The sequence below is a fragment of the Prionailurus bengalensis genome, chromosome B2, assembly GCF_016509475.1.
Source record: "Prionailurus bengalensis isolate Pbe53 chromosome B2, Fcat_Pben_1.1_paternal_pri, whole genome shotgun sequence".
Classification (NCBI taxonomy): domain Eukaryota; kingdom Metazoa; phylum Chordata; class Mammalia; order Carnivora; family Felidae; genus Prionailurus; species Prionailurus bengalensis.
In genome coordinates this window covers 43461266-43889341 of record NC_057349.1, presented here as the reverse complement: position 1 = coordinate 43889341, position 428076 = coordinate 43461266, and the positions used below count along the sequence as shown (strand labels likewise).

Here is a 428076-nt window from a genome sequence, read left to right as displayed (position 1 = left end):
GGTACAACTGGTTTTAACTGCCTGTTTTCTTAACAAAATGCCTGTTACTTTCTAGAAACCAACAATCTGACCTTTGTCACCTGAGCAGTTACTATATGGCACTCACTTGGCCAAGCACGTCTCACCCATCCATTTACTTTGGTCTCATAAACACATTCAGTCCCATGTGTTCACTTTGTTTCTATCATTATCCCTATTTTACAAGTGAGAGAAATGGAGCTTGGAGAGACTGGGTGAGATCACACAACTGCTAAGTGGCAGAGGCGGGATTTGAACCCAGGGCGTCTGGCTGCAGAACATGTCCTCCTAACATCAGCCAGCACTGTATCCTTCCAAAAAAGACAATGGTACCCACAGGTGACAGCACCTTTGACCTTGGTGTCATCAGAATCCACACTCTGGGTTCTCTCTTACCTCTTAGGTAAAATGTGGCTAATTTGCGGTGTAGCCTACTTTACAAATAGAGGAGAAGGACTCCTCGTGGTGCCAATTTCCTTCCTTCTCGGCTTCCTTCTCCACCCCGCCCCGACCCTCATGAGAACCTTGCAAGTGACTGGCCTAGAGTTAGACCCCACAGATGGGGCAGGGGGCCGTTCACTGTTTTAAGAAAAACGTCTGAAAATATGCATCTTTTAGTAATGGAATATATATGTAAATGTCGAAAAAAATGTCATAAATTCTCCTAATATATCATGTATCATCAATTAACAGCAATCGACTCTTTTTTTGAGCATAGTCCTACCTCCTTCCCTGATAAAAATAGTCCTGGTCATTAGGGACGCAAGACGCCAGAGGGTAAGGAATATATATGGATTTTCTCTTCTGGTACAGACAGAAACTAACTAAATACCAAAGAGTCTTAGTTTAAGCTTTGCCTTCAGGTGACTTGGAACTTTGGGAAGAATTCTGTAAAAGTGACTTGAAGGAAGGGGTGTGGTCTTTGCTTCACAATGCATATAAACCCTCTGATTTTCATTGTGGTTGTTGCGGAAAATAAACGTGTAGAGAACATGATTTGAGATTTCAGCCGAACATCTGGTTTTAGCGCTTAAGAAGCTAAAATCCAAGCTGGAGAATGTTATGTGCCCTTGTAGGATGTTGGGTGCCTGGTGAGCACAACCCCCCAGGCGAGAGGGTTTAAGGGAGTGATTCTCTGAAGACAGAAAAATGGAACAAATAAGGAAATTTCCAACTCCTTTGGGCAGCAAAACTTTTCATGCCTCAACACGTTGATTTGTAGATCTCCCAACAAAAAAGCAGATAAAAGCTGACAAACCCAACTCGGCATTAATCGGCCCTACCTCATTGTTTGTACGACCGCTGCAGAGCCCCCGGGATCAGAACAGCACGTTTTGAAAAATGCTGGACTAGACAAGCTCTGTGTGGCAGAGACATTTCAAGCCTGCTGAATGTCGGGCGCTTCCGCACATTTCCCAGGGCCCCCGGACAGTTAAGCAGGGTCATGTGACCAATTGGGGCCAATTATCTGTAAGTAGAAACGGTGAGTGTCAATTCCAAGTCGAAACACGGGCGGCCCTAGAGATATGAATGGCCTTTCTTTCCGCCTTCACTGATGTTGTGATGGGGGAAGCTAGCAGCAAAAAGGGAGAGAGCCTCTATCAGCCTGGGTCCCTGACTCTCGATGAGAAGGAAAAATCCTTTCCCCGAATTTGCACTAGGCATACAGTGCGAGCCGTTAACGCTGATGCTTGCCGCCACAGCATAAACGGGTCTTCCCGAACACTCTTGAGAAATCTGGCTGTGGTTCTTTTTCATGCCTGTAGTCCTCTTTTCTCCAATCTAAAAAAGAAACGAGGGGGGCCTGGGTGGCTCAGTCGGTTAAGCCTCTGACTCTGGAATTCGGCTCAGGCCATGAAAGCGAGCCCCGCGTCAGGCTGCACGCTGAATGTGGAGCCTGCTTAAGATTCTCCCTCCCTCTGCCTCTCTCTCTCTCACTCAAAACAAAAAACAGAAAACAAAACAAAACAAGAGTTAAAAAATAAATAAATAAAAAGAAATGAAATACGGGTAAATGCTGCAACATGGATGAGTCTTGAAAACATGCTGAGTGAAGACGCCAGATAGAAAAGACCACATGTTGTATGATTCCATTTATATGAAATATCCAGAAAGGCAAATCTTCAAAGAGAGAAAGCAGATTAGTGATCGCCTAGGGCTTGGGGTGGGGGTGGGGGCGGGGGGGGGGGGAGATGATTGAACAAGTGACAGCTTAAGGGACATAGGGCTACTTTTATAAAATGTTTTCAGTTGATTGTGGTGATGGTTTGTGCATCTCAGTGAATATCTGAAAAGTCATTGAATCTTACATTGAAATGGGTGAGTTACATGGTAAAGCAATTATATCTCAATAAAACTGTGAAAAAAAGTCTACTGGAAAGAATATGCAATGTGGTAAGTGTGACTCTTAGAACACAAGGCAGCTGTGCAAAAACCACAACTTATTAAATACTCCATAAAGCTTCACTGTTCCAGATTCTGAGGTCCTGTTCTTTTGGGCCAGCTGCAAACTATAGATGAATAATTCATTCTGAGGGCCCTCCATCCTTCCCAGCTTCATAGTAAAATTAAGGATGTTCCTGGTGAATAGAAAAAGGGACAAGTGCCCCCTGGTCACCAATGTTTCCAGTCTGCCTCTGCCCTCCCATCACTGCTGTCCATTAAAGTCCCATGACTTCCTATAAGTTCTGGGCCTCACTCAGCACGGCAAGAACCCCGGAGCCTACGTTCTGTTTGGCCTAGATTCCCTTGGTCTCACATCTCCATCAAAGTCTTCAAGACTCGGGTCTCCCAGGCTGAGTCACCCTTGTCAGTCCAGTAGAAGCTCTTTCTAATGAGGGAGAACCTCTCTTGGCTTCTCCAAACGTCACTGTAGTGTCCCTGACCCTCAGTTCTCCCTGTTCTTTAAGAGTTGGCCTTGATAGCTCATAAAACCCACAACCTAGCTACATCTCAAGGACAGAAATGGCTTAAACTTAGAAGTGTTCCGGGAAGTGAGGAGAAATAGTTACATTCCGTTCTCCTGGTGCAGCAAAGGAGGGAACAAACAGAATAACTAAATTGCTCTATAAGAGCATTCTGAAGGTTTCTGTATTTTGGCCTAGTAAGGCCACAAGTTAAAGATAATAATGATAATAAACTAATGCTAATAATAAGAGTCAACATCGATTGATTGTGTTTGGCCTGTGGAAGGCCTTTCCAGGCTTTGCCTTTTCTCTTTCCGCAACAAACAAGAACCACACTCCATAAGAAGATACTGATTTTGGTCATCAGTTGCAAGAAGTGTGGTGAGTAGATTCATAAAATAGGCATCCTGATAGTGCTTATGGAGGAGGCTTGTCTTACAGTTGCCTATTGCGGTGGAAATCGGCAATAGGGTTTTAGTTTTCAGTTCATCCCCCCATATGAAGACAGGGAAGCCGAATTTTCCCTTAAAAAGAGCTCCAAGGCGAGGTTTTTCATTGCAACACTAGGCCGAGATCACCTGCTCTCCTGTTGCGAGAGTCTAGGATAAAGAAAGGACGCCTTTCTGGGCTTAGCAGTGGGGTTTACAGGAAGATACTCTGACGTGAGTCCTGGTGGCATGGCTGAGCCACACCTCATGGGTCTTGTTTTCCCTCCGCAACACGAGAAGCCTGTTTGGGGGAGGCTAAGACCCTTCGCCAACCCCACGTCTGATTGCAACACGCACAGTGGCGTGGTGGTGTCTTGGGAGGTGCCCGCTGCGGGCCACATCCTGGAGGGCAAATAAGTCACAGCTACAGGCCTTTCTGCATCTTCTGTCATGAAGGGAGGAAGGATGAGGCAGCTCGGAGCAGTGGAAAGAACTGAGGTTAGATTCAAACCCCCCCATGTCCCAGTCCTGACTCTTGTCTTCACCACCCTTCGGCCCCTTCGGCCACAGTTTCCCAGCCTGTAAAGCAGGGCTAATCACAATAGCCACCTCGCCCTGGGGTTGAAACTGACTCGCTTTGTGAACTCTGCTGCCCGGCAAGTGCCATCCAGCGACAAGGCACAGCAAGGATTAAAACGTTCCCGGACCAACTCCTTGGCCCCGTAGGCTCCCCTGCAAATTGCAGTTGATATTCACTATAGCCCTCGGCCTTGTTCGACCTGGGAAATTTCTAGCTGTCATATTTCCAGGAACCCAACTGTGTTTTTCTCCAGTAGCCGTAAGCGCTGCCACCCTGCTCTTCCCGTCCCGGATGCCCTCTCATTATGGTTTTAGAAAAACGGGCCACTCGTCTGAGACCCACATCCTTCGCGTTCTCCTCGGCCAGCTTGCTGGGAACAACTTCGGTTCTGTCCCAACCGAATGTTTAGAGGCGTCTCTCCCCTCTGCTCTCTCTTGTGGAAGACGCCCCGCTGAGTCCTGCACCTGCCTCTTCTGTCCCAGTGCTTTTCTCGGGTGAGCTAAAGACCAAACACGAAGGACAAAACAACCTGTCTAGCCCCCGGTTACATTCCCAGCACTCTTTTCCCATGCTCTGTTAATCGTTCATCTGGCCAAAAGGGTAACAAGCACAAAATAAAATAAAAATAAGGCGGGGCACCTGGGTGGCTCAGCCAGTTAATCCTCTGACTTCGGCTCAGGTCACGATCTCGTGGTTCATGAGTTCAAGCCCCGCATCGGGCTCTGTGCTGACCGCTGGGAGCCTGGAGCCTGCTTCGGATTCCGTGTCTCCCTCTCTCTCTCTCTCTCTGTCCCTCCCCTGCTCATGCTCTGACTCTCTCTATCTCAAAAATAAAATAAACAAAAAAGGCATTATCCCCTGTCTGAAACATAAATGGACTAACCTTCATGAAAATGTTTCTAGATGAGCCCCAAACTACAATCCAATTTGTAAGACTCTACACATTGAGATTTTGCTAAGGTTTCTCTTTTTTATTTTATTTTTTAAATTTTTAATGTTTTTACTTATGTATTTTGAGAGAAAGAGAGTGTCTCTAGCAGAGGAGGGGCAGAGAGAGAGAGGGAGTGAGAGGATCCCAAGAAGGCTCCGCACTGTTAGCACAGAGTCTGATGCAGGGCTCGAACTCACGAACCCTGAGATCATGACCAGAGCCGAAATCGAGAGGTGGATGCTGAACTGACTGAACCACCCAGGCGCCCCACCGAGCTTTTTCTGTATTATAATGTCATTTAAGAAACTACCTTTGAGGATATTCATTCATGCATTCATTCATTCATTCATCATCTTAAATGAGCCAAGAGAGTGTCAGGCAAAGAGAGAATGAGAGAGGCACACCATGCCCTCCAAGATGTCTCTGTTAATAGGGGAGTCAGACTATCTCCCTCCTAAGAGCGCCTCTAGCATTACAGCCCTATGATGCTTGATGCTGTTGTTGGGAGAAAAAGTCCATTCAGCCTTCTACCAATTCCCCCAGGTAGTTAGTTTCTATGAAACATTGCATTTAAAAAAAATTTTAATGCTTATTTTTGAGAGAGAGAGAGAGAGAGAGAGACAGAGAATGAGTGGGGGAGGGGCAGAGAGAGAGGGAGGCACAGAACCCGAAGCAGGCTCCAGGCTCCGAGCTGTCAGCACAGAGCCCCACACGGGGCTCAAACCCATGAGCCGCAAGAACATGACCTGAGCCAAAAGCAGACGCTTAACCGACTGAGCCACCCAGGCGCCCTGTAATATTGCATTTACTGCCGTGTTTCCCTCACCGTCTGCTTCCCTTCTCAACAGCCATCTATTACTAACCCCACCAGCACATGTGTGTGTGTGTGTGTGTGTGTGTGCGCGCACACACACACACACACACACACTACATATTCTTAGGACTTTCTGAAATATGGGGCATTCTTCTTTATCATAAGATTAGATGAATATATTTCAACATAGAAAAAAGAAAATAGAACGTCACTAGACACAATGGATGCAGAATGAACAGCTGTCGTCAAAATCCAAGAGTGGCCAAAGGACTTGTGTCACCTCCAGTGAGGGCATCATGTCCACACCGTCCAGCACCCAGAGGAGGCTCTGAGGTTGTGGTCCACGTCCGTCATGTGCAAAGACGAAGGTAGAAACTGCAGACCCCTTGCTTTGTGCCCTTTCCCATCATACAGTGCCACTTCCTCTTATTTCTGATTTTCCTTGGCTGAGCCAGGAGGAGCCTTTTCCAATCTTCACTGAGATCGCCAGAAACTTTTCCACCAAACTGTTTCCTCTGTCCTTCTGGAAACACAACGCTACATCTCCCCAGCCTTCCTTGCACTTGGGTGTGGCCACGTGACTGAGTCCTGACCAGTGGAATTTGGACTCGAGTGGTAGATTTCTAGGCCTAGCCTATTAAAACCCTTCCATGGACCACTCTGTTCTCTTCTTCCATCTTGGTTTCAGTGAATGGCTCTGAGGCCCCACTGGATGGTGAGGTCACAGATGGCGGAAGTTGGGGTCCCTGAATATGTGGAGAAGGGTCACCCCCCCAGCCCAACCCACATTGAAATGTTCAGAAAGCACATGATACACTTCCACAGTGTTGAGCCACTCAAATGTGGGGATTGCTGCCTCGAGAAGATATCCAACCCCATGTGTTTGCATAAGAATTTTGTACCATAATTTAAATGCTGTGCTGTCCTTTGAATCAGATTTAAATAAACTTCAACATCACTTGACGATTGTTTCTGTTGCCATGCCATGAAGAAAACTAAACCAAGTTTTCTTAGTTTGGAGTGCAAGTACCATAAAATGAAATGAAACAAAGTTAATTGGAACCAGATTAAAATTTTTATCTGATTTGATGTACTGCATTTCATCCATCAATAAATGGAATGTGGTAAATGTCTTTATATATCCTTCAAATGTTTATGTTCTATTTATATGGGTCTTCCAGAGCTGTGTCCCAAATGAGCTTGTTTTTGTAATCCTGAACTCCTTCAAAAAGTAGTTTTATATTTAATGCAGCATGTTTGATTGTTGTTGCTAAGCATCCATTTGGTGCAAATTAATAAAAACACAAGCACTAGCTCCAAAAGCCAAAAACAGAATGGGGTTGGAGAGGAGGCACTAGAATTATTTCCCTCTGATTTGGAAAAAACAAGGTTTCACATGTGAAACCTCACCAGTTTTCTTTTTCTTTTTCTTTGCTTTGCTTTTTTCTTCCCGCCTTTACCAGAGGCCCTTGGTCCAGTAAAGACGAGAGTTCAAGTGTCAAGTTGGGGCCGTTAACTGCTTACAGGCCCACGGACTCCTCTCTAATTCTTAAGCTTGGAAAAAACACCTCATGTGCAGCAGGAAAGTGGGTGGCTGGTGAAGAAGGAAGGCAGAGCCAGGATATGAAAGGAAAAGACGTGACTCAGTGTGGTCACCCCAAGCAGTAGAAGCTGCAAATGAAACCAAGGATTAGCTCCTGCAGGAGAGACACTTGTAGGCATGTGAACCTGAAGACAGCTGCTAAACCAGAAGCTGAGAGACACAAGTTCAAGCTGCACAGAGATATAGCGTGACATGACTGCAAGTTAGGGAGAACCTCAGGCTGGATGAGTTTAGCCCACCCGGGTCCCAAGTCTAAACGCTCGCCCTTTTCCATTTAGCTCCACTCCACAAGCTTGACAGGCTCCGTGGGTTTATGAGTGCTGTGGGCAGTAGACCTGCTGCCAGTGGGGGCAGAGACGGAGAGAGAGAGAGAGGGGTAGGGTGGGGGTTCTCTGCGCAAAGTAAGCCAACTTGGCTGAAGCAAAGAGGCGGGGCTCAAACAAGGGTCGCCCTACTCATTGGTAAATAGGCACGGTGAGGATTGCTGCTAAGGAAAAATCTTCATCCTATGCCGGCAGGAGGGAAAGCTAGTGCAGCCTTTGAGGACAAGAGATGCATGGGGCTTGCAAGGTGAGAATGGAGGACTCCAGGCTGGCCCCTCTTTGGCCCTGGCTGTAGCTAATGCCAGGCGTTGGTGGACAAGAGGCTGGGCCCTCTTCAGACCCTGACCCTGCTCCTCTGCCCCTTGTCTTCAGATCATGCCCCTACCCTTTCTCTTTTCCCTGTGACCTCTCCTGCTTGTATCCCCCTCATCTTTTCTTTCCTTCCACCAGAGGATCTCTTTATAATCTGGGAATTGTGATGAACAGAAACCTTCCTCTTTCTTGAGTTTTATTTTTCTCCCATTTAACTGGACAAAGCAAATCATATCACATGCCCGAGCCCTGGGGGTGAGCAGTGGCCAGTCCTCTTCTAGGGAATGGCCACCATCCTGGCGTAGTTCCTCCTAACTAGTTGGCTGTGGACAGATTGGACTTGTAGGCGAGTGAGAGGACCAATTTATTCCAGATTGGGGCATCGCGGAGGCAGAGGGAAGGGCATTTGACTGAAACATTGAAGTCAGATACAAACCCCAGGCAGACGTTGGCCTCGGCGAGGAAAGAGTGAACCTTGGCAGAATACCAGGATTAGTGAGTAGCAACTGATAAGATTTAGTTAATGGATGAACTATGTGTTTGATCAAGTTAACTTAAAAGAGAAAAAATGGTAACTGGCCTATTATACGCAAGAGGAAATTTGAACCTTGGTTTTATGGGTTTTAGTGGGACTGACAGCAGAAAGTAATAATGAAATCTTTGTGAAAAATTGTATTCGATGAGGAAGGGAACCTCCAAAGATACTCAGAGTTTGACAAATATTACTTAAATGTCAAAGGAACAGTTTTGGTCTAGATTTGAAAGGGAACTTTCTCTTGTTTTGTTGTTTGTTGTTGCCGCTGTTTTTATTCCTGTTGCCTTCTCTCCTTGCCTCTCCTTCTCTTCCCTCCTTTTCCTCCTTCTCTTGCTCCTTCCCCTCTCTTCTTTCCTCCTCCTCTTCCTTCTTCTTCTTCTTCTTCTTCTTCTTCTTCTTCTTCTTCCCTTCGTCATCACTATTTATATCACCACTTTTTCACTTCTTTGAGTGTCAGTCAAGTCTCAAGGAGTTCTTTCAACATGTACTTTTTTAACACTAAACACACACACCAATTGTCTCAATTAACATTGTATTTGGCTGCATATCATGGAAAATCCCAAAGTGACACTGATGTAAACATACAAGGGCTCATGATCTCACATTAAGGACATCCGAGGTCAGCAGTCCAGGACTGGCTTGACACTCCATGGTGTCACCAACCTGACCCCCAGAAGGACAAAGAGACCTGATAATGGTCGCCCATCAAATTAGTGGCCGAACTTGGACTGCTGGAAAACAAGACAAATTTTGTAACTTGAACAGTGAAATGCCAAATGTTTTCTAAATTTGGCTCATTTTGAACTTACTTTTCTCTCCTTACCTCCTTCTTCTCTATGATTTCCTTCAGCTCCTTTGTTGGCTTTATCTTCCCTTTGCAGTATCCATGTAATGAAACACACTGCCTGGTCTTATTCACCAGGAAAACAGTAGGTGTCAGAAATACAGAAGTCACTACCTCTAAGGTGGTAGAGGCTACCTACTTACAGTCCTGACAGGATTTGGGGAGGTAAGAAGATACACTGCCCAAAGCTCAGAAAGGGAACATCCGTGCAAAAAAAAAAAATCAGCTAGAGAGAATTCACGTGGTTACAAAATGGGACACAAAGGTCCTGTTGACTTTGTCATTTTTGGTGCTTTTGACTTTTTCCCTTTCATAATTCTTGGCCTATACTAATATCATAAGAAGGCAGTAGGTGTGGTAGAAAAGGATGTGGGTTTTAATTTCAGATCCCCTAGGCTTGTATTCAGATACTACCTATGTCCTAATGAACTGTCTTGGGTAAATTATATCCATTAGCTCAATTTCCTCATGTGTTAAATGGAATGGTCTCCACTATTAGGTAATGGTTCCCACCTGCACATACTGGTTGTCAGGATTAAATGAGGCAATACAAACAAATGTTTTGGTCCTTCTACTTTAAACAAGTGACAACAACAAATAATAAAAGCAAAAATAAATAAATGACAGCATACTACAAATGGGAAGGGAGAAGGAAGAGAAGAGAGGGGAACGAACCACAAGAGACTCGTAATGACAGAGAACAAACTAAAGGTTGGTGAAGGGAGGTAGATGGGAGATGGGCTAGATGGGTGTTGGGTACTAAGGAGGGCACTTGTGATGAGCACTGGGTGTTGTATGTAAGTGATGAATCACAGAATTCTACTTCTGAAACCAATATTGCACTATATGTTAACTAAAATTTAAATTTAAAAAAAGTACAATGAAAACAAGTCCTATGAAAATTCATGTTTATAGAATTAGGTAAGTTACTTACGGATAATTTGAATTGAAAATATTCTATTCCAAAAGGAAACGCAGTCATATTCTATTTTTTCCAAAAATCCAACATACAAACAATTCATGGAACAGACTGTCTGTTTTACTTACTACTATGTCCAGACAGGAATGGTTTGGGATACATGTTAAGTATTTAGTAAATATTTGTTGAGTGAATAAATACATGAATGAATGAAACAACTTTCATTTATTCTCTGTAAACTTGGCACCATAATAGTTGCTGAAAATATAAACGAGTCAACTTTCGGGAATCTCAGATTCTAAGTATGGACAGACCAGATGATTTCAGATAACAATTAAGTGCTATGTGGAAAGCTAAACAGGATTATAGGATAGAAATGGACGCAAGAAATGTGAAGGGGGCAAGAGGAGCTTTAGATCTGATGGTCAGAGACAGGCTGATAGAGTTATTGGTGAAGATTTCTTCAACAAGCTCTGTATTATATTTGTTTGGTTTAATAAATAGAATTCTATTTAGTTCATTTTGGAAACATTTTCTTCAGTTATTCATCACAAGGTTTATAGTCATAGATACAGCTCTCCCCTTAAATCTTGCAAAACTTGGAGATCCTGAGGCTTTAGGATCTCCAGAGAACAAGTTCGAAATTGTTATATTAGGAAGTGTTTACTGGGAAGCATGTCCCAGTCAACATAAGATGGTCATAGATGCAAACCTCCAGAAAAAAAAAAAAAAAGCCCTGTGGTCAATATGCTTGTGAACCAGTCCATGAATATTGGTATATTAAAGGCTGAGAGAAGTCTGACAACAGAGTAACATATAGTACATGCATCCTGATATTTTCTCATGTTGTTTTAAATTTTATTTTAACTTTATTTTTCTCCCCTCTCAGTACACATATTAACATCAAATACAGTTTGAGAAGTATTACTATTGTATAAAAGATAAACCTCTGGCACAAACAGAAAGCGAAGAAGTTGATCCTTTGCCCGTACGTCTTGCAATTCTAAAATGGTACATTTACACACAGTTATCAGAAACTTAAAATAAGGTCTAAATATCATATTTATATACATTACCCGCTTTGACTAAACCCTTTGAACTGATGAAAGAGTTACTCATGTTTAGTTATTTTGGTTATTGGAGGGTTTCTTCAAGTAGCCCTGATGTGAAAAGGGCATATACTTGGATTCCCTCTATTTTTGCTTCATGAGAGTTAACAACGTTCAAGCAGATCTATCTTTGGTTTGGTTGGATTGGGCTGGGTTTAGCATACAACAAACAGTAGAATGTGGCAGAAACTGCATGAGGTTTTACACGTGGACACCACACTCAGCTCCTTCGCTCCATCACTCACTCGAGGTGCTTTTAGACAAATTACTCAAATTATCAAAGCTTTACTTTTCTCATCTGAAAATAGGGACAGTAATCACCATCTCCTGCTTTTAGGAGGAGGAGTCAAGCTGATGAAAAGGACCTAGAGAAGAGCGTCATCCCAGCATCTTTCTGAAATGTTAGCTTGCGGACTTTGTATTCTCCCTCTAAACCTCTTTTCAACCCCCTCCCCGCCCCCCCCCCCCCCCCCCCCCCCCCCCCCCCCCCCCCCCCCCCCCCCCCCACTGGAGATTCAATGGGAAAAACAGAATGTTTGCTGTTTGTTCCCTCAACGATGACTCACAGAGTGCTGATATATTGACTCAATTAGTGAAGAAGTAAAATTAGTGTCCTATTTTATAGGTGTGAAATGAGCGATTCAGCAAGTACCTTGTAGGATATACAACATTCCGAGCCAGAACTTTTCTAGATAGTTTACTTTGTTATTTCACCCCAGCCAAGCTAATGGGAGTCCCTGGCCAATAAAACAATTGCTCCTTAGCTCCTTATGATGTTCTAAAGATGTAGAAAATCTCAACAAGTAATGATTGAATTCCTCACATCAGCTGCCCAGTAATGACTATGGACTCTCCAACTGTTCCCACCACAGCATCATGGAGAAAAGAAAGCTTGCCTAAGTCAGATGACTGCACTATTTCCAGCAGACCACACATAACCAAATGCAACAACAACTTAACTTTGATAAGAGCCGATTGAGTTAATAACACCACTTTAGAAGATTGTTTAACAAGCCATATTATCAGACCTCAGAGATTGTCCATGAAGAATTTTCAGTCCACTCGTCCAGAGCACTACGATAGCACACGGTGTTTTCAGTTCTCAGGAACTGCCTCATGAGTCACTCCTAATATTAACCCAAAGTTGAACGAATGGTATGTTCCTTTGGTTGGATGATTTAGTTTGAACCTAAATGTTGATTTCAGGGCTGTGGAATATAAAAGTGGAATCATACTAACTGGCACAGAGAGAGAGAGGCAGTGTATCGTGGGAATGGGGGGAGACGGAACATCCCACTACATATCCTCCCTTCTTCTAGGATGCGTTGCTTCCTGATGGAAAGTGGCTGCAATTACTGAATGCATCCTGTTTCATCAGAATGTCGTAGGAAAACTAAATCATGATCAGAGTGGGAAGGATCTTTGACTTATGAGACAAGTCATTCCCTGAGTTTTACTTTGCTCTTCTGTAAAATGATGATTTCATAGATTATTTATAAGATGTCCACCAGTTTCCTGATTCTATCATGGTCCAAAATTCATAACGTTTCTTTTTTTTTCTTTTTTTTATTTTTTGAGGCATTCAGATACCTTTCATGATACTTCTTTACCAGTTTGCTTTCCGTTAAGGCTTTTCACAAGAAGCCCAAGTTAGTCCAGTCTCCACAGGACACCTACTGGATTATTGGGAGAGAGAAGCTAAGTAGTGTTGGTGATGCGGGAGACAGATCCCTTTTCCTGAATCACAAAAATCATGTCAGTTCTACGTGTTGGTCTTTTCCTATACCTGCTGCAAATAAAATTGATCATTAATCGGTGATGCTTTCCTCAACCAAAAAATATCTTTTACCATCTTCTGTGACCTGAATGATATGTCAGGAATCACTGGAATAGTAAGAAAAGTTAAGAACTTTGTCTCTGTTACAGAAGTCTTTACATTCCAGCGAGAGTGAAAAGGCTTGTGTAAATAAATACTCGATACCGTCGATCAAAAGATAGCATCAGTTAAATTGTGTGGTATTAGAAATAAGCGCATAGAAACTCCTTTACAAGTTTTTTAGTTTTTGGTTTTGTGTGTGGGGGGGGTGGGGGGCAAAGTAATTTGGGTAATGCTTCATGGAGAAAAATGAATGCTATTGAGGAGTGGGTAGAATTAGGATGGAAATGGAGTAACAATTGAGGAAAGTTTAAGGGAAAAGATATGAAAAGGTGATGAGTAGGGGCACTGGTTTCCCATTATCTTTTCATCTTGCGAGCGAAAACTTGCCAAACAGTGGCTCCAAGGACAAAGCACAATCTGCTGGGCAAACATCCAAGGATGAGGAGCTTTCCTGAAACAAAAGGGAAAGGGAAGGCACGCAGGAATGTACCATACTGTCTGCAATTAGAGAATCCAGTAATTAACTTGATTTTTTTCGCTAGCAATTGCAATAGTTGAATTTATCACAGGGTGTAAGGAACTTCCAGGTTTTAAGAAAGATCCTATTGGTTGGCCTTGCTTCCTTGAGGTTGCCTCTCTTAGATAATGTGCCTTTTTATGGGCATGTAGGTGAGGATCAGAACCTTCCTTAGGCATTAAGATGGAAAGGTGGCAGGAGTTAGTTCATTAAGTCCCAAGATTGTTGAGAAAGGGGCAGTCATAGTAATTGTTGCAAGCTAGAAGAGACATTTAAGATTATCGAGTTTTTCATTTACATATAGGAGAATAATGTCCAGAAATTTAGGTGACTTACCCAAGGTTGTCACAACCATTTGTATATGAGAACACTTTGGTTATAATTTTACTATAATGTCCTTCTTTTAATGAAAAATATTAATATTATGTTTCCCATCTCTCTGCTGTCATGATAAAATCCTTTTTTGACCCTGGTCTAAACATAACCATTTTTTAACATCTGATGTGTACCCAAATTCTTATGTCCTTAGGACATTAATTTGAAGAAAAATTGCACAAGGAATACATAGTTCGTGTGGAAAATTTAAAAGCACAATTAAGTACAAAAAGGAAAATTAGGGGTGCCTGGGTGGCTCAGTCAGTTGAGCGTCCGACTTCAGCTCAGGTCATGATCTCACAGTTCGTGGGCTCGAGCCCCGCGTCGGGCTCTGTGCTGATGGCTCAGAGCCTGGAGCCTGCTTCACATTCTGTGTCTCCCTCTCTCTGCCCCTCCCCCACTTGTGGTATGTCTCTCTGTCTCTCAAAAATAAATAAATGTAAAAAAAAATTAAAATAAAATAAAATAAAATAAAATAAAAAAAGGAAAATTAAAACCATCTACAATTCTGTCCCTAGAGAAAAGCAGGGCTATATATTCCATATATCTTTCCTATGCATTATATACATACTTTTAATCTAAAAATGATAGTTTACTCTTTTAATGGTATGCTATTTTTCAATCAATATTTTGTAAGCAAGTTTTAATGTGAATGCATATATTTGTAATCCTCATTTTTGACCCTACATTAAAAAAAGGGGTTGTGGGGCGCCTGGGTGGCTCAGTCGGTTAAGCGTCCGACTTCGGCTCAGGTCATGATCTCAAGGTTCGTGGGTTCAGACCCCCATCGGGCTCTGTGCAGACAGTTCAGAGCCTGGAGCCTGCTTCGGATTCTGTGTCTCCTTCTCTCTCTCTCTGCCCCTCTCCTGCTTGTGTTCTGTTTCTCTCTGTCTCTCAAAAATGAATGAATGTAAAAAAAAAATTTTTTTTAAAGGGGCTTGTAGTCATCTCTGGTGAATTGCTTAAATGTATTTCATAAGTACAAAGTTTCTTCAAAACTACTAACCTTGCTTGAAAAATATGCATTTGGCCATAGATATACAGAAATGTGAAGCTCTTCCCCTTTTAAAATCAAGTGGTATTATCAACTCCTATTTTAAACTTGTTTATGGAACTAGATTAATACTGAACATAGATATATAAAGGTGATTACAGCGCTGGAAGTTTGACCTTTGAAAAATCCTTCCCTGTATAAACAAAGTCTGGAATGTTTTAAAACCTCTAAGCCAGTCAGTTTCTTTTTTTATTTATCATAAACCTGGATCAACACAGAATGTCCATTTTATTTAAAGTAGGAAATGAAAACACCTTGGTTCCCTAACCATACTTGAAGGAGGTGTCTTTGAACCCCACATGTTCCTTGCCCCAAACCCACGTGGCCCTGCTGGAGTCTCAGGGCCCTGCTAAACCTGGCCTCACACAGCAGCCTTATCTGACCTCCTTGAATTGGTAGACCTGCTTGTTTGGTTCTGCTTGAGTTTTTCTTCACGGTCCCACACCCGTTCTGTTCTTGTCCCCACCTCTATAGCTTTATACTGATAAGGCTTCTCATGGAATGTCCACCCTTTCCTATTCCAATGCATCCTTCCTTTACTTTAGACCATTTAGTGTCCTTGAGTGTGTCAAGATTCTTGGCTGAGGCCTCACAACAAACCAAAAGATGAGTAAAATTAAGGTAATCCATTACAACAGAAGAAAAATGATCATATCACTAGATGCAGAAAAAGTATTTGACAGCACTCAAACATTCCTTCACGATAAAAACTCTCAATAAACTAGGAATAGATGGGAGTTTCTTAAATTGGTTAAAAAAATAAATAAATAAAACAAGCCCCTATAGCTAACATACTTAATGGTGAGTGAATCCAAGCTTTCACACTTAGATTAGGTACTAGGTACAAGGTACAAGGCAAGGATGTTTTCTCTCACCACTCCTTTTCAATATTATACTGGACATTCTAGCTAATGCAATAAGACAAGAAAAGGAAATAGTAGGTATATATATTGGGAAGAAAGTAATAAAACTTGCTCAGTGATGACGCGATCATCTGTGTAGAAAATCTGAAAGACTCAATTTTTTAAAATCCTGGAACTGATAAGCAATCATAGCACAGTTGTAGGATTCAAGATTAATGTACAAAAGCCAATTGCTTTCTTATACGTGAGCAGTGAACAAGTAGAATTTGAAATTAAAAACACAATGCAATTTACATTAAGACCTCCCAAAATGAAATACTTAGATATAAATCTAACAAATATGACAAGATTTATATGAGAAAAACTACAAAGCTCTGATGGCAGAAATCAAAAAAGAACTAAATAAATGGAGAGATATCCCGTGTTTAAAAATAGAAAAATCCAATATTGTCAAGATGTCAGGTCTCAACTTGATCTCTAGATTTAACTCAATCCTAAAAAACCCCTGCTCATTTGGTCAATATAAACAAACTGCTTCTAAAATTTATATGGAGAGACAAAGGCCCATAACAATCAACACGATATTGAAGGAGAAGAACAAATTTGGACGAGTGATGCCACTCAACTTTAAGACATATTTAAAATTACAGTAATCTAGGCAGTGTTGTATTGGCAAAAGAATAGACACATAGATCAATGGAACAGAATATAGAGCCCAGAAATAGACCCATGTAAATATGATCAACTGATCTTGGACAAAGAAGCAATGGCAATACAATTGGCAAAGATAGTCTTTTCAGCAAATCTGCACAGTGATATTTATAGCCTTATAGCAACTTTATTCATAATTGGTGAAGCATCCTTTAAAAATTCAATGCTATACATGCAAAACCCAGGTGTTCTCATAGCCTCATAGTTCTCATAGCCTCACACTGGTGAGTGTCCATTGCTAAGAATTTTGAAGGGGCAACGTGGCAACGTATATTAAAATCTACAACAACAAACATAAGTCTGTTTTAGTAATTCCACTTCTAGGGATTGTTTTAACAAAATCATAGATTGTGAAAAGATTTACAATCAGGATAGTTCATTGTATTATTGTTTATAATGGCAAAAAACCCAGAAACAATTGAATATACAACAGAATGAAATTGAAAAAATAAGTTAGTTTTAAATCCAAATAATGAAATACCAGCATGTCATTAACACTCAGATTAAGTTGTAAAAAAAAGCAAGAACCATGAGTGTGAAAAAAATGTCTATAGATTATTAAACAAAACAAGCAGATTACAAATCCCAATGTATAAAAGATCATCTTGTTTTTATGAGACCGTCATGTTCTTAAAACTTTCTTGTAAGTTTGAAATTACTTCCAAATAAATTTAAAAAGAAAGTATATTTTATAGGTAGATATAGAAATAGGTCAAGGATAGATGGAAAGAAATATTGATATATAGATAGATGGACACATAATCAGATAGGAAACACGAGGGAAGACGATTCTTTCTTAGGGAAATTGTAAGCTAAATATTCAAAAGATATGAATTGACTGCCTGATAAACATTAAGGCTGGTTAGGAGAGAGAGGACTGGAAATAAATACACTAAAACATTAGTAGTGGATGTCTTTGAAAGGTGAGGTTGTGCTGATCATCTTTGTGTTTTCTCCCCCTCCCCTGGTCCCCGAAGAGCCCACATTCGGAACTTTGCCTCTGCTGATCTGTGATACCAGTTTTCTTTTTTATATCTGAGGGTTCTGCTTCTCAGAGATATCATACGCTAAATATTCAGGAAGTATGAATGGACTGCTTGACCAACAGTAAGTCAAGGCTGGTTCTAGGTCAAAAGACTTTGAATGAAAAAATGAAATGGAGAGCATAGTGGTTGCCATAGTGGCTGTATAATAAAAGCACACACAGTTAAGTGGGAGACAATGCTTCAGAGACTGAATGGTTCAGACCATGGGTCTGAAGCCCAGTTGCCTGGCCCTATGGACCTGCCCTCTGCCTCACATTCCTCATATGTAAAGTGGGTATATGAACACCGTCCTCTTTGAAGAGTTGATGTGAAAATTACAACAAATTAATACTTGTAAAGCACCTAGAATAGTGCCTGGCACTCAAATGTTAGTTAATAAATTCTTATTGTAAAGAATAATGTGTTTCTTTTCTTACTGTAAAAGTAATACAGAAAATTTCGAAAGTAGACTTAAGGAAAAATAAAGAATTAAAAATCTTCTATATCATCAATGCTCAGATACAAAGTTCTCAGCTAAAATTACTGTTAATATTCTGATACAGATTTTTTTCAGTTTGTTTCTCTTTGTATGTATCTCATACATATTTTAACTCTTGTTATAAAAGTGGAATCATACCATAGAGAGCTTTATAACTTGTTTTTGTATTTACAATATAGTGAACATCTTTTATGTAATTAAATATTTATATAAACACTTTAAGATGTTTTAGGGTTATTTGAAAAACAAGTAAACTGATAAAGGCAGCTTTGGCAATTTGAAGTATCGAATGTTTTTCACACGAGTCAATAGAGAGAACGAAAACATAAGCAAAATGTAATTTTCGGCTTGTAAATATTCAAACGGTAAAGTTAGGAAATGTCAAGAGATTGTGTATATAGCTCTTAGAGTGCTAAAAATAGTAGTAAGGACATTTATGAATCTAGCCATGTTCTCCTTTTAGGAGGAATTGGGTTACTTAATCTTATAAAATAAAGTATCAAATTATTTTCCCTCATTTTTTCTTTCATGGATATTTATAGAAAAAGAAATAGTTGTACTTCATTCCAAGAACAAGGAGATTTGAGCTAGTTCTTTGAATGCTTTTACAAATTTAGCCATGGTCTGACAAAAGCAAATAAGTTCCTCCAGCTTTTGAAGAGTCTCATTCCAACTCTGGTGTAGGCGTGTTCTTGCCAGGCAGGAGAGGGATGGTCACCCAGCCATAGAGAAAGTGCTCCGGTGTGGTGTTTGCTGGGGAGGAAGAGCATGGTGCAGATGATCTCTGGGGGCTAGAAGGGGTGGGGCGGGAGAGGGGGCAGTTGGAGCACCAAAGGTGTGGATTTGGGTTCCATACACGGCTCAGGAGCCAGATGCATGGGATCTAATCCTGATATTTTAGCAATTCTGTCACCTCAAACAAGTCGTTAACCTCTGGGTGCCTCATTTCCCCCTGGCTGTACGTCCCTCATAGAGCTCTAGTGAGGACTACACGGGAAGTACTCATAACAGGGTCTAGCATACCCAGACTGTGCTCCCAATAAGGGTCAGTGCTATCATCATCATCACCGTCAGTCATTAGTGATTATTGTTTTTATGATCTTCCAAGGCTCGGACCTCCATGCTCTGCTGTGGATACCCCTGGATGAACAGAGAAGTCAGCAGGTAGGGAGGTCCCGGACCATCCCTGCACATGTGTGTGTCAGGGAAGAGAGCCGAGCAAAAGCCGTTTGTACTGGCCTCTTCCATGCACCCCCTGCCCTCTACCTAACCATGTGAGTGAAATCACATAAAATAAAGAACACTCTAAATGTCAAAAAGAAAAAAAAAATAGAGCAGAACTGTCAGTGATTGTCAGTGCGTAAGCTTGCTGGGGATCAGGGGGTTCGACACACCTTGAACATGTGAAAGTCCACGGGTTGACTGTCTAGCTATGGAGGTGAAGCCCAGGTTTATATTCATACCAACTGCTAAAGCCTCTTCTCACCAGTGCCTCCCGGAGCCATGGCCCAGCAGTCTGGAGTTTTGGAAACTATCCCCCCACATTTTCTGTACTCTAGTGCATAGAGGAAGGGAGATTTTCAGCTGAGGTGGGAGGTGGGAGGCAGGCTAAGGGCAAGAGATCCAGCACCCGAATGTGAAGACAATTTCCAAGACATAACCTGTTCCCCCTCCCATGCTTCAGGGACATTACTACTGGGATGCTGCTTTCTGCGCCATTGACCCTGGAAGGTGGCTTTCTTTCCCCCTCGTCTGAACCTTGCCTCAGAGATCCCCTTCTCACTCTTGACTTCCAAATGTCCTCTCTGTGTGTAACTCCAGCATCAACTTTGGAAACTACTCTTTCCTCTGGTCTGAAGTCTCTGGCTGCCTTGGGAACACCTCCACTCGAATATCCGCATGAACCCAGGAGTTCAACCTTTTAGAAACAGAACCCTCCCCTCCAATTCCAATCTGTTCAATTTTGAAAATACTTTCTTTTGTTTAAAAAAAAATGTAATGTTTATTTATTTTTGAGAGAGCGAGTGAGAGAGAGATAGAGTCAAGTGGGTGAGGGGCAGAGAGAGGGAGACCCAGAATCTGCAGCAGGCTCCAGGCTCTGAGCTGTCAGCACGGAGCCCGGTGTGGGACTTGAACTCAAGATCATGAGCTGAGCTGAAGTCGGACGCTTAACTGACTGAGCCACCCAGGCTCCTCTCTGAAAATATTTTCTGAGGGCAAAGCTCCTGTCATGCAATTGAAAGCTTACTCGTTTACCTTAGCCTTACCTACTAGGTAATGAACGTAGTACCCATGATTTTGCTTTTTTTTTTTTTTTCTTTATAGCTCCAGTCATTGGTAGATGGTGGGTAGTCCATAAATACTGTGTGAATGAATTGTTGAATGAAGGAATGAGGAAAGAAAATGACATAAAAACGAGCATGGGCTGCCCCTGGACTCCTCAGGCTCTCTTTTCTGTTTAAGAACATAAAACAGGTTGCAACAATGCTATAATGGAAGCCCTTAGGAAATGAACTAGGAGAAGGGAAAGAATAAGTTTGATTAATGATCTGATGAATTGGAAAAGAGGCGAGACTTGGGCTTTGAAGCCCTGGTGGGACCTTTCTCACATAGCCTACAAGTGTCAGTGACACCCATGAGATGCTACTGTAAATAAATCAATTACTGTAAATAATGCCCTACTGAGCATATTAATCTTGCCTACAGTATACTGGTCTGATGATTATGGAATCTCAAACCAGATGACAGTTCACAGTTCCAGATCTGGGATTACAAATTGAGGCCACCCGGGAGATAATGCTTGTTCTCTCTTCCTTAGGGAGCGTTATTCAACCCTTGCCCTTTAAATCCAGATGATTTTCAAGATCTTTTTTTTTTTTTTAACTCAAAATATCTGTGATACAGGTATTTCTTCTAGTGAATAAAGTCTCTGTGCCTTTGAAAGAATGATAATGAACTCTTGGCTAGAATTGAACACTTTATATATGTAATTTCTAATCCTGACTGCAACTCTACAAAATATGTATGTTTATAGAAGTTAGGACCCTTTGTGGAAAGTGACACAAAATCCAGTTCCAACTATTTTAAGCAAAAAGAGAGAATTCGTTGGCTTAATCGGTAAAAAGCTCAGAGTGGTGGGGTGCAGGCATGGCTCTACCCAGGAGTCCAAACAAGCTGTTTGACATCCTTTCTCTTCATTTCTTCATCCTGCTTTCTTTCTTTGTTGGCTACTCTAAGGCAGGTTCTCTCTACACTGTGACCTTCAGCAGATCCATTCTTACATGTGTACAGCTCCAACTCCAGGGCAAAACAAGGGCCTCCTCTCATAGGCCCAAATCTTAAAGAGTATCTCATTGGCCCCAGCTGAGTCATTTGATCATCCTAGATCTAATCATTGTTGTGCTTTTATTGGCTGATCTTGGCTACATGCTCCGACACGTGCTCAAACCTCAGTGTGGAAGAAGTGTTTCTTCCTCCAACATTTAGGTTAATAGACAAGGGAGAGTGGAGACTCAGGCAACAAATGACCATCACAACTTTGATCTTAATTTCACAAATGAAGTAGGTGAGACTCAAAATAATTAAAGGCACACAACCAAGGAGCAGCTGTACCAGCCAGGCTCTGATAGGAAACAGAAGTGAATTCAGGGGGTTAGAGACTAGCCAGATTATTTATTTGTAGAAGTTCAGACAAGATTAAGGGGACCAGCAAAGGCCGCTGAAGCCCTGGGAACCAGGTATGACAGAACCGCTTTGAGGTCTGAGCAGCAAGATCTGGCTCCCAAGAGACCAAATGACAGCAGTAATAGCAATGGAGGGACACCACTGCCGAAAATGCAAAGTGGAGAGGGAGCATGGGATGGAGGTGAGCTCCCTTGACTTATTTCTCCTACACCTTGATCTCCTTCCAGTTGCTCCCACCGGGGCCTAGGAACCAGCCAATCTGGGATGTAGCCAGAGCACAGAGCCAGGAAGAGAAGGGCAGGAATGGATAGAGAAGGAACGAGGGAGAATAACTAAGCATGGCAGCTATGTCAAGTTCTGAACCCAGCTCCAACTTCTCCAAAAAGGTTTGTCTGCTCCTCTCACCCACCTTTCATACTTAGGAGGCGTGTGTGTGGTCGGGGACCTTTAGGTCAGAACCTTTTGGTAATGAACCTCTAGGTAAGATGCTGCTCCCCTATAAACTTGACTGACTATTCTCCCTTAGCGGCTGGCTTTCAGATACCTTGAATCTGTGGCTTCAGGTGTTTGTCCTTGTGGTGAACTTCCTGATGGCAATGCTCATCTCATCATCCTGGCACTAAGATTTAGAACATTTTTATTTGCTCAGTGCTTCACCAGAAAATTGCTTAGATTACAACTACTGCTAGCAGGGACCTTCCAGATATGACCCACTTCCTTCCATCTAAAGGAGAATGCATTGATTATCCTTCAAGGAACCTCTGAGGTCTGTGCTCAGGTGAGGATAGACTGCTGGGCTGCAGGGCTCGGCATCTCAAAAATATAAGACTCCAGGGTTTAGGTTATAAAAGGGGGAAAAACGAGAATTCTGACCGTTGAAGCAAATGCCCAGTACTGTCTCAACCTGGCACTATTGTACGGACACTATTCCCTCTAATCTAACACAGTGTGAGCTCTCTGAGCCCTTCTCCCATAGGTGTGTATAGAATATTTCCCCCGTTTTGAGACATATATGGCTGGTATACCTTGTGCTTATTCTGCCTTCCAGAAAATATTTTTCATTCCACCTCGCAAAGGATGATTGCTTTGAGGAAACTGAGGCAGATTAGTCATTGGCAGTCCTGCTTCATGTTTTCCTGAAGGTTGACTAGCATCAACCCTTCCTCTCATCATCCTAGTGGTCTGCATTTGGAGAGTTGTGAACAGTCCTGAAATCTTCCTGGTCTGGGAAAGAGTGGACCCTGCCTGTGGAGAGTTTGCTGAGGCCATCTTGACCAAAGTTCCACCTAAAATAGGCTGCCACACGCTCTCTGCCTGAAGATTTCAAGGCAGCTTACTGTTGCATAAATCTGTATTTTTTTTTTTAAATCCTTATTTCACGGTAGAGTGGAATCCCTTTTCTATCATTCTTTCTGGTGCTTTCCCTACCTTCCACATTGGCGTTGAATGAGCAAACATTGTCTTGACCACATTGCATCTTTCCAAACCCTGAAGATAGCGATCACATGTCTCTTTGGTTTTTCTAAAGAAACTCAAGCTAAAAATGTCTATTTTCTCTCATCACGTGATTTGACTTCTAGACTCTTTCTATCTTGGTTTCCCAGCAGCAAACATGTTCTAGTTTATCATTTTCCCAATCAAGTGTGGCTTATACTCCCAGTGAGGCCTGACCCATGCAGAGCACCATGAGGCCATGGCTTCCAATTATCTGTTAGGGTTTCGTTTTGTTCTGTTTTGTTTTGTTTTGTCTTGTTTTGTCTTGTTTTCTAGCTGCTGTGTCATGAAGTTGGCTCACATTGAGACTGACTTCAGTAAAACCCTTGGATCTTTTCACAGGGACTCCTGCCAAGCCACAGCTCCTCCCTCAATATTTGTGGAATTGATAGTTTTAAAAATAACATTTACATTTTCTTTTATGATAAAAGCAGTACGCCATAATTAAAGGAAATTTAGAAAATACAGTTAGGTAATTTGCCGGTTTAAAAAAAAAATCCCACTATCAACAACAATCCCACTGTCCAGAGATATCTGCAGCTAATACTTTGGTAGTTATCAAGGGTGGCAAAGTAAAATGCCAACAGCGTTCAGGAAAATATTGTAAATTTGTGAAACAGTACGGTCTGGGTGAGCCTGCTGCTGGTTACAGATGGCAGCCATCATTCAGCTTGGGTTACCTATCACTCTCTAGAAGTGAGGGCTCCCCAAAACCAGAACCTGATATTATGATTTTTTTCCCCCTCAGGAGACCCTGTACATGCAGAATTTTATGAGAAATCTGCTTATTAAATGTTGGCAACTAATTATTTTTGGCAGCGTTCTTGTCTTTGAGCTCTCTTGGGTCCTTGAGGTGCTAGTTGTAGGGCTTCTCTGGTGTATATACCTCCACCTTGCTTTCTTCTCTCAATCCTTCAGAAAAACTGGGCTCATCCTCTCTACATAACCAACAACAACTTGTGATCACCTCCGTTAAGTCCAGATACCCTGGCCTTGGCTAACCTTCCTCACGGTCTCCCTTCCCAACATCGCTCTTCTCCTCTAGGATGCCTTTCCTTCCTGTTATCCGTGCGTCCTTCTCATCCTCACCACAGAGCCTGTACTGGGTTATATCCTTCCCGAGCTTCACTCCCTGTCATAACTCTCTCTCAAATATCCATATTTCCCACAAGATTTGGTCCAAAAATCACCCTCTTTTTGCTCTACTCACCACTTTCATGCTGTCGAAAATTTCAGTGTTTAGAGTCTGAATGACCCAGGCTCAAACCTAGATCTGCCCTTGACTAGCTGTCTAACCCTGTGGAAAATTGCTTTGATTTCTCTGAAACTTAGTGTCCTGAGCCATGATGTTGGAAATAATGATGCATACCCTGGAAAATAGTTCAGAGGATAAATAAAAACATACATAAAGCATCTCAAGAAATCATAACTGTTGTGATACAATTATACTTTATTTAACACAAGTATAATTAACATATAACGTTCTATTAGTTTCAGGTGTACAACATCATGATTCAACAATTGTATACATTTCTCAGTACTCATCACAATAAGTGTGCTCTTAATCCCACTTGTCTATACTTGGTTTAATACTTGATTTTAACCATCGTCGTAAGTCAAAACCAGGTGCTTATATTCACTATTTACCCCAACTTGACTAGGAAATAGTAGCTTCTTTACAATAGTCATTGAATAATCAATTAATAAAAGAATGAGTAAATGAATAAGATGAAAATCTGTAAGCAGGCTGAAAGATTCAAGTTATTCCAAAATACAAAGATACAGGGAAGTCGTCCAAACTGAGAAAGGAAGAGAAGGGGGCTCACACTGGGTAATTCTGGTTCTTTACTATCTGATACTGTCTTTTCATGTTTCCCAAAATTGTTGGCATCAAACCAAGCATCTCATCAGACCGGTATTAACATTAATGATTTGTAACTAAATAGCTTGTCGATTCTGTGATTTTTCACATATGTGGGCAACCAAATTTGGAATTCATACTTTTGGAAATATTTTCACTTGCTATAGGCTTGCCCCTCAGTTATCCAGTGGCAGACTTTTCCCTGAACATTTTATGAAGGCTTAGAAATGCACATATGGCAGTGGCAGTCTCTGGACGTGTGCTCACCCTGCTCTACCCACCGGAAGCTCTACCCAAGCCCTGAAGCCAGAAAATGCCACAGGGGCTATGCAAGTGTCTTGTAGACCTCATAAATATTTTGGGGGTAAATTAATGGACCAAGAAAAAGTTCAATGGAAATACATAAAAATATATTTCACTCATTCCATTCTCTTTACTAACTGTATAACCCTGAGGAAATTACCTTAATCTCGCTGAAACTTAATTTCTTCATCCATCATATCAGCAATAATGATGCTTGTGTCTCACTCTCCGTGACCTCTGAGTTAGCTTGCTTTGGGCTGCAAGTAAAAGAAAATCTGGCTAAAAGTGGCTTAAACAACTAAGACATTTGTTATCTTATTTACCAAGATGTCCAAAAATAGATGGCTCAGAAGCTCGCTGATGTCTGGGCCCTGGGATAGCCTGTCTGTGGTTCTCCTGGCTCCTTTCATGGCTATATAATGGCTGCCATCTCACCCCCTCATGACAGCACTCAACAAAGGAGAAAAAAAAATTCCTGGAAGCTACCAGCAGATTTCCCCTTAGGTTCCGCTGGCCAGAGTTCAGCCACATACCTAACAGGGGAGGGAAATAGTATGATTGGTTTATTCCAATCATGGTTCATCCCTGGGGCTGGAGTAAAGAGCCCCTCTTCCCGGAGTACCTTGCATCCCCATATCTGAACAAAATGGGGTGTTGAACATCTAGGAAAAAGAGAGGAAATTCTTGTTGAATAATAATAGCTAACAGTAATGGCTATTTGCCAAGCTAGCTATGTACCACGCACTGTGCTAGAGACTTGACATATGTGAATTCCTCTTAACATACCTTTGCGCATAGGCGTTGTTATCCACACTTAACAGATAGGAAACAGGCATTGAGGGGTGGAGTCAGTCTCCCAAAGACACAGAGGTCGCAAGCTGGTAATAGGCTGATTGGCTCTGAAGCCCATGTGATGAACCCCTAATCTGTGCAACTTCTTGCATTGGGGTCTGCCACCCTTTCCATCTGGCAAAACAATCCTGGACTCTCCGAATGAGATCTTAGAAAGGTGAAATGAGTGCCTGACAAATGAGTATTTGAGTATGGTTGCCACCGCACATGCCTCATGGATAATTTCTAATAATAACAACAATAATAAGACCTATCTGTTGTAGGCCAGGGGTCCTCATGACATCGTCTCATTTGATCATTTGATTGACATAACAGCCAACAAGTTCATTCTTTTCCAAGGGAAATGCAGTCGATTAACCCGCCCAAGTAAGTGACACCCGGGTTCGATCTCAAGTTTGCTTGTTACAAGGTTTGTGCTCTTTCTCCACTACCTATAAAAAAATAATAAAGAAATGAAGTTTACATCTGCATTATTTAGGAACCAGAAAGCACATCCAGCATGGAGAGAATTCCTCCACTGAAATACAGACTAAGCAGAGTCACCCCTCAAGGAGGCAGGAATTGAAAAGTTGTGTTGATCAACCAACCAGTGGAGTTGATGAAACTGGTCCTTAATATCAGGCTGACAAGTTTGTTTCCACTCCTATTAAGACATTTACTGACCACTTTATAGTAAATTCATTGTTATTCTGTTCTCAGAATTAGACTGTAAGCTCTTTGAAGACAAAGTCATATTTTCCTGATCTCTTGGTTTTCCATGAGGCCTATCACAACTCTGTAGTTACTGCATTCTCAAGAACTACATTTGGAATTAAAAAAAATAATAACCTTTTTGGGGCGCCTGGGCGGCTCAGTCGGTTAAGCGGCCGACTTCGGCTCAGGTCATGATCTCACGGTCCGTGAGTTCGAGCCCCGCGTCGGGCTCTGTGCTGACAGCTCAGAGCCCGGAGCCTGTTTCAGATTCTGTGTCTCCCTCTCTCTGACCCTCCCCTGTTCATTCTCTGTCTCTCCCTGTCTCAAAAATAAATAAAAACGTTAAAAAAATAAAATAATAATAACCTTTTTATTTTGGAATAATTTTAGACTTACTGAAAAGTTGCAAAGTTAGTACGGTGAGTTCCTGAACCCTCTTCACTCATTTTCCTGGTATTAACATTTTATAAAAACACGAAATTTGCTATTTAGTAAATTAACTAAATTAACTAAACTACAGACTTTATTCACATGTCACTAGTTTTTCCACTAGTGGCCTTTTCTGTTCCAGGATCCAACCTAGGATGTTACATTGCACTTAGTCTGAGTAGCATTTTGTTTAGAAGATTTTTTATTACTTTGTCTAAATATGGTAGCAAAGGAATAATATATGTACATACAGTTTCTGTGTTTCGTAATCATCTTAAAGTTAGCCAGCATCTACTAAGCTTTTGCTATGTGCCAGGTACAATCCTAAGAGTTTATATGCACAATCTCATTCCTTTTCCTTGCAAACACCCTGTGAAGTAGATACTGTTATTATCTCCATTTTATGGATAGAAAAACTAAGGCAGGGGGCATCACGTCACTCAGTACTAAGAGCCGTGACTAAAACCCAGACCGTTAGACTCTCAAGTTATACATAAATGTGATGTTTGAGAATAAGCTGCAAAGAAATAAAAGAATTATTAGGTAGGCTTGTTTTTCTATCGTGTTGTAGTGAGAGGTAAGACTGAAAAAGTTGCTGCTCCTTCCAGACTGGTTTTCCAGGTCTTCGATTTTTCCATACACCTCTTGTGAATGCCATAAGGACAGCATGCCGTGACCCTATTACTTTCGAAAACAGAACTGAAGGTCCTGACACCTAGTCTCAAACTCCCTTCCTGTCTCATGCACCAGAGAGTCATGTCCAAGCCTGGGATATAAATGATAAATGAATGTGGTTGGTCATCATTTTTCCCCATCATAAACCTCTGTCCAAGGGCTATCATGCTGGAAGGGCAGAGGTGTTGAAAGAAAGAATGGAGGTGAACTGGCAGAATACCCTGCAGAGGCTCAAATGGCAGGCTGGCATCTGCCTGACGCAGAATGTTCTAAATGTGTCTTCATTACCGTGACTCAAGCTACATTTAATTTACAATGGGGAGACTAATAACGCATCAGAAATGAAAAAAATATATGCAAAGCCTATCTATCGTTCTTTAAACTCTCTTTAAACTCTCTTTTTTCTTATTGTTCAACACAACACTCTGTAGAATCACTTTTCATTTGAAAATTCCTATTGGGCATTGAGGAGGGCACCTGTTGGAATGAACACTGGCTCTTGTATGGAAATCAATTTGACAACAAATTTCATATTAAAAATAATAAAAAAGAAAAAAAGAAAATTCCTATTGGGAACACAGAAATCCATTCTGTTGCTTTAAAGTTGTTGTTGGTGGTTGATAAACAAGACTTCATATTTTTTGTCTCTAAATTATGGCAGTGGGGCCGAGGAGCAAAGGGGTGGCGTGGCAGCCATCTTCAAAAGCAGATCCCAACAAGATTCATGCATCCATTCACTATTCATTCAACAAACAGGACTGAGTCCCTATAGGTGTCAGACATGGGGCCACATCCTCTTTATCTAGAAGAGGTGATAGACATGAGACGAAATCACCTAGTGTTGCAGTTCCTCTGAAAGAAATAACTATGTACAGGGTTTCACAAATAGTTCTGGCCCACGTAGCATGCGAACACAGGAAATAGAACAGAGTAACATTGAAAATATCTGACTGAATTGCACATAGTAAATACAGGTAATCTTTCATAAGCCTTTCATTTCAGTAATATACAGGTAGTGTGTGTGTGTGTGTATGTGTGTGTGTTCAGGTTTGTCTTTGAAGTTTATTTATTTGTGTTTAAGAGAGAGAGAGAGAGAGAGCGAGCATGAGTGGGGGAGGGGCTGAGAGAGAGAATCCCAAGCAGACTCTGCACTATGCAGGGCTCAAATTCACGAAACGTGAGATCATGACCTGAGCTGAAATCAAGAGTCAGATGCTTAACCAACTGTGTCACCCAGGTGCCCCCAGGTGTGTTTTTAAAGTGTGTCTTATTATGGTTTGCGGTCAAAGAAGTTCCAGCAGCATTGATCTGATCTTTAGTGGGGACGAAAAAGATGGAAGTGGTGAATTCTCTCTTGGAATAGGAGGAGGGCAGGTAGGAAGAGTCTCCATGATACCTGAGTTGAGTCTTGAGGAATGGTTTTCACGAGGTGGATTATCAGACAAAGGACGTTATGAGCTCATGAGAGGAGAATAAGAAAGCAGATAGAGGCCCAGCAGCCTGAAATATTGTGGACACAAGTTCTGCCTTTCTCCTGAGATGTGAGGGCTAAGAAGTCTCTAGGCATCCACCATCAGAGGGCCAGGAAGAATTGCTACTCTGCGTGTGCCTGAGATCAGAGCTCCTCAAATTCAGTGTGCACGCAGGTTATCTGAAGATCTGGTTAAAATATGCTGTCTGGGGTGAGCCCTGACACTCTGCATTTCTAACCAGCTCCCCGGTGATGATGACACTTCTGGTCCGGGGACCACACTTTGAGAATCAAGGCCGATTTTTAGAGTGTAAGAATGAATTGGTTTTGGACTTGGGCCATATATGATCTCTGTAATCTACCCAAGTGTAGGTAGGCTTCTGGTGTGTAGAAACATGGAGTTGCTGGACCAGGTAAAAAGACTGGCTAACTTCTCTCCATTTTTTTTTTCCTTCTTTAAACTGGAATATAAATGCTTACTAAGCAAAATGGAGATAACACATTCCTCGCTAGGTTGTTTTAAGGGTTGAATTAAAGAGTGCATATAAAACACTCAGCAAAGTGTCTGACACACAGTAGAAGGCTGATAAGATATTATTAGATTCAAACACTGGTTCTGAGATCTGAAATTCCAGAGGTTCTAGAACCAGACTTCCTACCCCAAACAATTCCCTTGTATTCTTTTTTTTTTTTTCAACTTTTTTAAATTTATTTTTGGGACAGAGAGAGACAGAGCATGAACGGGGGAAGGGCAGAGAGAGAGGGAGACACAGAATCGGAAACAGGCTCCAGGCTCCGAGCCATCAGCCCAGAGCCTGACGCGGGGCTCGAACTCACGGACCGCGAGATCGTGACCTGGCTGAAGTCGGACGCTTAACCGACTGCGCCACCCAGGCGCCCCAATTCCCTAGTATTCTTATGAGGCTGGCTAGGAAGGTGTTGGGGATTGGGGAATTTTTGTTGTATATTTTGGGATAATTTTTGCTTTTGTTTTGTTTACTTTGTTTTGTTGTTGATGTTGTTGTTGTTATGTATGTGTGTTTAGGGAGTGAAAGCAAAAGTTTCTGTTCTTATCTTGGTCGGAGAATTGAATCTCATTAAAGCTATACGGCAGTGGAAACTAATTGGACTTTGTTGAAGTTCTTAATGCCAACTCTAGGCACATCCTTAGCCTATCATAGGGGCACATTATCCTTACAGCTGGCATGGAATTCTGAGCTCAAATTCTATCAGATGTCACCAATCCCAAGTCTTCACTTGGGAAGACTGGTTGATGATAACCACATGTCTTCACTTCTTTTCTTCTACGTAGTATTACTTTTGGGAGAGGGGAGTACTGTCAAAGAAACCACGTTTTGTCCTGAGTTAAATTCGAGTCCATGATGATGCACATTAAAATTAAGTGAATTGGTTCCTTTAAAAGGTTTTTTTCCTAAAATAACTTCAAATTCCCTTGAGTTTTAAAATTCTTCTCGTCTTTTTACCTTCCATGTCGGTAAATTATTATTACTTTCCCACTTGATCCTTAATCTGCTGTGTGTTGAGAAATGTCCCATTAAGTACAGGGATTAAACCCAAAGAGCTATGGTTGCCTAAGTGAAGTTTGGATGTGGGCAAGTGAGAATTAAATGAAATAACTTTAGTAAGAGTGAAATGAAACTGTCCCTTACCAGTCTTGGTGCTTTTGGGTGCATCGTTGGGCCTGAGAAGAGAGGAGGTTTCAGTATTTCACTGCCAAGCATGGAAAATGTAGAACAGTTGGCAGACTGGCAGATCTTTTCACAAGGAAGCAGAGGAAACTATTTTTATTGATTTCTGGAATATTAGATCTAGAAAGAACTTACAGACTAGATAAACCATTCCTTTTCCCCAACATTTTACCAATGAGGAAACCGAGTCCCAGAGAATGTAGCCTGATTTCACACAGCTAAATAATTACAGGTTGCAGAATATTTCCATGTCAGAGGATGTAAGAGGATGTCAGAGGTTGGGGCAAACACTGCTGATTGTAGCCTATCTGGGGAGCTCTGAGCTAAGGTCTGGGGAAGGTCCTGACTGCACAAGTGAAGGGACAAAGGGTTTCATTGGATTCCCAAGTATTCTTCCTTGAGTGATTACTTTGTTTTTCTATTATGTGCCCAGTGGCCACCAAATTGTGTGTGTGCATGCGTTGAGGGAGGGAGGACAGCCAAGACATGTCTCTGATGCTGTCACAGCCCAGTCTCACCCAGAAGTCACTGTGCTCCCATAATCCCCTGCTCCAAGTTGGGCGGGTCCCGGCCACATTTCCCATGGATGTCCGTGTAGCCCATCTGAACTGCTATTTCGGACAGCGTTCTAAATCAGTTTTTGTGTTTTGGCAGAGGACTGGAACCCTTTTTCTAATATTACTTCTGTGGGAAAGTGTTTTCTGAGTTCCAAACAACTCAACGTACAAATACATTTTTGGAATATGACCCATTTATATATATATATATATATATATATATATATATATATATATATATGCTGAGGACTGCCTGTTCTGGAGGTAAAAAAAACAAACCCTTACCATATACAGCTCAGTGGTACCTAATGCAGGTGTTTCTTATATGATCTTATTCAAGGAATATCAGATGTGCCTAAAATCTGAAGCATGTTTAGGCTTTCTTCCAGGAAGGATTTACTACAGGGTTAGCAACTCCCCACGGGACAGGATTTAAGGTCCAAAGACACCTCCCTTTTCCCCATTCATGCCCTCAACTTGGTCTTGCCAAACTATCTGAAATTGTCAGTGCTAATTAAGACAGAGGGTCCATGGGTGCAGAATCAGTTTATGGGGGACAACTTTTTCTTTAAAAAAATTTTTTTTTTAATGTTTATTTACTTTTGAGAGAGACAGAAACAGAATGTGAGTGGGTTAGGGGCAGAGAGAGAGGGAGACACAGAATCCGAAGCAGGCTCCAGGTTCCGAGCTGTCAGCACAGAGCCCGATGTGGGGCTCAAACCCACAAGCTGTGAGATCATGACCTGAGCCGAAGTCGGTCGCTCTACCGACTGAGCCACCCAGGCACCCCGGGGACAACTTTTTCTTAAACCCAGGTTCCTTGTTTGGGTTTTGACTTTTTAAAATACAGATTTCCAGGCTCCACTCATGGAGAATCTGATTAAGTAGGTGAGGGATAGGATTCTGGAAAGTATTTTTTTTTTTTTAAAGCTCTCTGGAAAATACTGATCAAGTTACGTCTGAGTCAAGACATTTATTGATTCACTGATCAATTCATTCAATTATTCATTCTTTCCAAAGTTTGGATTCCATCATATACCAAAGTTTGCTCATTGTAATATAGCTCATTGTAATTGGGTAGTGGAGATAGAATGACGGGAAAAACATGAGTATCATAAGAGAAGAAAGGGGTGTGAGAACTACGGATGTTGTTGGGTGAGATTTGGGAGATTGAAATCACAAGAAGCTTTGCAGAAGCATTGATGCAAAGCGTAATATAGTTGGGCAATATAGTTGGGCAGAGCAACCACATTCTTGAGCCGGATTGCTGGATTCAAAGCTTAGCTCTACCATTTACCGGCTTACAACTTCTGTCAAGTTGCTTAAACTTTCTGTGCCTCGATTCCCTCGTCTGTAAAATGGGGGTAATCTTAGTACCCACCTCAGAGGGCTGCTGTGAAGATTAGACGAGCTGATGTAAGACAGCATCCTGGTTAGGATACTGGTTTTGAGCTTTCGCGTGTGTCAGAACCCCCTGGAAGCCTTGTTAAACACAGGTTTCTGGATTTCGCCCCAAGTTTCTGAGTCAATAGATCTGGGGTGGGCCCAAGAATTTGCAGTTCTAATAATTTCTCCAGTTATGTCCATGCTGCTGGTCCCGGGACAACTCTTTGAGAATCACTGTCTTAGAATAGGGTATGTAGCATTTGTTGCTATTATTTTCAGTTGCCCATTGGTGGAAGAATTTGAGCTTGTCAGGCAAAGGCACCCAGGCAGAGGGAACTGCCAGTGCATAGCATGGAAGACTGAAAGCAGAGGGCATGCTCCGGGAACAGGGAGGGACAGGCTGGCTGAAAGACAGGATGGATTGTGGCCATCAGATTCTGAAGAACCTGGCCCCATTTAAGTATAGATGTTATCTGAGAATAACCAGAGAGCCTATTATCAGCCATTACCACCTTAGCACAAATTAACTTATCAGAGTAATCTGTCACCTTGTCAAATCCTGGAGGAATCTGACTAATGCCTGACAAATGTGGATGGCCCTATGGGTTGCTCCTTCTTTGGAAAATCAACCCACACCGATGAGTCACAGGCATCCCTGAAGGTGCTCAGTCATCCAGATCCCTGTAGGAGCACTTACCTCACTATGGGACTTGGGGATCTGTTGTCACACCTGAAATCAGCCTACTGACATCTGCACACTCATACTCCTGATACCCAAAGCGTTTGCTTGTTTTGTTTCGTTTTGTTTTGTATTTTACAACCTTCTCCCCAAATACAACAACATTAGAAAACTTACCTATCTATGAATATTTTCCACACTACGGACCATGAAAGACTTATTTATGTATACCTTTTGCACGCCATAGACTGCCAAAGGAGCATTAATTAAAACAAAACACAACCCATCTAATCTTTCTGTTTTTGTTTTTGTGTATTTTTTTGGTTCCTTTTGGGGCAAACGAAATAATTCACGAGTTTTCGTTTAACAGACAATTCCCATATTGCAGCCTCTTGCACATTCTTGTTTCTGTGAAGGAAATACAGATCAGCTTAGGTGCCCCGTGGCTGTTCTTGTGCATGTCATTCTACCAACGCCTTAACTGTAGGACTTTATACACCTGACATGCTCCAAAGCCGAGTAAGATCCAACATGGACAACAGTGGCTTTCATCCTGGCATGGTGAACCTGGGGCCACTGTGAGAGCGGACCGGATTATTTTGGGCATAGCATGCTGCAATAAATGGAAAAAGAGAAATCGGAGACAGGCAGTCTTCCTCTGCCATCTGAACGATAATATGGATGTGTCATGCAACCATGAAGAGGGAGTCAGACAGAGGGAAACTGCTTTTACTGCTGCATCAAAATTGAAGGAGGAGGAGGCTGTGGGCGTAGAAAAATCATTTATAGGAGAAAATGCTCTGGGTAGGCAGAGCATTGCTCTGGTAGGCACGTCTAAGTTTGCAATCGGCTACCTGTACATTGCTCTTCAGTTACAGGTGTTTCTGTGAGTGTAGGGTCTATGCATGTGTCTGTGCACATGCGTGTATGGATGCTTATGTGAGAGAGGGCTATGCAGCCTGTGAAGAAAGGCCCTGTGCTTGGTTTAACGCTCTGATGCCATCGTCTTAAAATTCTTTTCTTTTTTTTTTTTTTAATTTTAAGCGTATTTATTTTGAGAGACAGAGCGGAGGAGGGGCAGAGAGAGAGGGAGAATCCCAGGCAGGCTCCCTGCTGTCAACGCGAAGCCAGATGCGGGGCTCGAACTCAGGAACCACGAGTTCATGACCTGAGCCGAAACCAAGACTCGGAAGCTTAACTTACGAAGCCACCCAGGCACCCCTTTAAAATTCTGAATCCTTTTTGATCAAAGGGTCCTGTTTGGTCATTTGGCAATAGGTCCCCCAAATTATGTACCTGGTCCTAGAGAGAGAGTTAGTTTCATTGATCTAGATGACTGGAACATGGCATAAAATTTTAGTTCCTAATTTTTAAGACTATTTAAAAAAAGCTGTGTGCCTTGGCTTACTTGTTAAACCTTTTCTTATTACTTTCTACAGCACCTTTGTGCTTTGTCCACTTGGGAGTCCTTATAGCTTCCAGCATAGCCATCCACGGTCATTTGATTTTTTTCTTGCCACAGAGTAGAAGTCGGCTAACTTTTTCTGGATAAGATCACAGAGGAAGTATTTTCAGCTTTCGGATCTTGAGGTCTCTATCGCAACTACTCAATTGCCATTGTTGTAAAAACAGCCATAGACCATACACAAATGAATGAGTGTGGCTGTATTCTGATAGAACTTCATTGACAAAAACATGTGGGGGCTAGATTTGGGCCGTAACTTGAAGACCTTTCCCATAGAGCAGTCTTCTCTTTTTGATGATGTTGGTGCAGCCAATAATGAAACAGATGATGATGATGATGATGGTTATCATGAAGCCAGACACTGGGTCAAATCCTTTATAAACATCATGGTATTTAATTTTTACAACAATGTATAGGATGGTTACCATGATCCTGACTCTACAGATGAGAAAACTAGAGTTTAGAGGAGGAATTTAGTTATTCAAGGACATCCAGCTAATAAATAGTAGAGTTGAGATGAAAACTTCAGAGTTTCCCTGGGCCCCAGTGTTTCCAGTCCTTCACTTCTCGTACCTTTGCCTACAATTCAGTTCCATCCAGAGCTCTAGAATTGATCCAAGTTTTAGGTGAGAGGGAAGTTGTAAGGCGCTCCAGCCGCACTGATGCAATCAAGCTATCCTTAGAGCCTCCTGAGCCTCTTACTTTCCAAGAACCAGTCCCCACCTTAGGATCCAGGTAATGGGGTCTCTGTCTTGTTCTGTATCTCATTTCTCCAAGCTTTTTTTTTTTGTCAAGGTGAGCCAGTGTCTCTATGGGAGACTTCTTGATGACAACAATGTGCTTAGATAGTTATTTTTGTCTGCTGGGCTGTTATTTGGGGACCAAATGAGTCATTTGGACTGGGTTTGGCCCAGTGCTATAGCCAATTTCCTCTCCCTCTGCTTCCATCTATTCTCCATCCCCGTGCCTGTCCAGCCCTGAAGGTGGATCTTGTCCTGGCTGCTGCCTCTCCTGTCTGCCCCATGTTATAGTAGTTAACAAGGCCACAGATCTTCCTCGCCAGGGTTAGTGTGGCTCTCCCCACACGAAAGGACAACTGCCTTATTTTCTTCTCCAAATTCGGTTTTGAAGACTAGCCCCAACCCTGCTCTGTCTATAGCATCTTCCTGCACTGCTCCTGTACTCACAGAACTTTCTTTCTTGCCCATCACCAGCACCAACTTGTGTTTTTCTCTAGTCATCTTGGGAGCCTTATGCTCATTAATTTTTCTTTCAAAAGCCCTGTGAAAGTACACATATTACTTTTGTTCCTTTTTCACTTGTAGAAAAGGTGGTGGACATTAGGTACTAGGTATTATTGATTATTATTAGGGATTGTAGATGGGCTGGTAACTATATGAGACTGCCAAGGTGTCCCTGTCACAGTGACAATATCTTACTAGTGAGAAAGAGACAAGTGGCCCAGACAGCTATGATCTGCCAGGCATGATCAGTTTGATTTTGGTGTTTTCCTTTTGAATATGAACAGTTTCACAAAACATCCTAGGACCATGAGGAATCAGGACAAAAGCAAGAGCTTCCGCAACCATATATAAACAAAGACAAAAACGTGTCCAAACTACAAAAATGATCAAATATTCCACAATCCTGGCTAATACGAAAGACTGCTGCTTCTTTATAATTATAGCTACAGCCCTGTTTGATTTCTCCTGCCTTGTAAATTTGTTGCTATATGACAACAAACTGTTACCCTCCTTTCTAACAGCATCCAATCTAGAGCAAATCATTGTTTCCTTAAACCCTCTCCAAAAGTCACTTAAGACAAGTTCAAATCCCATGGTAGGTCTTCTAACGTGCTCTTAACTCCATGCCACATTGTCTCCATGTAGTATATTCTCCTTTATTATAGTGAGCGTAAATTCAGCTTGTTTAACTACAGGTGTGTTTATAGTGGCCTTTGTCGGAGGATATAGACACCAGAGATTCCTTGAGGTTGTAGAATCATAGTCCATCATTTTGACTTTATTTCTTTCAGGGTATGTGTGTATTCTTTTGTTTTCTTCCATGTAAAGTTTCTAGACTATAGACTAACAATGAATGAATGGAATGTGAAATTAAAAACCCAATACCATTTCCATCACGAAATATTAAGGTATAAATTTAACAGAATATATATAAGATCTATTTGAATGAGACTACAGAACCCTGATAAAAGAACTTGAAGAAAAACTGGACAGATGAAGAGATATTCCATGTTCATGGATAAGAAGATTCAAGATGGTCAAGATGTCAGTTCTTCTCAATTTGACATACAGATTCAATGCAATCTCAATCAAGATTCTCACAAATTACTTTGTAGATATTTACAAACTGACTCTAAAGTTTATATGGAGAGGCAAAAGATCCAGAATAACCAATACAATATTGAAGAAAACAAAATCAGGGGACTGATTCAACCAGACTTCAAGACTTACCATGAAGCAACAGTAATTGAGAATGTGATATTGGTGAATGAATAGATTAATAGATCAATGGAACAGAATAGAGAGTCCCTAAATATACTTACATAAATATAGTCAACTGATCTTTGAAAAAGGAGAAAAGGCAATACAATGGAGAAAAGATAGTCTTTTCAAGAAATAGTGCTGGAACAACTGGACATCTACATACAATATATGGAGAGAGAGAGAGAAAAAAAAAGAGAGAGGGAGAGAGAGACCTTACATTCTTCACAAAGATTAACTCAAAATTGATTATATACCTAAATGCAAAATGCTACAAACCTTTAAGACTTCTAGGAGATAAAATGGGAGAAAATCAGATGACTTTGAGTATTACGATGGCTTTTTAGATAAAACACTAAAGGCACACTACATAAAATAAATCACCGATGAGCTGGAATTCATTAAAATTAAAAGCTTCTGTTCTGTAAAAGACACTGTTTTTCAAATTTTCTTTTAATGTTTATTTATTTTTAAGAGAGACAGAGACAGAATGCAAGTGGGTTAGGGGCAGAGAGAGAGGTAGACACAGAATCAGAAGCAGGCTCCAGGCTCTGAGCTGTCAGCACAGAGCCCGACGTGGGGCTTGAACTCACAGGGCGTGAGATCATGACCTGAGCCGAAGTCGAACGCTCAACCGACTGAGCCACCCAGGTGCCCCTGTAAAAGTCACTGTTAACAGAATGAGAAGACCAGCCACAGAGTTGGAGAAATGATTTACAAAATACATATCTGATAAGTAACTGGTATTCAAACTATAAAAGAACTTTTAAAACAATAACAAGAAACAATAAGAATAAGAAAGTGAACAACCCAGTTAAGAAATGGGCAAAGAATCTGAACAGACATCTCGCCAAAGAAGACATATAGATGGCAAATAAGCATGTGAAAAATGTTCAGCATCATATGTCATTAGGGAACTGTAAATTAAAACAACAGTGAGATGTCACTGCACACCTATAAGAACGGTGAAATTCCTAAACATTGACAATGACAAATGCTGGTGAGGATGTGGAACAACAGGATATTTCACCCATTTCTCATGGTGATGCAAACTGTTACGGCCACTTTGGAAGGCAGTTTGGTGTTTTCTTACAAAGCACAGTTTTACAATACGTTCCAGCAATCCCACTCCTTAGTATTTACCCAAATAAGTTGAAAACTTACGTTCGCATAAAAACTTGCACGCAGATGTTTACAGCACTTTTACTCATAATTGCCCAAACTTGGAAACAACCAAGATGCCTTCCATAGGTGAATGGATAAATAAACTGATACATCCAGAATACAGAATATTATTCAGTGCTGAAAAAGAAATGAGCTGTCAAATCATGAAAACACATGACGAAACCATAAATGCATATTGCTGAAAGAAAAGAAGAAAGAAACCAATCTGAAAAGACTATTCACGGTATTAGGTTCTACTCTATGACATTCTGGAAAAGGCAAAACTATGGAGACAGCTAAAATATCAGTGGTTCCCAGAGGTGAGTGGGTAGGCAAGGAGGAGCACAGAGGATTTTTAGAGCAGTGAAACTAGCCTGTAGAGGACTGTCGTCGTGGGTATGTCATAGACTTGTCAAAGTTCAAATAACGTCCAGCACCAAAAGTGAACCCTAATGTAAACTATAGTATCAACTACATGGCTGATACTGATGCGTCAATGTAAGTTCACCAATTATAAGAAAGAAAAAAAAGCACCAATCTGGTGGGGGATATTGATAACGAGGGAGGCTGTCTTTGTGGGTGCAGGGGGTATATGGGAAATATCTACACTTCCTGCTCAATACTGTGGTGAACCTTAAACTTTAAAAAATAAAGTCTTTTAAACTTTTTTGACAAGTAAAGCGAGATTTTGTTCAAAGGATTAAGGATGTTTCACTGGGAAAGGGGGATTTTGGAGTGAGACATGAGGACTATCTCCACGTATTTGAAACACACTCAGTTGGAAAACGAGTTGGACTCTTGTCTCCACGGCTTCCAAAAGTGAACTGTAACCAATGAGTGAAAATTCTAGGAAGGCAAGTTGGGGCTCAGTATAAGAACGCCTTTTCACACAATTCTATCCGAAAACGCAATTCATCCAAATCAGCAGGTATTTATGAATTTATGCATCCAGAAGAAGTCTAGAAGAGTACGAGTCTAAGGCCACTTCCAACTCCAAAATTCTGCCTTTATTTGTATTAATGCAGATTAGTCGGAGTGAAGAGCTAAGGTCTACTACCTTTTTGTTGTTTCCTTGTTTTTCTTTAATCGTTTTTAAGATGGAATTCGGTGTCACCCTTGGGAAAAAACAATGTGGTGTCTGGGTAAGCCAGGAACTGTGAAACGTACAGACTGCTTCGGGGCAATTTTGATATTGGTACCAGGAAACAGAAAGGCATAAAAAGGAAAAGTTAAAAGAGCTATTTTTATAGCAATTAGATGACAGAATGCCAAGCTGATTTAAATATTATTCACTCAAGTTGGTTCTCACCCCCACCCCGTCCTTCCTTCAATTTTCCCCACTTTCCGTGCTCTGGTCTTTTCACACTATTGACTTTCTCCTGCCATCAGGCTCAGCCCCGTCTGCCGCGTTGCCACCCGCAAGCCACAGGCTTCCTCCGGCTCTGAATTGCTTTATTTTGTAAAGCAGAGACGTCTATCTTAACTTTGTCGAGCAACAGATCTCGCCTAGACTCTGATTCACATTCGACTGTTTACCGTAGGACACCAGCCTCCCGCTGGTCACCGGCTCTGGCACAATGGGAGTCCTTGAAGCCCTCTGTCCCCAGGTCTGGTGGCTGCGAATCCTGGCAAAGCCCAGGAGCCCGCGCAGGGCACCTTCAGCGCGTGGGCGGGGCGGGCGCAGGTCTCCAGCCAGAGGGCGCGGCACCCACCCGGAGCAGACGCCCCGAAGACCCCCCCCCCAACACGCCCCGCCCCAGGGGGCTTCCCGACCTTTCCTTTCCCGGAGTCGGGGGCTCAGCCTGCCTGTAAGAAAAGTCTCTTTTCCAGTACTCCCCACCCAGTTTGCCTCTCCGCCAGTTTCTTCTGGGCTGTCGCTGCCCAGTCACCCTTAGCTTCACAATCAGCCCCCCGGCCCCCTCACACCCCCAGGAGGCCCCTACCCGGCGGTGACCCCGGGGACCCCTCCCCGCAGGGGCCGGACTCCCGCGGACCGGCCCGCGCGCTAGGTGTCCTTAGGGTCTTCTTCGCTTCCCGGGCACCCTGAACGGGAAGCGGGGTGTGGGGGAGCCGAGGGCAGGGTGGGAGCCCGGGGAGCCGAGCGGGTGCGGGCCCGCGAAGGGCGCCGGGTCAGGGGGGAGGAGAGGAGAGGCGGCCACACAGGGGCTTTCGGTTTCCTGGGGTCTGATTGGAGGTTGGCCCGATGAGTCGGAGCTGGGGGCGCGCCCATCTCCGCTGGCTCCTGCGAGAGCCGGCGGCTCGGCCCCTCCCCGGAGCCGCTTTGTCCCGGCTGACGGCGGCCGAGGTTGCGGGGAGGAGCGGGCGGGAGGCACGGAGCCGGGGACACACGGACCGCGAGACCGGAGGCGGGGCGCGCCGCGCACGGCCCCACGCCCAGGCCCGCGGGCACCGCGCCCGCCCCCACGCGCTCGCACCGGCGGGCAGGTGAGCAGGCAGCGCCGCGCCCGCAGTCACCGGCCCCGTGGACGCCGGAGCCGCCGCCTCAGCCCCTGCCGGCGCTTCGTGGACGCCCAGCAGGTCGGTTATGTAACCGCGCCGGCCCGCTCGCCCCTGCGCCCGGTCCAGCGGGGACTGCGCGCGGCGCCCCGGCCGTGGCTGAGGGCGCGGCGAGGGGCGGGCGAGCGCGGTGGGGTTCGGGGGCTGGGCAGGGGGGCGGCAGCCGCGGACGGAGGGGGGTCTGCTCCGCCTCTCAGTCCCCGCGGCGGCCGAGGGGACGGAGGTCTCCCTTGACCCCCCTCTAGAGGGCGCGGGTCTCTAAGAGCCCCTGCCCCATTCCTAGTGGCCCAAGGGCTCGCCTTCCTAGTAGCAGCAGCAGGTGCACAAGTAGAACAGCGAAGATGACGCCTGTGGCCCCCCTGTGGACTGAGGTTTGGAGAGGGGGTGAGGGCAGGTGGACTGCACTCTGAGGGGAGGAAAAAGAGGGGAGAGAACTAGAAACTCCTTATCAGTGCTCCTAAAAAGTGCTGGAGAGGAGGAAGGTACTTGGAGGCGCAGCGGGCTGGGAATTGTCCTGCCTGGGATTAGTGGGCATGGGTCATCTAAAAATAACTTCAAGTTTGAAAAGTGAAATAGAAGGGAGTGCAGTGTGCTGAGTTTGCCTGCCTGTGGGATGCTTCGCTCTAGAAGTCACCAGAGGGAACAGGCAAATCCCAGCCGCCTGGTCTCACTGGTTTCCAGGGTGTCTCGGTTTGACTTTTAGTTAATGATTTATTCTCCAAGGCACTGCTGTCTTTTTCTTATCCCAGAATGAGTTATAGCAGGGTGCATGCTTTGAATCGTTCCTATTTTCTACATCATTGGGATAGAGGTGTTCAGTGGACATCTAATGAGTTCGTTACCAGAGCTATTTTTTTAATTTTTTTATTTTTGGTATGATTTTAGTAAAAACAACAGTTTCTGGTCTCCTTTTAACATACAGTCCCACAACTGAAGGTGAACGAAGGCTACGGCCTTCCAGTCCACACTTCTTCCTTCCTTCAGCTAGAATCACATTTAACCTGTCACACAGAGGGTAGGCTTTAGGAAAAGTAGGACATTTAAAAAAAAATGCCACTCAACTTTCTCACATATTACATCAACATCAAAACACAGGACAAATATATCACAGGCACAGGACAACACTTGCTAACTGGCCCTCTCCATTCTGGGGAAGCAGCGAAGTCGGAAAAGCTGAGAAGCTGGAAAGGATCAAGAAGCAGGTCAGCATTGACTGTAGAACAAGGCAGGGGAGTGAGCATTTGGCTGCTTTTCAGGCTGCCCATTGATTTTCTTTAGCCTTGGAGCTATTATCTTAAGTACAATCAGTCATTGCATTGAATTAGTCTAAAATGCGAGTTGCACTTTGCTTTCAAATCCCCTGCAAATCAAATCAGCATTTATTGAGCACCTACTACTCAAGTCCAGTCCACAGAATTTTGTGAGGGAAAAGTGTCCTCAAATAAAGCTACAGGATCCCGGGAGCTTTCAGAATGCCTTGTGTGTGCAGGTCCTGCAGAAGCCAACTAAATCTAGGAGGATGTGGCTCTCCCTCTCCATTGATGAACATTTAACGAGCGTAAGTGGGAACTCGAGAACTTTGCCATTTGCAAGTTCCCATTACACTCTTTTGAAAGCGACTTACGTAATTGTTTGCAGTTAGTTATATATATTATGGAAAGTAGCTTTATTGAGATAGGTTTTGATAGTAACTGAGGTTTCATTTTATTTCTTTGGGTAATTTTATTTCTTTGGGGACCATGCACTCAGTTTAATTTTTTTAAGTATTTATTTGGGGGAGAAAGAGAGGGGGGGGGGGAGGGAATGAGAATGAGCGGGGCAGAGGCAGAGAGAGAGGGAGACGCAGAATCTGAAGCAGGCTCCAGGCTCCAAGCTGTCAGCACAGAGCCCGAAGTGGGGCTAGAACTCACGAACCTCGAGATGATGACCTGACTGAAGTCGGATGCTTAGCCGGCTGAGCCACTGAGGCGCCCCCATCCACTCAGGTTATTTAGCAGTTATTTGCTAAGCATCTACTGTGGGCCATGTAGGCCCTGTGCCAGGGGATAAAAGAATGAAGCCCAGGCATTTCAGAAATCAATCTAGCAGAAAAGAAGAATAAGATAATAAGTGATAGTGATCCACATGGTGAATGGCTAGTGGAGATAGGAACAAGGTCATTGGAAGCCCAAAGAAGGAAGGGTGGAGGGAATCTGGAAGAGATTCCAGAAAAGCAGTGCACTTGGACTGCATTCCAGTAGGCAGCAGCAGCTTTTTTTTCTAGAGAAGGGGCCAGGTAGGTGTTCCACATCAAAGGCAAGTTTGTGTTCAAAGAACATTTAGGTCCTCTGAAGTGAGGGGGTGGCAGGAGAGTTTGGGGGGTGTTTCAGTGAGCCTGAGATGTGAATACACTCCACTGAGGAGGAGAAACTATGTAGCCTTTTTGAAGAGAAAAGATTTGATCTAATTTGAATTTTGCAAAAGTGACTTTGGAGGTCCTAAATAGGTGGTATCGCAAAGGGGAATGAGCTTAGATTTTAGACCACTGGAGTGATGCAAGCAAAAGAAGACGAAGACGAAGACGAAGACGAAGACGAAGACGAAGAAGAAGAAAAATTAATTGTGCTTGAGCCAGGTAAGATAGAGAAAGAGAAGAGAGATCCTTAGAGAGCCATTTCAGAGGGAGAATTAGTAGTAGTAGGTCACCAAGTGGGTGGTGGTGTGGAAGGAGTTGATGCCTAGATGGATGGTCAGGTTTTTAACTAAGTTAGGAATTAGGCGAGAAGGATTAGATTTGAGAAGGATGAGGAATTTCAACTGAAATCTTTTCCTCTGAGATCAGGAAGAAAACAAGGATGCTCATTTGTCACATAGTGCTGGCAGCCAGAGTAATTAGGCATGAAAAAGAAATGAAAGGCATCAAATAAGAAAGGAAGAAGTAAAACTGTCTCTATTTGCAGGTGACATATACATAGAAAGCTCTAGAGACTCCACTAAAAAACTGTTAGCAGTAATAAACGAATTCAGTAAAGTTGCAAATATGAAATCAATAAGCAAAATAAGTTGCATTTCCATATGCTAATAACGAAGTATCAGAGAAATTAAAGAAACAATCCCATTTATAATTCTATCAAAAAGAATAAAATACCTAGGAATAAATGTAACCAAGGAGGTGAAAGATTTGTACGCTGAAAACATTGATGAAAGAAATTGAAGAAGACACAAATAAATAGAGAGATAGTCCATGCTCATGGATTGCAAGAATTAAAAGTGTGAAAATGTCCATACTACCCAAAGCAATCTACAGATTCCATGCAATCCCTATCAAAATACCAATGGCATTTTTCACAGAAATAGAACAAATAGTCCTAAAACTTGTATGGAACTACAAAAACTCCAAATAGCCAATGCAATCTCAAGAAAGAAGAACAAAGCAGGAGGCATCACACTTTCTGATTTTAAACTATGTTACAAAATTATGGTAACCAAAGCAGCATGGCATAAAAACAAACACATAAATCAGTGGAACAGAATAAAGATCTCAAAAATAAACTCACCTGTATGTTTTCAGTTATTTTATGACAAAGGAACCAAAAATATACAATGAAGAAAGGATAGTCTCTGCGATAATGGTGTTGGGAAAATTGGTCCACTGTATTACACCATACACAAAGATTAAGTCAAAGTGGATAAAAGGCTGGAATGTAAGATTTGAAGTCATGGAATTTCTGTAAGAAAATATAGGGGGTAATTTCCTTGACACTGGTCTTGGCAATGATTTCTTGGATTTGTCAACAAAAGCAAAAATAAACAAATGGGACTATATCAAACTAAAAACCTTCTTAATAAGAAAGGAAACCATCAACAAAATGAAAAGGCAACCCATGGAGTGGGAGAAGCTATTTGTAAATCACTTATCTGATAAGAGTTCATATCCAAAGCATATAAAGAACACATACAACTCAATAACAAGAAAACAAAACAAAACCAAAAAAAAAAAAAACCAAACCCCACAAACAATCCAATTAAAAAATGGACAAAGGATCTGAATATACACCTTTTTTCCAAAGAAGACATACAGCTGGCCATTAAGTACATGGAAAAGTGCACAACCTCACTAATTCTCAGAGAAGTGAAAATCAAAACCACAATGAGCTATTACCTTATACTTATTTAGAATGGCTATTATCAAAACAAAACAGAACAAAAAAACCAAGAGATAAGTATTGGCAGGGATGTGGGAAAAAAGGTAATCCCTGTGCCCTGTTGTTGGGAATATAATTGATGGGAATATGAATTGGTGTGGCCACTATGGAAAAACAGTATGGAAGTTCCTCAAAAAATTAAAAGTAGATCTATTATATGATCCAACAATCCTACATCTGGAAATTTATTAGGAAATAAATATAGGAAACAAATTCACTATCTTGAGAAAATATCTGTACCACCATGTTCATTATAGCATTATTTACAATAGCCAAGAGAGAGAAATAACCCAAGCGTCTGCTGATGAATGAATGGATAAAAGAAAGAAAAAAATACATATTTTATATATATATAAGAAAATGTATGTATTTTATATATAAAATAGAATATTATTTAGCCATAGAAGGAAGAAAACCCTGTCATTTGTAACAACATGGATGGACCTTGAGGGTATCATGCTAATTAAATAAGTCAGAGAAAGGTAAGTATCGCGTGATCTGACTTCTATGCGGAATTTAAAACAAACCAAGCTCATAGATCTAGGGAACAGGTATGTGGTCGCCAGAGAGCGGGCGATGGGAGGTGGGAAAAATGGGTGAAGGGGGTCAACAGGTACAGACTTCCAGTTATAAGATAAATAAGCTCTGGGTATGTAATGTATAGTGTGGCGATTATAGTTAATAATCCTGTACCGTATATTTGAAAGTTGCCTAGAGAGTAGATCTTAAAAGTTGTCATCATGAGAAAAAATAGGTGTAACTAACTATGGGAGGTGATGGAAGTTAACTAAACTTATTGTGGCAATCACTCTGCAGTATATACAAATACCAAATCATTATGATGTACACCTAAAATAAATATAATACCTGTATTATATACCAATTGTATCTCCGTAAAACTGAGGCAAAAGGGTAGTAAATGGGAAAGAGTGGGTTTGAGAAAGATGGGGAAGTTTGACTTTATTTTTTTGTTTTAATTTTTTTTTAACGTTTATTTATTTTTGAGACAGAGAGAGACAGAGCGTGAACAGGGGAGGGGCAGAGAGAGAGGGAGACACAGAATCTGAAACAGGCTCCAGGCTCTGAGCTGTCAGCACAGAGCCTGACCCGGGGCTCGAACTCACAGACCGTGAGATCATGACCTGAGCCGAAGTCGGACGCTTAACCAAACGAGCCACCCAGGCGCCCCTGACTTTAAAGATCAAATGAAAAATGCTCAGGAGGCACTTGTATTTTCAATGGTAATTTCTTTGTTCTTGGTGCCAACCTTCTAGTCATTTTACCTTCATTCCTGAGACTGTCTAGGGCTGCCTTTAGAGAAGAGGTAGATGAATTTTTTTCAATTAAATTGTTTTAAAGTTTATTTATTTGAGAGAGAAAGAGCGTGCGCGCGCACAAATGGGGCAGGGGCAGAGAGAGAGGGAGAGAGAGAATCCCCAGCAGGTTCCGCACTGTGAGCGAGGAGACTGATGCAGGGCTTGATGCTGGCTCGGTGCAGGGCTGTATGTAGGGCTCGAACTCATGAACCATGAGATCATGACCTGAGCTGAAGTCCAATGCTCAGCTAACTAAGCCACCCAGGTGCCCTGAGGGAGATGAATTTGACTGCAGGAAGTTCTTTCTACCTACTTCCCCAAAAGTGAAAGTATGAACTGTCAATGATCTGAAAGAGTGGTGGTAATAACAGTAAAAATAATTTTAATGATAATAATATGCCATTTATTGAGAGTTTATCCTGAGCACAGGGAGTTAGAGCTCTATATGAATCATCATATTTGCCCCACATGAAGCAGACACTATTGTTACTCTCATATAATTGATAAGAAACCCAAGGCAAAGGGAGGGTACCTTGTCTAGGCCACACAATAAGAGGTACACACAGGCCTTACCGGCACTCGGAATCACCATGTGAATTAATAACGTTGGAATAAGTCCTATTAGTCTGGCCTGTGTTTTTTACCCTATGTTTGAATATTTATGGCTGATGCCGTAGAAGAGAACAGGACTCAGTCAGGAATTCTGGCTCTCATCTGGGCTCTACACCTGATTTGTGGGGTGACCTCTGCAAAGTCTCAGCCCCACTTAGGCTTTAGCTATTTTAAATCTGTATATTAACGGGAGAAGAGGTTGACCAGATGATCTCTAGATTCTTGACACTTGGAAGTCCTGCCACCCTGTCTCAGATTTTACCACTAGATTTTACTACTAGAGTCACTGATTTGGGTTAAAATGATGCCTGCCTGGTCACTTTTAGAATAGGACTACTGCTACGACTTTTTCTTTTTTTAATGTTTATTTATTTTTGAGAGAGAGAGACAGAGCGTGAGTCGACGAGGGGCAGAGAGAGGAGGAGACACAGAATCCAAGGCTCCAGGCTCCGAGCTGTCAGCAGAGTCCGTCGCGGGGCTCAAACTTACAAACTGTGAGATCATGACCTGAGCCGAGGTCGGACGCTTAACCGACTGAGCCACCCAGGCGCCCCTACTCCTACTACTTTTCCTCCTTCTCTTCCTCCTCCTTAACAGTATAGTGATTCAGCAGTTCTGTACATTACTCAGTGCTCATGGAAAAGTGTGTTCCTAATCCCCTTGGCCTCTTTCACCCATCCCTCACCTACCTCCCCTCCGGCAACCAAGTTTGTTCTCTGTGTTTAAGAGTCTGATTTTTGTCTTTCGTTTGTTCGTTTGCTTTGTTTCTCAGCTTCCGCTTATGTATGAGTGAAATCATACGGTATTGGTCTTTGACTTATTTCAGTTAGCATAATACCCTCTAGATCATCCATATTGTTGCAGATGGCAAGGTCTCATTCTTCTTTTATGGCTGGGGAATATTCCATTGTACGTACACCCCATTCTTCTTCATCACTTCGTCTATGGGTGGACACTTGGGTTGCTTCCGTATCTTGGCTATTGTAAATAATGATGCAATAAATATAGGGGTGCATGTATCTTTTTGAATTAGGGTGTTTTTGTTTTCTTTGGGTAAATACCCAGTAATGGGATTACTGATTCATATGGTATTTCTATTTTTAATGTTTTGGGGAACCTCCATACTGTTTTTCCACAGTGGTTGCACCAAATGCATCCCCACCAACAGTGCACAAGGGTTCCTTTTTCTCCACATCCTAGCCAACCCTTGCTGTTTCTTGTGTTTTTTTTTAAATTTATTTTTAATGTTTATTTAGTTTTGAGAGAGAGAGAGACAGAGTGTGAGTGGGGGAGGGGCAGAGAGAGAAGGAGACACAGAATCCGAAACAGGCTCCAGGCTCTGAGCTGTCAGCACAGAGCCCGACATGGGGCTCGAAGTCACAAACCATGAGATCATGACCTGAGCCAAAGTCGGACGCTTAACCGACCGAGCCACCCAGGTGCCCCTCTTGTGTTTTTTTGTTTCAGCTATTCTGACAGATGTCAGGTGATATCTCACTGTGGTTTTGATTTGCATTTCCCTAATGATGAATGATGTTGAGCATATTTTCATGTGTCTGTCGGTTATCTGTGTTGTCTAGAATAGAATAGGAGTACTTCTAAAAGGCCTAACTCAAATGATTTGATGTGAACTAGTCTATAGTGGAGGTGCTGACAAGGGTGTCTGATGTGAGGGGCAGCCCAGTTCAGTGAGGGGTAACCTGAATGAGCACTGAAGCAGAGGAATCTCCGTAGTCACTGATCAATTTCTTCATTTTAGACATGTTCCTTAAATTCTGAGACTTAGCTTGCTCATCTCTGAATAATTGGGGTGATTAATATACGTGTTACAAGACTGTTGTAGGAGGTGAAACAGATCACATAAAGCAGGCACTGTATACCAGACTCCCTCATTGAAGGGGCTCGGTAAATGGGGGTCCTCACCCCTCACACTCCCCTCCTCCACCCCGGGAACAGACATGCAGTAAAGGGATTATATAGAGTGTTTCTTAGGAAGAGCTCCTACCTCATAGTTTTGCTAAGGGCCACCTCTTCGTGAGCATCACTTCTCTATCTTCGAAAGTAGTATAGGGGCACCTGGGTGGCTCAGTCGGTTGAGCTCTTGATTTCAGCTCACGTCATGATCCCGCGGTTGTGGGATAAAGCCCTGTGTTGGTCTCCAAGCTGAGTGTGGAGCCTGCTTGGGATTCTCTCTCTCCCTCTCTCTCTCTCTCTCTCTCGTTCCAATAAAACTAGGAAAGAAAGAAAGAAAGGGAAAGAAAGAACTCTATATTAGGAATATAAAAACACATAGCACATCAAAAACCTTTCAAGATGTGAATCTCAAAGTGTCCATTAGTAAATAACCCTCTAACATATAAAGAAGTTTCAAGATTCTGCAAAGTTTTAGGCTCTTCTTTTGTTACCTCATAAACAGGCCAGGATTACTGTAAAGAAATAGTATGCCTAACCCCATTATTATGGGATTATTATTGTGGCATCAAACATATGGGCGACAGAATGACTTCCTCCTCTGTATGTGCTTGTGTGCCTGCTACCTACGCCTTTAAAATATTCACTGTCCTCGTGTCTTTTCTCTTGTTATCAACCACCAGGTGTCATATGTTGTAGTTTAGATTAACTAATCAAGTTGAAGATTTTTTTTTTTTAAGAAGCAGCCTTAAACTCAACTGAAGCTGTTTTTAAGTCCCTTAAAAAGTGTATGATCATGAATGGTACTTTCTAGAAGTTAAAGAAAAGTTTCCAAACATAGCTCAAACTTCCTGAAGTTCAGAATGCCCACAGAAAACATTTTCTGTAATTAATATGGAAAGGGACTTACTTTCATATCTGATCTCCCCACGCACAACTCACTTTGAAACAGGGATGAAACATGGGTTTCCTAAGCTTTGGAAAGTGTGCATAAGAAGACATTGTAAAGGGTAACAGTTACTGTTGGACACAAAAGAATTGTGTACTTTGAGCGTTGCATCCTAGTTTTTGTCACTTTTGCCTTAGTTCTTTGTGGGAATAATTGCCTTGTTGTTTCATGTACTTAAGAGATGCCTGCTACAAAATATTCTAGGTTCTTTGAGGGCATGGGCCATGTCCTAATACTCCTTTGCGGTGTTGGGGATGAAGCATAAAAAGCCTGGACTTGGCATGAAAAGGCCTGGATCCTCATCCTGGCGTTGTCACTTCCCAGCTATGTAACCTTGAGCTTCCCATTGACCTAGCCGTCACAGGAGCTGGCATTTGTTGAATGCTGCCCTTGTTCCAGACACTGCGCTCAGCACCCTGCATACGTTATCTCATTTAATCCTTACAACAACTCCACCATGGGGGTATTATCATCACTATTTACAGATGAGCACACCCTGAGGAGCAGGGGGAGCGAGCCACTCAGTATCCATTCTCTGAATTGCTATTTTCTTATCTGTCCGATTAGGAAAAGAACACATGATCTGCCCACCTTCGCGTCGTGAAGGTGAAATGCTATGAGTCTGTGACTGTGCACTGAAAAATGCGATACCCTGTACAGATGTTAAGGATGACTGACACAGTGGGGGCCTCTCAGGAGATCAGTTATAGTTGGGCCCGGTATAGCCCCAGGTCTGTTTGGTGTATAAAATGCTTTTATAGAATGTATTAAAAAACTGTCTTTCCTTGTCTTGTTTATTGGTGGTTTGTTTATGGTTGCTGTTTTTTTTTTAAGGGTAACTTACTTGTTGTCAATACCAAGACTTGACCAGCCTGGGCCAGGAGGAGGCTGAGGAGGCCATAGACGTGGGTCCTGCTAGTGAAGGGGGATGGGTGGAGAACCTGATTTACAGACAAGAGGTAACTGCCAGAGGAGTGTTTTAGTACAAACAGAGAAGGCTGAAAGTCAAAGCCAAGGTCGAGAAAGGCATAGGCATGATGTAGAGTACAAGAAATCGTCACCAGGGTTTAAGCATGAGCGACTGGTAGGACATGGAATCTGCTCAAGAAGGCCACAAATACCACCCCCCCCCCCCCCACCAGTGTCTGTTGTCTGTCTACTTACCAGGAAAACTAGGCACCCTCTGGCCTGATTTTTTCTTTTCTTTTTTTTAATTTTTTTAAACGTTTATTTACTTTTGAGGGAGAGAGAGACAGAGCAGGAATGGGGGAGGGGCAGAGAGAGAGGGAGACACAGAATCCAAATAAGGCTCCAGGCTCTGAGCTGCCAGCACAGAGCCTGATGTGGGGCTCGAACCCACAAACTGCAAGATCATGACCTGAGCTGAAGTCGGCCGCCTAACCAACTGAGCCACCCAGGCGCCCCAGCTGATTTTTTAATGGTTTCTTTTTCTTGGACATAGGTGCTTTTTATAAAACTTAAAAAAAATTAAAACAGAATAGTATAAAAAAGAAACAATTAAAATCACATGTATTGTCATGAACAAGTGATAATTACTATTAACATTTTGTTGTTATTTCCTTTCAGGCTTTTTATATGCCTATCTTGTGTAGAATTGGGAATCATACTATGTACAGAATTTTGCATTCTGTGCATTTCACCAAACATTTTAAATAACTGTTTATGAAAAGTCAACAGACTTTGTGAACATTGTTTTCAGTATCTGCAAAGCATTCCCATGTATGATTTTACCAAATTCACTTACCTTCTCCCCTATTGTTGGACATTTAGCTGATCCTCAGTTAACCAAGGATCATGAATAAAGTTTGATGAACATCTTGGGTCATATTTTTTCTACTTTTGGGGTCATTTTCTAGGAGAGGTTGTTAGAAGTAGAATTACTGGCTCAAATAGATGGACCTTTTGAAGGCTTTCTCTGTGTTTTGACATCGTGTTTCATTATTTTTCCGGGAGGTTGCAGTAATTTAACATTCCCACAAGCAATGCGTTAGAATGTAGGTCTCACTTCTGTCCTGCTTGTAAGCACCTTTCTGGTAGTAGGGGTGATTGGTATTAGTGCTTTCCCAAGATAACTCTTACTCTGGAAATGCACTTGCTTAACAGTGCTTCAAGGAGGTTGGGATTGTGTGTGTGTGTGCGTGTGTGCGTGTGTGTGTGCACGTGCGCGCGCATATGGGAATTGAGAATGTGTGGGTGGGGATCTGGTAGATTTTACATGCATAAGTGTGTAGAGGAGAGCTGGCTATAGTGGATTCACTTTTCTCCCGGTGGTTCCATTATCAGGGGCTTGGCATTCGATGCCTTGGGCCATGTGGGGCCAGAACACTGACAGCTGTCATTGCAGCCTGTTGAGCCACTGAAGCTGACTTCAACTAAGTGGAATAGGCAACTTCTATTTAAGTGAAAACTGCTTCGGTTTGCCTTTAAATCCTGAAAAATATGCACAGTAAATTTGCATGTGTATTTGCTTTAGTTGGTTTTGACTGGTTCCCCTTCCACTTTGGCAGGGCCTTTGGGCAGGCTTCTGACAGGTATGTCTTTTCACCTTCTTTTGTATAAACAACTAGGATTTTCAATTAGGATCTTCTTAAAAATCACTTAACTGGTTATTATTCTAGAATTTTCATTTCATGATTATTCAGATTAGTCTTTCAAAAAAAGGCTTTGCATTCACTATTAGGCCATCATCAACTGTCTTGATTATATTGACCAGTTATTGAGATATTGAGATAAACAGCCAATTTGAATCATTTTCCCCCATGACATTTTCTGAAAGACAGGCTAAATTAATGATTTATTTAAAAAATTTTTAATGTTTATTTATTTTTGAGGGAGAGAGAGAGAGAGAGAGAGAGAGAGAGCATGCGTGCAAGTGGGGGAGGAGTAGAGAGAGAGGGAGACACAGAATCTGAAGCAGGCTCCAGGCTCCCAGCTGTCAGCTGAGCCTGAAGAGGGGCTGGAACCCACGAGCTGTGAGATTATGACCTGAGCCAAAAGTCAGATGCTTAACCGCTTAACCAACTGAGCCACCCAGGTGCCCCAATATAATTTATTTTTTTGATTTGACTTCTGCAGCTATTAAAGATAAAGGTCTAGTAATGGGGCCTCACTAGAAAAATCAAAGTCCAATTTATACTTCCTTTCAAGGTTTAATAATTTGTCCAGAAAGAAATTATTTATTTGATTACAGGTATCGTATGAATTTTGAAATAGAAGATGGTAAATTCAGATAAATTAATGGTAGCTCAAGCAAAAATTTATATGCTCAAGAGCAAAGTCTCACTTGACAAGACAAGTGAAAGCAAAGTATTAATTCATGAATATGTTAATTTTTTCCTGCTGTGTTGCATTAATGATATTCATTTGATCTTTTATGATGTATGAACAACTGTTTATAAAACGGCTAAATTTTGGTCAGGGACGATATCTTCAGCAACTGCTATATTATAAATATGTTTATTTGGTATCCTTTTTTTTCTCATTTTTCTGTCTCTTGGTGATTTCTGTCTATACACAGCTGTTGTTTAGCATTAAACTTCAAAAATTGACAAGGTGACATTTAGGTGAGGCTCTGAATTGAAGTATTTGCTCAGTCAGATTTTCAAGACCTACCTTCTGACCTTGTGTCTAAGTGTCACAGCTCATGGAGCCCCACGGGGATTCTTGGCACCCTGGGATATCATGGGTGGGGAGAGGGGATTCCGCATTCTGGTCTACAACTACCCTGGGAGAGCCAGTGTGGCTCTGGTGGGCCAGGGAGGTTTTCATGGCCCCCACATGTGTGCAAACCCATTTGGAAAAGTTGCCTCCAGGAAGACGTGAAATAAATGGTGAACCTGGACAGCTCGCCTCGGCTCCCCGAGGATGTTACTCTGATTCAAACCTGTAGCCCCTTCCTCAGGCTCTGTGAAAACTGTTCAGACCATGAAACCAGAAACTGAAGACATTGAGAAATTTAGAATGGCTCTAGATAGGCGCAATCGCGTATTAGTGAAATTATTAATAGCTTACAGTGAGACATGGGACAGTCCACAGTGGTCCTGTGGGAAAACCCAGATGCATGGTTTTTGCCTCTGTGGTGCTCGGCTTTTTCATGCTTCCTGTTATTAACCTAACCAGCTCCCGGGAGGCCACAAGGGCAGGTGCTGTAGGGGTGACACTGTATTACTCATGAAATGGCCTTCAGGGTCTCCAAATGTGGAAATCTCCAAATGTAGCATGGCTCCTCATGAGGTTCTAGTTTTATTCTTTAAAATTGCTTTTTAAAATCTTACAATTAAGTATGACTATACTTATTGCAAAGGCTCTTGTCTTGGGAGAGAAGGCCCAATCCTGTACCCCGCTTTCGGTGTTTCGTTGCACCTTTAATTTAACCTCTTTCCCCTGGTGTCATCATGTTCTCACAACCATACGTGGCTATTGTCTTACAACTCAAGCCAAGGTGTGATACTGTGAGGACGTTATTTTATCTGAACAAAATTAGAAATACTTTAATGGATATTCGTGAAAACCAATCCTAGGTATTTTCATGACAGTATACATTTCAAGGGCATTATCCTTTAGGGAAGAACATGCAAAAAATAATAAAGATTAAAGACCTCCACCAACTGGTGTTGGGGGCTGTTTCCAGTGTGTCTGGGAGCCCAAAGCGGTGCATAACTCTAAGGGATCCCAACAGCACCCTTCCTGCCCCACCTCCCACCAACCATGAGCTCTCTTTTGAGTTATTCCGTTTCTAGAAGGGTGCTGCTGGAGCATGACAGACTCCCTCTGACTTTGTTCAGAAAATTTCCCTTTAGAATCTGTCACGCTCATTCTTCTCAGAAACCCTCATCTCAGGGATCCTCGGGCTTTGAAAAGCTAAAATAATACTTCTTCCTTGCAAAAGAATGGATAAACAAATAAGTAAATATAGAGATAAGCTCCTTCCTATGAAAAAAAGAAGTGATGTTCCAGTGGTAGAATATAAACACTTGGCTAAAAGATAATTTTTTTAATATTAAAAAAAAAAGGAACCTGGTAGTCATTTGAAATCATCTAGATATAAGAACATGTCCTAGTAATGGGTCATCATCTAGTTTGGTGAGAGATCCTGTCTGAGACAGTAGTTTTCTCTGCCAGATGTTTTTGATTCCGTTTTATTTATTTATTTATTTATTTGTTTGTTTGTTTGTTTTTAATTAGGCCAGGCCTTTTAGTGCTTTTCCAAAATTATGTCACTTTTTGTTTTTGGGTTCCCACTATTGAGATATTTGCATGCAGCCTTTTCTATATCCTAATCATTGCTTCAGCCATTGATATGCCTCTTTTCTTATCCTAGTGTTGGTGGTGGTTTATTTTTAATATATTAATACCATTATGAGGTTATTCTTCTCATGTTGTAGGGCTTCTGTCAGTCTTATCTGCTGTCAATCACGTCACTGTAAATGTTGCCAAATGTGCACATTCCTTTTCCTAATTGCAAATGGACTTTTTTTTTATGGCTACTTATTAATGAACCCCAGGAGACCAATAGTAATCATTGAGACATAGCTGCTCGAAGCCAGATATTATTTGATCAGCTTCCTATTCTGATAAATAATGAACCACTAAGTTGTTTATAATTAAATCAAAGGTCCTTATAATAAATAACAAACGAAGAAACAGTTGCATACAATTTGTAGATACAGAATGTCCTAGAAATGCTTCCCATAATAATAATCAGGATAAGAGCTGTTTTACTAATGAGAACTAATTTAGAGCACATTGCAAACTGTATAAAATTGTAGGTGGATATTCTCCTGTTTCTGCTTCTTGAAATTCTAGTCTTCCTTCAAGTTCCATCTTTTCCAGATTTCCTCAAGCCCTGAGCCCTCAACAGAGCCACTCGTTTTTTGAACCTGTATTTATGGCACATACACAGGCTAATCTTCACATCTCATTCATTCATATATTCATTCATTCATTCATTCATTCACTCACTCATTCATGCCTTCTATGCACTAGGCTTGTGCTAGCCACTGGAGTATGAAAGCCAATAGAACGTAGTCCTTGTCTGTAGAGAAGTTAGAGTCCAGTAGACTTTAAGCTCACTTGTTTACTTACACCTCCTCCAGACGCCAAGTGCCCTGAGGGTGGAGACTGCCTCTGTGCATTCATGCTGTGACACCCCCCCCCCCACCCCCCGGACCTCCACTCCTCACAATGTCACAAAGGCTTGCATGCCGTGGGCACTCAGTCAGTGGTAAAATAAACTGATCATTATATCTATCCTAAATAATTCAGAAGCACAAGAGTAAGCATTCCAACACCTTCCAGTGTCTTTAAAACCTTTGTTCTCCTCCCGTAATTGCTAACTCTCAAAACAATTAAGTCCAAAGATAAGGTTGTCTCCTTTCACTTCGCATGCCAAAAGCCTCTTCAGAAAATGATGTAGTGTCACATCTGTCTTACATACCACAGCACAAGTATGATTGGTAGCAGGGTCTGAACTTCCTGCAGGCAGACAGAGTAAAGGCTTCTGTCTCAAACTCGAATTATTTTGAAATGCCTCTGCTTCGGTAAGACAGCGTGTTCTGTTTGGTAAGACAGCCCGTGTGTGTGTGTGTGTGTGTGTGTGTGTGTGTGTGTGTGTGTGTGTAGGGCTTGGGTGTGTGACTCAACAAGAATAATGGTGGCCATTGAGTCCCTGTTAAGCACCAGGCTTTGGGCTAAGCACTTTCCATATGTTACCACACAGAGTCTCTTAACAACCCTGTGAGATAGATTCTATTTTTATCCCTGTTTTATCTAGCTGAGAGGACGGAGGCTCAGGGAAGTTGAGGACTTTGCGTAAGGACTTACAGGTAACGAGCGGTAGAGCCAGGAGTCACCAGTGGCCTTTCTACCCCTGTAGCCCTCTGTCCTTGTCCAAATGGGATTTGTGGAGGCGGTCATGGGGGAGGGGCATAGGACTTCTACACGGTAATGTTTTTCAATTTTGTGGGTTTTTGTTTTTGTTTTTATTCCAGTGATAATCTAAAATGATATTATCCTATTCTGGATCATCCACGTAACCATCTAACAGTGAATGGGACTGCCAGTCACCAGAATGTGATTTTGGTGCCTGAGTTTGTGTTTTTACGGACAGTGAAGTTGGTGGCAATACTACTTTAGTTGCTGTGGGCTGATGGGAATGAGCTGATGGACTTATGTCATTTGCTTTCTGTGACGCCACGTGATGGTGTGGAACACTGGCTCGGTGAGGTTTAGTTTTGTGGAGAATGAAGGAATGTGGGAGGAGAGTCCTACTGCAAGGTGGGTGCTGGAAGCATTTGGAACTCGCAGAACAACCATGTTGCAGTTTTCGGTGTGAGTTGCCGTGAAAATGGAAGATTTCTTTTAGCAAAGCATCGTCGTCTGAATATCGCATCCCTGTTGTTAGTTCGAATTTTTTTAAAAACTTCGTTTGTATTTGGTTAGAACATTTAGTGGGAGTTTGGTGGTTTTAGAGGAGTGGGAACTATTTAGAACTTAGTTTTATGTTTGTACATATTTAAGTATCATTACAGTAAGAACCACTGAAGTCAAAATTGGGGGGGAGGCAGTATAGATATTTTTTTCCCAAAAAAAAAAATGGTCTGTACATTTTTCAAATCTGAGCAAACTGAATTCCTCTGCACCACTTAATGAAACTTTCTAAACAATGCTTCTCCAGCCGCCAGGGGTCTGGCCTGCCTAAGTCCTTAGGGATGAGGCATTGACATTTCCTTTCAACCTGGAAATAGTATCTGGGAAGGTTAAGGTCTGACTTCAGAAGAAATTCTCCCTTGCTGTGGCTCTCCACTGACTGCCCCTGTCAATCAAAGTGCCTTTATATGCTTCGCCACTCTTTGCCCTGACTCTGAAAGCTGACAGTATGCACATCACCTGTAGTTTATAATTATTTTCTCAGAACCACCAGGAAGATTTGCAACTGTAAGCTAAGACTTGGTACCACTCGCACCTAAACAGAGAAGATAATGACAGCGTATTGAGATTTAAAAGGCTTCTGGTTTGAAAGGCCTTTCATTCTGTCCAAAATTACTGCATTCGTTACTTTTTTGGATAAAGAAAAGGAAAGCCCCGTTACATACAGACACTCAGAGAGGTGGTAACATGTAGTTAGCTCTTTAGTATTGCTTCTGATGAATCCCTGGTAAGATTTTGGAGCAGTGCAACAGAGGCCAGTGAGTTCTGATGCAAAGAGAGGAGGGATTAATTTCATAGCACGTGGACATGCAGTCTAGCTTTATGGGCTGAGTGAGGTCTAGGAAGCTGGGAAGTAAAGGCTGGCATCAGAACAATGCCAACCTTGGGGGAACTTTGAGGAGCCTTGAAAAGTGAGGGCATGTTTGTGTTCGGTTTACTGTCCTTCTCTTATTTGAAACTTCAATAAAGTTTCCCCATGTTTTTTTTTAAATTTTTAAAAACATGTTTATTTATTTTTGAGACTGAGACAGAGCATGAGCTGGGGAGGGGCAGAGAGAGAGGGAGACACAGAATCCGAAGCAGGCTCCAGGCTCCGAGCTGTCAGCACAGAGCCCGACATGGGGCTCAAACTCACAGACCGTGAGATCATGACCTGAGCTGAAGTCGGAGGCTCAACCGAGTGCGCCACCCAGGCGCCCCAGAGTTTCCCTATGTTAATAAAATGTATAGAAAAGTGTCGAACACACTGAAGTGCCCAATCAGTGTTTCTGATCACTGTTCTCACCATCCGTTATCACTCCCTGATATGGTCCAGAGAGAAAGTTCAAAGGTGCAGAGTTGGGAAATCAGAGCAGCTGGGCTTTTGTCCTGGGTTGGCTGTGTTTTCCTCTTGAGAGATGGGGCCTTACCGTAGCCACTTTGGCCTCAGTTTTCTAGTTTATACTAGGAGTGGGGTGGGCAAAGTTATCAAAGTTTCTTCCAGTTCTTTCATCCTTTGTATATTCTCATCTTTGCAACAGATTATTATAGCATCCTTCGAACTTGCATTTCACTAATGAGAATGACCATTTGTAATCATTTTTTTAAATGCTCATCTTTAACTGCAGGGCTGTTCTTAGGCAGGTGCTATGGCAATTCTTACTTTGGTCGTCTCTAATGATAAAAGTATTCAGCAGCTTTCCAGGATATCATTAGGAAGAGCTTGAACGAAAAGTTCATGAAACATTTCCGTATGTTTAGTGCTAGCCATTAAATGGTAGGAGCCGTGGCCATTCCTTTCCCCAGTGTTATTTTTAACTGTACTGCCTTCTGCAAGGGTGCTTTCATTGCAAGGATGGCAAGATGGATGGATACTAAATCCCGGCCAAGGCTTCAACTGACCTTGGGGAGAAAAGAATAGCCCTCGTTTTGTAGGAATCATTAACTTTACCTTATTTTATACCTTATTTTTATGTTGGCAAATCTCTTTTCAGTAGATAATACTTCTATTACTAGGTAACACTTAATCTAGCTTTTATTATGCGCAAGGTGTTAAGACTTTTACCTATAACACGACATTTGATCATTACTGTATCTCTATCCAAATGAAGAGAGTGGGGGCACAAGGAATTTAAATAACTTCCCAAAAGTCACACTGCTGATAAATGGCTCAGTTGGGACTCAAAGCCAGGCAGTAAGTGCTCCAACATCTGTGGTTTTAACACCATTTGATGCTATCTTTGACATGTGTTACATAAAAATTTTATGGGCTCAATTTTATGATTTTTATGAATTTAGCTTTAAAGAGCTCACCAATAATTTTACCCTGAAAAGGACTGCTGCTCGGACTTTTTTGCCCCTGCTTTCCCATTTGTGACTTTTTACGCTAGTAAATAAGCTGCTGGGACCCCGTAGAGTACTTGCAACATTAAGTTCTAGAGTTGGGGAGGGGAGGAGGGAGGATTCCTCAGATGTAGAGATGCTGCTGAGCGCTTACAGTAGCCAAGGCCTTCTTTGGCTTTCTTCCTGTTTAGGACCTTCATGGCTTCAGTGGCACAGAGCCCTGCACTGATCGCTCAGTCAATACATACATATTGACTGCATGACCAGGGTAAAGCAAGGATCTGAAACCAAAGGACCTTCCCCCTCTAGGAGCCTTACAACCTGAGTCCTGCCGCCATGTTTTGTGCTTCACCGTTGTGTCTACCGTTCCTGAGCGCCTTGCGTTACAAGAAGCGCTCGTGAAATATTATTGAAATTTGGGGATTGATTAGATGACCGCGGCTAGCATTATAATCATGTTATCACTGATATTCACTGGATTGTTTTCTACCTAATCCCCAAAATAATCTTTCATACACTTTATGGATCATGTATTTTACTTGCATGCCACGTATGTGCCAAAGCACAAAATATGGGTACATTTTTCTCATTATTTTGGCCTGGTGGGATAGAAAGAATGGTAGACCTCCATTCCAGTCCTGACTCTGCTCTTCCAGCTGTGAGACATTGGGCAAGTCATCTCACCGCTCTGAGCCTGAGTTTTCTGCTCTGTAAAACGGGAATTGTGATAACTGCCGTGTGACCGCATAAGGTTGCGTTGGAGGGTCGGATGGGTTTGGTGATGGCGGATGAAAAGCGTTAGTATTTTCAGCCTCACCCACTAGTGCTCGCTATCCAGTCCTCACTCCTTAATGGTGTCACTTCGTCCGTCTGCATATTTTTTCTCTGGTTTCCAATTTTAAAAAGAAGTTCATGAGAATACCTGTTAGATTAACACTGAAAAGATAAGAGAGAGAGAAGACCCTTTCTGGTGACTCGTGACATCCCCATTTGACTCTGAAAGCTAGGACACCACAGATCTCGGTTGTTCACTTCGCTCTGTTTTGTTCATCGGGAATCTGGTGGACCCTCAATGTTTGTCTGTTGAATGACTCAGCATAACTCTTGAGCCCCGGTGTTAGCTCACAGAATCAAATAGCCATCCTGCTCTGCACGAGAGCAAATGTAGCAGTCATCATGAGACGCTGGAGAGTACGGTATTTCGACAACTTTGTGTTCCTGTAATTCAGAAACTAACCAGAGTGGAGGGAGAGAAGTGATTAGAGCAAAATACATATCAAGTTGAAATAAGTAAAGACTGGCTTAATTCTACTTGTTTTGCCTGTTTGAAGACAAGTGTAGCCTTGAAAATCATCCTTAACTTCCCTTCTGGTAGATTGACCCTGGAGAAGTAACGTGGGAATAGCCAGTTTCCCAGAGATGTGCTCTCATCTCCTTTAAAAAAAAAAAAAAAAAGACACCACTACCCAACCTCAATGGACTTAACAATAAATACACTGCTTGCCTTAAGTTAAAAATAGGCCACTAATCTTTACTGTCAAGAAATTAGCCGGGGGGAACATGACTTTTAAGTTACCAGAAGCGTGCTCAAATGAGTACTTTTTTGAAAAATGGCCAAGGGATGCTTCTATGACATCCTGTCCATGCTGGCTCTTGACTTGTGTAGAAATAGTAGAAGGTAACATGTGGCTGTTACAGGGTTTCTCTTTAACTAATAGTCAGAGAGTCCTTAAAATGGGTCCTCAGTCATGTGCAGAATGACCTCACCTCCAGCCTGATTTCTAGGTGACCGGTTACTAACAAGTGGTTATGGACCTCCCTCTAAGACTTGTGCTAGCTGCTGGGGGTGAAATGTGGGCCCAAACTGTTCGTTCCATGGTCAGATGGGGTGTCTCCCTGGGGGAATGTGGAGTGAAGGAGAGGTAAAACAACTGTGAGATCTAAACTGGTCGGGGAATGGGGCGCCTGGGTGGCGCAGTCGGTTAAGCGTCCGACTTCAGCCAGGTCACGATCTCGCGGTCCGTGAGTTCGAGCCCCGCGTCAGGCTCTGGGCTGATGGCTCAGAGCCTGGAGCCTGTTTCCGATTCTGTGTCTCCCTCTCTCTCTGCCCCTCCCCCGTTCATGCTCTGTCTCTCTCTGTCCCAAAAATAAATAAAAAATGAAAAAAAAAAATTAAAAAAAAAAAAAAAAAAAAAAAAAAAAACTGGTCGGGGATTAATGATGCCAGGCCAAAGGGGATATGCTAAAGTCAAGAGGAGCACTGTATTCTTAGGCAGGTTTTGATGTTACTTAACCCTGAACAACAAAGATGCTTATAGGGTTTTCTGGGGATTTTTTTTTTAAATTGCTTTAACATCAACTTCAATGAAATAAAGGATTTTCAGATATTTACCTGGACCAAGAAGAAACATTTCCAGAGCTTCTGGGCGATTCTTAATCAGAGAAATAGGACAGTCATTTTAATCTGGTATTTGTCAGCAGTTGAACAACACACCTAAATAAATCCTTGGAAATCCCCAACAGGGCCTAAAAGAACGCCCTGCTTTACAAAACAAAACAAAATAAAACAAAACAAAACAAAACAAAACAAAACACACACAGTATAGTATTCAAAGAGTAAGACGTGCACCTGGGTGGCTCAGGAGGTTAAACGTCTGACTCTTGATTTTGACTCAGGTCATGATCTCATGGTTAGTGGATTTGAGTCCCATGTGGGGCTCCGTGCTGATGGCTCAGAGCCAGTTGGGATTGTCTCTCGCCCTCTCTCTCTGCTCCTCCCCTGCTCATGCTGTTTCTCTCTCTCTCTCTCTCTCTCTCTCTCTCTCTCTCTCTCTCTCTCAAATATATAAATAAATAAAAGGAAAACAGTAAGACAGATCTGCTCACCTAGAGAAAAATAAGCCTTGACTTTCTCCTAAGGATACAGTGGGGCTTCAGCATATTTGCCATATCATTTCTTGAAAGAAAATTCTATACCTTCTACTGCTTGTTTTTCTTTCCCAGCTACTCCTTTATTTACCTTTTGTTCTTCTTTTTTGTAGCTTTCCTTTTAAAGGTCATGGCACCCTTAATCTGGAAATCAAGGTTGTATCTTAGTCTTTAACTTCCCCAGTTTGTATGTAGCATGAATGCCATTGACCATTCTTCCTTTCCTGAAACCCATTCCCTTTGCCTCTGTGAGGTTTCTTTCTTTTTTTTTTTTTTTTAATTGTCCTGATTCCCCACCTTTTCAATCTCCACCCATTTCTTGCTTTTCAAATCTACCATCACTTACTTTATTAGTCAGCTCAGGCTGCCAAAACAAAATACCATAGACTGAGTGGCTCAAATAATAGAAGTTTATTTCTCAGTTTGGAAGGCTGAGAAGTCCAAGATTAAGGTGATGCCTTGTTCTGTTCTTGGTGAGAGCTCTCTTCCTGGCTTGCAGACAGCTGCCTTCTCGCTGTGTCCTTCCATGACCTCTTCTTTGTGCTGTGTGGAGAGCAAGAGAGAGCAAAAGAGAGAAAAATCTTTCTCTTCCTGTTCTTAAAAGATCACCAGTCCTATCAGATTAGGGGCTCATCCTTATGACCTCACTTACCTTTAATTTTCTTCTAGAGGGCCCTTCTATCAATATGGTCCCATATTGGGGACCAGGCATCAATATATGAATGGGGGGCATGATTCAGTCCATAGCATTCCATCCCTTGCCCCAGTAGTGATATTCTTCTCACATGCAAAGTACACTCACTCCACCTCCATAACCCCAAAGCCTAAACTTGTTGCAGCATCAACTCTAAAGTCTAAAATGCAAACTCACGTCTGGATCAGATATGGGTGAACCTGGAAGTCAGATCATCCTGAGGCAGAATTACTCCCCAGCTGTGAACCTGTGAAGCCAGACAAGTTCTGTGTTTCTAAGATACAATGGTAGGACAGGGATAGGTTAAACATTCCCATTGCAAAAGGGAGAAATCAGAAGAAAAAAAGAGATGATGGGTCCCAAACAAGTCTAAAACCTAGCAAGGCAATCATGTTCTTCAGTCTGATGTTCTGCCCTGCAGGTCCATTGGGGTGGTAAAGCCACCCCCATGGCTCTGTGGAGTGGCCCTGTGCCTTTGGCTCCGTGGAGTGCCACCCCAAAGCTCTCTAGGAGGGCTGCCCCCAGCTGGCTCTGTGCGGGGGCCCAGCCCTCTGAAGCCAAAGAGGAAGCAGCCTTGCCCTTGGGCCAAAGGTGGGAGTGGCAACCCTGTGATTTCTGAATCATCTTTGGGGTCTGTCTTCCCTTTTCTAGAAGGATAAAGCCTGTTCATTCCATTCATGATTATTTATATATTCTCTGTAAAGATGGAAGCTTTCTTTCTAGCTCCCTTCTTTTCTTTCTAGCTGTCACCAGAATTACCTTCAACACCCATATTTCCACCAAGAGGCCATTCATGGCAGTCACACTTTTTCTAGCACGCACCTTGAAACTCTTCCAGCCTTTACCATCACCCGGTTCCACAGCCACTGTCATATTTTTATGTATTCGTTATAGCAGCACCCCATTCTCAGTACCAAATTTTATATTAGCCTACTTGGACTGCCATAACAAAATACCATGGTCTGAGTAGCTTAAACAAAAGGAATTTATTTCTGAGCATCTTGGAGGCTGAGAAGTCCAAGACCAAGGTGTCGGCCCATTGGTGCCTGGTGAGGACTCTCTTCCTGACTTGCAGACAGCTGCCTTCTTGTTGTGTTCTTGCATAATCTCTTCTTTGTGTGTGCACTGTGTGGGGGCAGGGGTGGGTGTGAGTGTGTGTGTGTGTGTGTGTGTGTGTGCATGTGTGCGTGCACGCGCATGCTCTTCTTCTTACAAAACCAGGAATCCTATCAGGTTAGGGCCCCGCCTTTATGACTTCATTTAAGCTGTATCTCCTAAAGGTCCCATCTCCTGGGGTTTAGGGCTTACTGTATGAATTGGAGAGGAGGGGGCACAATTTAGTCCCTAGCACTGCTTGCACAACCCTACTGATAGCTTCTTAGGAGGACTTCCAACCATATAACCCTCTCACCCTTAGCTGAGTTGCTTGGGAATTTTGTTAAAATGAATTTCTGATGATAACACTCTGCTGCTTCAACCACACTCCCTACCACTGGCTTTTACCAATCAGCTAGAAGCACATTTTATGTCTGAAATGTACATGACAAGATGGCCTCACCCCTTCTCTCCCATGCTTCAGTCTAGACTCCTGTAGTTTTCTGAATATTCCCAGAGCTCTCCCTCTTCCATCCATTTGCTCAGGATTTTCCCTCAGCCTGGAGTGTTCTCCATCTCTTCCCACTCTCCTTCCCCTGCCCTTTCTCTAAATGTCTGCTGCCTCCTCACCATCTATTCCCCAATATGCCTGCTTCTGTAGGATTTTCTGATTCCCTGACTCCAGTTGGGTCCCTTCCTCCTTGGAATCCCCGGGGCACTGCCTATTCCTCTCTTCTTATACTCACCTCATCCTCATCACTCCCTCCATCCTAGGTCTGGGTGTCCCTGTGGAATCATGGTGCCTTTCCTTTACCACCTGCTCGGGAGTGGAACAGAGAGACCCACTCTGAATCATCTAAGAGGCATCACGGTAGTTTGGACACAATAGAGTCTCAATACATAATCTTAAAGGAAGCATGTGCAAGGTCGTATGTAATAGTCAAATGTTGAAATTGTATCTCTGTTTTATAAATTCCTTCTCATTCTTTTCATGAGGAGGTACGGAAAGAGTGCCCGTAAAGATGGAATTACAAAAGAAAATGGTTTCCTCCCCATGGATATCTTAAATAAATTTTTCAGACCTGAATGGTTGAACTGGCAGTCTTTCATTATCTCCTATGAAAGTATTTCAGTGATTGATCTGACAATTATTAGGTTAAAAAATATTCCAAGTTAGTTTTAGATAGCAACTACTGAGGCCATACACTGGCTGAGCCTCCGTTTTACTAGCCCTGCTATTGATGTGCAGTGTATTCTCTTGTGATTAATACTCATTGTCTGGTGGTGGTGTGGACGAGTCCAGACCATTAGCATTCTGAGATTTTATTGGTGACTTATAAATGATGGTTTATCATTAAAAAAATAGAAGAAAAAAATAGCCCAGGCAGCCAGTTAGTTCAGTTCACTAGACACTGATGGAGTGCCTGTTGTGTGCTGGCTATTGAGATATAAGGCTGTGTGTGTGTGTGTGTGTGTGTGTGTGTGTGTGTAATACAAGCCTTGCTATTGAGAAGTTTTAGAGTCGGGTCATAATTCATCATCATGGAGAATCAAACTGTACCATAACACATTGCATACAGCAGAAGAAAGCATGGATATGCTCTAGGAGTTTCCAAATTAATGAGAGAACCCATAAATGTATATGTACATTGAAATATGGTTTATAGCAACAGAAAAGCATGAATGCATGTCACAAATCAAATTGTCCTCAAACATGACTCCTAATTGTTCAGAGCTGTGGAGCCTAGGGGAAATCACATTGTCATTTAAGCAAAGAAACATGATCATCTGAAAACTACAGATTTGAAGTTGAAGCTTACACTCTTAGGTGGTGTGGCCCTGATGCCAGTCCTGTGAAAACTTTCCTTCTCTCTGGGCTCTCAAAAGCCACCTGAAGTCATTCTACTCTGGGTGTAAATCCTCATATCTTACTACTTGAGAGGAGTCTTGATGTTCCTGTACCTTTCTTCTCAGATTGATTGGCTTAACTCATTTGGAAGAATCCTCTGGATCCCTCCTTTCAAGGAGACTAATGTGCCTTGGACTGGGCACCAAGGTTAAGTTTTGATTTCCCCATTCATTTGAGAAATTCTAGGGTTTCCCAACTAAGTATTAGACCCTATGCTAAACTCAAAGGGATGCTGTGAGATATAGCCCAGCATTTTCAGACTTCATTGGAAAGAAGGCAATGAAACAGTTACAGAGCAGCAAGATAATGGCTATTATGGAAAAGTACAACATGCTGGGGAATTTATCTTGGAGTTAAAAATTTTCAGTGGCCTATTTGTTGCCTGGCTGAGTACTAGGGAGGGAGAGGATGGGTCATAGAGAGATATGACAAGGATTAAAATAAAACAAGAGCTACAAAAGGACTATCCCTGTACTTAGTTGTGGTTGGGTATCTAAAATATAGCTGCATGTTACAGAATGTTGCTGTTAAAAGGAAGTCCCCATATAGCCACCTTTAGAATTTATTTGTGTGCTTTTGTGTTAGGAGACATCTGCCACCTTTTAAATGTAGGTTTCTGTTGGGTTGTTTGGAATTTGAAATGTATTTTCTCAGAGAAACATCAGAAATTACGACCAGATCCTCCAGGCTGGCAAAAGGCTGTTATATGCCTGATGTACTTGATATAAAATACCAGCTTTTTGGTTTGAGGGATCTTAGAAACTGTTTATGTCGCTGCAGGAAAATGTTCAGAACTCCATGTTGAAATACAAGCAAGAGAGCTTTTTCCTCTGTAGCTTTCATGGGGACAGCAAGATTTCCTTTCTCCTGCCCCCTCTCCTTACTATGCAATGTGAGAGGGATTCTACTAGTCTGGGGCCATGGGACTTGGGATTGGTACTCTAGTAGAGGCAGGGACCGGTATGTGATGAGAAGTGTGTATGCATGTTGTTGATTGTTGAAGAAGGTTCTCAGCACTATTTTAAGCGCTTTACCTGTGTCGTCTCATCAGATCCTTACAACACGCCCAGGAGATGCTACCATTGTTATTCCCGTAAGATGCTGGTATATTCCATCCTTGCTTTCTTGGTCTGTTCCCCAAAGAGCAGCCAGATAGATTCTTTTAAAATGTAAGTCAATTCACGAACTCCTTTATTCAAAATCGTGCCGTGGCTTCCCATCTCAGAGTAGAAAGCCAAGTCCTCTCCAAGGGCTGAGGGGTCCTGTTACATATCCTGGCCTCCTTCTTTCCCTCTGGACTCATTTCCTACCATCCTCCCTTCCGCACCATACTGCAGCCACAGAAGCCTGCCACCTGTTCCCCAGACACACCAAGATCCTCCCGCTATGGGCCTTTGCCGGACAGGTCCTTCTTCCAGATATCAACACGGCTCACCCACTTCCTTCTTTCTCAGAGACATATTCCAGATATCACTATAGAAAATATATGAGGGGGAACCTAGGTGGCTCAGTCAGTTAAGCGTCCAACTCTTGATTTTAGTTCAGGTCATGATCTTACGGTTTGTGAGATTGAGCCCCGAGTGGGGCTCAATGCTGACAGCACGGAGCCTGCTTGGGATTCTGTCTCACCCTCTCTCTCTGCCCCTCCCCTGCTCACGTGTAAGCTCTCGCTCTCTCTCTCTCTCTGTCTCTCTAAAATAAAAATAAATCAACATCTTAAAATAATAATAAAATATATGAAATAACAAGCGACCTCTATTAATCACACTACACAGATTTTAATAGATTGGCAGAATGCTCTGAAGGTTTTTCCGTGCCTGATGGCATGGAGGGCGACAACACCCGGGAGGGCAGGGAACAAAGACTGAGCTGTGCATGTTGCAGATGGACTTCCCTCTCCTGCGTCTATGCCAAGGGCAAACCATGTTCATGTTGTCAGTACCCTTCCCACCCCACCCCGCATATTATGAACCTTCCATGTCCTTTTCAAATACCCATATACTGAGTATATTTTTAGAGTTTTGTGTTTAGTATTTGAGGTAATTGTACATTAACAGTGAAATGACTCTCCAAGTTCTGTTGGGAAGAAGGGCAGAACCGGTTTTAAGAAATGTAAAAAATGGAGGAGTTGAGAAAGTAAGGGAACCGTGGAGAGAAGGAAAATGGAGTATTGTCTGGGTTGGCGGAACCAATGGTTTTGAGCATCTGCCGTGTGACAAACGCTATCACCCAAAAGCCAGAACCGTCAGGTAACGATAAAAAGAAACAAACAACAACGGTTTCTCACAAAGCCATGCAGGCCTAAAATAATGTCTCTCATCTTTCCTACTCCTCCTGTGCTGAGTTCGGCTTCAGGAATCCAGTGGTGAACATTGCTCTTTGGCATCTGAATACAAAGCTTCAGTTTTGTTGACTTCTCTCCAGTTGGATGTGTGGGATGATGCTGGGATTGGCTAGGAGAGCAGGAAGTTGAAGGGGCCCTAGTGTTCTCCCTTGATGTAAAGAGGTTCCAGTGCCCTGTTGGAACATTCGGTGGGCTCCTCGGGCTGTTCTGTGTGTACTTGTCAGGAGTCCTCAGGTACAGTGGTGAAGCTGCCTTTTGATCATCATGGCATCTGCCATGATGATTTCTGCTCGTTAAAGGTACAAGTGTTTCCATCTGCTCTTTTGGACAAGTAGAGGGATGGCTTACATCCTCCTCCCACTTCATTTCTTTTTCGTGCTTTCAAGCTTTATTTAAATTCCAGTTAGCTGCAGCTTCATTTCAAGCATGGCCTTTGGCCTAAGGCCGTGTAGAGGCCTGGTAATATAGAGCGAAGGTGGCCACCAGCTCTTAAAAGGTATGTAAGTGATTAAATCCTCTTGGCCGCTCCTACTCGTGTCTTCCACGGGCTCAGTCTGTCTCCCTAAACCTTCTGCAGGTCTTCCCTGGAAACCTTACTGCCAACACAGGTTCTGTCCTCTATCCTCCATGGGCCTGGCCCCTGATCAGTTGCTGGCAGAGTGAGAGATGAGGCAGACTGGCCCCTGAGAATAACTGGTCCCAACTGCAGCAGGCCAGAAGGGACTTTAATAAAGGTTTGGTTTGTTTGGGTTTTTTTCTAAGTTAGAATCTGGGTCAGCTCTGTCTTATTAAACAACACATGGCACCAGAAGTGGGGGACTAATTTGGGATCATCCTGGATTTGACTATCTGACGATGTGGAGGACCCTGCCCAGCCTGTGTTGGCTTCTTAGTTGAAGCCCTTGGTTGAACAGGCTGAGGGCAAGCAGCTCAGTTTAGAAAAGAGAAGATACGCTCTTAGTGTGCAATGCAGAAGTCCAATCAGCCTTGCTCCTTGTAGGAACCTACTAGATACTGCACTTGTAAGCTTGAAAGAGGGAGATGGAGAAAGAACAAACATCTTCAACCAAAAGAAATATAAAAAAGGGAAGGATTCTACATGTGACCTGAAGCTGTCAGGGCTGTGATTTACCTTCAGATCAAGAGTGATTTGGTGAATGTGCCAGCAATGAATGATATGGACGAGAGGGTGGGAACACACAACCTGGATTTAACACAGCAGGAGACTGAAAATCTGAGACTCAGGAAGTCACTCCGTCGAGAAAGTGGTAATCAAAGGGGGAACAAAGCTCTGGGACATCCATTACGAGAGAGAGAGAGAGAGAGAGAGAGAGAGGGAGAGAGAGAGAGACAGAATGAACAAGACAGAATATCAAGAGCTCTGGGTGGAGGCTGGGGTGTTATATTCCATTTGTCTTGCCAGCACGGCAGGTCAGGAGCCATGCTGAGTGCCAGCCATTACAGGAAGAGCAAGAATGCTCAACATATGGGAGGAGATGTAGAAACATCAATAAATGGGTTCCCTTTGCCAAATGTTGTAAATAACAACGCATGTGCAGACAGGCAAGCTGAAAGGAGGTGCTGGACAGGCCTCCCGGGGTGGAGGATGCTTGGCTATTGCTAGGGGGCCTGTCGTGGGGTGAGAACTTCCCTGTGGAGTACCCTGGAGCCTGGTGGAGCATGGAGGGCATTTTTATCTAAGTTGGAGAATGGTGTTGAAAAGGGAAGAGAATGGCAAGTAACACTGTTAAGTCTGAAGCAGGGAACATGTATTAGCAAGCTACATACATAGGTCGAGAGCCTCCAGGAAAATCCTTATCCTTGCTCTTCAAGTTATCTCAAACCCTGGGCCTAACCCTAAATATGCCTTTCTTGGAAAGTAAGCAGTCACCTGAGAGGAGGTAAGTAGTTAAAAAGTGCAGCCAACCATACGATTAACACGTGCAGGTCCCCCCCCCCCCCCCCCCCCCCCCCCCCCCGGGTTGCTCAGTCGTGTTAAGCATCTGACTCCTGATTTCTGCTCAGGTCATGATGTCGTGATTTGTGAAATTGAGCCCCAAATCGGGTTCTGTGCTGACAGCATGGAGCCTGCTTGAGATTCTCTCTTTCCCCCTCTCTCTCTATGCCCCTCCCCTACTCGCTCTTTCTCTAAAAGAAGAAGAAGAAGAGGAAGAAGAAGAAGAAGGAGAAGGAGGAGGAGGAGGAGGAGGAGGAGGAGGAGGAGGAGAAGGAAACACAAGTGCAAACCAGTGGTCGTAACAAATGCTAGCATTTAGCATTTCCTGAGGGCTTATAGCTGCTGCCTTTGGCCTAAATCCTAAACCAGGATGATCTCACTTGAACATCTCAATAGTCCTCCCCCCATCCCCCACAAAAGAGAGACAAACCAAGAAACAGATTCTTAACTCTAGCACACAAACTGATGATTACCCGAGGAGGAGGTGGGTGGGAGGATGAGGGAGATAGGGGATGGAGATTATAGAGTACACTTTTCATAATGAAAAAAAAAAAAAAAAGAAAAGAAAATGAAAAAAAAAAAAAAAAACACCTCTCAATAGTCCTGATTTATAGCTCTGGAAACTGAGGCTTAGCGAAGGAAACTAATTCATCTAAAATCACCAAGTCAAATGGCTGTGGAAGGAGGATTCAGACCAAGACCCCGGGGCCCAGCTACCACCTCCAGTCTGTCTTCTCTCCACGGACAGTCAGCAGTGGGTAGAGAGCCGGGATTTGAATCTGGGTCTGACTTCTGAGTTCTTACATTTCTCAGCATAGAAGCCCAACTCCTCTTAAAGACCTGAAAAATAGAATACCCACCAAAAATGTGGGTATTTTGGTGTGGGGGAAGGTTGAATTTAATCCATACAATATTCCTATGAGGTTGGTCCCCGTGGTCCCCGTACTGCATACGTTGCTCAGAGATGTTCAGTAACATGCCCTAAGTCACACAGTTAGAAAGTAACAGACCAACCCCAAAGGCCACACTTTGCTTTCCTCTACAACCTGTGCTTTTCTGCATAAAAAGACTGATGACTCCAGGGGCGCCTGGGTGGCTCAGTGGGTTAAGCGGCTGACTTGGGCTCAGGTCATGATCTCACAGTTTGTGAGTTTGAGCCCCACATCAGGCTCTGTGCTGTCAGTTCAGAGCCTGCAGCTTGCTTTGGATTCTGTGTCTCCCTCTCTCCCTGCCCCTCCCTCACTCTCCTCTGTCTCTCTCTGTCTCTCAAAAAATGAATAAACGTTAAAAAAATAAAATATATAAAAACAAAAAGACTGATGACTCCAGGAAAGAGAAGAAGTGTCATGTGAAAGATAGTTCTGGAATTGCTCTGTTGAGGACTACGATGGCCAGTACTAAAAATTGTGTGATCGTGAACACGCACAATGTGTCCTAGTCATTGGTCGAAATGCGTTATTTGTGTTAGCTATTAAATCTCCCAAACAGCATTCTAACGTATACCCTCCTGTTCCCTACTGTTAAAGAAGAAAAATTCAACTAAGTAAACTTGAAGATCTCATGGGCTTTATTAAGCGATCCGTGAATTGAGCAGCACCCCATCTGGCTAGTAGAGGGGAGCTCCAAAGAGTTGCACAAAATGGAAGGTTTTTATGGGAAGGAGGGTGGGACAAGAAAGTTATTAGCAACAGGAAAGCTCCCTACCCTCTCCCACCTCCCCCCCACCCCCCCAGCAGCCTTCCTGTCTGGTTTTTCTTTCTTACTAGAAGGTCTGAATAACTCCAACCCTTCTTGGCTGGATTTTCTCAGAGGGGAGGTGCCCCATCTCTCACTCTCTGCTCTAGATCCTTTTCACTCTGTTTCTCCTCCGTGCTCAGAAAGCAGAAGGTGAAAGATGACAGGATAAATCTGACTTTAGCTACCATAGCAACCTTCACCTGCTTTGCTGCTCACTTTTGAAGTGTTATCCTCCTGTGAAAAGTTCTTTTGCATATAATTGCTAGGCTCATCCAGAGGCTTGGGGCTTTCTTTGAGTTTCCTCTGACAGCAAAATGAAAAGAAGGGCTTCTGCCTCCACACCAGGCTCCAAAATACATAGTCCACAGTGGTGCAGACATTGCCTTCTGCCATTCTCGGGGGCTTCTTTGTGATTGCCCCTTCCTTTTGTATCCAGTTTAAGACTTTCCAGATCAGGGGCCTCTGGGTGGCTCAGTCAGTTAAACATCCGACTTGGGCTCAGGTCATGATCTCATGGTTTGTGAGTTCGAGCCCTACATTGGGCTCCATGCTGACAGTACAGAGCCTGCTTAGGATTCTCTCTCTCTCTCCTGTTCTCTCTCTGTCTTTCTCTCTCTCCTTCTCTAGTAAATAAATAAATGTAAAAACTTTTTAAACTTAAAACAAAATTCTTAAACCAAGTTCTTTTGAAGTTAACCTATGAAACATTTAGACTACCACCGAATTATAAAGACTATATTTGATGTCTTCACTTGATCCCACAAACCTCTCTTCCCACCCTTTTCCACTGTGTGCTGTGCCCCCAGTGGCTGAGCCGTATACTCAGTATCACAGCTCCCTTACCCTCCGGTCTGCACCTGGGTTTGGCCAGTGGAAGGTGCCAGTGGCTCACAGGCAGAGAGCAAGATGGAGACATTTATCCTTCTGGTTCACTCTTTGTGGTGCCACTGTGGATTGGCTCTACCTCTCAACCAAAGGTCTACTCTTTGAATTCCTTAGGTGTCCCCATTCTGAAAACCCCTCCCCTCTTCTTACCACTTCAGGTCTAGGGATAGTGTGAACCCAGATTTTGTACTGTGTGCTGTGGTTTCCATATACCCTGCCCACACATCTGTAAACAGCTGCTTTATTAAACTCTTTTCAAATTATCCAATTTGAGCATGCCATCTGTTTCCTACTGGGACCTTCCTTGACTAATACAATGACCAAAGCTCTTGTCTTTTGAGTGATGTGTTCTAATATTGCTCGTTTTGTTTAATAAATGTATGGTTTATTGTAGGTCATTCTTTATAGAAATAGATTTTCCTGTCTTTTTAAAAAATGTTTACATATTTTGAGAGAGAGAGAGCACGAGCAGAAGTGGGGGAGGGGCTGAGAGAGAGGGAGACAAACCATCCCAAGCAAGCTCTGCATTGTCAGCACAGAGCCCGACACAGGGCTCAATCTCATAATTCTGTGAGATCATGACCTGAGCCGAAATCAAGAGTTGGCTGCTTAACCGACGGAGCCACCTAGGTGCCCCAATTTTCCTGTCTTTAAGAACAACCTCCTCAACCATCTAACCTTTTATAAAAGATGGTGTTTTCTCTACCTGACTCTTCTCTTGCAAACAAGCCATTTGAAACGCATTTTCTTGATGATGTCGGTTAGGGTTGTGGGAGTGGAATACAAATGCCCTATCTGACCCTGAGCAAATTTGAGGTTCTTCCTTCCCTCTTTATTTTCTCCACTGGAAGAATATTCAGGATTCACAAATATTCCTGGGAGATCATGGGTGTTAAAAGCCTGCAGAAGCACGCACATTATTCTGGTCAAGTTAGTTAGTCCCATCACTCCTATGGAATCCAGTACAAAAGGAGATGATGGAAACAACTCCACCGCCACCCTCTGCCCCCCGCCAGTTCATCAAAATTCATAAGAAGGTGCTTCCTTAGGGAACCGAATTAATTGAATTACGTTCTTGTGGGAGCTTAAGGTGGAACAGTGGCTCCAGAAGGAATCCTGAAGGGAGCCATGACCAAGGAATGTGGCTAACTTCCTTTGAAAACCATGAGTGGAAAAACTGCATGTTCCTGATTCTTTCAAGACTGACCCCAATTGGTGTCAAGAATAGCATGACGTTCACACAACTCAGCAGGTGTGAAAATTCTGCAGCTGAATTAAATAGGTTCCCTTATATTTCAGAAAGAGCTCTAATGGGTTTCAGTGGAGCACAGCCTAAGAATATCATGTTTCTCCTTTGTATGTCAGGATGGCTGAAATGGTTTGTTGTTACTAATATACTTCAAGCTCTCTTTAAGATGGACAAAAGTGAGCAAAAGGCCTGGTTTATCCCTAAGAGGATCTAGATATTAAAATACCAAAAGGACATCAAAAGGACCTTATCCCTTAGGCCAGACCAAAAGTGATAGCTGAGGGTATTATTTAATTTAAAATAATTCTTGTTATTCACATAAAAGTTTTCTTCTAATAAGCTTATTTTGTCTCAGCTATCATTAAAGAATCAATTGTAGAGCCAAAGGGATTTTAAATGCTGTAAAAATTAAAGTTTTCTAGTCTTTAAAAATTTGAACTGGATTCATTTAACCTTATGTTCAACTTAAAATAATAACTATAGACATTTCTTCTGTATTACTTATTAATTCAACATTGCATTCTTACTTATTCTCATTAGCAGTCAAGTTGGCATTGTCATTTTTAAGTTCCTCCAAACTAACAAACCTCCCATAATCCATTTGATTGTTTATCAATCAAAATTGAACTTTAAGTCAAAGTGAATTATTCCTTAATCATTTCCATTTATCCTGTTTACTTATTTAGCCTCCTCAGCTGGCCATAAGATGGGATCAGGCTTTTTTTTTTTTTTCCTGTTTATTGCTCTTATTGCAAAAAGTTTTAGATTCCTGTTCTTCATTTAAAAAGCAGACAAGTTAAATCTTTAACATTCCTTTGTCTAAGGAGAAATAAACCCAAACTTAAGTTGCTTTATTTAAGTGTTGGCTTATTTTTCTTCCTTAATGAATCATTATTTACTATTTTAAAAAATCTCACTTTCTAGTTTGAGTAACCTGGAAAATGAAAATTTTAGGTGGATATGAGTATCACATTAAAGGTTTCAACACTGGAGAAAGCTTTTGGGAAAGGTTATAAATTTCCCTTTCTTGAGTATCTTTAAACCCAAAGATAAACAGTTACCTCTTTTGCAGATTTTCTTTTTCTTTTTCTTTTTCTTTTTATAAAGTTTTATAAAGTTTATTAATTAATTTTGAGAGAGGAAGAGTGAGTGAGAAAGAGAGTGCATGCGTAGGGAGAGACGGAGAGAGAGGGAGAGAGAATCCCAGGTAGCATATGGAGCTCGACAAGAGGCTCAATCCCATGAACCATGAAATCATCATGACCTGAGCTGAAGTCAAGAGTTGGGTACTTATCCAACTGAGTCACCCAGGCTCCCCTCTTCTTTTTTAAAGTTTACTTATTTATTTTGAGAGAGAAAGAGAGAGAGAGAGAAGAGCGTGGAGGAAGGGCAGAGAGAAAGGGGCAGAGAGAATCCCAAGCATGCTCCTCCCTGTCAGTGCAGACCCTAACACAGGGCTTGATCCCACGAATAATGAGATCATGACCTGAGCTGAAATCAAGAGTTGGATGCTCAGCCAACTGAGCCACGTTGGCACCCCTCAGATTTTCTGCTAATCATGGAAAGATAAAAATCTCAAGGTAAGAAGAGACCTTAATGGAAATGCCAGCCAGCCAGTCCACTGGTCCTTGGATTCCCTCTGTGACATCCTGCCTGATATTTGTCACCTGCTCTATGGAGCTTACTCACTGGCTGTCACCGATACAAGTTTCCTACTAAGACATGAAGCAGGACATTTCTGTTTTAATGTGAATTGTTGACAGATCCATGGTACTTTTTATTAAATTGAATTCTTTTTCCCTGGTTTGACTTCTTAGTATCACACACAAAAATTCTATTTCCTCTTTTGAAAGTTGAAGGCAACTATGACTCCACTCAAGACTCCTTTCCTGTGCTTTCGTAGGCTATGTCTTCCCATGCCCCTGTTTTTTAGATGACGTGATTTTTGGCCCCTTGATGAGACTGAATCGTCTCCTTAGAAAGACGTCTAGTTTTTCTGTAGTGAGTGGTACTCAGAATTGGCCGTGATGTTCTCTCCATGTTGAGGGGACTCAAGATGAGAATATCACCACCCTAACCCTTCCAAAGTGCTATTAGCCTTTCTTACAGGACATACCTCAAACTATTGATGGGATGAATTTACTTGATAGTGAAGCTAGTATGAAAATGAGCATCTCCATGGTGGTTTACAATCTTTTTTTTTTTTTTTTGCCCTCTCTGCTGTTCTCATGGATTATTTAGAATTATCCCCTCCTTCTATATCCAGACTTATATAAGACTTTCTAGACTAGAAATCCTATGAACAAATGCATGGCTCCCCATTTGCATGAGATATATTCCCATTCCCAGAAAGGTAGATTTTTTTTTTTTTTTAGAATTCTGAATTTAGTGATCTGAATCTCCTGCGTATTGATAACACTGTGACAATAATGATATCCAACAGAATCAGATGACTCCTTGAGGTCCCTTCTCCTGAGTTTAATTGTGCCCAATACATGTTTGCTAGGAATGAAAAGTAGGGAGTTTGGGAAAGATTAATTCCTTGTACAGAAGCCTAGCAATGTGTACATTATTCTTGTTTATTGGGGGAGAGAGAATTTGTTCACTTATTTGTGCAACAAACATTTATTCAGTTGCTAATTCTTTGATACTGAAAGGGCATCTTTAAGTTTCAGTGTTCATAGGAGGAACTATACCCTCTTTATTTCAGGTCTTTTAATGTTTAATTAATAAGTGCTGTAGGGTCTTCGGAGGATCTTGGATGAAATCATTTCCACATTATAGCAAAGTAATGAAAGAGTTGAAAATCGTCCTGTCTTTGGGCTTCCTCCTTCATTAAAACAAGTCAAATTCAAGCATTTATGTTCTCATTGCTACCAACTTGGTAAGACTATATGTAACCATTAGTGCATTGTTAGTGGTGTTTGGGAGGGACAGGATTTTTTGGGTTTTTATTTTGTTTTGTTTTTATCTTAACTGGTCTCTTTTGCTTTACAATCCTCTTTCCCTCCTCCTGGAGTCTCCAACCACACTTGTAGCAAATAATGGAGCACCACCTCTCTTCATCTCTCAGTTTAATACTATGGACTTAACAGACATGTGAAAACATGCTCCATGTCACTCCTCATCAGGGAAATACAAATCAAAGCCACACTGAGATACCACCTCACACCGGTCAGAGTGGCTAAAATGAACAACTCAGGAAACTACAGATGCTGGCGAGGATGTGGAGAAACGGGAACCCTCTTGCACTGTTGGTGGAATGCAAACTGGTGCAGCTGCTCTGGAAAACGGTGTGGAGGTTCCTCAAAAAATTAAAATAGAGCTACCCTATGACCCCGCAATAGCACTGCTAGGAATTTATCCAAAGCATACAGGAGTGTTGATGCATAGGGGCACTTGTACCCCAATGTTTAGAGCAGCACTTTCCACAATAGCCAAATTATGGAAAGAGCCTAAATGTCCATCAACTGATGAATGGATAAAGAAATTGTGGTTTATGTATGCAATGGAATACTACTTGGCAATGAGAAAGAATCAAATCCTGCCATTTGCAGCAACATGGATGGAACTGGAAGGTATTATGCTGAATGAAATAAGTCAGTCAGAGAAGGACAGATATCATACATTTTCACTCATATGTGGATCTTGAGAAACTTGACAGAAGACCATGGGGGAAGGGGAGGGGGAAATAAGTTACAAACAGAGAGGGAGGGAGGCAAACCATAAGAGACTCTTAAATACAGAGAAAAAAACTGATGGTGGGGGGGTGGTGGGGGGGTGGAGGAGAAGGGAACATGGATGATGGGCATTGAGGAGGAACTTGTGGGATGAGCACTGTGTGTGGTAGGTAAGCTAATTTGACAATAAATTATATTCATAAATTTTTTTTTTAAATACTATGGGCTTAACACTCCTGGACATTCATGTGTCCACATACTTAGCAGTAGTAGACGGCAACCGCCTCTTTAGTGCCAGATTCCTTTGCTATCGCCTTGCTCTCGATGAGCCTACAAGAGTAATGAATCGCTTTACTTCACATATTATTTTGGAAGCTTCAAAAGACATTCATATGCTGTATCTCATTTGATGTTCATGGGAGACCACAGGGTAGACAAAGTCACGTTGTTTCTCCATTTTGCTGAGGTAAAAAAACCACAGTCCAGAAGGGATGTGATGTACGGAAGGAATGGAACCCAAGTGTCCTCCTGGGGCCCCTCCTAGCGTTTCATAAAGATGTCCTTTCTCTGCATGTAAGGAAGTGTTGAGGTTCTTCCAGGGGACCCTTTATATTTTAATAGTGGATAGTGGTTTTCCTTTACCAGATGCACATGATGATGGAAATTTATGCTTCCGAAATGTCAAACAACAGAAGAATGGTTAAATAAATCATGACAGATCTGTACACTGGGATACTACGTGTCTATTAAAATTAGTGTTTTCAAAGAATATATAATGGTACAGGGAACTGCTCTTGATTATATCAATGTTTCAAGAAAGAAGCGGGATATGAAACAGCAGGATCCCAATTTTGTTTAGAAATTATTATTATTTTTTTTTGGATTGGAAATAGAAATATTTATTTATTTTATTTATTTTTTTTTATGATTTGGGGAATTTATTGAGACTCTGTTGTATAACACATGATAAGTTTTATAAAAAACATTTAGGCCAACCCAAGAGAAAATATATTTTGTTTATGTAAGTTGTTGAGTTATATAGGTTTCTATTAAACCAATATTATTGTTTTATTATCTTCTACTTTCTTGGTTTATTTTTCCTATTTCATCTGTCAAAACTTACAGATTTTATATAGTAACATTTGTACTATCATCATGATTATATATCCTTTGTATTTCTTTTTTTTTTTTTTTTAATTTTTTTTTTTCTGAAATTTATTGACAAATTGGCTTCCATACAACACCCAGTGCTCATCCCAAAAGGTGCCCTCCTCAATACCCATCACCCACCCTCTCCTCCCTCCCACCCCCCATCAACCCTCAGTTTGTTCTCAGTTTTTAACAGTCTCTTATGCTTTGGCTCTCTCCCATTCTAACCTCTTTTTTTTTTTTTTTCCTTCCCCTCCCCCATGGGTTCCTGTTAAGTTTCTCAGGATCCACATAAGAGTGAGACCATATGGTATCTGTCTTTCTCTGTATGGCTTATTTCACTTAGCATCACACTCTCCAGTTCCATCCACGTTGCTACAAAAGGCCATATTTCATTTTTTCTCATTGCCATGTAATATTCCATTGTGTATATAAACCACAATTTCTATTTTTATACATGTGAAAAAAAAAAAAAACACTGCAGCTAACTAGACCAAAATGTTAGTACAGTTTTCTCTGGATAGTAGGATTATGGTTTGCTTTTATTTTCTTTTTAAAATACTTTCTGAATTTTTCAGTTTTTTCTGGAGTGAACTTGTGTAATTAAAAAATGTAAGTGTGATTTTAATTAGACCCTGCAGATTTTCCATTTCAGCTTGAGGAATCATTTGAGTGGTTCTTGCCATCTCTCATTTATACAATTGCATTTTATAAGTCAAAGCTTAACACTGGAGTGAGCAGGTTGTCCTCCTTATTAGTGGATGGATTTGAAGCAAATGTTATATTATTAGTGTATGTATTTTAAGTTGGCCACTTTAACTCATTGCTTGTCTGTTATTTTTTGAACATGACTCCTCCTTACAGAATTCATTAATTCAGTCGAACATCATTTTGAGGGCTTTCTCTATGACCCAGGCTAAAGACTCACTGGTGAAGACGGGCCAGTCTCTCCTGTCAAAAACACCTGCTCTGGGGGCGCCTGGGTGGCGCAGTCGGTTAAGCGTCCGACTTCAGCCAGGTCACGATCTCGCGGTCCGTGAGTTCGAGCCCCGCGGCGGGCTCTGGGCTGATGGCTCGGAGCCTGCTTCCGATTCTGTGTCTCCCTCTCTCTCTGCCCCTCCCCCGTTCATGCTCTGTCTCTCTCTGTCCCAAAAAAAATAAATAAATGTTGAAAAAAAAATTAAAACAAAAAAACAAAAAAACAAACAAAAAAAACACCTGCTCTGGTTTGAGATACAGACTGGTAAAGCAGTAGGCATGGTGCACGATGATCGGGAGAGAAGGCTGTGTGCTGTGTGCTTAGGATGTGCAGAGGAAGGATGCCATATACATGGGGCGTAGGGGCGGGGGGGTGGTTGGCAAACCCTCCCAGAAGAGCTGCCTTCAGCTCAAGAGGCAGCTCATCATTTGGATGACCAACCACAGGTTTAGAAATAAGGATGACACATATAAATCTTCTTATGCTTTGCAGGTAACTGTTGCCTCAAACTTGTTTTACAAGCAGTTCAGAGTCTTGAGATTAATTTAAAAAGAGAAAGGCTCTAGGGCCTTTACATTTCTGTATTGGGGAGTTCTTTGGGTCTTCAGAGCTTCCCTTTCTTCGTGTTTATTTGGGTTTACTAAAGGTTAGTGGTGATGCCGAATAGTCCTGCTCTGAGATTATTATAAAGATGTGTTTCTAGAGTGTTTTATATTACTTATCCTTTTATGTAGTGGTTAGTACTGATTTTGAGCACTTCCTCCACTCCCCTTTCATTTCCTCCTCCCCTTCCTCCTCTGCAGAGGGAGGGAAACAGAGAGATGTGCTTGTTCTCATTTTATACAGATAAACTGAGTCGTCGAATGATCGATTGACTTCTCCAAATTATGAGTTGAGTCAGTAATGGAACTGGCACAAGAAATCAGGGTGCCTTTGTTCAGAGCTCTGACTTCTAAAATATTTCTCCATATAAGTAGAATACGTTGTTTGCCAAAAATGCATTCACCTTTTAAATCTTTACTGAAAGTAATGAGCTTAAAATAAAGTCTCTTGAAGATAATCGTATTGTTACAGCTTAGAACAGAAGTTAAGGCTATTTGAGTAGATTAAAATGAGCCCTGAGTAAGGCTTAATATTTGGTCTATTTAATTAATTTGTTCAGCAATGGATTTTTATTTCTTTCGGAAAAAGAGTAATTGAAACATTCTCGGAAAATATTTAGGGACATTTGGGGATTAATTTTGATTAATTTAAAAATTTTAAATAAGAGGGACAGGATTAAAAATAAGATCAGTATTGACACATAATAGCTATACTTCATGCTACTGGATGCCTATAACTTCATTATTAAAAGGTTTTCCTATAATCCATTGATGAAAATAATACTGTTTTAATGCTCTTACTAATTATTCTTACTATTAAAATAATTAGTACTCTAATAATAATAAATGATGGTTATTATGCATATTATAGTAACATTTGAAGCAATAGTATAAATGAATATGAAGGAAAAATACATATAAGTATTTTGTTGAAATTTTTGTAATTACAAATATTCATATATTTTGGATTAATTATAGAATAAAACAAAGCATAAGAGATATACAATATTTTTTTTAATTTTTTTTAACCTTTATTTATTTTTTTGGCACAGACTGCGGACGGGAGAGAGTCAGACGGCAGGCACAGAATCGGAAACAGGCTCTGAGCGACGGGCATGGAGCCTGATGTGGGGCTCGAACTCACAGACCGCGAGATTCGACCTGAGATACAGTCAGACGCCCAACCAACTGAGCCACCCAGGCGCCCCTACAATATTTTTATTTAAAACAAGTACTTTGTAGGGCACCTGGGTGGTTCAGTCGGTTGAGCACTGACTTTGGCTCATGTCATGATCTCATAGTCCGTGAGTTCGAGCCCCACATAAGGCTCTGTGCTGATAGCTCAGAGCCTGGAGCCTGCTTCGGATTCTGTGTCTCCTTCTTTCTCTGCCCCGCCCCTGCTTGAGTTATGTCTCTGTCTCTCAAAAGTAAATAAACATTAAAAAAGTAAATAAAAATAAAAAATAAAATAAGTACTTTGTCAATTTAAATATAGAAAATGTATTCATTGGAGTTTTAACTTCAAAATACAGGAATTGTTCTATTTTATTTTATATAGACGAGGATTTTTACTTACCACAATTACAATGATCTGCTTTTAGAGTTACTAACTCACAATTTTAAAGTTTTGGCTCTTGTCCCAACCAGGCCCTAGGTTTTATATATAACGCATTATTTATATTACCATCGAATGATGCTTATCAGGATCCCACTTGGCCTTTGTTTCTAGGAAAAATAAAAACAAAAAAACGTAACCTCATCACCTGAGTGATCTAATCAGAGTTTGAGAGAGACATATGCAGAAACCCATCCGTACTTGTTTGGGGACCAGAATTTGTGTCTAACAAACCTCATGAGGGCAGAGTGATGTTCTGTGTTGCCCACCCATCTGTCCTGTACTCTGAGGCCCTTTAGTGATGGGACTGGGAAAATGGTACTTCCAGAAGATGGCCCAGCAGCCACACTGTAGGTGTCAGTCAGTCTTACATGCATCCCCCGGACAAATTATTTCACCTTTGGGGCTTCTAATCATTGAGCATGATAGGCATGAAAATAGATTCAAAAGAAAAATGTAGACACTACCTATCATTGGGGCATATGGGGAGACGGACAAAATCTACTACAATGTGTCAGTATCAGAAAATGATAAAACTCTCCAACCATTTGCAGTGGGATAAAAATCTGAACATTGGAGTGAGGAAGTAATAGAATGATTGAACACAGCTAGGTAAAATGAATACGAGAAAGCTTTGTGATGGGGACTATGAGGAAAGGAAATCTATATCTATATCTATATCTATATCTAACCATTAGATCTATTATTGGATCTATTATAGATCTATCTATTAACCAAGAGAGTACTTATTTTCGAAATCCAAGGTTCACAAATAGAGTAATCATCCCAGGCAGAAGGTAGGTGTGTGGGTGTGTGTGTGTGTGTCCTCATTGTGGATAAACTATTAACTGTTAGAGTTACCATAAACAAGATTCGGGTGGTGATGAAGTAGGTTGTACTTCCTTAAATACAGACTTGCACTAATCTTCATCTGCTTCATTTCTATGATATAGGAAAGTGAGCTCTGGTGCCAGACTCCCTGGGTTTGAATTCTAGTCCTGCCATTTCATCATTGGCATAGTAAAAGCTACCCACTTGCTTTGTTCCTCAGTTTCCCCGTCTGTAAAACAAGGATAACGTTGATGCCAATCTCATAGACTCTTGTGGAGATGGAATAGGTTAGTTGATGCATGTCGATCATTTAGAACAGTTCCTAGAACTCAATAAAGGACAGTCATTAGTAGTAGCACCAGTGGTTTTATATAATTCATTGCCTAACTTATGAAAGCACTCTCCTGAGTCCGTTTGATTCTCATAAGGAAGCAAAGGCTCAGAGAGTTTACGTAATGTTCCCGGGTCCCACATCTAGGAAACACTGGGCAGCTCGGCCTTACGACCAAGTTTTAAGGAATCGATGCCTGTTCTAACACATGTCCGTCTTTGTGTCCTCAGGAATGAGGGGAGAATCTTACTTCATTGGAATGAGGAGCCTCGGGCAGCAGGGGCATACCCCGGAAGATGGAGAACTTTTCTTGCTCTGCTGCATAGACAGGGACTGGGCTGTAACTCGGTGTTTCGCAGAGGAAGCCTTTCAAGCAATCACTGACTTCAACGACCTCCCCAACTCACTGTTTGCGTGCAATGTTCACCAGTCAGTGTTCGAAGGAGAAGAAAGCAAGGTAATAAGGCTTTTCTGCTCCTGAATCCTGGGAAGATGTGGCATTGTCTCTGTCTTGTGGCTCATTTGTGATTGCGGTTTGGAAATTGTGGAAAATGTGTAGTTGGCTCTCTTCTGGGCATGCACAGCAGTAGAAAAGCCTACTCTGTGACCAACTAACTGTGACAAGGTTGTACATGTTGAATCAGATCTCATCCTCGGAGACCCATATGCCTGTCTAACAGAGCAAGTGGTGTTAGGAGTAGCGATTGCAGGAGATACCCCTTTAGGAAGCAGATGTTGTTACAACAAAAAAGTTTTATTTTCCTATTCTATTCCCTATTCCTATTTCCTATTCCTATTTCCCTATGCTGCCAAAACCATGATTTGCCTTTCTCAAAACGGCACAAGCTCTTTTTCACTCCTGCCCCTCCTGCAGTGGGATGAATGTTCCCAAAATAGCTGTGACCTGAGTCCTGCAGCCGTTATTGGGAAGGTAAGCTGGCTGGTCCTCTGTGTCTTGCTTTGCTCAGTGATACCACACAGGGTGGAAATGTTATGTGGGTGGTGAGAATCTGAAGCGAAAGTGGTTGATTTGAAATGATTGGGGAATGAGGTTGTCTGTGTACAAGTATCTTCCAGAAAATGAAGCTTCCCATTTTAAGACACAAGCTTGATTCAATGTAAGTGTTCTTGGAAATCAGAGTTAAATATTCTGCTTGGAGATCTTTTCAAAGTTCATTTTAGATTTCTCTGACCTTTCAAGTAGGGTGTCTGAATAGATTAAGCCTTCCCTGTGGATGTGGATTTCTAATTGTAATTATTATACTATGTTGTAAAACATGGGCAACATTTTTGGGGGGAAGGGACTCTTTTTCCTAAACTAAAGTTTATGCCTCTGTGTGAGACGTAAGAGTAGGATTTATTGATTGCCATTTTACGAATTGGGGCTGTTTTGCCAATTGCTGAACTCCAGTCTCCTTTGCCTGAAAACAATTACTGGAAATCTGTTTTTTTCTGGATTTTATTGGTTTTGTAAGCAATTCTGATAGCCTGGACGACTAGGAATTATTTCAAGCCATTTAAAGATAGTTTTATATTGATATTATTTTGGCGTTGAACATTGAAATGATAGGCTAAAAATAGCTTGAAATCCAAGGCCTTAGATGTGATCCCCTATTTAAAGTAAGAAAATGGCACATAGTCTCTTTGAAAGAAATTGGGAGCTTTGCTCTTGGATTATAATCAGTTTATAACACAGATTGTAATTTACTCAGAGCCAGTAATTTCTCTCCCCCCCCCCCCCGCCCCCGCCCTGACCCGGAAACCTACCTGACATTAACTATGAAACAAGATTCTGTGTTTTCTCATTCTATCATCTATTTGTCTAAATTAATCAACAATTGGATGGCTTTTCCTTAGAGGCCAAATGAGGATTTTGATTCTTTCCTGATTAAATATTTCTTGGTAGATTGGAACAGTCAGACCTAGGGAGGAGCTTATCTTATTTTGGAGTGTGCTTAAGCATGATTGATCTGCTGAACCAGGATTGGTTATGTAGAAAGACAGAAGTGTGGGGAGAGTTCACGGGGATTTTCCCACATCTATGCTGATGTTCTAATCGGAGAATGAATCACAGATTACAAAATATTTTCATTTAATTTGTGTACAAAGTTGGTACATTGCAGTTGGATCATAAGTATTTGGTTTTAAAATGACCTTGATAAAATATTGAATTGAAATCAACCAGATGTAGTTCAGCGGAACCAAATTAATCAAATTATTTAGACCATATTTTAATAGCCGAAGAGGTGAATTTTGTAATTGGCCGAAGTCTACGTAATTAGGCTTATTAAATCAGATGGAAAGTTTTCTACCTTGGTGCGATTTTATAGCCCCCATTTGAAGAAGAGAGTCTATAGGATGTCAAATTATCTGATCTAGATTCAGTTTTAACTACATACACATGGTTAAGGATGACAAAGCAAGATGATCAGATACCGATGAGGTAACAATAGCAAGGAGCCATGATCACGGGACACTAGAAAAAAAATGTGTTTGGGAACCTTGGGGCCCCCCATCTTCATTGCCACCTCTTTCTCTTTAACTTCCAGACCTTTATAGTCTTCCCTTTACCTCCATTGTTTCCCACTATCTTAATAAAACTCATGTATTTTGTATGCCGCTCTCTCAGGAAATTCTTTCCACAACGTGCAAAGTTCATGAATCTAAGTCACAAAGTCTGATGATCATTCTCCCTCCCAAAGGGTGGACAATTTGGGCACTGTGCAAAGTTGGTGAAGAGATATTTTTAGGTAGAGGGAAAAGAAACACGAAGCATTTCCAGCACCCTTATATTTGCCTGTGGACAAGGCTAGCCATGGTGATGTTCTAAAATACTTGGCCTTGGAAGATGCCTTCAGTAGCCTGGAGTTCTATCAGGGAGATAAGACATTGGAAATGGAGCTTAGTATTCATTTCAGAGATGCCGGTGGGTTGTTGGCAATATATGGAACTTGTTTTGGCAGAGCCCTTTCTTTCTTGGCACAGTCTACTTTCCAGTTCATTGTTTCTTGATATTGACGGACTACAGTTTAGATTGTTTCTTGCAGTTATTATAATGCATACATTTTAATTTCCTTAGCTGGCTAGGAATTAAAGCTTCTGCTTTCCTAACTGTCGTGTATGAGTCTTTCAGCAGTCTCTTCTCTGCTTTCCCACCTGTCTGAGACCGTTTTTCTGAGCCCTTTTCCTTTTTGAAGTAATTTGGAAACCACTAAATTGGGCTATTAACGTAGGTACCACCGTAGGATATGATCTTGTTATGCTAGTTTCTGTTTGTCCAAGTAATAAATATTCTGATAAGTTCATTTCTGCTATCCTCTGTATCCTATTCTGACACCTAAAGAACATTTTAAAAACAGCTTTGTGAAAATTGTTCACTCCGATTTTCTGTTAGGCAGAATTCCGCGAGATTGTATTTTGATTTGATGCTTTTGCACGGAGTGAGCACATATTTCAGAGTGGCTTGTTGTGGTCCAGATGGTTGAGATTTGTTTATATAACACAAAGGAAAACCGGAGCTGGAGGAAATTGGCATGTGAAACCAATAAATGCAGATTGCTGTTTGCGTGCTACAGCTTGAAGGATAAATATTTTTGTATGAAACACATTTAGAACTGGGATCTTCACAGCGTGCAACACCTAAAAGTTACTGGGGTTCATTTCCCTTTGGCATGCTCCCCTGGGTTGGCCTTTCTGGATCCAGCCGGGTTGCAAAAAGTCATCCTGAGGTAGGTGAGGCCGCAGGGGTATCCCGGGGGCTGCCCTGTGTCTGTACTGAAGACGGGTGAGGGTCTGCTCACTGGGACATGGGCACGCACTAGTAGCTAAAGGAGAGCAAGGAAACAACACCCACGAAACATTTCACCAAATTCAATTCAATAAGGAGAACCCTGACTTGATAATGGCCTCCAAAAATTATGAATTTATTCAGTTTAATGATGATGATGGTGATGATAACAGCAGCGAATACTTACATAGCATGTAGCAAGGTGCCAGGAGCTCTTCCAAATGCTTTATAAACATGAAAGCCTTTGATTGTCATGACAACCCTATGAGGGTGGTGCCTTTCCATTTCTCTACCTCCTGAGCATGTACCAGAATTGCATTCCCTGGAAACTCAGGCTACTTCTGCTCAATGTGGAAGCAGGAGTGACCTGTCATTTCCAGGATCGAGCATTTCATTACCAACGCTTGACCCTGAAAAATGTTCTTTTCATGCTGCCGGGGCAACTGGCATTGTTGGGAGTGCCTGCCCAGGCAGCGGGTTGTGGGGTGAGGAGAGTGAGGACGCAGAGCAGGGCCCATGAGGAGCCTGCAACATGACAAGAAAACAAAAAAGGCTTTGTTGCTTTAAACCACTGGGATTTGGGGGTTTGTTGTCCCGAGTGTAACTTTGTCTAAATAGACTGAATCTCATGGTTGGTACCATAAGTACAGGGCCTCTTGACTTTTAATTCTGGTTCATTACCCACCATACCTCAGCTTCTCTCAACTCTACCGCGGAAAGCAGATTCTAGAAATAAACTTGGCTATCCACCAGCATGAACATTCAGGTATGTTCATGTAAGGCAGAGAACTCAGGTAATTCAATAGCAAGATTCAAGCTAAACATAAATGCATTGAATCCAAATCACTCTTGTAGTTAAGCTGTGATACTCATATGAATAAAACCTGTTTTGTATGTCCGCTTATACTGACATTTTGTGTAACGTTTTTAGAAGTGGCTGATATATTGAGTAAGCCAAGTGAGTAAAAAAATTTAGAGATGTCTTAAGCACATTTGTTTTCATAACTACCCCTAGAGAAGAAGAGGGAGAGATAAAAGAAAATAAGTGAAAAGAAAAGAAAAAAGAAAATGAAAGCTCATAGGCAAAGCTTCGGAAGATCTTATGGAAGCCTGTAATGGTTCCCTGTAATGAGATGATTTAAGGCTGGTGAAAAAAAGTCATGCTAAGGATATGTAGCAAAGGCTAAACAAGAAGATGATTGTAGTTTAAGTGTCACCGAATATAGGTTGAAGAAAACAAGAAATGAAGTAAACTGTGGTGACCTGAGGGTGAGAAAATGATAACTGAGCATTTGTTTTAAATACTAAAGTGGATAGGGGTGCCTGGGTGGCTCAGTCGGTTAAGCATCCGACTCTTGGTTTCAGCTCATGATCTCGAGGTTTCTGGGTTCGAGCCCCGCTTTGGGCTCTGCCCTGGCAGCACGGAGCCTGCTTGAGATTCTCTGTCTCCCTCTCTCTCTACCCCTCCCCTACTCACATTGTCTCTGTCTCTCTCAAAAATAAATGAACGTAGGGGTGCCTGGGTGGTGCAGTCGGTTAAGCGTCCGACTTCAGCCAGGTCACGATCTCACGGTCCGTGAGTTCGAGCCCCGCGTCAGGCTCTGGGCTGATGGCTCGGAGCCTGGAGCCTGTTTCCGATTCTGTGTCTCCCTCTCTCTCTGCCCCTCCCCCGTTCATGCTCTGTCTCTCTCTGTCCCAAAAATAAATAAAAACATTAAAAAAAATTAAAAAAAAATAAATGAACTTACAAAAAAAATAACTAAAGCAGATAACAAATTAGATACCAAATATTCAAGGAATACTTTTGAGTCTCACCGTTTCTCTTGTGCTTTTCATCCCTGATAGGTGGAAGTGACATTTACGAATAGGTTTGTTGCTTTAAAGAAGGTTTTAAATTGTGAAAAAGACAGTGGATATCATTGTACTCAGTCAGGTATTCCCGTTTTCTCCTTTCTCTGGACGATGGCTGGGAACCATAATTAGTCACCGCTAATCACTCGGGGGCACCTGCCAGATGAGAGGCCCAGCGTGGGGCAGATTTGAAAGCTGCTGTAGGACAGTCCCTGGAACCTTAACCTTTCTTCAAGTGACTGAAATATTCCAGAGGCATATTTAGTGTCTTGCTTCGCCACAGCACTGAGTGACCCCCTGGGGCTCGAGCGCCTGACGAGCCACTCTAAATGCCCCACTTAGCTACCTGAAAATAATTGAGGCAGTGGAAAGAATTAAGCCTGATGCATACAGAGTTGAGAACATTTGGTTTCTGTGCCAAAGAGCAGGTGAGCATGTATTCTTGATGGCACCTGGGGAAAAATGGCTGCCATGTTCCAATTAGTCTGAGATAATATTGAAGAGGGACAGGGAGCTTTTTTCCCTTCTTGGAAAAATGAAGGTTCCTTGGAAGCCACTAATTTTGATTTCCACCAGAGCTGCTGCTGGCCTATCCAGTGACTCTGTGAATTATGAGAAGCTGCCCCCAGGGGCAGAGTCTTAGGGCATACTACCTGGGCCATGATGGGTGAATTTGAAAAAATGGTCCCCTCTTTCCCCAAGCTGAAGGAGTGAGTGAAGCCCTGAGCCGTTGTGGGTGGCTTGACAGGTGGAGGGCAAGCTTGATTCCATCCTCTACTTTCCTCCCAGGCCAGCAGCCTCTCAAAAATGCACAGAAGGCAAAACCATCACAGTGGCCCCGGTCAAGATGGATTATTTTTGGTTATTTCCAATTTAAAGGGTATGTAAATTGAAGGATAACTATTGAGTTATCACCTAAGAACCTCCTTTTTTAAGAGGCAGTTTCAGAGACGGAGCCCCGGGGAAGCCTGGCGAGGGAGCTTTATTGTTATTTTTTTCCTTGCTCTCACCAGCTGAAAATGGCATTGGCTTCACCCTGCTTTTGAGGCTGTTCTTGGTTCGGTGGTCTGAAACGCTGGACCCGTTCAGAGATAACCAGAGAAAGTCAGAGAGTTGGGACATGAACTTTAAAACAATACCAAGGTATCCTTCACAGCGGGTCTGACATTTAGCTCCATGGATGAGATCAGTGTGATACAGATGAGCTGAGTGCCAGTCCAATTAATACCATGTGATACTTGTTCTACGTTACTGCACTGCTTATACTTGGTTATTGTCTACTCATTTATGATTTTGTGCATACAGTGTTCAACCATACTTTCCTGCTTTTTGGGAAGAATGGATATATAGAAAGACAACCTGTGTAGTTCATTTTGTTAAGTTTGATCACTTTCCAGTGGTATTTTGGTAATGTATTTTGCTGGGGATGTTTTATCATACAGCACAACAACACATGTTTTAAATACAAACACTATAATCTCCACCCATGTTTTGAGGTGGAGACTTGATCAGATACAGGACATGGGTAAGACTTTTCATCAAACATGTTGAAATATATCTCGTATCTTGTTCAAAGCCTACACTCCCCCCCGCATACTTGTAGCTATTACTAACTCCAGATTATTTAGTATATTATTATGCATAGAGTGCACTGCCTTATATGATGGTCTGGTCTCCAACTCCAGCTGGAGGATTGCAAGTATCTTGAAGGCAATAGTGCAAAGCTCATCATTCTTCTGTATCCTGTAAAGTCCCCCACGGTCCTAGATATAACACGGGCACTTCCAGAGAGACAGAAGGGCCCTGTGAGAGGATTTGGGCTACCCAGAAGCTCTTGGGTCCAAATCCTGCTGCTACCGCAGACTAGTTATGTGATCTTGGTTAACTTCACTTCTCTGAATCTCAGTTCTCTCTTTTATAAAACGGGGTTGACTGTACCTTCCATGTAGGTTTGTTATGTGATTAAATGAGATGAAATGCTTAGAGGAGGGGGCACAACACTGGGTCTTCTTGGTAAACATTGCTTCCCTTTCTCATTCTCTTTCATTCCTGTCCCCATCACCCAAGGCTGTGACCATCCATCTCTGGTTCAAGGAAGGAAAGAGCCCTCCTAAAATCATGTGTTTAGATGGCACATGTACTGTGGAAGTAGGAAGAAAGGCTTGATTTAGCCAGTCTTGGCTAACAAAGTTGTACCCCCCATATCACAGCCTTGGGCTCTTGAAATTTTAATTTCAGTCTTGGCTGCATGAAAACTGTTTCTGTGTTGGTTTTAAGATACATGTTGTTCACGGTTCCCCAAATAAGAGTCATGTGTTATGTTTTGTCTAGAATATACTACCAAGAAAACTTTGTTTACCTTGGGGAACTGGTATTTTTCTCACTAGGACGATTATGTAACTTACATGTTTGTTTGTTTGTTTTTCTTGGCTTCCAGGAAGCTCAAACTAAGAATTAATACTCAATCAAGGCCCGTCTCTTGATTCTTAATGGTCTTGATATGCTGTTTCTTTTGTAGTAACCTAATTATGTATATGTATAATTCAAGAAAACTTGCTGAATTATCTAATCAAACTTTGCTCATATTTTTATGGGAAGTTTAACAATCATCTTTCAATATATAAGGAGGCTGGCCAGGAGTCACTGATGGTATATTTTGCAGATGTTTAAAGTTCCCCTATGAGTAGGAAAAAAATGACCTAAATTAGTAGATTATATATTTTTATTTTATTTTCAAAAAAAAATTTTAATGTTTATTTATTTTTGAGAGAGAGGCAGACTGCAAGTGGGGGAGGGCAGAGAGAGAGGGAGACACAGAATCCGAAGCAGGCTCCAGTCTCCGAGCTGTCAGCACAGAGCCCGATGCAGGGCTCGAATTCACAAACTGTGAGACCATGACCTGAGCCGATGTCAGATGCCCAACAGACTGAGCCACCCAGGCACCCCTAGAAGTGTATTTTAAATTTATCACTATGTAGATGACGTTCAGAGCTTTGCAAGGGGCATAGAAGTCAAGAGTTTAGCTCTTCAAATAGCTTCTTTCAAAATTTTCAGAGAAATGAGTCTTCAATATTGGAAATTTGGCACTGATAACTAGTTTTCATTAAAGCTAAATATGGGAGTCAGGAGGGTGGGGTCATCACGATTTAGAAAGAGGAAGAGAAGGTGAGCATACATGTGGGTTCCTGGCCCTGCTCTTGGTCTGCTTCCTTGTTAACACCTGGGTTCTCAGCTGCAGTGGAATTGTCTTTCCCCTAAAGAAACTTCTCTGAGTTTACATATCTAAGCAACTGTGGTCTCTTCCAAAAGGACTCCTCTTTGGGCATCACTGATAGCGCGTTCTTCGCAATGTTGCGAGTGGTGCAAAGCCTTTGTGGATTGGAAGTTGTGGAAACAAACAAATCGCTCAGAGCCGTGTATGGTGATTCAGGGCGGGTAACCAGGCCTCGTAAAATAATTTTTATTTAAAAACAACACACACAAAATGCCATCATGAAAAAGAGCTGCGAAACCATGGGAATGATTTTCTTTTGGAGGTTGGGAACTGACTTTGGGGAATTCCAGAAATAAACCATGAAGGCATTGCTACCGCAAGGTCACCTTTTGGAAAACGAAACAGTTGTAGACCTAGTGGATTACATAGGATGCAGATTTTTTTTATTGTATCTGTTTATAAGGCACCCTGACTCGCAAACCTGTCTCTTGCTTGCTTGCTTGCTGAACAGAGCAAGCCTTAAGAACAAATACATTGTGGTGTGAGGAACATCCCGTTCCCAAGTACCTCCTGCTGTGCTCTTAGAGTCTTACGGACTCGAAGATTATTTTCTAATCAAGAATTCCCTTTTCAGTGAACCTACCCCTAGGGTACACTACATCCTAAGATATACTTAAGATATATCCTAAGGTGTATAATCTACATACCCAGGGAAGGGCAGTGACTCATACATATACTGGCAAGGGGAGAGAGTACTGCGTTAATCAGACTACTCAATCCAGCCATCAAGCTTAACAATTATTGAAAATCTTCCATGTCCCGTGCCCTTGGCACCGAGAGTACAAAGACGAGCGAGGTGCCAGCCCTCACGAAGCTTAATGTTTCCCGGCGTGTGATAATTATAGGACACGTCAGGTGACGTGAGAGATGGAAGTGGACGCAACACATACACAAGCCCAGGGAACGGGCATGCCTAAGAGGGGAGGGAGAAGGCTCTGCGATATGTTTTTGTTTTTTTATTTTGAGCCTATACCTTGACCCTATACAACAGTCTCCAAGTGGACCCATCCTTCGCCATGCAGTGCGCTGGCTGGGGTGACCCGAGGACAGATTTTTCAGCCCGCCTCTTGTGTAATCAGCATTGTTGTCCTGTCCCACAGGCCCTGTTTTGAAAGGACATCTGACGTGTGTTGGGTGGCAGAGGGAAAGAACTGCCTCTGACTTTGGCAGGGGCTTCTTCCCCGAGTAAACCGGGCCACGGTGACAGGCGATGCATGGATGGAACATTCCATATGTGACCCACGTGTCCTAATTTTCTCCTTCAGTGTGTGAAATTTTTGCTTTCCTCGGAAGGTGAGCTGTGAGCTTGCTTATTTTAAAAACTGCACCCTGTGAGGAGAGAGGGTGTTCTTGGACAACATTACGTCATTGAAGCCTCTAGGTGTTGAGTCATCATTATTTTTAGGCAACTCCATGCTTTTTTTGGTTGTTCTAAGAATAGCCCCTGTGTCTGGACTCTACAGAAAGTCACCTCAATAAAGATCCTGTCACCACTCCACAGTCGGGATGGAATGCTTTCTTAATTGCCAGATTCAGGGCACACTCTTCAGCACTTTACCTCCCAAACATTCCACGTTTTGAGGTTTTCTATAGTCGACATGATGACTTTGTCAGGAGCTGTCCCTTGAATTTGTTCAGCCCTTTGTCAGACGTACATATTGTCGTGAATAACACCAGGCACGGCAGAGTCAAATGCCTTCCTTCCGTAAGGGCTCCGTGTTGCCTGCACTCGATGCCCATTCGGTTTGTGAATTCCTTCACCCGTGACTTTACCCAGTTTTTAAACATTTCAAGACATATTTCCATGCCTTGTATTTTGTGGGTTGAGTAAAATCTAGATCCCTCACATTGGGAGCGGGGTAGAGGGTGCTTACCATTGGCATCCACACAGGATCAACTGAAAGCAGCCAAAATAAATGTTTTTATAGCCTGTTAAACTAAATAAGCATATAAATTGTAAACCATATTAGAACTTGATGACAGGGCAATAAAAAGGACCGAGCAAGCTTAGAAATGGAACTTTGTGGGTCAATATAGAGACTGGTTTTCCCATTGCCTATTCAGAGCATATACCCAAGTATGATCAATTTATTTTATGTGGCACTTTTAAGCCCATAGGAGTACTAATGGCTTGTGAGCCGAGCCAAATGCTATTCTAACTGAAGCATAAAGGGAAGCAACTGCTTGGAATAAAATGAGGCAGTTGTTTAATATTATGGTACAGGACACCGCTTGTGTCTGGAGGTGACAGGGCAGTCACGTGATCTGCGTCTACGCGTAGCTGACAGGGCCAGTGATGGTGCGGTGGGCTTGCTGGGAAGACAGCTTTGTTTTGAGCCATAGGCACCCTGACAGGGTCGGTTCTTCTTTTGTTTTTGTCAAAACCCCTCCCCACGGGGGCCATCCTGTCTCTAGAGAAATAGCATAGCATAGTGACTAAGAGAGAGGAGCTCAAGCGTTGATTAGCCTGGTCTAAACGCCAGTTCCACTGCTTGTCACTTGTGTGACCATGGGCAGTGTATTGGTCCTTTGCAGGCCTCGGTGTCTTCACCTGTAAAATAGCATAAGTAGTGTTTTTTACCTTATAGGGGTGTTATGAAGACCTAAGTGATAAAGTCCACCATGCCTTGATCATAGCAACTGAAAATGTCAGCTAGTAATAGTAATTTCTGCCCATCAGTCAGATCTTTTGCATTTGGCATCATTGTTTTTTTTTCATGTTTATTTTTGAGAGAGAGACACACACACACACAGAGCATGAGCAGGGGAGGGCCAGAGAGAGAGGGAGACACAGAATCCGAAGCAGGCTCCGGGCTCCGAGCTGTCGGCACAGAGCCCGATGCGGGGCTCGAACTCACAGACCGTGAGATCATGACCTGAGCCGAAGTCGGACGCTCAACCGACTGAGCTACCCAGGCACCCCTATAGTTGGCATCATTTAAAACTCATAGGACTTTTTTGCTTCCTTTGGCTTACGGTTGTTGCCTAACTCATCAAAGAGCAGTAGTCAGCCTGCCTTGACTATTCCCTCTACCTCCGGAAGAGCTTCTGAATCAAGGTCAGGGGTAAACAAGACGACTTTCTTTTGCAATCTGAACAAATAAATACCAGTTTATTCACAAGAACCAGCCCAGAGAAATGATCATTTGCAATCTGTCCTACATACAGTGTCTTGAACAGCCATACATGACTCTATTGCACCAGTAAATTGCCAGTACTTACTAGAAAGCTCCATTTTCCTTAATGTTGAATGTAACGTTAAAAAGACTAGTTATAGTCATTTGGCAATCCCATTTATATACTTCAATATGAAGCCTGATGTGTACTGGGCTTTATGTTACGGTCTGAACAACGTCCTTAGAAGTTTCTTGAAAAGACGAGTTTTGCCTTCATGTTTTTCTTTCCTTTTGGGCTATCTTTTCATCTGTTTCCAGAGAAAACTTGATGGATTGGTCAACCGAGCCTTCTTTGTGAGTAATTAAAGTCATTTCAAATTTTCATTGCAGGAAACAAAAGTCTATTGAATACAAGATATTTTTCTTTGCTGGTGTTTCATCCTCATTTGTACCAAATTTCGAGTATGTGGTAATTGCGATCGGCAATTTAAGCGGGCCCAACTAGGGATTAACATTTACATTAGAAAGAGTAGGTAAATGAGAAAATCTGAATATGATTTTTTTTCATATTCATTAAGTATTTTAAGAGTTTTGCTTAGAAGATTCTGTACTTAATGCAAGCATATTTTTCGGAATAAAATAGTGCAGGAAACATCATAACAAAACAGATGAATGAAAAGTGGCTTCTGTGGGAGAAAAACATCATTACAGAGAGAATTTACATTTGTATGAATGACTTTGTTACACTTAAAGAAACGATTTAAAAAAAAATTCTTTCGGGATGCCTGGGTCGCTCAGTGGGTTAAGCGTCCAGCTCTTGATTTTAGCTGAGGTCATGCTCTCATGGTTTGTGAGATTGAGCCTCATTGTTGGGCTGTGCACTGACAGTGTGGAAGCTGGTCGGGATTCTCTCTCTCCCCTCTCTCTCTGCCCCTCTTTCACTCGCGTTCTCTCTCTTTCTCTCCTAAAATAAAGAAATAAACATTTAAAAAATAGTTCTTTAGAGAACCCAATGCAATTGATGTAGATAGAATGATAGTTAATGCCATTTATGGTAACTCTTAAAATCTCCTTTGGCACATGTTGTTATTCCTGTAACGCTGATTATTGTTTGGCACAGATAAGGTGTGAGGATTTATATTCTGATCTATACAGAAATCTCATCATTAGTAAATAATGCATTGTAACAACATATTTGATCGTCAGAGATTTTGTTGCCAGGAATAGATGTCATCGGGGAGGCCCAGAGCCATGGTCTGATCTAGTTCAGGGTCTCTCCACTTTGTCACTGTTGATATTCTGAACTGGTAATCCTTTGTGTGGGGGCTGCCCTGTGCATTGTAGGATGTTCAGTAGCATCCCTGGCCTCTCTTCCCACTAGATGCCGCTAGCATCCCCCACCACGGCTTGACAGCCAAAAAACGTCCCCAGACTTTGCCCAATGTCCCCTGGGAAGCAGAATCACCCTGGTTTGAGAAGCACTGGTCTAGCTGATAGTTTCTAACCACAGATTCGAAGAACTGCCTGGGCATTTTTTTAATACCAATTCTGGCACCTCATCTCACAGGATGAGAATCTCCGGGGGTGAGTTCCTAGAAACAGCACCGAAAGAAAAAGTTATAATCCAAGTCTTTACCTATCGTTCTGAGTTCTGTTCTTTCCCTCATTCCAAATGAGGCTGAAATTCCTCAAGTTTTCTCTTTACAAACCTCAGTCAGTCACTGGCTTGGTAACATGGAGGCTTCCATAAGGCAGCCGTCTGAGAAGTCCTCCCTTCGTTCCCAAAAACGCTCTTTTGTGAGATCACTCAAGAGTGTTTCTCCTCCGACCACAGGATACCTGTTCTTGGTTGACTGACTGACACCTCTCCCTGGCTGCCGCCATTACGGCCCCCACATTCGGGATGCCAGAAATCATGGCATTCAGGCCAATGAAGATTTTTGAGAGAACTTGTTGAGTTATCATCGGCATCACTGGTGTCACGGGTACCAAGTACCCATGTGGTTGGGCTTAGCACTTTTATAATTTTGGCATGTATTTGGCAGGCCAGGAAGAGCAGCCGGACCGCGTGTGTGGGTCAGGCGTGTGGTGTGAATGGAGCTTGAAGAAAGGTGAGGCTGAGATCATGGATAATCAGCCCCTTGGTCAGCTGAGGGAAATTTTAAGGTCCTGAAGATAGATTAGTGACCATATGAGAGTCACACGAAAGTCTTGGGTTTTAGAGGTAGGCCATGTTATTAGTGCCATTTTATAGTTACATGGGTGGTATGTTGAAGTGAGCTCTCACCGGCTTAGTGGATTGTGAACAGCGCTTAACAGCACGGCTGAAAATTGGCCATGGGAGTGTTTACACCAAGGAAATGAGCAAGCTCTAGAAATCACATGTGTTTGTTTTCCTACAGTCTTAGTTTCCTATAGCTGCTGTAACAAATTATACAAACATAGTTTTCAACTCTGTAAAAACGGCCGTTACGATTTGGTATTGTATACGTGATGATTATTATTGCTTACCTCCATTTTTATGACACACAGAGTTGCAGAAGTTAGTTACTCACCCAAAGCCGTCTTGAGAACGCTCATAATTTAGGACTTTCTTTTTTTTTATTACAATGTTTATATATTTTTGAGAGAGACAGAGAGAGAGGGGGACAGAGGATCTGAAGCGTGCTCTGGGCTGACAGCTGGGAGCCCAGTGCAGGCCTCAAACTCTTGAACCATGAGATTAAGACCCGAGCCGAAATTGAATGCTTAACTGACCTAGGCGCCCCATTTAGGACTTTCTTAATTGGTGAGCAAAGATGGGTTTTTTCCCCCCTCAAAAGTAAAACAACCAGTACTTAAAATCCAGGGATAATGTTCAAAATGTTATGGAGAGCATGCCATTTTCTCAGTTTTATACCACTTTTTGACTATTAATAGAGCAGAATGACATATATATCTCTTAAGCATAAGTGGTGAAAGGACAAAATTAAACCAGCCTCCTCAACGACATTATTTATTATCACAATGAACAATTTTTGTATTGCACTTAGTACCTTGAGTACATTATCAGCTCCGTAATTATGGCGCTAGTTGAGTCAATGAACCCATTGGCCAAATTTGCCGCTAATTGGTGACTTCCAAGTTTCTTGTGCGGCATTGTTTTTAAAGATGTGGATGGCTTTTGATGAAGCACCCCATTGTTTTTAAAGACGTGGATGGCTTTTGATGAAGCACCCAAAATAAGTAGCACCAGAAGATGAAATTAACACTCGTACAAATTAGTTGTTATGGTGAATTAGCTTTCATACGCTGATGCAGAGTGCAGTTATAAATTTTAAGTACAGCTTATAAACCGTCTTGAAAAACAACAGTGTGTAATTCATTAGGGGGAAAGCGGAATAGCAGTAACTGAGAGAATTTATTACAAGCCTTCCGTCTCAGTCCCAACATTTTTGTCTCCATGTTCGGCCGTCCACATATCTAATTTTGAACCCAAGGGCCATGATTTTGACATATAAACACACAGATGTTGCTTGTGATAAAAAGTCAATAAATACCAGGGTGTTTTTCTTTCCTATTTTGATCAGAGATGATGTACTGTTACTCTGATACTGTGAAAGTAGAAATCTGTTCTAGTACTAATTACACTTTGAAACGATGGATGGAGCATTGGGCCGGGTGAATCGGTGGACACTCTAGGGCATTTTTCCCCTTTTTATCTTTAACTTTTGAATCAATGTTGGGTTGAAATTAAAAGAGGCCAGTGAATAAATGGCTCGCTGCTCTTTTATTTATGCGAGGGCTTTAATGTGTGTGCTTTTTGTGGATTTCGAGAGCAATTTTAGTAATATGACATGAGTCGCTTCGATGGTCCCTAGGACAAATATTTTTAAGTTCTTCTAAATACCTGAGAGCACCATGAAGGCACATGAATCACTGCCAGCATTTCAATGTTGTTGAGTGCCATCCAGGACAAGGAGTTGGCTTTTTAGGGTTGTTTTCTCTGAGAGAATTCATTGAGGACTGATATGTATTAACTCATACCTTTGGTATATTGTTATTTTTTTCTCTAGAGGTTTTCATTGACATTTAAAAGCAAGCAGTTTTTCTTTTTAAATAAGGAGCTGCCATGATATCTAAAGTTCAAACAAGACAATAAAAGTGTGTGTATATATGTGTGCGTGTATGTCTGTATCCGTCTATTATCTATCAGTATCTATAGATGGACATATAGATACATAGAAGTGTATAGATAGGTATAGATATAGATATACACACACACATATAATTCTGGGAAGACTGTTAATAAGAAGAAAATCATTTAGCTGTTGCCTGAACTTTCCAGCAAAAGTTCCTCCAAGAGCACCTCTCACTTCCACAGTCTGTTTCTGCCTTCATTCATTAATTATTTACACCAGCCATATTCTTCTCTGCCAGAGATCATTTTCCTGATTGATGGCATCTGGAGCCCTCTACACAAAAGTATTTTAAAGGCTGTGTCAGGGAAGATGACTTTTTCTTTTTCCTCATCCCTCAATATTTAATAACTCTTAGACCCTCCAGCTAACAGGCTCCCTTAGTTCCCTTCTCTGTTGTTTCCTACTAAACACAAATGCGCTGTGAATTTGCTATTGCCCATCTCTTTAAAGAAAGCAACCTTTTTTCTCAGTCAGAATCAATAACGGGGAAACCACACCTAGTGAGTGATAAGGGGTTGCAAATACAAACTCGCCATGAGAAGGCCAGTTTTAAACCACATTAGGGGGGACTAGATGGATTGAGTTCAATTATAAATGTGAATGAATATATTCCTTTCGTCTCTTTATTTTCCTCCTAAGCAATTTTCATCCAAATTGCTACCTACACCCTAATTAATAACTGCCAAAATTCCTCCCTGATCCAAACCACCTTCCTGAGCCAGGTATCTGGTAGCTCTCGGAACTACCCTGAGTTCTTGGAAGTCAGGAGATTCCGAACTCAACTCTTGCCCTTTGCGATAACCATGTTTCCCTCCACTGTTCCCTGCATTCCTGACCCGGAGGTCCCTTCACCCAGTTCTTCAAATGAGCGACTCTCCTCTCCCTCACCCCCACATCAACAGCTAATACTGGTGATTCTACTTCTGTCCAGTTTGACCGTTTTCTATCATCCCTGGTCCAAGTATCTTCCATCTGGACCGTTGCCATTGCGTCTTTCCTCCTCTCTGACTAGCTCCCTCTTGCTGTTCTTCAGTGCGTTTCACTTTGTACAGACTCTTTGATCTGTTGTTGTTAACTGTGTCACATCTCAAGTCTGATGTGTGTGCAACTCGCCAAAGGCTTACCATCTCCTTGAGGACAAGGAAATGATCCTTTAATCCATAGTATGCTTGGCTTGGCCATCGGGCCCCGCCCACGTCAAAGCTTTTCCTTCACATCCTTGTCCCATGGGCTCTCTGCCTTCTTTCAGTTGTCAAGAGTTGTCCTGTCCCCAGGGCCTTTGCACATGCTGCTGCTTCTGCCAGCATCTGTCATGTACACCTCTATCCCTACCCTTCCCGTGCCAGCCCCAGACCTCATTAATCCCTCCGTTATGCATCTTCATAGTGTGTCGTATCTTTCCTTCAGAGTGTTCATCTCACCATGAATGAGCCATCTATTTATTTATAAGATTGTTAACTAAAATCTAGGGCCCATGAGAGAAACATGTCTCCCTTATTTGCCATTTTCCAGCACTTAGCACAGTGCCTGGCACACACGTATGCATTGGAGAAATGAACATGTGATACTTTTTATATTTTCGATAGGAAATACTACAAAGGACTTCACCTGAGTTATTTCATTTGACTCCTACGGCAAAGATGTGAGCTAGAAGATGTGGAGTGCTACAGTCGTTTGCCAGCATTCACAGAGAAGTGGCATAATCAGGGCTTGAACCATGTCTTTTGTCTCTAAAACCAGATCTTCCTGTTGTAGCAAGTTTCCTCTTAAGCGGCGTGTTCAGGTTATACCCCATAGAAATGTTCCTGCCATTCTGTTATTCATTTATGTTTTGTGTACTGTGTTCCCCTATACTGAATGGAATGCTTTCAGGACAGTTCCATAATGGATTCTGGTTTCTATCATCTTGGGTCATCATGGTTTCTGCCTATTATTCATACTGTGGTTTGCTCTTTAAAATAATTATAAATCTAATTTATATTGTATTACAAAATCTAATTTATATTGTATTACAAGCTTTTACTTAATTGATTGCCTGATACCATTTCTGAGGCTGGACTCATGTGCCTTTATCTTCCGAATATTTATGTTATTTCCATTTACAGGTGACACCATGACCATATGAATTCATCTCCTCTCATTTTTGATAGTAAAGGTTTGTTGGTTTCTCCTATCACTGTTGAAAAACCAGAGCCCATTGTTGATCATATATCAATACAGATATAGTGCTTTCAGGGTCATGTGACTCTGAGAGCTGGGTTAAGGAAGCAGGATGTTAACATTTAGAATGTGCATGTTTTTTTTTTTAATTTTTTTAACAGTTATTTATTTTTGAGAGACAGAGAGAAACAGAGCATGAGCAGGGCAGAGGTAGAGAGAGAGGGAGACAAAAAATCCAAAGCAGGCTCCAGGCTCTGAGCTGTCAGCACAGAACCTGACACAGGGCTCAAACCCACGAACTGCAAGATCATGACCTGAACCGCAGATGCTTAACTGACTGAGCCACCCAGGCGCCCCTAGAATGTGCATTGTTATATTCATGTGATGGATGTGTTGTCATTTCTTTATTCAATACAAATACTTGTCCAATCTTGACATGCACTAGGTGCTTGGAAAACAATTTAATGAAAAATAATTGCTAATATTTATCGAGCTCTTATGATACGCCTGGCACTGTTTTAATTATTTTATATATATAAGAACTCGTTTAGCCTTAATAACAATGCAATGCAGAAGGTACCACTGTTTATGTTTACTTACCAATGAAGAACTAAAGCGCAGGTTCGGCAGCCCATCCGAGGTCAAGTAGGGATGTGGGTCTAGAAAATTGGGCTCCAAAGCTTGTGCACTTGACCACTAACCCTGTGCCACTGAGAGGAATCAGTAGCAATTCTTATGGCATATCAAAGGAGCATAGTAATAAAGGACAGTGTGGTTTTTAAAAAAGGAATGAACTATAATTTGGGGGGATTGTTCATGTAATTTCCCTATGATTTTGGCTTAGATGGTTCATTTAGTCTTTCAGTCATGCGTAAGCATTTGTCAAGATTCCCTATTTTTAGGATTTCTAAATTCAAGTTATTCGAGACAGTTTTCATTATTTTAGGGGTTCGGGACACCATCCCGGTGATAGCGCTCCTGCTTCTTGCCCCTCCTGAGGTGACTATCCCTTCCATCCTGCTCCTCAACCATCCTACATGGGAAGGGCGCCCTTAGCACCGTTCTCTTTAGAAACGCAAAGGCGCTTTCCCAACGTCGCAGAGCTGCTAACTGGTAACCAAATGTTTGCGGACCCAAACCCTAAGCTGTGCTTGTTACACAGCTCAAACCCCTTCCCCACCACTTCCTGTGCCCTTGAGCAAGTTATTTAGCATTTCTGTGCTTCAGTTTCCTCATTTGTAAAATGAATGTAAGCCTAAGGATGAAGAACAAGTTAAGCAATGTCTACAAAGTGCATAGAACACGGCCTGTTTTGCAGTAAGGGCTCAATAAAAAAAAAAAAAAAAACCTCCTGTAGGGGCACCTGGGTGGCTCAGTCGGTTGAGTGTCTGACTTCCGCTCAGGTCATGATCTCAAGGTTCGTGGGTTCCAGCCCCGCGTTGGGCTCCATGCTGACAGCTGGGAGCCTGGAGCCTGCTTCGGATTCTGTGTCCCCCTCCCTCTCTGCCCCTCCCCCACTTGTGCTCTGTCTCTCTGTCTCTAAATAAAAATAAGCAGTAAAAAAAATAAATTAAAGAAAAATACCTCCTCTGCTGCCCACAGATTTACTTGTTTTCCTTTTCCCTTCTAGTATGCTAATGGGTTTTGTATTGAGGAGGAATTTTAGTTCTCCATTGGAAGTTTTAGGGCTCCTCTGTTTACCTTTACGTATTTGCATAGCCAGCTGCTCGTTTTATTCAAGAATGTTGTGAACTGCAGAGTGTTCAGCTGCCTGGTGTTTTGCCATATAGATGAATTAAACTGGTTACTACTAAAAGTAATAAAATGGGATGTCTTTTTCAAAACTGCTTGGTGATGAAATAATTACCGTGGCAAAAAGCCCCTGTTGTCTTTAGAAAGAATTATTTTAGAGGAATACTGAAAATAAAACTTAGAGAAGTTGCTTTAGGTATAGCGAAATGTGGGGCATCTGGGTGGCTCAGTCATTTAAGCCTCTGACCCTTGATTTTGGCTCAGGTCATGATCTCACACTTTGTGGGATCGAGCCCTTCATGGGGCTCTGCACTGACAGTGAGGAGTAGGCTTGGGATTCTCTTCCTCTCTCTCTGCCCCTCCCTCCCCCCTCATGCCCCCTCTTAAAAAAATAGATAAGTAAACATTCTTATAATTTTTTTAAAAAAGTTTAGTGAAATGCAATTATGAAACCATTTTAACCATGCCTAGAGACACTCAGAATAATTTTATTCATATTAAAATAGCAATTAAACAACAGAATTTCTTTGGGAAGGGATAGGAGGTGTACTTTATTTTTTTTTATTTTTTAACGTTTTTTATTTATTTTTGAGACAGAGAGAGACAGAGCATGAATGGGGGAGGGGCAGAGAGAGAAGGAGACACAGAACCTGAAGCAGGCTCCAGGCTCTGAGCCATCAGTCCAGAGCCCGACGCGGGGCTCGAACTCACGGACTGTGAGATCGTGACCTGAGCCGAAGTCGGATGCTTAACCGACTGAGCCACCCAGGCGCCCCTAGGAGGTGTACTTTAAAAGAAGTCGTCAGTTTCTGAACCAACTCTGAGAGGTAAAGCTACTAAGTGACCTCCTGAGAAATGTTTCACATGGAAACTTTAGTGGGGAGGACATTTCATTTCATCAGGATGGCTGCGCTTCTGAAGATCCAGAATTTTGATATTTGCTTGTTTTTTGTTTTTTAAGTTGGCTAAGCATTTAAGCATACAACTCGAGAAACGAATCACAGGTCTTCGTACTTTATGGAATTCAAATTATAATTTAAATTTTTCAGCTTCTGATTGTAGAAAAATCAACAAGAAGACATCAACAGGGATGGAAAAGTAAATTTAAGCATCTTTGTTTAAAGCTGGTATCAGTCTTGGGGTGCCTGGGTAGCTCAGTTGGCTAAGAGTCCGACTTCGGCTCAGGTCATGATCTCACAGTTCGTGGGTTCGAGCCCCGCATCGGGCTCTGTGCCGACAGCTCAGAGCTTGCATCCTGCTTACGATTCTGTGTCTTCCCCTCTCTCTCCCTCTGCCCCTCTCCCACTCATACTCTGTCTCTCTCTCTCTCAAAAATAAATAAACATTTAAAAAAATTTTTAACGCTGGTATCAGTCTAAATATATTTTCACTAGAACAACAGCTGTCAAAGTATATTCTGAAGACCCCTGGTGGTGGCAAGACCCTTTCAGAGGTCTGTGAAGTAACTGCAGTGATAAGATGGCTTTGCCTTTTGCACTCTCCTTCCCTCACAGGTGCACGGTGGAGCTTTCTAGAGGCCGCGTGATGTGTGAGGATGCCATGGCTCTGATGCCTAACGCAGCGTGCTCCATGCATTCTTGTGTTTTAACATTTTCTGTTTGAATTTCTAGTATGGAAGATAGCTACTGGTATAACCCAAACACACAAAAGCTCTTTGGGATGCTCAATAATTTTCAAAAGCGTAGCGGGTTCCTGGGACCAAAATGTTTGAGAACCGCAGCTCTAGAGCCGTGACTTCAGACAGACGAGGGCGTCATCTTGTAAGTGCTGCTGACGTCCAGCCAGTTGGAAGCTGGGGACCCCAGGCGTGGCCGTAGAAGTTTGATTTTCATCGTCAAGAGCATCACTTGATGTTGTGTATCATGTAGTCACGGGCTCACTGGTTTTGTGTCGTTCTCCCCGACAAGAACGTCAGCTCCGGGAGGGTGAAGTCCCTGACTGCTTTGCTCACTGCCCCATCTCTAGGGCTGATGACAGTATCTACCAGGCCCCCAATAGGTATTACTGAATGAATGGATTTTAAACTAAGACTTGGAAGTGTATGTATAAACTGTTGACTATGTGCTAATATTCTGATGCGCGAGATCTGTAATATCCTCAGCAGCCCTGTGTGCATGCAGGGTGCTGTTGTTATCTCCATTCTGTCTCCATTCTTCAGAAGTGACGTTCCTTGCCCGGGTCACATAGCTAGTCAGTGGCAGCAGATCTGCTGACCCGTTGCCTGCCCTCCACATGAACAGATCGGCTGTATTTTTGGCTCCTGGCCAAGGCGGCGGAAGTAGGAGGTGGGGCGGGTATCACAAATGAAGGAATTCAATCTAGAGAGGCCAGTTCATTTAGGAGGAACACAGTGAGTTATCGGGGAAGGTGGCAGGCAGGATCTGGTGTCAAGTTTGGGTCAGAAAGGAGGCACTGCAGGGGCACCTGGGTGGCTCAGTCGGTTGGGCGTCCGACTTTAGCTCAGGTCATGATCTCACAGTTAGTGGGTGTGAGCGCCCCACGTCGGGCTCTGTGCTGGCAGCTCGGAGCCTGGAGTCTGCTTCGGATTCTGTGTCTCCCTCTCTGTTTGCCCCTCTCCCACTCATGCTCTGTCTCTCTCTCTCTGTCTCAACAAAAATAAATGTTAAAAAAAAAAAATTAAAAAAAAAAAAAGAAAGCAAGGAGGCACTGCAGGTGGATTGATAGACTGACTCCATGACAAAGGCAGACTACTTCCTGACTTGTTTTACACTTTTTGCTTGTGAGGCAGGACGCCATGGTGGTTAAGAAGGGAGGGCTCCAGAGATACGCTGCCCAGATTCGAGTCCCAGTTCTTCCATTTGCTGGCCGTATAACCTTTGACACGTTGCTTAAGCTTCCCTGTTTTGTGTAAAGGGAGTGTGATGACACTACCTTCACCTACCTCAGAGGATCGTTTGAGATTAAATGAACTAACAAGATATGCGTAACCACTCAGAGAGTGCATTGCGCTTAGTAAATTCTCTATCTACGTAAGTGCGAGCTGCTTTTTTTTTTTATCGGTGATTGTCTGGGACTCATCAGTGTTGGCCGAGAGCCAAGGAGATGAGTCCAGTTTCCAACAGAATCAGAGGCAGGGCTATGAGGAGGGTGGGGCAGGGTGGTTATAGCACGCAGCGTCAGGAACCAGAGTTTTGGAACTTGCTCGCTGTATAATCTTGAATTATTACCCAACATTTTTGCGCCTAAGCTTCCTCCTCTATAAGACAGAGAGAAGTGCTCACGTCAACAAATGATAGGAAACAATGAGCTAATGAATCAAAACTGTTTAGAGGAGTATCTGGACCATAGTAAGTACTTGACATAGTTCATACTGTGTAATTGCATTATGTCTTCAGTGACTGGAGAAGTTCGGTCCAATCTCAAAAGTCAATCAAAGAAGTGGCAAAGATCATAGTGATATAAGACAAGAGGGTTTTATTTTATTTTATTTTTCAATGTTATTTTATTTTAGAGAGAGAGTGTGAATCAGGGGGAGGGGCAGGAAGAAAGAGAGAGAGAGAGAGAGAGAGAGAGAGAGAGAGAGAGAGAGAACCCTAAGCAGGCTCCCTGCTCAGAGCAGAGCCCGACACGGGGCTCAATCCCATGACCTTGGGATCATGACCTGAGCTGAAATCAAGGGTCTGAGACTCAACTGACTGAGCCACCCAGCTGTCCCAGGACAAGGGGATTTTAAATAAGTTAATTCAATCACAATAAAAACAATGAACTAACGGGGCTCTCTCAGTTTATACAAAAGAGGATAGAAATTATATAAAAAAGGCCAAAAACCCTGTGCACAGATTCCTGAGAGAAAGCATCACCCTTCTAGTCCTCTTCACCTGATGGCTCCACAGTGCACGAGGGAGAGAGAAGGCCTGGGCCAGAGCTGTGGCCAAAAGGTCAGGTCTTCAGTAGGTAGGTAGTTCTCCTCTTGTCTCTTTTCCCTACTTTTCTGCTTTTTTTCTTCCCCCCAAACTCCTTAATATTGAAAAATGTAAAACAGAAAGACCGTAGGACTGGCAGTCTGAAAACCAGAGTTTTAGTCTTGGTCTGCCATAACTAACAGTGTGACCCTAGACAAGCCACTTGACCTCCTGGGACTTCAGTCTTCTCATTTGGAAAGAGGAAGGCCAAATTAAATTATTTTTAAAGTCCCTTCCTAGGCTGATTCTGGGAATTCACTTAAGCTGTCCAGAAATACTAGGACTTTCTGGAATGAAATTAGGAATTCGGATGGTCTAGTGCACATGCTTAGGCCCACCCCTTCAGCAAGGCTCAGGATGTCCCAAATGAAACATCTAGAGATCCCCCGGGATCAAATGTCCTTCTGACCCTGTGGTCTGGCTGCTGGGAGAGGTTTGTGAGCTGCATCCTAAAGTAACACGCACTTAACAAGTAGTTAGTTATCCTAACAAAGTCATCACTCCCTGTGAAAAATGCCCTTGAGAGCTTCATCTATCGTTTTTTCACCTCCTCATCAGGACCTCATCAGCACTACTGTGCTAACCTCCCTGCTGTTCATCATGTTTTAAAATTAGCTTCTTAATCCTTTTAATATTTTCAGCTTCTCTGCCTTGAGATACGCACCCAGCCTGCATTCAGTTTTGTGCAGCCTTCGTACAGCATGGTAATGACATAGATTGTCCCCATATCCTTGATGTCTTCACTAAATTAAGTTACATTTACTCATTGTTCTCATTTTTGTTCTCAGTGAAATCAACCTGAATTTTCTCAAATCAGTTTGGCTTTGAAACTCAGTGGCTCATTCTTTATCTTCATTTGCTTAGATGTCAATAGCATTTTAAGCCTTTGCCTGGACTATGTCCTCCTTTGTTAATGACAGCACCCTTTCTCTATGAGGCTTTGACTCTTTTCACAAACTTTCTTTCTTCTTGACTGCCTACATTTGTCCTATCTTAGCTCTCGCTTTTTCTTTCTAAATATTCTTCCCTGTGTTGCAAACCAAAGTGAACTTAAACCAAGTGAACTTAAAGAATTAATGGGCTTCGTTAAGCAATATATGAGGGTAGCATCTCATTTATCAAATGGAGGGAAACTCCAAGGGGCTGTGCAAAATGGAAGGTTTTTTTGCAGGAAGAAGGGTGGGGCAAGAAAGTTTTTAGCAAAGGAAGAAAGGATTGTTTCAGACAAGGTCACTTTCCCTTACGGGGAAGGGGAGGGGGTCTTATTACGCGGATTACCTCAAGTTCCTTTGGGGGGATGGGGAGGGCCCATGTGACAGATAACCTCATGGATGCTGATTAGAATGTTCCTAACTGACAGGTTAAGACTACGTTATGGGGAAGGGGGCGTGAAACTGCAGTTCAGTTAGGTACTAAGTTCATGACTTGGCTTAAGTGACACTATTTTGAGCCTGTGGCTTTCTTTGTAACACTTGAAAATTGTGTCTGTTACAGCTTCATATCCCCTTTAAGCAGATGACCTCCAAATCCTATATTTTGATATTAAGATTTTTTTTTTTCCCTCAGTTTTCGTCCACGAATCATTTGCTAGACATTTACTGCGCACCTTGAATAGTGCGCTGTGTTGGTGCTAACGATATAAAGATGAGTGACTTTTCTCTACTTTATCAGCAGTTCTAATGGAGTCTAATTGAAGTGCCTGACACACAGTCTGATAAAGCCAAGCCAGTAAGACGGTGCTAGGATAGAGTATTTAAAAAACTGCTTTTGGAACGTGGGGAACTAAATAAATCTGGAGGCTATCATAGAAAGGCTTCCCAGACAAGAGGTTATGGGAGGTGGGTCTTGAAGGTTGAATAGGAGTTGGTGAGCTCTGACATCCCGGGACTTCCTTATGTTGTATTTCTCTGACGTTCTGCTGTCACCTCAAACTCAAAGTGTCAGAAGTCACATTTCCATCTTTCTCCCTAAATTTCATCACCCACTTGACTTTGCTATTTAATTCTTCCCCTAGGTCATTTAGGGAATAATACACTGCAGGCACTTTTGTCCCTTTTCTCTCTATTGTCCTGGTGTCAGACACAAAGGCATCTGTGCTCTTCCTTCTTCGTTTCCTTCGATTACTCCCATGGCCACAGCCCGTTCATATTGTGTTACCCGCTGTCTGGGTTATTGCAGTGGATTTCCAGCTTGTCAGTCAGCCTGAGGTCGCCTTCCCCATTTAATCTGTCTTATAAATCAATGCCGCATCAATCTTTGATAAACACATGTGATTTTGTCCCTCATCTATTCAAAAATAATGGCAACCTGATATTTGTCCAGTGCGCATCATCAGGACAGTCTCGTGAAAGAAATACAGTAAAAGCTTGGATTGCGAGTAACCTGTTCTGCGAGTGCTCTGCGAGACGAGCGAACGTCTCTAATAAATTTGAACTTGATGAAGAAGCAGTGTCTTGCAATACTTGTACATGACACCCAGATGTCACATGATCACAACTGAGCCCATGATTCTTCTCTCTCTCTCTCTCTCTCTCTCTCTGTGAGATTGTGGGTGATGGTCTCCCACGCTAGAATGCTCGGTGTCAGGCCACGGGGTTTGGCAGAAATCAGTGATTTTCCAGAACGTTGGAAGGTGCCCACAACTGGCACTAGGGTATGTTTTGTCACTTCAAAGCACCTATGGACAGTCCTTTGCTTTTCCATACACGAGTAAGCTTGAGAATGCTTTGCTTCATTCTAGGTCAGGCTGCCTGCAGATATAGACCCTTTCCTCTGCCACCTTATTGCCAGTTACATTAAATACAGTATATGACAAGAGCTTATTAATACAGTACTGTCATCAACATCCGTGTGAGTAAATACAATGGCCCCCATGCAGAAAAAAGTTGGGGAAAAAAGGCCTTAATGAAGGAGGAGAATGATTATGGTGGAAGTTAAGAAGGAAATCGTCGAGAAGTATGAACGAGGTATGTGAGTGGCTGAAACTGCAAGATTTTATAAGAAGTCTACATCTGCATCTCGTCTGCAGAGGAGGAGGAGAAAAAGGCAGAGGAATCCCTCACTTCAAATGAGATTAGGGAGATGTGTAAAATGTGGGGAACACTGCAAAATTTTGTAGAAAAGCACCATCCGAATAAGACTGTAGGAGTGCAAGCGATGAATCTGTTTAAAGACAATGCAATGTCACATTTCTGCAAAATCCTCAAAGGGAGGCAAAAGCAAGTGTCATTGGATAGGTTCCTTGTTAAAGCTGCACAAAATGGAAAAGATTCCACTGAGCCAATAGACAGCAGTGATTCCATTCGTGGTAGTGAAAGTCGTCCTACATGATAACCCTCCTCTCTCTCATCCCCTCACACCAGCCATCAAGGTTTTCAAAGGTAAGTGCAGGTTAATTTGTTCATTTTTCTTTATCATATTGTATTATATTACAGTAATGTAATCATTTTTATATGAACATTTTTGGGTTGTGGAACGAATCATCTGAGTTTCCATTATTTCTTATGGGGAAATTCGCTTTGATATACAAGTGCGTTGAATTACAAGCGTGTTTCCGGAATGAATTATGCCAGCAAACCAAGGTTTTACTGGATGATATTTTTCTAAAGATCTCTTAAATTTATAATCCAGTAGTCCGTGAGCTCCTGGAGGCGGAGGTGACATTTTGTTCATCTTGGCATCCTTAGTGCCTCGTACCATGCTACTACAGAAATTATGTGCACTAAATATTGTGTTATGTATTTGTTTCTCCCTAATGTCTGCACATCGTATGTGCCCCCAAACTATTTTGATCAGGAGTCATTGAAATTCAGGCACACAAAGGACAGTTTTCTCCCTGTTTCAGTGCTGGTCCTGTTTGTCCATGCACTGCTCAGCACCAAATCACCTCCTTAGGCCATAACTGTCATTGTTACCTAACAACTCTTGAACCTCAAGGCCCCTAATGAGTTCTTAACATTCAGTGCTGTGTAGACACAGAACCACTCCTCGTGAATAGCTTTCCTTCATTATGCAATGAAAGACCCCGTGCACACAGTAGGCTTTTATATCCTTCTTAATATCAGACTCAATTTAATTGCCTTGCAATGGCCTTCAGTGATACTATATAATAATATGGACCTAGAAAGTCTATTAAAATGCTCTAGTCTTTCATGTTGAAAAATGTGGGGGTTCTGTGGCTTATGTTCTGTTCTCTTTATGTCCATATCTTGTTTCCTGAATTTATAAGAAAACTGGTTGTAGAAATGACGACATAAAATAAAAAGCTTTACAAAATATTAATTTAGTCAAACAACTTGGATCTGAATCTGTAAGAATTTGAAATTTTGCAGCCTGGCAACACAGAACAGCCAGAAACTCTACTCCTGTCTGACAGGGACCAATTTGCATTAAAAGAGTAAATAGCTTTTTTGATTGTTATTCACCTTAGGAAACTATAAAACATTAGCTTGCATTTTATTATTTTTTTCATAATCTCTCTTGCCTTTTAGAAGGCAGTTTGCTGACACAAAGAATATGATGAACCAGCAAATGATTTAGAAATGTGCTTGACTTTGCAATAACAATTTAAGTTCTTTCAGAGCCAAAATGCTTTGAACACGTTAGACTTTTTTTCCAAGAGCCCCTGCTGCCATCTGCTGGTTTATTTTCAGCAGCAAACTTCTTAAGGACAGTGTTCAGTAAGAGGTTATTTTTTAGAAAAAAAAAAAAAAATCATCTTGTAGTATAATTACGTTTTAAAAACAGAAGTAAACACTAAAGTGAGATTAGGTTACAAAGGCATTACTTAGAAAAAAATATCTTTTTATAGACTCCTGGACATAAATATAAGATTAAACAGGGATTTGCCCTGGGTCCCAGGAAAAGTCCTATCTTTTCCTCTAGAGGAAAAGTATAAGAAGAATAGAAAACATACTTCCACGGGTAAAGTCGGGTTGCATGAAGCGCGGGGGTAGATTTGAAGCGAAGCGATCTCCAAACTAGGCCTCGTGCGTGTGGATGACAGAGAACTGGGCTGGGTAGCGGTCGAAAGAGAGGACTGGGTGATTAGAGATGGGCAGGAAAGGCCTTCTTAGCCCACGGTGCTCGAATCCTGGCTGCATCAGAATCCCCCAGAGGGCGTGGTCGGATACAGATTGATGGGCCTCATCCAGTGATCTCCTGAGAAATGTTTCACAGCCGGCTCGTTGAAAAAAAGGCTCTTGATTTGTAGCAGCTGCTAATATCCCACCGTGGCTGATTTCATGGCACCAACGTGGAATCAAGAAGAGCCGCACGGTCACTCGCCCGCATACAGTCGCCACCATGCACCTAGCGCTAGCTGCAAATAACCGCAGGGGCGTAGCGAATAGTAAAACGTAGTTGTTTTACTAGGAAGCACTGAGTTTTGAATGTTTATTGTTTCCATTCTAAACATAGTTTATTTACTTGAAAGCTTATGGAATTTGGTGTGTAACAGTGGTTGTGTTTAACGATCAGCTTGCTGAATTCCTGGAAACTTAACTGTCTGGTCACCAGCGCGGGTGGGAGCCGGCCCCAGCACACAACTGACTCTACATCTGGGGTAGATTTCGTGGGTCTGGGGTGGGGTCCGAGAATTTGCATCTGTAACATTCCCAGATGATGCCCACACAGCTATTCCGTGGCCCATACTCAGCACTGTGTTAGAAGAGAACACTAGAAAGTGACTGGGTGTTCATTTCAGTTTGGATGGGTGAGGGATGTTCTGTGAGAGGGGAGCATTCGAACTGAGCCCTGAACCACCAGAAAACTCCAGTCTTGGAAAAGCTGGGCTCAACAGCACCACGTAGGACTCACCTTGGATTAGAGCAGGGTTAGCTCCGCCAGTGCGATGGCTGGGAAGCCACGGTGGGATGCCGATATGGGCATTTATTATGGGGGCGTGAAGTGAGCCCCTCCCTGCGTGATCACTGCTGTCTTCCCCATGTGGAAGAGGGCAGAGTCCTCAGCCTGAGTTGGGGAAGGGCGTTGTGCATTTGAGATGCAAAATAGTCTTTTGGAGTGGGAGAAAAATAAATATTCTAAGGCAGTCCATTTAGAGCTGGGCAGTGTTAAGTGGCCATTTGAGATTTTGGGTTATGAATGTAAAGTGAGATCAATTGGCAAGGTTTGTCATTTTCTCTAGTAACACTGAGTTGCCAGGGTGCTGGGGCAGAGGAGGGGGTGATGGAGGAGCCTAAGGTTGGTCAGAGGAGAATCATGGAGAGAGAGAGATCTATGCAGTAATTAAGGGTGCTGGCAAGGCATCCGAGGTATGCGAGGAATCGAGGACACGGGGTGACCTCGATTCTGGATGGTGGGAAAGTGGGAGCCTCACTGTTTGGAGCGCTGAGTGAAGTGCAAGAACATTGGAAAGATCAGAGAGAGCGGTGTTTGAAGCGTTTTCTTTAAAAACTCAAGTTATTTTTCTCTGATCTCGTCGTAATAATAAACTTTAGCCCACTACAGTATTCGAGATGTTTTGTTGAGATACGGTGGAATTGCTATATTATAATACTTTGCTGTTCTTGAAGTTCAAATAAGGTTAATAAAGATAATGATACTAACTTGCCTCGCAGCTTATTAGTGACATAAAATGACATACAAAATGAGGGTGGGATTTGAGAGAGAGTGCACCAGCAGCTGGACTGGAGTTTCACATCACTGAATGAATAGCTGTGTGGCTGAGGACCCAGCAAAAAAAAATCTCTCTGAGCCTCAGTTTTCTCATCAGAGAAATGGGCCTGATAGTTTCCTCTCTGAAGTGTTGTAAGAGTCAATAGTACATGTACATCTGTGGCACAGTGCCTGTCTCTTAGGAAATGGCAGCTTTATTTCTGTTCCAGTATCATTAGACCTTTAGTACAAATACTTAGGAAAGAATTTTAGCCTGTTTCTTGGAAATACACCACCACAAGTGAAATGGACTATGGATCATGTCAATGAGATGTATATAAAGAATACGAAAAAATTGATGTATCAGTATTTTACCCCAGCTTCTGTGATTGTTTGGGGAAGAACAGGGAATTCAGAAAATGACCAGAAGGGTTGCTAACAACTGAACGGGAGACAGATTCTTTCCCTACGGTACTTGGTTATCATAAATGAAGAGCTAATTTCTCTTTGTCCAAATTGATATGTCCCTCTTTTGGCTTTATAGAACTAAATTTGAATCTGTGTTCATTTTCATAATCTTTCTTCATCAATTTGTGTTTCTCTGTTGCCTTTTTAATCAGGGAGCTTAGAAACAAATCACTGATCTTCAAGGAGAATCTTATTTGAGAGCTCTCTGAGCTAAGATATGTAAATTAAACCAACAGTGAGATATTGTTTTTATCTCTCAAATAGGCAAAGTGAGTGAAAAGAAAATGACGATACTCAGTAGGGGAGAACGTGCAATGAATCCTTGCTTGAAGGATTGTAAATTGGTACCATCTTTCTGAAAATCCGCTTGGTAATGCAGCAGGAGTGATAAAAATGGCCATGTGTTTTGACACGGCAATTCCCCATCCAAGTATATTTTCTAAGGAAACGGTATTGGATAAAGACTTAGGAATAAATATATTCATTACAATGAAAATAGCAAAATAAATAAAGGGGAGATAAACCAGTCTAGCCATAGGAGAATGATTTCTTAAATGATGACAGATCCATGCAATGGTAAATGCTGTAAGACTGAACGGTTTTGCTTTGTTTCCTTTTGTTTTTAAACTAGCTATAGGGGTGCCTGGGGGGCTCCGTCAGTTAAGCGACCAACTCTTGATGTAGTATCATGTCTTGATATCTCAGTTCATGAGTTCGAGTCCCACATCAGGCCCTGTGGTGACACTGCGGAGCCTGCTTGGGATTTTCTCTCCCTCTCTGAGTCTCCTCCAGCTTGTGTGTACGTGTGCACTCTCTCTTTCAAAATAAATAAATTTTAAAAACCCTAGAAGGTCGTCTGGGCTGCTCAGTCGATTAAGTGTCCAACTTCAGCTCAGGTCATGATCTTGCAGTTAGTGGGTTCGAGCCCTGCATCGGGCTCTGTGCTCAGCTCCTGGAGGCTGCTTCGGATTCTGTGTCTCCCTCTTTCTGTGCCCCTCCCCTGCTCAACACTCTGTCTGTCTGTCTCTCTCTCTCAAAAAATAAAATAAACATTAAAAAAAAATTTAAAAACCTCTAGATATAAAACTGAAGTTTTCACATGATTTTAAGTCTTATAAATACTAAGTCCAGAAAAAAATTTATTGAAATAAATCCATTACATTAACCATTGTTATCTCAGTATGGTAGAAAATTGGATTTTTTTTTCTTTTTGTCCTTTTTTTTAAAATTTTTTTTAATGTTTATTTATTTTTGAGATAGAGAGAGACAGAGCATGAATGGGGGAGGGGCAGAGAGAGAGGGAGACACAGAATCCGAAGCAGGCTCCAGGCTCTGAGCCATCAGCCCAGAGCCTGACGCGGGGCTCGAACTCACGAACCGTGAGATTGTGACCTGAGCTGAAGTCGGAGGCTCAAACGACTGAGCCACCCAGGTGCCCCAAGTCCTGTTTTTTTTAAAGCCCCTCCACATTTTCCAGTTACTTCACAGTAACAATGTATTGTTTTTATACTAAATATAAAGCAGGAAGAGGGGTGCCTGGGTGGCTCAGTGGGTCATGTGTCCAACTTTGGCTCAGGTCGTAATCTTGAGTTCTGCGAGTTCCAGCCCACACTGAGCTCTCTGTTGTGAGCACTGAACCCACTTCAGATTCTGTCTCCTGTGTGCTCTCTCTCTCTCTCTCTCTCTCTCTCTCTCTCTCTCTCTCAAAAATAAATAAGTGTTAAAAAAAACCAGTAAGAGATATTGAACTTATTAGTGTAAAGGTAAAAGACTAGATCCTTCCACTTTTCAACCCCCATTTTGCGTCCAGTGGTTCAATTTCTGCCATTCCTTCTCTACTGGATTGCTCTTTTAGAGGTTATTCGTATCGCCCACTGACGACTCCTCTGGCCTCATCTCAGCCCTGAGTCTTCTTAATTTCTCTGTATCATCTCACACAATCAATTATCCCTTTAATCTTTTTTCATGCTAGCTTTGTTTGGATATAATTCGCATACAATAAAATCCACCCTTTTACCATATACGATCACTCCTTTATTAAAATAATCATCTTTTAAAATCTCTGTGTCAGGGCACTATCCCGGTTTATTATTTCTCTTTTTTTCTTTTGTTCTAGTCACTGGGTGTCACCCACGCGCCAGGCACCTGTTCTCCTAATTTTACCCTGCCTGTCTTCTTCGGTCTTCTTTGCTAGATCCTTTTTCTCTACCCAGTCCTCCAATACCGGCGTCTGTGATATTTTTCTTTTCTCTCTCAGCATTGTCCCCAGTGTCTGGTCTACTAGATGCTCTCGGTGTTACCTCAGCCCGGTGTGTCAACTGAGTTCCTTCACCCACACGCACTGGTAATGCCTGAAACCTCGAGGGTCCACGGCTGAACTCGCCGGCCCTACAGTTTCATTCCTGGGCCTCTTCCTGTATTTCTAACCTGATTAGTGGTGTCACCGTCTGGCAAGTTCATCACAATAGTTCTAGAAGCACTTTTGATTACGACCGTTCTCCTTACCATCGTATTTTAAGTATGGTGATTGTATATCTCTCAAGCCATTCCTGTAGCCAGTGCCCTGCTTTTGCCCTCATTAGCTTGGCCCCTCTCATGTGGAGAATGCAGGCATCTTTGGGGGAGCCTGTCTCTGTTTTCTGCACAGTGGCCAGTGCCATATTCCTATCCACAGGTTTCTTCAAAACCATTCCACAGAATAAAGCTCAAGCTCCTTGGCTCAGGAGACAGAGGACACCTGCATGACCGGGTCTCAGACTACTTTTCGAGGCCTGTGTACCACTCTACAGCCCTGCAGCTCATCTACGGTCCGGCCCAATTTGGAATTCATCATCCCTGGACACACAACCTTCGCTCACCCATCGCGATGCACTTCACTTTCTCCCTCCGTCTCTACTAATTAAAATATGGCCCATTTTCCAAGACCAGTTCAGATGAGCCACCTTCCAGGAAGTCCCTTGTCATCTGTGTGTCTATCCATGAGTAGCCTTTCCCACCTTTCACTCCCACAGCTAGTGGTCTGGAAACTTCTAGCCCTCACCATACTCTACAAGGCCTTTGCAGTTTTGTCGTTTGGGTTTATCTCCCACTTATACTAGTGGAGCCTCTATGCCTCGTTTATCTTTGTATAATTCACAACACCAGGGTGCTCTGCAAAATGAGCACTTAATACATTTAGCATCAAAAGGTAACTCAACCTACTGGCATGTTCATCTCTAATTTGGTTTCGAATGCACTGTGTTCTGGGTCCCCACCGATTGGCAGATTACCCCCAACTCCTTCCCACCCTTAGTATCTCTGAATGTTTTTAAATAGAAACAGGCACTTCATGACTCTTTTTCGGGGCCAGATGGCCAGCCTCATGGTCTTGTCACCAGAACCAAAGTGATGGGGAAAAAACTCTGGGACTGGTCACCAAGTCTGTCTGGGTCCCATCCCTCACTCCGGTCCACCAGTGATACCAGAGTGAGGAACGATACAGCGCTCCTGTATCATTCAAGGAAGCCGCACCTCCACTCTGCCAGGGGTTGATCCGGCCAGTTGGTAAGCGGTAGTTCGGAACTGTGTGCTCTGCTCTGTAACCATGAGAGACGTCTTCTCCCAGAATCTTCGCATGTCAGCATCCTCTGCAGGTGGCAGAGAGAAAAGACAGGGAAGGGGCATTTGGTGCTCCCCACTGGAGTCAACTTTGATCTAAAACATCAATCAACATATGCTCCTCAAGGGTTTTTTACAACCCTAAAGTTAAAACAAAAAAACCCCAAACCCTTACATTTGTGAAACTCACTCACACTGCAGTTCCATTGATACGACAAAGATTGATTGTTGCTCCAAGATTCAATGATGTCTTCCAGTTAAGCTAATCCACAAGTTACGAGAGGACTTTTAAGTGCCCTACAGAACTGGAGGGGATTTTCCACTAAAAATCTAAGCAAGATATCTATCTGGATTTCCTAATCTGATGAACCTAATTAATGTATTTAAATACTGACCAATTATTACTGTGTTTCCGAGATGTTATCTGTTCTTTAAAAGACACACACACTTCTGCTTATGTTTTATTTTCATTCAGTTTGTCTCTGAGAACTTTTTGATCCATCGTTGCCTCTTTCCTCCTAGGGGGAATCTTTTTGTTTTTTTAAATTTTTTTTTAACATTTATTTATTTTTGAGAGACAGAGAGAGGCAGAGCATGAGCAGGGGAGGGGGAGAGAGAGAGAGAGAGAGAGAGAGAGAGAGAGAGAGAGAGAGATACAGAATCGGAAGCAGGCTCCAGGCCCTGAGCTGTTTGTTAGCACAGAGCCCAACACAGGGCTCGAACTCACGAACTGCAAGACCATGACCTGAGCTCAAGTCGGACACTCAACCGACTGAGCCACGCAGGCACCCCGAATTTTTTTTTTATAATAAAGTTTTGTTGCTTTTTAAAAAAAATGTTTTAATGTTTATTTATTTTTGAGGGAGAGAGGGAGGGAGGGAGAGAACACTACTGGGGGAGGGATAGAGAGAGCCAGAGACAAAGAATCTGCAGCAGGCTCCAGGCTCTGAGCTGTCCACACAGAGCCCAATGTGGGGCTTGAACTCACTAGTCATGAGATCATGACCTGAGCTGAAGTTGGACGCTTACCCAGCTGAGCCACCTAGGCGCCCCACTCTCTCTCTCTCTCTCTCTCTCTCTCTCTCTCTCTCTCTTTTTTTACTTATATATTCTGCCAGTATCAGTGAAAGTGCTTTTCGTTAGTAGAAGTTAAATCTTTAATACTAGCCAGCTTATTCGTTGCACCTTATTACAACAGCAGTTTTGGTTAAAAGAGTTTTTAAATGTTAAGAAAAGGAATTAAGTGTAAGAACACAAAATTAAGGGATTTCTTTATAAGTGGTTCTTGGTTCATTTGGCTTTAAGTTATTTAGACATTTGGAAATAAATTGCAAATTTACATGGAATGGGTAACTTTATTAATTCCTCTTGATAACTCTGTAGGCTAAATTTAAATCCAGAGAATGAATTGTGGCATCAGCTACCGATGGAGAAGGTCATTAATGGTCTAGACAAAGCCTTTTTTTCCCGTTCTATGAACTCTTAAGTTACCGTTCATGATGTCAGCATAACCAGGGGAACACCCAATAGGGAGCCTAAATGGGAAGCATTATTGGCGCACAGAGTCACAGAACACTGGACTCCCATCTCATTTATTTCCTTCCGCGTTACAGTGTTCTTTATTGGTTTGTTTGTTTTAATATAGATGAAATCAAATATACTCAACAATGTATGGGTACTTCCTTTTTTTGTTTTTGCGACATACCTGTGTGAGATACTCCTTCATTCAGATGGCAGAATAGTGAAAAAAAACCACCAACAACAGTAACTCTTACCGAGGCCAAAACTCCAGTATCTGGCACAACACAGGAGGGCCTGAAGCCATCAAAATAGAATTCTGAATAGGGAAAGAGGCATCACAAAAGAAGCATCAGTGGGAGATGCTTGACTCCCTGATGGGTCTCATCTCCTGCAGCCGGCATTTATAGGGGCTCAGAAGCTGGTTTCCCCTCCTGATAGCCACAGGAGTGATACTTACCAGTCTGCCAAGAGAAGATTTTTTAAAAAGGCTGCAAAAATCAGGAACCTGAGTTACAAGAGAAGAGCAATCTATTCACATATTATTATATATACATTATATTACACATAATGTAGGGACAGCCACAGTCTGTGTGTTATAATGAAAATCATTATAAATAGCAGCCAAGATTGAACACCTGCCATGTAGTAATAGCTTTACATATGTTATCTGTAACCTTCTAAGTAATAGGAAAGGACGATTATCTCTATTTTGTAGATAGGAGCTCAGAGATATTACACGGCTTGCCCAAGGGCATACAGAAAGTACGCAGAGTAGCCAAGTTCAATCTCCTAGGGTTTAGAACTAGGGCTACACTAAGAAGAGGTGATAAAGCAAATCATTCCTTGTTTGTTTGTTTGTTTTTAACTCCAAGCATCCCACTTCTTATCCTTTATGTACTCACACATTTTTTATGTTTATTTATTTATTTTCAGAGAGGGGGAGGGAGAGGGGCAGAGAGGGAGGGAGAGAAGAATCCCAAGGAAGCTCTGCACTGTCAGCACAGAACCCGAGGCAGGGCTCAATCTGGGCTCAATCTTGTGAGTTCATGACCTGAGTCGAAATTAAGAGTTGGATGCTTAACTGCCTCAGCCACCCAGGCGCCCTGACATGTTTCTACTCTAGCGATTCTTGAGTGCCTCAAGTCTTTTAGGACAGATGTCCAGTCTATCCTTTTTCATGACCTTACTACCTCCTCACCAGCCTAAAGGTCATGACCTATTACATAATGGCTTCCTTCAGAATGCCCTCAGTGCGTTTGCTGTCTTATGCTTTCTTGGAAAAGCCTTCCCTAGCTTGCCCCAATTCAGGAGTCTGCGCATGAACAGCTGCTAGAGGAAAAACACACAACTGGCTGAATGATCCTACTTTATATTCATTATTAGACACCACAATTGGACATTTAGTACTACTGGTGTTTCTGCCGTAGATGTTCACTTTTTCACTCTCTAAAATGGTTGCTTCACACTTTCATCTTTCCTCCAAACCCGGTCTCAGATAATGATGTTGCATCATGCTTCCCCGAGAAACGAGCAGAAACTCTCCACCCTTACCTTCACACCTCCAAGTATACCAGCCTGGTTTTATGTTAACTCATGCTCTCTGCCTTGTCTCCTTTTGTAGAGGTGGAAATATCTCTGCTCCCAGCAAGGGCCCAACCTTTTCACAGTCCCAACCCGTCTTGCCTCCCGAACTTTTTGTACCTAAAGTGAGCCTTCACCCCTACATGATGAATTGCTTTCTTTCTACTAGGTTATTCCTATCAGCATATAGAGATATCTCCTGTCCTTGAAACAAAACAGTCTCATCTCTGCCTTATGTCTTTTTTCAACTATTTCTTCTGTCCGCTTCACAGAAAATCTTCTAGAAAGAGTTTTCTATAATCGCTGTCTCCCTACCTCATGTGGATTCCTCAGCCTGCTACCAACCAGACATTTCTCCCTGTTACTCCAGTAAGAAGCTCTCATCAAAGTGATAATGACCTTCATGTTGCCAAACTCAATAGTTATCTTTATCCATATCATTCTTTTTTCAAAGTTTTTTTTTTAACATTTATTCATTTTTTGATAGAGACAGAGCATGAGTGGGGGAGAGGCAGAGAGAGAGGGAGACACAGAATCTGAAGCAGGCTCCAGGCTCTGAGCTGTCAGCACAGGGCCCAACGCGGGGCTCGAAATCATGGACTGTGAGATCATGACCTGAGCTGAAGTCAGACACTTAACTGACCGAGCCACCCAGGCACCCCTATCCATATCATTCTTGACCTCTCAAAAACATTTGACAAAGTTGACTATTACTTCCTCCTCAAAATTCTTTTGTCTTTCATCACACTGTAATCTCCATTTCTCTTTCCTCACCGACTACTTCTTCTCAGTGCTCTATTCTCTTCCTTTCTCTAAGCTGAACTTGTGGTGCCCCGTAGGCAAGTTATCAGCCACCTCCCATTATTTATTTATATATTCTCCATAAGTGATCTCACTCAGCCATGTCATGGCCAGTGACCCCATCACTGTCTACCTCTAGCCTTGACTACGCCCCAGAAACTCCAGACTCAAAGATTTGATTGTCCACTGGACACTTCCATGTGAGTTGAAACTTCTTCTCAAACTTAATGTGGGCGAAGCAGACCTTCTGGTAACCTCTCAGGAAGCTTGTGTGTCCCACTACGTCTCCATAAGCACCATTACCACTTACTGGGTTATTCAAATAAAAAATCTTTCTTCCTTTTCCTCTCCTTAACATATAATCTCTATACAAATCTTAAAAAATCCTAGATCAGGCTTCTTCATTCTGTTTCTACCGCTATCATTTTAGATTAAGACACCATTGTCTCTTGCCTTCGGTAGTCTTCTGGCTGGTACTCCTGATTCTGCTGTTGGGTTGTCTACAAGCCATGCTCCTGGCAGCCAAAGAGACCTCTGCAAATTCCAAGTATGATGATTACGTCAGTTCTTTATTTAAAGCTCTCCAATCACTTCCCATCATACTTAGAATAAGGTTCAAAACTCTTTACTCTGATTATGCCCCGCTGACCTTTCAAATATTATCTCATACTGTTCTCCTCCTTGCCCATTCTGTTTCGGCCACATAGTCCCTCTCTCTCCTTCCCTCTCTCTCTCCTTCCCTCTCTCTCTCCTTCTCTCTCTGTCTTCCTTAAACCAGCTCTTCTTTCTTCTGCAGAGTCTCTTCTTGATCATTATAGGATTGGGTGCTTCTTTTCATTCGTATCTCAACTTTAATGTCTCATCCTTAGAGGTCAGACTTACTCTCATATCCCTTTTTCATTCTCTACTTGAAAATGATCTGATAAAAAAATGGTTTAAAAATGGCTTCTGTCTCCATGAGAGAAGGACCTTGTCTGAACTGCCTTCTGCTCTATTCTCCGTGTCTGTATCCATTTTGTTGATGAATGAATGAATGGACCAGTATGCCAAAATGAAAATGTATTCACAAGTCTTATTTCAGAGATACCAATGGACAGCAAAAAGGTTGGTTTGGTACAAGAAGCAGTTAAACTATGCCACTCTTATAATTTTTTTTTTTAATTTTTTTTTCAACGTTTATTTATTTTTGGGACAGAGAGAGACGGAGCATGAACGGGGGAGGGGCAGAGAGAGAAGGAGACACAGAATCGGAAACAGGCTCCAGGCTCTGAGCCATCAGCCCAGAGCCCGACGCGGGGCTCGAACTCACGGACCGTGAGATCGTGACCTGGCTGAAGTCGGATGCTTAACCGACTGCGCCACCCAGGCGCCCCAAACTATGCCACTCTTATACGTTAGTTTGAGGAACTTGAAATGCATGAAATAACAACAATAATAACAACAATAAGCCATTCAGAATTATTGAGTAAAGGTGGGGAAAGGTTGGTATGCTGAAAACCTCCTTGAAATAGCTGCTGTGTTCTGGCTTTCTAGATATAATTTAGTTTTGTTTCCCTATCATGGTGGAAGGACCAAAGAACAATGAAATGACGTAAGCAGGGGGAAAAAAAAAAGCAACATTAACTCAAGTAATCCACAAATGAATTTACCAGCACTTAAATCATTGAGAATTTACTACATTTTCTAACAACTTTGCCTATAACTTTGCTATCTTTTACAACCCGAGGATCAGCTGAATAGGTCAGGCAGGTGTGAGTACCTGAGTAGTGCTTCTTCTGGAAACAGTGCCTCTCCAAGGGTGTCCAGGGGGGTGCCCCTGTCTTACGGGAGGAATGAGGTCCCCTGTGACAGTCTGTTGCTTCCTGTGCCCTTATTGTCTTTCTAAGGGCAGACCTGCTATTGTGCCCTGGTTCATCAGTTCATTTACATATTTACCAAACACTTGCATGCACCAGGCACTGTGCTAGGCTTCAGGGCTACTGTTGCTGCCTTCCCTTCCCGCCAGACCGCCTCATCTCCTTCAGGTCCGTCACATATGGCCACTGCTCACACCGCTTTGTCCCTGAGGGGGCAAGGGCATTAGTAGGGAATATTTTTCTAACATAAAAATATTCCCAAGGTAGAGACTGATGACTTTTTTCATTCACTGGAGGTGACTGGAGCCACTGGAGGTGGCTGCCCATGATCTGTATTGATCAGTATTTTCTGGCAACACTCTTTTAATTTAGTTGTGTGGAGTCCATTGATTCATGGATTGATTCCAACATCTCCTTAATTTCAGGCACTGAACCAGAAGCGCAGATGCAAAGAGCAAAAGGACTCTGTCTTTGCTCTCTGAAATTAAATCTGGTGAGGAAAACCATGTTTCCACTCGGCTTCTTTTTTTTTTTCTTTTTTTTTTTTAACATTTATTCATTTTTGAGAGACAGAGAGAGACAGAACGTGAGCTGGGGAGGGGCAGAGAGAGGGGGAGACACAGAATCTGAAGCAGGCTCCAGGCTCCGAGCTGTCAGCACAGAGCCCGACGCGGGGCTCGAACCCACAGATCGCGAGATCATGACCTGAGCTGAAGTCAGACGCTCAACTGACTGAGCCACCCAGGCGCCCCAATATATTTTTTTGAAAATACTAAAGAATGAGCTAACTCCACACTAAAAACCTAAGGTAGATCCAGTAGATAATTGCACAGGCTTTGGAGACAGACAGACTGGGCTGAAAACCCAGCTCTGCCACTTAGTAACTGTGGCCTTGCAGAAGTTCCTTAGTATCTCTGACCCTTGGTCCTTCGTGTGTCAAATGTCAGGAGAGTTAGAATGTAGGAAAACACAGAATAAGTGTTCATAAATAGTAGCTGCAATTGCAATCAATAATTTTTATTTGACACTCTGATTTAAAGTTTAAAAAGGTCACTAAGAGTTCTTGAAACAGACAACATGATTCATGGATGAAGAAAATTGTAACAGACCCTTCTTAATATTTTTGTCAAGTTGTTTTTTAGGGGGCAACAATTCTGTCTCTAATTCAGGCCTTCTGAGGTGTTTGCTTATTCTGTCTAGAACCTCAGAACCCTATGGTGAAATGTTTGAGCGTCTTCACGTGAGTAAGGGACTTCACGGAATACCCCATCCAACGCCTATTGATGCTTTGCTGGAGATGGGTTTTGGCTCCCTTCAGTAAATGCTGCCCGTACGCTCTCCCCACTTCCCTCCGCTCTGTTGTGCTCTGCCTGCCAGGCCTTCCGTCACCACCTTTTGCGAGGGCGACACAGATTTAGGACTTTCCTGACATACCAAGCAGGATACCCAAAATCTACTCAGGGACCTGGTCTCTTGATGAAACCTATCTGGTTTGTTAGTGTGGATGATTTAAAATATTTTGGTCATGGGCGCCTGGGTGGCTCAGTCGGTTAAGCGGCTGACTTCGGCTTAGGTCATGATCTCGCGGTCCGTGAGTTCGAGCCCCGCGTCGGGCTCTGTGCTGACAGCTCAGAGCCTGGAGCCTGTTTCAGATTCTGTGTCTCCCTCTCTCTGACCCTCCCCCGTTCATGCTCTGTCTCTCTCTGTCTCGAAAATAAATAAACGTTTAAAAAAAAATTTAAAAAAACATTTAAAAAATATTTTGGTCATAATTCTATGACTAAATGACAATTCTGGACTCAGTTTTATAGCCTGAGCCACCTCCTAGACTCAGCCAGTGACACCGCCTTTGAAAACTCAAGGTTATACGTGGCAGAGGGAGGCACCAGCCGCTATGTAATGGAGTGATGTCAGCCATGTTTCCTTATGGGTCAGAGCACAAGGAGGGTGCTGGATATGACTTATTACACTAAAAATCTATCTCACCTAAAGTAAGACAAGCAATGGAAGCCACATTCTGTTCAAAAATTTACCAGAAAGTTTAAAACTTGTCTTTAGTGGATTTGACCCCTGTGTTCTTAGAGAGCATATCCCACATCAGGGTGCAAGGCCGTTGGACTGTTTCTAAACATTAAAAACTCCTATGGACATACATACCTCGGTTAGTCTGGTGGAAGGGTCTGGTAACTTACTTTCCCACAGAGGAGAGACCTAGGCCCATCATTGAAAGCCCTAGCCTTCATATCATTGTTAAATGATCCATGGCAGTGTTACAGCCAAGTAGGGGAGCTGTTACAGCTTCTAGGCGCTTCTGTTCCCCATGGACTAGGTATCTCTCTAATGTTTTGTATGTGCTGAATAGATATAACGTAAAATTGGCCGCTTTAACCATTTGTAACTGTTAAGTACAGTCACACTGTTGTGCAGCCATCACGAACCAGCCGTCTCTCAGAATGTTTTCACCTTGTAAAACTGAAACTCTATACCATCAAACTGATTCCCCATTCCTTCCTCTCCCCCAGCCCCTGCTAACCTTGATTCTACTTTCTGTCTCTATGACTTTGGTTACTCTCGGTTCTCCAGCTAACTGCAATCATGCCGTATCTGTCCTTTTGTGTCTGGCTTACTTCATTTAGCATCATGTCCTCAAGATGCATTAATGTGGCATGTGCCGGGATTTCTTTCCTTTTTAAGACTGAACAATATTTCTAGTCCCCTCTCATCCGTGGGGCGCACGTTCTAAGACTCCCGGCGGATGCCCAAAACCACGGGTAGTGCTGACCCCTAGAGGTACAATATTTTTATCCTATACATACGTACCTATGGTAACATTTAATTTATAAGTTAGGCCCAGTAGGAGATTAATAGTAACTGGTAATAAAGCAGAATAATTGTACAATGTGCTGTAATGAAAGTTATGCAGATATGGTCTCTCTCTCTCTCTCTCTGTCTCTCTCAAAATATTTTGTGCCGCACTCAGCCTCCTTCTGGTGATGGTGTGGGATGAAAACGTGCCCACGTGATGAGATGGGGTGAGAGCAATGACATAGACCCTGTGATGTGGTGTGAGGCTGCTGTTGACCTCCCGACTATGTCAGCAGAAGGAGATGCGCTTCCAGGCCTCAGTTGACCATGGGTGACTGAAACCGTGGAAAGCAAAACCGTGGGTAAAGGAGGGACTACTGTACTTCATTTGGTGTATCTATTCATCTGTCATCGGGCATTCTCTGTACTTTTAAATAAGCTGTATATTCTGTGTGATCTTCCCCGCCACCACAGGCGCTTCTCACTGTTTGATATTTGAAGGAAGTGTCCTCAGAAGTTTAAGGTATTTGTTTATGGTTACGTGGGAAAAAAATGGAGTTGCTGATAAGCAAACCCGTCCCTGTTGAACTATAAAACCCATGAGTTCTCTCCCCAACTCTGTTTCTTACGTGTGCCAGCCACCTTTCTTTTTTGAAAGAGAGAGTGTGAGCGGGGCAGGGGCAGAGAGTGGGAGGGACAGAGGCTCTGAAGCAGGCTCTGCACTGAGAGCAGCGAGCCACATGTGGGGCTAGAACTCACAAATCTGAGCCGAAGTCTGATGCTGAACTGACTGAGCCACCCCGGCAACCCCCCAGCCACCTTTCCATGGTAATGATGACCAACGTCATGGATATGAAAGGACTTTGAAAACCACAGATTGACAAATAGCTCAACATCATGTTATCCTTGTTAACATTTGAGTATTTTCCAAACAACATTGTTAAGCTATGTGTGCTTGGATTGTTCAAAGATTTACTCTTATATAAGGTAGGGTTTTTCACAAAATAAGAAAATCATGTTTCCTACCAACTATTCTTATGAGTCTGCTTCTTATCTGGAACCACACCCAGACGAGGCTTTCAGAAAATATTTGAACACTGTAGTAACAGCCAAGAGATTCCATTTGTAAAAGCTGGTCCGTTCCCAGAACTGGTTAACGATCTTTCAGGCATATGCCTTTCTGCCTTGTGGCCAGAAGGTGGAGACATACGATGTCAAATACGTGATGTGTTGTTTACTATCACGCTTTTTAGCAAATCCTAATCAACTTCAGAAAGAATGGGGTCTGTTATTGATATATCTCACATCACCTGCTATCTCAAAGCGTTGGGCAAAAATATTTTTTGAACTTTTACATGGAGAAAAATGTGTAAAAGATGAAAGAGAGTAAAACATTGGCATAGTTCCTGGTAGATGACAGGCTCTTTCTGCATAGGGAGGGACCGAGGGAGGGAGTGAGGGAGGAAGAAGGAAAGAGGGAAGGAAGGAAGGGAGGGAGGGAGGGAAAGAGGGAAGGAAGGCTTTTGAGAGCCTGTTACAGAAGTGCTTTTGGAGAAAATGGTCTAGGACTTGCATGGATACAAACTGCAGTTCATCCCTTTTGGCCTCTCCTCTCTTGACATTGTGGAATGCAAGTATGGAGTCTAGTTGTAAATATCTATAGCATATGTTTTAGAAGTGCATTGCCATACAGATCAATTGAATATATGAATTGAACTGCAGCCAGAAGTGATTAAGTGGTATTTAAAGTCCATAAAGGAATTAAGAAACCTTCGAAAGGCGAATAATAATGTAAGAACAGACTCTGTAATAATATTTCTGGTCTTATTATATAACCTTTATGTATCTACTAAATGTAATTTCTAGTTATTGCATTCATATTTGCTCGTAGAGTTGTATACAAAAGCAAGTGAATCAGTAGGATTCTGGGACTGGATGAGAACATTGAAAAATCATTTTAGACTATTCCCTTCCTTTACACAGAATTCCTAATATTTACGAACTGTGTTTCTAAAAACTCCAAGATAACTTTTGTATTCAAATAAATCAACATCTAAGGAATCTATTCTATTTGCATAATGTAAAAGACAGCCGAATGGCAAATGATCTGGGTTCGGATTTTTTGTGGTTTGACCCCACACTATGAAAGTCATGGGCCCTGCAATGTCTCAGGTCCCATGATCCTAGGTGAGGGTTGGCCCTTTCCTCGCTCCTCTTGATTTTCTGACATGCAAAAACAACGTGCAGGAGTAAACATGAGGCCAAGCATCCCTAGGAAGGTGGCATTTTTCTTGGTCAAACTACTTCCTGCTCGAAGAAGCAACAACAACAAACCATGCAGAAATGTCGTTCCTTGCCAAGCCCCTAACCGATCTTTTTCGTATTCCTTTTTATCTGGTTATGCTCGGTCACATAGAGCATCAAATGGAGAGGCCAAGCAAGTGAGTCTCTTCTCTGTGTGGGCTGGCAGCTTTGCTCTCTTTGGCTGGCGGGAACGGTACCCTAACCTTGGTCGCTGCCCTAGGCATCCTAGTGGTAGCACTGAACTTCAATCTGTCACCATTCCCAGAAATAGGAGCAGTGCTGGAAATATTCAAAATTAGACTCGCTTCCCTCCTAGCAGAATCTTCGGTACATGAAGGGCAGCACATCCGGTTCTGCTTTTCCAACAGAAGGGAGGCCAGGGTGAGCTAATGAGTCACCATCTTCCATAGCAGGACAAAGAGAGCCCGTGTAGCGGGGTGAACAGCTCACCAGCTGGTCCCATCTGCAGCAGGTTGCCACGAAGAGCCTGCAGACATCACAGCTGTTTAGCCTCGTATCGGATGGCTCTAAACATGTAAACAGGTACCTGGGCAGAAGAATGTGCAACAGAGCAGTGGGAGCTACCCGTAGGGGAGTAATAGGAACATTGTCAGCGAAAGCTATCTCTTCAAGGTATCGGACACAGGCTGCCTAGGAAACAAGATGTGCCTGATTCCTGAAGGACTCCGACCAGAAAATCCTCAGAAGTTGTTTTATAAACAGCTTCCCTCCTGAGAGAATAATCACGGATTTTGTAAATATCAATCTCGACATATTGACGACTTTGAAAAATCAAAGCTGCTTCTTCCAGATGAGCGGTTTCCACATCGGCTAGTACCATTCCATTTTAATCTCCAATTTCTTGTTTAATTATACTTCTTCGGGACCCACAAAGGGTTTATTTTTATATAGTCCCCCATCAGTATTATTCCTTTTCTTCTTTCTTCCTTTAGAGGCATGCTTCTAAAGATTGGCGCCTCTGTAAAATTATGTAATCTCACCTTTATTTTTTTAATTTTTTGTAGTTTACTTTAAACTACAGTCAATATTACCTTTTTATTTGATTTGATTTTATTTTTTCAATATATGAAGTTTATTGTCAAATTGGTTTCCATAGAACACCCAGTGCTCATCCCAACAGGTGCCCTCCTCAATACCCATCGCCCACCCTCCCCTCCCTCCCACCTCCCATCAACCCTCAGTTTGTTCTCAGTTTTTAAGAGTCTCTTATGCTTTGGCTCTCTTCCACTCTAACCTCTTTAATATTACCTTTTTAAAAAGAGAGAGAGAAAGAGCGTGTGCACGTGCATGAGTCGGGGAGAGGCAGAGAGAGAAGGAGAGACTCCCAAGCAGTCTTCACGCTGTCAGCACAGAGCCCATTGCGGGGCTCAGTCCTACGAACCATGAGATCATGATGTGAGCCGAGATCAAGAGTCGAACGCCTAACCTGGGTCACCCTGGCGCCCCTCACCTTTCTTTTTATCTAGTACTGCTAAATTACCCATGCATCAGAAATTCTCAGGAATCGTCTGAAGAGGCACCTTGGGAACTTTGGCATCTCTGTAGGCCAGTGGGTCTAAACCTCACCTACATCCCATTTCCCTGGCTTCTAGTTAAAATCCGCAGGCCCCACCCTTAAGGATTCTGCTTCAATAGGTCTGTCGAGGGCCCTGAGCATTTGTCTGTCTAACAGGTTCCGAGGACATGCTAATTTTGAGGCTACGGGTCCAGGGACCACACTTGGGAGAACCACAGCTGTAGGTTAAGGTATGGGTTTCCAAACTTGGTTGCACATGAAGTCGCCTAAATAACTTATGACAAATACAAACTTCCTGACCCTGTCACAAAGCTGGATATCAACAAATACAAAATTAAAACGACATAAAATTATCACTCCTGAAGTGGATTCCTTTCCCCCAAACTCCACCGCTGTTTCAAAAAATCCTCATCCTTCAAGGTCTAGTGCCCTGTCCATGAAGCAGTTCCCGGCAACAAGAATGCTTTTGTTCTTCTGAACAATCAGACTACTGTATTTGTCCTGTCCTTACTACTCTTTGAATGTGGACTTTTTAAAGAGGGATGCTTTGCCTGAGTCTTCTTGAAATTCTCCTTGGAGACTTAGATAAAGCGGCTGTTTAAAACGGTCTAAATCATTCCTTTGTTGTTTCTCATGAGAAATCCAAGTTTCATTTCTTACTGAGATCTTTTATTTGAGTGGTTGCTACCTGTTTGAGGAAAGATATACTTAAAAATCAGCAGCATATACTGCCATTGGCTCTTGACTGCATTAGTTTTGATCCTGCTTTCATGTAAATCTGACTATGCTGAGGATGCTAAAAGGGACCTCTTACTGTGTTGTGTTTCTGCACCTTGGCCTTTATCTCCTTGGCTGCCTCCTCTCTGTTCCCCACCCCACTGGCAGTCTATGGCTGCTTGACCAAACAGTCCAGTGATAAGAGTTCATGAGGAAAAGAGCCGTTGAATATTTTTCTGGTACTGGGACACAATGCTGTCTCACTCCCATGCTCCAGGAGCTCAGACTTTGGGGTTTAAAATTTTTTTTTAAGTTTATTTATTTATTTTGCGAGAGAGAGAGAGAGAGAGAGAGCGAGAGCGAGCAGGAGAGGGGCAGAGAGAGACAGAGAGAGAGAGAGGGAGGGAGAGAGAGAATCCCAAGCCGGCTCTGCACTGTCAGCACAAAGCTTGATGTGGGGCTTGAACTCACGAACCATGAGATCATGACCTGAGCTGAAACCAAGAATCAGATGCTTAACCTACTGAGCCACCCAGGCTCCCCATGAGACTTTGGGGTTTTAGGGTCAACTTTAGAGGTCTCTGTCACCTTTAGTGGACAGTGGAGGTCGGAGGACTTAGTTTTTGGATATTTGTTCCTGAATCTCCCCATACCTAATTGTATACCTAGTCTCCAAATGAAATACGGTGATTTTTATTTCAGAGAAACCATCAGCTACTTGTTTAGTTTTTTGAAACATGATGGGAATAAAGCATAAAATAGAAGGGATTAAAATGCTGTTATTTACACTGAAAGTTCACTGATAATTTGTAGCCAAGTCATTCAAGGAGGTGGCCTCTAAAAGTGTGAAGTGTGTCTTTTAAAGTGTTCACAGACAACTTACGTTAAAGCAAAGGGTTTACTAAAAGCAGAGCACAAGACCTGTTTCTCTCTTGAGTCTTATATGAACATGAACAGAAAGAGTGGATGGAAACATTTGTTTCAAATTGCTATAAACCTCAAACAGCCGTCCCTGGTCTCCCATCAAAATCATTAATGCTGTGAAGGCTGAGATCAGTGAGGACTGGACCAAAGGTTTATGGCTTTGATAAGCGTATTTGAAGCCTAAGAAAGAAATGAAACAGACCAAGAAATATCTGCCAGAATTTAATGAGATTTGGAGCAATGACTTTATTTGAGAAAATTACATATCTATCTTTATTTTTTTTTTTACATTGAGTATGCACGGAGACTCTCATATCCAAATTTCCCAAGCCTGTTATAAGATGGTAGTATGAATCTTTGCAGATTAAATTTACTGATATGCCATCTTTTATTGCAAAATAGGTTGCATCCAGCTATTGTGTAATTTTTGCAATTAATTTTTTGTAATTAATTACACTCATGAGATCGTAACTGGTTTTCTTTAGAAGAAAGAACGGCTCAGAATTTGGGGAAGTGGGTGCTTTTACCCCTGGTATGTGGAAAAGGAAATAATATCTGTGGTACAGTCTTGTAGGGGGTTGTGTGTGTGTGCATGTGTGCGTGTGCGCGCATGTTTCTATAGATTTCCATGGGGAAGCGGATATAACAATGTGGGAAGCAGTGTGCCCAGTGTCATATATCTCAGATTTCCTAGACCCTGCCCTCCATTTTACTTCCAGGTTAGCCTTTTTTTCTGCCTTTGCAACATTTAACATCTGATAGTTTGTTTGTATTAGAAAGAAATTGACAGATTCAAAACCGATATATTCGATGTATGTCAAAGAACTACATTTCTAAACTGTACTAAAAGTATACTTATTTCGTGGATTCTATTTAAATTTCTAGAGTAATTTCTATTCCAAGCCACATTTAAGAATTGAATATATAGCTAGTAAGGTACTCTAGACCAGGCCGGAGGGTCATTGTGAACAAAAGCAGGGTTTCGAGAACAGCTTTCACGAGCAGATCCCAAATAACATAAGCAAAAGTATAGTACTCACTTTATAGCAAATTACCTTTGCATAGCACCTTAGATATAAATACTTAGTGGTTATGAAGTTATAAAGATTAATATTTCAAGCAGCCTGGTCTGTGGTCAAAAGAGTAACAATATCCCCTTCCAGATCACCTCCTCTGAGATTATACCACTACCCCCATACCCTGCCCTAAAACACAAATACCAAGTAGCAAATCCTCCCCTCAGAGGCCCAGAACACTTGCTCGCAGTGCGGCAGGATACAATTATCTTGGGAGGTTTTTGTAAACTTTTTCTGTGCATGTAAAAGTTTTGCTACTGTTAATAATTCTCTCTGTGTGAAGATCTATTTTAAAGAGTGTGGGAGCAGGGAAGGGTAGGTAGGAATGAAAAATACATTCTAGATGCCACCCTTTAATGGTACATCCCACTAACCTAAATCTAGCCAGCAGGCCTTTGAAAAGCTAAACATCCAAGGTCAAGAACTGCCCAGCAGCCGGAGCTTGCAGAATTATTTTTTATTGCAACACACACACACACACACACACACACACACACACACGGACACTTATCTAGACACACAACACACATGTAAAATATTTTTTTTTAGCACATAATACGTGCTGGGTAACTAAGTGCTGGTTGGTAGGCTGAATCCAGTTCTTTCAAGTTTCTGGGTTTTGTACTCAAACTTCTGCTACTTCAGCATTTCAGATACATTCATTCCTAATATGTTAGTGGCAACATTACCAAGTTCCCCAAATCACAAGCGCTGTTTTCCAGACCTTGCTTGCTTGGTTATTTATTTATTTATTTATTTATTTATTTATGCGTCTGTCCACAAGCTTCCACCTCGTTATAAGGGCGAAGTCTCAGGCATCCGACTTCTCTGGGCTCTGCTGGGAGTGGAAGAAAGACATCTGACTTGACGATGAGTGTTTTCATTGTCCAGTGAATCAGTATATGTATATTTACCATTAAAGCCGTTTGCCACGTGCCTGAAGATGTGCTAATGATTGTGGAGGACTTGGAAAGCTTCAGGGAGATGTTCAAGCAGAAATTAAAGTGACACCCACTACCTCCGCTTGTACAGTTCACAAGTCACTTTGAAACTGACCTGAGCATACTCAGACTGGGGGCCGCACGCACGGACCAGCCTCCTGCACTACACAAGTCAAAGTCAGGCAGGCACACCTCCTCCTGGGGAAAGGGTTGGGGCATCTTGTGCGGCTCTTTTTTCCTCTCTGCACTTCTTCTTACCTTTGATAATTAGAGCTCGTGGGGAAAGGCACCCAAATCCCGACCCTCTTTCCAAAACTCAAAGGAGACTCTTGGGGGGCACTGGCAATGAATGGCCCAGTTGCAGGGATGGGCAACACCTTCCCCAAAACCAAAGCGGAAAGAGATAAGACCATGGGCTGGTTCCTGCCTGAGTCGTTAAGGACAGAGGAGGAAAGGTGATTCTGGAGCCAGGAGGTTCTGATCCGAAACTGTGGGCAAACTCGTGCTGCAGGAAGTGTTCTGTGTGGGAGCAGAAGTTGCCTGCTGATGCCGGGAAGCATGGCTGAGTTTTGTCCCTCTGATTATCCTGGGTGACGGTTCTTGGAATCTAGTTGTAAGAGGATCACTAGGAAACTTGCTAGAAAACTGAGTTCTCTGTCTTTTCACAGAGTTTCTGTTACAGTGGCCTAGAATTGGGCTCAGAAAGGTGCATTTTTAACAACCATCATGGGTGTTTCTCCTTCCAGTGGTCGGTGGAGGAGGTATTTTAGGAAGTGCCACCGGCCATAGAGAATAGGGTTCAAGGCAGAGAGAAGCCTTTCTTTTCTTACAAATATTGGTCATTTTTTTTTCTTGAAAATGGCCAGTACCACCTTTTCGCCCCACTGCTATGGGATAGTGGCCACGGGAGCCCTGAGCCAGGTCTCCCCTACATGCAGTGGGGCATGGACAATGCCTGGGATTTCTGGGCCACAGGAATAGATGCCGATGTGAGGGCAGGGGGAAGAGAAAGAAAGAAGCAACGAAAAGCATCAACTGTCAGGAACTAATGGGAGAAACTGATTCCCAGGCAGGGCAGTGCTGCCTTCACCTCTGAGAGCAACCAGTCATGTCTCCCCGATGTTAGCATTCTGGTTCAAGATAAATGGTAGTTGAGGATGAGAGGGGTGGGCAATGAGCTTTCTTGGAAGTCTGGATTCAGTGGACTTGAGTAAGTACCCAGGAGAGTGGAAGACCATGCCAGGTAGAGAAACCAGTGAAAACCAGGCAGCCCTCCCAGTGGAGGTGGTCACATGAACAGGCAAGGTAGAGAAGAAATTCCAGTTTTTGGCAGAATACATAAAGATGGGAAACCAAAAATTAGAGGTGGAAACCAGAGGTGGAATCCAGAACCTGGAGGAAACTTCCAGACGCAGGACATTTGTTTTTGGCTAGAAGATAGCGGGTGGGATATAGGGTTGCTGAGTTGCCTCGTGTATTCCAGGAACAGGAGTGTTCACTTTGGAGTTACCCTCGTGCAGTGGTTCGAATTGTGCCCCACCTCCAAAGGTGGGTCCATTCAGAACCTGTGAACGGGGCTTTATTTGATAAAAGTGTCATTGCAAATATAATTAAGTTAAAGATCTCAAGACAAGATCCTCCTGGATGAGGGTGAGCCCCACATCCAATGACAAGTGTCCTGAGAAGAGGAAAGGAGAAGGGGAGAACGCAGAACAGAAGGTGATAGGAATATGGTGGCAGGGATTGGAGTGATGTGTCTGTAGGTCAGGGCACATCCAGGACAGCCAGCAGCCACAGGAGCTAGGAGAGAGGCTTGGAAAGGGACTGTGCCCTGAAGCCTCCAGAAGGAACCAACCTTGCCAGCACCTTGATTTCACACCTCTGGCTTCCAAAACTGTGAGAGAATGCATTTCTGTTGTTGGAAAGCTCTGGGTTTGTGGTAATTTGCAACCCTAGGAAACAAACACATCTTTTCTGCCGTTCTCGATGTTATAGATTTGGGCAACCTGGCGTTCTGCTTTGAAAATGCAAGTATCTCAGGGAGTTAAGTGTTTATTATTCGTCATGCAGAAGAAGTTTTGTTAACTAAACATTTTACTCCTCCTAATGACCTAGGAAGGAGAAATAGTTGTGAGTTATTCCCAGGGGTTGGGGGAGAAAAATCGAAGAATTGGAATCAAACACTTCTACTTTAGGCATATTTTGTTACTAGCTGTTTGACCACGGGAAAGTCACTTAACCTCTCTGAAAATTAGTTTTGATATCTATGAGAATTTTAATGCTTATATATCAACCTGCTGCAATATAAGGAATCAGTAAGACAGGCCCTGTCAAGCTGTTTGTAAAACCTTGGGCTATTGTATGAACGTATAATAGCATTTGTTTTGTGGCAGGGAACGCTTTTAGGAGGAAGAGCTGCTTAGATTTATAGAAAAGGTTGGCCTGGAATGAAGCGGAAGACAAGGACAGGTAGCCCCAAACCTCTGCTATGAAATGTTTCCTGGTCTAATGAAAAAAGAAGGGATTTCAAATGTACCCCAGGACATATCGTTCTTCCTGGTCCAGGAACACTTTACATGAAAAGGGCTCTGGCCAACTGATCTGGAACCCTAACATGGTGTTTAATACAATGTCTGTGAAGAAGAAAAATGTAGTTGAGGTGCCAAATAATATCGAGACCAACTTTGCAACTGATCCACCTCTCGGTTAGTGACATGCTGTTGGGAGTGTCAGTGTTAAGTGACATCTTAGTGCCCTGAGTTTATGTAGCTTCTAAAAGTACTGTGTTCATGCATAAAGAATGTTTGGGTTTTTTAATATTGATTTGTTTTTGAGAAAGAGACAAAGTGCAAACAGAGGAGGGGCAGAGAGAGAAGGAGACACAGAATCTGAAACAGGCTCCAGGCTCTGAGCTGTCAGCACAGAGCCTGACGCGGAGCTCAAACTCGTGAACCGTGAGATCATAGCCTGAGCCAAAGTCGGACGCTTAACCGACTGAGCCACCCAGGTGCCCCGGAATGTTTTTGGTTCTAGAACAGTGTTTCTCAAACCCGAGCAGTGTGCAGACACTTGGAAAAGGAAAACAAAATGTCTAGACTTCAATTTAATAGTTTTCACAATGTGCTACCTGAGTGAATACAACACAAAGCTAAACGGGCACAGGGCGTCCATGAACGCCATGCTGGCTCTCCAGATTGTGCTGAGCAGGGACCACACGGAAGCAACTCTACCTAAGGGCCCTGCAGTTGGCGTTGATCTTGGCACCACCTGCTCTTGTGTGGGTGTCTTCCGGCACAGGAAAGTGGAAATGATCAGGGAAATCAAACCACCCCAAGTTATGTCACCTTTAGTGACACCAAACCATTGATTGATCCAGTCGCAATGAATCCCAGCAACACGGTTTTTGATGCCAAGCACCTGATTGGACGTAGATTCGACGATGCTGTTGTCCAGTCCGATAGGAAGCATTGGCCCTTCATGGTGGTGAATGATGCTGGCAGGCCCCAAGTCCAAGCAGAATACAAGGGAGAGACAAAACTGTTTCTATCCAGAAGAGATGTCCTCTCTGGTTTTGACAAAGATGAAGGAAATTGCAGAGGCCCACCTCGGGAAGACTGTTCCCAAGGTTGTTGTCTCAGTACCTACTTACTTCAGTGGTGCTCAGCGTCAAGCTAGCAATGATGCTGAACTGTTGCTGGCCTCAGTGTACTCAGATTCATCAATGAACCAACTGCTGTGGCTGTTGCTTATGGCTTAGACAAAAAGGTTGGAGCTGAAAGGAATGTGCTCATCTTTGACTTCGGAAGTGGCGCTTTTGATGTGTCAGCTCTCACTATTGAAGATGGGATCCTTGGGGTGAAATCTATATCTGGAGACACCCACTTAGGTGAAAAAGACTTTGACAACCGAATGGTCAACCATTTTATTGCAGAGTTCAAGTGTAAATGTAAGAAGGACATCAGCGAGAACAAGAGGGCAGTCCGTCACCTCCATACTGCTTGCAAATGTGCTAAGCATATACTTTCTTCCAGCACCCAGGCCAGTGTGTTTTTTTTTTAATTTTTTTAACGTTTATTTACTTTTGAGACAGAAAGAGACAGAGCGTGAATGGGGGAGGGGCAGAGAGAGAGGGAGACACAGAATCGGAAGCAGGCTCCAGGCTCTGAGCCATCAGCCCAGAGCCCGACGCGGGGCTCGAACTCACGGACCGCGAGATCGTGACCTGAGCTGAAGTCGGATGCTCAACCGACTGAGCCACCCAGGCGCCCCCCAGCACCCAGGCCAGTATTGAGAGTGATTCTTTGTATGAAGGAATCAACTTCTATACCTCTATCACTCATGCCCAGTTTGAAGAATTAAGTGCTGACCTGTTCCACGGCACCCTGGACCCTGTAGAAAAAGCCCTTTGGGATGCCAAACTAGACAAGTCTTGGATCCATGATATTGTCCTGGTGGGTGGTTCTATCCATATTCCCAAGTTCATAGACTTCTTCAAGACTTCTTCAATGGAAAGGAACTGAATAAGACCATCAACCCTGATGAGGCTGTTGCTTATGATGCAGCTGCCCAGGCAGCCATTCTTTCTGGAGAAATATATGAAAATGTTCAAGATTTGCTGCTGTTGAATGTCACTCCTCTTTCTCTTGGCATTGAAACTGGTAGAGGAGTCATGACTGACTTATCAAGGGCAATACCACCATTCCTACCCCTTTCCTAAGATTGAAGTCACATTTGATATTGATGCTAGTGGCATCCTCAGGGTCTCTGCTGTGGATAAGAGCACAGGAAAAGAGAACAGGATTGCCATCACAAAGGACAAGGGCTGCTTGAGCAAGGGAGACATTGAGCTCATGGTCCAGGAAGCCGAGAAGTACAAAGCTGAAGATGAGATGCAGTGGGACAAAGTGTCTTCCAAGAATTCACTTGAATCTCACACATTCAACATGAAAGCAACCATTGAAAATGAAAAACTTTAGGGCAAAATCAACAATGAGGACAAACAGAAGATTCTTGACAAGTGTAATGAAGTCATCAACTGGCTTGATAAGAACCAGACTGCTGATAAGGAAGAATTTGAACATAGCAGAAAGAGCTAGAGAAAGTCTGCAACCCCATCATGACCAAGCTGTACCAGAGCACAGGAGGCATGCTGGGAGGAATGTTTTGGGGCTTCCCTGGTGGTGGAGCTCCCCCATCTGGTGGTGCCTCCTCTGTGCCCACCGTTGAAGAGGTTGATTAAGCCAACCTGAGAATAGGTGTAGCATTGTTCTGCATGAGACGTTTGAAGGTCCCAAATTGGTAGCAAATGCCATGGAAGTTTTAAAGTCAAGCTGCTGCAGTAAATAAACTAGGCATCCTTGATACTTGAATATGGAATGTGTGTGCAGGGGAAGGAAATAAACATTGCACTTTATAAGCACCGTATGGTAAGTGGAAAATGCAATGTCTTAAATAAAACTGTATTTAAAATCGGCACCAAAAATAAAATAAAATAAATAGGCACAAAGTCCCTATACTTGTTGCTTTCATATAGGCCAAACATTAAATACAATCAAAACTAAAAACAACCACTATAAAACACTGGCTAATTTAATGTGACTGATGATATTCTTTGCTAGTTGATTCACTGATCGCAATGTGAACTGGGTACTGAATGCTGACTCAAGTTCTTTGGAGTTTGGCATGCCCCATATTCTCCAGGACTTTCTCTCTTGGAAGTTCTGCAAACCCTAATTTGTGCAGCAGGCTGTACAAATACATCTATTACATTTGACTTGTTTCTTTTCTCATTAGTCTGTGAGAATGAGTAGCAGCCGTGTCAACCCTGCAGACATAAAAATAAATGCCAGTATGGGCTCTGGTCATCTGTGATGTACCAGGATCGTCCAGATGATCCAGAAGATGTCAATATTACTGTGTTAAGGTTGTCATCTAAATGAAAACCCCACATTAAACATTCTCATAGTAGTAGCCATGGACCACTTTGAATACATCTTTGGAACTCCATTGACTCACCACAGCTTAGAAACACTGGCTTATACAGAACCTGGGCTTAATATATGAATTACGTTTTTTCATTTTACATTTATTACAAATATAATAGATATTCACTGTAGACATTTCAGAAAATTGAAATAATTCAAAAAATAAAATAAACACTATAATGCCATCATGCAGAGAAAAGGCACCGTTAACATTTAAATATCTTTTGTTTCACTATGCAAATACATGTGTATGCATATCGTTCTGTACCCTATTGAAGAACTTTTTTTCACTTAGCAAAGCACTGAGGGCAGCTTTTCAGATTACTAAATATTCTCCTACAATAACATTTTGATTGCCTTCAATTCGTCAATTCTTGGTGTCTGTCAGAATGTTCTTAATTGAATATTTAGATTGTTTCCAGTTTTCTGCCATCATAAATTATGCTGTGATAAATGAGCTTATTCCTGAGTTTTGTTACTCGTGAATAATGAGTCTATTTACTCGTGGGATATTGTCCTAGTATTATAACTCCTACATGAAAGAGAATGCAAAATTTAAAAGATTTGTGCACATACTAATTTTATGAATCAAATATGATAAAATAAAGACGTGGTGGTGATAACTCATAGCTGGATGAAGACGCATGGCTTAGGTGATTGTGAAAAATGATTGGTTCATTATTGGTACTCTGGGACAGAGAAAGCTGACTTAAAATGAAAACTTTTTAATATCATAGGGCAGTAATTTATTTGCATATAAAGGGCCTATTATTATTGTTTTAAATGAATGAATACATGATTTTTTCTCTTACTTTTTTGGAAATAATTATAAACTCAGAAGAAGTTGCAAAAATAGTACAGAGAGATCCCCTGGACCCTTCCTTCAGCTATCCCCAGAGGTAGCATGTTACTTAACTATGGTACGTTATCAGAACCAGGATATTGATATTGGGATTATACTATTAACTAGATTATAGAGCTTACTCAGATTTTACCGATTTCTATTTATTTAAAAAAAATTTTTTTAACGTTTACGTATTTTTGAGAGAGACAGAGCATGACCAGGAGAAGGGCAGAGAAAGAAGGAGACACAGAACTGGAAGCAGGCTCCAGGCTCTGAGCTGTCAGCAGAGAGCCCAGCGCAGGGCTCGAACTCGCCAGTGGTGAGATCATGACCTGGGCTGAAGTTGGATACTTAACCGACTGAGCCATGCAGGTGCCCCAGATTTTACCAAATTTTACATCTATTCACTGTGTGTGTGTGTGTGTGTGTGTGTGTGTGTGTGTTGTTCTATGAAATTGTCTCATATGTGGACATTCTCCTTAGAGAACTGTTCCATCATCACTACACGGAAACTCCCTTCGACGATCCTTTCCGGCCTCCCCTTCCCCTCACTCCCTGGAAATCATTGTTCTGTTCCCCACCTCTATAGTTTTGTCATTTTTAGAACGTTACATGAATGAAGCCACACTAGGGCATTTGTTGTGAAACACAGTAACTTCAACAAGCCTGGGAAGTATGCCCTAGGTTTCTGTTTACTCTTTGGCCATCAAGGTTGTTGTAGCTGAGATCAGAAGGAAGAGATGTCTCTTTGACATCATTGTAATGAACAAAAATCCCCTAAAAGCTAGAAATGTATTCTATTCAGTTTCGTATCTCTGTCATCCTGGGTGATACTCATTATATGTAATAGCCTATAAGGAACAATGCCTGAAGCGATCAGAATCGACATGAGCTGTAGATTCATCAGCTTCACCATGCCACTGGACACCCTCGCATCTCATCCCTGCCTGGCACCTCGCACAGTGCCAGGCAGATGTTGGTATGTCTTAGTCAGCTTGGGCTGCTATCACAAAAATACCATAGATGGAATGGCTTTAAACAACAAACAAGTATTTCTGACAACTCTGGAGGCTGCTAAGTCCAAGATCAAGGTGCTGGCAGATCTGGGGTTTGGTGAGGGCCCCCTTCTTGGTTTGCAGGTGATCGTACTCTTGCTGTGTCCTCACATGGTGGAGAGCAGAGACATGGAGCGAGCTCTTGTGTCCCCTCCTTAAAAGGATACTAATCCCATTCACGAGGGCTCCACCCTTTGGCTTATTTACCAAACACTTCACCTCCTAATATTATCCTATTTGGGGTGTGGTTTCAAAATATGCATTTTGAGGGGACACAGGCATTGATTCCATGTCGAGGCACCAGATAAATGTCTTTTGAATGAATGAGGCATTATTGTCTCTCTTTTATGGTTCCTCTGGCCCAAATCCCAGAAGTCTGTAGGCCTTCTGTGTGGTGTTCTCACAGCTAAGCACGAATAAGATGTGCATCCTTTACAATTCTGAACACCATGTTAACAAACCCTGGAGCAGTCACCCTCAGTGCAATGCCGTGGAATAAAGAAATCCAGTCTACGTTTGGTCTTACTGCTTCTACCGACCTTACATTTAATCTTCTCTTCTTAATACAAGTGATTCTAAACCTATGCCCAAGATCCAGACAAGAAACATAGGGAGAGAATGTGGAATTCAATCACGGAGCAAAGACGTTAGGTGAATCTAATTGAGGGGGAAAAGAAACTAGCTGCAACTTGGTTAAAGGAGCAGAATTTCTTCTCCCTAAATTAGGTGATAAAACACTGAAATAAGCAAATGATAAAAATTGGTCTAAGGCATAACTAGAAGTATATTCGATATGCAGGGCTCCGAAACTAACTCCAACTGGAAGAACTGGGCATTGGGTCCCCTGCTGACATAGCTCACAGAACTAAACAGTTAGAAAGACACCAGCTTGTTCATCTGGAATCTGGGCAGAATCAGCTTTGAAACACAGTGCCCGGATCCCATGGCTAGATACTGAATTTGACGGATAAATGTGTCACAGTCCTGAATCTTTGACCCAGAGAACATGGCACCCCTGGTGGGTAAATGTTTCTTCCCAAATTGGGAAAATGACTTTACAACCCACGGAAGATGCTAAAGGAAGCAGAGAGATGATGAAATGAGCCAACCTCCATAGCCCTAATGCTTCTCTGCTAAGTTTAGGAATGCATCTTGCCATCAGTTTTATTTGTGGTTAGACGCTATTAAAGGTGTCGGAAATGGTCTGACATAATATTGCAGAATTAACCTTGAAGTTTGATTTGAAATGTGTAATTAATATTAGACGTATTAGTTTATTTCGAGAGGGGTACAATACCTTGATTACATATGTACATTGTTTTTTACCTATTTAAGAGATCAGCCTTGAGCACAGCTGATTCTTCCCCGTTGTAGCATTTTCTCCATCTGGTTCTCGGGATCCTACCTTGCCCGAGGCCTGTGCTATAGCCGCTTTGCTGATTTGTCTTCCTCTGTTGAACCTCAAGTTGGAATGTTCGGACTCAGCCTTGGCTCTACCTTTCCACTCTCCCTAGCCCCATCCCATCTCACAGCATAAACACCACGGATGCCCTGGTGACCCTCCAATGCACGTATCTGACCTGGATCTCTGTTCTGAGATCCCAAATTGGATCTTCGTCTGCTCTTTGGCACCCTTGCTCCCGTCAAGGCCTCGCAAACCTTGTAGACCTAAGGCCAATTCATGACCCATCCCACCGCCACCCTATCACGACCCCTGGCAGTTTCTTTCCCTTAAGGGTTCCCCATCTCAGGAGATAGCAAGAAACTCTTCCTTTTAGTTGTTCACGCCAAAATTCTTACAGTCATCCATGACGCTTCCCTTTTTCTCATGAGGCACAGCCAGTCTTATCAGGGAATGCGTTCACTGCTTCTTCAAGGCACATGATTACTACCATTTCCCTTTCCACTATCTCCACTGTTTTTTTTTTTAATTTTTTTTTCAACGTTTATTTATTTTTGGGACAGAGAGAGACAGAGCATGAACGGGGGAGGGGCAGAGAGAGAGGGAGACACAGAATCGGAAACAGGCTCCAGGCTCTGAGCCATCAGCCCAGAGCCCGACGCGGGGCTCGAACTCCCGGACCGCGAGATCGTGACCTGGGCTGAAGTCGGACGCTTAACCGACTGCGCCACCCAGGCGCCCCTATCTCCACTGTTTCTACCCTGGTGGATCCACACCACCATCATCTCTTACCTGGATTACTTCGACTGCCTATTAGATAGTCTTCCTTTTTTGCTCTAGTCCCCACACATGAATGAAGGAGGTCCTGTTTAAAAGGTAAGGCAGATCCCGTCTCCCCAATGCTCAAAACCCTCCGCTGGCTCCCATTTCATTAAAGACAAAAGCAAAAGTCTTAACAGTATCCCACAAGGCCCCATGTGACCTACTTTTTATATAGAAAATGTAAAAGAAAAAGGAACATAGAGGGCATGAATAAAAAGTGTAGCAGTCTCTCAGGCAGAGAAGAACTTCCACTTATCTATTGAGATCCTGAAGAATCAGTTATACCTAGCCCATATCTATAATAAGAAATCTCCAACGTGAGTCTGAATGTCCTGACTTTTGGACCAGTTTTTATCCATTGGACTGTGCTCAATAATTCTGCCACACCCTGCTTTTATTCTTCCAGCATGGCCAGCCACATTTTGAACTAATAAGTCATAAATGTGGAACTGGCATAGGCACTAATGAAAAGTAATGCAGGACTTATTCAGCACATTTTAATTTACGCAAATGCCAAATCGTAGAAGCTCCGCTGACGTCTCTCGGTTAAGACCTGTGCATAAAGAACTTATTTCGGAACCTTTTTGTCTAGATTTACTGCTGCTGACGAATAGAGTTCTTGAATTCTAGAGTGCTCAGCACCTGTCAAGGACTTAAATCTGATCACTGCTAATAACAACAGTGTATCACTTCCTTACCAAACAAGAGAAGCATCAGCTATTGTTAGAACAACGCATCCTTTTGAATAGACCCTGCAGGGCATTGTCACAAAGCCTGAGCCGTGGAGGGTTGACTGGTGTGGCTCAGCTTTCAAACATAAGTCATCTTGCACGTTAGTTATCATTCAGACTTGAAAACACAGGCCCAAGGACTTACGTGGATTACACGCATTCAGGCGTGTTCACCTGGAGCGAGATTTGCTGATTTACTCTGAAAGTGTGCTCACAGTGTTGGCCACGCTGGCGGTTGCAGGCAGGGTGGGGAAGAGGTGAGGAGAAGCTGGACCCTAGGAGACTGGGGAGAAAACAGGCAGGTGGAAGAGAAAATGTAGGAGGCTCCACCGACCACCACAAACTAGATGAATTCAAACCAACTAAAACAAAACGTAAAAAGAAAGAATTCAGAAGAGGCTCCAAGAGGCAAGAAAAAAGGTAGTAAGTGGCCAGGCATTCTGTGGAGAAGCCAGTAAGTGCCAGAGAAGGGAGGCAAGAGAAAGGAGAAGCAGGAGTGTAGGGAAATGGATAATGTAGGAGAGGGCGGAGAGAACCATCCTTTTAGGAGCTAGCTGTGATGCTTCCTTTTCCTGGCAATCGGGGGCAGGGTTCAAGTATTACATGCTAAAAAGGCAATCTGTTCCTTCGTCAGAAGTCCAAGTACTCCAAGTATGGTGTATGGAAAGTTCTGTATACTGACAGCATCATCCATAAGAAATGCCCTTCACCTCACCATTTCCTTTGGGACAGAAAGTCTGACCAAAAGGGGTAGTAGCCACGTTTTTATTGAGCAATTACTACGTGCCACTTGCTGCACTGAGTGCTCCGTTTGTGTGATCTCAGTGAATTCTTACAGCGCCACGAGTCAATAAATGTCATTATCCCCATTGTCACAGGAGTCGGAACTGACAGTGAGAGAAAGTTGCCCACAGCTAGTTCGAGCCGTGGCTTTAAATTCATGGACATCGGTTCCCAAACCCCACACTTACACAAGTGTAGTAAATTGTGATACATAACACATTGAAACACTATTAGGAAGAATTTCAAGGTCATCTGGTTCCATTGTCAAATTCCAGGCTGTCAACTCTTTCAGGCTGATGATGGGATTTTTAATGGTCTGTTGCAAAGTTAGAAAAATAAGGCCATTATTATGAAATTTTAATATCACCAAGTTTACTTAGAGCATTTTTTAAAATGTTTATTTATTTTTAAGAGACGGAGAGACAGAGTATGAGTGGGGAAGGGGCAGAGAGAGAGGGTGAGACACAGAATCTGAAGCAGGCTCCAGGCTCTGAGCTGTCAGCACAGAGCCCAATGCAGGGCTCGAACCCACCAGCCGTGGGATCATGACCTGAGCCGAAGTCGGACGCTCAACCGACTGAGCCACCCAGGCGCCCCTCTTAGAGAATTTCTTATTCTGATAGTGTGTCATCCTTTTTTCATAAGTCTCTTAAAACAATGACCTTTCTTTAATGAAAATACGTTAATGATGGTTGGGTTTCTATTCGTATATGTAGAAATATAAATACTTGGTGGCCCTGTGTTGCCACCTGCCATGTTTTCAGTTGTACTTGTCTAGGAAATCCAAAGCTCTAGGGACCACGGATCCGGTTTTAACCTATACTTGGGAATTCCCCACAACATCCCTAAAAGATAGCCACACAGGTTTTTTGTTTTTTTTCCATATTTCCAATGATAGAATTCACTACTTTTTCTAATGTTTATTTATTTATTGAGAGGGAGAGACTGCTAGCACATGCAAGAGGGGAAGGGGCAGAGAGAGAGGGAGAGAGAGAGAATCCAAAGCAGGCTCCACACTTTCAGCGCAAAGCCCAGCACTGGGCTCAATCCCATGAACCATGAGATCATGACCTGAGCCAGGTTTAAGAGTTGAACGCTCAACCGACTGGGCCCCTCAGGTGCCCCAAGAATTCACTACTTTTTCACAGAGTCCCTGCTCTATTGGGAAAATTTTCTTCCTTTTATTGAATTACAGTCTGTCTTTATCTCATTAATGGAACAACAAAGAATAAGCATATCCTACTAGATTTGGAGGCAAATGTGTGAGGCACCCATCACCCATACTTTCCTCCTTCCAATACTTGCATATTGGCTGTCTTACCCATCACGCACTAGATGCCGCTTCATGAAAGCAGAGAGACCCTTTCCCTAGCGCCTAGGATGGTGCCTGGCGCAGAAGAGGTAAGCAACCAATATTTGCAAAATGAGTACTTTGTAAATGCAGACATTCGATAAATATCTGCTGAGTTTAATAATACAGCTAATCATCATCTACTTGACGGCACTTTAAATTTTATTTTAATTTTTTTTTACCTTTGATTTCTTTTTGAGAGACAGAGCATGAATGAGGGAGGTGCAGAGAGAGGGGGAGACACAGAATCTGAAGCGGGCTCCAGGCTCTGAGCGGTCAGCACAGAGCCCGACGCGGGGCTCGAACCCACGAACTAAGAGATCATGACCTGAGACAAAGTCAGATGGTTAACCGACTGAGCCACCCAGGTGCCCCAGTGCTTCAAATTTTTAATGGTTGAAGTCAGCTTTCATGCCCCCAGTAAGGCTTCTTTCTTTTTCCAGACTAAGAATGACCAATCCCCTGAGTTGCTTCCCCTGTGACAGTTTTTAGGCTCTTGCTGGTGTTCTGCCTTTGCACCACCCCAGAGCGTAAGTGGAGTTCCCAAAGCATTGCCTGAACACCGGAAGCAGGGCACCATGGGGCTTTGCCACGGCCAGCTCCGAAGGGTGTGTTTCCGCTCTGACCTTCATAACACGGCTGAAGCCTGCGTTGTTTAGGTCACATTATATGGTTCATCTATTTAGCATATGCTTGAGACATCTCCTGAATCCTTGTTACATTTCTTTTTATCAGGTAAAAATGTCTAGCTTCGGGCAACACTTAACATCTATCCCCTTTACATTTCATATTGGTTTTTGACCTATAATTTAGCCTATTGAAAGCCTTTTAAATGTTGATTTTTCATTCCTTCATTCACTCAACCATTGGTTAGTGAGCATGTACAACCCAGCAGGACCCATCTTCAAAGCCTCTCTCCTCTCTACTTTACCTCTCTCCTCTGTTACCTTGTGCGGTGAGCACAATAAACACGTATTCTTTGTATCGTCATTCCCCTGACCTGCCACAGTCCTCTGGGTTGACGTCTTCTCATAATCAATACTCTTGTGATCGGTAGTTTAATGAGCTATAAATCCTCCAGCTTCCGCTGTCATGTAGCCCCTGCTGTCCTCGGGATAGAAAGAAAACCTCGCCCAGGGTTTTGTTAGCTCATGCTCTCAAGATTTGAAATGTATCCCCGGGAGCAGAGTAGATTGCCCTCTGAAGAAGGAAAGAGATGGCCATGTGGTCTGCTGCACAAGTCAGCCTCATAAGCGAAGATGCCCACCCTGGACATGCACAGCTTCCAGCAGAGCTGGGAGCCGTGACTCTTCCCAAATGCTGTGGGCTGAGGCCATCAATTCTCTTGCACCAGCCCTGCCCTGCCCTTCCTGTCCATCAGCCGCAATTCAGCAGCCACGTCTCCGGGGAACCCTTTCATGCCGGGCACTGTCCCCACAACAGCCCCGTGCCGGGCCTGCGTGTCACAAACAAGGAAACTGAGGCACAGGGCAGTTGTGAAACTTGCCCAAGTCTGGGAGTTGGAGAAACGGAGCTGGAGTGTGGACCAGGCTGCCGGAGCCCATAGAACCTACCTCTCCCCTCTGCCGTAGGAGCTGTGGTTTCAGAGCCTGGCTGGCCTTTGCCTCGCCCTCCTTTGCTCAGGGCTGTTCCGAAAGACTCTCTTGTTCCCCTCACCATGCACTTGGCTGCCATGACATCCAAACACTCTACTGTGTACTTCACATACATGTCCTCACTCAGCTGCAGGCGAGGGAGCTCTTATTATTCTGTTTATAGATCAGGACACAGAAAGGGGGAAGTAACTTTCTCAACATCAGTATGCTTCCAAAAATGCATCTCACCGCTTCAGGGCCCTATTTACTCTGCTTCTATCTACCCACTTCTGAGTTCTCTAGACAAAGTCATTCCCAACCCTCTGCTGACGACATTCCCTGAGAGTCTAGTAATCTTCACAGAAACACAGTTAAGGGGATTCAACTGGACTTCTGTAAAGCAGTGGAAGTTTATAGTAACCAGTTTTTTGTTTGTTTGTTTTTGTTTGACTTTAATGATAACAGGTCGAACTCTAAACATAAACGCATTATGTAAAAAAACTTCAAAAGAAGATAGGAGAGCTCCAAATGTCACTTTCCATAGGGAACCTACCTGTAGTCGTGCTTTATGCAAAGGTTGGATTTTTCTATTTGGAGAGGCTTAGCCCTGGGGTTTGAATCCGTGTTCTAGAATGATCACAGGTACAGTGGGAACATTATCTTTCTCATACAGTATATTTGGTGCTCCATTTGCCTTTGATTTATAAAATAGTAACAGTTTTGAACCAAGTTGTCCCAGGTGGGACTCGAAATAATTTCACATTATAGTCAGGGGCACAGGGTTCACCTTCTCTGCCTGTCCTGAGTCCTCTTCAAGATTCTTCCATTTCACTGAGATCATTCTCTGATATCAACTGCCTTGAAAACCCCCTCTGGTTTCCCTGGGATCATACTTTCAACCGTTTTGCTTGTAACGTCGAGCACACGCTTAACATTTAATTACTTGAATCAGAATTAGTTCAGAGTGTGGTCTGGTCAACTTTCAGTTTTATTTGGTCTCAGATAGTGATGGTACTTGTTCACCTCTCTTTATTCTTAGCATTTCATAAGGTAAAGGACCATCGAGGTGGATGTTTGACAGAAGCACTTTTTTTTTATTATTATGTGACAGGAATTTTGCCGTCATCCTGTTATCTTGCATTCCCAAATCATCTGACCCGGTAGTGATAGAGGCTCCTTGGCAATCTCAATACCCACTTGAAATATTGCTCCTTCACAACACGGCAGCCTAGGGGCGCCCGGGTGGCTCAGTCATTTGAGCGTCTGACTTCGGCTCAGGTCATGATCTCACAGCTGGTGAGTTCGAGTCCCGCATCGGGCTCTGTGCTGATGGCTCAGAGCCCGGAGCCTGCTTTGGATTCTGTGTCTCCCTCTCTCTCTGCCCCTCCCCTGCTCATTCTCTCTCTCTCTCTCTCTCTCTCTCTCTCTCTCTCTCTCTCAAAAATAAATAAACACTGAAAAAATTAAAAAAAAAAAAGAACATGGCAGCCTAATTGAAGGCATGAGTCTGAGACTCAATGGAGATAATAGGTGGAGAACATTGGTGAGTCCTGAGTAGACTCGGGAAGGCTATAAAGCCACTATCCCGTTTTCTTTGCCTTCACAAGCCACATAGAACGAGCTCCAGAACAGCTATGTAAGGTGCAGCACACACACACTGTGCACCTACAGAGTCCTAAGCACTGGGCGTGATACCGCAAACACGGAGATGCATCACACGGGATGGAACCTGGAGGAGGTAAGGATGGGCTCGTGGGGAGGCTGGTACCCAGGCAGATCACTTCACTATCATCAATGCCAAGGGAGCATTGAGGCGAGGGGGGTTGAGGTTCCAGGGACCCTTCCTGAGGGAAATAATTGCTAAGCTGCATCTTAAAGAGTAAGAGGAAAGAGGAAAAGTACATTCCAGTGAGAGGGAACAGCAGGAAGAAAACTGAGGAAGCCTACAACAGCAGGCTGAGTGCAAATGGCTGTAAAAATTTTGTTATCGACACAGTGCGGAGAAGGAGCCAGGAGTGACCTGAGAGAAGTCTTGCCCTGGCGGTTCGCACGGAATCTGGCTTGCCTTCCCCCTGCAGAGTCCAGACTGCATCCCGTAGCCACAGGGAAACTTTGAAATTATTTGTTCTCTTAAATAATTAGTATTTGCCTGATCTTAGTCTTCCGCTCTTTTTTGTGTTTTTGGTTTCTCACGTTCCCCCAAAGTTGCTCACAAAATTTTCTGCTTCTAGAGCTTTGCTTCATTTGCGTATCTTCATCCTGTCTTGCATCCCTACCTCATCCTGTCAATCGTGCTCTGCTCTCTCCAGCCTGAATATTATTTATAGCAATAGAAGAGTTGCAAATCAGGAGTAGGGCAATGGTGCCTCTTCCGTCGAATGCGATTCCTGGGATGTGGCGGCTTCTCCGATGCGTTGCCCAGTTCCCCTTCCTGTGGATTTGTACCTCTCCTCTGTATTTTCCTTGGGTTGGAATTGGCCTCCTGTGGTTGAGTACACTTATAAAAATGCTTTTGGAGCAAAGTGATTGGTAGGAAAACCTTGAGCCTGAAAGCCAGAGAAACCTAGAGATTCTTTCTGTGGTCTTTGTGATAATGTTTTATTATGGAAAATTTCAAACACGTACAAAGTAAACAACATGTGTGATGAACCCTGTCATCCAGCTTCAGCCATTACCAGGGCTCTGCCAGTCTTCTTCTGTCCATGACTCTACTCACTCCTCATGCTGCGCAAGATGTTTTCTTCAAGTGCTTTATTTGCGAGGTAAAATCTACATGCAGGGTAACGCGGAATCTTAACTAGAGTTTAGACGAACGTGTATACATGTGTGTGTCCCATTCCCCTTTTACCATAGAGACCACTTCTCCAGCAGGCTCCCTTGTATGACTTCCCAGTTAATCTCCCCATCACCAAGAGGCCAGCACTGTTTGCCTTATTTCACCATTGGTAAGTTTTGCCCATTCTAGAAGTTCATATAAATGGAACCCTATCATATATGTTGTTTTTGTGCGGGGCCTCAATTGTTCACCATCTTCTAATGGGCTTGGCTTTGAATTTCCCTTTTTAGTGCCTGTATGTCGTTGGATGAGTTATGTAGCCTCTTGGAGACTCAGTTCCCTTTTCTAGAAAATAGAGTAACAGCGATAAAAATTAACAAAAATTAAATGGGCTTTAAGATAATAGAAGTGTCCTCTCTAATGCAAACTAATGCTAATTATGCTGCACCCGAGATGTGGGAATGTGGTCACTTTCAGGGTTTACTTCTTGTCTGCAAAGATAGATAGTCTATATTTGCTCATTTTCCACTGATAACCGCTTGTCTTCAAATATGATACCTGGATAGGTGTAATATATCGGTCAGCATCCAGGCAGGAAAACATCTCACACCAGATAGTTCAACAGAAGGAATTTAACGCTGGGAACTGGTTGCAAGGTGTTTGTAGAACTGAAGAAGCCACGAGACAAACTGGAAATTAACGAAGCAGGAATCTAGCAGCACTCCTAGGGCTGAAGGGCCATGTGGAAGGCTTGGTGTCCCCTGTCCCCCCAGAAGTAGGGCCAGTGGCAGGTCCTAGAACCTCCTAGAAGGCTGCTGGGAATATGGAGAAGATGCTTTCACTGCCAGGGATACCTCCTAAAGCTGAGGTGGGGGAAGATGTGGAGGTAGACCTTCCCCTTCCTCCTGTACCCAGTCTCCTGTTAATGTACCCGGTGCCTAGGGAGCCTGGGAAAGAGTGGCAGGAATCAGTGATCCACACTGACTCCGCAGCAGAGTAGGGAAGTCAGGGATCAACAGGAAAATGATCAGCACATGTAGGCAAAGAGAGAGACAGAGAGAGAGAGAGGAGAAAACATACGCAGAGATACTTAAGAAAATTGCACTCAGTGATAATTAACATTGTGGTAATACTTACCTTCCCGTAGTACTGACCAATAGAATTTTCTGCGATGATGGCAAGAGTCTGTACCTGCTCTGTCCGGTAAGGTACACATTAGCCACATGTGGTTACTGAGTTCTTAAGAAGTGGCTAGTGCAAGAGAGGAACTGAATTTTTCACTTTTACTTCACTTTAATTGATTTAAATTTAAATAACTGACTAGTGGCCACCATATTGCCCAGCACAGCTTATGGACTATCATGCATTCATGAGTTCATATGTATATTCAGTAAGCACATTTTGAGTTGGGGGACCCGGACACCATGTTAGGAACTAAGAGCACCCAGCAGACTGGAACTGTGCTTCTAACCTTGAGGAACTCAAACTTCTCTGGTCCGGCAAGAAAAGTTTAAGAGGTGGAGTCAAGAGTTATTCCCTTGAGAAGGTGTGAGGGCGAGAGAAGAGGAAACATCAAACTGGCTGCCAGTGGGCCTTTGCCTCGACTGTATCTGACTCCTGGAAAGCCTTCCCCTGCCACTCCTCTTCTCTCAGCCCGTCCTTCCTGATTCTCCTCTCTTCAAGGCACACTTCCAAGGCCTCCTCCTCCACGGAGTCTTCCCCGGTTGCTTCTCTAAGGTGTCTAAAATAAACTCCTCTCGTGTTTTGTCTCCGCTCTGGCCGCTTTCGTCGTGTTCTACTTTGTGTTCGAATTCTTGCTCTAGGCTTGTTTCTCTCTCCGACCAGCTTCCTGACGAGAGGACTCAGGTTGGTTCTGTTCTTTGTCCCAGATAGCACTTAGTACCACTCATGGTATATTGAAGATTCTCTGTACTGCTTGAAGACTGTTGGGAACCCAGTCTTCAGTTTCTTCCCCCGTAGCTGTTGAAGGGTGAACGAATTACCCTGTAAACCCAAGTCCACCATCTAGAGGCCATGAGAAGTAACTTCATGCTGAACCTGTCAAGGAGAGGTTTCTCTTTCTCAGGCTGGTTCTTTGGTTTTTGTTTGTTTGTTGGCTTATTTGCTTGTTTCCCTGACATGTTTCCAGGAAGCAACTGTAATGAAAAATCTGCTTTCCATTTCCATATACAAACCAGTCAGTTCATCTACAATTAGAATTTATTTTGACATGTTAGCCTACACGACTTTCTATGTGGTCTTACTTTGCTTACAAAACACAGGAATCTTACAAAAACACAGGATGACTATAGCAGTATTTAAACCAAATCATGCCCTGGAGCACTTTTATTAATAGAAGCACCCAAGACCGGCAGTGTGATGTCTCTACACTCACCTGGGGTTGGTTTTGCCGGGTTTGCATCATTCCCACGTGTGCCACCAGGTTTGCTTGAGGACAAATTGAGTTGCTGTCATTCTTCTGGGAATTGTTATCTTTGGCTCAAGGGGGGAGGTTTCTGTCCCACCACGGCTTCCTGAGGACTCCAGGGCTGAGCTGAATGGAGTTTCCATGACTGAAGCTGGAGAGTAGCTGGAGGACAGACGTGGCAGTTCTATCGGGAGCTCTTGCCATGTGGGAGGTACTGTTCTGGATAGGGGGTTGGGTTTTTCATAAAGAATATAATTTAATACTCCCAGTCACCTTGTGAGAAAGGGACTAGTAGTATTCCCAGTTTACAGATGCACAAATCATAACCTGGAGAAGTTCAATGAATCATCCAAGGTGTAAATTTTAACCATTGGGAGCGAGTCTGGTGCCCAAAAGAACCTGTCCTTAACCACATCACCATCTTGTGTCCCACATGAGCATATAAAAACTGGAAAGCATGTGTTAGAAAACATGAGCCAATGCCTCAGGAGGTATTTACCTGGTAGGGTAGTTGCTGCAGCCAGGAAAGCCACTGAAGACATGACTTTGCCAGGTAAGATACAAAGTGCCAAAGAGATTGGATAGGGCAGCTGTATGCTGTCACCTCGGATCCAAGGTGAGCAGGTAGGAACAGGATGCAGTGACCTTGACTGAAGTTTAATTGTTGGACTGTGGCCACAGGAAAGAGGAGAATTCCTGTACAGACTGAGCTCTCCTTTGTGAATTTTTTTTTGTTTAATAGTATCAATAACCATTTTAGGAAACCCACTGCAAATAAAAATCCTTGCCTGTGAGGTGGAACTGTAATATACAGTAGGATTACTATATAAAGGCTCAGTACCCTAAAACCCAATCCAGCTTGTATTTCTGTCTCCAGTCTGTTTTTGTGGAATGGGAGACAGCTCATCTCAGGTTCATTGTCACTGGATTGCTGTATTTTCACCCCTCCTTCCGTTTGTAGAGTCCAATTCTAGGAACTAGGAAAAACAAAAGCAGCAGATAAGACACCTCAACTAGAAGAGCAGGTGCTAAGAACTGGGAGGTGATACCCAGAGAGAGCAGAGGGACTTGTCCAAGGTCGGCCCGTTCACTTGTTGTAGCGCTGGGATTAGAATTCACGTTTCCTGACTGTTCAAGCCTCTTCCCATTGTTTTATGAGCCTCTTGGGATTGTTCTCTTTGCTGTTGCTAGCACAGAAATCCAAACAGCGGAACATCATATATCTTTCGGACTTAAGTCTTTTCTGGAATGACAGGGGGTAGGGTATTCCTATGTATACTTCATTGAACATTTCAGGGTTTTGGGTACATTGCCATGTTACATTGTGAACTGACTGAGAACATAGCTTGGGGGCCTCCAGGGACAAGAGACCCAAGGTAGGAAACACTGTGAGTATGGTTTTCTTGTATCGTTTTTCCAGGTACAGAAGTGCCATCCTACACGTCTAGCGTCTAGCGTATTTACTTTCTCTTATTATAAATTCTTGCTCTGCTAATTAACTTCTGTGCCACTCGTGATTTTATTCTTATTTAAAAGAACTAACATATACGTAGTAGCTTATAGTTTTTGAAGCCTGTTTACATGCACTCTCTTTACCTCTTCCTGTCAACACTGCTAAACAAAAAAGACAGGTAGACTCGATCCCTACTTGGCAGATCGAAAATTGAATTACTAAACCAGGACTCAGTTCTCTTTACTCCTAGACCAGTGTTTATGCTGAACCTTTCCAAGAATGCCCACTTCCTGCCCTGAAGTGGGTTTCAGAATCCTTTAGAAGACTCATTAAAACACAGACGGGGGGGGGGGGCATCTCCAGAGTCTCTGATTCAGTAAAAGTCTGGGGTGGGATCCAAGAATTCACTTTTCTAACACATTCTTAGGGGAGGCACTTGCCGCTGATCCAGAGACCGTACCTTGAGAAGCGCTGCTCTGCAGCTTGGCCGTAACGCCTCTGAACACTTGGCAGGTAATCAATCCCTCAACTGCTGAATACTGAAGTCCACAAAGCTCTGAACACTGAACGTTTTTTTCTGAAGGTTGGCGCGGTCTCGCTTGGCAGTAAATCCTGACCTGCGCTGAGGTGAGGCTGCTTCGTTTTCTTTACCCCTTGGTGTGACTGCTCATACAGTTTACCGCAGAAGCGGTAACATACTAGATTACAGGGGATGTCCCACGACTTTGTGGGGTGGGGGCGTTCTCTCCCAGACCCACCATAATTCCCTTTAGAATCTGAAAAACTCCGAAACCCAAAACACATCTAGCGCCAACGATTTCATAGAAGGGACTAAAAAATGTGTACTAACCTGACAAGAGGGATCGTATTCTTCGCCTTTGATGCTGCAAAAGTGCCATTTTGGGGTAGCCCCGGAAGCGTACACATTTGAACTCAATACATACCTTTTGAGGCATCCTTTTGGAAGATTTTCTTCAAAAGCTTCTGTTTTTCGGCTGCCGAAATGCTGCTGCATGCTGAGCTAGCTACAAGAAAAAGTGTTGAGCAGTCCTTCCCACAGATACCTGGGCAAGTCCCAAGGACACAGTGATCTGAAATGAGTATTTCCTGCCGCTTAATTCCATTTAATAGGGACACCATCAATAACAACATTCACGCTTATGACCATACTTCCTCTAAAGCTTTGCTTTTCTACTTGGGAATGAGATGCCATTAAGGCTGCAGTTCAGGCTAAGGGGGAAGGAGAGGAGAACTTAGTACTTTTATTTAATAATGAGTCAGGCTTAAATCATGAGACAATTATTCAGATCCCTCAAACATCATTTCATGTAAATGAGAATGCTTCTTAGACCTATTATAAAACCATAAAAATCACATTCATCAGGAAACATGAACCCACATTATAACGGGATTACCTGAAATTGCCTCTGCTAAAATGAGTTACAGAGAAAAAATATTTGCAACCTTCACAATCCATTTATCTGGAGTTTATAGTTTGGTGTTGTGTTCCCACAATCACTGAGGCTCCCTGTCACTGAGCTGATGTAAATGTGGTCCCTGGCCATGCTTTCCAGAACCCCCCTGTCTCTTGGATGCTGCTCTCGAGACTCAGAGCAGCACCATTTTAATCATTTTCGGAGACTGGTATCTCGTGTCCAGAGGGTGGTGCCCGGAAGCATCAGCCTCTTATCCCCAGTGGCAAGGAGGCTCTTTGTTGCCTGGTTCCCAGCACATACCCACGTAATGAGCAAACTCTGTCTGCCCTCTTGGAGACTTATTTCTCCTAGCTTTGTGATGCTCACTTCCCTGCCTTCTGTTTTCTAGATCTCTGTGCACTCTCAGCTAGGGCCAGAATACATTCGTCTGAGTCATCGTATCACACTTACAAAGCCTATCGTGTCCCCATTTGGCTTCCATACCCTGGGCTGCCTGTTTCGTGTGCCGGGCCACTATTCCTGTCAAATGATTTGATTCAATGTGCTCGTTAGGTGCAGAACCCTGTAGATAGATCCGAAGGGTTATCTGTCCAGTTTTCCAAAAGGAGCAACTCTCTACACTGTCAGCACCATAACCCAATTAATTGTCAAGCATCTCCTCAAAATGATACCAATTGTGTTCTTAAGAGACTTCTCTTCTGGGTTCAGCATCTTCAACGAGGAGCGAGGCTTCATGCACGAGCACTGTTCAGCAGGACTGCCGCAGCATTGGTTTGTACACCCCATAACCCTAGGGGCATCCGGGTCCATGCGGCTGGCGCCCTGAGGCTTGTGCAGGGTGCAACCTGCGGAACCAAATGTGGCAGCTGTCGTTCGTCTCACGCTTCGTAAGTAAACATTCCAAGAATACAGGACTCACTGAACCATCATCAAGCCCATACAGCCCAATATATATGGGATTTACATGAATCCCAGGTTGTTAATACTCCTATAGACCCCGCGTTTCTATTCAGATAGGATCACTACACCAGAAGGCCAGATTTCAAGCTTAAGCAGTAGAATGATGATCGTAATAGCACCCACCACTTTTCGAGTGGCTCAAGCCTCGGGCCAGGGATCTGCTAGCTTTGCCGAGCAGCCTGTGGCTCCGGTTGTCAATGCTGAGTAATGTTTGTTAAGTTGTCTTTCATCACATTCCATTCCCTGTCTCCTGTTTACTCACTCATAAGAAGCAGTTTCTAAATGACAAGCCTTGGCTATTTATAAACAAATCACGAACCTCATGGAATCTGTGAGGCAGAGCTCAGCCTCTCTGAACTGGCCCCATGAATTAGCACGTGAATGGCCATCGGCTTAATTGCCAGAAATCAGCTAATCCATCAGCACGTATGTAGTTAGTGCCTACTGTGTGCACGCTGCTGTGACGGACACTGTGGGGATGCAGGTAATTACAGGAGCAGCCTATGTTTTCTGAGTGTTCACGTGTTTCCCACGTGGTGATTCTTTTAATCTTACAACAACTTCGTGGGGTCCCGGTCAGTATCTCTATTTTGTAGATGAGGAAAGTGAGGCATGGAGCCCACAGAGTAATCCGAGGTCATACGATTAACAAGTGGTCACATGGGGTCTTGAACCCAGGTCTTCCTGCCTCCAAATTTGGTGCACTGAACTCCTACCCTCTACTGTTCTTCCCCTGACCTCCCAGGCTGGCCAGGATGCAGCCTTCCGTCTTTGCAACTTGTTCCCCAACAGGCTGATACAATTTTAGACAGAGGGGGTGTAAATGCCCGATAACAAGCAGGAAGTAGGTCTTTATTTATGCCAACTAAATAGTATTGATAGCACAAATTGGGAGTGACCTCAAGAGGCACTCTGGCCCATTAGCTAACTTCAGCCAGGAAGAGACAGCTGGGCTCGTGGCTCTTCAGTTAGTTGACAGTAAATAACTCTGCACACCGAGTCCCTTGTTCTTTCACTTCGGACTACACTTCACAGCTGCCTCACCCTGCTAGTTCCACCGAGAGCTATGCTACTCTGATTTAGTCGTGTAAAAAAACATATGGAAGCATTCTTCCTGCCTGGATGGGGCACTGCCCACTCAGAGCATTTTCCAAGCTAGAGTCGTTGCCACTAGGCTCTTTGGAGGAGATCTCTGGGGTCTTAATTAAATCCTTGAACCAGTGCTTGGAGCGTCCAGGCTCCCCGCCCCGTGAACCCACCGGTCACTTTGTGGGTAGGTTCCCTTGAACCTCTGTCTGGGGCAGAGTGTGTTTCCGTTCTCTCATTTAGATGTCAGCCCCTGCCAGAAATCCAGCCTGGGGCCTCCAGCCCATCAACCATGGGTCTCTGACCTTGAAGAAGAAGCATTAAGGAAAATGGGCTGGACAAGGTGGGGCCCCGAGTCCGCCGTGGGTATGTTCTAAGTTCTGTCTTTGTTTTAAATGAGATCTCCAGAAAACAGCATCCTGGGGCCTTTTCTCCTCATGGAGTTGCGTTTCTGTTTGCCAAGTTGCTGGGGAGAGACAGCCATATAGAAATCACATTTGTTTTTGCACTATTAAGTCTCATGCAGGATAGTATCCAGCCTGTCACCAAATGCCCTACACAAATTTCTACATGAGCAGCTACTTTTAAAACCTAATGCCAGGGAGGAAATGTCACAAACCTTTGCCTCTGTTGAAGATGCGGTCTGCTTCCTCCCTTCTGAGAAGACCTTGTAACGGTCACCTTTGCCTTTTAGCACGGAGCCCCAGAGCCCAGCCTCAGTGGTGACATTGGCCTTGATGATCTGTTCACCCAACTTGTCTGGTCTCGGGTCTCTGGTTTCGCTTCACTATCAATTCTCTAGATTCGTCTTGGAAAGAGGCAAGGAATTGATTTTTTTCAATTAAATGAACATTTACTGAGTGCTGATTCTGTGCTAGGCATTGTGTAGCAGGGGAAATATATCAAGGTTCTCTGTCAACAAGTTCTGCCATAAGACTGGGTTATGTTTGCAATTGTTCTTAGGTGCCCATATCTCTCTTGCTTTTGTCTTACTAGATTAGTAAAATATTATATCACTGTCTTCTTTGAATGATTATTTCACAATAAGAAAACATGTCAGGACAAATGTAGTGACACATTTTCCTCTGCTTAAGGACTAGTTAGTTCTTACTACATGAAAATAAAGTACCAACCTAATAAAAGCAGATTTTCAGGTTTTATGCCTCTCGACCCTGTAGGTTCACTTTAGTTTACCTGCCAACAACTGAACTTCATGTCAATCGACAAAAATTAATTAACATGAATTTCTTGAAACTCAGAGCCGTCTTCATGGAACAACACTAAATTGTCCAACGACCTCACTTTAGCTTACTGCTAGGGTGTGTTCATGACTAACGACATGTCGAGTGAACACCAGCTCGATAGTGGGAGACCGAGATGCTGATCCCAGCTCGCTTATTCACTGGGAGTGTGATAAGACACAAAGGACTCCTTTTCTCTGGAACTCATTTTCCTTTGACCCCAGGATCTTTGACATCTCTTCCAAATCCAAAAATACCATTTTGTTTTTATTTTCGTATAAGCTCGGAACACTCACTTTATAGTACCTTGGAGCAAATGTTCTTTTCCTTGTTTTACAAATGGAATGGGTTGGACTTCTGATAGTAAAAGGATCCAGTAAGATATGAGCTGAGAAATGCAAAACTCTTCTTTTGACAGCTAGTACTTGGCATGGCTTTTATTTTATTTATTTATTTTTTTTTAATTTTTTTTTTTTAACGTTTATTTATTTTTGGGACAGAGAGAGACAGAGCACGAACGGGGGAGGGGCAGAGAGAGAGGGAGACACAGAATCGGAAACAGGCTCCAGGCTCCGAGCCATCAGCCCAGAGCCTGACGCGGGGCTCGAACTCCCGGACCGCGAGATCGTGACCTGGCTGAAGTCGGACGCTTAACCGACTGCGCCACCCAGGCGCCCCTGGCATGGCTTTTAAAGAGCCATGAGGAGACATGGCTTTTTGTTTTCTTGGTTGGCAAATGACCAGGGAAAGTCTTGGGCTAGCTTTGCTCCCAAGCTGGAAGGACTCCACTGTAAGTATGGCTGACCAAATCATTTTCCTCATTTTGCAATATCCGAGAACAATTGACAAGGACACTTTCTGGGTGATCCTATCTGAAGTAGTTGTGGCCACTTAGCAGTTTATATGATGCACGGAGCCTAGATATTTTGCTTAGGAAAAGGAATCCTTTAGAATTTCTGACTTTGTAACACAATTGGAGAAGAAGAAAAGGAGAATTCCTGAGGTGGTCTTGGTTTATATCCATGACTCTTAGTTTGGGACTGCCAAGTGACAGACTTGGGTTTACAGGTAATCTTGGGCAACAGGGTTTACCTCTAAGCTTCAGTGTCCTGATCTGTATATTGGTGAAATCGTACTTAGCTCAAAGAGTTGTTGCAATGTTTAAATTAAATAATAAAATGTATTGAATGTCTAGCACACTGCTTGGTGCCAACAGAGTGCCCGAAACATGGTAGTTGCTGCTGTTGAGGTCATGGCTGCTTCATTCTGTCTTATCTGTTTTGTGTCTCCAGTCCCAGTTGACTACTAGAAAATAATGATTATTGCAATCAGGTAATAGTCTTCAGCATTATCTTTTCCACAGGTAATAAGAAACACTCTGAGTCTGCTGCACAGGAGAGAATTTTTCACACAGTTCTCATAAGTTAATTTTGAATTAGAGTTGGAAGGGGTGTCTGTGGTCACCTCGTCTAACGCTGGTCCCAGGTGACCCATATAATGGTTCGGTACATTTGGTTTCTATTCAACACACGTTTATTGAACATTTGTATTCCTCTCTCTGTTTATGGGATTTGATTGATCAAAACTAGATTTCAGTGATAGACCAAAATGTTATTTATACAGAGACAGGCAGTCATAAAAGGAGGAACAACTTTTTTTTTTTAATTTTTTTTTTCAACGTTTATTTATTTTTGGGACAGAGAGAGACAGAGCATGAATGGGGGAGGGACAGAGAGAGAGGGAGACACAGAATCGGAAACAGGCTCCAGGCTCTGAGCCATCAGCCCAGAGCCCGACGTGGGGCTCGAACCCACAGACCGCGAGATCGTGACCTGGCTGAAGTCGGACGCTTAACCGACTGCGCCACCCAGGCGCCCCAGGAGGAACAACTTTTAATGCGACAGCTGTATTGGACATTGTTGGTTTCCCCCCATCCACTCTCCTCCTCTTCTTAGAGAACCCCACTTTTTTCAGGTATATCCATTGTTCCCACATTCCATCCATGTGCCTCAGGGGAAGCTGACCCCATCCTGATCTCCACTATAAGCCCGATGAGTCCAGGAGTAATCCTATCCCCCTTATCAGGTATTGGCATACCAGTGGGCGGCCAGGCTTCAAGTTAGGTAAACAAGAAAATCTGCATGTTGTCTAAACTGATTTGAGTTGGGTTTTCCGTTATTTGAGGTGAACAGTATTCTGATACACCCACTTAGCATGAGTCAATTCTATGTATAAATGGTGCAGACTTTTTGACCTAACATGTTTATCCTTCTTACAAGTTGCCCTCAATATTGGGTGGTGAATGGCTGTTGAGTAGAACTGGCCTGGAGATGCCATTAGATAGAATGACTAAAGCCTAATACACAGTCCCCAGCAAGGCCAGCAAACCTGTGCTTACACCTCTGAGGTGTCATATGAACTACTAAGTGATGGAATTTATAATCTTGTATAATTTAAGGCAAAGAGTAGGAAAAAATATATAGTTTATGGGTAGGGGATTGTCTTCTACCGTCCATGTTGTAAGTCTTACTTGGACAAACTCATTGTGGAAAAGTCTGCCCTGACCCAACTTTGGATTATGTTTGGATGAGCAAGCCTATCGAGCCCCATTTCGCTCTTAACTAAGTTACTTAGCTCACCCTAAAGGTGCCTCTATGATTAATAAGAGTGATATTTTGGCTGCCATCTTTAATTCCTTAATTTGTTCCCCCAATTGTTTAGAACCTAGGATGGTTGGTTTGTTTGTTTGGCACCTAACAGAGTTGATTCTCATTATAAAAAAAAAATTGTCAGAAATTACTGTTAGGGTAAAAACACATGAGGTCCCCTCACGCATATCTTCCTTTCCATCTTTAGTTAAAATTAATCATTAGCCACTTGGGTCATCAGTCTTTTGAGAAATTGATGAAATATCCAGATCTTCTCTCCGGAAAAATTCACAAACACACAACTTTTCATATAGTGCTGGAATAGGCATGTATCGCTCTTCAAATCTACCCATGAAACCCTTATGGGTCCTCATATCTCACGTCCCCTGAGTTAAGTCCTCAGAAGATAGATCACTGAGCAGTGAGTTTAAATTGAAGAAGAAAGAAGCCTGCAAAGGATGAGGCTGTGATGGTCAAGGTGACTCCCTGTGATGCCTGGGAAAACACATCCAATATGGAGAGGGAGCTGTGTATTAGAGCTGGGTACTGACTGAGTTCAGGGCATTTGTCAATCAGGATTCGAGCAGGAAACAGAATCACTCAGAAGCTTTAAACAAAGAGACTTTAATGAAGAGACTACCCACTGAAACATAGGTAGTTTTAGAATAACTAAGCTGGGTATTGAGGCATTCAGGCTAGCAACAGTGGAGCAGTGTTACCCTCAGGGCCAAAGGAGCAAGAAGGAGAAATGGTCTCACCAGGCCTTGTCAGAGCTTAAATAGTTTGCCTAGAGGGAGCTATAGTCACACTAGTTTGTAAACATGCCCCCAACACTTGCTGGGGCCTTCCCGTTGGCTGCCCTTGACCAGAAGATAGGGGAGCTAGTGAGATAGATTCCATGGGGAAGGCTTCCTGGGGCGTAGAGTAGGGTAGAGAAGAATGAAGAATGAATCTAGGAGGCAAACAGAGACCAACCAGAATAGAGGATTAGGCAAAACGACAGAAAAGGGCAAGGTTAGAAGTCTGAGAGGTACTGTGGGCGCTGAGGAGGCACCTGCAGGGGCTTGTCAATGTGTGTAGACCGGAGGTGTATGCTGAGGACCAAGTCCCGAAGAAAAGTAATCTGAATGTAAAAGAACAAAGTCTAAGGGCTCCTTTATAGAAAAAAAAATTGCCCACCTCTGCTCTAGACTGAAAGATAAATAGCTCTTAAGTTATACATCCAGATAATATATGCAACTTAGAGCAGAGAGGAGAGAAAAGTGTGTTGGAGCCAGTTGAACTTGAAGAGGAATTTAGGAGAAGGCAAGCCAAGATACAGTTGTTTTTAATTATCTTTTGCCTCATATGTGCATTTCAAAATGGTAGGATTAATTGCCAGCTACATAAACAAAAAAAAATGGAAATTACAACATACACAGAAAAGAAGAGGAGAAAACCATTTCAACATATATGTGGCTTATTTTTATGATCTTATACTCTGAGATTATACCTATTTCAAGAATAAGAAGTTAAATCAGCAAGAAAAATCACATACTTAGTTTAAAAGATGATGTGTAGATCATCAGTTTACTATTGATAAAAGATCCGGCAGTATGGAAAAAAAAGGAAGAATGACTCCCCAACTTGACTGAAAATAATGGGGGAGAATAATTAAATGATTTTGCTTGATCTTGAACTGACATTTCAAATTCATCTTAACCTGCCAAGCCTTTGAAGTTCCACAGTGGCATAATTTTAATACTGGGGCTTTCAAGAGCTTTCTAAATAGGTCAGCATTTCATGTAATCTTCAGACTGTCACTAGATATTTTGGGTATTTTTTTTTGTAAGAACAGGTGTTCTTTTGAACCTACTCCTCTAAAAAAATACAGTAATTCCATCTGATGGTATAATTTGTAAGCCTAGAATTATCAATGTCCTGTGAAGAAAAATAACCAAATAAAATACATACCTGATAGTACATTCAGTCAAGACTTTTCCATTTCCAAAACTATTCCTTAAACTATACCAATAATAGTTTATGTGTTGAGATGGTTGCTTCCCTATTATGAGCCCCCTAATGTCATAAACAGAAGTCCCCTTTCAGGTTCTACTTAAATTTGCATGTGTTACAAAATGATTAAAGAAGACTCTGCAGGTGTTACAAGCAAATTTTAGCACTCTGTGAAGCAATCTCTATATGGAGAACTGGAAAATGGGGAAGAAGACAGGAAACTAGTGTAGGATAAAGAATAAGGAAGAAGGAAGTAAATATAGAGCCAGAGTAGGTTGGCATTTAGGAATTGGCTGACTATGCTTCTGGGAAAGCTGTGCATTTACAGAGACACAAAAGCTAACCAAGTTTCCATTTGCTGACGTGGCACCTCAGGCAGGAGTGCCTCCATCTTGGGCCTAGAAAGTTATCTTAACACGTGTAATTCTATAAAGGTTGGACCATCAGCTGGGATAGATATGTCGAAGATAATTAAAAATAAAAGAGGGGTGTCTGGGTGGCTAAGTCGGTTAAATGACCAGTTCTTGATTTGGGCTCAGGTCATGATCTCACGGTTCATGGGATCGAGCCCCACATCGGGCTTTGTGCTGACAGGTGGAACCTGCTTAGGATTCTCTCTCTCTCTCTCCCTCTGTGCCTCTCCCCGCCCCCGCAAATAAATAAACATTTAAAAAAAAGAAAAGAAAAAAAGAAATGCTTATGGGAGGTAGGGAATTGAGGAGATGGGATGGACAGAAGAAATTTAATAGAAAAGTGGGAGGCAGGGGATGGCCAGTGATCTCTGGGATTTTTGCCAGGAAGCTCCCAGGAAAAATGGCTTCTCAGGAGTGGCAGAAAGATGTCTGTATACTATAGTCATCCTGTGTCTTAGAATTTTTGCCTAGAGAGCCATTTGGAAAGGTCTTGACTTTCTCCAGATGGTATAGAGCTAGGATTTATTTTAAGCTGAGAATTAGAGACAGGGGAGCAGCAAAGGGAACCAGGTTTCTTAGGGCAGCAGCCAAAGAAGTTGAGCAGGAACCACACTGTGTTGATTCTGGGTGATGGCCATGGCTACAGGAAAATAGTTATAATCCCAGACTCTAGAATCAAATGATCCAAGTTCAAATCCTGGCCTGATCCATCCAGCTGTATAAGCTTGAGCCAGTTACCTAAGCCTCCTTGTACTTCATTTCTCCATCCATAAACTGGGGACAATAAAAATACTTACCTAAGAGGGTTGTTCTGAATGTTAAGTAACATAATACAGGAAGAACACCTGCCATAATGCCTGGCACAGAAAGTCACTGATAATGTTAGCTAATATTATCTAAAATGTGCTTACGGTTTGTGTGCTAGAATTCCTTAAACCGTAGTCAACTAGTTATTGTCTCATCAAATAACCAGCTAAGTGAGCTATATCTAATGAATGATGATGGTGTGGGGTGGGGGGGGGGGATTTTCTTCTACCCCTCTAGGTTCTTTGGCTTACCTAATGGCCAAATTAACATGAAACAGATTAACAGGAGAAAAACAAATTTAATTGTACATGTATGGAAGCCCTATAAGAATATAAGACTCAAGGGCAAGCTGGTGCAGCTGAGGAACCCATCTTAAGCTAAAGAATGGGATATGGGCCTACCTGGGGCTTTAGAGGAGAGGACAGTGATCCACAGGATGATAAGAAGAACAGGCGTTTGGTAATTAGATACTTGTCCTGCCATACAGATAGGTCACAGATTGAAAAAAAAATAGTTATGTCTTGGTAATAGCTCTTTTTCTGGGCCAGGCCTCCTATGTAAATTCTTTTAGGAAGTTTAAGGAAGCAGTAAAGTTTTCCTTAAGTCTGCTGAGTCTTGATTGCCTTCAACTCTAAATAATCCACATGCCAAAGTGGCATATTTGGGGAGACTTGTTTTGAACCCCTTAAGTGATTGACGAAGATAAATGGAAAACAAATATATGGGGTTTAAAGTAGATACCGTAAATCTATAAAGTGAGATTTTAAATTCTTAGGTCAGTGTTATAAGAGGGCATGAAGAGGACTTGACCTCCAGTTGTCCTGCAAGTGGCACCTGATAAATCGGGCTCCTCACCCCTTCCCCTGTCCTTGGAATGTGTGTTCTGCCCACTATTCTCATAGTAGATGCTGTTTCAAGGATGTAACCTTAGGAGAACAATGGGTTATTGAGACCATCTGGACTGAATTTATGACTAAACCCAGTTAAGACCGCCATATAAACTTTTAAGATTCTTGTTGGCTGGTACAGAGATCTATTCATCGTGAGGCCACCCAAGGCAACTCATATGTAAGTTCCTTGCTTATTAAACCTTCCACCTACCGGGGTGCCTGGGTGGCTCGGTCTGTTAAGCAGCCGACTTCGGTTCAAGTCATGATCTCGCAGTCCGTGAGTTCGAGCCCCACGTTGGGCTCTGTGCTGACAGCTCGGAGCCTGGAGCCTGTTTCAGATTCTGTGTCTCCCTCTCTCTGCCCCTCCCCCGTTCATGCTCTGTCTCTGTCTGTCTCAAAAAGAAATAAACGTTTAAAAAAAAATTAAAAAAAAAAAACCTTCCACCTACCAATCTAGAGTGGTTTGTCTCTTCCTTCCATCTCTTCTTACCCTCTGTCTGTGGGGCCAGTTTCAAATTTCACCCAAGGAACTTCCAAGGCTGCAAACTGACAATAAGGAGGTAGAACAGAGACCACTGAAGAAACTCACAGTTTCCTACTGACAGTCAGTACTTTTTAAATATACTTTATAGTAAAAATGAAAGAAATGTTCAAAATCCCTATCTGTATTTAAATAAACCATTAAGACTGATCTGGTGGGTCGGCAGGTAGGACAAGCATCCTGAAGGCAAAAATTTGTATAAGGTCATCTGTGCAGAAAGAAAGTGCCTCCTAGGATGAGACAGGGAGGGCGGCCTGCCTGGTATAACTGTCATACACCAACTCTGTACCAGCAATTCAGCTACGGACAGACACCAAAGAAGCTGTTGTTATGGAGAATGTCCCATTAAATACACACACACACACACACACACACACACACACACACACTGCCAGTGCTTAGGGAGAGGGACTTTCTCATTTCATTCAACATTTAACCAGTACTTACTGAGCACCTATTATGTGCTCGGCATTGTGCTGGACATGCAGCAGTGAACAAAATAGACAAAATCTTCTGCCTTTGTATGTTCCTTTTTTTTTTTTTTAACCTTTCTTTATTTTTGAGAGACTGAGAGAAACAGAGCGTGAGCGGGGGAGGAGCGGAGAGCGAGGGAGACACAGACTTGGAAGCAGGCTTCAGGCTGTGAGCTGTCAGCACAGAGCCCAATGCGGGGCTTGAACCCGTGAACCGCGAGATCATGACCTGAGCCGAAGTCGGACGCTTAACTGACTGAGCCACCCAGGCACCCCTGCCTTTGTATATTCCATGGTGATGGAGGAAGTCAGTATGGGGAGGAAAAATAATCTTCTTGCTACCCTCCCAAGTTCTTGGCTGAGACCCCTGTAGTAAAAGGCAGATTAACAAGAGAAAAACACTTTTAATAAGAGAAAAACAAACAGAAGTTTAGTATCTCATGTGTACTTGGGAGATACCCAGGAAAAATGCGAAACTCCCCCAAGGTGGCTGAAGGTACCACCTTAAATACCATCTTCTGCTAAATTCCAAGAAAAAGAAGTTGTGTGTGGTGGGCAGGGGGCGGAGGGTGTGGGGGTTGGAGGTAGTTATTGGAGGTTACGAGGAAAAGCACAGTAAACAAGGATAAGGTTGTTAGGCCGATCTAAGTCTGTCTTCTTCACTGATTAGATTTTCTTGTGACAACAGTCATGTTTCACTTCCTGGTACAGAGAGGAAGACACTTACAAATGGAGATTTCCTTTATTTACATAAATTTCTTTTACTGAAGGGTAGCTTATAGACTTTTCAGAGATTCTCCTGTGTCTGCTGTTTCTCAAAAACAGTCTGCTCAAAATAACTCTTATGCCCAAGATGCATATTCTGGGATGATGTATTCTGCTCCCCTTCATCAGACAAGAAATAAGATAAGTAAAAGTATGTACCACGTTGGACTGTGATAACTGATAAGAAAATAAGCAGATAGGCAAGGCAGAGTGGTAGTAAGTGTCAGGGTGGGATAAGGCTGGTAATTTTAGGAAGAATGGCCAGGGAAGTCTTCAGTAAGAAGGTGACATTTGAGTAAAGACCTAAAAGATGTGGGAATGGCTCATGTTGGTACCTGGAGAAAGAATAGTCTGGGCTGAGAGAACAGGCTGGAGGGTGCCCACTGGGTTCAAAGAATAGCAAGGAGGCTGAGGTGGTTGAAGCAGAGTGAGCAAGCAGGAGAATTATATAAGTTCATTTCTTCCTGGAACCTTGGCCCACCAATGACCCTAGGAGGATAGGGCCTCCCTTGTCCCTAAGGGATAGTAGTTGGCAGGGGCAGGGGCGGGGCACTTGCCAAGGTAGGGGCATCGGAACTCATGGGGGGCATCAACAGCAGGGGCCGCAGTGAGGAGTTCTCAAGCAACTTCTCAAACAGTACGTACCATCCAGCTTGGCCAGAGAAAAAGAGAAAGCATGCATCATGTTGCAGAGACTAAGGGACAGCTTTGGGAGATAATCCCTAAAGTCTCAAGCCAAAGTGAGTGAGGCTAATCAGACAGCTCAAGTCCCACACAAGCTGTGGAAACAGGAGTCTGTGGTGTTTTGGTTACCAACAAGCTAGTGAGTATTGGAGAACCTGGAGTTATATCAGAGTATGTAGTTTACAGATAACCTTCTGTATTAATTAAAGAAAAATCAGTTTACATTTCCAAGCTTTTCCCTTTCCTTATCTTTGTGGTCTTGGAAGTGATGTTGAAAGGACCAGAACAGTTCTTATGTAAGTACAAAAAAAAATCAGGGAGGAAATTTACATTGTGAAAGTATGATCTGTGTTGAGGAGGAAATATTTCACTCTATCCTTCAAGATTCTTTTGGCTAGTCTAAGAATTAAATTGACAGGCCGATTTACAGGAGAATATCAAATTTAATTACATACAATATGGGGAATCTACATAAACATTGGAGATTCCAAAAACAGGCAAAATGAGGTAAATATATCATTCTGGACTAAGAAGGGATAAGGCTCTGGGACTTCCAAGGGAAGGAAAGCAACTTACAGAAAGATGAAAAGTAAATGTGTGCTGAGTAAACAAATGTTTACTTGGCCCTATAGAAACAATAAGACATAGAAAGGAATTTTAACAAACAGATTCTGTTAGGTTCCTCCCTGTCTACCATACTAGTTCATATTATACTATGGTTATCTATGGTGATATCTCCCTTCCTGATACAGGTTGTCTGTCTAAATACTTTTAGGCAGTTAGGGGGAGCCTCTTCTTCTTAAAAATAATCAGCCTAGAATAATCCACATGCCAAAGAGACACATTTGGGGGTAGCAAGTTTTGTTTCCCTATATCTGCTTTTACATGTCACACCTTTGTACTCCTTTGGCCCCTTTTCTTTATTTAGTTCTTTGTAAAGGTTAACCAACATGAAGAGAACAAATTTATGGAATAAGTCAATATACTATAAGGAAAAATTGTTAAAGACTTTGAAATGAACCAAAAAGGTGACTGGATGTCATCGATGACAACTAGGCATTGTCTAACATATCCTTCCTGGTTATCTGATCCCATAGAGTCTCTGAGTCTTTCAGCGTCTTTGAACTATTTAAGACCTAAATTGTAGATAACAGACAGCAATACAAATGTTATGGCCCACAGACATGCAGATGACTTTTCTCATGGAGGTTCAGTTTATTTACCTCCTCCATTGTGGAAGAAGCCAGTTTTGTATATATTAAAAAACAAAATTCAACTGGGTAAATTTTAAAGATCTAATTGCCTTTATTCAGCAATTCATGAATCAGGCTGCATACAATTTAGTAGATAGAAAAGAACTCTCAAGAGCTATACCAGGCTAAGGGATTTTATAGGCAAAAGGGAACAGGAACTAAAAAGTTATGTTGGGCAGGAAAAGCAAGTTTGTTATTCCTTATAGAGGATAGCAGGAGTCTAGCAGGCAGATTACCTAACTAATGGTGATCAGGTGATTCCTGATGGACTGGTTTAAGATTCTATTTCTGGCAGAGCTGACTCTAATTAAATCTCTGTTTGGTTATGTGGGACTTAGCATAAGTAACTCCATTTTAGACCTGTTGTTTTATTTTTTAACATATCTATTAACCAATTTCATTTCAACACTCCTGAAATATGTACGTGTTTACACTTCGGATTCTCTTTTAATCTCTCTTTTAAACTGGTTTTGTTTTTTCTTTTTCATCCTGGGAAGAGAGTCATGAGGAAGGGACGTCATGGGAAGGTGGTCAGCAGGAGATGGTCAAGGGCAGTGGGAGGTCAAGTGGGAAAGGGTCATGGGAAGAGAGGGTCAGAGGGAAGGGGTTATGGGGAGAGGAGGCTCAGCGGGAGGGGGCAGCCCAGTAGTGGCTTGGTGACCACCAATGGTGTCACCTTTGTTTCCATGGTCTCACGTTAGGTGTGCTGGTTCTTCAGAGATGGGGATAGTACAGAGGCCTGCTGAGTGCCCACCTTGTGCTCAGTGTCCTAAAGTACCCCGGAAGTATGGATTTGGAGGCCAAAGGGAAGAAGAGGGCCCAAAGATTGCCATGGGAGAGATTGTTGCCCTCTACCCCACTGGCCCACTTTCCCCCAGGTGGGATTCTCTCCTGTGTGCCTCCATCCAACTCCACTGTACCTTCTCTGGGGCTTTGATTTATTGTTTACCCCTATTCTTGAATTTACTTTTTGGAAAATGTATTTCCCCAGAGTCTGTCCATGTGAGGCACGGTTCAAGATGCTGACTGTGGATTGTCATGAAAAGTCTGATGATAGAAGACAGGAAAGGATAAAGTGAGACAGCATGTCACATGGACACGACTGTGGGGAAGTAAATCCCAAATGGGGAGGTGGGTTGTCAGGAAGGTTCCACAAGAAGGTCATTTGAGCCAGGCTTGGAGAAGAGGGAGCAAGGATTAGTGATAGCTAGGCAAAGGGTGCTCAGAGTAGAAGGGGGAAAAAGGTCCCTGAGACAAGATTCCTGAGGGGATGATGTCTGCAGCAGGGCCAGTGAGGGCAAAGGTGCAGATACCATCAGGCAGGAAAAAGACCCCAGTGTTGGGACAAAGGCCCAGAGGAGTTTGTATCGACTTCATGTTTTCTAGTGAGCTATGGAAAACCATCCGCTGGCTAAAGGAGAGAAGTGAAATATATATTATACATTATATAGTGAGTTAAATAAAACCTTTCATTTTATATTTGTAAGAGTGTCATGATTTTACCTTTTTAAAATAATCTTTTGTTTTTTTGTTTTGGGAGACAAATTAATGCTCAGAGACTGAGACTGTCTTCGCCAATAGTTTATTTAACACAGATTCACTGTGGGAAGTGTAATAATGTCACAAGCCAGTATCATACAGGGTGATGTCTCGTAAGCAACTACTGAAGAAATCACATATGCCAAATCAATAATAGATTAATCACACTATTGTTCCAGGCAAGGGGAGATGAAAGGAATAGCATCGAATTTAGTCGAGGTATACTTTTATGCGAGTCGGCACTTAGGAAAGATAGCTTCGCCGACCAAGAGCTGAGGTCCAGCTGCCAGTGCAAAAAGTAGAAGTCCATTATTGCTAGAGCAGGTCGCTAGGGAACGATGGTGCCGGTGTTGATGGGCAAGATAATCTTCTCAGGAGATTGCTCTGATGCCACTGGCCATAAAAGAGTAGTCTTTACCATGTCAAGAGCTAATTGCTCCAAGGTCTTCAGAGAGCTATTTTATGTTTCAATTTTTTAAGTATTTTTTTTTTTTAATGGTGGAAATACAGTACAATTTTAAGAGTTGAAATACAATGCTCTATTCATTTCGGGTGTAAGACATAGTGATTGGGCCATTCTATCTACTACTCAGTACTCACTACGGGAAGAGTAGTCACCGTCTGCCGCCACGCAAAGTTATTACCTACAATATTATTGACTCTATTCCCTATGTTGTCCTTTTCATCTTCACGACTTGTTTATTTTATAGTTGGAAGTCGGTGCCTCTTAATGAAGGTTGTACCTTCACCTATTCCCGAACCTACCTCCCCTCTGGCAACCATCAATTTGTTCTCTGTATTTAAGAGTCTGTTGTTTTGTTTGTTTGTTTGTTCATTTATTTTGTCTTTTAGCTTCCACATATAAGTGAAATCATATGGTGTCTGTCTCTCTTTGTCCAACTTATTTCACTTCGCATGAGGGGGTTGTCACCCCATACCAATCAGAATGTCAGGTATCAAAAAGGCAAGAAATAATAAGTGTTGACAAGGATGCGGAGAAAAGGGAACCCTCGTGTACCATTGGTGGGAATGTAATTGTTACAACCATTGTGGAAAACAGTATGGAGTTTCCTCAAAAAATTAAAAATAGAAATACCATATGATCTGGTAATTTCACTACTGGGTATTTACCCAGAGAAAGAAAAACACTAATTCACAAAGATATATGCATCCCTATGTTGCGTCATTATTTACAATAGCTAAGATATGAAAGCAACCCAACTGTCCATTGGTAGATGAATGGATAAAGAAAATGTGGTATGAATATACAAGGGACTATTACTCTGCCTTAAAAAAAAATGAAACCTTGGAGCGCCTGGGTGGCGCAGTCGGTTGGGCGTCCGACTTCAGCCGGGTCACGATCTCGCGGTCCGTGAGTTCGAGCCCCGCGTCGGGCTCTGGGCTGATGGCTCAGAGCCTGGAGCCTGTTTCCGATTCTGTGTCTCCCTCTCTCTCTGGCCCTCCCCCGTTCATGCTCTGTCTCTCTCTGTCCCCAAAATAAATAAACGTTGAAAAAAAAAATTCAAAGAAAAAAAAAAATGAAACCTTGCCATTTCAGAGAGCTATTTTTTTTTATTTTATTTAAATCCAAGTTAGTTAACATACATTGAAATAATGAGTTCAGGAGTATAATTGTGTGATTCATCACTTACATATAACACCCAGTGCTCATCCCAAACAAGTGCCCTCCTTAATGCCCATCATCCATTTAGCCCATCCCCCTACCCAACACCTCTCAAGCAACTCTCAGTTCTCTGTATTTAAGAGTCTCTTATGGTTTGTCTCCCTCTCTCTTTTTAACTTATTTTGCCTTCCCTTCCCCTATGTTCATCTGTTGTTTCTTAAATTCCACATATGAGTGAAATCATATAATATTTATCTTTCTCTGGCTGACTTATTTCACTTAGCATAATACCCGCTAGTTCCGTCTACATTGTTGCAAGTGACAAGATTTCATTCTTTTTGATTACCGACTAATATCCCATTGTATGTATATATCACATCTTCTTTACCCATTCATCAGTCAATGGACATTTGGGCTCTTTCCATAATTTGGCTATTGTTGATAGCTCTGCTATGAACATTGGGGTGCTTGTGCCCCTTCGAATCACCACTCCTGTATCCTTTGGATAAATTCTTAATAGTGCTATCTATTGCTGGGTAGCAGGGTAGTTCTATTTTGCATTTTTTGAGGAACATCCATACTGTTTTCCAGAGGGGCTACACCCAGTTTGCTATTTTATATCAGCAAAGAGTTGCTTTGCCCAGACTGAACACTCTCTTGACAGTCCTCACAAACTCTTGGTATTTGTAGTCTAAATGTCCCTTGCCATAGTTGCTTCTTCACTTGTTATTATCTTTAAGTCACCAGTGGGGCCCCTGAGCAGCTGAGCTTTTGAGTTATCAGTGAAAACAGGTGAGATGACATCCTGACACAACTTTACTTCATTCTTATATCAAAACGACTTTTTTGGGGGCCTTTGTCATAACTGAATTAAAACCACTATGGTCATAAACAAGTGAATTTGAAATGATATCAAACCAATGCACAACATCTTTTAACCATGCTTTGTAGTTACACCTCTATAAAATAAGTGATAAAGGAAGTCCCAGAGATAATAAGCAAGTGCCACCATTAAATACAGTTAATTTCCTTGTCTACTAGGTCATTCATTTCTGTGGTTTTGCGGGTAAGCTCCTCGATGCATATATAAGAGAATAAATCACAGGCCTTCCTTATCCTTTAAGGTCGATTCCTATTTATAGATCTTTTGAATTTTCTCTTTACTTCTCACCTTTGTTTTATTTATTTATTTTTTAATTTTTTTTTTAATGTTTATTTACTTTTGAGAGAGAGACATGGAGCGCAAGTTGAGGAGGGGCAGAGAGAGAGAGAGGGAGACACAGAATCCGAAGCCAGGCTCCAGGCTCTGAGCTGTCAGCACAGAGCCCAACGCGGGGCTCGAACCCACGAACCGTGAGATCATGACCTGGGCTGAAGTCGGATGCTTAACTGACTGAGCCACCCAGACGCCCCACTTTTGTTTTAATTTACTGCCCTCGTTTCTTATTTTGAGTATGATTTAGCTTTGTTTGTTTGTTTGTTTTTAAAGAGTAATGCATTAAGTTGGAATTCATGAAGTTGGCAAATTGTGAGATTAGAAATGATAATTTCTTTGAATTTTCTTTTCAAACTCCTGAAGTGTACTTACAGTTCATTATATTGCAGCCTGTGTTCAGCTAAGTTAGACAATGCCCATGTGGTAGAACCTCGAAATCTGATCTAGGATACACGCAAGAAAACAAAGTCAAGTGAAACAGCACATTTAGACCCTGATACAGTGTTCTTCGCTATTTGAAAGTAAATGATGAATTCTCCACTTCACCAAAAGAGGTGATGGTTTTCATATGAACTTGAGTTTCCTACCAATTTCCCCTTTATACTACTGGATTAGTCTTTTTTTTTTTTTAAAGGCATAATTATCGTCACATGCCATTGAACAGGAGGCCTACTCCTTAAAAATTTTGTTATTAAAGTTAGTCTTAAAAATTTCTGTATCACACCATACAAGTAGCGTATATAGTAAATGATAGTTCAAAATCCGTGTGTTATCAGTGCTATATACCCTGAGGGAAGGAATGGGCTATGGCAGGCTTCACTGAGTTTTCCGTGCGTTTGCCATGAGAACAGGATGCTGTGGATACATTTTGGCATGAAGAAATATATTTATTCCGTTAACAATGAAAATGCTCATAAGGGAGAAAACTGCTGCAAAGTAACTTGTCTTCTCTCTGATCACGAAGAAAATATCATCTGGGTCCATGTGTATCATCATGCCTTTCCTTAGGTTATTTGGACTTCCCGTCTGAAGACAAGTTACAGCCAGAGGGTGAAAGAATGCAAAATGAAAGTATAGAACCATGACATAATCAAATTACTAGCATAATGCAGGCTTTAATAAAGGAAATGGTCAGCCTGCTGCATGAGAAGCTTGTGGCAGTCTAAGATTGCCACCTCCTCAAGGATTTATCTGGCTTGTCACCCCACTGATCAACATCACCTTACCATATAATGAAGGGGAAATCCTACAGCGTTTATGATTTTCAGAAAATCCTGGTTGGTCCATTCATTTTCTCTAAACAAAAATCCATGTTGTTTAGATACACTTCTCTTGAGCAGGAAAGAAGTTATTAATAAAGTTTCCCGTTTAAATGTAAAGTTTTTGATCATGTATGGTCCCAGAGTGGGTGACAAGTTCACGGCAGAGGTATTGTCACTATACTAAATTAGGTCTATGACAAACATCACTTCTTAATGCTGTTCAGTGGGAGACCTCAGAATCCTTCTCAACACACTAGTCCATATGATCAGAGTCAGATTGTGAGATGAAATATATTTCAAGGTCCAAGGCTTCAGTAAAGATTTGAATTGCAAACCTCTGTTTTATCGATGTTTTTCTCTGTCTCTTAAAACTTCTCAAACCATGATGTTAGGTGTTTGAAAAGTTCAGAGAAAAGGGTAAGTTCTCATTTTTAAAGAAGAATGGCCATGGGATTCCCCTAAAACCTCCTTAGGCACCAATAATATCTCCCATCTTTCTGATCTGAAATAAAACCTTTAGCGGCAGGGACTGTATAAAGACAAATAACCTCATGGCATTATTTCTGCCAAGAACATTTAAACTGATCCATACATCAACAAATCTAGGTGTCACTTCACCCCAGCAAAAAATGGCACCTAGTTCTTGAGTCAAGCACACTATACCAAAGTGTTGATTTTCCGAATTCAAAAGAGATCTCTTTCTTTCACTAGACAGACTTGTCATTTTATTCAACTATAATCTCGATTTATATTCAGGTTCCGTGGCAAAGTCAAGAGCCCAAGGCAACATCAACATGACTTCTAAATAGCTTGTTCAATCCTTATTTCAGATAATAGCAATAGCTAAACTAGTTTTTTCTATTCCTAAAAAATTTTTTTAAATAAAAATACCTGGTTGATTCATTTACCTTTTACCTGGATTTTGGGCATTGTGGGAACCTAGTGTGCATTGAAATTAAGGTAGTGTGACTGAAGCCGGTGTAGCTCTCTGTTTCTTAGTTTAAAAGCTGGCCCTTGTCAAATAGCTGTTTCTTTGTATTCCTACAGACTCTGTTGGTGTCGAGCTGCTCCCTCTTGCTTCTTGTCCCCAGAGATTTCAGCTTCTTTCACTTTGATTTTCAGTCTCCTTCCAGGCAGCTCAACTTTCTCTCGCCCTTCCCCCAGGACAGTGTTCTCCGTGTCACTTCTCATACTCTGGGCCTGCTGTGCAGCCAAATCGATTTCCTCTTTACCATGTCAGGGCCGCAATCCGTGGAGAAATTCTGGAAGCAAAGAAGTATTTGAAAACTACTGGCACTGGTTTGGAACACGATTGAGCCTACAACCACTTTGTGACTGAGAGAGCATCCAGACATTTTGACACAAAGCACCATTGCCGTGTATGGTTGAATTATTTTTCTAAAAACCCAGGTCAAGTACACCTACATGGGGGTACGGAGAAGACCTGTCATTATGTTGTCACTCTGCAACCACCACCGTACAAATTTAATGACCATTTAAAAACATACATTAGAACCATGCATGAGTGCACTTCTCTCCCTTGTATCAACAGGTAAGTCACCTTTCCAGATTCTTCCCCACTGTAGCCACCTGAAAGTTCATTGGATTGAACCCAGTACAGATTATGGCTCATTTGCCTATTTGGTACCAAACAGATGGTTGTTTGACCATTTATAACCAAAATGTAACCAGCTGTTTTTGTATCTTGTAAACCCTGCCTCTGCCCCATTTCTTTTTTTTAAAATTTTTTTTAATGTTTTATTTCATTTTTGAGACAGAGAGAGATAGAGCATGAGTGGGGGAGGGTTAGAGAGAGGGAGACACAGAATCCGAAGCAGGCTCCAGGCTCTGAGCTGTCAGCACAGAGCCCGACGCGGGGCTCGAACTCACAGATGGTGAGATCATAACCTGAGCCGAAGTCGGAAGCTCAACCGACTGAGCCACCCAGGCGTCCCTCTGCCCCATTTCTTAATAAGCCTCCATTTCTTAAGCCAACAATGTCTCCTTCAAAACAGTTCTTTTGAAAGTTTATTGTTGCCCCTTCTCATTTACATAAAGCTGTCTTTCAACCCACACCTCCTAAAACCTTGATATGAAGTGTAATTCATGGACCAGCAGCCTCTGCATCACCTGCTAGCTGGTTTAAAAATGCAGAATCCTAGGTCCCATCATAGACTATGCATTTTTAAATTAAAAATTTTTTTAATGTTTACTTATTTTTGAGAGAGAGAGAAAGAGAGAGACAAAGCATGAGCAGAGGAGGGGCAGAGAGAAGAGACACAGAATCCAAAGCAGGCTCCAGGCTCTGAGCTGTCAGCACAGAGCCCAACACGGGGCTCAAACTCAAGAACCGTGAGATCATGACCTGAGCCGAAGTCGGACCCCTAATCGACTGAACCACCCAGGTGCCCCAGAATCTGCATTTTTCACAAGATCCCTCAGGGATTATCATCACGTGAAAGTTTGTGAAGCCCTGGATCAGGAAAGCTGATGATTTCCAGAGCCCCTGAGTAGGTGAAACAAAGGGACAGGGTGTATATGGAGTGAGGAACAAGAGATATAGCATTGGAATGTGCCTGGGCCTTGGAGTCAGACATGCCCAGGTTCACATCTTGGCTCTTGTTCCTGGGAGTTCCAGACACTTGGACTAATGATTTGGGATATCTGACCCTTGGTTCTAGCATCTGTACATTGTGACTCCTGTTATCAAACTAGTTTTGATGAGAGTTAAGCAAGATATGGTCACACAAGTGATGCTTAATGTATGTCCATCTCCCCCTCCCTCCCCTACCATGTACTTTTCCCCATTCTTGACTGTTCCATCTTTTGAGCATCCCAAATCATTCAGAGCCATGATTATGCACTTTTTACGTGTTGGGACAGAACTTGAATGTATCCATATATATGCCTAGAAAACTATCATAAATAACCCAATTCATAAAATATGAATAGTTGAAACATTATAAACAGATTCACTGAAGAGTTCTGACAAAAAGAATGAAATTATTGATGAAATCAGCACATGCCCTGCCATTTCTTCCTTCCGCGATTGAACTGGCAGATAGCTCTAGGCTAGAGGTCCAGTGTGGACAGAGATGAAGTCTTCTCATTTCTCATCCACTTTACATTGGAGTGCCCAGTGCCTCCACGCGCCGTAACCATCCAGACTGCCTATGGGGCTGATCCTGGCAGCCCTGTATAATTGTTTTTCTCAAACCGATTATTTGTCTCCAACAAAAATGACTTGTCTTGGGTTTTCTTCTCAGTGATGCTGAAATCTGGTGCTCACCGTGCCTTAGAGCAGTGGTCTCCACAGTGTGACCTCTGGAGTGGCAATAGCATCACTTGAGAGCTCATTAGAAACATAAATTCTTGTGTCCTTATCCTAGAGCTAATGAGTCAAAACCTCTGAGGCGCATGGGCGGTGCACAGAAGGCTGTGTTTTTACAAACTCTCCATGTGATTCTGATATGCTCACGTCTGGGCACGAACTGCATTAGAAGGAACTACAGAGCACTAGTCATGGAGAGACTACAAGACTAAACACAGTAGGATTCTCCTGCTGTGAGGGGCCTCTAGCCATCACCTGGCCCAGTGATTCTTCGCTCTGGCTGCATGTTGGAATCACCTGGCAGCTTTAAACAATACAGATTCTTGGAGCACCTGGGTGGCTCAGTCGGTTGAGCGTTTGGCTCAGGTCATGATCTCATGGTTCTTGGGTTCGAACCCAGCATCAGGCTCTGCCCTGATGGCACAGAGCTTGCTTTAGATTCTCTGTCTCCCTCTCTCTCCCTTCCCTCCCCTGCTCATGGACACGCATGTTCTGTCTCTCAAAAATAAACATAAAAAAATGACAAAAACAAAAAAATAATATCATGCTTGGGTTTCACCCCTGAGGATTCTGATTTCATTGGCCGGGAGTATACCCTGGGCACTGGAATCTTTCCTAATCTCTTGGGTGGTTCTAATGTGCAGCCTGGGCTTGGAACCACTGATGGAGACCACCATGGGCAGCATATTCAAATCACTTTGTACTCTAACAGTTGCCATTCCTGGGCCCTACTCCCGACCAATTGAAACCAAATCTCATGGAGCCTGGGCATCTGTAGGTTGTAAAAGGGCCTCTTCCCTGATACATGGGGGAGGTTGAGAATTATTCATCAAGTGTAATGCCTCACTTTATAGATGGGAAAATGGGAAAACTCCTCTCCAAAAATTCATGTCCAGGGCTTGGTGCCTGCTAATGTTCCCACTATACCAGGCACTCATGTTTTAATGGAGGACATGCCAGTTAAGACTAGAGAAGGTCAAGGGTGGGAGAATCCCAGGCTCTTGGACCAGCTCTTGGAGACATCTGGGTGCCAGGTGACCATCGAGGGGAGAGGGTCTCTTCCCTTCCTCTGCCACTATCCCTTCCTCAAATAAGCTGCCCAGAGAAGCTTTTCTGAAATGTGCTTGTGACAGTTAGTGGGCAGGAGGCCCCCCACACACAGTTTGGTCATTATTGAAGTGTATTTTTCATTGACTTGATAAATTCTGTCTCACTCCACAGGATTTACAAAAGTAGAAGAAAGGATTTCTGCAGCAGTGTCTAATGCGGCTTTAAAATCCCACAACCACCATTCCTAGGACCACAAAAATGCTTTTGCCTAGATAAATGTCATCCTAGACCTAGGGCACCACCAGGATTATAACGTTATTGAATTTTCCGTCTGTACTTGTGATTTGCATGTTGTAAAAATACACTAAAGATTTTATACAAAAATTAGTTCTGAGGTGACCGGATAGATTTTTCCAGTTCACATTAAGCCTATGCGTCCTCTGGTGAGGGGAAGGAAAGATAATATCTTGGCTGGAAGTTGGGAGCAACTCCAAGACATTCCGAGTCTCTTCCTGCCCTGGACAAGGTGAAACCCAAACTACCTCAAACACGTTTCTTTGTCCTAGACTCTTCCCTACATGGTCTGCCTTTCCCAGAAAGTTTGCAATTCCTGTTGCTAACACCTGCCAGAGGTTTGGTATCCTAGTTAAGAAATCCTTATGAACAATTAAAACCATCCTAGCCTCAACACTTACTAGCTATGTGACCTTGAACATGTCAACCTCTCTGGGTTTGTGCAACTTCATCTCTAAAACAGGGAGAACACTAGGGCCTCCCTTGTAGGGTTCCCGAGGGGATTAAATGGTGAATATGGGTTTTAAAGCGCTCAGTACCTGGCATACAATAAGCAATATGTGAATGTTTTATGTTTTATTACCATGATATATTTACAATCATTAACTAAATGTTGCTAGCCAGTAACTAACTCCGGAGCTAAGGCCTGGTTTCCATTCCATAAGTTATCTTGGTGATTATTACGGACTATTTTTTATGAGCCACCTCCACATTTCCGCCTGAATTTTAAAGATATAGCCATGGGGCACCTGGGTGGCTCAGTCGGTTGAGCGTCCAACTTCGGCTCAGGTCATGATCTCACAGCTCGTGAGTTTGAGCCCTGCGTCGGGCTCTGTGCTGACAGCTCAGAGCCTGGAGACTGTTTCAGATTCTGTGTCTCCCTCTCTCTCTGCCCCTAACCCACTCTCATTCTGTCTCCGTCTCTCTCAAAAATAAATAAACATTAACAAAAAATTAAAGACATAGCCAGATGTGGCTACTTCTCTAGGTCCTGACTAATGGCTCCTCTAATGGCAAGCCCCGGGTCCAGCTGTCTCAACTCCTATTTAATTGCCCTGAGGTCCGTCTTCATCTAGGATGACCAACCATCCTGGTTTTCCCCAGACTGAGGGGGTTCCAGAATGCAGCACTTGTAGTGTTAATACTGAGGCAGACTCAAGCACAGTGGGATGAGTTTGTCATTCTATCTTCAGCCGAAGGCCAGCTGGGCCCTCAGGTCTTGGTCAGTGGCAGCTTGTGCGGCAGCCTGCTCCACTTATCCCTTACTGGTGACACACCCTAATCCCTGGTAGTGATCTTCAGCCTGCATAGCAGGGGAGGACCAAGTTCATCACAACAGAATTATAAGGAGAACTGAATGAATCAAGACTGGCCTCAGAAAATAAATATTGGGAAGACTGGAAGTGCTACTTATTATATCTAACCATTGAACTTGGATAGGTCCTTTAACCCCTCTGAGTGTCAGTTCTCTTATTTGGTAAAATGGCTGTAATACAATGTTGATCTCACAAGGGGGGTGAAATGCCTGGTCTGGACAATGTATGACACAGCAGTATCTGTCACTCTGTATGTGGCCATTGCAGGGAGACAGCGTGCTGGTGTGTGAAAAGCCAGGCCCTGAGTTAGAATTGCATGTCTCCCATTTACTCATTTTAGGACGTTGGGCAACTTTCCCCCCCTCTCTGACTCCCAGTTTTCTCCTCAATGACATTGACAATGCCAGCATCCCCCTTGCAGAGCTTTTCCAGTCCACCAGAGCATGGATCTGCACAGGTGTCTCTATCCATGCTTCTCTGACCATAACGAATGCACCTATAGCTGAGAGGAGCGGTTTCCCCCCGGAAACTTCTGGTGGGCTGGAAAAGAGGATCTCAGCCTCGTAGGCACATTGGGACCATTTGAGAGAACTTAAATACCACCATCCAGGCTTTGTGCCAGACTAATGAAATCCAAGTCTCAGGGAGCGCGGCCCTAAATCACCGAGCTAGCGGGAGGGCCTACAGCTGACCTAAAGAACAGGACAAGAGAGGACAGCCACATCATGGGTTCCAGGTCAGCACAAGATCAGAGGAGAAACATGAATCAGAATTGGGCTTTATATTTGTCAATTCAGTTTACCGAGCTGGGCAAGTGTGTGAAGATGAGCATAAATTATGATCCTTCTTGCCATGCATCCTATTTTAGTCACTGACTCACTGACTCAGTTTCCAAGAGTGCCTTGTGAAGTAGGGCCATCATGTGAGCCTTTTCTGGCCCTCAGAATGACTCCTATCTGTGTCTTCATGGCAGATGTTCTAAGACTACTCTGCAACCTTCCTTTTCCTGAGGCAGCCCTTTGGAGGTGGCAGGTTGGAGATTCAGCCAGCTGGGTCAGTAAAGAAAGGCTCAGCCAGCCCAAATGGAGTAGACCAGCCCCTTGGCCACTCAGGCCAAGCCTGGAGATACATTATTTCCCCACTTTGATTTTCAAGCACTTGAACCAAAGGGCTATCTTACGTTCCTTGGATCAGACTCTGGAGGTCACCTCAAGCTTTATCTGAGCCATTAGTCATCGCTCAACATCTTTTCATTTCTCTGCCTTCCTTGGAACTCTTGGAAGTAAACGATGCATTTCTTAGGTTACCCAGTGAGCAATGGAAATGGTAGCACCGTGGATTTCCCAAAGCTGTGGTAACGACTAGCTGCTTTGTGATACTAGGTTTTGCGTGATGTATGAGCTAGTTGGAGAATCAGTGGCTTTTAAAGGTATTTTAAGCTGTAGCATCTGAGCTGAGTGAGGTTGGGTTTCATCATGGCTTTCTAGAGGGAATAGAATCATAGCCACCACTGCTTCTTAACTTACAGAAGAGGATGCCAAGGGCTGGCATAGGGAAGCCACTGGCCCCACATCAGGCTTAGTTGACACAGGAGTCAGAGCCTCCCCCTCAGAATCCAGAATGGCTTCTACTAAACCCTGCAGCCTCCATGGTGGGACTTCTATGAACCACTTGCTTCTGCGTCTTCCTATTGGAGAAGAGACACTAGCTTTCGTCTTATTCTCAAAGTGGTCTTTTTGATCCAGAATAAATAGCCGGTAGTCTAGTGCTTTGCCATATACGTTTACTTTAAAATTTCTTTCATAATGGTTAGTAGACATATTTGTGACCTATAAAAGAGATAATATTCATATTACTGTGCCAATTCTACAAGTCATAAAGCATGTTTGTCTGTTTATTTTGGGCCAGGAATAGGATATCTCATCCTAAAGCACTGAAACACATAAGAAATCAAAGCATAGAATTCTATGAGAACTTCAAGATTTTGAGTAACCCATAATTTCAGATTCCTATTTCTATTTATAATTTTAAAAAGGATATAGTTCTTAATTTGGTAATAAGAGTAAATGAAGCATATCTGAGATTATTTAAAGACCAAAAAGGACCTAGGCTAACTTTATCACCTTCTCTTCTGCCCTGCTGCCTCATTCTTGTGATATAATTATCGATGCCACTGCCATAAAGGCATATGCTATGCGAGGGTGGGTGTGATGAGGTAGTTTAGAGTGACCACAGCCTTCACATGGTCACTCAGGTAACACAGTAGCCTGACTCAGTCTGCTGGATGCCCACATTGGGGGCCGTCGTGCCTGGCTCCTGGGCACACGGTCCTGGAGGAGCAGTGGGCACAGCCCCTGGGAGGTGTTAGATGTGTAGAATTTCAGTCCTACTCCAGACCTTCTGATCCAGATTCTGTGTGTTTATAAGACCCTCAGGTGAATTGGGACACAATAAAATCTGAGAAGCATGGCCATGTATGGCCAAGGATCTCAGTTGGAAATAGCAAATCTCAGTTAACAACACTGTATTTTATACTTGAAGGTTGCTAGGAGAGTAGATATTAGAAGTTCTCATAGCTTTATAGCAGCGTTATCTACAATAGCCAAATTATGGAAGTAGCCCAAGTGTCCATTGACTGATGAATGGATTAGGAGATGTGGTACATATATAGAATGGAATATTACGCAGCCATCAAAAGAAACGAAGTCCTGACATTTACAGTGACATAGAAGGAGCTAGAGAGTATTTTTCAGAGCAAATTAAATCAGTCAGAGAAAGACAAATACCATATGATTTCACTAATATGTGGAATTTAAGAAACACATGAGCAAAGGGGGAAGAAAAAGAGAGGAAAGCAAACCAAGAAACAGACTCTTAACTAGAGAACAGACAGAGGCTTATCAGGGAGGAGGTGGGTGGAGGGGTGAGTTCAATAGGTGATGAGGATTAAGGAGTGCACTTGTGTTGTGATCAGCACTGGGTATTTTATTGAGGAGTTGAATCACTGTACTGTACACCTAAAACTAATATTGTACTGTATGTTGACTAACTGCAATTTAAGTAAAACTTAAAAAAAAAATTCTTACCACAAGAAAAAAAAATTGTAGTTCAGTGTGGTGATGAATGTTACTGGACTTACTGTGATCATTTCACAATATACACTGATATCAGATCATTATGCTGTACACGTGAAACTCGTATTTTATATGTAAATTGTATATCCATTAAAAAAATAAGAAGACAATGATGTGCTCCTGTTCACCACAGACCTGATATTGTGGATGTTTTCCATGTATTTCTGCCTAGTTCCTTCTGTGCTTGGTCCCCACAGATGTTTGTGATCATGGGCCTAGACGATTTGACTGCCCATGTAGTTCAATGGTAACTAGAAAAAGAGATCAGATCTTAAATTGGGCTAAGAAGGTGTGAATGTAGGTGAAATAACTCCATTTAATACGCCTTTGAATTGGCTACCATGTCTGCTTGTGTTTGTCCTAAATTTGCCTTTCTGAGAACTTGTAATAAAAATATTACTTGCTCTCGGGAAGGTTGTGTGACTCAGTCGGTTAAGCGTTCGACTTCGACTCAGGTCATGATCGAGCCCCACGTCAGACTCAGAGCCTGCAGCCTGCTTCTGATTCTGTATCTCCCTCTCTCTCCACCCCTACCCTGCTCGCGCTCTGTCTCTCTCTCTCAAAACTAAAAATAACATTAAAAAAATATTACTTGCTCTTAAAACAAAATAGCAAGCCTACTCCCATGGTGATCTCACAGACAGCCAGTGTCCTTAGGCTTCTTTGGTGATTGATGTCAATGTAGGTGTTAGGTTCAGATAAAGTATAAATTATTAGATACCAAGTTTTATTTCTTTTACATTGCTTAACCTATCAAATTATATATGTGAACATGCAGTTGGCAGTTATTGTGGAAAAAATTTCTCTCCTTTTTTTCACTTTTGATTTTCACTTTATTCCTCTTGAGCAGTTTATTTCTCATCCTATTGAACGGGAACTTACTTATTGCCTGTGCAGAACCCTACTGGACACATGTTTTTAGCCAGTGGTGAGTGGGAGCTACATGACCAATTTAGCCTCTTAAGAAACCTCTGTGGGTTTCCTGACCATGGAATGCTTCAGTGTTTGAAATACACTCTATTTCGCCTGTAAAGGAAGCAACGATCTAATGATGAACTTCCCTCATTTTGCAGTTTTCCATTTTTTTTTGCAATATTTCTTCTCAGTCTGTATGCATATGGCTGCACGGAGAAGATTTCCTGAGAGTCTTTTAATAAGAAACATCCCACAGGGGCGCCTGGGTGGCGCAGTCGGTTAAGCGTCCGACTTCAGCCAGGTCACGATCTCGCAGTCCGTGAGTTCGAGCCCCGCGTCGGGCTCTGGGCTGATGGCTCAGAGCCCGGAGCCTGTTTCCGATTCTGTGTCTCCCTCTCTCTCTGCCCCTCCCCCGTTCATGCTCTGTCTCTCTCTGTCCCAAAAATAAATAAAAAATGTTGAAAAAAAAATTTTTTTAAAAATAATAAGAAACATCCCACAGGGCTGATACACAGCAGTTAAGACCAGAGCTATCGAATTTTAGATTGAGAAGTCAATTTATTGCAAATTCACCTTTCTTTCAAGCTGATATCTAAATAAGGTTTTTTGCTTTCATTCATTATTTGGGGAGACAAATTCTGGTTGTGCATTGCAAAAGTTTTGAAGTTCAATAGGTATTAACAAATACAATATTCTTTTGTTTTTGACCAGCTTTAATTGTGGGAAAAGTGTTTATATTTTTCTTTACAACAGTAATTTAAGTCTTCATGCAGTAATAGCATGTTCATTCCTGCCACTGTGAACAAATGTTGGGAAACCCTTAGGGTGATCTAATGTCTATTCAAATGTAATTTGGGAATTATTTATTAAGTTAGCATAGCATTCTGCCTAAAACATATATGTATTTCCTAGAACATTAGAAAGCTCATAATAAATATTTTGTTTAGTAATTGAAATGTGCTTCGTCACTATTAAACTGATAAATGGTGTGTGAGGAGACTATAAAATATGTAGACATCAGGTAGCTAGTTAGAAAAGATCAGTGACTCTCTACCTTGGCCTCACTTTTCAATCACCAGGGGGGGCTTTGAAAATGACTGATTCCAGGGTCTCGCACTAAGAACTTCTGGTTTAATTGGTCCAGCACATGGCCCATGCATCAGCATTTTTTAACTTTATAGTTTGAAATAATTACAGACTCACAAGTAGTTGCAAAGATAATGCAGAGAAGTCTCTTGTGACAACTTTTCCCAGTGGCAAGATCAACGCCAAGGAACTGACATTGGAATCATATTGGTAACCAGAAGACCACAGACCTTATTTCGATTTCTCTGGTTTGATAATCAAGACTTTTAAAAGCTCCCCAGGTGATTCTACTATATAGCTGGCATTGAAGACTTCTGCTCTGAGTGCAGTTTTTTTTTTTTTAATATTTATTTATTTTTGAGAGACAGCGTGAGCAGGAGAGGGGCAGAGATAGAGGGAGGGAGACCCAGAATCCAAAGCAGGCTCCAGCCTCTGAGCTGTCAGTACAGAGCCTGATGGGGGGCTCGAACTCACGGATGGCAAGATCATGACCTGAGCTGAAGTTGGACGCTTAGCCGACTGAGCCATCCGGGTGCCCCTATGCTCTGGGTGCAGTTTAAGCTCACATCCAACCATCAGACTGGATCTACACACACGTAAATAATACCTGTAGATGCATGTATGCAAATATAGACCACACTCACATATGCACATCCTAAACACTTAAAACTTTTAACAACAGACCGCAGGATAAAAGTAACTGGCATTTAGAAGCAAGCTTACCTGCTGGACAACTGCACTTCACAATTGTACAAAATGTACCCTGGTTTAGATCCTACATCAAACAAAAGATGTCTGCATTCCTGAGAAAGTAAACTGGGGCTTATGACTCCCAGATTTAAGGTCCGTATGAGGAACAAGTAGAAAATTCCATGGGTCTTGAAAGTGTCATTTATAGGCACAATTTAAGTTTGAAAGTCGGGTAACATGGAAAAAGACTCCTTGTATACATAATTATGTATATGAAATCCCCATTTATCATACTCCAAATGCATGTAAGCAACTGCTGTTCTCTTTAAATAAATCAGTGTTTCCTCCTTTGCCACCTGGGAAATTAAACACTGTCCTGGGCAAGTTGCCATGCTTTTTCTCTTTAAAAAGAGTGGAAATGAGTATTAATCAGTTAAGCAGTGGGAGCAATGAATAAACTCCACCTCTCATCCTAGCGTCTACTCTCAGGTATTAACTGTGAGGTTAAATAGGGACATTTATAACCACTATAAGCTCTAAGCCAAACCTGGGTCAGAGTACAAAACTTGTCCTCACCTTATACAAAAAAGAGATTTCTCCTTATTTGAGATGAAATTTTTATTAAGTGAATGGAGAACCTTGCCCTAGTGGCTGGGATTTATTTACTAAGGGTTGTCTCTGCAGGACCCATCTGTCTCTACTGGCTCCCTTACAGCTCCGCTCTCTGTATATCCCGGTCTCTGGAGGTCTTTCAGGGTGCCCTCTCCAAGAACAGATGATGGCCAAAGGTTTCAGATGTGGATGGATGACTCTTTTCTTCAGAGGTCTTCTTCCTGGTCAATGACAGCGCTCTGCTTTTTCTCTGATCCCTCCAAGGTACTCTGTGTCCCCACGTTACCCTGACAACTTCCTGTTCCTGGCCTGGAGCCTGGAGCTCCCAGGGGAATTTTACTTGGATGAATTCCACAGACTTATAGAGCATAATGAATGTTTGAGTCAGAGTTTTGAGGATATTCTTTCTATCTAATATTCTAGGGGGAGGTTCAGTTTTGGAGTGGCACTTACAGGAGCACAGGGAGACTTCTGAAGACCCTCATGTCATATTTCGGCCAAGGAGAGAGGCTGTTCATCCAGATGATACAACTTTCCTGCTCTAGGCTGAGGCCCCTGAAATCAGTCCTCAAGGGAGAAGGATGGGCTGGGAGGGAGAGAAATGGGTCATTCTCAGAAATTTTGGTACAAAGAATCATTCCTTCCTCCCTATCCCATCGATTAATCCATCATTTTTTTTTTCACTTAAACCTGTGAACCTATAGCAACCTGGGTGAAGTTATTGGAACATTTGATTATTATAGATCAGCTGGATAAAGATAACAGTAGTTTGGATGTTCATCAGTTCAAGCTTTTCCTCTGAACAGAGATGATGATTGGCTAGTTGCTGTGGTTTCAGAGATCCCAGTAGGGGCCTACTCTAGAATTTCCTTCCTGGAGGAATACCCTACTGGTACACCTTAATGTATACCTCTATGCCCACGGCTTATGCTTTGTGTGGGCCTATTCAAATCCAATTATAATCGGAGATGGCTAACATTATTTAAAAGGTAAAAGCCGTTTAGTTACAGTGTAATGGAAGTGTCTGACCCTTTCTAGAAGCCAGCATTAAACAAGGAGAGGAGATAAAGCACAAAGGACATTCTGAGTCTACTGAGTTCCTGAGGACATAGGGAGGGAAGTCTGGAGTGCTGCTTGCCACAGAAAGCTGTCACTCCTCTCAATTTCCTGACTTCCCACCCAACCCACCCTAATTATAAAAATAAACAAAAACAATCTGCCCCATCAACTCCCCGAACCGTCTGTGACTGCGTGCAGGTGTATTTTGTTTTGCTCATCCATCATTGCCAAAAGTATTTATTGTCTGGGTCCCACTGACTCACTTATTTTCCTGTCCGTGAGGTAGCCTGTTTTGCCAGCTTGGCGATGTGTGCTGTTTACTAGAAGAGCTATTAAATTTCTCACCTGTATATCTTGTGAGCGCTGCAGCTAGAAGATAAAGCCTCTTGGAGTGTGGAGCATTGGTATGCGAGAGACTTTCAAGGACATGGCTTCCTTCAGATCTCTGCTAAGGGATCTCAGAATAGAATCAAAATGAAATGTCCACACTGGCTGCCCTTATGGTGTCAGCACTCCACCATAACAAGACATGTTCCGGGCTTGAGACATTTTGGCTAGAATGCTAGATAATTAACAAGTTCTAGCAGGATTGAATCTACATGCAGAATTAAATCTACATGCAGACATGTAGACATGCAGACGCGCACGTACACACACACACACACACACACACACACACAGCCTGAAAAGGAACAGAAAGCTCTGACAGAATTGTTAAATACCAGAAAGATTCCAGCGGGACACACATTATAATACAGTGTTCCTTGGTGTTGTTCAATATCAGGTTTTTCTCCAATTGCTAGCTGTCTCCTATGTTCATTCACTCACTCATTCATTCATTTATTAAACAAATATTTATTGATGAGCTACTGTGTGCCTGCCACACACTATTACAGATGCTGGGGCTGCAGCACTGGATGCAACCTTCAGTGTTCCTGCCGTCATAGATCTTACATTCTGATGGAGAAACCAGGGAAAAAAGCAAACTAATATATGATGTGGTAGGTGGTGATAAGTGCTATTGGTAAAAAAAAAAATAATAAATCAGAGTAAGGTGTAGGAAATGGGCAGGTGCTATCTTAAATCTTTTTTTAATGTTTACTTATTTTTGAGAGAGAGAGAGAGACAGAGACAGAGAGAGAGAGAGAGAGAGAGAGAGAGACCACACAGGCAGGGGAGGAGCAGAGAGAAAAAGGGAGACATGGAATCCGAAGCAGGCTCCAGGCTCTGAGCTGTCAGCACAGAGCCTTATGCGGGTTCTCAAACTCACCAGCTGTGAGATCATAGCTGAGCCGGACACTTAACCAACTGAGCCACCCAGGCGCCCCTAGGCAGATGCTATCTTAGACAGGATGGTAAGAAAAGTCCACCCTGAAGAGGTGACATTTGAAGACAGGACTGAATGAAGTGAAGGAATCATGCGAAGGTATGGAGGAAGAATATTCCCTGCAAAGCAAGCAACAGTACAAGGGCCCTGGGCAAGGAGAGTGCTTGGTGAATTAAAGCAACAGCAAGAACGTCTTAATGTCTGGAACATAGTAAAAAAGGAGCAGAATAGTGGAAAATCAGGTCAGGTGGGGACCAGGACCAGATGGGGTAAGTTCTTTAGACCATGATGAAGATTTTGGATTTTGTTCTCAGTGTAATAGGAAGTCGTTGGAAGGGGAGACCAGGGAATGGCATGAACTGATTGGCTTTTGTAAAGGTGTGTATTTCTGACTTCTGTGTGGAATAGACTGTATTAGAACCAGAGGGGAAGCTGGGAGGCTAGTCAGGAGGCTCTGACGTTAGTCCGTGTGAGAGAAAATCGTGGTTTGAACCAGGGTGGTAGGGGTGGAAGAGGCAAGAATGGTCAGAGCTGAGGTCGACTTTGAAGGTTCCGTCAACAGGATTTGCATATGGGTTGGATGTGGATGAGAAAGAAAAGAAAAGAATCAAGGACTCCAGAGTGAACGGTGCTTTCTCTGAGATGGGCATCTGTGTGTTAACCTCTGTTGTCTGTGTATATCTTCCTTGCCTACTGGAAAATTAAAATTTCTTGAGACCAGGAATCCTTATTCTTTTTATCTTTCCCCTTTCTCTCCTCTTGGTAGTGACTCTTCCAGAACCTTGCACATGGTAAATGCATAATGAAAGCTGTGAAACAAGCAAATACAACACACAAGATGTTTATTAGTGAATGCATGTGCTGGATTTGCTGTATGGTTTGGAGACAATATCTCACTTTCTGAGTTTTCTTGTTGCGAAATAGGATTCATAATATTTGCCTTTATAATGCAAATGCAGCATCAACGTACCTAATTGTGGGTAGCGCACAATATGGGGATATGGGATAGAGGGTCTTCAGTTATCTGTATTGAGAAAGAATAGTGGAAATAATTTGGGGAAAATGTCTTACTGAGGTGTCACTCAACACCATGCATTTCAGACTAGCAGGGTTTATTGTCACCGGTCTCTTCTATATCACTGGAAGGCCTTGCTGATTGAATGTTCGTTCGCGGGAGCTCTGGAAACAGCTCCAGAATCTTTCTCAACAGGCCACTCCAGGTTACTCTTCCCACACATTTAATAGTTGGAAATGAAAGCCCAGAGGTAGTCAGTGACTTTCCCCATGCCAGCCAAGCACAGAGGGGAAAAACCAGGGCCTGAACCTGCACCCTGATTCCCAGGCCAATCTGCTTTCAAGTAGATGTTGACTGAATGATAAAGGCTCATGCAGACGAGGTCAGATGTGACAAGAAGAAGCTCTACTGGTGTGTTAAGGGGGTGTGTGAAGGGCAGTGAGTGGGGTTCAGAATCAGTGGGGAGACAGGGAAGCCCCTCAGAAAGGCTTGGAATAGAAAGAACTCCCAGAGTGCCTTGCTTCAACAGATGTTCCCTGAACCTTAGCAGAAAGCTGGCTGTCACCTAGGACTCTTATTCCACTTCGATGACTATTTAAAGACAAAAGACGTTTACAGTAGCCTCTTTTATCCAATCAAATCATGGAGGATGTGATCTGACATGCTAGTCAGATGTGGGTTTTTTTTTTCTCCTTTTATTAAATACTTAAAAAGTTAAAAAGCATTCTCTTATTGTCTACTGAAATGGCATTGCCTACTAAGGTGACTGGGTTCAGTCACCTTAGATCCACTACAAATTGGCTATTTAATTTCCTCAACACAGAAAGTGACACAAACACTATTTCAGTTGCTTTACTAGAGGTGCTATCTGTGGAAATCTAGTCTTTATGGTTGAAAATGATGGATGCTTTGGTTTAAAGCACAATAGAGTATTCTGCTCAGGTCTTACCAATAGCCAAGCTGTCCTCTTCAGACTTTGAACAATAAAGGGTCTTGATTATTCATTCTCACACAGACTCAATTTATTCATTCATATGCCAAAAACCAAATGTATGCCTTCTGTTCTTTAAATATGTTTCTATTAAACAGATATTTCTTAGTGAACCAATCCAAATTCTTGATGCAGAAATGATCTTTAAGCTGAATCTTTCACTGAGTGAAACCTGGACACTTTGAACAGTGACTGATTTTTTATTTTCTTTCTTTTAAAAAAATTTTAATGTTTATTTATTTTTAAGAGAGAGAGAGAGACAGAGACAGAGACAGAGACAGAGCATGAGTGGGGGAGGGCAGAGAGAGAGAGGGAGACACAGAATCTGAAACAGTCTCCAGGCTCTGAGCTGTCAGCACAGAGCCCAACACAGGGTTCAAACTCGGGAACAGCGCGATCATGACCTGGGCCAAAGTCAGACGCTTAACCAACTGAGCCACCCAGGCGCCCCTCGGTTTTGGGGGGGGGGTTTGTTTTGTTTTGCGTTGTTTTGTTTTTTGCAGAATTCTTTCATAGACCATTCAGCTTTTTTGTGCAATTGACAATTCTAATTGTGATGGGTTCTCTTACTTTGAGATTTTAGTGAATTGGAATATTTTAGGTAACATGGAAAAATATTATTAAAATTTAGATAGGAAAAAAACCTGTCCCCTTATAAAATATGTAAATTATTTAGCCCTGGCATTTTTGGTGAACTGGTTAATAGTATACTTTTAGCATAAGTTTAAATACTTTACATTGAACTTCCGGCTTAAACCAGTGTCACAGGCTGGAGAGCAGTGATTACATATAAAGAATTTTTGTACACCAGACAGTAATGTCATTTTCCTTACATTGTGCCCTAAATTAAAAGGCATGCTATCGGGAGGAGGAGGATCCAGATTCTAGACTTGATTCTATTATTAACTCAATGCATGACCTGATGTACAAGTTACATATATCTACCCGGGAGGGTGAGCTCCATTTTCCCGTCTGTAAAATGGCAAGCATAGAAAGGATTCATTTCAAAGGTACTTCAGAGAAATATCGTTCTGTGAATTACGGTGTTGCATTATCCAAACTTCTGTTCAAAAAACTGATTGGGTTTTTTTTTTTTTCCTATTTTTTCTATTATTAAAATGGCACAGGGGCGCCTGGGTGGCGCAGTCGGTTAAGCGTCCGACTTCAGCCAGGTCACGATCTCGCGGTCTGTGGGTTCGAGCCCCACGTCGGGCTCTGGGCTGATGGCTCAGAGCCTGGAGCCTGTTTCTGATTCTGTGTCTCCCTCTCTCTCTGCCCCCTCCCCCGTTCATGCTCTGTCTCTCTCTGTCCCAAAAATAAATAAATGTTGAAAAAAAAAATTAAAAAAAAAAAATGGCACAGATTTACATCACAAAGATTTGGGAAATACAGCAAAATAAAAGAAGAAAACAAAATTACTAGCAATCCTTCCAATTCAGAGTTAGGCACTGCTAACATTTTGGTGCATTTCTTTCCATGATTTTCTATGTGTGTTTATTAAATATAGTAATGGGATCAGACTACATTTTTTTACTTCTGTCTTTTCCTGTGTCATTAATTCCTTTGAGAACATACTTTTAATAGATGCATAATGTCTCACCCTATAGATTTGTAATAATTTATTTAAATGGTCCCTAATGGTTGGACATATATTTTTTACGTTATAATTCTTGCACATAAAGATTTATGAGTGATTTCTAAGTTACCAATAGAAGATCATGCATGTTTATTTTAATGTCTTTAGCACATTCTGGCATCAGGGTTATGCTGCCCTCATAAAATGTTTCGGCCAATGTTCCTTTCTTCTCTATTTTCTGAAAGGTCTTGTGTAAAATTGATGCTTAGTTTATTAATTTTACTGTGCTTTTCAATGTAGGCATTTCAAGCTATGGATTTCCCCCTCTAAGCACTGGTTTAGCTACATCCCACAAATTTTGATATGATGTATCATTATCATTTGGCTTAAAATATTTTTAAATTTCCTGTTAAGATTATTTCTAGGAGCGTGATCTCGTTTCCAAATGCTTGGGATTTTTTACATGTCTTATTTTTACTGACTTCTAATTTAATTTCATTGTGTTCAGGGAGTATATTCCATCCCAGTGGTTATCAAAAATTTTGGTCTCACCATCTTTACACCTCCTAAAAATTATTGAAGACCCCAAAGAACTTTTGTTTGAGTTATATCTGTTTATATTTATATTACATATTAAAACAGAAGCTTAAGAATACTTATTAAGATGTTAAAAATAACAGTTTAAAGTAAATCACATTTTCATGAAAAATAATTTTATTTTCCAAAAAAAAAATAGTGAACAGAGTGAGATTGACTTCTATTTTTGTACATTTCTTTATGTCTGGCTTCATGGAAAACAACTGGATTTCACACTTCTTCATTCAGCCTCTTGTGATATCACAAGTCAGTCAGCCTCTGGAAAACTCCACACTGTACACTCATGAGAGAATGAGAATAAAAGAGAAAAAATAAGTCTTGATACTTTGAAAATAATCTTGACCTTATGAATCTCCTAGAAGGGTCTCTGGGACCCCATGGGTTCCCTGGACAATATTTTGAGAACCTTGGATCTACTTGATTTTTGTCTTTTCAACTTACTGGGACTTGTTTTATAATGCAGCATATGGCCGTTCACAGTACGTGTTCTGTGTGCATCTGAAAAGAATGTGTATTTCTGTAGTTGTTGGGCATAGCGTTCTATGAATGTCAATTAGGCCAAATTGGTTTGTAGAGTCATTCAAATGTTCTGTATCTTTTCATCTCTACCGAGTTTTTCTATTCATTTCTGAGAGGGTTTTATTTGTTCTATTAGTTTCCATTAATTCCTGAGTTAATTTTCTTGTTAATCTCTATTGTAAAATATCCGACGGTGATTGTAGATCTCTATTTCTCCCTTTAATTCTGTCAAATTCTTCTTCATGTATTTTGATTTTTGGTTATTAACTACATTCATACCTAATATTGTATGTAATTTTTGTAATGTATTGTATGTAATTAAATGTAATTTCTTTTTTAGATCCCAGAAATATAAGAAAAGAGTGGGGCAAGTTAAGATATTTAAAGACAGAGACAAAGAAAATGCTATATTTTCTTAATTGTAAAATTATAAGATAATTTTTTATAAGGATAATACATAATAAGGATATTCTGATATCCTTATTCTCTGGTAGTTCTCTTTATCTTAAAGTCTACTTTGTGTAATATTAATATAGACACAAGTTTCTTATGCTGTTTGCACAGTTTATATTTTTCTACTCCTTTACTTTTAAGTAGTCTGTGTCTTTATTTTTTAATGTTTATTTATTTTTGAGAGAGAGTGAGAGAGAGAGAGAGAGACAGAGCTTGAGCGGGGGAGGGGCAGCAAGAGAGGGGGACACAGAATTTGACACAGGCTCCAGGCTCTGAGCTGTCAGCACAGAGCCTGATGCGGTGTTCGAACTCACGAGCCGTGAGATCATGACCTGAGCTGAAGTCGGACACTTAACCAACTGGGCCACCCAGCTGCCCCTAAGTAGTCTGTGTCTTTAGATTGAAAATATGTTTCATATCCACATGTGTGTGGAATATAAGGATAATCTTTCTTGCTTTTTTACCCAGTGTGATATTTTCTGCCTTTTAATCCAAGTGTTTACAATCCCTTCACACTTAAAGTAGTTATCAATATGGTTGTGTTTAAGTCTACAATCTTGGCGTTGGTTTCCTATTTGTCCCATCTGGTTCACGTTATTCTGGTTCTCCTTTCCTGCCATCTCTTGCATAAATCAATTATTTTTTTAGTATTCCATTTGATCCCCTTCTGTGGACTTTTATTTTTAACGATTGCTCGTGTTGTAGAGACTACAATATGTATCTTTAACATATCACAGTATTCAGGAATATTATATCATTTCTATATAATAAGAAGGAGCATCACATTATAATTCCTTTTTCACCTACCCAATCTATGGGCTCTTATTATAGAATTAACTTCTGCAGGTGCTGTAAACCCACAATTCATTAGTGTCATATTACTTTAAATAATGAATATTCTCTTAAAAATTTTTAAAATAAATACAATTTGAAGGTCTTGAATATTTACCCATAAATTCACCCCTCTAGTACTCTTCATTCCTTCCTGCCAGTCGGAGTTTCCACTGGGGATTACTTCCCTTAAGTAGAAAGAATATTCTTTATCCTTTCTAGTAGTTCAGATGTGCAGTTGATGAGTTCTCCTATTCTTTTTTTGTGGTTGTTGAATACATTTTTTTTTTAATTTTTTTTTTTTCAACGTTTATTTACTTTTGGGACAGAGAGAGACAGAGCATGAACGGGGGAGGGGCAGAGAGAGAGGGAGACTCAGAATCGGAAACAGGCTCCAGGCTCTGAGCCAACAGCCCAGAGCCTGACGCGGGGCTCAAACTCACAGACCGCGAGATCGTGACCTGGCTGAAGTCGGACGCTTAACCGACTGCGCCACCCAGGCGCCCCGAATACATTTTTTTTTAAATTTTGTCTTCATATTGTTAACAATTTTATTGAGGCATAAATTACATACCATAAAACTCACCCATTTTTTTTTAACGTTTATTTATTTTTGAGACAGAGAGAGACAGAGCATGAACGGGGGAGGGGCAGAGAGAGAGGGAGACAACAGAATCGGAAGCAGGCTCCAGGCTCTGAGCTGTCAGCCCAGAGCCCGACGCGGGGCTCGAACTCACGGTCCGTGAGATCATGACCTGAGCTGAAGTCGGACGCTCAACCGACTGAGCCACCCAGGCTCCCCAAAACTCACCCATTTTTAAGTGCACAATTCAGTGATTATTAGTGATCTTTTAGGGCTATCCAACCATCACTAGATGCAGTTTTAGAATATTTTTATTCCCCCAAAAGTTTCTTCATGCCCATTTGCAGACAATGCCCCTTTTCACCCATAGCTGCAGGCAATCATTAATCCTTTTTTGTGGGCATTTCGTATCAGTGAAATTATGCAATGTATGATCTTTTGCTTCTTTTCATTTAGCATAATGTTTATGAGGCTTATCGATACTACAGCATGTGAGTAGTACATTCCTTTCTATTGATGAAAACTAAGCGTTTTATTGTATGAATATCCTACATTTTGATTATCCATTCACCAATTCATGGACATTTGTATTGTTTCCAGTTGTTGGCTATTATAATAATGCTACTATGCACATTTGCATACATGTCTTTGTGTCAGCATACGTCTTCATTTCTCTTGGGTATTTACCCCATTCCTAGTAGTGTAATTTCTGAGTCCTATTTTAAATCAATGTTTAAGTTTCTAAGGAACTAACAAACTGTTTTCCAAAGTGGCTGTATTGTTGTACATTCTCACAAGCAACAGATACGTGTTTGCCTTCATATTTGAAAGTCATTTTTTGTTGGATATATAAATCTCGGTTGATAGTTAATCATTTTTATTTCTTTACTTTAAATATGTTATTCTCTTGCATCATGGCCACCATTGTTTCTCATTAAAAGCCAGTTATCATTTTGATTGTTGTTCCCTGTATTTACACACATGTTATTTTCCTCCTCTTGGTTTAATATTTCTCTTCAGTTTTGAATTGTAGGGGCTCAACTATAATGCATTTATGTGTGTTTATCTTGAGGTTTAAAGAGCTTCTTGGCTGGATGCATGGACATCCTTAATCAGTTTAGGGAAAATCTTGGCTATTATATTTTCAAATATTTCTTCTGCATCATTCTCTCTTCTACTTTTGGAACTCTAGTTATAGATATGTTTTAATGCTTTATCATGTCCCACAGATCTCATTTTCTTTATTTTAGTTTTGGTCTGGATAAAGAAAGTAGTGGCTTTACCCATGTGCTCTTGGGCTGGGACTCTTTGGGATTCAAATTCCTCATCCTAGCCCACACGAAACCATAAACGTTTCCGAGGGGTTTATTTCATCTGTCCTTACACCTGTCTCTGGTAAATTCTTCTTTCTCTCACTATCACATGAAAGATGAAAGCAGACCTATATCTCTTTTCTCATGACAAGCGCTCATCACTTTATGGAATTTAGTTCACTTAGGTTTCTTTTTTATTAACTCTCTTGAGGGAGTTACAAATCTGCAGTTGTGAGCTTTGGGTGTCTCTTTGAGAGAGTGACAATGGTTTCTTGCCATTTAATGTATTTAATTGGAAGTGGAAGTTTCTGTGAGTTGTATTTATTTTGTAAAGCCTCTTGAATTCTAGAAAGATTATTCCAAGTTACATTTTTACCCACAGAATATTGCAAACTCCATTTATACGCCACCCAAAATAACAAAACCCAAAATTCAAACGCATGTCCCGGAGCTGTGCTTATTGAAAATGTCCTCTTTCATAAGTTCACTGATGATTCCACTGCTGGAATCCCACATCTTTCTCCACTTTGCCTTCCATACCAGGTGTCCCAGCGACAGCACAAAGAAAACCCCACCACCACCACCACCGGATGTATAGTGTTTATTTTTTTCTACAGCATTTTCCCTGTGATTCTTTGTTCTTATGTATACTGATAAACTAGTTTGGCTTGCCTGAAAAGTAACCTGAAAATCTCTTTCCCTTTTTTCCCTTGAGCCAACAGCCATCCCTCCACAGCCACCTTCTTGTTTTCTCTACTCTTGATACCCCCATTCTATGGAAACACTCAAAAGTAGTATCTCAGTGAAAGAAGGAATGTGATTTCTCAAAATTTTGGAAATTTCCAAAGGTATTGTCATGCCCAACAGACCACTGACCCAACCTGCAGTCTAGGTGTTATGAATGTGTATAATCAGCCTGACATCTAATACCAGAAACTTCTCTTTCGTGCATTCCATGCAGCTTCTTACCTCTCCCTCTTTACCTTTCTCTGTGTTCTAGCTTTTGGATTTACCACAACAAAAGGGAAAGTAAATGAAAGAAGATATGGGTTATGAAAGAAGATTGACTTGTTTAGATGCCTGCCTTCTTAGGCTAGGCTAGCCCTAGAATGTTTAGAAATATAGAGCAACTCATTGATGTCCTTTTTTAGGGACATTTTTAGGCAAGTGGAATCTTTTTTTTTTTCCAAGTGAAATCGTCTTAAAGCGTGGGGCATTAGCATTCTGAAGCTTGACAAGATCCAATGATATACTCATAATGTATTTCTAATTCTTTCTAAGTTATGTTTCTTACATATAATCCCAATGATTTGCTTATTTATTTGAAACCTCACCAATCATAATCAGTGTTTATTTCTAATTCAGTTGTTTAAAAAATCATGAACTTTACCAGGAAGTCTTTTTGATCCTATTCATTTTATCTTTTTTTGCTTTCCAGCTCTTTTCTCAAGCTCCATTTTCTTCCTTGGTCTGTGTCCTGACACATACTAACCATTATACATCGAATAACAACACAAGTACCGGCTTACTTGCTAATTTAAGCCATTCAAGTTAAATTTTAAAACGAAAGAGTTTCCTCATTCAAGGATTAAATAGTCTTACTTCTGGCTCTATCCCCATTTTGGTTTTGATTCTGTAGAAAACTGGATTTTGCATTCACACATACTTTAACACACACACGTACACATGGATGCTAGATTAGCTAGGGTGATGATATCTGCTGCACCAGATATTCTCTAGAATCTCAGAGGATTACCAAAAGAAAGGTTTATTTCCCCCCTCATAGAAAACCCCTTTGGCAGTGCGATAGAGGAGGAGGTTGAAGGATATAGGAATGTGATGCATGCAGTCATTCAAAGACCTAGGCTGATCTAGACTCTACCATCTTCATAACTTGGCTCCAAAGATCATTTTGAAGAAGAGAAATGAGGTTCCTGCAAGACATTCTTATGGGCCAAGTCTGAAAGTGGCATATTTAATTCTTTTCTTTTCCATTGGACAGAACGGTCACAGGATCACCCTTAGACTGGGAGCTGTAGCCCTGTTTGGGAAACTCCATTCAGTACAATGGAAAGAGCACAAACCTTTGGTGGACTTTCAGCCACTTCTCTTTATACACACAAATGCATCTGAGGCCTCCTGGCTACGCTTCTTAGTTCTTCCGGTGTAAACCCGCAGGACTCTCCAAGCTTGGGGAGTTCAAGAATAGGGTGGTGGCACAGGGGCTTCATGCTGAGCACCAAAGTCTAAAGCAAATGGAGCTCTTCCTATGGTAGAACAACTCAGAACTAATCCACCCATGAAAGGAAGTGAGGACGCATTCGTCTGTTTTGTCTTTCACTCATGCATTCTTTTGCCCATTTATCAGACATTATCTTGATTACTTGCTGTATGCTTTATGTTTAGCAACATGCTGAGTGTACAATAAAACATTTAAACCGTACAGCGGGGTAAGAGCTATAATGGATTTGCGCATTATGTATTTGGAGGTAATATGCATTATTTTAGTGGTGAAGGCTGACCTTCTACCAAGGTAGCATGAGAAATTTCCAACACAAGGTCTTAGTGGCCTGTTTCCCTGTTAGATTTTTAACATTTCCTTACTACATTCTTTTGCATATATGCAGCCCTGGTTCCAACTTTGCATTCCACTCTCATGGAGAGTAATATGGGTATAGTTCCTTAGTGTAAAGGTCTGTCTGGCCTCACATTGTTGGCAAGATAAATGCAATAGCAGTGAAATTAGAGGCAGGGAGAGTCAAGAGGCTACTGTTATAGCCTTCATTGGTTCTCTCTGTGGAACAAAATTGAAAGCCCTGTCTATAACTCACAGAACTCTTCATGGTCAGACCCTTGCCTAACAGTCTGGGTGGATTTTCCGTAGTTCTCTACCGCTAATCTCTGACTCCACCTGGGAATTTCTGCAATAGGAGTCTACTCATCATTTCTCATACTTCACTACATCATTCCATTAAGATGACTTAACAGTCATCTTAATAGTCATCTCCCTACTTGCTTGCCCATCTAGAAGAATACCAAATTACTTAATTTTCACAGTTGAGCAAAATATTCCTTTATTAGGGAAACCTTCTCTAAATGCCCTCCTCTCTACTATGCTTTGTACCAACGTCATTTGTAGAAAATATAATTTATGGTACATAATATTCCATTCTGTCTTAGCCTGTCCTATAATATTGTAATTCTTTACTGCCTTTACCATGATCTCCCTTAGAAGGAGATAGTGACTTACCATCTTTCGATGGCCAGTGTTTTGTTTGCCGTGTGCTGCGTGCATAGTATGTTCAGTAAATAACCATTGGATGGAATGGGTGGATGAACGAATGAATTCCAATGACAGGAAACAACCTACGCAAAATAGAATACTTTTAATAATATGGCAGACATCAAGAAGTTCCTTTTGTTTGGAAAATAGGATCTGTGCAGAAGAGCATTTAGAAAAACAACAGTTGGAGGAGTAGGTTGGTGTCACCATATTAAAAAAAAATTTTTTTTAATTCTACCAGCAGTAGGAAAGCAATGAAGATATGTGAGCCAGGGGAGTGATGTTATCAGAACTAGTTCCACAAAGATGAATCTGGTGGTAGTAAATAAACAAGATGAGTGGGCAGGGAGGAATAGCGGACAGGAGGCTGATAGTGGACCCTTGTTATTTTTGAGCTGTCCAGCATCCCACTCTTGTTCTATGTTGAGGAAGCCTCCCCTCTATGACCCTTGGTGGGGCTACCACCTGTTGTTGAGAGGCCATGGGAACCAAAACTTCCCTAGCTAGATATCCTGGCAGTTGGGCTTGGGGTAAATGACTCAGGCTTGACCAACTGAACACCACACTCAGAACTTTGACTCCAGAAAGTATTACACAAAGTCTTAGGAACAGTTATATATCACTCATGGCAGCAGAAAAGGAGTGGCGCATCTGATGGTTGTGGGTTCCAGTGGTAGTGTCCTATTTCCTTTGTTCCTACAGCATCACCTTAGAGGTTATCTTAGACCCTCTTCATTCCAACCCAGTTTGTACAGCTGTTTCTCAAAATTGCTAATTCTGCAAAGGCTACCTGATAACCTCCTTACATGCTGCTTTTCTGCCAGTTAGCCAAGAGCCCTTTCTATCATTTGCCACCAAGAGCCGATATTCTGACAGGTATGGAATCAAAACAGTGGGAAACATTGATGGATATCCATCCAGCGTCCACCCCCCTCCTAACTTAGATACTTGCTTGCACATCCATCTGTTCGCACCCAAAACCACCTTCAGGGAAAACCACCCTGCACTTCTTACTGGAGGAGCAGGTTCAAATTGGCTTAAGCCAATCAATAGCCCAGCCCACAGTCCTTACCCCAGCCACAGTCATGTTCAGAGGTGAACATGTGACCTATGTGGGCCAATTGTAGAATGAAATAGTGGCAGTGGTTGCTACTGGCAGCCATCCTGGGAATCACCTTTCGAATGACATTAACCTTCAGAAGACAGAGTCAGATAGGGCCTTTGACAACCTCTTTGAGCCTCTGGATCAACCAGCACCCCTGGTGTCTGCCATTGAAAGGGATCAGAGGTGGGTGGGGTTATGATGGAAGGTGACTGGGTGGAAGATGTTGTCACAATTGAGACAGGGAACACAGGAAGAGTAGCAGACTTGATTAAGCAGATTAGAAGTTCATGTCTAAAAATGGTACATTTTCTTTTCCAGAAGTATTTTTGTGCTTCATAAGTTGTTGATTTCAAATGAAGAGTAAGACTTATCAAATACCTTCATCTTTGACACGTCAAACTAAAGCCTTAACCTTTTTAAAAGAGAATAGGAATAGGTGTGTAGAATGACCCTGTTCATAGATTTGCATGTTATTTCTCCCATGTCACGTCTTAACATGAGAAGGAGAACGGGGTGGGGGGAAAGGGGTGAAAGGGCATGTTTCTAGCTTTTGACTCATAACAGTTTTTCAGTAATGTCCATCCCTGATTAATACCTAAAGACTAGTACCTATTACCACCGTGAGTCACAATCTCAGGTTTTACCCTTATCCTTAGTGACACTGGTTAAGGATTGAAATGAAAAACCTGGAACATGTATCTAACTGTCGTGGATGGATAAAACTGCTCACATTTTACTCTTGTCACCTACATAACTAAGTTATTTCTGATAAAGTTACCACTCTCTACCCAGGCTTGGAACTCTAGAATCTCCTCCTCTTCCTGCCTCCCCTTCTCCTTTTTCTGTTACTTCCAACCAGCATCCCTCCTCATGTCACTTCCCATTCTCAGACCATTACCTGGGCAGCCAATTAACTGTGAAATCCTGCACGTACTTTCTCCATGGTGTTTCTCGTATCCACCCCTTGGCTTACATTTACTGTTGCATCTCCATAACCCAACCCCTCAGCGCCTTCTGGAAAGAGTCTGGAATTATGAAAATTTGTAGTCCTTGTTCACTCCAATTCAACCTCGTGCACAGATCTTTAATGATCTTTTGAAAGATACCTTATGGAATAAAATACTCACTCTTCGCCCTGTCACTCAAAGCCCTCATCTACTTGGCCACAACCTCCCTTCAGATCTTATAACTCACCATGGCCCTCTTCACACTTTCTGTTACAACTAAATGGCCCGTACACTGGTTTTTGAACAACTACCCTTGCTCATAAGACCTGGATCCATCGTAGTTGTATGCAGTATCCATGTCAGTCTTGATTTTGCTGGTAGATGGAATCTTTCATCTCTATAAGAAACCCACTGTTATCCCTGACACCATCTTCTTGAAGATAAGACTTTGATACCTTCCAATCCAGCCTTTGCATCACTACTAGAATTCTCTCAAAAGCAAAGATGTGTTCATGTTATCTGCTCCAGCATGTTAAAGTTGATGTAGTAGAGACGTTCAGAGCTCACGCTTTGGAGACAAGTGGTTTGCATCCACCACCTTCTAGCTATTTGATCTGAGGCAGATTAATTCCTCATTCTCTAAATGGGACCCATTGTGAAGTTTAAATAATACAATGCTAATAAATTTTTGCAGTGACTTCAAAGGTTAGCCCTAATTAAAATATGTATGACAGGAGCACCTGGGTGGCTCAGTCGGTTGAGCGTCCGACTTCGGCTCAGGTCATGGTCTCGCAGTTCATGAGTTCGAACCCCGCATCAAGCTCTGTGCTAACAAACAGCTCAGAGCCTAGAGCTTGCTTCAGATTCTGTGTCTCCCTCCCTCTCTCTCTCCCTCCCCTGCTCATGCTCTTTCTCTCTCTGTCTCTCAAAAATAAATAAATGTTTAAAAAAATTTTTTTAAATGATGTACGACAGGATGAAAAATTCCAGGATTCAACTAAGACAATAAAATAGTAAATATGACATTCCAGGTAGAGGTAAATATCAGACCAATATGAAGGTATTCAAAGTAGGTGGCCAAAAAACTAGTTGGATAGCTGAAAACCTAAAAGAGGGATGAGCAGGGCAAAGCCATCAGAGGTGGAAAGATGGTTCTGAGAGGAGGGTTTCTTTGCAGAGATCCATCATGGAACCCCTGCTATGTATTACCTTAGGTGGGGTTTAAGATGATGCCAACTCCCTCACCTCTAATATAACTGGGGGGTAGTTTTAATGAGACGATTGGAAAACCTGACAAATGACTTCTGCTTTATTGTCCCCTTGTCCCCTGTTATTTAACCTAGGGCTGTGTGTGTGTGTGTGTGTGTGTGTGTGCATGTGCATGCATGCATGCATGTGTGTATGTGAGTTAGCTAGGACTTTTTTGGTTGTTAGTAATGGAAATAGTATCTGAATTTGCTTGAGGAAAGAGGGAGGCATTGGTTGAAATAATACTGGAATATCATAGATATTCTCCTGGCCCAGTTTTGGTTCGGAAAATCTTCATGAGAACTCTGACTGACTTCGTCTGATCAGGGCCCCCTCAGATGAATCCAAGATGGAAGGAGGAGGAGCAGTTCTCAGAGAATTGAATGGCCAAACACAGGGGTGCTTAAGCTAACATTCTATTTAGTTTCATCCCTGTCATTTTTCAAGTATGTCGGCTTCTTAGGCCGTAGCACTGCCTAGTATAAAATGTACCATCTGATTCCTATGTGAAGGTTGCAAAGGGGAAATATGTCTTCTTATTAAAGGATGGATCAAGGCAGGTATAAGACCCTGGGAACTGGGGAGGAGGGCAAGGCAGAGAAGAAATGGTGATGGCTCCCTCAGCGTGCCACTTGGGGATTAGCTGTTAGAGATTTGTAGGACCTCAGTAGGTGCCAACTGGGGAGTAGTGGAATGGCTGTCCTTGAGTCTGACCGAGGGTATTGCCACATAACATGGGGCTGCTGCATAATGGGGACTTTTTAAAAATGTTTACCCATTTTTAACAGACAGAGAGGGAGAGTGGGGGGGGGAGCAGAGAGAGAGAGGGAGACAGAGAGTCTGAAATAGGCTCCAGGCTCTGAGCTGTCAGCACACAGCCCGACGTAGGGCTTGAACCCATGAGCCATGAGATCATGACCTGAGCCAAAGTCGGATGCTTAACGGACAGAGCCACCCAGGTGCAATTTTTTTTTAAATTTTTTTTTCAATGTTTATTTATTTTTGGGACAGAGAGAGACAAAGCATGAACGGGGGAGGGGCAGAGAGAGAGGGAGACACAGAATCGGAAACAGGCTCCAGGCTCTGAGCCATCAGCCCAGAGCCTGACGCGGGGCTCAAACTCACAGACCGCGAGATCGTGACCTGGCTGAAGTCGGACGCTTAACCGACTGCGCCACCCAGGTGCCCCCAGGTGCAATTTTTTTTTTAATGTTTATTTGTTTTTTGAGAGTTGGAGAGAGAAAGAGCATGAGCAGGGGAGGGGCAGAGAGAGAGGGGGAAAGACAGAATCTGAAGCAGGCTCCAAGCTCTGAGCTGTCAGCACAGAGCCCAACGTGGGGTTGGAACCCATGAACTGTGAGATCATGACCTGAGCTGAAGTCAGACGCTTAACCGACTGAGCTACCCAGGCGCCCCCAGAATGGGGACCTTTGATTTCGTGTCCCTCCTTCTCCCCTTCCGTGTTCCTCTCACTTCTTATGGACCTCCCCTGCCTCCACCTCACCATCCCCACCGCCCAATGACCTGAGGCATCTTCACTGGCCTCACCCTCCCTTCTCAGGCTCATTGCTCCCTCACAGGGACCCATTTCATATACTTATGTTTTGTCCATGTTCCCGGCAGCACCTGGCCTCAGCTGGCTCTCAGAGCACAAGGATTTCACTTATTCAGTTATTCATTCACCCAACACATGTTCATTGAGCTCTCATAGTGCAACAGGCCCTGTTGTAGGCACTTAGGGAAACCGCAGTGAACAAGGCAGGGGAGCCCTGCCCTCACGGGGCTTACCTTCTCATGGGAGAGGTAAAACGAAACCACACAAATAAGTGAATACCATCCGTGAGTGGTAAGTGCTTTGAAGCAAAATATAACAGAGGAAGGAGGTAGTGAGAGTGTGCTACTTAGTGCGAGACTGATGAGGGCAGGCCTCTCTGACGTGAGCAGAGACCTGCCTACATGGAGGAGTGAGCCCTGCTAAGATGGGGAGAAATGGCATTCAAGGCAAGGGATGCCACCTGAAGGAGACCTGGGGTGGGAACATGTTTGACTTGTGACAACCGGGCCTACATGTGGTGTCCTGGGAAGAAAAAAGAGCTTCAAATGGTTCTTAACCGCTGGGACAAATGCTCCACCTTGTTCGTAAGAGTGTTGTGAACAAAACTCATGGAGGCCTGTTGGTGTGTGTTTAGGACATTTTGCTTGCTCAGGTGAGAAACAGAACCGAAATTACCTGGAGAAAAGGTAGGGACTACTGACAAGAACAAGGCTATACTAATGCACGTATAGAAAGATCCTTAAATGTGCCCATAATGGCAGTGCACATCGAAGCTCCACTAGACTGACTGCATCTGGCTCACCAGATGGGCAGATGTCCAGTACATTCCACAACACGTTCTGTGGGGAAACGCTTTCTCATAAATTGCTGGTAAGGAAGCAAAATGGCACAACCCCCGTGGAGGAGAATTTGACTGGATCTAGCAAAATCACATATATACGAGCAAAGTCTATCCGTGGCTGCACCGTTTAATACCAAAAGATTGGAAAGAATCCTAATGCCTATCAGTAGGGACCTAGTTGTACAAACTTCACATATCCACATAGTGGAATACTATTAAAAGAAATAGGAACATTTCTATGTATTATTATGGAATGATCTCTAGGGTCACATTTTTTAGTGATAAAAGCAAGACAGTAAAGTGTGCAAAGTATGCTCCCATTTGTCTAAGAGAGAGAAAATAATATACATATAAATTTGCTAGGTTTTTTTTTGATGGAAGAATGGATAAACAGTAAAGATGAAATGGCAGTAACACGTATGGGAGGGAGGGAGGAAATGGGATGGAGGAGACAGGGATAGAAGCCAGATTTCTTTGTAGAGTTGTAGTTTTGATTTTTGAACCATGCAAAATTTTTGTAATTATAAACCACAATTAAGTTTAATGGGACCAATAATCCTTATGAATTCAGTGTTACTTTTTAAAAAAGAAAGTAAATTCGGAAACATTTTGGAAGCAAATGAACCTTAAAAAGTAAATGCTTCTAAAAGTATAAATTTTTGAAACCAATGAAACCTAACTTGGTATCCAGATGATGGGGTCGAGTGACTATTTCAAATGACTGCAAGGCACAGTATGTTGTATCTCCTTTGTGGGATATACCCAAAGGACAAAAGAATTGGGGGAAAATCTTAAATTTGTCCTTGTGGTATTAATAATGTGATTCCAAGACTGCAGTACCTATATTATTGGATAAAGCAAATGAATAATTATGGTTTTAGTAACTACCAAGATATTTGATGTAGAAGAAATAGGATACGGATATAAGACTGATGAGTTTCAGCAAAAACACTGTACTTTTGGATTTGAATTGGAATCATCAATCTGAACTCATATGCTCTCTTCTAAATATATTGATATAATTCCTAGGTCTGTCCACTGAAATGCTTATAAACAATAACCAACCCAGTGCAAAGTGACCTGTCTATAAGTATAGAGATTATGATCTGGAAATATGTTAAAATAATTGCTAAATGGAACTGGGGCTCCTTGGAGAAATGGTTGATTCTTTATCTGGAAGAGAAAAAGGACAAGATAAGCCTGGAATATCTTGTCACGCTGTAAGGAGAGGTAGCCCTCAAAGGCACTAGGATTGCGTCAAAAGGACACAGGAGCCAACCTGATTAGACTCTCACCAGCCAAAGATGGGCAATTGAAGCATCAATGAAATAAAACTACAATGGATTTAAACTCATTAAATGTTTAATTCCTAAGTTCTTAATGATACTTAAAAAAAAAACCCTCAATGATCTTCTTTGAGGGATAAGGAAGCAAATTATTTAAACACACACACACACACACACACATATGCACACACACACACTAGCTAATAAAGGAAAAGAGTAACGTGTGTATTTTTCCTGTCTTACAAAAATGTAGCTCAGAGTAACTACATGGTAGATGAGAAGCAGTTCCTCTCCGTGGAAGTAGTCCATGAATGCATGAAGGAATACCATTACTTCACAAATCCTAACAAAAGAATGAGTCGAGGCATTTGCATGAAAGGTCGCTTATACCGCAAAAGAGAGACAGCCTTGCATTACATACCCCCTGATGGAAGAACACATCACCATCTAGGAAGGAGTCTTGCCAAACCCAAATCTATCAAGCTTCTGGACCTAATTAATGGGATCTGCAGGTAACAGAGAAACCAGTTAAATGACACCGTGTGGAGCTCATCGTGAAACTCCAGACTGGGGAAACTCTAAAGGACAAATAACATGGTTTCATCGTCAACAACAAGCTGCAAGGAAGGAAAAAAGAAGGGATAGAGGAGAATTCTATAGATTAAAACAGACATGAGAGACACCACAGTTTGGATCCCAATTTAGATAAACAAGCAACAAAAGAAGGAAAGAAGGAAGGAAGGGGGACAGGAGAGGATGAGAGGGAAGAGAAGATTGGTAGTTTGGAGCAGTGTGCACACTGGCAGGATATTTGATGATGATACTGTTTCCTCTTGGGTTGTGTGATGATAGGTATTGTAATTTCCAAAAATGAGCCCTTACCTTTTGGAGGTATATATAGAAATATTTACAGATGAGATGATACGATGTCAGGCATCTGCTTCAAAATAACCAGGAGTGAGTGTGAGTGGGGACATGCAGAAGTGATCTTTAGATTTGGTCTTGCATTGGAATCCCCTGGAGGGCTTATTAGACTACAGATACCAGCCACACGTGCAGAGATTCTGCTTCAGTCTTAGGTGGGATTCAAGAATGTAAGTTTCCAACAAGTTTCTGGATGATGCTGATGCTGCTAGTTTGAACCACACTCTGAGACCCGCTGGCAGAGAGGACGCAAGATTGATCCCCAAAGCTATTCTTGCACCTGGCTGGTGGGTATGTGAAGGCTTATTATTATATTCTATGTCTGAATATGTTTGAAATTTTCTATAATGAACATTAAAAACAAATGATCCTGGAAGACACATGGAAGGAGCAAAGCCTTCGACACCCACAGCTGTAATGGGAAGATCTATGCCCATTAGCAAGACAGATTCGGCTGCTGCCTCTGGGACTAAAAGGTGCACATCTCTTCCTGCCCACTTGGAGACAACTGCAAGAATTGCCTGGCCAGAGGGGCAGGGAAGTGATCTTTGCCTAAGGGATCTGCATCATTTGCATCCATTTTCGTGATGTGGTCAGTCATCGGAAGAGCAGTGGCTTGGGATGAATCCTATGATTTTATGGCCACTTCAGCTGGAAAGGGTGCTCCTGAGGAGAGCTGTGCCAGGGTTCAGCTATCAAGAATGGGGTGATCACTGAACTCCTCTGCCCATATACCTTATACCTTCCTGAAAGGACCTTCCTAAAACTCCCAGATCACGAGGCACCTCTTTTGGGTTGAGTCCCTCTACTTGCCTTTTAAAATTTATTCATTCAGCAGCGCTCCTGGGTGGCTCAATCGGTTAAGCGTCCGACTCCCACTCGGATCATGATCTCGCAGTTTGTGAGTTTGAGCCTAGCGTTGGGCTCTGTGCTGACAGCTCAGAGCCTAGAGCCTGCTCTCCCCCTCTTTCTGCCCCTCCCCTGCTCATGTTCTGCGTCTGTCTCTCAATAATAAATAAATGTTAAAAAATAAAATAAAATCCATTCATTCATTTACTTATCCATTCACGCATCAGATATTTCATAGAGTGCCTCCTAAGTGTCAGGCTTCTAGCCACTGAGAATAAGCAGGGAACAGAATAGGCAAAAAAAAAATCTCTGCTTGTGTGGAGATTAAATTCTAGCTGGGGAAACAAGAATTAAGTAAGAACTAAGTGAACAGTGATTTCAGAGAGTGAAAGGTGCTATGAATAAAACTAAAACAAAGACGCTGGGATAGTGATTGATTCCGTGTGTGCACGCATGTGCGTGTGCACGCGTGCGTACACGTTGTGTTTCAGGCGATCAGGAAGGGTTTCTCCGAGGAGATGATGCCTGAGCTGAGACATGGATGATAGGAAGGACCCAGCCGTGAAAAGGTCTGCATGTGTTCAGACAAGGGCAATACGTACAAAGTCCCTGAGATGCGAAAGAGCTCAGTACTTCTTTGGAATGCCAAGAAGATGGGTGCGTCTGGGACCTGGACAGCCCAGGGCAATATGGCATGAGATGAGACAAGAGAGGAAGTAGGAGCCAAGATATGTCAGGCCTTCGAGTCCTCAGCCAGGTGCTTATATACATACCCCAGACACTTCCAAGCCTGCTAACTCATCTCCCAGCTGTAAAAGTACATTCTCTCGAGAGAAACAGGACACTATTTACCAGGGAAGCCCCCTGTGGGCTCTGATCTGTAGGAAAATGAGTGGTTTTGTGTAGGCAATTGAATTGTATTGTGTATCCAATTTGTTGAACCAACCTATTTAAAAAACCCAATTATGTTATTTTAGAATCACCATCTGCTCTCTCTGGGGCTCCTGGGTGGCTCAGTCAGTTAAACGTCTGACTTCGGGTCAGGCGCACGTCATGATCTTGCTGTTTGTGGGTTCAAGCCCCGCGTCGGGCTCTGTGCTGACGGCTCAGGGCCTGGAGCCTGCTTCGGATTCTGTGTCTCCCTCTCTCTCTCTGCCCCTCCCCTGCTCGTGCTCTGTCTCTCTCTCAAAAAAAAAAGTATTTAAAAATTAAAAAAAAAAATAGAATCACCATATGCTCTTAATGTATATAATTCCACACTAAAAACACTATTTACTCAGCTTAATATTTGATCACTTATTAAAATACAGATTCCGGGGTGCCTGGGTGGCTCAGTCGGTTAGGCATCCGACTTCAGCTCAGGCCACAATCTCACGGTCCGTGAGTTCGAGCCCCGTGTTGGGCTCTGGGCTGATGGCTCAGAGCCTGGAGCCTGCTTCTGATTCCGTGTCTCCCTCTCTCTCTGCCCCTCCCCCGTTCATGCTCTGTCTCTCTCTGTCTCAAAAATAAAATAAACATTAAAAAAAATTTTAAAATACAGATTCCTTTCTGACGGGTAAGACTATGTATTATCAGTCATTTCATGCTCATATAAATGAATTGATGGCTGTGTCCTTGAAAAGAGGAGAATGTAAAGTTAGTGGTTTCTTGAGCAAAGGAAGGAATCTCCAGGGCAGGAGCCAATCAGAATGGAGAAACTGAGGATGTATCAGGAAAAAAAAAACCTATTTTACGATTTTGAGTGGGGCTGTGCTTCCTGGATAGACTCATGTCCTCTGGCCAAGACTGATCATCACAGGATTCTTTTTCTTGAAATAACACATGTGTGTCCTTTCCTAAATAGAAAGTGTGAAAGGATGCACAGATCCCAGTGATTAAAATGTTCCTTCCGCCCTGCTGTTCCTTGATGGGCTCTGGACCTACATCCTGGACCTAACCTCTGCCAACAAATGTATTCACGACTGTTAAACGGTGTGCGGGAAGCTGCTCAAACGGCCGTTGTGCGCAGACATATGCATTGCCTCCCAACTTTGCATTCAAGTGACGTCACACTGGTTGCTTGATTTCAGCCATGATAAGAATATTTACACCACAGAAATCAGCAAACACTACACATTGGGCTTTTCCTTACAGAACGCTGATGGTTAAGCACTCACCAGCATGTCACTGGTATGCAACTTTTAAAAAGTCAATTTTAGCGTGTGCCATGGCATATGAAAGCAATAGCTATTTCTTTGTTTTGCCTCTTGAACAGACGTCAATGGTATTCAAAATTATGTTCATCTTTGTATATACTTTGTGTATATACTTTCTCAAAAACTTTTCCTGCATTCCATGGTCGACTGGGTCAGCATCCAGGGTCCCTCAAGGCTATGAGCCGTCTGGCTGTTGCTCCCTTGTCCCCCCCCCCCCCCCTCCCCGGGCTCCAAACTTAAGCTTCACTGTGCCTTGCCCCTCAAATAACCTATTCTTTATTTTGGTCTGAACACCTCTAGTCTGCTGCCCCTGTCTGAGGGGCTGCCCTCCCCCCTTCCCTGTCTGCCATAGCCTTACCCGTGTTTCAAGATCAGAGCAGAGGCCATGTTCTCTTTCCTGATGCTCACCCGCCACAGCCACTCTCATTATCCATTCTCTTTCGCTAGTGCTCCCACTAAACGCTGTCTGTAGCTCCTGAGCCACCATCGCCACTGCCACTGCCTCATTGTGTAGATGTTTGTCTCCATGTCTTATCTCCTCCACTGGATTTTAAGCCCCATGAGGATGGGGAATTTTGCTGCTTCATCATTTTATCCCTGAGAGCATCTGGTACAGAGCTTTGCATACAGTCCTCACTCAGTAAGTGTGAGCTAAATTATCTGCATATAGGACTTCATATTCCCCACAGTGCCCTGGACAACATAGGAAGTGCCACACACACACACACACACACACACACACACACACAATTTCATCAGTCTAAATGTTTGTGTTTGTGGACTGCTTTCATTTGGCATGGGAAATGTCTCATTGAAGGGGGACACTAGGCTCAAATGTAGTCCAATGAGCAGCCACAAAACTTGTACGTTTAGTCTGAAAAGTCACCTTTCCCATCTGCATGCAAAATCGGAACGCTCTTGTCCAATCACGTGTTAGAAAGGCGCCAATCTGTTGCAAATCATGACGCTCCAGCGGCCATCAATGATGCAACTGTACTCCTACCGGGAATAGATCCTGCTAGAATGTTACTGAGTTTTGCTGAGACTTTTCCCACTAATGTTAAACTAAAAACTAATCTGACGTTTTCTCTTTGCTCACTCCTACTGCCAAAGAAGGCAATTCCCGTTCAGTAGTTTCATTCATTAAGCAATTATCACTTACTCTTGCCACTCTGCTAAAGCCTCAAGGTATAAAGGTGAATTATCCACAGCCCTGCCCCTCAACGATTCACAATCAGGAAGAGAGACAAAAAAGCAACCAGACATGTTCAAAGTCTCAGGCGAAATAGATCCCCAAGGCTCTGACAATGACCCACATCAGTGCCTTTGCCCATTAGACCCTGCCATCTGTCCCCACATGAGACGTTTGCTGTAACTCCTTTTCCATGATTGCTTTTGGTTTGAGTGACCTTGGAGACAGCCTGAAATCCCGTGCTTGGAAGGGTGCTTTTAGAGTAACTGGTCTGCACTTATGTGCTTCAAATAGAATTTCACAGACCTCTAATTATCTTCTCTTACCAGGCGGCCTAAATGACTGACGACCAGCTCTTTAGTTACTCCAAGAATGGATTTCTATTCAGCCCGTGCCCGGGATGCATTAGGATGCCCAGAACACGTGTGCCTGCTCCGAGCGGCACGGGGCAATTAACAGAAGCCAAGCCATTTGCAGAATGCCTCAACTTCCTGCTCATCTCTGAGGCAGAAACTTGTCACACCTTAACCTCAGGAGGCTCATCTGCAGAGTTATTTCCCCACCCTCCCCAAACAGAGCCTCTGGTGTCAGATTCTCCCCCTTGCTTTTTGCAAACATAAGCACTCGGCTGAAACAACAGCTATGACTCAGTTCCTAGCTAACGCTGCCTGAATTGATTTAGTCTGAGTTCAGATTTAGCACATAATCATGTTCAATTTGCTCCACTGCACTGCCTCGAGATAAAAGGCTCGGGGGAAAAAAATAGCTTCAGCTTGTGTCAGTCTTTGTGGTGATGTCATTGCCATGAGCGAGCCGGGCCGTTCATTACTCTGCTGTGCAGCCTCAGACGCGGGCTGCGTGCGTGCAGAGGGAGCGGGCTCCAGGTGCCGAGCACCGGCGATCCCCAGGGCGAGGCGACACCCGGGCTGGCCACGGCAGCATCCACCTGGCGGCTCTTCCCATCACGCACAGCTCTGAGGTCGCCTGGCTCTTGATTGAAAACTCAGGAGGGGGAATGCCAGCCCCTAGCATGGACTGTGATGTTTCCACTCTGGTTGCCTGTGTGGTGGATGTCGAGGTCTTTACCAATCAGGAGGTTAAGGTATGCACCTGCAATCTTGTGTTTCGTTGTTGCTGTTACCGAAGCTGCTCAGCAGAGCCTTTTTAGCTTAAGGAAACGGGACTTTGGTTCATAGTTTTCAGCTCCCAGACAGTGCTAGAAATGCCAGCGGTGAGTGCATGCCTGTGTTAATGAGAATAAGTTAGAAGAGGGACCGGCACGGCACATTAATTTTGAATGTGCAAAGCTCGACCGTGGTCTGTTCTGCCTTTTCTATTAGGTGATCCCCAGTCAGCCCTTTCACAGTAGACATGTTTTCGTAGTCTCGTATCCGTGTCAATAGGGAGAATTTGCCGGTCCTTAATGTTGAGAGGGGTATTAGATCGACGAGTGAATGAAAAGAAGCACACGTAATAAACACTGCACCCGGGACACCCTGATAGTGGGACAAGCAACCCCCTTCGTGGCATGTCACTTGACGGTGCCGCGGTGCGGTCTTCATACTGAACAAAAGCTGTTCCACAGATGGCAGTTTCAATCTCTAGCTCCCTGGAAATCAAAGTTGGAGGGCAGCCGCCTCCATTTGCTTTGTCAGGCAAAGGAAGCAAGTCATTTTCCCTCAGCAGTTGTCCATAGAGAAAGTTCAGGCATAAACAGCTTTTGCATCTTAAGACGGAACGTTCCAGGCCGTTGGTCCTCACAGATTGTCTGCGGCTATTGTTTAATTGTCACGGGTAATTGTCCCCTGATGATATTCAGCCTTTTTTGGTTTTTTTCCATTTGGTTTTATATTATGAAAAAGATTCCGTGCTTGTACAATGGGAATTTTGATTTCTCCTCTCGTACTGAAAAGAAGAATGAGCAGCAGCTTCTTGTGTAAACAGTTCACACACACAGAGAGGACAGTTACTCATTGTGTAACGGGAGGAAGAAAAGGGGAATTACATTGCATAATCATTTTCCACCCTCACCTTAGCCTTTACTTAAAGGAGGTCCCTGAATTCTTTATTGTTGACTGCGTAGGTGACACCCCGTTGCTTCCCAGGTGGGGATTTTTGCGTTCCCTAGAATTATCACACTTGGCTCTGTCATTCAAGACTGCGGTGTCGAGCACTCTTGAAACAGACTCAAGAATCCGGTTTGGTGTCCCTGCCTATTTCAAATGTGTGGCTCCGCGTTCACCAATTCTGCCAGTGCTGTGGAAGTGTCTACCACCTGTCATATTGAGGTTCAGAAAATCAGAATGCGGTGGTTTGGCACCCCCTATGGTGGTGTCCAGAATGGAAACACTCGTGCAAAGAGTCCCGGTCCTGCCGCTCATACCTGCCATAGCCTTTCCGGAGAGAGAGCAGCCATCAAAGCCCCTCCAGTTTAAAGCCAACTCAAAGCGTGGTGTGGGTAACTGAGGAGAGACACGTCTTCCAGCAACTGCTGGAACAGAATTACGTGTCTGTAAAGCAAAACTTTATATATAGTTCCCTCGGTCCTTACCCGTTCTCTGTTGATTACATGCTTGCTCTGCAAATGTCGTTAAGATCATCTGAACTTTTTTGGGTCCAAGAAATGATAATGAGGAAATGTGTACTAGGGATCTGCGATATGCCAGGCCACGGAAGGAGCTTAAAATACGCTTATATGATGGAGGTGTCTGCAATAAAGACATACAATATTTCTTAAAGACAGGGGGTGTTTTGTGGAATGAAGGGGACGCAAAATTTGTACAGCTGGTTGTACCTGAATGGTCGGGATGGCTTCGTGGAGAAAGTGATAACTTGAACTCGAAGATGGGTGGATTTTGATACAGAAAGGAGAGGCATGGGGACGGGAAACATTCCATTTTGCAGTCAAGTGAGTCAATGCATTTGACTGCAGTAGGATGTCTGTGAGGGATTGGAGAGGAAACAGCAGAGTGTGGCAGGGCCAGATTATAAAGCAGCTGACGCTGTTCATCAGAAATTCATGGGGTTTTCTGGCAAGACTCTCACCAGAAAGACACGTTAGATGTCTTTACTGCTAAACACCGCTGAATCACAATGGATTTGTTTCTCTGGGTCAAATCTTTTCTGTGCCTTATTTTCTCACTTGTAACGTGGGTATAAGAGTAGTTTCTACCTCGTTGGCTAGGTAGGAGGATTAAAGAAAATAATACATGTGAAATAATTAACACAATGCCTGACACATCTTTAGTGTCCAATAACTGTTAGCTGTAGCCATAATTGTCGCTGTCATCTTTTGAGACATTCTCTAAAGGTGATAGGTTATTTTGGCCAGTTAATTGGAATGTCCTAACTCCAGCTGAGTTTACACTGACCATCCGGGACACAGAGCCTGTTTTCCCTTCCAAATCCCCAAACACACAGACACACAGACACACAGACACACGCACACGCACACGCACACACATACACACACACAACACACACTAGCAATTTAGAAAGCACAGCTCTTCCTTTCAGACATTTAATCATTTAATGTAAAATGGTGACATCATTATCAAGCAAAGACCTAATTTGTGCTTATGAAAAAGTGGGGAAATGAACAAACCAAGGCAGGCTAAAGAGGTTTGTTGAGAGGTGAGCACTGCTTATTGTCAGGAAGAGATGTTCCAATGTAAAATGCTGGCACCAAAGTTTCTCCCAAGGTAAATTTCATTAATCACCAATCCCTGATACAGGGTAGAGCCAGGAGTTCCTTTCTTCAGAGTCTTTAATAATTGGTGTCAGAGCAAAGGAGGCACCTAGGGAGGATTTGTCTCACCTGCCTGCATCCAGCTTGATTAATCTCGGGCCTTTTTGCGTTGTACAGACACTCACTTTCTACACATAGCACCCATGCAAAAGCATGGTTATGCAAGGCAGTCTTCACAAATGCAGTCGTTTATTTGAAAGGAGTAGAGGCATATGCAAATCTAGTATCTTTTTTATTTATTTATTTATTTATTTATTTATTTATTTATTTATTTATTTAATATGAAATTTATTGTCAAGTTGGTTTCCATACAACACCCAGTGCTCATCCCAAAAGGTGCCCTCCTCAATACCCATCACCCACCCTCCCCTCCTTCCCACCCTCCATCAACCCTCAGTTTGTTCTCGGTTTTTAAGAGTCTCTTGTGCTTTGGCTCTCTCCCTCTCTAGTATCTTATCGCAACTTAGAAAGCTTTATCCTCAATGGATAAAGATCCTCAGTGGATCTCAGCTGGTTGCATTGAGGGTCCTTTGGGCTCCCGTTTCCTAAATTGTGTCAAAGCTGCTAGAGCAATAGTACCGAAAAGAGGAAGAAATCAAGCACATGGAGTTCTGCCATATTTGTCTGTCTCCAGAAATCCCGTCGGTGGTGATATGAACTTAGCGGTCTGTTTTATGGCAGAAGAATGTTCGGAAAGATGAAGAAATTTGAAGCCCTCCCAATAAAAGGAAAATGATCTGATGAACCGTAGATTGTGCATGTGTGTGTGTAGGGTTGATTTTGTCCGGTGTTCTTCTCATATTTCTAAAAGTGGTCTTCCTCCTCCACGGGGAACCACACCCTTGAGAAAATGAAAGGGATCTAAATATGGATAATGAAATTTATATTTCACGTTAGTCCAGTGGTTCTTAAACTTGACTGCACATCGGTATCCCCTGGAGAACTTTAAAAAGTATTGACAATGCCCAGGCCTCAAGCCCAGAACTTCTAACTTGGCTGATCTGAATGGATTATCATATAAAGTCAGCATCTTGTCTCTCTTAGGCACAGCTAAGTGAAGATCTGGCCAGTCAAGAATTACCTAGAGTAACCTCTGCTTACACACTTTGAGCCATATCCCCCAAATGAAGGTATGATACATGCAGTTTTAGCAGCAATGTTGCTAAGCTGTCAGAAATGTTGAGACTCACCCAATACTTTTGACCAGTTCACCACACCTGCATTGCTTCCACCTGGTTCTGAGCCAATGCTAAACACTCTTCTCCACTGCTGGCCACCATGGGTGGCCTTCTCAGAGATACAGAGGCAGCCTGCAGCAGAATGTCTCCCATCCCCTTGGGGACGTCCAAGGCTGGGACTATCCGTCCTCTGTAATAGAAGCCTTTCCTACAGAAAAGAGGTGGATGCCTCCTCTCTGGGGTAGAGGGCTCCTGATTCATATTCCATGGATCCAGTCTTTTCTCCATGGGCATTCATACAGGGGACAGGGGGGCTCACAAACTCCTTTCTTCTCATTAGGAAACAGGCAGGAAACAGGACAGATCTTATTAGAAAAACAAAAGTTTCAAAGGTAGTAGAGATTTGTTCATTCATTCAAAAACATGTGTGGTGCACTTAACTACTTGCCAGGCAATGCTTTAGACACCGGGAGATGGACAAGACAGACATCTCTGCCCTCATGGAGTGTATAGTCTAACAGGGGAGGTAGACAGTCAAGCAGTAAACAAATAAACGTATTCTGTAATTTCATGTAGTGATAAGGGCTATGAAGAAAAATGAAGCTGTGAGGGGATAAATTGTTGGAGGAGAGGGTTGCTTTGGAGGCCCTTCAGGCTCCAGTTTCCTAAATTTTTCCAAAGCTGCTAAATCAATAGTACCAAGAAAGGGGAGGAAATCGGGCAAATAGAATTCTGCCCTATTTGTCTTTCTCCGGAAATTCCATTCACGACTTTTGAATGGATGTCCAGTAGAAACATTTCTGGGAGGTGACAGTATATTAAATGTCATTGTTGCAATGTCATTCAGAGATCTAAATGAAGTGAGGGAGAGAGCCACATTTAGATCTGAGGGCAAAGCATTCCAGTAGAGGGGACGGTAGATGAAGAGAGGCCATCTTATTTGAAGTTCTGCTGTTTTACTCAGGACCCCATTTAACCTATTTCAATCAAGCATTCATTCAGAGAGCCACTGAGGCTATTACTATCTTAGGCCCTTATTCAGATTTTTAAAAGATTCTCCTTTCTAGAAGCTGTGCTTAGGCTGATTTCCTCATGCTACATTTTAAGCCTGTTAGTTCTCTGGGGTGAGGAAGTAATATAAGCAGGAAATTATTCTCAGCATAATAGTTCTTCCTATGCTTGGAATCTTAGGGTTTCTCTAGGACTTGCCCTGGCACTCCCCCCCCACCCCCACCCCCCACTTCAGAAAGGCCAGGGCCTTTTTAAGGTCAACTCCTAAGTCTTACTTTCTCTCCTCTGCTTTTGAAATCGTCCCAGTATCCTTCCAATCCATGTAACCTTGGGCAAGTCTCTTAACTTTTCTGGACACATGATAATCATGCTGAGGGAAATGCTCAATGCTTTGTGTATTTGGTTTTCTTTTTCACACAATAGAATGAGGTGGCTGACTCATGGTCTGTGTCATGCTGTTGTGTGAGTTATGTAAGAAACCAGCACATCGAGGCCACTTAATACAACGAAATCTCTTTGTCATTTTGAACCCCTGGATATTTCAAATTACTTGTTTTGTTTGGTGGGATCGTAGGAGGAGAAGGCTGGAGCAGAGCTGGTATGATACACTGTGTACCTTGCTTTGAGGAGAGAGACAAGCGACACAGTGAATACGTGGGTAATGAGTATTGCGGGTTGTTTTGGAAGAGACGCTTGTGGGTATTTGTCAGGAGAGCTGGTCAAGCCTCATGCCTATTTCTCCTGCTTCTTGCAAACACAGTGCTGGGTAGAGGGTCTGACTGCAACCATGACCTTATGGTGATCGCAACTATGACCTTGTGGTGACCACAACCCATGACCTTATGTCTCTACAGAGCTCTACAGTTCTTTCAGAGTCTTCAGAAACCATGGCACTCACTCGGTAACATTGACCACTTTGGGCTGTACATGATTTAGTTTTCAACAAAGAATGAAACCCTCTAGAGTATACATGGTAACTTAGAGTAGCCAAAATGTTACTCATACTGTCTTTGATGGCTGTAATATTAAATAACATTTGTTTCATATATCTGTCCACTTTATTTTCTGACCACCACAAAGGAGTGTATGGGAGGGTGGGTGGCGTGGCATATTCATAGCAGATCTTAACCCTCCAGCAAACCAAAAACTTGCTCTTTTCTCCAATAATAAAATGCGCTGGAATTGAGGTCATTTTTGAAAATAAATGACTTAACGCAAAACTGAATGTTAGAAGTTAACCCTAAAGATACTTTGAGGAACCTAATATTCTTAGAGGTGCTATATTGACTATTTTCTTGCCTCTGAAGAAAGTAGCAAACATCTTTCACAGACTTGGAAGAAGTGATTTTATGCGAGTGGCAGATGCTCCTTGAGAAGGTTAACAGACAGATTTCTCAGCCACCTGTCATGTTAGGGGAAGACAAGGTATAGTAGTCAACTAATGACATTGTCAAGCAGGAAAGTCAACTAAAAACTTGCTTATCTGTTCAAAGAGTCTTTTAACTGTTGGAAAGTAACTGAGACACTGACAGTTTCCACCTCTACCCTAAGTGCCAGATTTATTGAGCGACAACAGTGACACAACATCCTTGTTAACACTGCTCTCCTAAAGTAGTAGATTTAAATGTAAAACTCAGAGAGTACGATTTGCATCTGATTCTGTTCAAATACAACTATCAATAATTTATAATAGCCTGTTTTAGTACTTTCTGATGAAGCTCAGAATTGACAATAAGAAGGAAAATGATATCTGAAACATTTATTATCACTTGATCTGTTCAGGTTGTAAGCTTAACAGCCATCGTGACTTTGTGGTGAATAGCTCAGCTTTCCAGAGAGGTCATAAACTCTCCAGCCCACGCGTGGCCTAGAATTTGTTTACATAAAGAGAATGTATCCTTTCCCAGCTCTAAATCTAAACTCATTCCAAATACGACTTATAAAAACACAATGCAATTTCATTTAATGAGGATTTCAAGCGGGTACAAGTTGTATTCTCTCCATTTTATCTAGAATGGAGAATTGAAAAGTAGTTGAGAATGAAATACCTACCAAGTTAGACCTTCCCTTGAAAATATTCACTGTATGTGCTCTTTCATATTCCTTTTTTGATGAAATGTATCTAGGTGGAAAACACACACACACACACACACACCAATATGTTGCATATATACACTATATATTTTTCTTTTTTCTTTTTTTTTCCTTCCATGACCGTGGAAGGTTTCTTCTCTTCTACTCTGGCCTATCTAGCTCTTAAACTTGTCAGGGGATTAAGAGCCTGGAGAAGGTTCTTGTCAAAAAAAAAGTTAAACAGAAGCCTAAACAATTCCTGAAGGCAGGGGAAATGCTAGGAAACCCATGGTCTTTTTTTCTTCTTATTATAGACCAAAGGGATCTGTATATCTCTACAGTCTAGTGGCACAATTGCTCCTCCAGAATCCGGTATGTGAGCCCTGAACTATGAACACCTATTTTTAAAGGTTTTTCAAAAGGTCTTGATCCCTCCACTTCTAGCAAGATGATGTTAGCAAATTTATCCTTCTCTGGTAGATTAGACCACAGACCAGCTTTGATCCCTCAAAATAGCACCTTCCATAATATTCTTTGTGTCTCAACAATAAGGTAGTTTGCTGCTTAGTTGTAAGATTTTTCCGTCACCTCTGGTGGTTCTAAAGGAATAGGTGATCAGTGTTTATGCTGTGCCCCAAAGATTTGATTTCGGGGAGCCATTTAATATGTTGATCATTAAACCATTCCACATGATGACAAATGTAAACCCCAAGAGATTTTCATCTCCTTAGAACAATATTATATGTTATCAAGATAAGCAATTTAGAAATTCTAACAACTCTTCCCATTCACTGAATAGTTCTTTTTTTTTTTAAATTTATTTATTATTTATTTTGAGAGAAAGAGTGTGTGAGAACGAATGGGGGAGGGCAAGGTAGGGGGAGAGAGAATCCCAAGCAGGCTCCGTGCTGTCAGCACAGGCCCAATGCTGGGCTTGAACTCACAAACCATGAGATCATGACCTGAGCTGAGATCAACAGTTAGAGGCTTAACCGACTAAGCCACCCAGGCGCCCCCAATTCACTGACTACTTCTAAGTGTCAGCAAAAGGCACACACCAGGCACTCCTTGACATCCCCTTAATAGGCCAAGGCTATTGCCCCATTAAAAACAGATTCCTAATCAGAGAGACAAAATTTTTTGCCACAAAATCACATAGCCGTTACCTGGCAGAACGGGGAATCAAACTGTGGTTTGCTTCATTCTTTCTGCTACTACAGGATTAATCCCCAAGGATTGATTAATAAGCCATTATTTCATTATTGGGGGAAAAGATGTAACTCTTAGAGGATAAGACATTGAACTCATATATAATATTTCTTCTAGTATTTGAAACACCCTTTCTGGCTTGTATTTCTTATCAGAGGTAGGAATACTACTTTTTTTTTTCTATAGATCCCTAGTTGAGATCATTTTACTTTTCTCAATAAATCTAACATTGTGACAATCCTAGGCATAGCATCGGTTCTGGATTTCATTTTAAAATTTGTTTCAAAATCTAATAATGCCATCTAGTCATGAGGAGGAGGGAAGGAAAGTGATGGAAAACCCTAGGGCTCACCAATAGACTGATAACACCTGGCGTGACGGCTCTTCTGCTGCTTTCCTGGGGTCACGAACATTTTCCACTGACGGGGGAGGGGTGACCTGTGAAGAACTATGGAGCAGCAGTGATGAGAGTGCTAATCACAATAATAATAATTTACTTGTGGACAGTGCTTTCTAAATTACGCAAAACTCAGCGTTCTCACGGGACACTTCCAAGGTAAATAAGATCACACAATTCATAAAGGGAAGCTGGGACTGGGATTTTGTTCAGAACCCAAGATTTCTTGGGGTATTATCATTGCCTGCATCGATAATACATCTAATAGAATTGATTTCATCTTCTTTGACTTCACTGAGCTTTTAGGTATTGACTAAGACAGTCATCTCAGGCCACTTTTCCTAAAATAGGAAGCATCAGCAGTGAGCACACTTAATAATAGCAACAATATATTGAGCACTTACCATTTGTCAGGCTCTATGCAGAGTGCTTTTATTCATTCATTGATTCATTCATTCATTCATCAAATATGTATTGAGTGCCTTCCTTGTTCAAGGTCTCACACTAGACTCCAGAGATACAGAGATTAATGGTCTGTTGGGTGCAAAAGCCTGTGCTCTGTCATGATGCAGTATTGGCCTTTATTCCACTCCATTTCATTTTTCCCAAAAAAAGACCACACTGCTCCAGCCTCTAGAGAAGCCTCTTTGTTGACATAGGGCATGTGAGAAGGAAGCAACCCCAGCCTCCAAGTCAGACAGCCTAATACCTAGAATTCTCTGTTTGGCTAGTTGGATACTTCTGACTCTGTGACCTTGAGCAAGGAGACCTACTTCTTTGCCTCAAGTTTCCTCAACTACCAAAGGAAGAAAATAATAGTATCTACCTCAGAGGTCAGTAGCGGGGAGCCCCTGCATTTGAGTATATAAAAAAACCTGGGGCGCCTGGGTGGCGCAGTCGGTTAAGCGTCCGACTTCAGCCAGGTCACAATCTCGCGGTCTGTGAGTTCGAGCCCCGCGTCGGGCTCTGGGCTGATGGCTCGGAGCCTGGAGCCTGTTTCCGATTCTGTGACTCCCTCTCTCTCTGCCCCTCCCCCGTTCATGCTCTGTCTCTCTCTGTCCCAAAAATAAATAAACATTGAAAAAAAAAATTAAAAATAAAAAAACTTAACACAGTGACTAGCAGACAGAACAGGCATAAGTAAAGTTAGCCTTCGTCACCATCACCATCATCATTTTCAATATTAGTAGACTTCTGATATAGTTTTGAGTTATCTTGCCTGGGCACTTTATTTTTCCCGCCCCTAATTACATCAGACTCTTCCCTGCAGTTTTCAACTCAGCTTTGCACAGGGGCAGCAGTGCCCTTCCTCAGTGACACTCCAAGGTCACAGAACTGGAGTGGGAAGCCACTGGCTCAGCAACCGGGGAGGAAACCAGAGACCCAGACAGGTGGCAGGGATGCTGCAGTTCTCAGGCTGTGTGTCTTCGCTGGTTTGTGCCTCCTCCTGTCTTTTCCAGATGCCCCTAGGTAAGCGCCCCCTTGAGAGCAGGAGGCAGCAGGAAATCAAGTGGCTGGATAAACAGGAAGTATCCTCAGTCCGCAGCCACTTGGGGGTGGAGGAAGTGAAGCCATGCGGAAGTTGCTGATGTGACTGAGTTAATGGAAAGGGAAGCAGTCTGGAAACCCCCCACCCTGACTTGGCCAAAATTCAGAGGCTCAGTGGTTCCCATCTCACTCAGAATAAAGCCCAAGGCCTTGCTGTGGTCCTCAAGGTTCATCAGACCATACCCCAGCTGCCTTGTCCACCTCATCTCCTCTGGGTATTTCTTCCTCTCACTTGGCTCTAACCACCTTGCTCCCGGCACATGCCAGGCAATCTCTTTAACTTGTGTTTCCTGTGAGCTCTGCTCGAAGTGCTCTTAGAGTCCACCTGGCGGTCCACCTGGCGTGCTCTTCTGTTATGGAGCCATTCTTTGACCCCCCCCCCCCAATCTAAAATAACACAGCCCTGCTGGTCACTCTCCACCCCTCACCCTGCCTTGTGTTCTGTCACAACACAATCACAAGGTGACACACTGTGAGTTTATTTCCATCCCCTCCCACCAAATGCAAGCTTCCTGAGGGCAGGGGCTTTTCCCCTTGTCCACCGCTGTGTTTCAAGAGGCTACCTTGTGGTAGCATTGAGAAAATGTATGTTAACAAAGGAATGACAGGCTCCGATTCTGAGTGTCCTTGAACATTCATTTAGACCACCTTCTTTGGAAGGGAAGGTCTCAGTTTTTAGATAAAAGGTCAGGTGTAATCAGCAGTCAGAGAGAGGTATGTATAGCAGGACACAGAGGTTTAAGGCAAGATGCCCCTTAATGTAAAGAGAGATTGAATTCGCAACCCATGTCTTCAAAACAGATTTAAACACCTCTCCTTGAGCAGGAGTTTTAAATGGACTTATAGACTATTTTCACCACAGTAATGCTAAACTGTAATTGCAATACTTTCAATATTGACCTTCACTTCTCATTTCTATTTTAAAACTGCGGAGATAGGTGGAAATTAGATTAATTACCCAAGCTGAGCTCAATTTCTCTTTTGCTTAATAGGCTTCTTGCCCTAAAAACTCTGTACCTGCCATGTGCACCTACCTCTGACTCCTTATTAACTTGTGTCATAAGACTAGTAAACAATTCTGTGACACTTAAAACACACACACACACACACACACACACACACACACGCACATGCAAGAACTGAACTAAAAGCTCTACTCTTTGTTGCCTGAATAAATACTCAGTAGATCTGAATCATTAATGAGTGGGTTAGTGGATGATCTACTTTATATTCTCACATTGTAAGAAGTGTTCTATACTTTGTAGTGCTCGGCAAAATAATACTCTATATTTAAATAACACTTACCCTATTATTAACAACAATCAACATTTCCATAAGCTTCAGAAGACTGGACCGTCTTTCATTGAGTGTTTCTCCATGCCAGCCCTTTGATGCAGGTGGGAAGTATGCTCTCAATGAGAAATTCAGGATAGAAGCATTCCCCCAAGTTATGTACCCGCCCAGTAGAGACATTAAAGTTTACTTATTCTTATCTCGCATCCTCATTGTATAGTTCTTGGCAGTAGACCCAAGAAATAACTTGGTACACTTGTTTAGTGCAAAGCAATTTGCAAAGCAAAAAGACCTGAATGCATGCTATGTCTTCTTTATGACTTTTCTTATTTATGTAAAAGAAAGGTACAGATTTAGGTTAAGGGCTACTGGTAGATGGGTGATCAATAAATTATTACCAATGCCTATGAGACGTCTCATCCGTTCCCCCCACATTTATCAAATGTGATGGAGCACCTGTAAGGTAGTAAGCACTGCTTCCATACTTGAGAGTTCAGGAATGGAGACATGCCTCTGGCCTCAAGGAGTTCACAGGCTGGTGGAGGAGTGGAGGTGGTAAATAGATACGTAAAGTTTAGAAAAGGCTATGGTTTGGGTAAACCCAGTATGCTTTGGGAATCGATATGAGGGTGGTCTGGGATGATGAGGAAAGGTGTCCCCAAAGGGACAACTCTTAAATTACAGCTTTACAGGTTAAGTAGGTGTTTGATAGGTGAAGGAAAGATAGAAGTAGGAGGGGATAGCTCTGGGAGTGGAAGGGGCCTGTGTCAGAGCAGAAATGCCAGGGAAAATTGTGATGCTGCTAAGAAGTAATGCCTGGGTGGATGCCAGGCCCACATAATGATGGACCTTATGCTCAAGTCCAATCGGATCGAGCCACGGAAAGCATTTTAAGCAGAGGAGTGACTCATCCGCCTGCTCTGACAGAAAATCCTCTCTGGTTGTATTGTGACTGTGGCCACACTAAGGCTACCCCTGCAGCTCCATCAAAGAGGAGGGGACTGCCTCAGCCCGCAGCCCGACCAGGCAGGAAGAGGCAGAGTCCCAGCATCTCCAAATCACTTTGTTAGTTGCCTTTGGTTATCCCTCTGTTCTTCTTTTTAAAGAGGAAAGAAGTCAAAACAGATTGGCAGCCGGTCTGGAGGATGTCATCAGATTGCGATTCAACAAGGTTGTATTTTGGGGAAGGAAGGTGTGTTTGTTAGCACTATGGTACTCAGGAAGTACTTTCACCTCAGCAGGCATGTATTGATTGTCTCCTAGAGCCAAGAACCTAAAATCAGGAATCCAAACCCTAATCCCTGCCCTGGAGAGTCGCCTATTCTGTGGGTGAAGGAGACAAACTTACACTCACAGACAGATGTCCTCCATCCAAAAAGTCTACCTTAAGGCTCTTCAGATTTTTAACAACTTGGGGATAAAAATTCAGTGATGTTAAATGCAGGACCTAGACTATTCCGAGCCCCTCCCGAAAGCAAATACACACACAGAACAAACAAAAGATCACAACGTAATATTATGTTATTGCTAAAAGATATTCATAGGGGCTAAAATTCCCTGAATTTAGCAGCCACAAAGCAAAGAAAGAGAAACATATGAGGCCATGTCCTTTTGCCATCGTGCCAGCAGTCTTGCCTCCATACAATAGTCAAAATTTAATAGATGCTGAATAAAGGTTAGATGGGGCAGTGAAGTAATGGTGCTTGAGTTTATTGCTGGTTTTGTTTTATTCAGCAAGATGGAGGAAGGGCAGGGGGAACATCTCCGCCTGTCAGGGTAGGCTCCGAAATGGGCACGTATCCACATCACTACTTCCTAGATTCAACTGGAAACACAGACACATAAACACCACCAGATGCAAGAGAGGCTGAGAATGTTCCTGGTAGCCCTGTGCCCAACTAAAACTCAGGATCATAAACAGAAGAGGAAGGTGGATATTGAGGGGCGCGTGGCAATGTCTAGTGCAGGTGACAAATGTACCCTTTAAATAAATGACTTGAGAACTCAGATTCGAGAATTCACGTATGTTCAATAACAGCACAGAAGGGGTTAATGAATCCTTAGAACACAGAGACTTAGGAGAAATTTGTCAAGTTTCATGAAAGAGGCGAGCTTTGATCTGGGGTTTGAAAAGCATGGCACGTACCAAGTGCTCTCCAATGCGGCCACTTCCCTGTAGATCAGCTGGTGAAATTAGAGCCCAGCAGGCAACCTCTCCAGTCCCATCTCAGTGCCATGGCACTTGCCATTTGTCCATGCTGACTAGGTGTCCTTCACACTTACCCTGCTTTATGTACTGTTGCTAACCACTGGGGTAGTTCTGTCTGTTTGCAGACAGAACTTTATTAAGAGATGGCAACTGATCTCTAATCAGATCCAGAGCATCATTCAGATCCTTTGAAGCCATTGGATAGGGCTGGAACTATGTTGAATAAGCCAGCAAGTTTCTGCCTCCAGAGCTACTGAGATGTCTTCAGCCTTCCTCTGCCCTGTAGCGATGCAACAAAGCCCATGATGCACCATGGGCTGTGGGGAGACAGAAGGAGGGCTGACCCAGGAGCAAGTAATTTAATTTCTCTGGTAGTCCACTGGAAGGAAAGATCCCAAGATGAGCACTGGGTAGCATGAAGAGGTCTCTGAGTAGGTTTTAAAGCCAGACCATCCCGGGCTGGAATCCTGACTCTAACAGTTACTAGTTTTGTAGTCTTGGGGAGTTTTCTTGATCTCTGAGTCACAGTTTTCTCATTTGTAAAGCAGATAGAATAATGCTATTCTTTAGGGTGTTATAAATGGAATAAGAAGGTACTTAAAGCATACAGCTACTCCATAAATGGCTACTATTTTTCTTTCCTCTTCCTCTCTAAACTTTGATGATGAAAATACCTTAAATTCATCTGAGTCCAATCATGAGATTTAGTTCTGTTAAAGACACAGCAGTTCTGCTCTATTAAGATCACATATTAACTCCAGCCACAAATACGTCATTTTCCTGAAGTCCACACAATTTTCTGAATAACATTCCTGCACAGGGCATCAACCATTTTAGTGAAAAAAAAAATTAAATAAAAGTCCATCAGGTCTTTCAAGACTGCAAAAATGATAACACAGACGATTTTCCCATGAGGTTGCTAATATTGATGATAGCAATTGCTTCCTTTGGTTCAACACTGTGGCAAAAATCGAAAATTATTAAGAGCCACTATTTATTTGCCAATACTAAGATGAGATGAGCAAGCAGCAATCTTGCGTTAGGTCAACTAGGAGATTTCTTTGGAAGAAATATGAATCCGTCTTCATTCTTTTTTACAAATATTGGGAAACAAAGTTTTTCTACTGAGTGTGTTGGAACAGGACAGTATGTGCCCTCATTCAGTCTTCCTTCTAATTTGTGTTACAGAATAGAAGCTCTAAACACAAAAAAATTTTGTAGACTGCCTGGTGGTGTTCCTGCTCCAGATTCTTTCTTGTACCTGGAAGTGAAATAAACCCAAAAGTACTTTAAGCTCTTGAGTCTGAATGAGCATAATATGAAACTCTGAATATCTCAACTTGCCCTTGAACCTTCTGCTTAATCCACCTACACAGTTATTCCAGGTAATTATTGTCATTACCCACGCTTGGAGTCTGGAACCTTTCTCATCAACCCCTTTTATTGGCTTCAAATGTAAGCGAAACTGAGTCCTTTCAAGCCTTTTTCTATTAAATCCAAGTTCACAAATTGTTCATAAGTACCTAATGTGAATGGAGCACCATGTTAATCCTCAAAAGCTAGAAAACTTGTTCCCTTAAAGAGTTGGTAGAACTGGCATCCCTGAATCTCTTTTCCCACAGGCTGCCATTGATCTCCCAGAATTATGGTGAGAATTCAACACAACAGTTTGGACAGTCCTCAAGAACTGTATTATCATCACCTGCTGACTCCATTTCTTGGCTCAAGATGAGCTAAGTCTCCTCTTTTCAACAAAGCCAGCATCCCGCAATCCCCACCACTCTCTATTGTCCTCCACTTGTCCTACAGCAGTATATGCGGCGTAGGGGTAGATAATGCTGTAGAGGGAGGAGTGAGGATAGCTAATATTGTGGATGACCTTGACCACCAACCAAACCACTGTAATAAATACCATGAGCCATGAGAACCATCAGAGTGTTAAGAGCCATAATTTAGGAAGATCACAGGACCCCAGGAGTCTAGCCTAAATAGGAAAAAGGAGATAAATATGGACTCTCCATTAGGCTCTCCAGGAGGCTGTTATAATTCCTTAAACACCCATGTCTCCATTTTTATGCCCTTTCATAGTCCTGTATGGATTGTGTAGAATGAACTGGAAAGAATATAGTGGACTAGAAGTCAGAAAACGGGTCAAGTTATAGGTCTGCCCTTTCTGGCAGAACGCGTGGGCAAGGGACCTGAGCTTTCTAGGTCTCCTTTGCTCACGTATGAAATGGCAGTGAGGGTGATATTAATCCAGGCTTATGGTGAGGATTAAGCAAAACAGTATTGGGGGCACTCTTCATGGATGCTATTATCATCACCTCCTGACTTTATTTCTATAAACTTATCAGTAGGTTCACCTCCATCTCTTATCTATTGATCATCTTTATTAAAATTATTTTCAAGCTTGGAGCCCTCCAGGCTTCTCATTTCTTTTTGCCCCCTTTGTTGAGGCTGTAAGTCAGGACTTCAGGGTGGGGAAGAACTGGAGAGATGACGAAGGTCCCCTTCCTTGATGTAGCCATCTCCCTTCCAGTATTCCAGCCTGTCCTTGAACTCCTCCAGTGATGGGACCCACCCTCATTCCTTAGTGTGACTGTATCCATGATTATTCTTTTGTTTCTGCCACCTTGTAACTTCAGCCTATTTGTCCTGGTAACAGTAGTAGTATGCTCTGTGAGTAAACAGAGCAAGTCTGCTCTCTCTTTTCCAGAAAAAAAATGCTCTTGTTCTTTGGTTTTGTTGTTATTGTTTGTTTGTTTGTTTGTTTTTGAAGTAGGTTCCACACCCTGCGGAGGTACAAGCCCTGCGAGGCTTGAACTCACAACCCTGAGATCAAGAGTCTAATGTTCTACCAGCTGAGCCAGCCAGGCTCCCTAGCTTTTGTTCTTTGAAGACAGTTACTCTGTCGTCCTTCACACATGCAGATCTTCCTTTCCAGACTAAATGTGGAGTTTCTTCAGTTTATTGTTTATGTGACATGGCCATAAATGCCCCCATCCTATCCTGCAGGTCTGCCCAACTTTCACCATATTTCACGCTGTCAGAAGCTACTCTTCCCTTCTCCCACTCACTCAGCAGTTCTGTGCTTGGATTCTTTGGTCTCCTTCTCCCTTAGACTCTGCCAAAAAAAGCACCCTGAGCCCTACCCAACCCAGCATTTGCCTCACCTCTCCCATAGTTCCGACTTCTCGCCTTTTTGTGCTACAAAGAGGCCAATGTGTCTAAGAGAAGGGTTTATGTGCTCCGGGGTCTCCAAGGAAACCATATTTGGCTCTATGAACAACGTTTGACAGCGATGAGTGTTTGCTGCTTGCCGGCCCCTGTACTTTACTGTGTTTCCACATCATCTCATTGATTCTTCACACTCCCATGTAAAGTAAGTACTGTTATCACCATTTATCTTTCACAGTGTGGAGTGTAGGGTTTTGCGAGATTAAGGAACTGCCCAGGTCAGCCAGCCTGGAAGTGGTAGACTTGGGATCCCAGCTCGGGCTGCCTGGCTCGGCACCTGTGTGCCTCAGCACTGCCCTGGGCCTCCTCTCCACGTCCTTGTCTGATGCCTGTTCGTGAATGTCCTTTCATTTGTCCACTTGCTGGATAATTACTTGAGGGCTTTCACAGGAAAGTCCTTTTTCGAACAGAAATTGTTATTACTTTTATCATTACTATGACACATGAAGGCTTCTTTCCTTCCTTCTTCCTTCAGAAAAGCCGCTAATACTGTAGGCCAGCCACCACCAACTGTAGGAAGGTTTCTAAAAGAGGGTGTCAGGATGATCCACAGAGAGGTGAATGTATTAGAACCCTGAGCATTGCAGTACACATCCCCGTCTCTGTTCACCCCTCTTCCTTGCTCTGCATTTGTCCACAGCACTTATTTCATAATATATAACGTACCTATTTACTTTATTAACTGTCTCTTCTCAATAGAATGTAAGCCCCACGAGGGCAAAAATGTTTGTCTTTCTTGTTTATTGCTGCAACCCCAACTTAGCACAGAACAGGAGCACAGCAGATATATGCCGAATGTGTGGTACAACAAGAAAACAATTTCATCACCTTTTGACCACAGACAGTTGAGCTTTGAGGCTCATTGTTCGCAGCTACCACCATGACCCCGTGTCTTCCTCCCTCCATCCTCACACATCCTCTCTAGTTAATATCTATACAGCCTCGAAGCGCCTGCGCATCAGGGCTTTGATTTCCACCAGAGCCCTCGCTGATTTTTGACGCACACGTGCTCTCCTCTGTGTTTCCTTAGCACCCTGTGGGTGTCTCCGTCATCATATTTGTTGCACTGCATAACAGTAGCCCATGTTTGTAGATGTCCCCTCACTAACCCTAAACTCTTCGAAGGCAGGGACCCGGTCTTCTTCACGTTTGTTTCTCCAACCCCCAGCCCAGTGCCTGGCATAGAGTCAGTGCAAAATAAATAACTAGTGAAGTAAAAATATTGTGTTTTTTCTAAATGGAGGTTTGGAGGGGCGCCTGGGTGGCGCAGTAGGTTAAGCGTCCGACTTCAGCCAGGTCACGATCTCGCGGTCCGTGAGTTCGAGCCCCGCGTCAGGCTCTGGGCTGATGGCTCAGAGCCTGGAGCCTGTTTCCGATTCTGTGTCTCCCTCTCTCTCTGCCCCTCCCCCGTTCATGCTCTCTCTCTGTCCCAAAAATAGAAATAAAAACGTTGAAAAAAAAATTTTTTAAAAAATAATAAATGGAGGTTTGGAATCACAAGGGGAGGAATAAACTAGCTCTGAGTGGGTTTAAAGACAGAAATTTTCATTTGGAGATGGAAGGTCTTTATCCAAGCAGAATTTATCATGTGCCCATTGTATACCACCCAACAAAACAGTCAGAAATGACTACCATGGAACATTCTAGCAGGAGGAGAGAGATGAGAGGGAAAATAATAAATGGATAAGTTACATAGTATGCTATGAGTAATTTGTGCCATAGTGAAAAAGTAAAAGCAATGTGGTATTCTGAGTTGGGGCAAGAGGTGGACATTTTAACAGGGTGGCCAGGTTAGCCCTCATTGAGAGGACGGCATCTGAGCAAAGGCTTCAGAAGCCTTCCAGAAACACTTGCTGAGCTCCTGCAATGAGCAAGGCACTGTGTGGAAGCCTGAGAATTCCAAAATAGAGCTCTCACACTAGTGAGAAGACAGTCACGTCAACCAGAGTCTGATAAATGTGAGGGCAGCTGAAATAAAACGGGATGCTAGTAGGCTGTGTGAGCAGAGAGAACTGACTTTCGGAAAGTCATAAATGTCATAAATGTCACCATTGCCATCCTCATCTCTCTTTAACCCTCCCTGTTCTTTTCTGCATTGTCTCGTAGCCTTTAACATTGCCCACAAGGTGAAGATGGTAATTCCAGAACACGTACATTTATCTGGAAAAGCTATAAAGTGTAGTTCTCTGGGGCTGTAGGAGCCTTAGGTGTACCAGAGGATGACCGTTGGTCTGGAAGTGTTGATGTGCCTTCTCTATTCAGTGATGCACAGCATCATTCTTGGCCTGGGATTCCTGCAGGAGAAGTGCACTGAGCAGGCCAGGGAGAAAGTGATTTCAATTGAGCCATCTGTTGACAACTCTCGTTGTTTGGCTCTTTAAACATGAAAACAAGCCAATCTTGGAGCCACACAGCCCCTTCAGATGTCACACTGCTATTGACACACTGCCTACTTCTCATTACATTCCTTTACATCAGGTGGCGTTTTGTACACAACAGCCCCACTCTGTAGCATGCTGGTTCTATCTACAGCATTCTTTCATTAATGCCTCAGCAGTACCTAGAAAGGCTCCCTCTTGACCACCTCAGCAACATGTTCTGAGCACCTCAGCTTACCATGAGTGGTGTCAGGCATATAAGATGGCGATCATGACCACAAAGGCCTCCAATTGAGGACAGGACTATGCCCTGGTTGTGAGAGTCAATGACAAGTTCACATTTCTTGGATAGTCAGCTTTTTACTACATTTCTCATATATTGAATTGGTTTAACCAATTTCAATGCCTTGATTAGCTCATGAACCACCATAAATTTTGATCCTGGTCTTGGACTCTCTCCAACAGCAGTCTACAGAGAAATATTTTCAGCTCTGCGGCTAACAGAGAATCACGTTGATTCTTAATTTTTTATTATTTATTTATTTTTGAGAGAGAGAGAGACATACAGAGCATGGGTGGGAGAGGGGCAGAGAGAAGGAGACAGACTCTGAAGCAGGTTCCAGGCTCTGAGCTGTCAGCACAGAGCCTGACACGGGGCTCGAACCCACAGACCGTGAGATCATGATCTGAGCTGAAGTCAGATGCTTAACCGACTGAGCCACCCAGGCACCCCTTTCATGTTGATTCTTGAATAAATTATCCTCATGGCTGAAGTGGTATGTAGCCAATTGGTTGGACTTTATTCATAATGATACCTTCCCTAGAAAAGCTCTGAGTCTTCCTTTGAAGCTATAAAAGTGTAAAATTGATCCACATTTGAAATCCAATGAAGTCAAATGAATCAAGCAGAAGTCTTACTGAGTGCTGTCTTAGCCCGGGTGCCCAGAAAGCAAAGCCTGAAATAAAGCTGAAGTGTAAGCATTTTCCTGGTGAGTGTGAGCTAATGACTAGAAAGGGAGGTCACATAGAGGGAAGCAGGGAAGGAGGTGGAACCACTGCAAAGATAATGGGTAGTGGAGCAGGCCCCTGCTATGGTGGCTGGTTGCTGGATTCCCTACAAAACCCGAGAAGCTCTGTGAAACATTGTACAGAACCTTCTGTCCAAGGAAAGGAACCAGGAATCATTTACTCACTGGCTCCCAGCCCCCATGGGCCCAAGTTTCTCCTCACATATTGTAACTCCCCTCCCCTTCGGTATGTGCATGCATAAATACCAAATATGTTCCTGGGGTATCTGCCTCTGTATCAGCAGAAGAGCCTGGAATGGAAAGGAACAGGCACTGAGGTGAAAGACCCTCAGGTTGCAACTCCATGAAGCCGATCAGAACCCACACAGAACTGGTTACGACAACAGTGGATGGAGTAAAACACAGGTGGGGCCAAGGGAATAGGAAGTGATGAACTAGAAATATTCAGTACAAACACTGGATACTTGTGACTCCTTATTTATTTATAGTCCACCTTGTTCTAAGAAAGGCAGAACATTGTTTGCACACCTACCATTTTTGCAGCACTCTGCTGGGACCCTGCTCTAAATGTGATCAGGAGATTATGGTAACTGCTAAGTGAGGTGCTGACTATTGTCCATCAAAAGCATGGGGGTGGGATCAGTAAAAGGCTCATTATAGCTCAGATTGGTCTGACGGTTGCTGCTGTTATTTTCTCTCAAGAAAAAATTATCCCCACCAACTCCAGTTATAAGTCCTTGATTACTGCCTTCCAAAGCATCCCATACATTTCCACCTGCTTGGGCACCACTGTGCTCCTTCCCTGCTGACCTCCCAACATCTTTCCTCTCCTATGCCTGAAAAAAAGTTTAATTGTCAGCATTTTCCAAACCTGTCAAATACACACAGCTTCTAAATGGTTTCTGAGCATCCTGAATTTAAAGAGGCAAGATTTAGGGTAGGCAAAGGTTTCTTAAACAAGACACAAAAAAGCGCTAATCATAATAAAAAGATGGATAAATTGACCTTTATTAAAAATTAAGAACTCTTACTCATCAAAAGATACCGCTTAGAAAATAAAAATACAAGGTCACAGATTGAGAAAAGATACTCACAATACATACATCTGACAAAGGACTCATTTCTAGAATATATCAAGAAATCCTAAACATCAGACAAACAATCCAATTAAACATCAGCAAAGTACTTGAACAGACATTTCAAAAAAGAAGATATCCAAATGGCCAAAACCATTATTCATCAGGGAAATGCAAATTAAAACCACAATGAGATACCGTTACACAGCCAACAGAGTGGTAAAAGCAAAAAGACAGTCAATGCCAAGGGTTGGCAAGACTGTAGAACAACTGGAACTCTCATTTATTGCCGGTAGGAGGAAAAATTATTACAAACACTTTGGAAAACTGCAGTGTCTTCTAGAACTAAATGTATGTCTACACTATGATCTAGTAATTCTACTTCCCTAGACAAATGATTGTATATGTTCACCAGGAAACACATACAGAATGTTGACAGTGGCCTTATTCATAATAGTCCCAAAAGGGAAAATACCCAAATGTCCATCACCAGGAGAGTGGATGAATAAGTCCGGATCTATTCACACAATGGAATGCTGCACAGCGATATAAAAGAATAAGTTATTATGCACAACATAGATGGATCTCACAATTATAATGTAGAGTAAAAGAAGACCGATTTAAAAAGTAAATATCTATTCTTCCATTTGAATAACATTTAGGAACAGACAAAACTAATCTATGGTGATAGACTTCAGAATAGTGGTTACCTCAGGCAGTGGGGAAGGTGGTTGCTGTCTAGTAAGGGGCAGAATGGAGCCTTCCAAAGTGCTAGAAAGATTTTATATCCGGAGCTAGGAACTAGTTAACGTTGATGGTGGTTATACTGTAAGAAATCATTGCATTGTATGCTTAAAGTTTATATGTATATCTTAAATCTCAATTAAAATAAATTAACATGGGGAGGATTGAGAACAGAAACTTGATGACCCATCCCTTCAGGAAAGGTTCCAAGACCTCACTGTCAAGTGGGAGAGGAGATAGCACCATAATAACATTGGAAATTTTTGAATTAGACATAGACTTAAGAAATGTGGTCGTTAAATTTTAACTCTTCACTAATTAGCCATGCAATCCTGGAAAATGGCCTATTTAGACCTCAGTTTCCCAATCTTTAAAATGTCTGACTGTTGAAGGTATCTCGTGTCCTCCCAAATCACAAGGTCCCAGTGACCTGCCTTCCCACCCAAGGCCGATATGAAGATGTGTGTCTTGTGTTGTTTCTGCTTTGCTGATTGACTCTGAGGAGCACAGGGTCCTGAGCTGAAGAGGGGTGGAGCTTGGAACGCTACACATTCTATTTAGAACCGTGCAACACATACGTTCCTGCCGTTCCCATACCACGACCACACGGATCATGAATTTTGTTTCAGGCCCTCACTGAATCATCTCCAGTCATGGGAGGGAAAACCTGGTCCAGACAGTGCAGAACAGTGGCAACTGATGATGCACTTTGGGGGTCAACCTGATCTGGGCTTGAAACTCAGCTCTAACGCTGTTTGTGACCTTAGACAAGTCACGTAAGACCCTGAACCTCAGTTTTCTCATCTGCAAAATAGGATAGTCACCACCAGTTCAGAGTTGTTCTTGTAAGGGTTAAATGAGATAAAGTATGCCAAAGCCCTTAGTACATGGGTCTCTCATGTTTAGTTAAACATGTACTTAGTACATGTACTCTCAGTTTACTTAAACACCAGGTTTAGTTATAAAACAGCTTCTTAGTTTCGTAAAGTAGTGAAGCCAGAAAGCACCTTAGAAATGCCCTTCTTAACAACAAGATTCGTTAAGGTCCTTTGGGATTGCAAACAATACATGATGAAAACCTAGTTAAGCAAAGAGGGAAATTGATTGAAAGTCTGTAGGAGCATCTTATGCAGTCACAGGAAAAGCAAAACAGCAGGACCACAGAATGGCAGAAAGCAGGACCACCCTGAGGGTAGCAGGGTTTGCAGATGCTTACCTAGACATCACCATTAACATGACTCAGCTCTGATATCTCCCAGAACATAACCCCAGCGCATCACTCAGTGTCTAATACAGCATTTAGACTTAATCTGGACTAACAAGAATTCTGGGATTCCACCCCCAACCCCCACCACCAAAAAAACAAAACAAAACAAAACAAAACAAAAAAAACCCTGCTCCTTCTCCAGTCTTCCCCATGTTAGGAAATTTTTTTGTACTCTCAGCTACCCTGTCACTCAGACTCTAAGCAAAGCAGTCTTCCCTGCGTGACTGTATTTTTTCCCACACCCCCCATGTCAGCAAAGACTACTGATTTCACCTCCAAACTCCACTTCTTACCCACTGTAACCATAGTCACATCACTTTCCTCCCGGACACTGAAGTCATTTTCTGACAAGTCTTTTGCTTCCCTCTTGCTCTACTCTAATTCAGTCTCTACCCCAGTCTCTGGATCACTCAGCCAGAGTGGTCTTTTAAAACCACAAATTGGGTCATGTTACTCTATGACTAAACCTTCCAAATGGCTCCCTCTTGCTCTGAGAATAAGATCTAACCACATTACCATGTCGTACAAGGCCCTACATGATTTGATCTGTTTGTCTAAACTCGTCTCTACATGCTCACTCCCTATTATTATGCTCCAGGCCACACTGGCCTCCTTTCTGTTTCTGCCTGTAATGGTTTCCCCTAGATTTTCTATGTGATGGTCTCCTTTTCATCACCTCCCTAGAGATAGTTTTCTCATCACCCAACTTGAGGTAGCTGCTCTCTTACTCAGTCACTCCTCATCACTTCAACATTTTTATATTTTCGCTGTTGTGTGGGATCTAATATTTCCTTGCTTATTGTCTGTATTTCCCAATAGAATGTAAGGACAAAGAGAATATCTTTTGCAGTCTTATTCAACAGAGATTAGAACAGTGGCCTTAGTAGACACTCAATAGATATTTGTTGAATGAATGAATGAATGAATGAATGTGTTAACTTGTTTATGAAATGTCAAATGCCTGAGAGAATCTGATTGTTCCAGATCAGGGGATACAATGCCTACCCCTGGGCTGTTCACCTCTGGTCAAGATTCCAGGATCCCTGAGCACAGGCACAGCTATCTGGAGACCTATCCCTGTGCATCTTTGAGGTCCTAACAGCCATCCTAAGCGGGCTTAGTCCTCATTTTACAAATACAGACACTAAGGTACAGAGTGAATGAGAGACATTCCCATTATTGAATCATGTCATTTTCTGTTAGCAGACTCTTATCTGTTCTTGTTGAAACAACTCCACATCTCTGTCTTTTAAAACCAATAGTGTTAACTATATGTTGATAAATATTTTCCTTCATTTCCACCTACTCTATGTTAACACTAGTGTTGGAATTCTCATTTCCTCCTACAAGAAAGAAATATGGCCCAGATTTTCACTGTGGGACAAGATGTTTCAGCTTACCCACGCCAGCTTTTTTTTTTTTCATGTCTCAGTTTTTTTTAAATGATAATAGAGTCTTGCTGCCCCTTCAGTTACTAAACATTTCCTTTAGAAAGCTGTTTTGTTTTACTTTGTTTTAATTAAGGCCTACATTACCTGGGGAATTCTGAAAATAGGATCCCATTTTAGTTTCTTCTTCTAGCTAAATGAAATCTTTAGAATGTGGTCATTTAATAGTGAAATATGTGCCTAATCCATGACAAGAATTCAAATTTGTTTTTAGCTAGCTAGAATTCATATACAACTTTCAGCCTAACATTCCTGCTCCCTAATTGTTCTACTTTATCTTAACTCCATCCAAACAAATAAATGCCATAACATCTGTTTTCAAAGAATAAAATAAAAATGTATTAATAAATTTGATATGGTAGCTCTAAAGCATATGAGGCATGGTATTAAGTGAGATTAATTCAGTTTTATCTCCTAGCCTTATTTCTCAGGGATCTGTGGTTCTTTAACAGGGAGATCATTAGAGATGAGAAATTTAGATACAGACATGGCGATTGTACATTTTAAATTTTTATGTATTCATTTCTGTGGTAATTAAACTTTAATATAGCCTCACTAGTTTTTTTTTCTTTTTGGTTAGTGTTTACATGTTATATTTTGTTCCATTCTTTGTCTTTAAACTTATATATGGCTTGGTATTTAAAGTGTATTTCTGGTCAAATGGCATATTGTTGAGTGTTGCTTTTTCACCAGTCTGATAAACTTCGTCTTTTAATTCGTTTGTTTAGATCATTTACATTTATTGTAATTACTAGTGTGATTAAAGTCCATTACATTTCTAATTGCTTTCTATTCATTCCATCCAGTTTTGTTCTCTTTTTTCTCTTTTTCTGCCTGCTTTTTTGTGGAGTGTTTTTGATTATTTTATTTTATTTCAACTATTGGATTCTTTAAAATCTCTTTTTAAAACTTTGCTAGTTACCCTAGAGTTTACAATATATATACAATATACACCTTTAATTAATTAGTCTATCTTTATATGTGTGACAATTTAATATAATTAGATTCTGAATCATTGGTATGATCACCTTATTACCAACTGAGCATTGAAGCTCTATCTCAGTTCCCATATTTATATTTTTCTTAATAATTGTATTTATAATAATAATAATAACAACAACAGTAATAATATATAACAATTAGGAGCATTTACTTTGTGACAAACACAATTGTGACAACTTTTACATTTATTGACTTATTTGATCCTCGCAATAATCCAATGTGAATAGGCCCTGTTTATGTATCTCCATTTTACAGATGAGAAAGATGAGGCAGAGAGAAGTCAAATAACTTGCTGCAGGTTTCAAGGCACTAAGTGGCAATACTACTTTTATTTTAGGAGAAAAGAACAATGTAGGATTTAATCCATTAGAAGGGGGAGGAAACTGAAGCTTCTTAGTGGCTCAGGTTTCCATGCAAGAAAAGGAGGAAGAACCGTATTCTCAAACAGGATGGTAGTGGTGAGCCATACTGGAACACTTCTGTGTAGACAGGCCAGCACCCCATTATCACTGTGAGCCACTGCTAATTTGAACTGTACTGGCTTTGTAATTTGTATCTAATTTGAACATTTGGGTGTCTTAAAAAAATAATTTTATATGAGCTTTAAGAATAAGATGATTATACCTAGTTCTGTGTTCATGAATATTCAAATGGCATTAAAATAAAAATGGTTTAAGTCAAAACTTGAGAATTTTTTTCTGTAGTCTATGAACCTTTTGGTTCAAGGACACACTAGCCTCCTGATTATGATAGCGTTATCTCAGTTTCCCTAATTTTGCTCAAGTGTAGATGAGAGAGTCAAATGCATATCAACTTTTTTTTTTTTTTGAGATAGAGAGGGAGCGCTTACACACACATGCAAGCAGGGGTGCGGCAAAGGAAGAATGAGAGAGAGAATCTTAAGCAGGCTCTCCTCCCAACACAGAGCCCAACATGGGGCTCCATCTCACAGTCACGAGATCATGACATGAGCTGAAATCAAGAGATGCTTAACCGACTAAGCCACCCAGGTACCCTGTGTCAGTTTTAAATTGTAAACTCCATATGTGAATCCTCAAGAAGAATGATGAGTTACTGACATCTATCCATGTTTTGGTCACATAACTTTGCTTTCCTATTTCCAGACGTTGTGTAGAGTCCTACAGAGAGCCTTCTGGAGATCTCTGGTTTCTGGATGTATAGGAGGCCACCCACCTTTTCTTTGTTTCTAGACGTATAGCAGGCCACCCACCATTTCTCTGAGGCTCACTTTTCTCATCTGTTAAAATGGGAATGGAACCTATTATGTGGGGTTATTGTGATAATGAATGAGATCATGCAAATTAAATGTTTGATACAGAGCAGGTACCCAAATGTTATTATTATTATTATTATTATTATTGTTATTGTTATTCTTATTCTTATTACTGACAGCAGTTCTGATCAGGCTCTCTGATATGAACTACAAGTCCTAAAAATGTTTGCATTAGAGGAGCCAGTAACGGTGCTCTTGACAGCCATATGCATTGATGACATGACCCTAAGAAACCAGCCTTCAAACTGCACTATGCTTATGTTCAGATGATACTTTGATTTCTGCTAATGATACTTTGATTTCTGCTACCTACGGAATGTTTGTGTCCCCCCAAATTCATATATTGAAACCTCATCCCCAGTGTGAGGGGATTTGTTGGTGGGGACTTTGGGAAGTACTTAGGTTATGAGAGTGCAGCCCTCATGAATGGGATTAGTGGACTTATAAAAGGGAGCTCCCGGCAAACTCCCTTGCTTCTTCCACCCTGTAAGGATACAGAAAGAAGAGAGCCATCTATGAACTAGTAAGCAGGTTCTCACCAGGTACTGAATCTGCTGACGCCATGATCTTGGACTTCCCAGCCTCCAGAACTGTGAGAAATAAATTTCTGCTATTTACAATCCACTCAGTCTAGTGTACTTTGTGATTGCAACCCAAACGAACTAAAGCAGTTTCTACTCTTTTTTTTCTTTTTTAAGTTGGCTCACTTTTTATACAGAGAGTTTCCAACTGTGATTAGCTTGCATGGTGTTTACCAAATAAAAAATGCATTGATTTAGCATAAGCACTAGTAATACTACATTGTAAAAAAATTGAGCCGTTGGTAGAGAATAAAGTTTAAAGTCAATAAGCCTAAGCCAGACCTCGGAGAGCGTAGTGGTACCAGTTTTGCTTGATATTTCCCTTGCTGCTGTTCCCAGCCCAACATTATTTTTAATTAGTTGAACACTGTCATGATGCTACTGCCCTACGCTGAATGACATTTATGACCCTCACATAAAATCAGTCTTATTTACAACTAGGAAGAATGTCGCCTAACTTGGGAAAGCATTTAAAATATCTCAGAGTATGGAGGAAAAGTATTTTATAAGATTATTTTTAGTATTTGTAGTCCCTTGTAAGCTGCTGAGAAGGTAATTGCATTTTGAAACCACAAGGTGAATGTTAGGCACTCTGTCATTAAGCAATAGAACAGACTTTGTAATGCAATTTACATAAATTAACAACTTTCTTCTGATGTTTGTTGGACCTTCAGGACTTGACTAGAGCTGGCAAGCCAGTTTGACTTTTGCAGAATATTAAGCAGGCAAAATTTGTTTCAAGGTGCTCCACTTCTATTTTCCCTTATTTTTTCCATCTTTTGGGGTAAGTTCTCACTTCAGACTATTAGATCTTTCTCTGCACATTCTCTCTATTAAACATTTTTGGGCAGAATGAATTATAGTCAAGTGATTTTCACAGAAAATTAGAATCGATTCCTTTATTTTAACTCCTTTTAGCAGGAAGCATTCCAAAAGTGTGTTAAAACATTTCCCTGTCTTAGTAAGTAGTATCAATGAAAAAGATGGAAGTTTCTTATCAACTCAAAGAATTGGAGACCGATAGTCTATGTTTCCATTAGAATGATTGGATCCATAGTGGATCCAATATATTTTATATTTATCCAAATATTTTAGAATATCTAGACATACTGAAATTTAATTTGGTCCTTGAAGGATTCTGAAAAAAAAAAATATGTGTTCTGTTGCTTCCACCTATGGAAACTCCTAGCACTTTTTAACATTTCTCCTTCACATTATTATATATACATGTATGTATTTAGGTTGGGGGGGTGGTGATTCTACTTGTTCAGACTATGCAGTGGTTGTTATTTCAGTAAGGGGTCAGACTTTGGGTTGGTTAGCACTTCCATACCCTGTGGGAGGTAAAGGAGAGTCATTGGTTGTATACAACCCTTTCACCGTTCCAGGGCTAAGGAGCTGTACTCTGATTACTCCCTTAAGGAGAAAGAGTAGTCTCACCCTCTGAAGTAACAAGAGGCTGCCTCTTCTCATCTTGAAGACCTGGCAGAGCCCTTGCTGAGCCAATCATTGTCTGCAGAGCCTCTGCCCTACCATCCTTTTCTTGCAAAATTGGATGCCCCACTGGGGTACCTGCTGCAGTGAGAGGGTGCCCGTGCTGCAGAACCATGCGAGTTCAGGACCAGGTCCTTACGACATAATAAAGGGATACTACAAGTTGTGTCAAGGCTTTATCTCGAAGTTTCTCTTGGGGAGAGTTCAGATAAGAGGGAAAAAAATGAGAAGAGTCTTCACTGAAAGGAAAGAAAATGAAGACGGAATTTAGAATAGTTTGGGTGGTGCACCACAGTATAATGGGAAGAGGCAGGATTTACTTATTCAAGGCCTGGCTCTGAATCTTCTCTGTGTAACTGGCTACCTGTGCAGCCACTCCATGAAAAGCATAAACTGGTAATGGGAAAGATTTACAGAGATACATTTTTTTAACTTATTGCATTAGAGGATGGTTTAGTCTTGGAACGAATCTTGTCACAGGTGGTTGGTAGTGTTTTATGCCATTTATCTTTTCCTGGAGCTTTTCAGACCATCATAGGCTCTTGTTCCGGGAATATTTATGCACAAATAAGAGGCCAGATGGTGGGTAAGATGGCCTCTGGGTGTCAGATAACTGTATCCCATGCTGCTGTTCCTCCCTCCATTATGACTCAAGTTTTAATGATTTATAGTGGAGACAAATTGGTTTACATTTTAAAAATTTATAATAAAAACATCCACTTCAATTAGCTACAAAGACTTATGTGTTAAGTAAATGCAACCTTAAGGAAGGAAGGAGAAACATAGGCATCCATTTGTTTCTTAGGTATCTTCAAAGTCAGATGGGATCTACTAAGGATCAATTAAACTCTCTGACTTAGTGTAATTATTTTTAAGAAGGGAATGCATGATTCCCAAAATTTGCCATCAGAGGAAACAACAGATGACACTGTCTTATAGAAGTCTTTATTACATTACAGCGAATAACCCTCCATTTTTGTGACTCAGAAAGCTGGTATTGTCAATATTCCAAGAGTGACGCAATCTCCTTGGACTGCGTGCAAACTCACAAGAGACTGATGTGGAAACCAGGCCACTTCATTAATATGCACTGACAAATAGAACCACAAATGTAACTGGTTTTCACATACTCTGACTAGCTCTCCATGTAGGGAGATCAACATCGCAGCAGGCCAAAGATAATCCCAAGATTTCTCGGTGATCCTAGAACCAGAGCAAGGGCTGTGTGTTTCATGGCTTAGCATTATGGCTATGGCACCAGTTTGCTAGGGCCGCCATTAAAATGCGCCATAAACTGGGTGGCCTTTAAACGCGGAAATGTATTGTCTTACAGTTCCGGAGCCTAGAAGTCTGAGGTCCAGTGTTGGCTGGGATGGTTCTTTCTGAGGGCTGTGAGGGAGAATCTGCCCCATGAATCCTGCTGCGCTTCTGGTGGTTTGTTGGCAATCTTCAGTACTCCTTGGCTTGAAGAAGCAGCACCCCAATCTCTGCCTTCATTTTCCCATGGCATGAAGTGTGTCTTTAAACTTCCCCTATTTATAAGGACACCAGGCACATTGGGCTCAGACCTAGCCTCGTGTCCTTATTTCAACTTGATTAGCTCTCTAACAAATTATACTTTCCAAACAAGGTCACATTCTGAGGTACTAAGGGTTAGAGTGCCAACATATCTTTTGGGGGGAGACACAATTCAACCGATAACAACTGTTATATATGTCCTCTGTATTCAAGGTGGATCTGCTGGAGACCCCAGCCTCTTCAGAGTACTGGGAGGGCCCAGCACACCCTTGCCAATTCCGGCGGGGCATGTTGTCCAACCTCATTTTGAATTTCACAGCTTCAGATATGTTCAAGGTTATGCCCAGAGCTCCAGATTGAGGGTACTTGTCAGTTGCATGTCTTATTGCTTGGTTAATAGGTGACTTTCCACAATTTCATTCTTCAGAGCTATTCTGATTTTTAGTTTGGGGGCAGAGATGGATATGTATAATTCCTTTAAACAGTCCTATTCTATTACATTATTTAGGCGCCTTCAATGTCTCACTATGATAAACAATAATAATAATGACTAATGTTTATTGAGTGCTCACTCTCGTCCAGGGACTACTTAAGTATTCTATATGTATTAGCTCATTTATAATGCTCATGACAAGAGAAGAGGCTAATTCAATATCATACTCATTTTTTTACAGATGAGAAAACTGAGACCCACAGTGGTTCAGTGTGATAGAAAAAGGTTTTGCACCCAAGTAGCTTAGCTCCAGAGCCCATGTGCTTGAGCTGATACCAGCCCCCTGCTCCTCAACTGTGCGATCTTAGGCGAGTCTTTAACTTATGCCAATAAGTGAACGTGGAGATAAGAGCAGGGCTTACCTTATGACATTGTTTGCATCTTAGAGCAATAACTGCTGGACGGTGCATGCTCAGTAAGTGTTAGCAAAAACAACCCCCTCCTCTCCAATATCTTTCACTTCCCCAAATGGAGTGACTGCAATACAAACCTAGGCAGCCTGACTCCAGGGCATTCTTAACCCTTGTACAAGAGTTGGCCCCATAGCCAATGAGTATTGCTGTTAATAAGTTTATGTCTTCTTTCCTTCCTCCCTTCCTATTTCGTTGGAAGTATTTCTTCTTTGGCCTAAAATAACACTTGGTTCTGGATCCTGTCTTCTGCTGCCTTCCAAGACCCATCACTATCCTTCTTACCCCTGAATCTTCAACCTCCACCCCTTCCTGGTTCCTTTCAATCTGCAAACTTGCCCAGGTGTCCTCCAACCTAACAGTGACTGCAGTCTTGAAGCCTTGCCTCCTTCCACCCACTTCCCACCTTTTTGTTCTTCTCTTCACTGTTCAGTGTCTTTCAATAGCAGGTTATTTTCCCAAGCTTTGGAACCTGTGTTCAACTCACTGAAGTCCTGCCTTCATTCTCTGCTTATGGAGACTGCCTTTGCCTACTGCCCCCTCTGATGGCCACTTCTCAGTCTTGACCTTGCCCCCTCCATAGCCTTCCACATAGGCCACTCGTCTCCACTTCCTGGAATGAATTTCTTCGTGGGCTTCTGTCAGGCTCTTCTTGTGTGCTTTTCTTCTCTTCTTCAACTACGCTTCACCTTCATTCTGATCTTCTCTCCTCCCATTCTTCCCTTCAATGTCAATGTTTCTAAGTTCCGTCTTTGTCCCGCAGTTCATCTCCATGTTATGCATCCCAAATACTGAGTCACGTTTCACATATATCGTGATGACTTCCATGGCTGTCCCTCAGACCCAGAACTGTCACCTGAGTCCCAGATCTGTAAAGAATTCTTTATAGGGCATCTCCACATGGATATTTCAAAGGCATAGCTAACAAAACATGTCCAAGGTGGAATGTTTCATATCTTTTTTCCTGCAAATCTGCTGCTTCCCAGGATCTCCAGGAATCTGGGTGCCACCCACTGCCTCCTTCTTCCTATGGCCCTATCCCAAGCAATATGGATCCTTCTGAGGACTCTTCCTTGATGTGCTTTGAAGCTTTCCTTTCTTCTCCATCCTCCTACTACCACCTAGGTCCCAGCCCCTACTTTTTCTCTTTCAGATAACCCACAGGTGAATTTCCTGTCCAAATTCTCTGTCACCCTCCAGTTCTGCCTACACAGCACGGAGAAATTAATATTAACCCTTTTAAAAATAACTTGAAAACATAAAAATTATATGTGCTCATACTATTTTTCTTAAATCTTTGGAAATGCCTTGGAAAATAACAAGGAAAATGAAAGCTTTTCATTATCTTAAAGCTCAGATATAACCATTAGAAGCCTATAGATGCATTTCCTTCCAGTTTAAAAAAAAATGAATGCACAGTATTTTCTAATCACCACTGGGATCATGCTCCATATATCAGTTTATTGCTTGATTTCTTCCCATAAAGCATCATGCATTATCCCATATCATTAGAAATTATTTAAAAATATGATTTTAATGGCTACCTCATAGTCTAGAAAATGAAACAAATAAACCATAATTTAATGACTCCTCTATTGTGGAGCATTTGGATTGTATCGATTTTTTATTATTTTAATTAACACTTAGTGAAAAACTTCGTGCTTGATTTTTTAACTCTTCTCATTGCCTTGAGATCAATTGCTAGAAGGGGAATTATTCGGTTAAAGAATGAGTATTTTTGAGGTTTTCCATATATTTTACTCAATTGCTTCCCCCCCACCCCGCAAAAAAAAGTAGCAAATTATTCCCTCTGGAATGTTTGCAACTGAACGTCTCATTCACATTCACCAAAATTGAATGTTCACATTTGAGTAGTGTATTTTCTGATTCAATAATCGAAAAATGAAACCATGGCATTTTATAAATGAAGTTGAACATGCTTTCATGTTTATTAGCTGTAACTATTTCTTATTCCGTGAATTGCCTATTTATGTTTTCAGTTTGTCTTTATATTAAGGTATTATTATTATTATTAATTTGTATGAGTGAGCAGTCATTCTGAACTTCAAGCCTTGCTTAAGAATCCTTTGTTTTCCCTATAACTCTCCAAGTAAAGTTGAAATCCCTCAGCTTGGCACACAGTGCCCTCCGTTCTTTTGCCCTTGACCGTCTGCCCTCTCTGTGCCAAGAGGCAGACAAATACACCACAGGCCATTCTGAACTATTTCCAGCTCTCAAAATAATGTACTTGTTCTATATGCCTCATTTCTGTGCAATATGCTCTCTTTTTTCTGCCCCCATCACCATTGTCCACCTGCCCCCTGTTTTGCCTAGCAAACTGCCAGTCACCTTCAAACTCACCCAGCAGGTACCTCCCTTAGGTGGGACCTGCTCACGACCTCTTGGTCTGAATTATGTGTCTCTCTACTTACAGCTCTTATAGGATCTGGCAAGCCTCTTTCACAGCTCTCACTACACTGTATTTTTTTCCTATTCACAAAGAGGACGAGTCTTTTGTTTCTACCTTCCCAGGACCTAACAATAACTAGCAGAGAGTAGATACACGATCAAGACGGAAGTAGAGGGAAGGACGAATGAAGCTGCTGGTCTGTTTCTAAAAAGGGCTGTATTTGTCCTGGGAATTTTATCCCAATTTGAATATTAAAATAATATATTCTGATTCTTCCTCTGTCCAGGTGGGTAAAACTCGAGTATCTTGCTTGTTTATTAAAGCCCCTACGTATATAATGTACGGTTGCCATACATCAGGTGTCTATACTTGATTATGAAGTTGTGGAAAAAGAATTCTTTACCATGGATTTGATTTTCTCCAAAATTCATTTACTATTAAGCACAAAGAATTAGAAATTCATGAGGCTGGTTGTCATAGTATTTCATTTCTCAGCTTAAGTCTAAGATGAACATAGTGAGACGTGAAGAATATAGAGAAGGGCAGGAGGACAGGATGATAGAGGATGGACGGAAGGATGGATGGAAAATACATCTCACATTTACTTGCTGATTAGAAAACATATTCATTTGGGAACGATAAATTTATCTAACTGCCTTAGTCCATTCAGGCTGCTGTAACCAAATACCATAAATTGGGCTACTTAAAAACAACAAATATTTATTTCTCACAGTACTGGAGGCTGGGAAGGCCAAGATGATGGCGTGAAAGCCTGTGTCTTTATAGACAACTATCCTCTCTACAACTTCACATGGCAGAAGGAGACTAGGGAGCTTTGTGGGTGTCCTTTTTAAGGGCACTAATCTCACTCATGAGGGTTCCATCTTCATGCCTAAGCCCCTCCCAAAGGCCCCACATCTTAATACCACTATTTGGCTGTTACATGTTAACATATGAATGTTGGAATGGAGGGACACAAATGTCCAGACCATAGCATTCTATTATCTGAGAATGCATCTGTAGCATTCCAACAGGCCATTCAAGTTTCAATTAAATTACGCACTAAAATAAAAAAATAATAATAATAAAGTTATAAAAAGGGAAACTGACAAAAATTTTGCTGTACAATTAGAACAAAACTAAACAAAGAAGTCCGTCCCCAGGATCTGTCAAAAGGAAAGCATAATACGAACATCCGAAATCAATTAATTATATTAGGAAGCCAAGATTCACTTTTTAAAGTAGGCTCCTCACCTGACATGTGGCCCAAACTCACAGCCCTGAGATCAAGAGTCTCATCATGCTCTACCAACTGAGCCAGGCGCTCCCCCAAGATTCACTTGTTAAACACATTTGTCTTGGAGAAAATTGAAATCATAATTGCATGCCTGCAATTTACTTGATTGGTTTGCTTAATGATTTGGAGACCAACCAGTCTCTCAAGTATGGAGTCAGTCAATGTCTATAGCCTCACCTCTTAGTAGCTTTCTGAGCACTACTGTTTTATCCGTTCCCCTCTATGGAAAAGGAAGGAACGGAGACTGGCATTATACCAGTTGCCTGACTAACTAATCACAGTGTAGTGTAATAGGTTTGCTGATGGGGCAGTTACAGAAGGTATTTGCATTTTCAGCCTTTTAATTCCAGTTTGGGAGTATAAGAAATATTAAGCATCAATAAGCAACTGGAAAGATCTGAACTATTTGTTCTGGTAGCTGAAGACTGTCTGCTCATTCATGCCTCTGTGCCTTTCCAAGTACTGGTCTATCTGCTTAAAACAGTCACTCATCACTTCAAATCCTTCCCTATTTGCCAGTGGCTCCTAGTGGAAAGGTATGTATGTGACCGAATAATAAAAGTTCCTTCTTAGAGGTGCATAGGGCACAGCAAAACTGCATTTCAGAGACAGATGTATCCTTGAAAGACATTGACGAAAGGAATCCCAGCCAAGTAAGGCTACAGAATTGCAAAACATTTGTGGCTGGGAACTGGAATGTTCTGTTCTAGATAAAGGTGACCTTGTCTATGGGGGGAAATAGAGGTGCTTATGTGTGGGACATTCTTTTTTGGTTGTCAAGAAAAGGACACAAGCTTTCATTTAGTTTCCTTCCTAAAGCATCCTCAACTCTGAGCTTTTAATCAAAGCGCCGCAGTGCCTGGAAGGGGAGATTCCTGAAGGAAGCTAAGGTACCTGGTCCCCCTGGCTCTCTGTTGGTCCCGGTGTTACACCAGAGCAGCTCACTGCTCAACACTTGTTACTCAGCATTAGGAAAATGCCCTCATGCCTTCTCATTTTCCTTCCCTGCCTCCGACCCTTCTTGCTTTTACTTAAAAAGCAAAAATAACACCAGTGAAACCACTGGTTAATGACACTGAAGTCTTTCTGTTCAGCTGGATTCAGCTTTTTTTTTTTTACCTTATTGTTGAATTTTTAAGATGTAAATAAAAGACCTCTTAGAAACACACTGATTAAATTTCCCCTTCCTATTTCACGATCAAAGCCTCTCTTGTCCTCTTCTACCCTTTCCTAGGCCTAACAATAAGCTGGGTTTCATGTCTCCTGGACCTGAACTCCTCCGGAGCCTCTTAGAACTTCAACTTGTCTGTCAGGTGCAGGATGTAATTGGGCCAGTTGCTGGGCAACTGAGCATCGTGGCTCAGTCCTGGTTGTGCTTATTCTTAGCTTATCAGGTCAGGAATGGTGAGGAAACGTATAATATCAATTTTACTGCTCCCCACGCATTTTAATCAGGATTCCAAGTTCCCCCCTGAAATGTCATAATTTCCTCTAACCCTATCATCATGATCTTGCTGCTCTATTTCCTCATACTTATGCTGAGTGGATGAGATAGGATTCTTTCCTTCAGGCTTCCGTGTTCACATGCTTAGTCATATATCGCAACTAGTGCCTGTGAACTTGACAGCACTGAACGAATGTTGCTGTAATGATTCATTTCCATCTACACTCTCCCTGGATTTCTGAGATGGATTCCCCCCCCCTACCTTTTTTAAAGAAAAAGAAGTACTTCAGGCACACAAAAACTATTCTGAAACAATAATTTCTAGAAAATTGAAGGGTGACAAGAGTGTAATGAAGGGAGGAAAAGAGTTCAAATAAAGTTCTAGTGATACCAAGTTTCATTTGTCACTGAACAGAATAAACCAAGAACAGATAAAGTGATCTCCTTATAAGCTTCACCCCAGTTCATCTTACTGTATGTTTCTCTTTCTCATTATTTAACATGTCAGCACTGACTTATCATGTTTACTGCACAAGATATCGTGACTGTTAATTCTGCCTACACAATTGCAAGTTCTTTCCTAATTTGCATTCGTTCATGATTTTCTGTGTTCTTCCTGCATATTCTAAGCATGTTAGATGGGTAAAATCCTGTATCAGGGTACAGGTTAAAGCACTGTAGAAAGAGAACTAAATATGTGGTGCCTTACATGAGAAGGAAATGGACTTTTCTGCATAACAGTTTGGGGATAGCCGGCAATCCATGGTGGGTCAGTAACTCTGCTCCACCCAGGGATGGAGCAAGCCCTGCCATGTTCCCTACATGGCTTCCCCTCTGGGTACAAGGTGGCTGGGTGCTCCAGTTTTCTCCATTTTTCAGCCTAGAGGAAGGGAAAAGATGAAGTAGAGGACAACCATATTCCTTTAAAAGGGACTGAGAAGTGGCATACATCACTTCCACTTGTATTCCAACAGCTCAAACTTAGCTTATGGCCATACTGACCTGCAAAGGAGGCTGGGAAATGTAGTCTCTAGATGAATAGCCATGTTCTCGGGTCCTCAGCGCTAGAATCCCAATCATCCAGTATTAGAATCCTCTAATCCGCCTCTAATTTTCCAGAGTTACAAGGGTATACAAGGTTAGTGAACTCAGGACCTGCCTTACAAGTGGGCAGGGGGACAGCCACTGGAGATTACATCCCGGATCCAGGAAGCTCCCCTCTCCTCATTCCACCGCTCACTACCCTCCTGCTGGTGACTTGGATTCCTGAATGGGAGGAAAAAATCCTCATCAGAGACAAAGCTTCCGTGACAAGAAAGGTGGTCACTGCCCTGTTTACTTATTTCCTTTAGCTGTTTTATTTAGTGGACTGTTTTAGTTTCTTCATACAGTGTTTTGTAGGGATGTGCAGTCAGTCTCTCCCTGCCCCAGCTCCCTGTGGCTGCTGCTTGAGAATGGAAGGTACAGAAAGGGACACTGAGGGGCAGAGGGCTTGACTGCATTCTTCCTGAAACTCTTGACTATGAAGAACTCTCAGGAATGCATTCATCTGTTAAATAAGAGTAACAGCCCCACTCTCCAAGTGTTTCCTAAAGTGCGATCTTGGACCACTGCATCAGATCACTTAGAGGGTTTATATAAAGTGCAGAGCCCCAGACTCCATCCCTGGAAATGGGACAGAGCCTAATATCTATTAATACATTTAACTATACATTGTGTTAAGCATATTACATGTTGTTATGGACAATGACATGTCAGCAAGTTTCAGCAAGGTTCCGGGTCATGCGTGTCTATGTGTGTTCAGGTGAAGGTAAAGAAATTAAGACCTGGCCTGCATTAGAGAACCCATCAATATTAGGGAAAGCAAGGCAAACACATATTGAAAAACGAACAGATATATAAGACAGCATATAACCAAATACTAACTGTGTGGTAAAGAATCAGATTCCAGGGAGTGAAAAAGAGAAAACTTAAGGACCGAAAGAATCTGTGTTGTTTTTATGGAGGACAGGTGTCTTAAGAAGTGTAATAAAGGGTGGCTACTTAGCATTTTCTCAAATCCCACGTGCCATGGCACACTGTTTTTCCCAAATACACTGCAGTAAAGAATAATTCCACCTGCTTTTCAGAATCGGGGTTCCAGGGATACAGCAACCAGGTGTAACTGACACCGAAATGATGTTAGCTGTGGGGGCCCCGTGGCCGTCAGTTCTCTCTACTGGATGGCCCACTCAGCTCCACTCACTGTGCCATGCTTGCCCCACTCATGACTCAGGCTCCCTCCCTCAGCAAAATTACAGTCACTCCGGGTCCTGGACCTTCATGTCCATTCAGCAAGAGTCAAAAGTCAAATGTCAGTTCCTCATTTACCAAGTGTCTGATGCAGCAGGACCTATGGGTTCTGGCTTGATGAATGTTATTAAAATTAGTTCTTTTCCTTCCCTTTACCAATTTTGAAGTCCATGTTTGCAGACCACTCCCATCTTGACAGTTGTGACATCCTCTGTCCCTTCTGGGCCAGAAGGAACATGTGGAGTGTCCTCGCTGGGCTGGGTCATGCACCACTGTGGCCCCTGCCCTCCTTCTCCCGGGTCCCTGGCGTCACCATGGTGATTCTACCCTGCGAGGACTCAGTATCCTTACCCCAGCCCAAGGGCCGCATTTGAGCTCTTAAGCCTCTCACCTGAATATTCAGACAGTGATTATAAATAAGCAATACGCATTTCTTTCACACTCAACAGTTTATAAAGGGGAAACTCTGGTTAATCTAAGCCTCCTTCCTACCTACCCCCAAGCTTTAGTCAAGCAGTTCTTTTAACTCTGCCTAGAGAATTCTAGGTTGGAGTCAAAAGTCCTGAGGGGTATAGAGGTAACTTCTTCCTGAGGCCACCCGCGATCAAAGGTTTGTGATGCAGCTGTGGTTACTTCAGATCCCAGACCTTCCTGCACAGAGGACAGCTGAATTATTCTCCCTCCCACCTCCGCGGTCACCCATACACTAATGTCTCTTAGCAGTGGTCTCCTGCACTCTCCTTTTTATTTCCAATTATGTTGGCAGAAATTCAAGAGGAGATTAAGAAGTGCTCCCTTCTTCTTGGTATTTAGAGTTCTTGACCCTCACCACCATTTTTGCAAGGAGAAGGAACAAATTCACTGCTCCTTTTCATATTAACTCTATCCCTTTATTCTTTAAAGCTACATATAGTTCAAACTATCTTTCAGTTGTGTGTGTGTGTGTGTGTGTGTGTGTGTGTGTATACACACACATATACATATATAAAAAAGTATTATCTGAAGGAGCTTAATGCAACAACCAAGTCTACCAGAATATAATTTTAAATATATATATAAGCCTTATTTCCCTTTTTTCTAAGTCCCTTGGCACCTACAGTGTGACCAGCTGTGACCTGGATTAGTGTCTAGGTCTTTAGAAAGATGTGTGGAGGGGGTAACTGGGTGGCTCAGTTGGCTAAGCATCCAACTTAAAAGTTCAGGTCGTGATCTCACGGTTTGCGAGTTTGAGCCCCATGTCTGGCTCTGTGCTGACAGCTGAGAGCTTGGAGCCTGCTTCAGATTCTATGTCTCCCTCTCTCTCTGCCCCTCCCCTGCCCTCTCTCTCAAAAATAATAAATAAAACATTAAAAAAATTAAAAAGAAAAGAAAGGTTTGTGGAATGCAAAGGAAACCAGGCGCCCAGTGGGTCTTGGGTCAGTACTTACCATTATGTTATTTCTGCTAAAGGGAGGCCCACCTCTTTTTTCTCCATTTGTAATTCGTGTGATGATTTTGTAGTATATTTATAGTTAATTACAGTAGTTAAGAATTCTTTTAAAACATTATAAGTAAATGGAAAAGGATTCTTATCTCTTAGTTAACTGGCCCTACAGGAGCTATCATCAAAGTGTTATGTTAATGGCAAGCCACCATCAAGGTGTGTGAATATTGAGGACAAAGAAATAAAGTAGTCTTGATTAAGACCACACATGCATCTCAGGAGGGGAATCAGAAAACCAGGGTTTTTGGATGTCACCGTAAGATTCCTTCTAACCCTAAAAACCTGAGGTTTTATTTTACATGTTTAAGGTTTAGAGGAAAAGACAGGCTTGACTTGGAGCCAGAACTCTGCCTTTGGCCCTGGAACTGGCTTTTGGGAAAGGGTATGATGCTCTATTTGCATTTGAAGTCCAGGAAGAGCCTCAAATGAGTTCTCTGCCAAATTGATCTGTAGGCTTTGGCCCATCAATAACTCCCAGTGTGAGATTACTATGGCGCCCTCATTGCATCGTAAAGATGGATGGTTTTTCCTAGGCTCTAGCTCAGTGGTCCACAAAGCAGGCTTTGGTTTCATGGTGCGATTTAGAAAGTGAACACAAGCATTTTCAATAGATGAAGACAGAGGGCTTCTTTACAGAGGAATTTAAGGACTGAGATCGCATCATTTCCTCTTAACACATTGGATGGCCTATATTTGAGTAACCACAAGAATAGAGCAGTGACCTAAATTACATGTTGGCTATTTGAGTGGTTTCTTTTTTTTTTTTTTTTAATGTTTATTTTATTTTTGAGAGAGCGAGAGAGACAGAGCGCGAGTGGTGGGGGCGGGGGGCAGAGAGAGAGAGGGTGACACGGAATCCGAAACAGGCTCCAGGCTCTGAGCTGTTAGCACACAGCCCGACACGGGGCTCAAACTCACAAACCGTGAGATCATGACCCGAGCCGAAGCCGGACGCTCAACCAACTGAGCCACCCAGGCACCCCATTGAGGGTTTCTTTTTGATAAGCATATTCAAATTATTAGGAAAATGTGAATTATTTGTTCTAAAACACACATCTTGAAGTTTTCACTTTTATGCAATTAAAAAAAATTGGGCAGCTCAGGATTCGGCTAGACTGTGCGAAAATAGGAGTAAACAGTACAGAAGTGGTCCCTGGCCTCATGGTGTTTCCAGCATATTTGTTATTCAGTGAAAGAAAGGTATCATTAAAGGTTATAATGGGAGGCAGATTGCTATAGTGGTTAATAATGTAGGCTCTGGAGAAATACAGCTACTTATTAACTCTGTGACCTTGGTCAAATTAGTTGCTTAAACTCTCTGAGGCTTAGTCTCCTTATCTATAAAGTGGAAGCAATAATACTTACAAATCTCTTAATGAAATAAAAATACTATGTCTTATAGTGTCTTTGGAATGTTAACTCACATATAGTAAGTGCTAATACATGCTATCTCTGACTATTCATAAGTTAAGGGTCACTAATAAGAATAAACAAAAATGAGGGGAAAAAAAAGGTTTAGCTTAGTTCTCTCCCTCAAGTGCCTTTTGGAGCATGTGCTAATTGAAAGTGTATGAAAGCTGTTATATCACATCTGATTAAACAGTTTCTTTTCCCTTGCTGTGGGATCATGTCACCTTTCGGAATCATCAGCATCTTCCTAGTCCTTGAATACATTTTTGAGGAGTAGATCACAACCTGTAGCTCCTCAAGCATCACTTGGAAGCTTGTTTAAAACACACATTCCCAGACAGCCATTCCAGGAATGTGTGTTTGGGACAAGCAAACCGAGGGATTCTCATACACAGACCAATTGGTGGACACAAGTTTCAGAAACTCGTCCCATGACAGCCAGCCTCGCTTACCTATGCCTATAAAATAAAGGCAGATGCCGTATTCTGGACATACATCCTGGATTGGTATTAGACTGCACACACCTGTTAAAATATCAAGCTAACCCCCTACCACCATCCCTAACTAGCTGCTGCCCAGAGTCCTTGAGTATTCCTCCTTCCCCCTCTGATGCCCTCCCACCCCAAGTCCTAGCTGCCTGACCCTTCCCCTCAGAACCCTCGCAAACAACCAACAACCAAAGAGCCTAGCACAGCATGGGCCTCTACCATTAGGGATGTGGCTGATGTCTGCTCTAGAACTGGACCGATTGATAAATAACTTTAACATGGCCCTTGAAAACGACTGACCATAGGGAAAAGGTGACAGCTCCATTCCTGAATAAAAGAGCCACACACACACACACACACACACACACACACTGTACCACATGTATGCATGCCGTGTGCCCACACACCTCGCCAAGGCACCTACAGCTTCCTAACTAGTTGACCGAGAGTCCTTCAGTATAATTAAAACCCAGCTTCTTTACTGAAGGGGAGAAAGAACAGAATGGCAAAGGCTGCCAACCCACCGGATATGATGAATGAACTCCTCTGCCTATTATTTCATAAGAGGCAACAGCCTCTTGGCAGTAAAAGTAATTCTCCAAGGCTCCATAAGAACTGATAGGAGCCCACTTACATATTGCTCTGAAGGGAGAACAAGTCCCCTTAGTTCTTTACCTCATAACATGTTTATTGGGTGCCTGGTGATGCCTGCCCTTTTTTTTGTAGTTTTATTTGGCCTGCAGTAGTCATATTCAATATGTTCACCTGCCTATTTTCACTGACAAAGGTTCTTTTAACTATTAAGGGTTGCTGTCTTATAAATGTCCGGATCTGGTATGCCACTTCTTCGCTTAAGGAGATTAAAGTATTCCTAATACTTTTCTCTTTCCTTTTTCAAAAAATCATTTTCAGAGGATGGCACTTAAGGGATTCTGTGCCTTTAAATGCTCCCTTGAACAGCATTAGTTCTGACTTCTCCAATTCAGAATGATTAATCACCCCACCTGTACTTGCCAAGTCCTGGTTATTACAGCACTGCCCAGAGCTCATCTGGCCAATAGTTTCATCTTCCCTGGAATCGTCCTTGATCTTTTAAAGCTTGGAGTGGGGTAAAGAGCATTTTGCGGGGAGTATTCGACCTTGACCAAGACTCTCAATCACTCTGTGCCAACATGTCTTCATCAGTGAGGACGATGACGTTGACCACAAATACCTTCTGAGTTCTTATCATGTGCCAGGCACTATTCTCATCACTTTACAGGAACTATTTCATTAAGAAATCCTTTTTTTTTTTTTTTTTGAGCAGTTGCTCCTGGTGAGCTGCGTTTTATACTTTATCTCACTGATTCTCACAACGCTATGAAGGGGCTGTTGTTGTTCACGTTTTGCAGACAAGAAGACTGAGAGTTACAAAGGCCAAGTTCCTTGAGCAAGGCTCTCCTGCAGTAAGCAGCAAAGCAAAAACTTAAACCCAGTTCAATACGATAACTAAGCCAGTGTTTACAACCACATGTACATTGTGCTGGCCCTGATACAGCTGGTCTTAGAAGACAAGTGGAATTTGGACAGGTGGAGGTGGGTGTGGAGAGTAGTTTGATCAAAAGCTGAGAGGCAAAGAAGTCTAGAGCAGTAGTTCTCGACAGGGGGCAATTCCCCCCTCCCCAGGGGACATCTGACAATGTTTGGAGACATTTTTTATTGTCACAATCAGGGGATGCTACTTGCATTTATTGGATAAAAGCCAAGGCTGGCAATAAACATCCTACAATGCACAGGACAGTCCCACACAATACAGAATTACTTGACTGCAAAGTGTGCCAAGGTTAAGAAACCTCTTGTTCTAGAGGAAGAGTATTCTGCTTATGCAACTCCAAAGAAAGAGATGATTAGGCACTTTATTGGTGTTGCCTGATGACATGAAGTACCCACATATGTTTATTAGGTAATGTAGAATTCCAGCTATCAAGTGATAGGACACAGAAAGAGCCAACAGATTCCCTTGTCAGCAAGCAAAACTTCGGCTTTTATTAATCAAGTATAATGCAAGGTGGGTTGAATAGAAAGGTCTTCCAGTAATGTGAGTTCTGACATCTGCCAAGAAAACTTAGCACCTGTTCAAAGAGGGTGGTGGAGGAAGGGTCCCTGGCTGCACATTTAAATCGCCTAGGAAACTTTTTAAAATTTTGTTTAATGTTTATTTATTTTTGAAGGAGAGAGAGACAGAGTGTGAGTGGGGGGTGGGGGAGCAGAGAGAGAGGGAGACACAGAATCTGAAGCAGGCTCCAGGCTCTGAGCTCTCAGCACAGAGCCCGACGCAGGGCTCAAACCCACAAACCGCGAGATCATGACCTGAACCGAAGTCTGACGCTCAGCTAACTGAGCCGCCCAGGCACTCCACCTGGGAAACTTTTTAAATATCATGTTCAGATTTCAATCCAAGAGATTCCAGTTAATGGGATCTGGTGTAGCCTAGGTGGTTCCAGGGCACAGCCAAGATTGAGAGTCACTGGCTATATTGGATCAAAGTGGACGGTTGCTGAGTAGAAGATGAACCACCAGCTTTAGGGATAAGTTGGCCATTGAAAAATAAGCATCCAGTCAGTACAGGAGACTTTAAAATACTTGCAACAGCCTTCTAGAGATGATGTATGACCTAGTCTAATCATGAAGAAATAGCAGACAAACCCAAACTGAGGGACATTCTAGAAAATATCTGGCTTGAGCACTTCAAAAATGTCAATGTCAAAAACTGAGGAATGTTTCAGAACAAAGGAGTCTAAAAAGACACAGTAACTGAGTTCAATACATGATGTGGGATTTTCTCTTTCTGTAAAAGACACTAATGAAACATTAATGAAAATGATTGGTAGATTATCATATCATATTGAAGTAAATTTCCTGATTTTGGTAGCTGCACAGCGGTTATATAAGAGAATGTTCTTACTTTAGTAAATATACATAAAACTTTTAAAGGCAAAGGGCATCTTACCTGAAACTTTTTTTCAAATGATTCCAAAGAAAAGTGTGTGTGTGTGTGTGTGTGTGTGTGTGTGTGTGTGGTGTATGGGGGAGGGGGATGGGAGGGATTAAAAGCTAAAGCAAATATGATAAACTGTTAACATTTGAGGAATCTGAATAAAGAGTATATGCAGATACTTTGTCCTATTCTATTCTTGCAATTTTTCTATAAATGTTGAAATTATGGCAGAATACAAAGTTAAAATACTCCAAAGAATGAAAGGAGGGCCCTGTCTCTAGAGTCCTGGAGCACTGAGAGATATATGCCCACTTTTCACGACGGGTGACTTAGGTGACATCTTTTGTTCAAAGAAGAGGAAATGGATGGAAATGCACAAGAGGTGGCCTGAAGGTTGTGAAATAACTTTCTTTTTTATAGTCAGGGAAATTCACTGTGACTTCTAGGACCCCCTTGGCTCTTCTGATAGAGCTAAGTCAGCTCTACACAGATGCTCTTTTATTGAGCACCTAATGTGAATAAGTTCATTCAACCTTGACCACATATTTCAGCCCTTGTGGTGTCCTGGTCACCTAAATGCTATAGCTTTATTCAGCACTTGGTCTCAGAGATTATGGTCCTCCTCTTTTTAAATTCCTTATTCGTGAAGTGGAGAGCGAGGCTAGGAGAAGTGGCAACCCAGGAGTACAGAATTAGACTAAGCAGTCAGTTGAATATAACCCTCCAGAACCCTTCCCTTCCCCACACCCACCACACCCTGCCTGTCTTAGCTCAGGCTGCTGTGACAAAAATACCAAGGACTTGTGGCTTAAACAACAGACATTCATTTCTCATGGTTCTGGAGGCCGCGGTGTCCAAGATCAAGGTGCTGGCAGATTCAGTGTCTGGTAAAGAGTTTCCGGGTTCATAGATCCCTCTTCTCGCTGTAACATCACGTGGTGAAAGGGGCAGGAGAGCTTTCCTCGGGGACCTCTTCCACTCGAAAGCGTTCCACCCTCATGCCTGGTCGCCTCCCAAAGGCCCTGTCTCCTAATACCATCACATTAGGGGTTAGGATTTCAACATATGAATTTTGGAGGGGCATAAACATCCTTAATATTGCCCCAGCCTCCCTGTGGCATGAATAAAAAATAGGTGGGGCAAAAGGGCACAGAGACTGTTCCTTTTCTCCAGACAATGAAATAGTAAATAAAATGAAAATCTTTCTAGAAAAAAGAACAAGTAAATGAGTGTTTCTGGATACAAAATCTCTCTTTGGAGAAAGTGATTTTTTTAACTTTTCTATGTGATCCATGCATAGGGTACCCACACATCTGAATTTACGTAGTGCAGTCCCAGTAGGTACCTATCCTCCTAGCAGAATTATCAACACCTTTAATGTCCCAGGTTGGGGAGACATCCTCCCTCCTGTGGGAGAATACACAAAGGTTGGTATTCTACTCAGATCACTGGGCTTCATAATGAAAAATTAACCAGATCTCGGTAAATAACCACGTGGAAATTTGAGCCCATTTGAGGTAGAACAGTGATAGATATACACATAGAAAGGAAACATGTCCTACAAATGAAACAGAGACTTGAGAACAGAAAGGCGATTCAACAGGACAGTTTTCCTGCATAAAGTTTTGTTCCCTCCTGCCCTTCCAGATCAGAGCCTTACATTCTCCACTGGCATTTGTGTTTCAATGCCACAAAAGGGCCCAATAGTACTGACAGTATCTGCTCCAGAACTTAATGAAACTCACATCTACTTTCAGAGGAAGTTCACCCAGGTATTTGCTGAAAGCTGCCACTCACTGCATCTTTAGCTGTCAACCAGCTTCTGGCCCTGCCTAGCTCACCAAATGGTGCACACGCCCACTACTCTATTCAACTTACCTGGGAAGCAAAGGCTCCATCAAGATGAAATAAATTGTAGCTGATGCATAGCCAGGGGATGAGTTCACACAGTCCAGAGAGTTTTCAATGCAATTCCAACTCCCATGCTTCAGCATTGCAAAAGTGTGACTGCAATTTAAATTATTTATGAGAGTGTGGGATGGCTTCTTTCAAACACAAACAGCCTTTCATGTTTAAAGTGTTCCCCAAAGCAACATTTTGAGGGAAAGAGTGTGTGTAGCTCACACGATCTGAGACAAGGACAGTTTGATTGTGACGAGATTAGAATTTAAACACATTCTTCCTGTTTTAGCTGAGGCAGACCAACAGGTCTCATGGATGCCTCTTTTGATGGAGGAACTAAAATCTTGGAGCTGCAGAACCCCTAGCTATGGCCACACCTCATGAACTCTTGGACATAGTTGCCATTCCTAATGGCTTGTCTCTCCTCAAATATTGTGTTGTGGCAAAATATGCCCTATGATGGGCGCTGCCGACATGCACAGCTGAAGGCAGACATTGTAAGCTCTGGCCTGACCTTTTAGGAGATCTTTTCTGGTATGTTAAGTAGAATTCTACACACATGACCCTGACCCCATATTTCTTTCCCGGGAACACTTTTCATTTCGGAAAAGAAACCAGCTCACTGAAATGGTGATGAACTCATAATGGATGGTCCTCCATTGTTGTTAGATTTGTGGATCATATCCCACATTTAAGAAACTTTCTAATCTGATTTTACCATTTTTATGTGCCATTTGTATGGATAGCACATGAGAAACTAGCCAGGCTCTAAGAAGCCTATGTTTCAATAGCCATGTAGCAAAGTGGGGACTTAGCTCTGTGGTCATTCCATAAGCTCTTTGTCATCATCATGGGTCTTGACAACCAAATAGCTTTTCTTCTTCAAGAACTACAGAGTCAATGATGCTTATACCAACCTAACAAAAAGGACTCATTCATTACGTTTAGTGACAAGTCACTAAAAAAATTAAAGTGATTATGCAAGCCATCTGATGGCTTAGATGAGGTCTGTGTTTGGGAGAAGATGGGGGCCAAGTCCAGTCTTGGCAAAATTGCCAACTGTATTTATTGCATTGTGATTGTATTCTCATCGGGAGCTCTAGAGGGGCATAGAAGATACAGACTTTATGGGCCATGGACTCAGGAATATGAAAGCAATAATGTTCTTTATTTTTGGACAAAGTAATATCTGCTGTGAAACCCTAACCCACTGATTGTAAAAATCACTCTGGCTTTCTTTTCTCATAATTGCTCCAGGACTCTCTCAGTCACTTTCGACCACATCCAAACCAATGTTGGGTTTAAAGCCCTTACACATTTCCACAGTGTTGAGATATAGGTTGTTGGGGGTAAGGGTGGCCTTGTTTAAATTTAGCCAATCAAACTTACTGTCCTCAGGCTGCCGGTCCCAGTCATCTGCATCCACCTGTCTGGCATGAAGTGCTCATGTTTCCATCTGCAACCCTGTTAAAAGACTGTGAGGTTACTCTCTATTCTTTTTTTTTTTTCAAGTTTTTATTTAAATTCCACTTAACATACAGTGTAATACTAGTTTCAAGTGTGCAATACAGTGATTCAATGCTTCTACATAACACTTGGTGGTCATCATGACAAGTACACTCCTTAATCCCCCATCACCTACTTCACCCAGCCCCCCACCCACCACCTCTCTGGTAACCTCTCTGTTCTCTATAGTTAAGAGTTTGTCTCTGGATTGGCCTCTCTTTTTTTTTTCCCTGTGTTCATTTGTTTTAGGTTACTCTCTATTCTTACTCTGATTGCAGGGTGAGCCCTTGTGTCCCCTGTTCTCTCTGCTCACATCTGCAATCCTCTTGAAAGAACCCCAAAAGTGCTTAAAGTTCTTTCATGACGCTCTAGAGCCCTAGGACATCCACTGGGGCTGCCTTGGACCCTCTCCACCTGGATGTGCCATACAACTGTGCCCACTCTACTGTTCCTGTACAAAATAGTATGTGTGTGGGCGTGGTGGGGATAGTTCTGGAGCCTTGCTGCTCTCTTAGACACCCTTCCCCTCCAAGGAAGTGAGGCACAGGTGTTATCTGTTCTCAGATCCCCAAACTCACTTGGGGATCCCAGAATTCTACCTGCCTCTTTGAGGTTTTGGCCAAGATTAGGGCAGAATGTAGGACCCCTACTCAGACCTATGTCAGCACGTAACTGTATTTCTCTCTCCTCCAGCTCCCTCTCGCTCTCTAGTCTGGAGAGTTTTTGTCATCTTTGATGGGAAAAACTAACTCTGTAAATATTCTAAATATTTTATATAGTAGCTGGACCTCATCTTTTAAACTTGAAAGCTGAGAATCTGACCCCCTTGTTTTCTGCTTTCACAGCTGAGGGAGCATCTGACCCACATTTAGCTACCTGAATAGACTAATAGCATTCAAAGAAAGAAACCGTCAGTTAATACACCCCTCAACAAATACAACCAACCTTCCAAAAAACAGAAGTCAGCAAACACTTTGCTTGTGTTATCAAAGGTTTGCAGGTCGAACTTGTTCTCATCTGAACTCAGCTCTGTGTTAATCACAAACAGGAAACAATAAACTGCTGCTGGAAAGTGGATGGTAAAACAGTCACAGGCCACATTTTGTTGGCCACATGATCCAGGAAACCTCTGTGCTCTATCCCATTGAGCCAAAACTCTCGTCATCATCTTTGTCAGCATTTTATGCATCTAGCCTTTCACAGAGCTGGTTACAGGCCAACTTCACCTAAGACCCAAATGCAATGGTTAGGCTCATTCACAAAAGAAATAAACAAATTATGACACCCCCCCAACATTGGCCACATCCTTTTAGCTTTCTAAAGAGAAGATGATCATCATTAGTGCAACAACCATGATTCCGTTTAGAGAAAATGCCCATGTCATAGGTGGGACACAGCCATTCGGCTAAGTCTACATCCATATCCTTTCTGCACTGAACGAGGAGAAAATACATTACTGTTTGCAAGATTTATAGGCTACTGTTTATATCTGTTTATGGATATGATCCCTGCATTTTTAAAATCCTACACACATAGATTTTTTTAGCTAATCAAAGAAAGATGGTAATAATTTTCAGTTATTCTAACTAGAAGGAAGAGATTGACTTCAGCAAAGGAAAATCACTTAAGCCCCTTAAGTCTTATTTGATCTAAAAATGGTAATAGTGATAATGCTTCCCTTACATACCTCAGAGGGTTGTGAACCTTAAGATATAATCTATATAAAACATAGATTACATGGGTAAAAGCAATGTATAAAGCCTGAAGTACAACAAAGACACCTGATGTTCATGCTTTTATCATCATTAGTGGTAATATAGAACATGTTTTCATGGATGAAACAGAGAAAGAAAAATTCTGAAGTCCATGCCTTCATCTTTAGTCAAAGAAGAAACAAATTTTTGAAAGTCAATTAACCCAATTGCTTCAGTGGCCAAAAGGACAGCATATTGTTGGTACCATCAGGAAGGGCATTGGCAAAAATGTGTCAGCATGAGCCACCTACATCCAATATTTGGAACACCAGCTCCTAAAATAAATAACAGCATAGCTCTGGTTACCGTTCCTGGATAAAGACATAGCCAAGGCCTACAAGGGCATAAAAGCAGGACAGGTAAAATATTCTAGAACATTTGAAAACATTAGATACTCTTAAACTCAAACAAAAAAATGCTACATGAAAGATGTTTACCCAGGGGGGCCTACAGGGGGTGAACATAGCCCTTATTCATAACTTCTTCATAACTTCATAATGGTATAGCAAACCATTAGAAACTTATAAAAGCCAAACTCAGGACAAAAAAAGAGAAAAAAAGAAAGAATCTACACTTTTTCAGAATTATCTACTAAATCTGGAAAAACTTATGGAACTAATTCTTTTTAGGAGTAATACAGGCTGAAAATACTACTTTAAAGAATCTTACCTTTAATAACACTTGTGTTTTTTTTCTAATTATAGAAACATGACACATTTATAGAAAAATTGGAAAAAAACAAAAAAGATAAAGAATATTAACACAGGTTCGTAACAAAAACATTATCTTCTTCCAATTGTTTTCCTTTTTGTGTAATTGATTGTGTAATATTTAATATAAATAGAAGTGTTTATGTAATGTATTTGTGAGTTGTGAAGCATAGTAAAACAAATCCCTATAAACCTACTAAGTTAGGAACAGTCATCGTTCCTTATTTCAAGAGGCTAATACTGTAGCTTCAGGAATAAATATATGTTGATGCAGCCACTGTGGAAACCAGTATGGAGGTTCCTCAAAAAACTAAGAATAGAAATGCCCTATGATCTACTAATTCCTCTTCTAGGTATGTATCCAAAGGAAATGAAATAACCCTTGAAGAGATACCTGCACCCCCATATTCATTGCAGCATCATTTACAATAGCCACGACAAGGAAACAACCTAAGTGTCCATCAACAGATGAATGGGGAAGCAAATGTGGTCTCCATACACAATGGAACATTACTCAGTCGTAAAAAGAAAGGTTGTGGGAGGGGGGATGGGCTAAATGGGTAAGGGGCATTAAGGAATCTACTCCTGAAATCATTGCTTCACTATATGCTAACTGATTTGGATGTAAATTTTAAAAAATAAAAAAGAAAGTTAAAAAAAAAAAGAAAGAATGCCACATGACCGGGAACTCCAGGAGGCTAGTTCTAGGAGCTGAGGCCGACCTCTGGCTGACAGCCAGTAAGAAACTAAAGCCTTCAGTCCTACAATAAAAACGAACTAAATTCTGCCAACAACCTGCGTAAACCCGGAATCTGTTCCTTTCCCAGTCAAGCCTCAGTTGAGAACTACATCTTGGCAAACACCTTGATTCAAGCTTTGTGACCTTCAGTAGCGGGCCCACAGAAAATGTGGAACCATAAATGCATCTTGTTTAAAAGGAAAAGAAAAAAAAGGAAATCCTGCCATTTGTGACAACATGGATGGGAGATGGACCTTGAGGGCATTGTACTAAGTAAACTCAGAAAGAAAAATACCATAGATCTCACTTATATGTGGAAAAAAAAACCAACTCGTAGAAACAAAGATTAAGCTGGTGGTAGGGGCAGGAACAGGGTGTTGAGTGGGGAGACAGGTACAGACTTCCAGTTATAAGATGAATAAATTCTGGGGATATAGCAAACAGCATGGTGACTCCAGTTAACAATAGTGTATTATGTATTTGAAAGTTGCTAAGAGAGTAGACTCTCACTAGAAAAATAAAAATGGTAACCATAAAAACTATAAAATAAAAATGGTGAGGTGATGGATGTGTTAACTAATTCTACTGTGATAATTATTTTGTTATGTATCCATATATCAAATCACTTTGTTGGACACCTTAACCTTGCACAATGATATATGTCAATTATATCTCAATAAAGCTGGGGGTGGGGGGCAGCCAGGGAAGAACCTCATTAAAGTCAAAGGAGTCAAAGGGAGGCTGTGATAGCTTTACCAGGCTGGAGGTGGGGGACAGGTGGAAGTTGAGAGACACCTTGTAAAGGATGTATTCTGTGTTTCACTTCATTCTGAAGGTTCAGACGACTGTTAGAATGATAATATTTTGCTATGCCCATCTTTGTCGCACTATCGGCTATTTTGGATAACAAAATATTATATTATAACAAACTATTTGGGGCAGCATGTTGCAAGCACTTGAAAAAGCCATGCTATATTGTAAAGGACACAGGACAGACATTAGGGTTAAACCCGCACCCTCCACCCCCCACCCGCTGTCCTGTCAGTAGCCCAGTAGCTTTTGGCAAGGTCTTTAACTTCTTCACAATAATTTCATTAAGAAGGGATGATCTCGGGGCGCCTGGGTGGCTCAGCCGGTTGGGCAGCCGACTTCGGCTCAGGTCATGATCTCGCGGTCCGTGAGTTCGAGCCCCACATCGGGCTCTGTGCGGAGCCTGGAGCCTGTTTCAGATTCTGTGTCTCCCTCTCTCTGACCCTCCCCCGTTCATGTTCTCTCTCTGTCTCAAAAATAAATAAACATTAAAATAATTTTTTTTAAAAAAAGAAGGGGTGATCTCTGTTACAGTTTTAATGATATGAAGCCTATGCCTAAAAAGTGTTAAAGGTTGGTGTTCATTGGCCCAATCGCCACAGTGTAGAGCCAGGTCCCCTACTTTTGCTGTCCCTTGAAGCAGTGTATGGGACACTTACCAGTTTTTCAGGGACACAGAATATTTACCATATGTCAAACTTGTGGCGGGGGGCGGGGAAGGGTGACTACTCGAGATATTTTCCCACATAACAGAAAATATTAAGAAAGAGGAAGATAGATGATACATAGAGGTAACCACTGGTAAGAACAAACTGGTGGTTGCCAGAGGGGAGCAGAGTGGGGGGATGGGCAAAAGAGGTGAAGAAGTACAACTTTCTAGTTATGAAATAAATATGTCAGAGAGATGAAAAGTAGAGCCCAGGGAATATCGTCAATAATATTGTAATAACTTGGGTGCCAAACGGCGAATACACTTATCATGGTGAGCATTGCATGATGTATATAAATGTTGAATCACTATGTTGTACACCTGAAACACATATAATTGTGTGGAGAAATGCCCAGCACAGTGTTAGACATTGCACCAGAGCTAAATTATAAGTTCCCTGCCTTGGATTTGAAGAATGAATGAATTTTCTGAAAAAGAAGAGGGTACCTTTTTTTTTTTAAAGGTGATGACTAATGATTTCCTTAAGGAGAGTTATGAAGGTATTCTTTGGCTCATCTCGTTTATGTTATGCCCCATGGACTTAGTCTTTGTTACATTGAACCACGTGAAATTACCAATATTCGATGGTTTTTTTTTTTTTTAACTCCATAAAATGCAATTTCATGTGGCTCAACCCAGTATCATTTGGCAAGATGTCCCCGGTGCCGTTCTGGCCCAAAGTAGTAGGCTTAGAAAGAGTTGAACTCCTCTCTCTACTAAAATCTCTCTAAAATGGCAGGAACAAATATAGGAAGAAGTAATCCATGGCATTGAAGTAGGAAGAAGTGCCATATGAGCAGATCGGGAATCCTTCTGGAAGACAGCAGGCAAGTGGGATCCTATGGGCAGGAGCAGGCTGCCACAGGGGCGCCCCCCCCCCCAGGAGCGCCCCGCTCTCTGAGCATCACCCTGGCCAACCAGGTGGAGTCACAGGCCCCCCCCTACATTCATGTTCGCAGCCCCAGCACGCGTTCCCAGGCTGAGCCTGTGAGTAGGCCATCACGAAATGAAGTGGGGTTTCTTGAAGAGTGTCGGGGCTGTGGGAGAAAGAGCTGAGCCTCAGGGAATCTGAGTCAAATGACTTTCAAAATGACGGTGAGGCAGCGCTACAGGCTCAGCCCCCACCCCAGAGCCGTCGCCCTCGTTGGCTAGCCCTGGGTTCCCGCACTCAGCTGACACCTCCCAGCTTCTGGGTTCGGAAGCCTGTCAGTACCTCCCACCCACGCACCCTCGCCCTCAGAACCCTCCAGGTCCTCCCAACATGCCTGAGGCATGCATTCCCCAGTCTCTGAGGCATTGGCCTTGGAAGGCACTCTGCTGAGTCCTCCTGTGAGGAGAGCCCCCGAGCCCAGGAGAGCAGGGAGCCATCTCACCATGACCTTGGCCCTTCTCTAGGGGTAGCTTTCAAGCAACGACTGATCCAAGGGATGTAAGGTGCTGAACTGGAGATGATTGCTAAGTTTGTTGGGACTGTCGTCTAATGTGATGGCAAATACAGACATATTTGTCAATGCAGTGACCCAGAATGTTCACCACCGGTCACCTTTGTGGGGGAGAGGGACTACTCAAAGATGTTTTCCCACCCAACAGAAAGTGTTAATTCATGAAATAGAAAGGTAGGACATACATGGAGTGGTGGAAATAACCCAGGACTGAGATTCAAAGAAATGTTGTCATGGCTGATGTACAACAGGCCCAAAACTTAACCAGTGGAAAGAGGGCCTCTGCCTTGCTGGGGGTCTGTGCTAAGTGACACAGACTGGGGGTCTGTGCTGGGGGTCTGGATGTAAAACAAATTGTATAATTCGGAACCTGGATGTACAGTTGTGTGGTGTTATTAATGAAATAAGAGCTTCTGTCTCTTAAATGAAAATGAAAAGAGAAGCATGGAGCCTGCTTGGGTTTGTTTCTCTCTCTCTGTCTCTGTGTCTCTCCCCGCCCCCCCCCCCCCCCCGCCCCTGCTCTCTCTCTCTCATAATAAATAAACTTAAAGAAATAATAACAAACAAACAAACGTTGCTGTAATGTCTTTAGGTTTTGTTGTGTGTGTACATTTAGGACCCAAATTCTAGTGCGGTTTTGCCTCTGACTGGTGATGAGGCCTTGGGTGTGTTACCTACTGCTCTGCTTTATCTCTTCCAGTTTGCAAGTCAAGGGGTTGGAATTGGTCACCTCTACTATCCCTTCTAAGACTAGAGATTAACTTGATCACTGATCAAGTGAACCTTTGGAAAAAGTCATTAAAACTGAGTGAGATAAGGAGGTGGCTGAGGTTGGTATCATTCTTACATATGTACTGCTTGGTCTCAAATGTCGCTTGATTAAGCGACACACAACAGAAATAGATTGCTCAGTCGATCTTCAAGGCAGATTGCAGTTCACATGATTGGTCAGCTTAGGCCACAGCTGGTACCATTTGGAAATCTTTTCTGGTTTTCCTCTTCACTTGTCCATGGAAACCTCCAACACAGAACCCTACCTACCCAATGGACTCCTCCCTTGTGTGGGAAAAGAGTCCAGGGAAAACAAAGAACTTGCAAAGAGCAAGATCATAATCAATGTAAAAAGAATGTAGTGAGGGTGCCTGGGTGGCTGAATCAGTGAAGCATCCAACTTTGGCCATGACCTCACGGTTTGTGAGTTCAAGCCCCACATCGGGCTCTCTGCTGTCGGTGCAGAACCTACTTCAGAACCTCTGCCTCCCTCTCTCTCTGCCCCTTCCCTACTCATGCTTTCTCTCGCGCACGCAAAAATAAACATTGAAAAAATAATGATTAAAAAAAACAATGTAGTGATTGTAAGACCAAAGCAATCAATGGGTATCATTGCTAACCATAACTTTGCAAATATATGAATTAATGCAAAAAATATTGAAAACCGCTAATACCCAAGGACAGCACTGATAATTCCTAATAGCACAATTACATAAATCAGTATTCACTGAGTCAGGAAGCTCTTAAGTCTGAAATTGTCCAACCCATGCCTTCCAGTCTGGTGCTACCCAAACTTAAATGGGATGCTGATCATCCGGGGATCTTGTTGAAATGCAGATTCTGAATCAGTAGGTCCAGGGGCTTTATGGGGCTGAGATACTGCTTGCTTAACAAGCCCCTGGGGTTGCTGCTGCTGGTCTGTTGTCCACAGGCTGTGCTGTCAGGATAACATACAGCACCTAGAACAGTGTCTGCACTTAGGAAGGTCTGGTAAGTGTTGGCGATTATTATTATGGCTGAGATGTGCAGGGATTCCAGCTCTCCATGCTCGTGCGCAGTAGCACTTGGTTGTGCAATGGTCAGTCTTCTTAGCAGAACACCTGCCGAGAATATTTTCACATACTCATTTATGAATTTTAGTAATCCCTAAAAACATATTCTGTATCTGCCTCATTAGACTACAAATAAGTATCCCATACTAGAAAGTCTACGAATTGTGACTGACTGGTGGCCATGAACAGCAGAGAGGGCTTGCACGTTCCGACAGGAGTGGCCATCAGCAGGACCATCACCTCTTTCTAGGGTGTTGAGGATCACAGCTTTGCCATCCCTGATTCAGAGGCCCAGCCAGGTGATGACCACATAGCCAGCATGCCCTGAATAGTCCTGAGATCACAGTATAATCAATAGTGCTCCTGCTTCAAAGTGCCCTGGTTTGGGCAATACATAGGGTAGTGATTCTCATGATAGTGGACACTGACGACAAGTTACTGGCTGCATTCGGCTCGCATGCTTCTCCCCAAACTTTCTGCCACAGGGAGAGAAGGGAATTCTCAGTCAAATCATTCTTCTTGGCCAGCAATGGTTTCGGCCCTACATCAGGCTTATATTCAATAATCTTGAGCTTTTGTGTGTAAAGCACACACACACACACACACACACACACACATACACAAATATGTGTATTGTGGAAAAAAACATACTTTCATTACTATGATCCTATTTGCAGATACTTCTAGTCTGAAATGCTTATGTGAAGCTCCCATCCCTTGGCCAGGAGAAGCTTCTTTTTGGGTTCCAACCATTCTCCTAGGATGACACCAGAATTCTTCACACTGCCTCTGGTCCATGACATGTACAGGAGCAAAGTTGACTGAAGACAAAAGATTCATCTGTCTCATTGGGTGAGAGGTAACAGAAGGGAGAAACCCATATCCAGCTGGCTCCTCTCTGCTCTCAGTGGGGTGACCTAGAGGTTGGCCATAACTCCAGCTACTGGACTATCTGGGGTGAGATGTGCATTCTGTCATGACCAGCTAGCCACATAAGGCAAATGTCGAGTCTCTTTCAACCCATTTCTTCATCTGCCTCAGAAGCTTTATGTGAGATTGAAATGGATTATCATATGTAAGGGGCTTAGTGAGGGGTTGGCTGCCTCATAAATGTCCAGGTGGAAATTTAAGCACTGTGCAAAATTGTGATCCCAAATTATGCTCAGCGTTAGCGACAGCTGCAGAAGTGGTTTTGTTTTTAGGAGATCCGTGCCAGCCTCGATGGGTATTGGCTCTCATGTTTCAGTCGGGAAAGCTCTCATTCAGGTAGCGTGTGTCCCAACTCTGGGACAGATTGAAACAAACCTTTTAGTTTCAAATCTCAAGGAATTTGAACATGAGAGATTTAACTGTGTTAAGGTTTTATCATTAACAAGTATTCTTTTTGTGCCATTATGTGAAGAACAGAGGATAGGACCTAAATAAAATGGAAAAAGTGTAATTGAAAGGAGGAAGAAACAGTGGGGTGGACCAATAGGACCATAAGAAACTGTGTTTTCTTTCTAGATTTAAGATTAAGTCATAAAAAGTTGCTCGTATCTGCCTCTCCAAAGAATGGAAATGCCATTTCAATTTCATGAGAAAAGTAAGTTAAGGATACCATGCTGCCTTTGAAAAGCTTGCTTTGATCATATGCCAAATGGTAAAATGAATGAATTAAATTTTAAATCGCCTATCTTCCGGAGGATGTGATATGGAACATATTTAGGATTTAGCCCTTTAATTTAACATTAAACATCCTAAAAATGTCCTCATCAATTATTAACTTCCCGATATTAAAACAGAGGCTTCACTTCAGTCTCGAGAAGACAGAACACTATTTGTTTTTAGACGTTCATTTCCTACCTCTTTCAATGACAACACAGAGTGGCATTCAGGAAAGGGGTCATTTCCAAAATTGGTCTCTGGGCTAGTGAGCGCTCTGTCCCATGTGCATCAGCAAGATTAGAATTCAAATGAAATGTAGTCAGTGGAGCATATATATTGCCAGGAAAATAAATGTTGTAAGAAACATGTATGAGCTGACTCGTAAAATAGCAAACTCTCAAACCTCACTTGGTTCACATTTACAGCAATTCTATAAGTATTTAATAACAGTTGTGAGTGTGCCACAAGGGAAATATGATTCCTTTCGTCATCTTTTTCCTCAGTCCCTCAGCATGCCTTTCCTTAGAGGTGACATCAGATTAATAGGGACATATAAATCCTTTGATGATGATGCTCTCCTGCCCAGAACAAAAAGCTTCTTCAAACGTCCCCCACCACGATTCATTTCCACACATCAATATTCTGTCCATTTGTCACATACCATTTATTCCCTGAAGTCTTTCTTGACTCTTCCTGCATGTGCTCGTGCACACACACACACACACACACACAACTTTGATGACCCATCATTTCTGAAAGGAGATTCAGAGTGTGTGAAATAATCAAAGGAAGAGGAGGGTAACCCTAAACGGAGAGAGGGTATATCGGAAGAAGGGGTCAAGAAAGACTTCAGGAAAGAAGTGTGTATAACTTGACGTCAACTTTCCTATCATAGTAGGGTGTTCAGTACACATTTATTGATTTTTTTTAAATGTATATTTATATATTTATTTATTTATTTTGAGAGGGAGGGGAGGGGCAGAAAAAGAGGGAGAGAGAGAGAATCCCAAGCAGACTCCATGCTGTTGGCACAGAGCCCAACGTGGGGCTCAAACTTATAAACTGTGAGATCATGACCTGAGCCAAAACGAGAGTCAGATGCTTAACCAACTTAACACCCCAGTGCCCCACAGATGTATGGATTTTATGGAAGGATGACTTTGAAGAGAAGAGAAAATTCACCCAAAGGTAGCATGGGGGAGAAGGGGAGGACTGTTCTATTCATCTTGCCTTGTCATTCATTACCAAGGGACCCCTTCCCATAGTGAGGCATCCTGGATGGTACACAGCGGGCACTCAATAATGCATACATGTGAAAAGGACACAAGGGTCAAAATGACACCATTTCTGCCCTTGAAGTTTCTATAGTCTAGTTAATGAGGGAGCAGTTACCCTCACTAACTAGATCACTGTGTTATGGGATGTCTTAACCTCCAGAGGATTCAAATCAGAGAGATTTCTCAGATATGAGACCTAAGTTGGTACTCGAGAGACAACGAGACCTTACTTGATGGGGATGTAACATACAGCGTGATGACTGCAGTTAACAACACGGTATACTGTAGACTTGAAACTTGCTTTGTGAGTAGATCTTAACATTCTCCTCACAGGAAATGAAATTGGCCACTATTTGAGGTGGTATCTTTTAACTAAATGTATTATGGCAATCATTTTACCATCTGTATATATCTCAGACCATTATATCGTACACCTTAAAGTTATGCAGTGTTATAGGGGCCAATTATACCTCAATAAAACCGGGGAACAAAAGAATATGGGGGGGAAAGTTATCTGAAGGAAAAGGGTGTCAATGGCAGAAGAAGGAGCAGGTGCAGGAAGGCCAGAAGAGCAGAAGTGCCTGCCTCAGGAACCTGTGAGTGGAAGTTAGGAAGTGAGTGGCTGGTGTATAAGGGATGGGGTCGAGAAGGGGTAGAATGTGAGATTAGTAGGGTGAGTGGGGACCATTTTATAAAGGGCCTTTAATGCTAAGCCAAGCCGTATTCGAACAGCTGTGTGAAGCCACGGAAGGATTTTATATATCGGAATTTTGTCTTTTAGAAAGACCTCTCTTGAGGCAGACTTTCAAAGTTGGTTCAAGGGTTGCCAGACTGAATCTAGAGAGACCTAGTGCAGTAATGGGACGAGCTGTGACAAGCCAAGGAATTGGTGCAAGGGTGAAGGGTTGGGAAAGCACAGGTCTTGTGGAGTTGCGGTGGGATGTGGGAGTGGGGGAGAGGGAGAAGATCAGGTGACCCACGGCTTCCTGACTTGAGCAACTGGGTATGGAGACCGTTCATTGAGACAGGGGGGTGGGGGCAGCAGAATTAAAGATAGCCAACCGGTGCCTTAAACTGAATAGTTCCAAAGCCAAATTCTCTGCTAGGGCCTCTAAGGGAACGTCCAAGAAAAAAGTTGAATATGGGGAATAGAGTTCTGGAGATGGGCTTGTCTAAGAAACAGGTGAAGTGTTGTTGGAGGGCCCAAAGGAGCCAGGTGTGAGGGAGGGGCTGACTGAATCCCTTATGTACCTGAACTTCAAACATTTTTGGTAGTGGCTGGCACCTTTGTCATGTATTCACTGTCTCTCCGAGCCCTGGCCGCCGCTGATGGTACAGGATCTCCAAAGGGAACAATTGACAGCAATTACCCGGTTGATTCCTCCTCAGAATTCTTTCATTTACCGTGCCGTTTTTGTCAAGAAAACTTTGAAAGCTTCGCAGCCAAGAAAGAAATACTGATGGTTAATTTGGACTCTACATCTTAAGTAGATAATAACATCAATAAAATCATATTAGTATAATTAGACTTAATGTTATGTGAGCTATTACTCTGGGCATCCCTGTAATTGCGCTTTACCGTCTGTAAAGGATTAGATCCAGGTAACAAGGCTAGATATATAAATACAGTTGGATATAGACACAGATGTAGGTATACCTCGACCTGGGGCTAGGGAGATGTGCACATCTAGGGCTAGCAGGCCTGTGAACAGACATATGAACAAAATATCGCTTCTCCTCCAATCTGGTACGAACACACTAATGCTCAGTACCTTTCTAAGTGACTTAAACATACTCATTGACTTGATGTTCGGGGAACCCCTATCACATAGAGACTTATTATTCCACCTTACCGACAAAGAAACTGACGTGTCAGATACATCAGTAAATTGTTCAAGGTTGCACAAATCCTGGGTTCAGGATTTGAACGAGCTAAGCGTGGCTCCAGAATCTACGCTAGTGACGTGGCTTTAGGCGGCCCTCCCATTGCCTAAATGTAATAGGTAGGACGATATTTAAATGAAGTTAAAATGCAATTCCTGGTCTTACGAGCTACGAAGGAGGCTGTGCCTTTCACCAATCACACAGGCACAGTTAGAGAGAGCTTCTATCTAGTCAGGGCTGGGGACAGCCATAGGCGCTCTTGCAGGTTGATGATCAAAGAAGAGGAGCTGATGGCCCAGAGAAGGATGAAACTGTCATTAGCCCTCAGGAAATGCCCTGAACCGAGGCAGCCATTGATACTGTAAACTGCAATGTGGCAGCTCTAAAAGGATCATCAGATCCTTCCTTTGTATTTAAAACCATGCAGATATGTGCCATTTGTGGTCTGTACCTGAGATCTGTGCTCATAATTCCTTCCTCAGAGGTCTCGAGGTTACCTGATTGACCCCGTACTCATCCCCAGTACGTGTGGGGTGCTCCTCCCCACTCTTCCCTGGATATCCAGAGACCCCTCGGGATGCTTAAAAATGTTCTGCGGCAGACAGGGAGCCTGCAGCCATCCACAAATGGTACCTTGCTTGGTACAACAAGATCCATGTCCCCTGGGCTCTCTTGGTGGGGGGCAGAGTGACCTCCCAGAACAAGCCCTGGGCTCAGGTGCTAGAAGGGTCTCACATTTGCTTCAGGGAGTTAGACCCCGCAAGGGTCCTAGGCACACGGACAATGCCACCTGTACGTTTCCCTCTTGGTCCACTCATCTAACACTTACGATCCCTTACTGTACAGCTGTTGGGACAGGTTCCGAGCACCCGTCTTACTGGCTCCCCCCATCCCCCGCCAGTCCTCCATCTTGGGTATTTACAAAATGGGTGCTGGTGTGCATAGCAGGGAAATACTCAGGCATCTGTATGATAAATGAACTGACATTTTGCAAATTCAAGTTTCTTGGCTTTCTTTCTGGTGATCCAAACACATAGGGACATGTTCCTTATCAGCCTGAGAGTCGTACAAACACCATATTTTCGCTGTATTGTACACATGGCCTCCAGACTCCTTTGTGATGGCACAGTATATTTGTCATTTCTCTTAGGCGTATTTCCCGGGAAATGAATGAAATTTCAGCTTTAAGGCCCTCATTGCATGGGCCTATACCCAGGCCCTGGCAGGACCCTGACGATGTGTTTCACGTGATCATATATTTTTTAGTAAAATACATAAAACTAATTTTTAAGAATTTCTTATTGTCATTAAAAAAATATTTCACTTTGGGACACCCGAGTGGCTTAGTCGGTTAAGTGTCGGACTCTTGACTTTGGCTCGGGTCATGATCTCACAGTTCGTGAATTTGAGCCCCATGTTGGGCTCTGCGCTGACAATGTGGAGCCTGCTTGGGATTCTCTCTCTCTCTCTTTCTCTCTCTCTCTCTCTCTCTCTCTCTCTGCCCCTCCCCTGCTTGCTCTCTCTCTATCTCAAAATAAATAAAAATAAACTTAAAAATATTCCACTTTGGCACCTATTTAATATTATTTTGCCTAAAGAGGGTTTCCCAAGTTCTCAAAGCTTCAAGCTCCACAAAGCTTAGGTTGACCCCCATTCAAAGAACATTCCAGATTGTAGCCCCTGTACATATTCTTGGCTTAGAGGAGTTTGAGGGGTTTGTTTATCCAGTTCTATATGCGTAGATGGCAGCACAGTGAGATCAGGAAAATGGAGACTTCTTCCACTAGAAAGAAGTCAAAATGTACTCTCGCATAGAAACATTATCCAGCCACCGCGAGACTTAGGGTGGGAAAGAAAGAACAGATTCGAACACAGGCCGTGGAAAGCATTCTGCTGAGAGAAGCAGGTGATGAGGTTTTAGGACAAAGTGGGTTCTTTTAGAGTTTAGACCTTTGACTCTCACAAGGACCCCAGTGGGAAGGGACAAAGCCTTTTGTGCCTTTGCCAGTGAATTATCTTCTCCCAAAGCAGTCACGTGGCACAAGGTCTGTCCGCTTGTTTTATCAGTAAAAAAGGGTTGAGAACCTCCTTTTCATATTGATTTTTCTATTTAGGTAACATCGGGACCACAAACGAAACAAAACGAAACGGCATTTAATACAAATCTGCTTGGCCTAAGAAATCCTGGCAGGTTAAAATCCAGGAGGAAAAATCCCCCCATGCAGTCCTGATATTCCTTTCACACAAGCAGTCTCTGCGTTAGGGAAGATTTATAACAGCAGGTCCCTGTGCCAGGAGGCCCTCCTGAGCAGCCTGTAAAATCCAGTATGATCTTTAAACATGGGATTTTCACATGACTTGTCAGTGGACTCCATTGAGAGGTGATACACCGAAATGAATTATTTCATTCTTCAGCAGTTTCTGGGAGGTATTATCTGACAGAGGAGAGCCTTGTGATTTTGAAAGAAGCCGAATTTCTTATTAAGATAATTTATACCCAACGGGCTCATAAGTGAGAAAATTGAAAAATATATAAAGGCATACAGCATTGTTTGGAATGCGGATAAAGGCAGCGTCGGACCTCTCCAGGAGCTTCGTCCTCAAGGATAGCACTATTCTTCCTGGCTGACAAGGAAAGCTGGTTTTCTTGTTCTTGCTTTTCAGACTTCTCTCTTGCCTGCATCTAATCAATGACGTTTACGTCATGTAAACAACTTGAGCTTACTAGTTCTGTTTTTGCTAACTGGGTAGTTGAGTGACTTTGTGGAGGTCATTACCTTCTCTGGCTTCCATTTGCTTCATATGTTGTTCAAGGACAATAACAATCTCAACTCTCCCTCAGAGGGTCAGTTCAGATAAGTAAGGATTCGGGGACATAATATATTACACAGAATTGTTCTTCTGTAGCCAGTCTGGTTTGGAGTTAAATTTTAATATGCTAATAGTCTTTCTATAAGATACCTTACGGTTTTGTATCAACCAATCAAGTAGAATGCATTGAGCCCTTCCTAAGTCTTCCTAAGCTTAAAAAGCAATAGTCGCTCCCATGTTGTTGGGAAACTATAATTAGTCACCTGCTACTTGATTTTGTTCCATCATTTCTGAGGGCAGGGTTCTTCCCATCACTGGAGCCTCTTTGTGAGGACCCTGGACAGATCCCTCCTCCTGGTTCCAAGACAAGGTTCCTCTCTACCCTGTGGACCCTGAGACCATTGTATCGCTGGTGGGGAGTGCCATATCGTGTTAGCTTTGAGAAAGATTAGAAGCACATTGTTGTCCCAGTCATGCATGGCACCTGTTCAAGACCCCGTGAGAAGCTTTTCTGGTTTTCAGGAGGGTGTCCTGTCAGAGGGACTGCCCTTGTAAATCTTTCACAATACAGACTCCTCATGGGAAAAGAATAACTAGGCGTTCTTGGCTCCAATTTATGTTTCTACCTTTGTTCTCCTTTTTTATTTCTGTAACTCAGTTCCTATTAAGCAAACACATTGAAAGGCAGGGAATTTAAAATCCCCAAGTATTCAATTTGAAACCAAGTTTCCCTTCTTCCTTCTTTTTCCACTCCCCCCACTGCACACACCTGTCTTGCACACCCCACCCTGGAATGACCCTGCTATCCACTTCCCACTCACCTGGAAAAAGATGGTGTAACAGAATTCGCTGGCTCTGTTAAAACCATTGGATCCCCAGTTTCATTCGGTCCCTTAGTGCTGCATAACTGCCTATGTTAGTTTTCTAGGGCTGCTGTGACAAAATACCACAAACCAAGTGCCTTAAAGTCACAGAAATGTATTATCGCACAATTCTGGAGGCTAGAACACCAAAACCAGGTGTCGGCAGGGTGGGGTTCCCTCTGAAGCTTGCGGGGGAATTGCTCTTCGTCTCTTCTTAGCTTCTGGTAGTTGTAGTCTTCCAGCAATCTTTGGCCTTCGTTGGCTTACAGTTGCATCACTCCAGTCCTCTGTCTTCAAATGACACTTTCCTTATGTCTCCCTGTCTTCCCATGGCTATCTTCTTATAAGGACAACAGTCATCCTGGATGAGGGCCCACCCCATGCCAGTATGACCCCCCCTCTTACTTAGTTACATCTTCCGTGACCCCATTTCTGATAAGGTCATATTCTCAGGTACTGGAGACTTGAGCGTGTCCTTTGGAGGGGACATAATTCAGCCCATTACACCGTTCTTTGACTCATCCACATTTACTCTCCTTACCTCTGACCACAGCAGCTGTTCTGAGTCTTTCTCAAGCTTCTCAAGCCCTCAGTCTCCCTTCACCTTCCCTACCTGAACAGAGGACCTCACCATCCATTTCCCTGAGATGAAAAGCCATCTTCAGTTTGCTTGTTCCATTTCCATACTCCTCCATCCTGATCTATCACCTCCTGTCTCACGGGAAGAAGTGTCTACAAGTCTCTCTGAAGCCTCTTCTTCTTGTCTCCACTACCCTCTCCTCTTTCCTGTCTCCTCTCTCCCCTTCATCATAGTTTCATTTTATCAACCAGGAAGTGTCTCCCCACACTCCCCAAAATCTTGCTGTGACCTGACTTCCCATGTGGTTATCATCCCACCTCCCTCTTTCTCGTTACCACACTCTCTTTCTCCACCTTTTCCCCTCCGTTCACTCCTCAATCCATAATAATCCAGGTTTCACCTCCACATCTGTCCAAATAGCTCTCAGTAGTGTCACCAGTGGTCTCGCACTGGCCAAAACCGTCTTCGTCCTTTTCACCTTCCCTGCAGCATTCAGTTACTATAACAACACTTTCCTGAATGATAGCCCCTCTTGGATTTCCATTATGTTGTGTCCTTAGAATTCTCACTAGACTTCAACCCAAGCCAACTAAATCCTTACTTTCTCTGAGATATTATGGTACTGCTGTTCTCAAAGGATGGTCTACAGACGCTTTTCCATGAGGTCAAAACTATTTCCACAATAAGGCTAAGACACTATTTTCCTCCTCAAGTGTTTTGACAGTTATATCCATGGTGCAAAAGCAATGGCAGTTAAAGCCGCTGGTGCTCTGGTATGAGTCAATGCAGTGGCAGCAAATGATATCAGTCTTATTCGTGCTAAAAAAAAAAGATAGAAGAAAGTAAGAAAGAAAACACCAGTGTTACTTAAGAATGTCCCTGGGGGCGCCTGGGTGGCGCAGTCGGTTAAGCGTCCGACTTCAGCCAGGTCACGATCTCGCGGTCTGTGAGTTCGAGCCCCGCGTCGGGCTCTGGGCTGATGGCTCAGAGCCTGGAGCCTGTTTCCGACTCTGTGTCTCCCTCTCTCTCTGCCCCTCCCCCGTTCATGCTCTGTCTCTCTCTGTCCCAAAAATAAATAAACGTTGAAAAAAAAAATTAAAAAAAAAAAAGAATGTCCCTGATGGGGGCATCTGGGTGGCTCAGTGGGTTAAGCGTCCTACTCTTGGTCTCAGCTCAGGTCATGATCTCACAGTTCATGAGATCGAGCCCTGCGCCAGGCTCCGTGCTGACAGCATGGAACCTGCTTGGGATTCTCACTCTCCCTCTCTCTCTTCACCTGCCCCTGCTCTCACTGTCTCTCTCAAAATAAACTTTTAAAAAAGAACTTAAAAAAAGAAAGAATGTCCCTGATGAAGCCATAAAATATATTAATTTTATTATCTTTTTTCCTTGAATATACACCTTTTTAATAATCTGAATAACAAAATGGGGAGTACACTAAGTATACTTGGATACAATGTTTGAGGTGAGATACAATGAGATACAATGTCTGAGTTGAGGAAACATTCTAAACTGTCCTAAGCTGAACTAGGCATTTGTTTTTCTCACGGAACACCATTTGTACCTAAAAGAACAACTAACAGACAAAGTGTAGTTATGCAGACTTAGATATTTGGCAGATATTTTCTCAAAAGTGAATGGATGAGGGTGTTACCCCAAGGAAAATAACTGTCAGTGTTTGTTGCCAGTGATTAGGAATGAACTTTCAAGCAAAAATTAGAATTTTGGAAAGCCTGTATTTACCAACACGAATCTGACATCTTTCCAATTTCTAAAGACTCTTTGATAAGATAGGTGGTAACATTAATGAATGTGACTTTTTATACTGTGTGATGAAATGGATGAGGATTTGGAAAACCTACATAACGCAAGGAACCATATTTTTCAAGTGGTCAACGTATGTCATTACAGAATCATGCATGGGTTTAAAAAAACACACACACATTAGGGGCGCCCAGGTGGCTCAGTCAGTTACATCTGACTTCAGCTCAGGTCATGATCTCACACCGTGAGTTCAAGCCCCGCATTGGGCTCTGTGCTGATAGCTCAGAGCCTGGAGCCTGCTTCAGATTCTGTGTCTCCTTCTCTCTCTGCTGTTCCCTCCCTCACGCTCTCTCTGTGTCTCTGAAAAATGAATAAACTTTAAAAATGTTTTTTAAAAATTAAAGGTGAAAAATAGATAAATGGACCTTAGTATAATCAAATAAAAATGTTATTTGATTATAGCTTCAGAGTCAACATTGTAATATACTTTACGAAACTGCCCCTTGTCAAGCTTTGATGAAGTATCAGGAAAAAATATTCACAAGGAATTTCGAAGAATATTTGAAAGGCTATTAAGTTACTCCTCCCGTCTCCAACCATGTATTTGGGTGAGGCCAACTTTGATTCATATCCTTCAGACAAAACCACATAGTATAACAGATTGAGCCTAGAAGCAAATGGAGATTTCAGGTATCTTCTATGAAGTCAGAAATTAAAGAAACTTTCAGAAATGAAAAAAAATGCTCATCTCACTAAATTTTTTCTTGCTTTGGAAGAGTTATTTTTCATAAAAATATTATTTTAACATCTAATGGGCTTATTATTGTTACTTTTAAATACATTTATAAGTGTATATATTTTTCACTTTGCAGTACAGTGAACATTGGTAAGTGAAACTCACATTAACAAAAGTTCTTTAGGATTCTCCCTGACTTTTAAGTGTATGGCGAAGTCCAGAGACCAGAATTTGAGATCACTGCTGTGGAACTCTTTTCAAACCAGTGGTTACAAAGGGAACTGACTGTTGAGGAAATGAGGAATTGGGCTTGTGGGGTGCCAGTCACTGTGTGTCTGGGGGGAACCGGGGCATCGGACCCTAGATTTGCTCTACAGGAAGGTGAGACACCCCAGTGGGTAGCTGTGTTCAGGACACCATTTTGCCTAAGGGTTTGTCGCTGTGCTTCGCCTGCCTCCAACCAATTTCTCCTCATGCTCTGTCACCTCCACCGGCGAAATGGTTGTCATATCACTCCTGGAAGCAAATCGAGAGGGCCAGTGAATCCCCCCCATTCTTGGCCAGCTGCCTGTCGCCACTGCCACTACAAGTAAATGTTCATTTATTGCGATGATGATTATTATCATTACAGGGTTTGTGAAAACCCTGGCCCCTGAGTCCTGACCTCTTTTGATGATCAGCCTAAAGGCCCAAAACAAGGAGAGGAATGAGGTTCCTGTCACTTGCCAACTCTAGCTTGATGCAGGAGCTGCCTGGGGCTCTCTTTTGAAGATCGGTGGAGAAAACGATTGCCTTCGGTTACTGACATCTGCCGAAGCCCGCCAAGGAGTCGGCATATAGGCCATTCATTGTCAGCCCTCCCCTAAGCCCGATGCCAAGACCCCTTGATTTTTTTCTTCTAATCCAGGCTCTTGAGGCCAAACAGCTCTGAGCAACTGAGATGTGAGGCATAAAGAAGAGATATACAATGCAAACAAGGAATTAGAGTCAAAGGAAAAGAACACCCTCCCTCCAAGTTGGTCTTCATGGCCACGCTCAGGCGCGGGGGAGGAGATGAGGAAGTGAACTCCCAAACCAGAGGTGGAAAAACATAGAGCTACAAAGAAGACCCAAGAACTTTGTCCTGAGAAATATGACTATTTCTAGATAGAAATAAAAGCTTTTAATCTCTTAATTCCTTCCATTCCTAAAAATTGCCCAAATTAATTAAACCACCAGCTGTGATGTGAGCAGCTGAGGGCACTTGTCATTGTGAGAAACCAGAAAACATTGTATTCACCAGGACCCCTGTTCAGGAAAACACAATGTTGTTGGGAAACGGTTCCTTAATGAGCCCTCATGGAGTGGTGGCAGAGGCCCCAGGCCCAGGGGTCGGCTCATCCCATGGCTTGAGACTTGAAGGAAAAACTTCCCAAGGAACAGACAAGGAAAGATCCTTGTCTTTGTTCTGTTTCTTTGGTTCTTTCCTTGTTTTGTTCTTGTTAGGGGAAGGGGATTGAGAACTCAGTCTGAAAAGGGGAGAAAGAGCCCCTTAAATCTCCATGATGTCATCAAACTTGAAAAAAAAGAACTTGCTTTGAATGTATCATTTGTGGTTCTGGACCGGACGGATAGGGCATAAAGAGAAAGACACAGGAGTCAAAAATGGGAGGAACCATAGGCACGCCCTGGGGAATCTCAGAAACGAGCCACGTTTTTGGAAGGGTCGCGAGCCATGGATCTGAGGGTCTGAGACGTGTTCATCTGGAGGCCCAACAGGCGGGGAGACCTTCTCTGCCATCTGGGCTCTTCTTCCTGTGCAAACCCCAGAGGTCAGTGACGTCACAGCCTCGCATCACACTGCTGATTCTCCTAGATGTGGTCACACACAAGCTTGGGTCTGTTTATTGATCCCCATCATTTGCTCCTGCTGTGGCACCTCTCCCTTCTTCTCAGCCCAGCAGTGTGATTCTTTATATAATTGAAAGCGTCTCTATATTCAGGGTCACAAGGACTTTGGCCTGATTGTAGTTCTGCCACTAAGTGCCCATGTGACCAAGGCGGGTCCTTGTCTCTTCAGACTTCAGGGTCCTGATTTGTGGAATGATAGAGGTGAGGAAGGAAATGGCTTGGGGCCCTTACAAACCAAATTCAGTGAATCTTGCTGAACCTTGGTGCATCTCCATTCCGACTTGTACTCACTCTTAAAGATATACCTTCCGTCCTAGAAATAAAAGAATCAGGGTTTGTTGATTTGTTTACATAGAAGTTCTTTACTTAGCAACAATTTCTCTGCTAAGCACATACAGTAACTTCGCATACACTGGTTGTGTTACTTATAACAAGGATTTTTTAAAGCTAAGAGAAACCAGACAGATGGTATTAATATATGTATTTTTTAAGTCTTTAATTTTCCTTTTGTGCCTTGCCCCCGCCTTACGGGCATTCTCATATCTGTGTCTGTGTCTGCCTCTCACAGTAGGTTGTTAGATCACTGAGAGCTGGAACGCAGTAATACTCATCTGTGTACTCCCCTAAAGCCTAGCGACCATGCCTTGTAATAAGTGAGCATTTAATAGAGATGTGTTTAGGGGCGCCTGGGTGGCGCAGTCGGTTAAGCGTCCGACTTCAGCCAGGTCACGATCTCGCGGTCCGGGAGTTCGAGCCCCGCGTCGGGCTCTGGGCTGATGGCTCAGAGCCTGGAGCCTGTTTCCAGTTCTGTGTCTCCCTCTCTCTCTTCCCCTCCCCCGTTCATGCTCTGTCTCTCTCTGTCCCAAAAATAAATAAACATTGAAAAAAAAAATTTAATAGAGATGTGTTTAGTTGAATTGAAAATTGTACTGAATCAAAAACTTCAAATGATTACTTTGTATTGTGATAGGCTTGGTTATGCCGTAGGAATAAAATAATCTCCAGATCTCCGTGGTTTAATGCGATAGAAGTCTGTTTGTTTATTTGTTTTGCCAAAGCAAAGTCAACTCTAGGATGGGTGGGAGTAGGGAGAAAGATATTTCTGCTCCACACAGCCCCTCCGGGACCCAGGAGAATCTCCCGAGGGACCGAGGAAAGTCCTGTTTCTCGATGGTATACCATTTGGAACGCACGGCATCTTCAGAGAAAGATAGGAAACTTTCTCAAGGGCTTTTTCTTGCCTTCTGCACACATTTCACGGACCAGGACTCATCCCATGACACCATCTAACTAGTGCCACCAACGTGGGTCGTCACTTGTAATGTCTACCGCATACTTTACTCAAAGAGCTCTAATATTTTAGAGTTAATGAACTTCTCTGAGAATCTTATGACAACAATGATCCCTCTCCCCAGAAAACAATACATATACAGAGAAACTTCCTCAACATTTTGCATAATTTTCAGGTCTGTTATGCATTTCAAACCCCATTCACTGCTCCTCTAAGGATCCCTAGACCCAGGTTGCAAATCCTTCCACTGAATCCACGGGCATGTTTAACACCCGGTAACAGATTGACAGGTGAAAAAAATGCATGACTAGTGTGCTGCTCAAATGTTATGTTGAGAACAGCCTATTTATTTACTTATTTATTTATTAATTATTTGTGTCGTGCAAGATACATGACCCACGGATTTTCCTCTGTGTTTGTTTTATCAGGAAAAATTTGAAGGTCTGTTTCGGACTTACGATGACTGTGTGACCTTCCAGCTATTTAAGAGTTTCAGACGTGTCCGAATAAACTTCAGCAATCCCAAATCTGCAGCCCGAGCCAGGATAGAGCTTCATGAAACCCAGTTCAGAGGGAAAAAATTAAAACTCTACTTTGCACAGGTAAGGTAATTCTTGCTCTACATTATTATTATTATTATTATTATTATTATTATTTTGCCTTTTTAAAAGTGTAAATGGAGCCCTTTCTACTTTGACTGGTTTGTAGTCTATAATGAGTTCACAGATAAATAAACCTATGCCCTGATTCCCAGACAGGGGTATCACAGAGGTTTAGAAAGCAGGCTCTGAGGGCTGACAGCCTGAGCTGTCACCTGGGCAAGTTACACAATGTCAGTGGGTCTCAGTTTCCTCACCTGTAAATAGGGAGAATGATACACACACCATTCTGCTGTTTTATGAGGATTAAGTGGACTATTGCATGTTAAAGTACCTAGTGTTTGGTAAATGCACAGCAAATATCAGCTAGTACTTGTAATAAGAATGGTCTACACCTGGGGCGCCTGGTGGCTGAGTCAGTCAAGCGTTCAACTCTTTGTTTTGGCTCAGGTCACGTCATGATCTCATGGTTCATAGGTTCACAGCTCTGTTGGTACGGAGCCTGCTTGGGATCCTCTATCCCTCCCTCTCTCTCTGCCCCTCTCCCCACCTGCTCTTTCAAAATAAATAAATAAACTTAAAATTAAAAAAAAAAGAATGGTCTATTCCCAACTACTCTTAAATTTCCTAGCAGGCTTATAATTAAAAGTTCAGTTATATGATAGTTTTAGTGGACTCTATATCTTTCCAATGACTCCGATTCATGAGAAAAGATTACAAACATATGAAAATCAGCTGTGTGTTTTATTTCACCCAAAAATAAGTGCTGGCTATTCCAAACGGGGATGAACAGTTCTTGGCAATGTTCACAAAGTCCACGGCAATAGAAAATCAATGTCCTAATGTTAGTTCCATCAGTGCCCTCCCTTCATCGTTAGATATCCTGATCCATCTTGTATCGGTCAGTAAACGTTGTTCCCACCTTTGGACGCTACGGAGATGGCATAGTAAAAAGAACATAGACTTTGCTTCTTTTTAAGGCTGAATAGTATCCCGTTGTACGTAGATGCCACTTTTTCTTTACGCATCATCTGTCGACGGACATTTATGTTGTCTCCACACCTTGGCTATCGTGAATAGTGCTACAATGAACACAGGAGTGTTAATATTTCTTCCAGAGTCTGAATTCAATTCTTTTGGATAAATACCCAGAAGCGGAATTACTCATTGAGATGGCAGTTCTATTTTTAATTTTTTTAGGAACCTCCATATTGTTTTTTATAGTGGTTATGCCATTATGCATTCCCACCAACAGTACACGATGGTTCCTGTTTTTCCACATCCTTGCCAACACTTGTTGTCTTTTATTTGTTTATTTAATTTTGATAACACCCATCCTAACACCTGTGAGGTGATATCTCATTGTGGTTTTGATTTGCATTTCCCCGGTGCTTAGTGACCTAAATATTTTTTCATAAACCTGTTGGCCATTTATGTATCTTCTTTGGAGAAATGTCCATTCAGGTCCTTACTCTGTTTTTTTTTTCACTGAGTTACTGGGTTTTATTTTGTTTTTTTGTGTTTTGTTTTGTTTTGTTTTGTGTTTGGTTGTGTTTGGTTGTGTTTTGTTTTGTGTTTGTTTGGGTGTTTGTTTGCTTTGCTTTTGAGTCATAGGAGTTCCTTAACTTCTCATCCTATACATGAATAGAGAGATTAACCTGTCCTATATCTGGTTTATAAATATTTTCTCCATTATGCAGGTTGCCTTTTCACTCTGTTGATAGCATCCTTTGGTGTGGAGAAGACTTAGCTTGATGTAATTCTGCTTGTTTATTTCTATTTGTGTTGCCTGTGCTTTTGGTGTCATACCTATGAAAACATTACCAAGGCCAATGTCATGAGGCTTTCTGTTTATTTTCTTCTAGGACTTTCTCGGTTTCAGGTCTTATGTTTAGAATCTTTAATCCATTTTGAGTTAGTTTTTGTGTATGGTGTAAAATGAGGTTTCAACTTCATTCTTTTGCATGTGGATATCCGGTCTTCCCGGCACGATTTGTTGAAGAGACTGTTGTTTCCTCATTGTGTACTGTTGGCACTCTTGTTGAAGATCAGTTGACCCTCTGTGTGTGGATTAATTTCCGAGCTCTCTGTTCTGTTCCATTGGCTTACGTGTCTGTCTTAATGCCAGTCCCTTGCTGTTTTGATTATCGTAGCTTTGTAATATATTTTTAAATCAGGAAGTGTGATGTTCATCTTTCTCAAGATTGATTTGGCTGTTTGTGGTCTCTCGTGGTTCTATATGAATTTTAGAATTGTTTTTTTCACTATTTCTGTAAAAGGAAAATGCCATTGCAATTTTGATAAGGATTGCATTGAGTCTGCAGTTTGCTTTGGATAGTGTGGGCATTGTGCAATATGGATGAACCTGGAGGACAGTATGCTAAGTGAAATAAGCCATTCACAGAAAGACAAATATTGCATGATTCCACTTATATGAGGGATCTAAAAAAAATAAAATTCATAGAACTGAAGAGTAGGATGGTAGTTGCCAGGGACTAGAAAGAGTGGAAAACGATGAGTTACTAATCCACAGGTATAAAATTTCAGTTAGATGAGATGAATAAGCTTTAAAGATCTACTGCACAACATTGTACCCATGGTCAACAATAATATGCTGTGGGGCACCTAGGTTCAGTCAGTCAAGTATCTGACTCTTGATTTCAGCCGTCATGATCTCACGGTTTGTGAGTTTGAGCCACACATCAGGTTCCGCACTGTCAGTGCAGGATTCTCTCTCTCTCCCTCTCTCTCTGCCCCTCCTGCGTGCTCTCTCTCTCTCTCTCAAAACAAGTAAAATAAACAATAACCAAAAAAACCCATTAACAATAATATACTGTAGACTTAAAAATTTATTAAGTGGGTATATCTCTTGCTAAATGTTCTTACCGTAATAAAATAAAATAAAAACTAAATAAGTAGAATTTAGACTTTGGCCTTAGACCCATGTTCAGATCCCATGCTGCTAGTAACTATGTGATTTGTAGAAACCTCAGTTTCTTCATCTATTGAAACCCCACCTGTTTCCTTAAAAAGTTAAACGTATAGAGTTCCCATCTGACCCAGCAAATACTCACTCCTCGGTGTACATCTAATTGACTTGAAAATAGGCCTCAAAAAATACGTGTACACATATATTCATATATAGTAGTACTATGACTAGGGTAGAAAGGGTAGAAACACTCCAAATGTCCATCAGCGGCTGTGGTCCACCTTTCAACAAACAAACTGTGGTCCATCTTTCATTGGAATGTTATTAAACCATAAAAAGGAATGAAGCATTGATACATGCTACCACATAGATGAACCCTGAAAACATTATGCTAAGTAAAAGCAGCCAGACACAAAGAGGTCACATATGATTCCATTTATTTGAAATATCCAGAATAGGTAAATCCATTGAGACATAAAGCAGATTGTTGGTTGCAGGGTCTGACTAGGGGCAAAAATGGTAGTAGCTGTTTAATGGGTACAGGGTTTCCTTTAAGGCAATAAAAATGCTTTGGATTCTCTGTCTCCCTCTCTTTCTGCCCCTCCCCACTCACACGGCCTCTGTCTCTCTCAAAATAAATAAACAAACTTTAAAAAAATGTTGGGGCACCTGGGTGGCTCAGTCGGTTAAGCAGCAGACATCGGCTTAGGTTATGGTCTCTGTGGGTTCAAGCCCCACATCAGGCTCTGTGTTGACAGCTCAGAGCCTGGAGCTTGCTTCGGATTCTGTGTCTCCCTCTCTCTGTGCTTCCTCTACTCACACTGTGTGTGTGTATCTCTCTCTCAAAAATAAATAAGCATTAAAAAAATTAAATTAAATTTAAAAAATGCTTTGGGGGAACCTGGGTGGCTCAGCCAGTTAAGCGTCCAACTTCGGCTCAGGTCATGATTTCAGGGTTCGGATGGTGACTTCGAGCCCCACGTCGGGCTCTGTGCTGACAGCTTGGAGCCTGGAGCCTGCTTCAGATTCTGTGTCTCCCTCTCTCTCTGCCCCTCCCCTGCTTGCCCTCTCTCTCTCTCTCTCTCTGTTTCTCTCTCTGTGTCCCTCTCTCTCTCTCTTGAAAATAAATAAACATTTTTTAAAAATGCTTTGGATGTAGGCAGAAGTGGTGATTGCACAACCCTGGAAATGTACTAAAGGCCTCTGATTGTTTACTCTAATGGTTAATTTCATATTATGTGAATATCACCTCAATTAAAAGAATGAGAGAAAAAGAAAGGAGAGAAGGAGGGAGGACAGGAGGGAAGAAGGAGCCTGGGGACCAGCAGTTCAGCCTCACTTGGAAACTTGTTAGCAATGCAGATCCTCAGACCCCACCCCAGCTCTGCTGAATCGGAAACTCCAGGAGTGGGGGCTCTGCAGTCTGTGCTTTTAGTAAGCTCTCCAGGTAATTATGATGCACGCTAAAAGTTGAGAGCCACTGTTTTAAGGATGAAATAAGATAACTGAGCATATGGTGTGTGGTAAGTAGTGATTATTATTATAGCCTGCTTCATTGGATCACTTGTCACAGGCTCCAAATGCGACTCTGCATCATCGTGTACCAACACGGCACATCTGAGGCCCTAATGAATAATGCGTCTTCATTTTTTCCCTCTTTGAAAGGTTCAGACTCCAGAGACAGACGGTGACAAGCTGCATTTGGCTCCACCACAGCCTGCCAAACAATTCCTCATCTCACCCCCGGCGTCTCCTCCCGTGGGCTGGCAGCCCATCAGTGATGCCACGCCAGTCCTCAACTACGACCTCCTCTATGCCGTGGCCAAACTAGGACCAGGTACGCTCTGCGACCCTTTTGCGAAAGAAACATCATCAGCAACCTAGAAAAGCCAAACAAGATTAACAGCCTTGAAATCCGGGGCTCACGGTAACATGGGCATTTCTAGTGGGTTTATTGCACTGTGTGGACAGCGAGAGGGCTGACGGATGGGAAGGCAACACCGGACTTTGTCCCTGTTTAACTGCAATTCAGGAACCGGTGCTAAAATGCCTGTCTGTGCAACTTCTGCGTTGCAATGCAGATACTTTAAGACCGGGAAGAGCCACCGGATTCCTTTACCATGAGGAAGTTGTTTGTTTTCTCAGAACAGGCAAAATGAGCTCTAGCGACAGGCACGAGGCTTCGAATCTATGCAACCTTCTTTTACTGCTGCCATAGGAAAGCCCAGGAACCCTCTGAAACAAGACAATCGTCCTGCCAAAGTGAAGTCTCTAGGTCCCCAAGAACCAGATCACAATAGCCTCTAACTTAAAAAAAAAAATCTTTCAGTCCCCTCATTCTGGTGGTTGGTACAGGAGGCTCAGATTCTCTCATTCTCTGCAGTACGGTATTCCATTGGGTGAATATGCAATCACGCTTTACTCATCCAGTCTCCTGAGTTGGACACTTAAGACAGTCTCCAGTTTCTTGCCATTACAATCAGAGCTACAGTTGGGGCACCTGGGTGGCTCAGTCGGTTAAGTGTCCAACTTCGGCTCAGGTCATGATCTTGTGGTTCGTGAGTTTGAGCCCCATGATGGGCTCACTGCTGTCAGCACAGAGAATGCTTCACACCCTCTGTCCCCCCCTTTCTGCCCCTCCCCACTTGCTCTCTCTCTCTCTCTCTGAAAAATAAATAAACATTTTTTTAAAAAGCTACAGTTAACATCCTCCTGCATATCTCCTATGCACTTGCCCAGAATTTCTGTACGTTTTGTACCCAAGTGATATCGTCCTCACTTTCTTTTCTTTTTTTTAATATGAAATTTATTGTCCGATTGGTTTCCATACAACACCCAGTGCTCGTCCCAACAGATGCCCTCCTCAATACCCATCACCCACCCTCTCCTCCCTCCCACCCCCCATCAACCCTCAGTTTGTTCTCAGTTTTTAAGAGTCTCTTATGTTTTGGCTCCCTCCCTCTCTAACCTTTCTTTTTTCCTTCCCCTCCCCCATGGTCTTCAGTTAAGTTTCTCAGGATCCACATAAGAGTGAAAACTTTCAGCAGATGCTGCCATCTTGCTGGAAAAATACTCTAAAGTATTAAGAAAGGTGAAATGAAATGGGGTTGCTTATGCCAAGGCGTTTTCAAACAGCGCTGGGAGGCCCATCCCAGAGATGGGCCTTGTGCACATCCTCACTCGGTAGGACCATGAACTTCTGAACTGGGCCAAACCACAGATATTGCAAGAACTCAGCCGGCAACTTTCCATAGGGAGAGACTTTGCTTAGTGACAACCTTAACAACCAGTTCTGTTCAGCCAAGATATTCTGCCACCAACACCCACCAGAATCCTTTGTGAACAACATCTACAAGCATTCCCTTTTTTCTTTAAAAATGCTGGACTTTTGTTCCCTGGGGTGGGGGGCACTACTTAGGTTGCCACAGTTCTGAGATTCCACAGAAATGCTTTTGCGGGGGGGGGGGGGGGTTGGATGCTCGAAGGGCTGAGCCGCCCAGGCGCCCCTCTGGGGTTTCTTTCTAATTACCATCAAATTGCTCAGCTTCTTGGGGCCTCTACAGCGGCCATCGGTTCCACCCTTGAAGAGCCACTGTGAGAAGCAGTAGGTGCCTGACTAAGATGAACTGATAAAAGAAGCAATGTAATAACGAGAGACGTATTTGTGACGTGTTATTTCTCTGAAAGCCCGGTCCATATCCAGGAATCCTGAGCCAACGCACTTCCCACGCGTGTCTGTGCTATAGGTAAATGTAGAGTGTATGAAATGAGTTGAAACAAGTTGGGTCTTCTCAAGTCAGGCCTTGTGCAAGCCTTTCCCACAGTAATTCAGAACACTCCAGAAGCAGGAAGGCACACCCCTAGGTGGACCGACTGGAGACAATGTACGCCTGATGCTCACGCACGGATACTGACAAGAACCCATCCGAACCCCCTTGTACAGTTGCTTGGATGGCAGTAAGTGGAGCTTCAGAGAGTCCCTGAGGTCGTGGCCGGAGGACGGACCTAGGAGTCACTGGCCAAGCTGCATTTTACAGCGGAGGAAGCCGAGAGGCCCCGACAGGGGAGCAATCACTTGCCGGGACAGAGTCAGGGTTCCAAGGTGGTGATCTTCCTCCTTCACTATTGAACAAAGGAGGCCCAGGCGGAGTCAGACTTTGTGACCATCAGATCCCAGCTGGCCTCGGGTCCACTCACTCGGAGCCGGTAACCCAGCCAACTCAAATCACGTTTTATCCAAAATTGGGAAGGAAATTCGTCTTGTAGTTCATGTTCACAAAGCTGGGTGCAAAGACAAGATAAGGGCAAGCCTCGGATACCCTCACTGGCTGACGGAGCTGAGTCCCAGGTCTGGAAGACACTGCCAGGGGCAAGTGAGAGCCGGACCTGATGGAGGCAGAAGGAACGGATAGTGTGGGGGTTTTAGGCCTCAGAAGGGGTGCTTACAGAGCCTGGCACAGAGGAGGCAGGAAGGAGGGCCGAAATGGTCTTAAAAAGATTGTTTTAAAGTTTATTCATTTTTGAGACAGAGACAGAGCGTGAGCGGGGGAGGGGCAGTGAGAGAGGGAGACACAGCATCCGAAGCTGTCAGCACAGAGCCTGACGTGGGGCTCGAACCCACGGACCACGAGATCATGACCTGAGCTGAAGTCGGACGCTCAACCGGCTGAGCCACGCAGGCGCCCCAGGAATGAAATGGTCTTAAAGAGGCAGAGGAAAAAAGGGGGTTCTTTTCAGAGTTGTGAGGAACTTATCAACAGCCGTTTAAAATGCATCCCTTTTACTTGAGTGGTGCTGCTAAACTCCGGGCTTGACTTTCCCTTTACCAAGTAAACGTTCTCTGAAGTGCTCTGCACACAGAGAGCAATCATTAATACCCCCATTTGACAGAGGAGAACACTAAGCTGTAGAGAGGTGAGCGAATTTGCCCAAGGTGACGCAGCTGGGTGGTGGCAGAGAGAAGTGTCCAGACTGGCTCTTCTGACTCCATGAGATCTGGGGCCAGATCCCATGGCCTTTGATTGAGCATACTGGTGGCCTCAGCACACGTCAGGCCTAGGACGCTGGCAAAACCTTTATCCCGACCCTGAGTCGGCAGTTCTCTTTAATGCCACTGTGACTTTCAGAAAGCCAAACCCGGGCCTGGCCAGTGTGCAAATGAAGGCCTGTGCACTGCGTGTGTAAGAGCAGATAGTGAGGGTTTTCTGCTTTTTTAGGGATGCCCGACACTGCGTCCCCTGGAACAGCTGCCATTCGGATGCGTTTTCTGGGCTAGCTCTCTCTGCATCCTTTGCCAGCAGTCTGAGTCTGCTTCTCTTTATTTAGTTATCCATTTGTCCTTTTCCTGTGTCCTTGAAGCTTCTTCGCTCCACACAGACGGATGATCTGGAGCCAACAACTGAGTTGAAAATATCACAGAGGTTATATTAGAAGCGTGGGCCCCCGGTGGCCCTTTCCGCCACACCTGTGAAGGAGCACAGCCACACCCTGCGTCCCTCCCATGCCCATCTCGGCCCCCCTCCCCACGAGGTGCCCGGGCGAGGACTTGCTTCTTCAGTCTCCTCTTGGCCCTTGGCACAAATGCTCGCTCCCTCCTCTGGTGATTTTCTATCATCTGATTCTCAGTCTCTACTTTCTGAGGGGGGAGAGCATGTTTTATTCATTCTGGTACTCCCAGCGCCTGAAAGCACCTTGCAAGTTGATGTTCAATAAATATTGAATGAATGAATGCATGCATGAATGAGTGACTAGATCAGAGCCATTAGCCTGCCTAGAGATAATTCCTTCACTGGCAAATTGTTGCTTTCTTACGGCTTTCGCCAGACTGCATCAGGCAACACTAAATTAATGTTTTCTCCAAGGGGAGGACTTCTAGCGTTTCCGTCTGGGGAAAAAAAAAAATGATTTCGTGAGATTCATTTTTAATCCTCTAGCAGAATCATTTCAGTAACAAATGATAACTCATTTCACATGAAGGGATGGCTGCCTCCGTTCCAGGAGTGCAGAAACACAGCAGAATGAGAGCAGAGAGAGCAACTCAAAGGGTCAGAGGAATGGGGTTGGCCTGGGAGGGGTGACCAACCCCACAAAATTGGGAGAGCGGACTGACTGATTAGAGACATGGAAATCCGAAGCTGCCGGGAAGAATTAAGTCTGAAGAAAGAGCATCATGGAGCAGGGATCCGGGGCAAAATGGCACCCAGGTTCAGGATCCCACCTCAGTGGGAGCTCTGACGCGTCCAGCCACCCTGAAAGGCAATGACGGACATCACCAAGACTCTTTCACGGAGGCTCCAACAAGCAGGGGCAACATGGTGCCCCCTTTCCTTCACCAGGAAAGGAACCCTGGTGACCCCCTTCCAGAGAGGGCCAGCGCAAGCTCCCTGGAACTTCCAGAGAGGCTCTGGAAATAAACGTGGAGAGTACAATTACAGTGGAACCGTGATCAAACCCAAGCCCGTGGGATTCCTTTGAAATCCTTAACAGGCTGTTACAACACCTCTTAAGACACAAGGGCCACATCACCCTGGAGAAGCAAGTCTGGTTCTATTCGTTGCAGAGAGAACAAGTTTATATCAGGAAAATGGGAGAGGCACAATTTCAAACCTTCTTAACTATTGTCCCCAAGACTGTATGTTCTGTTTTTGATCCAAACTAAGTAAAATAGATAAATTAGGAAAAGCATTTTAAATAGAAGTAACAGTTAAAACATATATTAGGGCTTACTGATATAATGGGCCAGGCACTGTTCTAAACACCTTAGTATATTATCTCATTTAATGCCCACAGCAAGTCTGTGACACAGGAATTGTACTTCTCCTCATTTACACAGCTGGGGAATGTGAGGCACAGAGTGGGTAAGTAGCTTGCCCAAGGCTACACAGCTGGTAAGTTGAAACAGGCACCTCTGCCATAGGCAAGAAGCAGAAAGATTTAATTGAGCCAGCGCCTTTGTCCTGGGGAGTGAAAAGTGTGAGAAGCCAGAGAGGTCTCCTGAACGGTAACATTAATTTCTCTAGAAGAAATTCAAGAGTGTTGCAAGAAGGAGTTTTAAAAATGTGAAACAACTTACACAATTTGTTCCTCCACATTTTGTTTCTGGGCTTATTGGAAGCGCCCGACAACACACGCAGGCCTCCAAGGTCCATTCGGTGCTTTTCGCTCTCGTCCTCCGGGACATGCCAATCAGGATTTGCCTTCTTCTGCTCTGTTTAAAGGACAGTTACCATGTCTATCAAACAGAGGCCCTCTACATTTACATAATTCCTCCTGGTGAATTTAGAGAAGCCCATCATCAAACAATCATCTAGACAAAAGAAGGTGGGCTCAGACCAAGAAGAAAATGAATCGAATGTGTATTTTGCTTTCTTTTATAACATCTGTCATTCCTGACTGCAGAAAGAGTACGGTGCTATGTTCTTTTCAGGTATACAGCAAAATAGGAAACACAAAAACCCAGCCCAGCAAGCCAGCTTATCTATACCAATCAGCAAAAATGGAAACACAAAGATGTTACAATGTACTAAATGGGTGGTAAATCAGAAGTGAGATGTGAAATGCCAGCCTTTATTCTGCTCTCTAGGATGGCTCTGGAAGGTCATGTTCATTGTCACTGAAAATGCCTGCAGGGAACGATATGAAAAGTCATTGTCTGTTCCTTTTTTTTCCTCCTGCTATTTTTAGATCTTGTTAGGGAGATCAATTTTAGTTAACTGCAGAGCAGGGCTTAAAATGGTGCCCAAGTTTCAAGTTGCGAACATCTGCTATATTTAGCCTTTTTCCTTTTTCCAAATTCCTCTCCATCAAAACATGCCATAGTAAAGCAGTTTTGCTGGTTTGCTGCTTAGTATACAGCGTTTCCTCTACAAGGAAAATATATTTCATTAATTCATGTAACTTATAAGGAAGAAAGAGTTTCTATTCCAGGCTCATTGATGCAAAGGTAGAGCAAATTCTATTTTTTAAATATAGATGAACACCTATATTTTGGGTGCATATGTATGACTATTATATAAGCCTCAGTTCTTGTTCAACAACTGCTATTTCCTGGTCACAGATATGAAAAGCAAATAAAACAGTCAGGCTCCAGGATTTCCGCTCACACCATCTCCTCCGTCATCCCCCACCCGAGGCACGCAGATTTGTGATATTGGACCACATGCTCAGAATTTTCCATCTCCTTTCAAAGAATCTTCCCTGGAAAAATTAATGTTCGAAAAGCTTTTCTTCTCAGCATGTACTCCACCATTATTTTTATGTTTTTTTAAGCTTATTTATTTATTTTTGAGAAAGAGAGAGAGAGAGAGAAAGAATCCCAAGTAAGCTCCACGCTGCCAGCACGGAGCCTGATGCAGGGCTCGATCCCCTGAACTGTGAGATCATGACCTGAGCCGATCGGAATCAAGAGTCGGATGCTTAACTGACTGAGCCACCCAGGTGCCCCCACAATTATTTTTAATCACTGATGAGTAGCAATATAAAATTCTTCTTTTTCTTCCTTCGCAGGTAAAATATGCACGTTGTAGAACAATAGAAAAGACACCTGACCATCCCTAGAGCTATGCCCTTAGCCAGGCCCCTAATATCAGCCGAGGTCAAACACAATGGTTACTTCCAGAGGGGAAATCCTCATGGCTCTTTGACCAAGCATCTCTTTCCTTCCCTATGTTGCTACTTTTCTCTCACCTGGGTGGATGAGCACCCCCCTCACAGGCTTCAGAGTCTCCCTTTATCTTCCCAATCCTCCTCCCTCCACGGTTTCCTTAGTCTTTCTTGTCCATACCTTCCTTGTAGGATTCTACTTCCTTGGCTCAACCACTAATTCAGGTCCTCAGTCAATCAGTTGTCCCCGTGAAGTACTTTAGGTCCTAAATGACTCAGGAGGGATTGAAGGTACACAGCCCCACCTCATCCAGTCTTAGAGGGAAACCCCCAAAAGACAAACAAACTTTCTTTTATTGAACTAGAACACCTCTTACCACCCAACTACAGAAGTGTTCTTTGTCCTTCTACCTCTCTTCCCCGCCCCTTCTCTCCCTCTCTTCCCACCCCCTTTTACCAAGGACCCTTTCTGGTTTCCTACTTTGATGTGGGTTGGGACTGAGGATGGGAGGTAAGGAGGAAGAACCCCAGTCGTTTCTGTGGATAATAATTTCCTGACATGAGCTCACACTAGACCTGAGTCTAGCAGGCAACATGGTGGTCATGCTTTGGCCTCGGCATGCCTGGATTGGAATCCCAGCTCCACTTGTCTGAGCTGGACCTTGAGCAATTTACTTCACTTCTCTGCACCCCTTTATTTTTTAATGGTGATTATTGGGCAACCTGCAAGATCATCGTGGAGATGGAATAATTAATATATATGAGGTACTCAGCCCAGTTCCTGGCACACAGGAACTATCAGATCCATGGTGGTTGCTGTGGTCGTTCTGTTCAGAGCAGAACTGTTTAGCAGGACATCCTCTGAGAGATGTTTTCTGTGCCATTACATGAATTAAGGTACGTAAAGCACTTGGAATAGTGTCTCCCTGCCAGCGAGAACAGTGTCCCTCTCCTTTGTGGTGGTCGTGGTTGCTCTTCACATGGGTTTGTTCTCTGAACTTCCCATGGACTTGGGTTGGTCTGTGCTTTGCTTTTACTCTTTGCCTCCCAAGCTTCTAGGGCATTCTTTAACAGAAGCAGCTGCTGCATGAAGGACAAGGGACAGAGTTGCTATTCAATGATTTGACCCCACCCTCAAGACTACCTACACCATTTTTCTTTGGGGGTCTATCAAAATGAGATGGGAGCTCATGGAAACACAGAGGTATCCGCGAGAGAAAAAAATTGCAAAGGACTTCTCTCTCTGGAATGTTTCTTCCTCCCTGGAATATTTCTTTTAATCGTGAAGCCTCTTTCCACTTCTACTTAGAAAATAAGTTCTTTCTCCACCCCCAGACTGAGCCTGTAAACAGACAGCTGTGATTTGCAAAGTCTCCAGGAAGAGCCCCTCCTCCCTGAAATATCTCCTCTTTTATTTTTGTAGCTGTCAGAGAGGCTCCAACATGAAGAAAGAGATTTCTCTTGCTTTACAATGATGACTCCAACTTGGGATGTGAGTTTAAACCCAGGCACCACCTTTTATTAGCTGTGTGACCTTGAGAAAGTTTCTTAATTTCTCTGTGTGCCTCAACAGTAAAACCAGATTGTTGCAGTCATCAAATTAGATAGCCCAAATGAATCTCCATGTCAAGCACAGGACATGGTGAATGCTCAATATGTATTACCTGGTTTTGGCCACTTGATTTTTAAATCATATCTTAGCCTTTTATTAAAATGTAAGTGCCTGCATCAAGCTCTTAGCGCCATGTTTCTTAGTGTGAAATCTGTGATATTTTGGAACTGATGGCCCTACGCCCTGTGGTCCATTTAGCATTTTTGCGCATCACCTACTGAATGCCAGCATCCCCACCCAACCCCGTCCCTGTGAAAAACAAAAAAACAAAAAAAACCTTAGCACCCCTGTTTGAGAACCATAGTAATTACACCTTTGCAGCATTTATCAGGTGGGTCTCAAATTCGAGAAAGACATAGAGGCAAGGAGTGCCTAGGAGGAGGTCAGAGGTACCAGTGTGGAGCAGACGGAGGAGGGGCGAGGAGAGAGGGGAGCCGTCCAGAGAAGTGCACCCACGCCCGTGCCCCTTCCAGACGCATGAGCGGGCACGCACGCGCGTACACGCACATGCTCTCTTTGCTTCCCTTTGGAAAAATAGGGGAAGACAAGAATGCCGGAAGAGAACTTAAAAATACTGTTAAATCGCGTATGGAGGGCAGGGGGGGGGAGGATGGTATCACTTCTGGAAGCTTCCTGATGCTTTTCCCCAAAACTCCTCTTTCTCTTGAGGAACGCTTGTGGCCCCACATCAAACCAGCATTAGCCCTGCCAGGATTGAGAGAGGTTTAAAAGACATGGTGACTTTAGACAGCAGCCCAAGTCTTGGTGGAAGAAAGGAAGTGCAGGTCGCCGCACCCCTGCTTCCCGCAGGGGGGGCTGTCCTGCCCCTCCTCCCCAGTCCTCTGAGTGCTACATAGGGCCAGCAGCCTCTGTCTCTGCTGTTGACAAGGGACAGGTTTACCGGGGCTTGGCAACCTTCTTCCCCTTCCCCACCCTGCCAAATTTAAGTCCTAAACCTGATACGTGAAAGGAAAGGGAATCTAAGTGTGAATACCTTTCTTTCCTTTTTTTAAGTTTATTTATTTATTTTGGAGAGACAAAGCGTGAGCAAGGTAGGGGCAGAGAGAGAGGGAGAGAGAATCCCCAGCAGTGCGGAGCCCGATTCAGGGCTTGAACTCGCAAACTGTGAGAGCATCACCTGGGCCAGAAGCAAGAGTAGGATGCTTCACTGACTGAGTCACCCAGGTGCCCCTTAAGTGTGAACACCTTTCAAGCACATTTCAAATTATGCTGAACTCGGCCCTCCGTCCCTGTTTTCGGTCCCATCAACAGGCAGCATGTTTGATAAAACTAACACATAGAAATTCCTCGTTGCTTGTTCCATAGATCAGAACTGATGCTTCTATTTCCTCTTGAAAATAGCACGTTCACAATAAAAATACTGGGGAGGGGGGTTTGCAGTGCCTTTTACATATGATAAGCCTAAACGTGTTTTAATATTAGAATCTTATTCCTCATCTTACTGAAAATTCCTCATCTTGGCTCTTGACTCAAACCAAAGCTCAGCGCTCAGCACCCAGCATGGTTCTATCTATGCTCAAAGGTCCTGCTGGAAGTGTTCTTAGCACGGGCCTTGAGAAGCCCTCATCCGTTCTTAAATTCAATGCCGATTAATAACAGATGCCTTCGTTTTCCCTGTCGGGTTGAGAACTCATTGAAGGGTAGGTCAGAATAAGACAGATGAGATGAATAGTGCCAGCTTTGTTTCTGATGAGACACTGAGGCTGAGAATGTGGCCGAGGTGAACCGCGGCCCGGGTTTCCTAACGCTGAAATCCAGAACCCAGAGTTTAACTCGCCATGCCTGCCACAGACCACCCCACATGGGCTGGGTCTCCTCCGGGGGCCTTAGCACATGGCCCAGTGCAGAGAAGGGCACAGGACCTTTGCAGGCAGGGATGGCCCAAAGGGAAAAGTGGAGAGGGCGAGCTGAGCAGGGGCAGTTCTTTCCCCAGAGTCACCTCTTTGCTTCCACTGGAGGGGAGTGAGAGAGCGGCCACAGAGAGAGGTCCCTCTGTGGAGCTTCGTCCATAAGGAAGGAAGGACGGGAACTGGGGTGGTGTCCAGTCGAATGTAGCACCTGAGCAGAGAAAGAGGATAAAACACAGGCAATTAATTTCAAGTCAATTTCGTGGCTCAGCTTGCTTGCGAACAAAGACAGCGTGTGTGACCTATGACTTATCGATTGCTACGTAACAACGATCCCAAAATGAAGGCCTTGAAACAATGCCACTTATTTTGTTCACGGATCTGCTACTCAGGCAGGGCTTGGGGGAGAGCTCATTCTCTTGTCTGCTGCTTGCAGTGTTCCTGGGGCGGCTCAGCCGGGACCAGCAAATCTGCTTTCAAGATGGTTTACTCACAGGACTGGCAAGCCAGTGTGGCTGACAGCTCAGACGGGCTGTGGGTCGGGGCCCCTGGTTCCTCTCCATGCGAGCCTCTTCATGGGCTGCTTGGACTTCCTTACAATGTGGAGGCGAGGTTCCAGAAATGAGCATCCTGACAGAGCAAGGTGGACATGCATGGCGTTTTTGTGACCTGACTCAGAATTCACACCGGTTACTTCTGCGGCAGGATACTAGTCAAGGCAGTCAGTCATAAAGGCCTGTCCGGGGGTGCCTGGGTGACTCAGTCCCTTAAGCATCCGACTTAGGCTCAGGTCATGATCTTGCGGTCCTTGTGTTCGAGCCCCGCATTGGGCTCTGTGCTGACAGCTCGGAGCCTGGAGACTGCTTTGGATTCTGTGCCCCGCTCCCCACTCCCCCGCTCACGCTCTGCTCTCTCTTGTCTCTCAAAAATGAATAAACATTAAAAAAAATTTTTTTAAATAAAGTCCTGTCCAGATTTGAGGGGAGGGACCACAGTGGGAACAGTCCTCCATGAATGAGTGGCAAGGTTCTTGAAGAGTAATGTTTAGCAAGAAATTTGATGGCCATCTCTGCTGAACACAGTCAGTCTGCTACGACACTAACTCTCCTGTTGAGAATTCGCCTTTCATGTGAAAGATAAAATTAAATCCAGAAGGAAACATCCCCCCAACGCCAGAGACCAAAGCTACCATAAGAGATGTAAGTCAAATCCTTTTATAATGTATAGTATAGAGTATTTCTTTTCATAATGATTAAGTGTTATCATTTGAGAAGATTCATTGTCAAGGAGACCATGCCTGGGATAACTAGCAATTGGCCAGAACAAGAAGAGGCAGGATGCAGAAGGAATAAATAGTTCCTCTTTAGCTAGAGAGCAACTATTCGCTAAACTAGAAGTTGCCTTAAAGATACATTAAAAGTGAAAGTTAAACCCAGCTCTTGTCAAAGGTGAACACCACGGGAGTCAGGACAGACAGAGCCTGAGAGTGACTGTAAGCACGTTCTTTGAGGTCAGACATGCCTGAGTTTGAATCCCGGCTCTGCCATTGACTTCCTCGGTGATGTCAGTTTCCTCCTGCATAACCCAGAGAGGATGACGCCCACAGTACAGAGCTGTCGTCATAATTAAATATCCAATTTGCGTGAAGGACTTAGAGACGCATCTGGCATTTAACGACGGCGCGGTAAACAGTTGCCGTGTGTAAAGTGGATGGCGAGTTTCCGTGACACCTCCCGTGTCCTACCACGGCCAGCACGCTGAAAACGGAGTAAATACCTGCCCTTACTTGGTTTAATGCTTAGCCGAAAAACTAAAGCTTACACACGTTAAACAATAGGAGGCAAATGTGTGAGTGCGTACTGGACATGGCAGAAGCGTGTCAAAAGCGTGTCACGACCCAGTAACATGTTTTTGGAGCATTTACATATACCTGAAGCCGCATCTGTCACTATGGCCACCACTGCAGCAGCTTGGAACGTAAAATGTCACCAGATGAAACAACTAACGTATAATAGAAAAGGTGCTATAACTAGGCGTTACACACAAGTGATTCACACGATCTCAGAAAGAAAAAAGAGAGAGAGATGTCATTTCAAAAGCAACGTGAGATCTTCCTTCTTGTGGGAACACAAGTGTGGAAAAGGGTGGGGAGACAGGAAAAAGGAGAGAAACTTACCAGTGGGGGTGGGGAGTGGTAAAGAGAACAAGGATCAGTTAATTTTGAGGGTCGGGATTTAGGACACCCCTTTGCCCTTCATGGGACTCCGCGTGTCACCATCCACCCCTCTTGCTGCTTACAACAGTGACTGGACTGAATAAAAACTCTTTGCAATTATTCATTTCTTAATTCTCGAACTGTCTGGCCATGTGACCAGGTTGGTTCATCACACTGAAAACGGGAAATTATTTTGGGCAGCCTCACTGACCACAACATCACCCTAAATACTCATTAAATAATCATGTCATGCATCTGAGGAGGGCTTTAAAGTATCTGACAAATATTTCCTTATTTCGTAGCGTGGTGATGTGATGGTTATTCCCATTTCGCAGATGAGGAAAACTGGGGCGTAGAATGTTATATATCTCTCAGCGTCACATCGCTGGCCCAGGATGAGGTGACGTCTCCAAACGTTGCGTTAGGAAGCTTATTCCGGCAGTGGACGTTAGTTCCTGTGGTGGGGTCATCAGCTGAGAGCATTCAGGTGGGAAGTGGTGAACCCTGAATGCAGGCATTGTAAGCAGGGTAGCAAGGGAACGTATGGAGAAATGTTTCAGAGCAGTGTTGAATAATGCCCTGTGATGGCTTAACTACCATGGATGGAAGGCAGAGAAGCTTCGAAGGTGACCAACTCTGCAGATTTGGCACCTAGGAGATAGAACCTCCCCGAGAAATGTGATAGCTGGAGAGGACACATAGATTGACAGGGAACATAAATAATTCTACTCTGGATATGTGAGTTTGGAGAAGACTAGAAGACTTTTGCAGAGATGTCCCTAAGGCCAGAGAGGTGCAGGTGTGAGACCAGGCTGGGGACATAGCATCTCATAGAGACAGAAAGTGGGAGCTCATGATGTTCCAGAGAGAGAATCTTTCAGAGATGAATGGAAGCCACGTGAGGAATAGGGCAAACCCTAGTCTCGTGCCTGCTAGACCCTGCAGTCTTTTGAAAGCCTCTGGGACAGGGGTCCCATCTCTTTGGCAGAGCTCAGGTAAGGACTTGTGCAAGGAGGCACTCAAGTCGCAGGAGGGTTTCCCTTTCCTGCCATCTCGAGAGTTTTCTTACCAGGAATCTGAACGGTCTCAGCTCTGCTGTAATATATGCAAATATAGCACTGTAACATCTCCCTGCCTTGAACGCATCTCATTATGCTGATTTTTAGACACTGTGCATAATCACACTGATTATTTTAGAGAGAATCCAAGAAGGAGCCAACTCCTGACCCATAAGCCAAAGGGGGCAGCGTGATGGAGAACTTCCAGGGGTACTGGGACCAGCGGTCACCAACACACATCTCTGTGAGTGTGACAGAACTGTGTCACCACATCCCCCAGGTGCCCCCCCCACCCCCCGCAGACAGGGATGTGACCTTCTCCCTCCTGAGAACAGGAGGCAGCCCGTGGACACCTCCATGTCCTCCAGACCTGCAGGAATCAGGACCTTGTCATCAACTTGTCTCCATCCACTCAGAAAAAGAGGCGACAGAATTTGACATTTATTTCGAACAGTGGCCACGCCTACATCACTTCCAAAGGCCTGAATGACAGTTTCACTTTTGGCCACGTGCTGGAGGAGTCTGCACGTGCTCGGCTGGGAATTCATTTCAACAGGGGTAGGTGGAAAACCCCGCGTGATGTACTTTCTGGAAGCTTTTGGCTCCGGCCTCCTTTCTGCTCACAGGGGAAAGGACAGTTTGAATACAGACTTGAGGATTGGGAGTGTGATGGGTGACCCTCTGCTTGTCCTTTCAAAGAAACGCTGTGGCCGTGCTCAGTGTGGTGTGGCAGGACAGACCCACCCCGAGAGGCCAGGGTCCCACGGGCTCCTTGTCCCCCACCAAGCCCAGTTGGTCACCATGCAGGGTGACAGCATTGACGTCAGCCCTGGTGGTAGAGGAATTAGCTGAAGCCCAAAGGGAAAGAGAAGCCAAAAAAAGAAGAATTCAATCCAGCAACACCAAAGCTATTTCTTTTTTATTTTGTGGGCTCTTAGCAGCTGTTGAGCTTTGCTGGTTTTTGATAGTAAGAAAGTTTCCAAATATAGAACAGTGAAATGTCAGAGTTAATGGGACCACAGCAATAAAGTCTCTCTACCACCAAGTAGTCTGACTCTGTTAGCTCCACGTGCTCAACATAAAGCTGCCCCGCCCGGAGCAGGGCCCTGGGCTTTCCTGTTCCATCCCGAGTGTACCCCCGGCACACCTGGCCTAAAAGGAAAGCACTCAGGTTGGAACTGGTAAACACCTTGCAACTAGACGTATCTTTACAGCAGTGTTCTTTATGCAAGCCAGGGCAAACAAGGGACTTAATTAAAAGGCTTCCTTCATTATATACATTGTACTACGATACAAATATAAATAGAGGGGCGCTTGGGTGGCTCAGTCGGTTGAGCGTCCGACTTCGGCTCAGGTCATGATCTCGCGGTCCGTGAGTTCGAGCCCCGCATTGGGCTCTGAGCTGACAGCTCAGAGCCTGGAGCCTGTTTCGGCTTCTGTGTCTCCCTCTCTCTCTGCCCCTCCCCCGCTCATGCTCTGTCTCTCTCTCTCAAAAATAATAAACATCAAAAAAACTGTAATATGAATATAAATACATATAAAGCTAGCAACTAGCTTCTGGCCAACGAGTAAGGAAAGGGCAGGGTGTCTGGTCAGCCCCTTAGCTGGGGACCTGCCACCACCCCTTCCCCCGCCGGCCTCACAGTCTCCACGCTTTTGCTGGGTGACAGCAAATTCTGTCCCATCATCCTGAGACTGCCATCGCCTCTCCCTGCATCGCAAGCGACAGGGCGACGCGCGGGACTCCAGCAGCCATTGGTGTCCCTCCAAGAAGTGCCACTCCTCCAGACCTGAGAATTTGCAAGACATCCTGGATGCAAAGAACGGCCTTATTTGTGTACTCGTTCCTTTCGCCTTCTCTTGTCGGAGGGCGTCTCTCATACAGAATTTGCAGAGCATCCCCAGAGGAAGGAGAGCGTTTCGGAAAGCTTGGGTCCAGCGAAGTCATCGCCCGCCGTTTGCGGTGGCACCCGGAGGGGCTTGCTGTCCCCCCAGAAAACAAAGATGAGAGAGAAGACCACAGATTAATTCGAGCTGCTGGGGGGGCGGCTCCCGAGCTGATAAGTCCCGGCTGCTTTCCCGCTATGCATCCAGCGTCCCTCCCTCCTGCCCTCTCCCTGCACCGTTCTCACTTTCCGATGAAAAATTAGCATGCAGGAGGGAGGCAGGGAGGAGGCACGCTGGGTGCATGCCCGCGCCCTGGCGGGACCACAGCCTCCAGCCCGCCACGTGAATCCCCGGAACGGTGGCTGCCCTTTCACACCGAGAAGCACCAGGGGATGCTGGCTACCAAAGGAGATGTCGCTCAGAATAGGCAGGGTCGCATCCTCATACCAGTAAGCTATTTTTTTTTTTAAGTTTATTTATTTCTTTTGAGAGAGACAGAGATGGCACAAGCGGGGGAGGGGCAGAGAGAAAGGTTGAGAGAGAATCCCAAGCAGGCTCAGAGCCGGCTGCGGGACTGGAACCCACGAAGCCGGGGAGATCGCGACCTGAGCGGATGCCCCAGCCAACCAGGAGCCCCGCGGTCAACTCTTGTTTTCAACAAGCAGCGCCGCTAAGCTGTCAGCAGCTCGAGAAGCCCTGCTCCGAGATGCCACCCGCCAGGTCTGCCCACCCCTGGCCCGGAGCCTCGCAGGCAACTTTTACGCCGGGAGCCACGTCATGGAGATTCCTGTCCTGCGCGTGCGCGTTCGGTTCTTCTGCTCCGGGGGTTTTGGTTACAATGACAAAATACCTCAGAGGAGGGTGGAGCACCATGGAATAAGCATCGACGCACATACACCACAGCTGTAGGTGTGAGCGTTCTCACGACTTCAGAGCGGGTTGCCACGCGGTTCCCGTAATGCCAACAATCCCGGCTGCAGGGAGACAAAGCCAAGCATGAATGAGGGCGGCAAGTTTCTCTTTCCTGCTTCTGCTCCTGTTTGTGTCACTGTCCCCTCCTGATTCCACACCGGTCCACCTCCGCTCCCTTCTGCCAGAGATTTCACACCCGCTGACGCAATTCTCCGCTCCCTGCAATGTCACCAAATCTAGACTCGAAAAGATAGAGTCTTTATGAGCCCAATTCCTATGGTTCTGGCCAGTTCTGTCACTCTCGGCTCCTGCCAGTCCCCCGGGGAAATCCTGGAGCTGAACCACTCCATTTTTGTGAGCTATTCCTCTCCCTCACCCAGGAAAGCCTCTGCTCTCCACACCAGGATGTCAAGGGCAGCCCAGCGAAGACTTCTCTGACCCTTAACAGAAAGAGAACACGCTTAGCAGCATGTGGCTATATTAGTTTGCCAAGGTTGCCACGGAAACACGAGCTGAGGGGCTTCAAAAAAGGTATTGGGGTTCCTGGGCGGCTCGGCAGTTAAGCTTCCTACTCCGGCTCCGGCCATGATCTCGAGGCTGGCTCGTGAGTTCGAGCCCCGTGTTGGGCTCTCTGCTGTCAGTGTGAGCCCCATTCAGATCTTCCCTGCCCTCTCTCTCCCTCTCTCTCTCTCAGAAATGAGTAAACATTTTAAACAATGTACTGACTCAAGTTCTGGAGTTACAAGTTCGGGACCAAGGTGTCAGCAGGGCCTCCCTCTCTCTGAAGGCGCTAGGGAAGGACCTGTCCCAGGAGCCTCTCCCGGCTTCTGGTAGCTCCTGGGCTGTGGTGAGGGCCTGCGTCCCAACTTCCCCTTTTTGTAAGGACACCAGTCATCCTGGATTAGGGATCTACTCTAATGGCTTCATTTTAACTTAATCATCTCCGAGAACCCCGTAAGGTCATTGTCACAGGTACCAGGGATTAGGACTTAGACGTCTTTGCCGGGGGTGGGGGGGGACACAATTCACCCCATAACAATAGCAGACTCTGAACGTTCACGTCCTTCCTTCCCAGCATCACTTAGAAGAGCTTTGACACTTGTTACATGAGTAGTGCTCCTCACCCCTTTATGCCAGCGCCCAGATTTTAAGCCTGTGCCTCGTAAGCATTTGCTGTTTTCACCGTGGGTGCTCACCAAGATGTACCCAGCGGCACATACACAGTACCCCGGCCCCGAAACTGACCGTACTTGCTCCGGCCGGCCGGAAGGGACACTTCCCACTACAGATTGGGGATGACAGGCAAGGCTTCTGGACTGGGTGGTATCGGCCTCTCATCCTGGAGGGAGGGCAGGTTTTAGGAAGCTCGCAAAGAGAGGTGAGCCTAAGGCCAGAGAAAAGTAGCTGCTTTGGTCGTGCGGACACAAAAGTGAACAAACCTTTTCTAAAATGTTACAGAGAAAGGAAGAGAGTTTTATTTGAGCCCAAGTTAGGACAGCTGCCCAGAATGCACAGGCTTTACAAAGAAGAGAGTGCTCTGAGGAAGGAACATTTGGGGACAGGGTTAGGTATGCTTTTTACAGAAAGAGTTACAAACCATCACAACAAAGGGCACTCCAGACAGGTACAGACTTTATCTTATGTTTTTAGTCTTTGCAAGGCTGTACGACTTTAATCTTCTGGGAACCAGGGAGGGGTTTTTTTTGTTCTTCTTATGTTTGGAATGCTCTTTTTTTGGTGTTTTGGGTTGTGTCGTTGTTTTGTTTTGCCTTTTATTTTTTTCAGGTTATTTATTTATTTTGAGAGACAGCGAGAGAGCACAGCTGGGGAGGGACAGAGATAAGGAGACACCGAATCTCCAGCAGGCTCTGCACCATCCGCACAGAACCCCACGTGGGGCTTGAACTCACATACTGTGAGATCATGACCTGAGCTGAGATCAAGAGTCAGATGCTGGGGCGCCTGGGTGGCGCAGTCGGTTAAGCGTCCGACATCAGCCAGGTCATGATCTCGCGGTCCGTGAGTTCGAGCCCCGCGTCAGGCTCTGGGCTGATGGCTCAGAGCCTGGAGCCTGTTTCCGATTCTGTGTCTCCCTCTCTCTCTGCCCTTCCCCCGTTCATGCTCTGCCTCTGTCTGTCCCAAAAATAAATTTTAAAAAATGTTAAAAAAAAAAAAAAAAAAAGAGTCAGATGCTTAACCGACTGTACCGCCCAGGTGCCCCTGTTGTTGTTGTTGTTGTTGTTGTTTAACGAAGCTGACTTAAGATGTGTGTGCAGGGCAGAAATACAGCCCATGCTTTAGAGGTTTTGCCGAGTCATGTTGACCTTGGTAAATGTTAAAGTATAGCTTCCCTGAGGGTCACCTGGGTGGCTCAGTCGGTTGAGCATCCCACTTCAGCTCAGGTCATGATCTCGCGGTTCATGAGTTCAAGTCCCACATCAGGCTCCGTGCTGACAGCTCGGAGCCTGGAGCCTGCTTCAGATTCTATGTTCTCTCTCTCTCTCTCTCTCCCACCCCCCCCCCAACCCACACATGCTCTCTCTCTGTCTCAAAAATAAATAAACATTAAAAAAAATTTTTTTTTTAAATATAGCTTCCCTGGGAGCCCAGGGACAAGCGTGAAAGTTGAATATTTCCTTTATCAGTAGGAGCGAGGATGCGGCAGTTTGTTTTTAGATTTTTCCCCATCGTGAAGGATGGGAAGTGAAGGTTGGGATGTCAGGAGAAGATGATGAGTGTGTCAACAGTTAAATTGAGAAGTTAAAGCATGCAGATGGAGACCGCCTGGAGGTCTTCTACTTGTCATTTATACCCACGTCAATCGTCGCCTCTACTGGGAAGCCTTTCAGTGTTACTTTCTCCTTACAGTTTGGCACCTCAGTCCGTGACATATTTTGCCACGCTAGTGCTTACCATGGTATCTTCTGGTACTTCCTGTATCTGCATGCGGCCGCAGGGCTGCGCTCTTGTGCCTGTAGCCTTATCACCAGCAATAGGCTAGCCCATGGGGAATGCTCAGTAAATACCTCCTGAGATAAAACAAAAGCAGGAAGCCAGTCAGCTTAACAGCCATCTGACTATAAGATGAGCCAGTCAAGAAGGACAGACTCTTATAACTTGAAGGGACCTCGGCAGCCATCGAACCCCATCCCCCAGTAACCACCGCAAATCCCAGACAAGTGGTGATCCCGCCTTATTCCCTCCTGGGGCGGCACTGGCCATAAGAAGCATGCGGCTGGAGGAGACCTTAGAGACTGTGCTGTCCAGAAGGTGAGCGAGTGAAGCTGTTGGCTCAAGGTCACTCAGCAATTAGCAACAATGATGGGAAACAGAAGAAACTGAGAACTCCCTACCAGACCTATTATGTCATCACCACGGTCCTGTGGGTTGTGGCTACGACCGTGTTGAAGTTTACAGTTGAGCGTGCTGAGGCTCCAAGAGGGTGAGTAGCCCACTCAGGGTTGTCTGGTTATAGGTGGTAGAACAGGGACACAATGACAGGGTGATCTCACTCCATTTTCCAACGCCCCCCCGCCATTCTTGGATAAGACCCAGGTTTCCTGAGACACTGTGACACTGTCTTCTTCCTTGCAGAACGAAACTTGCCGAAGAATCTGCTCCGAGCTCCCTTCCGCTTTATCACCTCCGCTTTTCTTGCTTTTCAGGAGAGAAGTATGAGCTCCACGCAGGGACTGAGTCCACCCCAAGTGTCGTCGTGCACGTGTGTGACAGTGACATAGAGGAAGAAGAGGATCCAAAGACTTCCCCAAAGCCAAAAATCATCCAAACCCGGCGTCCTGGCCTGCCACCCTCCGTGTCCAACTGAGCTCACCGCTCCGCCTCAACGATAATATCTGTCTCCTCTTTATCATGCTTTTTTTCCCTCTGTTGTTTGTTTGTCGAAAAAAAAATAATTGCCTTTCAATCCCTGGGTGTTTGGTTGTTTGAGATTCCTTCCTTGTAATCAAGCCTCTCGGACAAAAGGGCTAGGAAAAGGTGATATGTTTCCTGATCATATCATACCCATCAAGCATAATCTATTATTTAGAAGGTTCTAGAAAAAAAAAAAGTAGTATTTTCTTATTAAAGAATCAGCACAGCCTATATCTTCACTCTCTCTTGTTGATCCAAGCCAGAGACATCAGTAACAAATAGCACCTGTGTTGTTTGTGATCTGTTTCAGTCCCAGTCCTGACGTGCGTGCGTTGTTTCTTCCTGGCCACTTAAGTAGGACCATAAGTAAACTTGACTTTGACTGCATGAGATATCCCTATCTGGTCTCACTCAGTCCTCTGCATCCCGACATTCCCAGGACATGCATGATCACCAGCATTTATTTTCATGATTCGAGGATATACTATAACTCACAGATTGTCAGCATCCAGCCATGTCCTATCTAGATTAGAAAACTTACTAGCATCCTCCAGCTCAAAAAGTCTGGGTATATCCACTATTTTGAGTCAGTACTTCATAGCTCTGTTAAAATTCCTGGAGGCAGCACTGAGCTTGGCCCCAAAGATATTCCTCAGTAGATTTTGAACACCACTTCCGTATAGAACTTTCCCAGCCTCACTGGGGAGGCTTGTCCAGGGTGATAGAGACCGATTTCAGACAAACCTATTTATTATAAAAGTTTCATGGTGTCTGAATGATTGTTTTTTTTCTCTTTGTATATTTGTACAAATGTTTCAGCTGTGCTTTTAAAATCTGGATGTTTTTTATTTAGTGACTGTTCAGCCATTAGCTGCTTACAAACATGATACGTGCATTGCTTATGAATGCATTCATATACTAATACAGATAATCTGATAATATTACACTCTATTATGGATAATGCTGAATTTTGAAAGGGCACAAAACTTCTCATGCCAATATATAAATGATTAGCCAACATCTTTGGTATCGAGAACACTTGTTTTTAAATAAAGGCAAGGCGCAAGTGTCCGTTGTAGACAATTTGGATGAAGCTAAATCGCCAGAACGTAGCAGCCACTGAGCATTTGAAAAAGGAAAGGATAGTAGATAAACGTATACCAATCCTACTCATGCAATGGCCATGTTGCTCAAAAACATTTGTTTTCGTCACATGTGATATTTCTATTTCTGTAGCCCGAAGTGCATTACAGAAGATACACCTATAAAACCATTACCTTCTGCTATATGTGCAAGGCCTCATCTACTCCTGTACACTTAACGAATTACTTTAGATGCAAACGCCAGTTACAATGGAGAGGGGAAATACTTTCATTACCCAAGCCTCAGAGAAACACACAAGAACAAGAACATAGCCAACCTATGGAAGGATTGTTGTGGTTTTTGACTAAGGTGTATGTAAGTTTCATCAGAAACTTAAAACAGACTGATCACTCAGAAATTAAAGTCCGTTCTACTGTGAATATAGCAATATAGTACTAGACACAGTACAGGTGAAACTGAGGACAGCATTGCTTGTAAAACCCTGAGTTGCCATACGAAAAATGAAGGCTCCTTTCAAAAATAAAATCTGAGGAGTGTATAATAAGCAAATGCTTTGACTTTCCTTTGCTGTGGAGGTTTTTGGTTTTTCCTTAACGAATCAAAGATTAGACTTAGGAGTGGAGAAATGCTGCCCTCTAGTGGAAGAAATATTTTCTGAGCTCCTGAGACTACCGGAGAGCTGCAGCAGTCGGCCATTTTGCCCTGAATCTCTTAGTCTTCTGAGGGTCATTTGACTTTCTAAACTATTCAGAATTTTCAGAATGCAAGTTCTAAGGAGACCTGGCTGAGAAAAATATTTGGAGATAATTTTTGACGTGTTTTAGAGCAGGTACCATCAGTCATTTGCAGCCAAATTTAGTGAAAGTTAAAATGACCATTCTGTGTTACACAAAATAAAAACACAGTGGAGCGTATGACCGAACTGGTTACTCTTGGTGACATTTATTGCAAAGTTTCGATGTTAATCTGTCTCAGGTCAAGTACTTCTTTCATTAGGCTGGGTTTGGGGAGGGGGGAGGAGGAACTTTTCCCAGGAGATCAGTAAGAAACTGGAAGGACTCCTGGAAGGGTTTCAGCAGAGCCTCCTGCACTGTGAAAGTCAGAATTGCCTCAGCATTTCCATGACGCACATTATGCAAATCTCTTTATCACTATTTTAAGTTTGAAAAGTTTAAATATGGAGGGGAAGGGGAGATTTCCACCAACTGAATCATTTGTGCACGTGTATAGCTCAAAAGAGCTTAGACTTCAAATATACCTGGTGAATGACTCTTTGTCCGTGTAGTATAATTTCTGTGTTGTCTTTCTTAGCTATTTTTGAGTGGTAATTGTGAAAGAGTGCAGTGCAGCCTCTAATAGTCTTTCTAAAAAGTTACCAACAGGTGAGATTCACTTCTCAGAGTTCTTACAGAAAGGAGCAGAGGGGGAAGCTGGGTGGCAACCATCTCCTGAAGGAACAGGAAATTTGAGCAAGGCATAAAGGGATGGGTTGGGCTCTGATAAGGGGAACTATCTTATTGTCATGCCTCAAACATGTCGGTCTGAAAGGCCATTTCAAATGTACTAAGGACCCCTCTTGAAACATCTCTCCCACACTCGTCTTTAGTCTAAAGCACTGTAAGAAACCCAAAGTGGGAAACGTTTTATTATGTAGAACACAAAGTGCACGATCATAAAGTACCAGATGGGGTACATGGTATTTCGTTACAATTAAGAGCGTCTGTCTCTCAAATGACACCATTAGGAGAGTTAACAGGAACGTCTCAGACTGGGAGAAGATATTTGCAATACGTATAGTTTTTAAATGACGCAGAACTAAAACACGAGAAGAATTCCTGCAAATCAATACGAAAAAGGCAGACAAGTCGTCTTGTAAAAATGGTCAAACTACCTAAATGGGCGCTCCATATACACAGGCACCTCACGCATACACACCCAAACCCAAAATACCCATCTGGTTCATAAACATTAAAAAAGTACTCAGCGTCATTTCTCATCAGAGAAATGCAAATCAAAACCTCCAGGAGGTATACCACACACCTATCCGAATGGCCAAAATTAAACACGAGGCACTATGAAGCGCTGGTGACGATATGGAACGAGGCGAACTAAACTGTCACTGCCACCTGGGAACGCTGTTTGAAGGTCAAACATATGCCAATCTGGAAGCGATCCCATTCCAGGGCCCCAGGACATACAAGCAGCAGATAGGAGTTCTCACGTCTACCAAAATACCTGTACAGGAATGTCCCCAGGAGCATTGCTTATAATAGCCGTTAATTGGATACAACCCGAATGTCCTTCAGTTGTAGAATGAATACTGAACTGCAGTACATTCGCACAGAAGAGAATTACAAAGCAATAGAAACACAAATTACTGGGGCGCCTGGGTGGCCGACTTCGGCTCAGGTCACCATCTCACAGTCCGTGAGTTCGAGCCCCGTGTCGGGCTCTGTGCTGACGGCTCAGAGCCTGGAGCCTGTTTCAGATTCTGTGTCTCCCTCTCTCTGATCCTCCCCTGTCCATGCTCTGTCTCTCTCTGTCTCAAAAATAAATAAAACGTTAAAAAAATTTAAAAAAGAAACACAAATTACTGAGATATATAACAATACGGATATATCTCAAAATCCTACTTTTTTAAGGCTTGTTTCTCCTGAGAGGGAGAGGGAGCGAGAATCCCAAGCAGGCTCTGTGCTGCCAGCAAGGAGTCCGGTGTGGGGCTTGAACTCAGGAACTGAGAGATCGTGACCTGATCTGAAATCAAGAGTCAGATGCTTAACCAACTGAGCCACCCAGGCACCCCACAAAATCATACTCTTGAGTAAAAAGATAGACGTGAAAGAATACGTGATGTATGACTCCATTTATGGTGTTAAGAAACAGTCAAAACTGACCTATGTAGATAGAAATTATAACAGTGGTTACCTTTTGGAGGGTATTGAATGAAAGGGGACACCTGCCAGCCTTCCCCTAAAAGGAGCTACAAACATTCCATCTAGACCTCCTTGGATGTATACATATGTAAAACTCATTTCATTTTTTTTTTTTTAATTTTTTTTTCAACGTTTATTTTTGGGACAGAGAGAAACAGAGCATGAACGGGGGAGGGGCAGAGAGAGAGGGAGACACAGAATCGGAAACAGGCTCCAGGCTCTGAGCCATCAGCCCAGAGCCCGACGCGGGGCTCGAACTCCCGGACCGCGAGATCGTGACCTGGCTGAAGTCGGACGCTTAACCGACTGCGCCACCCAGGCGCCCCTGTAAAACTCATTTCAAATATGCACCATATATGGTATGTAAATTATACCTCAACTGAATACTGGAGGAAGGAACGCCTGGTTGCGAAAAGGGTTTGGAATGCCCTCATCCTAAAAACACATCTCATTCATCTGGTGTCTGGGAGATACTTCCACACGTATACACAGCGCTCCTTTCAAATCTATAAGTATTTTCTAGAATAGAAAGCGAAGACCTTAAGCACTGGGTGAGGCACTGTTCGTTCAGGTGACAAATATTTACCAAGGAACTACTGTGTGCCTGACACCAGAAACAGTGGTGAACGTGGTAGGTATTGTCCCTGCCGTTTCAGGAAGGAGGGTCTAGTGTGGGGAAGTGATAATAAACACAGAGATAAGCAAATAAAGAATGACAAGTTCTGGTAGGCAAGCACAGTGAGGAAAAGCAAGAGCACACTATGAAGACAGAGAATATAAGTGGAAGACCATGGTCAGGGTCAGCCTCTCCGAAGAGGTGACCTTGAAGCTGAACTGAAGAAAAATGGGCCATCCAAGGGCGAGAAGAGCATTCTGGGCAGCAGGGGTGAAGGCCATGGATTTGGAAAGTCCTCCTCACGTGGGAGGAGCCCACAGGGTGTCATCAGCACAGGGGAGTACAGGATGAGGGGGAGCATGCCCTAAATGTGGGTGGGAAAGAGAGCCGGGCCTGGGCTCTGTGGAACGTGGCAGGCCAAGCTGGGGGGTTTGGGATTCATTTAAAGCACAAGAGAAGGGTTTTCAGCCAGGGAGCATGCGCCTCGGTTCATCACGCGAGACACCCCGCTCTGACAGAAGCCTCCTAACAGAAAGCAACAGCCCTAAATGTCCAGATAGATACTCCGGTGTGAGGACTTGACCCCCTAGCACCCAATTTAAGCTTGAAAAGACGGCTTTGAATAGCTGGGTTCATCATCACTGCAATCTTATCTGCCACGTGAACCCTCCGCACCCATCAGCGTGCAGTATCTTTCATGGTTCTAGAAAAGTTGTTGTTGTTGCTGTTTTCTATCCTTACCCAAGCCATTTAGAAGGGCTTGGTGCAGGAAAGGGGGAACAGGGCAAGTGATAAAGAATGTGAAGTCAGTGTTTCAGGAAAAACATCCATTTAGCTGCTGATACAGTGTCCCTGCCAGAAGCCGCCATGCAGAGCGTCATTGAACACTTGGCAGGCTTTCCCCTCAAATTTATGCAATCTGAGAAAGGGGAAAATTTCAAGCAAAAGTTTTCTGTCAAACTCATTCATCTGTTCCTTTCAAAGATAGTCTTGGGAGATGTTATTGGAGCTGATTCAGGAGATTTTTATGTTTCTAAAAGGAAGCCATATCCAAGGTTAACTCGTGTGTGTGTGTGTGTGTGTGTGTACCCAAGCGCATTTGATACAAGTTGGAAATAGAAAACCCAGAATTGGCTGAAATGGTTGAAATACTTTGTGCTGAGCATTTTTATGCACAATACCTCCCTGGCTCTTTTGCATTATTTTCCCTTCTCAATAATTGAGTTGGAAGGACTCTCAAGGCTGGGCAGGAATGTGGGGCCTCCTTGGTAAGTTGCAGTCATTAGTGACATCATTATGATTTCCCAAAGAGACTTTGCGTGTGTCTGTGGGGTCATTTTTTCTGAAAGCAAGGGTATAGCTGTTTCCATAGTGTTGCCACATTCAGCACCAGATAGCCCACGTGATGTGCCGTAGTGAGTGGGCGCTGTGGTCTAAGTGCCAGCTCCCCGTTCGGGGGGGGGGGGGGTCACCCATGCCCCTGGAGGTTGGGGCGCTGGTGGCTCACGACCCTCCACCGAGTGGCCAGGCACTGCACTCAGCTGGAACAGAATCCTTCCCCATGGTCCCACCCCCTACCCCAGGACACTGTGTATGAAGTAACCCATCACGCGGGAGGTGGGAAGGCCCCATCTTATGGCTCAGAAGGGCTACCCCAGCTCCAGAGCCACCTGAGGGGTCTCTGCATCTCAATTCCACTCTTCCCTTTGCCTAAACATACTCCTTCACCCCAACACAGGGTCCCTAAACCTGTTTCCTCTCCTGTAAAAGGGGTATAAAAACCCACCTTGGTCATAAGGACTTAATATGACAATACTAATGACAGTAATTATGACTGGTGCCTAAACCCCAGCTCTGCCACCTAATCAACTTGTGATCTTCTGCAAGTTTCTTAAGCTAAACCTTGGTTTGCACCTGTGTTGAGAGGGCAGAATATTAGTACCTGCCTCACAGAGTGAGAGGAATTAAGAAAACACACCAAGGCTGGGCACATAGGAAGTCCATGGCCAATGTTTGCTATGCATCAGGACTCACATGGAGCACTTGACCATCATAGCCTCACATAATCTTCACGGTGGCTCTTTCATGGCTCCCATTTTTCATAAAAAACAGTCATCGTTTATCACAGGCCTTTTCTGCAGTAGCTGCTCTTCTGAGTTTTTTACATTCTTATTAATTTTCTTGACGATCCTATGAGGAAGGTACTGATGTCTCATTTTACATGTGAGGCAACCAAATCCCGGAAGTGTTCTATCCTTGATACTCAAAGGGTGCTCCATGCACTGCCCACATCAGCATCGGCTTCCCAGGAAGCTGGTGAGAGATGCAGGGTCTCAGCCCCACCAGGACCTACAGAATTAGAATCTGCATTTAAACAAGATCCTCACTCCCATGATTCATTCCTACACACTTTAAACACCGCTCAAGATCAAGGGCCAAATCAAATCATGGCCGAGCTACGACCGTAGACCCAATACTTTTAACTGCTTCGATGTGTAGAGTGCTCGCCAAAGAAAATGCTCTGAGTCTATAATTTCCCTTCCTCCACTAATCATTTGTTTGGCCAAGCTGCCTTCTCTGCACCTATCCACAGCCCATCCTTCGCGTTTTGCTGACCTCGGTATTTTGACTAAAATACCCAGGTATCACTGCCATGTGTCAGGCTCAGATAAAGCTTTGCCAATGGCCATTCCAATGATTTCCAGCAAATGTGCTTCTGAATAAGCTACGGTGTGATTTCCAGAAAGGAAGTTATACCCCAGGAGCACGCCAGAGTTCTGGGAAACAGCCGCTCCTGGTGCTGCTAGGAATAACAGAATAGTCTCAGGTAAACACCCCAGTACTGCATATACTGGGCTAGCATAAGACTAAAGTCATCTCCGCTTGCCACGGTATGCGAGCCACCATGAAAACCTCCGTCTTTCTTCATATTCTCAGATACCAGGCTAGGAATAACAGGATATTATGACTGCCCTGATGAACTTGGACCAAGATTAATATATTATCATTAACTACCATTCATAGGAAATCAGTTTATCCAGAAAAGAGTTGTCCAACCTCCTGCCTACAGGGTTGAACTCTGGCAACCTGTATTCCAGGAGGCAAAAGAGAGACAGCCTCTGTCTGTAGACTGTTTTCAGTAGAGAGGCTCACCACACCCACTGCCACAACCCCCAGCTGTACCCACTATCCCTGACACCCAAATGTTTCTCCTGGAGTCTCCCCAGGGATTCTGGCTTCTAGAAAGTCTGAAACGGGAATAACCACAACAGAAAACATCAAATTATATCACCACGGGGAGTAGGAATCTTTACAGTCAAAAATGACCATAGTCTATTAAGTGAAAACCTGCGCCTGGCAGGGCAGGGAGGCTGCGTGAGGATTCTGACTGCCTTTTAATTTATTACATGTTTCAAAGAATCTTCCTTTTTCTAACCCCACCTGAACGCCCACTTTCAGAGGAAGCTGGTGCTTAATGTTACTGAGGTCCCTCCCCATGAACTAGCCCCCTGCCTGTCTCCTACACCTGCTGAGATTTTAGCTCTCCCTAGTCTGGGAAGTAAGCAACCATCCTTTCTTCAGCTATCTAGCTTCCAAAACGTTGTTGTTATTCCCCTTTTCCATTCCCCTTGACCTTGTGGGCTTATAACTATCTTTTTCTTTCCATTAGGATTTTGAAGAAACCAAAAATGAACTCATGAGTTTACTTGACCATGTGTAGCCAGAAACTGGAGTGGATTTCTTTCACATGCATCCTTTTGACCAAAAGACTTTGATATCCTTAGACTACCAAAGGCGCAGAGGCATGGTGTCCTCTCGAAAGGACCATTCTAGTGCATGGTCAGTCATTCAGACGCTCTCACCTCTGAAGAATTACAGAATTTCTGAAAATGGGACTTGAGGCTCTTTTACCTATTGGGTGTGTCACAATAAGAAATGTGTCACCAAGTTACCTGAGTGAAGCCAGAGAAGAGAGAAGCAAAGGTAGATTTTAAACCTCCATCAGTTCCCCACAAATGGTAAGAGCAGTGGACAAAAGTCCTCTGACAGCAGGTGCTTTTCCCAAGGTCTTACGCATGATTTCCCTCAGGGCGACGCTCTCCCCCAGCCTACAGAAGCGTGTTACCTCTTTGTGTTGTTTTGTTACAATTCCTAATAGGTAAATGTACCTCATTCTGGCCTTTAGCTGGACCACTGCGATCTACGTGATTGCACGAACTCAAAACCTCGCCTAAAGGAAAGGAGACCAAAGACAAGTCAGCAACCAGCTCTGTTCACTGGAGGAACAATAAGGAACATTTATTGACTACTTTGTTCCTAGTCCCGTCCTGTACATGGTTTTCCTCATTTGATCCCCATGACAGACTACAAAAGTTGACCTTTGTTCTTGTTCTTCCAATTTGCAGATGAGGAAGTCTGGATTAGCAAAGCACTAGTCTTCAAGCTCAGATGGTCTGGGTCTGAAGTCCAACAGGTTTTTGTGTGTGTGTGCGGCGGAGGAGTTTGTGGGTTTTCTTTTAATGTTTATTTATTTTCAAGAGAGAGAGAGAGCAATGGAAGTGCAGGGGGTGTGGGGACAGAGGATCCAGAAGCTCCAGCGACAGCAGAGAGCCCAATGCAGGGCTCGAACTCACGAACTGTGAGATCATGACCTGAGCCAAAGCCGGACACGCAAGCTCAACCGACTGAGCCAGCCAGGCGCCCCCGAAGCCCACTTCCCGAAACTGCGCTCCACTCCCAATGGCACAGTAGCAGCTACAGCAGCTTAACTCACACGTTATCATTGGACCTTCGGGTTTGTGCAGTGCCCTCACGCGGGCCGTATTATTTGACCTCATCGAACACCCACAGGAAACTAGCTGATGCCGTGGGTGGAATACCCACACCGAAGAGCTTGGCAAAGATACCACGACGTGTGAGATCTCCAGAGAGAATGGCAGTCGTGCTCGGGCACTACCTTTGCTCCGGCCCCTGGATCCGCTCAAGTTCCACTCTGGGTCTGCTCCCAGCTCAGTGATTTCCAAGAGAGCACGAAGGTTCGGTTTGTGTCTAACATCGTTTCTGGTCCCAGAGGGAGGCGGGCTTCTCCAGGAGTGGCACACTTTAGCGAGGAGATCTCAGATCCTTGTTCGTTCTCTCTGCCATTCTTTCTTTCTGAAATTGGACGGCAGAAGCTGACGTTCGTTCCTGTGATTCACAGATCCAGGAGCAGAAAGAAACGTGAGAGAGGCTGGGGATCAGGGTCCTATGCCCCGAGAGGATTGTATCTGATCTATTCAGGGCACATGGGTAGCTAGCCAATTCGTAAATTTATAGGGGAAATCATAATAAAATAAGTGGAACTCAAAAATGCAAATATGTAAAATGTGAGTCACATTATTTTGAGACCAATGAGTGAGTGGGCTAGTCCGAGTAGCTGGCCAGCGGTGGGTTCTGGAGGTCTGGCTGTGAGGTGATACCACCTCGTAGTGTTGGTTCTCTCTAGCTTAAGTAAAACTAGGGACAATTCTGGGTTCTGTGGCGGTTTGATATTCCCAGAACAGCAGCAAAGGTTCAAGGGACCTCATTGTAGATGCTGGCCCAGCCTGGGAAGATCAGGCAAGGGGGAATCCTAAAAACATGGGGACCCTCCCACCCCTTACCTGCCCCTGGAGACAGGTTGCCCCCCAGGCCTTTCTCTCCTTTTCTTGTCCTCCTTTCTCCCCTTCCTGAACCTTTAAAGATAAAAAATTTGAATCCGCTGCTATTCGTATATGAGATTATGACAGAAGATGGGAGCCCATCGCCAAAGGCTCATTTTGTATTATCTCAACTGCCTTATAGTAGACTTTCATACTAGTGAGTTTTAAAGCATTTCCTGAGTTTACCTGAGCTGCTTCCATTAATCCTTAAGCAGTTCTGACATAAAGAAATCACTACAGTTAGCTAGCAGGAATCCTTTGTATTTTATTTAGGACTGTTTTCTTGTATTAGTCCTCAGGGAGAAGTGTGATCTTTTCAGTGGTTCTGTTATATATAATATAATTGTGTGGTTACACAACTGCTTCTTGTGCTGACCACATCCCTCGATAAGCACATGGCAAGTGCTCTGAGAGCAAGGATGGTCCCTTCTGCTTAGCTTGACCTGCCGCACCTGGTCTTATGCTGAGCATCTAGTAAGTGTTCAATAAATCTTTGGTGACCAAAATGGGTAAATAAATCAGATGATTCAAAATCCAAATGATAAGCACAAATCATAATAAAACAAAACAAAAACTTTATACAAGACCACATGAAAACTTGCCATGAAAGAATAAATACTTGGCTGCTTGACCTATTTTCACAGACATCCTCAACTGCAATCTCCATTTGATGGAAGAAAATGATACCATCATTCATTCACTCCACAAACAATTATTGAGGACTTACTATGCTCCAGGCGCTGAAATAGTTCTTTGAAAAACAAGACATCTTGGTGGAAGAGACGATTCAAGTCTTTATAGCATTTAGTGGTTGGAAAGTCTTAGGGATTGCATTGCATCCCCCCAAATTCATATGTTGAAACCCTAACACCCATGTGACTGTATTTGGAGACAGGATCTTTAAGATCATTTCTACTTTTCATGGATTCCAGTAAAGGAAAATCTACAGTTTCCCTTGATATTTCCCTTGCTGATCACTTAGCTTTCCCAACCCTGTCTAAAGCTTTCACTGCATGGTTATGTTTAATGTTTATCTACCTCCTGAGGCTCATAGCCTACTCCCAAAGCAAGTCTCGGCCTAGTTCATATGCCAGCTGCCACTGCTCAGAGTCTGGCCTAAAAATAGCTACAGCCCTCCCAGGGTTTTCTTGTTTCTCCTATGAACCAAATGCTTTGATTTTCAGTTCTGGTTTCAATTGGCCAACAAGGTAATTTGTTTCCATGTATAAGCAATCTCTCTGCAGTATTTCTGAATCACCAAAGACCGTCTACCTTCCCCTTGGGTCTTGGAAATAGGTAAGTATATACCCCAGCTAACTGCTACATGGGCTTGGTCTCTGTTCTCACAGCTGAACTTGGGGTGTTCATATTTGTTATCTATTCCTGCTGAATAAATTACCACAATGTCAGTTATTTAAATAACACAGACTTATTATCTCCATGTTTGGGAGTCAGGGATCCAGCCCAGCTGAGTCCTGTACCTCAGGTCTCTCACAGGCTGCATCAAGTTGTTGACGAGGCTGGAGTCTCATCTGAAAGTTTGACTGGGGAAGGATCCACTTTTAAGCTCATTCAGATTGTCGACAGAATTTTTTTCTCCAGGGGCTGCTGGGCTAAGAGCCTCAGATTCCTGCTGGTTGTTGGCCAAGCCCATTCCCACTTCCTGGCCACATGGGCCTCTCCAACATGTCCATTACTTCAGCAAAGCATGAGAGCTAAGAGAGCATATAAAGAGAAGCTGCTGGCAAGACAGAAGTTACAATCTCTTGTAACCTAATCACGGAAATGACATCTCATCACCTTTGCCATTGTCCTATTGATCAGAAGCAAGTCACTAGGTCCAAACCCCTCAAGGCAGTTGTGTGTTGATTACATGCAGATGTGAATAGCAGGAGATGGGCATCATCAGAAACCCTCTTAGAAGCTACCCACCACAGTATCAATGAGCAGAAAATAAGCCACCATGATGTGTCAGTCATCTCTAAGTTTCTTCTGCATTCTTGAAAGAGCTATTTATCTTCATGTTTCTTAAGAAAGGAAGTCTTGGGATGCCTGGTTGGGCCCACAGGTGAAGTGTCCAACTGCAGCTCAGGTCATGATTTCACAGCTCGAGGGTTTAAGCCCCACGTCCGGCTCTGTGCTGACAGCTCAGAGCCTGGAGCCTGCTTCAGATTCTGTGTCTCCCTCTCTCTGCCCCTCACCCACATGCGCGCGCTCTCTCTCTCTCTCTCTCTCTCAAAAATAAACATTTTTTTAAAAAGAAAGAAAAGAAAAGGAAGTGGAAGAAGGTGATATCGGTTTCATTGTGACTGTCAATCTCTTAGAAGGAGAAATTCTAACTGTGCAATTTCTCCTGCACTCCCCATACCCGTTGTCCTCAGCCACTTGGCTGACTGACAAGAACCACCTATCAAACGCATCCTAGACAGAACTTACATAATGTCTGCCAAAAACCACTCTTCCTCTCCCAGGTGACAGACCATCCTACAGTAGTTTCTCAAGCCAGAAACTACAAAGTTACCCCTGACTCCTTCCTTTCTCTCTTTCCCTACCTTCATGGAGTAAAATATTAAACAAGTATTTGGATAAAGTGTAAGTCACGTGACAGAGGACCTACATAGTCATAAGTGTTGTTATTTGCTGATAATGGAGCCTAAAGGGGATTCCTGTGTGATTTGGGTAAATTAATTTACCTCTCTAAGGTCTAGTTTTTTAAACTAAAAAAAAAAGTGGATAATAATAGGAAACATACGTCAAAGGACTGTTCTGAGGATAAAATGAAATGATATCTGTACAAAGCTTAGCATATTCTCTCACATCTTATGAGCCCTCAGTACATGTTTGCTCCTATCAAGCTATTAGAGAGCCACACTGTGGCCATCTTTGTTTGCTTACTACCTCAGAAGTCTCTTCTCAAAGCCTCCACATTAGAGGCTAAAAAGCTCAACACACATTTTTCCAACCCATTTCATAGCCTTGGGTATCTAGGGACACAGGTTTGGAATTGTTTTATGCTTCTGATGTTAAGCACGCCTGCCTTCCTTGAAGACAGATGGATCCAATGTCTGCAATTTTAGCAGCCATTTGCATCCATGAGGTAACAAGCATGTGGTTGAACAGCCACACACTAAGGATGGTGGACAGAAAGAGTTTCTGTCCCTGATGACATTGCCAAACAGCAGAACCAAGGCCAATATCCAGCTGCCTTCAGGCTTCTTGTCGTGCGAAAACCACTGTTTTGTCAGGTATTCTGTTATCTGCAGTTGAAAGCCCTCCTCACAGATAATGTGTTTCAATACCCTGCAATTCAGTTATCTGAAATTTTAGGCCAGAAATCTGGACCAAGGTCACAACCTTAATCAATCAAATATTTGAAATTCTATTTTTCCACATTAGGTAGCTTCTTATAGATGGTACAAACACAAGGAAATTGTGTGAACTTTATAATATGCTCTGTTTGTTCTTCTTATATTTTTTCAATATTTATTTTGAGAGAGAGAGAGTGTGTGAGCAGGGGAGGGGCAGAGAGAGAGGGAGAGAGAGAACCCCAAGCGGGCTCCATGCTGTCAGTGCAGAGCTCAACACAAGTCTCGATCTCAGGAACCGTGAGATCATGACCTGAGGTGAAATCAAGAGTTGGATGCTTAACTGACTGAACCACCCAGGCACCCTTATTTGTTCTTCTTATTATTAAATTTACTACATTTATTTCAAAAGCATATTCCTGACTTTGAAAAGAGTTCCACATATTCAAAGCTCTAATATTATGTCAAAGAAGCATCAAAGAGAAAAGGCATGAGGAGAAAAAAAAGGCAGAACTTCTGAGACAACAAACAAAAGAAGAAGGAGAAAAGTATATTGATATAACCATAGGCAGCATCAGCCCTTAATTTCCAAAGTTTTTAGAGAGCTGATCTTAGAAGTTACCTACAGGAGTATATTTATTATGAAACTTCCCCCCTCATTTCATCTCTTCCTAAGAATTCCCAAGAGTGACATTTTAGGATCGTGAAAGACCTACATATACAGATATCAAATGGGCAATATGCAAAGTAAATTTGTGCCGAACCAGTATGAGAGCCCAGTGAGGATTCACCTGCTACAAAATATCTAGTCCAAGTCCTGCCTAGAAATGCCAAGACTTACCTGAAAATGCAGCCGTGAGAATTCCTGCCGTGCAGAGAACATGGCAAAGAGACTGGTTCTAGAACTTCAGTGGCCACTAGCCATGGAGCACTTGAAGTGTGGCCAGTGCCCCATGTTGAAATGAAAATGTTTCGTGTAAGTTTTAGAACATAAAATAAAACCTGCTCCAAAATCAACTTAACCTGTGTCCATTATTCTAATATGGTCAATAGAAAATTTTACTTTACCCATATGGCTCTTACTACACTTTTACGGGAGAGTACTGCTCTAGAACATGGCTCGCAGAAGAACAATGACCCAACTTCATGTACCAGATTGAAAGAATTGAGCCTCAACAGACTAGCCACTGGATGTGGACTTTTCCATGTGCAGGGCAGATAGGTCTAAGCAGAAAGTGGGCATGATTCTGACAAATGGAGAGCAGGCTTAACTAGGTTTATGAGAGGCTGGGGGCGGGGGGGGGGGCGGGGTGTGGAGGAAAAGAGAAGATCCTTACAATAGTTGGCTACAAATTGTCTTCAGACCATCAATCCCACCTGGGGCTGATTCCACCCATCTTGTCGTGCTGTTCTCTGTTTCTTGTACTATTTGTCTGCCTTGATCACCTTCCCAGGGATGTTTGGTCTCCATGAGCTATTTCACTTGGCTGCTTCTTCCAGTTCCTTCCAAGCCTGCCAGCGTGATGAAGGATTTTAATGCCCTGCGGCCACTGCTATGGAACTCCTGTTGCAAGGTGAGCAAATGGACCCAAAGTGACAGATGTTTTTCCGCACAGCAGAGACCCAGGCAGTTAACTCAGTCATGGAACTGCTGAACTACTCTTGAAATGAGCTACAGGTAGAGAACCTCGTCCATCTTCTTCTTGAAGCCTTCAAGGCCTCCATCCCCTGTGATATATTGTCGGTTTCCATTAAGAGCCTGGAGTCGCATAGCATTTGCTCTCTGAAGAGCATCGGCTGTGCGGGAGAAACTCATTAAATGAACAAGTCAGCGGAGCTTTAATAAACAATCAGATTAACGGCCCAGTAGGAGGGTTACAATCCCATAAGTAATAGATTTAAAACCTCACTAGGCCCAGGTTGTGGGTCAGCAGAAGCACTCGCCTCTAAACGATTTTTGGGCCAAAAGCCATTCTGTTGCCTGGTGGTCTCTGTGGGTTCCTTTTAAATTTAGTCCTGTTTGAGAGTGTCGAAAACAAGGGCATTTTCCAAATGACACGACTTTTGTTTTACAACGCTCTGTAAGCCAAACCCCAAACCAGCCACATCTTTAAGATTAACGAAGCAAAAAGAAAATACATTTACTTGGAGGAGTGGGGGGAGTTACTAGTTAGAGCTGAAGGATGTTTAACTCCAACAAATGCCCTATGTATAGAGGTCTTCTGGCAAAGGCTTCTCTTGATCTTTGTAGCAGAAGCCAAGCTACTCCAGGGCCTCAAGCCTTCAGCCAACTCAGTGAGCGTGAAAGAGAGGCAAATGGTCCATGAATACCAAACCCTGAAGGTAAGAAGAACGCTTCCCCTCCCCTTGTCCCAAATCAGTTGGTGAACGGCTGCTAGGAATGTCGCATTCATGACTATCACGTATGAATTAGGAAGCTGGAAACATAGGGAAGCCATCTATAAGGGAGGGTGAAGCTGAGACCATACTTCACTTGCCCGTGAACAGCATCCAGGAGGACAGACCAGGAGGCAGAAGACGGAATTTGTTGGCTGAAGTTGCTAAGGAAACCCACTTACCCCCAGAAGGATTTTCCTTGCTGTGTGCTTACTCGGGAAGGTCAGCCAAGCCATGGCCGGGTAAAAATTCACCCTGGGAAAAGTGGCCAGCTTCTTTGGCCGTGTGTTTATCGTTCCCTCACGGCAGAACGCGGGAATCCATTGACTTGCCTGGTGAGAAAGACAGTGTGAACCTCCCATGCTGATGGTCCTCATATGACCAATGCTTGACTCTGGGGTTTGGCCAGTACACTCTTTCCACATGCATCTCCCTGCTATCGCCCATGAAGTGGTCACTTTACTCGACGGCAGATGCTATTGGTTACTTTTCCCAAACTGCACCACAGTTTGTCCTTGCCAACAGAGGTGTATAGAGGCTAAAAATGCCAGATACTAATTTTCCCGCATCCTTGAAGCTCAAACTTAGTTCATAGGATCTAAAGAGAAGTCAGCGGTAGGCTTTCTGGGAAGGGTTTGTCTCTGGAAAAGGAAACACATGAGAAGAAATGTCCATTTTGTTCCCCATCTTCGTTTCCGATGGTTGCTGTCACAGATGATCACAAGCTTGGTGGCTTAAACCAACAAAAATGTATTCTCCTGTAGTTCTGGAGGACAGAAGTCCAAAATCGGTATCACTGGGTCAAAAGCAAGGAGTCAGCATGGTCACACTTCCTCCGGAGGTTCGAGGGGAGCCTGGGTTTCTTCACTCTTTTGGCCTCTGGTGGCCGTTGGCATTCCTTAGCGTGGCCACACCACTCCAGTCTCTGCCTCTGCAGTCACGCTGCCTTCTCTTCTCCTGGATGGTGTCAAATCTGCCTCTGTCTCCCTCATATTGGGACACCTGAGACGGCGTTTAGGGCCCAGTCAGAAAATCTGGAAAGATGTCCCCACCTCAGAGTCTTTTTCTGCCATATAAAATAACATTCGCAGGTTCCAGGGATTAGGATGGGGATAACTTTTGGGGGGCAATTATTCAGCTTACCACATGGTGCAAGCTTGGCGAGTCAGAGCCAGAAAGAAGGAACGCAGCTGGGTCCCTCACCTGGTTACGCCGCTGACATAACGAAACCTGGAATCATCTCTCCGGGCTTATGTTTAAGTGAGATAACAAATGCCATTGTTGAAGCCACCTGGAGGTAAGCGTAATGTTATGTGCAGCTTAGGTCCTATTGGACACCACCATCGACTTTTTTTTTTTTTACCTGAGAGGTAATAAGGATACAGATGATAAGCTAAATGGAAATGGGTCACTCTGGCCATTATTCTTTTTTTTTTTTCTTAACGTTTATTTATTTCTGAGACAGAGAGAGACAGAGCATGAACGGGGGAGGAGCAGAGAGAGAGGGAGACACAGAATCGGAAGCAGGCTCCAGGCTCCGGGCCATCAGCCCAGAGCCCGACGCAGGGCTCAAACTCACGGACCGCGAGATCGTGACCTAGCTGAAGTCGGACGCTTAACCGACTGCGCCACCCAGGAGCCCCCCCCCCTTTATTTTTTGTAGTTCTTGAAGAAGAAAAGCTATTTGGTTGTCAAGACCCATGATGATGACAAAGAGCTTATGGAATGACCACAGAGCTGAAGTCAGACGCTTAACCGACTGAGCCACCCAGGCGCCCCTTGGCCATTATTCTTATAGAAGATTTTGCAATTCGCATCATCTTCTGATGCTATTCCCTTTTGCAATATTCTGATCATTTTCCTGCGTATGGTGCACCACCCTCACAAAACAGAGAGCTTGATAAGAGCAGCAATGCCAAATCATTTGACTCTTACCTGTGACACACTGCTGGGGCGAAGGAAATGCTCATTAAATTATCAGCTACTCAATCAATTTGAATATTAACGTCCTTCACGAAAATTGATTATATTTGGATTGCCCGTGGATTTCTAAAGCATATGATAACACAGTTTCCTATGAGAATTAATAACTACACTGTGTTCACATTTCATGTGCAGAATGCAGTTATCACTATTTTCTTGAGGGTTCATACTTCTCCAAGTACTATGCCAGGTAAGTAACAGTCCCCGTCTCTGTCTCCATCTCTGTCTCTGTCCCTGTCTCTCTCTCTCATACACACACAACACGCACACACGCACACGCGCACACGCACACACATTCCCTCATAGTGTTCTTCAAAAAAATTCTTTCCAGCTTACAAATGACGAACCGGAAGCACCACCTGGCTAAATAACTCACCCAGAATCACAAAGCTAGAGAGAACCAGAGCCTAGATCCAGACCAATATCCATCTGATTCCAAATTCCATGAACTCTTTCTCACATATGCTGCCTCCCACCACGCCATACTATTTCCATAAAGAAATCCAAGAACTTTCACAGAACGATTTGGGGTAAGAGGATTTGAGAAAAAGAAAATACACATACATACTAATTGGGTTGATTGCCTTATCCCACGCGTAAAGCGTGGATTGAGAAGAAAAGTGGGGAAGATCCTCTGGGAGGAACAGAGCCAATTAGGAAAAGGCAGAAAAAGAAATAGGAAGAAGGTCTCAGACCCTTTGGAGGTCGTGTTTATAATGTCTTCTTTATTTATTTTTTTTTTAATTTTTTTTTCAACGTTTATTTATTTTTGGGACAGAGAGAGACAGAGCATGAACGGGGGAGGGGCAGAGAGAGAGGGAGACACAGAATCGGAAACAGGCTCCAGGCTCCGAGCCATCAGCCCAGAGCCTGACGCGGGGCTCGAACTCCCGGACCGCGAGATCGTGACCTGGCTGAAGTCGGACGCTTAACCGACTGCGCCACCCAGGCGCCCCTATAATGTCTTCTTTATAACCGTGGGAACTCCAGCCACCCCCTTTAGTAGAAATCACAAGCTGCTACCTGCAATAATTTATTTGTAGTTGTATGAAGTTCAATTAATTAATTAATTAAATGATTGTATTTGTATGAACATACCCCAATCACCAGCATTTCAGAACTAAGGTTGGGTTTGCCCCTATGAGGTCACCATAGAAATGTCATTGCCTAAGACCAGGCAAAGCAGTCACCCAGCGCAGGGGAGGATTCTTCCCAGTGATAATCTGTCTATTCAAAATACAGATATTACACATATTATATAGTCTTCCATTTATATATAAGTAATTATATAAGAAATTACTCCCAAGACATGTCATTAACTGAAAAGAAGAATAATACATACAACATAAATACCACTTATTTATTTGTTTAAAAAACAACAACAACAACTCTAGAATATTCTTATTTTGAGTTTCCTTATTCTACCTTGGAAATTTTCAATACTTAACAAATTCCGGTAAAATTCAACAACCTAATTCCAATTCCAAGCACACCTCTTCTTTCCCATTTACCCAAACACAGTTTTTAAATACAATAGTGCTATATGGTAATATATCATTAATGACCCCTACTCTTTCCAAAAACACTAGGCAGGGTACAAATACACTGTTAAAAAATTACAAACTCTTTCTGTCTGGAGGTGCTGACTGTCTCAGCAACTTCTCAATGGTCAAGATAAGTAAACGTTTTATTCGTGGGTCAGTATTACTTAACAGTTCATTCCAGAAAATTCTTGTTCACGAAAATGAGACTGTTCACCAATAAAGAACTTGACTGTGTCAGGAAATTCCCACACATACATGTGTCCAGACAAAGAGTTTGCTTCAATGGAGAAGCGGTTCTCCTTTTGGAACAATGGAGTCCTTGCCTGGGCAAACTGCTCACCAACCAAACAGTATTTCAAGACACATACTTGGTTGCAACCACTAATCCAGAATATATGATGCGTAATCTTTGTCCAGTTCTCAGTCAGCTCTCTGCCTTGAAGGTATTGCCTTAACCCACTGGACCCCAATCAACAAAACCCAACAAATAATCTCTCGGACCACCCCCCTGGGACACGTTAAGACTCTGTTAAAGTGACGTTCCCCTTCACTCCAGAGGGTCTACTAAACTTATCTTTGTTTGAGTGATAGGTTTTCTAGTGATCTTTTGGGGCGTTGACAGTCAACACATCTACCAGTCTGTGAGTTACATTTATCTCCTTAAGTAAGATTCATTAAGATCCACATTCTGGTCTGGTCCACATGGCGGGTGTGGGGGGCGGGGGGGGGGGGTACAATTGTAGGTGAGGGCTCACAAATGGTTGCTGGTTCTCATCTGACATGTTCTTTTTCAGCTTCCCAGAGGCCACTCTGTGGTTTCCTGCCCCTGTCTGTTCTCAAACAGAGGCTCTTCCCACCGCAGAGAAAGTAGTCATCAGGAAGCTGGAGAATTGCTCCCCCAGATAGCTGCATTGGCTGTCTTGTTTATTTTGTACTGCCGATGTCTAGCATAGAGCCTATTTTCCAGTTCTCTCCATATGCAGCTGCGGCCCTGACTCTGAGAATGACAGGAGAGAAGTACCCCTCCATTCCTCCTTTCTAAAGGCACTAGGCACATTCCACAGTGGGATTTAGTTACAAAATAGCACCATGTAACCTGTAACCTGTAACCTCCACCCCCTCACCCACCTCCAGCCTATAAGAGAAAAGACTGTCTTTTTGAAGGTGGGTTTGGGTAGCACCATCAGGGGAGAGGATTGCCAGCCCAGTAAGTGTGGCTATTGCATTTTCTTTCCTGCCCCACCTTGTTTTTGTAAATCTGTTTACATTGGGGCCCGTAACTGAAAATACAATTTAGACACTGGCGGAAGCAACATTTTTCTAGATATGTCTCCTGAGGCAAGTGAAACAACAGCAAAAATAAACTATTGGGATTCCATCAAAATGTAAAGCTTCTGCACAGCAACAGAAACAATCAACAAAACTAAAAGACAACCTACAGAATGGGAGAAGATATTTGCAAATGATATATCCAATAAGGGGTTGATATACAAAATATATAAAGAACTGATACAACTCAGCACCCAAAAAACCAATAATCCAATGAAAAAATGGGCAAGACATGAACAGACATTTCTCCAGAGAAGACATCCAGATGGTCAACAGGCACATGAAAAGATGCTCAACATCACTCATCATCAGGGAAATGCAAATCAAAACTACAAAGAGATAACATCTCATACCTGTCAGAATGGCTAAAATCAAAAACACAAGAAACAAGTGTTGGCGAGGATGTGGAGAGAAAGGAACTCTTGTCTGTTGGTGGGAATGCAAGCTTGATGAGAGCAACAAAGGCAAGAAATATGTAGTTTAAATTAAATCTCCTTACAGCTTACAGCCCACTGATAGATACCAGACACTCACAGAGGGGTAACATTCCTCAACGAGTTCACAGCTGCTTTAATGCCTTAATGTTTACATGTCATTGAAAACTAAAAGCAACCTCATCTTGACAATAGCTAAATCTTCAGGTTCCTGTAAGACCCTGCTTTCAGCATACAGAAATTCCTTGGAAACTAACATGATCTCTATCCCCCTGCTACCCCCCTCCACTAACTTAAAAGTATATCATCAGTCACTCCTCACAAGCCCAGTGCAGCTCTTTCTGCCCACAGCTTTTGTCCCTGTGCTATAATAAAACCACCTTTTTGCACTAAAAACGTCTCAAGAATTCTTTCTTGGTGGTTTGCTCCCAAACTCTACTGCAAATCTCATCAAGATGGTGCAGCCACTATGGAAAACAGTATGCAGATTCCTCAAAAAATTAAAAATAGAATTACCATATGATCCAGTAACCACATTACTTTGTATTTCCCAAAAGAATATTAAAACACTGATTCAAAAAGATATACACACCCCTATATTCATTGCAGCATTATTTATCATAGCCAAAATATGGAAGTAACCCAAGTGTCCCTCAATAAATGAATGGATAAAGATGTGGTATGGGATGGATAGATAGATAGATAGATAGATGGTGGAATATTGTTCAGCCATAAAAGAATGTCATCTTTCCATTTGCAATAACATGATGAATCTAGAAAGAATATAATGCTAAGTGAAATAAGCCAGAGAAAGACAAGTACTGTATGATTTCACTCATGTGAAATTAAAGAAACAAAACAAACCATCAAAGAAAAAAAGAGACAAATAAAAAAGCAGTCTCTTAAATATAGGGAACAAACTGGTGGTCACCAGAGGGGAGGTGGGTGGGGGATGGGTGAAATAGGTGATGGGGATTGAGTACATGTATCATGACGAGCACTGAGTAATGAACAGAATTGTTGAATCGCTGTGTTGTATACTCGAAACTAACACAACACTGTATGTTAGCTATACTAGAATTTAAAAAAATTGTTTAAAGAAAGCACATTTTACAATGAGACTCAATGCATGAATACATATGTGTGTGTGTTTGGGTGTGTGGGTATGTATACATTGAAATAAAGTTTTTACAAAATAATGCCTGTACTTGTTATGTGTGATGCACTCTGATATTTTCTATTCCAATTCATTGTATTGTTTTATTTTTTTTAATTTTTTTAACGTTTATTTATTTTTGCCTTCTTTCAATTCCCAGTTAGGACAGCAACAACAAACGTTCTATCGGGAAGAAATGTTCTTTGCTTGGGAAGAAATGGCTCCATTCCAAGGCCTGGCTAGACAGCACGACTCTGCCTGGGTGTCTGTTGCGTGTCTGTGTGGGCACACAACTTTTGTCATTATCTTCCAGAAAGAAAGGCCTTTCTCCATGTTGAGAAACCACAGTGTGGAAAACTGTTTAAGATGATAAAAGTCCTAATAATGAGGGTGAAGCAATATTGTAGGCGCATCCTTTGACTTCTGTTGAGAAAAACAGCAGCATGCAAAAAACTCAGAAGGATAACTTTCATCGTTCTAACTGTGTTGGAGCTTTCTTCCCGTCTCTTCGGAAATAAAGACGCTAATGACCCATTTCTTAACCTGCTCTAACTCCTCCCTCTGAAATAGAATGCCACGTGTAGAGTCGGGCATTAAGGAAAGTTGTGGAATCTCATTTTTTGAAAGACCAAATGGATGCTTAGCCCATGCTGAATGATTTCAGCTAGAAAGTAGGGACAGGATAATAGAGATAGAACATGTATCTTTTCCTACACATGGTAAATCCGACCTTGCCCAAGAAATATCATTTTGTCTCCCAAATCAAGTTAGTTATGGAGAGAGAAGTTACCCAGAGAACACAAGCATAAAAAACCCTGGAAAGGAGGTGCCCAGGTAGCTCAGTCAGTTGAGCGGCTGACTTTGGCTCAGGTCACGATCTCATGGTTCATTGGGTCAGGCTTTGCGCTGACAGCGCGGAGCCTGCTTTGGATTGTCTCCCTGACTCCCTCTCTCTCTCTCTCCCTGCCCCTCCCCTGCTCGCTCTCTCCCTCTCTCTCTCCCAAAAACAAATAAAAGTTAAAAAAAATTAAAAAAAAAAAAACCAAACCAAGACACCAAACAAAAAACCCCGGAGGGACATGTACATACGATTGGCTCAGAAAACACCAAACCATCACAGCAAGCGTCATTGGACTGTCCCTCCCTGCTGCCCCCCAAATCCCTCTGGTCACATGTTTTACGGTTCCTTTATTCTCTCAAGTCCACCAACTACACTTCCCTCAGGCTGGGGGCTGGTGGGTGCTGGGGACCGGAGAGAACACAGTGTAACTTTCCCCAGATGAATGCCCCGAAGAACGGTTTTGTGGCTTCCCCCGCAATGCTGATAGTGTCTGGGAGGGAGAGTGACAAACACAAAAATGGAACCACCCAGAAAAGGAATAGGGAGTCACACAAAGGCCCTCATACAACTGCTTGGAAAACATTCTCTCCAGTAGCCACTTCCAACAGCCCTGAGGCAGTTCAGCTCCCTGCTAACATAGGAGAAATTAGAATGTTTTAAAAAGGTAACTAATATACTTCTTTATTATTTAACCTTATGATGCACTAGGAAAAAAATAAGAAAAAGATCAAGGAAACTCCCCATTCTACAGATAAAGAAACATACCAGAGAAGTAGAGATTTGCCTAATGTTACGCATCTAGTCAGTAACAGAGCCAAGACTTAATTCAGCTGGTTATAACATTTCATTAAACATACTTACCTATAAAATCCTATGTGGGATGAAAGAAATTATTAAACCATATTGGAATGAAGTGATTAAATCCTAAAGGAATGTATGGTTTCTTTGATTTTCTGTTTTTTTGGTTTTTGTTTTTTTTTTTTGAAGAACGTGCAGTTAATTTAATTATATTCTCTCTTTAGTCACTTGAATTAATTTTAAAGACATGCTTTAAAACAGAGAAACATCCAGACACATATCCCATATTATTCTCAACGTTTTTCTAATGCAGAGTGTTTTGATATCAAGTAGGGCCTGGACATTCTTGCTTCGTGGTTTACACAATATTGCCCTTGGAGCTAAGAAGATTTTAATCCATTGTCTTTTATTTACTCACTTAAGAAATATTGAGCTGAGGGGCGCCTGGGTGGCTCAGTCAGTTAAGCATCCAACTTCGGCTCAGGTCGTGATCTCACGGTTTGTGGGTTTGAGCCCCGCGTCGGACTCTGTGCCAACAGCTCAGAGCCTGGAGCCTGCTTCGGATTCTGTGTCTCCCTCTCTCTCTGCCCCTCCTCCACTCGCACTCTGTCTCTCTCTCACACAAAAGTAAATAAATATTAAAAATAATTTTAAAAAAAGAAATATTGAGCTGAGTGCTATGCGGTGGGTGTTAGGGCCACACTGGCATCTGCTCCCAAAAAGTCCACAGGCAAGTGGAGAAAGCCAGGATAGAAACAAGGCCTCACAATGTAGGGCAGAGGATAGTTCAGAGCACAAACCATGGGTGGAAAGCAACAGACTCTGTGGATCTCAGCATCAGGGTTCCTGGTTCTCTACCTTTGGGCAAGATCTGAACCTTGCAAAGTCCATTTTCTCATTTACAGAAGCAAATCACAATACGTCGACTCGGAAAAGGAGGCAAAACTGAACAAGAACAAAAAGCCTTTACTTGGGGTCTCAGCATTGCAATTTGGGGAGCACAGATTCTGGAGTAACCAGAAAAGTGTTGCACTCGTGTGGGTCAAGTAGGGGGGTTTTATGAGAAAGAGGGAAAGGGTGACCACATGATTTGGATAATGAAGAGAAGAAAAAACCCTGCTAATTTGGTGCTGAGCAGTTGAGCCACTTCTGATTTCTGTCTTACTGATTATTTTCCTGGGTGCTGTGGATTGAAACCGTCCCAGGTACGTATCGATTAACTTCACTGTCCAATGATCGGCATGCCAGCTACTCTGTGGAAACTTTCTGAGCAACTGCTTGTAAAACATTTGCCGCTCTTGGCCCAGTTCAAGAGTTCATCCACTGGAGAAGAAACCCGAGTCTCAAAATGGAGTCTCTGATGTCCCCAAACTCCATACATTCCACCAATAAGTCCTGCCCATATAGGTTTCTTGTGAGGAGTAATAAGCAAATACATGTAAAAAGCTGGGCTTTCACCTAGAACATAGTAAGAGCTCAAGTAGTATCAGCAATCATTAGTGTTAAGTGTTACAGAATCACAGAGCACTTGACTGAGCCTTGACAGAGAATCAGGAAAGCCCTCCCCTGTTGGGATGAGCACTGGGTGTTGTACAGAAACCAATCTGACAATAAATTATATTTAATAGGTTCTCAACCAGAGGGCCAGATTTTGCCCCCACCCCCACCCAGGGGACATTTAGCCACGTCTGGTTATCACAAAGAGATACCAATGGCATCTAGTGAGCAGAGGCCAGGGGATCTGTTCACACCCTACAATGCACAGGGCAGTCCCGACACAAAACATGCTCCCGTCCCAAATGTCGGGAGGGCTGACCTTGAGAAACCCCGCTTTAAAGCATGGATTCTGTAGCCAGAATGCCTGGGGTTTATAGGGGAGGAAAAGCTTTTTCCTCTGTCTGCTGATGACCCTGCCAATTAAACTGATAATAGGCAGGTTCTAACAGGAGAAAAGGGTATATTCATTTGCACACCAGGGTTGGCTCATTAAATGGTTAGTTAAAGGTTTATACCGCTAACTCAGTAGAGGAGAGGGAGAGGGGAGAAAGGGTTCCGTGGGAAGAGCAAATAGGTTTCTTTAGGAAATACGAATGGGTCTTAGAAGAACAGGAGACAAAGTTTGGGACAGCGAGTGGTCTTTCTGTCTTCTTTAGGACCCTAATACTCCCCCCAGAGAGGGGATTTATGGCAGGTTTACTCTTGGTCGCTCTCTTAGAAGTACAAGTTGCTTCTAAGGTGGAACTAACGTCGTGTTCATTTCGCGTAAGTTTCTGCTTTTGGTCAGATAAGGGAAACTGAGAAGCCTTCTTTCTACAGCTGCTGAATTTCAAATGTTTGCAGCTTAAAAGAATCTATACTCACGCTGAGGTTCCATGTGAGCCCCCACAGTATTAATTCTGCCTCTGTCACCTACTAGCTGGGTGACTTTGGGCAAGCTGTTGAAAATTTATTGCGTTGGCATTGATAAATAGCTAGAACGCAGGAGTACTGCCTTATATTTACATAAATTCCAATGTCTAAGTGAGTCCTAAAGCATAGTTTCGCCCAAATCTGGAGTAACCACCTACTGACACCCACTCTTTCTATGGCCCAGATAGCTTCCAGGAAGATCATTCTGAGTTCCATGAGTTTCTAGAAATTATTTCCTTTGGACTCTGTATCTCAGTCTCAGTCTGGGCTTACTGGGCTCAGTCCAGTGTGATGTAAAATTCGCATACAAGATGTGCAATGCAGAAGCATGGTCCATTCTGCTGTGCTGCTGGAGGAAGGGCTGGATGGGGCGGGGAAGAGGCAGAGGCAGGGAGGACCATTGCTAACATTCTCTTCTGCGACTTTGGCTTTTTTTTTTTTTTTATGCTTTCTTTTTTCAATTTTTCCTTTCTATTCAAGACTTCTATCTCTAACACCCACCCAGTATGATCCTCTGCTATTTTTCTTAAGAGATAATATGATAAAGCGTTTATTGCTACTTTCTGCTTAAGGGCATTTTGGAATAACAGTCTGTGCTCAGGTTGTTGAAGAACGGAGGAGAAGTCAGATTCTTGGATTTCTTTCTGATTTATCTCTTAACTGAGCAAGAGGACGGCTGGATAGCAGCTGTATTTAAACAAATACCTGCGTGTGAGCCACCTGTGAAAAGGAAAGGCCTGGAATCACCAACCAACGTCCAACAAGTGAGTTGACTATGGAGCATGCTGTAAGCAGGGTGATTGTTCTTTTCTCTGAACACTTTTCCTGCACTCTTTTCTCCCACATGCCCTGTGATCATCAGAGTCTGTCCTTTAGGCTCTACACCTGCAGAAATTTCATCTGCACTCCTCTCAAGGCTTTTCGAACCTAACCAAGAACCCAGGGAGAGCCTTGGGCTCACTCAAGGGCACCGTCACCTCTCTTCCTGAAGACATCCCTCTGGGTCATTTCACTATCTCATTCCTCCTTTATTTCAGTCTTCAGGCCAGAGAAGCTCCAAAGCGTCAACACCATCTCAAGGGTCCACCAAATCCAGAAATTACACCAGGATATTCAAAATAGGAGGAGGGAAGGGCTCAGCTCCACGATGCCTTGATGTTTCGATGTCTCCGCGGGGTCAGTCGATGTGTTGATGACATGACACATCAAGTTGCTTATTTATTTTCTCTAAACAGCCAATCCAGGAAGAGACCTCAAGGTCATTATCAAAAATACTTTCTCTCTTGCCCATAATATCTTCCAAAAAGTTGAGGTCAGTGAGCCTACTTCCTTATAAAAAGGCTAAGACAGGGAATCGGTTGCATTTTTCTATTTACTATGAAGTAAGTTATGCAATTTGTAGACTTCTGTGGTTCACCTTCAGTCAGGGCTGGTTTTACAAAATAAAGGTAAAAGTATCTCATTTTTAAAACAGCTTCCTGGGGCGCCTGGGTGGCGCAGTCGGTTAAGTGTCTGACTTCAGCCAGGTCACGATCTCGCGGTCCGTGAGTTCGAGCCCCGCATCAGGCTCTGGGCTGATGGCTCGGAGCCTGGAGCCTGTTTCCGATTCTGTGTCTCCCTCTCTCTCTCTGCCCCTCCCCCGTTCATGCTCTGTCTCTCTCTGTCCCAAAAATAAATAAAAAACGTTGAAAAAAATTAAAAAAAAAATAAAACAGCTTCCTGTGAAAATATGCTCCATGACTCTAAGAAATGGGACTGTTTGGGCACTATTTGAATCTAGGTCAAAATTCAACCTGGAGGAATAATTCCTTGTTTTCTTTTTTTAAACAAACACTCAGGAATGCTTAGTAAGTAGCCCTGGGCTAATCTGTTTTTTTTGTTTGTTTGTTTCTACCGCTGCTTTTTCTTTTCCCCTGCCTTCTCTGTCTCTTTCTCCCCCTTCTTTACAAAGACCTTAAAAAGACTGACATGTCTCTTGCTCTCTTGTTTCCTACTTGAGATTCTGCCCCTGAGATTATTTATTTATTAGGTTTTCATAAGGTTACTAATATTAGGCTTTAGCAAAATTAAACAGTTAATACCACAAACTGAATTTACTGTGTCCTATAAATAAAAAGAACATTGATAATGATGTAAAGAAAAGGGATCAGGAGTAATTTTATTAGTGGCCTAGATCTCTAGAACAGAGATCATGGGCCAGATATAACATGCAGCTTTTTTTATATAGTCCATTGGGCTAAGAATGTTTTTACATTTTAAAATGATGGGAAAAAACCAAAACACCAAAATATCCAAACACAATAGACACTGTACATGGCCTACAAAGCTTAAAATATTTACCATTTGTTCTTTACAGCAAACATTTGCAGACCCCTGCTCCACTGTATCCTTTCTTTCTTGGCCTGATAGATCACTAATCTATTCATCTCGATTCTTTTTTTTTTTTTCCATTTTTTTTAATGTTTATTTATTTTTGTGAGAGTGACAGAGCGTGAGCACGGGAGGGGCAGAGAGAGAGGGAGACAGACTCCAAAGCAGGTTCCAGGTTCCGAGCTGTCAGCACAGAGCTGGACGCGGGGCTCAAACACACGAGCCAAGAGATCATGACCTGAGCCGAAGTCAGAGGCTCACCAACTGAGCCACCCAGGCACCCCCATTCCTTTTGATTCTTAAATGGAGTTTACATTTTCTGTTTGCTGTATGTCTCTGGTCTGCAAACACTTGTAACATTATTCCTTGGATTTATTTTCTGCAGTGACTAATTTTCTGGACGTCATCATACGTTTATATTTATTGTGTTCCTACTGTGTGACAGGCACTGAGCTATTACTTAGGTAACTAAACTGTGACTGCCAATAAAGCCCCAAATTCAGTGGCTGAAAGATACATTTCAAGCAGATAATAGACTCATTTAAGCTTCTTTTAAAAAAATATCTCTTCTAGGGGCTCCTGGGTGGCTCAGTTGGTTGGGCTTCTGACTCCTGATTTCAGGACAGGTCAGGATCTCATGGTTATGAGATCTAGCCCCGCATCAGGCTCAGCACAGAGCACGGAACCTGCTTGGGATTCTCTCTCTCCCTCTCCTTCTCCCTCTCCCTCTGCCCCTCCCCCACTTGTTCTCTCTCTCTCTCTCTTTCTCTCTCATAATAAATAAATAAACTTAAGAAAATCTCTTCTAGTAACTATATATTCTTGTTATTTGACAACTCAAAAGCTTTCCATGGTCTCCCTTTGCCTACAGGTCAAAGCACAAACTGCTTGGCCTGGCTGGCTACTAGAACTTTCCACAACTGTCTCCCCCCCACCCCCCACCCCCGCCATGACTTCCCACGGGGACTCCTCACAGGATTAGTTGCCCTATCATTATCAGCCAAACATAAGTTGTTCATTCTGTTAAGCATGCCAATCTCTCTGCTTGGAAACACTCCAGATACATGTCCTCTAAAAAACGAAATGAGTCGGTAGAAAAGCTGTTGTGACTACATGGCTGGCAAGTGTGGCAGACCATTGGGACACAAGCCCTGTGTCACTCAATGAACAGTCTCATCCTCAAGTGGTGAAGAACAGTGAGTTCAGAACATTGAACAAGACTGCTGTGTCAGGCCTGGTGTTATGAAGGAAGCATCGTCCTTATTTACAAGGGACACCAAAGTTGAGAACCCAACAAGGCAACTCAACATGATCCTCCTCACTCCCTCATACTTTTTTTTTTTCAGTAAACTTTTACTGAGCTGTTATTGGGCGCGTGTGGCTTGTCAGGCCTAGTGTTGGCTACCTGCCGCACCAACCAACACTTGTAATGCAATAGCAGAGGTGTGCAGGGCACCCTGGAAACACGAGGGAGAGGCGCATATCCAGGCAGGGCTGAGGGAGGCGGAGGTTCCCTGGAGGAAGGTAGGCATGAGTTTGGTCTTTACAAATTTGAAGGCGGTAGGCAGGTAAAGAGTAGACAGAGATGTATCCAGACTAGATTTCTCACCTCAGCTATTTCATCTATAGCTGTGAATAGTATTGCTTTCTGGAAGCACCATGCTTGCCCGAGAATGGGGAGAAATGTTACAGAAGGGGTTGGGATTATTTGTTCTTGGTTTTTCTTGTCAATAGATTGTGTAGCTTGACAACAGAGGACGTAGCTTGCTCTTCTGTATATTTAGTTTTGCGTTAAGTAGTAAGTCCAAGTTAAACATGTACCAGTGAAGCTAGGAGATTCCTAATTTCATCCCCATGTTATTGATAGGTTGAAAACTAGTCACTTCAGAAAAAGAAAGGAAACAAAATGAAATAAAGCAAAACAAAAGGAAACAAAACCAGAAAAGGAAGAGAAAGGGAGGGGAGGGAGGGAAGAAGGAAGGAAGGAAGGAAGGAAGGAAGAAAGGAAGGAAGGAAGAAAGGAAGGAAGGAAGGAAATCAACTGTAAATAGACTTAAAAGAAATGCCGAAGTGGTAGATAGAAAATGCAAGCTATTTAATTGCTTCAAAAATTATCTTTGCACTTGGATGCCTGGGTGGCTCAGTCGGTTAAGCATCCGACTTCAGCTCTGGTCATGATATTGCTGTCCATGGGTTCAAGCCCCACATCAAGCTCTGTGCTGACAGCTCAGAGCCTAGAGCCTGCTTCAGATTCTGTGTCTCCCTTTCTCTCTGCCCCTTCCCCACCCATGCTCTGTGTGTGTGTGTGTGTGCGTGTGTGTGTGTGTGTGTTTCAAGTAGTCTCCACGGTCTCGAAAATAAATAAACATTTAAAAAAAGTTATCTTTGGGCTGTTAGCATCATAGGATGTACTAGAGGCAGGACAGAGTTGATAGTGGCACTTTGGAGCCAAACCTCTTAGGGTCACATTTGAGCTCTGACACAACACCTAGCGGCTCTGTGAACCAGGCAAGCGGTTCAATGTCTCCGGGCCAGTTTCCTCCTGTGTAAAATGGGGAATGATAATAGTAGCCAGGTCACTGAGAACTAAAGAAATTCACAGGAGGAAATGGCTTATGTAAGCGTTTGATACAGACGCTCTGCCATTAGTTAATCTTCCTCCAGGGAGATTTTGTCAAGGCCCCCAGCAAATCGTGTTTTCCAGGTCCTGGAATGCTATCAATACAGAGGGACAGAGATGGAAGGTCGTCAGGGGATCACCTCCGGATCACTTTGGGGATTCTTCGTGGCCCCTTCATGAGTTTATGCTGCAGCTGTAGGTTTTTTGTTCTTTTTTTTTTTAACAGACATGTTCACAGCCTGTCCAAGAGCTGTAGGGAAAGTGTAGTAGCAATCCGTGACACCCATTCGGTTTCCTGTCTTTTACTGAGTCAGTGATGGCACAGGCTAACTCATCCCTCCAGGTGTGAATGTGTGAGCCTCACTGACCTCCCGATTTCATTTCTCCCTTCCTCCAGGCCTGCAGTCCTCTCCTTTCTACCTCCGATGGGACAAGGATTAAACAGTGAGTCTAATGTATCGCACTTCAAAATTTCTCAGGGAATGTATGGACGAACGAATAAAAGATACGAGAATCCTGAGGTCAGGTCGGTCCTGTTCATTTTGTTTCCTGCCCAGTTTGATATGGAGGAAGAGAACTCATCATTTGGGCATAAACAGTGGTCCCAGTAGAGTGACACAACCGTTAGTGTAGGATGCCAGGGGGTTCATCTAACATCATTTCGAAGACGTAGAAATTCACATGGCCAGCTCTGGGGTGCAAAACACATCACTGAATGTTCTACCTGATAATGCTAAGATCTCACAGAGGAAATTAAATGTCATGAAATGCCCTTAATTATGGGAGATGGCAAGATTGTTCTTCACAGCATTCATAACAGCATAAAGGGCATCATATGAGGGAGAGAGAGGAGCACATAAAGGGCAGAGTATGGGGTCAGCGTTCTGGCAGGACTTGCAGAGGTGGCTTGAGTCTCCAGTATTGAATTGTTCTGAAAGAAAGAGACAGAGAGAGAGAGAGATTTTATTTGCTGGTCCCTCTACTAAGGAAGGGACTACATATGCAAATCAAGATAATTTCCAGAAGGATATCCTTTGCTTCAGATTTTGGCAGTTTGTCTTCACTGGCCTTTCCAGGAGCTCATATTTTTGAACATCCAAAGAGATGGTACAGGACACAGAGAGATGTGTCTGGAGGGCACAGGTGGGGAGGACGGTGGTGAAAAGGAATCACTGGTAATAAAGTCACCGGGGTTGGAGGAGTAAGAAGTCAGTGTGGACGTGTCAGCTTTACCACACGAGTGCCTCACACAGAGAACTGAGGTGATAACGGAAATATCCCCCCAAATAACATGAAAGACCATGGAGAACTCAGCAAAGGGTAGTTGGAAAACCAGGAATATAAATATTATAAATAACAGGATCCTTCTACATAGAGAGTTTCCTAACCTGCTATTCTCTTTTGTCATAAGAATTTCCCCTCATTATTAAATATTCTTCAAAAATATGCTCTTTAATGGCTGAATTGTAGCCATCATATGAAAATATCAAAATGTTCTTAACCGTTGCTTTTCATGAGTCACTTAGGTCGTTCCTTATTGAGGAGTATTAGTACTAAGACTTGGGTGAATGTCATGCCAAAATTTGTGTTTCCCATCTCTGACAGGATAAATTCCTCAAAAACAGACTTACTAGGTCAGAATTTATATTTTTTTCCTTAAATCAGTGAATGACGACCGCCAGCACCACTGGCAAAAATTGATACTGGAAAAATACAGCTGACTTTGGTTAAGCCTTCGAATCACCTGGCAGAAGCAGAAATGTTAGAAGGAAATAGAGACGAGCCAGCATGACTTACAATGCCATGCGGTAGCAGTCAGTATGATTTGCAGAAGGAAGAAGGTAGGCGATTCTGGTGAGTCCATTAGGTGTGAATATATTAAGAGAGTTTCTACTGCTTTAGTTTTATAACCCTAGTAAGTCACTTAGGCTCTCTAAACCATTTGCTCATTTTGAAACTTGGGGCTATTTACCACCTTCATAGGTTGGAATACTTAATATTGTTAAGGTCAATTTTCTAACTTCTCTATAGTTTCCATGAAATCTTCATTTCAATCCAGGCCAGCGTCTCTATAGAAATGGGCAAGCTGCGGGGTGCCTGGGTGGCTCAGTCGGTTAAGCGTCCAACTTCAGCTCGGGTCACGATCTCGCGGTCCGTGAGTTCGAGCCCCGCGTCGGGCTCTGGGTTGATGGCTCAGAGCCTGGAGCCTGCTTCCGATTCTGTGTCTCCCTCTCTCTCTGCTTCTCCCCCGTTCATGCTCTGTCTCTCTGTCTCAAAAATAAATAAACATTTAAAAAAATTAAAAAAAAAAAAAGGAAATGGACAAGCTGCTCTCACACTTTACATGAAAAGCAAAGGAACTGAAATAGCCAAAACAATTTTGAAAAAGACAATACCAGAAGACTCATCTTACCTACCTCAAGATGTATAATAAAGTTTTGGTAACCAAGTCCCTGTGGTATTGGCATAAGGAAATACAGATAGATCAATGGGCCAGAAGAGTGTCCAGAAATAGGTATGTACATGGTAAATTGTTTCTGGCAAAAAAAACAAAAAAAAAATTCAAAGGCAAAGGAAATACTTTACAACAAACGGTGCTGGAACAACTGGATATCCACATGGGAAAAAAAAAATACCGACTTGGATCCCTATTTCACACCATGCACAAAAATTCATTCTGGATGGTAGAAAGATGTGTAAATAGAAGTTCGAGAGCCTTGAATTATAAGTTTATAGGAAAAAGCATCTGCCCTCAGGCTCAGACTCTCTCCCATCCTTTTTAAACCCATCAGGGTTGATTCAGATTCGGTTAAATCCTGGCCTTCAGTTCCTCTCACTTCCGTATTAACATACAGAAAACCCTAAGTTTGAAGTCCAAAATTACCATGTATCTAAGGAATACAATTGTTTCAAATTCAAAAAAGGACAGAAATTGTTAAGATGTTCCATCTGAAGCAAAAGATTGAAAAGGAGGGTCAAGAATTTTATGTAAACACGATAAATATTCTTAAAGGAATAAAGTAATATTACTTTATAAAGAATAAGAATTTGACAATAAATTTCATATATTGAAAAAAAAGAATAAGAAATTATTAAAAATGGAATTTTGTTGGGGCGCCTGGGTGGCGCAGTCGGTTAAGCGTCCGACTTCAGCCAGGTCACGATCTCGGGGTCCGTGAGTTCGAGCCCCGCGTCGGGCTCTGGGCTGATGGCTCAGAGCCTGGAGCCTGTTTCCGATTCTGTGTCTCCCTCTCTCTCTGCCCCTCCCCCGTTCATGCTCTGTCTCTCTCTGTCCCAAAAATAAATAAACGTTGAAAAAAAAAATTTTTAAAAAATGGAATTTTGTAAGGTATAATAGCTGAAAAATACACAAAAAAAATGAGATAAAGAACATGATAGATACAGCTAAAGAATGAATTAGTAAACTGGAAAATCAGACATGAAGGAAATCTCTCAGTAGCCAGAAGGATTAAAATAGAAAAGCTAAGCATACTCCACCTTGTCTTTATGATATGGTATCAACCCTCTCCCCTCAAGAGAATCAGAGTCGATTATCCCCCCATTACTGTAACTCTTTTCTGATCCACTGGCGTGAGAAGCCCAAAGTGGCCCGATGGTGACACAGCTTCAAATTTAGTAGAACCCCTAATTTGTCTGCTACTCTAGACATAGCTCTTTCTGGGAACTAAGACCTTTAACCTAGTGGAGCCTGAAGTTATGAAAGTGGAAAGAACAAATTCCACAAATGGGTCACTGGGATCAAAGCTACAGGGACTACTCCTACCTCCACCCCTTGGTTCCTAGACCTGTGTACTCCAACTATTAACGATATGGCACCATATAGTGCCCTTATTTTAATACATATATTCCAACACAGAGGACTACACTCTAGTCCTCATGGTGTGTTCTCTGAGAGGTCACTGTGCTATTCAACTAGACCAGCTGCTTCTGGCTGATAAGGTATATGGTGAAACCAGGAAGCCCTGGTTTTGCCTCCTTGGCAGTAAAATTGGTCCCTCATCTAAGGAAATGTTCTTGCGGGATACCACGTTGGTAGACTAGACATCCAGATGCCGTTTGATGGAGATATTGATTTGTAACTGGTGTAGATATAAATTCTGGTAGGGACAAACTGCTGCTGTTCTCCTCATTTGAGGGCTTAGCATTGGTCTCTGGTGCTGACATTTCAGGCTGGATAAACCTTGGTGAGCAGGCTGGTGACATTCAGACTGGATAAACCTTGGTGAGCAGAATCGCATTCAATTAGACACCAAGATTTTCAAACTCGTACTCTACCTTTTATTTCAATACAAAGCAACCATCCTTAACCCAGTGTCATTTCAATTCTAAAGATGGCTCCTCTCTGAGTGACCACTCCAGTGCCGTTTGCTTACCTCTCTCTTACACAGTATCTGTGTGATGGCTGTCGAAGAAAGAGACTATGAAAGCTCCACGTTTCCATATCACCTGATAAGGGAACTGAGTTATTAAACTGACTGGCAAAATGCCAAATCCTCCTTCCGTAGATGCAAGACTGAGCCCTGGCACTCCTCCACTGTGCTCTTCACCCTGCAGATTCATACCATTGAAAACCTCCTGGTCTAGAAGGAAATTTAGAATTCCCCACTCTGAAGACCACAGACACCTTGCCAGTAAACACATGGGCTTGGTTTCTATAGAGCTAAGGTCTTGTCAGCCTGAATTCCAAGTCCGTCCCCAGAATATCTCTCTGATGTCCACCCTTTGGGGTCTTACTGAGATGCATTAATAGCCTGGTTCTGCCACGTACTAGTTGTGCGATCTTAAATGAGTTACTCTGTCTCCCCAAGATCCCGTTCCTGAGCTGTCATAAGAAAAGAGTCATTTGTGTTTCACAAGGCTGTTGTATTGCCTGGCACAGTGGCTGGTATCTGGTTTCCACTAAACAATAGATATTGTTAGTATTATTTTAGTAATACTGTTATTTACTTCATTTCATGCCCACTTACCCTCCCGTGCAGATGACCATTATACCAGCTTTATAATTGTCCCACTGTCCCCGTCTCTTCTATGTCCCTCCTACTCTTGCATCCGGCTCCCTAGTGGACTTTAATATTTTTTTTCAATGAGGCTATAGTACCCATTCTTGGATTTTTTTAAATGCCCCTTCTCCTTTTCACCTTGCCTTGTACACCATCCCCTTTCTTATTGACTTCATGATTCATAAAAAATGTGCAAACAAACTTATAGCATGTGACGATGAAGTCACGTCCACAAACGACTGGAAAGCATATACCCATTTGTGCTGACGTGCCTATTTCTTCTGACTCACAAGTCTCTGCTTTAATGACAGGTTCATATCCTAAAATTGTGGTAGCACTGAAAACACATGACGTGACAGCATGTGACACACAGTAAACTAGGAATGGGCCAATAGATGTTACCACAAGAAAAAACAAAAACAAACAAACAAACAAAACAAGAAAAGAAAACCATACTGACTCTCAACGTGTACAAAACCAAAAGCCCAAGTACTTTATATTTTTCAGTACAAGCATCCAAAGAGCGGGTGAGCCTGACCCATGGCATGAGAACTGGCAATTCCTGCCAAATGAATTAAAGAAGCGATGTTCATTTCAATGACAATTAAACCTTGACATTCAGTGTGCTGGGCCATTGTGCCATCTAGCACCACTTGTGATCGAAAAATGATATTTACTGCTCTGGTGACAAGGTGCCCTTCTGCAAAAACCTTCATCTGCCCCCCTATCCACTGTCCACAAGGACAACTCCAAACTCCTGGTCCGGTTTTCAAGGCCTTTTGGTATGGGGGTCTCTATTTGCTACCCCCAAATATACCTTGAACTTTCTCACCTCATGATTTTAAATGCTTGCCGTCTTCTCTGTTCCATCTACTTTATTGAAATCCCACCTGTCTTTCAAGAAGGTGCTTGAACACTAGCCTCTCCATTGCCTACTATTGCCATGAAATCCCAATGTCTAATTCAGTCACAGCTAATTTCTCAGTCCTGTATATTTCTGTATCACTTCTGTCTGTTCCTCTCTTGTAGAAAATACCATGTTTTGCCCTGTTTTCTAATGTTTAAATATGTAGCTTTGGTTAAGACACTCATTCTCACCGAATGTAGAGCGTGGCCATGAGAAACAAACTCAACAACATTGGCGAAGGTGTTCCAAACATACATCAAAAACTATGAAGCGCTATACAAATGTAAAATAGTCTCATTATTCTATTCATGTCCTATGAATGAATATTCAATTGGTTAAAGCAGGCCTAGGAGACTTTAAATGGTGGCTAACATTGAATTTTATACTTTAAATGGGTGAATTCTATTTTATGTGGATTGTACCTCAATGAAGCTGTTATTTAGAAAATAGTAGGCTAAATCTTTATAGATGGGTCAGTGAGTTTACTCTGCCCCACTACCATGAGCAACATAGCTCACTCTGGCCAGTGAATTCAGGCACGCATATGCCTTTAGTTCTTTTTCTTTAAGTTTATTTATTTGTTTTGAGAGAGAGAGAGCACATGCATGAATAGGAGTGGGGGGCAGAGAGAGAGAGAGAGAGAATCCTAAGCTCCACACTGTCAGCACAGAGCCCAACGCAGGGTTCCATCTCACGAACCACGAGATCACAACCTTAGATGAAATCAAGACTTGGACGCTTAACCAACCAGGTGCCCCAACATACACCTTTAGTTCTAAGCAAGAACAGATGAGTAAATCAGCAACAAGCCATTCACCCTAGATGGATTCTCCTATGAAACAGAGTCCCCATTAGAGAGCAGAGAAGGAACTAGGCCAGCAGGTGGCTCATACCCAGGCAAGGTGGAGATGGATGGAGTCCTTTGTGAAATCGGAGAACAGGTGACAACAGGTGTAAATGAATAAAGGTGAAAGTGACTTGAAGAGTCAAGAAGCTCTCAAGGATGTCATATCGGAAAATTTATGAGAAGGATGTTGAATTTTCTGACGAATCTCAACATTTAAGATGAGTTTTCCAGGCCAAAGACTATTCGAACCTCCATAAGCCAAGCGTCCTCTTTGTCGCCTGTGGCTTTATACCTTCTTTCAGCGGCCTGCTGCGTAATGACGGTCAAAGAGCAGAGCCAGCTTTGAGCAAGCTATGGGACATGTCAGCTTTGGGTGGGCTGCCCCTTACTTTCTCTTTCCACTTTCACCTTCCTCTAGGTGCCAGTCCATTTACTCATCTCTCAAAAGAAAACGCCCAGCCCACTGACCCATTCTTCTCAGCCTTTCTCTCCAGCAAAGCATGCTACTTTGAGGGATTCAGAGAGACTTTGAGTCACACACATGTGTAAGTAAATGGCTAATAGAAGTGGATCTGACATGGCTCCTGGGGAAAAAAACGAAAAACCAAAAAACACCGTAAGGTGAAGTGATGAATTTCCGATTATGGAGTTGGAGCCATGCAGGAAGGTGGCAGGGGGACGCCTGCCCTGATGTGCCCCATGCTGCCACTCCAAGAAACCCATAAAGCTATAGAGCAATTGCTACCTGCTTTGCCTCTTGCTATATTGTCACACTTACCAAAGAACCCAGTGTACCCTCAAGCAACATAATAGTTACAAAGGATGTCCACATTTATGTTTTGAAGGTAATACCTAGAGCGGGAAAAAATATCTTTTTTGATCTAAGTGTAGGACGGTATTTTTTAGGCCCTTCCCCAACTCACAGTGAATTTGCAGGATTATAATACCCATGATGAGCCAATACTTGTCAAAATAAACGGTGACGTTAAACTAAGTACTTTGAGGCTTCCTAGGGAATGCATTCTTTACGAAGAACTAAGGATGTGGTCGTGACCAAATGTTTTCACCCCAAACGCCGTGAGTCTACGTGCAATTTTGCATTGAGAATGTGCCTTTCCAGATAAGCCTCAAACCAGATACCGAAAGACAAGTGCCCTCTGCCCGACACTACCACATGCAAGACTGATCGAGTTACTCAACAGATGACACCCAGCTCTAGCCTAGAAAATAATAATCGTTTCTCTGCTGTGTAACTTCCACACTTCCCTCCATTAGGTGGAAGGACATGAAAACCAGCAGAGCAGGGGCCCCACGGGGTTTCTGCAGTTGCAAGTTCTTAGATCCTACAGACTGAACGTATATGTATGCTGATCTACACACCAAAAGGTACCAATGAAAAAGTCAAACACCGCTAGGCCTGATTCGCGAACTTTCGGGCGGATGATTACAGAATAGGACTTAACTTTTTGTTGCTATTGTTTACTGAGGTATACTTTATATATGGTAAAGTTAAATATTCTCAGGTGTAGAGTTCTCTGAGTTTTGACAACCTTACAGTCAGGCATCCACCATCACAATAAAAATTCCTGAGGGGAAAATGGGTGATGGGCATTGAGGAGGGCACTTGTTGGGATGAGCACTGGGTGTTGTATGTAAGTGATGAATCACAGGAATCTACCCCTGAAATCAAGAGCACCCTGTATACTGTACGTTAGCTAACTTGACAATAAATTATGTATTTTTTAAAAAATTTCTTCACATCAGGGGCGCCTGGGTGGCTCAGCCGGTCGAGCGTCCAGCTTCGGCTCAGGTCATGATCTCACAGCTCGTGGGTTCGAGCCCCGCGTCAGGCTCTGTGCTGATGGCTCAGAGCCTGAAGCCTGCTTCAGATTCTGTGTCCCCCTCTCTCTCTGCCCCTAACCCACTCGCATTCTGTCTCCGTCTCTCTCAAAAATAAATAAACATTAAAAAAAATTTTTTTTAATTCCTTCGCATCAGAAGGTTCCCTTGTGCCCCTTTGAGGCTAATGCCCTCCCTTCACCCCAGGCTTCTGGAAACCACCAATCTGATTTCTGTCCTTATCCTTCTTCCCTTTCTAGAATGTCATATAAGTGGAATCAAACAGTAAACAGTCATTTGTATTTGGCTTCTTTCACTTTACAAAATGCTTTTGAGACTCACCCATGTTATTGTATGTATCACCACTTCATTGCTTCTTATTGGTGAATAGTATTTCACTCATGGATATATCACAATTTGCTTATCTACTCACAGTTGAGGACATTTGGGCTGTTTCTAGTTTTTAATGATTACGAACAGAGCTGCTACTAAAATTTGCATCTAAGCTTTGAGGGGTCACCGTCTTAACTTCTCTAGTCTAAATATCTCGGAGTGGGATTCCTGTCTTGTGTAATACATGAATATTTAACTTTATAAGAAACTTCCAAACTATCTTCTGAAGTGGCTACATCATTCCCACCAGCAGAAGGATAGCTGTGATCCTTCTGCATCCTCGTCAGGGCCAAACGTTGTCAGTTTTCTCGATGTGAGCCATTTTAATAATTCTTCACAAATTTTTATCTAGCCTGAGCTATAGAACTCCACATTCTAAAAAAAATAAATCAATTGAACATTTCTGCCAGCTGCATCTCCCGGGTTGAATAGGGTCCCTTCAAAATCCACGTTTCACCTTGAGCCTCAGAATGTGACCTTATTTGGAAATAGGATCTTTGTAGATGCAATTACTTGTGCGCAGACGAGGTCCTCCTTGATTGAAGTGGGTCTTAATTCCAGTGGCTGGTGTCCTTATAGGAGGCCACGCAGAGACACAGAGACAGAGAAGACCACCATGTGACCACGGAGGCAGCAGTTGGAGCTCCCTGCAACAAGTCAAGAAACATCAGAAACCACCAGAAGCTGGAAGAGACAGGAAGGATTCTTAGAGCCTCCGGAGGGAGTGTGGCCCTGCCAACATCTTGATGTCAGAATTCTAGTCTCCAAAACTGTGAGAGGATAAAGTTCTGCTGTGATCAGCCACCTCCTTTTCGGAGTTTGTTACAGCAGCCCTATAAAAATGATACACATGAATACAAGCTACAAAACACCAGAATACAAAGAAGTTTATAAGGTTACATTTGGCTTACCTAAAGCGTTCGGAGGATAAAACACATAGTAATTGTTGGCGGGACAATATAGTTCTCATCGGTACAGATACATCATTAGCAGCCTAAATTACTAATAGTCATAAAATACTTGGACTAAGTCTGTAATTCAACTTTACAGTCATCAGACTGAACTTCCATCAGTAAGTCCAAATTAGTGAAGACCTACTTTTTATCAAGAATCAAGGTCAGTCCAGAACCAGAGTCCCAACGGGTCCTAACCTATGGCTGTTGAATATGGGAGACCCACATTTTGCAGACTGTTCTATAAAGAATCATGAGGTCGACTTTCTTTTAGTTTGGCAGTTTGTGGTACAATGTACCCAACCTTAAAGGTTTGTTTGTTTGTTTGTTTGTTTGTTTGTTGAGAAAGAGGGTGAGACAGCATGAGCAGGGGAGGCGCAGAAAGACAGAGCATCCCAAACAGGCTCCACGCTGTCAGCGCAGAACCCAACTCGAGGCCCGAACCCATGAACCATGAGCTCTTGACCTGAGCTGAAATGGAGAGTCAGTATCTTAACCGAGTGAGCCACTCAGGCATCCCAGGGTTTTTTTTTAAATTGTAAATAGTTTGCTCATTTCCCCTGCCATGAGACCAGTTTTGAAAACAAAACTGCTGTTGGCCGAGCCAGTCTTGGCTATTTCATAAATCACACTTCATATATCAGTTTTAGCACAAACACCTCTTCCAGCTCCTGAGGAAGAAAATAATCCAGTATTAAACTTCCTTAGATAGGCAAAGGGACCCCATTCCTGCTCCAAAACTCATGAAAGAAGTTGGCTCTTCTGGTACCCTGTTATTCAGAAACACATCACTAGCTCGGTGATGATTATATTAATTTAATAACATAAAATAAAGGACTAGGCGGTCCACAAAAGTCAATAACAGGCTGTAGCTTATGTTACCAATAGCTCAGCAGCTATTACAATTGGATAGAAATCGAGGCAACAGGGCAGACGATGTGGTACAGATGTGTGAGTAGAAATTCCACGTTTACAATCATTCCTCTACCTACACTATTCAAGACCGAGTTTCTCCCCAGTAGTGACGTGAGATATACAACAAGCCTATCAGTACAACACCATGCATCATTGTAGGGAGATCTGGGAAGAGTCTTTGGCACTTGCTGAGCCCCTCCTGAGTCATGTTCATGTTGTGTGCTGCGAGTAACAGGTGCACCGTACCTATTTCACCAGGGTGGCTGGCGAAAGCAATCATGCCTTCCATAACAAGTTTGCGGAGCAAGGCCAAGTGTCATCATCTGATCAGAACCCAACATTGTTCAGTGACCCGGATAAAAATCCGGTTTTTCACTCCTTCTGCTCGCTAGTCAGCATGCGCTGTTCTTTGAGTGTTTGGGAGAACACAGGGTTGGCCTGTCTGTGGGGGACGAGGAATTATAATGTCGGGCCACCCCGTTCCAAGGTTGAGCAATTTCAAAGGACAGGGCTTAGGGAACTTGGAACAATCTGTCCAACTTCACTGTCACTGGGTCTGGCTAAACACAGAAACCAGCCTCTCTAATCCCCGCCCTGCGTCTGGAAAACCATAAACCCAAGTACTACAAATAAAAGGCCATGGAAGAGTGAGTGCCCAGATACCCTTTGGGATGATATGATGCAATCAGATGAAAGCAAATTGGGGTAGGGGCTGTCCCTCCACAAGAAGTTGAGAGAAACAGAAAAAATTAAGACCAAAATGTTTCCCAGCATTCCCATAATTAAGCATCTACCCTTAATTACCAGCAAGAATGTCTATTCAGTTTACAGTGCCAGCACACTGGACAGGGACTGGAAGCTCCAGAGAGGAGCCAAAGCCACTGGTCGTGCTCAGTTTTGTGGGCTAATTAGATGTCGAAACTGAAATGGTGACAATCAGGCAGATATTATTTGCCATTGCAAAATGGTCAGAATTAGGCCTGGGGATCACGTAGATGGACAAATCCTTTCAAGGGAGCTCCAGGTCATTATTACAATTTATGGTAAATACAGCCGGGATGAAATTGACAAACCATTGCACAATGCCCACACGCAAACACGGCCACCAACAAACCAGAAAACTTCCTGAAAGAGAAATGAGACCTGATGGTTGTGGCCTGATGATGCATTTGGGAAAAAAAGCTAGAAGCGGAGTCTAGAGCCTCGATGAAACTACCAGAGCAGCCTCTCCCCCTGTGCAGATTAACCTAACCCTGAACCTGGCTTGGTTGACTTTGAGCAGTCTCTGGTACCACAGAGGTCTCATGCTGCAAAAACCTGGGGCTTATAGTGCAAAAAAAAACCTTCAACACTGGGGCTGCAGAACTGACTGAATTAAACCCTTTTAAATCAGATTTTTCTGAGATAAAGCTGGTCACACCAACTAATAAAGAGTTAAAATTTCACTGGCCCATCGACTCCCTGGGGTGCTCAAGGGTTCCTCTGAGCAAAGGGTAGGGTATGGAGTCACCAATTTTTGATAAGAAGAAAAAATGACCAAAAAAACTTGAGAGATCAGATAAGAGAATAAAAGTACTTTTAACCAAAACGGTGTTGACAAACCACTGGGGTAGCGTTTTATAACCTTTCTGCATCACCGACTACAACACAAACTGCCGGGCTAGTTAAAGGCACACCGCAGGAGGCTGCGTGACCCGGCTGAGAGCGGACTTCAGCTGGAGCCGATCGCGGGGCACATTCGCCCCGCCCCTGGGGCCTCCCCGTGACCCTCTGCTCCCGAGGACTGTGGCCCCTTCACCCTCCTAACGCAAGCAGCGCCCGCCCCCTGGTCCCGCTGATTGACAGGCTGTGCAGCGACTCCCAGGAGCCCGGCAGAGGGAACTGTCCTACCGCAGCCAATGGCAGCCAAGAGGCGGGACCTGCGGCCGGGAGGCGGTGCTGGTCAGGTGCTCTGCCCGGAGGCGGCTGCAGGTGAGCTGCTGCAAGTTCAAGGGGCGCCGCTCGCTTTCGCCACCTCCCAGCTCTCCGCACGGGTCTGCTGGAGGGAGGCCCCTCCAGACTCACCCTCCAGGTGTCCCAAGCCCATGCGGACCATCCGGATCGCTGCGAGGGTAAGAGTCCAGGGGAGTGGGCGGCTTGCCCCGAGGGGACTCACACGGGTCCTGTGGTCCTCTCAGACCTCTCCCCCCACTTTCCATTGCACAAGCGCACAAGCCACGTGGGGTCACCGGCCGGCTTCCGTCGGTAGAGGTCTACGAATTGGGAACGCACCGTACCCGCGCCCCTTCCCAGTGACTAGGATGGAATCCCAGGGGAGGAGATGGGGCGCTACTTCGTTCTCTCGACGTCTCTTCCCCCGATACACACGGACTCCTTCTCCCCGTTTCTAGGCGCCCCTTTCCTCTATTTCTAAGGCTGTCTGTGGTGGAAGGATTGGAGGGGAGGAGGAACTGGACAGCAGCCAGGTGAAATCCGGACCCAGAACGAGGGATTCCACTGCACCGTGCAGCATTTTGTGTATGGAAGAAACGAAATCTGAGATTTCTTTCATCCCTACCCCCCACCTCTCTGTTTATTGCTTTATGTCATCGATGTGATAATGTTGGTTCTTACCAAACCTTCCTAAGCTGTAGGCAACACTTAGCCTTTGTTTATTTTCCTTTGTCCAGGAAAGGAGCTCTTTCCTGCTTACCACAGTTGCTAGATTAATTTACTTAGAGGAAAAATCAGGTGTCTCATGTAGCTGATTGTTTTATTAGCCTTAAATTATATTTGTTTCATAACAGACTTCCTTGTGTTTGGAAGGTGAAGGAGAACAGAAGAGGGGAGAGGAAACAGCATCCTCAGCCAGATGGTAGTCAATATATTTGCAGTTCCTTATTGGAACTGATTTGTAACGTTCCTTCCAGAGCTGGCAACATTATGGTCATTTGAGAAAAGAGTGTTTTAAATTTAATTTTTGAACCATTGTGTGGAGACCAGTACCTAAAGCAATTTCGGTTTAGGTAATGTTCTAGGTGTGGTGAAATCATAGTTAAAATTTACTGCATCTGAAAGCAAAGTGAGCATGCTGAGCCGTTTTTATTTACCTGTACTTGTAATATAGCAAGGAGGCAAGACAGGATCTGTGTTTGAGTTTTAAAAATATCTTCAGCATGTTCGGGTTGCCTGGGTGGCTCAGTTGAGCGTCTGACTTCGACTCAGGTCCTCGCAGTTTGTGAGTTCCAGCCCCGCATCGGGCTCTGTGCTGACAGCTCGAATCCTGGAGAATCCTGGAGCATGCTTCAGATTCTGTGTCTCCCTGGCTCTCAGCCCCTCCCCCACTAGAAGTCTGTCTCTTTTTCTTTCTCAAAAATAAATAAACATTAAAAAAAAAAGTATCTTCAGCATATTCAAATTAGGAAGGTGGCAAAAGCTGAATTCGGGAGACTTCTTGGCACAAAGTGTGGATGGATCCAGGTTTTGGTGGGCTTATAAACACCTTCATGCAAGAAGGGACAAGGAAAGGAGGGAACCAAAGATCCTGTTTGATGCGCAAGCCCATTGAGAGCTGACAGAATTTACATATGTCTTGCTTATCCATATTGTGTTTTCTTAGCTTTCTTGAATAGCATAACCGCTTTTTAGAAGTCTATGCAGATTTTAAACAACCAGCCACTCAACAACCTTGACCCAAGGAGAGCCTTTAATCCTGTCAAGTGCCTTTTTCTCACGTATCCCTAAGATTAAGTGTGGGTGAATTTTAGCATCAGGAGAGTCAACACCAAATTGCAGAATTATGTTTCTGTTTGTACTTAATTCAGAAACTAATTGTTTTAGTTTTTTAAGAACGCTATGGCTTTAATTATTAAATGAATGCAGATTACATTTCACAAGTATATTTGAGTGTCACAAATTTTATGTCACTTCAGAAGAACAAGTTCATCTATTTTCTCCTTTTTCCAGTAATATCCCTAACCATGACGAACCAAACATAAGGCCTTGGCTTTGAAAATAGAGGTGTGTGTGTGTGTGTGTGTGTTTAAAGCATTATTGTTGGATTTGCTAATGGTACTTCCTTATTTCTAGGTTCCTGTAGTTGGTCTAACCATAATGATAAATATGTGTTCATAGGTATTTGACTATATAATTTTTTCTGACCAGAAGTCAGAAGTCTGGGTCCCCTGCAAAAGTTTCTGAAAGCTTTAGTTTTTCTTAAAAGTAAATGACATCAGGGGCACCTGGGTGGCCCAGTCCGTTGAGCTTCCAACTTTGGCTCAGGTCATGAACTTGAGAGTTCGAGCCCCGTCTCTAGCTCTCTGCTGTCAGCACAGAGCCCACTTCGGATCCTGTGTCTCCTCTCTGCCTCTACCCTGCTCACGCTAGCTCTCTCAAAAATTAATAAACATTGGGGCGCCTGGGTGGCTCAGTCGGTTAAGCCGCCGACTTTGGCTCAGGTCATGATCTCGCGGTCCGTGAGTTCAAGCCCCGCGTCGAGCTCTGTGCTGACAGCTCAGAGCCTGGAGCCTGTTTCGGATTCTGTGTCTCCCTCTCTCTGACCCTCCCCCGTTCATGCTCTGTCTCTCTCTGTCTCAAAAATAAATAAACGTAAAAAAAAAAATTTTTTTTAAATTAGTAAACATTAAGAAAAAAGTAAATGACATCCTATTTTCAAATGATATTTGGGGAGTTTAGTTAAGTGATTACTTTGAGAAATGTTTTAAAATTCTTGGGAAGGAGAAGTTTCTAAAATGCAACTAAACTTAGTTTTATTATGCAGGTAGCCCCGGTCTCTTGTTTGAAATGGCGCAACGTAATTCTCACAGGCTGTGGTTTATGGTCTTACTGGGATTCCTAGGTACCATCACTGACAGTTGTGGGTAAGGTATTAAGTATACAAAAAAAAAAATTATTGCCATTAACTTCTATATGTTTTTTATACAGATTATCTTGCACTGAACTGATCACATACTTTGAAAATGACTGCAAAACTTCTCTGGGTATCCTTCATACTTGCTGCATTAATATTTTCAATTACATTTTCCCTCCAACCAGACCAGCAAAAGGTTCTTCTGGTTTCATTTGATGGATTCCGTTGGGATTACTTATATAGAGTTCCAACACCCCATTTTCATTATGTCATGAAATATGGTGTTCATGTGAAGCAAGTTACTAATATTTTTATCACAAAGACCTACCCTAACCATTATACTTTGGTAACTGGCCTCTTTGCAGAGAATCATGGGATTGTTGCTAATGACATGTTTGATCCTATTCTGAATAAATCTTTCTCCTTGGATAACATGACCATTTATGATTCTGAGTTTTGGGAGGAAGCAACACCAATATGGATCACAAATCAGAAGGCAGGACATTCTAGTGGTGCAGCCATGTGGCCTGGAGCAGATGTAAAAATACATAATAGCTTTCCTACTCACTACATGCCTTACAATGAATCTGTCTCATTTGAAGATAGAGTTGCCAAAATTATTGAATGGTTTACATCAAAAGAGCCCATAAATCTCGGGCTTCTTTACTGGGAAGACCCCGATGATATGGGCCACCATTTGGGACCCGAGAGTCCGCTCATGGAGCCTGTCATTTCGGATATTGACAAGAAGTTGGGATATCTCATACAAATGCTGAAGAAGGCAAAGTTGTGGAACATTCTGAACCTAATTATCACGAGCGATCACGGAATGACCCAGTGCTCTGAAGAAAGAGTAATAGAACTTGATCAGTATCTGGATAAAGACCACTATATTCTGATCGACCAATCTCCAGTAGCGGCCATCTTGCCAAAAGAAGGTAAGTCTGACCGGGTGGCCGTCTGGGGCTGGGGCTACTTGTGCCCAGTGCAGTGGAGAGGGGAATTTTTGTTTCTGTAATTTAAATATGCGTGCCTGTGCGTTGGTAATATTCTGGGATTTAACCCTTAGACTCTGAAAAGACAAAATCTCTTCCGTCGGCATGGTTTTTCACTTTTTCCAAGAATATTGAAATTGATGTCCTCTATATACTTACGGCAGATGGATTTAACCATTTTGGAGTCACTGAATATGATGAGAGCTACAGCCTCCTTTCTCAGAAAAATTGAGATGGAAAAACGTGTAGAAATTGCGTGCAATTCCAGTGATTTTATGGAAGCTCTAAAGCTTTCTATGGATCCTTTTGCAGGACCCACTTAATAGGGAAGCAGTGCAGTATGGGAAGGAGAAAGCGTTGGCCAATCTGAAGATTTGTTTTTCCTGTCTATAAGTAGAGGAAGTAATAACAACACCCTGAACTTTTTACAAACCTTTCCTCAAAGCCTCATACCAACCTCGTCACCTAAGTGTTAGTTCGATTGTAAAGACGGGTGAACAAACTCAGGTTTAACACCCCAGTTCACAAAGGAAGTGCAGAGCAAAAGTCGGACTTTTGCCTTCTGTTTTGTCACCATCTAGAGTTAACTTAGGTATCAAATGAGACCAGATTTTGAAAAACCAAATGCCTCACAAATGAGCATTACATTCCTTACAAGGGAATACGAAACGGTGAATGTTAAGATCTACGTAGGCACCTGTGCACAGACTTTTTAACAAATTCAGTATAAAATAGCAAGTTTTTTTGTTGAGAAAAGTCACATTAACTCTTCAGTTTTCCTTGTAAATTTGGAGTGTGTTCCCTGTTTGGATGGTGGGAGGCAGAGAGGAAGCCCCAACAAATCAGTGTAAAAAACAAGAAAAGGATTAAAGCTCTGGTCCCAGATTCGCTGCTTGAAGCCACAGGGAGTACTTTGCCACACCTCCAGGGTTTTAAAGAATCTTTTCAGGGCACCTGGGTGGCTCAGTCGTTAAGTGTCCAACTCTTGGTTTCAGCTCGTGTCACGATTTCATGGTTCGTGAGTTCGAGCCCTGCATCGGGCTCTGTGCTGACAGCGCGGAGCCAGCTTGGGATTCTCTCTCTGCCCCGCCCCCACCCCGTTCTGTCTGTCTTTCTGACAGAAATCAATAATTTTTTTTTAAAAACTGAAGAACTTTTCTATTTTATAAGCTGCTCTCCACCGCGAATCTGTCCTTTTCTCAATGGCTCTCTCACCTTCCAATCAGCATATTTTTTGGTCTAGAGACTCTCTGCACTCGTATCTCTCAGAACTTAGCTCTTTGTTTTTATTTGGGTATTTCAGTGCCCTAGACATTTGACTTAGTGCCACCAGTTGGGGGGTGCGTGTGCGCACGTGCATGTGTGTGGTTAAGTCTTTAGAGATTTCTAGTTCTATAGACTGTGCTCTCAATTCCGTAAAGTGAATTCACTTACAACAGAAGATGAATCATGTCTGTTTCCCCCTCAAGATTCTCTCCTCAAGGGATTCTCAGGTATCTGGCTCTCTTTTGTTATGTTCTGCCTGCTGGCGTTTTACCTCAGTGGGGTTTCGGCAAGGAAGAAATGTTCCTTGACGCCTGTTGCCATGGTGGTTTCTTTGACTGGGACAGGGGCTTGTTCTGAGTGCCTCTCTGCATCCTTCCTCTTTTAGGTAAATTTGATGAAGTCTATGAAGCACTAGTTCACAGTCATCCTAATCTCACTGTCTACAAAAAAGAGGAGATTCCGGAGAGATGGCATTACAAATACAACAGCCGAATTCAACCGATCATAGCAGTGGCTGATGAAGGGTGGTATATCTTACAGAACAAGTCAGACAACTTTCTGTGTGAGTATGTTATATTGTGTCTTCCCATTCTGCATTGTTATTTGCTAAAGTAGAGGCTATGGGTAATACAGCAGTTTATTTCCTGATCGAATAACTAGTTGGTGTCATACATTAATAGCAAATCAAAGATCCCTGGGGCTTTAAAAAGAGGTAATCTCGGGCCCCCCGGGTAGCTCAGTTGGTTAAGCATCCAACTGCGGCTCAGGTCATGATGTCAGGGTTTGTAGGTTCGAGACCCACATCAGGCTCTGTGCTGATGGCTCAGAGCCCGGAGCCTGCTCCGGATCCTGTGTCTCCCTCTCTCTCTCTCTCTGCCCCTCCCCTGCTCATGCTCTGTCTCTGTCTCTCTCTCGAACATAAATTTTTAAAAAAGAGGTAATCTCCCAAATGTTTATTTCTCTTGAAGTCGTCAGACCAAAGATATGCAGAGTGCCCTATATGCAGAGTGCCCTATATGCAGAGTGCTCTAATTATAACTGTCCTGTTCCTGAGAAAAACATAACTGAAATGTATAAATTGGATTATTTTCTGCATCTGTATTATGTTCTGATATCATAATAATTTAATCTTTCTGCATTCTAATTTAATTAGCTTTCTAGGTGTTCTTCTTTTTCTTTTCTTTTCTTTTCTTTTCTTTTCTTTTCTTTTCTTTTCTTTTCTTTTCTTTTCTTTTTTTTTTTTCCCCCCCTTCTGTCTCTACCAAATATAGGCCAACTTTGTTTTGTACCTTGGAAACATTTCTAAAAAAAAGTGCATCTGGCATGGATAATCACATATCAAGATATATGTTTCTAATACTTAGCAATGTAATTTTGGAGAATAAATGTCAGATACAATGGCAATCCCATTCGAAATGCAAACATGCAAAATAATGTGCTTTCTGCCATCCTTAATGTATACTTTTTTTCTTATATAGCTTTTAACAAGTTAGTGAGGTGGAAAAGCCATCCATAGGATTTCACTCTTCTTTATTGGGTCTGTCATTTGCATATTTGCTTTCAAACCGCCTGCCCTCTCCCCACTCTGCTTTGTATTGCCAGTGACTGACTTCTACAGACTAAATTTCACAGGCTCCTTTGCAAACTGGCTTCTGGTAAGTGTTGACCAGTTGGCCAATAGAAGACAGTCACAGGAGTTTGGGAGGCAGGAGTTTGGAAGAAGCCAGGATATTTGTCCTCCATGTTCTCTATCTTAGGCTGTGTCTCTAACAGTGACTTCATTTCCTCTGTTAGCTCCCTCTGGACAACTTTTCTGTCTACAGCCTGAGCTCCTACTGGGCAGCCCTGACTTTTGGGCTCTGGTTAACCCCACCTCTTCCCTTCTGTCTCTCCAGCCCTGTGAGGCCAAGGGGACATAGGAGATTCCTACTATTCCTCATCCTTGGGTAACCTTGCCATCGCTGTGTGCTTCTCCGCTCTTAACACTTTTGTAACTGGTCCCCATATGAAATTCCCCCTTTTGGGTTACCTTGAGTGGGTAGGTTCTGCTTTCCTGGTTGACGTGGATATTAACATGACTGCTGCCCAGTTCACTAGGAGTCGTTTCTCCTCTGTTACTTGGATGATGAAGGAAGTTTTGACATAGTGTATCAAAACCATATAGACATGTTTTTTTCAGCATTGGTCCTTGATATATCCAAGAGAGGTACAGAAATGTCCCTTTAGGTAGAATTGGGTTCCTATCGTGTCTGTTGACGCAAAGAAAAGCGGTTGCCTGGCCATGGCATTTGTAGTACATATGGAGTCACAGTGGCACATATATACAGGAACATGGTTTCTGGTTCCCGAAACAGATGTTCCATGCAGATAAGGATCTGAAGCCAATATTTAATCACACCAGGGGAGCTGTTTTAGGAAAGCCTTTAAAAATCATTTCTTTTTTTCAAAAAAAAAAAATTGAGGGGAGGGGCATGAGAATAACTGTTGCTTTTGTTTTTTCTTTCTTTTATTTATTTATTTATTTTTTCAACGTTTATTTATTTTTGGGACAGAGAGAGACAGAGCATGAACGGGGGAGGGGCAGAGAGAGAGGGAGACACTGAATCGGAAACAGGCTCCAGGCTCGGAGCCATCAGCCCAGAGCCCGACGCGGGGCTCGAACTCCCGGACCGCGAGATCGTGACCTGGCTGAAGTCGGACGCTTAACCGACTGCGCCACCCAGGCGCCCCAAGAATAACTGTTGCCTTTGTATGTTCAGATTTTCAGATTTTTATGTATGGTGCAGAGAGCTTTTATGTTAGAAGAGTTGCATTCAGAAGATGGGGTTGTTCCATCTCTGAGGGGATTTGTACTTTACAGTTAATGTAAATTTAAAGGGGCTCTCTTGAAATTTTGGTTTGGTGCACTATAATTACACAATAGATTGGTCGCACCTATTTTTGGTAGAAAACCTTAATAATGCTCCTATTTATGTTATATTATGTTCAACATAATTATTTTATTTATCTTGAGAGAGAGAGAGAGAGAGAGTCCCAAGCCGGTTCCATGCTGTCAGCGCAGAGCCTGATGTGGGGCTCAAACTCAGTGAGCGTGAGATCATGACCTGAGCCAAAATCAAGGGTTGGATGCTTCCCCAACTGAGCCACCCTGGTGCCCCCTCCATGTTATCATTTATTCAACGAATATATGAAATAATTATTTCTTCAACAAATAAGTACTGGCCTGTATATTCCTTCTCATCCTGAGTTCCACAAGAGAACGAAATCCTACTGTCCAAAAGCAGTGGTTCGCAAATACGTTCCCTGGACCAGCAGTATCCAAATCACATGGGAACTCATTAGAAACGCAAATCTTGGGCCTAACCCAGACCTACGGAACTAGGTAATGTGAGGGTAGAGCCCAAAAATCTGTGTTACACGTGTCCCCCAGCCAAGAAGTCTCACACACAGAAGGAAGTTTGAGAACCACTGCCCTCAGGCGTCCATTATTAAATATCGTCTGTTGGATCAAGCAGATATGGTTGGGGCCACTACAAAATGAAGTCCCTATTCATGGGAAAGGGTTTAGAAGGCATGAGTTCACTTCAAATCTGATTTTCTAGGAAGAAGTGTGATATGAGAGAATTATCTTTGCCTTCATGATTGAGAGACTAGATCCCAACTTTTCACGGAAATGAGCACAGCTATCATCTAGCCCATTACAAATTACATAATGGCATATTTCCCAGGGCTACTATCAATTAATTAGCTAGAATAACATATAATACTAGTCAGGTAATTAGTGATGTCATAAATCCAACATTATTTCGACTTGAATAAACTCAAAAAAGAGTCGTGGCATTCAGAATGACTTCTTCTGATGGATTGTGCCAGGCAGATATGGAACTACTTTGAGGAGATGACTCGGGGTGAGTTCATGACTTTCGGAGGAGCTGTTTTAGGATTTTCTCTTTTGCAGTGTTGTGTTCCAGTTGCCTATTTCCCTGTAGTGAATGTGGGATATGGAGACTGATTTGCTAATCATTCTCACCACCTTTAACATACATTCTGACGGGGGGGTGCCTGGGTGGTTCAGTCCTTTGAGCATCTGACTCTTTATTTCAGCTCAGATCACGATCTCAGGGTCGGTCGTGGGATCGAGCCCTGCATCAGGCTCTGTGCTGAGTGTCGCACTGCTTGAGATTCTCTCTCTCTGCCCCCCGCCCCTCTCTCCAGCTCGTACTCTCTCTCTCAAATAAATACTAATAATAATAATTTAAAAAATAATAATAAGGGGCGCCTGGGTGGCGCAGTCGGTTAAGCGTCCGACTTCAGCCAGGTCACGATCTCGCGGTCCGGGAGTTCGAGCCCCGCGTCAGGCTCTGGGCTGATGGCTCAGAGCCTGGAGCCTGTTTCCGATTCAGTGTCTCCCTCTCTCTCTGCCCCTCCCCCGTTCATGCTCTGTCTCTCTCTGTCCCAAAAATAAATAAACGTTGAAAAAAAAAATAATAATAATAAGATAAAATAAACCCTGACAATTGTCTTAGGTTGCCACCTTACCATCTGTGGCTGCTTCCCCTCACACCCTGATACGCCAGGCACACATGCCTTTAAGTTGCAGTTTTTATTATGCAGGAATTTTTGTCCATCAATTTTATATCTCTTGATAAATCCGAAGACTTGTAAAGTTGTTACGTGTGGCCACACAAGCACACAATGCTAAATTGTAGTCTGATCCGAACCACCAAGTGTCACTAGTGGATTGTAGCTGTTGCTGGGGGTTTGATTTTTTGTGGCATCTTTTGTTTTCTTAATTTACTGTGTTTCCCTTTTCATTGGTTAATTATAAATTGGTTGTCCTTATGACTAAGAATGCCTTTATCCCTTTATCTTGAGAACATCATTGGAATAAATATTTGCTGAATATTAGTTTACCTGCCACAAAACAACGACAACAACAACAACAACAACAACAACAAAATCACTCATTTTCCCCTGACTTGGCTCAGCTTTGCCCTTTACTCTTCCTCCTCTGCTGTTTCAGGTATTTTCAGCCTGCGTGAAAGATTTGTGATCATGTGACTTTTCATTTTCTAAAGTGAATGGTGATGTTTACGACAACAGAGATTGTTCATAAAAGATTATCTTCTTTTAAAAGACAGACTAGATACATGTTGCATTCAAGGTCAGACTTTGGTGATACCACGTACTTTCGTATCAATGCCATCTGGTTGGCTAACTTACCCATTCGTCTTATCTTTCCAGTAGGCAACCACGGTTACGATAACGCGTTAGCAGAAATGCGTCCGATATTTTTAGCCCACGGTCCTGCCTTCAGAAAGAATTTCACAAAAGAAGCCATGAACTCCACAGATCTGTACCCGCTACTCTGCCACCTGCTCAATATCACTGGCATGCCACACAACGGGTCGTTGAGGGGCGTCCAGGATCTGCTCAGTTCAACGACCCCGAGAGTGTTTCCTTACACGCAGAGGCCCACCCTCCTCCATGGTAGGGTCAAGCCAAGGGAAGATGAGCACGAGGCGTCGTATGCGTATTTCCTAGGGGTCTCTCTTGGCAGCATTTTGGTTCTCGTATTTTTTGTAATTTTCATCAAACATTTAATTCGCAGTCAAATACCTGCCTCACCAGATATGCAGGCTGAAATAGCTCAACCACTACTACAAGCCTAATGCTACTTTAAAGTGGAGGTTGTGTAATGCTGTCCGTGTTTAAGGGTTTCAAATTCTAGGAAACCAGTTTCGGACATTCGCGCAGATCGGTAAACAGTTGCATACATATACAGGCACAGCCCCCCCCCCCCCCCCCCGCACACACACATGCGCGCATACACACGCACGCATATACACATACATCAAACACACACATAGACCAAATGCCCATACCTATAAAGGATTAAAATGAGGAAGTATATTTCTGTGGCTTTCTCCAGCTTAGGGGTAGATAAAATCCCGCTTTATTTGGACTTGGCACATACAATGTACATATTTAGCAACTTTGCACTATCTAAAGTTCCTTATACATTGCACTTTAAATTACTCTCCTAAAGGGTACTTTTAGGCGAAATGCACTTTATTGACAATTGTGTCTTCTAGCTTCGTTGACAAAGACAATTTTTTCGGCCAACGTCGCAGAATACTTGTTATTTCTTGTTCAAGCTGAATGAAATTTCTAACAATTCCTGAATACTGTAGAAATCTATCCCCTTATACTGGGAGTGCAAGAAGAAAGTCAAAAGTGTTGCAAATTAAATGTGATGACATTGAAGTTTGGAAAGACGCATTCCCAATAGCAGGACTCATCTGTGGGCATTTCTTCTCATACTTCTTTTTAAAAGACATGGGTTTTCATTTTATGCTTCCTAAAAAAAAAAAAAAAAAAAAAGACTCAAGTGCTGACAAGTTTGTCCTGAACATACTGTTTCTGTCATGAAACTCATTGTTCTTATTTTCTGATGAGTCATTTTGCTCTGATTATATAATAATGAAGACACCATAAACATAGATAGATGTCCTTCCTACATAGTCCAGCACTGGCCTGTTCTGAACAGAAGAGATCGGGGACCACCTCAGCAATGTCTTCCCTTGTTCTGTAATTCTCTGCTCCTTCGAAAACCGAATCACTGCTAATCACATTAAAAACCAAAATAGATACAACGATGTTTCTTTTCTTTCTGGTAACGTGTAGGAAGAGAGTACGAGCATCTTTAAGATTTGAGCACGTGCGGCTCCACAGGCGAGACAGAGCTCAAGCTGTGTAGGTCACTCCGTTCTCAAAAAGGGCTGCGAGGAGCTAGGGAAGGAACATGAGGTGGGACTGTGCCTGAGATGTTTCCACTGTACCGAGAGCAGTGCTAAAGGACGCCGGATGGCAGAAATCGGCAAAATAGCCCCTAGAGGGGACAGGTATCCAAGCAAGGGGAGCTGAGATCATAGCCTTATTTTCATGAAATATCTGGATGTCCCCTCACCGGGTGCTCCGTGAGATCAAAGATGAAGCCAAGGTCACAGGCTTCGACCACCCGGGTAGTTTTATCATCTGCCTGGACGCTCAGCTCTTCTCATCCCGACCACCAAAGCTGTGCTTTAGATCTCTGGAGTAGTCAGGCTGGGGAGACCTATGGTTTACCTGCAGTTTCTTAGAGGAAAGAGAAAACCCTGGAAAGAACAGCTTTCTTCGGAAAAAAAAAACAAAAACCCAGCTTATAGACAGATGGCCCACAGATAGTATTGTGATTTTGTGTATATTAATGTACCAGCCGGCTAATGAACAGGTAAAATGGTATATGTATTCCAGAAATAGAGGACAGAGCAGATGTAAGGAACAAGGAAATATTTTTCCCTTCAAAAGTGTAGTTGTGAGGCACCTGGGTGGCTCAGTTGGTTAAGCATCCAACTTTGGCTCAGGTCATGATCTTGGGTTCCATGAGTTTGAGCCCCACATCAGGCTCTGTGCTGACAGCTTGGAGCCTGGAACGTGCTTCAGATTGTGTTTCCCTCTCTCTCTGCCCCTCCCCCGCTAATTCTCTCTCTCTCAAAAATAATAAACATTTGTTTTAAGTACAGTTGCATTGGGGCTGGGTGCCTGGATGGCTCAGTCAGTTAAGCATCCGACTCTTGATACTGGCTCAGGTCATGATCTCATGGTCGTGAGATCAAGCCCCACATGGGGCTCAGCATGGAGCCTGTTTGGTAGTCTCTCTCTCTCTCTCTCTCTCTCTCTCTCTCTCTCTCTCTTTCTCCTTCCCCCACTCGTGCTCACACACACACTCTCTCAAAATAAGTAAATAAATATATTTCTAAAAGTGAATAAATCCATGTAAGTGTCACTTTAGAGGAGAAATAGAAAACAGACCATTACCAGCACTCCAGAAAGAGCCTCAGTTCTCTTCCCAATCACTCCTCGCCGCCTGCAAGAAACACTGTCCTGACTTGGAATGCAATGGAAGATTTTCCCCTGCTTAAAAATACTATTTTTATGATCATACGATATACTTTTATGTTTGTTTTTTTCCACACAAGACCACGTGACTTTCCTCCAAGTCCTTGTGTGCGCATTGCTTTGTTTATTCTCATTGCTTCATGGAATGACATTATGTGAATATACCACAATCTGGATTCTGTTTTTGGATATTTGAATCATTTCCGGTTAGCTGTTACCGTGAATAATGCCGCCCTGAGTATTCTCTTACATGTTTTTTTGTGCGTACACGGATACATTTTTGTTGGATATATTCTTTAAATCCACTATTTAGCCTAGACTTTCCCAAAAGCAGAGACCTAGGCTTGGATACAGGCAATTTTTGTGTGAATTGATCCCAAGAAACAAGAGTGAGGAACAAGGAGTGAAAGAGCTGTGGAAAAGCCTATATGAGCAGAAGTCGGAGAGTTGGCCGCTGTTATGACTGGTGCTCAACCTCACCGCACCTTCAGAGGGGCCTTATGGAATAAATCTCAGAACTGTCTGCCTGAGGAATGCAAAACATTTGTCCGTCAACTTCCCAACCCTCCCCTGGTTAGGGGTGGCTGCACGGGTATTGACTCCATGGATTTCTGGGTAATGTATGCACAAGTTCCAAGTGTGAGCTCATAGGCACCCAGCACCATCGTGTCCGGGCCAGGAAGAACAAGGCTCAGCATTGTCAGGTTGCTTCTGTGGGAAGCCGGTCTGTGCCAGGATGAAACTGGAGTTAAGGTGTGGGCCGAGTGGATTTGAGACACAGGGGATGTCTAATACGGCCACACGTATACGGATTCTTCGTTTTAACCAAGGTCATCAATTCTGTTCCTGTTTTTTTCTATCCTTGTGTCAACACCATACTGAATTATTACAACTTTATGATGGTTCTTGACATCTGGTAGAGTAAGTGCTATCACTTTATCTTTCTTCAAAATTGTCTTGGCCCTTTGCATTTTTTTTTAATGTTTATTTATTGGGGAGGGTGGGGAGAGAGAGAGAATGCCACCCAGGCTCTGTGCTGTCAGCACAGAGACCAATGTGGAGCTCGATCCCACAAACCTCAACATCATGACCACAGCTAAAGTCAAGAGTCGGGTGCTCAACCAACTGAGCCACCCAGGTGCCCTGGCCCTTTACCTTTCTGCATAAATTTGAGTCGGTTAATACAATTGGTAAAAATTAACTAAAACTCTGTTGGAATTGTTTGGATGCAGTGACCAATTTGAGGAGAATTGACGATCTTTACAATATTGAATCTTTCAACCCCAAATCATGCACAGCCTTCTACTATTTTGGTCTTTCTCAATTCCTTTCGATGCTATAATTTCCTGTGCAAAAATTTGCATGTATTTTGTTAGGCTTATCCTGAGATAGTTCATGCTTGTTGATATCAGTATAAATGATCCCAGTTTTAAATTTTCATTTTCTGTTGATATATAAAAATACACTTGATCTTTATATATTGACCATATAGCAAGCAATTTCATTAAGCTTCTGGTTTGTCTGACTCCTTTGGGTTTTCTGTGTATGTAATCTTGTCATCCGTGGGTATGACAGTTTTATTATTTTTCGATTGTCATGTGATTTCTTTTTCTTGCCTTACTGAGTTGCTAGCACCTCCAATGCAATGTTAAATAAAAGTGATGATAGTGGACAGCCTTGTCTTGTTCCGGATTTTAGGAGAAAAGCATTGAGTATTTCACTATTCAGTCTATTAGTTGTATATTTACATAATTGTGATATGATTCAGTATGATGTTAGCTGTAGGCCTGTGGCAAATATATCAGCTTGAAGTTCTCTTACAAATTTGTGGGGTTTTTTAATAATAAATTGATGTTAAATTTTGGCAAATGCTTTTTCCGCATTTATTAACACGATTTTGTTTTCCTTCTTATCAAGATGGAGGTTAACATTGGTTTTCAAATATCAAAACTAATGTTGCACTTCTGGGATAAACTTTGCTTGTTAATGTGTATTATCCTTTTGAAATACTCAGAACTGCCAAACTCAATTAGGTATTTTGTTAAAGAATTTTTGCTCATAGGCAAATTGGTCTGTGGTTTTCTTTTAACATCCTTGTCAGATTTGGGTACCAGTGTCATCCTGGTCTCATAAAACCAGTTTGGATATGTTTCTTTTTGCTCTATTTCCTGTAAGAGTTTGTGTAAAATAATTTCCTCCTTAAATGTGTGACAGAACTGGGGCGCCTGGGTGGCTCAGTTGGTTAAGGGCCTAGACTCGATTTCAGCTCATGATCTCATAGCTTCCTGAGTTCAAGCCCCATATCGGGCTCCATGCTAACAGCACAGAGCCTGCTTGGGATTCTCTCTCCCTCTGTCTGTGCCCCTCCCCTACTCCCCTGAGTGCATGCCTGCTCTGTGAATGAATGAATGAATGAATGAATGAATGATTTTTTAAGAAATGTGTGATAGAACTAATCAGGGAAACCACCTGGACTTGGGAGTTTTCTTTGTGGGGATGTTTTCGATAAGAAATTAATTTTTGTGATAGACGTAAGGTTATTAAGATTTTCTATTTGATTTTGTATCAGTTTTAGTTGTATTTTGCAAGGAATTGGTTCATTTTATCAAAATTGACAAACTTAATGGCACATTTCCATGATATCCTTTTGAAATAAGTAGGATCTAGAAGTGATGGCCCCTCTTTTATTGCTGATATTACTAATTTGTGTACTAATTTGTGCTACCTCCCTTTTATTTCAGTCAATCTTGTTAGGGCCTTGTCAGTTTTACCATTTAAAATTCCAAAATTTAGCTTTATTATTTGTCTTTTCTATCCCATTAATTCTGATTTTATATTTATTATTTCTTTTTTTCCACTCGCTTTGAATTATTTTCCTCATCTTACTAGCCTCCTACAGTGGAAGCTTAAATCATTAATTTTGAACCTTTCTTCCTCTCAAAGACAAGCATTCAAAGTTAGAAATGTCTATCTAAGTGCTGCATTAGCTACATTCTACAGAGTTTGGTATGCTATTTAGAAGTGCATTGTTTAATATTCAAGGCTTCTCTAGATCTCATTGTTACTGAATCTATAAATCCATTGTGGTCAGAAAACATGCTTTGTAAGACTGCAATCCTTTGAGATTATTTACTGAGCCTTGTTTCATTGTCTTGCATATGATCTATCTTGGTGATAACTCCGTGTGCACTTGAAAAAGAACATGTCTTTTATGGTTGGGGCTGTAATCTCTAAATGCCATGTAAGTGAATATGGTTGATATCACCACTCAGGTCTTCTACATCCTTACTGATTTTTTTCTTGGTCTAGTTGTATCAATTATTTAAGAGAGGAGAACTAAACTCTTCAGTTATGTTTATGGAGTCTTTCTTGAGTTCCATCACTTTTTGATTCACGAACTTTTTTTGTTTGTTTGTTTTAATGTTTATTTTTGAGAGAGAGACACAGAGTGCGAGTGGGGGAGGGGCAGAGAGAGAGAGGCAGACACAGAATCCAAAGCAGGCTCCAGGCTCCGAGCTGTCAGCACAGAGTCCGACGCGGGGCTTGAACCCACAAACTGTGAGATCATGACCTGAGCCAAAGTCAGACGCTGAACCGACTGAGCCACCAAGACGCCCCTGATTCACAAATTTTTAAGTTCTGCTTTTAGGTATGAACCCTTAGAATGGTCTTCTTGATATATTTGTCTTTTTGTCGTGGTGAAATGTCCCTATCTCTGAAAATTCTTGTCTTGAAGATGACTTTATTCCAGCTATCACATGGTTAGTTTACATGGTGTATCATTTTTATCCTTTTACTTTCAATCTGCCTTTGTATTTAAAGGGTAGACTACATCAGCTGGCTCTTTTTTTCATCCAGTCTGACACTCTCTGACATTTAATGGGAATGTTGTCTATTTACATTTAGTGATTGATATGGTTGAGTTTCCATTTTGTTTCCCTCCCCATTCTGTATTGGTCTATAGTTTCATTGGGGGGGGGTGCTTTTATCAGGTTTTATGTCCATGTTATAGTCACCTCAAAAACCCACATATTTTTTTTCTAAAACATGTTTTATGAGGCTAATGTAACATTGATAATCAAGCCTAATGAAGAGGCAATGAGCAAGATTCTTAGCTTTGGGGTCTGTACCCTGTTGTACAATAGTTTATAATTTGCCCAATCTCTGATTCAGAAATTGGTCTGTTTTCATGTCCTTTCTCTACGGAAATCAGTGTTGTTCATCTTTTTCCTAGGAAATTATCCATTTCGTCTGTATTTCCAAACTTATTTGTGCCAAATAGTATAAAGTAAGCTTAATATTTTTCAGTGTTCTGCTGGTCTCTTTTTCATCTATGTTTTCTCTCCTTCCACACTTCCACCCGGTTTTTTATGTTGGCTTCCAGGCCCTCCACTGCCTCTTCCAGAATTTACAGATGCCATCGGGGGCTCCTTTTTTTTTACATTTCCCCCTTCTTGTGAATTGTGGCCTCTTGATCCCTCACTTTCTTCGTAATTTTTCAGTGCTTTAGCACAGGTCTTTTATACTTTGTCCAGATTTTTCCGAGTCCTCACCAAGAGGGTTGGTTTGAATTACATACTCCATCATTTTACTGAAAACAGAACTTTTATTATTAAAAAAAAAAAAAAAAAAGGCTTAACAAAAATTTTGCGTACAAGACCTCTCTCTCCTCGGTGGAAAATTCAAACAACGTGTAAGTCTGGTACTGGGTCTGGGTCTAACCAGTATGAACCCTTTTACAAAATATGTTTGTAGAGTGGGGTTGTCTGGATTTGCTTTGGGGTTAATTTCCATTGATCCTTTCCACCAACCTCGGCTATGAAAGTGAAGTTGAGTAAGCCTGGTAGGGAAGAAAAGAATGCCGACTGGGTCCCTGGCAACTCAGCTCTTTACCACAGGAGGGCAGTCTGAACTGGAGACATCTGTATACCATCACTGGGGCGCTGTCACCCGAGGAGCTCCCTGGATTCAGTTTAATGGTGGAAATCAGATTTCTGTAGTCAAGGAGGTAGAAGATACCTGGACAAGTAGAAGGCCTGCCTGGCAGTCGGGCTTGATTTTTGGGTAAGACTCGGCCCTTGCCAGGTAATGTGGCCATGGGAGATGAGTCACATCTCTTGAGTTATTTCGGCCGCCACCACCCCCTGCACATACACATCCATTAAGAATATGGAACACGTTCTGATCAGCATCTCTGTGGGAGGTTTTTGCCTTAATGTCTTTGTTTTTCTTGAAAGATGTGAAGCAAACCATTCAACTAAAAAAAATATTCACGGAACAATGAAAAATGAAACTCCAAAGGGTTTATGCCAAAAAGCAAACCAGTCCTCTGCAGCCTAACTGGACAGGACCCAACAGGCTCGTTTGGATTCTCCTGTTCTCTGAAGCTGTGCATGTTTGTGTGTGTGTTGGGGGAAGGAGGACGGTAACAAAACCCAAGTACAGGCACCAAGGAAGCTGGGGGTCAGGGAAAGAGGTGTGACGCTGGCATCCAAACTTCAGGAAGCACACGGCCTCGAAAATGGTTCTGTAGCCAAGGATCTCAGCAGCAAGAGTTAAACCATGAGTAGGCAGAATTTGTTGGTATAGAAGTTTTACCACTTGTGAGATGTGGCAGAGCTCTCTTCCCAAGTACCTTTTACTCGTTTCCTCCCACAGTTCCTAGCAGTGTTCGCTTAGTATGAATATAGGGAATGAGTTTATCACTGCTCTACTAGAGGAAAACTTTGTGGAATCTGTACTCAATTAGTATGCCTATTTACAAAACACAGTTTAACTACTTCTATGGCTCTTGACAAAACATAGTTTAAATACTATAATCCCCCCTTCACCTCTAGAGTTTTGTAATCAGCTTTTTCAAACTTCTTCCCTTCTACTGTACATGAATAAGTTACAGTTTTGGAAGCTCTACAAAATTTATCTTGGCCTTCTTTCCAATGATGTCCTCATGCTAGATTGTATACTTATACACTGTTTTAAAAACCTGGTTGGGGGTGGGGGGGGCACCTGGATGGCTCAGTCAGTTAAGCTTCCAACTCTTGATTTTGGCTCAGTTCATGATCTTACAGTTCGTGGGTTTGAGCCCCACACTGGGCTCTGCATTGACAGCACAGAGCCTGTTTGGGATTCTCTCTCTCTCTCTGTCCCTCCCCTGCTCACATTTCCTCTCTCTCTCAAAATAAATATTTAAAAAAATAAGAAAAATAAATAAAAATTTGGTTAAATATTTACGTAATCCTGGCTTTTAAAAAAGTCTGTAGGGGCACCTGGGTGGCTCAGTCGGTTAAGCGTCCGACTTCATCTCAGGTCACGATCTCGCGGTCTGTGAGTTCAATCCCCGCATCGGGCTCTGGGCTGATGGCTGAGAGCCTGGAGCCTGCTTTCGATTCTGTGTCTCCCTCTCTCTCTGCCCCTCCCCGGTTCATGCTCTGTCTCTGTCTCAAAAATAAATAAACTTAATAAAAATAAATAAATAAAAAATTTAAAAAGTCTCTAATGAACACCCATGTGGATTTTTGCAGTATTACTGGGTCAGGTCAACATCTATCACAGTGTGTGTATTTTGCAGGGTGACAAATTAAAAAATCAGTAACACTGCATTCTATATTTAATAATTACAGTAAAAATGTTTTTATTCACATAAAATTTTTTAATCATAAGCAAAGTCATTCACTATGGATTCAAACAATATAGTCAAAATATATTTTACTTCAACTTAAGGCACCACATAAAGACTTCTTTAAAGCATACTCATGTCATTTTATTTACACGCTATTTTAGGAAATGACTATAAAATCCACACCTTCCATCTCATCTTTGTCCTTCACTTGTAACTTTATGCATTCGCAATGAAGCAAAACCTCCAAATAAAAGGAATTAAATGCCATCATCCTTAAATCTTACCAGATATGGACAAGAGGGGGAGCCACCCAAGAACGATACAAAGGCATGTTTAATCCTTTAATATTCCAAGAATTTATCTTTAAATTCTTATACCAAGCTTGATGAAACCGTAACACAAGGCCTACAATACAGAGCACTGGAATAATTTACCTTCGAATTCTATTGCCGTTTACCAGAACTCGCACCTTAATAACAGCAGACCTGTCCTTATAAATGTACTTATTCCGGAAGGCAGCTATGCTCATCACTATACCACCAACGCCTAAATGTACTTACTCTGAATTCACTCACTGAATGAACAAAAACTACTTAATAAAAAGTGTTCCTGGGGCACCTGTGTGGCTCAGTCAGTTGAGCGTCCGACTTCGGCTCAGGTCATGATCTCACAGCTTGTGGGTTCGAGCCCCGCATCGGGCTCTGTGCTGACAGCTCAGAGCCTGGAGCCTGCTTCGGATTTTGTGTCTCCCTCTCTCTCTGCCGCTAACCCACTCTCATTCTGTCTCTGTCTCTCTCAAAAATAAATAAACATTAAAAAAATTTTTTTAAAAAAGTGTTCCTATTACCTTTGAGTATTGTTGTCATCAACAGTTAAGTGTTTCCCAGAGCCAAATACTTCCTATCACCCAGAAAACATGTCAGGACATATAGGAGTCACTTATTTAACAAAATCCACACCAAAACCTTAATGTAAAGGGCTGGCTTCGCTAAAAGATTTTCTCAGAGCACGAGAGGAGTCATTGGCTTTAGCGATGGTAATTTTTCAAAGATACAAATGAATTAACACAAAGTTCAATAATATATAAACGTCTCTTTGAGCAAATAAATACTGTTTTGTCCCATCAGCATATACACATAAAAAATTTTACAATTTTAATTAAAGTTAATATTTTGAGAATGGAATGAAAGACAAATATGTAAAGGTCTTATTCAAAAGGGTAAGACACTGACAGGCTCTTTCATCCTGTATGAAGTCCACTCACAGGCTGGATGCTGTGTATAGATTTCTGAAACTCCTAACCACCAAACTAATGCGATCACGAAAACTCACGGCATTGTAGGGACCAAGCTCTATTGGGCTAGTATGAAATATTCTATTTTAGATACTTCAAAATGTGTCTACTGTTTTAAATGTGGCTGTTCCAGTCTTTTTTTTTTTTTAATGGAAATTGAAATAGAAAATTTTCTTTTATTTTGTTCAGAAAAACTATTAACTTTAGGGTAACTTTCACGTGAGGAAAAAAAATCAAAATTTGTCAAAAAGCAAAATTAGTCCTATTGGTTTTATTTCATTTGTTTATTATGCTGTTCTTAACACAGTCCACTTATGACCAATAGCATGGACTATTTATGCAGGTTGTAGAAATGCTTCTCAAGAACCCCCAAAACAATAGGCATCAAATGCTAAGATCACAAAATTAGCAGTGACCAAACAGGATGCATTATATGTTTGATGACTGGCAGCATTTTTTACTATCATAGAAAATCAACATTTAACTGGGCTGTATATTTGCTGTAGATAATTTATTTTTATCTGAAAGACAGTTACCCAGTTTATTTTATATTGTCAAAACTTTCAAGTTCACACTATTAATGGCCTGCCTCAGGTCCTGATGGATGGTTCTTAAAGCCAGTTTTTTCTTTAACAGATACAACTCAGTTTCCGCATATTAATTTTGATTATTAGAAAGTACCACCTAGCAAGGTAGGATGGTGATTCTTCACAGCAAATCCTTAGCTCTGAACACGTATGTTTACGAAAATAGGAGCAGAGTGATTATTTCTGTGAACCAAACACTGAAAAAAAATTCAGAGGTGGCACTCAGGCTACAGAATGTTAACAGTGCTTAGAGTTTAAGCTTAAATTCTGCCACTTAACATATGAATAGTGGAAAAGATCAAAAGATACCAAATCCCATGCCTAAAAAGTAAGGCATAATGTCCCAAAGGTTAGGTATCAAAATCTCTCTTCCTCGTCCTGACCCAATTGAAACCAGATTTGTATTCAGGTCATCAGTTTTTCTGCAGGACTTGATACCTCTGGCTATAATAAACATGAGAAAGTAAAAAATGGTAACAAAAGCTGATGAATTTTCTTCAGTTAGGATTTTAGCTTGTGAGTCAGAAGAAAGTAAACAAATATGAAGTGCAATTATACCGTCTGCCTGACAGCCACGTTCTGTGGAAGTCAGCCTACAGACCAGCCTACCTCTGACACTTTCTGTAAGTCACAGGAAGTCTGCATACTCGTGCACACAAACACACTTGCGCACACACAAATGAATAACTTACACGAAGGCGCTAAGCACAAACAGAGGAAAGCAATTCTATTTTCTTAGTTTCTTATTAGCAACAATCTTCAAAAGAGATCTTTTGAGGCTTCAACAGCTTACGGGTCTAAACAAAGACGCAATGGTAGAGACTGAGGCTTTGTATCACATGGTCTTTGTGTTGTGTTTTATAATAGCTTTTCTTAAAATAATTTCTTCACATGCTAGATCTGTTCTGCCTGGTTAACTGATTTTATTAACCATCACAGAGGTTTTCCTACGTCACAGGTGAACTTAGGATACAAACTCTATTAAGGTTAATAAGTATAAAAATATAGAAAACTTTTCCTTCCTGATACACAAAATCCTCTAACTGCATAAAGATTTCTGTTGTTTCGGTTACAAATATAAAAATTTATTAGAAAAGCATGCCTACTACATTTTGGTATGTTTTCCTTTAAAATTGTGTCAAATCTTCATTGCAAGAAAAAGGCAGAGGCAGTATTTTTCTTAAAAAAAGTTTCTAGTTAGAGAACTCGGTGGTGTTAACCAATGATTTACTAGCAATTTTAACTATGGTCACGGTTGTTCTGTATTAGCTGATGCACCAAAACAAAGCACAGGGAAAAACAAAATAACTCTAGCATGCTTGGTCTAAGTTCTTTGTCTTTCAAAGTAGATTTTTCATAGTTAGAACACCATCCCTTGAATGTATCCTTGGTTTCATGTATAATTAAAGATACTCTGTATAAATTCCAGCAAGCATTACTCAATTAGGGGATCATCATCGTCTTCTTGCAGCTGAAGTCGGGAAAACGGACGGGGTACAGACAGTCTATTCTGCATGATTATTATGAGGCCTGTTAGCGTGGTTAAGACCAAGAGCGCACCGATAACAATTCCAACGGCTTCCGGGAGATTAATGCACCACTGGTCAACTAACAAACACTTAGTGTGACCAAAGGTTCCGTTATTGGGACGTGGTTTTAATCCCAGGATGTGGCACATCATTGGGTAAATATCCACACTGTTAATTGTGTTGTGTTTGTAGCCTTTGTGAAATGCAGGTCCGTGGGCAGCTAGAAACGGATGCATACTAGACAAAGAATTATCATAACCATGGTCACCTACTGAAAAAAAGAACAAAATTATGTTAGTTCTTAACAGAAAGAATGATCTTTCTATTACAAAATAACTTGCTTCCAACGGAAATATGCTGATTCTTGCCAGTGTAATTCCCATCTGTTAAAATTAATTCCAATTAATTTGGACCAGATGGGGGCTAGAAATAAAATTTTCTATTTTTTTCAACTCAGCCACGTCCCCATTTCACACGGACACACATACCGCTTTTCCCAACTGGTCATGACCTGAGACTTTAAAACTACTTCTTGACTTCAGGTGCCTATCTTTCAGTTCTGGCCCCACTTACTTCACCCTTCAATTTCCAGAACCGTCTGCATGCAAAGAGCACGAGTGATTATAAAAGAAAAAGAGTGGGTGGGCTGAGGGTCCTAAATAACTGGAGAGCAAAAGTGAGTGCGTCCAGTGAATGGGGAAGAAGTGAATCTGCAGCCTTACCCACGTCAGTTGCTCCCGTGATAAGAGACGGGATGATACAATATACTGATTTCCTGACAGTTAATGAACACCTTAACATCCGGAGGCCACAGAATTGAGAATACAGAAGGGATTCTTGTACTGAATGTGAAGTCTAACCAGATCACCAACCTGTAACTCCAAATCTAACTCAAAGGAAAACATGACAGGATAGTCTCTGATATGACCCCAACACCAGAATCTCAGGTTTTGGCTTTGTGTTGGCAAATATTCCCTTTTAACGTACACCAGTTGGATTTGATAAGCTCCTGGTTTCATATGAAGTGCAAATGACTGAGTGGAAGGTAGATCAGTTTTTGTTATATTAGCCTTTAATTTTATGTTTGAAATATTTCATAATAAAAATAATGCATGTGATCAATATAATAAAAACAGAAGAAAACTCTATATATAGACATTACGATTTCAGCAGTATAAAAATATACGTGTATATGTAACAGCAAAAAAGTATAGAAGGGGGAAACTCCCACAATTCACATCTGTCTGTACCTTTGTATGGAGGGATTATGGATAGTTGGGTTTTTTTTCTCGTTTCTAAACTTTTCTGTATTTTCTCAGTTTTCAACAGTGAGTATATAAGCGTAAAGAACATATAAATTCCAATAACCATTATCTTATCCTTGTCTGAAGCTTCTGATGTGCTGTAGATCAGGGGTCTGCATATGACAGCCCCTGGCCAAATTCAGTCCCCTAGCTGTTTCAGTAAACAAAATTTCACCCCCCATGTCAGTTCGTTTACATAATGTCTAGGGCTACTTTCCCACTGCAAAGGCGCAATTGAGTAGCTGAGATGGAGACCAGCTGCCTTATAAAGCCTACATATTTACTCTCTGGTCTTTTACAGAAATGTTCTGACTCCTGCTACAGACTTGTACAAAGCCAGATTTTTTTAAAAAGTATTCAAATTGAACTTAACATATGGATGAATAAGCTTGGGTTCAGGGAAGACCTGTAACTCTCCCCTATTATTTCCTTAGCTTCAGGAGAGATTTTGATACACCTGTTTTGTGTACTTGGTAGGTTTTTGTTTGTTTACCTTCTGAATCTTTCCCAGTGTTCCAAAGAGCAACAGCACTCAGGTAAACGACTTCATCACTGGGGAAAGACTTCGGGATACTTGGACAATGTTTATTAATGCACACAAAAAATAAACAGGCATTTGAACTATCGAGTCTGTCCCCTTTTACCGTTTCTTTACTTCTCTGCCATTTTCTACAAGTCAAGAGAACCAACCTTGAACGTTACTGACAGTAACCGCAATGTGGGTAAGAAAGTACATCTACACCTTTGCCCTCGAGGTCACCCACCCTTCTCTAAAGGTGAAATACGGTTTTAAATTGCTGTTGAATGAAAACCTACGAATTATCCAGTCAAAAAGTGAACTGATTATACAGTGTTAAAGTCTCTAAATCAAAGCACCCTGTTAAGAGAAATACGTCACAATGTGTGATTTATCCCCAGGATACAACAGATATATCCTAAATACTTACATTTTGGTAATGATTTATTTAACACAATTGTCCAGCCTTCATCAGCAACCAAAATAATAGGCTGAATTCGATTATTATGTTGGTAATGAAATCTGGCAGGAATGTCTTCTTTGAGGTAAACATTCATGTGAGGGCTACAGACTTTCAGTTTATTATAAACCTCTGTTGTATCTGGAAGAAAAAGGAAACAGTAAAGGAACAAAAATCACAATTGAATGATAAGGAAAATAAGTATTTCTAACTAGAATAATTGGAAATAAATTCTGAACAATACCATCGATTAAATCACTTTTAATTCTTAAAAATTCAGAGCAATAACAATTATGTGACATTGTTGGGGATGGACAGACAGACACACACACACTTCTATCTTTCCAAGCATTCACATATCTCTTTTTTCATTTTGTGACTCTCCCTGGTAGGCTTTTATACAAAAGGGGACAATTTTTATGTATAGCTTCCTAAGAAAAGATGAAATAATTACATATTATTACGAATTCTAAGATCAGTAGACAAAGAATATATCTCACACAAATATCCAAGTTGTTTTCAAAGGACAACAATGTCCTTTTCCATTAGTGTGAATAATGAAGAAACACATCAAAAAGCAGAGAAATAATCTCCTTGAACATGAACCTTAAACTAACTGCTTCAAGACTTACAAATTAAGGGGAAAAACCCAGAATCTCACTCTGAGCAAGTTTACGAATATATGGTACCGTACTACAGAAAGCCAGAGCCGCATTCTTTGACACGCCCTCCTCCTCGTTCAATCGCCCCCTTCCCAAATATCCCTCAGCTAAAAGTTTACTTACTTATTTTAGGAAGTACAGCGGCAACTGGAGTCAAATCTATAAGAGCGTAGCTTGAATTATCAATGCAGCGATCCAAGTTGATCAGTCTGTCCTTAGAGCACTGGGTCATCCCATGATCACTTGTAATGATCACATTCAGATTTTCCCACAATCCTAGCACCTTGAGTTTGTGGACTAGCTCACCAATAAGGTCATCTATTTCTTTCAACACTCTGTACATGTTTTCTTTATCTTCGGGTCCATATTTGTGGCCACTTGCATCTGGTTCTTCCCAGTAGAGGGTTGCAAAGGTGACTGGTGGATTTGAATTGATGAGCCACGTGGTAATATTATTTAGTCTCTCCTCAAATGACACTGAAGAGCTATAATTCATAAAATAGGAAGGTGTGGTATTGTGAATGGGCACGTCAGTACCAGGCCACATAGCAGCAGCACTGGATCTGTTTTCCTGAAGCTGATTGGTCACCCAAATAGGTACTGCCTCATTCCACCAAAAAGGATCCTTGTCATCAAGGTCAGAAAAATGTTTCTTCGTGATTACGTCATACATGGAATTAGCCACAATGCCATGGCTTTCTTCATACAAGCCTGTCACGATACTGTAGTGGTTTGGAAATGTTTTTGTGATAAAAACATTTTTAACATGTTCCACCAGGACTCCTTCTTTGATAAAATTCTGGAGATGGGGAAATTCATAGTTCTGTAGATAGTCAGCTCTGAAACCATCAAAGGACACCAGTAGTAACTTGGGTGGCAAACTATGGGAAGAGTTACCTCTACAACCAGTTATAAGTCCAGAAAATAAAAGTATTACTAATAACTTCATAATGAATGTGTTGAAGGAGAGCAATCAGGGTTCCTAAAATATAAAAACACAGTTCATAAGTAGTAGTGCTGCTTTGATTTGGATTCAGTTTCAGAAGTTTAGCCATCAGGAGAAGAGAATCAAAATTTACAAACTTTCATATACCAGCTTTATATCTACTCAAAATTACATAGTGCCATTTACTGAAAGATAATTGAATAAAGCTAAAATTGGGGGCGAAAACTGTCTTTACTTGTCCAATTTCCTATTTATGTATGTCCTGCTCCACCCACCCTTCATGCTCTGAAGGGGATACAGACCGCTCTTACACTCCACACAGATATTCCTGTTTGGTCGCCTTGCTTGTCTGTAGTAGCAGAAATTATCCTAAAAACTTAATAAGAACAGGGGCACCGGGCTGGCTCACTCAGTGGAACACGAGACTCTTGATCGCAGGGTATAAGTTCAAGCCCCATGTTGGGTGTAGAGATTACTTAAAAATAAAATCTTGAAGAAAAATAAAAGACTTATTAAGAACAGATAAAAGAAAGAAAAATGATCCCTTTGCACAAAACAGAAATAATACCAAGCCTTCAGGAGCTCCAGAGGAGATTATTTTTCCAGTTTAATGACAAGTACTCTATGTTCCTTTTATCTTTTTTTTAATGTTTACTTATTTATTTTGAGAGAGAGAGCACGCATGTGTGAGCACAGGGAGAAAGCATCCCAAGCAGGCTCCACGCTATCAGCACAGAGCCCAATATGGGGCTTGATCTCAAGACTCTGAGATCATGACCTGAGCCGATATCAAGAGTTAGACGCTCAACTGACTGAGCCACCCAGGCGCCCCCCACCCCCAAGTTCCTTCTAACCCACAGAGATAAGTGGTGGAAATGTTACCATATTGGCTCATCACCAGTTCCTGTTGAAGATACTGGCAGGAAAAGAAGGATAAGAAATAAATATTACTTGAGTAAAAGATCTCGTCTCAATCTATACGTTCCCAGTATTTACATGAGGTTGACAGACAAAGCCTACAGGGACTTGGATGCTGTACTAACTTCTGAAGAAATCCAACAGCTGCTGAAATGACTTTCATCACCATATCCCTTAAACTTCCTTTTTACTATCAACAACATAACCATTCTCCCTAATACCCCAGGCTCATAGCTCTCCCTGATTTTTCATTATTTTTTTCTGACAATCCACTGATTATAAAAATAGCTTTCCCATAATAAATCTCCCTGCCTTCAGTCTCTATCATCTTTGGTCCTTAAGAAAGCAGGGTAGGTGGTTTAAGCAGGATGGTCCACTTTAGATGGAGGGGATATCTCTTTCATTGCAATAGGAGAGAGAGGGAGCAAAGGCTAAGTTAGCTAACAGGTGTGAGGGCTGGAGATGAAGGGAGCTGCATTCTCTGTGTTCCAAGAGGCAGGGGTGATTATTGAGAGCGAGTAGGGTGGTAAAAGGTTCAGGGTTTTGAGAATCACAGAGAATGTCTGAAGTGGCCAACGTGGAGAACGGGAGAGGGTACAGGGAAACAGTGAGGACTGGTGGTCAAAGTTGACAGCGGGCGTCATGAATTGTTAGAGACACTGTTGACCGGTTTTTTCTAGCAATTCGGCCGCCCCAGCACAGGCATGAACAGGCAGCCGATCCTGCCTGCGCGTGAGACTCTGCCAGAAACTGAAGTATAATGAAGGAAGCTGAAGGTCCTCGGGAGTGACTGAAGTCTGAACTGCAGCGCTTAAGATGAAACCGATACAGAGGTGCGAAGTGGAAAGGCTCCTGGACTGGAGGTTCTTTTCTTTTTTTTTTTTTTTTAAGTTTAGTTATTTTGAGAGAGCGAGCAAGAGCATGTGCGTGTGAGTGGGGAGGGGCAGAGAAACACAGGGACAGGACCAAAAGTGGGCTCTGTTGTGACAACAGAGAGCCCGATCTGGGGCTCACACCCACGAACCGAGAGATCATGACCTGAGCCGAAGTTGGTGCTTAACCGACTGAGCCACCCAGGTGCCCCCCGACCGGAGGTTTTGAAGGAAGCTGCAAGAATGTGAGACTGTGGTCAGAGTGAGGTGAGTGAAGTCACTATTTCAGAGTAAGACCCAAGGTATGGCTGCCAGAGAGGCGGGGGGTGGGGTATGTGCCTGGAGGTCCCAGGTATAAGCAGCAGTGAGCTGACATGACGATTAAGTTCATGAGCCGTTTGTGTGTTCTTCTTTCTCCCAACTAAACCGCAATGACTTGAAGACAGAGACTTTCTTTCCTTCAAACACACCACCAGGTAGATGATCTTTGTATGTACAGTCATTCAAACGTTTGTTGACTGAAGCTGTGACCCTCTCAGAACCAGGGGACTCAACAGTTGCAAACATCAGAAAGGCACAGAATCTTGTCCGTGAGGATCTCTGGGCCTGCAAAGTCTACCATTTTAACCCGAGATGGGCTACCTTCTGGGTGTGGTGCACGGACCATCCGTTGCTGATGCCATCCAGGAAACCAAAACCAGTACAGAATGGCAAAATCAAATCACTGCTCCAAAGAAAAGAGTTAAGAGACACTCTGCACAGACACAGCCCCGGCTACAGCTCAGCAATATCAACTCTCAAGAATCGAGACAGACAGCAGCATTTCTCTTTCCATTCGGTATTTGGTGCTCCTGACCTAGTGTTTAGGCACAACTCGCCTCCTCCCTCGGACCATCAGCACAAGTGCGGCCATACCACAATGCTGTGCAGGCTGCTGCCCTGGGTTCCAGCAACCTTAGAACTTGCGTGGAGACCATGAAAGCTGAACTTGGCGGATTCCCTGTTTTCTCTTGCGGGACAGCTACATTCCCAGGCACAAATGTTTGTTTCCAGAAAGAGTGAACTACAACAGCAAACAGGTGGTGCGGTATCTTACAGACACTCCCAAATACATTTTTTAAAACCATCATCTACTGCCCTGGCTCTTTCCCTCAGGAACCAGTTGACATTCGCCACCAATCCCACCGCACAGGCAGCTCTGCAGGCAAGTCAGGTCTGATGTACACCAGGCCGAATGCACTCTCTGCACCTCCAAGTCTTTTTCCTTTCCTTAGGTCCCCAAACCTGCAAAACAGCCTCCCCGTTGTCTCACCACAGAGCTGCCCTGGGTAAAGCATCTGTTGCCAGCCTTGTCAATTCTCTTTGCATATCATCTATGACAGCACAGTAGACCTAAAAATCACTGAGGGAAGCTCCTTACAAGTGCAGCTGCCCAGTCTTTACACCGGGAAAATTCCGGCTCAGTCAAGCTGGAGTAAAAGCCAGGAACTTGCATTTTGAACACTGTATGGCAGAGCCATACAATGGAATATTATTTGGCAATAAAAAGGAATGAACATACGCTACAACTTGGGAGAAACCTTGAAGCATTATGCGAAGTCAAAGAAGGCGCTCACAAAAGATCTCTTACTGTAGGACTTTTTAGAGGAAATACCTAGGATAAGCAAATCTCTTCGAGATGGAAAGTACATTAGTAGTGCCTGGGCCAAGGGGCTGGGGAGAAATGACGAGGAAATTCCAGTGGGCAGGAGATATCTTTTGGGGGTGATGAAACTGCTCTCATATTGACTGTGGTGATGGCTCCAGGACTCCACAAAACTGTTCACTTTAAATGAGTGAACTGGATAATATGTGAATTCTATCTCAATAAAACTATTGTATTAACATCAACAACAAAAAAGGAGGGAATGAAATTGTCATCTTAAAAGCATCTGAAATGCCCTGCCAGAAAACGGGAAACATCTTTGATGTCTCAATTTACCTCCAAAATTGTGTGAAATCTGTACTCCATAATACAGACCTGGGGTGTTTTAACATGAAAATGTCTTATACCACCTTCCAAATGCAAAAGGACAGCAAAACGAAAACCTGTGTCTGACCCTCTTTCTCAAAAAACATACAAGTCAAAATCTTTCTTCTGCAAACCTTGAATGAAAAGGATGTTCAAGGTATACGTGCTATTTATCCTGGGGTTCAGGAATGTGTTAGCACACTGTTAGGATCCTCGTCCCCAGGCTTAGAGGCACAGAGTGGAAAGACTGTAGGCTCCGAATTCAGAATGATCCCAGAACTTGAGCTCACATTTAGTAGATGGGCAACAGTGGGCAGATTTAACTTCTCTCAGATTTAGTTTCAGTGTTTGTGAAATGGGGGTGCATACAGTGTTACAGGACAGGCTCTCACGTTTAAGTTTCCCTTTATCCATTTGAGTTACAAAGCTATTATGTTAGGAGAAAGTCTGTACTACGATGGGCAGAATAATTAGAAATAATTTAGTCCAACCCCTTCTTTTTACATGTAAGGGAGCTGAAGTCCAGTGATTGGCCAAGCTCAGAAAGCAATTTAGCAGCTTTACTACGCCCTTACTAATTCACGCCCTCAACAAGTTTACGAGTCTAGTAACAGCGAGTTCACAAAACTAGTAATAAACTCCCAACAATTACCAAAACCTTTCATGTCAGAGCATCCTTCATTAACAGTGCCCATATCTACGTCTACTGCCTTCTGTTTCGTTCTAACAGGGGGTGTCAATCTCTTAGCAACAAAATACCGGCGAGAAGTTCTCAAGTAATTTTCAAGAACTCAAAATCACTATATGTTACATATTACTAAACTTTGAGAAAAATTCTGTAATTTTTCAAACCAAAAAAAAAAAAAAAAATAGCAGAGGGAAGAAAAAAAAGCAGACTCATCCGGACTATATTCAAACATCCCAACAGCAACCAGAAGTAGTAAGTAGTTGTCTTCAATTCAGGGGACAGAACATGCTCCAAGTCTTCTGGGATGATTTTTTTTTTACCTGGGTGGAATGCATGTCAGACAATTCGCACTGGCATTCTTAGCCCGTGTGATGTTGGGAGAGGAGACTGTAACAGTTACAGGAAATGGTGAAAGGTATTTGTCACCATTAGCTGGCCATCTGCTCTGTAATACAAAAGCTCTATTCTAAAGACCTCACAAATATGTATAATTAAACTTTTATACAGCTTTAAAACAAAATAACATTATTGTCTATGGGCCTGGGGAACTTTGGTGATTTCCTCTAGATTATTATTATTTTCTTGGTGTTTAAAGAAAAAAACGTAACTCCTCTTTAGAAGATTTACTCAGTCTTAAAAATTCTAGGAGTCTAAGTTATTCTCCAATTTTCAAGGGCTCACAAAATTTTCTAGTGTCTTCAAAACAGCTACTTCTTGTGTTTCTTGTGTTCTCATCAAAACTTCTCCCAAATTACTTTGTGGCTATACTCAAATACTTAAAACAGCTCCTCCTTGCTTTCAAGTGAGTTTAATTTCCTTAAAATAGCTTGGAACAACCTCTGGGGGGAAAGGAAGAAAGGAAAGAAAAACCATAACATTAAAACGAACAGCTGACTTCCTATAACACTGGGCAAGTGTTCAGGCTTCAGTCCAGCAGATCACCTGGTGGTTAAGCAAAACCATTCTGGGGTCTGGGCCGGTATAAACCTGAATCTGTTTGTCACTCACTGCACAATGCTGAACGTCTCTTCACTTCTCTGAGCCTGAATTTCCTCATCTATATACACTTGATCTTAGCCAAAAGGCCGAGAAGCGATTCCTCATCTATATAAATGGGACGCTATTATCTCATAGGGTTGCTGTACCGAGAAAAGGAAGCATTGTTTGGAGAGTGCTTAACAGGGCGTCCAGCCTATAAAAAGCACGTAAATGTGATCTTTGCTAACTGGTTTTCTAGGAAATTAGTTCTTACATTTGATTATATAATGACCATGAGCTGTGATCTAATATTCAGATGCAAACGCCCACCCCGCCGCCCGCCTCCCCTCTTTGTCAACGCTGCCCACCTTCGCTGCGGTCAGCCCACTGCCCTCCCCGCCCTTCACACCACAGTCTCCCCCCGCCCCCGCCCCCTTCCCAAAGCACCTGCCAACTGCTCTTTCCGCCTCCCACACGCCCTCTGCCTCGCGGTGCTCGGCTCGGTCCCTGCGCCTCCGGGTCCCTTCGGGGACGTCCCCGCCAGCTCCCCTGAGGCTGGGAGACGGGAGGGGAGGGGGTTCTCACCACCTCCAGTGTCAAATCCCCTGGCGACTGAGGACGTGGTGGCATTTCCCTCCGGAAGGCGGGCGCGCTAGGCTCACACTCACCCGCTGCCGGCACGCGGAACTCAGAACTGTCGGCACGCGGCGCTCGTGGATCCTGGGGGCAAGGGAGACCCGAAGGGACACCGGCGAGGCAGAAATCTTCTTAAGGCGCCTGCGCAATGGCGGGCGCTCCAGCCGCGGTTGTCAACAGCCCCAACCTCCCCGAGAACCGCTTGGCTGGGGCCGCTACGGATTGTGCGCAGCCGCCCGGCGCGCGACAGCGGAACCTGCTGCCAACCAGCTGGAACCCGGCGGGCGGCGGGGGCTGAGACGTTTCCTCTGATTGGTTCCCGGAGCCGCGTTAAATGTAACTTCCTTTGCGATTGGTTAGATTCAGGTACCACCTGGAGACTTCTGCTTCGGTGGGTTAGCATTGGACCTCGAAGAGGTTCTTTTCTATCTTCCACCACGCCCCTTTCATATCATCCTAGGGCGAGGTGCCCTTCAGGGGAGCTGAAACCCAAGGAGTCCAGGAAAGGCCTCTGGCTGTTGCTTCGCCCCCAGTTAATACGCACCTGTTGGCTTCGGTGTCCGCAGGAAAAGCGACTTTGGCTGCACCAGAGCCCAGCCCATGTCTGGAGCAGCTTCAGCCACTTCTAATGAATTGGAATAAATACGATGTGATTCTACCCAAAACACCTGTTTTACTGGAAAAGTGAGCACCCTTACAAGGGACGTTGAGTACTAGGCAGTTTACACGTTAGGTTACAAGAAACACAGAAACACGATCCTTGTGGTAGGGAGCCAGCTGAGAAATGGGCACCTCTTTCAACAGATACATAGGGGACTGTCCTCCTGCCTTTAGTTGGAAGCTTTGTCAAGCGGAAGACTGCAACTTTAAACTTACTACTGGAAAGAATACCAAAAAGAAGTAGATTTATTTGTTAACACTTGGGTCACCCTGGTATACTTAGTGAAGAGTGGATAGTATCTCCTCTCTTTGTATTTGCGGTGCCAAATACAGAACCTGGAGCAGAAAAGGTACCTACTAAATGTTTATTGAATTTAATGGAGCTTTTGATTCATTTGGTTCTTGCCTTCCCTCACTTTAAAATACAAGCTCCAAGGGGCGCCTGGGTGGCTCAGTGGCTTAAGTGTCTGACTTCTGCCCAGGTCATGATCTCACCCTCTGTGGGTTGGAGCCCTGCCTCCGGCTCTGTGCTGACAGCTCAGAGCCTGGAACCTGCTTCAGATTCTGTGTCTCCTTCTCTCTCTGCCCCTCCCATGCTTGTGCTCTGTCTGTGTCTCTCAATAATAAATAAACTTAAAAAAAAAAAAAACAAACAAAGCTCCAAGAGGGTATTTTCTTTCATATTCAGTACTGTAGCCCCAGTGGGTACTTTAAAATATGCAATTAAATGAATTAAGAATGTGAATCATATGTTAATTATTTTCAGGCATTGAGGATTTCCTGGGTGTAAACCCAGCACCTGGATTAGTAACCTATAATAGTGGACCTTAGAAACCAAGGTCTACGTTTTGCACCATGGGTCTGAACTTCAGAGTATAGCCATTACCAAAACCTCAGGGTCTGCAAGCAGCTTCAGAGACAATGTGGGGCTGGCTGGGTTCTATCGATTCTTAGTTCGTACCTTCACAAGTTCATTCCCGTTGCAGACCTCACGGCCGGCCTGTGCACTGGTGTATTGGGCTCCTTAGATCCGTGGGGTGTCAGAGCCCGCAGGAGTGGCAGAGGCCATGTCATTCAAGCCCTAGAATCTGCCAGAGCTGAATTTTAATACTCGCTCTGCCACCCAGTAGCTCAGCAATCTTGGGCCAGTGTCTCAACCTCTTGAGCCTCCATTTCTTCATCTGTAAACCAGCCCTCTTACAGCACCAGCCTCTTCGGGTTACTGTCAAATGTATGAGATAAAGCAAGTAAAGGGCTCAGCACAGTACCTGGCACGTGGTAAGTGTTAGCGATCATCATCACTCTGAGCAGAAAAACGTTCCCCACCCTGAACAATGGTCAGGAAAAGTCTGAGTTCCGGGGAAATTGATGTAACGTCCAATGTAGGGGAAATTAATTTTTTTGGCATTCTGACACGAGGTGCATGACTGCTTAAAGAGTAGACAAAATCGACTGATACGAAGGTCAGATGTGGAGCGGAGACGGCAGCTGGATGGGCATCGGGGGAGAAGGTCCCCTTCATCCACGGCCACTGCCCACGTGGCGGGGTCACAACCGGGAGTCCTATGCGGTCTGGTTTCCTTCTTACAGATAATGTCGTTGAGAACAGGGGGACAAAATGATTCATAAGGATGTTTTGGCACCAAGATTCTGTTATCCTTCAAATATTTACTATTTCAACCACAACTGAAAATGTGTTTTGGATGGACATAACTAACAAGGATATTTATAATCTTGTGAAACAAGAAGTCCAGAGGTAATGTAGGCTTCGGGACCGATTATGTTAGCAACTCAACAGTGTCACCGTGTACTAGATTCTTTTAACTCTCCACTGGGCTATTAACAGACTTGGAATCTGGTTCCTCTAGTAGTAAATATAACAGTAGCACAAGGAGCCATATGATTCATTTTTCACTTCACTGAGCAACAGACGTGATTTCTAGGGGTTTTTTTCCCTCTGTCTCAGAAGCCTCCAGCAACCATCTCCTCCAGTTACTTGAGCTAGAATTGTGTCATATGCCCAAATCTAAGCCAGTGAAGAATGTGGAATTACCAGGCGATCAATTCAGTCCAAACCTTGAGTTGAGATCTTTCCCAAACCGTGCTTCCTTGCACGACGGGAGTGAGGCAGAATAAGTGAAAGAAACTCCGCCACAAAGCATACTATAGATTCATTGGAGCGATTTAATGGTAATAAAAGAAAGCGTAACAGTATCATGAATTTTTCATTTCTGAAGTGATTTTTAGACATATATATATATAATTGTTTTATTTAGCTGGCAATCTAATAACATTCATTTATAATGTTCTTTCAGCTTAGCTCTTGAAAAAGGAATTTTTTTAAGTTTATTTATTTGTTTTGAGAGTGTGTGTGTGTTCCCGAGCATGTGTGGGGGGGAGAGGCAGAGAGAGAATCCCAAGCAGGCACAGCACACTTCAGAGCCAGGAAAGGGGCTCAAACTCACTAACCTCGAGACCGCAAACTTAGCAGAAATCAAGAGTCAGATGCTCAACCGACTAAGCCACCCAGGAGCCCCTTGAAAAAGGAATTTTATATAAATCTTAGAAATATGGAGGAAGTTGAAACCCATTTTGTGTTAGAGACTGAAATGTGCAAGGAGCAATAATCTAAACTCATCATTTACAAATGAATGTTGTGCCTCCAAGAGAAGTGACTTGGCTAAATTCACAAAAACGAATTACAATTCGAGTCTTTGCTCCCACAGCCAAAGTCAGGTTTGGAAGCAGTATGTTAGAGGCAGTTTCTCCTTTTCCCCCCATTTACTAGATTCAAGATTTAGCATTAGCATAAAACAGTTAAATTTTTTTTATCATGTTTTCTAGATCAGAGACATTGCTTTTTATGCAGCTATTTCTTTTTTAAACTCCTAATTGGGGTGCATAACTCATTGCTGGCAGGAATGGGTCAGAAGTTAGAAGTCACGGAAACAAAGTTTCAGAGGAAAAGCCACACCCTGCCCAAAAGAAAACAATTCCTGTCCACTGCTCCCTCGGATTAAACAACAAAACCGAAACTAGTGAATAGAATCTCAAATCACTTACGGTATTTTAAGTTTCACTTTTTAATACATATTAGATGGTGATGTAAAGACGAAGCCTGTTTTATCTTTAATATAGGGGGTGGAAAGGACAGTGGGAATGACAGTGCTTCGGTGATCTTTGAAAGTTCATGGAACTAAAACTCTCTACCCACCCCATTTTCTGCAAGATTAGTTTTTAATCATCTCAATCAAGTAAGATGGTAAACTATTTTTACATGCTCCTGTTAAAAGTGAATCTGTAGTATCCATCATGAACTATACGGTGTTCGACATTCCTCACTCTAAAGGAATTTTTCCAAGTATTTAATAAAGTTGTGCAGGTATAAAGCCTTTTGAGGCTTTCCTAGGTAGAAAGAAACGTGCTCCAATTTTTAAAAAGATACAAAAATAAGTAAGGTTCAGTACCTGCCTTCAAGGACCTCTAATCTAGAAGGGTAAATGGAGAGGACATCTCTCTGTTGGGTTTGCCTGCCCAACATTCGTTTCCTCTTCTCCCGGTGGTTCCTCCGGGAAACCACTTTGTTCTCACATTTAGTCTATGGGAGTCATTTGGGGCTAACCACATCTCCCTTCATCTCCAGCATGGAGGCCTAGGGTGACCAACGATCCCAATTTTCCTGGAACCGAGGGCTTTCATGGGGCACAGAGCTTTCAGTGCTGAAACCAGAAAAGTCCCAGGAAAATTGGAATGAGTTGGTCACTCTCACTCTGACCCAAGCCTGGCTTAGGAGAGCCAATTCCACTCCATTGACCACAGGACTTGGTTCAGTGATGGAGACATGCCCCAGACCAAAGCAAAAAGAGTCAATCCTGAAACTTTGGTTGAAACAGTTGAGGGTCAGTCTTTCAGGAGCTGCTGCTAAATAGGTAGGCCATAAGCCTGTGGCAGCTGCTGGTGATCAGTGTTGTCACTGTAAATGGAAAGTCTACCTGGGAATAAAGCCAGCACAGAGAATGCAGAGCCGAGAGAAGGAGCCTGATACCCGATGATGTTGAGTCCTTGGACCCAAGTTTACCTGAAGCTCCATCGCTGGGCTTTTCCATTCACATGGTTCAGTAAGTTCTCCCTTTGCTTAAGCTAATTTTAATTAGGTTTCTATCACTTACATCTCAAAAGGGGATAAGAAAAGCTAATATTTGCTTACATTCCTGTTGGGTAAAGTAAATGCTGTAAGGGAAGCCCAAAAGAGGAAGAGGTTAAATCATGCAGAGGTTACATTCAGCTGTAGGAATCCAAAAATGGATGGAGGACGAGCTGGGTTTTGATTGGTTCTCACAGGTTAGATTGTAGAGTAGTTCCCTCTGGCTGCTGTAACAAATTACTACAAATGTTTTATCTTACAGTTCCGGAAGCCAGAGGTCTAGAATAGGTAGGCAGGGCTGCGATCCTTCTGGAAACGCTCAGGGAGAATCCATTTCCTTGCCTTTTCCAGCTTCTCAAGGCCAAGTACATTCCTTGACTCTTGGCCCCATTCTCTAGCTTCAGAGGCAACAGTGTACCAGCTTCTAATCTCTCTGACGCTGACTCTTCTGTCCTTTTTTTCCTTATAAAGAACCTTCTGATTACCATTAATTTGGGCCCACCCAGGTAATCCAGGACAACGACTTCCCAACTCAAGATCCGTATCTTATCACACCTGCAAGGTTCCTTTCTCCCCGCTCTCAGCACAGAGAATGCTTCCAATCCTCTGTCTTCCCCTCTCTCTGCCTGTCCCCTGCTTGCATGCATGCTCTCTCTCTCTCTCTCAAAAATAAAATAATCCTTTAAAAAATTAAAATTAAAAAGTCCATATTATTTTTTACATAAAGAAGGAGTTACACCCAATTTGGCAATGAGGTATGAAGCACTGTGCTATTTGTATGGTGGGAATAGGAGTGAGTACAACATTGTCCCTGCCCTCAAAAAGGTTTACAACAGACTAGGAGAAACTTTCCCATATAGAGGGATCAATCACATTTGCCCGGGAGAGTTCCCGTTTATGCCCGTTATCTCACATCCATGTTCACAGTGCCCCCTTTCACTTTCCAAAATGTCCTGGCTTGGATGATGAAGTATATGGTCACCCTACCGAAGTGCCATCATCTTTCATATTTATTGAATATTGCCAGGTGGAGTTCTGTGTCAGGCCCCGGGGGAAAAACAAGAGACAGGCAAATTTTGTGTGTTCGTGTTGTTCACCACCTAGTTTTAGAGGCCGAGATGTTTATAAAGGGATAGGGTAGCATCCAAATTAATTGAGCAGGCAGGATTTATGTTGCAACATACATGCTAAGCAAGAGAAACAGAAGAAAATAGGTTGTACGGATAGTAAGAGCTATAGGAGTAGAGATATCCTGCAGTCTGGGTGAGCGGATGGGTTAGACTGATTGGCTGCTGGACCTTCAGGTGTGGTCAGGCTTGTTTGTGGAGATGCACCGGCAAGAGGGGGCACCTAGATCACTTGTTGCGCGTGCGTAGGAATGGAGGAGAATGTCATGGTCGTGTGCTTGGTTTCAGTATTTCATTGACTACAAGATGCTGTGTTGAGAAACCCTGTTATTTGATGTATCACTAAGAAAAACTATAGCCAATCAGCTGTAAGATACATTCTGGTTTCAGAGATGTTAAAATGTAGGGGGAAGTGTATATTTTAAGATCAGTAGGATAACATCTCTTCTCAAATATGAAGACTTTCACTGAAGTGGTACCCCCTGGGGGCTTATATAAGTTTAATTACTTGGCATCTTTTTTTCTTGCTTGGTGTTTCTAACCATTTGATCATTCTACAGCTTTTCTTCCAAGCATATTCAGAACTCTCTTCAACTATGGAACTACAGAACAATGTAGGTAAAATTTAATAAACATCCCTCCTAACAGTGGATTTAAGGAATTCTCTTTACTCAGACATAAATCCTCCCTAGGGTTCTGCTTGGAATTTCCAGAATTAGCGTAACACCTTTGGGACGTTTAAGAAGCTGGATGTTTTAATTGGGTTAAGTCCAGAGAGAGTAACATCTTAGTTAACTAACACATTTGCATTCTGGCTTTTTGCATTACAGTTTCGCAAACTTGCCCAATCACAAATCACCTGTGGCTTTTGTTCAAACGATCCCAAGTCCCTCCCCTCAAGACTTGGATTCCATAAATCTCGTGTGGCATCTGAGAACTCTGTTTTTCGCGAACGCTGGAGGTCTCATGATGAGGCATGTTCAGAAAATATTGGATCGGGTGCCAGTTAGTAACCTGGTATCCTCCTGTGTGCCACAGCGGAATGTAGTTGACAGGACACCAAGAGACGCTTGGATCTAGGAAGAGGTTGTGACGTGACACATGAGGACTCTCTGTGCTCATGACCTCAAATTGGCAAGGAGTAATTTGAGGTCAATAGATGCCTACTAACGTCAAAGCCAAGCTTTCATGCCTGATCTGACCCAGCCACGTGCGCAGTGGCCGTGGATGAAGGGGACCTTCTCCCCCGATGCCCATCCAGCTGCCGTCTCCGCTCCACATCTGACCTTCGTATCAGTCGATTTTGTCTACTCTTTAAGCAGTCATGCACCTCGTGTCAGAATGCCAAAAAAATTAATTTCCCCTACATTGGACGTTACATCAATTTCCCCGGAACTCAGACTTTTCCTGACCATTGTTCAGGGTGGGGAACGTTTTTCTGCTCAGAGTGATGATGATCGCTAACACTTACCACGTGCCAGGTACTGTGCTGAGCCCTTTACTTGCTTTATCTCATACATTTGGCAGTAACCCGAAGAGGCTGGTGCTGTAAGAGGGCTGGTTTACAGATGAAGAAATGGAGGCTCAAGAGGTTGAGACACTGGCCCAAGATTGCTGAGCTACTGGGTGGCAGAGCGAGTATTAAAATTCAGCTCTGGCAGATTCTAGGGCTTGAATGACATGGCCTCTGCCACTCCTGCGGGCTCTGACACCCCACGGATCTAAGGAGCCCAATACACCAGTGCACAGGCCGGCCGTGAGGTCTGCAACGGGAATGAACTTGTGAAGGTACGAACTAAGAATCGATAGAACCCAGCCAGCCCCACATTGTCTCTGAAGCTGCTTGCAGACCCTGGGAGTTTGGTAATGGCTATGCTCTCAAACTCAGAGTAGTAGGGTCAGGGACCAGCTCTCTTACACGCTGTGGCATACAGTCTAATAAAACAATACAGGTATATTATAGAAGAGGATGAAAAAAAATCGCACGCCTTTTCACAATTGTACCCAAGATTTCCAAGATATTTTTACATTGCTTTCAACTGCCTTGGATTGTTTGAGGATAATATCCATTCCGGGAGATACCCGTTCCCCTCTTCTTTGCCGTGAGCAAAACTGGCTGGGATTTTTCCCATTTCTGACCTGTCATGAATGCAATCTGCCTTGCTTAACCTAAGGCATCTGGGTGAGTTATGTAACTGGTTTTGTTCGACATTGGTAAGTATTTTAGCTCCAGGGGCGGGAATCCCGTGTATTGTGATGCGATCTGACATCCACTAAAAATCAAAGACATACTTGTTTCGTTGGAATGTTTTCCAGAGACAAACAGAAGGCTGCTTCTGTCTCCTAGAAGTCACTTTTCTCGAAGGAGTACCAAACTGGTTAGCATTCATTGAATTGTGTCAGCGCGTCATGAAAGTAAACTCATATGAACAAAATGGAAACTTTTTTTTTTTTTAATTTTTTTTTTCAACGTTTATTTATTTTGGGGACAGAGAGAGACAGAGCATGAACGGGGGAGGGGCAGAGAGAGAAGGAGACACAGAATCGGAAACAGGCTCCAGGCTCTGAGCCATCAGCCCGGAGCCTGACGCGGGGCTCGAACTCATGGATCGCGAGATCGTGACCTGGCTGAAGTCGGACGCTTAACCGACTGCGCCACCCAGGCGCCCCAAAATGGAAACTTTTAATCTATGTAACTAGAGTAAAACTTGAAAGTTTTAAAAAAGAGAAAAGATGATCATTACAAAATTATAGGGTTAGATGAAAGCACAAGGTTTGGAGCGGCTCATCCAGGCTGCTTGCCCAGCCTAGGCCAGGTCCCAACAGATTCTGCAGACGCAGAAACAGATTAGGTAGCCGAAAAGTTAATAAAGCCAAATATTTGGTAAGAAGAGAAAGTCAGCTTCGGCACCCAAGGACCGCCTCGGTGAAGAAGGAGGTGGCTTTCTGGCCCCTTTACCAGAAGCTGGTGGAGTCCTGACTTCTCATCACTGTTGTTTTAGATGACAGTGGTACCATTGCTGACTCTACCCACAGCACCCAGGCCTAACTCCCCTTGTGACGTTCTGCATCATGGCTTCCGGCTGCCCTCCCAAGCTTCTCAACCACAGTCACAGATGTCCTCTAGGGTCACCTGCTATGATCTAGCCTCCAGGGACTCAATGGAGTCACCAAGCTGCTCACCAGAGTCCCATGTCTGCTTCATTTGCAGCACCCTGTCATTCTTGTGCCAATGAACTGTTTTGCCATCATCTCGATTTTCGCCAGGGCCACCCAGTGATTTGCAGGATGCCTCTCCCCCAGCAACTCATGAACCTCGTATCACTGTCCCATGTCTCCCATGGACTCCACAGTCTCCCTCAGCTACGTATGTGTAGCACTCAGACCGTGCAGGAGCTCCCAGAGGTTTATGGCAGTTGTCTACCTCAGTATTTTCTGGACCTCAGTCCCCTCTAACTCGCCGTGTCACACACGAGCCTGATGCGGGGCTTGAACTCATGAACTGAGAGATCATGTCCTGAGCCGAAGTTGGACACTCAACCGACTGAGCCACCCAGGCGCCCCACACGTACACACCATTCTTGACAAACTGGCCTCTCCAACTTCTCAAAGACATAGAAGCAACCCTCCACGCAAGCTTCACACACCATACTCCCAATTCTTGTTAAATCTCTGCTTAAATTGAAATTCTCTTACTAAATATAGTTTACACAATTGTCAATAACTTCAAATGTTTGAAAACTGTGGCTTTGTAAAAGCCGTAAGTTACAGGGATAACACGTATTCTAATTAATGTTCTTTCAGGAAGAGCTCCATGTAAGGTACCTAGGTAGGCAGTTATTTATCTTATTTCTCAAAGCCCTGCAAGAAAGGAAATTATACACAATTTTTCAGAAGCCCATTCTTTCTTTTAAAGATCTTAATTATTAGTTCCGTCAAAACGAGTTATGTGACCACAGGTGCTTTCCTTCATCTCTTTAAGTCCCTTGTAAAAAGGCAAGTTTTCTGTTTGCCATCCTCAAAAAGCTGTGGGATTTTCATATGGGACATGTTCACATGGGAGAATACTTGGAGAAAGAATTGAGCAAGTCAAGGAAGAGAGAAATTTTTTAACTCCTTGTATATTTCATGCTATATATGAGTATGTGCCTCTCCACAAGGGATACATATATATATATGTATACATGTATACATATATATATACATATATATGTATACATGTATACATATATATATACATACATGTATATATATATATAGTATCTGTATCCTATATATAATATATGTAATATATAATAATATATAATAATATATATAATATCTGTATCTTATATATAATATATATAATATATAATAATATATAATAATATATATAATATCTGTACCTTATATATAATATATAATAATTATATATATCTGTATCTTATATATAATATATCTATATTTTATATAGACAGATCTATATTATATAGAGATATAATCATATATAATATAGAGATATAATTTGATAGAGAGAGAGAGAGAGAGATAGATATTACTGATCCTTTACATGGTATTCTGCAATGGCGTCTGTCCCAACCCAACCTTGTTTCTCCTTCCTCTGAATTTTACCTTTAGTTTGTTTATATTATGCCACCTCGAGTCCCTTCTGGAACAAGGTGAAGCTACATAAAAATACTTTTTTAAAAAGCACCTGTCCTTTGTATACTTGACTCATGCTTTAAAATTTTAATTTAAAAATTCAACTACACTTTGAGCTCTGTGATGTGTATTTTATTAGTCCTTTCTTTCCAACCTGTAACGTGAAGATGGCTAGAGCCATTTTCCAAATATGGAAGCAGAAAATTTTAAGATGACCTCGGACGGGAGTTTCTCCTTCTGTTACCTTACCCTTCACCCCGCCCCAAACACACACATTTCTTTTTTCTTTTTGATTTCTCAATATGTGCAGAATGCACTGCAATGAACCTAAAAATATTTTTTTCCCTAAGAATGGCGTATAGCATCGTGTATAAAATGATTATTTCTAAGGTATGTAAGTGTATGGATAATCAAAGAAAGCCAAACAACAAAAATTCCTCAGAGATTATTGAATCCAAACCTGCATTTTACATATAAGAAACTTTAATGACCTGTTTCGTTCTAAATGCCAAATTTGAAACACCCATTCCTTCCCTGAGGACATTATAAGATCGTCAGATTATAGTGTGCTCCTTTGAATGGTTTCCTGAGGCCCATTTGTCCATGCTTCTTGGGCACGTTAGGAACCATCTAAGCAGTGGATCCTTGTAAACTGAGGATTTCCATCCGAACAGATGTATGTGTCTAGATTTGTTCAGTTAGCATGTTGGCACAGGGTGCATGTCAAGCCAGGTTCAACTTGATGAGCACGGAGAGTTTTGTCTTTTACAAGATGCATTTCAAACCCCCAAAGTTTCCTCAGGACATTCTTTGCTCCGTGACGGATTCGGTGGGAAAGATTAGATGTCTCGGTTCAAATCTTGTCATTCAATATATTGTTGAGGGCCTACTGTGTGCATAACTTTGTGCTAGCCCAGGAAAGAAGAACAGGCAAGAGTGTGCTCCTGCACGGACCTTGCAATCTATCTATCCATCACCCCAACTGGGAGAATATCACCCCGCAAATGCCTGCATGGTGTAGTCAGATGCATCATCTTGACTAAATGTATAAATAGGCCGTTTCTTGGTTTTAATGGCATGGTGGATGGCTGGGGTAAGAACGAAACTAAGTGGTTTCTCATGTTTCAGTAACGCGGAAAAACAGAGACTCATCAAATGCGAAAGCCAGAAAGTACCTTAGAAAGTGTGTGAGGCTACTCCTACTTGCTGTCAGGTGAGGGGGCCGAGGCCCAGAGAGGGGCACGTTCTAGACAGCTTGTCACCGTCAGAGCTGGGACATCCACCTGGGTTCCCATTGCAATTCCTGAGTTCTCTCCACGCTTCCTCCTAACTCCCTCTGCCTTTAGGCAAGAGCTCGGTCCCCTGGGGCTGTTGTGCCTGGGCAGCTAACGTTGAGGTCCAGACGGCGGTTGTTGGGAGCTTCTCACCAATGTTAAGGCAGCCCAGGAAAGCGCTGGGAACACTTCCTTGTTTTACTCACTCTCATGGTTGTATTCTTCATCTGAAGGCAAAGTTTAGGGTGGCAGCACTCCGATGTTGCCCTCCAGCTGATGGCTCGCGCTGGTCCTCGCGCATCAGGCCCCACTTGTCCTGCGATACTGTGCGTGGGTCACGGGATTCAGACGGACGGAGAAGCAAAACACCACCAAGCACCATCGGTGGCCAGCCGGCACCAGTGGTTGTACAGTGCGTGCATAGGCCCCGCTGCGAGGTTGCCAGTGACCTCCACTCCTTCCCCAACTTTCACACAGGTGTTCTGGACCGCGCATCCGGGCCGCTTCTGCCTACGATGTCAATTGATGTGGCCAAGATGATGTCAATGGATGTGGCCAAGAGAGCTGGCAGCACACCTTTGCCACCCGTTTCTCTCCTGTTTTTGTGACCTGCCGTCTCTTCGGACATAACCGGTCGAGTAGACCCATTCACCGTGGGGCAGAAAGTGCTAAAGAAATGAGTAGGGTTGTGGACACAGGAGGAAGTTCATTCTGGCATACAGAGTCCTGTATCGAGGAGGTCTACTGTAGGTTCTCAGGCTCTGCTCTTGGACTGGAATTCAAGGGCCGGGGACACATGAGAGCAAGGACAGGCTACCAGATTAAGAGGATCTGACTTGCCGTGCGTGTTACCAAGAAAGCGACATATCGTGGATCCACTGATCAGATCTAGGATATGAAATCAGGGTTGGGCCCTGCAGACAGGCTGTAAAAACCCAGGAACAAGATTCGGCCAAGACCAAAAGCAAAGTCGACTTGATGCTGAGTGACAGAGTGCTGGGGAAGTGCTTATTAAAACTCTCCTTCTCAAGGCCAGCTCTGGTTCTAGAGATGAGAAAGGAGGTGTTCAAGGTCCATTTATGATAAAGGAGTGGATGAGAGGTGGAAAACTAGTCAGGCCATGAGGTGATCATAGACACACTGTGCTTGTGTCCTCTGGGCTATTTCCATGGCCACTCCTCTTGGTCAAATCCACGTTGCGACCCGCCCTACCTGGAACTTCTGAGCCGGCCTCGCCTGGGCCCTCATATTTACATGACATTGAACTGGACAGAACTAGGAGAACAGGTGTATGGCAATCTCTAGTCTGTAGCAACCATTGTGCCAATTGTTTTGCTGGACAATACGTACCAATGATCTCGGTGGCTACCTCCAGCGAGGTGTGTGAGACTGAGAGTACGTGTCTTGAGGCAGGAGATGGAGGAGTACAGAGAGACGGTTAAGATGAGTTTTTACTTGTTGACTTTATATTCTTTTAGGTTATGGGAAGGTCTCATGTTGTTTCTGTACTCATGTATTTCTTGTGTAGCTTAAAATAAAAAGTATATAAAATGGCTTTTAAAAAGTAGAATAAAACGGAGTCCATGAATGGTACCTGTCCAGTGGGGCCTCCAAAATGGCTGCCACTGTGGTCTTAATAATGTGGGCTGGAATGCTGAAGAGGGCAGGTCAGATGAAAGGGTGGGTGGCAATCGAATGCATGGGTAGGGTAGTTCCTGCAGCCCGTGCCAGTGCCAACGGCATCATGGGCCAGCCTCTGTCACCACCACGGTGTAAGCAGTTCTGGAGCCAAGTTGGGGAGCTATATAACTTGGGGGACAATCCCAGGACCTTTCCAAGTCTGTCATCTCATCTTCAACATGGGAGCAGGAGCAATGATACTAGTCCTAGCAAACTCACAGGATCTGGGTTTGGTTTTGTTCTTTTTCTTTGGTTTTGTTTTTTTTCCTGGCTACTTGGTATTTCCGTGCACCATTGCTGTGACCTAGCAACTAGAGACTGAAACAAGGTGAAGGGTCAAAGGTAAACAAAATGACTGGATCCCAACTGGGATGAGTCGACAGACTGATACACGTTGTAATGACCTCCTTTTGCTTGACGTCTCTGGAAAGCTAGGAACAGCAGCTAAGTACCGTCATTTCCAAGAAAAGAAAACTGGTGACGTTGTGTCCGAGCGGCAGAAGAGAGGTCTTGCCCTGTTCGTGATGGTCTTATGAATTCTAAATTACCACAGGAAAGCATGAGAGACTTTTCCAGAGACATCAATCTCTCCCTCGATCCTTGTATTTTTTATGTCTGTATTTTATTTTACGTTTTTGGAAAGAGAGAGGACGGTGAGGGGCAGAGGGAGAGGAAGAGAGACCCTCAAGCAGGCTCCACGCCCAGTGTGGACCCCAACTAGGGGCTCTGCAATTTTAGGCTGATTTTACTGTAGAACTAGCTTTATACGTCTTTTGAGTTTTAGACATGCGCGGTCTTTGTATAAATACATAAATGTGTATATACCTAAAGTAAGTAAGGTGGTCTAGAAGTTTAGAAAAAGAAAAATTCTTCCACAGTCCTAATGCCCAGAGCTCATGACAGTTTTATGTGCATGTATTTTTGAAAAGTATGTTTTCGGGGCGCCTGGGTGGCTCAGTCGGTTAAGCGTCCAACTTCGGCTCAGGTCATGATCTCGCGGTTGGTGAGTTGGAGACCCGCGTCGGGCTCTGTGCTGACAGCTCAGAGCCTGGAGCCTGTTTCAGATTCTGTGTCTCCCTGTCTCTGACCCTCTCCGTTCATGCTCTGCCTCTCTCTGTCTCAAAAATAAATAAACGTTAAATAAATAAATAAATAAACAAATAAAAGAAAAGTATGTTTTCTTTGGCGTATACTTATGTTTTCTTCCTGTCTAGATACATCCAGAAGACCAACAGCAAAATCATAGCTGTAGAATTTTTACCTTTTCAATGTCCAGTGATAATGTCACAAAGACCTTATGTTCTGCTTTCCAGGAAGTCTCGCTTTCCACGGAGGCTGCCTTCCTGGAGCCTTTCTCTTATTCACAACCTAGGGACTGCCCTACAGTTAAAGGATTGGTCCACAGTGTCTGTGACAACTAGGTCTGGTCATGTCTCTGCAGGTCAAACAATCTGAAGGCCGGGAAGAGCTTTGATATTCGGGCTAGACTCTTCTCTGGAGGGGCATCTCTGCACATTTACAGTCCCAAACCCCCCACCTTCCTGGAGTTTACTGTGTTGATATGAGTGTGGCCAGCCTAAGCTTTTTAACCATTTTCTGTCCTTTTCTAGAATACACTCTGAAACCTGTAAGTTCAGAAACTCTGAAACCTGTAAGTTGTGCAAGATTTCTAATCCATCTATTATGCGCCTGCTGTGTGCCCCCCCCCCCCCCCCCCCCCAGCAGGCAGCAGGGTGGCCGGCAGTCAGTGCTGGTTCCCCACACCTGATCACCAGGCTCTGGAAGCTTCCCAGGGCCAGCTCTGCGCTGGCAGCAGGCCCTGCTCAGCAAACAAAGAACAATTAGCATGTTGTTCTCTATCTAGTTCACAGTGTAAAACCCTCTGGGCCAGGCACGAGCTCTCTCCGTTCTCCTCCTCGGGTACTTTGACTTTGTAATTGACTGGTACTGACACCTGGATGGAGAGAGGGGGCAGGGCAGGAAGCACTGGTTATGCCTTCCGTTCAGAAGCCCCGTCTACTCCGCCAACCAGGCTGGTAGCGCCTTTCATGGTGGTCATCGTTGCCAAGGCCGTCGGTCCTCCCTGCCTCCCAGAGATAGAATCAGTGTAAGGAATGCCAATATAATTCTAATTTCTTTAAAAAGTACAATGACTCCTCCAATACTGCTTTTAAAATATCAGGTACATGGGGGGTTGCGGCGCCTGGGTGGCTTAGTCGATTAAGTGTCTGACTTCAGCTCAGTTCATGATCTCACGTGGCTTGTGAGTTCGAGCCCCGCGTCGGGCTCTGTGCTGACAGCTCGGAGCCTGGAGCCTGCTTTGGAGTCTGTGTCTCCCTCTATCTCTTCCCCTCCCCTGCTCACACTCTTTCTCTCTCTCTCTTTCTCCCTCTCAAAAATAAATAAAATGTGAAAAAAATTTAAAAAATAAAATAAAATATCAGACACATGGGCACCTGGGTGGCTCTAAGTAGGTGAAGTGTCTGATCTTGAGGTCAGGTCATGATCTTGAGGTTTGTGGGTTCAAGCCCCGCGTCAGGCTGTCTGCTGTGAACACAGAGTCTGCTTCGGATCCTCTGTCCTCCTCTCTCTCTGCCCCCCCCCAAAATAAATAAACATTTAAAATAGGGGCGCCTGGGTGGCGCAGTCGGTTAAGCGTCCGACTTCAGCCAGGTCACGATCTCGCGGTCCGTGAGGTCCGTGAGTTCGAGCCCCGCGTCAGGCTCTGGGCTGATGGCTCAGAGCCTGGAGCCTGTTTCCGATTCTGTGTCTCCCTCTCTCTCTGCCCCTCCCCCGTTCATGCTCTGTCTCTCTCTGTCCCAAAAATAAATAAACGTTGAAAAAAAAAATTAAAATAAAATATCAGATATACAATTTTTTTCCAAACACGTATTTTGTTGCCTGCCCTAAACACATGCTTGGCTCACCTATAGAGTAATCCAGTTATGCCAACAGGACATACACACATTAGATTTTGGGAAACTACTGCCATTTTCATAGATATCAGTGTCAATAATATCCAAATAACGTCTGCCAGTGAGATCCTATTATTCCCCAGGAGTCAAAAACTGAAGTGTGTTCTATTTCAATGAACAAACTTACCGACCTGTCACACTTTGATACAGATCTCAAAGAGCTGAAAGAAAAAGATGCCCACTGACCTTAAGAACCTTGACCCTAAACAGCATTGTTTGAAGTAGACTTATATTTTCTTTGCAGTGTCTTTTAAGGATTTTTTTTTAACTTAAAAAAAATGAATAGACCTTAAGTTATGTGATAAATATTAAAATAACCAGGAGAGTGGGGCACCTGGGTGGCTCAGTCGGTTGAGCAGCTGGGTCTTGATTTCAGCTCAGGTAATGGTCCCAGGGTTGAGGGACTGAGCCTCGAATCAGGCTCCGCGCCGAGGGTGGAGCCTGTTTGAGATTCTCTCTTTCTCTTTCTCTCTCTCTCTCTCTCTCTCAAAATAAATGCATAAATAAATAAAATACCCAGGAGACCATTTGAAAAGTATAGATGTCCAGACCTCCTTCCTCCTTGCCCTCCCATACTGATTCAACTGTCCTAGGGTGGGCTGGCATCGTGATTGCTTCCAGAGCTCTCCAGGGTGAGTCTAATAGGAAGCCAGTTTGGGGAACCAGTGTTCCACCCAGAAGGAGATGTGTCTACACCCCATCAGATGGTCCAGCACTAATTAAGACAAATGACTGACTCCTCGTTGGTCTCCACCTGAAACTGATGAACAAAAATACCATTTCAGGTTAACTCAGCAGGAAAAACATGGATTTAAGTGTAACAACACATGCTGAAGGGTTCCAGGTATACGTAGAATGGCAGGCACTTCTAAGTAAACATTGTCAATGTTGGTTGAATTTTAACCATCAAGACATTTCAGTAGGGTTCTTGTGAATCCTTAGGAGCCTGGAAGGATGTAGCTCAACTCTCTGACTACCTCTCTTGTTGTAGCCACTCTAAGTTGCCAGATCAGTACCCCGCAACTCGGAACATTTCAGCAGCTTATCGTCACGATTCAGAATTCGTTGAGGGTTCTTTTTCTTTTCAAAAACCATTTACGAAGACCCACATGTACAACAAATCTTACGCATACGATCCTGAGTTCTGACAAATGCATGCAGCTGTGTAACTGAAAATGCTACAAAACATACAACATTCCATCCACCTCAGAAGGTTCCCTGATAATCCTCCCTGCCTACCCGTTTCCAGGCAACCGCAGTCCTGACTTAAAAAAAAATTTTTTTTAATGTTTATTTATTTTTGACAGACAGAGACAGAGTACGAATGGGGGAGGGGCAGAGAGAGGGAGACACAGAATCCAAAGCAGGCTCCGGGCTCTGAGCTGTCAGCACAGAGCCCGACACGGGGCTCAAACCCACGAACCGTGAGATCGTGACCTGAGCCGAAGTCGGATGCTTAACCGACTGAGCCGCCCAGGCGTCCCTGACTTTTTCTTTTTTTTTTTTTTTTAATTATAGATTTGTTTTGCCTTCTACAACCTCATATAAAGTGAATCAAATCATATGTAAGTAGCCTTTGGTTCTGGTTGTTTCACTCAGTATAATGCATTTGAGACTCACCCATAGGTTTGGGCATCAGGAATCCATACCTTTTCATTAGGAGCCTTGTGGCCCAACATTGACCAAGAAAGCCTCACGGCAGGTGTGGCAGCCGCTTGGAGCCAGGCTAGGCCACAGCAGGTCTCTCTGGTATCACTCACATGATAGAAGCCAGTGGCCATGTCATAAGGACACTCCAGCGGCTCAGCGAGGGGAGCATGTGACGAGGAACTGAGGCCTCCTGCCAACAGCCATATGAGGGTGCCATCTTGAAAGCAGGTTCTGCAGCAGCCCCAGGCAAGCCTTCAGAGGACTGTAGCTCTGCCCTACACAACTCCAGCCTCGTGCCAGTATCCCTTGGCATAGAATAGATGTCAACATTGCACATACCATAGTTTACTTCCCCCAGTTGCCAGTGAAGGGACACCTAGGGTATTTGGGGGCTTTGACTATTAGGAACAAAACCGTTTCAAGCATTCTCATACGGCTCTTTTTGTGGACACATAAATATTTAGGAAAGGAACTGCTAGGTCACGGGATACGTATACTTTAATTTTGTTTAGAAAAAAAAAAAAAGACAGCCAGATCTTTTTCCAAAGCAGGTATACTATTTAACATTCCCATGAACATTTTATGAGAAGCCAGGTACTCAGACATCCTCACCAATGTTTGGTGAGACCATATGGGCACAGGGCTCTCTCATGGTATTTGCATTTTGCTCTTGCTTTTTAACTTTTAACGTTCTGCTAGGTGTGAGTTAACACCTGCCGCATGTAAAATGTTATGCAAGGGGTACTAATGCCTCACTACTCAAAGTGTGGTCCGTGGACCAGTAGTATGCACGTTCTCTGGGAATCTGTTAGAAATGCAGAATCGCAGGCCTACCCCAGCCCTGTGGGAATCTGAATCTGCATCTCAACAAGATTCCAGGTGGGTTTTAGGCAACATTCAAGTTTAAGAAGCACTGTTTGAGGGGATATAAAGATAAATAAGATACGATTATTGTCCTCAATCAATGGAGTAGGATAGAAAAGGTGGCAGGGAGGGTCCCCACAGAAGCAACGCTATTATGAAGGATGGAACATAGTGCTTGCACCAACAGACATGAAGACAAAGTCTGGAGGGATCAAAGAGGCCCTCATGGGGAAGGCATCACTTATCTGGTCAGGAGCAATAGATAAGAAGGGAGGAGGAAGATTTGTGCAATCTTAGCTGCACTGTAGGATGCTTAACCTGGCAAAAAGCAGGAGTTAGATTAAGAGGGGTGGTAGGAGAGAGAGAGGACCGTTTTTGGATTAGAGCGACAGCCCAAATAAGAGAGAAAGATGGAAACTACAGTGACCTCATGATCCCCAGTCTTGTAACGGCACATCATATGTAAGTAGTCTTTTGTATACATACGTATATACGCACGGAGCGTATATATACGTGGATATATGCAGATAGGTTCATTCATTCAAGTAGCGGTCTTATTTTAGTTTGAGACTTCAGGACGTACACAGGACAGATACTGTGTGCCATGATTATTAGCAGTGACAGCAGGCGTTCTCTAGTGATGGCAAGGAAACCATAAACACTGAGACACAGGACAGCATCAACGCCACAAAATACTGGTAGGGAAATGGAGTACAAATATAGTTTTATGGGGCCCTGGCTGGCTCAATCATAAAAGCATGCAGCTCTTGATCGCAGGGTGGTGAGTTTGAGCCCTACCTTGGGCATAGAGGTTACTTAAATAAATAAATAATTGTTTAAAACCCACAAATACAGTTTTATGTGTTTACGTACAAACATGTATACCCATACCAAAAAAAAAAAAAAAAAACAACAACTTTGATTCTAGTATTTAGACAGATACCACTCCATATTTTCTGCTTAGTTTGGACATTATGAGTGCTAGAAGCTAAAAGTTGGGGTTTTATGGGTACCTAATTACTGAGATAAACCAAGACGGGAATGAAACACATTCAAACTTAGTTTGCAGATTAACTCTGGGGGGGGGGGGGGAAGTAATTAAAGAAAGAAAAATTTTTATGTATTTTTTATTTAAAAAATCTTTTTAGGGGCGCCTGGGTGGCGCAGTCGGTTAAGCGGCCGACTTCAGCTCAGGTCAAGATCTCGCGGTCCGTGAGTTCGAGCCCCATGTCAGGCTCTGGGCTGATGGCTCAGAGCCTGGAGCCTGTTTCCGATTCTGTGTCTCCTTCTCTCTCTGCCCCTCCCCCGTTCATGCTCTGTCTCTCTCTGTCCCAAAAATAAATAAACTCTGAAAAAAAAAAAAAAAAAAAAAATCTTTTTAAACATTTTTATTTATTTTTAAGAGACAAATAGAGACAGAGCATGAGCAGGGGAGGGGCAGAGAGAGAGGGAGACACAGAATCCGAAGCAGGCTCCAGGCTCTGAGCTGTCAGCACAGAGCCCAACGCGGGGCTCCAACCCATGAATGGTGAGATTATGACCTGAGCCAACGTTAGATACTTAACTGACTGAGCCACCTAAGAGCCCCAAGAGAGAAAAACTTTTAAAAGGCTGAGGATTTTTGTGATCTGCATACTTAAAAAATGCCATCCCACTTGTTACTGTCTGTCTAACAAGTCTAAGAAGACATTATTTGAATTTAATAATAGTTTCACCTGGGAAGCGGAGTTATTATAAAGTAGAGAATAGTGAAAAGAATTGGGGCTGGGGTTCTAACAGACTTGGGTTGGGGTCTGGCTTTTCTGTTTACTGTCCGCCTGACCTTGGACAAATTACTTTCTCTGAAATTCAGTTCCCTCAGGGGAAAAATTAAAAACAAACACAATGAATTGCCCTATTGGATTGTCCTGAAGATCCGGTGTTCCTCACAAACTCCTTTCCCCCTCTATTTAAAAATGTAAGATTCATTAAATGAATTGTAAGGAATTGTTAAAGGGGGACTGGGGTACTGAGCCCTAATGTGACACATATAGATACAATATTTTAATTTTTGAAAAGTGTTTATTTAGTTTTGAGAGGGAGAGAGAGAGAAAGACAGAACAGAGCTAGGAAGGGGCAGAGGGAGAGAGGGAGACACAGAATCTGAAACAGGCTCCAGGCTCTGAGCTGTCAGCACAGAGCCTGACGCGGGGCTGGAACCCACGACTGCCAGATCATGACCTGAGCCTTAGTCCCATGTCTAACCGACTGAGCCACCCAGGTGCCCCCAGATACAATATTTTAAAGATGTTTTGAATAGGAGCCATCTTATCCTCAAATAAAAATAATTGGGAAATGGGGTAAAGCCATCAGACCTGGGAATCTGTAAATTGGAACCGTCACCTAGCTTTTTAGCCTGCAAGGACATTGGTCCAGACGCGGCGGGGATCCCCGCGGAAGGCGGGGAACAGTGCCCCCTGGTGGACCATGGACGCAGAAAGCACTCAGACTTCCAAATTCTGAGGGTGATTTTTGAACTGGATCCTTCCTTGCATATTGTGTTCGCCCTGGTAAAAGTATGTTCGCTTTTACTGCATCACCTATAATTCTGGTTGAATTATGGGCACCTCATAATTTCCCTGATTCTATAGACCTACTTTTACAGGGCATAAATTTTAAATTTTTACTGATCACAGCAATTTTTTTTTTTTTTTTGCTGTGAAAGTTCAATGTCAGAGAAAAAGAGGTATCATATGATTTCACTCATATGTGGAATTTGAGAAACTCAAAATATGAACATAGGGGAAGGGAAGGAAAAATAAGATGAAAACAGAGAAGGAGACACAACATAAGAGACTCTTAAATACAGAGAACAAACTGAGGGTTGCTGGAGGGGAAAGGGTGGGTTAAATGGATGATGGGCATTAAACAGGGCACTTTTCAAGAGATGAGCCCTGGGTGTCATATGTAAGAGATGAATTACTGGGTTCTATTCCTGAAGCCAAGACCACACTGTATATTAACTAACTTGAATATAAATTTAAAAATAAAATAAAATAAATTAAAAAGAAGTCATTGGGTATATGATAAAGAAAAATATCTTTGAATCTTCTAAATCCACAAATAATGTCAGCTAATATTTGAGTTTACTATTTGACCAATACTTGGCTGGTCATAGGTAATATGCTTCAATTTCATGTATACACACTACATAATGTCAAATTTTAAAAAGCAGAATACAAAGATAAAACATAATTCCAATTAAAACTATATATATATACATATGTATGTATATATATGTATACATATATATACGTATACATATATGTATATATATATGTATATATATAGTATATATATACTATACATGTATATATGTATATATATGTATATATGGGTAGAAAAAGAATAAGAGAATGTTAACATAATTATCTTTGGGTAGTGCAATCACAGACGATTTTTATCATCTTTTTTCTGTAGTGGGCATGAGCTACATTTGTAATCAGAAAGAAATCTTAGTATTAAAATATTTTTATATTTTTCTTGTGCTTCTTGTGGAATAACAAGGGCAGTAGGGCAGTAGGCTTGGGCAATACTATTTAGACAATGCAAAACTCAGGTATGAAAGGACAGCTTACTTGGGGCAGGTGTCCCCCACCCAGTGGAGTTATAGGAGTCAAGTTGCATTTTCAAAACACACAGCCCTTTCTCCCTCTTTCCTGGACAGCTCAGGTAACAGTTTGCATTATGTTTGTTATGTAGGGAAGTATATAATATGCAGAGGTTACTCAGAAGTTTCCTGAGATAGGTTGCTTTTGGTTTTATAATACAGAAACCAACTTCCCAGATGTCTTTGGAGAAAAAAAAAATCCCTACACACTCATACCCTGAAACCTCTCTAATCATGACATAAAATCCCCAGAGATGAAAATATATACTGGAGGAAGTAACTGGGTGAAACAGCTCGATAGAGTCCCGTTGTCTATGGCAGAAGGAAAGCATGTTCCCTTTGGGCAGAATGATGGCGATGAAAAATACTCAGTCCAGGAACACTCCACTAAGCTACTATATAAGTAATACATATAATACTAAATAAACACTAAGTGAACTAAGTAACTTAGCATTTCTGCACGTTCCTTCAACATTTATGCAGTGTGACTTTATCGTTGTCTGCAGAAGCCTGGCTAAGAGGATGCCCACCTCTCTCGTCCCGCTTTGAGGTCGACTGTGGAGACACCCCAGTCTTTGGGCATCTGTGAGTTAACCTGTGGTCAGTTGCTTTTTCCCTATAGTGGAGGTTCTCGGGAGCTGACAGAGAGCTACTAAAAGGTCAGACAAGGAGGCTTTGGTCACGTGGGAAACAGTAGAGGGAGGAAACCAGACACACTCGGAATGAGGGGGAAGGGCAGGGGACAGGCGGAGGGTATCCTTGAGAGCGGGGTTCTGGGCTCGGATGTGTAGTCCCAGCCTGGGCAGTACTAGGGCCGGGGAGAGGCTGAAACCAGGATTGCCCTGCCTGAGGCATATAGTTTGAGGGCATACAGTTAATCCTGTTCAAAAATGATGTTTTTGGTAGTCGATTTTTTAATTAAATTATTTCAATAACTTCTTTTCCCTTCCCATTCATGTTCAATTATTTAAGTGAATAGGATTCCATCTGTCTCCCCCCAACATTTAATGGTCCCCCTTTTCCTATTTTCTTTACGCATGTCCTCTACTAATAAAACATCCTAAATGACCTCACCTGAGACTCCTCCAGGAGGTCTTCCAGATTGCACACTCTAAAATAGACAGCCCCAAGGTGGATCAACCAATGTAATGATGAGTCAAGGTGTGGATGACTGTTTACAATTTGGAAAGTGAGAAAGTGCAGTAAACCAGGGGGTTCGTATGCAAGCAAGAGGGATCTATGGTGGGGTTTATGCCAGAGTCAGATTCATGAGGCATGAAACTCAGCAGGTTGGAACCACTAGATGAAGGTTACATGTTGACTGGGAACAATGGTGTTTGGTGGAGAGCCAAGGAGGAGAGAATTCCAGGAGAGGGGCGTATTTACCGTGATGGGAATGACTCAGTGGAACCATCGGAAGTTCTCAGGTGGCTTATACACAGTTTCTTCCCTGTGCCCGTAGTGAGATGTGGATGTCATGCTGGGATGTGCCCGTAGACCAAGCTGAGCACCTGTCTCTGTTTTGAAGCTAGCTAGCGTTTAAACGGTTCTGGAATCGAGCTTCTTTTTGTGTTCTGTGTCTGCTCATCCTCAATATCATCCTCTGAGCATAAAATTCAGATTTCTGAGCCTGGCATTCAAGGCTGCCCAGAGCCTAATCCAGTACTGTTCATTGTCTCTGTTTTTTCCATAATCGGCATACTCCATCCAATCGAATTTACTCTCTACCATTGTGAATTCTCAACTCTGCATCATATCTCAAACCTTTCCCTCTCTTCTCTACTTAACCCGGGTCTCATCTACCACCCAAGATACTTTCCCGGTCCCTCACCCCCCAGCCTGGGGTTACCTCACCCTCTTCTGAAATCTTACGGTCCCAAAGATCAATCTCACTCGTCTGTCACTACACAGGATACCTCCTGTTGCCAATTAACTTTTTGTTGTTGTTTTGCTGCAGCATTATGTCTTACGCTCCATCGGATTTTGAACTCTGAAAGCCATAGGTTATATTTTACAGCCCTTTCATAACGTTTGTGGTCTCAGATTTCCTATCTTTGGATGGATCCACAGTGTTTGCTTGTTCCTCCAAAGAAGACAACAGAACTCGTACTGTTATCTAAGCAATAAACTCAATAGCAGTAGTAGTAACAGTAGAGACAGCCAGGCACTGCAATAAGCTTCTTACCGACAGTGTTTAAGTAAATCCTACTATAACACATACTATTAAACCTCATTTTACATATGGGGCAATGGAGAATTAGGGAAGACATGAGGTGAGAAGTAGCTCTTCCCTGAAGAGTGGAAAATGAATATTTACCATTAGTCATTCATTCCTTTGGCTTAGACTTTGCATTTCTTGAAGCGAAAAAATTACTGAGGGGGTAGGTAATCCAATGGCTTGTCGAGAGTAGGTGGCTCCTCAGAGGGAAAACGCGGTGGATGAAGGGGTGGGTAAGTGAAGAGACGAAGGCAGAAAATCAAGGGGAGATGCTGGCACTGGGGATAAACTTGCCCTTCTTAATATCATTCATTTGTCTTTCCCCTCTCTTTTTTTCCTGCTCATCTGAGGCCAGCCATTTGTGCTGATTTTCCTGAAACCTACCTGCTAACTCAGCTACCTAACTCAGCTACCTCAGGCAAGGGGGTCATGTTTTAAGCCTCAGGTTTAATACATGTAGCAGGGCCCAATCAATCGTTCCAGAACCTGTTGTAAGGTATGGCCTCTATACCTCTTCCCATTCTAGGAGCCTATGGTTTGATAATTTTCAGATTGGCTGGAAACAACTGATACTCAACTCAATTGAGTACTCCCAGTGAAAGTCAAATACTTGATCCCTGCAGGAAATTTAGGCCTATAAACTCTCCTCATCCCCTTAACCTCGAAATGTTGGACAGATTCCAAGCCCTTTTCAAACAGACATTTTTGACATAGCCTCCTTTCCCCTCCCCCATCATCTGCAAACCGCTGATAAGAACAACTGTGAGAAGGGAGAGCAAGGCAGAACAATGCTGGAGGTTTGCTCCCTCAGTCTGAAGTACCCTGGCTATGCCCATTTTCTCCGGGAGCCGAGCCATTTCCATGCTTTCAACATCAAACGATCCAGAGATGCTGCCTCCGTTTGGAAATTCATGGCCACTGGCTCTTCAGTGGCCCCAAACATCTCATCAGGAAGTTGTCAAATCCGAATATAAATGCAGCAAGGTGGAGAACATCATATCCGTCGGGACTCTCTTCAGAGAGAGTACTGGGTATGTTCTGAAGACATTCTTTAAAATTCTGTTTGAGAAGGAAGGTGAAGAGGCCCCTCCCCCAAACCAAATGTGAGTGGAGTTAGTCTGATGAGTAATCTGTGGAAGAAACTAGAAGAACGGATGGCTTCTCTGAGAGTGGAGGAAGGGAGAGGAGAGGGGTAGGGATGGGGGTGGGGCCAGTGAAATGGCGCCACCTCAGGTCACTTACTGCCTGTGACCCCAGAATCTCCATGAGACTTTTGGGTGTGAGTGGATGCTTCTTATAGAAATTGGTGAAAAGATGGCATTTTGCATCTGAATAATACATAGATGGGCAGAGATTCAGAGAAAAGGATGAGGAAGGAATCTATGAAACGGGACTTTTTTTTTTTATATGAAATTTATTGACAAGTTGGTTTCCATACAACACCCAGCGCTCATCCCAAAAGGTGCCCTCCTCAATAGAAACGGGACATTTTAAGACATAGTTCCTCAGGTGCGTAAGTGTTGCAGGATTTTTTTTTTTTTACCTCAATACCCAGGATTCTTTCTCTCGACTCTTCGAAGAATAAAGAGGTGGACACAAAATGAGCAGCAGGCAAAAGTTTATTAGAGTATGAGATTAGAAAGGAAGAATAGTATGAAAGCTTTCTTGACAGAGAGAGCACATTCAAAGGTGAACACTCGCGACAATAGGCAAGGGTCTTTATTTTATAGGGTTCTGGTCACACCTCCCTTTCCTTTCCCCCTTGTTCCTTCTCAGGTCCTACCCTTATTCACTTGATAGCTCTAGGTGCTGGGTTGTCCATTCCTGATTGGCTCATTTCCATTGTATGAGGGGTGGCCTATGGCCATACCGTTCCTTGTGGGTCATATGTTTTACGGTCTACCTATTTTTCGTCAGATCTTCTGTCAAATTCCTGAGGGAAACCTAAAGGGGTGTAGGTGGGGTCTATTACACTCTTAAGAGGAACCTTACTCCCTAGGGGGTTTGCTGTGGTCAGCCGCTCCCAGCATCGTTCCAAAATATTTGTTTTTCCCTCACCCAGGGACCTCGCATCCTAATCTATCCCCCTCTGCCTACTGAGTCCTATCTTTTCCTATCATATGAGGATTGGGGCATTCTTAACCGATTCCTGGGTGTTTTATACCTATCCTGAAAGGTTTCTTTATGTTTGTTTATTTATTTATTTTTGTGAGAGAGGGAGAAAGAGCGGGCTCGAGAGTGAGCAGGGAAGGGGCAGAGAGAGAAAGAGAGAGAGAGAAAGTCTTGAGCAGTCTCCATGCTATCAGCACAGAGCCCAATGCAAGGCTCGATCTCATGGCCATGAGATCATGAGTTGGATGCGCAACGAACTGAGCCATCCAGACACCCCTACTCTGAAAGCTTTGTAATGATATTGTTGATGGTCACCTAACAGCACTGGTGGTCAGGATGTCGCCAGCACCATGGGCTTACTGTAAATTCTTTTGCCTGGTTTGTTCAACCTGATGCTTGTATTCCAGAGAAGGAGGTGCTTTTAACTCTCATGACTTAATGACAGTAACCCAAGAAATTCCACTTCCATTCCATTCCCAGAGCTGGAAATCTAAGGCAGTTGTTAACATGGGACATTTCTTATCCATCGGCTCTAGAAGTGATCCTTAAAATCTTTTGCTCAAGTGCCCATTAAAAGCATGATTAGGAATCCTGTAACCCTTTGTATGTTTTTACACTGACATAATTCTATGGAATCATTCAGTATATACTATTCTATGTCTGCCATCTTTCACTCAACATAGTGTCTTTGAGATTCATCCATTTTGTTGTCCGTATCAGTAATTCATTCCTTTGTCATTGCTGAGCAATATTCATTGCATAAGTACACCACAGTTTGCCCATTATCTTCTTGAGAGAAGTTTCCAGTGTTTTGGATTAGGAAGCAAATTTCTCTAAGCATTCTCATACAAGCCTGTTATGATGATTTTCACATTAATTTTTTTCTTGGATATAGTTCTAAGATTTGCTGGAATTGCTGAGTCATAGGGTACATGTATACATGTACGGTTAATTTTATAATAAACGGCCACACAATTTTACAAATTGGTTGTACCATTTTAGACTCTCACCGTCAGTGTATGAGAGTGATATGTGGCTACTCCACATCCCCACCACCACTTGGTATTGTTAGTCCTTTTAATTTTAGGTGTTCCAGTGGTATGAAGTGATCTCATTTAACTGCATTTCCCTCGTGGCTACTGCTGCTGATTTCCCTTTAATGACCTTATTTGCCATTCATACGTTACTTTCTGGTGAAACGTCTCTTCAAGTTTTTGCTCATTTTTAAAGATAGAGATTGTAAGATGGTATATTTAGCCTAAATACACTGCAATTCCATTAAATGTTTATAGACCAACTACTTAAATTAAAGGCAAAGATTGTTAGATTGAATAAAAATATAATGATCTAATGCTTATGTATCAGAGCACACAAAAATGGAAAGTAAAAACTTGGGAAAAGATATCTATAAACACTAACCAAAAGAAAGCTGATTTCAGAAAAAGGAAAAAAATATTACTAGAGATAAAGAGTGGCATTTTCTATTGAAGAAACAGTCCATGTACCAAAATGACACAATATTGAATCTGTGTGCACCTAATAACATAGCCTCAAACACAAATAAAACAAAAGCCAAGAGAACCAAAATAAGAATTGAGTCCTTTTGACCTGGATGATCATAAAAATCAAACATAAAATATTGTGGGATACAGAAAAAACTATATTTAGAGGGAAATTAATAGTCTTAAATGCATAATTAGGAAAGAAGAAAAGCTGAACACCAATGATCTAAGTATCCACCACAGCGATCTTGGAGTAAAGAACAGCAAAGTAAAACCAAAGAGAGGAGAAGGAAGAAAATAATAAAGATAGGAGCAGAAATTAGTGACATTGCAAAGAAATGCACAATAGAGACTATTAATAAAGGCAATTGTTTCCTAAAAAGAAAATAATATTGGTAAGTTCTTTTTAAAAATTTTGTTTATTTATTTTGGGGGGGAACGGAAAGAGAGGGAGGGAGAGAATCCCAAGCAGGCTCCATGCTGTCAGCACAGAGCCCGACGTGGGGCTCGACCCCATGAACCGTGCGATCATGACCTGAGCCAAAATCAAGAGTCAGACGCTTAACTGACTGAGCCACCCAGGAGCCCCAATATGGGTAAGTTCTTAATGAGACTGATCAATATAAACAGAAAAGACACAAATCACTGATATTGGGTTTGGGAAAAAGGGGTATTGTCTCAGGACATGCAAACATCACACAAACATAACATGAGAACATTATCTTAACTAATTCCTTTGCTATTGTGAAGTAGTTACGCTACACAAATAGAGGTCAATTTGGCAATTTTTTGTAGTAAAATAATTAACTGGCATTTTTGTTGCTAATATGATTTTTTTTTTTTTTTTTTAGTTTGGAGTGATCCAGCTCTACAATGTTTGAAAATCCCTTTGCACACTAGCCAAGTTGAATCTTTGCACATACAAAGCAGAAGACCAGACACTGGCCCCCAGGTCATTCCAGACAATGAGCAGGTCTCCTGTAGGCCCAGTTGGCTCCTTTCTCTTGCACTTTAATTTGGAAAGTTCCGTAGTTGTATGTGCATATAAGATCATGTCCTATGTGTATTTATACCTTGCAAATACCAGAATGAGTAGAATTTTGCCCAGTAGAGGCAGCACATGTGCAAAAGTACAGGGGCAGGAAATAGCATGTAGTGACGAGCAGCCTATCTGGCTGCAGAATAGAACATTTGGGAGAGCTCTAAGGGGAGAAGCTGGCGGGACAGATAGGCTTGCTTCTGATTGCGAAAGATCTTGAGACAGACATCTTCCTGTAGGTGCTTGGGACTCATCAAAGATTTCCAAACATGAGAGTGACATAAACAAACTTGTATTTCAGAAAGCATGCAAGCTCATTCTTAGAACCTCTCAAACAAATGAATAAATGTGTCATATTTCCTTTCCTGGGTTGTAAGTAACATGCGGATGAAGCCCTCAAAATATCTTTGACAGATTAATTGATTGATGGGCTCTCTTTTATAAGTAAACAAGCCAACTTGCTCTATACAAAGTGCTGTGAAACACACAGGTATGTTCTTTTCCTGTAGGAGCTTAAATATAATCCGGAGATAATATTTATACACGTAGTACAGAAAGAAAAGTGGACCAGGAGTAAAAGGGCATGAATTCTAGGCACATCTCCATTTTAGTTGTTTATAAAATAAATATTGAGTAAACATCAACGATACATCAGATATTTGCTAAATTTTTATATACTGATGGACGAAATAGTCACGGGCTTTGTTCTCATGGAACTTACGTGTCCAGAGAGGGATAAAGATATCAAACAGTCACAAAAATTTATTCAACAGATGTTTTGAGTATCTAATATTTGCCAGCCACTTCTCTAAAGGCTTGAGATAATGATGAAGAAGCAGACAGAGATTTGTGACCATACAGGGTGTTTACATGTTAGTGGGAGGAGACAGAAAATAAATTCTAGACATAAAATAAGTAATGTATGCTTCTTGTTAGAAGCTGATAGGTATTATGGAAAAAGAAATTAAAAAATCAAGTAAGGGTTTTTAGCAATGGAGGGGTTACAGAGAGGAGTTGGGATGGGTTGACATTTTAAACAGGACAGAGTGGCTTCATTGGCAAGAGTATGTATACACAAAGACTTAGAAGAGTTTGGGGAATTAACTATGCAGACATCCAGGGGAAATGTATTTCAGGTGGAGCAAACAGCCGATGTAAAGATCCTATGCAGCGATTCTGGAATGTTCCAGGAACAGCAATGAGGCCAGGTCATCTGAAACAGGGTAGGCAAAGGCAGGAAAGGTATAGGAAAGCTGGTGCAGATATTCTAGGATCTTGTGGATCACTGTAAGGACTTTGGCTCTTTTACTGAGAGAAATGGGGAGCCACTACCTGAGTTTGAGCCCAGTTGACTTTCATTTCATGGCGGGGAAATACCTAACAATGATTTCCTTGTGGGGGTGGGGTAGGAGAGGAGGCTTGTGTGATGATGAAAGTAGATTGGAAAACACTGACTTCAGGAGGGAGTAGCTGAGATATCACCAAGCTGGAGGTTAGGAAATCGCAACGGAAATCAGCTGTCATTAACTCTCTGTGTGAACTTGGACCACTCACCTCCCCTTTCTAGGTTTCAGGCTTTTTTCCAATCGGAAAATGAACGTTAGACTGAATGACATTTTAGGTTTTCTCCAGCTCTAATATTATGCATAGAATTGGGGGGGGGGGGCTCCATTGAGATATAAGTGCCTAATTATAGAACCTATGGTAATTTATCAGGGATTTGGACACACCAAACCTCATGTTTCAATAAGAGAAGGGGCTAACTAACATCAAGATGCTTAAAGTCTGTCTCTAGTCACCTTCCACTCATCTAGTCTCTGAGCCATCCCCAAAGCTAGAGTTCTAGAAATACTGCTCTAGTTTGCTGCAGAAGATTCCTGGATACATTACTGGAGCTAAGGGTACAAGGTAGTTTTGGTAATAAGATGTTCATCAAATTCTACGTCCACAGTTGCACTGCTTCTTAATTTTCACATGATTTCTGGACACCAAAGTCCCTTTACAACCTCTCTGGTTGTCACTTCACAGAGAACCACGTACATGGTGTGATGAAGGGAAATGGGAATTAACAGAAAAGAGTACCAGATTAGAAACAAAGAGCCTGTATTTTTATGGCATTTGTAAGTGACTTCAACTAGGCACCCTTGTACATCTAATTCCTACTGCTTATCCCAGACCTGGGGCAATTGCACTAAGAAAACCTCGGATAGTTTATTCTGTGCCCATTAGGGTCTAGATTTTCTTTCTAGTCTTCCAACTATGTTTAGAAGTGTCTCAACAGCAGAGGGGCGCCTGGGTGGCACAGTCGGTTGGGCGTCCGACTTCAGCTCAGGTCATGATCTCGCAGTTCGTGAGTTCGAGCCCCACGTCAGCTCTGTGCTGACAGCTCAGAGCCCGGAGCCTGCTTCGGATTCTGTGTCTCCCTCTCTCTGTGCCCCTCCCCCACTCACACTCGGTCTCTCTGTCTCTCAAAAATAAAGATAAAAAAAATTTAAAAAAAAGAAGTTTCTCAACAGCAGAGAATGAATCTTCTAACACATAGGACTAACGCTCATTTCAGTATCCTGTGCATAGCAGAATCTCGGTATAAAAGTTCGTTGACTTTGTTGATGATCATACGGATTTAAGAGGGAAACGTAAAACTCAAAGCCATAAATCTTTGAGTTTTTATTTTTGGGTGGTCTGTACCGATGTAATTATAGGCCAGTGCATTTATCTCCTTTCCCTTCTGCCATTTAATCACCTGGTGGTGTTTCCAGATAAGAAATGCAAATGGAATTTGTCACCTAGCTGGAGCATGTACAGCTCATGCATCACAGGGTACTGATACTCAAGGAATTGTTTTGTGCAATGAATTCAGCCATTAACAGATCAGTGACGACGGTGAAGAAGTGAATTGCAGGGACTTCTTGAATGTTGTCAACATTTGGAGGCAATTAGAAGAGGGAGCCCTGCTTAGCGACCCATGGCTAAATATTTAGAATTTAAGCGTGCACTGGGAAGATAATTCAACCTCCGGTTAATCCAAAGAATCTTGGAGTTACTGGCAGTGAGGAAAACCCCAGACTCTACTTGAAACTATCCTTAGCAGTGAAGGAGTTAACTGAGTGTGTAAGCTTTATCTGGTGCCCAATGGACTCGTCGCTTGCTGATTAAAGCCTCTGGTAAATGATTGTTAGAGACCTGTCATTGGTAGCTGTTGCTAGTTGCCGTGTTTCAAAAGCTTGTTGATTCCTCTGCAAGGTGGTGCAGCATCCTCTAGTCCTTTATTCATTTCTGATCTATTCAGGTCTGCCTGCAAAAGATCTATCAGATCAAGGAACATGAATGGTGAAGATAGCAGCACCATCTATGACACAGTCCAAAAAGAAAGGATGTATGAGGTTCCAGAAACGCCAGAAGAAAACGAAGTCCCTCTTTATGATAACATCCATGAAGGCCTGAGGTCAGAAGATGATGCATATGCCACTGAGCTGGAAAACCATGATTTTGACTCTGTGTCAGTTGATGTTGCTGAGGGTGAGGAGAACAGCTTGACCTCTTCCCAACCAGAAGCAGGAGACTACCTCCTGCCAGGTGACATATGTCCTGAGTCCCAGGATCTTCAACAGGGTGAGCCACCAGTCTCCAGTGAAGACTGGAACAACTCAATGGAAAAATCACACTCACCAGCCCAAGACCAGGAAGAATTACACTCACCAGCCCAGGACCGGGAAGAAGTACCCTCACCAGCCCAGGACCGGGAAGAAGTACCCTCACCAGCCCAGGACCGGGAAGAAGTACCCTCACCAGCCCAGGACCGGGAAGAAGTACCCTCACCAGCCCAGGACTGGGAAGAAGTACCCTCACCAGCCCAGGACTGGGAAGAAGTACCCTCACCAGCCCAGGAACCCCAGGAGGATGGAGGCATGATGGAGAAAGGCCTGCCCTCTCCAACCTTCCCCACCCAGCAGAGTAGGGCCTTCTTTGCCAGCAAGGATTCCTCCACCTGCCGTTCTGCTGCTGATGGTTTGGAAGAAAGTGAATCAACTTCCACAGACCCTGAGATTATCCTCTTTGTTAAGGTAAGTGCTGTCTCTGGTAGGCACTTCTGCATGTGTAGATGGAGAAAATGGTGTCTTCTTTTTCTGAGTGTCCAGGGAAAGATGCATGATGTCATGGTCCTTGGACCTCCAGACATATTCAAGAGTATGGCTGGTTAAATGAGTCATTCCAGGGGCACGTGGATGGCTCAGGCGGTTAAGCATCTGACTTCGGCTCAGGTCATGATCTCGCCATTTGTGAGTTCAAGCCCTGCGTCGGGCTCTGTGCTGACAGCTGGGAGCCTCGAGCCTCCTTCAAATTCTGTGTCTCCCTCTCTCTCTGCCCCTCCCCTGCTTGAGCCCTATCTCTCTCTCTCTCTCTCAAAAATAAATAATAAACATTAAAAAAAAAACAAAAAAAAAGAAAAGATGATTTATATTTTTATTTGTTTAAGAAAATTAAGTTTCAACAATATATCAAAGGCATTTATTTTGATATCTGTCAAATACATGGTATAAAAATATGCACACATATATGTGCATATAGTAATGTCACAATGACTGTCAAAATTTAGTTCTAGAATGTTGTTTCTGTTCGTGTAATTTTGAAAATGTGACTGCTGTGTTCCCCCAATCAAAAAGTAAAATCAGGGGCGCCTGGGTGGCTCAGTCGGTTAAGCGTCTTCAGCTCAAGTCATGATCTCACGGTCCGTGGGTTCGAGCCCCGCATCAGGCTCTGTGCTGACAGCTCAGAGCCTAGACCCTGCTTTGGATTCTGTGTCTTCGTCTCTCTCTGCCGTCCCCTGCTCACCCTCTGTCTCTGTCTCTCTCTCAATAAATAAATAAATATTGAAAAAAATTAAATAAAAAATAAACAAGTCATCCCAGAGTTCACGCGGGACTGCTCAAAAGTATAAGTATTGGAAAGTGCATTTAAATTGTGTGTCTGATCATTGGCTTTTATATACCATGGGCAAAGTATTTTTTTTAAAAGTTCACTTACAAGTGAGCAGAAAATGCAGTTCAAATCCTTACCTTTGTGACAGACGTTTAAGTACATTTTCTTGTCTGGTTAAATTTCCTTTGTCAACTTGATTTTCAAACACGAAACCAAGGCTGGTGAGAGGAAGTCAAATCAACAGTCAGGTGCTGGGCTTTCCTTCTGAGCATTTCTAAGGTCACAGATACTTCAGATATATGGTCAATAAAGGTAACCTCTGTCATTGAGTTTGCCCTTTTGACACCAATATAACTAAACTATCTGACGAAGTAAAATGATTTCAGTGGTGTAGTAGTAAGACACTAACAGCCAGTGTTAATGTTTAATGCTTATGATATATAAACTGAGAACTTTGGAAATCTTTGTTTTAGACTGATATTATAATAAATAGTCTATTTATTACACACAGACCATTTACAGTAAAGACTATTACGATTTATCAGAACATAAAAAAGCATTCTGGGCTAGACAAATCATCTTTATTAATCAAGAAGGCAGGGGGCGCCTGGGTGGTGCAGTCGGTTAAGCGTCTGACTTCAGCTCAGGTCACGATCTCGCGGTCCGTGACTTCGAGCCCCGCGTCAGGCTCTGGGCTGATGGCTCAGAGCCTGGAGCCTGCTTCCGATTCTGTGTCTCCTTCTCTCTCTGCCCCTCCCCCCTTCATGCTCTGTCTCTCTCTGTCTCAAAAATAAATAAACGTTAAAAAAAAAAAAGAAAATTAATTTAAAAAAAAAAAAAAAAAAAAAGAAGGCAGAACATTTTCCCCCAACGTCCACTCCCTGATAATATTCATATTTACACTTTTCTTAGTATGGGGACCACATATTGGGAAATGCTCTTTCTGGCTAATAAAATGAACCCACAAAACCCCCAGGTCATGCTTATTTCTCCCCTTTGTGGTTTCCAATTACTCCTCCAATAAAATTCATTTTATTTACTAATTTCATATATTATTTTTTTTTACTTTGTACTTTTCCCTAGTTGTTTTGTGTGCACATTGTATTTCCTTTCTTCTACCATACAGTCTTTAAAAAGCACCTAGCAGAGTGTTTGGCTTCTACTTAGGTACCCGTCAAAACTTGCCTGGTGTTATGCTGAGCATTTGGGGGAAAGGGGGTATGAAGACAGGGAGGGGGGACTTGGCTGTCAAGAAATCAGCAACGTGGTGCGGAAAATAGACTTTCACGTGGTTAATTTCAGTGAAATAGATGAGTTAACTGAGTGCTGTGGGTACTGGGGATGGAGTGCTCAAGAGTGCAGGAAGGAGTCAGGAGGGGTCCCACCAAGGAGGTGACCTTCAAGCAGGTGCATTCGAGCAGTCTTCTAGTTTCCATATCCACCATTAAGTTAGTTTCAAAACAAGGAAAGGAAAGGAAAGGAAAGGAAAGGAAAGGAAAGGAAAGGAAAGGAAAGGAAAGGAAAGGAAAGGAAAGGAAAGAAAAAAGGAAAGGAAAGAAAAAAGAAAAGACCACAAAACCCCACTCCTAGTGAGGACTAGGTATATTTTTCTCAGGACAGAAGCATCCATGCACCTTTATGCAACAGACAAGGTGGATCGTCATCATCATTACGGGCACATGAAGACACTTGTAAATTTGGCAAAGTGTTGATTTCACTAGAAATTAGCCTGCCACTGGTGTTGAACCAAACAGAAGCAGGAGGAAACAGAACTATTGGAATCTCCAGCTGGCATTAGCAACAGGAAAAACCGTTTGATAGTAACGTGTGGTCTTGTGTTATTTAAGATCTGTAGTTCCCGAAAGCAAATACTGGAGTTAACTCTTTCAGTTTACATTCCTTTTAAAATAATTGTTCACTCAGAGACCTCAGCTCCTATGTGTGAACTTTTTTTTCACCAAATTCAGCAGTGCTAAGAAGAGTGGCAGTCATAATCCCTGCTTCCCAATTCCCTACCCATCCCCATGGCAGTTCTTTATTCAATGCTGAATGGGAATTATAAGTGAAAGTGGGGGGTACAGGGGCTTCTCTGCTTGCACGGAAGAGGAGGGTACAAGGGTAACCTGCTTAGGCTCCTTCCTCCTCCCAGCTCCGGGGTAAGAGCCACACTCCATTTGACGGCTCTAGGGGAGAATCCTTCCTTGCCCGTTGCAGCCTCTGGTGGCTCCTGGCATCCCCTCTGATGGCTTGTACCTGCATCGTTCCACTTTCCGCTCCATATCACATGGCCTTCTTTCCTGTAACTGCCTCTATTTTCTCCTCCGTTCTCTTGTAAAGACCTGTCAATGGAGTTAGGGCCCTTCCTAATCGAGGATGACCTCGTCTCAGGATCCTTAATTTAATTATATCCACAAAGACCCTTTTTTCCAAATAAGGTAGCAGGTACAGGTTCTGGTTGGACCCACCTTTGGGGAGGAGGCACTCTTCCACCCGCTACAGCCCCTACAGGGTTTGAGTTGAGTTGAAGCATGGTTGCAATTGGTTGAGTTGAAGCATGGGAACATGGACAGCCATTCCTGGGATCCGTATTTCCACCAAATGCAAGGGGTTCTGTGAGAAGTCGTGGA

General features: G+C 42.9%; 3 protein-coding genes and 1 pseudogene across 6 annotated transcripts; 3 read left to right on the top strand and 1 right to left on the bottom strand.

The window, feature by feature from the left end:
* Window positions 1-41464: 41464 nt before the first annotated feature.
* RCAN2 (regulator of calcineurin 2) lies at window positions 41465-315905 on the top strand. 4 transcript variants are annotated; one of them, XM_043591583.1, is made up of 5 exons: window positions 41572-41709; window positions 84647-84873; window positions 288402-288575; window positions 293167-293338; window positions 313320-315905. In XM_043591583.1, exons 2-5 carry the CDS (start codon window positions 84649-84651, stop codon window positions 313478-313480), a joined length of 732 nt encoding a protein of 243 aa, XP_043447518.1. In that variant the 5' UTR covers window positions 41572-41709; window positions 84647-84648; the 3' UTR covers window positions 313481-315905. The 4 variants fall into 4 exon arrangements, with proteins under 4 accessions (XP_043447522.1, XP_043447518.1, XP_043447519.1 ...); XM_043591584.1 differs by lacking the exon at window positions 41572-41709 and adding an exon at window positions 41919-42059; XM_043591587.1 differs by lacking the exon at window positions 288402-288575 and having other exon boundaries at window positions 41465-41709.
* LOC122489588 lies at window positions 138212-140720 on the top strand (annotated as a pseudogene).
* A 41944-nt stretch (window positions 315906-357849) lies between the features above and the next one.
* On the top strand, window positions 357850-370229 carry ENPP5 (ectonucleotide pyrophosphatase/phosphodiesterase family member 5). The gene is made up of 4 exons (XM_043591581.1): window positions 357850-358033; window positions 360846-361709; window positions 363418-363594; window positions 368277-370229. Exons 2-4 carry the CDS (start codon window positions 360881-360883, stop codon window positions 368702-368704), a joined length of 1434 nt encoding a protein of 477 aa, XP_043447516.1. The 5' UTR covers window positions 357850-358033; window positions 360846-360880; the 3' UTR covers window positions 368705-370229.
* Window positions 370230-378979: 8750 nt separating this feature from the next.
* ENPP4 (ectonucleotide pyrophosphatase/phosphodiesterase 4) lies at window positions 378980-391242 on the bottom strand. The gene is made up of 4 exons (XM_043591580.1): window positions 391027-391242; window positions 384069-384927; window positions 383254-383424; window positions 378980-381273 (listed from the first exon to the last, which is right to left on the bottom strand). Exons 2-4 carry the CDS (start codon window positions 384892-384894, stop codon window positions 380909-380911), a joined length of 1362 nt encoding a protein of 453 aa, XP_043447515.1. The 5' UTR covers window positions 384895-384927; window positions 391027-391242; the 3' UTR covers window positions 378980-380908.
* Between the last annotated feature and the right edge of the window lie 36834 nt (window positions 391243-428076).

Excerpts from the sequence above, each read along its gene's own strand:
- ENPP5 (XM_043591581.1), top strand. The coding sequence starts at position 360,881 with ATGACTGCAAAACTTCTCTGGGTATCCTTCATACTTGCTGCATTAATA. Across the intron at positions 361,710-363,417 it reads GGCCATCTTGCCAAAAGAAG|GTAAATTTGATGAAGTCTAT; the intron begins GTAAGTCTGACC and ends TTCCTCTTTTAG. Across the intron at positions 363,595-368,276 it reads CAAGTCAGACAACTTTCTGT|TAGGCAACCACGGTTACGAT; the intron begins GTGAGTATGTTA and ends TTATCTTTCCAG.
- RCAN2 (XM_043591583.1), top strand. The coding sequence starts at position 84,649 with ATGAGGGGAGAATCTTACTTCATTGGAATGAGGAGCCTCGGGCAGCAG. Across the intron at positions 288,576-293,166 it reads TAAAACTCTACTTTGCACAG|GTTCAGACTCCAGAGACAGA; the intron begins GTAAGGTAATTC and ends CCTCTTTGAAAG. Across the intron at positions 293,339-313,319 it reads CGTGGCCAAACTAGGACCAG|GAGAGAAGTATGAGCTCCAC; the intron begins GTACGCTCTGCG and ends CTTGCTTTTCAG.
- ENPP4 (XM_043591580.1), bottom strand. The coding sequence starts at position 384,894 with ATGAAGTTATTAGTAATACTTTTATTTTCTGGACTTATAACTGGTTGT. Across the intron at positions 383,425-384,068 it reads CGCTGTACTTCCTAAAATAA|ATACAACAGAGGTTTATAAT; the intron begins GTAAGTAAACTT and ends TTTTTCTTCCAG. Across the intron at positions 381,274-383,253 it reads AAATAAATCATTACCAAAAT|TAGGTGACCATGGTTATGAT; the intron begins GTAAGTATTTAG and ends TCTTTTTTTCAG.